This window comes from Aquarana catesbeiana, linkage group LG03, assembly GCF_042186555.1.
Source record: "Aquarana catesbeiana isolate 2022-GZ linkage group LG03, ASM4218655v1, whole genome shotgun sequence".
Classification (NCBI taxonomy): domain Eukaryota; kingdom Metazoa; phylum Chordata; class Amphibia; order Anura; family Ranidae; genus Aquarana; species Aquarana catesbeiana.
In genome coordinates, this window is record NC_133326.1 from 362387968 (window position 1) to 362902736 (window position 514769).

Below are 514769 nucleotides of genomic sequence, written 5' to 3' on the forward strand. Positions count from 1 at the left end.
GCTAGTGCTTAGTAATGCCCTTCTGCAAAGAAGTAAATAGAGGGAGCTTGTAGCTGCATTTGAGGGTCCTTGTTGAACTGTGGATGTCTTTGTGGGCCCTGGTTGTATATGATGGGTACTGTAAAGGTTAATTGTAATGTAAACCTATGGGCTGCACAAAATAAAGTAGTAGCACTATCCAGTATCTTCTTCCATTGCTTTTTTGCATATGCATTAACTGCTCCACCTATATGACTATTGGTTGATCAGGTGCTAGGCTTGTATTGAGGGATTGGGGGGGGGGGGGGGGGTTGGGGGTGTGTGCAGCGAGACAATGGGTTGAATTACTAAAGGCAAATAGGCTGTTAGCTTTGCAAGGCAATTTTACTTTTTCCTAGCGCTTACTGAAAGCGGTGAAATTTCACTTTGAAAAGAATACCCACACAGAAGGAAAATTTAAAATAAATATATTTTTGCTTGCACATGATTGGATGGAGGAAGTCAGTAGAGCTTCACCCCATTCACTAAGCTAAGGGGAAATTCCTTTGCAAAGTGAACAGCCTTTGATAAATCAACCCCAGTGAATAGGGTATATTACATTTAGAAATGTAGGTAGGTACACTATGGGATTACAGTACATAAAAATTGTGTGCATCACTAATATGCATTTGTAGGTTTATGTACCAGCGATTAGCTGGGAGAATCCAAACCAGCAATAAGGTTTCCCACTTCAGTCAGCTCAGTCTGCCAGTTGTGTTAGTAGCACAGGAGGTGCTTATAGACATAGATATAAAGGGGAGATTTACTAAAACTGGTGCACACAGAATCTGGTGCATGTGTGCATAGAAACCAATCAGCTTCTCGGTTTGATTGTCAAAACTTAACTGAAAAAGCTGAAGTTAGAAGCTGATTGGTTTCTATGCAGAGCTGCACCAGATTCTGTGTGCACCAGTTTTATTAAATCTCCCCCAAAATGTACGTTATATAAGCATTGTACCAATAGCTAATACAGTACAGCATGTGATAAATAAATATTTATTCTACTGAATTCAGACTCTTGGCTTAATATGATGAAAAAAGTATAGAAATAAAAAAAATGCTATTTTAGTTATCTTGCTTTCAAAGTGAATTGTGGAACTGAGTTTTCATTAACAGTACACAGGTACAGTTTCTGCAAGAATACTCATTATAAACATGTAGTACTACATATACACCACTAGGAGGCAAAAGATGCTTATAAGTTAATTTCATATTTGCTACCGCTGTTACAAAAGTGGAAGCGTTTTTAATAATATGTGGAAATAGATAAAGATGAGCAAACACAAGTACTGTTATTGATTTCATTTACTTTTTTATATTTTATTTCATAAAGATGCCAGATTTTCCAACAACAAATCCATGGGATTTTTTTCCGGAGGTTGTTGGCTCAAACTTATCTTGCATACACACGGTCACACAAATGTTGTCGGATATTCTGAACGTCAAGAACGCGGTGATGTACAACACGTATGACAAGCCGAGAAAAATGAAGTTCAATAGCCAGTGCTTGATTCCGAGCATGCGTGGACTTTTGTGCGTTGGAATTGTGTACATACGATCGGAATTTCCGATAACAAGTCTTGTTGTCGGAAAACTTGAGAACCTGCTCTCAAACATTTGTTGGCGGAAATTCCGCCAACAAATGTTACATGGAGCATACACACGGTCGGTCTTTCCGACAACAAGCTCACATCCAACATTTGTTGTCGTAAAATCCTATTGTGTGTTCAGGGCATAGGAAAGTGCATTGAAATGACACACATAGCAAATTTAACACCCTCTCAGTTTCCCACCATTGCCTCTAAGTCAGTAATGTACTTTTAGCTATCTAATGCACACAGTTACGCCCTAGGTCCAATATAACCTGTCTTCATTTGTGTTACATCTCAATTAAAAGGACAGTCATATAAATTACAATGAAAAACGGACAAAGTGACATGGTCATACTAGAGAGAGAGATGAAAGAAAACAAGTGATCAGGGTAGAAAGTAACAACTAAAAATTAACATTCAAGGCCCCTTTCACACGGGACGGATCCGTGTTGATCCGCCCCGTGTTTATCCGCTGCTCAGTGGGGATCGCTCCGCTTTCCCCAGCTGAGCAGGCAGATGACAGGGCGGGACCCGCACACTGTGCAGGGACCGCCCTGTCAGATCTCCGCTCTCCCCTATGGGGGATCGGAGGAACACGGACCGTCTGTCCGTGTTCCTCCGATCCGCTCTGCAGACGGATAGAAAAATAGGATTTTCTTCCGTCCGCAGAATCGGACGAGAGCGGAGGCGGATGACATTGGGTGTTAGCGGATGTACATCCGCTGACACCCGCTATCCCATAGGGATGCATGTATGTCCGTATTTCATCCGAAAACGGATGGATGAAATACGGACATACTGTCCGCATGTGTGAAAGGGGCCTTAAAAACGAGGCAATGCTACAGGAAATAAAAGAAAAGGAAATAAAAACAAATAGTGGGAACATTGCTTAGATGCTTGAATAAATATGAAATTCTTTACTGATGCTAGCAAAATCTATTTTCACTTTCCTAAACATGCTGCACAAAGTCAGCAGAGAAAATTTAAACATGTCACAATATATGCTGTACTTTTTGCAGTTCTAGTTAAATGCTGAATATATTGCTAAATACGTTATGTCAAAAGTACAATGAAAGCACCATGGGGCTCTGTGTTGTAGCAGAATCCAGACTCACACAGTGTTCGCACCTAACATGCCTGCACAAGAGATTCAATTTTCTCCCTTTAAGTTGTCTTGTCATCAGTTCATATAACTATATTTCAGAACACAGAGAAATTACATTTACTTTTATACTGTACATGACTCAATAATTTAGACCTTCTGGAGCACTAGAGGCTGAGATTAACAAATGTATATCTGCTTTTACATGCAATTCAACCTTCTGAGATTAAGAGGAACAGCATTTGGTTTGAATATATATTTTGGTAAAAAAGACATCCTTTAATCTCCTCCAGTCAGGCAGACCATTAAGATTTTATGAGAAAAAGACAAAAGTTTGTGAGTTTATGGATACCTACAATGATCAACATCAGCAAAAAAATAATAAATACATTATATCTATATATATATATATATATATATATATATATATATATATATATATATAATGACAATTCTGGCAAACCAACACACATATATATATATATATATATATATATATATATTCTCACAAAAATAAACCACCATTGCAATCCATGCGTCTAGAGATACTATATATACAGTATCTCACAAAAGCGAGTACATCCCTCACATTTTTGCAAATATTTTCTTCTATCTTTTCATGTGACAACACTGAAGAAATGACACTTTGCTGCAATGTAAAGTAGTGAGTGTACAGCTTGTATAACAGTGTAAATTTGCTGTTCCCTCAAAATAACTCAACACACAGCCATTAATGTCTAAACCGCTGGCAACAAAAGGGAGTACACACCCCTAAGTGAAAATATCCAAATTGGGCCCAATTAGCTATTTTCCCTCCCCGGTGTCATGTGACTCATTCGTTATACAAAGTCTCAGGTGTGAATGGGGAGCAGGTGTGTTAAATTTGGTGTTATCACTCTCACTCTCTCATACTGGTCACTGGAAGTTCAACATGGCACCTCATGGCAAAGAACTCTCTGAGGGTCTGAAAAAAAGAATTGTTTCTCTACATAAAGATGGCCTAGGCTATAAGAAGATTGCCAAGACCCTGAAACTGAGCTGCAGCACGGTGGCCAAGATCATACAGGGGTTTACAGGACAGGTTCCATTCAGAACAGGCCTCACCATGGTCGACCAAAGGTTGTCTTTGGGAAATAGATATATGAGTGCTGCCAGCATTGCTGCAGAGGTTGAAAGAGTGGGGGGGGGGGTCAGCCTGTCAGTGCTTAGACCATACGCTGCACACTGCATCACATTGGTCTGCATGGCTGTCGTCCCAGAAGGAAGCCTCTTCTAAAGATGATGCACAAGAAAGCCCGCAAACAGTTTGCTGAAGACAAGCAAACTAAGGACATGGATTACTGGAACCATGTCCTGTGGTCTGATGAGACCAAGATAAACTTATTTGGTTCAGATAGTGTCAAGCATGTGTGACGGCAACATTTTGTGACTACTGCAACTCGGATTACTTTTAAATAGACTATCCCCCCTTCAGTCCATAATGAATGCTGCTGCAAGACTCATCCACCTTACCAACCATTCAGTGTCCTCCACCCCTCTCTGCCAATCACTCTACTGGCTTCCACTCACCCAATGAATAAAATTCAAAGTACTAACAATAATTTACAAAGCCATCCATAACTCTGCCCCCAGCTGCATCACTAACCTAGTCCCAAAATACCAACCAAGCCGCTCTCTTCGGTCCTCCCAAGACCTCCTGCTCTCTAGCTCCCTTGTCACCTCCTCCCATGGTCGGCTCCAGGATTTCTCCAGAGCTTCTCCCATCCTTTGGAACTCCCTACCCCAATCTGTCCGACTGTCCCCTAATCTATCCATCTTTAGACAATCCCTGAAAATCCTTCTCTTTAAAGAAGCCTATCCTGTGTCTAACTAATACACTGCTTTACTTCCTCCATCAGCTCACCCCCCAGAGCTATTACCTTTTGTATCAATTGACCCTTCCTTTTTAGATAGTAAGCTCTAATGAGCAGGGCCCTCTGATTCTTTTACCAAATTGTAATGTAAATGTAATATCTGCCATTATTTTGTTAAGCACTGTGCAAACTGTTGGCGCTATATAAATCCTGTATAATAATAATAATAATATAAAGAAAAACACAAAATGTTGATAAGAATTCAGAAAAGGAAAATCCATAAATGAAATAATGAATAAAGAAATGAACAACGTGGCAAAATCAATAAAATTCATTTTATAGCATATGAGTAAACGCATGCATGTATATGTATACATATATGCAAGATATACAAAATATACCAAAAATACAAAATATGATGCATTCCAGGAGTGATAATGATGGACTGATGACAATTCTGGCAAACCAACACACATCAATAGCTGTGGAGGGACGCCTGAATCACAACAATCCTACAATGTGTCAATTATAAATATCCAAATACATCTCCCAACAAACCAAGAACACATCAAAGATGTATAGAGCAGAACAAAAACAGATACATGAAAACCATCAAACCCCCCACAAAGTGAAGGACTAAAAAGAAGGCATTTAAATGACTCAAAGAAATTAGGATTATTTCACAAGATAAACTTGCACAGAAGCTATGATCATATAGAGATCATATAGAGAGGTATATGCCCAATATTGTATGTGTGCATATAGACATATGTATAAACGCATGATTGTAAAACATGCATTAAGAAATGCAATAGAGCCATGGTAGATCTACTCTGAATGAGTATTAACGCATATACAAATGTGCAATAGAGTAGGAAAACAGGACAGAGCTTTTCATTCATAAAAGTGGGAAACCATTCAAAATTTAAACCAGCCGGTTTTCTAGTATTAAAAGAGAATATCCAATATGCCTCCTTTTTGCACACAATCCTGAATATATCTCCATCTCTTAGGCCCCTTTCACACGATAAGTCCGCTCGGATCCATCTGTCCGTTTTTCAGGCGGATCGGAGCGGGTCATCCATTGACTCCTATGGGGAGACGGATGTCAGTGGAGATGTGTCCGCTGACACCCGTCTGCCATCCGATCCGCTAAAATCAGATGTTTGGCGATACGTTCGCCATCCGTTTTGGTGGGTCGGATCGGATGAGAGCTGATGAAAAAGGACATGCTGTCGGTTTTTGTCCAATCTCTCCATAGGAATCAGCGGTGCTCTGACAGGCCCCTCCCCGCACAGTGAGCAGAGACGGACCTGTCACTGCTCAGCGGAGATCAATGGAGCCATCTGTTTCTGTTACAAAACTCTGTAAATAAGTAAGTTTTCTCCTTCACTGATGGGCACTGATTGGGCTGCACTGACGGGCACTGATAAGGTAGCACTGATGGGCACCGATGAGGTGGCACTGATGATGGGCACTAATATGCGGCACTGATGGTGCACTGATAGGCGGCACTGATGGGCACTAATATGCGGCACTGATGGTGCACTGATATGCAGCACTGATGGGTATACATAGGTGGCACTGAAAGGCAGCACGGATGGGCACTGATAGGCGGCATGGAAGGGCATGGGTGAGCACTTATAGGCGGCACAGATGGGTACTGATAGGTGGCACGGATGGGCACTGATAGGTGCCATGGATGGGCACTGATAGAGACACTGATGTACACTTATTGATGGTACGGATGGATGCCAATCAGTGCTAAACAATAATGCCTTCTAATCAGTGATGCCCATTGTGGGCAATAAATGGCATCCATTGCGGGCACTGATTGGAATCCCTGGTGGTCTAGGGTGGCATACCTGGTGGTTACATCCCTGGTGGTCCTAGTGGTGTCCCTGGTGATCCAGTGTGGGCATCCTCGGGGGGGAGGCTGCACTGATAATCAATCAGCACAGACCCCCCTGTCAGAGGAGCAGCCGAACGGCTCTCCTCTACTCGCGTCTGACAGACGTGAGTGAGGAAAAGCCGATCCAAGGCTCTTCCTGTTTACACTGTGATCAGCCATGATTGGACACAGCTGATCACATGGTAAAGAGTCTCTGTCAGAGACTCTTTACCTAGATCGGTGTTGCGGTGTGTCAGACTGACACACCGCAACAACGATCGCTGCGATGCGCGCCCCCGGGGGAACGCAGCGGCTTGATATCCTGCTGGAAGTCATATGACGCCCAGTCAGGATATTGAAACCACTTTGCTGACATCATATTGCTATATGGTGGGCGGAAAGTGGTTAATATGAGCGCAACATCCACACCCATTAGTGCCACATTTAAAAGTGCCTTTAAACTGTAGCCAATGTGATTGGCATTTTTTTGCTGGAATATAAACTGGAAGACAGTGACCTACCCAAGGTGCGTGCTCTAGGAGAAATGGTTTTAACCCCACTAGACAATATCGGAGCATCTATAGGGTCATTGAATAACACCGGTAAATACTTAAGAACCACATTCCTGATTTTGTCAAACTCAGAGCAAAGGAGTTGAAAAAACAGGCGCCTCAATCTGTGAAGTGAAATCATCCCTGAATTTACTTCTAGTTCTGGTTCTATTTGTGGTTGTATTTGTATTTTTTTTTCTTGTATTTTTATTTTTATTCTTATCCTGTAACAAGACATCACGTGAAGTGCTCTCAGCAATGTTAATTGCTCTATTGAGGACAGGTCTAGAATAGCCCCTGTCCTCAAAACGCTGGGTCATGTCTGCCACCTCCATGTTGAACCTAGTCTCTACAGATACGCTTTAATCTCAAAAATTGACAGACTGGTATGCCTCTCAAAGTGTGCTTAGGGTGAGTAGGGTCAGCTCTTAAGAAGGCGTTACCTGCAGATGGTTTTTTATATAAACTTGTTATGATTCTGCTCTCCATGCCTGTGAGTGTGACATCAAGAAAATCAATGGATTCAAGATCCCAGTGTCCAGTGAATCTTAAATTTAAACTGTTGTCATTCATGTAAAACAACCAGTCATCCAAACTATTCACATCACTTGAGACAATGAAGAGCAGATCATCTATGTAGCAACAGTAAAATAAAGTGTCTGAACGACGGGGACTGTCAAATCCAAAAATGAGGGACCTCTCCCACCATCCCATGAATAGGTTGGCCAAGGAGGGGGAAAATTTTGCTCACATAGACGCCCCACAATTCTGGAGATAAAAGTCCCCGTCGAACATGAAAAAGTTGTCAGTGAGTAGATATTCTAAACTGAGTAGAATGAATTCTTGATGCACTAAAGAATATCCGCTGTACCTCTGCAAACAGAAAGAAACTACTTGCAAGCCCAAGACATGAGGAATCGAGGAATAGAGACTTCACAGGTAATCCCCTTGGTATCCCTTAGATAGCCAGGGAGATTGACCACGAATGGTTGTAGCTGGTGATCCATCCATTGGCCCAGGCGCTTGTTCAAGGATCCAATGCCTGCGACAATGGGTCTGCCTGTAAGGGGATGGCATCCCTTGTGAACTTTAGGAAGATGATGGAAGTTTGGCATTACTAGGTGTTCTGGAATGTACATGTCCCTTTTGTTTTGTGTGAAGATACCAGCTACTACAGCTCTATCTAACAACAACGAAAGGTCCTTACTGAAAGACTGTGTGGGATCCCCCTGAGCTTAAGGTAAGTGTTAGCTCTATACACCCCTGAATCCAAGACAACAACTGAGCCCCCTTTATCAGCATTCTTAATGATAATGCTATCATCAGACCGGCTTGCACCAATATACGTTGGCACTTTGACGAGGGATATCGTGGTTATGGCAGCAGCTAGCTGCCATAACCCCGGTATCCTCATCTTCAGTGAGCGGTCTGGTTTCAGATAAAAGTGGTCTCTGCAGCAGATTTGCCATGAGATCACTTTTATCGGAGGCGGGAGAGGGCCCCCCGCCTTTTTCCGGTGCCCTCTGCCGCTTATCAGAGCCGTCAGTAGCAGCGGAGGCGATTGGGTCCTCTCTCTGGCTTGGTATGGAAACGAGTGAGGGGAAGATGGCCCCCACCCATCTCCATACCATTGCAGGGCGGAAGCAACGTCAAAACGTCACTTCCGCCCAAAACTCTTAAAGAGACATTTTTATTTTTCAGTTTTTTGTAAATGACATTTAATTTTTTTGCATTTTAGTGTAAATATGAGATCTGAGGTCTTTTTGACCCCAGTTCTCATATTTAAGAGGTCCTGTCATGATTTTTTCTATTACAAGGGATGTTTACATTCCTTATAATATGAATAAAAGTGACACACTTTTTTTTTTCTAAAAGAATAGTGTAAAAATAAAAAATAAAAGGCAAAATAAATAAGAAAAAAAACATTTTTAAACGCGCCCCGTCCCGCCGAGCTCTTGTGCAGAAACGAACACATACGTGAGCAGCGCCTCATATAAAAACGGTGTTCAAACCACACATGTGAGGTATTGCCACGATTGGTAGAGCGAGAGCAATAATTCTAGCTCTAGACCTCCTCTGTAACTCAAAACATGCAACCTGTAGAATTTTTTAAACGTCGCCAATGGAGATTTTTAAGAGTAAAAGTTTGTCGCCATTCCACAAGTGGCCGCATTTTTGAAGCGTGACATGTTGGGTATCAATTTACTCGGCGTAACATTATGTTTCATAAAAAAAAATTTGGCTAACTTTACTGTTGTCTTATTTATTGATTCAAAAATACCCGCCGGCTCAACGGGGCAAGGATCAGACTCAATTGCTAGATAAACAAGATCATTCAAGACACATACCTCAGAAAACATACGCGGAGAGGAAGGAGACTCATCAGCTGTAAACACAACACCAGATAATGTTACCTCATCTTGATTAGCAGCAAAAAATAGTCTCTTTAAAGTTAATAAACGTACAAATTTATTCACATCAAATATAGTGCCAAATAGTTCGAAGTGTGCAGTGGGACAAAAGTTCAGTCCTTTAGACAGTAAAGACACCTCTTCATCGCTAAGTGAGCGCTGGGATAGATTCAAAACATTAGTGATTACAGTTGGGGGCGACCCTTCAGTTGATAATGGGTCCCGCTGGCTACGTTTGTGTCTTCTCTCACCTCTCTTTGTTTTTGTTTTTTTTTTGCTGCCTGTTTTTTTTTTTTGTTGAATCCACGGGTGTTCCTGTTTAAACCTTGTGTATGCGTGGTGCGATTACTGCTGGTCGGCCCACCAGTGGTCTCAGGGAATGATTCAGATGCTGTAGCTGCCAAAGTATCATTGAGAGGTTCACCATCAGTGTCAGAAATGCTGACCCTTTTTTTTTATTGCATGTTTGCGTAGTGGACCTGGAAAGAGAGGTTTTTTTTCCCATGTATAAACATTTTTGCTTTCATAGTCAATACAGTCTCTAGTCATTTTTTCTTTCGTTCCACCAATAATTTCTCTCTCCAAGCTTCTTATTTAAATGACTGTCCTACTCAGAGAATCCACTATGACTTTGCAATGTGGTTAAATTTTTCTGGATAATGGACATTTCTCCTTGTAGTTGTTCCAACTCCTTATTTTTAGAAACGATAATAATCTGCATCAATTTAGATGAACAGATGGATAGAGTATCTGTCCATTCCTTTTTAAGATTATCATCAAATAAATCAAATGTCAGAAACTTTTTAATGCTTAAACCACGAGGGATTTGATCTAAGTTAAGATATTCTGAAAGGGTACTCACAACCCAAAAGGCTTGTATATCTTTAGCCATCAGGTTTTTTCATCTCCGAAAAAGCCGTGGTAACATCACATGTTCATCGTCCGATGATTGCAAGATGTGGGCTTGTTTTCTTGATCGGAGAGAATTGTCTGATGGTGCCTGTTAATGTTCTCCTGAATCCAGTCTCTGATGCTCCTGTCACTGATGTAGAATCACCTATGATGAAAAATAAGTGCAGGGAACTGTAAATGTGGCAATATTAATTTCAAGGAGGTGGTATGGTAAAATACTGAGCAGGTAAAGCGCACACGATCCAGAAATAGAGAAAGATTAATATCGCTCCAGGTACAGATACCAAGACCTCACCTTGTGCTTGCTCTGTGTGTAGAGCACATGCAATAGAGGAAATCTGGACAGCCACACTCCAGTGAAAAATGTCTTTATTGAATAAAATCAGTCCATACTGCAATCAAGGGCAGTGGATAAATCAGCTGACGTGTTTCACACCCCTTACTGGTGCTTAGTCATAGCTGAAGGTACATGTACATATATATATATATATATATATATATATATATATATATATATATATATATATACACAAATGATATTCAAAGATTGAACCTATCTAGCTTAGAGGAGAGGGCTGATCAACAAGTAACAGAAAAGGACAGCAGCAGTACAGGAAAAGGGTAGGCATGAAGAGGCGACAGGAGACATGGTGGATACACATATAGCACCGTACCTTACTCATATACCCTGCGAGTCCAGTGGTGTTCCCCAGGGATTGGTTGTCTCACACCTGAACTTGCACTACCATCTTCTTCATCTTCTTCTCTTACATCATCAGAAGCTAGATGGAGATAAGGAAACACATACATTTATGAAACATGAGATGCAGTCTAACAAATCTAGAAAAAGTAAAAAAAAAAAAAAACATAACCAAAGATTTTACATTTTTTTTTCTAAATAAACCCCTTGTCACAACTGTGCTCAGGAAGACATTACAAATCTTGTAAGTATATAAGTCTTCAGAGACAGAAGTGACTGGAGATAGGCTTTTTAGATAACATTACACTGCAGATATTTAGTTGTGAGATTACAGGTACAGCAGTACCTAGGCACATGTCAGGAATTATAGGTATGATTTTTGTAAGTTACTGTTTTGCTAGATATTTTCCATAAGGCAGCAAATTTTTTGATTATTCCCTAGCTATTCTCAGTATAGGACTAGGATCCTTCCCTTACGAATTCAGAACCATAACAATGCATATTCTATTTGCTGCTAGGTTGCTCATAATGCGCAAATGGAGAAGCTCTTTAATTCCAAATGTTTCTTATGTTAAACACCAAATAGACTTGATCAAAGATTATGAATACACTTCTGCCTTAAAACACAAAACTCTTGCTAAATTTACCAACGCCTGGAAGTTTTGGTTTTGAAATCCTAATGCCGCGTAAACAGGAGTGGACTTCTGGTCAGACTGAACTTCGAAGGACTTTTCGACGGAGTTCCGATGAAACGGACTTGCCTACACACGATCCCACCAAAGTCGTCGTTTCAAACGTGATGATGTACGACCGGATTAGAAAAGGAAGTTCAATAGCCAGTAGCCAATAGCTGCCCTTGCATCGTTTTTGGTCCATCGGACTAGCATACAGACGAACATTTTTTTCGATAGGAATCAAGTCCGTCGGAAAGATTTGAAACATGTTCTATTTCTAAGGTCCATCAGATTTTTCGACAGAAAAGGTCCGATGAAGCCCACACACGATCGGAATGTCTGACGGATTCGTTCCATCTGACCTTTTCTGCCGGAAAGTTCAGTCATGTGTACACGGCATTAGTGTAAGTAACGTACTTCCTTCCTTGGTTTCTCCTCTGAGTTCTACCTTGCTTGGACTAACAGACTGTACCCCACTGTTTACTTCTAGATGTGTACATGTACACATGTTATGTGTTCTACAACAATATGTTTCCTTCCTTCAAAATGGTTCCCAAAGTATTAATGCCCACCTATACCTTGTTTACCACCACTGCGCCTCGGAGTCTACGCACGATAAATAATAAATAATATTAATATTGTGTAATATGTGTTAGTACAAGTAACTAAGCTATAGCTGCCACTTTAAATAAAATATAACTGTATACTGTTTTCTTCTATAACGTGTCAACCAGTGTTAAACCACACGCTGAATAAAACCGTGGCGCTCAATTCACACAATGTGCTATACTTTTACCGTGTCTAATTAAGTACCAAATGAAGTATATACAATATACCTATTTATAAATACACAGTGAACTGTATATATATACACATATATCTTCATATATGTATAAAGTGAACACCAAGTGAAAATCATGTGACAAGTTGTAAAATGCAAATTCTCATTCAGAAATTAATAAAATTAAAATAAAATTAAAATAAAAAAAAAAAATAACAGTACATCAAATTATATTGGTGATAAAGTCCATCAAAAACAGTGATATGTCTTCCTTCCAACTTCCACCACACCCAGGTGTTTTTAATTTGAGCCACTCCCGATGAAAAACTCACTCACCAACTCCAATTGCCCCCACTTGCGTGTAAGGCTTTAGTGCTTAATAATCTCCAACAAAAAGGATTAAGGTGATGAACCAGCCTTCCAAATGTATATATACACACAATCCGTTCCACATGTGAAATAAAAGAAAAGCTCCAATAGTGTAATTCGTACAACCAGTTTATTGAATAGCACACAAGCCAAATCTTCAAAAGTTAAACTCACACTTTTTAAATCAAAAAACGCAATGTGAAATTCCACAGCAACCTGTGTTCAACTGCACAGCACAGCACAGCACTACAACTTGTAAACACTCTCTAGGGGTTGCGGTCACGGCGGACCCGAGGTATGCAGGCGTCTGCTCGCCTATCTCACCCACTCCTGAATCGCCCCCCCCGCTCGATCTGGTCCCCTCTCCTGATAGGCTCAAACCGCGACGTTCGTATCACTCGTCACTCGTTCCTGGTGTTCACCGACACTCGGCCACGCCCCTGTGTGCTATTCAATAAACTGGTTGTACGAATTACACTATTGGAGCTTTTCTTTTATTTCACATGTGGAACGGATTGTGTGTATATATACATTTGGAAGGCTGGTTCATCACCTTAATCTTTTTTGTTGGAGATTATTAAGCACTAAAGCCTTACACACAAGTGGGGGCAATTGGAGTCGTTGAGTGAGTTTTTCATCGGGAGTGGCTCCACTCAAACACCTGGGTGTGGTGGAAGTTGGAAGGAAGACATATCACTGTTTTTGATGGACTTTATCACCAATATAATTTGATGTACTGTTATTTTTATTTTTATTTTATTTTTATTTTATTAATTTCTGAATGAGAATTTGCACTTTACAACTTGTCACATGATTTTCACTTGGTGTTCACTTTATACATATATGAAGATATATGTGTATATATACAGTTCACTGTGTATTTATAAATAGGTATATTGTATATACTTCATTTGGTACTTAATTAGACACGGTAAAAGTATAGCACATTGTGTGAATTGAGCGCCACGGTTTTATTCAGCGTGTGGTTTAACACTGGTTGACACGTTATAGAAGAAAACAGTATACATGTTTCCTTCCTTGTATATGAAAAAATTTAATAAAAATGATTTTGGAAAAAAAAAATTCTAATTCTAATTCATTTTAATTCATAAAATGGTGCCTGGGAAGTCAATGTATATTTTAGAGTTGCTCTTCCCTGGTTTTAAGTCTTACAGGCAAGTCAGAGAAAACACGGTCAACATACTGCTAACGTAAGTAATTGAAATATTTGCGCTTGTAGTGTACCACAGGTTTCTCCATAGACCTCCTTCAGACAGCAACCAACATTCCCTTGCCATTTCCTTCTGTGCTTATTGTCAGTAAATGATACACAGGAACGCAGGAGGAGAGATCTAGATGACAGACCAAGTAATAGCAAGCACTGAGCACTGGGGCTTTCTATTCTCAGGTTACTGTGTCTTATACTATATGTCTCTGCTTGGCATTTACACAGCATATCAATGCAGAGCTGGCTATAAATAATACCCTAAACAAAGAAAATAATGATTTTTTGTTCATAAACTTTTTCTTTATTCACTAATAAAAATATACGCAACTTCATTTTGTAGGCTAACAGATTCTAGTTTTAAAAAATTGATCGCAAAATGGAAACTGTAGGTTAAACCCATTTTACCTGTTGTTATAAACTGCATGTGGAAAAATATATAATATTATTTTAAAAAAACAAAAAAGGTTATTTTTTTCTACTTTGACCACTGTAAGTGCTCAAAAAGTCCATGTTGTTGAGGTAAGATGCATGTTATTGCAATATGAAACCACATCAATCAACAAGTGCATTTAGGCACCATTCAAAATGAGTGAATGGAACTGCATCACTTCAACATACATAACGTGCGTTACTTCGCACTGCCACAACATGGTGTGAACGGGTGCTACATTTCAAAACTAGTATCAATGCAGTTAAATAAAGTATAGATTTAATTTGGGTACGTGGCAAAGTTATTTATTAATAAAATATATTTTTTTCAATTTTGTGAATTTTTTAGGTCGAATATATTTTTATTCAAGTATTTTCAAGTTTTGCAAAATCATTACGTAAAGGGATAAGAAAAATAGAAAAAGGGGAAGGGGAAAGAGGAATAGCAAATGTCAAAGTAACTCAGAATGGCAGCACAAGCCCCATTATTGACAACATAACAAATCGATGTAATGGCAGATGAGTAAAATAAAATAATAAAGAAAAAGAAACAGCGCAGAGAAGAAGGAAGAAAGAGTAGAAACAGAGGAAAGAAAAAATAGAAAAGTAGATACAGCATCTGTTATTATCAAACCATAAAATATGTAAAGACTATAGCATCACAGTAAAGGGCAGTCCCAACCGATGTACCACTGGAGAATATGAGTCCATAATAGAGAGAGAGATCCATAGAAGCATCCTAGCGGAAGTCTCCTCCTAAATTTGTCGGCAGAGGAATAATGGAGCCATACATACCACAACTTATTATGCTTTTCCCACGTGTCCATTTCTCTTGTCTGCATCTCTTCCATAAGCATGGTGTCGTTAAGGGTATCTACCCACATGTTAAGAACAGGACTAACATTAGTTTTCCCAAATTTTGTAATAAACTGGCGTGCAGCCGAAAGAAAAAAATCTGAGATTTGTTTTCTGGGATTTGACCGAAAGACAAAAATCTGAGATTTGTTTTCTGGGATTTGACCGAAAGAAAAAAATCTGAGATTTGTTTTCTGGGATTTGACCGAGCCTGGAAGGATAGATAAAAGGGCAATTTTGCGCATTTTTAAAAATGATTAACCAACAAAAAGAATGAAAATGTAAAAAGGTTCATCTTTTTAATCATAGCTTTATTGACAGCCGAAGACACACAGTCAGTCTTCAATATGAGAACATTGTTGGATATGGATGACTGAATATTTGTGCTTCTTCAGCTGTTAATAAAGTTACAATTGAAAAGATAATAAGTTTAGGCACATTTTTCCTTGAAAATTGATCTTCTGTGTTGGGTCCAGGCAAGATTAGGGAACCGCAATCTGCAGCTGCCAAGGTGGTATTGGTTGCTCTACTTTATGACAGCAGTGAGATAAATATATATTTTTAAATATGAAAAAAATAGATTAAAAAAAAGTAAGAGAAAAAAAAAATTACCAGAAGGGCTGTTTTAAAGCGGACCTCTCCCCCCACCTCCTTCCCAAAATGTAATCTTTAGGTGAAGAGCAATAAACTTAGTTATAATTGCCAGACTCCCTATTCAATGCATGTACTGTTATCATGGAGGGAGGGCTTTGGCAGAAGGGAAACTATGCTGCCATTTTTTAAAATAACGTAACTGGTGGCTGACTTCTTCCATATTCTAAGCAAGCCCATGCTCTAAGCAAGTGATGATATCCCTTCAAACCTCATGTATGTGCCGCATGAGCCAAGTACCTGTATGACTGAGGACTGGGCTTGCTATTATTTATAAAATGCTCCACAGCCTGTACGGTAAATGCATGATAGCTGTGTGACAAATCCCGGCTGTCATTTTGCCAGCAAGCACAAGGGAGGCCACCAGGAAGGGCATTGTGGGCAACAAAAGAGGGCCACATTGGCTAAATGTGGTGTGCAAGCCACCAGTTAGACTATCCTAACTTTTATGCATGCAGCATATAGTAAAATGGTGTTCTTTCTGCTCACTATAAAGAATAAGTACCATTTCTCCGAAAGTTAATATTAAAATTCTTATTCTGTAAAGGATACTAATGCAATCAAATCAGAGAAAATATAAATCAACCAATGAAATGTCATGTTTTTATTCAGTTATCATGGCTAACAGAGCCTTTTTTTCCTTTCTCCAGTTTTTATAAAACATCCCGAAATGTCAAAGAAAGATATAAAACCCATTTGCGCAACAGTGTACAGTGGGGACGGTAAGTATTCAGACCCCCTTAAATTTTTCACTCTGTTATATTGCAGCCATTTGCTAAAATCATTTAAGTTCATTTTTTTCCTCATTAATGTACACACAGCACTCCATATTGACAGAAAAACACAGAATTGTTGACATTTTTGCAGATTTATTAAAAAAGAAAAACTGAAATATCACATGGTCGTAAGTATTCAGACCCTTTGCTCAGTATTTAGTAGAAGCACCCTTTTGATCTAATACAGCCATGAGTCTTTTTGGGAAAGATGCAACAAGTTTTTCACACCTGGATTTGGGTATCCTCTGCCATTCCTCCTTGCAGATCCAGAGTCTTGTTGGAAGGTAAACCTTTGGCCCAGTCTGAGGTCCTGAGCACTCTGGAGAAGGTTTTCGTCCGGGATATCCCTGTACTTGGCTGCATTCATCTTTCCCTCGATTGCAACCAGTCGTCCTGACCCTGCAGCTGAAAAACACCCCCACAGCATGCTGCCACCACCATGCTTCACTGTTGGGACTGTATTGGACAGGTGATGAGCAGTGCCTGGTTTTCTCCACACATACCACTTACAATTAAGGCAAAAAAGTTCTATCTTGGTCTCATCAGACCAAAGAATCTTATTTCTCACCATCTTGGAGTCCTTCAGGTGTTTTTTTAGCAAACTCCATGCAGGTTTTCATGTGTCTTGCACTGAGGAGAGGCTTCCGTCGGGTCACTCTGCCATAAAGCCCCGACTGGTGGAGGGCTGCAGTGATGGTTGACTTTCTACAACGTTCTCCCAACTCCCGACTGCATCTCTGGAGCTCAGCCACAGTGATCTTTGGGTTTTTCTTTACCTCTCTCACCAAGGCTCTTCTCCCCCGATAGCTCAGTTTGGCCGGATGGCCAGCTCTAGGAAGGGTTCTGGTCGTCCCAAACGTCTTCCATTTAAGGATTATGGAGGCCAATGTGCTCTTAGGAACCTTACGTGCAGCAAAAATTTTTTGTAACCTTGGCCAGATCTGTGCCTTGCCACAATTCTGTCTCTGAGCTCTTCAGGCAGTTCCTTTGACCTCATATTTCTCATTTGCTCTGACATGCACTGTGAGCTGTAAGGTCTTATATAGACAGGTGTGTGGCTTTCCTAATCAAGTCCAATCAGTATAATCAAACACAGCCTGACTCAAATGAAGGTGTAGAGCCATCTCAAGGATGATCAGAAGAAATGGACAGCACCTGAGTTAAATATATGAGTGTCACAGCAAGGGGTCTGAATACTTAGGACCATGTGATATTTCAGTTTTTCTTTTTTAATAAATCTGCAAAAATGTCAACAATTCTGTGTTTTTCTGTCAATATGGGGTGCTGTGTGTACATTAATGAGGAAAAAGAATGAACTTAAATGATTTTAGCAAATGGCTGCAATATAACAAAGAGTGAAAAATTTAAGGGGCTCTGAATACTTTCAGTCCCCACTGTATGTGTAATATGTAACTATATGATTCAAAATAGTATGAGGGACACTCTGAAATATTTTTGGCAATAATATTACTGTGATCTATCTTGGTGGATTATTAAACTTTTGCTGGATGGCAATAAACTGTTTTCTTTTTATTCCACTTTTAGTTAAAACTAATTTCACATGCAGTAATTGAGTTAAGCATGAAGTGATGGATGTGAAAATGCCCCAGGCTGCTTATGCCCTTGGCTGTGACTTACACTGACAATCAATGCACCGTACAAGCTCAGGCCTGCACCACACATTACGCATTGCTTAGAGGAACACAGCAGCCACACATACATGCTGTTCCAGGCATAATTTTTCAAAACATATATTAGAAGCGTGCATACTGCAATGCTTCACATTATTTTCTTTAGATGCCATAAAGATGCCACAATCTTACACCATGGTATGTGTAAACCAGTACTGAATGACATTTCGTTTACAGAAGCATATCATAAATATATATATTTTTAAATAAAATACTTGTTTTCTTTTTTTTTGTACCCTTTATAATCTCAGTGCTAATGATCCCCTGCAGCCACTTCTTGTCTACATACTGTACATGCACTCCAGCAATGACTGCATTTTATGTGTCAATGTGGGCTTCCTAATGGTGACAACAGTAAACCATGCCTTCAAACTGTGTGTTAAAATGGCCATTTATAGTTTCCATCGGAAACCCATATGACAGGGTGACACTGAAAGAACACATTTGGGGGGCAGAGACACCATATACCAGGACATGCCTGAACAAAGACTTTAATGGCAGGAATACTAGGTTGAGTTTTCATCTACATTCATAACCACATTGGATAATTCAACCAAAAACTCCAGATAAAGCACACAGTTCAGCAGTAAATATGCTATAATATTGGAATCTCCGTCTGGCTCTTTTTGTTTCTTTAGAGACGTTTGGAAGGAATTTTGGTCTGTTTTAGTGTCAAAATAAGATTTTTGTACTTTGTAAAATCAGTAAGATTATACTGCCACCTACAAGAGCTTGGGATACTGGGAAACAAAAAAATCATAAGCCAGCTCTTTATCTTTAGCTCCTTTATCCACAGCTTTGTGAGCAAGCAGTACACAGAGCCAATAAAAACACAGAAGGGGGAGGTCCTGTGTCCCTCAATGGACTAGAAGAAAGATTTTATCATAGGTAGTATAATGCTAATATTCTAAATCAACAATTAAGGGACACAATGGAATTAAGAAACAATTATGATGTCTAAGTGAAAGGGGGGGGGGCAACAGCCACTGATGGGTCCAAAAAATTCTTGGGGATCATCCACATTTGAGGGGTACCAACCAAGGACACCCGAGAGAATATCCAGGCTTCCCTTCAGTGGATCATAGATCTAGTCAAGTGTTGTATGACCTCCCTGAGTAAGGGGAGTCGCCGGCTTTCTGGTAAGCCTTCATTTCAGGTTTTTGGTGATGGGTGTCACACCATTGGGTGTTTGATCATCATTTCAACACACTTTTCTGTATGGGCTTTGCACATGGATTTTAGTTTTACATTAATTTTTGCAGGGAACTGCACTTCTTTTTTATACCACACTGTTATATATGCTTGAGACTCATGTTCATCCTTTATAACTTTTTTGTTATGCACAATTGATGGCACTTATTGCACTTTAATTAGTATTTGTGATTTTCAATTGCATAATTTTTCTCATTCAAAGATTTTTATTGAAAGATCATCATCGTAACAACAATTATAATATATCAATTAAGAGTTATATAGCAATCACACGTATAACAAAAATATAGGTTGAAACATTGTAATAACGAAATAACGTATAGAGGAGAGAATTAATATTTGATAATAATATTCTATAAAATAGTTTTAAGCTATGTCAGTAGTAGATTAGATCAGTAAATAGAAAATCATTGTCAAACAGATGTGAGGGTAATATGTCATTTGTGTCTAAAGTAGCATGGGTGTTAAACCATTGAGTAAAGTACTACTACAGAACTAATGAGTATGATGATATTGACATCTTCTAAAAACATTCAAAATCACCTGTTGCTGTCAAATACCATGTGTAATAGTATAAAGAAGAAAATCTTAAAAAAGAAGAAAAAAACAAAAAAAGAAAATAAGGAGTAGGAAAGGTCAAGGGGTAAAGGGAGTATGGTAATTCCAGAAGCAGAACCATTTTCAGAAAGTATTGTCGTAGTTTATATGGAAAAGCGTCAATTACCATGACAAGAGTACTTGATGTTCAAAGTTAGTAGGTAGACAGTGTGTGACCCATGTTCTCCATATAACCTCAAACTCATTATTTTTGCATGTAATAATGATCGATTAATTCTGTGTTTGGTTTCTGTTATATTCAGTAAAGGTGTTTTCCACACTTTAGCTATTGTATGTTTCGCGGCTGTCAAGAGTTGTGTGAACAGTTTGAATTGTTTATGAGTCATAAAATCAAGTTTTAGATTTAAAAGGGCTATTACTGGATCTAGTGTAATTGTATTTTCAAACATTTCTGAGGCAAGTAGAAAAACGTTTTTCCAAAAGTTTTGTATAATAGAACAATTCCACCATATGTGCATATACGTTCCTTGTTCAGAGCAGCTGCAAAAGCAGAGGTCTGGGTGATCAGGTGCAAATTTAGCTATTCTAGCAGGAACCAAGTACCAGCGTGAAAGTACCTTGTAAACAGTTTCAATATCTAATACATTAGGTGAAAAAGATTTGATGCTAGACCATATTGCAGACCATTCTGAGTTATCTATAGTGCAATCAAGATCTTATTCACATTTAACTACATAAGATGCTAATTTAGCATCTGATTTAATAAGCATTTGAGAGTATATTGGTAATATAAAGCCTTTAGCATGAGGGTCTTTCATGCATATGTATTCAAATTTAGAGAAATTGTTGAAGGTATAATTATTGTTAAAAAGATGGGTGTAAAAATTATTGACTTGAAATAATAAACAAAATAGTTCAGATTGGGGGGAACCCAAAATATTCACATAAATCTGGAAAGGAACGGATTGTTGTTAAAACGACATTGTGTAAGCATGTTATACCTGCTTTGGACCAGGCCTGAAAAGATCTGGGCGATATCCATTCTGGGTAAAAAGCTGGGTTTTTGAGAAAAGAAAGAATTGGATTATGTGTTGATTGTAGACCGTGTGAGGTTTTGTGTCTATTCCAAATACATAGGGAATGTTTAGTGAACGGGTTCTTTAAAGTATTATGATCTATTGGACCTAACCACAAGACATTATGTATGGAGAGAGGGTCACAATTCATTGCTTCAATGATTACCCATAGGGGAATTTCTACATGTGTGATATTTTGTTAATTGTGCCAATTGAGCAGTCTTATATTATAGTGAAAAGTTTGGAAATCCTAGGACACCGTGAGTTTTGGGAAGGTACAAAATTTCTCTAGGTAAGCTTGGATTGAGTTCCTCCAAGCAAATTGTATTAATTTTTGTTGTATGATTCTAAAGAAATAGGCAGCAACATGTATTGGAAGAACTCTAAACAAGTATAAGAATTTAGGGAGTATAGCCATTTTTATTATATTGATTTTCCCAAACCATGAGATTGGTATTGATTACCATTTTACCATTTCAAAAGCAAATTTGTGTCAGGTCACCTGGGACCAGGTGACAGATGCACTCTGTAGGAGTCAGAAGTGCACCGCTAAGGTAGTGGACCCTAGAACTGACTGCTGCGGATTGAACCCTGGAAGGTTCAGGAATCAGGTCTACAGGATAACTAACATGGATCCCAGTGGGAGCTAGAGCATAGATTCCCCAGGGCGCGGAGTCTAAGAGCCAGCGGGTGTTCACCAGAGCCTCTAGTGGTGAGGATGGACTGCGCTGCAATCTGGCTCCAGGTCGCGGCCCCCAGGGTCTCACAGCTCACGCTCACCGTAGACTACAGGAGAAGAGGAAGGAGGCAGCAGGCTGGAATGACAGGGAAGTAAGGGGTAAGCCAAAGGTCAGGGTAACTAGCAGACAAGGATAAACATAACACGCCAAAGGTCAGGGTAACAAGTAGACAGGGAGAGTCGAGAACAGGCCAAAGTCGGTAACAGGAATCAGATGTAGGAAACACAGCAAGTACACACGAAGGCTAACACACAATGGTTGATCAGCACTGCTGGCTTCCAGTGCACAGGTTAATATGGGGTTCCCTGATAGGGCCTGGGGTGGGGCCAGGAGAGGTTATAAAACCAGTCAGGTGAGAGGCAGCTGGTCTTTAGAGATGAACACATGGAGACAGGTAAACTCTATTGCATGACCATGACAATTTGTAGTTAGTTTCAATAAAGTAGGATAATTGGTGGTAAATAATTCTAAGTGATTGGCAGTGAGCTGGATACCTAAATAAGGGATTCTGTGTGTAGCCCATTTAAAGGGTAATGACTCCTGTACAGCTAGTTTCTCAACAATAGCTAATGAAATATTCAATGTCGTAGATTTTTGGATGTTAACCATAAGAGGATATTAACCGTAAGACCTGAAGTGGTCGAATATTTTTTTAATATAAGGTTAGGAGCAGAAACTTGAGGCGAGGACAAAAATAAAAGGATGTCGGCAAATAAACATAATTTGTGGTCATATACTCCCAGTTCTATACCTGTAATAGAAGGCTTCATTCTTATTCTTAGTGTCAAGGGCTCAATAAGCAGGACAAACAATAATGGAGAGAGCGGGCATCCTTGACGTGTGCCCCTCTCTATGTTGAATGTCTCTGATTTGTAGCCTGCGTATTCAATGTAAGCTTTGGGTTCATGGTATAATGCTGAGATCCATTGAAAAAAATGTGGGCCAAAACCTCATTTACTAAGGGTATAGTGCATATAGGACCAAGAAATAGAATCAAATACTTTTTTTATTACTAGTGAGAGGAAGCAGGCTGGAATGTGGTGCAATTTAGCATGTGATAAAAGGGTTGCACATCTAATATTATTGCTAGCTTGTCGAATAGGGATAAATCCTACTTGATCTCTATGAATAATTTTACCGATGAATGTATTAAGTCTAGTAGCGAGAATTTTGGCTAATATTTTGATATCTATATTTATTAGGGAAATAGGGCGATAACTCAAACAAATTGTGTCATCAGTGTTAGGTTTGGGGAGCATACAAATAATCACCATCAAGGTTTCTTGTGTAAAAGAATGTCCTGAAAGGGGAGAGTTAAAACGGGTGAAAGTGTTTCTATATATATACGGTAAAAAAGTGTGGAAAATCCATCTGGGCCAGGTCTCTTGTTTAGTTTCAATGTTTTGATAGCATTAGATACCTCATCAACCGATACAGGGTCCTCCAATAATTTTAATTGTGTTGTGGATAATGAGGGAAGGGAAATGTGAGAAAAAACTCATCTGCTTTGGATGTATCCAGCTCATTGTCAGATGAATAAAAAGTAGTTAGATGTGACTTGAATTTTTGAAGTATTTTCTTTGGATTACTGCAATATACATCCTTGGATATTTTAAGACGTATAGGTTTAGAGGGAATGTTGTAAGACTTAAGCGTGCGGGCTAATAGAGTTTCTGTTTTATTTGCTTTCATGCAAAAGTTGTGGCATGATCGTTTAATAGTTTTATCTGCTGACTCTGTGAGAAACAAATCAAATTTTAGTTTGGCCTTATCTAATTTAAATTTTAGTGAAGGGGAAGGATTGGTTTGAAATGCCATATAGTAAGTGTTAAAATCAGTATCTAACTTGCTGTAGAGAGCTTCATGTTCTCGGTTAAAGAGAGCAGCTTGTCTCAAGCACATACCACGGAGAACTGGTTTGTGGGCTTCCCACAGAGTGAGTGTAGAAATGTCGGGGGTAGAATTGTCTTCAAGGTATTCTTTTAGTGTAAGTTCAATATTAAGGGTATGGGTTGGATTTTTGAGCAAAGAGCCTCTAAGAAGCCAAGTAGGATCATGTGCTTTTGGGATTGTAGAGGCTATGACAGTATATATTGATCAGACCATGTGATGGGCAAAATCTTGGATGCCAAAATTTCGGGCACCATACCTATAGTGAAAAATATGTGGTCAATCCGTGAGAATGATTGGTGGGAATAAGAATAATGAGTATATAGTCTACTAAATTATATTATGCAATAAGTTGCGAAAACCAATGTCTATTGGGAATGTTTCATTGAGGTATGGGTGATTTATCTAGAAAGGGGAAGAGAGTCAGATTAGAATCTCCACATATAAGTATTGTACCTATTTTGTGTGATTCTATTACCTGTAGAAGGTGAGAAAGGAAAGAAGTAGGTCTTTTATTAGGAGCATAATATAATACTACCGTTATGGCAGTATCAAGTAAATGTTCTGTAAGAATTAAGTAACATCCTTCAGGATCTTTAATCTCTTTTAGTAATGTAAATGGGATATTGCGGTGGAATGCAATAAGTACGCCACGCTGTTAGGTTGAAGGTGAGGCTGTATAAATCTGAGAATATACCTTACTGAAAAATTTAGGCGTGGATTGTGGTGTAAAGTGGGTTTCTTGAAGGCACAAGATATGTTCTTTACTAGTGGCAAAGGAATGAAAGGCTTTGGTGCGTTTTTGTGGGATGTTGAGACATTGCACATTTAGGGATAATATATTTAACGAAGCCATGGGATTATAAGTTCATAAGGTATGTTATCATGTAATGTAAAACTTTGTGTGAGTAGGTTTGCCTCCGGGGGGGGGGGGGGGGGGGGGGATAAGGATGAAGAAGGAAAGGGAAGAAGATCTAAGAATAAAATACAAATTGTATTCATCTTGAATAGTAAATAAAACGTGTATGACCTCATAACATATCTGTTGAGGGGAGAAAAAATCTCCCTCCAAGGGAGCATTAGCCACTGTCAGATGCCCACTATATTATGAACAAACTGAGAGTAGCATCCCTGGAGGGATAGGAAAGCCAACTAATAGGACATAATAAGTGTATATAAAACAGGAACATATTTGCCCAAGCATGAACTAAGGATTAAATAACAGAAAATAAATATGGCTGCTGAAAAGTGAACCAAGGTATGCCTAAAGCCATCAATTTTATATTTGGAATAGAATTGTATCCACAATATTCTATGCTAAAAACTGGTGAGATAACTAAAGTATCTCAATAAGGTAGAAAATTACTAAAAAAGACAGATAATAAGAATAACAGAACTTTATAATTGCCTTATTGATTATGTGATAAGAAAAAAATAAATCATAGAAATATGGATTTATGAAAATGGATAAGATATTCCATTATCATAATAATGTGTTTGAGTATGGAAAAAAACAATTGAAGGCCTTAAGTATAAGGAAAAGTAAGAGTTGGTGGACTCAATCAGCAAATAGAGAGAAAAATCTGAATATAAGTTATTCTTCAGTCCATGGAATCATCAGGAACAGGGTCAGGAGATTCAAAGCGGCTTCTCTTGTGCGAACTCGATCTTCGGTGTGTGGTTTCTTGATTTTGTGTCGAGCTCAACAGGTGCATGTCTCAGACAGTAGTTTGAAGGTCATTTGCAGAACGACATATAAATTTGGAGCCTTGGAATGTGAAACACACCAAAAAGGCAAAACCCCATTGATATGTTATTTGTGTTGCAATACTTGTAGTAGGGGTTTTAATGCCCTTCTGTTGTTGATAGCAAGTTGGGACAAATCTACAAAAAGCTGGTAGATATTGCCTTGGAAGGTGAGAGATTCTTTATTTCTCGCTGTAGATAATAGTTGTTCCTTTCTGTTCTGTAGAAATGGAACTTCCCAATGATATCACGAGTTGGACCGTCAGATCTTTTGAGGGTTAGGGCTGTATGAACCCTGTCCATTTCCAGAAGCTCCACAGGGATAGCTGGTTGTAATTCCTGAAAGAGTGCTGTTATAGTGGCTTGCAGGTCAATTCCAGTTTCAGGAATACCTCTAATGCGTAGACTGGAGCATCTAGCATGGTTTTCATAGTCCTCCAGTCTCCTCTGTAATATTTCATTTGAGATTTTCAATTTCTGTAGAGCAATTCATGGTATAATTTTCCATGTCATCTACTCTGGTTTCAATTGTCGACATGCATTGACTCAACTCTCTAATCTCCTTCGTGAGGCTAGTTGTAATATGGTCTGATGTGCGTTTCAATGCTTTTTGAAGCATTTTTTCTATTTGTTGTAACAAAGCTGGTGAAGCTCTTTCATCCTGAAATGTGTCCTCCAAATTCTCACTGTCTTAATCTGAGTTATTTGACTGAGCCTGTGAGAGAGTATGTGCCTTTAAATTCTTAGCAGCGCTGCTGGAAGTTCCTGAGGCAGACGGCTGTGGCGCCATTTTAAATTTGTTGTAAGGCGGCACTGTTTTGTTGGATTGAGGCTTCATATTTAGCCTAGGACCACCGGGGATGAAACCCCCTAGATCAGGAATGCTGTGGGCACAGGTATGTGTTATTTAGGTGCAGGTGTTTAAGCGGACACCCGCCGTTATACGGCTTTACCGTTCTCCAGATAGCGAAGCTTCAGGCAGGCGTGTCCGTTCCACTCGACTTTGTGCATGTGCCCCCTCAATTGCATAATTTTTCATTACCCACATACACTGTGTAATACACAGATTGCACTTTATTCATTAAGCGCTGCACTTTATTTTTATATTTGCAAATATATGTCTAAACTGCAGCGGCCATGTCATGGCACCCCAGTGTACTGCAGTCTTAACTCTATAATTTTGAGAGCCCCCCAAGTTGGAGAACATATAAATAATGGATAGATTAAGGGCAGATATGCTTAAAGGAAGCCCACCCCTCCTTAAAGGTATAGGGATGCACTAGACACCCGGCATAAGCACAATGGTAGCAAAGGTATCCAATGCTTCCCCTCACCACTTCACCAACTGTACAACCAAACAGTGACCACCCCAACCTATATCTGGCCTTTGCAGCAAGGAGCAAATGGAAGGGCAATGCATGTCAAAAACCAAACAAAAATTCCCGGCTCACTTACCAGCCAGCCTGCAACAAACGGAATTGACCCTGTGTAACAGTTTACTTTAAAAAACAAGGGGTTTAGTTTGCATAAATTTGCAATTAAATGCCTAAGCTGTAGTGGCCACACCACAGCACCCCAGTGTTCTGCAGTCCTAACTATAATTTCGAGAGTCCCCCAAGTTGAAGCACATACACTATATTGTCAAAACTAATGGGACGCCTGCCTTTACATGGACATGAACTTTAATGGCATCCCAGTATTATGGCCAGTTCACACCGCATGCAGTCCAGTGCATTTTTTTTCCGCATCAAAAACACAGAAAGTAGGTTGTATGATTTCCAATGGCATAGTTCACACCAGTGCGTTCCAGTTCCAGAAAAAAAAGTAGAACACGCTGCATTTTTCATGCACTGGACTGTACTGGAACACTGTAAAAAGCATCACAAACACACTGGAACGCACCGGAATGCACCTAAATGCATCAAAAATGCACTTGAACAAACATGTCCTGTTTTAAGGTTAAGAAAAAAGTGGGGGGAAAATGCACTGGACTGCATCAGAAATACGCATACAGAAAAGCATCTGGAATGCATCCGTACTGCGTTTCTATGCTGTAAATTGGCCCTAAGTCCGTAAGGTTCAACACTGAGTTGTCCCACCCTTTGCAGCTATAACAGCTTCAACTCTTCTGGGAAGGCTGTCCACAAGGTTTAGGAGTGTGTCTATGGGAATGTTTGACCATTCTTCCAGAAGCGCAGTTGTGAGTTACATAGTTACATAGTTACATAGTAGGCGAGGTTAAAAAAGACACAAGTCCATCAAGTCCAACCTATGTGTGATTATGTGTCAGTATTACATTGTATATCCCTGTATGTTGTATTCATTTAGGTGCTTATCTAATAGTTCCTTGAAACTATTGATGCTCCCCGCTGAGACCACCGCCTGTGGAAGGGAATTCCACATCCTTGCCGCTCTTACAGTAAAGAACCCTCTACGTAGTTTAAGGTTAAACCTTTTTTCTTCTAATTTTAATGAGTGGCCACAAGTCTTGTTAAACTCTCTTCTGCGAAAAAGCTTTATTTCTATTGTAGGGTCACCAGTACGGTATTTGTATATTGAAATCATATCCCCTCTCAAGTGTCTCTTCTCCAGAGAAAATAAGTTCAGTGCTCGCAACCTTTCCTCATAACTAAGATCCTTCAGACCCTTTATTAGCTTTGTTGCCCTTCTTTGCACTCGCTCCATTTCCAGTACATCCTTCCTGAGGACTGGTGCCCAGAACTGGACAGCATACTCTAGGTGCGGCCGCACCAGAGTCTTGTAGAGTGGGAAAATTATCGTTTTATCTCTGGAGTTGATCCCCTTTTTAAAGCATGCCAATATTCTGTTTGCTTTGTTAGCAGCAGATTGGCATTGCATGCCATTGCTGAGCCTATCATCTACTAGGACCCCCAGGTCCTTTTCCATCCTAGATTCCCCCAGAGGTTCTCCCCCCAGTGTATAGATTGCATTCATATGTTTGCCACCCAAATGCATTATTTTGCATTTTTCTACATTGAACCTCATCTGCCATGTAGTTGCCCACCCCATTAATTTGTTCAGATCTTTTTGCAAGGTTTCCACATCCTGCGGAGAAGTTATTGCCCTACTTAGCTTAGTATTGTCTGCAAATACAGAGATTGAACTGTTTATCCCATGCTCCAGGTCGTTTATGAACAAATTAAATAGGATTGGTCCCAGCACAGAACCCTGGGGAACCCCACTACCCACCCCCGACCATTCCGAGTACTCCCCATTTATCACCACCCTCTGAACTCGCCCTTGTAGCCAGTTTTCAATCCATGTACTCACCCTATGGTCCATGCCAACGGACCATATTTTGTACAGTAAACGTTTATGGGGATCTGTGTCAAATGCTTTTGCAAAATCCAGATACACCACGTCTACGGGCCTTCCTTTATCTAGATGGCAACTCACCTCCTCATAGAAGGTTAGTAGACTGGTTTGGCAAGAACGATTCTTCATGAATCCATGCTGATTACTGCTAATGATACCGTTCTCATTACTAAAATCTTGTATATAGTCCCTTATCATCCCCTCCAAGAGTTTACATACTATTGATGTTAGGCTAACTGGTCTGTAATTCCCAGGGATGTATTTTGGGCCCTTTTTAAACATTGGTGCTACATTGGCTTTTTTCCAAACAGCTGGTACCATTCCAGTCAGTAGACTGTCTGTAAAAATTAGGCACAACGGTCTGGCAATCACTTGACTGAGTTCCCTAAGTACCCTCGGATGCAAGCCATCAGGTCCCGGTGATTTATTAATGTTAAGTTCTAAGTCCAAGTCTAAGTCTAATTTTAATTCTGTCCTCTGTTAACCATGGAGGTGCTTCCTGTGTTGTTTCATGAGGATAAACACTGCAGTTTTGGTCACTTGTGAAGACTGAGGAGAAGAATAAATTCAATACCTTCGCCATCTCCCCATCCTTTGTAACCAGATGTCCTTCCTCATTCTTTATGGGGCCAATATGGTCAGTCCTCCCTTTTTTACTGTTTACATACTTAAAGAATTTCTTGGGATTTTTTTTGCTCTCCTCCGCTATGTGTCTTTCATGTTCTATTTTAGCTGTCCTAATTGCACCCTTACATTTTTTGTTGCATTCTTTATAAAGTCTGAATGCTGAGGATAATCCCTCAACCTTGTATTTTTTGAAGGCCATCTCCTTTGCTTTGATATGCATTTTTACATTGGAGTTAAACCATCCAGGACTTTTGTTCGCCCTTTTAAATTTATTACCCAATGGGATACATTGGCTAATGCCCTTATTTAATATATTCTTAAAGCAAACCCATCTCTCCTGCGTATTCTTTGTTCCTAATATTTTATCCCAATTTATGCCTTTTAGCAAGGTTTGTAGTTTAGGGAAGTTGGCTCTTTTGAAATTCAGTGTCTTTGTATTCCCTTTATGTTTCCTATTTGTGTGATTTATACTGAAACTAAGTTCAGGCACTGATGTGAACGAGAAGGCCTGGCTCGCAGTCTCCACTCTAATTCATCCCAAAGGTGTTCTATTGGGTTGAGGTCAGTCAATTTCCTCCACCCCAAACTCACTCATCCATGTCTTTATGGGCCTTGCTTTGTGTACTGGTCCAAATCATTTGGTGGAGGGGGTATTATGGTCTGGGTTTGTTTTTCAGGGGTTGGGCTTGGCCCCTTAGTTCCAGTGAAGGGAACTCTTAAAGGGGTTGTAATGCATCCTATGCATTAAGGTGAAAAAACACCTTGCAGTCACCAGCCCCCTAGCCCCCGTTTTACTTAGCTGAGCCCCGAATTTCCCCGCCATCCCTCTCTCCATGGATTCCTGGCTCTTGATTGTATAGATTGATAGCAGAGCAGCCATTGGCTCTTGATGCTGTCAATAAAATCCAATGACGCAGGCGCCGGGGGGCGGGCCGAATCCTGCATTCGGCCTCTATGGATGCCAAATGCTGGAGTCGGGAGCGCGCCCGCAAGGTAACCCCCTCACGAGAGCGCTTCTCCAAGGGGGTTATCTAATGCGGGGAGGAGCCGCAAGAGCAGCAGAGGGACCCCAGAAATGGATGTTCGGGGCCACTCTGTGCAAAACGAGCTGCACAGTGGAGGTAAGTATGACATGTTTGTTATTAAAAAAAATAAACGATCCTTTAGTATCACTTTAAGGCGTCAGCATACCAAGACATTTTGGACAATATCATGCTCCCAACTTTGTGGGAGCAGTTTGGGGATGGCCCCTTCTCTGTTCCAACCTGTCTGCGCAGCAGTGCACAAAGCAAGGTCCATAAAGACATGAATGAGTGAGTTTGGGGTGGAGGAACTTGACTGCCCTGCACAGAGTCCGACCTCAACCCAATAGAACACCTTTGGGATTAATTAAATCGGAGACTGCGAGTCGGGCCTTCTTGTCCAACTTCAGTGCCTGACCTCACAAATGTGCTTCTGAAAGAAGGGTCAAACATTCCCATAGACACACGCCTAAACCTTTGTGGACAGCCTTCCGAGAGAAGTTGAAGCTGTTATAGCTGCAAAGGGTGGGCAAACTCAATATTGAACCCTATGGACTAAGACTGGGATGCCATTAAAGTTCATGTGCGTGGGCCATTGCTCTTCATTGGAAATCCCCTGTAGTACCTCTATCCTCTATCCTAGACAGAATTGATATGGTGATGATAATGGAAAGGATTTTGTATACCCTACAAGATAAGTTGCACCTATTTGATTGCAGATGGGAAACCTGGAAAACCCATAGGCACATTTTATTAGCACAAGCCTAAAGGCAGTTCATGGCTGTTATGTCTTAACTGCTAGATACCTTTGTATGTACCTCTTCTATATTTCTTTTTCTATATGCTTCGGAATTGCTCCTTTTTTGACTTTTTCATGTTATTCTTTGGATGTCAATTTTATGATGTACACTGTTACATGACTATATGATTTTGTTTTATTTTTTTTTTAATATAACTTCTTTTTTAAAAAAATATATAATAAAAAACGTTTGCAAACAAAACAAAAAAAAGTTCATGTATGTGTAAAGGCAGGCATCCCAATACTTTTGACAATATAGTGTAAATAATAATGGATAGATTAAGGGCAGGTATGCCTGGAGGGAGCCATCCCTCCTTAAAGCTGTTCTAAAGCTGCAAATGGTGGGCCAAATCAATTTTAACCCTACGGACTAAAACTGGGCTGCCATTAAACTTCATGTGTGTGTAAAGGCAGGCGTCCCAATACTTTTGGCTAAATAGTGTATCTGGAAAAGATTTACAATGGTGGTGGAACCCTCCTACACATAAATACTACATTTAGACGTAGTTATAGGACCTGGGAGATGAGACAACTTCTCTACATGAAGCAGCATGTTGGGGATTAGAACCCAAACGCTCGGGGATACTAAGCAGAAGTTCTAACCCCTAAGCCACAGAGCTGCCACGTGTGAGAACCTGCTACACATAACTACACATAAATACACATAAAAACACATAAATACTACATTTCTTTGGACATACAGGTGATGGAATTACATTACTCAAGAGTTATTCTTCTTGATTTATTCTGTGATGTGTTTTTTTGTGGGTGAGAGTAGAATATTACCCTCAAATATTTGGGAATTACATTTCGATTTCGGATGTTGGTACACATAACACATTTTTTTGGGCTCAAATTATGAATATTTGGAAATAATAAAAAGCACAAAAAATTGTGTTTCTTTTTAATTTGCATCAGCAATGGTATTGTTAGTGGTTTGTAAAGACACCTGTGTGAGTTTGGGGTAAAGATTGTTGTGAGATGGAGAGTAACAAGTGAAAGTGACAGAGAAAAATATATTTTACCAAAACATCAAAACATTCCATATTCTAGCATTCTTAAAAACAAAATATTTTAAGTAGAAGCAACAATGTTGCAAGGAAAATTTATTTCAGAGAAAGATATATTTCATCTAAACATTAAAAGTTTTTTTTTGTGAAAGTTACAATTGTTCTATTAGAATCAATGGCTAAAACTTGCATTGGATTATAATAGAGCAGATTTTCACTTCCAAAAAAATGCTCTCTAATTAGCTCTCATTTTGGTATTTACTATAGTGCCGGGTAAAAAAGACACTTGAGTTAAAATGAGAGCTATTTTCAGGTCTGAGCATGCTCAGTTCTGTTGGCACGTAGTTGTCCAAAACTGAGAATTTTTCACTTCTCAGACTTTTAAAGATATTTCAGTGTAGAAATCACGTTTTCACACAGTTTAAAAGCAGATTATCTTTAAATAATATGCCGCATATTTCAGTACCATTTAGGAAATTATATCATGCTCTAAACATTATTTCCATGTGCACTACTCCAGGTTTTAGCAGAGTAAGGGTTTGGGCGCTATTTGGTTTCAGGGAAGTATAGTAAATTCGATTTTGGGAGTATTTTCTCACCAGCACTATAGTGAATACCGTTTTAGGGCTAATTAGCAGTAATTAGTGCTAAATTACTGCAAATTAGCACTAATTAGCGGGAATTAGTGCAAATTAGTGCTGCAGCTCTATAGTAAATGACCCCCAATGTGTCCCGTCTCCCACAGAGCAATGTTTGGTGCCTGAGAGACTACTTGCCTGAGCACTATCATATGTAGGGGGTACCAGCCTTATGGAAACAATTACTTTCAAGGAGTTTCAGGCAGGTTTAAATGACAGACCAGAGCAACAAGCAGCACTAGGTAGGTAAAAGCAGGCACTCTATGGTGCCTACTGTACAGCGTTTGTGCTATAAAGATTATATACAATACAACATCTCTTTACTATAAGTTTTACAAAATTCAATTTAGCCAGATGTTGCAAGCTTCTGAGTGGGACTACAGCCTCTTTGTTTTAACAGACTGCAATGAGCTCAGGGGGAAATAGGTACCTAACTCAGAAGATAGGTACACTATACAGAATATACTGTATGTATGGGTATAAATATTCAAATGCAAAAGGTAATTGGTGGTAGGAAACTTATAGACACTAAGCACACAGGCTCTGTCTCTGAGTCAGTTTAAATACAGCATTTTAAAGCTTAATTGGAGTGCACCTTCAATATGACAGAAAGATGTGTCTCTACAATGTCATTGATGTATTTTTTGCCTTAGGCACCACAGCGGCCACTAAAATGCCTCCAGGCATACGCCTTTCTTATGTTAAATTCAGCATGCTTTAAAATGAATAATAGGCATCATTATATTCTACATAACACAATTCAGCTCTATTTTAAAAAAATTTAATATTTAGTATTTGTCTCCTCTTGACAGCTTTGTCCTCTATCAAAAATTCAGCTAAACTCTTCTAATTATCAATCAAATACATACTGCAAATATAGTAATTGTTCAAGGCCACTACAAGAATTGGCAAGCTTAAAAAGGCCAAACACATATAGTAAGTGAAGTCAGGCATCTGCTAGAAACCAAAAAATACTGTTCGACAGTCAATTTCCATTGAAATCCAAATTGTAGTAAAAGCTTTACCAAATTTAACTGGAAAAAGAGAGAAAATCTTTACAGCAGGTTTAATTCTCACCTGGTACATGTCTGATCTCTTTGCATGTTTCAGACAGGTTAGAAGTGCAGCCAACACAGAGCTGTGACAGTTGCAGAAGCCCTTTTCAAAGTGAATACCCAAGTATGCAAATTAGATGACTTTACGTTAATGCTATGAATTATATGCAGATCAGCTTCAAGCTGCACAGGCACTGCAGGGGTGAGACTCTAAGCTGGGAGTTTCAAAGTGGTTGTCTGCAGTCCAATTTAACAATTTCTGTACCGGGACACAGCGGGTTCTGAGGTTAAAAGAGTTCAACCAGAAGTTCAAAGATTTGTTACATAAGTTCTGTAGCTGAACATAATATATTTTCTATATGCGTGCTATGATTGTGCTTTATGAACACAGGATGTAGCATTTCTGTTTTTGATACCCAGGTGTTACATAATATTAAAATAAAAAAAAAAACATTGTAAATCAATGTAGCATATAATGAACTGTGCATAAGTCCAACAACAGATAAATCCTACAGAAGGTACAATAAAATAGGCACCAAAAATATGATTTTTGACTTACCAGTAAAATCCATTTCTGGGGGTATAGTACAGGATACAGGCTTCTTTAAACTCTTGCAGTCTGGCCACTGTACATAAATGGCTGGCCTGCTCCTCTTTTGCTCTGGGTGGACAACTCACTATATCCTCTAAGAACTGTGCTCCTGTGATTGTATATAGAGGAGCACAGGCAAAGGTACAAGCAAAATGTACAGTGCCAATGAGCTCGACTCTGTACTATGTGATTATGACCAATCACAGTATTTAAGCTCTGGTGGGGTCCTGGTGGTCAGGATGGGGGGGATAATGTCAGCCAGACAAGAGGTACTATGCTATAACAGGTGAATCAGGTAAAAGGGTATTCTACATGTTCCCCTTTTTTCCTATTTATGATTCCATTGGCCATGATCATTTGACATTTTTTTCCTATAAATAGATAGATAGATATATCTCTATATAGCTATAGATAAATCTTTAGATATATCTCTATATAGATATATATACTTTTTTTTTATATTTTATGATAACATTTCATGTGACAACACTGAAGAAATTACACTTTGCTACAATGTAAAGTAGTGAGTGTACAGCTTGTATAACAGTGTAAATTTGCTGTCCCCTCAAAAAAAACTCAACACACAGCCATTATTGTCTAAACCGCTGGCAACAAAGGTGAGTACACCCCTAAGTGAAAATGTCCAAATTGGGCTCAATTAGCTATTTTCCCTCCCTGGTGTCATGTTACAAGGTCTCAGGTGTGAATGGGGAGCAGGTGTGTTAAATGTGATGTTATCGCTCCCACTTTCTCATACTCGTCACTGGAAGTTCAACATAGCACCTCATGGCAAAGAACTCTCTAAGGATCTGAAAAAAAGAATTGTTGCTCTACGTAAAGATGGCCTAAGCTATAAGAAGATTGCCAAGACCCTGAAACTGAGCTGCAGCACGGTGACCAAGACCATAGAACGGTTTAACAGGACAGGTTCCACTCAGAACAGGCCTCGCCATGGTCAACCAAAGAGGTTGAGTGCACAAGCTCAGCGTCATATCCAGAGGTTGTCTTTGGGAAACAAAGAGTGCTGCCAGCATTGCTGCAGAAGCAGACTAAGGACATGGATTACTGGAACCATGTCCTATGGTCTGATGAAACCAAGATAAACTTATTTGGTTCAGATGGTGTCAAGCGTGTGTGGCGGCAACCAGGTGAGGAGTACAAAGACAAGTGTGTCTTGCCTACAGTCAAGCATAGTGATGGGAGTGTCATGGTCTGGGACTGCATGAATGCTGCCGGCACTGGGGAACTACCGTTCATTGAGGGAACCATGAATGCCAACATGTACTGTGACGTACTGAAGCAGAGCATGATCCCCTCCCTTTGGAGACTGGGCCTCAGGGCAGTATTCCAACATGATAATGACCCCAAACACCTCCAAGACAACCACTGCCTTGCTAAAGAAGCTGAGGGTAAAGGTGATGGACTGGTTAAGCATGTCTCCAGACCTAAACCTTATTGAGCATTTGTGGGGCATTCTCAAATGAAAGGTGGAGGAGCAGAAGGGATCTAACATCCACCAGCTCTGTGATGTCGTCATGGAGAAGTGGAAAAGGACTCCAGTGGCAACCTGTAAAGCTCTGGTGAACACCATGCCCAAGAGGGTTAAGGCAGTGCTAGAAGATAATGGCCACACAAAATACTGACACTTTGGGCCCAATTTGGACATTTTCACTTAGGGATGTACTCACTTTTGTTGCCAGCGGTTTAGACATTAATGGCTGTGTGTTGAGTTATTTTGAGGGGACAGCAAATTTACACTTTTATACAAGCTGTACACTCACTACTTCACATTGTAGCAAAGTATAATTTCTTCAATGTTGTTATATGAAAAGATCTAATAAAATATTTACAAAAAAATGAGGGGTGTACTCGCTTTTGTGAGATACTGTATATATAGTATCTCTAGACGCATGGATTCCAATGGTAGTTTATTTTTTTTTTTTACTCATATGATAAGAGCTATAATTGGCTTCAAAAAAGGGTGGGCACTGCGCCGAGTCCACCCAGTTGTGTGACAATAGCGAAATAATATTCGCTATTGTTTTCCTGCTTCTCCTCCCAGCCAATCAGAATGGGGGTCTTAAGATCCAATTGGCAAGGAGGAGAATCGAAGGAAGGAGAAGGGAAGCTGCCGAGGATGAAATTGCTAAGAGTGGAAGAGGAGGAGACTCAGGAAGGAGCTGAAGCTGCTAGATGGAGTAAGAGTGCGGGGCTGGTGGGGGGACAGACGAGCGACCGTCGGACCGACCAACCACCACTGGTCCTTTTAAATTTCCTGGCACTTATGGAGCTGAGATGATCTCTGACTGGATGAGCAATGCGCTCTAATTCATCTGTTGCTAAAATATGAATTTTTCCTTTGCTAGAAAAGCCTGTCACCATTAAATCAGAGGACAATTTAATCTTACTATATGGAAAAATCTGATACATTCATCAAAGCTCAACTCCGGGCTTCTGGTCTCCCCTTGTCCCTCCCTTCTCCTACTCTCTGATATCATATGCTTTTTTCCTAACATACCTTTTTCTGATGTCTTCTGGCTGAACACCTTGGATAATGCAGGAATTGGGGCTGAAGTGTTGACATGAGGACACTCTCTGCATCAATATACTGTGAGTGCAGGGTGCTTTGGTCAGCAGCTAGGGCCAGGAGACTCTGCACTCACAGTCTTTTCTCAGAGCTCATTCAAACCAGTATGCTGCAGTAACAGATGCTCTGTACATTGCTGTGCGCTGAGCTAGCCACACTTGGTGCAGGTCTTATTTTGAGTCTGATGTGGTGCATCACCTGCCCATTCAAATGAATAGGATACTTTAAAGTAGAGTGAGTTAATGTGGGACATAACATGTATTAACACACATGTTGGTAAATGCACCACAGTGGACTGTCCTGGTATGAATAAACCCTCAGTCTTTTGGGTTTAAATGACAATGCCTGGAGAATATTTAAAAAAAAAAAAATAGCTCAAAAACTCTTAAAAATGAATTAACAAATCAATGAAATAAAAAATTGACATTAGGTGAACTCATGTGTAAATTATCTAAATTTGTTTTGTCTTTTTTATTACAAAAGATAGTTCAGTGTGGATGTGGTAAATGGATTCTTTGCACTGTTGCCAGTCCTAGCTATGTGTTAATTGAAGTGCTAAAGTCCAGACTGGTTTCCTATATCTCTAAGCATGCACTGAAATGCCAGTGTGAAAGGAGGGACTTTTTAAAAGTAGAGCTATGATTGCTCTAGAATCACTAAAGCAAAAGAGGGACACCTAAAGTGTTGCTAAACCCACAACAGTAAAATCAGTCTGTATATGCAGTAAAGCATGCTTGTTATACTCACTGTGGAATCTAAGGAGTAAATCCTCTGCATTGTGTAAAAGACTGTTTGATCCTGTCTTCTCTGTTCCTCCCCTTCTTCCACAGTCTACAGTCCATCTCCTGATAGAACAGAGCCTTTGGGACACTCTGCACATGCTCAGTTTGGAGTGTATTGCTAGAGAGTTTTTCTTTTCTTGGGAGCATGCATGTCATCAGCACAGGGCCAATCAGCACTGTCAGGACAGTCAGAGCAGAATGAAAACTCCTCCTACAAGCTTTACCAGACACTTATAGACGTCATCAGCTCTAACCGCTGATGAAAAAAGGTATTTAGCAGTTTATATTTACTAAAACTAGTGCATTTCCATGTTCTGTGCACTGTGGGAGACCAGATATGGTGAATGCAGGGTCCTAGGTTTAGTAACACTTTAGGATGGACTGTAAACACTGCATGGCTAGGCAGAGGTTCGGGCAGTGGGAAGCAGGTCTGTAGTGAGGTCTATGAGTTGCATTTACTTCTTACCAAATATTGTGTTATTGAGTTTATGAGGTCTTCAAATTTTGTGTTAAAAGGTACTGTGCAAAAAATTAACAGTTAATGACTTACCTTAAGGTGTACACTTTGGATTAGCTTTTTAAACCTAATTTAATGAATGTCATCCAGAACAATCCAGGAAGTTGAGCAACAGCCAGAAAATGATGTGACCAAAGCAAATTGGCATTCTGATTATACATTCAGAATTCTCTGAACCACATTTTAATGACCTTTGCAATACTCATTCCCAGCTGTGCCCTACCACCTAGTACATGGCTGTTCACTGCTGGAGTCCAGATGGCATCCTTGTCTCTGCCAAGGGTTGTCTGATCAACATTTATTTTTCCAAAAATTAGCTGGCTGGCATAAACATACTATCAGGGGTTAAATGTTACATTTTTCATAGGATTGGCTTCATGCCATAGCTGAAATTAATAGCTTAATAATTATTATAGTGTACAAACAAAGAGGAGAAAGTAGAAGGAAAGCAGGGAATGTCAATCTTTTCACATGTGATTAACATCTATGCAGAAAATGACCCTTTCTTTCAGAAATTTCGATTGATAGCAGGAAATTAATGTACATCTTTTATCGAGCAAAAAAAATCAAGGTTTTTAGCAAACTTCAATACAGATATCTGTCTGCTGCTGTTTGGCTGTAATCTACAGCTAGATAGGAGGTTAGGTTGGCAATGTGTCACAGACAAGGGAAGTGATGGGATAGCTTTTAAATGGAAAGAGAGACAGCAACAAAAACACATTTGTTTAGTAGAGAGAGAGAGTGTGTGTGTGTGTGTGTGTGTGTAGAGGGGCACATAGTTACATAGTTAGTCAGGTTGAAAAAAAGACACAAGTCCATCTAGTTCAACCTAGGGGAAAAAAATAAAAAAGACATACAATCCCATATACACCATCCTATACCCACAGTTGATCCAGAGGAAGGCAAAAAACCCAGCAAAGCATGATCCAATATGCTCCAGCAGGGGAAAAAAAATCCTTCCTGATCCCCCGAGAGGCAATCGGATATTCCCTAAAGAAAAAATTTGTGCTAGGTGAACAAGTGTTAAGTGATAAATAAATGAAACAACCTGTGAAAAGGTATCCTGCAGCTGAACACTATAACCCTGATAGGGGGCACCAGTAAATATATGTGAAAAGAAGTGCAGCGCTGGGTAAATATCTCATAAACAAACTTACTTGTAGATATTACCAAAAAAGCAAATGAATAATACAATAAAAATAAATAATAAACCTGTGGTCAAAAATTGAATGAATAAAAATCTGTGTATATATATATATATCAAAAAACTTTGTGTCCATAAATTGTAAAACAATAGAGAATGATGAAAGTGACTTCGCTACAGAGTATGTATGTGACTTTCACATTGAAAAGATTGAAGGCTTACCAAACAGCCTTTTTTAAAGGCATGATGACACCAACACCGAAATCCTGGGTGCTTCCTCTCAGCAGGTGATCATGAAAAAGGACATTCCTCACAGATATCCGGGTAACACTCCAAACTGCTCACCTCCAGATTAATGGGTACGTGTTGACAGAGTGTTTCATGTGAACCATATTCATTCACTAATGATCCAATCAGGAGACCGCAGATCTCAATACAATAGAGCAGTGGTCATCAACCCCGTCCTCAGGGCCCACTAACAGGTCAGGTTTGCAAGATAACTGATATACATCCTGTTTCAGTTATCTTGCAAACCTTACCTGTTAGTGGGCCCTGAGGACGGGGTTGATGACCACTGCTCTATTGTACTGAGATCTGCGGTCTCCTGATTGGATCGTTAGTGAATGCATATGGTTCACATGAAACACTCTGTCAACATGTACCCCTTAATCTGGAGGTGAGCAGTTTGGAGTGTTACCCGGATATCTGTGAGGAAGTTCCATTTTCATGATCACCTGCTGAGCGGAAGCACCCAGGATTTCGGTGTTGGTGTCATCATGCCTTTAAAAAAGGCTGTTTGGTAAGCCTTCAATCTTTTCAAGGTGACGGGCATTTGTTGCGGTGAAAGTCACATACATACTCTGCAGCGAAGTCACTTTCATCGTTCTCTATTGTTTTACAATTTATGGACACAAAGTTTTTTGATATATATACACATATTTTTATTCATTCAATTTTTGACCACAGGTTTATTATTTATTTTATTGTATTATCCATTAGCTTTTTTGGTAATATCCACAATTAAGTTTGTTTATGAGGTATTTATCCAGCGCTGCACTTTAAATCTCTTTTCCTTCAGACATTAAGAGTGCCCCCTTGTCCTCTGTGATGGCCTTACAGTGAATAAATCAACACCAAGGTTACTTTATGGACCATTAATGTATGTAGAGGTGTGAATTGTGGGGGGGTTCTCATTCACAGGCCAATAGCTAATCTACGAATTTCTGTTATTTAGCACTTAACAAACTTTCATTTGTAGAAACAGACATTTCAAAACATGAATTGTCCTCTGTCCAGCTATGACAATACAAGATCTTATATAACTAAAGGGTAATAAGGCGTAAGAACCACTGTCACGTTTGTATTGCTGCGTGTGTTCCCAAAGATGCATCCTCATTACTGTCCTGATCAACAATGTCACCAGGAATAAAAGTAAGGATAAATCCAAAATTTTGAGTTGGTTTGAGAACAAGAATAGAGGGGAAATCACCCAGTGCAGACCCTGTGACAACTGTCTAAGAAAGGATTTAATTGGAAAAATATCCTCTCTCTTACGGTTGAGTTTGGACAGAAAGCGTACAGATATCTCCCAGAAGTTGCCAGTGATAAATTAATAAACTCTGCTGTCTGATGGACATTTTAAGAAAGCCCAGTATCAAGCTCTGTCTCCACTGCCTATCACCTTGGCTTAGAGTCTCCCAGCACTCCTTATTCCTTCCTCTGGTGGGGCAACAGAATCTCAGTCTCACAATGTGGAATTATTATCTGTAAAAGCCTGCTGAATATGCTTAATGTACCATATGCCCAATATTTAACATATTTAGCCACACATAAAGAAAACTATACCATACAGATTTGTTAGTGCACTTTGGTTGCTTTATTAAAATTCCTGTTTTAATACTACATTAGCTGCAATCCCCTTCCATGTTATTCTATACAATTGAACAAAGAATGCAAACGAATTATATGTAAGGAACAGTGGAGAAAGGAAAAACAATGTACATAAAAGGCAACAATTCTTTTTTTAAAGACATTTTCTTCATACCTTCCACTTATTTTTGGTCTTTATATGAACTCTCAAAAAACTGAGGTCTGAATAGAATAGTCAATTCAGACCCTATCTTGAGTTGTCCAGATACTGCCAAAGTCAAGTTTTGACAGTAACTAAGCAAATTTAGGACAATGCCATGCACTCATTAAGATGTGACCCATTTCTTAGGCAGCTGTGGTTAAGACGTGGTCATTATCTTGACCCTAACAAGCATACACCAAAAGTCATTATCCCTGTTCCTGCATTCAACTAAGCTCATTCTAACGTTCACCCTTTCTTCCTAGCTTTTTTATTCATATTTTTGGCTTTTTTTAATACCCAGGTTGGATATTTAAACTATATTCTAACCCTGTTTTCATGAAATGGCTCAGATCTTTAGGCCCACCCACATTCAGTTACATTGTTTTGCAGACCTCGTCTTTTCCTCTATAAGGTGACTATGGATAACAGACTACACAAAAACACAATATACAGATACCTAATTCTAACAGCATAGCTGAATATCAATGACAAGACTAACTCATCATCAGCCTTGAACAAAATACATTTATACCAATTTTTTAACTACTAGTCTGTCGTACTTCCATTACATGTTCCTGGCTGTATGCTACAGGTATGTAATAAATTATATACAAAAGGAAAACAAAAAAACAGCCTAGGAAAAAGTACCAATGCTCTAAAAAATGTAATCTAAAATATATATATATATTTAAGTTTGTGCAAAATGCATTATCGCTCAGCCCTACAAAAAAATAAGCTTGAAATTGAATGAATCAAAAGGAAGTGTCATCTTATTATACATGAATGCTTTACGATTCATGAAGAAGATTGTCTCTAACAGCCTCCATAGGTCTCACAGTCAAAAATAAATGCAAAGAGACATGTCGCTTATAACCTTTGCTCCAGCATATCAAGTGCTACATAATGCAAGAAGAGTACATGTGGATATCACATGGTTTGTAGGTTATTATTTTGTCCATCCTCATCTTCTTTGGCTTGAACCATAGTTATGTTCTCTTGGTTTACCTGGAGGTCCTTTTGGCTTCTGCAATAATGGAACAAAACAATACAAATATTCACCTGGAAGTTGTTATAATCTTACTAATTTAATAATAAACCTCTTCAATTTAACATTTAACAGTGGAAAACCTTCAGCTCCAGTACCATAGATACCTGAAACCAGTGCCAGTGTTCTAAGTAATGGCAATTTAAGTCCAAAGGATGAGAAACATAGATTTTGTGCTAAAGCACTTTACAGTGTTACATTTTTATACTATTAAAGTGGCTATTTCAACCCCTTGAAATAACTTTCAGGTCTTGGGGAACCCCTGCTAAAAATGATTATAACTACAACTTATGGTATACCAGCATGAACAATATGCTGTAAAACATTTTAATTAAAATAATAATTAATGTGGACTACATGGCATATTTGACAATCCATTTTTTTAACTTCCCTCCTGCTTTATACAATACAATTATTTTCTGCAAAAAGCTTGAAATTAACAATAGCAACAAAAAGAAATTCAGACAGCAGAAGTTTTTGCGTCCCCCAACATCAGTGGTCTGTGTAGAAATGACCTCTTAAGATGACCATACACTATACAATCTAATTATACAATATCTTTAGATCTCAGATCAACTATGTAATGTAAGTGTCAGCCTGATTTTTTTTTCTTTTTTTTTTCACCCATCCACTACCCCCCCCTCACAAACTTCCACCCCCCCGCCTCACCATTAAATTATTCCTTCCTTTCGCAGATGTTATTTCATCTTAAAGCGGGATTCCAGCCAGTGAAACATTTTTTTTAAAGTCAGCAGCTACAAACACTGTAGCTGCTGACTTTAAAAAGTACACTTACCTGTCCTGGGTGCCCGCGATGTCGGCTGCCCAAGGCCGACCTGTCCCTTGGCTCTCGGGTCCTGGCACCGCCATCCTAACTAAGGGAAACAGGCAGTGGAGCCTTGAGGCTTTACTGCCAGTTTCCTACTGCGCACGCGCAAGTGGCGCGGCGCTCTGTGAATGGCCCCATGGTTTTCTGGGGACACACAGTTCCCAGAAGGCAACAGGGCTGCTCACTGAGGAATAGGACACGCTGCAGAATAGGAAAAGGCAGATTAGGAAGACTGCCTAGCAACAAGGGTTCAGGTAAGTTTAAATGTTTTTTTTTTCAAATGTTTTTTTAAAAATTTTTTTAGGATTTTTGGTGACATTTTTTTTTAGGGTGGCCCTCCACTTTAAGGTCCTATGCCTTCCAACTTCTTCTGCCAATAGCTGTCCGTGGTTTTATATTTTTCCCACCCACTCCAGATAGAGTTGAATTTGTCTAATTGCCCTTTATCCTTACAACATAATGATTCCATTTTGCAATAGTAATCCACTTGTTCGAACCATTCTCTTAAGTCTGGTCTTTCACTCTTTAACCAATTTTTTGGGATCAATCCCTTTGCAGAATTTAGTAGTTTTGGCGTTACTTTTTTCATGTATAGCTTTTTAGGAGTATTGGCATTGTAGAACAAACAAGTCAATCTGTTGTTTTCTACCTTATTTCCCGTTATTTCCTTTACACAATTGATTACTTCCTGCCAATTTTATGGAGTCTCTCCGGGGTCATATACCACCTGACCAGGAATTTTTAGTTCATCTCAATGGTGTTGATGTCCCATGCTTGATTGTATCCTCCTGCAATCATTTTCTTGACTTGTTGCTCTTCTAAATTTGTTTCCAATTCTTTTTCCCATTTTTCTATGAAGGAAGGCTGTTTTTGTCCTTCAAGATCCGTCAAGATTTCATAGACTTTCGAGATGCCTCCCTTCAATGGCGTTGGTGTTATACAGAGCTTTTCCAACCGGTTCAATCCCTCTACATCTCTAAACGGGTGTGGTGATGTGTTAACTAAGTGATTTAATTGAAAAAATTCCCATTCACGTAATTTCCCACCAGATTTAATCTCCAATTCTTGTGCAGATGTCATCTTCCCTCTTCTAATAATATCTTTGATTTGTGGATTCTTTATACCAAGTCTTCAGAATATATCTTCCACGATGTAAAAAAATTTGTTCCTGTGAGGGCAGTTAGCGGTGAGTTGTGCGCTCACTTTTGTTTCTGGTATAGTGCGTCCCAGATTCTGAATACGTTTTTAGTCAAGTCGTGAGAGTTAGAATCTAGTGTTAAGTGCCAGCCTGATTTGATACAAATGTAATGGACTGTTTAGGGTTTGTCCTTATATAGCTGCATCTCATAAAATTAGAATATCATCAAAAAGTTAATTTATTTCAGTAATTCAATTCAAAAAGTGAAACTAATATTTTATATAGATGCGTTACACACAAAGTGATATATTTCAAGCATTTTTTTTCTTTTACTTTTGATGATTATGGCTTACAGCTAGTAAGGCGATCAGCCTGTAGCACCACTGAGGTGTTATGGAAGCCTAGGTTGCTTTGTTGGGGCTGCATTGTTGGGTCTGGTGTCTCTCATCTTCCTCTTGACAATACCCCATAGATTGTCTATGAGGCCTAGGTCAGGCGAGTTTGCTGGCCAATCAAGCACAGTGATACCATGATCATTAAATCAGGTATTAGTACTTTTTGCAGTGTGGGCAGGTGCCAAGTCCTGCTTGAAAATTAAATCAGCATCTCCATAAAGCTGGTCAGCAGAGGGAAGCAGGAAATGCTCTAGAATTTCATGGTAGAGGGCTGCGCTGACTTTGGACTTGATTAAACACAGTGGACCAACACCAGCAGATGACATGGCTCCCCAAATCATCACAGAATCATCATTGCTACTGCCAAAAGTACCAATACATAGTTTAATGATCATGGTATTGCTGTGCTTGATTGGCCAGCAAACTCTCCTGACTTAAAGAAAATCTGTGGGGTATTGTCAAGAGGAAGATGAGAGACACCTGACCCAACAATGCAGACGAGCTGAAGCCTGCTATCAAAGCAACCTGGGCTTCCATAACACCTCAGCAGTGCCACAGGCTAATCGCTTACATGCCACGCCGCATTGATGCAGCAATTCATGCAAATGAAGCCCGACCAAGTATTGAGTGCATACTATACTGTACATGGACATACTTTTCAGTAAGGAATATTACATAAGAATTTTTATTGGTCTTATGTAATATTCTAATTTTCTGAGATACTGAATTTTGGGTTTTCACTACTGTAAACCATAATCATCAAAATTAAAAGAAAGGAATGCTTGAAATATATCACTCAATGTGTAACGCATCTACACTGAGCAAAATTATAAACGCAACACTTTTGTGTTTGCCCCTATTTATCATGAGCTGAACTCAAAGATCTACAACCTTTTCTATGTATACAAAAGGCCTATTTCTCTCAAATATTGTTTACAAATCTGTCTAAATCTGTGTTAGTGAGCACGTCTCTTTTGCCCAGATAATCCATCCACCTCACAGGTGTGGCATATCAAGATGCTGATTAGACAGCATGATTATTGCACAGGTGGGCCACAGGTGGGCCACAATAAAAGGCCACTCTAAAATATGCAGTTTAACTGTATTGGGGGGTCCGAAAATCAGACAGTATCTGGTGTGACCACCATTTGCCTCACGCAGTACAGCACTCCTTCTCATAGAGTTGATCAGGTTGTTGATTGCAGTCTGTGGAATGTCGGTCCATTCTTCTTCAATGGCTGTGCGAAGTTGCTGGATATTAGCATGAACTGGAACACGCCGTCGTATACGCCAATCCAGAGCATCCCAAACATGCTGAATGAATGACATGTCCGGTGAGTATACTGGCCATGCAAGAACTGGGATGGTTTCAGCTTCCAGGAATTGTGTACAGATCCTTGCAACATGGGGCCGTGCATTATGCTGCAACATGAGGTGATGGTTGTGGATGAATGGCACAACAATGGGCCTCAGGATCTCATCGCAGAAGTTATTGCCCTGCTTAGCTTAGTATTGTCCGCAAATACTGAGATTAAACTGTTTACCTCATCCTCCAGGTCGTTTATGAACAAATTAAATAGGACTGGTCCCAGGACAGAACCCTGGGGGACCCCACTTTCCACCCCTGAGAATTCCGAGTACTCCCCATTTATCACTACCCTCTGAACTCGCCCTTGTAGTCAGTTTTCAATCCATGTACTCACCCTACGGTCCATGCCAATGGACTTTACTTTGTACAGTAAACATTTATGGAGAACTGTGTCAAATGCTTTTGCAAAATCCAGATACACCACGTCTACGGGCCTTCCTTTATCTAGATGGCAGCTCACCTCCTCATAGAAGGTTAATAGATTGGTTTGGCAAAAGCGATTCTTTATGAATCCATGCTGATTACTGCTAATGATATCATTTTCATTACTAAATGCTTGTATATAGTCCTTTATCATCCCCTCCAAGAGCTTGCATACTATTGATGTTAGGCTAACTGGTCTGTAATTCCCAGGGATGTATATTGGCCCTTTTTTAAATATTTGTGCTACATTGGCTTTTCTCCAATCAGCTGGTACCATTCCAGTGAGTAGACTGTCAGTAAAAATTAGGAACAATAGTCTGGCAATTACTTGAGTTCCCTAAGGACCCTTGGGTGCAAGCCATCTGGTCCCGGTGACTTATTAATGTTACGTTTTTAAAGTCTATTCCTAATTCTCTCCTCTGTTAGCCATGAGGGTGCTTCCTGTGATGTGTCATGAGGAAAAACACTGCAGTTTTGGTTACTGAAGCCCCCCGATTCCCTTGTGAAGACTGAGGAGAAGAATAAATTCAATACCTTCGCCATCTCACCATCCTTTGTAACCAGATTCCCTTTCTCGTTCTCTATGGGGCCAATATGGTCTGTTCTCCCTCTTTTACTGTTGATATACTTAAAGAATTTCTTGGTAATTTTTTTACTCTCCTCCGCTATGTGCCTTTCATGGTCTATCTTAGCCGCCCTAATTGCACCCTTATATTTCTTGTTGCATTATTTGTAAAGTTTGAATGCTGATAATGATCCCTCAGCCTTGTATTTTTTTAATGCCTTTTACTTTGCTTTTATATGCATTTTTACATTGGAGTTAAGCCACCCAAGACTTTTGTTCGCTCTTTTAAATTTATTTCCCAATGGGATGCACTGCCCTTACTTAACCACTTGCCTTCCAGGCACTCCTTCCTGCCCAAGCCATTTTTCAGCTTTCAGCACTGTCGCACTTTGAATGACAATTGAGCGATCGGGCTACACTGTACCCAAACAAATTTTTTTTTATAATTTTCTTCACACAAATAGAGCTTTCTTTTGGTGGTATTTAATCACTGCTGTTTTTTTTATTTTTTACAAAAAAAAATTTTGAAAAATTTTTTTTTACTTTTTTCTGTCAGTAAATTTTGTAACTAAATAATTTTTCACCTTCACTGATGTGCGCTGATGAGGCGGCACTGATGAGCACTGATAGGCTGAACTGGTGGGCATTGATGAGGTGGCACTTATGGGCACTGATGAGTCTGCACTTAGGTGGCACTGATGAGGAGGCACTAATATGCCGAACTTTTGGGCACTGATAGGTGGCACTGATAGGTGGCACTGATGGGCACTGTTAGGTGGCACTGGTGGGCACTAATAGGTGGCACTGGTGGGCACTGGTAAGTGGCATGGATAGGCGGTACTGATGGGCACTGATGGGCATTGATGGGTGGCACTGATGGGCGACACTGATGGGCATTGATTGACAGCAGTGATGGGCATTGATGGACAGCACTGATAGGTAGCATTGATTACCATCACTGACTGGCATCGCTAATGGGCACTGATTGGTGGCACTTGTGGGCAGTGGTGGGCACCGATTGCTGCCACTGGTGGGCACTGATAGCTGGTATTGGTGGGCAATGGTGGGCACTGATTGGTGGCACTTTTTTTCTTTATTGTAATCAGGGCACTGATCATCGGTGCTATGATTACATTTCTACATATCCCCCTGTGAGGAGATGCCACTGATCGTCTCTCCTCTCCTCACACTCTGTCAGAGTGAGGCGAGGAGAGCCTATTACCGACACTTCCTTGTTTACATGTGACCGGCTGTGATTGGACACAGCCGATCACATGGTTAAAGAGCTGCGGATGCGGCTGTTTACAGATATCGGGGTCGCACCTTGTCCTTGCAACACGGCGCGGCCACGATCGCCGTGGGCATGCAGGAGCGACTGTTCTGGGACGTCGTTCTGTGACACCGTCATATGACAGCATCCCAGAACGAGAGCTGCACCGCTCCGCCGTCATTTGACGGTGGGCGGGTAGCAAGCAGTTAATATGCTCTTAAAGAAAACCCATCTCTCCTCTTTGTAAGATTTTATCCCAATTAATATCTTCTAGCAAGTTTCTTTGTTTAGGGAAGATGGCTCTTTTCAAATTCAGTGTCTTTGTATTCCCCTTATGTTTCCTATTTGTGTGATTTATACTGAAGCTAATTTAGGAACTGGCGAGCCTTAGACGAATGCGCGGTTCCTTCCACCCAGTCTATGTCTGGATAGTTAAAATCCCCCATTATGATGACACTTCCCATCCTTGCCGCTAATCCAAATTGTGATAGGAGGTCCGTCTCCCCCTCCTCCCCCAGGTTAGGGGGCCTATAGCATACTCCCAGTATTACTTTCCCCTTAGTTTCCTCCCTTTGGAGCTCTACCCATTCCACCTCCTCCCTTGCTCCCCTAGTGATGTCATCTCTCACATTCACTTGTACATTATTCTTAATATACAGACATACCCCTCCCCCTTTTTTACCCTCTCTATCCCTGCAATGAAGGGAATACCCTTGAATGGTTGCCAGCCAATCATGAGAGCTGTTTAACCAAGTTTCTGAAATTCCCACAAAATCTAAATCCTCCTCGTACAACAGTATCTCTAATTCGCCAATCTTGTCCGCCAGGCTCCTGGCATTGGTGAACATGCCACATAGTTTAGCCTGGTCGAATACTGTCTTCTTATTAAGTGTTCCGAGGTTGCAAATAGGACTTGTTACTATACATACCTCGGTTTCATGTGCTTTAGTCAACCTACCACTAATGCTCCAATACTACCCTCTGAAATGCTTACAGCCTTCTTCAGCACAGTATGGCACATTTTATAGAATGCGTCCATATTCATGTAGAAGACAGAGTTTTCCTAAATTCTTGCATGCTGAAGAGGCAATATTGGGATCCAATGATGAATGAAAGGAGGCTGTTGACACAAATTGATGATGTCCCATTATAGTTGTGTTGTAAATATAAAGAGTCTAAAGCTACTTTTCTCAACCGTTTTACCCTGGAGGAACCTTTCAAATAATTTTTTATGTCTCAGGGAACCCCTGCTATAAATTACTATACCTGCAGCTAGCAGTACAATAGAATGACCAATAAATTGTAGAACGCTTTAAAGTGTTTCTAAAGGCAAGATTAAAAAAAAAAAAAAAAATGTTATAATTACATGCTATGTGCAATGGTTTTGCACAGAGCAGCCCTCACCCTCTTCTTTTTGGGTCCCCCGTCAGTGGTCCTGGCTCCTCCCCCCTGCTGAGTGCCCCCCAATAGCAAGCCTTTTGCTATGGGGGCACTCGAACAGGCTCCCTCCCGAGCAGCGCTCCTGTGAATGGACATTGTCCATTCACATACGGAGCGTGGCTCGGCCCTGCCCCCAACTCTCTAGTTAAGGCCTATTTTGTTGCACCTCTTCAAAAAGCTGGCCATATTCGCATTTTACAAACAGCATTGCTACAGTTTGAACATGCCAGCATTAATATGTTCTTACTACAATGTGTCTAATTCAAGGATTCATATTTAGCTTACAGCAGAAAATCAATTTCACAGAAATACAGGGCATGGTGACATGCTATACTTACTTTTCTCTGTTGAACACAATGAAGTCTCTCTCCACATTTTCCAGATGCTTCTGCAAGTTACCATTCTAGGATAGTTTTAAAGGATCGAAAAAACAAAAGAAAAAATAATCAAGGCAAAGAAATACATTTTAGATATTAGGGCAAATGCCTATTGGGCAATAATTAAAAGTCCACCCAAATTAAAAAGGTATGTGCTAAGCACATTCTATTCAGGTACAAGAGGGAGAGGGGTAAGGGTAGATAGTACACTCATTTTAGTTTTGACTGGGCACAGTTGGGTAAAATTACGCACTGCCTACTTATTAATTGTACATAATGCTAACACACCCTGAATCTAAGTAATGTCCATGACATCATCACATGCATGGTGAAGGGATCGTGGATGGCCCTGAAATGTTGCATTCTTCCTCTAGGATGTGTTCACTTTATATAAAAGCATTTGGTCATTACTAATAGATCCTGGGAGTGCTGGCAATATGTACGTTAATATGTGGGTTTTACCAGTTTCCAGCTGGCAGCTGCTGCAGGACCAAATAACTTCTTAGGCCAGGAACATGTGCAATGGTAATATATATGTTAAATGTAATAAAGCAGATTTAAAATGAAAAGTCCACATATGTGACGGCCCCTATCCACTAATGACAAAACACTGCATTGCAGAAAAAATAAACACATTGAAGGAAAATTCATTCTAAATAATTACCTTACTCCCAGATCATGTCTGCTTTCTGATCATAGAGGGATCTTGGGAGACCTGAAGATCCCAATTTTCATGAAAGGACACTACTGCACTGTGATGGTCTCGCAGAATCTGGTATCCTGAACTTTCCTGAAATCCTGCAAGAGGAACTACTGACTCACCTCACCAGAAGCCTGGGAGTAAGGTAAGTCTTTTTCTCCCAAAGTGTTTTTTTTTAATTTCCTTAATGTAGAATTTTGACAGCAGGGCATGGGGGCAGTCACATAGGCAGACCTTGCATTTTACTGTAAGGGCTGCTTTATAAAGCAGAAGATTGCAGTTTGATTAATTCATGCTGAACATTTGCAGAGTAATTAATATTTTGCTTATCACACAGCATTAAAAGCCACTTAAGTTAAGTGTCTTCCATATCAATCATCAGGATTTTAAACATTCTCAATAACATGAGGAAGTGTTATTCATCAAAGTCTGCATCCTGGAACTGGTCCCCCAAGCGTTTGGCAGAGTACCATGAATTTAAAAGCCACAAGTTAGCATCTATAACAAGAATGCTAAATCATCATCATTTTAATTAACTTTGGCATTATTTGGCATTATTTGAAATATTCCCCACTGCATCTAGAAACTGTTTTGACTCCAGTTTTTTTAAGAAAAAAATAAAAAATAATAAACAAAGCTTTAATGCCATCTTAAGTCACCACATCATAAATGGCAGCAGCTCGGTGCAATATGAGTCTTCGTGTCAATTTTAGCTACTGCAACTCCTACTGCAAGTCAGGAGCGCAATGAATAGGATTTGAGTCTAAAGATTAACACACAAAATCCAAAGATGCAGGCACAATTTCCTGAAATGGCACCACACCCAAAAATATATATAAAGAACAAAATAAAAATGGGAAATTAAAATTCCAAATCAAATTTTATTCCCAGTGTTATTTATTAAAAGCTTATAGTGCTAATTATGCTAGGCCACAACTCCTAACAATTTTGTTCATACAAATGCATATTATGTTGTTTATAAATGTACAGTAAATATATTGGGCCAAACTGCAGGAAGGTAGTTTTGGGTCTCAACGCGTTTTGCTGTTTATTGGCTTCAATAGGAGACCCTAATATGCCAAGGAATAAATCAATTAATTAGCTAGGATTAGCATAATTTCAGGGACATTTACACAGTTGACCTGCTATTGTGTTGGACAGGTTGTTTTTATTGATGTATAAGCTTTTAATGAATAACGGTGTGAACAAAATTCGATTTTGGATTTTAATAAGCTGAGTATTCACTCTTTTTGTAGTTATGTGTGGACATTTAAAGTCCTTCCTTTTTTTTCTTTTGTTGTTTATACAGTATATAATGATCAACACACACTTTACAATCTAATTGTATTGAAAACAAAACTAAATGCCCATGGGACTTTTTGGAGGTACAGCAACACATCTATTATATATAAAATCATTATTCTAATTCAAGGCAAATTCACAATATGCAGCAGTCAAATTGCAGAGCAGCCAGAGCAATTCACTGCTGTGCTGGGGAGCACTGTGGTGCATGATTCAGTGCATCACACTGCTCCCTATTTTGTTTTGTATGAGCTTTCTTTGAAGTGTACAAAACATACACTTCATTCACTGCAATGTCTGGCAGCGAGATGCGCCGTGCTGTCCGACATTGCAGTGTGATTCAGGCCAGTGCACTGCGATAAAATGATGCATTTTATCGCAGCACGCTGCATCGCAGCACTAGGCCGCATTGCAGTTTGAATGGGACACATAGGAAACAATTGTTTCCTGTGTGTTCCTGCAGTGACAGACATCTCACACTGCGGTAAAACGTTTGTCACCGCACACAGTGTTCACAAATAAAAATTTGTCCTATGTGGAAAACAAATATAAAACCTTTGTTTCTACAATGCACCGATTTACTAAAGTGAGTCACATACGATGTAATCCATTTACTATTTTACAACCAAAATCTTCTGTTAAAATAATGATTATATAAACTTGCAGAGTATACAGTTGGACAAGATGAATCACAAATTTCAACTTTTTTTGTTAACAACATTCACTTCATCAAGAGTTGATGCTACTGACAGGGTGTCTAAAAACTGGAAATAAAATGAAATTTTAAAAGATGAATGGATGACATTTTTATCATCATATTGTAAAATATAGCTCACACTTACAATCAGCCTTGAAGAAAATTTAATAAAACCAGAGAACTTCTGGATGGTAACGGCCATGGGATATCTGTCTCGGGGGCCCTGGAAATGGGGAAGGACCCAGCAAGACCAAAAGGGCACAGGTATGACTCAACTAAAGCCCAGCAATGCCACTCAACCCTACAACAAATATATATTTGGTATCTTCAAAATTCAAAAATAACCATACACTTAATACCAAAGTGCTGCATACAATCATATGCTGACCCAAAATGCACCAAAAATAGAGGGTGAAACTAACTAAAAAATCTGTACTAGTGATAGGTGTGACTAGATTATAGTGCGCTATATACAATACAATAAGAAAGATATTATAAGCCTTTTTGGCCTACTAATTGGGAATAAAGGATCCAAACAATTATCCAAATCACTTATACTGGTGGTCACATTGCTCAGTCATTTCCAGTAGCATACTGAAGCTGAGCAATGTGAGTACTGTAAAAGTGAAAAAAAAGAGGTACTGATAAAGTGGTCTACATTAATTTGATAAAATAAATATAGGTGATCACCAGGATGAAAAGAGGTCCACCACAACAGAGTGTACTGGGTAAGTGTCCAGCAAGAAGATAAGTCTGACCACAAATCTCAAAAAAAAAAAAAAAAAAGAAAGAAAGTGTGACAGACTCACCCGGGATAGAGGCTTTTGGAGGGGACTGAATGTGAGCCTCTTGCCTACAGATTATGGGCCCTGGCATTTGGGGTACCCTTGAGGTGTTGTTACTTTGGCTTCAGGTCCTTGTCCCCCAGGACACACAGACTCTGGGGACCCTGTATTTGCCATAGTAGCAATAGTGACTCATACTGTTGGGACTCATACTGTGAGAAGATGCTAATGTCATCAACTCCACTCACCTGTCTGATGTCAGCTATAATGTGTTTAATGTAAATGAATTTAGTCTGCCTTACCACAGGTTCTAAGGGTATTCAACTCATTGTTGTTTGTTCTAATTAACCCTGTGTTGGTGTTTATGGTAATGTGTGTTGAATAGTCAATGAGCTAGGAGACGTAGTCACCTAGGCTGTATAAAGAATTAGATAATTAGCTCATGGTAATTAGGTTACAGTTGTATTGTTAGAGGAGGTTCCAACGGCATATAAAGTCTTGTAATTTTGATTCTAAAAAAAGTTAGTTCATGTTAGCATCTAAGCAAGTGTCGCCTTGTTTTGTGCTTGGAAGCATTTGGAATATCTGATATCTGTATACAGACTGGGAGGAAGTGGTATATGACGGAAGCACTCAAGCGGAGTGTGGGACGTTCCGTGACAGAAAGGAAAAAGAAAGGGACAAAAAAAAAAAAAAAAAAAGAATTTCACCTTCTTACCGGATCACATAATGGCAGCCCTCCAACTTTCCCATAAGTTTCTTTGGGAACCTGTAGCTCTCTCTTATCTGGGTATATATCTGATGCCCTCTTTACACACCTTATATTCTCAAAACTATCCTGCACTATATAAACGCCTAACGGCAGACTTGGTTAACTGGCAATTCCATCCCCCATCGTGATTCGGCAGACTGCACTCTATAAAAATGAACATCCTTCCCAGAATTCGGTACCATTTTTGCACTTTGCCAATTGCTCTGGTTCGGTTGGATTTGTTTTCAAAGAAAACGTTTTCAGTTTATCTGGGGGATAAGAGGCCTAGGATGAACAGACGCACACTATACACTTCGAAAATAAAGGTTGATCTGGGAGTCCCTCAAAGATTTTTTTGCCTCTCAATTGGCCCAGCTCATTAGGTTCCATTCATGTCAGCCCCACTCACTGTGGATGCTCATAGAATCACACTCCTGTCCATCCAAACCGATAACCCATGCCATGTGGCTACGGGCTCGGGATCGACCTCTAATTCTATGCCCCTCTCTCTCATCATTTAGCATTTGGAATAGACTTTCTAAATCACATTCATTCAAGTCTCTGCATTGCCCATTGGCTCCCTTGTTGCAAAACAAAGACTTCACCCCAAGCCTCACTCCTCACATCTTCAATTGGTGGACCAATAAAGGTCTCCTGCGCATAGCAGACTTCTGCTAACATAAAGGCATGTTGAATAAACAGGCTCTAATAGATAAGTTTTAGCTGCCAGCTTCAGAACATTATTGGTATATTCAATTGAAACATTATTTACACACCTTATCTCGCAATAGTGATCTCATGACTATGTCGCCCATGGAATATCTGTGTCACAAATATGATAAGTTTAAGGGTCATATTTTTGAATTGTATAGTATCTTGGTGTATACATCAGCCAAACAGGATTACATGGTCAAGTTGGAGCAAGACCTCCAAGAAAACTTGAACTAGAGGAGTGGCATTCGATTGCCCACGCAGCATCAAAATCACCCATTAACACTTCTATTATGGAAGCAAACTATAAGGTTCTCCTGAGATGGTATATGGTGCTGACCAGACTGGCTACCTATGTTCAGAGAACTTTTTACCATAGCTAGAAACTGGAGGTCAGCTGCCATCCCATTTGACCAACTTAAGCGCAAGCTTTCCTGGTTCACAGTCAACGAAAGGTTTTCGGCAGTATTGAATGACAAAATAAAGGTTTTAGAAAAAGTCTGGGGTCTGTGGATCAGTTACTTGGCTAGTGACCCCCGGGCAGCTCTGGTCTGATAGGCCTTTGGGTGGCAAGGAGCAGAGCTTGGGGTCTTCCTACCTCTCTTCTTTTCTTTCTTCTCCCCGCTTTTCTTCTTCATTGTTGAATTATGTCCTCGAAAGGTATTGACCTTGCACTACTAGTAGCGGAGGACAGGCCCCCCCATGTGGCGGGGAACATCTTCTCTTTCACATATTTGTATGTGGAGCAACTCTTGGGCTCCACTTTAGCTATTATGCGACTTCTATGATGCTATGAGTTGAGAGTACACTTGTAGTCTCTTTGCTAGCTATTGTTACTGTTTTAACAAAGCTTGAGCACACTCTCACAAGCTCGCAACTAAGTACCTCAGAGATGCCTGAGAGTGGCGATGTCGAGAGCTACCTCTCCAGTGGGTGTATGCCTTCTGCCTCTCCTCTTTTGAATGATAATGTACACATTTTCTTATTGTCGATATATGAGCACTTTGGATTGTGTAAATGATATATTACTTGAATATGTATGTTATTGTTTTTCTACCTTATGTGAAAACTTTAATAAAACCATTGAAACGGAGAAAAAAAAAAAAATTCAGCTCTTATATAGACACCCAAGCGCATATGGGGTTGGCCAAACAAGATGTTACTACAATGGTGTTCAAGTGCAAAATGAGTAATTCCCATGCCTGTAGCCCACTACCTCACTGGGCCCAACCCTAATTCGGCGCCATGTGTATGAGTGCCAAAATGGCACTCCATAAACCACCTATACATGGACAAATGGCACTAAGCCATGTCCAATATGAAAGCAAGATGACCTATTGCACATGTGTGTGATGTCACAGTGCAATGACGTCAGGCGCTGTGATGCACACACACACAGCAATCTGGCAAAATTATATCACACACACAACAAATGTGTGTGCACTCAACTGCCAGGGACCATGGCGTCAATGCAAGCTGGCCACTGCCGAAACCAAACAGATGCTTGCATGGTTAAGGGATCCCAACCCCCAGTGGACAAAAAAAAAACCACAAAGAAGAAACTGAACAAATGGCCACAAATTTTGAAAATATAAAACAAAAAACAAAACCGAAACATGAAACAAAAAACGAGAAAAAAAAAAAAAAATACAAAAAGACAAAAACAAAAAGAGAAAAAGGGGAGGGGGAAGGGAAAACCTCTCGACTGCATCGCAGCCCCTAGGAAAAACATCAGACTCCGAAAAAAGCAGCATCCATCACACATAGTTCCTGGCCCAAATGTTGTCCTGCAAAATATTAATAAATGCGTATGAATATCTACAATTCAGGACTAGAATATAGTCCAAGCACAGAGACCGTGCCAATTCCATCCATCACATGGGGGGGAGGGAGTAGCTCTCAGGGTATAAATACACCCCCACCATAGGTATGGTCGTTAATTTGAAACCAAATTCACAGGATACACATATACATTCCTTTTGTATTGCAACTGACAAAAAACTTGGGGAAAACCTTTTTTTCCATTTGGTCATATTACAATATGCATTAGGATATTTACAATAGGAGCAATTACCACAATTAAAAGTCCCTTGAAAGGGTTTAGTACACATTTTTGTTGGAGCTCCTTGAAAGTGACTATGTACTAGTCTATCTTTGAGCGAAGTGCTCTATGAAAAACAATGTTGGGTGTTGATCTAAAAAACTTGGAAACAATGAGGTCTCTCATCAGAGGATACAATACTTTTGCAGCACAGTCTGAATCTCTTGATGTTGTTTTGTGCATTTGATAAATTTAACACTATTATCTAAACTTCTATATTTTTATGTAAAGCCTAAGAACTCATGAGAATTGCCTTTTGTGCGATTATAGTTTTTTTCAAGCATGTTTTACTGTATCTTCTCCCCTTCAACCTGTCTCCTAAATTCTGAGCTTCCTGTTCAAAGATGGCACTATAGGAACAGTTTCATTTTAGCCTTACATTGGCTATAGGGAATGGATTGTATCGGGGGCCTTGGATGTAAACTGCTGGTGTATAGGATGGTGTTTCAAGCTGTGGGTTTGTGCTATAAAGTGCAATGAAGACTGCTATCTGTCCCTTTAGATACCAAGACTTCCAAAAAGGCTATTTCCTGTTGGCTTGTCTAGATGTTCCTATTTAGGAGTATGGAGGGAAGGAGATAGAAGAAACTGGCAGCAATGAAGGATGACGTCCCAGTGCTTATCACAGAGAAGGAATAACATTCTAGGTAATTTTTCTAACAACCTATGGCACAAACTTTGTGATTGCATTTTTTTATATGAGCAGCCTAAACATATGTTTGCTTTATATATGTATGTGCTTACAGTTTATCCTAAACTGTAAGCACATATGTAGCATGGTCAGCCCTGTACAGCTCCTTGAAAGCCTCAAAGTGTAAGCTCTAAAATCACACTTAGCCTTGCTCTTGCACCTCCACAGGGATGTTTATCATACCAATGGACCTAAATGAGTAGTTATCCCTTGTTGTTGTGTTGTGAGTGCAGTCCCACTGCAAGGGAGAATTTTCAAGTTTCCTGGAGTGCAGCTTTAAAGTGTTACTAAAGCCACAACAGTAAAATCAGTCTTTATATGCAGTAAAGCATTCTCATTATACTCACTGTGGAACCTAAGGGGTTAATCCTGCACATTGTGTAAAAAGGTTGTTTGATCCTGTGTTCTCTGATCTTCTACTTCTTCCACAGTCCCCAAATTCACCTCCAGATAGAACAGAGCCTTTGGAGTCACTCTGCACATGCTCAGTTTGGTGTGTATTGCTATAGCGCTTTTTTTTTCTTGCTAGGGTGCATGTGATCAGCACAGGGCCAATCAACACTGTCAAGACAGAGGGTCAGGGGTCCTGTAGCCTAATAGGACAGTTAGAGTAGAATGAAAACTCCTCCTACAAGCTTTAACCAGACACTGATAGAAGTAATAAGACTGCTATATACTACTGATGAGAAAAATTATTTAGCAGTTTATATTTACTAAAATAATTGCATTTCTATGTTTTGTGTACTGTGGAAGACCAGATATAGTGAATGCAGGGTCCTGGGTTTAGTAACACATTAGGTTCATACCTATAGACATGTACAGTATATTTTATGACCTGTTTACAGAGCGACAGTGCAAGTGCATTTCTTACCAGTGCAAAAGGATTTTTCGCATTATCTTTTACTTTCTTGGCTAGTCTCTTCTTCTTTTTGTGTAAAGGTTTGGATTCTAGAATCATTTCTTCAAGTTCAAAAGTTGGGTCACAATTAAGACGCCCCTTCTGTTATTTTAGGGTAGTTTAAGGTAGATAGTTACAAAAACAAATAGTAGAGTGAAAACAAAATATACTGCAAACAAGGCAAATAATTTACACATGCAATGTACAAAATCCAGTGAAATACACAATTAAAATAGAAATGTAGCTCTGCAAAAAAAGTCCTTAAGATCCTTTTTTGAAACTAGGTCAGACAAAAGACCATCACGTTTCACATAGTAGGTGCTTAATCATACAGTTTAAATTAAGACAATGGAGAAATAAACTCATTACAGCCAACCAGTAATTAGGTGAGGATGTGGTCAAACTTTTGAAAATAAAGTTTATTTGTACACAGGGTTTCCCCAGCTGTTCAAGATTAACACACAAAAATAGGTCTAAACCAGGGGTGGGTATCCTCTACAAAGAGGCTTTATGTGGATTACCAAATCAGTTGAATATTCCAGCAAATGGTAATTCCAGGCAGTTCCTGCAAATCTGATAGATATCAATATGGCTGCACATCCTAAAATCCAAAGCTGCATATCTGCGGTCTTTGAAGATGGTATGTGGGCCAAGATTCTGAAGGTTGAACTAGCGCAGCCTTGCTTAATCCTCTATATCCCGAACAACTAAAAAAAAATGTGATTTTTGACTTACATGTAAAATCGTTATTTAAGAGTACATTATAGGACGCTGAATATTAGTATTAATTTAGCCCATGAAGTATTGACAGATCTGATCTTTAACAGGAAAGGGAGGGACCTTATCCCTTAGACTGTAGGCTCAGGCATCCGTTTCAAGGCGACTGGGGTAGATGCTGCAGATTCCCTCCTGATCTGTAAGCTGAGTAAAATCTGGTAAAGCCCACTGACCCATTTCCACTGCGCTTATGATCTGCCATTGAAGTTAGGAAATGACTACCCCAAAGGATAACCTACAACCTGTGCTGTAGAGCCTACACAGTCCTGGCAGGATTGAGGATGTGCAGGCACAGAAAAAACCCAAGACCTATGTAGAAGTGACAAGGCAGAAAATGGTGCCAATCCTCTTCCTGGCAGGATTTGCGGATGGCCTTCAAGGGGATACTAAGAAGCATTGAGGAGTCATCTGATTTGAAAAACTACTAAATGGAAGCTGCAGTGGCTATAAGCAACTACAAACTTGATAAAAGACTCATTATGTAAAGGTTAGAAAAGAAATAATAAAATAATAAAGACAAAGGTTTGCTCCTCCTAAGGCAAAGAGTCTCCTGTACACAAACAATGAGGCTTGCTGGGAACAGGAGGGGTTATTTTGGGCTTGCCTTCAAATGTTGCCATTGTACAATCACCCGAAGGAAGCATATAAGTCAATGCTGTAACAAAATGCAAGATACTCCCAATGGCTTATACGCAGCTTACAAGTAATGAAAAATACTTGTTTTATATAAAAATATTGTTTCTATTTTTAATAGGTAAAATTGCATCAATAAAAGCAGTAATGACAAAATGGAAAGGGGATGGGAAGGGGAACATGTGGAAAAGGAGGGACAACAAGAGCTGTAGTGTACATAAAAATAAACATATTAGATGTCTATATGACATTTAACAAAAAGAAATTCACAAATGGTATATCTGTGGATATTACTGTGTAGAATAACCCCAACGCGTTTCAATCATAATTTTGTATACAATCTTCTTCAGTGGGATACAGACATCTATAACATATTAATACAGAATATTAGCAATATTAACATCAATAACATCCTCATCATTGGGAATAAAGATATCAATTTCTAACAGGTGTATACATATGTATAAAAGTTTATAACATATGTCTATAAAGGTAAAGCTGCATTCAATGGGTATAATTACCTTGTTTAACTATCTATCATTCCAGTGTGTAATATATTGGTTTATCCAGTATGTCAACGCAGACAGCTAGTTATACGTTCATCACAAGATAGAGGCGAATGCAATATCTGAATGTGTAAAAGCTGCGCTTATCACCTAGGGGGAGACCTTTTGTTGGGGTTTAAGTTGGTATTGCTGCATACATAGGGGAAAAGTGTGCCCCTTTTGGTGCTACACCCCTGTGGATGGCTTTCCTTGCTGTGTGTGGCCATCGACGAACATTGACGAGCAAGTTTTTGAAGGCATTACTGGATCAGAAATTTTTCTTTCACCTTGATACAGTATTACAATAATCTTTGTATTGTAGGCCCAGTCCTCTATAACTGCATTATTGGGTAACTGGTAACTATGTCCATACAGGTTGTTGTTTGTATGTTGTTTATATGTTTTTTAACTATGTTGAAATAAAATGTATACTTTTTTACTAATTCTCTCTCTCATTATGTGCCCACAAAGTCCGTTCATTTTTTGACTTGGTCAATCCTTGAATATATATTTTGGATGTTGGCATGGTGAGGGTCTTCCCTACTTCCTAATTTGCGTATGTTGATTGGAGTATCTCAAAAAAATTCTAGAAATTAAGGTAAGGTATTGAATTCTTCAAAGATGTAGGGTGAAAGCTAGAGGTGTGCAGTACAGTATTGGCTGCGGTCTCCTTGCGGTAGAGGGTACTTTCTAATTTACCCTGTGGATTTTTTCAATGATCACATCCAGAAACGCAATCTGTTTCGGGTCACACATCATTGTGAATTTAAGATTAAGGATATTATCGTCGATCCTATCCATAAAATCCAAAAGGCTTTCCTTAGACCTCTCCCAGACCAGAAACACATCATCAATGTATCTGTGCCATGTAAGAACATGGCCAGAACAGTGTGCAAACCTCTCGTCTGAGAGGAGGGCCTGCTCCCACTCCCCCAGGTACAGATTAGTGTAGGATGGGGCACAACAAGTCCCCATCGCTATGCCCTGCAACTGGAGGTAGTGGGAGCAGTTAAATTGAAAAAAGTTGTGTTGTAGTATATACTTAAGTCCATATATTATGAACTCATTGAAAGGCCTATCATCCAAATGTCTCTGAGAAAGTACTCGCTGTATGGCCGCCAGTCCTTGTGGGTGAGGGATGGAGCTGTAAAAACGAAGACCAATTAATTTGCCAAATCTGACAAGACAATTGATGAATGTATGTATCTTCCTCTGTACCAAACACTCATACTGTCATTAAGATACGTATAATTGATTGATATAGTAAGATAATAACAGTTAAGTAACTGGTAATACATCTTGCAAGCTCTTATGGGAGTATATACCCTTTTAAAATTAATATTGATTAAAACATAATTAATAAACCATAATGATAAATTAATGTCCTTTCTTTTTATACAAGGACTTTTTCATGTACATGTTAAATAATTACCTATATAGAAAAATGTATAGATGTATGCAATAACTGTGCCCTGCCCCACTTTTTTTTATGTGTCCCCACGCAGGTCTTTCGGTGGTTTCCTGTTCTGGTCAGATGGTCGGGGCTTTTTCCTTTTCTGTCTCCTGGCTCGGAGGGGGGAGGGAAGACTCCAGGGTCTGTCCCTCCCACCACACCTCTGGCATCATCTGGGGATCTCCCTCCAAATCAGCGGCGTTCAGTGGCTAACTCCAGGCGTTGGTGTCTGTCGCATGCATGCACATGACCACCAGCAGGGGGGCGGTGTGCTAGCATGTGGTGTCACAGTGCTGGACAGGTTTCCATGGAGTCGGCGGCAATTGCCGGGATTCACCCTGAAGGCCGAGGAGGCTATACAGCTGGCCTTTGATTTATTCATGGCTGGAAGGGGCGTGCAATACAGGATGGGGATATGAGACACTGATGCACTGGTTCATACCTCGATTATGCACACAGGTGAGACAGGTTAGGACATCAGCAGGCTTCCATATAAACAACACACCCACTGTACACCCTATTCCTATGTGGATACAGCACACTGGATAGTTGCAGGACACGAGCATGTAGTGAAAGACAGCTCCCAGTAAGTAACCATTTACCATCCCTTTCCCTTGAAAATATATTGCAATATGGTCTCAGCCCTCTCTGACTAATTAATTTAGTTATACATGTACATATATATATATATATATATATATATATATATATATATATATATATATATATATATATACACACATATATATGTTTCTTTCAATGCAGCTTGTGGGTGCCTTAATGGTGAGGAACTGATGATACCACTAATCTTGTGATGAACGTATAACTAGCCACCTGCTCTGACATACTGGATAAATCAACATATTACACACTGGGTTGATAGATAGTTAGTTAAACAAGGTAATTGTACCCATTGAATGCAGCTTTACCTATATAGACATATGTTATAAACTTTTATACATATGTATACACCTGTTGGAAATGTATATCCCCCAGGTAATGCATTTAATCAGGGAAATACATTCCTTCAGCACAAAGTACAGGATTTGCTTCAGTGCATAGGATACTCTTACAAAAGTTGAAGGTAATTAATCTCTAGATATTATATATATCATACGCGCATTTGTGTCTCCTCCCACCCCTGCACGTTTAATTAAGTATGACTTCTTGTAGACAGAATTTGACTTCCTGCCAATTTTCTGGATGGTGGACCACCGTGAGCATATCATGATGTGATGTGACGTTTTGTCTTTTTGCTCTGGTTACTTAAATATTTCTCGCATCAAAGGTAGGACCCATTGTTATTTTTGAATTCCTGCATATACAGGCTCCTTATTCCCAATGATGAGGATGTTATTGATGTCAATATTGCTAATATTCTGTATTGATATGTTATACATGTCTGTATCCCCCTGAAGAATCGTATACAAAATTCTGATTGAAGCGCGTTGGGGTTACTCTAAACAGTAATATCCACAGATATACCATTTGTGGATTTCTTTTTGTTAAATGTCATATAGACATCTAATATGTTTATTTTTGTGTACACCAGAGCTCTTGTTGTTGTTCCTCCTTTTCCACATGTTCCCCTTCCCATCCCCTTTCCTTTTCGTTATTGCTGCTTTTATAGATGCAATTGTACCCACTGAAAATAAAGACAATATTTTTATATAAAACAAGTATTTTTCATTACTAGTAATCTGCGTATAAGCCATTGGGAGTATCTTGCTTTTTGTTTTATAGTTTATTGGGCTAGCAGCCTGTTGTTTATAACCAGGAGAGGTGGGTTCCACATTTTCTATAAGTCAATGCTCTAAGACGATGTGCCCTGTGATGTATGATTAAGAAACAGGTACATGGCAAAGAAAATAATAGAGAAAGAAAATGCGTACATAATTATCATAAACATTTTTCTTCTTCACCTGTCTTAAAATGAATCTGTCCAACATGAGACATATTCAGTGTTGTAGAGCAGACTGCAACAGAATTCAACTGTACTGTCTATTCAGACTGCCACTGTCAAGTACTCAGTGGTGGTGGTGTCATTCATTTCAAATTACCAGCACTTCTATAAAAATCCACAAAGAATTAGCACAGTCAGGTCTTCTGAAGACTGTTCTGTGCCTGGACAGAATTAGGCAACAAATAGTACTTTGCAGATAACACTCATTGATTCTTAGTTCAAAAATATTTCTGCAACCTCCCTAGATACACTTTATATTCCAATATTTGGGGCAACAATGAGATAGGATGCCTCTAAGTGGTTACTTTACATGTGATATATGTAATTTAGGTGACTTTTCAGAGTCATGAGAATCACACTTACCGTTGGTGTAAACGCTGGTACAACTTTTTTTTCTAGAACTGCATCCCAATTAACATCCGACAAGCAAGGAAACTGCTGAATATCTTCAAGGCATGAAAAACGCTCTTCTGGATTCCTATCTAAAAGCTATAGTACAAATGCATATTTTATTTAATCAGTTATTTATAGAATTTTGTTTGTGAGAAATTAAATGGTACAATTCATAAATATCTCCTGACTGAGTCTTATGTTATTTTCTGCTTTAGGCTGTATACCTAGCAGCTGCACTGTGTGAGTCTGGTCTCTGAGGTAATTATGGAGTTAATGGAGTCCTTTCCAACTGTGCTTTGAATAATGCAGATATTTTATAGGATGTGGATGAGAACTTTATTAATACCAATAAGTTTTAGCCTTCTTTCACATAATATCAGGTGTTGCACATATTACCAAAAGTATTGGGGCGCCTGCCTTTACACGCATGTGAACTTTAATGGCATCCCAGTCTTAGTCCGTAGGGTTCAACACTGAGTTGGCCCACCCTTTGCAGCTATAACAACTTCAACTCTTCTGGGAAGGCTGTCTACAAGGTTTAGGTGTGTGTCTATGGAAATGTTTGACCATTCTATCTGAAGCGCATTTGTGAGGTCAGGCACTGTTGTGGATGAGAAGGCCTGGCTTGCAGTCTTTGCTCTAATTCATCACAAAGGTGCTCTATCACATTGAGGTCAGGACTCTGTGCAGGCCAGTCAAGTTTCTCCACCCCAAAGGCGCTCATCCATGTCTTTATGGACCTTGCTTTGTGCACTGGTGCGCAAGTCAGGTTGGAACACGAAGGGGCCATCCTCAAATTGTTACCACAAAGTTGGGATCCTTTCAATTGTCCAAAATGTCTTGGTATGCTGACGCCTTAAGAGTTACCTTCACTGGAACTAAGGGGCCAAGCCCAAGCCCTGAAAAACAACCCCAGACCATAATCCCCCCTTCACCAAATGATTTGGACCAGTTCACAAAGCAAGGTCCATTAAGACACGGTTGAGTAAGTTTGGGATGGAGGAACTTGACTGGTCCTGACCTCAACCCCATAGAACACCTTTGGGATGAATTAGAGCAGAGTCTGCGAGCCAGGCCTTCTCGTTCACATCAGTGCCTGACCTTACAAATGCGCTTCTAGAAGAATGGTCAAACATTCCCATAGACACTCCTAAACCTTGCGGACAGCCTTCCCAGAAGAGTTGAAGCTGTTATAGCTGCAAAGGATGGGCCAACTCAATATTTGAACCTACGGACTAAGAATGGGCATGTAAAGGCAGGCCTCACAATACTTTTGGTAATATAGTGTATATGCCTTATCACGCTTCACATGTAGGGTAGCCCATTTATTTCAATGGGCTGCCCTACAAACAACAAACACAGAAAAGAAGTTGCATCTTTTTGAGCTTCAAGCATTATTTTACCTGCATGTTTTTTATGTGTTCAGGTGCTTTAATACAAGATTCTTACTTGGCACGTTTAAGGTGCCACTAACAATAAATGGATATTCTTATGTTTTTTGTGCATTTTGTAAACGTGCATTTTGTGCAAAATAGCACAATTTTGCACACGTCCATGTGCTACAGTAGTGTGAATGAGAACTAAGAACCTGCACTTGTTAGATTTTGTAGACACTGAGGTAGTAAATGTATTTTGCATCAGTAGTTTATGCATACAAAGAACTAATTGAATATTAAATTCTCCAACTCAGGAGCACCGTCTTTTGCCAAGCCTGGTGATATTTTTTGGCATGTCGTTGTGGTTCTCCTCAGCTCCCTGTCATCCATGGTAAAAATGCAAGTATTTCCCTGGAATCTTCTTCCTCTTGCCTAGGAAACCTATCAGCCATCTGACATATGTCTCCCATATATATTCAGTGGCCCACTACAAGGTCAGAAACAGTGGGATAAAATATAAAAAAAAGTTTTATGCCAATTGGCCCATTATGCATTATGCACATTTGAAAGTAGTAATGGTTGTGTTATTTTATCACTATAAAATAACACAAGCAAGGACAAAATATCAAGCATATGTCACAGACATGCTAGGCTAAAAGTGGGACAAACATCATAGCTTTTATGAATTGAAGGAGCAAGCAGTCACATTCAAAGGATGCGTATAAACAGCACAAACTAAACTCTGGGCAATTTATTTTTTCACAAGTCAGAAGCCTCAATTCACAAAGGTGTTTTTCTTTTTGCTATCACACCTTACGTAAATCACATCACTAAAAGGCTCAATTCACAAAGGTACATAACACTTTATTTATCCTGTAATAAGTGGTGTTTTTAACAACACTAATTCTAGTAAGCCACTGCCAGCTTTATTTTAATGGCTGGTATGATAAAATCAATTCAAAATCAATTCACAGAACATTACAACACAGGTTATTGCATCTAAAAATAACATGAGCTTCAGACCAATAATAGCGGTAAGTTTCAGTACCTTTCCATTGAGAAAAGCAAGAAAGGGAACGGTTTGAATTGGTGATAAAACACCACATTGTCCTAATTCACAAAGCTTTGCCATTAGGATAAGGGTCTTTACTTTTAGACATGTGACTTAATTATGAGAAAATAAGGCTTTGTCATTAAGATTTGCGCAAATATAAGGATTACACACCTTTGTAATATTTAGGTTTATGTTTCCAACATTTTAGGTAGAAAACGATCATGATATAAAAAAGTAGTTAAACCCCTCTTAGTGGATTGACCCTTGTGTATATTATTTGGCATGTTGTTTTTCAAGTGTTTGCTTTTTCCTATGTATATAAAAAAGGAAGAAGAAAGAAGGACAAGAAGGAAAATGATGATGATGAGAAAGATGTAGGTAGGGAAGAGAAGAAGATACATTTTGAACACAAAGACATAAAAATGTGATTGTATTTATAGATGATCTACTGTAGTTGAGTGACAACCAGAATCAACAAAAAGCAAATAATATCAATTGTGTCTGCATGTCACTAATGAAATGTTGGGATATAAACTGCATTTTCAAATGTGTAGTATGGCAAAGTCCATTGGAAATCCTGCTGTACTTTGAATGTCTGTAACTAATGACCAGAACTCTGGCTGGCAGTCTAGTAATACATCCATTAACTGTTTGAAAACATCAGACTGATTGCTTAGGATTTCTTATTTTGTTAAAACCTGTAATCTGGTTATAGCTCATCCCAGGATCAAAGCATGGGCACCATGTGTACCTTCATATGTGTTCACAGCCTCCAGGTTCATAACACCTCTGATTTTGTGGTACTCCTCACAAATCCCATTCCCGCCAAGCATATCCTGAGCCTAATGAGCGATATCAAAGGCCAAGCGATATCCAAATCTACATGAGTTCCTCTTCAAAAGTGAGATCATTTCTGGAGCATCTTTGTCCATGTCTTTCAGTCTCCCCTGCTGTAAGTAGGCCTGCAGACCGATGGTGATCTCTGTTAGCACATATGCCATCTAAATGGAAACAGAACTCTGCAGCACCCAGAGCACCAAGAGCACCCCAAGTTATTCCATATAAGGCGTTATTCAGACAACTAAATGGCCCCCTATACCAGACACATTGAGCAGAAGATTTTCCTCCGGTATTTCTACATCATCCATCAGAATCCTACCAATGGTGGAAGCTCTCAGACAAACTTCCCTTCAATGTTTTGGATAGACAGACTGTCAGGAAAGACTTGCTGGGAACAGTAGTTCTACACAATCTGGTGGCCCCAAGTAGCAAAAGACTGTAAGAGATATGTGAAATCTTGCACCACCTGTATCCGAAGCAAGAGTAATAGAACCAAGGCCTGGGGCTTGCTTAAACCACTACCTGTTCCAGATAGGCCTTGGAAAATGATATCCATGGACTTCATTGTAGAACTTCCTCCTGCAGAGGGTCATACCACCATTTTCGTGGTGGTGGACCGGCTGTCCAAGATGGCGCACTTCATTCCATTGAAAGGAACACCTTCAGCCCCGGAAACAGCGCAAGTCTCCTGCATCTGTTCCAGTCTGTGTATGACCCGGCCTACCTGACCTTCCTGTGTTCTAGTCTCTGGAACCTCCTCTCTGTATCCTGTGTGTGGCTTCCTGACACGAGCCTGTTCCAGTCTTCAGCCAAGTCTGCTGTCTCCGATCTGCTGACTCCCAGCCACAGCATCATCCGGAACTCCAGACCTACTTCACAGCTATTGATCCTGCCAAGTACTCGTTCTACCCTGTACTCCTGCACCACCTGTTCATTCTTTTAGGGGCCGCAAGTCATGGGCGTAAGAGAGGCCTTCCTCTGCATATCGGGCTCATCTACTAGTTACGTGACAGTATCAGACAGCCATGTCTGAGCCCGAGCAAGGAACTTCTCTTATGGATGAACTTTGTTTACATCTGGCAGGCCTGACACAGGCTGTCAAGAGCTTACAAGACGGCTATACCTATTTGGAGGTACATGTTCAATCACTTTCATCTCCTGCTGTAACCCAGGGGCCTCCACATCCCTCAGCCGCCACAGCACCTGCTCCACCAGCAGTAGTGATGCTCCCCCCTGAACCTTGTTTACCTACACCTGAAAGGTTCTCAGGAGAACGCAGCAAATGAAGGGCCTTCCGCAACTCCTGTGAACTTTATTTTGCTCTGCAGCCATGTGCCTTCTCTTTAGAGGCTACCAAAGTGGGCTTTGTGATTTCCCTGCTACGGAATGAGCCTCAGTCTTGGGCACACTGCCTTCTTGAACAAAAATCAGCAGAACTGACTAACCCGACCACGTTCTTCGATGTCATGACTCAACTTTACGAAGATCAGGTGGGCATTCTTTTCCAGATTCTCATTCCATGTCACCTACCGGCCCGGCTCGAAGAACACGAAACCAGATGCCTTGTCTTGCATGTTCAATGACTCTAAAGCAACTGTATCCCCAGATACCATTCTGTCCACGGAAAAATTTCTTCTAATACAGGAAGATCTACTATCCTGGGTCAAACAGGCTTCCGTTGAAATTTCTCCTCCCCCTGAAGCAAAGTTGCTGGCAAAAGATGGCCTGTTTTGGCACGATGACAAAATCTTCATACCTGAGAGTCTCCGGGTCACCATACTTGAACTCTGTCATGACCATGTGTTAGCCAGGCATTTTGGCACATCCAAGACATCTGACCTTCCTGTGTTCTAGTCTCTGGAACCTCCTCTCTGTATCCTGTGTGTGGCTTCCTGACACGAGCCTGTTCCAGTCTTCAGCCAAGTCTGCTGTCTCCAATCTGCTGGCTCCCAGCCACAGCATCATCCGGAACTCCAGACCTACTTCCCAGCTGTTGATCCTGCCAGGCACTCGTGCTACCCTGTACTCCCGTGCCTCCTGTTCACTCTATTAGGGGCCGCTAGTCAAGGGCGTAAGAGGCCTTCCTCTGCATATTGGGCTCATCTACTAGGTACATGACACAGACCCCTTTTTCCTCTCTCTATTAGGAAGCCATGAACTTTGAGATCTTCACACACTGCCCACACAACACACAGGTCTGCAATGGGGGAATTAGTGATCCAGGTTTCAGATCTGTAAAATATATAGGTTTTGCTAGTTGGGTTGCATCGTGCTCTGGTCTCCATTCCAGCTGGAGCACTGCCATGACTTGATTCTGTGAGGCCAAAGCAGCCCAGCAACTCTCCTCTTGCCAATCTGGGCAGATATTTCTGTTTCTCTTCCTTTGACCCATAGGTGACAATTAGATACATAATCAACTAGGGCTGAACACTCCTCACTGAGAGAGAGTTGCTGTCCACCTTCTCCACCTCCCTCGCCAAGATCCCATATGCCACGTAGGAAATCCCAGGACACAACCGTAACCTTTAATTGTAGAACCCAGGACACTTAGCTCTACCAGCTATTGGGAGGACAAAAGCATTCAATGTAAAGTACTGTGAACTATATACATGCATTATACCTATCTATCCAGCAGGTGGCACTGCAGTGTTATAATGTGTATTCTATGGTAATGTATTTAGAGGAAGTACCTTCGTTCCTAAATGTGTGTAGTTGTATCCTCTGTGTTTCCTGTTCCATGATCAAAACATGCTTTGCTACCCTCCATGAAAGTAAAGATATACTCTGCATACAACAAGCTTCCAGCGCATGGTTCAATAACCTGCTAATACCAGTTTGGATATAATCTCCTGGTCAAATGCTTCTTGCTGATTAGCCATGAGAATTCTAGGTATCAGCTTCCCTTGGCAGTAAACTCGGACGCTGTCTCTAATCATAATCTCATCCTCTGTCCACTGGGAATTAAGAGAGAGCATCCCCCCAGTCAAACTGTGTCCATGGTTTTGTGTTTTTCTTTTCATTCTGTACGCTGACATCTTTCTGCTTGGCGGCGATGCTCTGTGCCCTTACCGCACACACCTGGATGCCATGGCTCACATTTCTTAACAGGCATAATGAGCTTCCAAATAGTGACATTATGGTAACTTCCCTGCTCTTCTCTGGCTGCTCTGCTGCTTATTGGAATGACACTGAAAATGTGCGATCGGAGCTTGTTGTCGGAAATTCCGACCGTGTGTAGGCTCCATCGGACATTTTCCATCGGAATTTCCGACACACGAAGTTTAAGAGCAGGCTATAAAATTTTCCGTCAACAAAATTCGATCGCGTAAATTCTGATCGTGTGTAGACAATTCCGACACATAAAGTGCCACGCATGCTCGGAATCAAGCAGAAGAGCAGCACTGGCTATTGAAATTCATTTTCTTGGCTGCTCGTACGTGTTGTACGTCACTGCGTTCTTGACGTTTGGAATTTCCGACCAACTTTGTGCGACCGTGTGTATGCGAGACAAGTTTGAGACAACATTCGTCAGAAAAAATCCGATGGATTTTGTTGTCGGAATGTCTGATCGTGTGTACAGGGCATTAGACTTTTTCATGTTTGTCAAGAGCTCTTTTACTGCAAAGTACAGTATGTTTAATTAAAAAATAAAAATGGATAAACTCCTCTGTAAAAAACTGATGTTTCCTGCAGTGTTGTTTTTTTTTAGAGTTAACCCTATGTTTTTTGTTGTTTTTTTTGTTTTTTTTTTTAGAATAACAGTACTTGTAGAATGTAAACGTATAAATTCTCAGCCTTTGATGTGACTGATACAGAAAAAGACAGTAGGGACAAGGAAATGTTCCAGACTCCCCAGGTAATTGTCTAAATAATCTGTTTTGTGATTATGTGAATTACACAGCTGGGGAAAAGACACTGTAAAGCCACTAGGAAAATAGCTGAGGAAATAAGAAGCTGAAAATATTAACTGAAACTTGCAGTAAACCTAACAATGGGAGGTCAGCATGACTGCTGACAGATGGTGAATGCATGCAACGACAGCCACTAGATCTTCTAATGCTTCCAAGAAGAATAACCAGTAAAAATAATCAATATATTTGCACTGTTATTTTGGGGAAAATGTATGGCAACAAATTATTGAGAAAAAAATATGATAATGAAATATTGTTTTAGATATGATAACCCTGTTAAAAGGTAGAATTACAATTCTGTCACTTTTATTTGTATAAAATTGATTGTTTAACCACTCCCATTTTATAAATATGGTGAAACAGAACCATGGAAGACCCAATAAAAACATAGTAAAAACACTGGAGCAAGTCACAAAAACATCTGTTTAAATGCATAATGAGTTTATGTAGATGCTATGAAAGGTGGCGGCTGAAGATACTTCTTAAATTTTTGATGATCTGTTGGCATGAGGTATGACCGTTGCAGAAGTGTACTATGATTGGGTGCCATCATTCACTGGACTTCCTGTTGACAATGATGGACACTTAATTGAAGGTCATTAGAGACAAGTACACATTCTGTACAAAGTTGGGCATGGTATAATTCCAAGAGGGTTTTATGGCAGTGCATAGGTGATGTTTTAGGAAAAGTGATGGAAATTCTTCAGAGAAAGATCTAAGTAAGGTAACCCTTTGATGGCTTATTGTTTAGAAAACACCCCCAATCTTCCTCTTGGGAAGAACTTCCCTGTTGGTCCTCCACCAAACAAGAAAAGAAAAAGCAAATGTCACCATCCCTTGAAATTATACACTGCATTACATCTTACCTTGTGCAATATTGAAATCATTTCCTGAGACCAGGCAGGTGGATAGGTAACAGTTGCTGTATGAAACACGTGGACAATGTCTGTTGCTGCAGTGCTTGAATGTATGTGAAAAGGTCTCTGGAAAACAGTAATAACAAAAAGCATTTTTTTATTTTACAAAGAACAGAAGAAAAGCCATCAATTACTGTATTTGGCTAGGATTGACTATACTTCTCAGCTTTTAGTGAAAGCAGGGGTAGGCTTCATTCTAGGCACATACAAGAAAATTACTGTTACAATGCTACACAAGTTGTTTAGAGATTTGATTAAATTAAATCTAATTAAGTTTAAATTAGCCATAAGAATGTCAGGAACTAAACAAATGCATACCTTTTATGAGCTTTCATCTGTGGCCAGCAGAAAGCTGTGCATGCAGGCAGAGGCACTTCTGTCCTGGCCATGTTTCAGACCCAGAAGCAGGGATCCATTGCAAAGTAGACGATGGAAGCTCCTAAAAATTTTTTTATAATGTAATCTGGTTTTGGCTGATAACACACAGATAGGATGACACTGCACAATAGGAGAGGCAGTATTGGGATCCCCAGCCAGCATGCAATAAATAATGGATGTGCATATCATTTGAAGCAATCTGAAAACCAGAACTTAGGCAGGCCATACACGATGCAAATTTCTTTCCCACAACCACGGTTGCAGGAAAGAAATTTGCATAATTTCTCCATCAATGCAGACAGCGCTGACAGGATAATCAGCAATTGCAAGAGAATCTGGCAGGCTGGTTGTACCCAAGTTGATCAATCGATCATCTTGGTACATTCAGCCTTCCCAGTACCTGTTCATATCTCGGCCAGTTCCTGATGAATCGGTTGAGATTCGAACCATGTATGGCCAGCCTAAGTGGCTACCAAAAGAAAAACTAACAACAATACTGTAACTGATGATTTGGTTAAATTGGTTTTAGTAATGGGCAGAATTTGGAAGGAACCTCTGCTAGTTTTTTACTTGTATGAATCACTGTCTAAATGTCTCTACCCCTGTGTTTTGACAACAATGTATACCTTCAGCCAGGATTAACACCTGTGAAGCCTACCTGACACAAAGGTTGAGGTTATGTTACAAAAACAGAGTAGTTACACACTATTTACAACTCCCACACTGTTGTTGGACAAAGCATCTTCCTTTTCATTGTAATGGATCAAGGTGTCAGGGAATCCTGTGTGCATATAAAGACTGAAGTATTTTCCTTACACTCAGAACTGAAGAAGTGGCTTTGAAGAGGCTAAAAAACGTCTTCAACATTTCAGAACAATTTCATTTAAATGTGATTAACTACTACTAAATATTTCTGTTGGAGAAATTTCCATTAATTCCTTAGTGGTCCCCCCAGCCAGAAAGTGAGATGAAAACTCTCCAGTAGAGACAGAGACAACAGTAACAAGAACATTTTTTGGTACCGTGGGGAAAAGTCAGAAGTACTGCTATGTCCCCCTGACTTTCCATATGGTCCCCAGAACCAAGACCACCATAAATATGTCCTTAGAGTTCCATGCTTTCAAATTATGTTTTTAAGTTTAGACTGATCCAGGGCTTTTTTTCAGCGGGAACGCGGGGGAACGCAGTTCCGGCACCTTCACCATTGACAGCAAGTGGTGCTGGGGTTTGCTGCAGGGTCTATTGATACTCACTGCTAGGGGATCTATTCTAGCTGGAGGGTATCTATTTTTGCATGGGGGTCTATTGTTTCTGAGGAAGTCTATTGTTGCTGGTGGAAGACCTGCTGTTGCTGAGGGTGGGTCTTATATTGCTGGGGAGTCAGTTGTTGCTGGGAGAGATCTACTGTTGAGGGAGGGGTCTATTGTTGCTGGCTGCCAGAGAATTTAATGATGCTGGCTGTGGGGAGATCTACTGCTTCTGCTGAGAGTCTATTGTTGCTGGGGGGGATTTTCTGTGGTGGGGTGGTCTATTGTTGCTGGCAGGGGCTCTATTGTTGCTGGTGGAGGCTCTATTGTTACTGGCTGCAGGGGTTCTATTTTACTGCTTTTCTTGTTATAATTACCAAATTCCTTACGGATTACTTAGCACAACAAATTGATACTTCGTTCCGTATTGTCTAAAAGGGCAGTACTGGGTAGGGGATGGAACCAAGGAACGGTGCTCGGAGGTGAGTAGGGGTGGAGAAAAGGGGTGGCTCAGAAAGGGGGGGTTCCTGTACCTATTTTCTGAGAAAAAAAGCCCTGGACTGATCACATACAGTGAATGTTAGTAAAAAACTATAAGCACAAAAGATCACACAAAAGTCTTATGAACTCACCCTGCCTCTTAGAAGCTCATATGCGGTAACTCCTAAAGACCACCAGTCAACAGCAAAATTGTAACAAATTTGTTCTCTTGGGTAAAACATTTCTGGAGCTGTACAAAAAACACAAGTGGTAATGAGTACACAATATGTACATAAAACTATATTTGAGATTATGCAAACATATATTGTAAGTAAGGAAGAGTACATTTTCTTAAAATGTATGAACATTTTTCAAACTAAATGTAATGTTGGGTATAATCAAGCTGTACCCTTTTATGCTTTGTAACCATTGCATCAGTGTCACACTTAAAAGTGAGTTTATAAATGTGTCTGCTTTAGTCAACACTTCTTGGTAAAATACAATTCCATATGTAATGTTACTTAAATTATTTGTTTGTGCCAAACTGGACCAAACAACCTCTTTCCATTACAGAATCATGTGGCTGTTGGGTGTGCTGTAATGTACCCTAGTAGCATTATATACATACAGCAAGCAGTGCTGTGTTACGGCAGCAGTACGGATGACTTTCAGTCTGCTGCCAGATATAAAGAGAGTTGAACTTAGTGCTTCTCCACCATGCAGGAGAAACCATATACTTTATCAATGAATACAAGGTTTCTTCTGATTGGAAGATGTCCCGACCTTTACCTCGACCAATTAGAGGAAGCCTTGTATTCATTAATACAAATGAAAGGCTTCTAGGGAATAGTGGAGAAGCATTAAGCCTGGCTAACTTTATATTCAGCAACAGATGGTAAGTTTCCCATACTGCTCCCGGAAAAACTTACTGTATTCAGCTAATGCTGAATGATCCATTACAACACATCCAGCGGTCACATCGTTTTGTAATGAATACAGTTCATTTGGACCAGCTTAGTCCAAGCCAAATATTTAAAGTGACAATAAAGTGATTGCAAACCTTCAGGTTATTTTTATTAAAACAATAAATATGTTATACTTACCTGCTCTGTGCAGTAGTATTGCATATTTGAGAAACAGACACTTGGTGCTGAAAAGCCCAAGAGGCATCAACTGATTGAATCAGTCGAATGAGCTTTAACATGGAAAGGAGAATTACTAACCTTCAATGGGTAAAGCCTCAGGGATAACCTACCTAATCCACCTAGAGATGCTGCAATGAAATGCAGGACAGCCATGTCAGAAGCCTGCAGGCAGGACAAACAGAGAATCTGAGATTTGGATGGACACAGTGACCAAGAGATAAACTCTCACTGTGCGTACTACCTCTAAACAATGTAGAGAGCTCTGTTTGAGGTGCTTTGGAGCAGGACAAAGAGAAGGCATTAAGGTGGAAAAAGGAAACCACCTTAGGGAAAAATGAGGCTCAGGGCTCTAAAACAAACTTGTATTTGTAAAGAACAAGGAAGGATTCTTTACAAGTTAAACACACCAGTTCTGAGACTAACTTTGCTGACACAAGAAAAACTACCATACGAGTAGGGAACAGCCAAAGGAATATCCTGAGTAGGCTTAAAGAAAGACTTCTGTAAAGCTGACAGGACCAAATATAGATCCCAAGGTAGGACAGGTGTGAAAACAGGAGAAGTGATTTTAGCCACCCACTTAACAAAGGCCTTTACCAGGGAATGAGTGGCCAGGAGTGTCTGAGGAGAGTGGCCAAAGTCAACACTAGACAACACAGGGTGTTCAAGGACACATGTTGCTCCAGACCAGTTTAGAAGAACAGGTTTGGTCCCACTGAGTATTGTCTAGGATAAAACTTCTGTGTCTTTTAAAATGTGAAGTAATCCTTCCAAAAGCGATGATGGAACTTGCAAAAGGTTGATTTCCTAGCTTTGAGCAATGTCAGAATAACAGAGTTAGAGAGACCCTGCTCTCTCAGGACTTCCATTTCAAAGCCAGTAAACGTGAAGCAGCATGGTAGACCAGTCTTTGGGACAGCAGGCCTGGTTGGTCTGCATGTGCCCACAGAGTGTCTCTCAGAGAATACAAATCAAAGGCAGATACAAATCTTGCATACAATCTTGTGCACTCTAAGGATTGTGTAGCAGCTAGGTGATTCTTAAGCCGCGTACACATGACCAGACTTTTCGACCGGACTGGTCCGACGGAACAAATCCATCGGACAATCCGACCGTGTGTGGGCTTCATCGGACCTTCAGTGGACTTTTTCTGTTGAAAATCAGACGGACTTTAGATTTGGAACATGTTTCAAATCTTTCTGACGGACTCGAGTCCGGTCGAAAAATCAGTTCGTCTGTATGCTAGTCTGACGGACAAAAAAGGACGCAAGGGCAGCTATTGGCTACTGGCTATGAACTTCCTTATTCTAGTCCTTTCGTACGCAATCACGTTCAAACCAACAGACTTTTGAACGTACTTTAGTCCGTTCGTGTGTGGGCAAGTCGGTCGTTTGAAAGTCCGTCGTAACGCCGTCGAAAGTCCGTCGGAAAGACCGTCGGACCTTTGATGCTGAAAAGTCCGCTCGTGTGTACGCGGCATTATGCACTTCCAAGATTGCCCAAGCTATTCTGTGCACACTTTCACCTTTTCTACTGCCCATGTTCCTCAGACATATGACTTGATGCAGTTTGTCAGTTGACTGGTCTGCTAGCCAACCACACACACATCTGTTGCTGGCAGCGAGATCTGCTCCCGCTTATGGCGGATATGATAGACTCTACACAATTAGGCTAATTTGCATGCAATTCTATTAACCATCTTGTACTCTGTTAGCCACCTACTGCAATTATAAAGAACAAGAAAACACAGCCTCTCAATGCCATCTCACACAGATTATCAGCAAACTTGCAAATGAGCATACAGACACTACTAGTATAATGCAGCAATCTTTCTAGGAGTTATTAATTCTTAGCTTAGTACACAGATGGCAACCTATTTTTTGATGTAATATCCCTAGGTGGGCAGTGCACAGAAATATATACATAAGTAAAACATACAAAGACAACAAGGAAAAGGTGCACAGATATTGGCTATTTGCTACAGAATAAAACAGATTAAGGATCCATGCACATTGGGCTTAAAAAAACACACTAGTTCTTTTGGCTGAAAAAACGCTCATATAGAACATTTTTGTACAGGTGTTTAGGAGCGTTTATTAGCATGTAGTGTTTTTTTCTGCCAGAAAACTCTTCTCAAAAATACAAACCAGAAGGGTTTTTTATTCCTGCCTCTAAACACTGAGCTTAAAATATGCCTCTAAACGTCCTAATGTGTATGGACACTTAGGATAACATTGAGCTGCCTCTACAGGCAAAATGCCAAATTCCTGTACAAGCAGCATTATTTAAGCCAGTGTGCATGGACCCAAAAGAAAAGTTTGAACCATATAAATACAGACAGGAGCACCAGACCAAAATCTGTTAAAAGAGTCCAAGATACATTTTTTCTGCTATATAAAAACAGCCCGTTGTGTTACACTCCACACCACATACCCAAGTGCATATATCCTAATTACCCAATCATGTTACATCATCACAGGGTTCTAACCTGAGTCATCATCAGTAATAGCCTCTATTGCACTCTATGTGTAATCCTGCACACATAGGTGGCTGTGTAATACCACACAATTTAAGCTTTCTGCCTGCAGTAAGTTGGAGGATGGTTCTTGGGAGTCTAGATGGGTTACCCCCTTAAAATCCATACCAGACTCAAAGGGTATGGTATGCATTTTATAAAGCAAGGGTGCTCAACTTCTTTAACAACCCTTTGCCTATTAGCCCAAGAAGTGGGCATTTTTGATTTGACATATTTGGCTCCAATTGACTTCAATGGAATTCAAGCATCCAACGAAGTTCATATGCTGGCCGAAACCTGAATTGAAAATGATGAAAATAAATGGGAAACGATTATGTCAAATAAAAAATGCCTATTTTCTGCTTGAAACTGAACCCAGGGCAGTTGAGCGCATCCCTGCTCTAGAGCAGTCCAATGGAGAAATTATGTTGGTGGTCCCAAAGTTTGAAATATGAGCTGTAGCATGGGCATTACAGGGGAACAGAACGTCCCTCCTCCCCGTTATCCTCGCAGTTGAGAACATGCAGCATCACTGCGAGTAACTCACTTTAACTAAAGTGAGTTTAGTTGAAAGTCTCTTCTGTCTGCTGATGTCTCCCCCAATGTTGGTGTCCTGATCTCTTAGGCTGCCCATACATTATTCAATTTTATGGTAAAACTTTCCCTTAGATTTACCAAAACCATAATATGAGGTCAAACCTAAACACTTTCAATTTGTATGCAATCAGGCAGGCCCTTGCACTACATAGATGAAGGTAAATCTAAAGGGAATTAAATAAAAAAAATGTATAATGTATTGCCAGCTTTAGGCAACTGATAGTTCAAAGATGGCACCTAAAGGAAATTGCATCAGCGGGCCAGAGTGGGGTGAAAAAGTGGGTAGGGTGCTGGTAGCAAAACCACTCCAACTATATTAAACAACAGAGTGTCAGTATCCTTAGCTGCTAAGCAACAGTCCACTTCAAAATACTGAACCAGTGGGGTCGAAAGGGATCATGTAGGGTGAGGGGAACACTGGCGAAGAGAACCATTTTCTCTCAGTGACATCTTCCAACCAAAAGAGTAAATTCAACAGCTAATTACAAACCAAGACATTAAATGGTCAGCACAAATGGTCTTTTGCCTTGTTTCTCACCAGTTTTATGTTTAAAAGTTTAATTAGCAACAAAATTAATAATTAAAGACAACACAAGTAATAATGCTCCTTCTAATGGTAACCATGGTAATGGTAATCATGGCTGTGATTACTTGTATACTTGTCATTAGATTTTATATAAATGTTATAAAAATAAGGACATTTAGCATTAATAAAGTCAGTGTTTACTCCACTCTTATTACAGGAAATGGAACAGAGTTCCTCGCTCAGTTAAACTAACAACCTTACACGACAATTCTTTTTAAAAAAAACAAATGGACCTGTACATTGTGTTACAAAGGGCTGCATTCCTACCTCTGCATTAAGTCAATATACTACTATTGCCTACCCTATCCTGGGGGAAGACTTCTCTTTGATGCATCCTATTATGATTTATTGTTCTTTCCTTCAATAAAAAAATTTGAACAAGGAAAATGTAACAGGAGATGCTGCAACACCAAAACTCTCAAGGAGATTGGAGTATACGAAGCCAGAGGCTGGCTTAGTCCACTTGGCTTCACCCATAACTTAGATATTAGTTTCAGCGGACTCATTTTTTTAAAGATTGATGTTTATATATTTATAGGGACATCCAATTTAGTACTATGCCAAAAAAAGGGGTGTTCAAATACAATTTACGGAAGTAAATTCTACTAGCACTGCAGGCTCTTACACATAAAAAAATAAAAAGAAATGATTAGTATGTCCTCTGAATACATCTAGAGCAAAATTGGTGTAGGAGAAACGGATGCCCTTATGCAGTAGATCTTTTCTTTTTAAGAAGGCCTCACTTTTCCTGGGTTCCCCCTTGAAGCTCCACCCCATGCAGAAGGGCATATAAGTTGGTGTTCAGTTAGCAGTGGGTTCACATTCATTGCTATGCTTTTGTTGTTCAAATGGCATGTGATGTTCATCTGTAGCAATCAAATCTTTCCAAGTACCGGTAACTAAATTAACAGCTGTATATAATGCTGTAATTATTGCTCCCTGATTCTTTAAAAAATCTGGTCAATGTAATCTTTAAGTAAATTATATAATTTCCCTTTGTCTCGCAAAAGGCTTCTTTGCACATTCAAGCATTAGTATATTATCTATATTGTTTATGGCACAGTACGTTTGCAGACATCTGCCTTGTTCTCTCAGATCTTGCCAAGCACAAACACCACACAAATCTTTGAAGGCACAATACTGGCTTCTGTTCAGCTGATTTGTCATGCGGTTTTGGTTCTGCAATGAAGATGTTGCCATAAGTGAAAGTACTAGAGCAGCTTAATAGCATTCTGGGAATGGCTGTATAATGAAATGGCTTTCAGTATCAATGACTCTGATACAGATATACACCCTTAAAGTAATAATCAAATTTTAGAACAAATTACAATGTGTTATTATATTAAAAAACAAAACATGGAGAACACGTACCCATATAAGGCTTTGTCCCAGCAACTGTTGTGATCTTAGTACCTTGATTGACCAGAGAAGCAATATTGAAGTCGGTGATATGTGCATGCCCTACACAAAAAAAGAATGACATTTAAATCATGCATAGAAATAAGCAGGAATTTGAAAGGTAATTTAAAACAGGATGAAACAGTTTTATAACAACCATGAGAAAAATAAGGATTTCTTTTTTTCTTTATGTCCACGGCAACAAATCAGATTTTATCTTTTGTCTTCAAACCCACAGTAAAAATAATACTCATTGAAAGTTTAATGGCTTCTAGGTGCAATACATGTTACCCTCCAACTTTTATCACTACGCATTTTAAAGCCATGTTATATCAAAACAATTTTAACTTAAAAAGCCTCGCACCAGTTACTACTGCATAGAGCTTATTACACCCCTAAGAAATTATATATGTTTGGATGCAGGCCTGATGATGAGTGCCCTAGATGTCGCGATACAGGGGACTTAATACATATGACGTGGAAATGCCCAAAGCTGGTTAGATATTGGCATGAGATCTTCGAAATAATTAACACCAAGTTTAGAGTCAAATTAGAGCCCGAACCTAAAATATGTATTCTGGGTTACATAAGCAAAGAACTAGGCGATAGGAGTGCGGTAATAGCTGTTGCAAGGTGCTTGTATCAAGCAAGAAAGTTAATTGCTCAATCTTGGCAATCAAGAACACCTCCGACCCCGGAAGATTGGGTCAGTACCATCAACTCTTTAGTGTGGAAAGAAAAAACATTCTTCACCAGGTTAGGTAACTATAACAAATTTATAAAGTTATGGAATCCATGGATACTAGGGATGGTGGGCTCCTCGTCAGTGCTACACTAGTGTTCATGAGTAACTGCAGTCCAAATCAGGAGAGGCGACACAGAATAAATAGTGTCCAGTAGAAACATTTAGAGAGTGTAACGAGAAGGGTAGTATGTTAGGAACTAGGTGTGCAAAAGGTTCGGCTCCTCGAAGGGAGGGTGGCGGGGGATATAAAATCCAGAAAAGGAGTATCCTTGCTAATTGTAATTGTTGTATGGTTATATTGTAAATGTTATATCTTTTTTATATTTTGTACTGCTGCAAATAATTTAAATAAAAAGATTTAAAAAAAAAATGTTTTACTTAGGGAACACATGCTGTAGTAGTTACGACAGTGGTAGGAAAGGGTTAAAAGGCGCTGAATAAAACACAAACACGTGGACAGTGCAAGGTTTGAATGCCTGTCATCACGCTGTCATTAGACAGTGCAGATCAGAGATAAAATGCACAGAGCCAATCAGAATGACTCTGTACTTTGTTTTACAAACACTCAGACTCCCCTTCCACTCCACAATAAACAAAGGGAAAGAAGTAGGGTTGATGAAAGGTATCATAAGAAGAGAAGTAGGCAAGAAAAGTAGGCAACAGCAAAGTCAAGGTGGTGGGTTGTAACCTATTTGGGATTGAGTAATCATTTTTAACCCTTTCATCCCCTTCATTTTTTCTAAATGTGAGCTGTACATCTCATCTCCATCCCATCTCTATAGTGCCTGTATATTAATGCCTTCCCCTCCCTTACCCTACACATTACCCCCTCATCCTCATTCTCCCACTGTAAGTGACTTGTATATGAACCTCTTCACCTCCTCCTTCTTACTCTCTGTATGGCTTGCACATTAAAGATGCACTGTAACTAGTGCAAAGTTACCAAGCACCTTGTTTCAACCACTTCAATGTTTTTTATTTCCAAAAAATTGTGGCAAAAAATTTGATCACTTTGGGATGTCTGCTATCCAAAAAGATTAGAGGCAGCAAGATTAAAGTGATATTAAAGGCAATATTTTTTTTAAAATAACAAACGTGTTATACTTACCTACTCCGTGCAACGTTTTTCTTACAAAGCAGCCCTCATCCTCCTCTCCTCGGGTCTCCCCGCCAGCGCTCCTGGCCCCTCTCTTCTGCTGAGTGCCCCCCAGAACAAGCAGCTTGCAATAGGGGCACCCAAGCAGGCTCGCTCCCAAGCCACTGCTCTGCATGTCTATTCAGCTCAGCCTAGACCCCTCTCTCTTCTCATTGGGTCACTGGCTGTGATTGACAGCAGTGGGAGCCATTGGCTTAGTCAATGAGGAGGGAGATTCCCTGGAGAGCCAAGGCTCTTGTGCACATTGCTGGATCATGATGGGGCTCAGGAAAGTATTAGGGGGGCTGGGAGGCTGCTGCATGAAGGTAAAAACCCTTGAGCTTTTAAAATCATAAATCACAACAATGACGCTACCTAAATGCTTAGATAAAATATCAGGCATACATGCAGTGTATTGTTTTTGTTAATAAGTCACTTCACTCAAAGACTTGCATTGAAAAGGAGCAGTAAAACTCAACAACTGTGCAACACTGTGCAATAAAAAAGCTGAGTCTGAATATGTACTAAGATAATACAGCTACCCTTTGTAAATATACAATTCCAAACTAAACACAATACAATGTTTCTTTAACATGAACACACATTATAAGATTACAAATATCAAGCTGATCTTTTGCATGACTTTAGAGACTTTACTTTCTGTAGCATCCTCTAGTGTGCTACTAGTGTTAGCAAAGGCAAATTTAAATTACGACTCATGGTAAGTTATATAAGTCAGAAATTGGGTCAGGTTACTGCAGATCAGGCTGGATGGCTCTACAGAGGCAGGTCTCTGGTACCTCCCCACGGATCTAGAAGTTTGGAGAAGCTTCTAGAAGTTAGTGGGTGGAGGCCAAGAGGGTCTGAACTGCATACTTGAGGGAACTTGGCCAATCCACAGGCAGGAAGTCCTGGCGGGGCGGTTAGGCCAACCCATAAATATGGTGGGGCAATACCAGCAGGAGGAGTCAGGTGGAAGATGGAGTATTGAGGAAGCTATCGGCGGCCTAGGGGGGGACCACTGGGGGGGGGCTCTGCCTTAGGCTGGGCTCGGGCTGGCTTGGGAAGATTCTGTCAACATTACAGTTTGAGAAGGAATCTTGCCTAAGGAACAGCAGGAAGCAAAAGGGAGAGGGTGAGTACATCAGCACATCCAGGATTCACAAGGGAAGAGACTGCCACATGTAACAAGCTTTCAGAAGGACACAGCTGTGCTTGATAACTTTTAGCCCTTGCTCTGGGAGATCTTGGGAGCAGCCAGGTGGGCTGGTAGACAAGCAGCCGGGAGGGCTGGTAGTTCCTGCAGACAGCAAAATTGGGAGCAGTTCATAAGGGAGTAGATACCCCTGCATACAGTTTACAACATACTGTGCTATTTTTCTAAAGGGGCCTGAGAACTACCATTGAGCTTTAAGGACTGAGGGCGTTTAGGAAGGAGTCCAGGATCCTGATTTTGTACAGAGGAAAAAATTTGTCACCATACCTTGTTTTCCCTCAAGTTGGGCATTCTATAACCCCTTTACCCCATCCAAGTCATTATCCCTAATAAAAACAACAAAAACAAGCCCAAATACTCATTTCTTTTGTCCGGATGCAAGTGAAAAATGCATGTTGCCTGCCTGTGCAGGAATAGGGGAAACAGTTACCAGCAGCCCTTATGGGGGTAGTGCTACCTTTCCAATTACTAATTACAGTTTAGGTAAAAATTAGGCTACATCCCATAGCAACTAATCCTGGTGTATAAGCACAGACCATAGTAACTCAAAGCCTTCATCTTCACTAGTAATACAGTAGTATAGTATAAAGAATAGGGTTGGTTTATCTACAAAAGGCTAAAATCTTGCTCCCTCATGAGAAGGTGGGAAAAAACCACGTGTAGCTATACAGTAAAAGCTTGGTTTGAGAGTAACTTGGTTTAAGACTGCTTTGCAAGGCAAGCAACATTTTTAAATAAATTTTGACTTGATATGCAAGCGATGTCTTGATATGCAAGTAGCATCATGTCACAACTAAGTATAAAAGAGAAGAGAGGCGCATCTAAGTGTAGCAATATGGTTAAATTTAATGAAGGTACAACATTTAGCAAGTCACATGGCTGATGATTAAAACAGGCACATCTAAGTATGCAGGCATCCAGGGTAAAGCTGTCCACATAGACCATCCTCCACACCACCATCAATGTCATCCCTTCCACACTGTGCTCCACAAGTGGTTCAAGCCTCGCTTTTAAATTGCTCTACTGCAGGATAGTCTTCCCGGTCACGATTGCAGACTGACAGCGGTAAGACCTGGCAGAGCGGAGGGCGGTCTATGTGGACAGCTTTACCCCAGGTGCCTGCATACTTAGATGTGTCTCTTTTAATCAACCATGTGAGTTGCTAAATGTTGTACCTTCATTAAATGTAACCATATTGCTACACTTAGAGGCATCTCTCTTCTCTTTTATACTCTGTAGCTCCTGCTGAACGTGCTTCTAATCCCCTTGTGGAGGTGGACATTTGTGGATGGACATTTTATGGTTACACAACCTATCACATTGCTATAATCTTTTTATATGGACTATAAACTGAAGGACTTATGAATAAATGGTTGTGGAACAAATCATCTGAGTTTCCATTATTTCCTATGGGGAAATTCGCTTTGATATACAAGTGCTTTGGATTACAAGCATGTTTCCGGAACAAATTATGCTTGCAATCCAAGGTTTTACTGTATTCTAGATTAGAAAATGAAAATTACATACAGTAGTCTGACACAGCTTTAAAAATGAATTGTAAACTGGTAAACCACCCATTGCACACTATTTTTTATAGTGTAAATTTCTCTTTAACCACCTCAATACTGGGCACTTTCACCCCCCTCCTTCCCAAACCAATTTTCAGCTTTCAGCGCTCTCACACTTTCAATGACAATTGCGCGGTCATGCTACGCTGTACCCAAATTTAATTTTTATCATTTTGTTCACACAAATAGAGCTTTCTTTTGGTGGTATTTATTCACGACTCCGTTTTTTATTTTTTGCGATATAAGCGAAAAAAGAGCGGAAATTTGGAAAAAAAAACAATATTTTCTTCTTTCTATTTTAAAACAAATCCAATAAAATCAAATTTTGTCATAAATTTAAGCCAAAACGTATTCTGCTACATGTTTTTGGTAAAAAAAATCCCGTTAAATGTATAATAATTGGTTCGTGTGATCACGGACACATGTGCGCAAATGATCATGTACAGATGTGCGCAGGTGACATATGAGTGCAGATAATCATTGGGACATGTGATTTTACTGGGACATATGTGGGGGACATGTGTTTTTACTATGTGGGGACATGTGTTTTGGGGACGTGTTTTGGGGACATTGTGTGTTTACTTGTTTACTTGTTTGTTTTGTGTTTTTACATGTGTGTGGGGTCACTAGACTGGTGATCAGTGAGTAAAAAGCTGTAAAAAACAGCTCATACTCACTGATCACCAGCCGGCTGCAACGATCCGCTCTCCTCTCCTCACTGACAACTTCCGTGTGAGGAGAGGAGAGCCAATTGCCTAGCAACCGGCTCTGTGTTTACATCACATGACGGCTGTGATTGGACATGGCTGTCATGTGATCAGGAGGGCCAATCGCAGAGCCCTCCTGCCGATCGGAGATGCACCGTATCCGGGTGACACGAGCGCATCGGGATCGCACCCGGTCCTTCCTTCCTGAACCTCCACTCAGAAGGAGAGATAGCCCACCTGGCCGTTTATGTGCAGTGGCCGGGTGGGAAGTGGATAACCACTTCCCGCCCGGCCTATAGCAGAATGATGGCTGGGCAGTGGTTCAGTTATCCTGACTGGGCGTCATATGACGTCCAGCAGGCTAACCGTGGGGACGTGCATCGCAGCGATCAGTGTTGCGTTGTGTCAATCTGACACACCGCCACATCGATCTCGGTAAAGAGCCTCTGATGGAGGCTCTTTACCACGTGATCAGCCGTGTCCAATCACGGCTGATCACGATGTAAACAGGAAGAGTCGTTGATCCGCTTTTCCTCACCTGCACCTGACAGACGCGATCGGCTGCTCTCCTGACGGGAGGGTCTGTGCTGACAGGACCACCAGGGATGGCCGCTACACTGGACCACCAGGTATGCCACCCTAGACCACCAGGGATATGCCAATCAGTGCCCAGGCAGCTGCCAATCAGTGGCAATTGTGCAGTCTATCAGTGCCACCTTTCAGTGCCCATCAGTGCCACCTTTCAGTGCCCATCAGTGCCTATCAGTGCCACCTATCAGTGCCCATCAGTGCCATCTATCAGTGCCACCCATAATTCCCCCTCAGTGCAGCCTTTCAGTGCCCATCAGTGTCACCTATCAGTGCCCATCTGTGTCCACCAGTGCCACTTATGAGTGCCCATCAGTGCCGCCTATCAATGCCCATCAGTGCTGCATATCAGTGTCACCCACCAGTGCCGCCTAGCAGCGCCCATCGTCAGTGCCCATCAGTGCCATCTCATCAGTGCCATCTCATTGTTGCCACCTCATCGGTGCCGCCTTATCAGTACAGCTTATCAGCTTATCAGTGCCCATCAGTAAAGGAGAAAACTTACTTATTTAAAAAATTTTATAACAGAAACAAAGAAAAACTTTTTTTTTCAAAATGTTCAGTCTTTTTTTATTTCTTTAGCAAAAAAATAAAAAATGCAGAGGCGCCTCCCGGAGGCTACAGGGGCAGAGGACTTGGCGGCTACTGTGACGGCTATCTTCCAAGAGGTTTTGGGCACTTCTCCACCGTCGCTGGAACTAGATCGCGTGCACAGAACCTTGGGTCCTAAATCGCCTGACCCTGACAGACCTAGGGACGTGCTTTGCAGGATACATCATTACAATCAAAAGGAGCTGATACTCCGCAAGGCATGGAAACACGGGGCCGTGGAATTTGATGGAGCCACAATTAAGATCCTCCCGGATCTTTCAAGGGCCACGTTGCAGAGAAGGGCCATGTTGAGACCCCTTTTGGATTTGGCCAGAAGACAGGACTGCACCTATCGCTGGGGATACCCCCTGGCGGTCAACTTCCGCAAAACAAATGCCTCCTTCACGTTGCGTACGCCTGCAGACTTACCAGCTCTCTTTGCCTTCCTGGGAGTGGAGCTAATTCCAGTACCGAACTGGCTGACCATCCTGCCTCACACTTCAGGTCGTATGGGTCCCGCCACTCAACAAAGAGATCGACTTCCTTGCCGACAGATCAAGAAGAAGAGCTCGGTCCCCCTCCGTGGAGGGATCACGGGAATCATGAGCATTGCTTCAAAAGTTGCCCTAAGTTGCCCTATTTTGGTTTCCGCACACATCCGACTTGGTTACCCCTGAACGCAGAGTTCTATCATCCCCCACTATGGAATGGCAAGAAACATTCATAATTCTCATGGCACATCAGAGAGGACTATTACTCCATATGGAGACGTGAGTACCCTACTCTCTGACCCTGTACTTACTACTGCATACGACCCCTGCTTGCTGATAAGAGACCGCCATGACATTTCAGACATAAATAGTGTTCGTGGTGACGGTGACTCTGAACTGTGTTGAACTGAGCCTAGAGCAGAGAGAGAAGCGCAGGCAGGTTTACAGGAACTTCGATGCCACTGTTTTTGAAATGAGACCTCTACACACCATACCAATATTTGGCCGTAGTGGCCGGTGCATTGTGCACATCGTTGAACAGTATGCCCGGAGGACAGCTCTTTGCATCAGAACATACTACTGACTGTCACTAGTGAGGTTTTATTGAGGATCGGGGTGCTTACTTCTCTGCTAATCAGCTAGAATGCCGAAGTCCTAAGAGGCTCTAATGTTCGATACCTCCTCTGCTGGGGTCGCTATTTACTAGGTCTGGGGGGCTTTACCCATCCCACCTTCATGCATGTTTTCCACACACGGGTCCACTACATTAGAAGGGAGGGCCTGAGCAGCTGAACCGTAAATAAGATAATGCCTTCTCTATTTCCTAAATAAAGAGATATGGAATCCGAATAGGCAGGATGGTGATGCTGTGGGTAGCTTCCCCCTTCCAACCATGATGCCCGTCCAGAAAGGGGGAGATAGATTTTCACAGATCTGCAGGCCGAGTGCCCCAGGCAGGTTATATGCCCTGGGTTGCTGTGCTGTACACACACGTTGAGGAGGGGAGGGAGTGGGGTGTGACTACCCATAGAGCTGGACACAATTATGCACAGAGAGAGATTAGATATGGAGGTGGTAGATTGCGTTGCTCTCCTTCTGCTTCCCTTACCGTTATGGTGGGGTGGGTCTTCTCTCAGCACTACAGTCTGCCATATAGTACAGGGTTAGAAAATGCCATTCCATCTATAGTTTGTGTATGGGGTTGTTCATGTTTTGTTTGCTGTTATATAATTTTGTGGGGTTTTTTTTGTTCTTTAAATGAGATGTGGCGGAGTATTGTAGACTAGTACTATAGTACGAAGGGCAAATAACATACTGGTTTTATTCTGCTTTAGCCTATTTTGTTTTAATTTTTCTTTATTGATCTAGACTTGAGTACCTCTATTCGATTGCCGTCATCACTCACATATATATGTCTTTGTAATGTATTACATTGCGGGTGAGGGGGATGGTCAGTGAGCACCTCGCTGGTCATTCCTTTCCACAACCCCACTTAGGCCTGCGCTCGATAACCAGAGTTGCTCTGGTGAGCGTCTTAGCTTTTAAAGTGCTACCTTATTAGAGTTTGAAAAAGATATCCTATTTGGGTGTTTGAACATTTACTACTCTCCTCTCTTATTTTTTCCTCTCCCCCCCCCTCTTTATTTGTCTACGCTCTCCTTTCCTTCAATCCCCCCTTCCTTATCTTTCTTCCACCTTCTTCCCTTCTTCTTTAGTCCCTCACTCTCCTTCCCACCCCTTCCCCCCCCCTTGGGGAGAACTGGGGGCCATGGAGGCGGTAAATGTCCTCTCGCTTAACGCGAGAGGCCTAAATATACCGGAAAAAAGACGCATGTTGTTCCAAGACCTACACCGCCTGAAGGTGGATCTGGCATTCATTCAGGAGACACACTTTAAGGGAGACAAGTTCCCCTTATTGCAAAATAAATTCTTCCCGAGGGCGTACCACTCCACGAATGGGAACGCTAAATATAGGGGGGTTTCCATTCTAGTTTCTCGCTCCGTCCCGTGGACCTATGAGGATATGAGGGCAGACCCGGAAGGGCGCTTTCTGTTTCTCAAGGGTACAATTGGAGGAGTGGAGGTGACTCTAGCCAACGTTTATGTACCGAACAGCGGACAGGATCACTTTATTACCAAAATGACTGACACCCTGTTAGATTTCGCCAAAGGTCAGGTACTACTAGGGGGAGATTTCAATGTACCGCTAATTCCCTCAGAGGACACATCGACGGGACATTCCTCTATCACCCCGGGTGTTAGGAAACGCATTGCGCGCTCACTCCATAAAGCACAGTTAATCGATGCCTGGAGACTGATTCACCCCACTGAAAGGGATTACACCTTTTATTCTACGCCACATAAACAATATTCGAGAATAGATTACTTCCTGGTTCCTCACTCCCAATTGCATGCAGTTAGAGAATCCTCGATTGGATCCATCACATGGTCTGACCATGCCCCCGTTCTACTGACCTATGCCCTGACTGACATTTTCACCTCCAAAACAAGAACATGGAGGTTAAATGAGAGTCTCCTTCAGGACAAAGAGATAATTCAAGACGTAGTGAGGGAGTTGGACTTCTATTTCCAAACCAACGATACTCCTGATAGCAATCCAGGCATTGTGTGGGAGGCTCACAAGGCTGTGATCCGTGGAGTGCTCATTAAACATGGGTCACGTATAAAGAAACAGCGTGCGGCGCAGATGGCGTTGCTTTTAAATCAACTAAGTCTTGCTGAAGCCAAACACAAACACGCTCAGACACAAGCTGTAGAGACAGAAATTTTGGTACTGCGTAACAAAATTACCGATTTAATGCAATTTCGAGCTAAAGCTGCGATCCAGGTCTGTCGTCGGATTTCTTACGAATCGGGGAACAAATGTGGTAAACTTCTGGCCAGGTCGCTGAGGGAGCAAGTACTGACTAACTATATACCACATATTAGGACCCCCACTGGCCAGAAGATTACACTCCCTCGTAACATAGTCGGAGAATTTAAAGAGTTCTATGCGTCCCTCTACAACCTGCAAACTCCAACTCCCCCTCACTCTCGGATTGAAGATTATCTCACGAATTCAGGCATGCCCAAACTTTCCGTGGAAATAGGAGAACTACTGGACGAACCTATTTCCATAGCAGAGATACAATTAGCAATAAGAGCTACTAAACTAAGGAAAGCCCCAGGACCAGACGGTCTTACTGCCCAGTACTTTAAAACACTTCTCCCGTCTCTCGAGAAATTCATGCACAAATTTTTTAATTCATTAGGCGTTGAGACAAACTTTCCCCGGGAGTCTCTGTCGGCAAACATTTCAGTGATCCCTAAAGAAGGGAAAGATCCAACCCTATGCGGGAGTTATAGACCAATCTCCCTACTCAATACCGACCTAAAAATTTTCACGAAAATACTCTCTACCAGAATCCAACTCTATCTCCCCTCTTTAATCCATTTAGACCAAGTTGGCTTTGTCCCGACTAGAGAAGCAAGGGACAACACAATTAAAGTTCTTAAACTCCTACATGTTGTTAACAAGAATAAAATCCCCTGTATTTTTTTAAGTACGGATGCTGAGAAGGCCTTTGACAGGGTGAATTGGCAATTTAAGACAGCGGTTCTGAAACACATTGGTATGGGTAACACCATGTCACGTTGGATTAAAGCGCTGTATGGGGACCCCTCGGCGCGTGTCCGTGCCAATGGGATATTGTCAGATCCTTTTGAGATTAAAAACGGAACGCGACAGGGGTGTCCCTTGTCCCCGCTCCTCTTCGCCCTGTCATTGGAACCATTCCTGCGCACTGTGAGAGCCAATCCGGACATCACTGGCGTGGTTATGGGAGAATCACATCAGAAGATTGCTGCGTATGCAGACGATATGTTGTTCTCACTTACCAATCCACTGGTCTCCCTTCCAAACCTCCTAAAAGAATTTAAAACATATGGGGAGCTTTCAAACTTGAAGATTAATTTCAATAAGTCCGAAGCTATGAGCATAGGTGTCCCCCCACGGCATCTAACTACCCTCCAATCCAGCTTCAAGTTTAGATGGACAACCTCAGCTTTAAAATATCTTGGAACATATATCCCCTCCAAATTCTCGCAACTTTTCTCTTTGAATTTCCCCCCTTTGCTGACTAAAGTTTGTGCTCTCCTTGCCAAATGGCAAACAGGACTACACTCATGGTTCGGGAGATGCAATATCATTAAGATGTGCATCTTGCCTAAATTCCTCTATCTTCTCCAAGCACTCCCGATCCAGATTCTCTCTAGTTACTTTGTGCAGATAAGAGCCTTATTTTTCGATTATATATGGGCCCATAAAAGACCCCGACTCAACAGGAGACAGCTTATGTTACCCAAGCAGTATGGGGGACTGGCAGTACCAGACCATCGCAAGTATCACCAAGCAACTCACTTAACAAGACTAATTGACTGGAACCGACACCAATCCACGAAACTATGGACTAGTTTAGAACAGACCCAATGTGAGATACCCCTAAACAGAGCCCCATGGTGCCATAATTCACTACCAAGTGACGTGAAGAGTCATCCCCTAATAGGTATTACTACACAGGTATGCTCGACTCTCTTTGCCCGCCTTGGTCTTGTGTCACTAACATCCCCCCTTCGTCCGGTGTTAGGAAATCCAGAGTTTTCACCGGGTCACACGGACCCTGTCTTCCGGGCACTGAGAGCAGCAGGTTATTTCCAAGTCTCCCACTTCATGGTTAAAGGCAAATGGCCGTCAGTGACAGACCTCATGAATATGGATGGTCCCTTTCACTTGGATTTTTGGAGAGCACACCAACTCCGCCATTTCCTTAAAACATTGCCACTACCCAGTAGCTCTGACCAGGATTTAACCACCCTAGAGTCCTACTGCTCAGATGAGGGTGCTATGCCCCACATGTTGTCGGCCACCTACCAATTTTTGATCACACCACCAGACAGTCTTCGTCTCCACTGTCTAAATAAGTGGGAAAGGGATTTACAATGCACCCTTACAACACGGCAAAAACAAAACATCCTCCACTTCACGTATAAATCCTTAATTTGTTCGAAGACTCAAGAGACTAACTATAAAATAGTTACCAGGTGGTACAGCACCCCGGCAAAGTTGCAAAAGATCTTTCCCGCGGCTACAGACCTCTGCTGGAGATGTCAGAAAGATTGTGGAACAATTCTCCACATTTTCTGGTCTTGTCCCCTGTTAGAGGGGTTTTGGAAAACCGTCCAACAAACGATGCAAAAGTTCACTGAATACTCCATTCAAATTGACCTGGCCCTTTTTCTGCTACACGCGTCTGATAAATCCCGAAAAGCTTATAAAAAATCATTATTACCGCATCTACTAGACGCGGCGAAGGCCTGTATCCCCTTATACTGGAAATCCACACAACCTCCTCCTGTTAGTTCATGGCTCAAGAAGGTGGAGGAAATCAAAAAAATGGAGGACTTAATCCTCACGGCCCGTCACCAAAATGAACGCTTCACCAAGAAGTGGTCCATCTGGAATATCTTCATCTTCTCAGATGAAGGTCAGACTCTCCTGGGGAGGGATATTTCAGATTAAATTGTGGAACTATCCAATTCTAGAATGTCGGATAGGAGGATGGGTCTATAGATATTACCTGACTTTACCTCTCTGTGCACTGATTTGTAGAGGGGCACAGGTGCTGCCTCAGTGCGCCACAGTCTCTCCCTACACCCCTTCCCTATTCCCTCCATCCCCCCTTTCAGTTCTTCCTTTTCTACCTAATTCCCTTTTCCCTTTATTTCCTTCTTCTCACTGTTTTCTGTTTCTACTGGGCTATTGTGGGTGAGGGGGGTAGTTTTTGACGCCCCGTTGACCTGCATGGCTCTCATCTTATATTAATCTTGAAAAAAGGAGCAGGACTCACGGAATCTCCCGGCGGCCCAGGTGCAGCCTCGGACGAGGCTCCCTTCGGTTTTAGTCGGAGATACGGCTGGAAGCGTTATTAACACAAAAGAACATTGTATTCTCTTTATGGTTGTACGTATCAGATATGTTAGGATATGAAGATAAGCTCATCCTACTATGTGAATCCTGTATTTGCATGATTTTTGGAGATGCTGTATTTCGTGTGTCTTGTTTCCATTCTTTAAATAAAAAATTTGAAAAAAAAAAAAAATGCAGAGGCGATCAAATACCACCAAAAGAAAGCTTTATTTGTGGGAACAAAATGAAAAAAAATTTAGTTTGGGTACAGTGTAGCATGACCGCGCAATTGTCATTTAAAAAGTGACAGCGCTGAAAGCTGAAGATTGGGCAGGAAGGGGGTGTAAGTGCCCTGTATTTTGGTGGTTAAATAGCCAATCAAATGCTGTGTATTATAAAAGCTAATTTCACATCCATCAAGTGGGAATAAAAAAAGGTAATGACAGTATATTAAGTAAAATAGGTGTTTGTTAACATTGCTTATAAAAAACTGTTTCTCAATTTTCTGCAAAAAACTAAAAGCTGTAAGAAACAAAAGTGTATTATAAGGCTGCCATAATAATAATAATAATAATAATAATAATAATAATAATAATAATAATAATTTTAATAATAATAATAGTCAGGGGTTGCTCTGTAAATACAGCAGCTATTCCAGCAGCTGCTATAACAAAACAGACCTGACATACATGGTTACTTTACATTCACCTGCAGATTATTAGGATGAGCTTTGATCTGTACATGATGTCAGTGAAAGCAAGCTTACATCTAAAATAAAAAAAAGTTTTTATATATAAAATGTGTTCCCATTTAACCCATTGTTAACCTTTAGTTTACCCTAATCAGCCCTAATTAATTACTTCTTCCCTCCTTCCCCCCCTAACTATTATTTTCCTGATTATATTGTTGTCTATTTCAAAACTTCAAAACCTAATATTAAAAAAAAATATATTTATTTTGTTCATTCATTTTTTTTTTTTTGTGTGTGTGACATAAAAACGCTCAAAATTGGAGGTTTTTCCCTCACTGCTTGCATTGGTGACATCTCAACATTTTGGTTTTCCCATTGCTTTCTGTGTCAGTGACAATGGTCTCCAGGACAAATAGACAAAGTTAATCTCCCCTGTGGGGATTACTACATTACTCAATACACTCAAAAGCATATGTGATATACTGTACATAAAGTGACATTAACCAGCAGTACGGTGAATAGCATAATGGCTTTTAAAGCATATCTATGGTCAAAATGTTAAATCATATATTCATTTACACATAGCTCCCAACTGTCCCTGATTTGGAGGGACTGTCCCTGATTTGGAACAATGTCCCTCTGTCCCTCGTTCCCCCTCATTTGTCCCTCATTTTGGTCTTATCTATAGAGTTGTATATAAAATGCACTTTTTATCTTTCAAAAAGTGTTTCCCAGTGCTAAACCTTTCATTCAAATTCTAAATGGCCGCATTTGTAAATATTAAAAGCCAGTATAACAGAATAGTAGTGGTAAAAAAAGCCCTTGTGAATTTAATTAACCCTTTTTTTTTTTTTGGTTAATTCTCCTTTAAGGGGGTGTGGCAGGGTGTGTGTCCTATGCCTTCATACATTCTCTAGTAGGTGTCCCTCATTCCCATCTCAAAATGTTGGGAGGCATGATTTACACATTGCATTTCAATTATTTCTGGCCTACCCCCATTAATCAGAAACAACGCTGAAGTTAGTAATCTTACTTTGTGAAGATCCCCACACATTTACTTCCCTGAATTCTGTGACACATATTCACTATGCCCTGTGAGTAGGCACTGCTGTGTCACACATTTCACAGAGACTACCTTCTGAACTACAGAGGTGCTGAGAGAAGGAGTTTCAGTAGGCAGAGTCAGCACAGGAATTGCTGTAGATTTCCCTTAAGAATTTGTTGTTATGTTCTCACACCATTTAGTGGTTTTAACCACTTCAGCACCGGAAGGTTTTACCCCCTTAATGACCAGAGCATTTTTTGTGATACGGCACTGCCCTGCTTTAACTGACAATTGCGCAGTCGCGTGACGTTGTACCCAAACAAAATTGATGTCCTTTTTTTCCCACAAATAGAGATTTCTTTTGGTGGTATTTGATCACCTCTGCGGTTTTTATTTTTTGCGCTATAAACAAAAAAAGTTTTGGAAAAAATTATTTTTGTTATGTTTTGCTATAATACATATACAAAAAAAAATATATATATAAAAAAAACAAATTTATTCATCAGTTTAAGCCGATATATTTTCTTCTACATATTTTTGGTAAAAAAAAAAATGCAATAGGCATATATTGATTGGTTTGTGCAAAAGTTATCTCATCTAATAACTACGGGATAGATTTAGGGACTTTTATTTTTTTTAATTATTTTTACTGGTAATGGCGGTGATCTGCAATTTTTAGCGTGATTGTGACACTGCGACGGACAAATCTGACCCCAAATGACACTTTTTGGGGACCAGTGACATTATTACATTGATCAGTGCTAAAAAAAAAAAAATGCACTGATCAATGGCTTCGGCATTCAGGGCTCCTTCTCACCACCACGGCAGACCAGGATTCCCACCTCACTCTTCTTCCCCACTCGATCCACATCACAGGTAACAGTCACTGTCCATCCTTCCCTTGTATTTCACTGCACTGCCACAGCCCTATGGATTGGTCACCTCACGTTCCACTCGTGCTCTTTTCACTCTATGTTAACCTCCTCGCTCCTCACTGTTTCCCCGGGTTTCCCCCACCTTAGTCGGTCCTTTTATCCATCATCCACACGCCCCATGCACATAGTCCCACTGTAGTTTATTTTTTCCTTTTCACTCACACTTAGGTGGCCTTGTGTTCCGTGACCTGCTCTGGTTAGCGCCTGTTGGGGGAGTTCGGGCGAGATGTCTGCCGCAGCTCCCGGTTTGGAGCACTCCTTCGGACGGCTCATGGTGCCTGGCATCACGCAGCCAACATGCGAACCTCAGTAAGTTCTTAACCCTGGGTTAGGGGGTTGTTACCCCATTATTCTTTCATTGTACATACATCCTACCAATTGGTCAATCCTTCTCACCTACAGATACATCTTGTGCTTGCTCCTGATGAGTGGCCCTCTAGCCACGAAACGCGTAGAGCTGCCATACGCCATGATTACAACACACATTACCTGCATACCAAGCTTAACTGTATTTCCCTTCTCTTGGACCACAGAGGTCATAGACCCTGCAATTACTACCGTGGTTTACTGTCTTATTCAACTACATCTGGGTGCACTATGAATGAATTTTGTTTGCTATTTATGCGATATTATTTATGTGATTTTAGCCACACTGTGTTGCCCTATGGTAGCACCGTGGAAGAATCTTATATGTGATACTGCTTGTATGATGTTATGCATTCTGGATTATCATTGTACCATTGTTACATGTTGTACCTGTCTTATTTGATTGCACTTAGTGGCAATCGACTCCAATATAAACCATTCAACAACAAGATTCCATATTGTCCACCTTTCATTCTTTTGCCACCACATTCCTCATATAAAGTCCCACCCCCTTGCTCTTTGCCCCCCTTTTTCTTGATAGATGACAGGGATGGAAATATGTGACCCTACCTGGCCACATTTTCATTTAAAGTCCCAAGGGATGGAACAGCTGGCCTTACCAGGCCACAGGTTCACTCAAAGTCCCTTAAACCCCCAATTTTAACCTTATTAGTAGACACAGGGATGGAAGCATGTGGTTTGGCTCTAATTTATTAATATGCATCACCCTCATTGCAACTGTTGAATCTATGACAATTCCCTTGATCCTAATTTACCATTCAATTACAGCTATCCCTTTTATAATCGACTACCAGAATACTCTTTTATTCTTACAATTTTTATTCCCTTTACCTACTTCATTAATTAGTGATTAATTGACCTTTTACCAATTGTATTTTATTTTACAAGTCCCCAGGCTAATTGGCCTTGCTCTGGTCCGTCCTTGGGGGCTGTGTGGCCTGACCGGGCTGCCTGCCGCCCGTGTTGATTTCCGAATCCTGGAGCTATGACGCGCCTGGCGGACCTCCTCCCTCCAAGCCTGCGGGGGTGTGGGCACCGCCACTGCGCGTCTACGTCACGCACCCCACGTCGGATGTCTGGCGCTCCCTGGCGCCGCTGCGTCCCTGGTTGCGGTTACTACGCTCGCGAGTGGATTGAGGGATGGACGGTGGCGTAGGGATCGGGACTGGTTGCCGGTTCCCTCCCGCCCCCTTCCTCCCCCTCTCATCTCCGCTGCGCTGGCGCGACGTCGGTGACGTCATCGCTGCGACCCCTTTATAGGCGGCTCCCGGGCTGGCTTCGGCATTCAGGGCTCCTTCTCACCACCACGGCAGACCAGGATTCCCACCTCACTCTTCTTCCCCACTCGATCCACATCACAGGTAACAGTCACTGTCCATCCTTCCCTTGTATTTCACTGCACTGCCACAGCCCTATGGATTGGTCACCTCACGTTCCACTCGTGCTCTTTTCACTCTATGTTAACCTCCTCGCTCCTCACTGTTCCCCCGGGTTTCCCCCACCTTAGTCGGTCCATTTATCCATCATCCACACGCCCCATGCACATAGTCCCACCGTAGTTTATTTTTTCCTTTTCACTCACACTTAGGTGGCCTTGTGTTCCGTGACCTGCTCTGGTTAGCGCCTGTTGGGGGAGTTCGGGCGAGATGTCTGCCGCAGCTCCCGGTTTGGAGCACTCCTTCGGACGGCTCATGGTGCCTGGCATCACGCAGCCAACATGCGAACCTCAGTAAGTTCTTAACCCTGGGTTAGGGGGTTGTTACCCCATTATTCTTTCATTGTACATACATCCTACCAATTGGTCAATCCTTCTCACCTACAGATACATCTTGTGCTTGCTCCTGATGAGTGGCCCTCTAGCCACGAAACGCGTAGAGCTGCCATACGCCATGATTACAACACACATTACCTGCATACCAAGCTTAACTGTATTTCCCTTCTCTTGGACCACAGAGGTCATAGACCCTGCAATTACTACCGTGGTTTACTGTCTTATTCAACTACATCTGGGTGCACTATGAATGAATTTTGTTTGCTATTTATGCGATATTATTTATGTGATTTTAGCCACACTGTGTTGCCCTATGGTAGCACCGTGGAAGAATCTTATATGTGATACTGCTTGTATGATGTTATGCATTCTGGATTATCATTGTACCATTGTTACATGTTGTACCTGTCTTATTTGATTGCACTTAGTGGCAATCGACTCCAATATAAACCATTCAACAACAAGATTCCATATTGTCCACCTTTCATTCTTTTGCCACCACACGCCTCATATAAAGTCCCACCCCCTTGCTCTTTGCCCCCCTTTTTCTTGATAGATGACAGGGATGGAAATATGTCACCCTACCTGGCCACATTTTCATTTAAAGTCCCAAGGGATGGAACAGCTGGCCTTACCAGGCCACAGGTTCACTCAAAGTCCCTTAAACCCCCATTTTTAACCCAATGTAAAAATGGTAGGTAGGGGGTTAACACTAGGGGGCGATCAAGGAGTTAAATGTGTTCCTAAATGTGCAGCCTCAGCGTGTTCTAAGTGTGGGGGGGATGGGTTTACATGACAGAGATCACTGGGTTTACATGACAGAGATCACTGCTCCCAATGACAGGGAACAGAAGATCTCTGTCATGTCACTAGGCAGAACAGGGAAATGTCTTGTTTACATAGGCAGTTCCCCGTTCTGCTCCTCCTCGCACCAATCACGGGCTGCTGGTGGACATCCTGCCGCAGCACGCGCCGGGCCCATGCACGCTATCCTGCTTTTGCGGACTGACGTACAGGTACGTCAGTTTGTGCAGGAGAACTGACCTGCCACAGTATATCTGCATGAGCAGGTTGGCAAGTGGTTAAGTTGTGTCAGCCTGTCAGCTTTCCAGTTACTAATTATTGTTTTGGTGAACATTAGCCAAAATTGAGCAAATTAATGTTTTCTTTTCTTTTTTTTTATTATTTAAGCCTCAATCTTAGTTAAAGTGTTACTAAACCCACAACAGTAAAATCAGTCTGTATATGCAGTAAAGCATGCTTGTTATACTCACTGTGGAACCCAAGGGGTTAATCCTTCACATTGTGTAAAAAGGCTGCTTGATTCTGTCTTCTCTGATCCTCCCTTTCTTCCACAGCCCCCAAACCGTCTCCTGATAGAACAAAGCCTTGGAATCACTCTGCAAATCCTCAGTTTGGTGTGTATTGCTAGAGAGTTTTTTTTTTTGGGAGAGTGAATGTGATCAGCACAGGGCCAATCAGCACTGTCCAGACAGAGGGTCGGGGGTCTTGCAGCCTCATATGACGATAAGGGGAGGATTAAAACTCCTACAAGCTTTTACCAGATACTGAGAAAAGTCATAAGACTGCCTGCCCTAACTGTTGATGAGAAAAGGTATTTAGAAGTTTATATTTACTAAAACTATTGCATTTCCATGTTCTGTGTACTGTGGGAGACTAGATATAGTGAATGCAGGGTCCTGGGTTTAGTAACATTTTAAACCCCATCAAAACATACATTTTCTGAATGCAGAAGCCCTAGGTAATAAAACTGTAGTATGTTATTCAAGGCTTACAAAGATATAACAAGTATGAACAGTTTATTATGTGCACTGACATAGGGGTAGGGTGGGATCATATTTTCTTTGATGTCTCATTTGCCCTTCATTGAAGGGGGGGGGGGGTGCACTTCCAGGGGGTCTGTGAAAGCCTTCAGGTGGTTGTAGATCCGCCTTATCACTTTAGTCTCAAAGCTGATGGTTGGTTTGTGATAAATACACTGCAGAAACACACCGCTGCCATCGATGTATGCCAAATGTTGGTGACAGTAAAAGGGTTTACTGTCCCTTTCGCTGCCAGACCCTCCGCTCCACTTTTAAACTCGGGTGGCCAGACAATTTTTGTAATTTTTCAATTTTTCCATTACAAAGACCCCCAAATAATACATTTTGTTAAAGCACAAGACCAGTAGAATAAAAAGAAGTGCTACTGATTTTTAGGGGCCAGCGTTATTTGTGCAAATTTTTGTCAAAGCAATATTTTCCCTAAAAGTACACTAAAACTGTTAGTAGCAGATACAAACACAGCACATTTTACAAAATTTCTGCTAAATTCCTACTAAATATAAAAGTTTAACCTTTATTGAGTTAATAAATAACTATATATTTGAGGTAAATAGCTCTGAATAGTGGATTATCAGAGTGTGCTGAACAGTTCTGCTACAAGTTATATATATATATATATATATATATATATATATATATATATATATATATATATATATATATATACACACACACATATACACACACAGTTAGGTCCATATATATTTGGACACAGGCACAATTTTAGATTTTCTCAGGTATTTAACAAAACATATTCAAGCTATAGTTATATAATGGATATGGGCTGAAAGTGCACACTCTCAGGTTTAATGTGAGGGTATGTACATCCAAATCTGAAGAATAGTTTAGGATTTACATCTCTTAAGAATAGCCATGCCTCCTTTTCCAAGGGACCTAAAGTAATTGGACAATTAAATCAAAAGTTGTTTTATGGCCATATGTGGACTACTCCTTTCTTATTTCTTCATCAATTAAGCAGGTAAAAGGTCTGGAGTTGATTCCAAGTGTGGTATTTGCATTTGGAATCTATTGCTGTGAACCTACATCATGCATTCAAAGGCGCTGTCCACGCAAGTGAAACAGGCCATTGTAAGGCTTCAAAAATGACACAAATCCATCAGAGAGATAGCAGCAACATTAGGAGCGGTCAAATCAACAGTTTGGTACATTCTGAGGAAAGAAGAACACACTGGTGAGCTCAGCAACATAAAAAGACCTGGACATCCACGGAAGACAACAGTGGTGGATGATCACAGGATCCTCTTTATGGTAAAGAAAAACCCATTCACAACATCCAGACAAGTGAAGGACACTCTCCAGAAGGTGGGCATATCATTTTCAAAGTCTACAATTAAGAGAAGCCTTCACAAGAGCAAATACAGAGGGTTCACCACAAGGTACAAACCATTCATAAGCTTGAAGAATAGTAAAACCAGATTAAACTTTGCCAAAAAACATCTAAAAAAAGCCAGACCAGTTCTGGAAAAGCATTCTTTGGATGGATGAAACTAAGATTAATCTGTACCAGAATGACGGGAAGAAAAAGTGTGGAGGAGGCTTTGAACAGCTCATGGTCCAAAGCACACAATGTCATCTGTAAAACATGGTGGAGGCGGTGTGATGGCATGAGCATGCATGGCTTCCAGTGGCACTGGGTCATTGGTGTTTATTGATGATGTGACAGAAGACAAAAGCAGCCAGATAAATTCTGCAGTGTTTAGAGATATACTGTCAGCCCAGATTCAGCCGAATGCAGCAAAGTTGATTGGACAGTGCTTCACAGTACAGATGGACAATGACCCAAAACACACTGCAAAAGCAACCCAGGAGCTTTTGAAGGAAAAGAAGTGGAATATTCTGCAATGGCCGAGTCAATCACCTGATCTCAACCCAATTGAGCATGCATTTCAATTGTTGAAGTTAAAACTAAAAGCAGAAAGACCCACAAACAAAGAACGACTGAAGACAGTTACAGTTAGAGCATTGAAAAGGAGGAAACCCAGTCTTTGGTAATGTCCATGGATTCCAGACTTCAGGCAGTCATTGCCAGTAAACGGTTCTCAACAAAATATTAAAACAAAACATTTTATTTATGGTTACATTTTATTATATTATATATGTCCAATTACATTTGAACCCCTGAAAATGGGGGGACTGTGTATAAAAATGGTTGCAGTTCCTAAAATTGGTACTTGATATTTATGTTCATTGTTCAACCCCTTGAATAAAGCTGAAAGTCTGCACTTCAAATGAATTTGGATTGTTTCATTTTAATTTTGTTCTGGTGGCATACAGAGCCAAAAATATGAAAATTGTGTCCAAATATATATGGATCTAACTGTATATATACTTATAGCATAAGGAGAAATGCCAGATCCATACAACATATGAGCAAGAAGCAGCACAATGTTTGAGGATGTCCCATTACCATAAAAGAATAAAAAGTTCTCTATGGTCACAGCAAACATTACTGCCAGAGCCGTTTTTGCACTGCTTGCACACGTGCAGAAAAAAATATTTTAGACCTGAAGATTACCTAAACCCCCCAAACATTATATATTTTCTGAAAACAGACACCCTAAAGAATAAAATCTTTGTAGTTCCCATTTTTTATGTCACACGTTATTAATGCAAAGGTCTATGAAAGGCAAAATGTCAATAAAACAATACACTAATTAACAAATTTTTTGGTAAAATATAAAAGATGGGATTGCACCTAGTAACTAGATTCTCAACATATCAAACCTTAAATTTGTGTGCACCCGTGACATGGTGACAAACTTCAGTACCCTATATTTACCATAGGTGACACTTTAAAATCCCTCTATAGGTTATCAGTTTAGTTTTACAGAGGAGGTCTGGTGCTAGAAATATTGCTTTCGCTCCGGCGTGCATTGCGATATGTAACATGTGTATCGCAACTGGCGGTTTCATGCATACGTTTGTGTATGTGGGGTTGGGGGGGCCTCAAAAAATTTTGGGGGGCAATTTTATGCGCTTGGGTGTAATTTTATTTGCATTACATTACATTTTTTCCCGGGTATGATGGCCAGGGACACCGAGAGGCGGACCCAGAAGTGACGTCAAGCACGTTGTTTTCCAGGTCAGCAAGGGGAGGGGAGAAGAACAGATGTGTGATAACTCTGCTCCTTCCCCTCTACCCGGCAGCACCCGCTATGTTGGTTCCGTGTCTACAGATGGGCAATGTGTTTTTATATTTTATAGTTTTTATATTTTATTTGGAGAACTTGGATAAAAAAGGGAACTAGTAGGATATTCCAAATTAACGATGCACAAGCGAGGACAAATCTCTCTGTAGAACCTGTAAAGCTGAAGCATACAGCGTCTGAATGGAATTAACAAGTCCCTTTGTCGCAGAAGTTACTTTATCTCAAACACCCCGTATGCTAACTTCTAGGACCCAGAGGAGAATTTCAGCAACCCACATAGTCTCGGGGATCCCTTCAGGGGTCTGTACTCACAAAATGTCCAGGGAAAGCTGGTAGCCTCTTTCCAATTTCTAAGCAAAACTCTATACCAGTGACATCAGACCAGATCCATAGACAGCCCCCCTCAGTCAGCTTGCACAGAAACCCTGGGTTGTAGCTTCAAGTTTTCAGGCCCTCAGGTCAATCTCCTGAGGCCGCATGGCAGTCTATGCTGGGGAGAGGCAGCAGCCTCCTCCCCTCCTGCACCTCTCTCAAAGGGAGACTGGATCATGAGCCCATAAGCTCTTCAGACTTAAATACAGGCACCCAGCATTCCTTGGGGCACATCCCCTTCCAATTGGCCAGGGCTGTATCTACATCCATGCTCTCACCTGCTGGGTTTCCTCCCACTGTCCAATATATCTCATTACTATTGGACCAGTGTAACATCTCCAAAACCTAATGAGCAGCATCAGAGTACACTGAGCTGACCTCACTAAAAAATCACCGCTCTCTGTTAAGCAGACAGCCTTTAAATTTGCCTGTCTGCTTCTCTGTTAAGCAGAAAAGCCAAAAACTATTGTAGCAGGGTGGTACCCTGCCCTGCCAGTGTCCAGGTCTAGTAAACAGCCAGTTCACTAATGAGTCAGCTGTATTCTGGGCTTTAAGTAATGACCACACCAAGGATCTAGGCTCCCAGTTGAAGACGACTCCACCCTGCAGACAGGAGGTCTAGGCATGGGAGTCAGTAGGGATTCACCTAGGAGAGGTGGGAGCTCCCATATAGCACAAGGTTACTTGCAGTATGGACAGAGGTGCTGAGCATCTGGTATGTGAGAGACAGACCAAGGCCCTAAAGAGTAAGGCCTGAGCAGGAGAGCTGCGTTTATAAGCCAGGAGGGCTGAATTTTGTTTATTTCGGATTGAAATGCTGAATACCCCTGGGAGGGAATCGACTGTGTTTGTCTTGAACTTTCTTTCAACCGCTTCAGCCCCGGAAGATTTTACCCCCTTCCTGACCAGAGCACTTTTTGTAATTCGGCACTGCATCGCTTTAACTGACAATTGCGCGGTCGTGCGATGTTGCACCCAAACAAAATTGATGTCCTTTTTTCCCACAAATAGGGCTTTCTTTTGGTGGTATTTGCTCGCCTCTGCAGTTTTTATTTTTTGCGCTATAAACAAAAAAAGAGCGACAATTTTGAAAAAAACTAATTTTTTACTTTTTGCTATAATAAATATCCCCCAAAAATATATAAAAAAAACTATTTTTTTCCTCATTTTAGGCCGATATGTATTCTCCTACATATTTTTGGTAAAAAAAATCGCAATAAGCGTATATTGATTGGTTTGCGCAAAAGTTATAGCGTCTACAAAATAGGGGATAGTTTTATGGCATTTTTATTGTAAATTTTGAGTATTAGTAAAAGTAATAGTAATAATGCGCTGGAAGCTTCTTGTATACAGCAATACGCTTTACTTTGATGGAGGATTGCAGTACATATCTTTAGATCACGGAGACAGGAAGAGAACAACAAACAAGTGCATTGAACATAGATAGACAATACATCCTGTTATATCATAGAATACATACTATAACACTATAATACTACAGCGCCACCTGCTGCATAGATAAGTATAATGCATACTGTATATAGTTAACAGTACTTTACATTACATGCTGTTGTCCTTCCAACACTCTTCACCTAAAAAATGAATATAATCATATGTTTTTGTTCCTATTTCTGCTGTCTTACTGCAGTACATATATTATATCTACATCACTCTGCAGCTTTAACCCTATTGAGCTCCTATATACTGAAAATATTCCTGTCTTGTTGTACAGAGTGAAATATATAAAGCCATTTTTATGCTATAGAGACATATCAGTGGTGTCCTCTTCCCATTAATAGGCTTTTCAGACAAATTGATGGTGCCCTGTTATCCAGCTGTGCTATTCTGAAGCAAGATAAGGAGAATATAACAATGTGCTGGAAATATTCTGGTACATAAAAACCAGTAAATAATACTTTCTAGTGAAGCTATATATTAATTAGGGATTAGCACTTTCCTAAAATATGTTCTGATTAAATGCACCCTATTCTCACCCCCCTTACCACGTCCTGATCTGGATCACAGATTAATTCCACTTGTTTTCCCACTATGGGCTTTTTCCAAATTAATATTTTCTTTTTAAAGGGACATTCAGAGAGAAAAATGCTCCCTACTAAGCTTTTACACACATTTTACCCTTTTGACTTTAGTGTAGATCTATACCCTAATGCCGCGTACACACGATCGGAATTTTCGTCGGAAAAACCTTGGATGGTTAGAAATAGAAATTGGATGGTTTTTCCGACGGAATTTCGCTCAAGCTTGGCTTGCATACACACAGTCACACAAACGTTCTCTGAACTTTCGACTGTCAAGAACGCGGTGACGTACAACACGTACGACAGCACTAGAAAAGGGAAGTTCCATACGAAGCGCGGCACCCTTTGGGCTCCTTCTGCTAATCCAGACCGAGTGCTTCCATCTCGTACTTGATTCTGAGCATGCGTGTTTTTTGTGCATCGGAATTGCATACAGATGAACGGAATTTCCGATAGAGAACCTGCTCTCAATCTTTTGCTGGTGGAAATTCCACCAGCAAAGGTCCGATGGAGCATACACACGGTCGGAATTTCCGACCACAAGCTCACATCGGACTTTTGCTGGCGGAATTTCCGATCGTGTGTAAGCGGCATAACTGACATTTAGTTTGCTAAAGCACTGTGTATAATAACTGTAATTTCCTAAATAAAAGTAGTTACTTGTTTTCACTTTTTTCCATCCATCCTTTGTTACATGTTGCTGATTCCCAGCCATCTCTAGTGATAGCTGTATGCCATTTCTCCGAGCTGGTTTGCTAATGGTGACAAAAGTGAACCATGTCTGCATAATGTGCATTATAAAGGCCCCCATATGATCTCCATCAGAAGACTACGTGACAAGGTAAGAATGCAAGGTCACAATTGGAAGACAGGGACAAAAGGTTGTCACCCTATTACAGGAAGAGCCTGAACAAGGACCTTCATGAGAGTATCACTAAGTAATATTTTAATTACAGCTGCATCTTTAAAATATTGAAAGCCACTTGCAGTCCCTGTACAATAAAGCAGAGAGGTGGTGGAGGAAGCCGCACAAGAAACCAATCAGATGTGTTGCAGTAAAAGTAGCACGCTGCTAGGCGAAGAGAGCAGAGTGACAGAGAGATAAATTTAGCAGTGTGCTGCTTCTACTTTCACTGTCCAGTCAAACGTCAGGGGTGGGAAGGAGACCTGTAAGTGAAAGTAAATCTGCAACAGAAAAAAAAAAAACAAGCCTTCAGCCTTGCCAGGCAAGTCTGTGCTGTGTGGCACAGCTATGTTATCTCAACACTGAATAGAGAAACATACACATCCTTTTGGCTGGTAAAACAGTTAACATACTGTATATACATTTCATATACAGTGCCTTAAAAAAGTATTCCTACCCCTTGAAATTTTTCACATTTTGTCATGTTACAACCAAAACAAAAATGTATTTTATTGGGATTTTATGTGATAGACCAACACAAAGTGGCATATAATTGTGAAGTGGAAGGAAAATGATAAATAGTTTTCAAAATGTTTTACAAATAAATGTGTGAAAAGTCTGGGAACATTTGTATTCAGCTCCCTTTACTCTGATATCCCTAAATAAAATCTAGTGGAACCAATTGGCCTGTAGAACTCTCCTAATTAGTAAATAGAGTCCACCTATGTGTACCTTAATATCAGTTAAGTAAAAATACAGCTGTTCTGTGAAGCCCTCAGAGTTTTTTTAGAGAACCTTAGAGAACAAACAGCATCATGAAGGCCAAGGAACACACCAGACAGGTCAGGGATAAACTTGTGGAGAAGTTAAAAGAAGGGTTAGGTTATAAAAAAAGTATCCCAAGCTTTGAACATCTCACGGAGCTCTGTTTAATCCATCGTCTGAAAATGGAAAGAGTATGGCACAACTGCAAACCTACCAAGACATGGCTGTACACATAAACTGACAGGCCGGGCAAGGAAAGCATTCATCAGAGAAGCAGCCAAGAGGCCCATGGTAACTCTGGATGAGCTGCAGAGATCACCAGCTCAGGTGAGAGAATCTGTCCACAGAACAACTATTAGTTGTGCACTTCACAAATCTGGACTTTGTGGAAGAGTGGCAAGAAGAAAGCCATTGTTAAAAAAAGCCATAAGAAGTCCCGTTTGCAATTTGTGAGAAGCCATGTGGGGGACACAGCAAACATGTGAAAGAAGGTGCTCTGGTCAGATGAGACTAACATTGAACTTTTTGGCCTAAAAGCAAAACGCTATGTGTGGCGGAAACCTAACACTGCACATCACCCTGAACACACCATCCCCACCGTGAAACATTGTGGTGGCAGCATCATGTTGTGGGGATGCTTTTCTTCAGCAAGGACAGGGAAGCTGCTCAGAGTTGATGGGGAGATGAATGGAGCCAAATACAGGGCAATCTTAGAAGAAAACATGTTAGAGTCTTAAAAAGACTTGAGACTGGGACTGAGGTTCACCTTCCAGCAGGACAACGACCCTAAACATACAGCCACACCTACAATGGAATAGTTTAGATCAAAGCATATTCATGTGTTAGAATGGCCCAGTCAAAGTCCAAACCTAAATCTAATTGAGAATCTGTGGCAAGACCCAAAAAGCTTGGGTCTATTTTGCAAAGAAAAATGGGCAAAAATGTCACTCTCTAGATGTGCAAAGTTGGTAGAGACATCCCCAAAAGACTTGCAGCTGTAATTACAGTGAAAAGTGGTTCTACAAAGTATTGACTCAGGGGGGCTGAGTACGAATGCACACCACACTTTTCAGATATTTATTTGTAAAAAAATTGAAAACCATTTATCATTTTCCTTCTACTTCACAATTATGTGCCACTTTGTGCTGGTCTATCACATAAAATCGCAATAATATACATTTACGTTTTTGGTTGTAACACAACAAAATGTGGAAAATTTCAAGGGGTGTGAATACTTTTTCAAGGCACTATAGGTATTTAGAAATTTGCCTGGAGTTGTTGCATAGCTCGCAACTGTCCCTGATTTTGAGAGACTGTTCCTGATTTGTAACAAAGTCTCTCTGTCCTTCTTTCCTCCTCATTTGTCCCTCATGTTGGTCTGATCTATATAGTTGTATATAAAATGCGCTATTTATTTTTCAAAAAGTGTTTCCCAGTGATAAACCTTTCATCCAATTTCTAAATGGCTGCATTTGTAAATACCAGAAGCTGATATAAAGGAATAGTAGTGGTAAAAAGAAGCACTTGTTTAACTAATCTTTTTTTTTTTTTTTGTATAATTCTCCTTCAAGGGGGCATGGCAGGGGGTGTGTCTTATTCCTACATACTTTTGCTAATAGGTGACGGTCGCTCCTATCTCAAAAAGTTGGGAGGTATGTTGTTATGTATAAACTTTGTTATTAACAAAGTGTTACAAACATAGTGATTTTTTTCTCCACTCCCAAACCAAATCCTCCCACTCTGCCTCAGGAATGCCGGGTGCAGGTGGCAAGTAAAGCTATTTGTGCTCCAAACACACAAGGAGAAAGAAAAGAGCCATGACACACGTTTTCACATTAATCCAGGTTTATTTGCACAAGCAACCACAAAAACAGTCCCTGTCTATGGGACCTCCTCTCTAATGCATTTCCCCTGACAGGGCTTACATGTAAGGGTACACCCTGTCGAGTGAAACATGTTATGCCCCGTACACACGGTCGGATTTTCCTACGGAAAATGTGTGATAGGACCTTGTTGTTGGAAATTCCGACCGTGAGTAGGCTCCACATTTTCCATCGGATTTTCCGACACACAAAGTTTGAGAGCTTGCTATAAAATTTTCCGACAACAAAATCCGTTGTCAGAAATTCCGATCGTGTGTACACAAATCCGACGCACAAAGTGCCACGCATGCTCAGAATAAATAAAGAGATGAAAGCTATTGGCCACTGCCCCGTTTATAGTCCCGACGTATGTGTTTTACGTCACCGCGTTCAGAATGATCGGATTTTCCAACAACTTTGTGTGACCGTGTGTATGCAAGACAAGTTTGAGTCAACATCCATCGGATTAAAATCCATAGATTTTGTTGTCGGAATGTCCGATCAATGTCCGATCGTGTGTATGGGGCATAAGAAGGAGGTCCCATAGGTGGAGACTGTTTACATGGGTACTGGTGCAAATAAACCTGGACTAATGTGAAAACATAGGTGTGCCATGCCTCTTTTCTTTTTCCTTGTATAAACCCTGACTGCTTACATGCTTTTAAAAATGATCTTTTTTTTATGGAAATATATGGTCTAACCTGTGTATGACATACAGTGGGGAAAATAATTATTTGATCCCCTGCAGATTTTGTAAGTTTGCTCACTTACAAAGAAAGGAAGGGTCTATAATTGTTATCATAGGTGTATTGTAAAAGTGATAGAGACAAAATATCAAACAAAAATCAAGAAAAACACACAATACAAATGTTATAAATTGAGTTGCAGTTCAGTGAGTAAAATAAATATTTAATCCCCAAGCAAAATATGACATATATGTTTCAGCTCCCTCCATAAATTTTCTATAGGATTAAGGTCTGGAGACTGGCTAGGCCACTCCATGACCTTAAAGTGTTTGTTAGCCCCCCCAAAAAAATATATAGATCCTGGTCCCTTAAAGCAGATTATACAGCACAGTGCTTGTGCTATGTAATCTGCCCCCCTCTAAACTATAAAAAAAAACGTCCCTGAACCTGCCACTTCCTGTATGCCCTCTCTGCGCTGACCACAAAAATCAGGGCTACTCAGCCCTGATCACCATGGTCAGAGTATGTCCCTTCATCATACGCTGCCCTGCTCTGCTCTCCTGTCTCCCCTCTCACCCTTATTAAAAATAAAACCCTACAATGGTCACTGCCAGCCCCTCTATTAGAGGCTGGCCTACAACACTATGTAAATCCTTTTTAAAAACGAGCATTCTAAATACCTCATTAGAGCTGTCTTCAGGCCGGTCAAATGACTCGCAGCCACTTTACAGCTCAGAGACATTGCTTCTGCGGAGGAGACAAGCGGCCACATGGTCTCCCTGGCTGACGTCAGAGGGAGATCACAGCTCCTCCCGCAGAAGACATCCATCGGAGCTGTAAAGCAACCGCGAGTCATGTGACCGGCCTGAAGACAGCTCAAATGCGGTATTTCGAACACATTTTTTTAAAATACTTTCATAGTGTGCTATGCCAGCCTCTAATAGAGGGGCTGGCATAGTCTTATATAAATGGGTTAACAAACCCTTTAATGTGCTTCTTCTTGAGCCACTCCTTTGTTGCCTTGGTGGTATGTGTTGGGTCATTGTCATGCTGGAAGACCCATCCATGACCCATCTTCAGTGTTCTGGCTGAGGGAAGAAGGTTCTCATCCAAGATTTTACAATACGTGGCCCTGTCCATTGGCCCCTCTGTGGCAAATTTGGCCTGGTCCTTTAGCAGAGAAACAGACCCAAAGCATAATATTTCCATGTGTGCTTGACTGTAGGGATGGTGTTCTTAGGGTCATAATCAGCATTTTTCTTCCTCTAAACACGGCAAGTCGAGTTAATGGTAAAGAGCTAAGTTTTGGTCTCATCTGACCACAGCAATTTCTTTCAATCCTTCTCTGAATCATTTAGATGTTCATTGGCAAACTTCAGATGGGCCTGTACATGTGGGCTCATCCCTCACTTTTCTCATGATCATCCTTACCCCATGAGGCAAAATCTTGCATGGAGCTCCAGAATAGATGGTTATTTTGTATTTCTTCCATAATTGCTCCAATAGTTGTTTCCTTCTCACAAAGCTTCTTGCTGATAGTCTTGTAGCCCATTCCAGCCTTGTGCAGGTCTACAGTCTTGTCCCTGATGTCCTTTGACAGGTCTTTGATCTCATCCATGATCATGAGGTTTGAATGGAAGAAAGAGATTGTGTGGACAGGTGTCTTTTGTACACATAATGAGTTGTCATTAGGAGCACCATCTTAACCACTTGCTGCCCGCCCGCCGTCATATGACGGCGGGACGGTGCAGCTGTTGTTCTGGGCCGCCGTCATATGATGGCGCAGCCTTCCAGGCAGCCCAGCGCCGCATCGCTCGGGTCCCGGCGCGCGTGCCCGGCAGCTGCGATGTCCGCCGGGCACCCGTGATTGCCCGGTAACCGAGCAGGACCGTGGATCTATGTGTGTAAACACACAGATCCACATCCTGTCAGATGAGAGGAGACCGATGGTGTGTTCCTTGCACAGAGGAACACCGATCGGTCTCCTCCCCTTGTGAATCCCCACCCCCCACAGTTAGAATCACTCCCTAGCAACACATTAACCCCTACAGCGCCCCCTCCTGGTTAACCCCTTCATTGCCAGTCACATTTATACAGTAATCAATGCATTTTTATAGCACAGATCGCTGTATAAATGTGAATGGTCCCAAAAATGTGTCAAAATTGTCCGATGTGTCCGCCACAATATCGCAGTCACGATAAAAATTGCAGATCGCCGCCATTACTAGTAAAAAAAAAATAATAATAAAAATGCTATAAATCTATCCCCTTATTTTGTAGACGTTATAACTTTTGCGCAAACCAATAAATATACGCTTATTGCGATATTTTTTACCAAAAATATGTAGAAGAATACGTATCGGCCTAAAATGAGGAAAAAATTTGTTAAAAAAAAAAAAAAATTTGGATACTTATAGCAAAAAGTAAAAAATATTGTGTTTTTTCAAACTTGTCACTTTTGTTTTGTTTATAGCACAAGAAATAAAAATCGCAGGGGTAATCAAATACCACCAAAAGAAAGCTCTATTAGTGGGAAAAAAATGATAAAAATTTCATTTGGGTACAGTGTAGTATGACCGCGCAATTGTTATTCAAAGTGTGTAAGCGCTGAAAGCTGAAAATTGGCTTGGGCAGGAAGGGGGTGAAAATGCCCAGTATGGAAGTAGTTAAATTGACAGGACTAATCTGTGTACCACATGTGCACATACTGTAGCCAGTCTGTGGGAGCCAGAATTATTGTTGGTTGGTGGAGGATCAAGTACTTATTTTACTCACTGAACTTCACCTCAATTTATAACATTTGTATCATGTGTTTTTTTCTGGATTTTTGGTTAATATTCTGTTGCTATCATTTAAAATACACCTATGATAAAAATTATAAACCCTTCATTTCTTTGTAAGTGGGCAAACTTACAGAATCTGCAGAAGATCAAATAATTATTTTTCCCACTATATATGACCTGCTGGCCAACCTTCCCCTCATTTTTTGTGCTGGTGAGGTCACAGACAGGAATAAACAGATTCTAACCCAAAACATACTCTACTTAAATGTAGTGCTACCCCCGTAAGAGCCAGTGGATATGGGTATCTACCACCCTGCACATCCAGGCACCCAAATTTACCACACACACTGGAGTCAGGAATCAGTCCTTGCAGCTTTATTTTTTCTTGTATTTTATTAGGGGGATTGAACTTGGATGGGGATAGGGTTATTATGGGATGTCCACTTGATCAACAGAGTATTCTTTAGGGACACAACTATATACATCCAGTATATGTACACTTCTCCTCTTCCACCTCCAGCACAACTTTGCTTATAGAACTACATCTCCAAGGACCATCTAACACTGGAACATTGATCCAACACAAACTCAGTCAGATCCAGAGCAAATGCCCTTTGCAGGCAGAGACTGCGGGCTCCTTTGGTAGTGCAGCAGAAAAAGAGGTCTTAGTGCTTAGCTGTCTTATTCCAGTGGCTACTGATCCCAGCACCACCGCTTCAGGCACTACCAGCCCACCCGGCTGTAGCTGCCCCCACCAGCCCCCCTGGCCACCCCTCCACAGTCCTCCCAGACTGCCTCTGTATCCATCCCAGACTATTTGCACACAGTCCCTTCAGGCATGCCTCTCAGTGTTCTGACACTCACAAGCCCTCCTGGCTCTCTTTCTCCCTGGAGATTTGCCCGGCAGTGTCCTTCTGATATCCTCTCCTTGCTTCCTTGTCTTCTGGTCAGGATCCCTTCATGTGTCATGAGCTCCTGCGCCCAGGCCCGAGCTCACCTCCTGCAGACTAGAGGGCTACTCCTAAAGGCCTCTGACAGCCTAACACTCCATCTCCATCTTCCACCCAAACTCCACACTGCCCCAGCTGGACTGACCCTGAGTATTTGAGGGGGCCTACCCCCTGCCAGCCCATCTGTTGGGGATTGATCAGGGCCCTCACAATACTCCAGGCAGCTTCTCCTCCACGCCCATCCTTCTGGAATCTTCTGCTGGTTTCAAGAATTAGGGGGGATATCAGAGATGCTGCCTGTGAGTCATACCAGCCTCCCTGAGTCACTCAATCCTGACCCAGAAAAACACATAGGCTTGGCTGCCAGCCAATCCTGACAATTTACAATTAGTATACAAAAACGCTAGCACTCTAGCAACACAGGGTGCTACATACAATTGATTAAAAAAAAAAGTTGGTGCAGATGGGATTTAATAAATATTAATGTGAAATTAAATTTAATATTGCCATTTTATTGTGGCATGTCTTGAATTTTTGCTATTCCCTACAAAACCTCTTTAAATAAGTATATACCTACAGTACATATATAAAGAATTATGGCTGGATTGTACGTCTATTTAATTTCTCATTTTACTTGTTAATTTTGCACCTCAGAACACACACTATAAAAGGATGTATAGCTCTCCTTTTCATGCTTTGTAAGTGGTGTTCCCTGAACAAAGGCTTATCTAAATCTCAGGAACACTGTACATCATTCCCAAAAGCTGTGATCTGTAAACATGTCAATGTTACTAAAGAGAATAGAAACTCATTCTGGGCTCACGGGACCGTGGTGCTATGCTAGGGAAGCTTGCTGTATGATTTGATGATAAGTTATACTATACGATTTGCTAAGATATTCCTTTATGGTGAATGTCTTATGACTTTAGTGTGAACTTTGTGGAAATCACTCAGACAGACAGTCCCACTAGAGTCCTGTGTATCTGTAGGCATGAATATTTAATAGAGGTACTCTGACTGAGAGACAGATGCATGAGCAATTTCTACCACAAAGTTGACTTGAAGTAAGCACCTGTCACAATGCACATATCACAATGTCAAGCAAAGATCAGACAATACGAATATCCCATTCATTCATTCTTTACCTTTCCTTTATACCCCAAAGATAAAGTATGTTTACAACATTTTCTTAGTTTAAGCAGCATGTGCAATATTTAAAAATATATACAGTACTGTACTATATCAGCAATTAAATCTGTTAAATAATAAACACACAGAATACTTTTTTCCTTATATTGAGACACAGTATTAAAAATATTGCTATCACCACCCATTTATACAATTTTTTTTTTTAACAACTTCACATTTAGGGTTTTTAGGTGCTGATTTTTCTAATCTGGAGCAAAGAGAAGTGGACTCCAGCCCATATATAAACCTAGGATTTTACTGAAGGGTTATTGTATGTATTGCTCCAGTGACTCCCCCTTGTTTAAGATGTATTTGCTTACATTTTTTTGGAACCTGGAGGATACAATTTTTATTAGGTGTTGGCCATATATTCCTATTTCACTTTTGTAGCAATTAAAACGCAGCGATTCAAATCTGACAGAGGTTGTAAGCCCTCTACACAAAAACAATTGTGTAGACTTATACTTTTCTACTTTAATTTCTCATTACGGGCTCCATTCATAAAGCGGTATCTTACCGCATCCAAAAATGTGATTAGATACCGCACAGCATTTTTCAAAACATTTTTTTCCTTTCCCAAAAAAACACTGCTAAAATGCTGCATGAGTTATTTTATAAAGTCATGGGGTATTTTCGTAGTGAAAGCCTCCTTAACTTAAATAGTCCTTAGCTGTAAATATCTGCAGGCGTCCTTAACAACCAGTAACGGTCATGGTTGTTAGGGAGCGGTCAACTGCCGTGTCCGTAACAACCGATGAGTCATCAGCTTTTCCCTGCTGACAGCTGAATATAATAAAACATTTTGGAAATGAAAAATTTAAAAAAACAGCGTGAGGTCTCCCCCCCACCTATACCGGGCCCTTTGGGTCTGGTATGGATTTTGAGGGGAACCCCCACGCCAAAAATTTAAAAAAAAGTGCTTGGGGTCCTCCCCAAAATCCATACCAGACCCTTATCCTAGCATGCAGCAAGCCGGCAGGTAAGGAAACGGGGGACGAGTGAGCGCCCCCTCCTGAACCTTACTAGGCCACTAGTTTGGGGGATTTGGGGGGGGACTTTTTTTTTTTACACTTTGGCGTGGGGATTTCCCCTCAAAATCCATACCAGACCCGAAAGGCCTGGTATGGATTGGAGGCGGGATCTCATGCTGTTTTTGTTTCTTAATTTTTCATTGCTGGTGAGTTTTTTTTATATTCAGTTGTCAGTGGGAAATCCTGCTTACAGCTGATGACTCATCTGTTGTTAAGGACGGGCAGCTGCCAGCTCCTTAACAACCATGTTGTTTTCTTGGTTGTTAAGGGTGCTGGCAACTGCCGGTTCCTTTATTATCACAGGCCAGGACCACTTCTTTCTTTACCGCATGCATTTTTTTCCTTTTGTGAATTGAGTTTCACTCTTGTTATATGCAGTATTTACCGAGCGTTTTTGCTTTATGCGGTAAATACTGTGTAAAGCAATAGTGAATTGACATTTTCAGGATCACGTGCAGTATTTGGGATAACACCTAAATATCGCATGCAATGTGGTTCTGTGAATGGAGCCCTATATGTGGAAACATTGCTTTATATCTACCTGATATTTCTTAAGATGGTATCTATACAATAAGTTTCTTGACATGATTTTTCCAGACAATAATGAACTAAGGAAGTGTGAAGCAAAGCTGAAATGTAATACTTTCATACACCATAGACGTGTCCTTATTCTTCAACATGTTTCATAAGATTCTAAGAACAAAGTGTAATAGCCAATAAACTGAAATGGTTTTACGTGTTAACAAGATTTTAGATTAACTGACCATGAAGTAATAAAGTAAAAGGGAGAACTAGCATATGAGCACATGTATATATCAGCTCCAGCAGCATAATTAATTAAAATGGAAGTCAAGGCAATCATTACTCTTATTACCATTGTGCCTTACCTTTCATATTATTGCTCTACAGCCAGCATTTCTCATACAGTATATAAGGTACTATATATAATGAACTGTAGTGTGGTGGCACCTCAATAAAATGACAGACGATCTTATATTTCTGCTGCTACCATAGTTGAAGCTAAACCCAGTGTGCTAAAGAACCTTCAATGGTGTTATGTAACTTCAGTGGGAAGGCAAAGAAATATGCTTCTATCAGCTTGCTTGCTTAGTCAAGTTAGAAGGTGTGGGATGCTATTAAAAATGGAGTTCTGAGTACCAACTCTATGCATGAAAAAGTGATTTTTATTTAAACTAAGCTAGACCAGGTCATTAAACGAATAGGTCTATTAACCCACTAAGATCTACAGTAACCGTACCATCTCATCTTCTTCCCTTTACTCTCTGCCCAAGTTGTTTTTACAACATAATACCTACCTGGGTCATGCCTACTGAATGTTTTGCAGAGCAAGTGTCCTCATTCATGGGTCAAGGTGAAATGCTGACAACTTGGTGATTTTATCCTACATTGCACATTTTGAAACAGCAATGCAACCACTCAATGGTATTTTCACAATTTATTTTATGTGTTAAAGCCTACTTTTAGTAAAGAAAAAAAAAGCACAAGGGAGATTATTTTTGTGATGTGTCCCATGTGCTGCTGGCTAGTACTTTAGTAGAAATCTTATAACCTCTGATGCCCCCTACCAATGTTGCTGTAATCTTCCAGTGCAGTGGGGGAAAAATACAGCCAAATACAGCCTCCTTTAATTTATAGAAGCTATACTATAGCTTCCAGGATTAAAACATGAACTATGAATGCAGAAAGGGGACCTTTCATTCATCCACCCACCCTCCATTCATAAATCGTGTTTCAGTTGTGATGGGGGGAATCACAGGACAGAAGATTCTCACTAAATTTGCAGCCAACAGCACAAGGGACACATCACAGCCTAAGTAGTGTCCCTTGTGCTAATTTTCTTTGATTTTTTTTTTAACTAAGCTTTGGCTTTAATGTAGTAAACCTCTGCAGTACATACTAATTTCCCCATGTTTTATTCCACGAAAGACCCTGCAGGTACAGAAAAATCTGTCCATGTGCCAGAAATGCACTCAGATGCTAATTTACTGCTGTAGGCTGACAATGCACAGCATTTTTGTGGCCTGAATGGTGACAGCCCTATCCCTTCCACTGTCTTTAACTCCACAACATAGGGGTTTTAGGTTCTGAAGTCCAAAATAAGAACTGGGAGGGGTAAATAAGGCTTTTTGAGATAACACATCTCTAACACGATCAACATTTATTTTTTGCATTTATTGAACAGATATAACAACCTATTTTTAATGGTATATTTAACAGACCAAAAGGGAGCAAATAAAAAAAGTTCACTGTTATTCCGTGTACACACGAGCGGAATGTAAGACAGAAAAAGTCAGACGGGAGTTTTTCATCGTATATTCCGATCGATCGCGTGTATGCCTGATCGGACTTTTTACGTCGAAAATTCTGATGGACCTAGAAAGAGAACATGCTCTAAATTTTTCCGGTGGAACCAATTCCTATCGGGAAAACCGCTCGTCTGTATGCTGTTCCGACGTACCAAAAACGATGCATGCTCTGAAGCAAGTACGAGACCGAAGCTAGTAACACAATAGCAACATTTATTGGTAAGTAGTTGAAAGTCTATCTAATACACAACTATCTATCTATAGTCTACACCAAGGAAGAAAATATTAGGTTAAAATAAGAGAATTACATGAAGGAATACAGAGTATATTCCTTAAAACATTAATCTACAAACATATTTAGTTACAAGTAAAGGGCAGACCTTTCCCATAATTACCCATTCCACCAAGGCTCCATTCTGATGGCTGCTCTCCCATAAAAAGAAAGATATTTCCCATCTAGTCTGTGTATATCAATACAGGCTGATACCTCATTGGTTGGCATAGCGTGGCAATTGATTGGTGAGCTTCCCTATTGCTGGTTAAGGATTGGCTGCATCTCCAATCCCTATACTTTTGATCATGGGTTGGCCACCCTTCAGGGCATATCCCAGCATGGGATCCTTTGAAGCGAGTATGTGTAAAACAATGAGGTTTGAATCCCATTGTTTGTACACAAAAGCCTGGGCACCGACTTGTCTGGTCTTCTCAGAGATATATGTGAAGATTAATATGTTCTGGCCTGCATAGATACAAGCTAAATTAAATATATTCCTAATTACAAAATTTTACATTTATTAATGGAGATTTCACATAAACTCATAAGGCAACAAATGAATGCTGAGAGATACATGAACATGCTCAAGGAATTCATCCATCCCATCATATCTGCCTGGGAGAATGCTGAGGATGTGCACTTCATGCAGGATGGTGCGCCAGCCCATTTAGCACTGACAACACAAGCATGGTTAGCTGATGCTTTCCCTGGACGAGTCATTGGGCGTCGTGGGAATGTTGAGTGGCCACCAAGATGTCCAGCCTTACTGTAACACCGCTGGACTTTTTCTTTTGGGGGTAACTTAATTGAAAGTGTATGCCAGGAAGCCTCAGAATGTAACCAGTTTAGAAGAGGTAATTTAATAGGAGTGTGGGAACGTGCCAAGTTAAATGTTGCAAAGGGCCATGCAGAACATTCAGCCCCGCCTAGAGAAATGTGTTGCTAATGCTAGTGCATATGTTGGATTTTAACGAAAGCCCATGACTGGACCACCTTCTTATACCACTTACTTCCTCTCAGTTAATGTAATTGACTTTATAATAAGTGAATAAAAAGTTGGACATAACTATGGAGCAGCCTGTATTTTAACCACTTCCCGCCGGGAGGCAGTCCATGGATGTCCACGGGGTTCAGTGGTTTTCCTGGGATGATGCCTGCACCTACAGGCATCATTCCTGTATGTATCTTTTCAGCTGGCAATTCCCTTTCAGGCAGACGTGATCTGAGTATTCAATATAATTGCTACCCCTGAATGTCATACCGCTGTATACAGCTATGAACATTTCACCATATTATGATTTATATTTTTTTAAATTAAGCTTACCTTGTTCATCTAATAGAATGTTATCCGGTTTGATATCTCTAAAAGAAAAAAACAGATAAATTAACATATGCCGAGACTAGAAATTGCTCTTAGATTATAATCTATCTTTCTATGTGACACTGCATATACTATATGTTGTGGCATTGGCTAGCAGTATTGTGAACAATGTGTATTTGGGACTTAGGTTTCTTACATACAAACAACAAGGGTTTGTGACTGATATGGAGAAAACAAACTTTTTGTTTTCTCTGAACCTTCATATGTTCTGTTTTGGGTTCTGCAGAGCTTTGTGTGGGATAAAGCCTACATTCTTAGGTCCACATCTTACCAGATAGCCAGGCCTCATTAGACTCAGCTGATCACAGGCCATTATATATACAAGCTCGGGGCTCTTTTTCTCTCTGCTGCAGGAGCCTTCTGTTGAGGGCAAAGTCTGGGCTGGGTGTTGACAGAACAATAAAAAAAGTACAATTGCTGCCTGTTTGTGCTTAGAAACCTATTGGGTGCATCCTGTTAGGTATGAACTGACCTGAGTTTAGTTAGTGCCTCAGAAGAGCAGATGTTTTGTTTGTTTTATGCTATGGACTTGCTGTAAAAAGCCCTTCTTCACCAAAACTATGTTTGTTTGAGCCTTGCTAAATACAAATGTGGAGAAACCTGCTAGGACTGCTCCTGTGTATCCTGGGTAACTTGTGCTGCTTTACTGCTGCCAATTTCATTTTTTATATAGATAACATAACTATAATAGACTTATTCCCTAAAATTAGCAATAGGCAGATTTTTTCCAAAGTCATTACACTTATAACTGAAACTTATAAATGTAAAACATTTGAAGGTTGTGTAAAACTAAAACATCAATTTCAATATAATTTTGGAACACTTGGTTTTATGTGACCAGCTATTGACAGGGAACTACAGCAATGTATTCAGTCATCCGATGGCTAAGACAAAGGTCGCTGTGATATACAATGTGCAGAATTAAATTTTTCATTTTGACAAGCTCTCATTTTTCTCCTGTGAAATTTCCTGCCCAGTTGAAGTAGAACTTTAAGTAAGAGCGGGGAGGACCTGCTGTGTTCAGCAAAGTTCTAACAAATTTAAAAAAATATAAAGTTTAGGATTTGGGTTTTATTATGCAGTGACCTGCAGCAGAAGCATAAAAATTTAACGAAAAAAAAAAATGTCAGTAAGGCACAATTGATGTTATCAAAACAGAAATACTGTTAAGTTATAAATAAAAGGCTAACTCAAGACCAAGTGATCAACAATAACACAGCCTTGACCCAAGTGGGTAGCATATATTTCAGAATCCTGCCTTGTAGAGGTCACTAATGTTGGGAAACATTTCTCTTTCCTGACTGATTTCATAACATTGTGAAATTACTACTATTGGTATCTGGAACAATTAGAGCTGGAAATTGTCGTTGCTGTCAGGGCTGCTGTTAGAAACCATGGGGCCCCATACAGCCAACCTGGCAGGGCCCCCCAAATAAACACAGTTTACTGTGATTCAGTTATGAATAAACACAGTGAGCGATCGGTGTACTGATCACTCATCGTGTTCATTCAGGAAAAGAGACTCGTAAATATGACATATTTCTCCCACTGTCTATCCTGAAGGATCCTATTGTGTGCATGCAGCTGCCAGCAGGAAGAGGAGGGAAGCTGTCAGGCTGTGGGGGTGGGAGGGGCACACAAGAGAGCAGCAGGGGGAAACGTATGGTGTAGAATGAGGGTGATTGGTGCAGCGGGGGGGGGGGGGCAATTACTAGAACTGATTCTCTGTATGGCTCTCTCTCTGCAGCAGCTGGAAGTTGGCATTAGGGAGAGGAGAAGAAGCCAGCTTTTAGCTGCCAATCACCCTTCCTGCTCAAATATAATTTACCCTGCTGCCTGGGCCCCCCTGCTGGCCTGGGCCCTTTACTGGAGGACTGGTGGCACTCCCTTATCCATTACCTTGGTTGCTGTATACAGTCCTGTTTTTTCCTGGTATAAGCCTAAAACCTTAAAACACATATAAAATACTCACTGTTAATCCTTTCTTCTATCAGTCCTTCATTTATTTCAGAATGGGTTATCGCTCACTTGAAACTACATTTGCTTATGAGGAAATAACAGAATGGCACATACCTCACCCCCTCCATCCTCCTTAAGACTTAATCCCTGCTGCCCACAGCAGTGGATTTTTTTCAGGCAGCGCACTGGCCCTCTAAAGATCACCCTGTAAAATTTGTATTTCTACATTATAGGTGAGCAATAAAGTACTGCTTTTGCTTTATTTAAAAGGGATACGCGCACTTATCCTTAAAGTCTAAAAAAGCTGATGTAGCTCAGCATGACCTAGACATGTAGCAATTTTCTACTATAAAAATCACAGTGTGAGAAAATGTTGGCATCACCCTTACAGAAGTGGATTAAAGTTACAGAAATATTAGCACCTGTTGAGGAGGGAACATCATGACAGATATTGAATAATTCATTATCAGCCTAACGTTCCCACAAGGTGATCTGTCAGTTTAAGACAATGGTAAAGTCTCTAGGTAAGATGATCCTCTTTTTTCTTTGGACACATAAAAAAAGCCTAGATTGCTTTCTTAAAGAGTATGGATGGCGGCTAATAGACTACACTAGACACAGCTGACTAACCAATCAATCAGGAAGTGGCGATCAACTGTGTGGGATATTATAAACAAGTTTCTATTGTTTCCTACAAGATCAGACCAGCCCCAGAGGAGCATAGCAGCCTTTCTTCTAACCCTCCTCCACTGAACATGCATACTCCACAACTAAAGCTTTCCATATACCAGAAGAATTTCATTCAAACAATCATACAGAAATTCTGAAAAATTGTACATGAGAGAGCATTACATCTTACTGTCATTGAGTCAAATAAGGCCCTTAAAAATGTATGCAGCCCTGCTACTTGAATATAATCCCAGACCTATTAAACAGCTTTATAATCCCAGACCTATTAACAGTGCCTAGAACATGCACTTTACAACATATACAATTTCCTGAAAGAAAATTACATTCACAGTCAGATTCTCATTTGAGAAACACATTTCCCTCTTGCGCTTTTGCATTTCCTCATCCCCATCGTTGAAAACAATCGTCGATTTGACCCCACTAACCAAAAAAAAAAAAAAAAAAAATCAAGCAAACATTTTGGAAATTCTGTGTATGGCCAGCTTAAATGTGCATGTTTATGTCAGCGTATGTTTGAAAAATTCTTTAGAAGGTCAGACTGTGTCTAACCATACTCTTGTCTATGGGCAAGGTAGTCACTGACCTAGAGCAAAGATGCAGCCTTTAAAATAATCACATTTTGTTGCTTTGCAGCCTGAAATGAAGACAGACACAGTTTTGGTTTTATCCAGTTGTATTTACTAGTGTGACTTATAACATCCAAGTGAAAGTTATAACAACAAAATGTCAGATAAAATAAAAAAATAAAAATAAAAAACAGAATCACTGAGTTTGAAAAAGAGAAATGATTATATCGGTGAAGGTGTCCCTATAGGGTGCCACATCCAAATTAACTAGACAAAAAGGAAAATCCCCTAGGTGGACTTTTAAGGCACTAACATAATTTGTAGAGAAAACATATATTTTATTAAACACGATAAGCACAGTAAATACAAAGTATATTGGAATGGTTACAATAGCTGTGTGCTAGGTACAAAATCACCACAATGATTGATTGTAAGGTTCTCGTAATCCACACTGACGTTGCGCTTGCGCATGCCTTTGATCTCCCTTTCCATCTCAGGCACAGCTGATAATTATCGGCTGTGCCTGCCTTTGAAGGGAGACAACTATATCATGCACGCCTTGGAGACATTGCTGACATCCACCTGAGGGTGTCTCCATGCGGCTACCTTTTACATATCAGGTATGACTGACCTATGCTGCATTATAATGACAGTTACTACATGCTGAATCCTTTATGGTCTACTATTGCTCTCCCATTCATTTCATCGGTTTTTAATGTTAAATGGTTAAAAGCATCATAAACATATGTGTGCATAAACCCAAAATTGTTTTACCCTAATTGCCAACCCCCCGCCTCTATTGAGGATAGAAATTGTTAATACACTCCATTAATACTCAGGCTCAACCATATGATTTACTAACTGTTTAGTAAGCTACTTATATAGGCGATTTATACATTATATATATAGTCCAACCATAGCTGTATGATTTGACAATAATTAAATGTTACATGTTGCCTGCAATGTGAATTTAGATTACCTTTAACCTGCCCCATGAGTCCTATACAGCTGTTAATGATTGCCAAAAAGGGAGAAGCTGGCTTATAATCATTATAATCTCCTAAAATTATAAAGTCACACTGAAACACCTTTGTGTGTATATATATATATATATATATATATATATATGTATATATATATATATATATATATATATATATATATATATATATATACACACACATAAGTGACTCTCTGTCATGCATTTATTATCTTTCAGTGTGATACCAGCTATACAGTGCTTTTTATCATCTTCTCAACAATTATCTGTTCTCATTGAGTGCAGAAAGGATACATACGTATATACATCATTCCCATGTATGTCATACATATTTTTTCATTATTACAGTAATATCTTTATATATATCTTGCTTGCACATTCTTTGAAAGTTCTTTTATAGGGATGATGCAGGCTAGCTGAATTTCATCATTCAATACGCCCCTCATTATATTTTATTACTCTTTACCTACAGGGCTACACCCTCTGCCGGCTTCAGTATTTTCAGCTGTCCAATGCCTCTCATGCTAGCCCTGCTGTACTCAATCTTCAATTGATGGTATACTTAAATATGCTTTTAAAGACAAGCTACCTTTACAGGCAAATTCCTGGAGACACACTTCCGGTTATACTCTTTGCTTTTAAATAGCTTTATTGGAATGTTTCGCCCACGATATCTCCACAAAATATGTGAGTCTATACATTATTCATTATTATTGCAATATACATGTTATAAATAACATTGTTCACTGTACATCTCTGTATATGTTGTATTTGACTTTCTGCTATTACTACATTTTTGATGTATGATTGACCTTCTTATAAACACCCCTGAAGAAGGAGGCATAGATACTCTGAAATGCGTCGGGTGAATTACGAGAACCTTACAGTCAATCATTGTGGTGATTTTGTACCTAGCACACAGCTATTGTAACCATTCCAATATACTTTGTTTTTACTGTGCTTATTGTGTTTAATTAAATATATGTTTTCTCTACAAATTATGTTAGTGCCTTAAAAGTGCACCTAGTGGATTTTCCTTTTTGTGCGTTTGAAAAAGGATCATCTCTTTGTGTCAGTATTTTGTTGAACCAATTTTGGCTTTAATTGCAGCTTTTAGTCTGTTGGGATATGTCTCTACTAACTTTGCAGATCTAGACCTTGCAATATTTGCCCACTCTTCTTTGCAGAACTGCTTACATTTGATGGTGACCATTGTGGACTGCAGTCTTCAAGTCATTCCACAGATTATCAATGGGGTTTACGTCTGGTCTCTGATTAAGCCATGCAAGAATATTCACCTGTTTCTCCTTCAACCACTGTGTGGCCATTTTTGCTGTGGGCTTTCAGTCATTGTCATGTTGCAAGGTAAACCTTGCAACCAACTTTCTGGCAGAGGGCAACAGATTTTCCTCAAGAATTTGATGGTATTCTGCTCCCCCCATTTTTCCGTCTATCCTGAGAGGTGCTCCAGTCCCTGCTGCAGAGAAACACCCCCATAACAGGATATTGCCGCCTCCATGCTTTACTGTAGGAATGGTGTTATATGGATGGTGAGCTGTATTAGATTTCCCCCAGACAAATCATTTGGTGTTCAGGCCAAATCATTCAATTTTAGTCTCATCTGACCACCTTAAACGCATCTTAAATATTCTGAGGCCATATGGAAAAAGGTGTTATGGTCAGATGAGACTACAATTTAATTATTTAGCCTCAGCGCCAAACAATATGTCTGGCGCAATACAACTCACCATCCAAATAAACACCATTCCTACCATAAAGCATGGAGGTGGTAATATCCTGTTATGGGGGTGTTTCTTCACCAGGTTTCTTCACAGGCTTCAGTCCCCGGTGCTAGCATACTAACTGTGGGCAGCTGGCTGTGAATGCTTGCAGCTTCACAGTCGGCTGCTCACTGCGCATGTGCAAGCCGCACTGCACTGTATGAAAGGTCCTTCAGCTTTCTGGGACCTGAGACCTGTTCCAGAATGCTGCCGGGGAAGGGGGGGGGGGACTTCAGCTTGGATCGCTGTGGCGATCTGACCGGAAGTGGGAGTGCGGGTACCTATCGAAACCAGGTATTCACCCCCCCCCCCCCTCAAAATTAAGTGCCAAATGTCTAGAAGGGGGAAGGAGGAGAAAAAGTGGTACTTCCCCTTTTGGGTGAAGTTCCACTTTAAGTCTTGCTATTATTTAGTCCTAGAACATGCACATTACAATATGTATGATTTTTTTTCTGAAAGCAAACCACATCAAATTTTGTTTGAAAAAAAATTTCCATCCAACTCCTTGACATTTTCTAATCATTACAGTTACACTACTCGTACACGGGTTATTAAAAGATTTCTGTGCAAGCAACGTTTAAATAAAGCTTTGGCCTATAATAGAATTGCTCTCTTAATAAGGAAACAAAGCATAGTGTCTTCATGAATAGTAAGACCTACACATGATCTGCCTTCAGGATTCACTTGAGTAGACTTACAAGACATTACCTGGAATAAATAGGCTCATTACATCACTTTTCAACTAATGTCTTGATCCTATACACCCAAGGCTGCAATGTGATACTTTAAAATGAACAGCCCATTGGTCTGAAACGAATTATCACCTGAGAAACGCCTAATGTTAACTCATTCTGTCTCAACCAAGAGAACAATGAATGAGGTGAAAGTAGCATATGTTTAAGGAGAAACTTAAATATGAAAAACAGTATATTGTTTTAAAATGGAGCACTTTCATTCTGTAATTTAACAAATGTTTAACTAATTACAACTTCCATGGAATAAGGAATAAGGCACTATACAGCCCAGCTATTTACACTTAATTTTGTTTTTCCTAACTTACTATTACTAAAGGAGTTGAGGATCTTCACGCAATCACTTGTGTAAATATTCACTCTACCCAATTATATGGAGATAAAATTTAAAAAAAATGTGAATTTGCATGATTGGATGACTGAAGTGAAAATTTGTATAGTTTATTGTATGTTTACTATAGTAAATCCACCTCCATGTGTCTGTGCAGATATTAGCAAAATTCTAATAATCTACTCTGATGGCTATTCGACAGATTGGATTCTGAATTGAATCTTCCAGGTGAATAATTGCAATCTTTCTGCCATGTAATAAATTAAATATTAAGATCTTGTATACCCTGGCATTTGTTCTGAAGGCGGCCAGAAGCAGGTCTGAAGTAGGCCAGAAGCAATGTAAAAAACTCAGATCGTAGAAACAACTCAAATTGATTGCAAATGCGCATTCTTAGCAAGCAGAAAAAAGCTGGAAATTGAGGGCAAGTATCTCTATGTGATGTAACAGTCCACATAAGGAGTAATACAGGCTAAAGACACTTTGCAAGTGGCACACATATCAACTGGTAAAGACCCAATTACCAGTCTACAAGTAGATCAATCCGCTCAGTTGGGTATATTAGAAATCAGCCTGACTCATGCAAACCGGGTTCATGTGAATAAATCTGCTCATCACTATTTAAGCTAACTTCCAGTGAAAATAAGTGATAATTCTGTGTTTTCTAATCCTTGGTAAGTATACACTATATTACCAAAAGTATTGGGACACCTGCCTTTATGTGCACATGAACTTTAATGGCATCCCAGTCCATAGGGTTCAATATTGAGTTGGCCTACCCTTTGCAGCTATAACAGCTTCAACTCTTCTGGGAAGGCTGTCCACAAGGTTCAGGAGTGTGTCTACGGGAATGTTTGACCATTCTTCCAGAAGCGCATTTATGAGGTCAGGCACTGATGTTGGACGAGAAGGCCTGGTTTCCAGTCTCCGCTCTAATTAATCCCAAAGGTGTTCTATCGGGTTGAGGTCAGGACTAGTCAAGTTCCTCCACTCCAAACCCTCTCATCCATGTCTTTATGGACCTTGATTTGAGCACTGATGCACAATCATGTTGGAACAGGAAGGAGCCATCCCCAAACTGTTCCCACAAAGTTGGGAGCATTAAATTGTCCAAAATGTCTTGGTATATTGATGCCTTAAGAGTTCTCTTCACTGGAACTAAGGGGCCAAGCTCAACCCCTCAAAAATAACTCCACACCATAATCCCCCCTCCACCAAATGATTTGGACCAGTGCACAATCAAGACATGGATGAGCAAGTTTGGGGTGGAGGACCATGACTGGCCTGCACAGAGTCCTGACCTCCACCCAATAGAACACCTTTGGGATGAATTAGAGCGGAGACTGTGGGCCAGGCCTTTTTATCCAACATCAGTGCCTGACCTCACAAATGTGCTTCTGGAAGAATGGTCAAACATTCCCATAGACACACTCCTAAACCTTGTGGACAGCCTTCCCAGAAGAGTTGAAGTTGTTATAGCTGCAAAGGGTGGGCCAACTCAATATTGAACCCTACGGACCACAACTGGGATGCCATTAAAGTTCATGTGTGTGTAAAGTCAGGTGTCCTAATACTTTTGGTAATATAGTGTATCTCAACCCCTCTAGATATTTGAAAGACTAACTGCATTTAAATAAATTGCTTTGCTAGGAAGGCAAACACAAAACATTTAGGGGTTGATTTACTAAAGGGAAAAAGACTGTGCACTTTGCAAAGTGCAGTTGCCCTCTGCAAGAGCAGTTGCTCCAGAGCTTAGTAAATGAGCAGAAGCTCTGCTGACTTCCATCATCCAATCATGTGCAAGCAAAAAATGCTGTTTTTTTAATTTTCCTTGCACAGGATTGGGTACTCTTTGCAAAGCCAAGCCTTACCTCATTTACTAAGCTCTGGAGCAATTGCACTTGCAGTGGGCAACTGCCTCTGCAAAGTGCACAGTCTATTTGCCTTTAGTAAATCAACCCCTGAGTTGTCTTGTTTTAATTATCCCCGTTTGCAGTTTAAATCTTCATAGAATTCAAAATAAAATTTAACTAAAAATCTAATATAGTACCTATCCACATTCTGTTCAAAATTAAAAAAAAAAAAAGTTTCATCTGGATTTTACTTTAAGGATTGATACCGGTCCATTAATTTTGTAAGGTGGTCATATACTGAAGTGATTTACCAGACTAGCATTGTTTAGGAGTATCAGGATTTTTACATTTCTAAAACCTCCAATTAGTATAGTAAAATGTATATGGAACCCCAGACTGAATTCTTACAGATAAAAAGAAAAATCTTTAATAAAACACAAATTCCCCAAAAAATGGCTGTGATTTCAATTTATACCTCAATTAATAATTTAAGTTCATGCTATTTACCGTTCCCTGTGGTTCATGTGGTGAACGCACTTCTGACCATAAGAGATAATTACACTGGTCTGTATTTTATTAAAGCACATACTGAAATATTTATTTTTTTCAAAAGACAGCCATTTTACACATGCGCTTTGTTAAAAACTTCTTCTGTATGTGAAGGTATTAGACATATCAGTAACAGTCCCTCATCTTGCACCCAGTGAGGCAGCACGCAAGTCAGCCAAGCTCCAAAACACAGTGTGGTAATGAAGAGATTGAGTTAATGGCCTCAGCCTTGCAGCTGTTCTCAGCCTAACAAATAATGTATGAGTGTCTATTACATTCTCTGCACACCGCCAACTGCATTTTGGTGTTTTATTGACCATGTGACATTGAGAATTGGGGAAAGAACTCAACTTCTTCTTTAAGTAATGAAATTAGAGTTAGATGAAGAAGAGAGCATAAATGAATAACATCCACTGTAGTAAATTACTTCCAACCACAAGCACAATTCACCAGCCAATGAGAAGAAAAAAAATAAATAGCCGTCATTAGGACACTGCACCCTATCTATTTATTGTTGAATATGTATTACATCAGTTTTTCCCCCTTTGTAGGTTAAAGGTTTTAAAGAGATTACATTCTCTTAAGGAATATGTAAACCCAGCATGTCATATTCCTGATATGTGCCTGCTGTGCCATATACTTGTACGGAAAATTATCCTGGTTACTTTGTATTGCTTCCTTTGTGTGAAATCCCTGGTGTTCCTCTCAGTCCCTCTGCTTTACTATCAAAAACTGACTACTCTAGGCATGAGAGCGCAGTGTGGTCAGTTCTCTAGCTGTGTAGGAACTCAGTCTGCTAACCTCCAATGGTCAGACTTGTGCTGACCTTTAACACAGTCATTCAGTGCGATAATCAGAGTGCAGCTGCCCCCCCCTCTAAGATCTTTATGCAGCTGAGAACAGAGGGTATGTGATCACTTATAAAAAGGGTAAAGTTTTTTATATGCATACACAAATGTTTTGCCTTTCATGTCCATTTTAAACTGAATAGGTTGTTTTACAAGCTGAGGGTTTACATATACTTTACCAGTTCTTTAAGATGTTAACTCATTGCGACCAGAATTATATAAACAATTTTATCAATAAGGCTACTTTCACACTGAGGCGCTTTACAGGCGCTAAAAATAGCGCCTGCAAAGTGCCTGTAAAGCGCCTCTCCTGTCACTCCAGTGTGAAAGCCCGAATGCTTTCACACTGGAGCGGTGTGCTTGCGGGACATTAAAAAAAGTCCTGCAAACAGCATCTTAGCAGCGCTTTAGGAGCAGTGTATACACTGCTCCTAAAGCGCCCCTTTCCATTAAAATCAATGGGCAGTGCCGCCAAAGCACCTGCAAAGAGCCGTGGGAGCGGCGCTTTTAACCCTTTATTTGGCCGCAAGCAGGGTTAAAAGTGACCCACTAGCAGCCGAAAAGCGCCACTACAAAGACGGTAAAGCGGCGCTAAAAATAGCGGCCCTTTACCACCTATGCCCCCAACACCCCAGTGTGAAAGTGCCCTTAGGGTTAATGTTTTAAAAACTTTGCATATGTTGTAAATATACAGTATATGCATATGGGGAAAACCTTATTTGCTCACTATATATGCAGGATCCTACTTAGAATTACTGCACAGTGACTGTACCGTGATACTGCTACTTTCTATCGGTACCTACCTGTTTACTGGTCTGCGTTGATATGAAAAAAAGCTGACCTCCAGGCAAACAGCTACAGTAAACACACAGATTAAATACATATAAGGGGGTGGTTTTGCCTTCCAAAGGATTTGCATTTCTGTCTATCCATTCCTGAGATTAACACAGTTCTGCCACACAGCACACCAAGATGGATGACACAACTTTCACTATTACATTAATAGACTGTAGAAGGAATATAATGGTGATCAAGTGCCTGGGATTGAACCTGGGTCCGGCTGTCCTTGGGCCACGGCTCTGTTCCCTCTGCCACTGGGGAACTTGAGTTGTACAGTATACACCTCCCATAGTGACCTCTGCTCCTAGTACTGTCTAGCTCCACCTGCCTTCCAACTGCCATCAATCCACAATCAGATCAGCTTAATTCCAGTACTTCCTGTGGACTATGCCCATTTGTTGGATCTGTTTCCCTGGGTGTATGACATACTGTTGAGTCAGTAAACTTCTGGACTTTGTCCTCTGCCTGTTTCCTGGATTACTCTCTTTGCCTGACTATTATGTACTACTCTGCCAACCTGTGTATGACCCTGCCTGTCCCGACTACGCTTCTGGATTCTGACCTTGTATCTTGCTGCCAAGACTCGTTGCTGACCCAGCCTGCCTGACTTTGCTAACGCCTCAACCCACAACCCTCAGCCAAAGCTTCACTCTGAACTAAACCTTCCAACAGGTATCTTACATAACAAACAAGCTACAATGCCAGCTGAGGTGGTTAAAGCTATTATGCTTCAGGGTCATTTGCTTGATAATTATGATGTGCATCTTATTTTTCTGGATGCTAAACTTGATAAACTGTCTGCCATGATTAAATCCATGCTGCCGGCGTCTCCTGAACCAGTGCAGACTCCTGCTCCTGTTCCAGTCCAAGCCATCTCTTCAGTACCTCCCAAGCTTTCTCTGCCCGAAAAATTTGGAGGTGATACTGAGGACTGCAGAGGCTTCCTGAACATGTGCCCCTGCACTTCCACAATAGCCCCGAGACATTCAGGACAGCTTCTGCCAAGGTGACCTTTGTCATCTCATTGTTAAAGGGGAAGGCACTGGCATGGTTCTCTCTTTACCTGGAACACAATGATTCTTTGCTGTAAAATGCAGATAAGTTCCTGTCATCACTTCAGACTGTTTTTGATAAGCCTGGCAGGGTTTTAGCTGCTGAATGCTCACTCTTGGATATACAGCAAGATACCAGAACTGGCACTCAATATGATGTTGAGTTTCATATACTGGCTGCTGAGGCAAACTGGCATGCTGGTGCTCTTCGTGCAGCCTTTCACAAGGGGCTTACTGATCTCATTAAGGATGAACTGATGTATAGAGAACTCCAGATGATCTTGAAAAGTTAATAGAACTGTGTGTTTGTCTGGAAGTTCGCTGCCATGAAAGGGGTCAAGAGAAGTCATAGACTTGCAAGCTACCTCAGTCATTGTATCAGTTGGCTCCTAGCTTTTAAACGCCACTCAAATCTGGACCTGAAACTGTTGCTGAGTCCATGACAACCTGTAGAACCCATGGGCATTAGCCATCTTCACCTGACTGAAACAGCGAAGCCAAGGAGATGCTTCTGGGCCTATGTCTTTATTTTGGACTAAAAGTACACATGTTGTCCGCTTGCCCAAACCGTCCAGTGAAAAGAGAAGGTCTGACCCATGTTGGAGGAACTGGGTTAGATCTTACAAATCCTTTCTCCAAGACCAAGCTTGTGGTTTCTGTAACCTTCCATCTTGCCTCAAACCTTGTGTCCTGTGTGGCTTTTGTGGATTCTGGAGCAGTGGCTATCTTCCTGGATCAGACTTTTGCCAAGGAGAACAATTTTCCTTTAGTTCCCAAACCTAGACCTTTGAACATCCCCACTGTAAACGGGCAACCTTTGGGCAAAGGCATTGTGAAATTCAAGACCAGCGTAGCCACCCTACAGGTTGGTGTCCTCCATAAGCAGAAAATTATCCTGTCTCATATAGACTCACCATTCCTAACTGTAATTCTAGGGTTTCCATGGTTGCAACTACACAACCCTTCGTTTGACTGGCTTAACAGGGAATTAACCTCCTTGGACACATACTGTCACCACAACTGCATACTCCACCCAAAACACCACCTCACAGCTTGCTAGCTTCCATGTCCGTACCACCTACCTTGCCACAGGAATACCATGGCTTTGCGGATGTCTTTTGTAAAACGAAAGCAGAGGTTCTACCCCAACACTGTGCTTTCGACTGTGCTATTAACCTGATCCCAGGGGCGCCTCTTCCAAAGGGAAAGACATATCCATTGTCACAGCCAGAACAAAGATATGTGGAAGAATACAGTATCTCACAATAGTGAGTACACCCCTCACATCTTTGTAAATATTTTATTATATCTTTTCATGTGACAACACTGAAGAAATTACACTTTGCTACAATATAAAGTAGTGAGTGTACATCTTGTATACCAGTGTAAATTTGCTGTCCCCTCAAAATAACTCAACACACAGCCATTAATGTCTAAACCGCTGGCAACAAAAGTGAGTACACTCCTAAGTGAAAATATCCAAATTGGGCCCAAAGTGTCAATATTTTGTGTTGCCACCATTATTTTCCAGCACTGCCTTAACCCTCTTCGGTATGGAGTTCACCAGAGCTTCACAGGTTGCAACTGGAGTCCTCTTCCACTCCTCCATGACAACATCACAGGGCTGGTGGATGTTAGAGACCTTGCGCTCCTCCACCTTTCATTTGAGGATGCCCAACAGATGCTCAATAGGGTTTAGGTCTGGAGACATGCTTGGCCAGTTGAACACCTTTACCTTCAGCTTCTTTAGCAAGGCAGTGGTCATCTTGGAGGTGTGTTTGGGGTCGTTATCATGTTGGAATACTGCCCTGCGGCCTAGTTTTAGAAGGGAGGGGATCATGCTCTGCTTAAGTATGTCACAGTACATTTTGGCATTCATGGTTCCCTCAATGAACTGTAACTCCCCACTGTCAGCAGCACTCATGCAGCCCCAGACTATGACGCTCCCACCATCATGCTTGACTGTAGGCAAGAAACACTTGTCTTTTTACTCCTCACCTGGTTGCTGCCACACACGCTTGACACCATCTTAACCAAATAAGTTTATCTTGGTCTCATCAGACCACAGGACATGGTTCCAGTAATCCATGTTCTTAGTCTGCTTGTCTTTAGCAAACTGTTTGCGGGCTCTCTTGTGCATCATCTTTAGAAGGGCTTCCTGTAAGGTAAACCGGACCTCCACCACTAAAAGGCCAGTGCGGATGCCTGCTCATGCTCGTACACATTGTACTCGTACTAATATTCAGCAAAGGGCCAATATAATGGCCACAATGCCAGTTCATCGCGCACTGGTATGTGCGCGCGCGTGCATGCACACGCCAATTAGCACTTGGCACCCGGTGGCCTATTTAAACTGCTCTGTCACTGTAAACAAGTGCTGGATGATCTTCAGCTCCTTCCTGACCCACCAAGACCTGATCTGCTGTTCCTGTTTGTTTGTGTATGACCCGGCTCGCCTTTGGACTTCGCCTCTGCTTACTCCGTTACTCTGTTACCTGGTATCCTGCCTTTGGCTTGTTTATTGGACTTGATCTACCTTCTGACTTGGTACCACATTGCCCAGCTATTACCTGACCTTGGCCTGCTTTCTGGACTTGCTTTGCCTGCTGATTTGGTACCCTGCTGCCTGGTTGTTGCTGACTACTGCTCTTCTCCTGGTTCCGCTCCTGTCCATGCTCTGGTGCCCAGCTGCTTCTACTTCCTGCTCCAAGGACTGTGACTGCCAGCTCTACCCACCTACAGAGGGGACATCACCAGCCAGCTACTCGTGCCACTCCTTGCCTTTACACTTTCTGTTCCCACCTTCAGGAGTGTAGGCGGGAGGAGCAAGGGAGGCTTCCATCACATTCCAGTCTCCACCAGGTACATGATACTTCCTTCTGGGATGACAGCCTTGCAGACCAATTTGATGCAGTGTGTGGCGTATGGTCTTAGCACTGACAGGCTGACCCCCCCATCCCTTAAACCTCGGCAGCAATGCTGGCAGCACTCATATGTCTATTTCTCAAAGACAACCTCTGGATATGATGCTGAGCATGTGCACTCAACTACTTTGGTCGACCATAGCAAGGCCTGTTCTGAATGGAACCTGTCCTGTTAAACCACTGTATGGTCTTGGCCACCGTGCTGCAGCTCTGTTTCAGAGTCTTGGCAATCTTCTTATTGCCTAGGCCATCTTTAAGTAAAGCAATAATTCTTTTTTTCAGATCCTCAGAGAGTTCTTTGCCATGAGGTGCCATGTTGAACTTCCAGTGACCAGTATGAGAGAGTGAGAGTGATAACACCAAATTTAACACACCTGCTCCCCATTCACACCTGAGACCTTATAACACTAATGAGTCACATGACAGCAGGGAAGGAAAATGGCTAATTGGGCCCAATTTGGACATTTTAACTTAAGGGTGTACTCACTTTTGTTGCCAGTGGTTTAGACATTAATGGCTGTATGTTGAGTTATTTTGAGGGGGCAGCAAATTTACACTGTTATACAAGCTGTACACTCACAACTTTACATTGTAGCAAAGTGCCATTTCTTCAGTGTTGTCACATGAAAAGATATAATAACATACAGTGGAACCTCGGTTTGCGAGTAACGCGGTCAACGAGCGTTTCGCAAAACGAGCATTGTATTTCTAAAAATCTTAACTCGGTTTGCTTTTGGCCTGAGGTGGGGGGCGCCGGAGCCAAACAGCGTCAATCGTCGGTGTTCGGAAATGCACGGAAATGCCCGAGGACAGTTCGGCTGACCTCGGCAAACCTCAGAAAGGCTCGTAAATGGAGTCTTTCAAAGGTTTTCCGAGGTCCGCCTAAGTGTGCTCGGGCCTTTTCGGCCATTTCCGAGGCTCTCCAGCGCCCCTCCACCTCTGGCCGCATGCAGTATTGCATCCCATTGAAGTCAATGCAGAACAAATTATTTTCTTTTCCATTGACTTCAATGGGAAAACTCACTTTGATATGCGAGTACTTTGGATTATGAGCATACTCCTGGAACGGATTATGCTCGTAATCCGAGGTTCCACTGTATTTACAAAAATGTGAGGGGTGTACGCTCTTTTGTGAGATACTGTACATTTAAGATAACTTACAGAGAGGTTTTATCCATCCCTCTTCTTTTCTAGTAGGGGCAGGATTCTTTTTTGTTGAAAAAAAAGGTGGTAGACTTTGTTTGTCTATTGGCTATCGAGTGTTAAACCAAGTCACCATAAAGAACTCTTATCCTCTGCCCCTTATCCTAGAATTGTTTGATGTCCTTAAAGGAGCTATAGCTTTCACTAAATTAGACCTGTGTGGGGCCTATAACCTGATCCGCATAAGGAAGTGGGATGAGTGGAAGATGGCATTAAATACTTGGAATGGACATTATGGGTACCTGGTTATGCCATTTGTGCTTAGGTGAGAGCCACTTTTATGCAAAGTTAAAAAATTTAATTTCCATCAGATCTGCATACCATTTCTGGGGTAAATCATCAGCCCTGGAGGTTTTAAAATTGGACCCACAGAAGCTTACAGCCGTCCTGCAGTGGCCACAGCCGAACACTTTGAGAGGGCTCCAAAGCTTTTTGGGCTATTATAGGTGCTTCATTAAAGGCTTCAACACTATTGCCACACCCCTTACTGCCTTGAGTAAAAAGGGGTCTAATTCTAAGCTATGGTCCCCTGAAACAGTGTCAACTTTTCAGCACCTAAAATAAATGTTCAGCAAGCCTACAATCCTGCAGCATCCAGAACTCCAGTATCTTGTTGAAGTGGATGCATCGGAAGTAGGGGCTGGTGTAGTGCTCTCTTAAAGACAACCAAGAACTGGTAAAATACACCGAGTAGCCTTCTCTAAAAAGTTTTCTCTGGCTAAGGCTAACTACGATTTGGGAACCGAGAACTACTACCACGTTGCAGCCTTCTCCTGGAGTACTGGCAGCAGACCTAGCGTAAAAGACATCTTACTACACTGGAGGAAGATCCACCTGCTTCTACAAAAAGCAGCATGGAAATATAAAAACTACTCTGACAAACAAAGGTGCCATATATCTCCCTATGCAGTACCAGACAAAATATGGTTGTCCGCCAAATATGTTAGACTGAAGCAACCTTCTTCCAAGTTGGACCAACTTTTTATTGGTCCCTAGCGGATCATCTTTCGTCGCCAGTCTCTTATGGCCTGAAACTGCCACCATCCCTCCAGATACATCCAGTTTTTTCACGTTTCTCTACTAAAGAAGGCAGTCTTCAACTGGTACTCAAGACCTCAACAACCACCTCCTCCAAGTATGAGGTATCTAAAATACTGAATTCAAGAAGGCCGGTACAGTACCTTGTACACTGAAAGGGATACCCTGTGGCTGATAGATCTTGGGTTCCCACTAAAGATTGACATGCTCCTGCCCTCACTCGGAACTTTCATGCCACCTTTCCCACAAAACATCGCTAGGCCCCCCAGAGGTGTCCATGGGGAGGCCCTGTCATGTGCCTGGGATAGAACCTGGGTCCTGCGGTTGCAGCTCTGTTCCTTCTGCCAACAAGGAACCTAGATTGTGCAGTATACACCTTCCATAGTGCCTCTGGTCCTAGTACTCTCTAGCCCCACCTGCCTTCTAGCTGAAATCAATCCACAATCAGGTCAACTTTACTTGCAGTACCTCCTGTGGCCTATGCCGTTTGTTGGATCTGTTTTCCTGGGTGTGTGACATACTGCTGAGTTACTGAACTTCTGGACTTTGACCTCTGTCTGTTTCCTGGATTACGCTCTTTGCCTGATGATTCTGTACTACTCTGCCAGCTTGTGTATGACCCTGCCTGTCCCCGACCACACTTCTGGATTCTGACTCTGTACCTTGCTGCCAAGTCTCATTGCTGACCCGACCTGCCTGACTACTCTAACGTCTCAACCCCCCAGCTAAAGCTCCACTGTGAACCCAAAAGTTCCAACGGGTACCTTACAGTTCTTTCTTTACCCCCAGCCTGCTGATTAAACAGTAAAAGAGCATCAGGGGACTGATGTGGGGTCATCTGTCAGCTCACTCTGCTCTCCCCTACTATCATCATGCTCCTTATCATCATCACAAGAAAATCAGGGAGCCTGAGCATTGTTGATGGCCCACAGCAGTTGTGACTATGGAGGGGAACTGTGAGACCACTGGAGATGTCCTGATCTCCAGCATGCATCCAGGGAAGATAAAAACACAGATGGGGTTTTAGAACTATTAAAAGTAAAAAAGTTGAATAAAGACACATACTTTACTCTTGCAATACAATTGGGAATAGCAAATGTTGCTGAGATATAAAACCAACACAAAAAACTGAAAGTAAATTGTACAATGCATTTGCCAATAACAATACATTTAAATTATAGTATATACAAGATAAACACACTCATAACATCCTGTAGAATCAGAGGGACATACAGCCACTGTATATCACAATAGCTAAACCAGCAATGAGCATTTTAGCACAGAGATGCTAAAGATTATTAAAGGCTGTTGTCAGTTATGTAATTTAATTGCTAACATGGCTATATATATATATATATATATATATATATATATATATATATATATATATATATATATATATATATATATATATATATATATATATATATATCATTCAATATAGCATTCAATGAAAAAAATACAAGTGACAACAAATGGCAAGCTACAGAATGAGGAATAGTGAAAGGAGCAAGATACACCTGCAACACAGAGAACAGTTTGAAGATTGACTTGAAACGCAACAATATTTGATATGAAATTAGTTCACACCATTTTTGTTTCCCTTATATATATATATAAGAGAGAGATGACATTTTCAAGAAGAAATGCCAATTTTTCTCTGATGACCTTTGCTGAAATCCAAGTGTATTTCATGCTTCCCAGCATTAACTTTAGGAAGGTTGATGTATTTTTTATAAGGTTGTACTACTCATAGCACATCTAAAATGGATCCTTGTGTGTTTATCACAGCAAGGCACCTCTTTTCCTTATGTCATGGTTTTAGGGTCAATTTAGCAAGATCAGACTCATCCACAGCAATGATACCAAACTTTGTCCACCTTCAAATCTCTAATGAAATTTTTATAGAGAGTAAAAAAGTCCATTTCCCTTTAGTACTTTCAGCATTTTGCACATATATTCTAGCTTGTTAAGAATAGAGGATAACAGCAAATCAGCTGCCAATGTGGTATATCTCCATGCCTCCCTGACTATATCTCCCATGCCTAAATACTGTAGATACTTGCAAAATACTCAACATTCCCAAACTGGAGCAAATTAAGTTAAAAGTCCATCTTTACTGAATAATCTATAAAAGCAAGTAACCACTTATGTGTTTCAGACAGAACTGTCATAACGGGTACTCAGTACGTAACAGGAAACTGGCAGTTTAAACCTGTAAGATATTGCCCTAATAATCAATTAGGTCTTCTTTTAAATAAAAACAGGTATAAAACACTGATGGAACAAACAACATCGTAAAGCTTACTGTGTTTCTTCAAATTAACTATTGTTTTAACCATCCAAACTCTGTGTTAAGATCTCATATTACATTGGATAGAATTCAGTTTAAAACAGAATTGGGGGAAAACAGTTCAAAACACAGTTGAGCTGTTTTACCTACCTACCAAAGAAGATTTGCATGCCTGTCCAGCCAGGTTTAATATTTAAACAGCTCTAAGGCAGGCGATAGATGAACCACAGATTGTAGGAAAGAAAATCACTTGATTTCCTCATCAACACAGCCAGTATTGATGGGAGAATCCCTCCCAGTGGTGGTGGTGGTGGGGGGGGGGGGGGCGGGAATCCGTCCCTGCCAGGAGAACACATTGATTATTGCTAGTGGCTATAGCTGCTGACAATAATCGCATCTAAAAATCCAACATGCTGATTGTACCCAAGTCGATCAGTGGATTGACTTGGGTACAATCAGCCTCAGGGCAGCCGGTGGGGTGGAACCACCAGTCCTCTTGTATGGGGCCCGGACAGACAGGGGGGGGCCTGGACAGGGAGGGTGATCGGTGTGGCGGGGCAATTACAGGAACAATTCACTGTGCTGTTCTCCCTGCACCAGCTGAAAGCCAGTTTCTCCTCCTCTCTCTCCCATTGGCTTTCAGCTGCTGGAGGGAGAGATACACACTACATTGTTCCTGTAATTACTCCCCCCCGCCCTGTCACACTGATCCTACTTCCTGTCCTGCCCACATCTGATCAACATCCCACCTGTGTTCCTGGGCAACCCTCCCTGCAGCTCTGCTGGCTTTCCTCTACCTCCACTCATTGCGGGTACACAGGAAGATGTGTCAACTGTTAATGGACACAGTGAGTGATCAGTACTGATTGCTCCTGTGTCCATTGATAACTGGGCATAGTAAACTGTGTTTACTATGCTTCTGTTTATGAATGAATGGGAGCCTCTGTACTGATCCCCATCCCTTCCCAGCACTGCCACTGATCCCCATCCCTTCTCAGGACTGCCACTAATCCCCATCCCTCCCTACCACTGCCACTGATCCTCATCCCCCACCAGCACTGCCACTGATCCCATCCCTCCCCAGGATTGCCACTGATACCACTGTCATATACTACCCAGCCTGCCCCTGTACTACCCTAGCCTGTCCCTATACTACCCTAGCCCACCACTGTACTACCCTAGCCTGCCACTGTACTACCCTAGCCCATCCCTGTACTACCCTAGCAGGTCCATGTACTACCCTAGCCCATCCATGTACTACCCTAGCCCGTCCATGTACTACCCTATCTCGTCCATGTACTACCCTAGCCCGTCCATGTACTACCCTAGCTGTCCCTATACTACCCTAGCCTGCCCCTATACTACCCTAGCCAGCCCCTTGGAATTGAACATAATAGTATGTCATACAATTTAGCATATAGACAGCTGTTTCCTGTAAATCTAACTTCCTGATTAATGTAATTTTAGTTGTAATTATCATGATTCAAAATAATGGATGTGGAGGCCTTTTGGTGGGCATGATTTTTTTTTGTGTGGGGTCAGAATTTAATTCTTGGACCCAGGCAACACAATGTCTTGGGACAGCCCTGCAGCTACTATCCTATGACTGAAAAGTGAACAAGCAGCAGCAGCGACCACACTCTAAACAGGCTATTGGTCAACAATGTATGGATAACACAGTCCTCACCAGTAGCCAAATGCACAGTTGAATTCAAAGCCACAGGCATATTTGACTCTGTTTCAGTTTTAAAGAAGACTCCAGGTTATGTCAGAATAGACAAGAACAAGGAACATATGAGACTGCGGAATTTAATCATCAATTGATAACAATTCTTGACTGTATTCTTTATAAAATAAACTAGAAAGCAGGACACCACCACCTGTTCCTTTATCTCTAATTCCAATTACAGCCAAGGACAATATAATTGTGTTATTATTAGATAATAATAGAGATAAGGTTTAATAGCATAATGAAATATGAACTACTAACCAGAGAAATGTAAATTCTTGGGCCTTCCCTAGTTCAAACAAGGCACAAGCTAACCAGATTTACATCTACTTCATCTACTACTGGAATTACACCTTACACTATAGATATGCATTGTGTTATGCATATGTTGTGCTTACTTAGACACTCCAATGTCAGCTGTAGATAACAGTAGATAATAGGGATGAGCCAAACGCCCCCCGGTTTGGTTCGCAGCAGAAAATGCGAACAGGCAAAAAATTGTGCGAACACTGTTAAAGTCTATGGGACACGAACGTGAAAAATCAAAAGTGCTAATTTTAAAGGCTTATATGCAAGTTATTGCCATAAAAAGTGTTTGGGGACCCCGATCCTGCTCCACAGGACATGTATCAATGTAAAAAAATAGGTTTTAAAGATGGCTCTTTTTTTGGGAGCAGTGATTTTAATAATGCTTAAAGTAAAACAATAAAAATGAAATATTCCTTTAAATATTGTGCCTGGGGGGTCTCTTTAGTCTGCCTGTAAAGTAGCTCATCTTTCCCATGTTTATAACAGTACCACAGTAAAATGACATTTCTAAAGGTAAAAATGTAATTTAAAACTATGCGCGGCTGTAACGTATTGTCAGATGCCAGCAATATAGATAAAAATCATTTAAAAAATGGCATGGGTCCCCCCCCAGTCCATTACCTGGCCCTGCGGGTCTGGTATGAATATTAAGGGGAACCCCGCACCATTTTTTTTTTTTAAATGCCGTGGGGGTCCCCCAGGCCCCCCAGGCACTATATACTCTGAACAGCAGTATATATACTATACAGCCTGCCCCAAAAATACAAAAAAAAATGTTTTCGATGTCCCCCCCAAAATCCATACCAGACCCTTCAGGTCTGGTATGGATATTAAGGGGAACCCCGCACCAAATTTTTTTTAAAAATGGCGTGGGGGCCCCTAGGCACTATATTCTCTGAACAGCATTATATATACTATATGGCCTGCCCTATATAATCTGCAGAAAAATTGGGCCTTATGTGTTGGTTGAGCCAGAACACTGTAACCCCTCACAGTTACTCTTGGTGGGCGCAGGAATGGGCCCTGCTGTGAAATATTATATCAAAAATTGTAATTACATGGCCCTGTTAAACAGGGGTAGAAAAATTGGGCCTTTGGTTTTGGTGGCGCCAGAACACTGTAACCCCTCACAGTTACTCTTTTTGGGCGCAGGAATGGGCCCTGCTGTTAAATATTATATCAAAAATTGTAATTACATGCCCCTGTTAAACAGGATTAGAAAAACTGGGCCTTTGGTTTTGGTGGTGCCAGAACACTGTAAGCCCTCACAGTTACTCTTGTTGGGCGCAGGATCCGGCCCTGCTGTGAAATATTATATTTTATTATATTATAGGGGCAGACAAATTGGGCCTTGGGTGGTGGTGTCCGAAACCAAATATTCTGCTGGAAGCTAGCATCATCAAGATTGAGGAGGAATAGGATAGTCAGCATAGGCAGTCTTCAAGGGATCCCACATCCATAGCAAATTCAACCAGTTACATCAGCATTAGGTGCTTGAAAGCTGCTGATCCAAGACTGATTCATTTTTATGAATGTGAGTCTATCAACGGAATCTGTGGACAGGCGCACTCTTTGATCCAATACAAACCCTCCAGCAGCACTGAATGTGCATTCAAAAAGCACGCTGGATGCAGGACAGGCCAGTAGCTCAATTGAATATTGAGCAAGTTCTGGCCAGTGGTCCATCCTCAAGACCCAGTAACCCGACCAGAGTGGATGCTCTGTTGGAAAGGTCTCCAAGTTTGCTTGCCCTTAGATATTCCTGCACCATATAATGCAGACGCTGGTGATGGTTGTTTGAACCGATCAGACCTTGGCGCTTAGGACTGAAAAATTTATCAAAGACATCGGTCAGCCGGCCACCTTCTCCACCGCTCTTCCTCTGACTGAACGAAGCCTTAACAACATGTTGTCCAGCACCAGGAAATGGTAACCTTCCAGGGTCTGGAAATGCGTTACACAAACCTTTCTTCAAGGTCTCCTGAAGATGTTTTATCCTCTGCTTCCTCTGTGAAGGCAGGATGAGTTCTGCAACTTTACCCTTGTAACGTGGATTAAGAAGGGTTGCCAGCCAGTAATGATCCCTCTCCTTAATACCACAAATCCTAGGGTTCTTTCGCAGGCTTTGCAGAATCAGGGAGGCCATGCAGCGTAAGTTTGCAGAGGCATTCGATTCTGAGTCCTCTGGGTCACTAAGAATCACATTATCCGTAACTACCTCCTCCTAGCCATGTACAACTCCTTGGGTTTCTAGGGGACTGAAAACCATCCCTTGAAGACTGCTGCTGAGTGTTATCCTCTACATCCATGCTGACACAATCCTCCTCCTACTATTCTTCCTGTGTGTTTGGCGGTCCCGCAGGAATGCTATCTGGATAAAGGGGGCCTTGAGAGGAAAGGAAGCCCTCCTCTTCCTTCTGCTGTTCTACTTCAAGTGCCCTGTCCATGATTCCACGAAGTTTGTGCTCCAGCAGGAAGACTAGAGGGACAGTGTCACTGATGCATGCATTGTCGCTGCTCACCATCAGTGTGGCTTCCTCAAATGGTGACAGGACAGTGCATGCATCCTTGATCAGTAGCCACTGGCGTGGTGAAAAGAAGCCAAGCTCCCTGATGCTGTCCTGGTGTCATACTCGCACAGGTACTCATTGATGGCCCTCTGCTGTGTGTGCAGCCGCTGCAGCATTGCCAACATTGAGTTCCACCTGGTGGGCATGTCCCTTGGAATGTCAGCCAGCTGAGCACTGGCATTGTATGACCGGTGAAAATGGCCACAGACTTTTCTGGCCTGCCTCATAAGATCTTGTAAGCTTGGGTACCTGGTCAAGAACTGCTGCACCACCAAATTCAGGACGTGTGCCGAACATGGAACATGGGTCAAGTGTCCCTGTCAGAGGGCAGAGAGAAGGTTGGTGCCATCATCGCATACAACTATTCCTGGATGAAGCTGGCGGGGAAGTCAATGACCTCTGAGCCTGCGTGTGGCTCCTGTCCCCTGGGCAGGCCAAGTCAAGCACCGCATGGCATCTTTTAGCCTGACTGCTTGCGTAGTCCCTTGAACGCTTACAGAGCACTGCTGGTTCAGAGGATAAATCTGCAGAAGAGGCCATAGAGGAAGAAGAAGAGGAGGGGGTAGGGGAGAGAGCTATGGCAGAATCACCACTAGCATTTTGGAGGTGTGGTGGCGGAACAAGCTCCAAGAACACTGAACCCTGTCCTGCATCCTTTCCAGCTGCCAGCAGAGTTACCCCGTGCGCCGTGAAGGAAAGGTAACGTCCCTGCTTGCTGGGCCATGAACCTTACTGCTGACCGCCCTGTCCAATGAGGCCAAAACATTGCCTTCCACATGCCGGTAGAGAGCCGGAATGGCCTTCTGTTAAAAGAAATGGCATTTTGGAACCTGCCACTGAGGTACAGCACATTCCACAAATTCACGAAAGGGGCAGAGTCTACCAGTTGAAAAGGCAGCAGTTGCAGTGCTAGCAATTTGGCCAAGATGGCATTTAGACCCTGAGCATGCGGATTGCTGGGACCGAATTTATTTTTTACAGTTCAGCAACTGGGGTAGGGAAATTTGCCTGCTAAAATCAACTGGTGGTGTACTGCTAGCAGATCGGCTGCAAGTACTTGGGACACCTATTGCTATACCTTCATTCCTCTCAGTGCAGGTTTTTGGGAGGACTGGAGGTATAGTAGGATTGGAGATCCCAGATGAGGAAGGAGAAGTCTGCCTTTTTCTATGATGTGGGTCTTTCAAGTACTGTAGCCAATGGACTGCATGACAGGTCGTCATATGTCTGGTCAAGCATGTGGCGCCCAAGTGGCTGTTGTTCTGGCCAAGTTTGATCTGCTTCAGACATAGGTTGCAAACAGCAATGGTGCAATCTGCTGCACACGTGTCAAAAAAGGCCCACACCAAGGAACTTTTAAAAGTCAGCAGGGAGTCAGCAGTGCCCTGCACCTGCGGAGCTCTGTGGTGTGATGCAATAGGGTGGCTGCCCTTAAGCTGCCCCCTAGAGGACATCCTGCCTTGTTGAAGTTGTGTCTCCTCCTCTCTTCTCTCAGGCACCCAACTCATCATCCCCTCCCTCCTTGTCACTGGAGCAAACTTGGCAGTATACTGCAGCTGGGGGAACATGACTGCCAGTTTCTTGTCCTTCTGTGGCACCCCCTATCTCTAGGCTCACGTTACTCCCTTCCTCAACCTGTGAACCAACATTGGAGCCTTCAAATTGCTGCGCATCCTCCAGCAGAATATAACCAACACTGTGGTTGAATAATTCTGGGGACTCCTCCGTGCATGATGGTGGGGCTACAGAAGGAGTGACTGTGGACAAGGAGCTGGTGGAATAGGCCACTTTGGCAGCTGCATTAGAAGGCAAACTACTCTGAGCCTGGGTGACAGAGGATGAGGAGGATGAGGACAACTTTGTTATCCACTCCACCAACTCTTCCGCATGCAGAAAAAAAGGACAAGCGTGCCCCACGGCCACCTGCAGAGGATGCACCATTTCCCCGACCACCACTGTTGACTGTAGACACAGAGGCTGCTTGCCCTCTTTTAGTGGCCTGTGAGCATCTGCCTCTCCTTGGTGGCCTTCCGGACATGATGTATTTTTTGTTTTGCAACACCACACTACACTGTATTATATACTGTGTACACCAACTGACGTGTATTAGAAACTATACACCACCGAATGCACTGTATATATAGGCTACACTGAATGCAGAGTATATATACAGTATTTCACAAAAGTGAGTACACCTCTCACATTTTTGTAAATATTTTACTATATCTTTTCATGTGACAACATTGAAGAAATTACACTTCGCTACAATGTAAAGTAGTGAGCGTACAGCTTGTATAACAGAGTAAATTTGCTGTCCCCTCAAAATAACTCAACACACAGCCATTAATGTCTACAACGATGGCAACAAAAGTGAGTACACCCTTAAGTGAAAATGTCCAAATTGGGCCCAAAGTGTCAATATGTTGTGTGGCCACCATTATTTTCCAGCACTGCCTTAACCCTCTTGGGCATGGAGTTCACCAGAGCTTCACAGGTTTCCACTGGAGTCCTCTTCCACTCCTCCATGACAACATCACGGAGCTGGTGGATGTTAGAGACCTTGCGCTCCTCCACCTTCTATTTGAGGATGCCCCACAGATGCTCAATAGGGTTTAGGTCTGGAGACATGCTTTGCCAGTCCATCACCTTTCCCCTTAGCTTCTTTAATAAGGCAGTGGTGGTCTTGGAGGTGTGTTTGGGGTCGTTATGTTGGAATACTGCCCTGAGGCCCAGTTTCTGAAGGTAGGGGATCATGCTCTGCTTCAGTATGTCACAGTACATGTTGGCATTCATGGCATTCATGGTTCCTCTGTAGCTCCCAGTGCCGGCAGCACTCATGCAGCCCTATGGCCGATACAGACATGGATAACATTTATAGTTAAGATAAGACTTACCATATGAAATGGACCTGGAAGTGTGGACTTACCATATGAAATGGACCTGAAAGTGTGCCTTGGTCTGATGGACGGTATGCCAAAATAAGCAGGCATACCCTAGTTTAAGAAATGATTATTTTGTAAAGAGAAATGAATAATTGAGAAATGCCCTGAAAAGGGGTATGGGAGGGTGGGTATCGCGCACAGGAAACCGACAAATACCACAGGCGAGTGGGCTGGTTAAATACCCCTCCCTCCCATAAATTCAGGCCACCATACTGGCCTTCCTACTTATGGTTGAAGCCCTATGGCCGATACGGACATGGATAACATTTATAGTTAAGATAAGACTTACCATATGAAATGAACCTAGAAGTGTGGACTTACCATATGAAATGGACCTGAAAGTGTGCCTTGGTCTGATGGGTGGTATGCCAAAATAAAGGGGCAAAAAAATTCAGGTAGGGGTATAGTCTTTTATTGGTATTAAGTTATTCATTGAGCCAATTTTGAAAATGTCTGTGCCATCTCCACTTGAGGATTAGGGATATACCGGGCGAAGCAGGCTGACTTCCACCTGTCTAGTCTTTTAATGACGTGGTCTGGGACCCCGTGGCGAGATGCTGCTGAGGCCGCTCCAATACGAAAGCAGTGGCCGGAGTACTGACTAGGGTTAAGGTGAAGGTTGCGGAGAAGTATCCTTATGTGTTTCACAAACTGACAGGCACTTAAGGGTTTGACAGGAAACGGTAGAAGGGGACTGGAGTCCGGTTGTTCAGGCAGGAGTGACAGAAGATGATTAAGTACGGTGACTGGACACCAGTCTTTATTGGTTTTGTAAAGGTGAATGTCCACTCCAGAGCCTGCCTGCTGGGTTTTAGGAACCTTGAGGTGGAGGACGAAGTGGTCTTGGTATCGAACCAAGTGCCGTCTGCGTAGTACTTGGCCTGCGGTTTTGTTACAGGTGAACTCGCCAGGTCGCAAGAACCCGTAGTAGGCCAAGTATATGGCTGCTTGTAGGACCGTACTGGGGAGAAGACCAAATGGAGAAGAATTCAGGATGGTCGACATATCCCTAAAGATGGGCCCCGTAATGGGTAAACGTTTGGTACTGACCACCGGTTGGTGTTTCTGAGTGCCACGTAGGATGGCTTGGATAACGTGGGACGAAAACAGTGAAGACTTTGCAGGGTCTTGGAGAGTCAAGAAATGTTGTATGCTGGCTAGGTATAGCCGAATAGTATTATGGGATAAGGCCAGCTGAGTGTGGCAATATGAAATGAAGGCCAGTACTTGCTTGACATCTGATGTTTCCTCAGAGCAGGGTGCCAGGAATTTATTGAACGCCCTCCAAGCTGTCTGGTAGGCTTTGAGTGTGTTATGGGACAGTGAGTGATTGATGAGCTGGGTTGCTCCTTGTAAATGTTGAACTAGTCCAGGGTCAGCTGAGACCAAACGGGGATAGGGGCCGACACTGGGTCGGCTCCGGGAACCTGTTTGAAAAAGGAAGTGTAATTAAAACGTGACAGTGCGTCTGCAGCTAGGTTGTATTTGCCTGGAATAAATGAGCAGTGGATATTAAAGCGGGGGTTCACCCACACCGCCAAAAAAAAAAAATATTAAAAGCCAGCAGCTACAAATACTGCAGCTGCTGACTTTTAATACATGGCCACTTACCTGTCCCAGGGTCCAGCGATGTCGGCAGGGGACGCCGAGAACCCGCTCGGTTCTCGGCAGCTGCCGCCGCCATCCTAGGTGAGGGAATCAGGAAGTGAAGCGTTGCGGCTTCACTTCCCGGTTCCCTACTGCGCATGCGCGAATCGCGCTGCGCGTCCCTAGTGGGCCCCGCTCTCTCCTGGTAGCTGTGTGTTCCCAGCAGACAGCGCGGTCGGGACGGGAAGAGGCATAGACTCCCATGGGAGTCTATGCCGGAAGTGGGTGCAAATACCTGTCTTAGACAGGTATCTGCACCCCCCTCCCCCCTGAAAGGTGCCAAATGTGACACCAGAGGGGGGGAGGGTTCCGAAAAGCGGAAGTTCCATTTTTGTGTGGAACTCCGCTTTAAATTGATGTTGCAAAGACAGTTGTACCAATCTGCGCAGGAAGGACATGACTGGTAGGGACTTGGACCTGCCTTTGTTGATAATGTCTGCCGTGGCCTGATTGTCGGTAGTGAAGACCACAGTTTGCCCTGTCCAATGATGACCCCAGAGCTGTGCGGCTGCCACTATGGGATAGAGCTCGAAGAGGGAGGATGTCAGAGGAATAACAGAAACTTTGTTTGCCAGTATCGGCATTTCCCTGTACGCCTGCGTGGCAGAATGGCTAATAGGCGTATGCGGGTACGCGATTCAGCAGACCGCGTCACGGCGTAACGGCACACATGGATGTGCAAGTCAACGGACGGCGAAACGGCGTAAGCACGTACGCACGTACGCATCTTAGCCGCACATGTGGGTTCCCCTATTAGCCCTATAAAAGGCAGCCCAGCTCTCTGGCTTATTGCTGGTTTGTCATTTCAGCTTCTGTGTTCCTGTTCCTTGTTCTGCTATTGACTCCTGCCTGTTGTGACCCGGATTTCCTTGACCATCCTTGAACTTCTCCTGCACCTTGACCTCGGCTTGCTTAACGAAATCCTCTTCAGTCTGCTCCAGTGTTTGACCCCCGGCTTCTCTTTAAAGACTTCGCTACTGCCTGCTCCAGTGTTTGACCCCCGACCTGTCTTGGACTCTCCTATTGATTGATTCTGGTGTATGACCTTGGCTTGTTTAAACGGACTTCCTTCCTACCGGCTTGCTGTGTTTGACCCCCTGGCTTCTCTACATACTTTGTTCCAGTTATCTACTTCAGGACCAAGGTGTTGGAGTCCCAGTCTGATTCCTCTGCTGATCACCGTCCGGGTGTACCCTGCACGGACTACTACCAGACAGAAGTTCAACACGCAGGCTCCTACTAGTGCCTGGCGACCCGTGCCTCTCTGTGCCCGATACCCTCTGTGCCACCTCCAGGGGAATAGCGCACTCAGCTGCAAGGGGAGCCGCTCTCAGCATCTCGGCCCTGGTGAGTACCCTGACAGAGGATGTTTGGGTGAAGCCGGGTATCAACAGTATCTGCGGAGGCCAGGGTCCTGAAAACCATTGGTGGGCAAAAATTGCAGCGAAGCCTGTAGAAGCTGCAGCATCTGTCACCACCTGGGGTGAAAGGGACGAAACCGTAGGTATAAATAGGGATATACCATTCCAGGTGAAAAGGAATTCCTCCCACATAGATAGGTCAGCTATTGCTGCGGTTTCTAGATTTAGGATCTGATAGGGGTCTTGTGTTTGTGACAGAAATACCAGCAGACATGACACGAAGGTGCGACCTTGTGGAATGATTCGCATGGCAAAATTAAGCATTCCCAGGAGAGATTGCAGCTGCTTTTTAGTACACCCCCTAGTGTGGGTGAATTCTTGGAGGACCGCCCTAATGCGGGTTAGTTTGTCGAGGGGGGGACTGGCCTGAGTGATGCAGGTGTCTAAGTTGACCCCGAGAAAGGTGATGTTGTGTGCTGGACCGTCGAATTTATGCTCTGCAATGGGAACATTGAGATTTCCGAATACGACTCTGAGTTTGTCGAGGTCTCCTGGGGGCATGCTGGGTGGTTCTATTAGTAAGAAGTTGTCCAGATAATGGATGACCTCTTGACACTGAGCTTTGTGCAAGAGTATCCAGGCAAGGGACTGAGCGAATGTGTCAAAGAGCCAAGGGCTACTCTTTGAACCGAAAGTCAATTTCGTGGCAAAATAGTATACCTCCTTCCACTTGATGCCATGCCAGCACCAAACGGATGGGTGGATAGGCAGAAGCTTAAAGGCGTCCGAGATGTCGGCTTTGGAGAGCCAGGCGCCTCTGCCTGCTTTGATGATCGCTTGGATTGCCATATCCACCGAGGAATATTTTAGAGAGAACTCTTCAGAGGGGATTAGGGAATTGAGACTGGGCATGTGGGAAGAATGAGGCACAGACAGGTCGTACACCAAACGTAGTTTGAGAACTTGCCCTTGACAAGCCCAATAGGGCTAACTCTCCAAATACTGAAAGGGGGCTGAGTGAAGGGGCCTATAATGAACTCTCGATCTATTTCTGTCTGTAACAGCTGGTCTATGGCCTACTCGTCAGTGGCCGCTGAGCGGAGATTCCTACATTGGTAGGTAGTACGGGGCAGTGAAATGAGGCCGGTGTGAAACCCTTCTGTGAAACCCTGGATAAGGTAGGTGGCAAGGGAGGGGGTGGGGTGTGAGGTGAGGTAGAGCCCTAGCCACAAGACGTTGACTCGGCTTATTCATGCCCTCTTCTGTTACTTGACTTTGCACAAGTTTCTTGTATTCGCTCTTTGGCATAAGGTGCAGATGTGGAGCAGGCGGCACTAACTGAAGTTGCAGGACCCGTAGTTATAATTATTGCAGATGGCTGCCCCTCCCACGGTTCTGACTGGCCATCTGAATTTGTCCACCTGAGGCGTTTGTGCAGGGGCCGACTGACCCTGAAGTGCACCGAAGGTAGAGGGAAATTCGAAGGGGCGTCTAATTGTCGCATTGGCGCACCAGGTGGCAGTGTGAGTGGAGGACTGGCAAATTGCACACAGTGGTGAGCGCAAGCCGGCAAAGTGGCAACAGAACAGCTCTGTGTCCATGAGGCTCCAATTCGTGGTCGTTTGAAACTGTGTGAGTCTGGCTGCTGCCTTTGCGGAAAAAGAACGATGATAATCATAAAAGGAAAATCTTCCATACTTGTAGCCCAGATCTACTATGGTATGGAGGTATAAGTCCAGCTCTTCCCTCCTGCTGGGGGCGGCTGAACATAGGACAACCCCCAGCATGCCAAAGGCCAATGTGAATTATGGGACAGATAATTTCCGATTGAGTCTGGGGTCTTTGGCCTTAAGGACCACCGACACGTCACCCCAGGTATAGGCCTTATCTTCTGCCAGATCATGGACAGAAATGAGGAGAGAGGCAAGGTTGACGTCGCTGCTGTCCAGAATGTCCTTCCTGATGCTGGCTGGAACCAGGCCCGGATTTACTCCCTTTGCCGCCCCAAGGCCGGGTCCTTCAATGCCGCCCCCCCCCCACACACACACACACACACACACCACGTCCTTTATCGATGACTTCTACAATAGATCAATTAAAAACATATCTCCATACACGAGAACACTGAAAATAACTGGCTTTAATTGTACAGACTAAAAATACTTCAGGGTAAGCGCGCGAGGGGTAAGGATTTTTCGCAGGCAATTTTTCAAGGCAATGGCTGGTGTTAGTGCTTCAATCATCCCCGGCACCATGGTTGTTATGGTGTCAGGATGATTGAAAAACATTACTTCTATCATTACATTGTAATATAAACTGAAATAGTTCAACTCACCATAATGCAGAATCATTGGGAGCCCTGAGCGTGTCACTTGCCACCATCTCTTGTCACTTGCCACTATGCCTGCCACCAGATGGGGATGTCACTTGCCACTATGCCTGCCACCAGATGGGGATGTCACTTGCCACGCTGCCTGCCACCAGATGGGGATGTCACTTGCCACGCTGCCTGCCACCAGATGGGGATGTCACTTGCCACCATGCCTGCCACCAGATGGGGATGTCACTTGCCACCATGCCTGCCACCAGATGGGGATGTCACTTGCCACGCTGCCTGCCACCAGATGGGGATGTCACTTGCCACGCTGCCTGCCACCAGATGGGGATGTCACTTGCCACGCTGCCTGCCACCAGATGGGGATGTCACTTGTCACGCTGCCTGCCACCAGATGGGGATGTCACTTGCCACGCTGTCTGCCACCAGATGGAGATGTCACTTGCTACACTGCCTGCCACCAGATGGAGATGTCCCTTGCCACGCTGCCTGCCACCAGATGGGGATGTCACTTGCCACGCTGCCTGCCACCAGATGGGGATGTCACTTGCCACCATGCCTGCCACCACATGGGGATGTCCCTTGCCACCAGATGGGGATGTCCCTTGCCACCAGATGGGGATGTCACTTGCCACCAGATGGGGATGTCCCTTGCCAATGTTGCCATGCTGCCTGCCATCAGAAGGAGGAGGGCGGAACAGCGGTGCGGGCAATGAGAGATGTCATCTTTCTCCCACGCCACCGCACCGCTGACACTACAAGCTACTCTCAATTTTTTTAAAAATGGCGCCGAGCGGCGCAATCACGCTACTGCGCATGCGCCGCCCGGCCGAGCGCTTACAAGTTTTCCCGAGCCCGGGCGGCTTCGGAACAGCGCATGCGCAGTTGCGTGGTCGGCTCGCGGCCATCTTTTCTATGGGCACTGGTGCCCATAATAGACTTTAATGGGCAGCACGAAAGGGGGGGCGGCCGCGAAGTCGCTGCAGGAGCGGCGCCGCCCCTACACCACTGCCGCCCCGAGGCCTGGCCTCGGTGGCCTTGTGGCTAATCTGGCCCTGGCTGGAACCAAATGGGAGGGGTAGACAATGGGGCTCCACCCTGTGGTACCTGCAGGAAGGGATGTCAAAACTTGGGTTGCGTTCGGGTCAGGAATAGCCCTGGCTGGCTGAGCCTGCAGGAGTGCCACTCTGATTTGTACGTCCGTGACCGAGAAAGACAGGGACGATACCATAGTATGGAGCTGTGAGATGGCAGAGGATATTGACTGGAGAGACGCCTGCTGGGTGCTGGGTCCTGCTGCGGCTGGTGGGGGGAAGAGGAGCTTGAAGAGCTCGCTTTTCCTGGCTGTAGCAGGGAAGGGCGCGCCTCTGCGTCTCAGCTCTGCCATCAACTTGGGGATAGTCCATCCCCTGAGGGACTGCACACTGCCGCTCTCTGAGACCGGAGAAGGTGACAGAGGGGCCGTGAGGTCTTCGCTTCCGGCCTGGGACATGGTTGATCTAGATAAGATATCCTGTCCTTGAGATCGTGTTTTGGTTGACTGGAACCTGTTGGGGGTGACATGAATTTTAAGTTTGCTTCCTTTCCCTAAAGCCATACTTACCCAGCTTTTTTTTTTATTTACCTGGGGGGATATCATCCAACCTGGTGCAGGGTGGACCTACTGAACTTTGACTGACCTGGAGGAAAATGAAAGGTGACAACTCATGAAGGGTTTGCTAACTAATCTTAAAGTAGTACTTGTATGGTGATTTAAACGACAGGTGCATGGAATGAAATAATTAAGTGAAATGTACATGCCTTGATGGTGGCACGAATCTATATTAAGATTTGAATCTTAAGTGCGGTGTAGCAACAATGAAATGAATGAAATGTTTGCCTTGATCATGAAATTAATGAAATATCTTGCCATGACAGAGGTCCGGCTCGGTCATGCCGCGACTGCAACTGACAACGAACTGGACTCTGGAGAATGTACTGAAATAAGGCAACAGAAAACATTGGTGCACACCGGAACGAATCGGTGCATCTTTAGATGTGACTGGATTTGAATCGGAGCGCAGTACGTAACAATGAAATGACAAATGTTTTACCCTGGCCGAGGCACGAATCGATTGTGCCACCACTGCGACTGACAATGAACCGAGCTCTGGTACAGGTATAGGATAAGCCGAAACAACAGGGGCACGCCGTAACGAATCGGTGCATCTCGGATGCGACTGGATTCGCAACGGTGGTGCGATATATGGAAGTGAAATGAATGGTATTTAATTCCCATGACAGAGATGCGGATCGTCGCCCGGCATCTGCGACTAACCACGAGCATGTACTGAAATTAAGCCGAGCCCTGGGGCACACCGTAATGAATCGGTGCATCATAGATGCGAATGGATTCGAACCGGAGTGCGGTAAGTGACAGTGGAGTGGTTTGTTTGCCATGACAGAGGCACGAATCGATCATGCCGCTGTTGCGACTGACTACGAATCGGACTCTGGAGCATGTACCGAAATGTGGCAAATACCTGGGGCACGCCGAGACGAATCGGTGCGTTTTTCTTAATGCGACTGGATTCGTATCGGAGCGTGATACGTGACAGTGAAATGATGGCCATGACAGAGATACGAATCGGTGAGTCGTGACGAGCGACTGACAACGAATCTGACTCTGGAACATGTACTGAAATGAGGCCGTAAGCAACTGGGGCACACCGGAGCGAATCGGATTCGAATCGGAGCGCGGTACGTGACTGAAATGAACGAAATTATTTGAAATGGTTTGAAATGCTTAGAAATGTTTCTGAAATGTGAAATGACTTAGTAACTGACACGAGTCGATAGAAAATTGCGAGTTTTGCGAATCACAACAACTTGTCTAATGAAGCATGGTAACAATTGTTTAGACATGTCTGAATGAAGCGACGTCTACGTCGTGGTGGTTTACAAATAAAGAAAAAAAAAGGCTAACATAACGATAGTGCAAGTAGTATGCATTGCGGTTACGTTGTGAAATTGCGAGTGATTCGTAAGTTTGATATCACGGTTTAGTGACATGATATCTAACAATGTGTGAAAACAAAACGTCAGCCGGAACCCTACCTGCGACAGCCGAGCCAGACGCGTAGTACGAAAATATGAATCGGTAACGAGGATCTCGAAACTCTTGAGCACGGAAATTTGCGAATGCGGGAACTCATGAAGACAAGAACAAGGACACTGGGTTTCGAATAGTCGGCCTAGTGACGTATATCGCGCACAGGAAACCGACAAATACCACAGGTGAGTGGGCTGGTTAAATACCCCCCGGGCTCCTCCCATAAATTCAGGCCACCATACTGGCCTTCCTATATATATATATATACATATATATATATAACAAAAAAGAGGAAAGAAATAAAAACTTAGGTCACTTATCTCCTTCCAACTCAGCGCAATGAGTTTCCAAACAGATTAACAAATGATGACACTATGATTAGTCACAATGTAAGACAAATAAACTGGCTGCCACTTAAAACTAAAAGGTGAATATATATGAGATAAAACAGTCTATCACATTAAGCAAACAAATGTGAAGAGACACATAATATCCAAGCGGCGCTCCTGTCATATTACTGAGAATTGACACAATTGCATATAAAGTAAAATGCACATATAATAGCTAAACGGTAAATCGCAGATCTGACAAGTGAATGAACGTGAAGATAAAGTCCATGGTTAGCTGCATAAGTGGATAAAGAAGGGAAAATGGTCGGATAGTGCACCAATCACCGTATTCAAAACCCGTGCTCCACACGCCCCTCTGGGGTTCAAACTCACCACAAACTTGCAGATAATAAGCATTCACGATCTCCCACTGATTTACTGCTGGGCCGGTTTAGAAATCCACATCATCCACGTATATAAGGAAAGAAAATAGGCTCCACATAGAGTAGTACTATTTTCCAAAAGTTTTATTAAAGATGTGTGTTGTCCAAGATATAAAAAAAATAGCCTTTCTGTTTCATACAACTACCGTCAATATCCTCTCATCCAGTGACTTAATGTCTAGTTCAAAGCTGACAGTATTCAGCCAAAGGATCGGGGATGTTGGAAAGCAATGCGGAAGACACTGCGAACCAGTATAACACTCAGTGTTAATCCTTCCCGAAGTCTGTGCTGGATATTAAAGTGCAGTGTATGGTAGATAAGTTCAATACGCCATGAGATCATTCCCTGATCGATTTCGTCTTTCCGATTTTATCAAAGGGGTTTCCAGCACAGACTTCGGGAAGGATTAACACTGAGCGGTATACTGGTTCGCAGTATGGGGCACAGACAGCAAAACAAATGTTACAGGGGTGATAACCCTTCCCTATGCTATCCAAAAAGCTTAAAAATAGATTTTTTGGCTTGAGCTACACTTAAAAAATGTACCTGTTCCAACTTACAAAAAGATTCAACTTAAGAACAAGCCCACAGTCCCTATCTTGTTTGTAACCCGGAGACCACATGTATATATATCATAAGATGACTGACAGGTGAAGTAGTCCCTAATTGGTATATTATATCCTTTATGTGGGTGAGAAAAACATTTACCTTTGATCATACTCGTACACGGTATACAGCAGAGACAAGGAAATTAACCTTTATTAGGTGGACCACAAATGTAACACGAGGGGTAGGTATGCTATATTGATCTGATTTGACTAGTCTATCATAAACACTTCTCCCTCGGTGGTATGAGTGTAATGGGGGATGGTAAAATTCAGGGACAGAAGGATAGTTCCCATTGAGAATAGACCAGATGTTATTTAATCACATTATTGATCTGGTTAGAGAACGGATGAAATTGTGAGATAAATGGCATTTTGCGACTTGTGGTTCTAATTTTATTCACACGTAAATTCACACGTTCTTGATGAACCATTTTTCTGGAATATCCACGTTGTCATAATCTGGTTTCCATTTACATCTAATCTACTCTCACAAGTAAGAGACTTACTAGTAATCCTAGCTACACCTTTAAATTGGCTGCGGGGAATGGATTTGAACACCCCAGGTGGGTGAAAGCTAGAAAAGTGTAACAATTCATTATGATCTGTGGGTTTTCTATATAGATCACTAATGATATGTCTGTCCTGTATAAATAATAATGTATCCAGAAACGGTGTTGCCTCATTGTTGATGGATACAAACAATTTCAGACCCGGAATTAGATGATTCAAGTAAGAGTTGAATAACAATGAATCAAGGTCGCCCACCCTTATCGCAAAGGCTTCATCAATGAACCTGTACCATGCTATACAGTTACCCTCAAACACTTTACATTTATAAATAAATGCATGTTACAACATATCCATGAACACAATGGCATATGGGGGCGACATTAGAACCCATCGCTGCTCCGGCAAGCTGCAAATAGTAATTATCTTTAAATAAGAAGAAATTTTCCTCTAAAACTATCCTTAGTAGCTCCAAAACAAATGAAATCTAAATGGAATTGTATTTTTTAAAACGTATTATTAAACGTTGGCAAGCTTCCAAACCCAGTATATATGGGATGGCTGTGTAAAGATTTGCCACATCCCAGGTAACCAACATTGCCTCTGGTGGAAGTGTCAAATTCTCTATTTTGTTTAGAAAATCTTAGGTGTTTCGTATATAGGAACAAGTATTGACAATCAAGGGAGTAAGACATTTGTCTAAATATTTAGCTATTGGCATGGTGACAGAATCAGTGCTAGTTACGGTTGGACGACCAGGGGGATTTTTTGGGTCCTTGTGTATTTTAGGTAATACATAAATGATCGGCGTAATTGGATGTTCTGGAGTCAAAACATTTTGTGTATTAATATCAATTATTCCTTCCTGTACAACTTGTTTCACAACATTTTTAATTCTATTTAAAACCGGTAATATAGTGTTGTTATCCAATCGTATATATATATTTGTGTCGGGTAACTATCTGTAAATATCCCTTTCATATTGTTCAGTGTCTATGATCACTATGGAGCCTCCTTTATCGGCTAGCTTAATAGTGATCTCCTTCCGTGTTTACAAAGATGTAAGAGCTGCAACTTCCTCCCGACTTTAATTGTTCAGTATATGGTCCCTCCTTGATTGGTCATGCAAAAAGAGCTTAATATCTTCCTCGACTTTACTAATGAACAATTCAGCAGCAGAACAGGATGTAGGAGGTACAGAATTGCTTTTATTCTTTAAATCTAAATTAAAAATAGATAAAGGTAACAGGCTGCTGTTTTTCACTGTGGGTCTGGATGAAAAGAGAGCTTTTAAACATACATGTCTGAAAAAAACAATATAAATCCCGTCTTAATCTAAATGTATCCATCTTATCTTTATGGCAAAAATTTAAACCTTTGTTTAAAACCTGTAATTCTGTAACATTTAGAGAAAAAGATGAAATGCTATGTACCACACAAGTAGTTAAGTCCTCTGTCTGTTCCATGTCCTGGTAGCAATGGCTCTTGTTATTATGCCTTCGGTTCTTCTTGCCTCCTCTCCTCCTGTTTTTGGGTTTGGAGGGCCACGATCCAAAAAAGATCCCCAGGGGGCATTAGTTGATGAGCCCGTGGATGTCATAGATGAGTTGGACATAGATAGTTGTTGATTCCGTCTTGGATTCTTAAATCTAGCTCGAAAGCGATTGGATTCAGTCCAATTGTATACTGGATTATTAATATAATCGTCACGATCCTGGTCCATTTTAACACATTTTCGTGCTTCAATGGTCTTCCTGTGTATTGACAATTTCTTGTCCAGATCTTTTTTGGTTTTAAGAAAATCCTCCTGCCCCATCAGATCTGCTAATTGTCTTTCCAAATCAGCAATCTCTTGAGCAACAGTAACTTGTTCCATTTGTAAATGTTGTACCGTTAAGGTAATGAGGTCAAATGAGCATTTATTAATGATTTGTGTAAATCTTTTTTTGAAATCCTCAATTTGTGCAAAAAAAAAAAAAAGTGGACACTATCTGTACCCTAAGTCCCCAGGGTATCAGCTGTGACTTATAGTACTCTGCCAGCATCACCTTGTGAAGCTCCATCGATGTAGATTTCTGTAAAGCCTTTTCCAATTTGCGTGTTAGTTGTGGAGATGAACTTTCAACAAGGAAGTCCCTCAAACCTGTTGTAGCCGTGTAGATCCAAGCTACATCCTCATCAGTATAGGAGAACGATCCACCTGTAGCCATTGTTTCCAAGATTCCAGCAATTTAAACCAATGCTCACTCACGAGGGTATATATGAAAGTTCAAAGGGTGAGGTGCACAACGGTTGTAGCAAAATGTGCAAGCAATCTGGCCTTCCCAAAGGCCAAAATATAGAAAAATGAAATGGGATTAGGGTATGGATAGTGCCCACTTTATTTGCTGAAAATGAGTATTTCAAAAAAAGATTCACACAAATCATTAATAAATGCTCATTTGACCTCATTACCTTAACGGTACAACATATACAAATGGAACGAGTTACCGTTGCTCAAGAGATTGCTGATTTGGAAAGACAATTAACAGATCTGATGGGGCAGGAGGATTTTCTTAAAACCAAAAAAGATCTGGACGAGAAATTGTTAATACACAGGAAGACTATTGAAGCACGAAAATGTGATAAAATGGACCAGGATCGTGACGATTATATTGATAATCGGATATACAATTGAACTGAATCCAGTCACTTTCTAGCTAGATTTAAAAATCCAAGACAAAATCAACAACTATCTACATCCACCTCATCTATGACATCCATGGGCTCATCAACTAATGCCCCCAGAGGTTTTTTTGGGATCGTGGCCCTCCAATCCCAAAAGCTGGAGGAGAGGAGGCAAGAAGAACCGAAGGCCTAACAACAAGAGCCATTGCTACCAGGACCCGGAACAGAGGACTTAACTACTTGTGAGGTACATAACATTTCATCTTTTTCTTTAAATGTTACAGAATTACAGGTTTTAAACAAAGGTTAACATTTTTGCCTTAAAGATAAGATGGATACATTTAGATTAGGACAGGATTTATATTGTTTTTTCAGACATGTACGTTTAAAAGCTTTCTATTCATCCAGACCCACAGTGAACAACAGCAGCCTGTTACCTTTATCTATTTTTAATGTAGATTTAAAGAATAAAAGCAATTTTGTACATCCTACATCCTGTTCTGCTGCTGAATTGTTCATTAGTAAGGTCGAGGAAGATATTAAGCTTCTTTTGCATGACCAATCTAGGAGGGACCATATACCGAACAATTTAAGTCGGGAGGAAGTTGCAGCTCTTACATCTTTATCCACACGGAAGGAGATCACTATTAAACCGGCCAATAAAGGAGGCTCCATAGTGATCATGGACACTGAAAGATATGAAAGGGAGATTTACAGACAGTTAGCCGACACAAATGTATATATACGATTGGATAACAATCATGCATTACGGGTATTAGTTAGAATTAAAAATGCTGTGAAACAAGCTGTACAGGAAGGAATAATTGATATTATTACACAAAACTTTTTGACTCTGGAACATCCAATTACGCCGATCATTTATGTATTACCTAAAATACACAAGGACCCAAAAAATCCCCCTGGTCGTCCAATCGTATCTAGCACTGATTCTGTCACCATGACAATAGCTAAATATTTAGACAAATGTCCTACTCCCTTGATTTTCATTACTCATTTCTATATACGAGACACCCAAGATTTTCTAAACAAAATAGAGAATTTGACACTTCCACCAGAGGCAATGTTGGTTACCTGGAATGTGGCAAATCTTTACACAGCCATCCCACATATACTGGGTTTGGAAGCTTGCCGATGTTTAATAATAAATTTAAAAAAATACAATTCCATTCAGATATCATTTGTTTTGGCGCTACTGAGGATAGTTTAAGAGGAAAATTTCTTATTTAAAGATATTTACTATTTGCAGCTCGCCAGAGCATGGATGGGTTCTAATGTCGCCCCCCCCCCCCCCCCATATGACAATGCGTTCGTGGATATGTTGGAACATACATTTATTTATAATTGTAAATTGTTTGAGGATAACTGTATAGCATGGTACAGGTTCTTTGATGATGCCTTTGTCATATGGGTGGGTGACCTTGATTCATTGTTATTATTCAACTCTTACTTGAATTATCTAATTCCGGGTCTGAAATTGAATGTATCCATCAACAATGAGGCAACACCATTTCTGGATACATTATTATTTATACAGGACAGACATATTATAGTGATCTATATAGAAAACCCACAGATCGTAATCAGTTGTTACACTTTTCTATCTTTCATCTACCTGGGGTGTTTAAATCCATTCCCCGCAGCCAATTTAAACATAGAGCTAGGATTACTAGTAAGTCTGTTACTTGTGAGAGTAGATAAGCTGAAATGGATACCAGATTACGACAACGTGGATATCCCAGAGAAATGGTTCATCAAGAATGTGTGAATTTACATTGTAATAAAATTAGAACCACAAGTCGCAGAATGCCATTTATCTCAAAATTTCATCCGTTCTCTAACCAGATCAATAATGTGATTAAAAAACATTGGTCTATTCTCAATAGGAAGTATCCTTCTGTCCCTGAGTTTTACCAGCCCCCATTACCCTTATGCAGCCGAGGGAGAACTATTTATGACAGTCTAGTCAAATCAGATCTATATAGCATACCTACCCCTTGTGTTACATTTTTAGGTCTACCTAATAAAGGTTAATTTCCCTGTCTCTGCTGTATACAGTGTACAAGAATGATCAAAGGTAAAAGTTTTTCTCACCCACATAAAGGATATAATATACCAATTAGGGACTACTTCCCCTGTCAGTCATCGTATGTTATATATATATTATTAAATGTGCATTTGGGCTTTTATATGTGGGTGAGACAACACAAAAAGTCAAAGAAAGGATTGTTAGACACAAGTACTCCATCAGCGATAAACTGGATAGATTACCACTAGCTAGACACTTTATAAAAAAAAACTCATAAGGTGTCACAACTAAGATATATGGTTATTGACGGTATACCTAAAAACAGAGAGGGAACAGAGAACTAGAATTGAGGAAAAGAGAGGTCAGTTGGATACACCATTTAGATACTTTACCACAAAAGGGGTTAAATTCAGATTTTGACTTGTATTTATTTTTGTAATTATTTTTGTAATGGTTTTTTTCTATAACATTTTTTTTCTGGAAAAGCTTTTTCTGGAATAGCTTTATTCTATTAGTCTTTCTACAGATACGAACATGAAGGATTATATTTATATTGATATTTATTAGTTGTGCTGATCTTTAGCTATTTATTTATTTATTTAATTTCATTATTTTATTTTCACAATTTTTATTCTTTACTATGGACAGGAATTTTGTTAAAACCATTGGCTAGCTGGGAAAGCCTATATATTTGGATGAGGTCAGTTGATTCAGGTTCTTGTGTGCCATCCAGTCCGCCATCTGGGTGCACGGGGGTCGTCTGCCCTGGGCTGCTAGGCCAAAGATTGGGCCTATCCCGTGGGCATCAGGCTGCCAGGCTGTGTGAGGGGCTATCCAGAGTAGGAGGGCAGTGCAGGGTTGAGACTGCGGCTTGCAGTCCAACCAAAAGTGATGGTTCTGCCGACCGGAGAACCTGTCGTAGTCAGAGGCAGAAGGGAAGCTGTTGCCACTAAGGGACCAATCGCCTTTACCAGGGACCACAGTGAGTAACTGAAGCAATTCTCACCAAGCGGGCACAGTGGAGAATCGGGAAACTTCAGGCGGTGACCAAGTCAGGGACCCAACCAGCGGAGGTGATGCTTGCAGAGCAGCCTTGTTTACAAAGCTAGGGACCGAGCTGGACAGCAGGGATGAAGCTTGAAGGTATCCAAAGTGCCAAGCTAGGGACCCAGCAGGAGAGCGTGGGTGACGCTTAAGGGAGATATCACCGCAAGGGCCTTGAGGAGCACACAAGATTCAGAGTCAGTGCGTCTAGTGAGAGACTCAAGGGGTTGAAGAACCACAAGGAGAAGTTGTAGTACAGCTGAGAGAACTGTTACTTTGAGTTAGGAACTGTTTAAGTACTGTTACCATAGGAGACAGCAATCTTGTACGTGCAGAAATGGCACCTTGCTGAGGCCTTTCCCTGCACGGCTGTCCTCCTGTTGAAGTCTCCGAGTCCGCCATTTGGAATTGTAACTACTTAAGGGTGTCCTGGCCCTAACTCCGTTTTCTTTGCAAAATATAAAAAGCACTGTCAAAGAAATAAAACCTCTTTTACATCCAAGAAATGTCTGGCACCCAATGACTTTTACCACCTTTGCACCCACTATGCCTCACAACCCACCACATATTAAAGCATGTCAGCTATCTTTGGTCTTGAAGGTTGGAAGACTGGTCATTAGACTGGAAGAGGTCAGAGATTCTGCTACATATATATATATATACTAGACTGGGATATAGGATATAGGCTACACTGGATACAGAGTATATATATATATATATATATATATATATATATATATATATATATATATATATATAATACACTGCTTGCACTGACTGAATACGGAGTAAACACTGAATGTAAAGTCTATGCTAAATGCAGAGTGTGTATATATATATATAGATATATATATATATATATATATATCTATATATATATATATATATATATATCTATATATATATATATATATATAGATATATATATATATATATATATATATACATAGACTAGACTGACTCTATATATATATATATATATAAATATATATCAAATTCACTGCCACTAACTGAATAACCTACCTGCTTAATCTAACTCAAGCTATCTCTTTGTCCACGCCAAAACACTACACACGGCTGCTATGTAAGCAGCCTTATATAGTGTGGGACGTGAATTTAGTCCCCCTGAGCCATGATTAGCCAAAGGCACCCTGCCTTTGGCCAATTATGGCTGTCTCAGCAGAGTGCGCTGTGATTGGCCAAAGCATGCAGGTCAGGTGCATGCTTTGGCCAATCATCATACAGCAATGCACTGAGATCTTGCAGTGCATCATGGGGCGTTCCGCGGTGCTCAAATTTCCAGCGAACGCCCCATATGTTCGGTTTGTTTTAGAACAAGTGAACACCTGATGTTCGAGTTGAACTTACGTTCGACTCGAACTGTTGGCTCATCCCTAATAAGTAACTGTAGACCACAGCAGACAGCAACATAGTTGTCTGCATAATTTCATATTTCCCATTGGACACAATGATAATTTAACAGTTTGTACAGGCAAAGTGCGAGTAATAGAGGTAACTGCCTAGCTCAAGAAAATCTCCCCACCAAGGACACAGAGTAATGAAAGCCTGACAAAAGATTTTAACCCTTCCCCAGTCTGTCCAGATCAAACCTAAAGGAGTCCTCTGTTTTACTAAAAAATGTAACATAGACTTTAACATAGACCAGTAATAGACCATTAATGATTTTTTCCATAATGCAATTTTATTACATAGTAATATAAATTAAATTATGATTACTGGTTTCAACTTAGCTCTACTTTAAGCACCTGCTACTTGTACTCCTTGGGGATTTTTTTCCAAGCTCAGGTCACACCTGGTCTTTACTTCCTCTTCAGAGAATTACCGCCAGTGTCGCCACATTGTTTACGTCTCTTCCTAAAGGCTGATGTCAGACTGACATATTTTGTGCCTTGTCAGTTTAATAATAATTGATCATCTACTATTCTTGCTTGTTTATTTTTGCACTGTACATTTCCTATGGTGTTAAGTTTAAAGCATGGCTACAGCCAAACAATTTTTTGGAACAAAGAATGGAAGGTTTAGAATCTCTATCAGACTTTAGAGTGACTCTGTTGCCTAAAAATAAAAAATGCCCTGCTCCACCAAACTCTGCTGTCTGCAAGAGATAAGCTTGTTAAAGGATTAACAAGGGGATTTAACAAGGGGGCCCCCAGATCCCGGCAGCACCTATGTGAATGGGTGTCGGGTACATTGTAAATCCATCGTGAATCATACCGCCCGACGGACCCAAAAAATAGCAAAAATGAAAACGCTCCACCTCCATGGGAGGCCTCCCGCTGACTGCTCTGTCTTCGCTTTGAATGCTCTTAAATAGGGGACCCCATGACGTTATTTTTCTTAATTCTGTCATATGATTCCCCTTAACCACTTCAATACACTGTATTATATACTATTCACTGCACTATATACTCTGCACTGTGTTATATACTCTACACTGACTGCACTATATACTCTGCACTGCATTATATACACTACACTAACTGCACTATATACTCTGCACTGTATTATATACACTACGCTGACTGCACTATATACTCTACACTGTATGATAACATACACTACACTGACTGCACGCTCAATCCACTAATCTGCCTAATCTCTCTCCATTCATAAACACTATATGTGTAAGCAACCTTATCTAGTGTGGGGCCCTGCCTTTGGCCAATCATGGCTCTCACAGCACATCGCAATGTGATTGGCCAAAGCATACAGGTTAGGTGCATGCTTTGGCCAATCAGAAGCCTTCAATGCACTGCAAAGTCACAGTGCATTATGGGACGCATCCTGGCGGGCGAACAATCCGCGAGCGCCCCATCTCTAATCATCAATCACAATGCCTGCCACACTACAGGACCCGAAAAAAAAACCTTTGGCCTCATCAAAGGCTCCCACCAAATGCCTGCTCTGCCGTCTGACATTTCTTAAATAGCGACATTCTTAAATGGTGAGGTCATCGGGTGACCCCACCTCCTTGTGATGTTATCGGCCCAGCATGCTTCAGTCAATGACATCACAAAAAGGCAGGGCCACTCAGTGACATTGCCGGGTGGCTCTGCGCCCTACCTATTTAAGAAATGTCAGATGGAGGAGCAGGCAGTCAGCGGGAGCCTTTCATGAAGCTGGAGGTGAACGTTTTCAAAACATTTTTAATAAAGGACTTGTGAAAAACTCATATTGTGTCCTTACTCACTTTTTTAATTTTTTGGGTGAATGAGTAGGGGTACTATGTACCCCTACTCATTCACATGGGGGGGGCGGGATCTGGGGGCTCCCTTGTTAAATGGGGCTTCCAGATTTGGATAAGCCCCCTGCCCGCTGACCGCCACGACCACCACCCAGGGTTGTGGGGAAGAGGCCCCCCTGCCCTAAAGCACCTCCCGTGTTGAGGGCATGTGGCCTGGTATGGTTCGGGAGGGGGGGTCGCTCCCAGTCCCCCCACTTTCCTGGTCTGCTGGCTGCATGCTTGGATAAGGATCTGGTATGGATTTAGAGGGGGACCACACGCAGGTTTTTTTTGTGTTTTTTGGGGCATTTTTCATTGCTGCCATTCTTTTGTTTACATTCATCTCTCATTAGAGAAGCCCGCTAATAGCTGATGAGTCATGGGTTAATGGCTTAACAAGCAGCTATTCTTACAGTACATTCGGTTCCCCCCTAGCTCTCACATCCCAGTTTAAGTATTTAGGCATAAATGTCCAACTACTGGTGGATTCGTGTATAGACATAAATCTGTGGCTCATAATTAGAACTATTAGCGACAGAGCACAAAAATGGAAAGATTTATCACTCACACTGTTAGGTAGAGCTAACCTTTTCAAAATGATTTTCTTGGCTAAGTTCTTATATGTACTCTCCAATGCTCCAAACTATATTCCAAAAAAAAACCATTTCGCCATATTAATTCACTGCTGAGCTCCTTTCTGTGGGGTTCCAAGGCGGCCAGAGTCTCCCTGGAGATCCTGCAACTGCTGGTGAGAAGGGGAGGACTGGCGTTACCTTACCTTCGACTCTACTACCTTGCATCACAGCTGGTGCATATACATTGGAGAATGTTTCCACAATAAACAAAGCAGCTGTGGCGGTGGAAGCGGCGGTTGTTACCTCCTATGAAACCTTATTAACCACTTAAGGACCGTGCCTCTTTTTGAGATTTGTTGTTTACAAGTTAAAAACAGTTTATTTTGCTAGAAAATTACTCAGAACCCCCAAACATTATAAATTTTTTTCTAACACCCTAGAGAATAAAATGACGGTCGTTGCAATACTTTCTGTCACACCGTATTTGTGCAGCGGTCTTACAAGTGCACTTTTTTTGGAAAAAAGACAACAGTAAAGTTAGCCCAATTTTTTTATATTGTGAAAGATAATGTTACGCCCAGTAAATTGATACCCAACATGTCACGCTTCAAAATTGCGCCTGGTCGTGGAATGGCAACAGACTTTTACCCTTAAAAATCTCAATAGGCGATACTTAAAAAAATCTACAGGTTGCATGTTTTAAGTTACAGAGGAGGTCTAGGGCTAGAATTATTGCTCTCCCTCTCCCGATCACGGTAATACCTCACATGTGTGATTTGAACACAGTTTTCATATGCGGGCGCTACTCACGTATGCGTTCTCTTCTGCACATGAACTCGGCAGGACCGGGCGCGTTTAAAAATGTATTTTTTTCTTTTTTCTTTTACCTTTTATTTTTTATTTTTAGACAGTTCTTTAAAAAAAAAAATGTGTCACTTTTATTCCTATTACAAGGAATGTAAACATCCCTTGTAATAGAAAAAAAGCATGACAGGACCTCTTAAATATGAGCTCTTGGGTCTAAAAACCTCAGATCTCATTTTTACACTAAAATGCAATAAAAAAAATAAAACAATTGTCATTTAAAAAAAAAAAAATAGGGGGCAGAGCCGGCGGCCAGAGCGTATGGCGGTGTGAGAGATTTGCTCTGACACAACTGGCATAATACCATGGCTCACAGCTATCAGAGGCACCTGAATTTAATATCCTCGACAAGGGGAGACTCAGGGGAACGATCGGAGCAAGAAGTCCAAACAAAAGGAGAGAGAGGGCCCACGGAAACTCACGGAGTTCTTCCCTGCTGAGGCTGGGGTGGAGGGGAATGAACAGGCTAACATGGGAGCAGAGGAGGAGGAAATGGAGGAGACAGCCTCATACACACAGCGGCTGGAAGCAATCCCCACCACAGGGCAGACCATATCAGACACGGCCATGAAGGAGATGTTATTTACACTGAGAGGGGCCCTCCAACAGGATATGTCCTCCTTCATGAAATCTACTCGCAAAGAGATAAAAGCAGTTAGCAGCAGAGTGGAGTATGTAGAAAGAAAAATGGAGGAATTTACCCTGGCACACAATGAGCTGGTGGATGCACACTTTGATGTGGAATCAGAAATCAAAAACATGCGCCTCAAAATGGTGGATATCGAGGACAGGGCACGCAGGAACAATGTCAAGTTCAGGGGGATCCCTGAATCCGTTAAGCCAGCTGACCTGCATTGATACCTCCAAAAACTCATTTCGACAGCTCTCCCATCTTTAGGACCTGCTGACATTATTACAGATAGAGCACACAGGCTACCGAAACCATCCTATCTCCCTGAAAAAACTCCTAGAGATGTGATTGCAAGGATTCATTTCTACCATGTGAAGGACCAACTAATGCGTTACTCCAGACAACACCTTACACTCCCAGACCCTTTTGCGGGAATTGCGTTATACGCTGATCTGTCGCAAGCTACCATGACAGCAAGGCACAACCTGGTACCAATTACAAAAATTCTGCGAAATCATAAAATTCTCTACAAGTGGGGTTTTCTGGCCAACCTGCTAGTGGAAATGCACAACGAGTTGCACTCCATCATATCGCTGGAAAAAGGCATGGAGCTTTTACGGAAATGGCGGCTACTCCCCACGAATGACAACCCTGCAGAACCTGAACCGTTCCTGAAACAGCGTCCACTTCATTACCATAACAGGAGGGGCAGATAATTTTTCACCATTCAGAGCGTTTATTGCTCGCACCCAAGTCTTATTATCCTCTTCAGGGTCATGATCCCTTGGTGCTTATCTGGCTTATCATGTGCTTCTGTGACACCTATCCAATCGCCCGATGTTTGGCTGATGTAAGTACTGTTAATTCCCCCACTTTCATTTACGTGATAATTCCTGTATACTATTCTTCGCAGCAATGCAGAATTGAACTTTTCAAGTTCGGTTAAAGTTACTTATTTGTTTTTTGATGGTTATGCAAAAAGTTTCACCTCATCATCTGCACATATCAGGCAAAGAACTCATATCTCTTCAATTACCAAATATTACCACTGGATGGCGACGATGCACCTCATGCTATTCAAATGAATATTAAAATGCTATCCTACAATGTGAGAGGCTTGAACAGTCTGTACAAATGAAGAGCTTTCTGGAAGACAGCGATGGACCTACATTGTGACCTCATATGTGCGCAAGAGATGCACTTCACCAGCATCAACCCGCCAAAGTGCTCACATGCTAAATTTCCGCACATCTTTACAGCCAACAATGCAACTAAATGGAACAGAGTTCTGATTGCTATCAAGGACTCAATAGCATTTTCCTTATTACAGAAGCATATTGATCCTCAGGGCCGTTTCATTATTTTGGTGGCAGAACTTAATCATACCACCTACACCTTGGTAAATGTATATGCACCCAATGTCAGACCTCTGAGATTTACGTAAGGTAGTTAATACAGCTAAAAAAAATGCAGAAGGGTAATTTAATAATCTGCGGAGACTTTAATGTGATTCTGAATGATGTCCTTGATTTCTTTTCAGTGGCTTGGCGGCGGAGGCCTACTTTAAGATCTATGTGCGCAGAAGAAACACTATTTGATCTGCGGCGATGCCTCCGAACCACCGAAAGGGACTATACATACTATACATACTTTTCAATGGTCCACAAAAGTTATTCTAGGATTGACTTTTTTCTTACAGATGTGTTTATCTTGCAAAGGGTATGAAGAGCTGATATTCACAACATCACGTGGTCAGATCACACTCCTGTGACAATTGAGGTTGCAGATACCAGCTCTACATCCCACACACCCCTATGGAGAAACAACATGTTCCTTCGGTCTCGCCCCCAGATTAGGGATGAGATCGAAGAGAAATTAAATGAATATTTCCATATCAATGACACGGGGGACTGTTCCCCGATGACTGCTTGGTGTGCACATTCGCTAGGGGAGCTCTTATACAAATTGCCTCCAGAGAAAGGAAAAAAAAAGCTACAGCACATAACTAACCTTCACAAAGCCATAGCTGAATTAGAAGCCAAACACAAAAATCCCACCACATCTTCTACCCGCATTCTAACAAACCTCACCTCCTGCCGTGAGGAATTACGACAGGAAATTAGAGCAGATTATGACACGTACTTTAAAAGACTAAAAATGTCATTCTATTCCCAAAATAATCGAGCAGGGAAACTCCTAGCATCCCAGCTCAAAAAGCGTCAAGCACATTCCAACCTCACTCAGATAAGACATCACCAAACTAACGCAACCTTGCGCAACCCAAAAGATATAGCCAACGCGTTTAAAGATTATTATTGCTCCCTTTACAATCTCAATAACGATCCAGGTACCCATCAACCTACTGACATAGAGATTAATGATTTCCTACAAGGAATCCACCTGCCCTCAGTAGATAGTGCCACACTGCAAAAACTAAATTCTCCTATCACCAATACAGAAGTACAAGCAGACATAAAAGCACTCCCTCTTGGTTACAATCTTCAATACTGCAGCTAAGTCCGGATCCTTCCTGAATGAAATGCTCCAGGCAGTCATTGTCACTCTGCCCAAATCTGGCAAAGACCCGACACTGCCACAGAATTTTAGGCCCATTTCCCTTTTAAACGCTGACCGCTTAAATCTTAGCCAATAGATTAATGGAAATTACCCCATCCCACATAGGACTAGGCCAAGTAGGCTTTGTAAAGGCTCCTGACGGTACTAGGAGGATGCTAAACCTACTGCAATACGCAGAACCTAGCGTCTTCCTAGGCCTAGATGCAGAAAAAGCCTTTGATAGGGTCTACTGGGGATACCTGTCTAGAACATAAATTTGGTATATCTGGTCTGATACACACTGCTATAATGTCACTTTATTCCAACCCTACCGCCTTAGTTTATACCTCCAGTTTACTCTCTGACCCATTTGCACTTTCAAACGGGACCCGTCAAGGATGCCCGCTGTCCCCAATTATTTTCTTCCTGATTATAGTACCTCTCGCAGAATACATAAGATCAAATGCAGATGTACAAGGTTTCCACATAGGCACTGAACAGCACAAATTTGGATTATTTGCAGATGATATCATCCTAACTATAACTAAACCAGACTCATCCATCCCTGCTGTAAAAGAGATACTGAACAAATTCGGAGAGGTCTCCTTCTATAAAGTTAATACCACTAAATGCTTTGCACTTACCCTAAACCCTTACCCTAAACATAACAGAAGAATTGATCAGCAAACTTAACAAGGAGTTCCCCTGTAATTGGGACTCCCTTTCAATCTCCTACTTGGGTATACAGCTAACATCATCTACCTCTAAAACATACTCTTGTAACTACCCTCCTCTGCTTACTAAAATGGAGGAAGACTAACTCAGATTGGCAAACTTTACCTGTCGTGGCTTGGCAGAATTGCCGCATATCAAATCCAAGTCCTACCCAAATTGCTGTATCATTTTAGGACCCTACCCATTCCTGTACCACAGAAGTTCTTCACACAACTGACAGCCTCCTTGCAGAAATACATTTGGGGGGGAAAAAACCTAGAATAGCATTGACACATTTGTATAAACCTAAACATCTTGGAGGAGTGGGTCTACCCAATGCACAAAATTACTATAGAGCCGCAGTACTTGATCAAATAAAATACTGGTTCTCTTGCCACACTGACAATAGGTGGGTGGACTTAGAAAGAAAGGTTACACCTGGACATAACCTCACAGCGCTGGCTATGGCAGCAACCTGCACCACAACCTAATTATCCCTCCCTACCCGACAATTCAAGCCGCTACAACTGCATGGTCATCACTAACAAGACAAAATTTCACTGACAGACCAATTAGCAAATTAAACATACCCTTAGCTTCATTTGAACATCTGATTCCGGGCCTTTCCACGCAATCCTGGGCAAAAAAGGGGGCGCACGTCTCCACAGATGATATTATGGATCCAGATGCACTGGACAGATATAAAATCCACCAAATAAAGCACTACCAATCTACGAATCCAGTCCATCACATAAGCTTACCTCTAGTAATATGGAACTTTTATGCCGCGTACACACGGTCGGACTTTCTAGAAAGCTAGGTCCGACGTACTTGCCGCCAGACTTCCGGCGGACTACCGCCGGACTTTCTGAACGGCCGGACTTGCCTACACACGGCCGGACTTTCCGGAATCCGGTCTTCCCGACGGACTTCCGCCGGACTTTCAGAACGAACGGACTTTCCCACACACGGACAAGTCCGTTCATTTTGAACCTAACTTTGGTACGACGGGACTAGAAAAGGAATTCAATCTCGCCGCTTTTTTTGGCGAGATTGAAACCTTGCGAGCCCCGTCGCAGGCCCTTAGGTCTGGTATGGATTATAAAGGGGAACCCCTACGCCGAAAAAACGGCGTGGGGTCCCCCTAAAATCCATACCAGACCCCGATCCGAGCACGCAGCCTGGCCGGTCAGGACAGGGGGTGGGGACGAGCGAGCGCCCCCCCCCTCCTGAACCGTACCAGGCCGCATGCCCTCAACATGGGGGGTGGGTGCTTTGGGGGAGGGGGGCGCCCTGCGCCCCCCCCCAAAGCACCTTGTCCCCATGTTGATGAGGACAAGGGCCTCTTCCCGACAACCCTGGCCGTTGGTTGTCGGGGTCTGCGGGCGGGGGCTTATCGGAATCTGGGAGCCCCCTTTAATAAGGGGGCCCCCAGATCCCGGCCCCCCACCCTATGTAAATGAGTATGGGGTACATGGTACCCCTACCCATTTACCTAGGTAAAAAGTGTCAGTAATAAAACACAACACAGGTTTTTAAAATAATTTATTAAACAGCTCCGGGGGGGTCTTCTTCCGTCTTCGGGGGTCCCTCCGGTTCATCTTCTCCCGGCGTCCGGTTGGTTCTTCTCCGCTCTCCGGCCTCTTCTCCCGGTGTCCCAGGTCTTCGGCCGGCCCCTCCGCTATCTTCAGGTAGCTCTATTGCTAGCGGAGGTCCGGACTTCTTGGCTTCTTGGCTTCTTGTGTTTTCTTCTCTTCTCTTCCCCCAGATGTTGACACGACGCTCTCTCCGGCTGGACTGGTCTCTGAGGGCTGCGTTGTGACTTATATAGGCGGAGACCCCGCCCCCATATGATGTCACAGTCCCTGGGCATGCTGGGACTGTGACGTTTTAGGGGGCGTGGGCGTGGGCGTGGTCGTTTTTTCGGCGTAGGGGTTCCCCTTTATAATCCATACCAGACCTAAGGGCCTGGTATGCCCCGCGCTCGCCGCAATAGGAAGATTTGTTTTTCCTATTGCAGCGAGCGCGAGATGCAGCAACCTGCTCCTCCGTCGTATCTGGTCCTTCGGACTAGCATACAGACGAACGGGCTTTCCGTCAGGAACTGAGTCCGGCGGAGGTACGACGTAAAGATTTGAAGCAGGCTTCAAATCTAAAGTACGTCGGATTTCCGCAAAAATCCGACCGAAACGGTCCGTCGGAAGTCCGATGGAGACCACACACGGTCGGACTTTCCGCCGGACTTTGTCCGGCGGCGTCCGTCGGACTTTTGCAGGTGAAAAGTCCGACCGTGTGTACGCGGCATCAAGGAACAAATGTCAATGTAAAGACAAAGGGATATCTTTATTTTATAAGTCTGCTTCCCCCCTACATGTACAGACTAAGCTCCCAAACATGATTAAATGGGAAAAAGAATTACAAACAACATTTACACTACGCCAATGACAGATAGCAATACAATACAGTAGTAAGTCCTCAGTGTGTGTGGATCATGGGACAACACGCAAAAATTACTCCACAGATGGTATCTCACACCCCTACGTATACACAAAATGCACCCTAATTCCTCACCACTGTGCTGGAGAGGTTGCCAAGATACTGGTAATCTCTGCCACCTATTCTGGAGCTGTAAAGCGATTCGTCCTCTTTGGACAGAGGTTTCGTCTCTTATCCGAGAAATTACAGGCCACAAATGTGACATAACTCCATCATTAGCTCTCCTGAACCTAGGTATTGAGCAGTTCCCCTCCCTAACGAGGAAAGTGGTCATTCACATCTTATTTGTCACACGGATGACTTTAGCAAAGGAGTGGTGCTCTAAGGCATCCCCAAAAATTTAAGTAGTGATATCCAGAAAGAATACACAATATATTATGGAAAGAATGTGTGCCTACAAGGAAGGGAGAACCTCAGTATTCCATACATATTGGGATATATGGAGAAACTCACAAAAGCCTCCTCACATATATAATGTATGAATTTTACATCCTGATATAAAAAGGTATAATGATCACCCCCCAGTGGTAATAATCATAATAATAATATTGAAAACTCCAGATCTATAGAAGCATTAATCTAACTACATGACCCAAGCCTGATAAGAATATGTGTAAAGCCTTACAACCTAAGCAAGAGTTTTTGTGTTTTGTTTTTCAATAAGTAATAGCAAGCGCAAATAACAACGTAGTGACTGAGCTCCACAGACCTACCACAGAGGTCAGGGTGGGCCTCTTAACACTATTTAAATAACAACCTGCTCACAGTGTGAACACAGAGGGGGTGACAGGTATTATTTCCCAGCAAACTAATACTCTATTGTATTGTAAGAGGTCTACATGTAAGTCGCTATACTTGTACATTGCAATCCTTTCTTATGCTGAACATTTTGTATAGCTATTTTGATGTAAAGAATGCAACATAATTTGTACTGTTTATTGTGAAAATCAATAAAAATCTATGGTTAAAAAAAATTGCCCTTTAAAGCGTTTGTAAAGGTGTTTTTTTTTTTTTTTTAAAATAACAAACATGTTATACTTACCTTCACTGTGCAGCTCGTTCTGCACAGAGTGGCCCCGAACCTTGTCTTCTGGGGTCCCTCGGCGGCTGTTTCAGCTCCTCCCCGCAAGCATTCACCACCTTAATGCGAGCTCCCTCCCACGCCGCGTCATCGGATGTGATTGACAGCAGCGCGAGCCAATGGCTGCGCTGCTTTCAATCCATCCACTGCAGCCAATCAGCGGCCAGGGTGAGCGGAGGAACAGATGTCAGGAACGCGAAGCTGACTTTCGAGGCGTCAGGTAAGTAAAACGGGGGGGCTGGGGGCGGCGGTTCTGTCAGAAGTTTTTTCACCTTAATGCATAGAATGCATTAAGGTGAAAAAATTTTTACCTTTACAACCCCTTTAAGAGCTATGTGAGGAAGTGAAGTTTTGATGTTGTTTCCGCCCTGCAATGGTATGGAGATGGGTGGGCCATCAATCATCTCCATGCCAAGGAAGGCACAACATCCGATCGCCTCCGCCGTTGCCGACGGCTCCGGTAAACGGCAGAGGGCACCAGAGCGTGGAGGGAGGGGGGGCCCCTTTCCCGCCGCCGATAAAAGTGATATTGCGGCAAGTCCGCCGCAGAGACCACTTTTATCTGAAAGCAGACCACCGGCTGAAGAAGAGGATACTGGGGTTATGGCAGCTAGCTAAAGAGAAGAAAACTAAGGACAGATGGACCACTATTATACCTGAGCTAACGAAGGAACAGTGGGAGGTAGTGTTGGCCTCATATACACCCACAGTTATCTTGGCCAGAGACAAAATGATACAACTCAGGTACTTGCACCAAATGTATTACACACCCCTTAGACCAGGGGTCTCAAACTGACGGCCCTCCAGCTGTTGCTAAACTACAAGTCCCATGAGGCATTGCAAGGCTGACAGTTAAAAGCATGACTCCCACAGGCAGAGGCATGATGGGACTTGTAGTTTCGTAACATCTGGAGGGCCACCAGTTTGAGACCCCTGCCTTAGACTGTATAAAATGGGAAGAAGAGTCTCTCCCATATGCCATAAATGTTTGGCAGCGGAGGGGTAATTAATTCATATGGTGCAGGAATGTAACAGGATACGTCCTCTCTGGTCGCAGGTGACCCAATTTATTGCTGATACATTTGATCTCCCGAATATCTGTAACCCATTATTGGGAATTTTAGGCATTATTGAGGATGAAGTTATGGAGTAACAACATGAGAACTTTGCTGCGATTACTATTCTTCTATGTCCATAAGCTGATTGTCGTCAATTGGATTAAGAAAGATCATCTCATGTTAACATCCTGGAAGGGCCTCATTAATGCCAATTTAACATTGTATAAAATGACGTATGAAGCCAGAGGATGCTCAGAAAAATTCAATAGAGTTTGGGGTAAATGGCTTAATTCAGAAGATACTGTACACACTGATACTTAAGGTGATTGTTTTGAATTAGGTATGCTCGGAGATCTGGCTGCATTATAATATGAGAATATGGTTTATAGATACTAGATGAATAACAACACACATTACGAGAGTTTACGGAGGAATTTACCACTAGATTCCTTTTATTTCTCTTTTTACATGTCTATGGTATACGTTATACATAGCATTGTAACAAAAACAAAACAGAAAAAGTGCTATTTGTACTACTGGCTATATTGAGTTTTGAACTATGGATGCCTGATGCCCTGTACACACGACCAGTTTTGCTGTCGGAATAAACTCTGAAGGTTTTTCCGACGGAGTTCCGTCGGAATTCCGCTCAAGCTGTCTTGCATACACATGGTCACACCAAATTCCGACCGTCCAGAACGCGGGGACGTACAACACGTACGACGGGATTAGAAAAAGGAAGTTCAATAGCCAGTGCGCCACCCTTTGGGCTCCTTCTGCTAATCTTGTGTTTATCTCGTGTTAGTAAAAGTTTGATGAGAGACGATTTGCGCTTTTCAGTTTTCGTGCTTTTTAGTCCGTTACTGGTCTTCATTTTGTGCTTGTGGGTTTGTATCTGCTTTTCAGTGCGTGTAGTCAGTTTGCATCTGTTTTTTAGTGTGTTCTTGTCCGCTCATTTCTGATTTTCAGCTTGCTCTTCACAGGCCTTGCTGTTCTTCAGTGCGTTCTGTTAGTTCATACTGACCAGACGACAGTTTTGAAGCCGAGTTGCGGGGACGTACTCGTCATAGAGTTCGTGCTGTGTGGGGGCTTGGTGTTGGGGTTCATACTTGGACCCAGGCCCAGTCCATGAACAGGGTGGGGAGGAGTTCATGGACCAAGAATTGGTTACTCCATTGTGACCAATTCTCTCATATGCTTTTGCTTCGTGAGATCCAGGAGAATAATCCTGATGATTTCAGGAACTTTCTCAGGATGACAGACCCCGTTTTTCACCGTCTGTTGGCTTTTGCTGATCCCTTATATTATGAAGCAGGAGGCCTGCATGTGGAAAGCCATCACGTTGCGGTACTTGGCGACTGGGAGAAGTCTGCAGGACCTCAAGTTCTCTACAGGCATCTCCCCCCAGGCTCTGAGGATCATTATCCCAGAGACCTGTTCTGCTATCATTCAGGTCCTGCAGAAGGACTACATTAACCTCCCTGGCGGTATGATTATTTCAGATTTTAGGTGCTGAAAGCGGTACCATTATTTTTGCATGGAAATGTGGCGTTTTATATTGTAGGCCTGTAATTCTTAGGAATAACTCACTGAAATCTGTCCAAACAAGAGTCTAGTAGACATCCTGGGTATGATAAAGTTTGAAACACAAAATCATAAATTATAATATAATAAATAACAAATAATAATATAATAGTAATAATACTTTTTATTCAATAAATTTTAGTAAATAATATAAATCAAAAACACTGACATTTTTTTTGTCCAAACAAGAGTGCAATATTAGTAGTCATATTGCTTTTAGTAAACGTCTCGGGTATGGTAAATTTTAAAACAGGGTACAGCGCAAAGTCCGACGTCACAGTCAGGACAGTAGAACCGGGTTTCTTTTCTGACTTTCCTTCCTGTGTCGTCACGTTTAGAGCAGCAAACCACACACATCCTTGTGGGTGCTGCCTTCTTTTCTGTTGGTGGAATGTGGTCCACAAAGTGTCGACCTGTCAGACGTTCCGGGTTCACAACCCCAGCAGCACGACGTCCAGATCGATTTACAGTGGTTGGTGTTTGGTGCTTCAGAAATATGAGTTCTGCAACTTTCCAAACGAAGTCTGCATGAATCACAGGCCTGTCACTCTTTTTTTTTAGAAGAATGAAAGCGTTCCACAGGCACTGTTCAAGAAGATGCCTGAAGATTTTTTTATAATATTTTTTTTGTTGCTTTCTCATAGCAGGGTAAAAAGTCATGGCCTGGTCAGCTCTGTCAACACCTCCCATTGTGTTGTTGTAGTCCATTACGACTTGAGGTTTCATAACATCTTTTCCAACTTTTGTACGTACCATGACAGTAGAGGTGTTGTGAATGGTACTCATTAGGCACACATCTTTTTTATCTCGCCATCTTAGTGCCATCATTTTGCCTTTTTGCCAGGCAACTATTTCTCCTGCAGTGAGCTTTTTTTTGGCAAAGGTTGGCGGCATGTCACGCCGGTTAGCTCTAACAGTCCCGTAAGCATCTGTCTTGTGTTGTAGAAGGAACTCATAGAGTTCTGGAGAAGTATAAAAATTATCTGTGGTTACACAGTACCCCTGATTCAACAATGGCTCAATCAAAGTGAGAACAGAAGCGGTTGCCATTCCATATTGACTGAATCTGTCGTTGAATTTCGTCCCTTTCCCGGTGTAAAGGACCGAATTCCATATATAACCAGTGCTGGCTTCACAGAGCATAAATGATTTTATGCCGAATCGCGCTCTCTTAGACGCGATGTACTGTATCCAGCTAAGTCTTCCTTTGTAGGCCATAAGACTTTCGTCGATACTGACGTCTCTGTCTGGTATATAGGTCTGCTGGAAATTTTTCTGAATAATTTGATATAAGTCCCAAATTTTTTTCAGTTTTGGAGCTGGATGAGAAGTCTCATCAAATTCGTCATTATTTTGAAAATGCAGATATTTCATTATGAGTGAAAATTTGTATTCCGACATTATGGTGCCAAAAAAAGGAGTGGCTAATATTTTGTTGGTTGTCCAGTACCACTTTTGCAGGGGTTTGCCCACCACTCCCTGGAGAATAATTAGGCCCAGAAACTTCCAGATGTCCTCCTTGGTCACTGGTTCCCATTTTCTGCTCCTTGAAAACCTCTGCGGTATAGCAGCTTGTTGTTCCTGGTACCGATTGGTCTCTGTAACAATTATTTCTATGACCTCATCAGTCAAAAAGAGTTGGAGGTATCCCAAGGGGCTGTCATCTTCAACCTCCACTTTTATACCAGGCGCTCCGGTAAACGGGAATCTTGGGGGCGCTGCGTGCTCTGTACCGCAATCAATCGAGCACCAAGTCCGCACATCGCTGGGCAAAGTCGCAGGATCATCGCTGAAATCGCTTTCCGTGCCTGATGATGAACTTCCCCATGATTCGCTATCACTCACATCTGCAAGCGATTCTGTCTCGCTGTCGCTGTTTTCCAGCAGGTCATATGTCGCTTTTGATGTTGAAGCGCGCTTTTTGGATGCCATGGTCGCTCTGCAGTTTCCAGACACAAAGTACAGTAAAACTGCAGGCAGGGGCACTGGACAAAGCACTGGGGGGCAATCTGAGGTCAATTTTTTAATATTTATTATATTTTGTAATGTAATCCAATAGGATTACAATGTGTCAGTGTGTTTGTGCTTTATACATTTTGAATTTGCCGCAGGTTCCACCCCCTGCGTCGCTACGCTCGCAGGGAACGGAAGCCAGGGCACACAGTGGATCGGGCGGAAGATCCGGCCGCCGAACACAGCGGGAGAACATCGCGGGATCCCGGAGACAAGGTGAGTCGCGTCTTCCAGGATCCAGCGATGCGATCCCGAGTCTGGCTCGGGGTTACCGCTTTTGGTACTAAAATCTCACCCCGAGCCAGACTCGGGAATACCGCCAGGGGGGTTAAGGTAAGATTTCTCCTTTAACATCACATTATATGTATTTAATGTTTGCTAATGTATTGTATTTCTTTCATCATTCCCTAATTACCATGATTGGAATATGCTGTGAATGTCCCCTTTATCCTCATGCATGCTTTAAGCTTTTAATGCTCTTTTTTGTCCTTCATGCATATTTGCCTTCACTAACCTCCCCAGCATGCTATCCTGGGCCCATATACACCCTAAACACCTCCTAAAATCTCCGTGGTTTCTTTACGTGAGTCTCATCAACATATCCATGGGCCAGTCATATGAAAAAAAGAAAGGCTTCCATAGTGTATAACGTCTAAAACTTTTATTGTATAAAAAAGTAATGCACTTACATCAATCCAGATAAGATAAGGCATCAATCAGAAGGCAAGCCGGCCGGCTCTCTAAAAACAAACGCCCGTAACTTCCGGGACTGCGTGTTGGTATGTTGGTGGCGTCAGCACGCCGCTCTCCCTACGCCGTTTCGTCAAACCTGACGTCGTCCAGGGGCACGACGTGCCCCTGGACGACGTCAGGTTTGACGAAACGGCGTAGGGAGAGCGGCGTGCTGACGCCACCAACATACCAACACGCAGTCCCGGAAGTTACGGGCGTTTGTTTTTAGAGAGCCGGCCGGCTTGCCTTCTGATTGATGCCTTATCTTATCTGGATTGATGTAAGTGCATTACTTTTTTATACAATAAAAGTTTTAGACGTTATACACTATGGAAGCCTTTCTTTTTTTCATATGACTGGCCCATGGATATGTTGATGAGACTCACGTAAAGAAACCACGGAGATTTTATCTGATGTTCCATCCCAAGACTGTAGCTGGGTCATAAGCTAAAAAGCGTCTGTGATCTCCTTACCAGAGATCAAGGGAGCTGGTAAGAGGCAGTTGACTTAGAGGTGGAGGACTGTCCTATCTTCTACACTTGTTTCTGCGGTGGTTAAGAGTGTGCTGTCACCCTGTTAAGAAATGTGGACAGATGCCTTTGTGAACTCTGCACGGACTGTTAACTGATACCTGTGTATATACTATGGATGGACTCTAAACTCTATGTGTGCATACACTGAGTTTTGTTTGTTTTTTCTAGCGCAGTTTCCTTTTTGTTACTATCTTGTTTTATGTGGGTATCCCATATTTTTTAACTGCAGCTTAATGATATGTACAGATAGCAGATCATATTTTGCATGTCATATAACTCTCATTGTATTTTCTATACATTTTACCTCCTAAAATGTGTCCAAATATTATTGGTGTCCTTAAATTCAGGCAGAGTGCCAGAGGCTTTTTTTTTGGATCCCAAACTCATTGAGAAACCCCCCGCCTAAAATTTTTACAATGGGCCATCAGAGGGAGGGAGGAATCTGATAAGTGGACCTTATATTTTTGTCTTTAAATGCTTCTTAAAATAAATGTTATACTGATGTTGGCCAAGAATGTTTTTTTGTAATCTGCTTGCAATGTTATGTGCAAAAGTACTAACATTTTTTTTTCTGGTTTGACTCCACAGTTTCCTTCAATGCCACAGGAATGGCAGACTGTGGCCTCCCATTTTGCCGACAGTTGGGACTTTCCCAACTGTGGAGGGGCTATAGATGGGAAGCACATCCACATTGTGCCACCACCCCATTCTGGGTCTTACTATTACAATTATAAGTATTTTAATAGTATAGTGTTGATGGCGGTGGTGTCAGCACAATATGAGTTCCTCTATGTGGACGTGGGGAGGAATGGCCTGATGTCGGAAGGAGGAGTCTTCGCTCCAGACTGAGTTCTACCAACGTCTCCAGACTGGTGGCCTGGCATTGCCACCTGCTGCGGACAACGTTGAAGGACTCCCATTCGTCTTTATTGCTGATGAAGCATTCGGTTTGGGCGAGCACCTGATGAGGCCATTCCCCCAGAGGACCCTCACCCCGGAGAGGAGGGTTTTTAACTACTGGCTGGCCAGAGCCTGAAGAGTCGTTGAGAATGCCTTTGGGATAATGGCCAGCCAGTTCCGCCTGTTTCTGACAGCAATACATATGGCGGACTACAAAATTAAATACATCATCTTATCCTGCTGCATATTGCATGATTTTTTAAGGAAAAATGCCCAAAATTATCTTGCCTCAGTTGGGCATGAGGCCGGACTTCCTGCGGATCCCCTGACGGGCCTGGATACTGGCCGTCCTGGTTTGGCACCCCAAAGCGCCCGTGAAGCAGAAATATGTAAATTATTTTACGGGTAGGGGGACCATTGCTATGCCAGACAATGTCTAAATAAATTTTTAATAAAAAAAAATTATCTGATAAAATCTTGAATTTTCTTTATTGCTTGTGTTTCTTTTTAGCTATCTCCTAGGTTCTCTTAGTGCACTTCTAGTGCCAAGTGAATTTTCCTTTAGTAAATAAGCCCCATTGTCACTGTAAACACAAAATTACTTCCAAAACTGGTATTGAGCATTGAAAGAAGATGCCACACATTGTTGATTATCAAAATTTTTACTCTGTGCACATTCACATGTGCGTTATAAAATTTTTTAGGAAAATCATTTTTTTTTCCTCAAGTTTTTTACAATTTTTATTTTTTTTTGGGTATAAACAGGCATGTTTATAAACATAACATACACAACTCTGTAAAAGCCAAATTTTGAAGATGCACACAATTTGGGAATCAAAATGGGTATTTCCCTCCTGATCCCATGCCTAATGTCAACATGTTCTATCTCCCATCATGGGGGATCAATGGACATGTTTTGGGGGTGCAACCCCTTCCTCTCACCTACTAGAGTTATGAGGAAGGGGTTGCACCCACAAAACGTGTGCATTGATATCCCCTTATGGCAGATAGCACATGTTGACACACCATGTGCATCTTCAAAATGTGGCTTTTAAAATGTAAAATACAAATTTTTGTTTAGTACAACAAATGTTTAAATAGTGGCACTTGGAAGATATTTAGATTCTCCCCAACATATCAATCATGTTCTTCATTTGTTGTTCCATAACATTGAGTTTATTCCTTATGATGTCAATTTCACGATTCCACACCATGATGTCCTGGATTAGCCTTTGTGCACTGTCACTTGTGAAATGTTCAGCTTGCTCTTCCACAATCAGCACATCACCTAAAAATTTGAGCAAAAACATGTATTATAAATATGCAGGCATACATATATTACCTGAAGCTGGGGTGTCAGACACTCACCTGTTGTGGTGACAATTTCACCAACTTCCTCCACCTCTCCTTCCTCCAGATCCTCGGGTGTGTTGTTCTGAGTTCCCCTTCTTTCTGGGGTGTGGGGTTCTTGGTGTCCTCTGAGTGGTGTCCTCCAAGTCTTTTCTCCCCTATGAGAATGAAACCAAAGGTATACTTAGCACACAGATATTTGAGTCCAGAAATAGGAATATGAAACTTTGCTGGGAAGTGGGTACAATTGTCTGTTTTGGGCAGAGTTCCAAGTTGAAGACATGAATTTTTACCTAACCAAAGCTGGAATGCTTACCGTTTTTGTGACAATTTTCACACATGGAAACACCCCAAGTATCCACTGGAGCACCTGTGTGGGACACCTTAAAAAGTTTGTTCTTGTGTCCCACACTAGTGCTCCTGAGTCCAGATGTGTAAACAGCTGCTGAGTGTCCTCTCCTTACATTACACTGAATCAAGCTTGCATTTCATTCTAGTTACAAACACATCTAGACAGCAATGTCCAAAACTTATTTTTAGATAAATAGGCATGACCAAATGTATTTAAGCTGTATCTGCCCAAAACATCGTGTTTAGTGAGCGAACGATTTTTCCTACGACCGATTAATGTGCCCGCGAACATGAAAGTCGCCATTTTAAACTGTACAACAGTAAAGAAAAGCACATGTAGTATCATGCAAGTATAATAATAATGATAGGAACACACGACAAGTACTTACTTTTTAGAAGTACTCTCTTGATTCTTCTATATTGATCCTGCTCCCTCAGTTTCAGGTCTGACCAGCGATTTCTCAATTGCTCCTTGGATCGTCATACCCCAAAATTTCTGTGCAGACTCTTCGCAACTTTAGTCATGATCTTGGCCTTTCTCTCATTAGGGTTGGTGTACGGTCCATGCTTCCCGTCATAGTCGTTCCTTCTCAAGATGTCCACCATCTCCACCATCTCTATAAAGGTCATATTTGAGGCCTTAAATCTTCTCCTCCAGGATCGGGACGTTTCTGGCTCCGTGTTTCCTCCTCCTCATTAGTGGAATTAACACACACCTGCTGTGTCTCCACCATGTCGCTCCTACTGCGCGCCGAAAGAGACAGGGTGGGGAATATTCTAGAAAGAGCGTCAGGGGCGGGCGACGCGGACGGAGTTTCATGAATGCGCAGTGTATATCAAGCTAACACGCATGTGTCATACGTCTGATCTGTGAGCGGAAGAAGGAGGATTGGAAGTGGCAAGTGTCCTAAACGAAGGTAAAATTTTAACTTTGGCCATCAGTGGCCTATACTGCTTCAAGATTGAGGCCTATATTGGGATAAGATTATGAGAGTTTAGGCTGACATTAGTGTTTTTGTCTTGTGTATTGTCTTACAGCAAATATGAATCACTTTAAGGACCCAGAATTCATGGCCAGTTTCAAAGACAGGTACAGGGAGATGACTAATTTGTGGGAGGTGAAACACAGCTTATATTATAATAAACAAGCTAGGAGGTCAATGCTGGAGAAACTTCTGGAATTTGTGAAGACTCGGGTCCCCGATGCAACCATTGTGTTCTTGGAAAAGAAAATTGGGAACATGTATAAGAAGGAGCATAATAAGATCCAGAAATCACTCAGATCAGGAGCAGCAGCAGCGCAAGTGTTACATACAGGCTATGGTACTTCAACAAACTGTGGTTTCTGGATGGCCAGACTGAAGCCAGGGAATTACTTTCTACCCTTACCTCCACCCTTCCCTCAACCCCAGCAGAGGCTGACGAGGAACAACCTGGGCCTTCCATCCTGGAAAAAGTGGATGCGCCCAGCTGGAGCCAGGTATATTATTTGTATACATATTTATTGTCCTAATATTAATGATGTTACTTAGATGTTATAACTGATAACAAATTAATTATTTTAAAAAAAGTTATTTACATATCAATAGACAGTAGTGGCCAAAAATGTTTGGGACAAGAATGAAAAATGCTAGGCTCAGAATGATATCTTTTCTATTTATTAACATTCAATTTGCAAGTCATGAGCTGAAAATTGTGTGTGATTGATGAACCAAAAACTAAAACTATGTCTCTTTTTTATACACAAGATGAGCTCAGCCAGGAGGAGGGTCTGGAAAGTGGCAGGCAGGAGGAGGGTGGGCCCAGTGTCAGCCAGGAGGTGGGCGGGCCCAGTGGCCTCACCCAATCACAGGTGCCTCCCCTCCGCCTTACAACAAAAAGGCCCAGGAAGGGGACAATCACAGAGGAGGCAGCACTGGGCCTCATTAGGGAAGCAAGTGACGTCCTCAGAAGCCCCCCCCCGACGCTGAAGAGGCCTATGGCTGCCATCTAGTCACTAGATTGCAGAAATTGGAGGAGGGCCAACGCTTCCTCTGTGAGGGAATTTTAGCTCAGGCCCTTCAGAAGTTGTTGAAGGGCCAGCTGACTGAGAACAGCTAGGTATGTGAGCTCGCCCATCCTCCTCCTCCTACTCCTGCCACAAGTCCACAACCAGAGCCACAGCCTCCAAGGAAGGCTGCAGGGAAGGCTGCAGGGAAGCGTGGAGGGAAGGCTGCAGTGAAGAGAAGAAAGTGATGACCTGGCTTCAGTATGGTCTGACAGAAGACGCAGGCTGCTGTAGTACCACAGCCTGGGGACATAGATATCATCTGCTGCTGGTCCTGATCTGTGGGAGTCCTGGACCAGATTGGGCTCCAATTTATATGGACTCCTCAAGCTAACAATTTTATTTTCCACATACTTGATGTCTGCCCTGGGGGCCAAAAGGCTTTGCAAATTCCAAAAGTTTTTCCAGCGTTGCCTTCCTCTTTATTTTGTTACCCAGAATTAATGGGGATTTTATTTTTCACAGATACTTACCTATGTGTTTTTCTAAAAAAAAGGACAGTTTGTTTGTGAGTAGGCAGGTACATTTCAAAATGACAAGGTCAAATTAAGGGACACCAACACCAACCTCCTTGAGGTTAAAAAATACAAGATAATAATGTTATTGTGGAAACTTGACACACAAAAAAAAATGGAGATCACTAGAGAATAATTTTTCAGTAATCCAAAAAAAAGGAGATCTTGATGAAATAAAAAAAAAAAAAGATGACCATAAAACATAATTCTAAACATTATTCTGGAGATCTGTCTTTAAAAAAATAAAAGATTATTCATGAGATCACAAGAAATAATAAAGAAAAAGGTTTGTGAGAACTCTGTGAATATCAGCAGCAAAAACAACTTCATTCTTCTAGCATTGTATAAGGCCGGGTTCACACTGGTATGACAAACGCTCCGACATTGGGAGCTCATGTTGCATGATGTGTGAAAATCAATGTTTCCCTATAGGAGCCATCTTAACTGGTCCGACACAAGGCGGTCCGACTTTGAAAATGCTTCCTGTACTACTTTGGTCCGACTATAGTATATAGTATTGACTATCATTGAAGTCGGATCAAAGTGGGATTGCCGTCTTGCATGCTCCGACTTTGGCATGCGAATTGTGCTCTGATGATCTTGAGGGGGAACTCCACGCCAAATTTTAAATAAAAAAACAGCATGGGTTCCCCCTCCAAGAGCATACCAGGTCCTTGGGTCTGGTATGGTTTTTAAGGGGGAACCCCCATACGCCAGAAAAACGGCGTGGGGGTCCCCCCAGCCTGGCCGGTCAGGAAAAGGGGGTGGGGATGAGCAAGCGCCCCCCTGAACCGTACCAGGCTGCATGCCCCCCCACCCCAAAGCACCTTGTCCCCATGTTGATGAGGACAAGGGTCTCTTCCCGACAACCCTGGCCGTTGGTTGTTGGCGTCTGCAGGCGGGGGGCTTATCGGAATCCCGTCCCCCCATCCTATGTGAATTAGTATGGGGTACATCGTACCCCTACCCATTCACCTGGGGGGAAAGGTGTCAATAAAAAAACACACTAGACAGGTTTTTAATTAATTTATTAGGCAGCTCCGGGGGTCTTCTTCCAACTTCGGGGGTCTCTTCCGACTTCTCTGCTCTCTCTGGCCTCTTCTCCCGCTCTCCGGCCTCTTCTCCCGGTCTCCGGTTCTTCTCCCGCTCTCTGGTGTCTTCTGCCAGGCTCCTCCGCTATCTTCTGCTCTTTTGCCCGCTCTTTTGCTAGCGTTGGCCCGGTCTTCTCCATCGTATTCTTCCCTCTGGTCTTCTTCCGATGTTGACACAATGCTCTCTTCCGCTGTAATGCCGCGTGCACGGTGCATAACGACTTATATAGGCATGGTGCATGGTCACCGGGTGATGTCACCCAGTGACCCGCCCCTTATGATGTCACCGCCCCATCATGCCCCAGGCGGTGACGTCATAAGGGGCAGGGTCACCCGGTGACCACGCCCCATGCCTATATAAGTCGTATATAAGGCGACGGAGAAGACCGGGCCACCGCTAGCAATAGAGCGGGCAAAAGAGCAGAAGATAGCGGAGGAGCCTGGCAGAAGATACTGCAGAGCGGGAGAAGAGGCCGGAGAGAGCGAAGAAGTCGGAAGAGACCCCTGAAGTCAGAAGAGACCCCCAGAGCTGCCTAATAAATTACTTTAAAAACCTGTCTAGTGTGTTTTTTTATTGACACTTGTTTTCCCCCAAGTGAATGGGTAGGGGGGCTGGGATCTGGGGGCCCCCTTATTAAAGGGGGCTCCCGGATTCCGATAAGCCCCCAGCCTGCAGACTCCGACAAGCAACGGCGAGGGTTGTCGGGAAAAGGCCCTTGTCCTCATCAACATGGGGACAAGGTGCTTTAGGGTGGGGTGCCCCCCTGCCCCAAAGCACCCATCCCCCCATGTTGAGGGCATGCGGCTTGGTATGGTTTAGGAGGGGTGTGCGCTCGCTTGTTCCCACCCCCTTTCCTGACCGGCTGGGCTGCGTGCTCGGATAAGGGTCTGGTATGGATTTTGGGGGGACCCCCATGCCATTTTTTCAGCGTAGGGGGTTCCCCTTAAAATCCATACCAGACCCAAGGGCCTGGTATGCCCTTTGAGGGGGAACCCATGCCGTTTTTTATTTAAAATTTGGCGTGGAGTTCCCCCTCAAGATTCATACCAAACACAGTGCCTGGTATTGGCAGGGGTTCCAAGTCAGATCCCTGTTCATTGAAAGTCGGACGTATGTCGGCTTTAAGTTGCAGGGGCAAAGTCGGATCCAAAGTAGGGCGGCTGTCGTGTCGCACCAGTGTGAACCCGTCCTAAAGCACAAAAGAATGCGCTGCATTAAAAGATCACAGAATTTTCAGCATGAGGAATGTGCTATCTCCATTGAGAGCACTAATTTTACCAGACTGAGCGCTTCCGTCTCGTACTTGCTTTAGAGCATGCGTCGTTTTTCGTGCGTCGGAACAGCATACAGACGGGCAGTTTTTCCGATAGTAATTTGTTCCATTAGAAAAATATAGAACATGTTCTCTATCTAAGTCCGTCTGAATTTTCGACGGAAAAAGTCCGATGGGGCATACACACGATCGAAATATACGATGAAAAGCACCCATCAGACTCTTTCTGTCGGAAATTCCGCTCGTGTGTACGCGCATGAGACTACATAAAGAAAACGATGTGATACTATATGCACCTGTTCTAATTTTTCCTACTATGTATGTACACTTGGCAAATAAAAACCTTTTTAAAACCTTTTTTTACATTCGTACGGAAACTAATTGCACATGTCTATTGCCTGTGTTTCAGTTTAAGCTGGAGCCATGACTGCTGTCCCTAGTTTCCTATTTCAGGGCGGCTTCATTTTCTTGCTGCTTCCTACGGAGCCAATCTTGCATGCTGGGACTGGGTGCATCAATTATTACACAAAGCCGATAGCCTAGGATAACAATGCACTCCCCTTCTCTTCCCTCCTCCCTCCTCTCTTTATGCTAACAGACTTACCTAAGACTACACTGTCCACTGTTAACTCTCTCCTGTAAAGACCAGATCTTCAGGGAAACAGAACTGAGAGAACAGGAGCCAGCAGCATTGAAAGTTTAAAAAATAGTTTTAAAATGCTGAGGGCTTAATAGCTGCATTTTTTAATTTATTTTAATACATATGCTTGGAATTCACCCTAAAGCTTACCAGCAAGTACCAATAACTAAAATAACAGTTTTTGGCGGACTAACCCTTTAAAACCCAAACTTAGAATTGCGTATGAATTGTATATAAATGTGTATGCAAACATAGACTAAACTAAGTTGGATACCATGCTTCTGAACTTCTGTAAAAAGCAAGAACATGACATCAAAAGCCCACAGTGTAAACAATTTTTATCTAAAGTTTCTTGAATTGTCTATTCCAGCAATGGACCCATGAGTTAGTTTTGGAAACTCACAAGGGAGAATTTTAAAAAATCAGTCAAGTCAACCTAACACATGCAACATGATGTAACATCTTTGGCAAGTGAACATAGTTAATAGTCTGTAATTATGCCTTTACCCAGGGGGTAAAAAATAAATGCGCCACTGAGTGACTAGGCTGATGGAGAATCGTATAACAGTTCAGAACAGATGTACAGCAGTTTAACCCACAGGAGGAATCCATAAAGCTTGTTTACATGATTTAAAATTATACAGCATGGCAGCAATAATAAGTGACAAGCATGTGGTCCAATCACACCTGCAGCCCTTCCACCAATACAATTACCTCTGACTCCTTTAAGCTAGAGTAATATATTTCAAATGAGCTTCACAGTTTTATACCAAACTGCATACCTGGGTTAAATTATAACAGCAACACAGTTTGAAAAATGTAAAGTCAACTTAGCTTCATAGTTTCATAGTTACATAGTTAGTTAGGTTGAAAAAGACAAAAGTCTATTTAGTTCAACCATAAAAATAAATAAATAAATAAAAAAGAATATCATACAATTCCATATACCCAATCCTATACCCACAGTTGATCCAGAGGAAGGCGAAAAACCCCAGTAAAGCATGATCCAATTTGCTAAAGGTGCAATAATGCTATTATTGAGCTTATGATCTACCAAAACCCCCCAGATCCTTCTCCACTACGGATCCCCCCAGTTGTACTTCCCCTAGTATGTATGATGCATGCATATTCTTAGTCCCCAAGTGCATAACTTTACATTTTTCAACATTAAACCTCATCTGCCACATAGTCGCCCAATTGAAGTTGGCTTGTAATTTGGAGACATCCTGTAAGGATGTTATTCCACTGCATAGCTTGGTGTCATCTGCAAAGACTAAAATGGTACTTTTAATCCCAGACCCTAAATCATTTATAAAGCTATTAAAAAGTAAGGGTCCCAACACTGAACCTTGGGGTACACCACTGATAACCTTAGACCATTCAGAGTATGAATCATTAACCACTACTCTCTGAATTCGGTCTTTTAGACAGTTTTCTATCCATTTACAAACTGATATTACCAAGCCTGTAGACTTTACCTTAAACATTAGTCTATTTGTGGCGAACTGTATTGAATGCTTTTGCAAAATCCAAGCATACTACAGTATACCACGTCCACAGCCACCCCTCTGTCACTTATAAATAAATCAGATTTGTTTGACAACTTCTGTCTTTCATGAATCCATGCTGTCTGTTGCTTAAAATATTTTTTTCCACCAAGAACTACCGTATTTATCGGCGTATAACACGCGCCGGCGTATAACACGCACCCCAAGTTTAGGAGGGAATTTTAAGGAAAAAAACTTTTAGGAGGGAAGTTTAAGGAAAAAAAACTTACATTTAAATGCCCATCAATGCAGCCTCATCAGTGTTCATCTGCAGCCTTTCCCCAGTGTCCAGTGCAGCCTTGTCAGTGCAGCTTTGCCCCAGTGCAGCCTTGTCCCCAGTGCAGCCTTGTCCCCAGTGCAGCTTTGCCCCAGTTCAGCCTTGTCCCCAGTTCAGCCTTGTCCCCAGTGCAGCTTTGCCCCAGTTCAGCTTTGCCCCAGTGCAGCCTTGTCCCCAGTGGTCCGTGCAGCCTTGTCGCCGACCGACATACAAACGTTTAGTTTGTATTTTTAAACATGGCGCCGCGGAGTTCGGAGGGACTCGGGGGCGCTCGTTCAGCTGAACGAGTGCCGCCGAGGACACAGTGACTGGGCGGAGCCGAGATACACATATCCGAGGGTTCTCGGCTATTCTCGGCGCCGTTCACAGTCACGCCCAGTCCCTATGATGGACATAACAGAGGTCCAATGGCGGGACTGGGCGTGACTGTGAACGGCGCCGAGAAAAGCCGAGAACCCTTGGCTATGTGTATCTCGGCTCCGCCCAGTCACTGTGTCCTCGGCGGCGCTCGTTCAGCTGAACGAGCGCCTCCGAGTCCGTCCGAACTCCGCGGCGCCATGTTTAAAAATACAAGCTATGTGAATGTCGGCGGCGATCGCGGCGATCGCTCCGACAGATCACAAAATAGCGGGGATCGGCGTATAACACGCACCCACGATTTTCCCCTTATTTTAAGGGGAAAAAAGTGCGTGTTATACGCCGATAAATACGGTAATCTATGTAGTCTTTTATTAAACTCTCCAGTATCTTCCCAACTATAGAAGTTAAACTAACAGGTCTATAGTTACTTTGTAAAGACTTTGTTCCCTTTTTAAATATAGGCACCACATTGGCTCTATGACAATCAAGTGGTACTATTCCCATCATTGAGTCCCTAAAAATTAGATACAATATTTTTGAAATGACAGAGCTCAATTCTTTTAGGACCCGTGGGTGAATGCCATCTAGTCCAGGTGCTTTTTCCATCTTATTCTGTCTAAATATTTCTGGACTAAATCCCTTTTGAGCCATTGTGGATCATTTGGGGGTGTGTCACTACCACCCCCATTCTGGACATGAGCTCCCCCATGCTCCTTTGTATACACAGAACTGAAGAATATATTTAATAAATTTGCCTTCTCTTTGTCCCCAGTCACCCACTCTAGATTATTTTGTAAAGGGCCTACATGCTCACACCTGACCTCTTTTACTATTAATAGTAATAGTACAATATTACTGCTAAAAAAAATGCATTGATTACTGTGTAAATGACACTGGCAGGGAAGGGGTTAACACCAGGGGCAATCAAAGGGTTAAATGTGCTGACAGGAACAACACAGAGATCGCTGTTGCTAATCAATAGGAACAGGAGATCTCTATGTTCTTCCCTGTCATCACAGGGAGGGTTACATAGGCAGATCCCCGTTCTGCCTCTCTGTGAAGCGATTGCGGGTGGCCAGGGGACATCGGGTCCGCCAGACACATGCATCGGCTCCTCCTCCGTGAAGCTGGCGCATGCCCACAGTATCTATTGCAGGAAACAACGTAAAGGTACATTTTTTCGTGCAATAGAGCCACCCTGCGGCAGTATATAAGTGGTGGGCGGTCTTTAGCTGGTTAAGGTAAAACCCTGTTTGGCTTTAGAACCACTTTAAGCAATGAGTAAGTATAACACTAACAGGTTTTTATTACCTCCCACACCGATCACAATATTCCTCCTGACAATGCTTTCTCCTACTTTTCTTTCCATAATGATGGCACCATTTTTGTTCAGGCATCATCAAGGTTAGCATCTTCTTCCTGGACTGAGATGCTGGTTCACAGATGACACAGTCATGTAAATCCTGGTGCCTGTGCAGCATTTGACTGTGTTTACAAATGTCTGAAAAAGATCAGGCCACTGCTGTAGCCTCTAACCTTGTGCCCTACTACATAGTGATAATGTTGCAGTCCATTCACTGGAATAGAGAAGGAACCACTGCCTCCGGCCTGCAGCAAACTAAATACATCATCTCAGCCTAGGCAAAGTCACTGGACTGAAAAGTCTCATCTGCTGATACTATCATTGCAAAAATAGACCCCTAATTGAATGGTATGAAGGTTGTTATTATCAAAATGTTTTGTTATTATGGCCCTCTCTAGCCAACAACAAGTTTCCCTTTAATTCCCCTACAATAAAGTACAGGGATTATAACGCAACATATTATAAACAATGTTCATAATGTGATAACATAAATCATTATTTGCTATATTTTTTAAACATTTTAGATTAGGATGTACAATATATAATTTATTTTTCTCTGGTGCTGATGGTGATATAAATTAAAACAATATAGATTGTAAAAGTCATTGGTAATGGCATTTTCTGATGGACTCGACCAATGTTTCTTTACTCAGAGGGATCTCACAGGTATGGTATATGCATAGTTATATTTGCTCAAGCTGGACCAATGTAACTATGTACAAATGGCATACCTGGAATTCTTCTTTATACTACATATTTTGGATACAGAAGATGTGCATGTGAAACAACTGGTGGAACAGATTATAATTATGTTCATATGTATGGGGAATGAAAAGGTTCACTTTAAGGAGGAACTGAACTCTGGAAGCTGTACCTATAAAAAAGGCAGGCAGGGGGCCAAGGATCAGTCATTAGTTTTGCCTGTGGTCTTCCTGCAGCTGGTCCTTTCCCTACTGACTTACCATGCCTTGTTCTGTACTGTGTTTCTGTATGGAGGCAGTCACCTTGGGCTTTTGTATCCTTATATCAGAGCCTCCAGCATAAACAACAGTAAGCTGCACAGTAGTAACATAACCAAATCTTATTCCAAACCACCTGAGGCTAGTAGCAGTGCCATAAAGTGATATTAAACCGTCAGTTTTTATGCACTTTCACTTACTGAGTTTACAGCTTCTTTTTCTTTTGATTCTTGCCTGTGCTCCAGTTTAAGCTGCTGCCATGACCCAGCTTTACTGTTTCAGGGTGGCTCCCTTGTCTTGCAGCATCCTATGGAGCCACCATTGCATGCAGGGATCCGAATTGTGTCTCTCTACACTGTGATCATCAATTAAAATACACAGACCCTCTCCTCTACAAGCTAACAGCCTGACTCAAAACTGTACTATCCACTGTTAACTCTTTCCTGGGAAGAGAACTGGAAGTTCAGGCAAGCAGTAAGAGAGAGCAGGATCCAGCAACATTAAAAGTTGTATACTGCAAGTGCTTGGGCAAGGACTTTAACAAATGGTTTACTGGAAAATATTGATTTTATTGTGTTTAATGTGTTAAACTAAAAAACATGGAGGGCAACTACTTTACGCTCACACTGCACTGTACAGCTATGAAGCGCTGAGACTGTAGTTACAGGAGTGCCTAGGCACACTCATACCAGGAAGTGCATTGCTATTTTTCAGAAGGAATTCCAGAATAGGTACATGTTTCAGGGTATTACTTCTATTTATGATTCTTATAATACCAAATCTTCACTATTTGAGTAAAGTTAAACTTTAGGTACTGGGGGGATAAACTGTTAAGAGTTAAATTTAGGGTTTTGAAAAGGTTTTAGGTATTGAAGTTAATTTTTGATGTTAGCTTAAAGTTAATTTTTGATGTTAGCTTAAAGCACATGTAAAAGCAAAACTTTGTTTGGAATAGTTACATCTGTCCACATTTTATTTTTGTTTTGTCTCTGATGAGATTCACTCCTCTTTTTGCCTTGTGACCCCTGTTATTGAGACAGAAAGCAAGGGGAAATCTAAAATTTAAGAGCAAATGGTGAAAGCAAAAGGAAAGATGTTCCAGTGGCAACTTTCCAAGGTAGGCATTATCCTCATTTTGGAGAAGCTTCCTTTCACTTCCTGTTGCATCTCCAGGCAAGAAGTCAAGGGAAATTTCCCTCAGCAGACTAGCAAATAATGGGGCTTTAATGCTTACCTACACTGTTCAAAACTAAAGGAAAAACACGTTGGCTATACAGTATATACCTTTAAGGATTTGGATGAGGTTTGGGATCAGGGCACGTGGAGCACCACGTTTTCCTTTTTTTCACATTTCTGTCTTTGGGCCAAAAGGCTTACACTGAAAACTACAGACACAGGGAATGTGTGCTAAAGACCAATGCCCTGTTATTTCTTTTTATTATATGCACAAATACTAATCATATAGTATAGTTCTTGCTGCAAATACATTTTCTTTTTAGGTATCTTTCACGCATCTCTCAGTAAAGATGAATACGTTTGAATTTTAGTTTTTGGTTGTTACTTGTGTGGTGACTTGTCCATAGCAGCAAACTAAACTAGAAAATGTCTGCAGTTCACCGGCTGCATCAGCATGATGTAATGCAGTGGATGGGCACAGACAAAAGCCAGAAGTTATCAGGTTATCAGGTTTGGCCTACATATTCAGTCTTATTTGTTAAAAAATTACAAAAAAAAGCAGGAATAAACTGCTAGACTATGCTTGTATCATGGGTCTGCATGCACATGCAAATGTTTGCACAAACAGCAATCCCCATCCCTAAACATACTAGATCTAATATTGATGTTCAATGCACATAGAGCTGTCCCAATTTTCTGTGCATATTGAGTATCCAAATGTTACCTTTATGACTTCTACTCCCAAAACAGGCACCACAGAATGGACATGCCAACATTTTTCAGAGAAATAAGAAAAAAAAGTATTTCAAAATACAATGCAAGTTATTGCACATGTGCCAAGCTATATGGTATATCAAAAAACATGGGCTTTGCTATTGTAGGGAAAGAGGCAACATACTGTACAGTTTGTATGTTTTTTACAGTCTCCTTTCATGCTAGCCATTTGCAATTGATGTGGCTTAATTCCTATATGGTGTGCACATTTAAAAATGAGAACATTGGTAAAAGCCAAAAGTAGTAGAGAACATTCCGTTTTTATTTTATTTTAAACCATGGATGGTGGAGCATACATTCCTTAGTCAACCACTTTTGTTGGTAAATTCCACCTATATATTCTGTAGACTGTGCGCATGAACTCAAACACACTGTGGCTGCATAATAAATTATGTGCTCATACGATCTGCTAGTTATTGTGCATTTGCACATGAACACCTTTTACATCAATTACAAATGGCTACCATAAAAAAAAACTTTCATTTGTAAACAGGCTAATTGCTCATACTTAGTGATTTCAAATAGTGTGAAGCAATAAAATGTCTCAGTTTACACCAGTATCCTTTAACAAGACATTTTAAATCACAACTTCTTGGCTGAAGACGATGGCAGTATAAAGACATTGTGTTTGTTGCAACAGTAGAACAGCGAGTCTTACTGTATAACATGAATCATCAGAGCTATCATAGAGATAGTTATTCATGGTATTAAGATATATAAATCAGACTTGTAAAGGGTGTTGCAGAGACACACTGATTCAGACATTACATCTCCTCCCTTGGTTCTGTGTGGACCTTCTGCCAAGATAGAAATTGATTTAATCGGCTGTCAGTCTTCCCAGCAGCCTGAAGTATGACAGCCCATTACAAAGTGTATAGCAGGAGCAGCCTGAAACTCCCTGATATGGGCTCATTTCCATGTTATCCACAGAGAAACAATTAATTTATGTAACATCGGTTTTTACGTGTATGACTTCAGCAAACAACAAGGAATTGACAGTCCTATAGGACATCACGTGGCTTAAATACTTAAATGCTCATTTTTCTCTTTTTACCATTATCTATATTTAAAAATAACCTCCAAATTAAATCAGTAATATAAGAAAAACCAATCAAAGTTGTGAAATAGCCACTCTATGCTTTTCTACACACTTTGGGGTTGATTTACTTAGGCTGGGTTCACACTATTGCAAATTGGATGTGGGTTCTCCGCATCCAATTCGCAATAGCAGGAGATTTTGACCAGCTCTCTAGATACTGTTCAAATATCTCCGGTGCAGCTCCGGTACAAATGTGCACAGGAGCCCTGTGCGTCTTTTGGTCCATTACAGGTACGAATTCAGCCAAAAATTTGTGCTAAAATCAAAACCGAAACGATGAACGAGGACGCACCGGACCCCTACTGTGAGCTGCATGCGAAGATAGTGTGAACCCAGTCTAAAGGGAAATAAACCGTGCACTCAGTAAGTGCAGTTGCTCCAGAGCTTAGTAAATGAGAGGAAGCTTCAAAAAATACGCAATCACATGCAATGAAAAAAAAACAAAAAAAACCCAGCATTTTTGTTTGTACATGATTGGACGATGGAAGTCATCAGAGCCTCTGCTCATTTACTAAGCTCTGGAGCAAGTGCACAGTTTATTTGCCTTTAGTAAATCAACTTCTTTGTGTATCTGTAGCCCTTCGCCACTGACTTAAAGTTGAACTATAGGCAAAACTTCTTTTTGGATAGAGCAAGGGAGGGTATAACCCCTGTCAGATTTTTTTTCGTCATCTATGTCCCATTGCGGAGATTTTCCTTCACTTCCTGTCCCATACCCAAACAGGGAGTGAGAGGAAATCCTTGAAAAATAAGGGCTTTCCTTGGGGAACCCCAGGTCACCAGAACCAATGTCCCCATCGGAAGATTTCCCCTTTATTACTTTTCTGGGGACAATCCAAAATTTGTGATTTTCTTTTACTTTCACTTTCAATGATAATGGTAAATAGGACAAATAGAGAGGGTGAATCTCCTTAACGGGGCACAGACAGCAATACAAATTGACAGGTGTTCTAATTCTTCTCCATTCTATCCAAAACGAAAAAAAAAAAAAAGTTTTGCCTTTAGTTATACTTCAATTGAATCTGTCCCCAAAAATACGCCCAAACACAACTAAATGGGAGGTGTTTGTAACTGAGCTAAGCATCCATCACTGTGATTCCTTAAAAATGTTGTATACTTATCCCCTGTAAGTACCCCCCCCCACCTCTCTTTACTTCCTAGCACCTCCACCTCCCAAAGTCATATAATTACCTGTGCACACTCCTGCCAGATCCATGCGGTGTCCCAAAGAGAGATGGCGGAGAAGATTTACTAAGACTGGCGCACACAGAATCTGGTGCAGCTGTGCATAGAAACCAAATTTCTTCTAAGTTTTATTGTCAAAGTTTAATTAAACAAGCTGACCTTAGAAGCTGATTGGTTATTATACACCGGATTCTGTGTACCTCAGTTTTTGTAAATCCCCTCTAGTGCCTCAAAGGGAATGGATGAGATTTTTCCCACTCATATGCAAAAGAAGTAAAGTGTGACAGCACTGGGGCTAGGTGATTAGCCAAGTGCTGTCGCTGTGAGGGTAGGAGGAAAGTCCCTAATTTTTTGTAAGCTCCAACTAGAGTGATTTAGAACTTTCACAGGATTTCCTTGTATCACTTCCATCAGCTGAACAGGAAAGTATGTCCTGCCATGGGATTGGGTAAAGGAAAACAATTATAAAATACACATAATAATTCCCTGTACATGGAATCATTAGCTTGTATATTATCCAGTATATGATTCTGTCAGCAGAGAAAATAACTACATATGATGTAGTAATACATATAATGCGTACATACCATCCTCATTTGAACATTGTAAAATGTATGTTTTTGTTTTTTGTAGATACTGGCGAGGTTGAAACCCACAAGGCCTTATGTTTGCATAGACTCCAGCAACAAGATCTTGCAAAGTCAACAGCCTCATTTTTTGTAAGTTATTCCACTGAGTCTACTCCAGTATTAGTGAGTGGAGTAAGATTCCATGGCAAAGGAAAAGTGTAAAGTCGGGAATTCTGGAAGAATCTTTCTACTGGAGTGATAGTTTATTAGTCATCTTCCTAGCATCCATCTAGCACTAAATTATGAGTTTTGGGAAGACTGACTGTTTATTCTGGCCACACGTACTATTCCAAAAAAACATACTGACAGACATCAAGAAATTTAACTTTTCCAGTTGATATGGATAAAATGATGCACAAAAGATTTTGTCCCATTTTCTAAAGTGAAAAATAAACTTTAATAATGAAATACTGATAGCAGAGTGTTAGGGCAGGGGGGTCCAACCAGTGGCCCAAGACGACTATGAATGGGGCCCAACACAAAATCTTAAACTTCCTTTTTTTTTTGTAAACATGCTCTAACACATGTGGCAGTGTCTCTTTACTGGACTTCTATAAGTTTTATCTCCCGAGAAAAAAAATATCCCACTCTTCACAATCATGCCTTATTTATGTCATCAGTTTTTGGCAGCACCTACATTTGTGAGCACCTATTCTCAATGATGAAGCACACAAAGGGCAAAATTAGAACCAAAATATCTGATGAGCACATTGAGAATTAATTGAGAATTGCCACACCATCTATTAAACCAGATATTTATGCGTTAGTTTATCAAAAACAGTGTCCAATATCACACTATTTTTTATGTTGCCTTCTTTTATGTTTATACTATAAAATATTACAGAAAAAAATAAGTTTTATTATTCAGATAGGCACATTATCTGTATCAATTATCTTTAACTTATGATCTGCCCGACTATTTCTGCTCATCAGCTACCTTATTGTTAGTGTATTTTATGTGTGTCCCAAGATTATTCCTCTTCTTCCAATGTGGCCCAGGAAGGTCAAAAGTGGGACATCCCTGTGATAGGGTTTTCCAGCACAGTGGCAATGATGTTATAGGCATACTAGCTTTCCTTTTACTTTTCCCTCCTTGACATTGTACTGAAATAGTGTATATTTACTAAAACAAATCAGTCTGGCCAATCTAAAAGTTTTCCTAGGCTGCAATATACTATGGGATTTAAATCCTGATTACAGGCTAAGCAGAGAGGAGTAATGCTCACACTTTAGAGATATGGACTCACCGGTGAATGATATTCTTGCTCTGCAAATAGTCAAGTGCCAAGGCCAGTTCACAGATGAAGAGCTTTACAGATGCCTCAGAGAAACGTATATTTTGCTGCAGATGGTATCTAAGGTCACCACCAAGGAGAAGATCTACAACCATAAACATGTCCTCCTCATCTTGAAAGGAATACCTGGGGTAAACATAATATATAATAATTTGATCTGAATAAGGAAGACAGTATTAAACTTTACATTAATGCTTGTATTTTTAATGAGATACAGTATATTGGAGAGTATTATATTGTAATAATCTTTTCCATGTTAATGTTCTAATAAATACAAAAGATAATAATGATCATACCAATGTTCACTTGAAGCTGAGCCGGAGTCTGCTGGTAAGCACATTTTTTCAGTTTCCCCTAGCAAATTTGTTTTATTTACACTGCCTGCAAAAAATGAGCAGTGCAGTGTACACTTTCTGCATCTGTAAGTGGAGCTGAGTGCCAGGATAATGCAACACCATCACACATGCATATGAGCTATATCATCACTGGACGCTTAATGGTTGAAGCAAGAAAACACCAGGAGAAACTTCCATGAAAATAGTGGCAGCTATAAACCAGGTAGGGAGAGCATGGAGCTGTTTTCATTAGAGCAGGGCAAATTCAGAGGTAACTTTGCCATAATGAGCAAATATACCATGCATACTTCCACATTATGGCAAGCGCTCCCACTTGACCTCAGGCCCTAATTTTTCCTTTAGCACACTAAGAGGTCTATTGATAAATGTTTTCACACAAGATTTACAGCTCAGATTTACAAATTGTTTTAATTGGAGATGACTTGAAAAATGTATGAATATTGGATGAAAGCTGTGTAAATCTTGTGTGGAAACACTTATTAATAGACCTTTTAAAGTACACCTAAAGGCTCCTGTGTGACAGTCTAATAGTCCCATACCAAGTTAAAATGTGATGCACAAGATTCCTACAGTAAAAAAAAAACATTTTTACCTCCCCTATGTGAGACAAATCCTCATTCATTGTATCTCATACTCTACCCCTCTTAGACACTGCAGATCACAGAGGGAGGGATTCAATAACAGTGCTGTCAATCCAGAAAGCAGTGGGCAGGACTAGGTGTGGCAAGGTGCTGTTTGGCAAGTTACAGGCTTCTGAATTATCAATGACAATGCTGATAGCCACAATCCCTGCAATGTCTTCCCACTCCACTGTAGTAAATGTAGGCACGGCTCTGGGGTTGATCCTTGCACATGATTGGATGACTGAAGTGAACACAGCTTTACCGTATTTACTAAGATAAGCGGAAATCACTTTTCAAAGCCAAAATGCCATACTATTTGAGCAAAAACATCCCACTGAATACTAAACTTCTTTAATTAAACTGATTTTGGTATTAAGTAAACTGTTAACATATTAAAACAGCAGAGGTAAATTTAAGCAAAGAAAAAAGAATGTCAATTTGTCTGCATGTGTTGTTTGCTTGCTGTTGTCTGCTGTGCTGTTAGCCAGCAATTTGTATTCTTAACATAACCAAACCACTACATTACTGAAATGTGAAAATAATTCAGGCAGAATCAGCTTGTAAATCCATGTAATATCTAGTAAAACAAAGATTCTTCTACAAGAAGGAGCAATAACACTGTTTTCTCTTCCATAATGATCTTTATTGACTTTCAATCTCTATACCCGCAAAAACTATGAATGTTTTATATCTTTTTAATAGTTATCACCATTACTATTCATAAACATCCCACATTCGATGCAATACTAATAAGACATTCTTGTCCTTCTCTTCATAAAGATTTCCCTGCACAATGTTCAAGTCCACTAACTTTACTTACAGAACTGTTTTTGTGGAACGGAATTTCAATATGCCTATCAAGCTTTTTTATAAATGTTTGATGAATGCAGGGAAATAATAAAAACAATAATTATGATGGCAAATATTGATGGCATAGAGTTGTTAATATGTATAACTAATTAAAAATTCACCATAAGTCCTCCTAAATGAAAAAAATACAAGCAAAACTCACTGAAAAAGTACAGAAGTTCCAGATAGGCTGGCAGCCATGGATGTCCCTCTACCTTCCTGCAGGATTTGTTCCAGACCTTCTGACCCTTTAACAGTGCAAACAGATTGGTCCACTCTATATATAATTTTTTCCTTTTTGTTTTCTTTACTTCCCTCCCTCTCTTTCCCCTCTCCCCACCACAAATTGGTGTCATTGCAATTATCTGCTTTCTCCACCCTTCCATTTTGACAGTCACACTCATTAGTTTATTCCAGTCACCTAATCCACTCTTCTTGGTTATTGCACATTTTTTTCTATTGCATACTGCTTTAATATCGTGTTACTTTAAAACAATCATGTAATACTGGTACATCTCGGACCATACTGTGTTTATGACACTTTTATGTACCGGTGTGTGCCAAAAAAAATCCAATATACAGATTGAATAAGAAAAATTTACCACAAACGGCATGATTTTATATCAGTGTAATAAAAAATATTAAAGCTAAAGTTTAGTTAAGGCAAAAAAAATCGCTACAGCTTAATCACATCACTTAACTGTAATGAAGTATGTAATGAAGTATGTCCCACACTGTGCAGCAGGCAGCTGGATCCGGGGAAAATCTTCATTGCAGGGATGCCCCATTCTCTTCATGGCTCGGAAACTTCTGCATTGCAGTGGTTATTAGCTTTGGGTCTTCAGTCAGAACTTCAGTACAGATGAACTGTCAGGGAACCACCCAATCCTCTTCTATTGAGAAAAGTTCTTTCATTAATCACATTACTTGTAACATTATATGTGAATGGGGGAAGAGTCTGATGAGTCACAGGATTCTCTCCCCCATTCAGAGATTTGGTGCAAGCAGTGTAATCATTGAAAGAACATAGCTCAATAGAGGGGTACAGAGGAGGGACAGGTCCCCGTCAGACCACCTTTACTGCTGTTCTGCCCAGAACTCAATCTATAACCATTGCAGTGTTGAAAGTTCAAAACAAAGAAGTGGACAGACATCCCGGTGTCTTATCGAATTCAGTCCCCTATCATATAGTGTCCTCCCTGTACTGCGCAGGCGCAGTACGGAGGACAAAAGAGACTCCGAAAGTCTCCGAAGTTCAACAGCTGATCGTCAGCTGTACACGGCGCCTGCGCATTTATTCTTACCCTATGTCCAGGATCATTCCCTACTATCCAAGTGGACATAGAGTTAGAATAAATATTTGCCGAGCGCAGCGAGGCCGTGCCCGAAGCGTGGCGAGCGAAGCGAGCCCGCGAGGGGCCCTCTTACACTGCCATCGCTAACAGGTGCCCGAGCGCCGTGTACAGCTGATGGTCAGCTGATCAACTTCGGGCATTTTCGGCATCTCCTGCTCCTCCGTACTGCGCAGGCGCTGCGCCTGCGCAGTACGAGGCGGACACTATCTGATACGAGGACACTATATGGCAGAACACCGGCAATAAAGATTTCTCCAGGATCCAGGGTCTGCATAAGGTGGGACATACTTCATTATAGGTAATGAGACTAAAACTGTAAGGAATCTTTTTAAGATTAGGTAGGAATTGATAAATGGGGAGAGTTAGAAATGCAATTTTGTACCCATTTGAAATGACAAATTTGACCTAGAGGTCTGGGAAATCTCAGATCCATACTGGCACACATGCAAACAGACTTTACCCCACTCCTCCGAGTAAGGTCATCCTTTCATTGTTAACAGATCAGGCCTGGTGGACTCAGTAGTCCAGGGCTGACATAAAATGCTTTGTTTTACACTATGGGGTTTATTTACTAAAGGCACATAGCCTGTTTGCTGCCCATCTGTTTGCTTTTGAGTTGATGGAGCCAGCTTGGAAAATAAGAATCAGAGTAGGGTCATCCTTTCATTGTTAACAGGGAAGGTTTGGTGGACTCAGTAGTCCAGGGCTTGCAACAGAAGTAAGTGTTAAGCCTTGGTTTGCCATAGATGTCTATGGAGAGTGAAACTACCTCTTACACTTGGTAGAGGTACTGTAGTAGCCATGAGAGCAAGATACTTAGGCTTCTTATTGTGGAGTAGGGGTACGTTTCCCCCAGTAACTTCCTTGATGGCTTTATCAAGGGATTTCACAAATAGGTGGATACCATCAAAAAGCATACACAGCAGACAGTTCTTAGAGGTTCAGCAGAGGAAACTTTTAGTCATAAAAAATCCATATTGATAGAGGTAAGCTCTAGATCATACCGATGTGGCTTTGAAATCGCGCTACTTCAGCGTGATTTCAAAGTCACACATCAGTGCTGATTTCATTGCAGCTTGTGACTTCATTTAACAGAAGTCTATGCAAGTCACAATGAAATTAGTAAAAAGTAGTGCAGGAACCTTTTTCATAATTGCTGCAACATCAGTTGAGGCATTATGAATGGTTCCTTTGCTTGCAATGGGGTTAGACTTGTCATGCGATTTGGTACTGTCAAATCACATGACAAGTCACACACCGGGGTGAAAAGGGGCTAAGGGCAGTGGTGGCTGGTTGGTGTTTATTTTTTGGGGTTGGCAGGAAACAATTAATATTCATTCGTTATTGTCACACAACTAGGTGGGCTTTGGGCGCAGTGCTCTGCGCTCGGAGCCCACTCTTTTTTAAAGCCTATTAGAGCATCTGGCTCTAATCACATGCTTCAAATGAACACCCCTACCATTGGAATCCATGTGTCCAGCGTCTCTGTATGTAGATCAGGGGGCTGGACGCATAGATAGGGGGGCGGCGCCCGTGCGCCCCTAATACACAGGCCGCCACTGGCTAAGGGACATGCTGGAGAATTCTCTAGAGCAACACAAAACAATAAGGCTGAGGGCATCAGCTAGAATTATTCCAAGAGAGCAGGGACCTCAAAGACAGGTTCCTGGTCTCTATTTATTTGTTTTGTCAAGACAGCAACAGTCTGGCAAATAGATATGGCGGCAATAGCCAGCTGCTGAGCTGGACCTGCAAATGGGACCTTTAGGAGGGCTTCAAAATGCCTTTCAACAGAATCCTTAAAAGAGGAAACTTCCTCAATAAGAACTTGAAGGTGTTTATTGGAGAAAGAAATTGCAGAATCCACAACTGGAACAGTCCATTTTTTTCTAAAATTCCTTTTTAATACAATAAATCTCAGGAAAAAGCTTAGAAGGACTGAATGCTCTCAGGATTAGGCCAGTGCTCATGTAATGCACAATCAATGTATGGGAAAAGTTTTTTGACTTAGCTTGCCTCTTAGTGACCACAGGGTTCGTTTAGGCTGTAGAGAATTAGGATACGCAAAGACTAGTTCACACTGCATCGGTTTGTGTATCCACAGTAGAGAACATTTAGTGCATCTTGTGGCACATAAAATGCCAGGGAAGGAAAATCCTCTGCAGTCTCTACTATAAATTTAGCATCCTTAACACTACCCTCAATATCATTCTCCAGAAAGTTAGGAGGTTTTAACCCCATGAGTGTAGCATTTATGGTCTCTGAAAATTGATGGTTCTATAAGTGCCCAAAGGTTTCCAAATAATTCAGACATGGTGGCAGGAAAATTTGCTGTTGTCACACAGGCCACATTGTGCGCGCCTGAAGGGAGCTAAAGTCAGATTAGGGACATAATGTCATAATAGGACACTGCTCCGGAAAAAGGGATAAGTTATCACCCTGCTCAGTGTTTTGAGTTTCCTGTAGGCTGTCTGCATGCATGTTTTTCTGCCCTTTTGACCCATGTATCTTGAGACTATGATCTGCCATTGCTAAGTGTCAGGGGATCCCCACTGAGTTATTCTGGACTGGATGGGGTTTTGCATGTCAAAGAATGGGAGTCACTATACCCTAGATACAAACATACTGTGTGCATTTTTGGTAGATAAGACATGCAGGAATGCATCAGCCAGGAGGCATGTTATTCTTCTGAGATACAGGGGGAGAAAAAAAAATTCTAATTTAAATTTCTCGTCCTGAGAAATGTTAGAGACAGATGCATTTTAAAGCGAAGTTCCACCCAAAAATGGAACTTCCACTTGAAGTACTCGTGACCCCTTGACATGCAACATTTGGCATGTCATTTTTTTGTGTGTGGGGGGGGGGTACCTAGTTTTCACAGGTACCCAGCTCCCACTTCCTCTCCTGGTGCCACAGCACCGGAAGTAAGTTCAGTTCTCTCCCCTTCCTCCCTGCAATCTTCTGGGACATGTCACAGGTAGGGATATGCGAACGATTCTTTTCGCTGTTTGGACGTTCGACGAACAGCTGAACAAACGGGTCATTGAACAAACGGCCCCCCGAACCAACCACAATGCATTGCGGAGCTGAATAATGCATTGCAAGCCCTGATTGGCTGAAGCAGTGAAAGCTTCAGCCAATCAGGGCACAGAGCACTGTCAGAGTCATGATTGGACACTGTCATCATGACTTTATCCAATCATGGCTCATTCCTGCCCCACAGTATAAAAGTATTCTTTCAATGGCAGCCATTTTCAGTGTGATTTCGGCGTGGAGAGAGATAGAACAGGGCTCTGTTCAGTGCTATTAGTGTGCTATTAGTGTGCTATTAGTGTGCTATACTGTGCTATTTTGCTTCAATTTCAGTGTAAAATATTTGTTTAGTGTCAGTCTGGGGATAGTGTGAGTGTAGTGAGGAGGACCATCATTCAGCTTTGCATAGTGTGCAGCTAGAGTAGGGACAGCTCAGATAATTTCACTGTAGTGTAGTGAGATTGTATCATTCATACATACATTAGTGTAGAGTAGGGACAGCTCAGATGTAGTGAGTAAGACCAGTAGTGTAGTGTAGTGAGACCGTGTCAGTAATCTTTAATCTTTTGTATAGCTAGAGTAGGGACAGTTCAGATAGCGTCAGTGTAGTGACCATCTATTTGATTGGGTTACTGCCAATTTAACGCCATATAGTTTTGTGTGTGTTACTGCCAGTTTAACGCCATATAGTTTTGTGTGTGTTACTGCCAGTTTAACGCCATATAGTTCTGTGTGCATTACTGCCAGTTCAATGCCATATAGTTCTGTGTGCATTACTGTCAGTTCAATGCCATATAGTTCTGTGTGTGTTACTGACAGTTTAACGTCATTTATTCTGTGTGCTTTACTGCCAGTTTAACGCCATATAGTTTTGTGTGCGTTACTGCCAGTTTAACGCCATACAGGTCTGTGTGCATTACTGCCAGTTTAACACCATATAGTTCTATGTGCGTTACTGCCAGTTTAACGCCATATAGTTCTGTGTGCGTTACTGCCAGTTTAACGCCATATAGTTTTGTGCGTTACTGCCAGTTTAACGCCATTTAGTTCTGTATGCATTACTGGCAGTTTAACGCCATATAGTTCTGTGCGGTACTTCCAGTTTAACGCCATTTACATCTCTGTGCATTACTGCCAGTTTAACGCCATATAGTTCTGTGTGCGTTACTGCCAGTTTAACACCATATAGTTTTGTGTGCTTTACTGCCAGTTTAACACCATATAGTTCTATGTGCGTTACTGCCAGTTTAATGCCATATAGTTTTGTGTGCGTCACTGCCAGTTTAACGCCATAAAGTTTTGTGCGTTACTGCCAGTTTAACGCCATTTACTTCTGTGTGCATTACTACCAGTTTAACGCCATATAGTTCTGTGTGTGTTACTGCCAGTTTAACGCCATATAGTTCTGTGTTCGTTACTGCCAGTTTAACGCTATATAGTTCTATGTGCGTTACTGCCAGTTTAAAACTATATCGTTTTGTGCGTTACTGCCAGTTTAACGCCATTTACTTTTGTGTGCGTTACTGTCAGTTTAACACCATATAGTTCTGTGTGCGTTACTGCCAGTTTAACGCCATATAGTTCTGTGTGCATTACTGCTAGTTTAACACCATTTACTTTTGTGTGCGTTACTGTCAGTTTAATGCCATATAGTTCTATGTGCATTACTGTCAGTTTAACGCCCTATAGTTTTGTGTGTTACTGCCAGTTTAACGCCATTTACTTCTGTGTGCATTACTGCCAGTTTAACGCCATATAGTTCTGTGTGCGTTGCTGCCAGTTTAACTTCATATAGCTTTGTGTGCGGTACTGCCAGTTTAACGCCATATAGTTTTGTGTGCGTTACTGCCAGTTTAACGCCATACAGGTCTGTGTGCATTACTGCCAGTTTAACACCATATAGTTCTATGTGCGTTACTGCCAGTTTAACGCCATATAGTTCTGTGTGCGTTACTGCCAGTTTAACGCCATATAGTTTTGTGCGTTACTGCCAGTTTAACGCCATTTAGTTCTGTATGCATTACTGGCAGTTTAACGCCATATAGTTCTGTGCGGTACTTCCAGTTTAACGCCATTTACATCTCTGTGCATTACTGCCAGTTTAACGCCATATAGTTCTGTGTGCGTTACTGCCAGTTTAACACCATATAGTTTTGTGTGCTTTACTGCCAGTTTAACACCATATAGTTCTATGTGCGTTACTGCCAGTTTAATGCCATATAGTTTTGTGTGCGTCACTGCCAGTTTAACGCCATAAAGTTTTGTGCGTTACTGCCAGTTTAACGCCATTTACTTCTGTGTGCATTACTGCCACTTTAACGCCATATAGTTCTGTGTGCGTTGCTGCCAGTTTAACTTCATATAGCTTTGTGTGCGGTACTGCCAGTTTAACGCCATATAGTTTTGTGCATTACTGCCAGTTTAACGCCATTTACTTCTGTGTGCATTACTGCCACTTTAATGCCATATAGTTCTGTGTGCGTTACTGCCAATTTAACGCCATATAGTTTTGTGTGCATTACTGCCAGTTTACCGCCATATAGTTCTGTGTGCGTTACTGCCAGTTTAACACCATTTACTTCGGTGTGCATTACTGCCAGTTCAACACCATACAGTTTTGTGTGCATTACTGCCAGTTTAATGCCATATAGGTCTGTGTGCGTTACTGCCAGTTTAACACCATATAGTTCTATGTGCGTTACTGCCAGTTTAACGCCATATAGTTCTGTGTGCATTACTGGCAGTTTAACGCCATATAGCTTTGTGTGTTACTGCCAGTTTAACGCCATTTACTTCTGTGTGTGTTACTGCCAGTTTAACGCCATATCGTTTTGTGTGTTACTGCCAGTTTAACGCCATTTACTTCTGTGTGCGTTACTGCCAGTTTAACGCCATATAGTTTTGTATGCGATACTGCCAGTTTAATGCCATATAGTTCTGTGTGTGTTACTAAACAACTAGGAGAAAGAGGTTCCCCCAAAGAAGACAACGTACCCAAACACAATTTGCAAAAACAATGAATTTATTGCTACAATACACCACACAGAACAACAAAAATTGGGCAAAATAGGGAATATATCATAGACCAGGTTAAAACAGATAACGTTTTAAATGTGCTAAGCACCAGTTCAAAAACTATTTAGTGAAAATCGGAGGTAATTAGGAGAGAAATACAATAGTTGCTTCACCTGTATGTCCTGTGTCCATATGATTAACCATCAGTTAAATACTACCGGTCATCCCTGCTGCTATACCTGTGATTTGGGTTAAGTTCCCGGACTGTCATAATTTATATGATGTGCTGAATCAGTCCTCAATTAATAATTTTCTGTTCATCCACCCTTACCCACTAACCGTCACACTACCAGTATCTTGATTATCTAAGGACTTTTTTCTTATACAATATTGCCTAGTTAGTAGGTATCTGCTGTGGTGATTGGCGTGTGTATGGGGTATGATTGGCCGCGGCTCCGTTGTTTTTAATGATAACGTTATTTGTTTTAACCTGGTCTATGATATATTCCCTATTTTGCCCAATTTTTGTTGTTCTGTGTGGTGTTTTGTAGTACCAATAAATTCATTGTTTTTGCAGATTGTGTTTGGGTAACTTGCCTTCTTTGGGGGAACCTCTTTCTCCTAGTTGTTTTGTATGCTCTACAAGGCAACCCAAACTGCATCCGATAATTGGGTTATGTGGATGAATATCTGATCCTGCCATTACCTACGACTTTATTACTGGTGGTTGATCCAGGCAAAACCTATTTTTGTATAACTGTGTGTGTTACTGCCAGTTTAACGCCATAAAGTTTTGTGCGTTACTGCCAGTTTAACGCTATTTACTTCTGTGTGCCTTACTGGCAGTTTAATGCCATATAGTTCTATGTGCGTTACTGCCAGTTTACCGCCATATAGTTTTGTGCGTTACTGCCAGTTTAACGCCATTTACTTTTGTGTGCATTACTGTCAGTTTAACGCCATATAGTTCTGTGCCTCACTGTACGTTTGGCACATTATATTGCAATATATTATAGTGTATCCGTGGAGTGTGTCTGTGTAGTGCGAGTACTCAAATTAAAGTGCACCAAACACCTCTTTACTTTGATTAAAGTGCATCTACATAAAGATTTCAACTTCTTCTTTACATTTTCTTTTAAGCACCACCCCCTCCCAATAATGTCTGGGAGGACAACAATGACAGGCAGACGTTCCCTTGGCACTGTAAGGGGGCCAGCAACAAATGTGTCCACAGGCAAAGGTGGAGGTGGTGGTCAGTCCTCAGGCAGGGTATATTTCCTCAGTTTAGTGAGTTTGCCCGTGCTATCCAGCCACAGCATGCAGAGGAGGTGTTGACTGGCTTACTAAACCTTCCTCATCCTCTGTCATGCAAGCAGAGACAAGTGTGCAGTCCCCTGCAGTTGCCAGAGTGGATAAACCTGCCTCCTTGTCCACATCTATTCCTGCCTTAGCCCCAACATCAGCCATTGAGGAGTCAGCTGAGTTATTTGACCACAGCATCAGACACTTGCTCCTTCATGATGCCCAGCCATTACTGGATTCAGATGTTGGTTCTGAGGTTGAGGATGACATGAACATGAGCCTAGAGAAAGGGAGGAACACTGGTAGACAAATTGGCATTCATGTTCCCCAAGCTGTAGCTTATTGCCAAGTTGTCTCCAATGGTAATGATGAAGATGGAAGAGATGGAGATGATGATGATGAGGTCACTGATGCAACTTGGGTGCCAGATAGAGCAGAGGAGGAAACTGAAGGTGAGGTGGCACAACCCCAAGGAGGCCGACATCAAGAAAGAGTAGAGAGCAGCCACCCTGTTCCATCACATTCTGCAGCTGTTATCTCCTGGCCCACGCCCCAAAGCTGTCAGCTGTCTGGGCCTTTTTCAGCACATCTGCAGCAGATCGCACTGTTGCGATCTGCAAACTGTGTCTCAGGCTCATCAAACGTGGCAAAAACACCAACCATTGGGGTACCACATGCTTAACAAGGCATTTAACGTCCAAACACTCAGCCTGTTGGCAAGAGCACCTAAAAGTCACACAAAAGGGGCGCAAATCTGTCCCTCCTCCTCCTCCTTCCAACTTCAGTCTGTCCCTGCTATACCGAGTAATTACTTCTCAGCAGCCTCCACTGACAGGGATGATGGTATAGTACAGGGTGTCCCAGGTCCTAGCAGCACATCTGCCAGCAGCACACCACCAGCCGTAGACTGTAGCCAGCAAATTTCTCTGCCCCATCTGCTGCAGAGGAAAAAAAATACAGTCCCTATCACCCACATACCCAGCGTCTAAATGCAAGCTTGTCAAAGCTGTTGGCTCTCCAACTTCAGCCTTTCAGCCTAGTGGATTCGGCCCCCTTCCGTGAATTCGCACAATGCGCTGTACCACAATGGCAGGTTCCGAGTCGCTACTACTTTTCACGTAAGGCCGTTCCATCTCTCTACCATCACATGGAAGGGAATGTTCTGGCATCATTGGGCAAGGCAGTCAGCCATAAAATCCACCTTACTGCTGACACGTGGTCCAGAAAGCATGGACAGGGACGATATATTTCATTCACAGAGCACTGGGTAATGCTGCCTGTGAAAGGATGCAGGACAGGGCTCGGTGCTGCAGCTTGTTGTGCCCCCACGTCTCAATACAGCTGGTGGTGATGATGCCAGACCTGTGAGCTCTAAGTCCTCCTCGTCCACCACCTCCATGCCCTCCTTTGCAGAATTGTCCTATGAACATCAGGTACCCCCTAAGTGTTCACAGGGCTATTCCCAGAGTCAGGCTAAAAGGTGCTATGCAGTGCTTCAGCTGGTGTGTTTAGGGGACAGGAACCACACCGGAGCAGAGATTCTTGCAGCTCTGCAGAGACAGGCCCAGAGGTGGTTCACACCACGCCAGCTGGAGCCATGAATGGTGGTGTGCGATAATGGCTCAAACCTCCTGTCCGCCCTTAGTCAGGGAAAGTTGACACATGTGCTATGCCTAGCACATGTCCTCAATTTCATGGTGCAGCATTTCCTAAATACGTGCCCAGGGTTGCAAGATGTGTTAAAACTGGCCAGAAGAGTCTGTAGCCATTTCAGGCGGTTTTACACAGCCAGTGCTCAGTTGGCTGAAATCCACCTGCCCGTAAACCGCCTGATTTGTGACATGCCTACCAGGTGGAACTTGACTTTGTCAATGCTGCAGCAGCTATACATGCAGCAGCAGGCTGTCAATGAGTACCTGTGTGCGGCACGACGACAGGCTCAGGCCGCCTCTGCTTTTTTTCCCCCACGCCAATGGCTGATCATTAACCACTAGCCAACCAGCGCACGACGATGTATGTCAGCAGAATGGTACGGCTGGGAAAATGGGAGTACAGGTATGTCCCCTTTAAATCGTGGCATTGTTGGCGTACCCGGAGTATGCAGCATTGGGCGGGTGCCCGCCGCGTACTCCATGACCATGCCCCATGGACTCAATGTCCACCGGGGGCCCGCGATCGTGTCATGGAGCGGAAGAACAGGGAGATGCCTTTGTAAACAAGGCGTTTCCCCGTTCTGCCTAGTGACATGACAGGGATCTACTGCTCCTTGTCATCGGGAGCAGTGATCGCAGTCATGTCAGTGGAAGCTCATCCCCCCACAGTTCCCAGTTTTTTTTGCCTTCATCAAGAGCACCTCTATAGGGTTACGGTGGGAAGGCGCCCCCGACACCCAAAGAGTAATTTTTCTGCACCTGTTTGACAGTTGCATATCATTGCAATTTTTTACAGCATGGACAATTCTTGCTTTCATCAAGAATACCTCTATAGGGTTACGGTGGGAAGGCACCACCGACACCCAAAGACCAATTTTTCTGCACCTGTTTGACAAGTGCATGCCATTGCAATTTTTTACAGCAAGGCCAATTCTAGCTTTCACCAAGATTACCTCTAAAGGGTTACGGTGGGAAGGCGCCACCGACACCCAAAGACCAATTTTTACATACCCATTACTTCTATACAAAGTCAAAGTGACACCAGATTGTATCCAAAAAATCTCTAATCTTGTTCCCAGTGCACTACATTGTGGCCTCATCATACACACTGGCTCCCCAGCTGTTGCTGAGCAAAATAAAGGCAGCTTGCAGGGTAAATGTAATTTTTTTTGGCTTTATAAATGCAATTATTGGTGCAGCAAATTCTAGACATGGTACAGATCTGCCACTTTACAGGTAGATTAAGGGGACCCCCCAGGCACTCTATTGGAAGGAATTTTTCATTTTTATGCTTTCACTTTAAAGATAAAAAAATCACTGCTCATTTAAAAATGACGTTTTTCACAAACTTATTTTTTTATTGATACATGTCCCCCAGGGCAGGAACCGGACCCCTATAACCATTGCATGCTCAATTACTTGCATATAATCAAAATGGGCACTTTTGATTTTTGACGTTCTGGTCCCATTGACTTTAATGGGGTCGTTATTCAGGTCCGAACTTTCGCAGTGTTCGGACGTTCTGGTGCGAACCAAACAGGGGTCCGTTCGGCCCATCCCTAGTCACAGGTCCCAGAAGATTGCTCGGCCATTCATAACCCGCAGCGCGCGCCTCGCTGTGAAGCCACAGCTGGGCGCCCACACTTGCAATGCCGGCACCACAGAGAGGAGGGGGAGAGAAGCGAGGCTTTATGTGGCCGCATCGCTGGATCGTGGGACAGGTGAGTGTCTGTTTATTAAAAGTCAGTAGCTACACTTTTTGTAGCTGCTGACTTTCAAATGGGTGAAACACCGCTTTAAGTGTTAGGAATCAGAGTTCCAATGAGAAGTGATTCAACTCTTAGACAACATTATATCTGTTATAGACTTATAGGCTTCGGTAACTCCAGGGCGAGATCTATTGCCAAAGTTTCACCCTCATATATCATAAATCTAAATGTTCTTAACCCCCCTGGCGGTATTCCCGAGTCTGGCTCGGGGTGGATTTTTAATACCAAAAGCGGTATCCCCGAGCCAGACTCGGGATCGCATCGCAGGATCCAGGAAGAGTTTACTTACCTTGTCCCCTGGATCCTGCGATGTCTCCTCGCTGTGATCGGCGAGCCGCTGTGTCTCACTCGATTCACAGTGCCGAGCTCCGTTCCCTGCGAGCGTTGCGACGCACGGGGATGGAGTTCGGCGGGAAATTCAAAAAGTGAAACACACAGTACAGATACAGTATACTGTAATCTTACAGATTACAGTACTGTATCAAATAATTACACATCCCCTTTGTCCCTAGTGGTCTGCCCAGTGTCCTGCATGCAGTTTTATATTATAAAAACTGTTCTTTCTGCCTGGAAACTGGAGATTGTCCATAGCAACCAAAACTGTCTCTTTACATCAAAAGTGGCTTTAGACCAGCTAGAAAACAGCAATAATAAATTAGAATCACTCGCAGAATTGAGCGATAGTGATTTGTGGGGAAATCCGTCACCAAACACTAAAAGTAACGAAAGCGACAATTCTGCAACTGAGCAAATTTCAGTGTTTTTGATTTGATTACATTATTGAATATTTTTTATTATTATTATATTATTATTTGTTATAATTATTTATAATTATTTATTATATTATAATTTTTTATTTCGTTTTTCAAACTTTATCATACCCGGGATGTCTACTAGACTCTGGTTTGGACAGATTTAAGTGAACTATTCCTAAGAATTACAGGCCTACAATATAAAACGCCAAATTTCTGTGCAAAATAATGGTACCGCTTTCAGCACCTAAAATCTGAAATAATCATACCGCCAGGGAGGTTAAGCAATCTCTACAATAAATATAAGCTCATCACAATAATTTCAGTTGGAGATTGTCTTTCACATGCAGAGATTTTGCTGGAATATTCTTCAATAGTAATAAAAAACTGGTAAGTGGTTTAACCATGTCTTGGGTGGAACAAGCCTTTAAAGTGCATCTAAACCTCAAAACAAAAATATAATATATTGCAGCTTACAAATCATTAAATGTAATGGCTGCATTTGTTTTCTTTTCTTCTCCCTTTTATTGTACCTGGTATTTCTGCAAAGAACACTTACTCCGTTACTCAATCCTGACGCTTTCTGCATACACTAATTTCTCCATAGAATCTATGTAAGGAGCTATGGTTGTCACACAGACAAGACTTCAGTCAAGTCTTCTTTTGTTCATTTCCATTTACATGATGGATTGATGGGATTAGTTGTTTACAAAAAAAAGAAAAATGTATTTCTGCATTTCTGGCAAGATCAACAGGTATTTTCTGTACTTGATAAAAATGATTTTAGTGTGAAAAATAAAAAATAATGCAGGCAGCACATCCAAGGACTGGTAAGCTGCAATATACTTAACTTTTGGGTTTAGATCTTAACACACTTTAATAAAGTGTACGACATAGCTTTACAATATGTAGTTATGGCCTAAGAATGCAATGTCAGCTTTAGGGTTTGTTGACACCAAGTGCTCTGGGATTGCTGGAAAGCCTTGCCCAGCACAGTCTCAAAGCAAGACAAGGCAAAAAGCTTTGTTTCCTTTTAGGACTGTTCACACTGCTGTGTGAAGCTGTGTGAATAGAATTGAACAAAATGTTTGCATCCACGGCTGCAGGACGCTATATTGTCCTCTGTGGCCGTGTGAATGAGGACATAGCTAGCCTGCCAACTACACAAAAGTATAATAAAGGAACAACCTTTTATTGTTTTTATATAAAAAAATCATATTATGCATACTGTACCATATTTTTCACTTTTCATACATGTGGAATTTTGAACAGGATTGCTCCTCTCTTTTCTGATTAGTATTAAACCTTCCTACGATAAAGTTACACCTGCTAATAAGGATATTGAAAAAACATTTCAGGGATGCCTATACTAATTCTCCGATGCCTATGGTAGAAAGAGGCTTTCAGAGACCAAAAGGAGAGGTGAAAACCTTGAGGTTGATTTACTAAAACTGGAGAGTGAAAAATCTGGATCAGCTGTGCATGGCAGCCAATCAGCTTCTAACTTCAGCTTGTTCAATTAAAGCAGAAGTAAACCCATAGATTTAACAGTCTGAAAAACAGTTACATTTCCGGCACATGTGGGGAATGTAACTGTCACATTGGTTGTGCTCTCAACCAAACTGTTAAACCATTCAATGGCTTGTGTCATAACTGATCACATGTGCAGCATCATGGCAGTGGAGGATTAAACAGAAGCCAAGATGGCAGCTTCCTTGGATAAAAACTATAGGAGGGTTTATTTTCACTTTAGGCTTTGGCAAAAAAAAAAAATTGAAGCTGATTGGTTTCTATGCAGATCTGCACCAGATTCTACACTCTCCAGTTTTAGTAAACCAACCTCTTGTCTCAAGCTACCTAAGAATGCTCTATGTTTTTGGGTAATTACCACTGTTCCATATGGAGAAAACTGCCTTGGTTATGGGAGAAAACTTATTCTGCCTTTATGACTTTGGGATATAGTCGGTAACTATAGCTCATGCCCATAGGACAAACATACACATTGGAAAACTCATTTGAAAACTCAGATCATGCTTATCTGCCATTTTGCTTATATGTTGGTGCTACCCAACCCACTTAACAGTTTTATAACCCAAATGCCAGTTTAATTTTTAATGTATGCCTTTGTTTATAGGTTAATGTATTCACCTTTTTCCTACAACATATTGTTTTTCACCATATCTAAAATAAAATATGCAGACTTCATTTCACCTGCCTGACAAGTTCTTTTGATTTTTATCATTATGAACAAGTGTGTAAGGGCTTGTACATATTCATCTCAGAGTTAAGAAGGCATCAAAGTCCTTTGAGAAATACTCTTCAGTAGCAAGAAAGACCCACGCCAGACCATAACATTGAATGATGAGGATGTAAATCTTGATCTTTCCCTGTATTCACTGCAGCATTTAATTTTCTCACACCACTGCCAGTTCTTCCATCTTCTTATTGAAAATCAAGAGGCACAAGGAAACTGAAACTCTCTCAGAGGATTTCATGGTGGCATGGAGCCAGACCGATCTGAGTGCTGCAAGTATTTCTCACTTATTCATAAGACAATACCTAGGCACCTTCAGATTGCTGGTTTTATCATGTCCTAGCATATTGTCACAGCACGAGCTGCTATTTCTATGAGTATAATAAGGATATCCCATGGGATTCTAGGATTCTAGCACATTGACACTTCCTGTAAAATTTCAATATATATTTATGAATGTAATTTACATGAATTTGGATGCAGATTTACCTTGAAGAACAAGTTAGAGAAGCACTGCGTAAGCCAGCTTAACTAGCAAAGGATGCAGTGTATATCGGAGAAACTGGAGTAATCACAGGCAATTAGACAACAGCTGTAACTATTCTTCATATGAGAGGCAGTTGTACCAATGCAGATAGAAGCTGCATGATTGTCCCTGCAAAAAAAAGCAAGGAGAAGGGCACAGGGACTTTGCTTATACTATGGAGGCCAGGAAACCCAAAGTCTAGGGGGGCCCAGGTCAGATCCCGAAAACAACCCAGTGCCAGGCCCAAACCAGAAGAAGCTATTTGTCCCTGGCTGGCTTACTCTGGATTTCTTGACTTATCACCTTCATAACTAATAATTTACTGTATCATCACAGAGTGGTACTGTGGATACTCCATAGAATAGACTGTGCCACGTCCCATTAAGTTTGGAGAAGATTGAGAATATATAGGCTTAGACTTTTTAGGCACGACAGAACAAAAGTGTACAAAAATAACTTTTTATTGTATAAACATAACAAATAAGTGTATATTAAAATCCACATTAATAGATCAGCCAATGATTAAAATTGTAACTGTCTATAACCATACTACAACTACATGGAATTTAGAAGAAAATATATTTCATAGTGACGATAAATCCCAGAGCGTGGTTATATTACAGTGAAGCGGTATAAACTGGATCTTGCTCTACATGTTACACGCCATGCGCTTCTTCAGGAGCACTGAGGTGACTAAAGATTGTGGAAAAAAGTGAATATAAGAAAATATGCAGTTTATATATATACTGTACATACAATGTAAATTGAAAGTAATAATAAAAACGGAGCATTCCATTTCACATATCCCAAGAATGGCCAGGTCATGGGACACCCAAGACAAGCGAAATAGGCAAACAAAATACTATGGGGGCGTACACAACATTGTTTTATTCATATAGCGAGATATAAAAAGGGCACAAATTGCCTATAAAGAAATGCCCCCCTAAAAATAGATGACCAATTCGTGTCAGATGTCATAGCTATAGGAAGGACCTAAGTACTTAGAAATATCATAAAAAGTACACTTACTATATAGTATTATACTATAAATTCCTCCTCCTGGCCATTCGGGAAGCAGATTTGATACCCATCACCCAATTGGCTGAAAGAACAGGCGTTCCTATTGGACACTTAGGAGGAGGGAGGAAACACGGGTTAGAAGCGAGGAGGAGAAGACACAGGAGCCACTACCCGATGCCCGCCGCAGCCTGATGTATGCTGATGCCCGGATCCCCATCGCAGCCTGATATCCACCGATGTCCTTGATGTCCGCCTCTGCCTGATCACCGCCACTGCCTGATCCCTGCTGCAGCCCGATCCCTGCTGCAGCCCGATCCCTGCCGCTGCCCGATGCCCGTCGCCTAGATGGGGTAAGTGGACCGACCGGAAGAAAGCGAGCGGGGGTAGGGAGCTTTGAGGTGCCGCGGGGGGGATTGTTTGCCGCCCCCCCCAAACAAAGAACCACGCCACTGAACTCAAATCAACTTTAATTTTAACTCCAGTGCTAACATCCTGACACATCTTTGCCCTTCATCATGAAAGTTGATGCCATGAATATTAGTGTGCGAGCAGTTCTCTCTCAACAAACCCACTTCTCGAATCAGTTACACTCTTTCTCCTTTTCCAAAAAATTATTTAAACTGTGATATAGGGAACTGTAAACCTTTGGCCATCAAATGGACCTTGAAGGAGTGCCAACACTGGCTGTATGGGACTACTCATCCATTTGTGGTTTATACCAACCACAAGAAACTACCTGTGGGAAAGTTGTTCATTCCACTCCAACTCAGGCTCATGGGTGTATCAGGGGCTTATGACACCAAGTTGGGCAGAGATCCTGGTATCAGCAAGGTTTTCCCCTTCCTCCTGCTCCCCTGTCCTTTGTTTTGGTTGGCAAAGTTGGAATGAGTAACTGGCTAGCTAAATAGGTAACTAAAGTGCTCCCTAAATCATTGTAATGATTACTCTTATTTAGTGAAGGTGTAAAACTAGGTTGTGCTCTATGGACCAGTGTAATGATTTTAACCACTTAGCAAACATGCATGTACCTGTCTTTTGAATTTGTGTATGTAAATTAATTTTTGGTGAGGAGTCAACTAGTGGTCAAATGGATTGGCTGACAGCTGCCTAAAAATCCGGTATGGTATCAGCCTTCCCTCTGTCCTAACAAAGCCAATGCTGGGGGAGGGCAAAACATGTTGATGTCACAAGTTTGGACCCACTCCCACCAGCTCCATGTGGTGCTATCTGCTTATTACTGTATGATTGTGGCTTTGTAACTGGCCAGGGAGATGTAATGAAAGGCAGCTTTTGAAATTCAAAACAGAAGGCTCTGAGAAGTGATTGGATAGTACTATTACAGTCACATACTGTTAGATACATTTCCACTGGAGATCGCTATGTGAATTGTCAGTGGTAATAGCCTGGAGGTAGAAAGAGGGAGCAGTTTGCTCCAAGACAATTAAATCTGCCTATGACTTCTACCTACAGTAAAATAACTGCATTATGAGCTGTGCTTTACCCACTTTCTGACTTGCATTAACAGTCTTAGTGCTATTGCTGCAGCCTCTGCTCTGACATACTAACTGCATAATCATATGTGTATGGAGTGAATGGATGGTGCAGCCTCTTGGAGCTGAACAATAATACTAACAATCAGGTACTGCTGTAGCTTGGAATTCAGTTTGATCTACCAAGTATACCACAAGACTTACTAGATGCAATGATTCCTGCTCCAAAGCTGGCTTTCTAATATCTAAGTGTAAGAAGGAATCCTATTCTATGTCATATTGCTATGTGTACTGCGGCTGTATTTGAGGGCTTTCCCCATTAATCATTCTTAAAGGGTAAGTTCACCTTTACAGAAAAATCTGTAAGGTGAACTTATACAGGTCCCCCTCCTCGCCCCCCCCCCCCGGTCCCGTTGACCTGGACTGCAGCAATCTCCAGTTCTAAGCCCCGGTATATCTGTGCCAGGAGTCCGGGGCTTAGAAATCCCCTAAGCTGAATGTCCAAAACGTCCCTTGACAGGAGGGACATTTTGGAGCGTTCTAATTGGTCAGCGCTGTCACATCATGCCGACCAATCAGCAGCCGCATAGCCCGTCTTGCCAGCTATGGAGAAGACGCATGGCTGCAGAGAGGATTTCTAAGCCCTGGACTCCTGGCGTGGATATACCAGGGCTTAGAACCGGAGATTGCCGCAGTCCAGGTCAGCGGGACCGGAGGGGGGGCAAGGAGGGGGACCCGTGTAAGTTCACCTTACAGATTTTTCTGTAAAGGTGAACTTATACTTTAAGTTTACATCCACTCTGATAATCTGTTGCGAGTTAATGACATTTTTGTTGTAGGGGGTGCCAAAAACCTGACTTGTATCTTAGTGCAGACTTCTGTGAAAATCAGTGAGCCAATCACACAAGCAGGAAATTACATTTTCAGGGGGCGTTATGTACACAGTCTGTGTACAGAACACCTCCAGGTAGCCATTTTGCATTGTATTTTACAGAAAATGCCAGCGCTGCAAATTGAAAAGGAAATTTTAAATAACATTTAATTACAATATGACAAAATGACTTGAGTCACAATTGTATATGCTATATTATTTTTTTTTTAATTTGTTATTTTTATTTTCCCATGAAAGTGGAGTTAACCTTTATGCTTTGCGTTATATGGGGATCTGGATGTAAGGTCCATTTCCTATTTTAAAGTGATTTATTTGTGGGATTAGATCAGAAAATATTTCAGCTTTGAAAATGTTTCTTTGCTATGGGCAAGCTGCTTACATTGTATCTCACGTTGGACGCACAATAAAGAAAGTTACAATCAGTTTGAAACCGACACTACTATATAAACAGTGCATAAAAACCCCACATTTGAGGATGTCTAGTTTAGGAGGCAGGGAAAGCAATGTTGCTACAACTACAATAGGTAGATATATAGACTAAAATTTTGTCACATTGAGGTTGATGTGTGTGTCAAGGTCTTATAACTAGTTCCACAGTTCTACTTGTAAAAACGCTTGACAAAAAATGCAACCATATATATAAAAAAATTAAATTAAACCATAATCCATAAAACCCAGCTGTTTTTTTACTATTTTTTCAAAATACCATTTAAATTTGGAAGGCTTAATGGAAATCTTTGGAGGGTGTCCCACAATTTAATTATTGTCTGGGCTTAGGAACATTTCACAATAAACTTTCCACTTTAGCTTCATAGGGATGCCAAGTGTCATCCTATTACCGTATATCACAGCTTTTAACGATAGCCTGGAAGCTGAAGTCATACTGTCCATTTATACATTTCAATTCCAAACACATTGGTATGCTGGTGTAATTTCTCATTTTTGCAAATCCATTTTCAGAATATCTACTTTTTGAAACCAGAGAGCTAATTGTTTTCAAAGCTTGCAGCTTAGTATATATAAAGAAAAAAGTAAACACAAAAATTCTGAATATTCTATTAATATACCACTTGTTCATAAAATATACTTTGAAATAAAAAGGTCAAATTGCATACTAACTTAAAAACGTGCCCATGCCTAAATGCTCACTTTTTAATTTTTAAATTTTTTTTTAGATTAGCTTCTTCTTGTGGTTAAATTTGTGATCAAATCTAAAGCTAAAAGACTAAGCCATGGGAGCGTATTGAGCAAAATATGGACAATCTCATTCATGCCAATAGCCTGGTTATTTTGTAGCTTTAAATCAGAACTGTAGCCAAATAAAATTAAAATCCAACTGCTTCCATAAATACTTGACCTTAAACATGTTCAATCACAAAGGTATAGTTCACCGTTACAAAAAACTGCCTTTGCAGATATGACAGAGATGTCTGTAGATAAAAACAAGCTGTGCTACTTTGGCCGTAACATTTCAATGTTTTTATTGGTTTTAATGTTACATAGAAATATAACAGAGTAAACAAAATCAACAGAGAAAACATAAAAGATAGGCTCATAGGATACATTGGTTGAATAGCAGAAGTCTAGGATATAAACACAACTTCTTAACAGTAGAGGAAACATACCATGTCCATGGGCTGAATAGTAGAGCCTAACAAAGGAAGGGGGGGGGAGGAAGTGGGACTGCGCTTTGCAATAGATATATAGTGGTCATCATTTAATATGGGATATATACCAAATCAACCAGGGTTTCCATGTCTGAATTTGTTTAAGGTAAGCATGGCTATTCGTCGCTAAGGTGGTTTCAAAGATATAGTGATCTTGTACCTGTTTAAACCGGGGGTTTAGAAGGATTTTTCCTGTTTTTTGTGATGTTGTGTCTGGCTACTTGTAAGATGTGGGTTACTGTTTTGTGGAATTGTATGGGGTGTTGTCAATGGTTAGATTTAAATTTCAAACAGTGGGCTGTTAGTATTGGGCATTCCAACAAAATATGGAGAAGTGAACCAGGGGCTCCACAGTTTCTCCAGCATTTTGGGGATGCATTGTGGTCAAAGTTGGCAATTTTGAGGGGAGTTAAATATCTGCATTGGGTTATGTTTTGAGTTAACTCCCAGAGGGCACTGCACTTAGTGGCTTTGTATATAGAGCATAGGGCTAGTTCCTATTGGTGGGTATTGTAGGTTTGTGTTAAATCTTATTCCCATAGGCAAAATGGATTGGATAGTTTTTTCCTGTAGCAAGCTGTAGAATAATGAGATTCCTTTTGTAGGTTTAGTACCTGGAGAGTAGTATGTTAAAGCTATATTGGGGATGGGGGTTAGAAGGTGGGGATTGTGGTGAATACAGTGAGCTATTTGGAGGTACTGTTAGTGAGATGAATTGGGCAGATTTAGGTCTGTTTGTATTTGCGTGAACGGTTTAATATGATTGCGTATCATGATGTCATTGAGTAAGCCTGGAGTGTCTTTAGGCCAGGAGGTGCGAGTTAAGTTGGGGATCATAAGTGGGATGATAGATAAGGGGATTTGCATAAGGGTTCTAGGTGTATTGTGCCAAGGCATGGAGGTGAATTTTCTCCAGGTCTTGACTGAAGCTATGACTGTAGGAGGGAGGTGTTTGGAGAATGGAGATTTCGGGGGGAGGCTGTATAGCCAAAGTTTTAAGTTCCTGTTAGGGATGGCTTGGCATTCTAGATTGCACCAAAGGGATTGGGCTGCCAGGAGAAACCATTCTTTGAGTTGGGCAAGGATGGTAGAGTAATAGTAGTCTGAGATGTCTACGAGACCTGACCCACCTACTGATCTGTGTTTATTTAGCCAAGACCGGGCGACTCTGGGTCTTTTGCCTTGCCAGATAAATTTGCCTAATAGGTATTGTAGAGATTTTAGGTAGGAGTGGGAGATAAAGAGAGGAAGAGAGCGGAACATGTATAGGAGTTGAGGGAGAGTAGTAATTTTATACGCTGCTAGCCTGCCTACCCAAGATAATTCATGCTTAGCGATTTGTGCAAGGGAGTCAGTGTACTTCTGTTTAAAAGGTATGAAGTTAACTTTAAATAGATTGTCTGGGTTTTTAGTCAAGGTGATGCCTAAGTATGTTAGGCCTGACTCTGACCACTGGAAAGGGAACTGAAGAGCAAGAAGATTTTTTGTTACACTATCTATACCTAGGTTAAGTATATGGGATTTTGAGGAGTTTACTTTATAATAGGGCACTTCACTAAATTTATTTAAGAGAGTTTGGTCTGAAGCTAGGGAGGATTGGGGATTTGTCAACATAAGAATAACGTAATCGGCTAATTTTGTGTATCTTGTTGCCCACATCAAATCTCATGATCTGGATGGACGTTCTAATGTGTTCTGCCAGGGGTTCCATGGCTAAGTCGAAGATAAGTGGGGAAAGAGGGTAGCCTTGTCATGTACCGTTTGTTACCTTGAATGGAGAGGTTAGCATTTCTGCTACGTAGACGTTTTCTGAGGGGACTGGTAGAGGGCCATGACGGCTGATAGGATCCTATCTGTGAAACCAAACTGTGAGAACAGCCTGGAGATATCCCCAATGAACTCTGTCGAACGCCTTCTCTGCATCCAAGGAGAGAAGCAAAGAAGGCGTTCCAGAAGTTTTGGCCAAATGTGTTATATTAATTAGTTGCCTGGTGGCATTAGAAGATTTGTGTCCCTTGACGAACCCAGTCTGGTCTTGGTCTGTGAGGGAAGGAATGATGGACATTAAATCTGGTTGCTAGAATTCTGGCGTATAGTTTTAGGTCTGCATTAAGCAGAGAAATCTGTCTAATGTTCTGTGGCATTGTTGCTTCTTTTCCACGTTTGGGGAAGGCTACTATCGGAGCCTTCAACCTTTCCTGGGGGACTAAAGAGGAGGCAGCTTCATTGAAGAGGTCGCAAAGACAGGGGGCTAGGGTATCTCTAAATTGTTTATAGTATTCCCCGGGGAGGCCCTCAGGGCCTGGTGATTTGTTATTTGGGAGGTAGTTAATGTGTTGGGATATTTCTTATACCATGAAGGGGGAGTTTAGTTCAGCTAGTTGGTTAATGGAGAGGGACAAGAGAGTAATCTGGGAAAGAAAGTCTTAAATATTATAGGGAGATGGTTGTATAGTTGTGGTGTCTTTTTTGAGGTTGTATAAAGACTCGTAATAAGTGCTAAACGCATTGGTTATCTTTTGGGGGTCAAGGAGCTTGACCCTAGAGGTGGGGTGGAGAATGTATGGTATCTTGGTTTTGGTGCAGAGACCACGTAGGCGTAGAGCCATGCATTTACCTGCTTTGTTGCAGGTAGAATAGGATATGGCTTTTAGTCTACGTTGTGTTTTTTCAAATGTTTACAGTAAGAGGGATTTAAGTTCTTGTCTCAGGGCGAGGAGTTTTAAATTAAGGGAGTGAGAAGGAGATCATTTGTTAAGGGATTCTGTAGATTCTATTTGTGTTAGGACCTCATCGATCCGCTGCGTCCTCCTCTTTTTAGCATGAGACCCTATTTTAATCAGGACTCCCGTAATGACTGCTTTATGGGCCATCCACAAAATTGCCGCTTTATCCACGGAGCCGACGTTGTTCGTAAAGTATTCATCTATCTGGAATTGGAGGTCTGTTGCATAGGGGAGGGATTTCATGAGGAATGAATTAGCCCTCTACAGTTTGGTGCAAGAGGGAGGTCTTGTAGAGTCAATTGTTAAGCAAACTGGAGCATGGTCTGACCACGTTATTTGTTCTATAGTTGAATTTAATACTCGTCAGAGAGTCCACTTGTCTGTCAGAAAGTAGTCGAACCATGAGTATGAGTTGTGTGCCATGGAGTGGAATGAGAAGTCCTTCTCTGTTGTATGATGACATCTCCATACATCTTAAAGGTCGTTTGATTGTATAAAGCTTAACATTGGTGAAGTGTGTCTTAAGCTTCTGTTAGATGTGTCAAGGTGGTAGTTAGGAGCTATGTTAAAGTCCCTGCAGAGGATTAGAGAGCCCTTCTGGACTTTCCGGACTTTCTTCAGTAGTTTGTTTAGGAATGAGATTTGCTGGGTGTTTGGGGCATAGAGACAAACCAGGGTGAACAAGGCAGAGTCAAGTGTACATGTCAAGAGCAGGTATCTTCCTTCAGGGTCAGTAGTAAGATCCAGGAGTTGAAAGTCTACAGAGTTTTTGACAGCAATCAGTACTTCACGTTTCTTTTCTGAGCTACAGGCCATAAAAATGTGGGGAAAAAGTCTGCGTTGAAAGGAGGGAGTTGCAGAGTTTTTGAAATGTGTCTCTTGAGCACAGAGTATGTTTGCCAGAGAGAGGCTCTCTTGCCAGATGGTTGATCTTCCATTTTTTGTTAACAGACAGTTTGGTTGGGTGACCCCATCTGTATCCAATGTTATGATTCTGTAGGGCCTTGGTTATGGTGTTGAGTTGGCGCCTAAGGTCCATAGTGAACTTGGATAGGTCCGCAAAAATTTGTATGGATTCGTAGGGGTCTGGTAATTTCCCCAATGATCTGGACTTCCTTATAATCTGGTCTCTAGTCGAGTAAAAGTGCACTCTCATGAGTACGTCCCTAGGGACTATATCTGGAAGGAACGGAGGCTTCGGGATACGGTGAATGCAGTCAATGGATAGGTCAATAGTTTGGTGGTCAGGAAGGAGGGCGCAAAACAAATTGGTTGCATATTGTGTTAGTTCAGATGGTTGCACTGTTTCAAGGATCCTTCTTAATTTTAGGTTATTGCGTCTGGAGCGATCCTTCAAATCCACTATTTTCACCTGCAGCCATTGCCTTTCCTCAATGCTATCTTCATTAGCATCAACTACATCATTAACTGTAGTAGTGTAGTGATTAACTGTAGTAGTGTAGTGATATCAGAAACCTCATTTTCCACTGAGTTTACTCGCTTTCCTAGTGAAGAGATCTCTGTGGAGAATTTTTTGGTGAGATTAGTAAAGTCAGCATGTAAAGATTGCTGCAGGGACACTAGCATGTCCTTGAGCAGTTTGTCCATGATAGGGTGATTGCTGGTGGGGAAGGAGGCTATGGAGGCGCACAAAGCATTGTGTGGGATGGAGGAGGTTTCCCCCTGACTCACCAGGCCGCTGGTCAATGCACAATCCAGCCTCATTCTCACTGGCACAAGGAGGGCTTGCCGGAGGCGAAGTCTGGTGGGGCGATGAAGCCCCTAGAGTCATCTCAGCCGGTGTCCATTTGTTTGGGAAGTCAGTGTATTGACTGGAGCTTCTGTCAGTGGCAGCGGGGGCTGTGCAGCCAGCGTCATCTTTGCCACTGCCATGTGAGAGCTGGAGAAAGGACTCCGTAAGTTTTTGTGGTCACCGTTCCACATTGCGCTTCCTTGTCATTCTCGGGAGGTAGGGTGGTGTGTGTCCTGCGATCTGTAGCTGTTTGGCCACCTATTTCAAGTCTTTGGTGCTTTGTTCCCCCTCGCTGCTCTGGAGCTCCAGTATCAGGCTGCCATTCACAGTGTGTGCACACCATGCCCCCGGTGGTGTAGGCTATTTATGTACTTCATGAAGCTTGACTGCAAAACTCACAGGAATGCAATAAGGTAAAAAGCATTTTAGGTTTAGAACAACTTTAATCTACAGCTGGAGGAGCAGGCTAATCGCTCCTCTGCTCGCTTCTACTTCCCAACTCCTGACCCGCCACGTGTACTGCAGGCTGTGTGTGAGGAGCAGGCTGTGTGTTCTCATGCCTGCTTCCTCCCCCTCCCCCTGCCCACCTCACTGCTGTAATGCATGTGAGAAGCTGAATGAAAACTCTCCCTTCTGGCAGCAGCAGCAGTGTAGACTGGATGATGCAGCTGCTCAGGATAATGCAGCTAGATGATGCAGCTGCTCAGGATAATGGGATATGTAGTCTAGAGGTGGCACTGCACTGTGGCAGCTAATTGAGCTGCAAAGGAGAGCCAAGGCTTCTTTGTGAACAGAAGTGGGGAGCAGAGTAAGTTTCCTGGGTGGAGGGAAGGGTTCAGGGAACCAGTGCGGACCTGTTGTTGTAGTGTCTGTGCCTAGTACCATGGAGACTGAGCCTGTGCAGAGAGGGTTGCCATTGTTGAGCCTGTGAGATCAGATGTGTATAACCAGTGTGCTGAGGACTGGAGTCACTCTGGGAAAATTCAGGAGCAGGCTAACATCTGGACAGTGGAACCAAAATAGCTGTAGCACTGGGACTAGTGAGATGGCACTGCTGCCATAGACCTGTTGCTGCTAGCAGAGATTAAACACATAGGAACTGGCCATCTAACTAGCAGTCTTTACCACTGCATACAGACTTTATTATGACTTTACTTTTGTGTACCACCATAATGACTGGGCCCCAACGCTATATGGCTGAGGAACTACTGCAAAGGACATATACAGAAGAGTGTTATTGGACTGTTTCCAGAAACAGATTGATGTCTCCAAATCCCTGATAATAGATACAAAAATAAAATTAAGAGGGAGACGGTGCTTCCTCCAAGTGGATGAGATCTTAAGTGGAGACATCAATGTCTGTTACTAAGGTAAGCACACAATTAATGAAAATTTGTTTAAGAAAGTATTACATTTATTATCGCATAATAGTATAAAAAATATATATAATTAACATTACACATAAACCAAAGGTTATACTGGATACAGGAAATAGCAAGATGCTTGGATGTGCAGAAGGGCCGACATGTTTCGCAGATTCCTGCTTCTTCAAAGGCACTGCATACATCTACAATTTCATCTGGGTTACATAAAAAATGTCATTAGTAACTTAATTTTGAAAATCATGAATAATGATCGCTTAGTTGCTTAATGTGCGTGCTTACCCAATTTCAGACCACATATGCTTATACGGACGATTGCGGCATGATGCCGTAGTCACCCAAATGTGACAGCTACCCGGTGGAAGCCAGATCCGCCAGGTTTGGATAGTGGTGGTATCGGATCACGCAATTACCAGGGTCTCAGATAATGCCACAATTCTGAAGATTTATTTATTTTTTTAAACCACTTCCCGCCCAGCCTATAGCAGATTGAAGGCCGAGCGGTGGTTCCGTTATCCTGACTGGGCGTCATATGACGTCCAGCAGGATAACATGCTCCTGCGCCCGTGTCAGCCTGACACACCGCTACACCGATCTTGGTAAAGAGCGTCCGGCGGAGGCTCTTTACCACGTGATCAGCCGTGTCCAATCACGGCTGATCATGATGTCAATAGGAAGAGCCGTTGATAGGCTTTTCCTCACTCACGTCTGACAGACACGAGTAGAGGAGAGCCGATCGGCGGCTCTCCTGACAGGGGGGGTCTGCGCTGATTGTTTATCAGCGCAGCCCCCCCCTCAGATGACCACACTGGACCACCAGGGACGCCACTAGGACCACCAGGGAAGGGGGCAACATGTGGACGGCCAGGTATGTACCCCATAGCCATCCACATGTGCCCAATGTGCCCAATGTGTGCCCATCAGTGCCCACCTATCAGTGCCCATCCGTGCCACCAATCAGTGCCACCCATAAGTACCCATCAGTGCCACCCATAAGTATCAATCAATCAATGCCACCTACGAGGGCCCATCAGTGCCGCCTATGAGTGCCCATCGGTGCCATCTATGAGTGCCCATCAGTGCCGCATACCAGTGCCAACTATCAGTGCCCATCAGTGCCACCTATCAGTGCCCATCAGTGCCGCTTATCAGTGCCCGTCAGTGCAGCCATATCAGTGCCCGTCATTGAAGAAGAAAACGTACTTATTTACAAAAAAATTTTACAGAAACAAAGAAAAACTTGTTTTTTTTTTCAAAATTTTCGGTCTTTTTTTATTTGTTGCGCAAAAAATAAAAACTGCAGAGGTGATCAAATACCACCAAAAGAAAGCTCTATTTGTGGGAACAAAATGATAAAAAAAATTTGTTTGGGTACAGTGTAGCATGACCGCGCAATTGTCATTCAAATTGCAACAGCGCTGAAAGCTGAAAATTGGCCTGGGCGGGAAGGTGTCTAAGTGCCTGGTATTGAAGTGGTTAATTTTTACAAACAGGCACCTTCCTAAAAATTAAAAAAAAAAAAATTAAATCTTCAGAATTTTGGCATTATCCGAGACCCTGGTAATTGCGCGATCCGATACCACCACTGTCCAAACCTGGCGGATCTGGCTTCCACCGGGTAGTTGTCACACTTGGTTGACCCTTGGCTGAGCCCTGACTACAGCATCATGCCGCAATCATCCGTATAAGCATCTGTGGTCTCAAATTGGGTAAGCACGCACATTAAACAACTAAGCAATCATTATTCATGATTTTCAAAATTAAGTTACTAATGACATTTTTTATGTAACCCAGATGAAATTGTAGACACACAATTAATGAAAATTTGTTTAAGAAAGTATTACGTTTATTATCGCATAATAGTATAAAAAATATATACAATTAACATTACACATAAACCAAAGGTGATACTGGATACAGTAAATAGCAAGATGCTTGGACGTGCAGAAGGGCCGACACGTTTCGCAGATTCCTGCTTCTTCAAAGGCACTGCATACATCTACAATTTAATCTGGGTTACATAAAAAATGTCATTAGTAACTTAATTTTGAAAATCATGAATAATGATCGCTTAGTTGTTTAATGTGCGTGCTTGCCCAATTTCAGACCACATATGCTTATACGGACGATTGCGGCATGATGCCGTAGTCACCCAAATGTGACAGCTACCCAGTGGAAGCCAGATCCGCCAGGTTTGGATAGTGGTGATATCGGATCGCGCAATTACCAGGGTCTCAGATAATGCCACAATTCTGAAGATTTTTTTTTTTTTAAACCACTTCCCGCCTAGCCTATAGCAGATTGAAGGCCGAGCGGTGGTTCCGTTATCCTGACTGGGCATCATATGACGTCCAGCAGGATAACATGCCCATGCGCCCGTGTCAGCCTGACACACCGCTACACTGATCTTGGTAAAGAGCCTCCGGCGGAGGCTCTTTACCACGTGATCAGCCGTGTCCAATCACGGCTGATCATGATGTCAATAGGAAGAGCCGTTGATAGGCTTTTCCTCACTCACGTCTGACAGACACGAGTAGAGGAGAGCCAATTGGCGGCTCTCCTGACAGGGGGGGTCTGCGCTGATTGTTTATCAGCGCAGCCCCCCCTCAGATGACCACACTGGACCACCAGGGACGCCACTAGGACCACCAGGGAAGGGGGCAACATGTGGACGGCCAGGTATGTACCCCATAGCCATCCACATGTGCCCAAAGTGCCCAATCTGTGCCCATCAGTGCCCACTTATCAGTGCCCATCTGTGCCACCTATCAGTGCCACCCATAAGTACCCATCAGTGCCACCCATAAGTATCAATCAATGCCACCTACGAGGGCCCATCAGTGCCGCCTATGAGTGCCCATCTGTGCCATCTATGAGTGCCCATCAGTGCCTCATACCAGTGCCACCTATCAGTGCCCATCAGTGCCACCTATCAGTGCCCATCAGTGCCGCTTATCAGTGCCCATCAGTGCAGCCATATTAGTGCCCGTCATTGAAGAAGAAAACTTACTTATTTACAAAAAAAATTTACAGAAACAAAGAAAAACTTGTTTTTTTCAAAAATTTTGGTCTTTTTTTATTTGTTGCGCAAAAAATAAAAACCGCAGAGGTGATCAAATACCACCAAAAGAAAGCTCTATTTGTGGGAACAAAATGATAAAAAAATTTGTTTGGGTACAGTGTAGCATGACCGCACAATTGTCATTCAAATTGCAACAGCGCTGAAAGCTGAAAATTGGCCTGGGCGGGAAGGTGTCTAAGTGCCTGGTATTGAAGTGGTTAATTTTTACAAACAGGCACCTTCCTAAAAATTAAAAAAAAAAATTTAAATCTTCAGAATTTTGGCATTATCCGAGACCCTGGTAATTGCGCGATCCGATACCACCACTGTCCAAACCTGGCGGATCTGGCTTCCACCGGGTAGCTGTCACACTTGGTTGACCCTTGGCCGAGCCCTGACTACAGCATCATGCCGCAATCATCTGTATAAGCATCTGTGGTCTCAAATTGGGTAAGCACGCACATTAAGCAACTAAGCAATCATTATTCATGATTTTCAAAATTAAGTTACTAATGACATTTTTTATGTAACCCAGATGAAATTGTAGATGTATGCAGTGCCTTTAAAGAAGCAGGAATCTGCGAAACGTGTCGGCCCTTCTGCACATCCAAGCATCTTGCTATTTCCTGTATCCAGTATCACCTTTGGCTTATGTGTAATGTTAATCATATGCATTTTTTATACTATTATGCGATAATAAATGTAATACTTTCTTAAACAAATTTTCATTAATTGTGTGCTCACCTTAGTAACAGACATTGATGTGTCCACTAAAGATCCCATCCACCTAGAGGAAGCACCGGTCATAGCCAGTCATATGGAGTGCAGTCTAAACAGTATAGTCTACTGGTCGCACAATAAATCTTTATTGAACATTAGATGTGTATTTTTGTGCATTAATGTAGTGTAGGCAGCAGTGTTAATTGTGACATAAAATTTAGATGTAGTATTTACTAAAAATATTTAGTTTTTAACGAAAATACTATTTTAGTTTTGTCATATTTTAGTCATCTGAATTGTTTTAGTTTTAGTCGTATTTTAGTTGACTAAAATCTCCAGTACATTTTAGTCAACTAAAATCCTATGGGTTAGGTTAAATTGTAATGCATTATTTAGGCATTTCTCTAGAATTGCTAAACTCATTGTATACTCCTGGAGTAAAAATCTAATAACATTTGTGTCTTTTAGTGTGTGTGGTATATATTCAACATGCACTACAGACAGAGATTTGTGATATATAATGCCTTCAGGGCTTTTTTTCCTCAGAGAATAGGTGCAGTAACTCCCCCTTTTGGGAGTTACCCATTGTCTTTGCCCCTACCTACCTCAGAGCACCAGTCCTTGGTTCCACCCCCTACCCACCTCCCAGCACTGCCCCTTTTAGAGAATACAGAACCAAGTAACATTTGTGGTACTAAGCAATTTGTATGGAATTTGTTATTGATAACAAGAAAAGCAGTAAAATAGACCTCCCACAGCCAAGAACAATAGACCCACCAGCAACAATAGATCACCCCCGCTGCAACAATGGACCACCTACAACAAAATACCACCCAGCAACAATAGACCCTCTAGCAGCCAGCTATAATAGACTGCTCCCTTAACAGTAGATCCCTCCCAGCGACAACTGACCCCCCAGCAACATAAGACTCACCCCAGCAACAATAGACCCCCCACCAGCAACAATAGACCTCCCCAGCAGCAATCAACCCTTCTGCAGAAATCGATCCCCTCCAGCAACAATAGATCCATCAGCAGCCAGCATCAATAGAAACTGTAGCACAACCCAGCACTCCATGCCATTACATACATTCAGTGATGGAGGTGCCGGAACTGCGTTCCCCCGTGTTCCTACTGAAAAAAAGCCCTGAATGCCTTTATAAATAAAAAATACTTTCATTGGCAAACAAAAATATTGCTTTTTGACAAACAGAAGTTCAACTTTAAAATATAAAAAAACCCTGTAAACTCTTTTGGCTGTAATGCCATTGCACATATCACCTGAATATATTACCAATATTAAATATTAAGAAAAAAATAAGAAAAGCCCTCTACATATTCTTAAGTGGTAGCGCAAAAAGTTCAATACATATTTAAATTTTGCTATTATTATAGGCTGGAGATGGAATTGAGTTGCCGATTTAGAAAAGGCCAGCAGAGGGCGCCAAAGTGATTGTGTGAATGAGTGTAATGTGTGGAACTGCAGAGGAAAGGGAAAGGATTGATGAAAACCAACACAGTTTGCCAATAGAGTCAGGGGCTGGGGCTTTAACAGACAGGTGTAGCTCTGAGGAAAGCGGAAGTTCAGGTGGATAAACGTCCCTCCCTCACATTTTTGTTGGAAAATTGCAATTGATATTCATCATAGTTTTTGTCAATTGACTTCATTCTAATTTTATTTTTGTTTAGTTTTCGGTACTGAAAACATGCAACTAATGAAAACTTTGACGAAAAGATTTTAGTCGCCGTAATTAACACTGGTAGGCAGAGTCAAAGATGATTGATGCTAGCTTTCATCTTTTTTCAGACTGACGACTGCATCCAAGGCTTATTTTTACTTTACAAGTATTAGCAATTACATCTGATATATTTAATATTGTTTTATATTAAAACTAAACTTTTTGTGAGTTTCTTAGTTAATGTAATCAATCAGCATACTGTATCCTGGCCCTATAGTAAAAGGAGAACAAGAAGGAGGAAGGAGGAGGGGAGTGCCATTTACCACTGCGTATATGCCCAGATGTGTGACTCTATACTCATGGAGGAAATGAAGGGCTTATAAGGGAACTGAATTTGAACATGCCCTCTAGAGGATACCAACTAGTCTACACAATCCCAGGCTGCAGAGGGGACACAGAGATGGTGGGAAGGACAGCTGAAATCAGGATCAACCAGGTATATTTCATTTTACACAAAATAAATTCTTTAGTGGCTTTGTGAGTAGAAACACTCACTTAATAGCATGTAATGAGAGTTTTGGGGCATAAAGCAATACTGAACCCTTGCTTTTTTCAAATAAAATAACAAACATGTCTATACTTACCTGCTCTGTGCAATGCTTCTGCACAGAGCAGCCCCGGTCCTCTTCTTCTGGGGTTCCCCCACCGGTGCTCCAGGCCCCTCTTCTGTGGCGGGTGCACCCATGGAAAGACACTTTTCCTGGGGGCACCCGTGCATGCTCACTCCTGAGTCCCATTGCTGTGTTCATTGACACAGACAGCAGGACTCGGCTCCACCTCCTGCTCCCGTGTCACAGGTTTTGATTGACAGGAGTGGGAGCACAGAAGCTTTAGAACCACTTTAATGATACTTTAATGCTGATTTGTAGATTACCAGATACAGATCAATCGAACCATATAGATCCCTATTCTAAGCTGCTATAATATAGTGACTTAATTGTCTAGAAAATGATGTTTGACCTACTCTCTACTCATTTTTGTACATACTGTCATGTACTTTAACTCAAAACAATATATTGCTTCCTTTGTTCACTAACCAGTCTGGTGTTTGCTTTTTGATACTGAACCAAAGGATATTTACATTTGTGCTCCTAATAGTAGTACAATACCCTTTTTGCTTAACCTGGTGAGTCAGAGGCGTTAAGGTCATTCATAGAGTTGAGATCAGAGAGCAGAGAACCCAATTTACTAAGTGGCTCCTGCATGGGTGTCACTACACCATACTTAACCTATCGTCTCAAAAACTTAACCAAAAACCTATGCCCTTAGGTTACAAGTTCACTGCCCTGCACCAAGAAATCAATTCCAAAAAATAGCCCTGAGTGACCAACATACGTAGGTGTTTTATGATACTATTAGACTTCATTATTGCTTTGTTAAAGATATGTTTTATGAAATATCTATTTAAATTATTAATGCATATCTGCTACATGTGAAAGGCTTTTAATTAAGTAGTAAGAAAACCACAAGCTTTGAATAAAAGCATCACTGTATTAATTATAAAAGAAACTGTGCTGGCTCCCTTATTTTATTTCACATAGGTAAGGTTATTGAGCCACAAAATGGTTACAGTTAACTGAATAAAATACAGACTATAATGGTGACAGTTTGGTTCCTTGCTATTTTTCCCTCCTGAAGGCTGAACAAAGTAATGGGGGATGGAAAGATGAGTATACATTGCTGAGGAGGGGTGCATTAAAGCTAACCTGTTGCTTTACCCTACATGGGAAAGAAACATTGTGACTTTAAGCACTTGCCTTCAACTGTTTAACTCATTTCCGCTGTATCTTATCTCTTTTAATGTATTTCCTCCTACTCCCATGTTAAAATGTATGTAAAATATTTTTAAATCTGCAGCTTTCAGTAAAATAATATCTGGGGATCCTGCCAGGAAGGTCCTTTCCATGGTTCGCTGTTATTACCAACAGGAAAGCAATACCATGCAGCTGTTGTTGCTGAAATGAGTACATGTATGTAGATAAGAAGTGTCTGCAGGAAAGTAGCAGCACTGAGATGCGTCAAAGAATAAGAAGAAAGATAAAAAAGTATTTTTTGTTAAAAAATGCATTTTTTTTTGTAAACGGTGCTTTAGCAAACTAAATCATTAATTAATTATAATTTAAAAACTCTAATATACAACATAGAGGAAGAGATCAATGGTGTATATGTTGTGCTAATGGTGGGGGCTCACAACCCCAGTTGCTCCTTATCAGATCTTTATTGTGATCACTATAATGTCTCTTGTAACAAGCTTGTTATCAGCAAGACTGTGGGCAAGGGCTTCCCGCCAATATTTAGTCTTACTCCCCTCACCCTCCTGCACCACCTGACTTTTGGGAATACTTTACATATTCCCAGCCCCCTAACATCTTTCTTTCACCCCCACATTTGGAACCCTCCTTCCTTCAGCAGTCATAATCCAAACAACCTAATTTTTATCCCCCTGATTCCAAGAGCAAGTGCCCCTTCTTATGTGCCCTCTGGAATACCTGCTCTGTCTGAAACAAGCTTACCTCTGTCCATTACTTTTTTTTATCTCTATCTTCTTTAACCTATTTGCTGTTACTGAAACCTGGCTTCATGAAATTGACTATGCATCTCCTGCTGCACTCTCCCATTGTGGCCTCCACTGGGCTCTCTCACCCAGACTCTCACCTAATGGATGAAAGAGAGGTTGAATTGGATTCATTCTATCCAAACAAAGCACTTTTCAAGTTATTCCTATACTTCCCTCTCTATCCCTCCCCCTTTTGAAGCTCACTGTATTTATCTCTTTTCTTCAGTTTGTCTGAGAATTTCTGTGAATTATTGACCTCCAGAGCCTGTGTCACATGGCCTTGATGACTTCTCTGCCTGGCTCCCTATCTTCTTTCCACTGAAATACCCACCATAATCCTTGGTGACCTTAACATTCCTGTTAATGATAACACCCAAACTACCTCTCAACTCCTCAACCTAACTTCTACCATTAGCCTAACACAATGGACACACACTTCTACTCATTCTGATGGCAACACCAACCACTGCACTTCTTCCAACCTCTCAAACACCCATTTGCCTCTCTCTGACCGTGACCTTATCAGTTTATCACTCTCCCAATCTTTAACCTATCCCTCTAACCAGAAAATAGTTACCCAAAAAACCTTTGCCACTTTAAACCTCCTCTTACCTATTTTGCAATAAACTAACTATACTGCTCTTACCTTGCCACTTCTATCTATAACATCTCATCCTCTCAGGAAACATTAGCCCATCTCACTGCACACAGATTTAAGCCCTGACCACTATAACCATGGCAAACAGACAACACCAGCAATTGCAAAAGACATTGTCATGCTCTTAATTGACTATGGCATATAGCGAAACAAAGGAAGATTTTACATCATAAAAACCTGCCCCCCGAAAAATATAGGACTTGCCTCTGTACTGTCAAACAGACATATATGATCACTCTCATCAACACTCTCTCATGTAGTCCTCACCAACTATTTTCTACCTTTAAAAAGACATTTTCTATTACTTTAAATTGTTATTTGGACTAAGCTGGCAAAAATTAACTATTTTTATTACTAAGTCATTCGGCAGCTGTGTGTGTACATACAGCATGCTGCGCGGTGTTCTACAGCAATACAAATGACTTCCTGCCTGGTGCCGGAATAAAACTGAGTTCGCCTGAATGCTTGTCAACCATTCAGAAGTGTTGTATTTTAATCAATCAATACAAGGCTTCCGCTGACTTGCTGAGGTGAAGCCATTAAGAGGGAGCCTTGCATTAACTGAAAAAAACACTCCAAACATGCACTGGTCACCCCCTTCCTGTCTAAACATTTTACTACTCCTCTCTGTGCTCATATTCCTCTTACTGCCAGACTACAAATAGTTTACAACTGAAACCACCACCTCATTGTAAACAACCTTCTCAACCCCATTTAATCAAGCCTTCACCTGCAATGCTCCAAAGAAACTGCCCTTCTAAAAATCACCAACGGCTTACCAACTGCCAAAACCAATGGCCACTACTCCGTAATCATACTGTTAGACCTTTCTACTGCCTTTGATATGATTTAGTACCCTCTTCTCATCAGAAAAAACGTCACCACCTTAACTTCTAATATTCTGCTCTTTCCTGGTTTTACTCCTACTGTACCTATCTCAGTGCACCTTCAGTGTCACCTCCTCCTCTTCATCGTTTCCTCTCCATCATTTCTTTGGGGTCCCCCAAGGCTCTGTCCTTGGGTCTCCTCTATTTTCTAACTACACCTCATCTCTGGATCAGTTCCAATACCACCTTCTGCTGACAACATCCAAATCTATGTCTCCATCCCTCCGTTCACTCCTTTTGCCTCCTCATGCACGGCATGGATGTCATACCACTTCTGTAAACTAACTTCATAATATTTCCACCCTGCATTGCCTCTCCCCCAATTTCTCATTTAAAATCAGCAGCACTGCAATCAGGCAATCCCCTCAATCTAGTCAACTAATAGTAATTATGGACTCATACCTCTCCTTTCAGACACACATCCAATCACAGTTTAAAACTTACCTGCAACATTTCCAAAATTCACCCTTCTTAACAAATTACACAAATATTCTTGACAAATTCTCCTCCTTCCTCCTAAGACCTCCTGCTTTCTAACCCCGTTTCACCTCCTCTTGTGCTCATCTCTAGGGTTTATTCTGCAACAAAAGTCAATGTATTTTAGGAACTCAACACTCTCCCTTCATCAGGGCTGGTAAAACAATAACCATAGGGTGGGGGATACTGTCCTGTAACCTGTAAGCCAAGTAGGCGTATACAGGTCATGCAGGTGTTTGGAAAGGAAACAGAATAAAATATAGCGTTGAGCTCCAATCTTTTCATTACATTTGTTGTAGAGAGTCAGGCACCCTTTCACTGACAAAACTGTCTCTTAGTTTGCCGCTTACCCATTTACACAATGACAGGAAATGTAAGTTCATATAGGTAGACAAGAGATTAGAAGGGTGGGATCTCATAATACATTTTTAATAGAGTCTAGTAATGTAGTTTGCCAGTCTTCATTATGTTTTTACGTTTTTAAACTATAATTAAATTATTTTTTTACAAATAATTAGTACATGACAAATGATTCTCAGAGCACTATAGGTACACTAAAGAGACAACAAAGTTGACACTGCATGCTTGGACATAAACCTCTGACTGAGCTGTCTAGTAAGACTCGGTAAGACTCAGTATGAGTCAACATGAGTTATTGAGGTCTGTAAATAACAAGCCTTTTACAACAAAGGAGCATATTTACCGAACTTTAAAAAAGAAAACGTACTGTAATTGCCATATGTTAGTCCTAACCAAATTACATAAAATAAATAAGAAATAATATGTTGTAATTTTCAGACAAGTATACATTCCCTTTTAAACACAGTAGTCGTGTGATGAACCATGGTTTGGAAAGGTAACAAATACATCATACTGCACCAGTATAAACAAAGGCTTCTGTTCATCTGGAAAGCAGTGTAACATTCTGAAATAGCTATAAAAGCTAGAACCCTATAGGGATTAAATAAGGTAGTGCTGGCTTTAATTCACACCTGTTCTAATATTCTTTCTTATATATAGCAGTAATTATAATGACATCAAGCACATTATAAAAACGAAAAAAAAAGAAACATAGGCCATGAAAATCGTAGTGTTTCCTTACATAAGTGGTCAGTGGAAATATGCCCTCTTATACTGATAGCCAGTGGGAAAAATGCTCCCAGTGAAGTCAGTGAAATTCCCACTTCCACTGGTGGTGAGTGATGTGTCCATTAGATTGGTGGTCAGTGCCACAGTGGAGAAGGGCCTCTTTAGTCTGATGGCCAGGTGGTGAGTGAAAAGAATGCTCCTTACATTAGTGCTCAGTTAGAACATCCCCCCGCTGCCTCTTACATATGGCTGGCAAGTTCATTGGTATCAGTGTTAATGTATCTGAAAGGCAGAAATTGCTCACTGCTCAAGGAACCCCTACAAAACCCTCAAGGGACTCTGGTTAATAAAGTCTGCTACAGAGCTACACAGAATCTGTATCATTCAGTAGTTTAGCAGGTAATGCATATGATGAAAGTGGCATTGACCACAGTCCAGGCAAGCAATAAATTACTCACCAGAGGTTGACCAGGAACGGATGCTCCAAGCCTTGCATGATCTGCAGTTCTTTAAACACATTTCTCACTTCATTGCGCTCCACACATTTCTGTTTGTTCATGTATTTCATTGCATACATTTTCTTGGTATCATTTTTCTGAACAATGCATACCTGGAAATAAAAAGAAAGCTTTTTTAAGTTAAAAGCAAATGCAATCCAATTAAATTGATTGTAAAGGAAACATTTTTACTTAAAAAAAATAACAAACATGTTATACTTACCTGCTCTGTGCAATGGTTTTGCATAGAGCAGCTCCGATCCTTCTTTTCTCGGGTTCCCCGCCGGCTTTCTGCACCCCGCCCCCTTGCCAAGTGCAACAGCACCACATTTACAGCATTTGTAAAGTTACTGTTCAAACTTCCTTTCTACTTGGAGTGCATACATTTATACTAGACAGTGTGTAACCCTCATCCAATTATTATTTACAAATGAATGTGGAGCTTTATTTTCAGATAGACACTGTTTTATTTTGCACTCATGAATGATCATATAGTTTCAAGGCTGCACTGTGCAATAACATTGCACAGAGTAGATGATTATAATGCCCCGTACACACGGTCGGATTTTCCGATGGAAAATGTCCGATCGGAGCGTGTTGTCAGAAATTCCGACCGTGTGTGGGCTCCATCGGACATTTTCCATCGGATTTTCCAACACACAAAGTTGGAGAGCAGGAGATAAAATTTTCCGACAACAAAATCCATTGTCGGAAATTCCAATCGTGTGTACACAAATCCGACGGACAAAGTGCCACGCATGCTCAGAAAAAATAAAGAGATGAAAGCTATTGGCCACTGCCCCGTTTATAGACCCGACGTACATGTTTTACGTCACCGCGTTTAAAACGATCAGATTTTCCGACAACTTTGTGTGACCGTGTGTATGCAAGACAAGTTTGAGCCAACATCCGTCGGAAAAAATCCTAGGATTTTGTTGTCGGAATGTCCGAACAAAGTCCGACCGTGTGTACGGGGCATAACATGTATATGTTTATTATTGTAATAAAATGTTTACAATGTGTTCCATTCACCTATTTATAGCTTACTGTAACAAGCTGTAATGTAATTGTGAAATTTAAAAAACACAAATTTGCACTATACCATATACCTATTATAAATAGCTAAAGAAATTCTTAAAAAAAAAAATCTTCAAAACTGAACCTATTAATGAGCCTACAAATGGACACATAATCAATTTACATATGCTCCCGATGGCTGCAGCCACCAGAAGTGCATGGTAATCTGAGAAGCCGACTGTTGACCTTCAGATGTAAGCGATCCGGTGACTCTGCAGCCACCAGATCATTTCTACACACCCTGCTAACAGATGCCCTAGTCACACGCATGTCTCCAACATATTTCCCAGTCTCTGTGCTTATATGCACAACCGGGACCAGCATTGCCGGTGCTGCCAGGTAAAAGGGAGGGAGATCAGCGAACGTCCATTCACTGATCTCCACTTCCTGTTACTGGTCCTGAGTGTGACTTGTAAAAAGCCCTGTTACTGGCCACTGGCCATACCAGCTGGGGAAGAAACTGATGTAATGTGATCTATACTGCATTAGATTAGATTCATTGGAGGGTAGGTGAGATATCAGGGGTCTTTTAGATTCCTGATGTCTCATTAAGAGAACCTGTCACCAAAAATGAATCACAAAGGGGACTCTTGTCCCCTATGCGAGGAACAAAAAAAGTTAAGTAAAAAAAAAAGTTAAAAAAATAAAAAGAATTACAATTTTACCCAAACACTTAACATCCCCTCACAAAAATGTTTGAGCCACCCCGCCCCCACATACATGCATATACAAACGTAAATGCATACATCAGGGGCACCTATGCACAATATCACTGCACACACCGGAGTGAGAGCAATAATTCTAGGCCCATTAATCATTGTTAATGAAATAATAAAAAAATGAAAATGATGACCTGTAGGGCTTTTAAAGTGTCACATATAGAAAATATAGAATACTGAAGTTAGATGCCGTTTCACAGGGGCATGCAATTTTAAGGCTTGATATCTTGGGTTTCTATTTACTTCTTTTTATATTTTACTTCATGTTTTATATTTAACCAAAAAAATTATTGTAATATATTGCGTTTATGTGCCTTAAAATTCACTTTAGTGTATTTTTACAGAAATCTTGCATTTCGTAAACAATTGTGCTAATATTGTTGTACAAAAAAATTGGAACTACTATCCTTTTATTCTCTAGGGTGTCTGATTTCAGAAGATATAAAGTGAGGAAAATAATTATTTGATCCCCTGCATATTTTGTAAGTTTGCCCACTTACAAAGAAATGAAGGGTCTGTAATTTTTTATCATAGGTGTATTTTAAATGATAGAGACAGATTATCAACCAAAAATCCAGAAAAAACACATGATATAAATGTTATAAATTGAGTTGCAGTTCAGTGAGTAAAATATGTATTTGATCCCCAAGAAAAACTTGACTTAGTACTTGGTAGAGAAACCCTTGTTGGCAAGCACAGAAGTAAGACATTTCTTGTAGTTGGTTACCAGGTTTGCACACATCTTAGGAGGGATTTTGGTCCACTATTCTTTACAGATCTTCTCTAAATCCTTAAGGTTTCTTGGCTGCCACTTAGCAACTCAACGTTTCAGCTCCTTCCATAAATTTTCTATAGGATTAAGGTCTGGAGACTGGCTAGGCCAGTCCATGACGTTAATGTGCTTCTTCTTGAGTCACTACTTTGTTGCCTTGGTGGCATGTTTTGGGTCATTGTCATGCTGGAAAACTCATCCATGACCCATCTTCAGTGTTCTGGCTGAGGGAAGAAGGTTCTCATCCAAGAATTTATAATACATGGCCCCGTCCATTATCCCCTCAATGCTGCAAAGTCGGCCTGTACCTTTAGCAGAGAAACAGCCTCAAAGCATAATGTTTCCACTTCCGTGCTTGACTGTAGGGATTGTGTTTTTAGGGTTATAATCAGCATTTTTATTCCTCCAAACATGGCGAGTCGAGTTAATGCCAAAGAGCTAAATTTTGGTCTCATCTGACCACAGCACTTTCTCCCAATCCTTCTCTGAATCATTTAGATGTTCATTGGCAAACTTCAGATGGGCCTGTACATGTGCCTTCTTGAGGTGGGGGACCTTGCAGGCACTGCAGGATTTCAATCTATGGCAGCGTAATGTGTTACCAATGGTTTGTTTGGTGACTGTGAACCCAACTACCTTGAGATAATGCACAAGTTCCTTCCACGTAGTTCTGAGCTGATCCCTCACTTTTCTCATGATCATCCTTACCCGATGAGGCAAAATCTTGCATGAAGCTCCACACCGAGGGTGATTGATGGTTATTTTGTATTTCTTCCATTTGCGAATAATCACTGCAACAGTTGTCTCCTTCTCACCAAGCTTCTGTCTGATGGTTTTGTAGCCCAATCCAGCCTTGTGCAGGCCTACAATCTTGTCCCTGATGACCTTTGACAGCTCTTTGGTCTTGCCCATGATGGTGGGCTTGAATGTAAGAAAGAGATTCTGTGGACAGGTGTCACATAACGAGTTGTCATTAGGAGACCCTTCTTAAATTGACAGGACTAATCTGTTTACCACATGAGCACATACTGTAGCCAATCTGTGGGAGCCAGAATTATTGTTGGTTGACCATCAAGAAACTGACTTCCTTCCTCAGACTTCTTATTCCACTCCATGAAACTCATAAACACAATTTTGTGTGCTTAGCTAAAAAATTTGCATTTTGCCAGAAAATGACCAAAGGAAAACTCCATTTTACCAGCTAAGCCTGTCCCAAGACTGGTTCGGTGCTATGTTTGCAATTTTTCAAAGAGTGGGAATTTTCTGGAATAGCAATGCAGGCATGAACAGGCAATGAGCATATATATATATTATATATAATATGAAATATATATATAACCTACTTTATATTTTCTGTAAACAAAATTTTTGCAATTAAAAAGCACTCACCTTTCCAAAGCTTCCTTTCCCAATGGCGCGAAGAATTTCAAAGTTATAAAATGTCACTGCAAAATAAAAATATATTTTGTTATAATTTATAGATGCATGTTTCCATAACCAAAGATAAAATAATCTCAAGTCCACTGACACACTATGAAATAACACACTTTTGTGTAGGTTGGTAAATGAAAATCACATACAGGGGATTTTTGACTTATGGGGGCTTGGGTTAAATAAAACCTTTTGAAAATAGGGAGTATATGATTGCCAGCCTTCTTAAGTTATAAACTATGAAAATGCAGCAGAAAAAAGTTGTGCCAAATGGTGATGGATAAGGTGTAGTAGAGGAATGCAGGCTTCAACATTGACACAGACTGAACCAGTTCTATATTTTAAAGCCAAAACAAAAAGCTACAAAATTGAGGAAAAAGTTTGAATTATGAAAAAGTAAATTTCTCCCATAAAGCTCTTGTATTACAAAAAGTTAAAGCCTAACTCTTGGAAATTTTAAAATTATTACTTGCAGTGGGGCTGCACCTGCACTGTATAGGTTAACTGCTCGTTTAGTCTAGAGGAGAGGAGTAGCACGATAACTTACCCGATCCTCTGCTCCCCTGGCAGATGGAGCTCCCCCACGCTCCAGTAATAGGCTGTCCCTCAGCATCATCACATCCAATGCAAGGCTATGGACTTTGCATTAGTCTTGATGATATCAACATCTAAGACCGCTGGAGTGTAGGGTAGACGATACTGCAGGGACTGGTCTAGAGTCTTGAGGAGCAAAGGATTGGGTAGGTATATATTAAAATCTCCTAGATATAATTGAGCAAGAACCCTTTTCAGTGTGGGTGCAGCTCCACTGCAAGGGACCATTTTTAAGTTTCCTGTAGTTGGGATTTAATATATGTGGTGGAAAGTCTATGTTGCAATATAGCATTCAGTACAAGTCCCATTCAAAGTACAGTACAATAAGCATGCTGTATACACATCATCTCCTGTGTATGGCAGGTTTCTTAATTTACACAGATAAGGTGTAAGCAGCACTAAAATTATCCTCATATAATATAACTACAGCATTTATCATTATTTCCAATGGAAAAACATTGTGTAAAGCTTTACAAGGCAAACAACTACTGTACATACAGAGTTGAAATATACTGTATACCAGTGGCGGAATTATAGGGGTCGCTGAGGTTGCCATGGCGACCGGGCCCCTTGCTGCAGGGGGCCCTTGTATACACTACTTTGATAGGGGAGCGGAGACAAGCTCCCCGATTATAAGCCGAACTGTATTCGGCACTGTGCAGGGAGCTGCTCACATTGATTACAAAGTGAAAGCAGTGTGTGCTGTGCTCTTTGTCTCCCCCTACAGTGCAGTACCCGGCAGGAAGAGCTAAGGTAAAGTTCTGCCGTTTTTTATCTACTGTATGTGTGTGTGTATGTGCATGTGTGTGTGTATGTGCATGTGTGTGTGTATGTGCATGTGTGTGTGCATGTATGTGTGTGAGTGTGTGTGCATCTATGTATATGTGCATGTGTGTGTATGTATGTAGTAGCGGTGCGTCCATAGGGGCGCATGGGCGCCGCCCCCTCCCTCCAGGCACCCCTCTATCACAAATAGATAGATTCATGCATAGTGTGAATCTATCTATGGCCGCCACTGCCCCCCCTATTCAGACGCCTGGCCCCTTTTTGGACGCTGGGCGCCTGAATTACACCGGCAGGGGTGTTTTTAAAGCACTAATAGGCTTCAAAACAGGTGAACTGCGAGTGCCATGCTTGGCACTCACAGTCCACCCAGGTGTGTTAGAAAAGCGAATAAATATTCGCTTTCCTAACACTGAACCGCCTCTCCACCAATCAGGTGCTCGGGTCTGTTACACGTCACCTGATTGGCTGAAACGACAGGCGCCGCTATTGGATGCCTATCAGGAGGAGAGGATGGGAGGAGACGCATGGAGGACCCCGCTTGTCCACGTCACCCGCTGCCCCACCGAGACAGGGTAAGTGCCGGGCAGACTGCGAACGGGCAGGGGGGTCACAGTGGCAGCATTTGATGGCACAGTGGCTGCGTTTCAGGGCACAGTGGCTGCGTTTGATGGGCACAGTGGCTGCGTTTCATAGGCACAGTGGTGGCAATTGATAGGCACAGTGGCTGCGTTTGATGGGCACAGTGACTTCGTTTGATGGGCACAGTGGCTGCGTTTGATGGGCACAGTGGCTGCGTTTGATGGGCACAGTGGTGGCAATTGATGGGCACAGTGGCTGCGTTTGATGGGCACAGTGACTGCGTTTGATGGGCACAGTGGCTGCGTTTGATGGGCACAGTGGCTGCGTTTGATGGGCACAGTGGTGGCAATTGATGGGCACAGTGGCTGCGTTTGATAGGCACAGTGACTGCGTTTCATGGGCACAGTGGCTGCGTTTCATGGGCACAGTGGCTGCATTTGATGAGCACAGTGGCTGCATATGAGGGGCACAGTGGCTGCATATGATGGGCACAGTGGCTGCATATGATGGGCACAGTGGTGGCAATTGATGTGCACAGTGGCTGCGTTTGATGAGCACAGTGAGGCTACAATTGATGCGTTTTTTAAAGAATTTTTCAGTTTGCTTGCGCCCCCCAAAAAATTTTGAGCACCATCTGCCACTGGTTTATATGTGTGTGTATTTATGTATGTGTGTGTGTGTGTGTGTGTATGTATGTGTGTTTACATGTATATATGCACATTTTATGTATGCGCTTTTAATCCCATTGGAACCAATTTTTTTTTTTTTTTGCTTGTTCATAGTACCAGCAAAAAAAAAAGCTGTTCCTCTGAAAAGTGATCCATGCTCAGATCGCTTTTCAGAGGCATTTGACAGCCGGTAAAGAGGCAATATGTTGCCTCCTGACCGCCTGTTTTAACCCCTTAAATGCATCATCACTATGCTGCAACTGCATGCAATGCACACAGTTGCAGGGTGGTTGCAGTGCAGCCACTTAAAGGGTGCCCTGACTGGAAAAAGATTGAGAAACACCGATGGGTTCCTCATAGAGGAACCCATCTCTCCATTTTCCTCCTGCAGCCGCTGAATGCATGTGGGAGGGAGAGGAGGAGAAGCGGGGGGGGGGGAGAAATCTATTCCTTTACATGCAGCCACCCACTTGCGACCGGACCCTGGTGTTCCGCCATCGGGCTCGGAGAAAAGAGCCCTGTCCGGGGGTCAGGGGGGCCCTCCATGGTTTCTTGCATCGGGGCCCTGAAGATTCTAGTTACGCCTCTGCTGTATACTCTGTATTTTATAAATACATATTCTATATAATAGTTGTATAAGACCTGACATTTACAGCCGACAGGACTGAACAAGAGAAGTCACTTAATTTTCCCATCCACTCTAAACAGGTGGATGGAGGAATCTTTGCCAGATCCTGTATTCAGACAGCCACAGTGACTTCAACTCTACTGAAAGGATGCAGTCATTGTTACGCTGACATTTTTCCACCCAGTTCCTTTGATGTTTCAAATGAAGTTTGATAAGCCGAGTAGTACCGTCAGGGCTAACCCTTACTGCTGTATGGATAGCCTTAGTTTAACCTACAGAACCTGCATAGCTAAGTCCCCCAATGACACAACATTTAGAGTGCCATCTATGAATATCTGTTATCGCTCACACATATAGATAGGCCAGGAGCAAGATCTAGTAGTGGATAAATACATACATGAGATTAAGAGTAGGGGTGCTTAATCATTTGAAGAGCAAAGGCATTTAAATGATTTGGTAATTGGTCGTGGGCCACAATGAACTATGGGGCCCCCCCAAACTGCCAATGTAAATGAGCCCTTATGGTCCTGAGCCCCCTATAAGGCTGCTTTCACACTGATGCGCTGAGGTTTACCCACACCTTGGGTGCAGCGCAGTGTACCTGTGGGTTAGCTGCGCTTTGCCCTAGATTTCTATTATATCTTGCAGGTGTGGTGCACTTTCTGAAAGTGCACTGAACCCGCAGGTAATAATAGCAGTCAGGCTCAGTGCAGCTAACCCGCTGGAGCACTGAAGAAGAACAGGTATGCTCATTGCTGTATATATATATAAACTGACCTTTAATTTAATGATCCTTTACTTTCTGATCTTCAGGAATCGCCCTTTCTGCAGGCATTGGCAAGCACCAGCTGTAGAAATGTTGCTGTCAGAGATGGAGTGCATTTGGTATCACTCTGCCTGGGACAGGAGATGGCACTATAGAGGAAGCATCGGCTTATGTGGTTCTGCTCCCTCCACACCCGCATGCTTCCTCAACCAGCAGCTTCATCTACAATTCTGATGCTTTGAGATGACAGGTCGGCAACCCACAATCTGGGCTTGCTGAACCACCATCCCAGAGCAGGAAGTCCCTGGCACCCCTGACGCAGGTAGATCATAGACACTATCCTTAAAATAGACAAATCTTAATTTCTATTTATTAAATTTTTATTGTTATTTTTTTTATCTCCAGGAGCAAATATAAAGGACTGCATTTTTCTCAAAAGGCTGCCAAAAAAAAAATCTGTATTTCCCACAGTGATCAGCCAAATTTACTGTTTCAGTTCAGGTGAAAATTAGACAAGTCAGGTTGCTGTGAGCAATACAGGTAATTTACATTCATTCCTTCTGATAAATGGCTTGGTAACTCATGATAAAATCTTCTTTAGAACACTGTGTAACTATGTAACACATCATCACTAATGAATTTGACCCCAACAATGTTAAACACTGCTATGACAGTTCTAGATATTCCACAGCTAATTTTTCACAGTCATTGGCTACTTCCAATCAATTATACAGAAGAAGGCAGAAACAGAATGCAATGTGATTTTAATTCAAATGCCATGCACATGTTCAACACCTCATCTCAAAGATGACAGTGACAACTTCAATGTGACAGAAAGCCAGATGTTATCATTACTCAGTATTCTGAGCATTCATAATGCTATTTACTACTGTATATACATTTTACTACAAACCACTGCTACTACTATTAATAAAACTACTACTATAAATAAATACACATCTTCTTTTGTTTTCTTCCTTATAGTTAAGCTTAGAAAAATCAATAACACATTTAAAAAAGATGTAGTGCTAAGGTTTTTAGAAACTCCCAACATGTCTTTCACAGACATATATGGCAAAAGAGCTATAGGATTTGTAGAAGGCTTGATTTGGCTTCTTGTCTTGGATTTTGACTCCACTGCCTACAATGTTAACAGGCATTTCAGTTGTGGAACTGTTATTTGAGGTCATTTTACTACAGACGCATGGGAACGAATATGCATTTTTGTATTGTTATTGCCCGTTTGTCACTATCCTTGGCTGGTACTGTATAGGGATTAATAAACAAGAGAATACACCACTTAATCCATGAAATAAACAATAAAAACAACAATAAAAGAGGACCAACTCTGGAAGGGTTAGTTCAGTCTTTTTTACTACCTTTCAAATGTTTTCTGCTTTTAATCCTGCAAAAGACGTGGAGAAGGAACACGTGATAGTGGACTGAGGTGAGTAGAAAAAAACCTGCTCAGAGATTGGTTTTAAAAAACCCGCAGGGTCAACCAGGCCAATTAAAAAGCTAGCTTATTTAAATGCAAAGGGTGTGGGGGTGGCATGGATAGAGAATGTCAGTGCAGAGATACACGATATTGCCATAAGTATTGGGACACCTGCCTTTACACGACCATGAACTATAATGGCATCCCAATCTTAGTCTGTAGGGTTCATTATTAAATATGCCCACCCTTTGCAGATATAACAGCTTCAACTCTTCTGGAAAGGCTGTCCACAAGCTTTAGGAGTGTGTCTATAGGAATGTTTGACCATTCTTCCAGAAGTGCATGTGTGAGGTCAGGCACTGATGTGAACGAGAAGGTCTGGCTCGCAGTCTCCACTCAAATTCATCCCAAAGGTGTTCCATCAGGCATTCCAGTCAAATTCCTTCACCCCAAACTCACTCATCCATGTCTTTATGGACCTTGCCATTAAAGTTCATGTGCATGTAAAGGCAGGCTTTCCAATATTCTTGGCAATATAGTGTAGATAGATAAATAGACAGACAGACAGACAGACAGACAGACGCTTGCAGGTCATCAGCAAGTGCAAAATGTAGAGGTCTATTCTGTCCATGTCTTTGTTAGTTGCTCTTATTTTAAATACAGGACCAAAAGGTGAAACTAAATTAATTCACAGAGCTTAACAATGAAGGAAAAAAAACAGAATGTGACCCTTCAGCGAACATAACATATTCCTTAAAACTCCATTATCTTAAGCCGCCTCACTAAATCACAAATCATATTTACACTTTCACAGTATGTACGGGATATATTAACTAGAGCACAGCTAATGATGAGGTGTCATCACTGTGAAGGAGAATGTGAAAACAATGTGCTTCTCGAACTGCAGCAATACTGTTTTGCAGAGGCAGAGGAGAGCAAAGATGCAGATTGCACTACGTCTTGTTTTAAGATCAATGGTGTACCAAGAGATATTAGTCTTAGATGGTCAAGGGCAAATTAGATATGACAACTGCTTGCTTGCCTTCTTGCTGAAACACTGAAGCATGAAGGATATTTTATTAAAGTTTCTGAGGTGGAAATCTATGGCAGAGGAGCTGCCAAAGCTGCCCCGTTCTTTTTTTTCCCATCAAAACGTATGCATCTTTGTGGTTCCAGAAATTTGGTCCATTATCTTGACATTTACTAATGATTTTAAAGTTGTGTGGCTTTGAAAAATGGTCTTACAGACAAAATATATGGAAGAGAGAACAAAGTCTATTGTCCTATTTATACAGTGTATTTCTTTGAAACATGGAGTCATTTATCTTATAAATGAATCTTCATTTCTTGGCAAAAATGTAACCTAATGCCGCGTACACACGGTCGGACTTTTCGTCTACAAAAGTCCAACGGACGCTGACGGACTAAAGCTGGCTGGTAATCCGATCATGTGTGGGCTTCTCCGGACTTTCAACGGACTTTTTTAGCCTCAAATCCGACGGACTTTAGATTTGAAACATGCTTCAAATCTTTACGTCGTAACTACGACGGACCCCGAAATCCGCTCGTCTGTGTGCTAGTCCGACGGACAAAAACCCACGCTAGGGCAGCTATTGGCTACTGGCTATGAACTTCCTTATTTTAGTCCGTTGTACGTCATCACGTACGAATCCGTCGGACTTTTGTGTGGTCGTGTGTAGGCAAGTCCGTTCGTTAGAAAGTCTGCCGCAAGTCCGCCGAAAGTCCGCCGGAAGTCTGTCGGACAGGCTGTCGGACTTTTGTAGCTGAAAAGTCCGACCGTGTGTACGCGGCATAAGATGACCCTTTGTCATTAACAAAATACTATACCAGTAAAATACTTTGATTTCTTGAGTTCTGCCTGTCCTCAACCTTTTTTTTCCTTTATGTCCTTTACGTATGGTGTACCATAAATATACAGAATTGCTGCTCACCCTCTCTCTTTTCATTGTCTTTTTAAAAAGAGTATAAAGCTGGGTACATACTATAAGAAAATCTGGGGAACGATCTTCCGGTTTTGCTTGATGTTCCACAGCAAGTTGAAACTGAGAATGGTACTAATTGTACGAAAATACAAAGGTGTTTATTTATTTTTTCATTGTTTATTGCAGTCTTTCGTATCTGATTTCTTTTGTACGAAAACCATACAAAAACAGTAAACGAAAGTCGTTAGTTCTGTTCACATATGAGAAACATTTTGACTTTTGTCCCTTCAAAAATTTTTGTTTCAAATGTCTAAATTGGATGTCCAAAGTTGTGCACACACGATACGAAAATCGAATGATCATCCCTCGTACGGAATTTTTCTTCCAATTTTCTTACGGTGTGTACCCACCTTAAGGCTGGGTTCACACTACTGCAATCAGATTTTGGTCTCACATTTAGATCAATTATGTAGTGCAACTTAGATGCAACTTTGATGTTACTTTTAAGTGGTTTGCATATTCTATGAGGCAAAAATCATGCTGGAATCGCACCAAAGTAGTAAAGGAACTTTTTCCAAAATCGCATCATGCTAAGTTGCATTGATGTGAACAGGCACCACTGAAAGCAATGGGATTGATTTACTAAAACTGGAGAGTGCAAAATCTGGTGCAGCTGTGCATGGTAGCCAATCAGCTTCTAACTTCAGCGTGTTCATTTAAGCTTGACAGAATAACCAGTAAGCTGATTGGTTTCTATGCAGAGCTGCACCAGATTTTGCATTCTCCGGTTTTAGTAAATCAATCCCATAAATTTTCCATTATTACGCGATTCTGTGTTCTGAATTTGCACTAGTGTGAACGAATACAAAAAAGCCCCACCTATAACTGGCCATTGCAACAAGCAGCATTGGAATGAAACATATGTTAGAAAAAAGCCCGCGGACAACTATATTGACCCGTCTAACAGTATGCGTTAAAAACAGGGGTTTAGTCTTCACACATTTGCAAATACATGCGTAAGCTACAGGCCCTGCCAAGGCAGGTCGAACAAAGTGAAAACGAAGCCTAATACTTTTCTGTCCCATTTTACTTCTTTCTTACCGACCCACTACCCCTACTACTACTTCTCATTCTGTGCTTCCTTATATCTGTCCTTCCGCCATCTTAATCTGTACTTTTAACCACCATACTCCCCATTTGCTTTGTATTCTATACTTGCAAATGTGTTCTTAGCCTGAAAAAAATGAATGCAGTCACCACATCATAGAACTGGTAAGTTTATATAGAAAACATGTTTGTTCCTTGGTATGGATATCCTTTAAAGTCCAACTCAGGTCATAGTTTAAAGTGTTACTAAACCCAGGACCCTGCATTCACTATATCTGGTCTCACACAGTACATGGAAATGCAATTATTTTAGTAAATATAAACTGCTAAATACCGTACCTTTTCTCATCAGCAGTATATAGCAGTCTTGTGACTTCTATCAGTTCCTGGTAAAGCTTGTAAGAAGAGTTTTCATACTGCATTGAGCTGCACTATCAGGATCCAGGACCCCTGACCCTCTGTCTGGACAGTATTGATTGGCCCTGTGCTGATCACATGCACTCTCCCAAGAAAAAACAACTCTCTAGCAACACACACCACGCAACACAACTAAGCATGTACAACCTGACTCCAAAGGCTCTGTCTTATCTGGACATGTTCTGGAGTCAGTGGAAGAAGCAGATGATTTGTGCATACAAGATCGAGCAGCCTTTTAACACAATGCAGAGTATTAACCCCCTAGGTTCCATAGTGAGTAAAACAAGCATGCTTTACTGCATATACAGACTGATTTTTACTGTTGTGGGTTTAGTAACATTTTAAATGTAATGAGCCACCAGTGTACAAAATAAAAAAACAGAGCTTAAGTTGCAAATCTTATCTTCAATCTGGATCTGTCCCCCACAGTACTTTTTTTGCTACAAGGTGTCACCAGTCTTGAATGATGCCCAATGTCACTAAACACAGAAGAATGAGGACATACTATGAACACAGGGCTTCATGGCCTGCCTCCTCATGAAAGATTTACCACATTGCCCCTCATTAATCGTGTATTGATGCAGAGAGTGGCGCTAACATGATCAAATCATTGCTTCTCTCTGTATATTGATGGCAAGGACAATTGCTGGAGAAATTTGGCAGAAGCAGAGGACTTGGGGTGATAAGTAACCAGCCAGAAGACAATGGAAAAAAGGTAAGTTTATTACAAAATAGCATAAAATTCCACTGGCAGAACCTCAGGGGAGGAGCCTTTGGAGCCTGGTGCCTGGAGTTGGATTTTAAAGTAATGATAAAGTAATGATAGCACTTTAAAGTGTTATGGAGAACAGGTGTTATGGAGAACAGGTGAGGGACTCTTTCTGTTCAGTACAATGCCCGATTTCTTCAGTTACAGCAGGGTATTCACACACCTCCTATTGCAGCTCCATTACACAATATAAATTAAAAATCGAGCAGGGAGTGAAGGATTCTAGTCATTATAATTGCACAATTGCATCTGAGAAGAACTCTTTGATTTAACTCCCGTGAAAAAAATTATTTATGATTTAACTCTCGTGAAAAAAATGTAATTATGATTTGAGTGTACTGCCCATTTGAACCTGTTTAAAGAACATGTCTCTAAATAACAGTTTAAATAAAACTTACCGTTTATTCACTTAGGGTTTCCAAAATCTGCAACTATTATACTGTACTAAACTACTGTACTAGAAAAGACCATTAGATAGAAGTGAGGATAGAAGTGAGGATTACGCAAGCTGTACACTACAGACACTCCGGAGATTGCTTGCATCCCTTCCCTCTAGTTCTCATGATTGTGAACCTTGACTAACAGCTCTGATTAAACACCTCAGATTTCAAGCACCATTAATCTTTTTAGCACTTTTAAAACTGCCAAAGTCACGGCATGGGGACAGCAACAAATATAGAGTACTTAAGCCCTTGAATGAAAGTGCATAGTTCTTCAGTTCTCTAACTCGCAAAAAAGAAAAAAGGAAATGTTTGCAGTGTTTGAAGAGCTGCATACATTTGGTCAGTTTTAAATATTTCCTGTATTGGAACTAATACAGAACAAATAAATATATAATATTGCTCACAAAGAAAAATTACTCGACCCTCAGATAATGGTGGATCCTTTATGTTTCTTGTGGTTTCTGTAAGTCACGAAGAGAATTGGAACTTGATTGTGAGAATATCAAGGTTGCAGCCCTTTGGTTGGCCCCATTAGCAACATTTGACAGCCAGGTAATTAGTAGGTTCTGTCAGGTGCAGACCACAGGTCAGGGGAGGACACAGCTAGAAATAATCAGGGACTCAGACAGGTCAGGTTATGCAGATGACAGTAACTAGGATCCAAGCCAAGTCATACCCAGAAGTAACCTGACACAAACAAATATTAGATGACATATAATGTCGTAACCAGCAGAGATCATGAACATCACAGAATAGCTTTCCAATGTGCTGACAAGGAATGCAGAACATCAGGTGATGCCCACTGAGCACTGGAGCTTGCCAATGCTGTAGTACTGAATATCTGCCAGCACATGGACATGCACATAAAACAAAGCAGCTGCTCAGACCAGTAAGAGGATGGGAGAAAAAGGAGTTGAGGGAACAGGCCACTGGTGGGTTACTATAGTTAAGTTAATGCTAGCAGTATGTTACAAATGCCATTACATTCAGTAAGGAATATGTTCATGATTTAAAAATGTTTATGTTTATTATTATGTTATGTTTATAGAAATGAACTCTTATATTTATGTTTCAATGGAAATCATTTCACATCACTGTCTACTGTTAGAAATGGATGAAAAAAAACAATGGTCCTCCGTTTAAAAAAAAGAGATCTGTATCCACACATATCCTGCATGTTTCATAAACTTGATCTCCCAATAATTAGTGTCATTTGTGAAGATGCAATTGGGTTGATTTACTAAAACTGGAGAGTGCAAAATATGGTGCAGCTGTGCATGGTAGCCAATCAGCTTCTAACTTCATGCATGTTCAGTTAAGCTTTGGCAAAAAAAAGTTGCACCAGATTTTGCACTTTCCAGTTTTATTAAATAAAACCCCAATGTTTTCGTTTTGGATGAGTGGATTAACCAGGAAATTGATTCCACAGTGAAATGACTGATTTCAACAGCAGCAAATGTTGTGGAAGATCCCTGAGCTGATTAGGCAACAACTGATTGAAATTTGTTGGGAAAATGTGCTTGTCCTTTGTTTAAAAGGTGAGGTTATGTTTCGAGGGGTGGAGTGAGAGAGTTGTATTTAGGGTCATTTGTATATAGTGTTTTTCATGGCTGTATTTCTTTCCAATTTTTGTGTGTATTTTTATAATTTCATCCCCCTTTTTGCAAACAATAAATAAATGAGGATAATGAGGGGACATTTTTGGCACAAAATCCAGGTGAGTTGAAAGGAGCTTCCATGACCCTCAGGAGAAATCTAAAGCCAACCGCAAACTTAAAAAATATCAAAATCCTATTACCATAACTTTAGTTGTCCAATAATTGTTTTTGGAGAAAAGCTCCTCTTTATGTGATGTCAGTAAAAGAAAGTTCCAATAGTTATTTGATATGATGTTTCATATATTACATCAATAGTCTTGATTCTTTAAACTATTTGTTGAATAAATGCAAGTATATGGAATTATAATGTTATTTATTTATTTATTTTTAATTTTTATGTAAAATAAGACTTTATTATTGTAACTTAGTTAAAGATCAGAACACATTTCAGAAGTCATTCATGACATACGTTTTCTTTCATAAATATGGATCACTCCTGCTGAACATTTTTTTTTTTAATTCATTTTTTTATTCAGTGTTATATTTTAATCCTTGCCATCAATAATAGCTCCCCATGTTCATCACCATGACATCAGTGAGCCTTTCCAATATTTTAACAAGGTTTTCCCCTGTAAGGCCTTTAATATGGTGTTTTTCATATAGTAGACTATGCAATGATGGATTTCATGTCAGACAACAGCAGCTCACCTTCAGGAACTTTAGTACTGTGACAACATTAGGCTAACAATAATGTATAGTATATACACATCTTGTCACTCATATACATCAATGCTGGGTTACGCTAGAGATTTAATCAAGCTTTCAGTGGAGAATAAAATGGTTCATGATTCAACAGTAGGAAGCAGTGAAGTGATGTTCCCCATAATTACTATGTTGGCAACAGCTACATCTCCATGAGCTAGAATTTCCAGTCAAGTTAAATAAAGGATTATGTTAACAACTAACAGCAATCATCTCCCAAGTCCAGGCCCAAAACAACAACAGCCACACAACATAAGAATTCAAGAAGAATAACATGGAACAAATTATAATTCCATGATGTATGCTCTGTGCATCACATTTTATTAATCTAGCCTAAAATAATAGGAGCCTATAGGATAGGAACACATAAATCCACAAGAAGGGCAGCAAGGTAGAAGCTGGTAGTTATAGGTCATTCAGTTTAACATCAGTTGTAGTCAAGTTAATGTAATCACTCCTGAAAAGAAGAATCATTGATCACTTAAAAATACACAACTTGCTCGACTCAAAGAAGCATGGCTTTACTGAGGACAGATCATGTCAAACTAATCTGCTTGAATTTTTTGACTATATTACCAATGTTTTGGACCAGGGTGGTGCTGTGGACATAGCATATCTTGATTTCAGCAAGGCATTTGATACAGTTCTACAAAATGATCTACCGTATTTGCTGGCGTATAAGACGACCTTTTATACTTAAAAAAATCCCCCAAAATTCGGGAGTCGTCTTATACGCCGGTATAAAAATCTGCCCGATGGATGCCAGCCCGCTGGATGTGCGGTAATACTGAATGTAGCTTCGGCTACATACAGTATACCGCACTGAGCCAATCATGGCGAGCGATGTATTCTATTAATGAATACAAAGCCTGCTCGGATTGGAACAACCTCTGCCAATCCGAGAAGGCTACATACAGTTTACCGCCTGCTCGGATTGGCTTTGAGAGTCAGAGAGGCAGGGGCTGATGATGTTACAGCCTCTGCCAATCCGAGCAGACTTTGTATTCATTAATAGAATACATCGCTCGCCATGATTGGCTCTGTGCTGTATACTGTAATGAGTGTCACCATTTTCTGCACTGTACTTGCCAATGGAGGCTACTAGACTGTGGACTTCAATTCCTAAAAGTGGCTGCACCTAGAAGGGGGAGTGTTACCATTTTCTGGGTAAACTGAGCCAGTAGATAGGAGAGTGCAGACCTACAGACGGGGTCTGAGCTCTCAGCCTGCAGGGACCAGAGCCATCAGGAGAGAAGCTTAGAGGATCTGCTGTGGTGCCTGCTCACCTCTACCATGAAGAGAGGATGGACCCGCATCTAAGTCTTCCCGAAATGCCTTCAGAGATTGGGCTTGGATCAGAGCTACGAGACTGCATCCCTGTGTGAGGAAGGGGGGTAGTCTTATATGACGAGTATAGCCCAAAACCTATGTATTCATTGGAAAATTAGGGGGGTCGTCTTATACACCGGTCATCTTATATACGGAAAATACAGTAATACAAAAGTTGTATAAGTCAGGACTTAACCCTTGGGTGCTTCAATGGATATGCAGTTGGATAAAGGATAGATACCAGAGTGTGGTTGTACAAGGGGTTCACTCAGAACAGAGACCAGTCACTAGTGGTGTACCACAAGGCTTTTTACTAGGTCCTGTTCTATTTAATCTCTATGTAAGTGATATAACTAAAGGTTTGTTGGGTAAGGTATGTCTTTTTGCTGATGATACAAAGGTGTGTAAAAAGGTTAATATCCCTGGAGGTGTCTGTAACATGGAAAAAGATTTGGCATTGCTGGAAGATTGGTCAAAGCAGTGGAAACTTTTTCTTTCCCCCCTTTTCTCTCCCCATTCCCATTTCCCATTTTTTGTCTTTTTTTGGGTTAAACATCATTCCCACCTTCCTTCTCCATCCCCCATTGGCCTTTATTAATGGAATCTGATTGGCAATATAGTTACTAAGTTGGCTACTGTTATTTGTTAATTTTTTTATTTCATTTTTACTTTATACTAATTCTTATGCCCGTACACACGGTCGGATTTTCCGACGGAAAATGTGTGATAGGACCTTGTTGTCGGAAATTCCGACCGTGTGTAGGCTCCATCACACATTTTCCATCGGATTTTCCGACACACAAAGTTTGAGAGCAGGATATAAAATTTTCCGACAACAAAATCCGTTGTCGGAAATTCTGATCGTGTGTACACAAATCCGACGGACAAAGTGCCACGCATGCTCAGAATAAATAAAGAGATGAAAGCTATTGGCCACTGCCCCGTTTATAGTCCCAACGTACGTGTTTTACGTCACCGCGTTTAGAACGATCGGATTTTCCGACAACTTTGTGTGACCGTGTGTATGCAAGACAAGTTTGAGCCAACATCCGTCGGAAAAAATCCTAGGATTTTGTTGTCGGAATGTCCGAACAAAGTCCGACCGTGTGTACGGGGCATAAGAAGAATCCCTGTTAATGTCGGTTAATAAACATGAATAGCTGTTGATCTAGATGTTGATATTTGATATACTTTCACTAAATCGTTATCTATTGTCACATTATTGTTATTATTTTTTCAGACAAAAAATTCTTCTTTAAATGCATGTGCCTCTCAATAGTCGTGGCTTTGCCTCATCCTAAATAACCATCCTTCTCTCCAGTTAGTGACCATCCAAGTCTTGCAATGATCGGACAGCCCTGTGCCCTCGGTTCCTTTGTGTATTGTGGGCGACCATATGGATGCCCAGGGTGTCCATGTTTCATTGGCAGGGCGCCCGATTCACTGTGCAGCTTCATGCGCGCCGTTTCGCCTCTCCACGATTGTGGATCTATGCTTTTTAACATGAGAGATTTCCCCTTCCCACCACCAGAGGGAGTCAGTCCCACTGTCCTTCTGGCTGAGTCTTAGGACCCATCGGTGATGGACGGACTGACTGAGATGATGCAGTTCGCGCATGCTCGGCACAGTCTACACGTCTGCTTCCGGTCTTAGTATCGGATGGGGGGTATATAAGGCCACTGGCTCCGGCGATTAGACGCTGCAGGAGCCTAGGGATATGGATACGCTGTCATTCAACACCAGGTAATCTTCTAAAAGCTCTGTTTCTCTTGGGTTAACTTTGGCTCTGCCTCTGTCTTCTTATGCTATTGGTATCTAAGCTCTGGCTATTTTATTTTATTTTACTTAATATGTTGGAAGCATTGTTTGCTCACTTAAGCACTTCGTTTTTCCTGCTGGATAAATGTAAAACTACTTTTTGCTCCCTCTCTCTACTGGTTGTTTCTGAGAGCTAATTGCTTTTTTTTATATTGTATTCTTTATCTGTGGCCAGTCTTGGATACAAATACTTGGGGCTATAGACAGCGTTCTCAATCCCTCGAAACTAAGTCCACTGCAGAACTTGTTTTTGTAAGTTGACTTTTCTCAATGTACTTTTTGTTCTTCAGTTTGGAAATATATTAAGATATATCATCTGATATATCTTAATATATATATATTTTTTATCCGGTCCTCTTATGCCCCCTGTGGCTGCCTGTCACATATGGTTACCTTGACACAGACAACCATCTGAAAATTGTGGCAGTGTTTGGATCTACTATAGGAGATATAGGTAGGAGGCATTGCCTCGATACTAGAGACGCACATGTAATATGTTGGTATGTATTTAAATAAATGTAGCACAGTACAATATATATGATATGAAACTCTAAACTAATTGATTATGATATATATGGTTTTGTTTTTCTTGATAGAAGGCTTGTACCTCAAGACTGGACAGCATCCCCTGAAGAAGCCCGACATATGGGTGAAACATGTTGGGAAGTCCGTCTTACAGTGCTGTCTTGATAACATTGTGTTACATTGTACTTGCCAATCGCTATACCTTTTAACAATTTTTTATTTTGGTTTTCAAAGTAAAAAATAAAAAAACTTTTAAATATTATATTTGATATTTTTGCAATTTATTCTGCACCTAAAAAATCCCTTATATCCCTCCTGTTCATTTACCAATTTCAGGGATGTGGTGCCAAAACTAAGTTGATAGATCCATGATCAAAACAACTTTCTCCAAAGACCAGTCACTAGTGGTGAACCACAAGCTTTTTTACTAGATCCTGTTCTATTTAATCTCTATGTAAGTGATATAACTAAAGGTTTGTTGGGTAAGGTATGTCTTTTTGCTGATGATACAAAGGTGTGTAAAAGGGTTGAAATCCCTGGATGTGTCTGTAACATTGAAAAAGATTTGGCATTGCTGGAAGATTGGTCAAAGCAGTGGAAACTTCAGTTCAATGTTTCTAAATGTAAAAAATGCACCTAGGGAAAGATAATCCCTTGAGAGAGTACAGCATTGGGGGTACAGTGTTGGCTAGTATTACAAAGGAAAAAGATTTGGGGGTACTTATTTCAGATGATTGCAAGATGAGCAAACAATGTGACCAGGCAGTGGGGAAAGCAAATAGAATTCATGCATTACTAGAGGGATCACCAGCAGGAGGAAGAAAGTTCTGATTCCCCTATATAGATCTTTAGTGAGACCTCATATTAGAATATTTGGAATAGACTTCCAGCATAGGTAGTGAGCCAGTCAACAGTAAATGTCTTCAAACATTTTTGGGACAAACATAGACCTATACTCAGACAAAAAAGTTAACGAAAAAAAAAAAAATACAACACACGTATAAAAAAAATGGGCAGACTTGATGGACCACTTGGTCTTTTTTTTTCCATCACTTTCCTATGTTGCTATATTTCTAAATAATGCTGACATTTTGTATAGATTTTAGCCAACTTGTCAAACTAATTGCTGCTAAAACATAAACCAAGATGTTTTAGAAGAAAGCACTTGCTCTCTTTTCACAACTGAACTGTACAGTCCACCAATCAGACACCCACAGCAAAAAATGTACTCTTTGCTTAATGTCTGAGTTGTGCTGCTGGGATTCTTTACATCAGACTCCAGAACAGACCATGTGCTGCTTCTGGATTTTGCCACAAATGAATGGAACTCCAGGCAAAGAGTATAATGAAGTGGGTGTATTTCTTAACCACTTACAGACCGGAAAATTTGGCTGCTTAATGACAAGGCCTTTTTTTGCGATACAACAATGCGTCACTTTAACTGACAATAGCGCGGTCGTGCGAAGCTGTACCCAAACAAAATTGACGTCCTTTTTTTTCCCACAAATAGGGCTTTCTTTTGGTGGTATTTGATCACCTCTGTGGTTTTTATTTTTTACGCTATAAACAAAAAAAGAGCGACAAATTTGCTATAATAAATACAGTCATGGCCGAAATTGTTGGCACCCCAGAATTTTTTCCAGACAATCAAGTTTTTCTCAAAGAAAAGTATTGCAGTAACAAATGTTTTGCTTTACACATGTTTATTCCCTTTGTGTGTATTGGAACAAAACAAAAAAAGGGAGGAAAAAAAGCAAATTGGACATAATGTCACACAAAACTCCAAAAATGGACTGGTCAAAATTCTTGGCACCCTTAACTTAATATTTGGTTGCACACCCTTTGGAAAAAATAACTGAAATCAGTCGCTTCCTATAACCATCAATAAGCTTCTTACACCTCTCACCCGGAATTTTGGACCACTCTTCCTTTGCAAACTGCTCCAGGTCTCTCTTATTGGAAGGGCGCCTTTTCCCAACAGCAATTTTAAGATCTCTCCACAGGTGTTCAATGGGATTTAGAATTGGACTCATTGCTGGCCACTTTAGAACTCTCCAGCACTTTTTTGCCATCCATTTCTGGGTGCGTTTTGACATATGTTTGGGGTCATTGTCCTGCTGGAAGACCCAAGATGTCGGACGCAAACCCAGCTTTCTGACACTGGGCTCTACAGTGCGACCCAAAATCCTTTGGTAATCCTCAGCTTTCATGATGCCTTGCACACATTCAAAGCACCCAGTGCCAGAGGCAGCAAAACAACCCCAAAACATAATTGAACCTCCACCATATTTCACTGTAGGTACTGTGTTCTTTTCTTTGTAGGCCTCATTCCATTTTCGGTAAACAGTAGAATGATGTGCTTTACCAAAAAGCTCTATCTTGGTCTCATCTGTCCACAAGACGTTTTCCCAGAAGGATTTTGGCTTACTCAAGTACATTTGGGCAAACTGCAGTCTTGCTTTTTTATATCTCTGTGTCAGCAGTGGGGTCCTCCTGGGTCTCCTGCCATAGCGTTTCATTTCATTTAAATTTAAATGTCGACGGATAGTTTGCGCTGACACTGATGCTCCCTGAGCCTGCAGGACAGCTTGAATTTCTTTGGAACTTGTTTGGGGCTGCTTATCCACCATCCTGACTATCCTGCGTTGCAACCTTTTATCATTTTTTCTCTTCCGTCCACACCCAGAGAGATTAGCTACCAGAGTGCCATAGGTTGCAAACTTCTTGATAATGTTGCGCACTATGGACAAAGGTAAATCTAGATCTCTGGAGATGAACTTGAGATTGTTGATATTTTTCCACAATTTTGGTTCTCAAGTCCTCAGACAGTTCTTTTCTCCTCTTTCTGTTGTCCATGCTTAGTGTGGCACACACAGACACACAATGCAAAGACTAAGTGAACTTCTCTCCTTTTTATCTGCTTTCAGGTGTGATTTTTATATTTTTATATTGCCCACACTTGTTACTTGCCCCAGGTGAGTTTAAAGGAGCATCACATGCTTGAAACAATCTCATTTATCCACAATTTTGAAAAGGGTGCCAAGAATTTTGACCAGCCCATTTTTGGAATTTTGTGTGACATTATGTCCAATTAGCTTTTTTTCCTCCCTTTTTTTGTTTTGTTCCAAAAAGGGAATAAACATGTGTATAGCAAAACATGTGTTACTGCAATACTTTTCTGTGAGAAATACTTGATTTTCTGGGGTGCCAACAATTTCGGCCATGACCGTATCTCCAAAAATGTTTTTAAAAAACAAATTTCTTCCTCAGTTTAGGCCAATATATATTCTTCTACATATTTTTGGTAAAAAAATCACAATAAGCATATGTTGATTGGTTTGCGCAAAAGTTATAGCGTCTACAAACTATGGGAAAGATTTATGGCATTTTTATTATTATTATTTTTTTACTAGTAATGGCGGTGATCTGCGACATTTCGGCGTACAGAACAGACACTTTTGACACATTTTTGGGACCATTGACATTTCTACAGCGATCACTGCTATAAAAATGCACTGATTACTTTGTAAATGTCACTGGCAGGGAAGGGGTTAACACTAGGAAGGGATCAAGGGGTTAAATGTGTGTTCCCTGGGTGTGTTCTAACTGTGAGGGGATGGGACTGACTAGAGGAAGAGACATATCGCTGTTCCTACTTAGTAGGAACAAACGACATGCCTCTTCTCTCCTGACAGAACAGGGATTTGTGATTTACACACACAAATCCCTGTTCCTGCTCTCATGCACACGATCGCGGGCCGCTGTCCCTGTGTGCTCGCATGCAGAAGCGAACGCATACGTAAGTTCCGCCCACATATGAAAACGGTGTTCAAACCACACATGTGAGGTATTGCTGCGATTGGTAGAGCGAGAGCAATAATTTTGGCCCTAGACCTCCTCTGTAACTCAAAACATGTAACCAGTAAAAAATGTTAAAGCGCCGCCTATGGGGATATTTGAGTAGCAAAGTTTGTAGAACCACCTTTCACTGCAATTACAGCTGCAAGTCTTCTACTTTGTAGAACTTTGTAGAAACACCTTTCACTGCAATTACAGCTGCAAGTCTTTTTGGGGATGTCTCTACCAGCTTTGCGCATCCAGAGAGTGAACTTTTTGCCCATTCTTCTTTGCAAAATAACTCAAGCTCTGTCAGATTGGATGGAGAGTGTCTATGAACAGTAGTTTTCAAGTCTTGCCACAGATTTCTAATTGAATTTAGGTCTGGACTTTGACTGAGCCATTCTTATGCTGCACACACACGACCAGTTTTTCCGTCGGAATAAACTCTGAAGGTTTTTCCGACGGAGTTCCGACAGAGTTCCGCTGACACTGTCTTGCCAACACATGATCACACCAAAATCCGACCGTCTAGAACGCGGTAACGTACAACACGTACGACGGGACTAGAAAAAGGAAGTTCAATAGCGAGTAGCCAATAGCTGCCGTATCATACTTGCTTCAGAGCATGCGTCGCTTTTGGTCCGTCGGAACAGCATACAGACGAGCAGTTTTCCTGATAGGAATTGATTCCGTCGGAAAGATTTAAAACATGTTCTATTTCTAGGTCCGTCAGAATTTTTGAAAAAAGAAGTCCGATGAGGCCCACACACGATCGGAATGTCCGATGAAAAGATTCCGACTTTTCCTGCCGGAAACTCTGACCGTGTGTACGCGGCATTACACATAAATATGCTTTGATCTAAACCATTCCATTTTAGCTCTGGTGGTATGTTTAGGGTGGTTGTCCTGCTGGAAGATGAACCTCCACCCCAGTCTCAAATCTTTTGCAGACTCTAATGTCGGACTTGCCTACACACGATCACACCAAAGTCCGACGGATTTGTACGTGATGACGTACGACCGGACTAAAATAAGGAAGTTGATAGCCAGTAGCCAATAGCTGCCCCAGCATCAGTTTTCGTCCATCGGACTAGCATACAGACGAGTCGGAAAGATTTGAAACATGTTTCAAATCTAAAGTCTGTCTGATTTTCGCCCAAAAAAGTCGGCTGCAGGTTCGATGAAGCCCACACACGGTCGGATTGTCCGACGGATTCGTCCCATCGGACCAGTCCGGTCGAACGGTCCGCCCGTGTGTACACAGCATAACAGGTTTTCTTCTACGACTGCCCTGCATTTAGCTCCATTCATCTTCCCATTAACTCTGACCAACTTTCCCCTCTCTGCTGAAGAAAAGCACCTCCACAACATGATGCTGCCACCACCATGTTTCACAGTGGGGATGGTGTGTTCAGGGTGATGTGCAGTGTTAGTTTTCTGCCACACATAGCGTTTTGGTTTTTGGTCAAAAAGTTCAATTTTGGTCTCATCTGGCCAGAGCACCCTCTTCCACATGTTTGCTGTGTCCCCCACATGGCTTCTCGCAAACTGCAAATGGGACTTCTTATGGCTTTCTTTCAACAATGGCTTTCTTCTTGCCACTCTTCCATAAAGGCCAAATTTGTGGAGTGCACGACTAATAGTTGTCCTGTGGACAGAATCTCCAACCTGAGCTGTGGAACTCTGCAGCTCCTCCAGAATTACATAGTTACATAGTAGGTGAGGTTGAAAAAAGACACTAGTCCATCAAGTCCAACCTATGTGTGTGATTATATGTCAGTATTACATTGTATATCCCTTTATGTTGTGGTTGTTCAGGTGCTTATCTGTTTTTTAAACTATCAATGCTCCCCGCTGAAACCACCGCCTGTGGAAGTGAATTCCACATCCTTGCCGCTCTTTTCTGTCGGAAAAAAATTGGATGTTTTTTCCGACAGAATACCGCTCAAGCTTGCCTTGCATACACACGGTCACACAAAAGTTCTCTGAACCTTCGACCGTCAAGAACACGGTAACGTACAACACTAGGACGAGCTGAGAAAATGAAGTTCAATGCTTCTGAGCATGCATTGAATTGTTTTTGAGCATGCGTAGGAATTTTGCGCGTCGGAATTTGTACAGACGATCGCATTTTTGGATAGGAACTTTTTCCGACCGAAAAAAATTGAGAATTCCGCCAGCAAAAGTCCGATGGAGCATACAGACGGTCGCATTTTTCGACCAAAAGCTCTCAACAGTCTTTTGCTGGCCAAATTTCCGATCGTGTGTACGCGGCATAACAGTAAAGAACACTCTACGCAGGCTAAGGTTAAACCTCTTTTCTTCTAATCTTAATGAGTGGCCACGTGTCTTATTCCATGATAAGTGATGAAGCAGCGCTAAATATCTCTTTAAAAATTTGTTAATAAAGTGGTGGTACTATTCCTGAGTACCTGAAAAACAATCTTGAACAGATATACAGTGCTAAATGATAGAGTGCTAATGACAATATAAATTCATCAATGTGCAAACTGGTGCAATAACATCAAATAGAATAATTCACCAAAATGGCTGATGTAACCCCAAAAAACTAGCTGTACAAATTAATGCAATAAAAATGACATCAAAATAATAAAGTTCATAAAGTTGAGAGATGGATCCTCAGTTGCTAAGCAAATAGTCTTTATATGGGTATATACGTCAAGGAATAGAAAGATTTCTAATGCAGATAATAACTTATAGGAATCCTTTCTCCAACCCACACACTATAGTACTAGCTTTTCACCTCAAGGGAAGACCCCAAGTGGGTCTAGTTGATAATATAAATGAATTTATATTGTCATTAGCACTCTATCATTTAGCACTTTATATCTGTTCAAGATTGTTCTTGGGGTACTCAGGAATAGTACCAGCACTTTATTAACATATTTTTAAACAGATATTTAGCGCTGCTTCATCACTTATCACGGTATATTTTGGTGCTGGCAACACTACAGAAGTCCGCTGCTTTATAGTTATATTTTGCACTTCAGCACTTTACCATATGTTTTGTTTACACGTTTTAGCATTAGTACCTCACATATAAAATCACGTGTCTTATTAAACTCCTTTCCACGGAAAAGTTTTACCCTTATTTTGGAGTCACCAGTATGGTATTTGTAAATTAAAATCATATCCCCATCAACGATAAACTCACTCATATTCTCTGTAATAAAGTCAAGAAATGTAATAAGATATGGGACCCATGGATTTATTACATTTCAACTCCATAGCGAATCCCAGGACGACCCTTTCCCTCCCCATTTCACTTTCTTTCTCATTTCTTCCTTTCTTCTCTCCTCTTCTCTCTTTCTATTTGTTTTGTTCTTTTTTTTCCTTCTCCAGAAACTTCGTATACAATACAGGTGATCTCATATGAGGCCTCCTACGACCATGAGCCTTGGGACTGTCACAGAGACCACACCCGGGACCTCCCAAGACTCTGGGTCTATACCATCCCCTCACACCGGGGTTGCCCAGGTTATCACTGGGAGGTTATGGTTAAATCCCATCAATTTTTGGATACTTATTGTACTCTTTATGTCTTGGTATCAGGATGGATGGTGGATAGGTACTATGATCCTACTTTTATTTTTTCTGTATTGGAATATATTGTTTTGATAACTCGATATTAATCTGCCTATGTGACTGGCTGTTCTGTACTTTGTTATTCTTATTTATACATTGAAATATAAAATCATATCCCCTCTCAAGTGCCTCTTCTCCAGAGAGAATAAGTTCAGTGCTCGTAACCTTTCTTCATAACTAATATCCTCCAGTCCCTTTATTAGCTTTGTTGCCCTACTCTGTACTTGCTCCATTTCCAGTATATCCTTCCTGAGGGCTGGTGCCCAGAACTGGACAGCATACTCTAGGTGAGGCTGGACTAGAGTCTTGTAGAGTGGGAGAATTATTGCTTTATCGTTTGAGTTAACCCCCTTTTTAATGCATGCCAATATTCTGTTTGCTTTGTTGGCAGCAGCTTGGCATTGCATGCCATTGCTGAGGCTCTCATCTACTAGGCCTCCCAGGTCCTTTTCCATCCTTGATTCCCCCAGAGGTTCTCCCCCCAGTGAGTAGATTGCATTCATATTTTTGCCACCCAAATGCATTATTTTACATTTTTCTGCATTAAACCTCATTTGTAGTTGCCAACCTCATTCATTTGTAGAGATCTTCTTGAAAGGTTTCCACATCTTGCGGAGAAGTTATTGCCCTGCTTAGCTTAGTATTGTTCGCAAATACTGAGATTGAACTGTTTACCCCATCCTCCAGGTCGTTTATGAAAAAATAAAAATAGGATTGGTCCCAGCACAGAACCCTGGGGGACCCCTCTTTCCACCCCTGACCATTCCGAGTACTCCCCATTTATCACCACCCTCTGAACTCCCCTTTTAGCCAGTTTTCAATCCATATACTCACCCTATGGTCCATGTCAACAGACCTTATTTTGTAAAGTAAATATTTATGGGGAACTGTGTCAAATGCAAAATCCAGGTACACCACGTCTACAGGCCTTCCTTTATCTAGATGGCAGCTCACCTCCTCATAGAATGTTAATAGATCGGTTTGGCAATAACGATTCTTCATGAATCCATGCTGATTAATGCTAATGATATTGTTTTTACTAAAATCTTGTATATAGTCCCTTATCGCCCCCTCCAAGAGCTTGCATACTATTGATGTTAGGCTAACTGGTCTGTAATTCCCAGGGATGTATTTTGGCCCCTTTTTAAATATTGGAGCTACATCGCCTTTTATCCAATCGGCTGATACCATTCCAGTTAGTAGACTGTCAGTAAAAATTAGGAACAATGGTCTGGCAATTACTTGAATGAGTTTACCCAGGACCCTCGGGTGCAAGCCATCTGGTGACTTATTAATGTTACGTTTTCCAAGTCTATTTCTAATTCTATCCTCTGTTAGCCATGAGGGTGCTTCCTGTAATGTGTCATGAGGATAAACACTGCAGTTTTGGTTACTGAAGCCCCCCGATTCCCTTGTGAAGACTGAAAAGAAGAATAAATTCAATACCTTCACCATCTCCCCATCCTTTGTAACCAGATTTCCTTCCTCATTCTTTATGGGGTCATTGCCAATATGGTCTGTCCTCCCTTTGTTACTGTTTATATACTTAAAGAATTTCTTGGGATTTTTTTTGCTCTCCTCCTGTCTTTCGTGTTCTGTCTTAGCCGCCCTAATTGCACCCTTACATTCCTTGTTGCATTCTTTGTAAAATCTGAATGCTGATGATCATCCCTCGGCCTTTAATTTTTTGAAGGCCTTCTCCTTTGCTTTTATATGCATTTTTACATTGGAGTTAAGCCATCCAGGACTTTTGCTTGGTCTTTTAAATGTATTTCCCAGTGGGATCCACTGGCTAATGTCCTTATTTAATATGCTCTTAAAGCAAACCTATTTTTCCTCTGTGTTCTTTGTTCCTAAGATTTTATCCCAATTTATATCTTCTAGCAAGGTTCGTATTTTGGGGAAGTTTGCTCTTTTGAAATTCAATGTCTTTGTGTTCCCCTTATGTTTCCTATTTGTGTGATTTATACTGAAGCTAATTGACCTGTGATCGCTTTTTGCTAAATTGCCCCTTATTTCCACATCCGTGATCAGATCCTTTATTGTTGGTAATCAGTAGGTCTAGTAATGCTTTGTTTCTAGTTAGTGCGTTTACTATCTGACTCACGAAATTGTCCTGACACGTACCTTGGAGGTGAGCCTGACGTGCAGAGGGAGCCATGGCTCCGGAGTCACTGGTGTTGAGACAGTCAGGCAGAGACGGCAGGCAGGCAATGGTCAGAGTTCAGGCTGGGTTTGTAATGGAGGATCAGGCAGACAAGTAAACAGAGCAAGATCAAGGAAGCCAAGGTTCAGGACTGGAAACAGCAGCGAGGACAGGTCAGTATTGGATCAGATGCAGGTTCAAGATCAGGTCATAGGGTAAAGTTGCAGATCAAACAGTAAAGAACTAATGCAAGCTGGAGCACTTTTAAAGACCACTGGGCGCCAAAGCAATGTCACTGTGCGTGCATGATTTCCACGATCTGCGCACGCGCATCTGCATTGGCGCACGTCTGTTCACTGCTGGATGCTGGTTAGCCTGCGCCTCTGTGAACCTGTGTGCCTCAGACCAGTTGCAGAACTATGAGCAGTGCGTTCATGACAGCCCTGCGACACATCTAGGAGCTGGCGAGCCTTAGACGAATGCGCGGTTCCTTCCGCCCAGTCTATGTCTGGATAATTGAAATCCTCCATTATGATGACACTTCCTATCCTTGCTGCTAATCCAAATTGTGATAGGAGGTCCGTCTCTCCCTCCTTCCTCAGGTTAGGGGGCCTATAGCATCCTTACAGTATTATTTTCCCCTTAGCTTTATCCCTTTGGAGCTCTACCCATAAGGATTCCACTTCCTCCCTTGCTCCCTTAGTGATGTCATCTCTCACATTCACTTGTACATTATTCTTGATATACAGGCATACCCCTCCCCCCTTTTTACCCTCTCTATCCCTGCGATAAAGGGAATGCCCTTGAATGGTTGCTAGCCAATCATGAGAGCTGTTGAACAAAGTCTCTGAAATTCCCACAAAATCTAAATCCTTCTCGTACAACAGTATCTCTAGTTCTCCTATCTTATCCGTCAGGCTCCTGGCATTGGTGAACATGCCATGCAGTTTAGACCGGTTGCATACTGCCCTCTTATTGGGTGTTGTGAGATTGCAAATAGGACTTGTTACTATACTTACCTCGGGTTTATGTGCTTTAGCCAACCTACCACTGATGCCCCAATACTACCCTCTGGAATATGCTCTGTGCTGACTATCTCTACCTCTGGACCCTCCCCCCATCGCCTAGTTTAAAAACCCCTCTAACTTTTCGGCCATCTTCACTCCCAGCAGATCTGCACCCTCCTCATTTAGGTGCAGTCAGTCCCTTCTATAGAACTGGTGACTGACTGAAAAGTCGGCCCAGTTCTCCAGGAACCCAAACCCCTCCTTACTACACCAGCTCCTCAGCCACTTGTTTCCTTCCCTAATCTCCCTCTGCCTTTCTGATGTGGCTCGAGGTACCGGTAGTATTTCTAAGAATACTACCTTGGAGGTCCTTTTCCTCAATTTAGCTCCTAAGTCCCTAAAATCGTTCTTTAGGACACTCCACCTGCCTCTGACTTTTTAATTGGTGCCAACGTGCACCATGACAGCTGGGTCTTCCCCAGCCTCTCCCAGTAATCTGTCCACCAGATCCGTGATGTGCTGAACCCGAGCGCCCGGTAGACAGCATACAGTTCGTCACTTCAGGTCTTTGTCACAGATTACCCTTTCTGTCCTTCTAAGAATTGAGTCCCCAACCACCAGAATCTGTCTTTCCTTTCCCTTCGCTTCCCCCCCACTCTCACTGGAGGAGCTCTTCCCCTGGCAGCTAGGGGAGTTCCTCAGCTCCAGCAGTGCTGGTCCCTGACTGGTTTCACCAATGTCACTCAATGGAGCTTACTTATTGGGATGTTCCAGCCCAGGATCGGCCTCCCAGGCACTTTCCTCTTCCTAACTGTCATCCATCTACTCTTTTCTAGTGCCTGCACCTCTTTATCTTCACCCGCCTCTGTGCTGGCCCCTGCCGCCACCTGCTGTGTATGTTCCCGGCTCTCCTTTAGTATGGAGGGTCTTCTCAGTGCTGACAGTTGCTTCCCTAGATTCAGAACCTGGGCTTCCAGGGAAACAAGGTGCTTACATTTTGCACAGCAGTATTCGCCCTTGATCAGATGATCAAGGGTGTTACCATGAGCCATGGTGTTACCATGGGTCTCTTGGCAGCTTCTCTCATTAATGCTCTCCTTGCCCAGCCTGTCAGTTTAGGTGGACGGTCATATCTTGGTAGGTTTGCAGTTGTGCCATACTCTTTCCATTTTTGTATGATGGATTGAATAGTGCTAACCCTGCTTTAAACTTCACCACAACTTTATCCCTGACCTGTCTGGTGTGTTCCATGGCCTTCATTATGCTGTTTGTTCATTAAGGTTCTCTAACAAACCTCTGAGGGCTTCACAGATCAGCTATATTTATACTGAGATTAAATTACACACAGGTGTACAAATGCACAAGGGGTGTAAATACTTTTTCAAGGCACTGAAGTTAAACAGCTTTGTTGTCAATCCTTTCACCTAGTGATTTTGACACAGAACAAATAACCAAGGAATGGGGTTGAAAGAGAAAACAAAGCAGAGGCCTCTCCAATAGGGTCCTGCCTCTTTCACAAAAATACAGGGACTATTGCGGTACCATAAGAAAAGAAATTTGTATATAAAAATATAAGTTTATTTCAGAATTAATAATAAAAAAGTCCTACAAAGGACATATATTGTACATAGTCATGATTACACATACACAAACAATGATAATTGTTTACAACATTGTTGATACTAAATTAATATAGCTAGTGCCCATATAGAGACATGGACAGAGGTTCTATAGTGTGATACTTGCAGACGTGACCTCTACGGTTTCGCGGTCACAGCCGCTTCTTCAGGAGGCGTCTGATAGTATGTGGTCTATAAGGACGAAAGACATTACAGTATCAACATGACAAGCAAAATACATATGTAATTGTCACATGGTGCATGGATGAAATTGGAGAATATAACTAGGATATTAACATTTAAAAATTGCACTCACCAAACTATAACCCTGCAGGTTCTCTGGAGCGATGTTGTGAGACGCCCTCAAAGAGGCGTTCCCCCGGGGGCGGGCCAGGGGGGCAGATTAGGGTAATACTATTGTAGAAAATTTCAATGGGGTAAGGTTATTAAAGATTAAAATGGTGTGTTCTGTGTAAAGAATCACCCGGATGTGTCAAGGTAAGGAAAAAGATAGAAAAGAGGGGAGAAAACCGAAAAAAGAGAGAAAGAAAGAAGGGGAGGAGAGGGGGGGGGAAGGGGGGAAGAGATGGGGGGAAGATAGAGTGAGAGGTAAGAAGGAAAGGGAGGGAGAAAAGGGAAGGATAAAAAGAGAAGGAAGGGAGGGGGAGGGGGAGGGAGGGGGGGGGGGGAAAGGGGAAAAAAGGGGAAGAAGAAGGGGGAGAAGGGAGAGGGAGGGAAGGAGGGAAAAAAGAAAAGGGGGAAAGGGGGGGAAAAAAGGAAAGGGGGGAGGAAACAGAAGGGAAGAAGTGTGGAATGAAACAAGTACCCCAAAGTACCTATCAGAGGGATTGAAAAGCACACAGAAATAACAACAAGAAGATTAATGGTAGCAAAGGGATTTTTACCTATAAAATTATTTGCTGTAATGAAAACCCAGACTAAAAGGCTGTTGGTACCCAGAGTGACATGACTAGTATAGTCAGTGGTTAAGACGCCACATCATTCCTCTACAAGGAGTCACTGTGAGAAATATAAATCAACAAAAGGGATATTGTAAGTGGTATGAGGAATGAAAAAAGTTGCTAAGTATTTTATGCCGAGCAGGAGGGGAAGGAGTGCCCTATAGAAGTAATGGGCACCTCCATCCCACATGAGTAAATACAGCATAAGTACTTACAGGAACTCCGGAAGGCGTCAATGCGATGCTGGGTATCCGTCAGTGACGGTGAACAGCTGGGTCTGGGCATCTTAAATGCCTCCAACCCGGAAGTTCAACGGCGGCGTGACCGCCGCGATTACTTCCGGGTCCGGTCCTCCACTGTTGCGCAGGCGCGGGGGGGAGATCACCCGACGCAGGCGCACAGCTCAAAGATGATCAGTGCCAGGGTACTGATCAAAACGAAGCAGCAGCTGGGCTTAAAACATAGCCCCGCCCACCGCCGGAGGAGCGCAGGCCCGCCACGGGGGGAGAATTAACTCCTCACATACCCCAGAGTAGAATGGCCAGTGCAATTTTAATAACAATACAAGTACAATTGATGTTAATGAGGAATGAACTGAGGGAGGGGAGCGATGTGTAGTCTCCGACGGCGGGAGCGCCAAGGGACCCACAGTTGAGGAGGTACACATCGCCACCTGTCCCAAAACAGCATATAGATATATAATGTTACAATCAACGTAAACATCGCTTTGATTAATAAAGCAAGTCATCTACTAAAGTTTTGAAATCAGCCACAGAAAAAACAAACAATAATCAATAAGGAGTAACAGATTATTTAAATAGAAAAATTTTTTTTTTTTTTTTTTTAAATATATAGTGAGACCACTATATATAACGAGAGTCCACTTGTGATATAGTCCTAGGAAAAAGACCTGAAGTCTAGTGAATAAAGTCCAAAGGTTTTTATGATATTTATGTAACTTATTTAGTTTTTGGTGTGGTTAAATCACAGCAGGGACTGGGGGAAGAAGAAGGGGGAAAAAGAGATAGGGATATAACTAATTTATTCAAGAAAATATTTATATGAATGTGCCTCATTAATGCCGGGAGGAACACATGCATTAAGTCGCTCAATCCACATGGATTCACGTTTTAAAATTTCGCGGTCCCAATTGCCCCCACGGGGGTCCTCAGGGACAACGTCTAACACCGTAAACCGAATATAATCCAAGTTGAAGCGATGATGAATACCTATATGGCGGCCTACAGTAGTAAGCTTGCCATTTGTAGAGGCATATAAATGGTCCCCCAGTCTCTGCCGTAGCTCTCTAATTGTTTTCCCCACATAAAAAGCACTGCAGATACAGGTCATAAGGTAAACAACTCCACGTGTGCCACAGTGGGCTGAATGTTTGGGGAAAAACATTTCACCATTGGGAAGTAAAAAATGTTGTCCTTCTTGAATCCAGGGGCAATGTGGACAGTTGCCACATTTATAAGTGCCCCTGGGTTCCGAAGGATTAGGAAAGGGAATCCTGTAATGACTATGTGTTAATCTGTCCCTCAACGAGGTGGCCCTTCTAAAGACCAAATCGGGGGTGGGTTTGATGTATTTTTTGAGAGTGTGATGATCAGTCAAGATGTGCCAATGGCTGGATAATATTCTTCGTAATTGCTGGTGGTGGGTAGAAAATTTAGTAATAATCTTAGTCGTGTAAGGTTGTTTAGGGCGTGGGGGGCCATATAATAGTGTTTGTCGGTCTAGGGCTAGGGCCTTGTTAAATGCTTTTCTTAACACGGTGCGTTTATAGCCTCTAGCCAGCAGTCGTGTACGAAGAGCATTGGCCTGTTTGTAGAAATCCCCGTCCCTTGTGCAGTTCCTTCTCAGTCTAAGATACTGAGCAAAAGGAATACTGCGAACCAAGGGACGGGGATGGAGACTGGAGGCGTGTAGCAAGGTGTTACCTGCACTTGGTTTACGATAAAGATCCGTGGTTAAATGGCCAGTAGAGTCCTTAGTGATCAAAACATCCAAAAATGAAATACTTAGTCTATCGTAAGAAAAAGTAAAATGAAGATTAAAGGAGTTGATGTTTAGCTCTGCAATGAAAGTTTGTAACAATTGCTCTGTACCTGTCCAGATGACCAGAAGGTCATCAATGAATCTGAACCATCCTAGAACATAGTCCAGGAATGGTTCCATACGGTCATCACTGAAGATCGCCCGTTCCCAACCCCCAAGGTATAAGTTCGCGTATGAAGGGGCACACGATGTGCCCATTGCAACGCCTTGGATTTGAAGATACACTTGGTCCATAAATAAAAAATAATTTTTGGTCAGAATGAATTCTAAGAGTTTTAAAATGAAGGTGTTGGTGGGCCAAGTGTGATGGTCCTGTTCCATTAAAAAAGAGGCCGCCGTCCGGACGCCCTGCTCGTGGGGGATGCTCGAGTAGAGAGCCTCGACATCAATGGCCACGAGGAGGGCGTCCGGAGGGATCTGAACCCCCTCAATATGTTTCAACAGGTCAGTTGTATCCCTGATATAGGAAGGTAGTCTCATCACGTGGGGTAGAAGGAAAGTGTCCACCAGTTTGCTAGCGTTTTCCGTTAGTGAACCTTTGCCAGAGACAATAGGTCGGCCTGGAGGTGCAGAGAGATTTTTATGAGTTTTCGGCAGAGCATAAAACGTAGGAGTACGTGGGTATTGTGTATTGATGAATTTATAGGTATCGTCATCGATGAGGCCCTCAAGGAAGGCCCCCACCGATGAGTCCCCTAAATTGTCTCTGGCAAAGGTTCACTAACGGAAAACGCTAGCAAACTGGTGGACACTTTCCTTCTACCCCACGTGATGAGACTACCTTCCTATATCAGGGATACAACTGACCTGTTGAAACATATTGAGGGGGTTCAGATCCCTCCGGACGCCCTCCTCGTGGCCATTGATGTCGAGGCTCTCTACTCGAGCATCCCCCACGAGCAGGGCGTCCGGACGGCGGCCTCTTTTTTAATGGAACAGGACCATCACACTTGGCCCACCAACACCTTCATTTTAAAACTCTTAGAATTCATTCTGACCAAAAATTATTTTTTATTTATGGACCAAGTGTATCTTCAAATCCAAGGCGTTGCAATGGGCACATCGTGTGCCCCTTCATACGCGAACTTATACCTTGGGGGTTGGGAACGGGCGATCTTCAGTGATGACCGTATGGAACCATTCCTGGACTATGTTCTAGGATGGTTCAGATTCATTGATGACCTTCTGGTCATCTGGACAGGTACAGAGCAATTGTTACAAACTTTCATTGCAGAGCTAAACATCAACTCCTTTAATCTTCATTTTACTTTTTCTTACGATAGACTAAGTATTTCATTTTTGGATGTTTTGATCACTAAGGACTCTACTGGCCATTTAACCACGGATCTTTATCGTAAACCAAGTGCAGGTAACACCTTGCTACACGCCTCCAGTCTCCATCCCCGTCCCTTGGTTCGCAGTATTCCTTTTGCTCAGTATCTTAGACTGAGAAGGAACTGCACAAGGGACGGGATTTCTACAAACAGGCCAATGCACTTCGTACACGACTGCTGGCTAGAGGCTATAAACGCACCGTGTTAAGAAAGCATTTAACAAGGCCCTAGCCCTAGACCGACAAACACTATTATATGGCCCCCCACGCCCCTAAACAACCTTACACGACTAAGATTATTACTAAATTTTCTACCCACCACCAGCAATTACGAAGAATATTATCCAGCCATTGGCACATCTTGACTGATCATCACACTCTCAAAAAATACATCAAACCCACCCCCGATTTGGTCTTTAGAAGGGCCACCTCGTTGAGGGACAGATTAACACATAGTCATTACAGGATTCCCTTTCCTAATCCCTTCGGAACCCAGGGGCACTTATAATGTGGCAACTGTCCACATTGCCCCTGGATTCAAGAAGGACAACATTTTTTACTTCCCAATGGTGAAATGTTTTTCCCCAAACATTCAGCCCACTGTGGCACACGTGGAGCTGTTTTACCTTATGACCTGTATCTGCAGTGCTTTTTATGTGGGGAAAACAATTAGAGAGGCTGCGGCAGAGACTGGGGGACCATTTATATGCCTTCTACAAATGGCAAGCTTACTACTGTAGGCCGCCATATAGGTATTCATCAACGCTTCAACTTGGATTATATTCGGTTTACGGTGTTAGACGTTGTCCCTGAGGACCCCGTGGGGGCAATTGGGACCGCGAAATTTTAAAACGTGAATCCATGTGGATTGAGCGACTTAATGCATGTGTTCCCTCCCGGCATTAATGAGGCACATTCATATAAATATTTTCTTGAATAAATTAGTTATATCCCTATCTCTTTTTCCCCCTTCTTCTTCCCCCAGTCCCTGCTGTGATTTAACCACACCAAAACTAAATAAGTTACATAAATATCATAAAAACCTTTGGACTTTATTCACTAGACTTCAGGTCTTTTCCTAGGACTAATCACAAGTGGACTCTCGTTATATATAGTGGTCTCACTATATATTTAAAAAAAAAAAAAAAAAAAAAAAAAAAAAATTTTCTATTTAAATAATCTGTTACTCCTTATTGATTATTGTTTGTTTTTTCTGTGGCTGATTTCAAAACTTAGTAGATGACTTGCTTATTAATCAAAGCGATGTTTACGTTGATTGTAACATTATATATCTATATGCTGTTTTGGGACAGGTGGCGATGTGTACCTCCTCAACTGTGGGTCCTTGGCGCTCCCGCCGTCGGAGACTACACATCGCTCCCTCCCTCAGTTCATTCCTCATTAACATCAATTGTACTTGTATTGTTATTAAAATTGCACTGGCCATTCTACTCTGGGTGATGTGAGGAGTTAATTCTCCCCCCGTGGCGGGCCTGCGCTCCTCCGGCGGTGGGCAGGGGCTATGTTTTTAAGCCCAGCTGCTGCTTCGTTTTGATCAGTACCCTGGCACTGATCATCTTTGAGCTGTGCGCCTGCGTCGGGTGATCTCCCCCCCGCGCCTGCGCAACAGTGGAGGACCGGACCCGGAAGTAATCGCGGCGGTCACGCCGCCGTTGAACTTCCGGGTTGGAGGCATTTAAGATGCCCAGACCCAGCTGTTCACCGTCACTGACGATACCCAGCATCGCATTGACGCCTTCCGGAGTTCCTGTAAGTACTTATGCTGTATTTACTCATGTGGGATGGAGGTGCCCATTACTTCTATAGGGCACTCCTTCCCCTCCTGCTCGGCATAAAATACTTAGCAACTTTTTTCATTCCTCATACCACTTACAATATCCCTTTTGTTGATTTATATTTCTCACAGTGACTCCTTGTAGAGGAATGATGTGGCGTCTTAACCACTGACTATACTAGTCATGTCACTCTGGGTACCAACAGCCTTTTATAGTCTGGGTTTTCATTACAGCAAATAATTTTATAGGTAAAAATCCCTTTGCTACCATTAATCTTCTTGTTGTTATTTCTGTGTGCTTTTCAATCCCTCTGATAGGTACTTTGGGGGTACTTGTTTCATTCCACACTTCTTCCCTTCTGTTTCCTCCCCCCTTTCCTTTTTTCCCCCCCTTTCCCCTTTTCTTTTTTCCCTCCTTCCCTCCTCTCCTTCTCCCCTTCTCTTCCCCTTTTTTCCCCTTTCCCCCCCCCCTCCCTCCCCCTTCCCCCTCCCTTCCTTCTCTTTTTATCCTTCCCTTTTCTCCCTCCCTTTCCTTCTTACCTCTCACTCTATCTTCCCCCATCTCTTCCCCCCTTCCCCCCCCCCCTCTCCTCCCCTTCTTTCTTTCTCTCTTTTTTCGGTTTTCTCCCCTCTTTTCTATCTTTTTCCTTACCTTGACACATCCGGGTGATTCTTTACACAGAACACACCATTTTAATCTTTAATAACCTTACCCCATTGAAATTTTCTACAATAGTATTACCCTATTCTGCCCCCTGGCCCGCCCCCGGGGGAACGCCTCTTTGAGGGCGTCTCACACATCGCTCCAGAGAACCTGCAGGGTTATAGTTTAGTGAGTGCAATTTTTAAATGTTAATATCCTAGTTATATTCTCCAATTTCATCCATGCACCATGTGACAATTACATATGTATTTTGGCTTGTCATGTTGATACTGTAATGTCTTTCGTCCTTATAGACCACATACTATCAGACGCCTCCTGAAGAAGCGGCTGTGACCGCGAAACCGTAGAGGTCACGTCTGCAAGTATCACACTATAGAACCTCTGTCCATGTCTCTATATGGGCACTAGCTATATTAATTTAGTATCAACAATGTTGTAAACAATTATCATTGTTTGTGTATGTGTAATCATGACTATGTACAATATATGTCCTTTGTAGGACTTTTTTATTATTAATTCTGAAATAAACTTATATTTTTATATACAAATTTCTTTTCTTATGGTACCGCAATAGTCCCTGTATTTTTGTGAAAGAGGCAGGACCCTATTGGAGAGGCCTCTGCTTTGTTTTCTCTTTCAACCCCATTCCTTGTTTATATTCATAATCGGGATGATGGTACCCTTCAATGTACTTTTACTTCTTTTTGTAAACCACGTGGCACATTTGTTAATTCTACAGAACAAATAACAACAAGTAATGCCAGAACTTTCCTAATATTTCACTTGATCAAACTGCAGCTACCTTATTCAAATAGTAGATTGGTGCCAGCTTACCAAACCTTTAACCCCTTGATCATCAAAAAAACGTTATTGCCTTAACCACTTGCTTACTGGGCACCTAAACCCCCCTCCTGCCCAGACCAATTTTCAGCTTTTAGTGCTGTCACTCTTTGTGCACGGTCATACAACACTGTACACAAATTAATTTTTTATATTTTTTTTCCCCACAAATAGAGCTTTCTTTTGGTGGTATTTGATCACCTCTGGGTTTTTCATTTTTTGTTAAAAAAATTAAAAAAGACAGATTAAAAAAAAAAATACAAAACCGTTTTAGATTATGTTAATAAATTTGTACGCTGATGAGGCTACACTGATGGGCACTGATAGGATGCACTAATGGGCACCGATAGGCTGCACTGATGGGCACTGATATGGCTGCACTGATGGGCACTGATATGGCTGCACTGATGGGCACTGTTATGGCAGAACTGATGGGCACTAATAGGTGGCACTGGTGGGCACTGATAGGTGGCACTGGTGGGCACTGATAGGTGGCATTGGTGGGTACTGATGTGTGGCACTGATGGGTGGTACTGATGGGCAGTGCTGAAGGGCATTGATAGGTGGCACTGAAGGGCGCTAATAGGTGGCACTGATAGCTGGCACTGATAGCTGGCACTGATGGGTGGCAGTGATGGGCACTGATGGGTGGCATTGATGGGCACTGATCGGCACTGGTCGGTGACACTGATATGCAGCACTGCTAGGTGGCACTGATGAGGGCATTGACTCTGCATGTCCCTCGTAAAAGTAACCGTGGTGACGCTTAGTACATCAAGAGAGTTTATCAGAGTTTGTTCATGTTTAGTTATCTGTCTGGGTTGTGAAATGGCTCAAGTAAAGGTACCCCATAGTGACGCTATCCAAAGTGCTCAACACAGCCAAAAAGAACCTCCCTGAGATAAGCCTCTCATATGACCCTTAGTTGGTGCCCAATGAGGTGGGGAACATGAAGGGAGTGTCACCCGCCCTGCCCCTACAAACCTATAGTCAACTGACTTTTTAAAAATTGATATTCAAGTGCATACAAATGTATACTATACAAAAATAAATAACCCAGATCTATTCTATTGGTGTCGTTTAAATGCTTTTGACTCATTCACGTGCATGGAAATGTGAGAATATTCCTGGATTGCTCTCCAGGTATTATGATCTCTGAAAAATCTAATTCCATATCTATTAATATTAACCTCCTCTAAGAATTGTTTCAATAATGCTTCATCGTCTTCCTAAACCATTATCCCATCATCTATAAAGCACTTGTAGAACACCAATTCTTTCTGTCTCTTCCCTTATATTTTTTCCTCCTCTCATTTTGCCATAAATACATTTTCTATGCCAAGAGTGTACTTGGCTCTCATTGCGACGCTTTTTGTTTGTAATATTTATTGCTGTATCAAAAGTATTTATTTTTCACTGCTAGTTCTAAACATTTTACTATGAAGTCCCCTTCTTTTCTTAAGCCTCAATTTCTTCTCTAGACTCAATTTAACTGCCTCCAACCCATCTTGTTGATCAATACTAGAGAGAATTTACATCTTTTGTAGCTAATATACAGTACATCCTTTTTTGTATGGGATAACCTTTAACATTTTTTTTTTCATTTCCCACTATCTTTTAAGAAAGAGAAGCTTGTAGCCACCATTTTCTGTAAATAATAATCAATGTCTTCCCCTAACTTGCTGAATACAGAATTAAACTCACAAATGTTTGCCCCCCTAGGTGGCTGTTTCCAATCTTTATGTATTTTTAGTGTATTGTCAACATTTTGGGGGCACCTGGGATCAAATATCTCGCCTCTTGTTTGTTCAAGATTTTCTTTCCTTTCCTTATTTTTACCAGTTCTTTTTTCAACTTTCTCATGACATTTGACATTCTCCATTTCCCTTTCATAATTCTTCTTATCTAAGATAACAATCCTTGTCCCTTGTTAGCTGACCTGATTACTATGTCTTTTTTATTTTGAAATTCTCCGATCCTTTTTCAATATCTCTTGTTCTCCTTCCCCATTTGCTCTTTGTGTTTATTTGGAGCAAACTTTAAGCTCAGGTCCAAAACTTTCAGCTCTAGTTTAGAATAATTTAGAAATTCTACATTTTACATTTTTTTAAATTCATATTTTGAGAAAAGATTTGTCCTTTGCATAATGGCAATGTTTAGGAAACAACATCAAGTTATATGCTATATTTCCAACAGCTAAACCATACCTGTGCAGGCATTTGCTGGACTTCTAACTCCTACAAGGATACAAACAATAAGACTTTCAAGTGTTAGAATTGGTTCAAAAAAAAGGTATTTTCAGCTTGACTTCTGCAGGTATATTTAGAAACCCACTTTTGAACTAGCACACCACATTAGTTATGTTGATTACAGCTCTGGCAGATTTTGTAATCAATCCGACATGCAATCAGTGCATTAATATAGTTGCTGATGTGCCACAATGAGCCTGACAATTTAATAGGCAGTCAAGCTGGCTGACAGGCTTCTGAATTAGAGACTGTTTTCTGTTGACCAAACTAAAGGAACAAATGTCTACAAAAATACACTTTTACTGATTTACAGTTTTACGTTGTCCATAAATGTCTTGGCCAATCCAATGACCAGACAGCTTAAGGTAAAGCTTGTAGGTAACGTCTTAGTTTAGCCCTAGGAGGAGATAAAAAAAGCTTCCTACTAAAGAGCATACTCAGTATTAAAGATTATCCAACTTCTGGAAGTTAGGCTGGCTATAAATGGACAGATGTTTTCCCGAGCACAGGCACTGCACCCGAGCATTTCCACAGAGTACAGACACTGGCTGCAATCTCCATTCTGACTTGGCTGACAAGAGTTATTAAACCATACCTGGTGAAATACTTGTTACCAATTAGAAAATGAAACACTGAGCTTCAGCGCACACAGAGATTTTCCAAAAAGCTAAAACAGTTCTATGTTCAGAAAAAAGCACTTCTAATAATCGAAAGCATTCATTACTGCCTCTACTGAAGCCCTACATTGCCCAATCATTGCATGGTCATCACAGCAAGACTTAGAAAAAACGTCTACTTACAAAAGCAAAGTCATATGTAGGCAACCATTTATAGAACAGCAGAAAAATTATTTTTATGTTCCTTGTAATCAAAGGAACAATTATGACAGAAACAGATTCCTATAAAATAAGAACTTTTCTTACATTTATCCTTTAACATTTAAAGCATATCTATGGTTAAAATCTAAAATCACGTATTCATTTCCACTTTGTATTTTAATTATTTTTAGCCTACTCATAGTAATCTGAACAATCTTGAAGTCTGTAACCTTACTTTTTAAAGATCCCCACACATTTACTTCCTTTATTTTATGTAACACATATTCAATATATCGTGTCAGTAGGCACTGCTGTGTCACACATTTCACAGAGACTGCCTTCTGGACTACAGAGGCACTGAGGAGACATTGCATAAGGCATAGTCACTACAACAATCACAGTTTGCAGGCAGCAAGGTACCATGGGATATGTAGCCCTCAGAATTTGAAAGTGAACAGCAGAGGAGAAGCTGCAAAGTGTACAAGGAACCCAAGAGGTTGTAGAAAGTGTTTCATGAAATTAGATTTTTAAATTAAGCTTATATTGGATTATCAAAAATAACTATTGTTTGTATTGCTATTACAGTGCTACGGATTAATACCATTATACCATAGAACTCCTTTAATAGTAAAGTAGGGTGCAATTTATAAAGCAGAGTGGTATGTCCTGTTCATCAACTGCAGGATAGCACTACAAAAACTCCCTGTGCATGCATTTTATATTTTATTTATGAAATGTAGAACATAGTGTGGAGACTCCGAAGTCCTGTATAAAGGTGCACAGAACACTTGAGAATAGAAGGAAAAGCACTTTCACATGGCTTTAAAATAATCATGTGACAGGTTTCCTTCTCCCAGCAAACTTTTTTCTCCCATTTATATGAATAAATAGGCCTAGCTTGCTACAGAATCATGAAAAAAGTAATTAGCAAAGTACATTTACAATAAAAAGCACACAGTAATGCTTTATAAATGTACCAGGGGAGGTTTTAACAGAAAAGCTGCAGTATTACTGTGGTTAGGCAATACTGCTACTTTAGAAATCAGAATGGTAGTCTTATAAGTATGTTCATGTATTTGAAAAGTGTTTAAATTAGTGTCACAAACATTTGTTTTTGGTATTAGAATGTGTACAGCCTTAGGCTGAATCACTATCCATATCCCTCTATCAGAGGAAAATAAAAAGAACTAGCAAACAAATGCGTACATGTACAAATCAACAATAAATATAAAATACTTAACCACTTTTGTTCTATCAATTAAATTATTATATTTTATTTCCTCTTTGATACAGTTCACAAAAATGATAAGTGCTTAGATGCTTATAGTGCTTAGGCTGGGGACAAAACATAAGTTGGTTAACACTCTTACCTGCAGACTGTAAGTAAAAACTCAACAGTAGCTGTGATGCCGCCTGTTAGCAGATCTAAATGTAAATTAAAAACTGCAGTATTTGGACTTGCTTGGATGATATATAACCAGATGGCAGCTTTATGATTGATACTCCTTAAGTCATATATAATATATTATATGCTCTGAATCAGCAAAAGTGCAGGAGTATTTAATAATATAAATTAATAACAAGACAGAGCCAGGTTTCAGAAGCAGCAGACAGGGCATTCATTCAAGAGTTATGCAAAGGAGCTGTCAGGGATCAAACTTTAAGATTAAGGACAACTTATTAGGAATACTTTAGTAATCAACAGGATGGGCAGTCCCATTTCATGCACTGCTGCACTTACAAAGTACTTGTGTTAAACTGAGAATTCTAAGAGGAGAGCTTGATCACTTGGACTATGACAATACTGTGATCTGGTGAACCCCAAACTAAGTAAAGAGATTAGAAGTCATAGTGAAAATAGTGTCAGCAACAAACTCTCAGATTAAACATTCAACCTGAAGACACATCTAAAGCAAGAAGTCATCATAAATTCTGTTACAACACCTCAGCTACAGATACAGGCATGCATAAACATCTTGACCAGGTCTGCAAAACCTGGTAATTAGCACATCATAAAATGGCTAATTGGAGGTCATTAAACTGATTAGCAGGATATTTCTTAATCCAAGCCTTCTAAGTTCTAATAGTCATTGTAAGATTACCATTTCATAAAACCTTTAGCAAAATCCTCCATAAGCTGTAACTGAATGTAGTAAAACCATTTACAAGGAAAATATATACAACCATGGCTCTGAAACTGGCCTTTCATTTAATCCAGCTCTCAAACTCTACACCTAATTCATAAATCCTAATAAAATAGTGTAACATTAATAACAAGCATTTACCCAAATGTGTAAGCAATAATTTGATAGTACAGATGACTAAGCTATAACATACAGCAGGCACTTTGGTCAAAATTAAATGTCCTAATACTCTATTTAACAGAAGTCACTTTGGGCGGGGGGGGGGGGGGCGTGGAACCCAGAATCCCTTGGGGAGGTTGGGAGACCCTTGTTTCAGCTCCCCATGCACCTCCTATGTCTAAGGGCACAGGGTGACCGAGAACCCGAATCTGAACCTTCCGTTACACTCTATATATTTATATATATATATGTATATATATATATATATATATATACAATATCTGACAAAAGTGAGTACACCCCTCACATCTTTTATTATATCTTTTCATGTGACAACACTGAAGAAATGACACTTTGCTACAATGTAAAGTAGTGAGTGTACAGCTTGTATAACAGTGTAAATTTGCTGTCCCCTCAAAATAACTCAACACACAGCCATTAATGTCTAAAATGCTGGCAACAAAAGTGAGTACACCCCTAAGTGAAAATGTCCAAATTGGGACCAAATTGTCAATATTGTCAACCCTATTGAGCATCTGTGGGGCATCCTCAAATGGAAGGTGGAGGGGCACAAGGTCTCTAACATCCCCCAGCTTTGCAATGTCATCATGGAGGAGTGGCAGAGGACTCCAGTGGCAACCTGTGAAGCTCTGGTGAACTCCATGCCCAAGAGGGTTAAGGCAGTGCTGGAAAATAATGGTGGCCACACAAAACATTGACACTGTGGGCCCAATTTGGACATGTTCAAGTAGGGGTGTACTCACTTTTGTTGCCAGTGGTTTAGACATTAATGGCTGTGTGTTGAGTTATTTTGAGGGGCAGCAAATTTACACTGTTATACAAGCTGTACAGTCACTACTTTACATTGTAGCAAAGGGTCACATTAAAAGATGTGAGAGGTGTACTCACTTTTGTCAGATACTGTATATACACTGAGAAAAATCATAAACGCAACACTTTTGTGTTTGCTTCTATTTAGCATGAGCTGAACTTAAAGATCTACGACTTTTTTTATGTACACAAAACAGAGCCGATCCTAGGGTCACAGACGCCTGGGTGCAGCAATATATCTGGCGCCCCCATGTGGGCATGGTCATCTTACCAACTCCTCCCCTTTACAAATGTTTCTATGGCAACAACTCAATCATATAGATGTTCCCCTAAGAACTCTTCGTTACCCTGGGATCCTCCCATGATCTTTTAACAATAAAGAAAATACAGGAAGAGCGTACACTAATGAGACCTGGAGGGGAGTCTCTCTGATGCACACAGAAAGGGCTTCTGTTAGAGAATCTGTTAGGAAGAGCCCCCAGACATAGTACAGGGGATGGTCAGAGACTGCAGACATGAAACAAGAGATGGTCAGAGACTGCAGACATGAAACAAGAGATGATCAGAGACTGCAGACATGTTACAAGAGATGGTCAGAGACTGCAGTTTCTATGCACGTTAGTAAATAATGGCCGATTGGCCCTCTTACCTGACCCAGCGATACAGTAACAACAGTTCCTCTGATCAGGAGTCTGCTCACTCTGAATTGCCCGTGGCGACTCCGCTGGGTAGAGCCCAAATCTGTATTCTGGCAATGACTCCATTCCTTTCTCCACTATGATGGCGCCAGGCTGTGTGGCTTTCCCTCATGTGGCGCAGGTCAGTGGGGTTCTCTCTCTGATGGTGTTCCCTCAGCACTGTCCTCTCCCTCTGGAGTCCTGAGTGCACTTCCCTGAGCATGCTGTGTGGGTTGCAGTTTCTGTGTTACAATAGGGCTGCCAGTCCTTGGGACTACATGTACCACAATCCTCTTCTTTGCTCCTTTTTTTTTCTTCCCTGGCCGATATGAAGGCGGGGGAAGAAACATAGTGCGCCGCTCACTAGTACAGCAGCGCGCACGAGGAGGAGAGGGAGAGGGGAAACAAGAGCCCGCGGGTGCATTGGCGTCACTAGGGTTGGTGTCACCTGGTGCGGTAAAACATGGTATCACCCCCTCCACCAACTACAGTCGCCCCTCAGTACAGACCCCCCCTCCACTAAGTATAGACCCCCCTCTGTCAGTGCAGACCCCCCACTAAGTATAAACCCCCTCCCTCAGTATAGACCCCCCCAGGACAAAACACCCCCCTTTATCAGAATAGACCCCCCTCAGGACAAACCACCCCCTCCATTAGTACAGAACCCCCCAGAACAAACCACCCCCCTCCATTAGTACAGACCCCCAGAACAAACCACCTCCCTCCATTTGTACAGAATCCCCCAAGACAGACCACCCCCTCCATTAGTACAGACCCCCGTGACAAACCACCTGCCCCCTTCCATTAGTACAGACCCCCCCAGACAAATCACCTCCTACATTAGTACAGACCCCCCCAGGACAAACCACCCCCCTCCATTAGTACAGACCCCCCAGGACAAACCACCCCCCCTTAGTACAGACCCCCCAGGACAAACCACCCCCCTCCATTAGTACAGACCCCCAGGACAAACCACCCCCCCTCCATTAGTACAGACCCCCAGGACAAATCACCCCCCCTCCATTAGTACAGACACCCCAGGACAAACCACCCCTACACCATTAGTACAGACCCCCCTCCACTAAGTATAGACCCCCCCTCTGTCAGTGCAGACCCCCCACTAAGTATAAACCCCTCCCTCAGTATAGACCCCCCCAGGACAAAACACCCCCCTTTATCAGAATAGACCCCCCTCAGGACAAACCACCCCCTCCATTAGTACAGAACCACCCCCCTCCATTAGTACAGAACCCCCCAGAACAAACCACCCCCCCTCCATTAGTACAGACCCCCAGAACAAACCACCCCTCTCCATTTGTACAGACTTCCCCAGGACAGACCACCCCCTCCATTAGTACAGACCCCCGCGACAAACCACCTGCCCCCTTCCATTAGTACAGACCCCCCCCAGACAAATCACCCCCCTACATTAGTACAGACCCCCCCAGGACAAACCACCCCCCTCCATTAGTACAGACCCCCCAGGACAAACCACCCCCCCTCCCTTAGTAAACAATCCATGTTAATTCCAGGGAGACAACAAAACACGAAAAATGTCAAGGAGGGTGAATACTTTTGCAAGGCACTGTGATAGACCAACACAAAGTGGCACAAAATTGTAATGTAAAAGGAAAATGATAAATGGTTTACATTTTTTTTTACAAATAAATATGTCAAAAGTGTGGCGTGCATTTGTATTCAGCCCCCTGAATCAATACTTTGTAGGACCACCTTTCACTGCAATTACAGCTCGAAGTCTTTTTGGGTATGTCTCTACCAGCTTTGCACATCTAAAGAGTAAGATTTTTGTCCATTCTTCTATGCAAAATAGCTTAAGCTCTGTTAGATTGGATGGAGAGTATCTGTGAACAGCAATTTTCAAGTCTTGCCACAGATTCTCAATTGGATTTAGGTCTGAACTTTGACTGGGCCATTCTAACACATGAATATGCTTTGATATAAACCATTCCACTGTAGCTCTGGCAGTATGTTTAGGGATGTTGTCCTGCTGGAAAGTGAACCTCCGCTGCAGTCTCAAGTCTTTTGCAGACTCTAACAGGTTTTCTTCTAAGATTGCTCTGTATTTGGCTCCATCCACCTTCCCATCAACTCTGACCAGTGTCCCTGTCCCTGCTGAAGAAAGGCACCCCCACAACATGATGCTGCCACCACCATGTTTCACAGTGGGGATGGTGTTTAGGGTGATGTGCAGTGTTAGTTTTCCACCACACGTAGCATTTTGCTTTTAGGCCAAAAAGTTAAATTTTGGTCTCATCTGACCACAGTACCTTCTTCCACATGTTTGCTGTGTCCCCCACATGGCTTCTCGCAAACTGCAAAAGGGACTTCTTATGGCTTTCTTTCAACCATGGCTTTCTTTTTGCCAGTCTTTCACAAAGGCCAGATTTGTGGAGTGAACGACTAATAGTTGTCCTGTGGATAGATTCTCCCACCTGAGCTGTGGATCTCTGCAGCTCCTCCAGAGTTACCTCTTGGCTGCTTCTCTGATTAATGCTCTCCTTGCCCGGGCCTGTCAGTTTAGGTAGACAGTTTTGTCTTGGTAGGTTTGCAGTTATGCCATACTCTTTCCATTTTCGGATAATGGATGGAACAGTGCTCCATGAGATATTCAAAGCATAGGATTTTTTTTATAGCCTAACCCTGCTTTAAACTTCCCCACAACTTTATCCCTGACCTATCTGGTATGTCCCTTGGCCTTCATGATGCTGTCTGTTCACTAAGGTTCTCTAACAAACCTCTGAGGGCTTCACAGAACATTTATACTGAGATTAAAATACACACAGGTGGACTCTATCTACTAATTAGGTGACTTCTGAAGTTAGTTGGTTCCACTAGATTTTAGTTAGGGGTATCAGAGTTAAAGCGCTGAATACAAATGCATGCCACACTTTTCAGATATTTATTTGTAAAACAAATTGAAAACCATTTATCATTTTATTTCAATTTAAACAGAGATAATTCCCCTAGTGGACTTTAAAGGCACATATGAAAGAATGTGTAGGAAAGTATGTTAAGTAGACAACAATTTATTAATTACAAAAAGCTCTCATAAAGACATCAAACAAATGACATAAATAAAAAAGGAATGCGATTACACATATTTATAGCTATTGATACCAATACGCTTGCACCCAACGCGTTTCGGAGTTGTTTTAGCCTCCTTCTTCAGGGGTGGTTGTAAGCTTTAACAAAGATTTCTATATAGGAAATAGTATATACAACATAGACATAATAAATACATGTGTATATCAAGCCATAAATATATAGGTGCAATATTATATTCATTTCATTTACACTTACATTGGTATATATAAATATTGGCTGCGCATTCCAGAAAGGTTTAAAAACAACGGTGCTGACACATACTGCCCATCAAGCACGTCTTCCAATCGTGGTGTGTAAAACTTTGTTTAGTATATCCAAAGTATTCATATGGCCTCTGTCGAGGTGGAAATAACTGGGTAAGGATGTATGAGGTGGTTTTACTTCCTTATGATAGGAAGAAAGGCCCATTAATCGAGGGCATACAAATGTTTGGATCTGGAATCACACTGGGGCCAAATGCGGGTCCTGTAAGTTGCGAAAATGTATAAATAAATGTATAGTGACCAGGAATATGAGTAAATTCAGTGGTAGGTAAGAAGTTTTTAGATGTATCCTACCTGTTAGGCCTACGGTACAGAGTTCGAGAAAGACCACCAACTGATGATAGGTGTAGACCAGGTGGAACTCAGATAGCTAGAAAATCAACATGAAGGAGAAGGGACATATAAAAGTCTAATTTTTGTACTTCTGTCATTTATCTTGACAGTTTAAGGTATATCTAAAAGGTATGTGTTTGAGGGTTTTATATAAGAGAAAACAGGGGTTCAACAACTTTGTCCCTAGTTAGCAGTGTTAAATTTGATCAAGGAGGGGAAAGGGGGGGGGGGAAGAGAAAGGAGGGGAAGGGGGGGGAAAGGAGGAGGAAAAGGGGGGGGGGAGAAAGGAAAGGGGGGGAAAAAGAATGAGGGAAAGGAAGGAGGGGAAGGGGGGGAAGAAAAGAGGGGGGGGGGAAAGGGGGGGGAAAGAGGGGGAAAAAGAGGGAAGGAGAAACGAAGGAAGGAGGGAGGGAGAAAGAGGAAAGAAAAATAGCAGAGGAGAAAGGGGGGGGGGAGGGAGGGGGAAAGGGGGGGGGAGAGGGGGGGAGAGGGGGGGAAAAGGGGAAAAGAAAAGGGAAGGAGGAAGAGACATAAAGAGCACGGATGTGATATAAGATTTGTGGCTTGTAGTTTCAGTGATACAAATCTAAGTAGATGAGTGTGCATGGGTTCAGTCTGGTATTAAAGTTACTTACAGTATGTAGCAGCGGCTCACACCGACAGCGTCCTGCCCAAAGCAGATGACGCTCGGTGTGAGCATTGCCAGAGTATTTCAAGCCCTCCCCACCAATCAGCTGTTGATGAGAATAGCCAACAGCTGATTGTGGATGGTGGAGGAGGGACGGACGCGCTAAGACTGGCCCCCGGGGTGGAGCGAGCGCCGCCAGGTCCCCACAGCGCATGCGCTCGCAGACGCGGTGAGGCGTGGCCACGCCCACTACACCCGCCGGCACGTCTAGCTTCCCCAACGGACTGCGCATATCCGCCGGGGTCGCAAGATGGAGGACAGTGTCAGCAACACTGTACCTCACACAGCGCCGCCATGAGCCAGAATCGCTCAGGCGGCTTTGTGTGCCGGGCGGATAACAGATCACAAGGTGGAGGAAATGCAAAATAAAAAAGAAGCACAAGTATTGTGCATACTGTAAAAGGAATAAGTACATATATAGTAAATTGGTCACCATTATAAAGGAAGAGACGCTGGTGGGCAGTGTATACAGGTTAGAACGGTTCCTAATGGAGGGACATCCATTGTGAAACAGTGACTTAAATTAACAAGCATAAAAAATATATAACTCAGATATACATTGTAAGGGTAGGATCCAGGGATTCCACTCAGTTATACATACACACAGTCCGGATTATTGGGACCCAAGGTGTCACAATATAGGATATGCATATGCATGATAGTAGTTTAATTAGGATATCCAAGACATATCATTATAGTACATCCTAAAACATTCTATAGGTCCCACTTCTATGTAAACATAAATCTAGATAGTAGACAGTAGGCAACAACCAGGCTAGGCATACATACATATTGCTCAATTCAGAACGCCTCTTCTAAGTTTTTATTTATGATGTAAATAGCCGATAGCACAAAATCTGCTAGGCATATAGATACAGCCAGTCCATACTTGAGAGATGTGTCTTTACATATATGTATATATGCCTCTAGTTGTGTATAGGCAAGAGGAGGGGAGATAGAGCAGTATGTAGATTGATATATAAGGGAGCGGGCAGTAGTACCATAGGGGTAGGGGGTGTTTACGGACGAAGTATTGGTATATTCGAAAACTCGGTCTATGGTCCAAGTGTAGATACATATTGTATATATAGTTATCTTATTTATTGCTCTCTACCGCCTGATGAAAAGCCTTCGAGAAAGGGCTTAAACCAGATGGTTTCGTTTAAGCCTGGGGGTTGGGTAGCTCTTAGATTATATATCCAGCGGGACTCTAACTGTAAAAGTGTCTTATTCCAGTCACCTCCCCTAGATTCCGGATGTACCCGGTCCAGAATAAGAAATTTAATCTTAGGACATTTACCCTTATGTACTGTTAAAGTGTGTCTCCCGAGTGGGAGATCAGGATCGCATGTTTCCATGCTCACTATGTGTCTATATGCCCTCTTCCAAAATTCTGTTTTGGTTTTCCCTATATAAAAACATGTACATTCGCACAGAAGTAGGTATATCACCCCGTAGGTCCTACAATTGGCAAAGTGTTTGGGGTGGAAGGGCTGGCCGTTTGGAAGGGTCGGGTTTTTTGTCGTAAGCATATATTTGCAATACTTACATTTTCCACACATGAATGTTCCCTTGTACTTACAGTGTGTTTTATTTGTCCCTGCCTTGAACTCGCTTGCAGTGATCTTGTCTCTCAAGGAGGTGGTTCTTTTAAAAGTAAAGAGAGGTCTCTGTGGGACCAATGGTCCTAGTGTTGGATCGCACTGTAGCATGTGCCAGTATTTTGTCACAATATTCCTGACCTGTCTGTGTTGGTTGTTAAATTTGGTAATGATCCTGAGGGTGTCAGTATCATTCTTGTCAGGTTTATTTGCTTTTTTAGAGTATAGTAGCTCCTCTCTTGGCTGCATCAAAGCTTTTTTGAAAGAGCGTTTGAGTGACGCATGGGAATACCCCCGTAATAGTAGTCTGTCGCGTAGTTTGTTTGCCTCTAATCTGAAGGTGTTATCGTCAGAGCAATTACGTTTTACTCTAAGGTACTGGCTATATGGAATTGAATTAAGGAGGGGTTTGGGGTGGAAGCTGCTCGCATGCAAGATTGCATTGCTTGCAGTGGGTTTCCTATATAGTCTACTTGTGATATTTCCTTCCTCGCCCCTGCAGACCTCTACATCAAGGAATGTAACGCACTGTTTTCAAACGACATAGTAAAGTTGAGGTTAAAGTCGTTACGATTCATCCTCAGCAAGCATTCCTTAAGGAGGTCGATCGATCCGTCCCATATGATGAAAAGGTCGTCGATGTATCGGTACCATCCGAGTATGTGGTCCGTATACATCGACAGACCTTCATCATCCAGGAACATGGCCTCCCACTCCCCCAGGTACAGGTTGGCATACGATGGGGCACAACATGTCCCCATCGCAACCCCCTGCACCTGGAGGTAGTGGGAGCCGTTGAAAGTAAACACATTGTGGCTAAGAATAAATTCTAATAATGAAGTAATAAACTCTCCATATGTGGGGTCCATATCTCTGGCTGTGCGGAGGATATGTTTGATGGCTGCTACACCCCTCTCATGGGGAATGGAACTATACAAGGATTCGACATCGATTGTGACAAACGTAGCATGTTCGGGGATTACTTGTTTATCAATAATTTGTAAGAAGTGTACTGTGTCTTTTACAAAGGAAGGGAGGGCATAGACGAATGGTTTTAGTACTTCGTCTATCAATTTGCTTGCATTTTCACTGATTGCCCCTATACCAGAGATGATTGGTCTGCCGGGGGGGGGTTTTATGTCTTTGTGGACTTTGGGTAATGAGTAGAAGACCGGTGTACGAGGGAAGTTGTTTCTAATAAATTCCCATAGGGATTTTGTGATTGTTGAGTTGGAATAGGCCGTATCTATCAGTGTGTAGAAATCCTGATTATATTTTTTAACCAAACTCGCCGGTATAGGGCGATACCACTCTCGGTTGTCTAATAGTCTATTACACATCCTAATGTAGTCTTCATTATCGAACACCACAATGTTCCCACCCTTGTCCGCATTCTTGATTGTAATTCGGTCATTCTTTGACAATGATTTGAGTGCTGCCTTCTCACTTGTAGTTAGGTTTTCAGGGGATTTAAATCCTGAAAACCTAACTACAAGTGAGAAGGCAGCACTCAAATCATTGTCAAAGAATGACCGAATTACAATCAAGAATGCGGACAAGGGTGGGAACATTGTGGTGTTCGATAATGAAGACTACATTAGGATGTGTAATAGACTATTAGACAACCGAGAGTGGTATCGCCCTATACCGGCGAGTTTGGTTAAAAAATATAATCAGGATTTCTACACACTGATAGATACGGCCTATTCCAACTCAACAATCACAAAATCCCTATGGGAATTTATTAGAAACAACTTCCCTCGTACACCGGTCTTCTACTCATTACCCAAAGTCCACAAAGACATAAAAACCCCCCCGGCAGACCAATCATCTCCGGTATAGGGGCAATCAGTGAAAATGCAAGCAAATTGATAGACGAAGTACTAAAACCATTCGTCTATGCCCTCCCTTCCTTTGTAAAAGACACAGTACACTTCTTACAAATTATTGATAAACAAGTAATCCCCGAACATGCTACGTTTGTCACAATCGATGTCTAATCCTTGTATAGTTCCATTCCCCATGAGAAGGGTGTAGCAGCCATCAAACATATCCTCCGCACAGCCAGAGATATGGACCCCACATATGGAGAGTTTATTACTTAATTATTAGAATTTATTCTTAGCCACAATGTGTTTACTTTCAACGGCTCCCACTACCTCCAGGTGCAGGGGGTTGCGATGGGGACATGTTGTGCCCCATCGTATGCCAACCTGTACCTGGGGGAGTGGGAGGCCATGTTCCTGGATGATGAAGGTCTGTCGATGTATACGGACCACATACTCGGATGGTACCGATACATCGACGACCTTTTCATCATATGGGACGGATCGATCGACCTCCTTAAGGAATGCTTGCTGAGGATGAATCGTAACGACTTTAACCTCAACTTTACTATGTCGTTTGACAAACAGTGCGTTACATTCCTTGACGTAGAGGTCTGCAGGGGCGAGGAAGGAAATATCACAAGTAGACTATATAGGAAACCCACTGCAAGTAATGCAATCTTGCATGCGAGCAGCTTCCACCCCAAACCCCTCCTTAATTCAATTCCATATAGCCAGTACCTTAGAGTAAAACGTAATTGCTCCGACGATAACATCTTCAGATTAGAGGCAAACAAACTACGTGACAGACTACTATTACGGGGGTATTCCCATGCGTCACTCAAACGCTCTTTCAAAAAAGCTTTGATGCAGCCAAGAGAGGAGCTACTATACTCTAAAAAAGCAAATAAACCTGACAAGAATGATACTGACACCCTCAGGATCATTACCAAATTTAACAACCAACACAGACAGGTCAGGAATATTGTGACAAAATACTGGCACATGCTACAGTGCGATCCAACACTAGGATCAGTGGTCCCACAGAGACCTCTCTTTACTTTTAAAAGAACCACCTCCTTGAGAGACAAGATCACTGCAAGCGAGTTCAAGGCAGGGACAAATAAAACACACTGTAAGTACAAGGGAACATTCATGTGTGGAAAATGTAAGTATTGCAAATATATGCTTACGACAAAAAACCCGACCCTTCCAAACGGCCAGCCCTTCCACCCCAAACATTTTGCGAATTGTAGGACCTACGGGGTGATATACCTACTTCTGTGCGAATGTACATGTTTTTATATAGGGAAAACCAAAACAGAATTTGGAAGAGGGCATATAGACACATAGTGAGCATGGAAACATGCGATCCTGATCTCCCACTCGGGAGACACACTTTAACAGTACATAAGGGTAAATGTCCTAAGATTAAATTTCTTATTCTGGACCGGGTACATCCGGAATCTAGGGGAGGTGACTGGAATAAGACACTTTTACAGTTAGAGTCCCGCTGGATATATAATCTAAGAGCTACCCAACCCCCAGGCTTAAACAAAACCATCTGGTTTAAGCCCTTTCTCGAAGGCTTTTCATCAGGCGGTAGAGAGCAATAAATAAGATAACTATATATACAATATGTATCTACACTTGGACCATAGACCGAGTTTTCGAATATACCAATTCGTCCGTAAACACCCCCTACCCCTATGGTACTACTGCCCGCTCCCTTATATATCAATCTACATACTGCTCTATCTCCCCTCCTCTTGCCTATACACAACTAGAGGCATATATACATATATGTAAAGACACATCTCTCAAGTATGGACTGGCTGTATCTATATGCCTAGCAGATTTTGTGCTATCGGCTATTTACATCATAAATAAAAACTTAGAAGAGGCGTTCTGAATTGAGCAATATGTATGTATGCCTAGCCTGGTTGTTGCCTACTGTCTACTATCTAGATTTATGTTTACATAGAAGTGGGACCTATAGAATGTTTTAGGATGTACTATAATGATATGTCTTGGATATCCTGATTAAACTACTATCATGCATATGCATATCCTATATTGTGACACCTTGGGTCCCAATAATCCGGACTGTGTGTATGTATAACTGAGTGGAATCCCTGGATCCTACCCATACAATGTATATCTGAGTTATATATTTTTTATGCTTGTTAATTTAAGTCACTGTTTCACAATGGATGTCCCTCCATTAGGAACCGTTCTAACCTGTATACACTGCCCACCAGCGTCTCTTCCTTTATAACGGTGACCAATTTACTATATATGTACTTATTCCTTTTACAGTATGCACAATACTTGTGCTTCTTTTTTATTTTGCATTTCCTCCACCTTTCCTCCTCCTTCCTTCGTTTCTCCTTCCCTCTTTTTCCCCCTCTTTCCCCCCCCTTTCCCCCTCCCCCCCCTCTTTTCTTCCCCCCCCCTTCCCCTCCTTCCTTTCCCTCATTCTTTTTCCCCCCCTTTCCTTTCTTCCCCCCCCCCTTTTCCTCCTCCTTTCCCCCCCCCCCTTCCCCTCCTTTCTCTTCCCCCCCCCCCTTTCCCCTCCTTGATCAAATTTAACACTGCTAACTAGGGACAAAGTTGTTGAACCCCTGTTTTCTCTTATATAAAACCCTCAAACACATACCTTTTAGATACACCTTAAACTGTCAAGATAAATGACAGAAGTACAAAAATGAGACTTTTATATGTCCCTTCTCCTTCATGTTGATTTTCTAGCTATCTGAGTTCCACCTGGTCTACACCTATCATCAGTTGGTGGTCTTTCTCGAACTCTGTACCGTAGGCCTATCAGGTAGGATACATCTAAAAACTTCTTACCTACCACTGAATTTACTCATATTCCTGGTCACTATACATTTATTTATACATTTTCACAACTTACAGGACCCGCATTTGGCCCCAGTGTGATTCCAGATCCAAACATTTGTATGCCCTCGATTAATGGGCCTTTCTTCCTATCATAAGGAAGTAAACCACCTCATACATCCTTACCCAGTTATTTCCACCTCGACAGAGGCCATATGAATACTTTGGATATACTAAACAAAGTTTTACACACCACGATTGGAAGACGCGCTTGATGGGCAGTATGTGTCAGCACCGTTGTTTTTAAACCTTTCTGGAATGCGCAGCCAATATTTATATATACCAATGTAAGTGTAAACGAAATGAATATAATATTGCACCTATATATTTATGGCTTGATATACACATGTATTTATTATGTCTATGTTGTATATACTATTTCCTATATAGAAATCTTTGTTAAAGCTTACAACCACCCCTGAAGAAGGAGGCTAAAACAACTCCGAAACGTGTCGGATGCAAGCGTATTGGTATCAATAGCTATAAATATGTGTAATCGCATTCCTTTTTTATTTATGTCATTTGTTTGATGTCTTTATGAGAGCTTTTTGTAATTAATAAATTGTTGTCTACTTAACATACTTTCCTACACATTCTTTCATATGTGCCTTTATAGTCCACTAGGGGAATTATCTCTGTTTAAATTCTTAATCTAGGATGTGGCACAATTTGCAGATAATTAGCCGACCAAACCCCTGTTTTCATTTTATTTCAACTTCAAAATTATGTGCCACTTTATGTTGGTCTATCACATAAAATCCCAAAAAATACATTTGCATTTTTGGTTGTAACATGACAAAATGTGAAAAATTTCAAGGGGTATAAATACTTTTTCAAGGCACTGTATACAATATTGGGGCTGTGCTGATATCTCACAGATGAGTTGCTGCTTCTACTATTTTTTCATATTGTTTCACATTTAGCGTGGTTATTTCACCTTTATTATATAGGGCTGTCATTGTTGACCTCATATGCTAGTTGTCAGGCTGTTATGTTGATTCTCTGGCTACAATACATTCTGATTCACTGACGCAGTATAAGTATAAAGATAAGGAAAGTCTGAATTCCTCCTCTGTATGCTTCTTCTGAGTGAATAAGTCATAGTACTAAACAAAAGTATCAGCATTAAAGCCAGGCAACTGGTATTTTTAGAAACATAGGTCAATAACAACAGTATTTCTCTTATTACAGGTTTGCACTTAGGCCCCTTTCGCGTGACTGTTCTGATCGGGTGCACCTGTCAGTTTTTCAGGTGGACCTGATCGGATGGTCTATTCACCCCTATGGACTGGCGGATGTATATGGACTTACCCGCCTACTTCCAATCTGATCCGTTTCACACAAAAAAATGGAAGAAGATCTGTTCTCCTCCGTCTAGGTGGATCGGATCTGCTGCCCATAGAGCAGAGTGGGCTCTGCAGGATTTGGACCTGTCATCTGCCCGCTCTGCTCAGATAAGCAGGGGATCAGCTCACAGATCCCCTGCTGATCAGAATGGAAGGTGCCTGTGTGAAAGGGGCCTTACTCATTCCAGCCCCTCTTCTTGCATTAACCATAATAAGAAATAAATAACAACAGGAGTCAACAGGAAGAGTGGGAACCCCTCATAATGACCACAGAACATGTGCAAACTTAGAAACTCAAGAGCAGAAATTTCCCCCAAAAATCTAGGAAACAATGAGGTGGTTTAGCTCTCCAGGATTTAGCAAACACTAAAATACTGGCATTCGGTCAATTAACCTTTTAGTGCATTTACATGGGCTATTTAAAAACAAAAAACAAAAAAAAAAACACAAAGTGTCAGAAAGGTACAGTAGCACATTATTAAACTAAGAAAGGCTCTTCAAAGTTGTAGTAAACTCTCCTCAGGCACCAAGTAATTTTAAAATTTACAAACCCACCTTAGAGCAGAGTAAAGCTAGCCATAGATGGATAGAATTTTGAATGAAAAGTCTTAGAAAAATTCACACGAAAATTCTCAGAACATTCGTATGTTGTTTGAAAGATTTTGTTTTCTTAATTTTAGCATTTCATTTTGAAAAATAAAAAATAAAGAATTTGTTGCGCTTAATAATAAACTGTACAAATAGCTGCTAACACTAGATTGCTGGACACAATAGGCGTAATATAGGTAAAAGGTGTAGCACTTGAAACATTAAATGATAAACAGACATAAAGTTCATAATTATAACTTCATCTTTGTATACAGAACAAAACTGAAACCAATCAGAACAATGTCCACCATGGAGAAAAATATCTAATGAATGAATCCACCGTGGGAGAAACTTCTAAAAGAGGAATGGTATAGAGCCCATCACCTCCACCCAATATAACTGACCCTTACCATCAGTGTATGGGTTATACACATTGAATGCATTCAGATGATAGCAATAACGATCCTTCCAATTTAGAGAGTGATCCACTGCACATATGATCCAAAAAGATCCTTCTCCCGATAGACCAAATGGCAGACTATAAGAGCCCTTCCTCTCAGCCGGATATTAAGCCAGGTGTATTCCAATACACAGGTAAGAACTCGACAATCAAATACATGCAGGAAGTAGAAAAAAGAACGCTCATTGCACAAGCATCAGGTCAAAGAATATTTATTGTGCAAAGAGAATGATAAAAAAAATTCACATTTAAAAGAAGTTCTATAAGCAAAATGAAGCAACCAGCGCTTCTAACCAACAAGATGGCTGCCGCACCTCCATCCGTCCGCGTCCTTCGTCACACGTCCCGTGGTTCCACCCAACGTTTCGTCATCAACATGCGTCTTCAGGGGCGTGGTTGGGACGTGTGACAGTGCTTTTTTATAAGGGACGGACAGACCTAACGGGCGGAAATGTGTTGCGTTCCATAGACCGGAGGAAAACAACTACAAAAAAACGGAAGTAACCCATCACAGGAAGCTCCAGTATAAAAATAGAAATTTAATATGTTCCATGGATAAAAAATATATTAAGAACCAGGAATGATTATTATTATAGGGGAGCTGGAATCCGTTAAGGGGAAAGGACAAGTGTGACGTTTACTTATTATATAATTTAAAATGTATATATATATATATATATATATATATATATATATATATATATATATATATATATATATATGTGGACAGATGACAGACTTACAGAGCGGCGACCCCTTGTGGTTAAATAACAAAATACATCTGGATACATCCAAAATACCAAAAATATAAAAATTTACATACTTAAATCAAAAGCATGTAAAAACATTAAAAAAAATATCAAAATATTCTCATGTTCCACATATGTATGATATATATAATGTGAAAAGTGGATATCAAATGAAGGTGGTACCCTCTGGGTTGCAGTCATGTTTCAATGCATAATGTTTAGATAAAAAAAAACGTTTTCCTCTCAATGGATTATATGTGCAAGATACAATGCTTAGGGAGGCATAAGACCACGGAAAGGGAAGTTCCCCACACCGCAATATCCATTCCAACACATTTGCATGGATTTTATTGATTTGGACAAATGTAATAGGAAGAAATATTGTTTGCTAATCACAGACACCCTGACCAAATGGGTGGAGAATTCCAGACAGGAGGTGCAGATGCACGGACAGTGATAATGGACCCTATTTTGTAAATAAAACTATACAACATTTGACAGAAGTGGTGGGAATTTAAGTGAAATACCATTGTGCCTATCATTCCCAATCAGCTGGATTGGTGGAAAGACATAATGGCATTCTAAAAAGAAAACTGAGGAAAGCTATGGAAGAAACAGCTAAAAAATTTGATGTACTGCCTACTAATAGCTGTGACCAGTATGCATATCACACCCACAAAAGAAGGTTTAAATTTGAGATGATACATTGAAGGCCATATAAGATACCCTTACAACCAAATGAAACACCCACTGAGGAGTCTGAGCACACACTAGCAGAATACATGTCTAGGCTGTTAAGACAAAGACGTACTAATGATTTTTGTTCTGTCCTAGAAGGTCCAATTCGAGAAGATGAATAGGTGCATGTGGGAAATTGGGTCTTAACAAAAAGTAATAAGAAAAAGCAGTGGTACTCCCCAAGGTGGGATGGTCCTTTCAAAATCCTCCTAACTACCCCTACTGCGATAAGGATTGCAGAGAGGTCTACCTGGATTCACCAGTCCCATTGTAAAAAGGTTTTACAAGTAGAGTAGGGCCAGTTGGCTACAAGAGGTTCAGAAAGTCCGGCTACAAAGGGAGGTCTCATACAAGGTGGGACTTGTCTCAAACCGGTGAAGTCTCCCTCCCCTTCCAACTCCCCTACCCTATCCGCTGGAACTCTGTAGCTGGTTAGGATAAAAGGGACAGTAATTAACCTTTGGGTTACTGGTGATTCTAGGAGAGGCATCCATAAGAGGGGTTATACGTTATGGAAGAGCAGAGGAACCTTTGGGTTGGGAAAGAACAGGTAAAGCATTGAATGTAACCTTTATAGAGGGAATAACTAGCATTATACTGGTAGACTTCTGTCAGATTGCATATTGTGGGGATACAAATGGGGCTAGAGGACTTCTATGGGCAGATAAATATATTTGCTGGCTCTGGAATAGGGCAGGATGTCAAGCATGGAATCAGGACCTGTGGACCAGTTTATTAAGATTGGGGGTATAATCTACCAGGGCCTAAAAAGAGTGGAATAAAGGAAAGACTCATAATTACAGAAGCGGCCAACTCCCCCTGCACACATAGTAAGAACTGTAAACAATTATTGATAACATTAAAGGAGTCGAGGAAGGAAGATCAGCGGTTGTACTCTATGGGAGCATGGGTGTCAGGAACTGACTCCTCAGGCAAATTTTTCCTCAAGGTATTACCACCTAATAAAATCTGACAACAGGATAAGGTAGATTATGGGAGTGTAGATGTGGCGCTATTTCCCTTCCAATTAAAAAATATATATAGATGTAAAATATTAGGTGAGGTATGCCTCAAATAAAATGAACTGTGATACATCCTCTGTCTGTTGGTCTCAAAATGTGTTTGAAAAAAACAAATAAAAATATATACAAGTACCAAACATCTAAACAAATGCAACTACTTTATGTATTAAACCTCTGATGCAGTAAACCACTTTTGTGTTGCACCCCCTGGGGGCAAGAATTAAAAATAACATATACAAGTGATAGTGTTACACCCCCTGTTGATGAATATCAGAGTGTGTGTGTTGCAGGTGCTGAACTTCAGATAGGGTGTCCAACTGGTGTGCTACACCCTCTGGAGTCCGCAAACTAAAATCTATGATCTACAATATCTGGAACTGTAGAAATGCAGTGATCTAATACCTAGTTGGCAAAGTGATAGATATGGATGTCTGCTGTATCAAAAATCTGGTATGTGAATAAAAATCCAATTATGCCAATAGCAGTGGCGGCCCGTCCATAGGGGGCGCCTGGGCGCCGCCCCCCCTCCAGGCAGTCAAAAAAAAAAAAAAAGTTAAAAAAAAAAAAAAAAATGTAATACTGGCCCTTTAAATATAAAAAAATGACAAAGAAAAAGTCCTTAAGTGCACTGTGTTCGGACGCCGGATACAGTGCGACGCCGGACACAGTGCACTTATGGGAAGCGCCACGTCTGTGCAATCACGAGATTGCAGACGTGGCGCTGCATTTGCGAACGTTTAGCTCGCCTTGGGGTGCTTCCTGAATTGCCAAGTAGCATCCGCCCGGCGCTTGTACTACGGCCGGGCGGTTTGATTGACATCTCTGTTTGATGTCACTTCCTGTTTTCTCTGTCTCATTGCGCACAAGAGACAGAGGAAACAGGAAGTATGAGGACTGCAGATTGACTCTCCGGACACTGAAATCTGGCTGGTGATCCCTCCATCCACACCAACAGCATGACAGAGGAGAGGACACAGAGAATGATGAGGATGGCCGGCCGGGGAAGGTAAGAAGTTTTTTTCAGCTGCTCTAATGACCTCCTTCCCTCCCCCACCCACCCCACTCAAATTAAAGCCTCCATTCAGTGACTGATCACCTAATGAGAATCCATCCCATCCCATAATGACAGCAACAAGTGCTTACAATCCGAGGTGTTGTCTCTGGCCAGTAGTGGGTGTCTGCAGCATGATGTCCTACACATGACTACACATATGTTTGGGCTGCTTTATGTGTATGTCATGTGTATGTCATGTGGAGGACATGTTATGTGTATGTCATGTGGTGAACATGTTATGTGTATGTCATGTGGAGGACATGTTATGTGTATGTCATGTGGAGGACATGTTATGTGTATGTCATGTGTATGTCATGTGGAGGACATGTTATGTGTATGTGGAGGACATGTTATGTGTATGTCATGTTATGTGTATGTGGAGGACATGTTATGTGTATGTTATGTGTATGTGGAGGACATGTTATGTGTATGTCATGTTATGTGTATGTTATGTGTATGTCATGTTATGTGTATGTGGAGGACATGTTATGTGTATGTCATGTTATGTGGAGGACATGTGGAGGACATGTTATGTGGAGGACATGTGGAGGACATGTTATATGTATGTCATGTGGAGGACATGTTATGTGTATGTCATGTGGAGGACATGTTATGTGTATGTCATGTGGAGGACATGTTATGTGTATGTCATGTGGAGGACATGTTATGTGTATGTCATGTGGAGGACATGTTATGTGTATGTCATGTTATGTGTATGTGGAGGACATGTTATGTGTATGTCATGTTATGTGTATGTGGAGGACATGTTATGTGTATGTCATGTTATGTTAATGTCATGTTATGTGTATGTTATGTGGAGGACATGTTATGTGGAGGACATGTTATGTGGAGGACATGTTATGTGTATGTCATGTGGAGGACATGTTATGTGTATGACATGTGTATGTCATGTGGAGGACATGTTATGTGTATGTCATGTGGAGGGCATGTTATGTGTATGTCATGTGGAGGGCATGTCATGTGTATGTCATGTGTATGTCATGTGGAGGGCATGTCATGTGTATGTCATGTGGAGGGCATGTCATGTGTATGTCATGTGGAGGGCATGTCATGTGGAGGGCATGTGAAGGGCATGTCATGTGGAGGGCATGTTATGTGTATGTCATGTTATGTGTAGAAGAACATGCTATGTACAACATGTAATTCATGGCATGTCCTACATAAGATGTTCTACACACAGCTGGTTGCTTTTTGTGTGACACAGGCTGCAGGGACACCTGATGGCATCTGGTGGCAGGCGACACGCTCGGGGCTCCCACTGATTCTGCATTTTGGTGAGTTGAATGATTTCATTTTATATTACAATGTAATAATAGTAATAATGCGCTTCAATCATCCTGACACCATAACAACCATGGTGTCGGGATGATTGAAGTGCTAACACCAGGTGTTTGGAGTATCTTTATCTGCTGATTGTTAAACTTTCTAGAATACACATTTCTATTGTTGTGTAGGATCTGGGGCTGCTGTCCCTTCATTCCTCTCTCCCACTCCCTCCATCCCTCGTTCATCTCAGACGCTAACTACACCACCTTAGAGCCACGCCCACTACTTCGCTGAAACCACGCCCATTTTCACCAAGTGGGAGGGGTCAAGAAGGAAGGGCGGGGTCCAGCGCCCCCCCATCCTAAAACTTCACCAGCCGCCACTGGCCAATAGATAAACTTAAAGCAGAAGTGAAAAATAAATTTAAAAAAAAGAAACAAACAACAAAAATGTGAATGCACAATTCAATATACGTCTCTGTGTTACACCACAGTAAGACCACATTCAAAACCAAAACAAATGATGAAATTGTTGCAAACACTAAATTATGAGTAGATAAGTCCATACAATAAATAAAGTGACGTACTTAAAAAAACAAAACAAAAAAAACAGTGTCCAGTGCTTCATGAAAATTTGGTGCTGATCATCCTTTCAAGTGTCAGTGGTGCCAGGTGATATTATCCGTGTTGATAATGTGATTGCACTCAGCAGATGACATTACCCCCCCAGGGGTGTTATGCCTTCACAGTGTGAGCTACTGGGTTCTGCTGGGCAATCTGAGAAACGTTTTGCTGGCTTTTCCACCGATATGTCACATAGGGGAAAGAGTAATGCCCATAGTGTGATATTGTTTAAAACGACTTTATTTATTAAAAAGTTTAGGAGATATACTCACATGATAAAACAAGAGCCGGCGCTGTGTAAACAACAATCGCCGCTCAGACCGGAAGTGACGCCATACTAAAATAGAAGTTCTGAGTAAAACTATAAGATTTACTAATCTAACAGTAGAAGATGCCATAGCTTTGGAGACAGGGTACCAAGGGAAAAGATTAGTGGTTAGAATGGTTGAGGTACATGGTTAAAACTTTAAAAAAAAAAGGAAAACTGTTTAGTTTGTGCCAGAGCAAGACTACATTTAGCAACTATTCCTTTTCCTCTAGATAACAATACAGATCCAGAAGGTTTAAAATGTATGTTGCGATTGTATAATAATAGCTATAAACCTGAAACAAATTCTACCTGTCACATGTTGAATTTGTTGTTTCCCCCAGTACAGAGACCTCAGATACCTCCAGCGGTTACTACTCATCCGGGCAACTTTACTTGTTTTGCACTCCCAGGGAACTGTAGCGGGGTGGATCTTGGGTCGCTACCCGATGACTATTGTAGGGAGAGGATTAACATGGGCAATGGTGACTGGGTTGAACATGACATTCAGAGAGCTGATGTCTGGTGGATGTGTGGGGATAAGAAACTGTGAGCTAGGATACTGGCCAATGCCCAAGGGGATTGCGCTATGGTCCAGCTGGCTATGCCCTTGAGGATCCTGTCAGAACACCCGTGGACTAACGGTATCGGAGGGACACCTCTCCCATAGGGTCATTTGACTCTCGGATCTACATAGATGAGATTGGGGTTCCTCGCGGAGTGCTGGATGAGTTTAGGGCCAGGAATCAGGTGACAGCTGGGTTTGAGTTTCTTCTCTGGTGGGTGACTATAGATAAAAATGTTGACTGGATTATATGTATGTATATATATACACACACATGTACACTATAACCAGCAACGATTTGTAAACTATACTAGGGACGCTGTGAAGGGCCTAACAGAACAGCTGGCCACCACATCTCTAATAGCATGGCAGAACCGAATGGCCTTAGATATGGTCCTAGTTTAAAGAGGAGGGGTATGCAAAATGTTTGGTAGCATGTGTTGCACCTTTATCCCTTATAATACAGCTCCTGGAGGGACCGTGACCAGAGCCTTGGAAGGACTGACTGCTCTATTGAATGAATTAGCGAAAAATTCAGGTATTAATGATCCATTAACAAACTGGCTTGAAGGATGGTTCGGTAAATGGACTGGACTTATCACATCATGTTTGATCTCAATTGCTGTGGCTTTGGCCGTTTTGGTCACTTGCGGATGCTGCTGCATTCCCTGTATTCGAGGACTTTCACAAAAACTGATTGAAACCGTAGTCTCAAGAACAATGTATCAAGCCCTTCCCACCTCTGAGGAGACCTATGTGGACATTGAAGCTCAACTTAATGACATACAAACCGAAAGTGTATAACACTGGGACTATCATCGAAATGTGTTGAGATAAAATAGTCACACAAGAGGAGGGAATGTTAGAAAAGTTTTAAATGTTTATTGTGTGACTATTAGAAAAATTATTAGAAAAACAATAACCCTGAGACTTTTCTTAAGATGACTTCTGAGCACATTGTTGTATTAACCTGCTGTATCGTTTGCTTTAACTAACTCCATAGTAAGTTGTAGAATGATTAGGCTTAACCATATATGGTAGAACAAGAATGTACAGGAAACACTAATTAGCGAAATAAAGTACCATTTTGTACCAGGCACGTTATTTGTGTTTCCTCAGCCAATAGAAGCGTTATCCCTATATTATTGTAGGTATTAGGAGGGGGGATGTACATCTCTTTATGTGATTCTTACTGCATCTTTTGGCTTGTAAGCATCATCCATTTGTGTGACACATCTGAAATAAATTGTCTGCTTTTCAATACATCTGGAGTTCGACTGATCACAAGAGGAGAGTAATCCTAACATAAACTATGTTTCGGGAAACCCCTCTTAATATTTCCCACATGTTCACTAAGCCTAACGTGCAACATGCGTATCGTGCGCCCTATGTATTGTATCCCAGAGGGGCACTTAATAATGTATACCATGTTTTTAGTGCTGTACGTAATAAAAGGTTTTATTGGGAAACTTTCCTGTGTAGAAGTTGCTTGGAAAGATTCTATTCTCCTACTTCTGATGGCACTTAAATTACAAATTGGGCATCTCCTACAAGGGTAAAAGCCCCCCATATTCTGGAAGTAAGACACCTGTTTGGGTGGGTCAACCACATTGGGAGCAATCTGTAAGCCCAATGAAGGAACTCCTCTATAAACAACACGGGGCATATCTGGCAGGTTGGGACCTAAAACCCTATCACTTCTCAAAACCTTCCAATGCCTCTGTATGATTTTTTTGATATCATAATATTGGTTAGAATATGCAGTGACAAAGGAAAATTTAAAAAAATCATCTTGGGCCTTTGGTTTGGTGATCAACAGGTCCTCTCTGCTTTTCTCCGATGCATTTCCCATTTCATTTTGGAATGACTAGACTTTACCCAACGAAAACCACATACACTGTTATAAATATGTTCATTCGAGAAAAAAATTCTATCCTGCTCCTTCAAATTCTCATTGCTATGCTTGAAAACGAACATTGATTTGACCCACTAATGATTAGAAAAATGAGAAACCTTTCTTAGAACATTCTTTTCCTATGCATTTTCATTTCAAATTCTACCCATCTATCTCTAGCTAACAAAAACTGCTTTAGCGTCTTAGGCGTTTTCAAATGTAACTGGAAGAGGTGATCTACACTATACATTACAGTATGCATGTGCAACCCAAACCTCTAAATCCACCAGTAACACTGAAGTCACTAAATCTGAAGAATAATGATCTTTCAAGAATTATAGTAGACCAAAAGCAACAAGAGGCTGAACAGAAGCCACCCACCAACAACAACATATGTATTTCAAAATGTCCCTAAAAGAAGGGCCTGCATTTCAAGTATAATTGAAGATGTGGATAAAGTGGAGAGGGATTAGAACACTTGTCAGGATTTTATTGCTGTCTGTGTCCACCCTCTCTAGCTGCCCTGTTTATAGTTATCACCGAGAGTGAAAGTGAAAGAAATTTCCAAATTTTGGGTTGTCACCAGAACAGAAATAGAAGGGAAATCTCATAACGGGGACTGTGATTCTTGTGACAACCAGATATTCCCCTACTTTGGAGGAATTTCCTATCACTTCCTGTTTTGATTATGGGACAGGAAATGAAGGAAAATCTCCCAATGAGACAGAGAAGGCATAAAATCCTGATACTTAGATACTTTATCTAAAATGATTTATCTACTTTATTAACAACATAATTACAAATAGAAATTCAAGGTGTGAGAACTTAAAACGTATTTTGTAAAGCAATGGCTGTTAAAATTGGATTGTCAATGTACGTATTTTTTATAGAGTCCAGCTAAGCCAAACCTATCTTAATTTACCAGCGAACAAGCTCTTTACTCAGCCTATGCATTACTACCTAAGCACTTTGTAAAAGTGAACCGCTATGTTCTTACATTTCACATAACATCTCATTAGAAGCATTGCAGTCATCTAGTCTGTCAAGAGACTCCATTGACAAAAGCCATGTTAGTAGCTTGTCTGTATATAAACATCCAGGCCACTACAATCTCACATTACAGTATGGTAAGCATTACATCATTCGCATTATGAAGTATTTGACCTAATATGGTTCTGAAACCACTGCTGTAACCAGAGAAGAAAATAATTTACTTCCCCTTTGTAGCCAAAACCTTCAAAGCCAGGACTTCGGGTGTGAGAAAAGGATAACCCTGTCTGGAGTTTGGAAATCCAAAGCAGAATTATAGTCCAACTCCAGTCATAACTTTTTATTTTGTTTTGGATATAGTGGAGAAGGGTTAGAACTTTTTAGGAGGAAAGGATAGGAGGAAAAAGATGCCTAAGGCCGGCCATACACAGTTTGAGATTTGAAACATTAATGGGCAGGTCGAATGTACCAAGTTATTCAATCTATCAACTTGGGTACAACCAGCCTGCTGGATTTGCTTCCGATTTATAGCCTCTAGCGATAATCACTATCTTCTCCCGGCGGGGACGGCTTCCCCCGCACGCTCCTACCCCCCTGCCGAGAGAAGACAATGGGCCGGCAGGAGGGATTTCCCTGCCAGCACTGTCTGTGCTGATGGGGTAATGGTGCGAATTTCTTTCCTGCAACCCATTGCTGCACCATCTATGGTTAACCTAACAGTGGCATGGAAAAAAACAAATTTTTAGTAAAATGAGGATGTGTAAAATATCAGACAATGCTTTTATTGCTGCCTGTGTCTTTCTCTTCTGATGATGCTTACACTGTACATTTCTCCTAAGAGTGCCGCAGGAACTGGAAGTGATGTAAAATTTCCCTAAGGGTCTATTCACAGTAGCCGCAGTGAGTTAATGTGACAAGCGACGAGGAGTGATGTGATGTAATGTTTTAGGGTATCATACTGTTTACTTTCTTTAACTTTATCGAACAAATTTACACTTCATACATGGTCTTCAAACAGCAACGTCTGTATTTGCATTTTTTTTCACACCGCACATCACACCTGTGTTGTAGTATTAATGGGGCACATAGAAAACAGTGGCTTTCTGTATGCCTTTACGGTGACTGACATTGATCAGGTGCAGCAGACACGATGGGTACTGTCACCACACATGGGCACTGTCTTTCGAGTATCATGCTGAGTGGCTGCCATGCTGCATAGTAACCACGAGGCGCTGACTGATCCTTAAAGGGGTTGTAAACTCTCGTGTTTTTTCACCTTAATGCATCCCATGCATCAAGGTGAAGAAACACCTAGCAGTGACCGGCCCCCCAGCCCCCCATTTTACTTACCTGAGCCCTGGAATTTCACCCCGCGGAGACGCGCTCTTTCTCTGCCCGGGGTTCTCGGCTCTTGATTGGATAGATTGATAGCAGCGCAGCCATTGGCTCCTGCTGCTGTCAATCACATGCATCAATGCAGGCGCCGGGGGGCGGGGGCGCGCCCGGCATTCATGTCTATGGACGCAAGTGCTGGACTTGGGAGCGGGCCCGCAAGGTAACCCCCCCGGGAGAGCGCTTCTCCTAGGGGGTTATCTGATGCGGGGAGGAGCCGCGAGAGCCGCAGAGGGACCCCAGAAGAGGATGTTCGGGGCCACTCTGTGCAAAACGAGCTGCATAGTGGAGGTAAGTATGATATGTTTGTTATTTAAAAAAAAAAAATAAGCCTTTACAATGACTTTAAGGTTGTCATTCACAGAAAATTTTGCCTTTTTTCTCAATGAATGCGAGGCATCAATCTCATCCAAGCAGAGAATGCCTTTGACTGAGAAAAATGCAAGGCATGCTATGAATTGCACCTGTGCGTGGTTACTATGCAGCAGTGCAGTCGCTTAGTGTTGGACCTGAAAATCAACAACAATCAGTGTAGTAGTGGAAACTACATTTCTAGCTTTCACAGGGATTCCACAGGTATGGAGTATGCATACTCATAATGATCCAAGATGGACCAATAGAACTATGCAATTAAAATGTATACATGGAATTCAGCTCTAAAGGTGCCATAGTTAGAAATAAAAATCTGACATAAATGTTTACTCTTCCCTGCTGTATCCAAAACTTAAAGCGGGATTCCGGCCAGCTAAAAAAAAAAATTAAAGTCAGCAGCTACAAACACTGTAGCTGATGACTTTAAATAAGTAGACTTACCTGTTCTGGGTGCCTGCGATATCGGCCGCCCAAGGCCGAACCGTCCCTCGGCTCTCGGGTCCCGGCACCGCCATCCTAGGTAAGGGAAACAGGCAGTGGAGCCTTAGGGCTTCACTGCCAGTTTCCTACTGCGCACGGCGAGCGGCGCAGCGATCTGTGAATGGCCCCGTGGTGTTCAGGGAACACACACAGTTCCCGCTCACTGAGGAGAAGAACACGCCGCGGAATAGGAAGAGGCAAACTAGGAAGACTGCCTAGCAACAAGGGTTTAGGTAAGTATAAAAAAATGTTTTTTCCAAATGTTTTTTTTTTATTTTTTTAGGAATTTTGGTGGCATTTTTTTTCCAGAGTGGCCCTCCGCTTTAAAATAAAAAAAATAGATCACATGGCTTTCTGAAAAAATGGGTTTTGGGCCTAGATCACACTGGCATTGAAAGCAGGCATTGGAGGGGCGCATTTAACGTTTGCCTATGCAGTTGATACTATGGACAGAGCACAGTGCTGTTCACATTATCAAAACATGAAGCGTTAGCGTAGTATTTCAACTCCTTCCATTCAAGTCTAGGGTAACACGTCGGCAAGAGAGGTCTGGAGCGAGAGGATTGCAAAGGAGCTAGCAGAGGGCCGGCATGACAGGGGTGATAAGGGTACAGCAAGGGTTAAAGGAAAGTTGTTCAGGAAAGGTGGTAAGCGGGGGATTGGTTAAAAAGTGTGGAGAGGGGAGGGGTTTAGTTTATTTAAGGGGTAGGAGGGGTGTCTCGGGCAACACTGCAGGGAGAGTTTTGGAGGAGAAGTTTTGCACCCCCGAGCAGCGTGTAATGGCCGACACTGAGCGCTTGATTGCCCAGCTACCAACAATTGCCAACAATGGCCCTGAATGGCTCCACAGCCAGGTGGCTCCACTTCTTAGAGGCGGGAGCGGAGGTAGGGGGACAGGACCTCCCACGCGCCCAGAGGTTGCGGGATCCGGAGCGTTTTTCACCGGGAGCCTCCCCCAGAGCATCACGCCATGTCAGGAGCCCCCCAGAGCAGGACCCGTCAGGCCCACCGGCGATATAGCACCCGGTTTCCACTGCGGCGGGGCCTTGACGGAATTCTCGCCATCGGAGGAGCTCAGTGGGCGAGGCCTTGGTGCGAGCCAGTTTCCCCCTCCGCCCACTCGGTGAGGTCAGCGCGAAGCAACGGACACCCCCTCATCTGAGGTCTCAGTGCGGGAGGATGACCGCAATGGCCGTGGGGCCTACCCCATCCCCAGTTGGTGGCTCGGAGGCCCGGAGATGCTCCCCTGCTCGGGGGAGTGGACAGCCCAACAGCTCTGTGTCCAGAGCCCCTGGTAAGAGGACGGCGAAATCGGTGGGCGGAGCCAGTGACGGGAGGCGTGGCCAGCGCGGTCAGGAGACAGCAGCGTCCAGGCCCTCATCCCCAGGGATGGATGACATGGAGCCCCTGCAGTCGCCCGGTGACCGGTCTGAGGTAGAGCTGAGTGGACCAGAAGCAGACAAGAGGCAGGAGTGTCCGGTGCCATTGGATTTGGGAGCAGCGGCGACGGGGACACCCCCTGGTCGTCCGGTAAGTCAACCTTCTGTGTCATCTGTATCACTTACCAATGCATTGCAGGGGTTATTGGGGGTAGCTGCTGTGGGGGGTTCAAGGACTGCAATGGGTGGGCCGCAGTCTCTATTGGCCACAGTAGGGTAGGGGACACCCGGCCGGTGGGCCCGGTGCCCGCCTCTGGAGGGCCCGACGCACAATTGCAGGCTTTGTTGGGGGGCTTGCAGGACCTGGTACAGTGGTTTGCACCGGGCATGAGCGGGCAAGCGCCTCAAGCGTCAGTGTGGGTGCTGCCAAGTGATGTATCACCCTTGGGCGGGGGGGTTGGGGCTGCAGGGTTGCCCCCCCAGTTGTTACGGTGGCGGCAGGGCCCACTGGGGCGGTGCCCCAGCCAGGGTCTTCCCCATCTCCTATGGTGGCAACAGTGGCGGGGAAAAAGCGAGTACAACACAGGAAGGTGGAGGCAAGACTGACGTGGTTCGCATTTCGGATGCAGTAAAATGCGAAGTATACGTCTGCTTCGAGGGGCTGCTGGGGTCACACTTGAAGTCAGAAGTTAGGGAAAAGATCGTGAAGGGTGAGTATGTGGAAATTTTTTCCCTCTTGCCTCTGGAGAAGTTTAACCTAGATAGGGTTAAGCCAGATGATAGTAAAAAGGAAGATAAGGAAAAACGGCATTACAGGCTAATCCTGCACACGTTTTCAAACTGGCTGCAAGCGTTTGCCATTATGGCGAGCGTGATAGGTGAGAGAAACCCCGAATATTGTTCGGCGCTATTTTGCTACATGGACGCGATAGGGGAGGCCTACAGAGTGTACGGGGGTACGGCGTGGCTTAGGTACGACGAGCAGTTCCGGCAACGCAGGGTGGTACGTCCCTCCCTGCACTGGGACCATAAGGATATTAGCCTCTGGATGAAGCATATATGTCCTCGACGCGCGACCCAAACCAGTTTTTTTCAGGGGATGCCGGTAGTTCATCTTCCCTGGGACAGCCGGCCGCCAAAAAATGGGGGGTCTGCTGGCAATATAATGAGGGAACATGTAAGTTTGGTGGCGCCTGTCGCTTCAAACACAAGTGCTCAGGTTGCGGTGGATCTCATCCCAGATCCCACTGTTTTAAAAAGGGGAAGGGTCGCCCCGGAGAGTTTGGTAACAAAAGGGAGGACTTCAGTGAGGGGGGAAAGGATGCAACCTTTCCTATATAGATATCCGGACCGAGCAGCCGCTCGGCTTTTGCGGGAGGGATTCTCGGAGGGTTTCAGAATCCCTAGTTAATTGTCTGTCATCCCACCGGTTGCAAAGAATTTGCGATCGGCATTGCTTTACCCCGGGGTGGTGGGGGAGAAATTGGGGAAGGAAGTAGCATTGGGTCGCATGGCCGGGCCGGCGGCCTATGCCGGATTTGGTGATTTCCCCGCTGGGAGTGGTACCCAAGAAGGAGCCGAATAAGTTTCGGCTAATACACCATTTATCATTCCCAAAGGGGGGCTCGGTCAATGACGCAATTGACGTGGATGCCTGCACAGTGTCATACATGTCCTTCGATGCAGCTGTGGGATGGGTGCACCGCTGTGGTAGGGGCTCGCTAATGGCAAAAACGGACTTCGAATCGACCTTCCGCCTGCTCCCTGTCCATCCTGACCGTTTCTGGTCATTGGGGTGTTGCTGGCAAGGTGAGTTCTACGTCGATCGTTGCTTGCTTATGGGCTGCTCAATCTCATGTGCATTGTTTGAAACCTTCAGCTCCTTTGTGGAGTGGGTGGTCTGGGACGTTTCGGGATTGAATTCTATAATTCATTACCTGGACAACTTCCTCTGCGTAGGACCCCCATCGTCGAATGTGTGTACGGTACTGTTATCCACCTTGCAGCATACGGCGGGTACATTTGGTATCCCATTAGCAGGCTATAAGACTGAGGGCCCAACTACCGCTCTTAGCTTCTTGGGTATAGTCATCGATTCAGAAGCTATGGAGTGTCGATTACCGGAGGATAAGTTGGTGGCTCTTAAAGGGGTAATTTGGGCGATCCTGGGGCTACGAAAGATTCAGCTTAGGAAGCTGCGGTCCTTATTGGGAAAGCTGAATTTTGCATGTTGCATCATTCCCATGGGCAGGGTGTTCTGCCGACGGCTGTCGGCAGCCACCGCGGGGGTCAGGTCTCCCAACCATTTCATTCGCATCACTCGGGACCATCGTGAAGACTTGAAAGTGTGGAATACTTTCTTGTCACACAACAATGGTAAATCGTTGTGGATGGCCGGCCCTTTGAGTAACTGTGATCTGGATCTGTTCACGGACGCAGCCTGGTCTACAGGGTACGGGGTGTTCTATCAAGGGCAATGGAGTGTGGAGCCTTGGCCCAGTGCTTGGGTGGAGGCTGGCTTCTTTAAAAATCTGTTGCTGCTGGAGATGTTTTCAGTGGTGCTGGCAATCGAGATATGGGGTGAGTCGTTCAGGGATTCGAAGGTCAGATTGAATTGTGACAATCTGGGTCAAAATTCAAGGAGGTTGGGACTTTAAAATGAAGCAACTGGGCAGTAAAGGTATATACATATTATAATTTATTTGAGTAGCATTTAAATACATGATTCATCTTGTATGTAACAGAGCGTGCATAGGACCTGAACATGATAAATAGAAATTGTATAAAAGAGGTACATACAGACAACGTATGAAAAAGGTAATCGACATATATATATTAATGGCAAAGAGCCCAATACTGGTACATGCGTCCACATAGTATATATGTATTCATCGATGAGTATATAAGTAAAAACAAAAAATAAAAATGGTAGTCTATAGGTAGTTATCAGTCCGTATAAGGTGTAATTGTGGCATCAAATGTAGCTCTACGCGTTTTGTGGGTTATCCCACTCGTCAGTGGTGCAAGTCATTAACCGCATCTCAGTGTCGTCACAACCTGTCGTTCGGCTGCACAACCTGTCATTGGTGCTGCGTTGCCTACAGCTAAACATCCTTCTATATGCGGTGCATCTCCCGGGGGTGGATAACACTTTGGCTGACGCCTTGTCTTGTTTTCAGTGGAACAAATTTCGGGATTTGGCTCCGACGGAAGAACGACAGGGTGTTCCGTGTCCCTGATGGATGTGGTCGATCATCTTGCAGATGGATAAGGGGATCGGTGAGTGGGTCCACCTTATGAGAAGGTTTGGAACGAATGGTAGGCATTGGTCAGGCAGGTCAGAGTGGATCCAGTGGCTGCGGAGTTAAGGTTGCTAGTCATCTATTTCGTTTCCAGGAATCTGGAGCAAGGGGTGTCGGTTTCAGCTATGGGCCGCAAGCTCGCATTTTTGTTCAAGTTACAGGGTGCAGTAGATTATACAAAGGACTTTTGTGTTCGACAAGCAATGAAAGGCTACTGTCGGTCACGAAAACATAGGGATGTCAGGAGGCCGGTGACTTTTGGCAACCTTCGGGTGTTGGGTACGATATGCACATCGGCATACTAGGTGTCCTTATTTCTGGCAGTGTTTTCGCTGGCCTTTTTTGGTGCCTTCCAGATAAGCAAGCTGGTTAGCCCTTCCATGGGGGTTCCGGGGGGTTTGCGAGCACAGGACGTGGCGTTCAAAGGGGTTAGCGTTGAGGTCTTGCTGAGACGGTCCAAGATGGATCAGGGTGGCAAGGGGGTGAAGGTGCGGCTATATCAGTTGCCGGACTCTCCAGTGTGGCCGGTGAGGGACTTCCTAGGAGTTCGCCCGGTAGCAGATGGGGTGTTGTTGATTCACAATGATGGTTCACCTTTGTCAAAATTTCAGTTCGTGTCAGTTTTCACAAAGTGCTTGAAGGCAGTGGGTCTGGATTGCACGCAGTATGCTTCGCACTGCTTCCGCATTGGAGCGGCCACAGAGGCTGCTTGATGTGAGTTGGACTAAGATGCGGTTAAGCAGATCAGTCGTTGGGACTCACGGAGCTTCCGTACCTACGTTCGGCCACACTTGGTGGTCAAGTAGAGAGCGGCCCACTGATTTGGAACTTGAAGGGGAGGAGTGGTGATTAATGGGCTTGTCTAAGGGTTACAGGATGGGGTGGTTAGCTGTTATGTTACCTTGGTTATCTGTGGTTTTCTTGCTTTCTTTTAGATGGAATCCAGAGGGATCTCATCTGGATATTGGGCCACTCTTATGTGTTTTGGGGGACCAGGCGGGCAGACATGAGACCTAATGGCAGGCAATTCGGGATTTCCAGGGATGAGGCATGTATCCGCTGGATAGGAAGGCCAGGAATGCAGTGGGATAGGGTATTGAGTGAGGGGCAGCATTTTGCATGCCTGGACAGACCGCCTGATGTGTTGGTGCTTCACGACGGTGGTAACGACCTGGGGGGTCGTCCCATATGGGAGCTCATCAAGGATGTTAAGATTGACTTCTTACGCTTGAGAACTTCCTTTCCTAGGATGTTGATCATTTGGTCCGCAATTGTGGCCAGGACAACTTGGAGGATGGCAAGGTCTGTGGACTGCTTAAACAAAGCCCGTATTAAGGTAAACAAAAGGGTGGGCCATTTCGTGATCCGGAATGGAGGTTTGGTGGTCTGCCACTGGGAGTTGGAGAAGGATGTTGGGCTTTACCTTCGAAGGGATGGGGTTCACCTGTCCGAGGTAGGAATTGATCTCTGGTCCCTGGGGTTAGAGGAGGGGATACAGAGGGCACTGAGAGTGTGGAGGGGCTCCCAAGGGTAAGGGGGTCACCCTTGTTAGCTGTGGCGGTGGAGGTGGTCTTTGATGGTGGTAAATAACCCATGAGATGGAAGTGTGGGGGACTCATTGGTGGTATGGGCCCACTTGGTGTGTACAGATAACATGGGTGGTAATGGTGACACTGCGGGTAATGAGTTGTCTTCAGGCTGGTGTTATCATGGCCGTAGGCCTAGTATGGTAAAAGGCCCGCAGTGTAGAAGTGGAACAGAGTTATGTTGGGAAGTGCCATCAAAGACCACCGGGGGGAGAAACTGATATTTGAGTTTTATTATGGTTAAAATGTTATATATATATATATATATATATATATATATATATATATATATATATATATATATATATATATATATATATATATATATATATATTATATATATTTTAGATTTGTGAATAAAAGGCTGCTATGGCCAGTTATACTCCAATAAAGTGTGGTCTCGTCATTATAGGTAAGGTTAAGTGGGAGTTTAAGGTTGGAGCATAATAAATGGCGGCAGTCATTAAAAGGGGAGGTGTGCATCTTATCCACACTGGTCATGTACTTGTGGCGCGTTAGTACAATACAGTTAATAATTTGTCAACCGTATTGCAAACATGCATAGGTTGTTTGGGGGAGCGTTTTTAATGCTCATTATACACTTATTAAATGCACCTATAAACTCCCATTAACGCTATAGGTGCGTTTGATAGGCGTTAGTATTTTGAGTAATTGCAAACAAGCCTTTAATGTGTTTAAAGCCAAAGCGTTTTAATTTATAATGAGTAATCTCTCCAAAGGAGGAGAAAAAAATAAAAACACATTGGTGGGGAAGGGTTAGACGTTAGAAACTTTGACCATGTTTTTACTGCTGTTTATGCACACCGGTCTCTCTGACAACTGTTCCCCCATTCCTCGTATGGCTGTTACAGGGGCAGGAAGTAAGGAAAACTCCCCCCAACAGGGGCACATGTAGAAATTTAAATTGACAAATTTTAACTCTTTCTCACACTATCCAGAAGTCATAAAAATGGCAGAAGATATAACTTTAAAAATATAGAGTGATAAACAGAGTGTCTGAGGGTGTACAGAATGAAGGGAAGCAACATTAGCGAAAACCCTGCAGATGTAATTAAGAACTAATGAAAAGTGGCTCTAATTTGTTTACTGGAAGAGGAGGATAATCTAGTAATCAAAAGCAGAATACGGTAGGGCAATATGACAGCATTTTAGCTCTATCACGTGCAGGAAAGAATATTTTGTAGTTGATGATAGCAGGCTGCTGTTACAGTGCAGATCTGTGGAAAAATTATACTACAACAATAGTTGGGAAATTTGGAATGTAATAAACAATTATTATATCAGACATCCCAACCTGCAAAAACGAATTTCAGGGAGGTGGCAAACTCATTTCAGGGAGGTGGTAATTTTTTTCAAATAATTTGTTTAATATTTTCTCACAGTGCTTCTGGGGAAAGGAGTGGGGGGTATGTGGCAGTGGACAGTGTCAGTAGTTTTTTTATTTTTACGTATTGATTTTTTTAAATTGAATTTGTTTTTTATTTTTTTCACAATGCTTTTTGGGGGGAGGGGGTTGGGGCAGTGGACAGTGTTGGTAGGGCATGGGGGAGTCATGTCAGTAGTTTCATTTTTTATATATTTTTTTAGAATTACATTTTTTAGAACTTTTTTACAATTTAATTCTTTTATATTTTTTTGCCTTGTTGGTGGGCTTTGGTGAGATATCAAGGGTCAAAACAGACTCCTGACATCTCCCCTTTAAGACAGAAAAAGGGTCTGAGGACACAGATTCCCCAGTCCCTTTCTCAGCATTGGAGATGAATGGACAGAGACAGAGGCTCCTGTCCATTCATAAACTGAAGCAGAGTAAACAAAGTTTACTCTGCTCAGTTTTCACAGAACACAGGAGTGAGCGCTGCTCACTGTGTCCAATTCAGAAAAGCAAGAGGCCGGTAAATTACATATTTACCAGTCCCTTCATCCGTTCTCCATCCTGACACATCCCCCGCAGCTGGTGGGAGAGGAGAGGTGGGAAGCCGGCTGCGGGGGAGGAGAGGGGGCGGAGGACAGGGATCTGGAGAACGGGGGGGGTGGAGGAGGACATGGGGGGGAATGATCGGTGCGGCAGGGGGAACAGCTGTGAACACCGATTTCTCTGTATAGCTTTTTAGCCGACAGCCGCAGGAGGGAGAGAAGGAGAAGCTGGTGTCAGCTAAAAAGCTATACAGGGAGATTGGTAAACCAGGGGACCATCCAGGATCGGCCCTGCAGCCGGGATATTGGGAGCCGCAGCAGAAATGCGGGAGACTCCCGCACCTCGTGGGAGACTTGGGATGTCTGTAATGTCAAGCCAGGCCAAACAGATTCAGAAAGTGAAAAATAACCACATCAGCCATATCAGTTATGTTTTAGCAATGAGAAGAGATGACAGGTGAAAGAGTAGCAACACAGCAAGCACTTATTCTGACAAAATATAAAATTTAGGACATGACAGTCATTTATGTATCTTAAAGTGTTATTAAACCGAGGACCCTGTATTCACTATATCTGGTCTCCCACAGTACACAGAACATGGAAATGCAATAATTTTTGTAAATATAAACTGCTAAATACCTTTTCTCATCAGCAGTATAGAGCACTCTTGGGACTTCTATCAGTGTCTGGATAAAGCTTGTAGGAGGAGTTTTCATTCTTCTCTGACTGTCCTAGGGGGTCAGGACCCCTAACCCTCTGTCTACACAAGGCTAATTGGCCCTGTGCTGATCACATGCACTCTCCCAAGAAAAGAAAAACTCTATAGCAGTACACACCAAACTGAGCATGTGCAGCTTGTCCCCTAGTCTCTGTTCTTGCAGGAGATAGGGGGCAGTGCAAGAAGGGAAGGAACAGAGAAGACAGGATCAAACAGCCTTTTTACATAATGTGGAGGATTAACCCCTTAGGTTCCACAGTGAGTATAACAAGAAAGCTTTACTGCATATAAAGACTGATTTTACTGTTGTGGGTTTAGTAACACTTTAAATACATGTTTCTTTAATAGGCTATGCCATTAAGTTGAAGTTTTGATCAGATTAATGCCTGTCTGCTATTGATGGTAAGGGCAGGCCTCTTGGACCATGTCAGGTTATTGTTCAGGTGAGCTCACTGGCACTGGTTTAGTTGTTATGTTGGAAAATATCCAGTGAGCAGCAGTTGTGTGGACGAAAATGCCTTTTTGATGTCATAGGAGAATGGGCAGACTGGTTCCAGATAATAGAAAGGCAACAGCAACTCAAACAATCACTCATTACAACCAAGGTATGTAGAATACCATCTCTGAACGCACAACACATTGAACCTTGAAGCAGCAGAAGACCACACCAGGTGCCACTACTGTCAGCTAAGAACAGGAAACTGAGGCTACAATTCATACAGGCTCACCAAAATTGGACAATAGAAGATTGGAAAAATGTTGCCTGGTCTGATGAGACTTGATTTCAGCTACGACAATCAGATGGTAGGGTCACAATTTAACGTTAACATAAAAGCATGGATCCATCCTGCCTTGTATTAACAGTTCAGTTTGCTATCATGTCAATATGGACCCAAATCTCTAAGAAATGTTTCCAACACCTTGTTGAATCTATGCCACAAAGAAATAAAGTGGTTATAAAACTTTGTTTTTTTAAAAATAAAAATAACAAACATGTCTACACTTACCTGCTCTGTGCAATGGTTTTGCACAGAGCAGCACCACTCCTTTTCTTCTGGGGTCTCCTGTCGGCGCTGCAGGCCCCTTCTTTTCATCGGGCGCCACCATGGAAAGCTGCTTTCCATGGGGGCACTCGTGCGTGCTTGCTCCCGAGTCCTGCTACTGCGTCCATTGACACAGGCAGGAGGACTCGGCCCCGCCCCCACTCCCGTGTCACAGATTTTGATTGACAGCAGCGGGAGCCAATGGCTTCTGCTGCTATCAATCTGTCCAATGAGAAGAGCGACAGCGGCTGGCAAATGGGAGTCCAACCTGGTACTAGCAAGGCATACCTTTAGTCTTATTGATGAAGGTCAGCAAATGGGACTTTTGTATGTTAGGACCACTGCATTTTTAAAGGTAGATAACCCCATCACTGCTGCTTTTCATCACTTGCCTAAATTTCACAAATCCCAAGTCCCTATACAGGGGCGTCCCATTGTGGCTGGCATTGGCTCTCTCTTAGAGCCCCTCGACGAGTGGGTTGATTTCCACCTTCAGCCCCTCGTCCAGAGGCTCCCAGGTTACATACGTGACACAGAACATGTTTTACATGAGCTCCAAAATGCAAAGTGGACGGATGATTCAGCTTGGATACCTTTGGATGTCACTGCATTATACTCCGACATACCCCACTCGCTGGCTTTGGAAGCTGTAAAATATCATCTTCAGAAGTATAGTTCATATACATTAGAACTTCAAGACTATATGCTAAGATGTATAGATTTTCTTTTGACCCACAATTTTTTTCTTTTTGACAATACCTATTACTTGTAATTGTGTGGTGCTTTGATGGGTGCCAAATTTTCCCTGGCAAATATTTACAGTATATAATACAATGACCTTAATTTAAAGTTTACTGGTAATTGTCACAACGGGGTCATAGATTTTCTGGATGTCACCTTGGAAGGTGATCCCTCTGCCCAAACTGTTTTCACTAAAACTTTTCGTAAACCCATCACGGGCAATACCACTTTACTTGCTAGTAGTTGCCATCCATCCCACACTATAAAGGCCATCCCAGCAGGAGAGTTTACTTGGGCTAGAAGAAACTGCTCCACCGAGGTTTCTTTTAATAATGAATGCCAAGTAATTAGGAACAGACTTAAATCCAGAGGTTATCCTCGGTGGTCCATCCAGAGAGGATTTGAGGTTGCAGCTACCAAACAGCAACCGGATTTATTATCCGAAACTCATACTGTTAGATTCAAACCCAGTTAATTTTAGGAGACACAGGAGCTCCAAACAGCCTGTCACTTTTGTTACACCATACTAAGTTGAATATCAACAAATCACTTACATCATAAAGCGGAACCTCCCTATTCTGTATTCCGATAAAACCTTATATAATGTGGACTCAAGACTTGTAAATATTGCCGTACACACACTGTGTCCAAGAGTTTTGTTTCTGCCAAAACTAAGGAAGAGTTCAAAATACAGGATTTTATCAATTGTGGTACAGATCATTAATGTTTACCTAATCCAAAGCACTGCGTGTAGTTTGCAATACGTTGGTTGTACGATTCATCCACTTCGTTCCCGCATAGCAGAACATTATTGTGATAGTATAAATGAAAATGCTAAAAACATCTCCACCATATCCGAACACTTTAGGGTTGTGCATAAAGGCAATAGTGAGTTCTTTCAGCTTTAATGGTATTGAGAGAGTATTACCGACAACACGTGGTGGGGATAAATACCGTAGATTATTAGCGCGTGAGGTCTACTGGGTTTTCAGATTACAGACCCACATCCCTCTTGGCCTTAACCATAGACAGGATGTGGACTTGTATCTGAAGTGATATGTACTCTTCTTTATATACATATATATCCTTTTGGCTGTTTTTGCTTCATATTTAAGCATTTTGGTTGGTATACCCATATTCAGTTTTGTTTACCCTCACTCTCCTTATACTACTTTGTGAAAAGGATAAGGAAAAAAGGGCAATGCGGCTGCTAACATTTAAAATGTTCCCACAGTAAGAAATAAAGTAATAAATAGAATTAGAATGGCGCTTCACAATCCTAAAGTATCAATGTGAAACAAACAGAGGGTCTAGAACACAAATACAATAAAATAATGAATAAATCCAAAACAAGTACATATAACCAATATTGAATAGATAAATAATAAATGTGTTTTGTGGTATCGCACAAACGACAACGTTTTTAAAAATTAGAAGCCAGGCTGGCCATCTAATACATACAAACCAGAAATTTAAATAGAGACAGACATCTGGAGGTATATACTTTTTCAGTATACTTTTTCATTATTATTTAAAGCTGTTCCTTTTTATTTATTTATTTATTTTTTTGTTATACATGTTTTTTACATACACCATTGTACAATTGTATGCTTATAGTGCTCTTCTTTTGTATGTTTTGATATTTGCTGCCACCTCTTTTTTTGGGTCATGTGACCCTTGGGGTTGACCATATGATTTAGTCTACTCTATTTAAGATGTTTTGTTTCACTTATTTGTTAGCCATGATTAAGGCCCGACGGCAGAAATGCGTAGGCTTTCTTTTTGACTGCTGTTTACATGCAATAATTAAATGACGTTTTAGCTGACTTTTATAGCACCAGTCTTTCTCCTTTTTTGCATACCTAATAACGTGGCCAGTGAGTGTAATGCTCTTTTAAAGCAGGGAGATCAGGTAGATCAAATTGAGATTCGACCACAGTGACTGCTTGAAAGAGCAGGATGGAATATTTTTCTAGAATGATTGGATTTCTGTGTATGTAGTTTTTATTCAATAAATTATATTATTCCAAAATTGAATGTTACAAATTTTATCGTACTATTAAACATTTGTCCAGTCATTGAATGTACAAAGAGTTTCCATATAAAATCTGCTAGCAGGTAGCCAGCTTTAGGTGTAGATCCTTACCGTTTAGGACAGCACAGTTGAAATGAGGACAGGGTAACAGATTTCCCACCTAACATCTGTCATGCTCAGGGTGAGATCTGTCATGTTTGATCTCTCTTACATGGTACTATACCCCAACAAAGGAAAGGTAAGTTCAAGATGAGCTCCACCTTAAAAAAATTATTAAAAGCCAGCAGCTACAAATATTGCAGCTGCTGACTTTTAATAAATGGACACTTACCTGTCCCAGGGTCCAGCGATGTCGGCAGCCGAAGCCGATCAACTGATTGGCTCTCAGCTGCCCCCGCCGCCATCCTCGGTCAGGGAATCGGGAAGTGAAGCGTTGCGGCTTCACTGCCCGGTTCCCTACTGCGCATGCGCGAGTCGCGCTGCGCCTCTGCACTGGTCCCCGTTGTGTTCTGCACTGGTCCCCCCCTTCCCCCATTGTGTTCGCCCCCCCTCCCCCCAGAACACAATGGGGGGGGGCGGGCATCTGCGGATATTCTGCGGCTATCTAAGCTCGGAAGTGGCTGCAGATACCTGTATTAGACAGGTATCTGCACCCCCCTCCCCCCTGAAAGGTGCCAATAGTGGGGGGGGAGGGGGGGAGGAATCCGATGAGCGGAAGTTCCACTTTAGGGTAGAAGTCCACATTCACATAGGTGGGCAAGAGAAAAGAAAGGGTGGATGCCCACAACAAATTTGCTGTAAGGCCCAACAAATATCTTATGCCAATCGTCACAAAAGGATATTTTAAGCTCAACATTTAATTCAGCTTCATTCAAGTATGCAATTATACTGAGCATCATTTGTAAGGATAATTATACTACGCTGTATTCCAGTGTCCTGAGGTCTTTTATAAAGTCGACAACATGTTGATGGTGGAAAGATTCACTCATCAAATATGATCACATATAACTGAAAGATCTCTGCTTTGGATATATTAATAAAACCTATCCACTAATTATTCCAGCACAATAAGAATTAATTCATGTAAAGGTCACAAACAAATTACACTTGCTAAAATAGGATTCAGACATGCGTGTCAAGAAGAAAATAAAAAACATAATAGCTTTATAGGGACAAATCTTTTAGGATATTTTAATTTCAGCTTGCTAAATCTACGCACAGCACGCATTTGACCATATAATGTACATACATTTTACAAAAAACATCAGATGTCCCAATTATACCAATATAAGCCTGCTGTTCTATGGTGTTGCTGCTGCCCCTTACTTTACGGCTTACAACAGCCTTCATTTGTGAGGTCAGCTACTGATATTAAAGTGGTTCTAAAGGCAGAAGGTTTTTACCTTAATGGATTCTCTGCATTAAGGTAAAAAATCCTTTTGTGCAACAGGATCCCCACTAGCCCCTCCTTATTCTTACCCAAACCCAATATTACGATGTGTCTGAGAGCAGCAACTCTCTCCACACTCTCCCTCCTCACAGGGCAGATTAATAGCCACTGGAGTCATTGGCTCTTACTGCTGTCAATCAAACCCTGTGACGAGGGGAGAGGGCCGAGCTGCACTGACTGTGTCAATGGACTTAGGCAGTGTGGCTCAGGATCAAGCCCACAGGTGTGCCACAATAGGAAGCAACTTTCTATGACATCACACTGAGAACAGGAGAAGCAAGGAGCACAGGCAGGGGGCTGTAGAAGAGGAGGATTGGGTCTGCTCTGTGCAAAACTATTGCACAGAGCAGGTAAGTATAGTATTCTTATTATTTAAAAAATTTCCTTATAATCAATGAGCAGATCTGACTCAAAAACATTGTTCCAGTTTGTCCCAAGGATGTTAACTAGGGTTCAGGTTGGGACTGGTGTCAATTTGAGTTTCTCCACACCAAATGCATCACATTGTGGGGGGGGGTTACTAAATCTGGAGAGTGCAAAATCTGGTACAGCTGTGCATAGAAACCAACAGCTTCCAGGTTTTATTGTCAAAGCTTAATTGAACAAGCTGAGGTTAGAGGTATAGGTGGGAGGTGGAATGCCATTTATAAACATGCTATAAAGTTCCCATTGACATCATCTCAAATGTATATCTAAACTAAAAAAAATAAGAACAATTCAGGGATTTTAAATATGCCTTAGTGAACCAACTTCAAGGCCTGTTACTTGTAAAAAAATGTTTCAAATTTTATTCATACACATGTTAAAAACATACATTAAAACCATTATACCATACAGTACAGAACATAGCAAACGCACTGGTATGAAGCTTTAATTCTGCTGATCAATGATCCAATGAATTTGTTAGTCTACACATTTCGCGGGAACGCCCGCTTCATCAGGACCACATATATTACCTGAATCATTTAATATACACAGCCCTGACTCTAAGGAAAAATACAAGAAAAAATAGGAAAAAAAAATCAACAACATATACAGTATATGTACTGTATAATGACATTTGTAGAACATTAAAAAAATTAACTCCAGTGAGGACACAAATCACAGACAGAGGAACAAACATATAATGTATAATAGGTAACCTCACATACACATCATACCTTGGATAACCAAAGGTGAGTATGAAAGAATAAAACATATATATATAATAAAGGAGTAATACATTATAAGGTGGACAAATCAATTTATCATCAAGGATGACATACTGTAGGTAAGGTGCTATTTAAAGCACCTAGTATCAGGGCAAATTGGGTTAAAAAGGGCTAACAGCCAATGTATTATCCTCAAAAATCACTCTTAACCAGGCAAGGGGGAAGCAAAAAGATATCCACTGATGTTGAGGGTGTATTATAAATATACAGATAGCACCAATTTATAATACATCTTCAACATCAGTGGATATCTTTTTGCTTCCCCTTTGCTCGGGTAAGAGTGGTTTTTGAGAATAATACTTTGTCTGTTAGCCCTTTTTAATCCATATAACCCTCTTATCTAATAGGTCCCTTAAATAGGGCCTTACCTATGTCATACTCATCCCAAATTGATCCAATTAGCCCTCTTACCTAATAGGTCCCTTAAATAGGACCTTTCCTATGTCCCCCTCCTTCCAAATTGATCCAATTAGCCTTCTTACATAATAGGTCCCTTAAATAGGACCATACCTAGTCACCCTAATCTCAAACCGATTGTTCCACCTTATAATATGTTACTCCTTTATTATATACATGTTTTGTTTGAATTATATAGATGGTTTGTCCCATAGGCCGGTAGGTGTAACTTTCCTGGAGACTGGAGTGTTGTCAGACACGATTGTTTTCTTTCATACTCACCTTTGGTTATCCAAAGTATGATGTGTACCTTAGGTTACATATTATACATTCTATGTTTGTTCTGATTTGTGTCCTCACTGGAGATAGTTAATTGTTTTAATGTTCTTTTAATGTCATTATACATATATACAGTATCTCACAAAAGTGAGTACACCCCTCAAAATAACTCAACACACAGCCATTAATGTCTAAACCGCTGGCAACAAAAGTGAGTACACCCCTAAGTGAAAAATGTCCAAATTGGGCCCAAAGTGTCAATATTTTGTGTGCCCACCAATATTTTCCAGCACTGCCTTAACCCTCTTGGACATGGAGTTCACCCAAGCTTCACAGGTTGCCACTGGAGCCCTCTTCCACTCCTCCATGATGACATCACGAAGCTGGTGGATGTTAGAGACCTTGCGCTCCTACACCTCCCATTTGAGGATGCCCCACAGATGCTCAATAGGGTTTAGGTCTGGAGACATGCTTGGCCAGTCCATCACCTTTACCTTCAGCTTCTTTAGCAAGGCAGTGGTCATCTTGGGGGTGTGTTTGGGGTCGTTATCATGTTGGAATACTGCCCTGCAGCCCAGTCTCCGAAGGGAGGGGATCATGCTCTGCTTCAGTATGTCACAGTACATGTTGGCATTCATGGTTCCCTCAATGAACTGTAGCTCCCCAGTGCCAGAAATGGACTGATCAGACTGAATTTAGGGTCACTGATCCAGTGGTCTGACTCACACCCCTGCACACCATTTCAATTAACAGTGCTGCTTAAAGCAGTCAAATGAAAAAAAAATGTCTATACTTAATCCTTGTCAGGGGTAGCTACTATAGTTAAATTGTTAGAGATTTATTGATTTCTCCCTAAGTTTGCCCTTGTTGTGCTTTTCTCTTCTACCACTAGGTGGCCGGGCACTTGGTGGTACTAGATATGAGAAGGACAACTCAAGGTCAGGTTAAGTGTATATGGGGTATTTTTTAATCCCTTGGCCTGCTGGGAGAGCCTATATATTTAGGTGGCGTCAGGTGATCTATGTCTGTGCCACCCGGACTGCTGTCAGGGTGGACGTGTGTCATCTGCCCCAGGCTGCTAGGCCAGAGATTGGACCCACCCCGGGGGCATCTGGCTGCCGGGCTATGTGAGGGACTATCCAGAAGTATGAGGGCAGCGCAGGGTTGGGAATGTGGCTTGCAGTCCAACCTAAAGTGATGGTTCTGCCGGCCAGAGAACCTATCGTGATTGGAGGAAGAAGTTGTCCCCACTAAGGGACCAACCACCTTTACAAGGGACAACACAGTGAGTTACATGAAGATTGTACCGGAGCAGTATTCTCATCAAATGGGCATGGTGGAGAATCGGGAAACTTCAGGCGTGATCAAGTCAGGGACCCAACCAGCGAAGGTGATGCTTGCAGAGCAGTCTTGTGTGTCAAGCTATGGACAGAGCCGGTCAGCAGGGGTGAAGCTTGAAGGTATCAGAAGTGCCAAGCTAGGGACCCAGGAGAGAAGCGTGGGTGAGGCTTGAGGGAGATACCACCGCAAAAGCTTTGAGGAGCTCACGGGATTCAGAGTTAGTGAATCAGAGGGTCCGGTGAGAGACCAGGAGCTCAAGGGGCTGAAGAACTACAAGTAGAAGTTGTAGTAAAGCTGAGAGAATGGTTACTTTTGAATTAGGAACTGTTAAGTACTGTAGTCATGGGGAGCAGCAAACCTGCACGTGCAGAAGTGACACCTTGCTGGGTCCTTTCCCTGTATGGCTGTCCTTCTATTGAAGCCTTGGAGTCTGTCTATTGAAATTGCGACTACTTAAGGGTGTCCTGGCCCCAACCCTCTTTCCCTTGCAAAATATAAAAGGACTATTAAAAGAAATAAAACCTCTTTTGCATCCAAGAAGTGTCTGGCGCCCAATTACTTTTACCCCCTTTGCATGCACTATGCCTCACATCCCACTATATATTGAAGGATGTCAGCGGTCTGTGGCCTCAAATGTTCTCATTAGACTGGAAGAGGTTAGAGATTCTGCTACATATACGTTGTACTTTATGGCTGTGTGCAAGAGGCCATAAAGTCAGCATTGCAATTTGAGTGGGTATTCAGGTAACAGCACCGAGGAGAAGGTGAGCATTGTAGTGAAATTTGCTGGAACAGCTGGCCACTTTAGGAAAACTGAAGACTAGGCTATAATAAATATGTACAGTGTTTTTGACAAAAAAATACACTGTTGCAATATATTGTTGCATGCAAGGAGGTATTAATGCAGGCGTATAAAGTTACAGGTAAGGCCACTCAAATACTGACATTTTTTCGTCATAGGGGACTACCTTCAGTTGACAGGGACCTAATACACATTTACAGCCAGTAAAAATCCTCTTAAGCGTCTAAGGCACAGGTGGCAAACACAAGGCCTGCGGGCCAAATCCGGCCCGCCAGGCCTTGTCATGTGGCCCCGGCCGCTACCTCCTGTTCTCACAGCTGACTATTCCTTCCGCTGTCACGCCAGGTCTCTTAGGCAATAAGAGTAAACATTTCCGGCTCTAATATCTTCAGTCCCGCATGCTTTGTGTAAGCTGAGCGCATGCGAGGCTTTTTGGTCTCCTAGGCAACAAGGGTAAACATTTCCCTCTCTCCTCAGTCCCTCCAGCAGAGCTGGCTTTGTGAGCATGCTCGGTCGGTCGGGCATAGCTTTCAGTGGAGTAGGTTCAGGACAGATCTGGCGTCTGTTTCTTTTCCATGCATCGCTGATGGTGAGCTTTTGGGGACATGCTTTATCCAATAGTGGCAATGGAGAGGGAGTGTTGTAAAAACCTTGTACAGCCTACACATCAATGCAGTTGCTTTTGAGCTGGGAGGGGGGTGGAGATGGAGGCAGGGGTGTGCAGAGGTGGGGGGGTGGGAGGAGAGCGGTGGGAGAGATGTTGCCTGCTGTGCATAGCATACTCCTGAACTCTGCACAAAGTGTGCACCCCTGAACTCTGCACAAAGCGTGCATCCCTGAACTCTGCACAAAGCATGCACCCCTGAACTCTGCACAAAGCATGCACCCCTGAACTCTGCACAAAGCATGCACCCCTGAACTCTGCACCCTGCACAAAGCATGTACCCCTGAACTCTGCACCCTGCACAAAACGTGCACCACTGATCTCTGCACCCTGCACAAAACGTGCACCCCTGAACTCTGCATCCTGTACATAGCCTGCATCCCTGAACTCTGCATCCTCTACATAGCCTGCACCCCTGAACTCTGCACAAAACATGCACCCCTGAACTCTGCACAAAGCAGACGCCCCTGAACTCTGCACCCTGCACAAAGTGTGCACCCTGCACGTATATGAACTCTGCACCCCGCACAAAGTGTGCACCCCTGAACTCTGCACCCTGCACATAGTGTGCACCCCTGAAAGCTGCAGCCTGCACATAGCGTGCACCCCTGAACTCTGCACCCTGTACATAGTGTGCACCCCTGAACTCTGCACCCTGTACATAGTGTGCACCCCTGAACTCTGCACCCTGTACATAGTGTGCACCCCTGAACTCTGCACCCTGTACATAGTGTGCACCCCTGAACTCTGCACCCTGTACATAGCATGCACCCCTGAACTCTGCACCCTGTACATAGCGTGCACCCCTAAACTCTGCACCCTGTACATAGCGTGCACCCCTGAACTCTGCACCCTGTACATAGCGTGCACCCCTGAACTCTGCACCCTGTACATAGCGTGCACCCCTGAACTCTGCACCCTGTACATAGCGTGCACCCCTGAACTCTGCACCCTGTACATAGCGTGCACCCCTGAACTCTGCACCCTGTACATAGCGTGCACCCCTGAAATCTGCACCCTGTACATAGCATGCACCCCTGAACTCTGCACCCTGTACATAGCCTGCACCCCTGAACTCTGCACCCTGTACATAGCGTCCACCCCTAAACTCTGCACCCTGTACATAGCGTGCACCCCTGAACTCTGCACCCTGCACAAAGCATGCACCCCTGAACTCTGCACCCTGCACAAAGCGTGCATCACTGAACTCTGCACCCTGCACAAAGCGTGCATCACTGAACTCTGCACCCTGCACATAGCATGCACCCCTGAACTCTGCATCCTGTACATAGCCTGCACCCCTGAACTCTGCACAAAGCATGCACCTTGAACTCTGCACAAAGCAGACACCCCTAAACTCTGCATTCTGTACATAGCGTGCACCCCTGAACTCTGCACCCTGCACAAAGCGTGCACCCCTGAACTCTGCAACCTGCACATAGCTTCCACCCCTGAACTCTGCACCCTGCACATAGCTTGCACCTCTGAACTCTGCACCCTGCACATAGCGTGCACCCCTGAACTCTGCACCCTGCACATAGCGTGCACCCCTGAACTCTGCACCCTGTACATAGCGTGCACCCCTGAAAAATAATCATAAAACTGCCAACACGCTTCCGGGGGGCAACACCACTCCCCCTTCATCAGGGTTCAATGCAGGATATAACTTGGATGGCCTCTATGACTTCACAGATCTATATTAGAACCAGTATTGAACTCCTTTCATGGAGGAACAACTTGACAGCAGTTGCTAAAGGCAGCCAATTACAGAGGAGCTCAGCAGAGTGTAGCCAACACTATGGAACAATCAGTCTTTCATTATAAAATGAGCAGTCTCTGGGCAGGTCAGTGACAAAGCTGTATAGCCTAACTGCAGTGGAGAGAAATTAGGTCACCACTGTAGCTATGTTGGCTGACAGGGATACCTTAGAGTTGCCACCTCATCCCTTTAAACCCGAACACATATTAAATACACAGGTTCTGAGGCTGCTTTAATACAGATAAGGCACCAAGTGAGTTCAATTACCACCTTAATCAGCCTCAGAATCTGTGTAATTAATATGTGTTCAGGTTTAAAGGGATGAGGTGGCAACCCTAGGATACCTGCATAAGTGGATTTGCACAGAGCAGCCGGATCCTCCTCTTCTCAGGTCCCTCTTCTGTGCTCCTGGCCCCTCCCTCCTGTTTAGTGCCCCCACAGCAAGCAGCTTGCTATGCGGGCACCTGAGCCGCTGCTGTCTGTCTATTCAGACATGGAGCTGCGGCCTGGCTCCATCCACTTTATCTCCTCATTGGCTGACTGACTTTGATTGACTGCAGCAGGAGCCAATGGCACTGCGCTACTGTTTCAGCCAATGAGAAGGGGAGTCCCAGGCAGCTGAGACAATACTACAACATTGCTGGATCTAGATGGGGCTCAGGTAACTTTTAAGGGGGGCTGGGACAAGCCCCTGTCTGTGTGTTAATGGACACACAGAGCCGACTTGGGAGCAAGCACACATGCTTGCTATGAGGGCACTTGACCCTGGCGGAGGAGCCAGGATCACCGTGCAGAAAGAGGAGCATTAGGGCTGCTCTGTGCAAAACTATTGCACAGAACAGGTAAGTATGCCATCTTTGTTTTTTAACCACTTGCCGACCAGCCGCCGCAGTTGTACTGCAGCAGAGTGGCACGGCTGGCGTTATGTAATGTCGATTCACCCTGTGGCCACTAGGGGCGCATGCCCCCTGCTCGCCCACTGAGCCAATGCGAGTGCCCAGGGGTCGCAATCACCGCGGGCTCACGCGATCGCTCGGGGCACACAGTTTCCGGTTCTCTGAGGGGAGAAGTGACAGATCGTCTGCTCATACAAAGTATGAACAGCGATCTGTCATCTCCCCTACACAGTCCTCTCCCCCCTTCAGTTAGAACACACACTAGGGAACACAATTGACCCTTTCATCGCCCCCTTGTGTTAACCCCTTCCCTGACAGTGACATTTTTACAGTAATCAATGCATTTTTTATAGCACTGGTCGCTGTATAAATGCCAATGGTCCCAAAAATGTGTCAAAATTGTCCAATGTGTTTGCCATAATGTCGCAGTCCAGATAAAATTCTCAGATCGCCATCATTACTAGTAAAAAAAAAAAATTGATAATAAAAATGCCATAAAAATATCCCCTATTTTGTAAACGCTATAACTTTTGCGCAAACCAATCAATATACGCTTTTTTTTTTTTTTTGTACCAAAAATATGTAGAAGAATACATATCGGCCTAAACTGAGGAAAAAAAAATGTTTTTAATATATTTTGGGGGATATTTATTATAGCAAAAAGTAAAATATATTGCGTTTTTTTCAAAAATGTCGCTTTTTTGTTTATAGCGCCAAAAATTAAAAAGGCAGAGGTGATCAAATACCACCAAAAGAAAGCTCTATTTGTAGGAAAAAAGGACGTCAATTTTGTTTGGGTGCAACGTCGCACGACCGCGCAATTGTGAGTTAAAGCGTTGCAGTGCCGTTTTACAAAAAGTGCTCTGGTCAGGAAGGGGGTAAAATCTTCTGGGGCTGAAGCAGTTAAAAAAAATACCTTACAATCACTTTAAAGCTGTTATTATTGTCTGACCTGCCATTTGGGCTAAAAACGTTTAGGCCCCTTTCACACTGGGGCGGTTTGCAGGCGTTATTGCGCTAAAAATACCGCCTGCAAACCGCCCCAAAACAGCCTCCGCTGTTTGTTCAGTGTGAAAGCCCGAGGGCTTTCACACTGAAGCGGTGCGCTGGCAGGAGAAGAAAAAATCTCCTGTCAGCCGCATCTTTGGAGTGGTGAAGGAGCGGTGTATTCACCGCTCCTAAACCGCTCCTGCCCATTGAAATCAATGGGACAGCGCGGCTATACCACGGCAATACCGCGGCTATAGCCGCGCTATACGAGTGGATTTAACCCTTTTTCGGCCGCCAGCGGGGGGTTAAAACCGCACCGCTAGCGGTCGAATACCACGGTAAAACAGCTCTAAAAATAGCGCTGTTTTACCGCCGACGCCCCCTACCATCCCAGTGTGAAAGGGGCCTTACATACTTAAAGTGGAACTTCAGTCACTTTTTTAACTTTCCATCTATTAAATTTTCTGCCCTTGTTGTTTTAACTTTGGATAGTAAAACATTGTTTTTCCTGCTAGTAAATACAGCCCACTTCCTGTTTCTTGCCTGGTAAAAAGCCTAGGCTTATGACATACACAGCTCTCTCACTCACTCTCGTGAGAGTTTGCCAGGAAGGGGGGGGGGGGTGAGTCATAAGAGGGCCAATATGAGAGCTGGAGGTGTGCCTCTGTGTGTCTGAGTAAATCCAGGAAGTGAACAGGCAGCAGCTTCAGCTGCCCACAGTTAAAATGGTTGCAGCCAGACTTAGTGAAGGGAGATTTATGCAGCATATTTGGTAAGTACAGAATCAAAGTATAAAAATAAAATGATATGCAAAGTGGTTGGAGGGAAGCTTCAGAATGGCAAAGTTGTTTTTATTACAAATTATGTGAGAAGACCGTAGTTCTTCTTTAAGTTATTAGGAGGGCCAATAAGCATTAATAGGGTTCATTTTGGGCTTGTAAGCAATCTAAGCATTATTAGTACTGGGATATAGTGTTAAGAGAGTGGGACAGCTGTATGCACTACTGAAAATTATTATATTAAAGTGAGCTATTGCTAAGCTCTTTCACCACTTTATTGAATAAAGATCTACTTAACTTTGAGGAATGCTACCTCTGGGTCAATTCCCCTGTATCCTGCAAGGTTTTAGCTAGCGTACTATGCCCCTCTTTTCTTTAGTACCATTAAGGGTAGAATTTTCCATGCACTGAATTATCTTACTGCACAAAAATGCAAAAAGGACAGTTAGCCACCCTTGCTTGATTTTATAATGGTTGTGACAGGGAGCAGTGTTATTATCTTAATCAGGAGATGTCATGTTTGATGTCCACGGGAACTATAAGATGTCAGCAAGTATTTCACCCACTGGTTAAAAAATAATCATTCTGAGTGAACGTAAAGCGGAACTCCAGCCCAATAGATACACACTGTACACAGTTGAGAGAGAGAGTGTGTGTGAGCATATATGAATCATACAACATTGAAAATGTAGCATCTTAACATTAATAATTAATAATAATTAATTTTAACAATAATAAAGAACATTCCGGAGCTAAGGGAACCTAAGTGGAGGGGCCAGATGACTGGGGGGACCCTGGGGGAAGATGTACCAGGAAGTTGGGTGGAGGAAGAGGTAAGAATAGTGTGGGCACAGGGCGGTGCTAGCCAGCACGCCCTGTGTCTATTAGCAGGGGCGGAGCCTGGCATTCGGGCGCTGGACGTGGGAGAGGTAACACACAAGCAAAGTGTTTTTCCCTCCCCCCTCCCTTTAGGCAGCTATATGTATGCGTGTTTGTGTTTTTTCTGTTTTTGTGTTTCAGGTACTGGTGGCAGGGGTCTCTAGTTCCTGAAGGTCGGAATGGTGGTTGGTAGGTATATATATATGTATATAAAATATATGGTGGGGTACGGGTTGGGGCTTATCTCGGTATGGGTACCTTCCCTATCTGGAAATATGGGCTATCGGTCATTGAGCTGAATGGTGCAAGAAGGTGGTAATCATTTGTCCCTGTGCTGGTGGGATCGCGGCTAGGGGCCAGGATTTCGTGGTGGTGGTGGACAGCCGATGGGATAGTATTACCTTCTTTCAGGAACCTCAGACGTAGTAGTCAGTTAAAATGTTTGGGTTATATATATTTATATATGTTATATATATATATATATATATATATATATATATATATATATATATATATATATATATATATATATATATATATTTATTTGAATATATAGTGTGTATTAAAATAAAAGGTTATTTTTATAAAGTTGTTATGTTCGGAATTAATAAAGGGGCCATTGTTGGCCATTTAATCCAGAAGGTGTTATGTGTTTAATTTAGTAATTTAAGGTTAAGTAGAAGGGGACTAAGGGTGGTTGGTAGGACATCTAGCACATCAGCCTTACACCAGTCATGATGACACCAATATTCACTAATGATCATTGCAGCTTTATGAATCGCCTGTCTGTTTTTTTCCCTTCCAGCTTCCAATGGAAAAATATTATCACTTTGACACAATGTCCCAGGCCTGAGAGGCATCTACTGTCTTGTCTTTCTCACTCACAATAGTCATCCGGAATTCTCTCTACTGTTCATAAGCGGTAAGGGGGATTTACTCCACAGTCTAGGAGGGATTATGTCCTAAATTTTTCCAAGAACTTAGCAAATTCTCTGTTGCCTGTCATACTACTGTAGACTTCATTATATGACATAGTATCTCCATGTTGTAACTGTATCTGACAATCCGCTTTTGTAACCTTTTTGTTCTAAATGTTAGTATGACTGCACAAGCATCAATAAATTAAAAAAATAATGACTCATAATACATAACGTAACCATCATTCTCAGTCTGACCCCTAAAGGCAGATTTGGGAAAGTTAAAGGCCTCATTCACACAAGCTCTGGCAGAGGCACCCATATTGCATAAATGAGGCTTTTGGTTTTGCGCCTGCATTCACCTCCAGCTGCACGCAGGCAGCCTACTGAATTAAATGCAGATGCAGCAGCTGAATGGGCACAGTTGCATGTCAAAATTTGACAGGCATGCTGGAGTGGGTGCATGAATCCGAATGCAAACTTGAGCATTTAGGGCCATGAACCCGTCTGAGAACCTGACAGCTCTTCTAAACCTTCCCTGTTGTATCCAAAATCAAAAATGTTTGGCTTGGAATTGAGTTAGGTGATAACTTCCTGTACACTTTGCCTCTGCTACACTGTTATCAGCTAGCACTGCTCCTTCCCAGTTCTCTCTGCAGACTATAGAACATCTCTCCAATGTTATGAGAAGAGAAGGGTGGGAGTGGATCTATAGTCCTAACATACCTTCTGTCCTAGGGTGGCAATGTTGCTCCTCCATATGTACAGTACAGTAAGTGAACAATGTCACCCTAGGACAGGAAGCAAACATATCAAAGGGCAGGTAGACTATAATATATTGGATTTTTGTTCTTGAAATTAGATATATTACACTCTAAAGATTTTAGGCAATACATGACTAAATGATTCCACCCGTTCACACTAATATGATATGTGGTGCTTTTGAAGTCGAACTACAGTTCAAAATAATATATATCACATTGTTCTCTATGGTGTTTGTTCATGTGTATGCAACAAGCCGCAGTGCAAATTTTGAAAATGTGAAGGTGCTTCTTTTGGTGCAACATAGTGGCTTTTTGCCACCATATACTTACTTCATTGGAAGCGCATTGAAAACATTTTTTACACATTTTATTTATAAAAAAGGTCTCTTCCTCGCAACAATATCTACTCTAACCAGGCTGCAGACAAGACCACAGTGGATGACCACAGTGGATGCTGAAGAGCAGATATGGCTAGTAGGTGAAAGGACATTGCTCTATGATGCCAAGGACAATAATTACAAAGATTCCTACAAGCCGGAGAAAGCATTCACATTGCCCAAGCAGTTTATGATGACTGAGATGCCAACCCAGCCTCACTTCAAAGAATTCTTACATCTGTGGTCAGATAGCACAAATACACAACACAGCACAGAGAAAGCAGTAAGCACATAAAAGGTAGATAACACTTTATGTCACAACAGATAGTGCTGAAACAAAACAAAAAAAAAAAAAAACACATAAAGCATGAAAAACACATCAAAATGCAAATCAAATTATGCAGAAGCACTAGTGTGAATGGGGACTAAAGGGTATTTTTTAATTTTCCTGGTTCTGTTGCTGTTGAAGCAAAGTACAAACATACTGTAGATCTATACTCAGAAACAAAAGTAAAAAACTATTATATACTCATATTTATAACTTAAAAAAAAGGGCAGACTCGATGGACCACTTATGCTCTGTACACACGGTCGGATTTTCCGACAGAAAATGTGTGATAGGACTTTGTTGTCGGAAATTCCAACCATGTGTGGGCTCCATCACACATTTTCCATCGGAATTTCCGACACACAAAGTTTGAGAGCTTGCTATAAAATTTTCCGAAAACAAAATCCGTTGTCGGAAATTCTGATCGTGTGTACACAAATCCGAAGCACAAAGTGCTCAGAATAAATTAAGAGATGAAAGCTATTGGCTACTGCCCTGTTTATACGTGTTTTACGTCACTGCGTTCAGAACGATCGGATTTTCCGACAACTTTGTGTGACCGTGTGTATGCAAGACAAGTTTGAGCCAACATCCGTCGGAAAAAATCAATGGATTTTGTTGTCGGAATGTCCGATCAATGTCCGACCATGTGTACAGGGCATTAGTCTTTTTTCTGCCATCACTTATCTGTGTTTCTATTTCAGCACCACCACAGCTCAGTGTACACTCAAAAGAAGATGGTGAACAAGTAAGTAAGATTGTCGTACTGAGAGGAGACATAGCAGGTCTCTTCTGCAATAAAGAGCTTCCTGTGTGCAATTTGTTATCTAAAGTGGCAATAAACTTAATAAAAAAAAAAAAATCTATTCAAGTGTAACACCCTCTACTTTAGGTAGGTGCTAGATGTAGATTTTTTTGTGAGCACAGGTAAATTTATTCAGGCCTCGCTGTGAGCTAGGCCTGTTTGTTTTGATCTGTGGGGCTAGGAGTGACCTAGAATAGCAACAGGTGACTCACATGCAGCGTCATTTCTCTGTCACCTCCTACTGGCTTCTAGAGGCTTCTAGAAGGGAGGCGGGGAAGAGGAGTGGAGTGGCATGTGTCTCAGGGAGCCCTGACCAATCCCCAACTAGGACTGGCAGGGGGCAGGCCTCCTTGATATACCCAGGGTTATACCCAGGGTCAGACTTGCTGGGGGAGAAGTTGTTCGGGTGGACAAACTGAGAGATTAAGCTGTCGGAGCCTTGGAGGGAGCCCCCCAGTCTGGGGGGGGGGGTGACCTTGGGCCAGGGGCTCGGAGCTGTGAAGGAACCCCACATAACCAAAGGGGTGTCCTGAACAGGAGCATGAGAAGACTGCGGGGAACACTGCCAGGCAAGTCTTCAGGAGAGATTCACCAGGTGTCGGTGAGTGACAGGCACAGTCAGGAGAGCTGGGAGAGGCATGTCAGAAGTGGCTGTAGAGCCAGCGGGAGAGACTGTGATGTTACTGGCATTGAAGTCGGGTGGCTGCAGCCAGAAGGGTTGTCAGAGTCTGCACAGGACTGGCTGTGATCAGTAGTCCACCTTAATACAGCTAGCACTAAAATACTTTTTTCCAACATTGGTTGCTACACCAAAGGGGCCCGCAGTCCCTGTGAGCGAATGGCGATTTCTCAGGTCTGACTGGATTAGAGTTGGGCCTGTCATGTGCTAGCTGTGCCAGGAACCAAGTATTGTACAGGAGAGAGAGAGAAACAGTCTACAAACAAGCGTTGTGCTGGAGGAGGTTGGAGCTCTAGAAGATGTAAATAGAGGTTCCAATTGTTCATCATATTGATTTCTGCTATTGATTCGGGACATCCCATAATTTCCCTTACCCCATCCAAGTTTTATCCCTCAATAAAATAACAAAAACAAAGCTGATGGACTGTTCAGTGTCTGAAAGTGAATGCCAGGTTGGGCAGGGTGACAGGTGTAACTACTACTTTCTGCAGCCCTTACGGGGGTACCACTACACATGTATGTATTCTTAACTCAAAAGAGTAATTTATATTGCTCTCAGCCACCTAACAATCCCCTTTTTTTTTTTTTTTTTTTTTGCTGCTGTGATCTGACTTCCTGTTGGAGGGTGGCAATGGTCATTCTCCACAGTCTCACTGTATGTAGGAAAAGCCAACCTCTCGTGCTCTTTGGCAAGATGAACTAGGGAATATGGCATGTGTAGTTTGCATAAAGTAGTGCACATGACCACAAGCACTCATTGTTCCAAACAAATGGAAGTAAGAAGGAAAAGAAGAGGTTTGAGAGCTCACAAACGATGTTACAAGGAGGCAGAAAAACAGTTAGAAACAATTTCATGAAAAATCGATTACCGGGTCATTAGGTAGTAAATGTATATGGATTATTTTTGGGGAGTAAGGACATAAATTAGAGTCACTTTAAGCTTTAGTCCCCCTTTAGGATTCCAACTGCCACTTTTCAGGGCATGTTTCTGCAGGGAAATCCAAACAGCACCTTGATGTGTACAGTACTAGTCTAGTTGATGATAATAATAATAATATTGGGCTTAGGTCTTTTTCTGGCTTTCATTTGTCAATCAATAATATCTGGTACTTAGTGCCTTCTTTGTATACACAGCTGGACTAACAAGGATCTCTATATATGATAGAGAATGACAGCTATAGCTTCTGTTTAGAAGATAAGCGCAGAGTCAAATATCCTCTAATCCACAGGTAGGTCTTGACTCTGGATCTCCTATCTAGAGAGATAGCCAGGGGCTTCAGTTATCATTAAATATGTCTATAATAGATATTAACATACACAGAATAATTCAAGTCAGGACTATGAGTAAGCCTCGAGCGTTGGTGCAGACATATCGCTGGCAGAATGCAAAGTTGGCTTAAGGTGAAAGATTTGCTGCGTATCATGATAAGGTGATGCTAATGTTCCTGACTGCATAATGCTTCTACTATAATTCTTGATGCATATACACTGCTTATGCATTCTTATGGCACTTTAATCTCAAAGCTGCTGTACTCTCAGTTTACCACTAGGCCTAGATTTTTTTTCAGAATTTATTATGTTAAATCAGAATTGCATCAAATTTAAAAACTGACTTTTACAAAACAAAACAAAGGAACAATTTGCATATATTACCTATAAATACACAGAGCTCTTTCTTTCACAAATACCCCTTTTTTAAATTAAATTAGATATAAACAAATATACAAATCGAACTGCTGAAAGCATTTATATTGCTGTAGACTCTAGACCACATGTGTCAAACACAAATTTTGCCCACCAGGCCAGGCCATTTCATGTGGCCCTAGGCACCTCTCCTACAGCTGCAGCACTCTTCTTGTTTCTGCCTTCACCTTGTCTCAGCAGTTGGCAGCAGAGAAGAGGAAAGAACTCCTCTGCCAGATCCTCCACCTCTTTGTGCAGGTGCAGCACCCCCTCATCTCCACCTAAACTGGTCTGAGCATTCGGCTGACTCAAGCAGCTAACTCCAGCCCTCCTCCGGTCCTCTTCCAAAACCGTGCACCTTTTTCTTCCCAGCTCCATCCCCAGCTTCTTCCCAGCAGCAACACAATGTAAAGGGGGTGCATTGTGATGTATGGGAGAGGGGGGCTCTTGACATCTGATGTTGGGGGGTGGGGTGCCTTGGACATCTAGTCTTACAGCTACAGCCAGCCCTTTGAGGGCAACCATAATGCTTTTGTGACCCGTGATGAAACTGAGTTTTACACCCCTGGCCTAGACTATGTTACTAAATCTCCAAAAAGCAAGCAATATCATCAATAAAGAGCAAATTTTGAATTGAAAGGAGAAATTGAACTCACTCTTTTTTACTGCTGTTTGGGGCTCCATTAAAGAGATTTACCCTCACTTCCTATCCAGTTAAAGCCTTAGTTTAGTCAAGTTTTAAAAAAAAAAAACAGCACAAGGGACAGTACCTACATTGCTGGCTGCTGTTTTAGTTGATATACGAAGTCCTCTGCCCCCACATACCCCCACAGCCATAATCTTCCCATGACGCAGGGGTTAATATAGCTGAAGGAACTGTCACAGGCAAGAGTATTGACTATGCGCACTCTTTCAGCTCCTCTTCTCCATTCATACTATTACTCCCCACAATGAAAGGTACTTTATGAATGGAGGAGACAGATCTTTCATTCATCTTCCTTTCATAGAATGGAATCTATAGTAGATAATTGTCAAAAGCCCATCAGGTTTGATTGGACAGGTTAGCAGTCTGTGTCTTATTGAGGAGGTTTCCTTCCATTTCTGGTCCCAAAGACAGAGAAAGAAATAAGAGGAGATCTCACCAAAGCAGTTTTTACTGGAAAACAGTGTCCCCATTCAAAGATTTCTTCTCTATTGCTGTTACCTACTCTATCCAAAACTAAGAAAAATAAGTTTTGGGTGTAGATACCCTTTACCCACAGTATAACAGTAAATCCTAGAATCCTCCCAAACTGTTTGTAATACTATCGGGAGCCCCCATTGACCACAGACCAGTTGTTATAGACAGACCTTGTCCTACTTTGACAATGTACAAGGGACCGACGTGTTGTACAGGCTCCTCTCCTGTGCTGAAATTGCTTACTCTAATTTCACTGCACACTGTAAGCTTCTCACAGTGTGTAGCAAGTCAGATAGACCCTGCCTCATTTCCTGGCATTAGGAAGAGGCAATCCAACATAATCTAGTGTTTTCCTCCCCAGCCTGACTGTCCCTTATTATTTATTTCATAAATCAGTTAAAATATGTAGCTGTGTATCCCACCACATTAAAATCACAATGTAGAAGGACAAAGCAACTCCTCCCTTTTACTGTACAGACAGGCCACAAATAGAGCAGCTTACTATTTCCTGGAAACCCACCATTAATTAAAAGGAAACCTGTACAATGTGGCTGCCAATGCCGACCTGACGATTAAATTGCTCAAGGGCTGACATCAAACAAGCATGCAGTTCAGAAATTCAGTATTCACTTGCTGCATGCTAGTCCAATGATTCAGAAAGCAATACAACCCTTTGATCAAGTTTCTTTTAGTGGAGAACTCTAAAAAAAAGCAAACCATTTAACAAGGAGCATGCAATATAATTCGTTTTTACCTTTGTATGGGCTGTCAGGGAGAAAAATGATGTGTCTCTACCTGGGACATTTTTTTGGCTTCTTTTCTATATACACCCTGTTTGACAAACCAACTTTAAAGTAGAAAAGTGATACCAATATACTTTAATTATACTAGCACAGCGGAATTGTTCAATCCTTTTAGTTGTCATGTGGTACAGCCTTAATATATTAAAGGAAAGTTCCAACCTTAATAAACATTTCTAGTAAATTTATGGAATTGTTTTTGTTACAGATTACTACTTCCTAGAATGTGTGCAGGCATCCTGTGTGGACTGGGGAAGGGGGTGGGGGGCTGTTGTCAAATTATAGTACACTGTTCCATTAATGTTTTTCCAAATCATGTTATAAAACAGGATGTTAATTGAGGCAGGTTGTATATCTCGGAATACTAGGCCCCAAAGTGGAGAAAACTACTTATGCTCTTAGCATATGCTCTATTCATGCCTTATAAGGCTACGTTCACATGGGTGTTAAAATTTTACTGATCCTACAACGCATGTTTTTTTTTCTAGCACAAAACTTCCTGTGTAATGATCAGAAAATACATGCACAAAATTGTCCTTTTTTATTCCCCCCAATACCTGCACATGTATATGTATGTCCACTCACACAGAGATTTTTAATTTTTGGATTTTGTGTTAGGCCGTTTTCACACTGAAAAAATGGAGCAAAAACACAGATTGAGTTTTAAAAGTATTTGCAGGGCGTTTTCTAGTTGCTTGACTCCCAGCATGCACCTGTTAAACATGGACACGTGACTCAAAAAAAGTGCCAAAAACGCAACCGCTGTGTGTTTTTGATGCATTTCCACTCATTTTAATGGGGAGCTGCGTTTTTTGGTGCGGTGTTGAAAAGCGCACCAAAAATTCAGCAAGCAGGACTTTTAAAAATGCAACTGACCAGTGTGAAGAGTTCCATAAGGTTTAGGCCCTTTTCACATGGACGTTCCGATCGGATTTGCCTGCCAATTTTTCAAGCGGACCCGATCCGAAGCCTCCATTCTCCTCTATGGAGCCACAGGTGTAAACGGACGTGTGTCCGTTTACACCCACCACCCACATCCAATCTGATTACCTAAACACCTGGACATGGCTAAAATAAGGCCCCTTTCACACTGGGCAGACTCCCCCAGGAGTCTGCTTGCTCAGCCGAGGATCTGTCCGCTGATCCACGCTGAGCAGGCGGATGACTGGTCCATGTCCCCTCTGCTTATGCAGAGCACACATGGATAGAGCCCACTGTCCTCTATGGGTGGTCAGATGGAAACGGACTGCCTGTCTGTTTACAACAAACTGCCATCCAATCTGCCAGACGGAACGGGAATGTCTGTTTTTAGCAGACAAAATCAGATCGGATGTCGGCGAGTGTCAATGGACACATGTCTGTTTACACCCGCAGCTCCATAGAGGGAAATGGATGGTCCAATCAGGTCCGTGTGTTTTTACTGTCTCCCAACCGGTGCATGTACAGGTCTAACAATGCTGCACTGGTATATTGCACATGTACTGTTTTGTACTGGGTGCACACTTGCCATAACATCGTTGCAATGTTACATTGCAGAAGTCAGTTGGTACACAACATATACCAATGCAGTAATGTTATACTGCACACGTAAAGTGTATCTAATTTCAAAACATGAAGATGTTCTATTTTACAGGGAAAGTCTAGAAATGTTTATTGTGCATAAGCTGTACTCTTCTGACATGAGACTGTGCCTAAGTATTTCTGTGCCTCTGCTAGACTTTTTAGGCACAGCTTTATCAAATCAGGTCCTTTTTAATTACATGCATCATATCACACTGTGCAGGTATTAACTGGTACACACTACATGTCACGTAACCTCCCACACTCTGCTTGAGTGCTTCCATCATACTCCGCTTCCTCCAGTCTAAATATAGATATTAGATATTATAGTCGTATATTACAACCAAGAACTAGGCAGGACTCGTTTGGCTGCAAAGCTGGAACATGAACTGTTTAACTGAACACAGGTACAGAGATATATACTCAGGAGACAATCCCCCCTCCTTTGCATAATGACACAGGGCGGGGTAGACTACATTCAGTAACAGACACACAGGTGTATTCAAACTTCTCATCACTAGACTGTCCTATCAGCAGGGAGATCTGTTGGAGGAATTCCCCCCATCCTCCTCACAGCTAATCCACGTACACATATACATCCCATAATACTTTTCTCCCAAGGCAGACAGACACAATAGAACAATGGAATACAGGCCGTTAACAAACACATAGCAACCCCCACCCCACCTCAAACCATCTAGCAGTGGTCTCTGACGAAATCTTTATATAATCTTGAGGGATATTGTTCAGAAATATTAATGTCCCAAGTGAAAGAGCCCATTCATTACTTCAATACCAACCACCCTGGATAATGGATAAAAGGAAATGCTGAGTATAGTGTGGTTGCACGGTGAATCTGATTAGTGCAGATCAGACTGGGGTTCTCGGTCACCCTGTGCCTCTAATAGACACAGGGTAACTTACACTTAGGAGGGGCCAGGGGAGCTGGGCAAGGAGTTTCCAGAGCTCTCCAAGGTAAGCTGGGTTCCACAAGACCCATGCCCAAAGTGACTCCCATCACACTACATATAACAGAAATTCTTTGGCACACACACACACCATACAAGTGCTGATAACTGCAGAAATTATCAGGAAAATAAAACCAAATAGTATATGTCACAAGTGCTGTGCGATTTTTGTAAATTCTACTTCTTGTAAATTAATTGTGATCATCTATGTCAAAAGGTTGGTAGAATAAAAAAAAAAACAAAAAAAACACGTTATAACTCGTAAGCACATAAAGAATCTAAGCTGGCCCCATATATGCTGTCTTGGTCTAAAATCTAGTAAATCACAGCAAATGCTGCATTGATGCATCAGGAGTGCCAAGACAGAAGAGGCTCTCCAGCAAATTAAAACCTAAATGGATGTCTTTTTTTATATTTCCCTGCCTGGTTATATGAGTACTTATTCAGGAGTGTACACCATGAAAAATACACAGGGTGTTCTTGCTGCGCTTGACTACTGTTATGCTTTAACAGTTTAGTAAACTCAGACAAACTAATTGATATGTTGAATCTATTTGCTGTTTAAATGCTGTGAATTTATACTATTGATGCAATCATGCAAAATATACCAAATCAAGCTTATTTGGATACAGATAATGGAACCTAAAGCTAATCTCTTGGGCAGTATAGTTTCTAAGTGGTAATCATTTTAGTCTTGCTGCACAGGGGTCCTGCATATAATACCCACAAAAAGTCCCCCACATGAAAAAGCATGTCCTAAGGCCGGCCATATAAATTTCATATCTTGGCCAGTTCAGCAGGAACTGGCCGAGATTCGAACCATCTATAGGCAGGCTGAATGTACTAAGTTGATCGATCATGGTTTCAGAAAAGAAATTTGCTCCATCTATGGCCTCTCTTAGGGATCTTTCAGACAAGCAGTAATGCTTTATGCAATCCGCAAGTAAGTGGGGTGTGGCGGCAAAAAAAAGAACTTGTATTGAAATAATGCAGAGACAGTTTACAATAAACCCAGTGGGAAGACAGCCCAACTGGGAACACTCACAGGTCCAAGGGCGTGTAGAGGGCAGGTTTCAGCTGAACTGACAGCACCTGTTCTGAGGGACAGAATGCAGCCTGGCTGTCTTGTGCCCAAGCAGGAAGATGTCCAGAGAAGTAGCAAGCCTGACACTTTTCCTCCTCATCAAGAACCTGCTGCTGCTGGTGCTGTATCTACCAGGCAGGGGACCCGTCTCTACTCTACCAACCCATGAAATGCATGCTAAGCCTGGGACCCAGGCTCTGCCTGACCCAAAATGGCTGCTAGAGTCACATGGGGCAGCAGCATCCATTTGGATAGCTTCCCCAATGATCCAGGAAACCATAGAGGAACATGTTCCTCTTGACTTCCTCTCCAACTGCAATGCCGCTGTGGAAGAGTGCCACCTGCAGTGGAGAAAGTAGACCTGCCTACACACAGTGAAACACGTTTCAGAGGGCGGTATAGCAGCAGCTTGCAGTGTTTAGGAGGCACTACTGCCACATACTGACGCCTGTTTTTTTTTCTTTTGGATTGCCGAATAGAAATTTTACATTGCGGGACCATGCCAAAACTGCGAGCCAAACACTTGGCTCGCAGTTGCAGTGATGCCCCCTTGATCTCCATGGGTAACTTTGACAGAAAGTGCCCCATGCCAAGCTCTGCAACCCAAAGTAAAACTGCCAGGACCCTGGTATGTGTGCAGCCCTGTCAAGCTGTAATATTAAAATTCCAGTGAAAAAGCTCTAAAAGTGCTTTGGTTTCCTCCCAAAAATTAAAAACATACTGGTAGAATAACTGGTAACATCCAAACCTACCCTACTTTATGCATACCTCCCAACATTTTGAGATGGGAATGAGGGACACCTACTAGCAAATTTATGTAAGCATAGGACACGCCTCCTGCCACACCCCCTTAAAAGGAGAATAAACCCAAAAAAAGGTTAATTAAACCCACAAGTCCTTTTTTTTACCACTACTATTCCTTTATATTGGATTTTAAAATGTACAAATGCAGCCATTTAGAAATTGGATGAAAGGTTTAGCACTGGGAAACACTTTTTGAAACATAAAAAGTGCATTTTATATACAACTATATAGATCAGACCAAAATGAGGGACATATGAGGAGGAATGAGGGACAGAGGGACATTGCACCATATCAGGGACAGTCCCTCGAAATCAAGGACAGTTGGGAGGTATGCTTTATGTGTATGACAGTAGAGGAATGTTAAATTCAGAGGCTCGTCTAAATGGTTCATTATTCTTTGCAAACCAATACTAAACATTTCTGTACTCTGAGAATCAACATTGCCAAAAGGTTTTTGTCAACAATATCTTCCCCAGAAAAAATCTTTATTGCCCAGATACTTTATTCTTTATTGCTCAGATAAAATATCTTACTTTATCTAATTAGGGAATTGCGGCATGCCAGTGTCCTTATTTTGGTGAGCAGCTTCCTATTAAAACTCACAGAAACAGAGCAGGCATCACAGGCCAGTAATTGGAGGCAATACTTCTGCATAATTAATTATGTGCCTCCTATAGATGGTTCATAAAGCATGTTCTATGATTGCTTTCATAGTAAGAATGATAATAAAGCATAAGCAGGAGGATGCATATAGTGCAGATATTTCTCCAGCAAGCAGCACATTGATTCCATCACCAAATTTTGTTAGACTAACAATGACATGCAACAGTGTTTTAAGATGATCTCACACTGCAGGTATACAGCTAAGAGGCTGCTGGCAAAGAACTACATTGGCACACTCCCACGTCAGGAATGGCACTGCTATCTTTCTGGAGGAATTCCAGATAAAAGATAATGTTTTGGGTGCTGTTCACCCACTGGGAACTGCTGCATACCAAAGTATTCCTTTCTTGGTGATCAGCTCCCTTTCAAAACACCCATAAACAGAGCATTCATCAAATGCCAGTATTTGAGAGCAATGTTTCTCCACAATTAATTATGTGTCTCCCTATAAAAGTGGGATTGATTTACTAAAACGGGGGAGTGCATGATCTGGTGCAGCTCTGCATAGAAACCAATTTGTTTCCATTTTTTTTGTCAAAGCTTAAAGAGTTACTAAACCCAGGACCCTGCATTCACTATATCTGGTCTCCCACATTACACAAAACATGGAAATGCAATTATTTTAGTAAATATAAACTACTAAATACCTTTTCCCATCAGCAGTATATAGCAGTTTTGTGACTTCTATCAGTGTCATTTAAACCTTGTAGGAGGAGTTTTCATTCTCCTCTGACTCTCCTATGAGGCTGCAGGACTTCTGACCCTCCGCCTGGACAGTGCTGACTGGTCCTGTGCTGATCACATGCACCCTCCCAAGAAAAAAAACTCTCTAGCAATACACACCAAACTGAGCATGTGCAGAGTGACTCCAAAGGCTATGTCTTATCAGGAGATAGATTGGGGACAGTGGAAGAAGGGAGGATCAGAGAAGACAGGATCAAACAGCCTTTTTACACAATGTGGAGTATTAACCCTTCAGGTTCCACAGTGAGTATAACAAGCATACTTTACTGCATATACAAACTTTTTTACTGTTGTGGGTTTAGTAACACTTTAATTGAACAAACTGAAGTTAGAAGCTGATTGGCTACCATGCACAGCTGCACCAGATTGTGCACACTCCAGTTTTAGTAAATCAACCCCAGTGTGTCTAGGCACTTCTTTGACTCTTCATATGGCATTTTCTGTTATTACTTCCATAGTATGAGTGCTAATAAAACATAGGCAGGGAGATGTATGCAGTGCAGATTTCCCTTCAGCAAGCAGCCCAGTGATGACATCAACACATTAGGAATGACAGGCAGCAGTGTTTTAGATGATCTCACACTGCAGATATACATCTATAAGGCTGCAGGCAAAGAAGTGCCTAGGCACAGTACCATACAAGGAACTGCACTATTTTTTCTGAATTCCAGACAAACAATAATTTAATATAATAATAATAATAATATTAATAATAATAATAATAATATTATATATATATATATATATATATATATATATATATATATATATATATATATATATATATATATATATATATATAAAGTAGGAACAGTTCTAAATGGTGTTGATTTACTAAAACTGGAGTGTGCAAGATCTGGTGCAGCTCTGCATAGAGAACAATCAGCTTCCAGGTCTTATTGACAAAGCTTAACCAAACAAGCTGAATATAGAAGCTAATTGGCTACCATGCACAGCTACCCCAGATTCTAAGTGCTCACGTTTTGGACAATTTTCCCCAATGTTCCTTATAATGCAACAAATCTATACTTTTTGTGTTCAGGTCCATTTTGTAACTATAGTGGCCCCTCTAATAAATGTCTGGTGCCAGCTGTGCCCAAAAATATGTATTAAAACAGAAGCATGTATAATACAAGTTTTAGCAGCATGCTGGTGATCCTTCAGACCTTACCTTCATCATTGCCATCACACACAGGGGTTTTGGATGAGTTATTGGCTCCCATTGTTGCTTGTGGCAGGCTCCCGGTTCAGCAGTTACATTCTCATAAGATCCACAAGGCAAGTGATTAGTTTGCATCTAACTGCCAGAAATACGGGTGACTTAGCTCTTCCATCCTAAAGAAAGAAGAGACGGTTATTCCACATTATTGATGTACCTGTGTGTGCTGACATATTCTTACAAGAAAACAAACAACCCATGCAGCACAATGTACTCAACTAAAGCATTTAAAGAGCTTACAAGTCAAGTCTTTGTTTTACAACGCAGCAAGTAATTTATCAATGAAACATGAGCATGTGCTATGGAAACACGTTCATTGATATCCACATGATGTTCAGCACTGCCTTGAGAATAATCCACCAATGATGCTTGCTGCATTTAATGAATACATTTGCAGAATAGATACTGACAGCTACTAAATGTAATCAGAATGTTTTTTTTTTGTTGGTATATAGTAAAACACACATGCCTAGCAACAGTTGTTTTACTACCACTAAAACAAAAGTGGTCAAGCTTCTTGATAAATAAGTTGTTGAATTAAGTATAGGTGGTTTATTTAAAAGGTTAATTCTGCCCATAATACTTAAAATTGAAAAAAAAAAAGAAAAGTGTTTTTTTAAACTGCATGCACGATATTCAATTTACTTCTCTCTAGAAGTATAAGTATGCATACTTATACATCCATTCAGTAAAGAATTACTTATATTTGTATGTACAGCCTGTACTGATATATTACCCACAAGAAAAAAGCCAATCATATGACAGTAAGTACAATCCTGTATATTTCAGTTCAATTCCAAGGATAACTGTTTAGTTGGATTAGAAGGCAAAAAACATTTTAGAAGGCTATTGTATATAATTACCCTCTTTACTAATGAAGTAGATTGGTTTTTATTGAGATGATCAAAAAATTGCTTATGCCATGTTTGGCATATATTGGTCTCCAAATGTAGAGGACTGTGGTGCAGAATCGGCATCATGATGCATAACACATTAAAAAGTTATTGGAGTAAAAAAAAAAAAAAAAATCAGTTTACTGAACTTGCATGCAAATTTATTGTGTTGTTTGCAACAGTACAAGCAGTAAATGCAATTTTCTTTACTACTAACATATGTATAATATATATACATATACTGTATATGTTAACATTGCATGTATCAAAAAAAGTTCCAAACAAACCATACCCCTAACCATCAGGGGATTTTTTTAATTAATTTTTGAATAAACTATATAATAGAAGTAAAAGACATCCAATTTTAAAAATAAATAAAATATCAGAAAAAAGAAACATACAGTAAAAGTCATGTCAATACAAATGTAAATAGAATAGAATAAATAGAACAGACACATAAGTGCAATAATTAAATAAAGTACCATCTTTCTGAAGAGTTTGGTAATATTTTAGACATATATACTGTATGTATATATATCTATATAAATATCTATATATCTATATAGATATCTATGTATGTATAAAACAAATGCATTAAAAATCGCCCTGACTGCAGCAGCCATGATGAATAATTTTCTATAGCGCTCAGCATCTTTATGCAAGAGAAGACACCATTCATATTTTCCACCTCTGAATACTCAGCAATGGCAGCATATATGTAAAAGATTGCATTCCCCCTGTCTGCTTTACAAAATGAAGTTTGAATTCATGCAATAGATTCACTTTACATCTTTTTGTAATGATGGATATTGTTTTTGCAGAATATACAAGATATTGTGAAATTAAATATTTGTATACTCTCGAACATATTTAGAAATAAAATATATACAGGTGTACATCAGATGTCTCTGAAGAAGTATGGAGACTGCCATTGTTGACTTTTCATTCTGCAAAAGCTCCTTGCCTGGCTTCCATGTTGATCTTCTTCTTTTAATATTTGAGCCAGAAACAAGTATATTGATAAAAACCTTCTGACCTTTCTCCGATTTTATGATCTTCATATTTGTTCCAGATCAATATTAAAGCCAGGGGGGCTGTATAACAGCCAGGCAACTAGCATTAATGGCAGGAGGTCATCATTTGCAGACCTCAAATTCCTAGGTTTACTAAATGAGATGCACTTTCTGGCGTACTCCATGTAATCTGGTGATTTTCATCGTTAGGTTACCAGATCCCCATTGCATAGTCCTTTCTGTTCAAAGCTGTCATGTAGAGTATATCCATATTTTATATTGATTTCCTGTATGTATATTGACACTTTATATTGATTTCCTTTCACAGCACAACAATTTGGCTAGAGGGGATCTGCTCCCATGGTCCCATGGAATGGGTCCCCTCAACCCAAATTGTTGTGCTGTAAAAGGAAATCAATATAAAGTATGAGTATACATACAGGAAATCAATAAAAAGTGTGGATATACATAGAGGAAATCAATATAAAGTGTGGATACACATATAATGTAGTCACAATCATACTTACGCAAAATGCACTTTCTATACTATCTCTACATACTAGCATATTTTCCCATTATACATGAGAACATATAGGTTTTCTATATGGAAATATTTCCATGTCCTAATGCACCAGCAATGAGAAATCATTGCACCAGAAATGCTATTTTGTAAATGATTTTATTTGTTACTAGGTTCTTTTCACTTTATAATTCACTTCTAAGGTCATAATATATATTAAAAGCAGCTATGTAACACAACAGGTGGAGTAATACAGAAATGCAGATACCCTAAAGTTGGACACTGTCATATCCAATTAGTTTCTCTTGCAATCACAGTTTTTTCAATATACGTACATATAAAAAATACATATAAAATGTATGCATATGCATCTACACACTTTATTACAGCTAGTTGCCTTAAGTAAATAAACATACACCGTTACGTTTAGGGCTGTTTATATTTTTACAGAATTTCTAACAACTCCATAGTAAAATGTATTAAGCATTATACTGAAAAGATGTGTTTAATAACAGTATTCTGGGTACTACACATTATAAACAAAGGACACGGATTCTATAAAATTATTAGGTTCTGATGTTTATTAAAACTTAATTGAAATAAGTTTCCCTATAAAGTGCAATTGCAATATAAAGAGCTTACCTTGATTCATGGGAAGCCAAAAGAGAATAATAACAGGTGAGTCCTGAGAAAGCAGCAGAGCTGAGAAGAACAGATGCTGCTGGAGGTAAGGAAGGGATACTGGATGACAGGCATAGAGGGTGGTCCTTCTGATCAGCTGTATAAACAAGTTCAGTACAAAGGGATGATGTCCCTAGGAAGTTTCCTAGCCAGCCACTGACTGGAGCTTTTGGTGCCCCCTAGTGAATTCTGCTGGAAACATCAACATTGAATGGGATGCGTATTTTCCATAGGAAAGCATCTTACATCTAAGTGATTAGCTAAAGGGTGATGTCAGATGGGCAATTTATTTGCAACAATCCTCTATTTTCTTAAGTGATTTTTCTGCTAAGAATGTTCTTGTTATTTTCTATGGAATCGCTAAATTGCTAACTTTACAGCGATTTGTAGCTCGGTCACTCAGCGATTCACGCCAGTGACAAGCTCTCCGGTGGCAATCACCCTGCATTCACATCTATAGCTTAGCTACAGATTGTTGAAGGAGAGCAAGTTGTAGCAAAGCACGTCAACCTAGTGATGAAGAAAAAAGAACAATTAGGTTTCATTGGCACAGCCGTACAGGAACCATACAGCCTGTGTAATCACTCTCCCAGGAATCGCAGCTGCTGCATACAGTCGCCCATTAAACCTTACAGACTATTCCTTTATATATATAGCTCCCAACTGTCCCTCATTTTGCACCAAATCCTTCTACTTGTCTTTCTTCCAAATTAGTGCCTCATTTTTAGTCTGATGTGTGGATGCCTGTAAAAATGAATTATTCAACTACCTGAAGGGTTATTCATGTAGTGCTACCGCTGTAGGAGCCGCTGTATGTTAATAGGCTCTTCCCCCACACAGTGAAGAGGCAGCCAGGCACACAGCAACATTCTATTTACTCTTGTTCATTGAAAAATCTAGGGGATGTCTTTCGGAATATTTATTACTTGAAGAAACTTATAACAGGAGAGTGTAGAGGGGTGTGTGTAGGAGGTAATAGTTAATGTTGCCCCAGCCAGGAAGTTGAGCGTTAATTGTGTTCCCAGGTATTCTTTAGGTGGGCTTCACTGGGTCGACCCGCTGGTTCTGTGTGATATAAAAGGAACAGGTAGTTTCAAGCTGGGGGGGAGCTAGGACATACCTGGAAGTTTTGTACTGCTGTTCTACCGGAGTCTGGAAATCTAATGATATACCAAGAGTCCCCACTGCACAAGAGGAAAGCTGGGGCTTGTAGTTCCTCTTGAACACATCAACTATAGACACTGCCAAAGATGGATTCTTTCCTAAGTAGGTATGCTGTGGCAGCCACAAGCCTGAGTTAGGGACTAGGGATGTTAAGGAAATGCTTGCACGTTATTTTTGACTGTCATTTGTCTTTGTCATATTGTTAATTTAATCAAGTAATGTTTAAGAAACTTTGTCTTTGCCTGGTCTGAAGTTACTAAAGGGTATAATGCAAGTAACCGGTACATATAGTTGCAGTACGGGGCACTAAACACAACAGTGTATGCAGATAATGGTAAAAGTGCTCATACAGTATGAAGTTACAGTGGTTACCAATGGTAATGAAAGTTTCTCTAGCAGCTTGTTGTTAAGCATGTACATGTGGCAGGTGAGATAGCCTCTTGCAGTGAGAGAGATGTTGTCGCTACTCCTTCAGCCTTGATCCATCTCCCATAGCAATGGGAGCAGATCTGCACTGCCGGGGCCCTCACCCTGTATACAGGCATAGAAGCGAAAGAGTTAAGTGAAGTGCACACATGGAGTCAGCGCTAGATGCACTGTGGCCCTCCATACCATTACTGGGAGTGCAGTACGGATTATATGCTGGACAGGTGGAGAGGGCAAGGGCTCAGCGTGTCCCTCCTAAATGCTCAAGTAGCCATGGTGAAGTTAAGCACATCGGCAGAATCTAATCAAATGTAATTGTCTGTTCAAAGTAAAGGTTCCCTGTGTGTAAGGCAGTGACCCTGTACAAAGTGCGTAGTGTAGCCCACTTCAACTCACCTCAGGGTAGGCCTCTCATGTGACCCATACTTGGCACCCATCAAGGAAGGAAACATGGAGGACATGACAACCACCCCATCACCCAGTACATGTGGGGTACTCCAAAAAGCCAAGCACAACTTGTAGAGGACACTTTCTATCGGTGGCAGTAGCACCAGGACAGTTTGATTAGTACAGTCTGTAGGTGCTGTCATGAAGATCCTGCCAGTAACCGGCGTCCCAGGCGCACGGGAACTCGGCCACGGGTCCCATTGCACATGCGCGCGCGTTCACGGGTGCGGTCACGCACGGGCACGCGCGCGCGCACTCCCGCTGGTGTCAGGTGGGCTATTTAAACCTGCCTGTCACACTCCATCCCCGCTGTCTGCTCTACAGCGTTCTGTGAGTGTTACCTGATCTGATCTGTGTATCCTGTTATCTGACCCGGCTTCCTGTTTGACGATCCTGCTATCTGCCTGCACCAGACCCTCTTGGCTTGCCTGACCATCCCTCTGCATTACCCCTGGTACCTCTGCTGTCCGACCGTTACTGACCACCGGCTTGTTGACCCTCCGCTGTGTACACCAGCTTCCAGTCTGCTATTACCTGCTGTTGTTCCTGGTTCCAGTCCAGCTTCCAGTCTGCTATTGCCTGCTGTTGTTCCTGGGTTCAGTCCAGCGTTCCAGGCTACCTTCTGCTGTGTTCCTGTCCAGCGTTCCAGGCTACCTTCTGCTGTGTTCCAGTCCAGCGTTCCAGGCTATTACCTGCTGTTGTTCCTGGTTCCAGTCCAGCTTCCAGTTGGCTATTACCTGCTGTTGTTCCGGGCTCCAGTCCTGCATTCCAGTCTCTGTCCTCAGTCTACTCCTCAGATTCCTGACTCCAGAGGGTGCCACCACTACTGGACTTTCAGCAACAGTTGATCCTGCCAGGCACCCATACCACTCTTCACTCCTGGCCCTCTGTCTCCATTCCAGGGGAACGGGAGTGGGAGCTGTAAGGGAGGTCTTTTCCTGCACTTCAGGCTTACAACCTATCAGGTACGTGACAGTAGCCATGTCTGAGCCTGAGCAGGGAACGTCTCCCATGGAGGAACTCTGTGCACACCTGGCAGGATTGACTGAAGCAGTCAAAAATCTACAGCAAGCATACACTAGACTGGAGGAACGAGTGTTAACCCTGTCTAACCCCATTGGGGCCCAGGGAGCTTCCTCTGCTCCTGCTCCTTCAGTTGGGCCTTCCTCAACGGTGGTGATGCTTCCCCCGGAACCTAAGGTTCCCACACCTGAACGTTTCTTCGGAAATCATCATAAGTTCAGAGCCTTCCGCAACTCCTGCGAACTATTTTTTGCTCTTCAGCCACGCACCTTTTCCCTGGAGGCTACAAAGGTGGGCTACGTAATTTCTCTACTCTCTGGTGACCCCCAAACCTGGGCCCATCGTCTCTTAGAGCAAAAGGACATATCTCTGACCAACCTCTCCACCTTCCTTGACGCACTAGGTCAGTTATATGATGACCCCCAGCTATCTGTAACTGCAGAGGCGGCTCTGCACACCCTTCAACAGGGTCGCAGAGCAGCAGAGGACTATGTGGCTGAATTCAGGAAGTGGAGTGCGGATACTAATTGGAACGATGCGGCTCTCCGTTATCAATTTTGGTTGGGACTTTCTGATCCTCTGAAGGATGAACTGGCCAGGGTGGGTACACCACAGACTTTAAATGCTTTAATCGATCTAGCCATCCAGATCGATCGACGCCTACGAGAGCGCAGGTCTGAGAGAGCTATGGGGTCTTCTCGTCCAACTTGGGTTACCCCTAAAGTTCCTCATCACCCATCATCAATACCACCTACCTCCATGCTTAACTTACCTGAACCAATGCAATTAGGAGTCCTGCGGCCTTCGCTCACCCCAGAAGAACGACAACGTCGTCGAGCAAATAACTTGTGCCTGTATTGTGGGGAACCCAGGCACTACGTCAGGAACTGTCCCCTTAAACTCCGTAAGTGTTTATCCCTATCTACTGACCATGTGACATCTCTGGTTAAAAATACCACTCACCTGGCTCTTCCTCTTCTGCTACAGCTTCCAGGGAGGGATCTACAAATCACCGTCATTATTGACTCAGGAGCTTGCAGCTGTTTCATGGATTCTCGTTTTGCCATCCAACACCAAATACCTTTGTTACCTAAAGCCCAAGGACTTTCTATCCATCTAGCTGATGGGACTGCTATCAAGTCTGGACCTGTCACCCAAGAGACTATGCCAATATCTGTCTTCGTTTCCAACGTCCATCAGGAACAGCTACGCCTGGACATTATCGCTTCCCCCCTGTTCCCTATCATTCTCGGCATGCCATGGTTACAGGCCCATAATCCGGACATAAATTGGATCACGGGTGAGGTGACCTTTCCCTCTCCTTACTGCCAACAGTTCTGCAGAACCCAGAACACCCAGGAGAACCCTACTCTGTTATGCCTAGATACAGATCCTAGTTTACATCAATCCATTCCTTCCGCCTATCATGATTTCCTGGACGTATTTAGTAAACAGAGGGCAGAGGTGTTACCCCCTCACCGGGCCTATGACTGCCCCATTGAGTTACTTCCTGGTGCTGAAATTCCTTTTGGAAGAATATTTCCCCTAACTGAGGTGGAGCAAGGGGCATTGAAGGAATACATTGACAAAAACCTCAAAAGAGGCTTCATTCGTCCATCCACGTCCCCCGCAGGTGCAGGCATCTTTTTCGTGCAGAAAAAAGATAAAACCCTCAGGCCGTGTGTGGACTACCGCGAACTAAACAAAATTACTGTGAAGAATCGGTACCCTCTCCCCTTAGTACCAGAGCTGTTTCAGAGACTGGGGACGGCTACCATATTCACCAAACTTGATCTCCGTGGGGCCTACAATTTAGTTCGTATTAGGGATGGAGACAAATGGAAGACCGCTTTTCGTACCCGTTATGGACATTTTGAGTACCTCGTGATGCCTTTTGGCCTGTGCAATGCCCCTGCCACATTTCATACTTTATTAATGATGTGTTACGTGACTTTCTAGACCTGTTTGTCATCTTCTATTTAGACGACATATTGATTTTCTCTTGTTCCCTTGAATCCCATCGCAGGCACGTCAGAAGTGTATTGGGCCGACTTCGACAACACGGTCTATATGCAAAGGCTGAAAAGTGTGAATTCGAACAGGAAAGTATTCCATTTTTAGGGTTAGTCATTTCCAGTAAGGGCATTAAGATGGACCCCCAGAAGGTCACGGCTGTTCTAGATTGGCCAGTCCCGACAGACAAGAAAGGAATCCAGCGATTCGTTGGATTCGCTAATTTTTACCGCAAATTTATTAAGGGGTTCTCAGCCATCATTGCACCCATCACACAGCTAACCAAACAGGGTACACGCTTCCATTGGTCGGCCGAGGCTCAAAAGGCTTTTGAGACTCTCAAGGGCCTTTTTACCTCCGCCTCTGTACTAAAGCATCCAGATTCCTCTCTGCCATTTATTCTAGAAGTGGATGCATCTGAAATTGCTGTAGGAGCAGTATTATCCCAAAGACAGGGAACCAAGGCCCTGCTGCATCCTGTGGCCTTCTTTTCTCATAAATTATCCACGGCAGAGAGAAATTATGATGTAGGTGACAGAGAGTTGTTGGCAATCAAGTCGGCATTGGAGGAGTGGCGCTATCTGTTGGAGGGTGCCGCTCATCCAGTCTTAATCTTTACAGATCATAAGAACCTGGAGTATTTGAGGTCTGCAAAAAGGTTGAAACCACGTCAGGCCAGGTGGGCTCTCTTTTTCTCCAGGTTCTCCTTCCATGTCACTTACCGTCCTGGTTCCAAGAATACCAAACCTGATGCCCTGTCTAGGATGTTTCACAAACCTCAAGAGATTTCCCCTCCGGACACCATTTTGTCTCCGGGGAATTTTCCCTTTCTTCAGGGAGACCTGCTTTCCCAGATTAAACAGGCCTCCGCAGGAATGGAATCTTCCATTAAGACAGAGCTCCAGGTTAAGGATGGGTTATTGTGGCATGAGAGTAGGATCTTTATACCTGAAACACTACGAGTTCCAGTACTAGAGCTTTGTCACGATCATGCGCTGGCTGGGCATTTCGGTGTGGCTAAGACCACTGATTTGGTCCAGCGCACCTTCTGGTGGCCTCAGCTGCGCAAAGATTGTAAAGAGTTTGTAGAGTCCTGTACCACCTGCCTTAGGAACAAAGGGCACAAGACAAAGGCATGGGGTCTACTAAAACCCTTGCCTGTCCCAGATAGACCCTGGAAAATGCTCTCTATAGATTTTATTGTAGAACTACCCCCGGCCGGGGGCTTCACTTCAATCTTTGTCATAGTGGACCGGTTGTCGAAGATGGCGCACTTTGTCCCAAAGAAGGGCACCCCTTCAGCTACAGAAACAGCACAAGCATTCATTAAAGAGGTCATCAGGCTCCATGGGGTACCAGTTAATATCGTTTCTGATCGAGGGGTACAATTTACCTATCGATTCTGGAGGGCTTTGTGTAAAACCTTGGACATTGAACTCTCATTTTCATCGGCTTATCACCCCCAGACTAATGGGCAAACAGAAAGAACAAACCAGACCTTTGAACAACATTTGCGCTGTTTTTCTTCCTTTGCCCAAGATAATTGGATTTCTGTTTTACCATTGGCCGAATTCGCTTATAACAATTCTATTCATTCTGCTATCAAGCAGACCCCGTTTTTTGCGAATTATGGTTTCCACCCCTCATTTTTGCCTAATTCTCTTCCAGAATGCACAGTACCCGCAGTCCAGGAGAAATTGGATTTCTTTACCTCTAACAACCAAGTTTTACAGGACACCATGACCAGAACCCAGGAGTACAACAAAGCAACCTTCGATAAAAAAAGGCGAGGTGAGCTCTTACTTGCACCTGGAGATCAGGTATGGTTGTCCACCATAAATCTCAGGTTGGCCTGCCCTTCCAAGAAATTGGGTCCCAAATTTCTTGGACCGTTCCCTGTTAAACGGAGAATTAATGAAGTTGCATATGAACTTGAACTCCCGGATTCACTAAAGGTACATCCAGTTTTTCACGTGTCCTTGCTTAAACCATCCATTACCAACCCATTTCCAGGTCGAAGTACGGACCCTCCTGATCCTATCCTGGTAGATGGGGAAGAGGAATTCGAGGTGGAAGCTATCATGGACCACAGGAAAAGAGGTAACCAAAATCAATTCTTAATAAAATGGAAGGGGTTTGGCCCAGAGGAGAATTCTTGGGAACCAGAGGATAATATTCATGCTGAAGACCTGTTACAAGCCTTTAAAACAGCTCATCCAGAGAAATTTCTTCAAAGGGGCAGCCGGAGGCTGCCCCTTGGGGGGGGGGGCAATGTCATGAAGATCCTGCCAGTAACCGGCGTCCCAGGCACACGGGAACTCGGCCACGGGTCCCATTGCGCATGCGCGCGCGTTCACGGGTGCGGTCACGCACGGGCACGCGCGCGCGCACTCCCGCTGGTGTCAGGTGGGCTATTTAAACCTGCCTGTCACACTCCATCCCCGCTGTCTGCTCTACAGCGTTCTGTGAGTGTTACCTGATCTGATCTGTGTATCCTGTTATCTGACCCGGCTTCCTGTTTGACGATCCTGCTATCTGCCTGCACCAGACCCTCTTGGCTTGCCTGACCATCCCTCTGCATTACCCCTGGTACCTCTGCTGTCCGACCGTTACTGACCACCGGCTTGTTGACCCTCCGCTGTGTACACCAGCTTCCAGTCTGCTATTACCTGCTGTTGTTCCTGGTTCCAGTCCAGCTTCCAGTCTGCTATTGCCTGCTGTTGTTCCTGGTTCCAGTCCAGCGTTCCAGGCTACCTTCTGCTGTGTTCCTGTCCAGCGTTCCAGGCTACCTTCTGCTGTGTTCCAGTCCAGCGTTCCAGGCTATTACCTGCTGTTGTTCCTGGTTCCAGTCCAGCTTCCAGTTGGCTATTACCTGCTGTTTTTCCGGGCTCCAGTCCTGCATTCCAGTCTCTGTCCTCAGTCTACTCCTCAGATTCCTGACTCCAGAGGGTGCCACCACTACTGGACTTTCAGCAACAGTTGATCCTGCCAGGCACCCATACCACTCTTCACTCCTGGCCCTCTGTCTCCATTCCAGGGGAACGGGAGTGGGAGCTGTAAGGGAGGTCTTTTCCTGCACTTCAGGCTCACAACCTACCAGGTACGTGACAGGTGCACAGCTGAAGACCATGCAGGTACATATAACATGAATAGTTGTAGAGTCTATGGGTGCACAGATGACAATGCAAACAGAATGAGTACAAATAGTGGCAGACTGGAACAGGGCTGAGGACCATGAAGTAAGTTTTAGCACAGGTATTGTTAGATAGTTTGCAGCACAAATAGGCAGGCTGGAACAGTTCAAGCATCCACAACCATGGATAACCTGGAGACCATGGATAAAATACAGCATTAGGCTCTACGCACAGATGCCAGAGGTAGAAAACAAGCCCATGAGCTCCGTCTCTAGGAGAATAGTCCAGCAGCCAGTCCAGAGGCATTCCAGGGGTAGACAGCTCGCATATCCATCCCCAAGGGGGGCAATCTCCTTAGGGCTTCAGCCACCATCTAGGCACACCTCCCCAGAGATTGGCTAGACCCTTACAAATATACAGGTTGGTTATCTGGATTCTCCCTCCCTAAGCTCTGGAAATTTCTTCTAGAGGCAGGGGGAAGCAATAAAACCCCCAGCCTGTGAAACCCTGAACAGATCAAAGCAAACAATCACTGTTTCTCTGATTACAGAGCAGCCAAAAAACTAAATTTACCTAGCAGCCTAACTAGGCTCAATAATATTGCATTTATTACTTAAAAAACAGTATAAAGGAAACATAGCCGTGTAAATGTAGCTATTTAGATTGGTTTAGCCAATTGTTTTTGACTTATTCATTTTTCACAGTCATCAAAAAGGAATTGTCTTATGCCTACATACATTCTTCGTAATACCAATTGAAAATCGCCTGATGACATTCAATAGGACAAATTGCATTGGGTGGTGCATAGTTTCATGTGATCTAAAGCAATTTCATACCTGTCTGTCTGCCATATACACTGAGATGCTGTTCAGTGTACAATTTCAGCCATGCTGAGATATGACATCATCTCAGCCTAGTCAATGAAAATGGCTGAACATCGGTAACTGGAAGTAGCCTGTCAGAAGATCTCAGTTGCTGGTGGGAATCCTTGGGAGACAACAGTTCTGGAGTGGTGGTGAGTATTATTACACTTTAATCCTGACATTTTCTGGATGGTGATACTGATTTAGTATTTATAGTCCCACTTCTAGCACTGCAATCAAGAAAAAGTGTCTTGTGTTTGTATTTTTGTTGGCAGTTACAGCTGAGCAGAACAGCCCTGAATCATTTAAAGGGGTGTTGGAGAAGTTTAGAAGCCAGAGTTTGGGTTTCTAGAGGAGCTTGGAGCTGGAGCTAAGGGGGTTTCTTTAGCCCCTGCAGCTGGAGCTGACAAACATGGGAGCACTGCCAATCCTAGTTTATCCTCATTCCCCAGCAGGCACCTGTGCTAAAATAAGGTCTGCTTTGAGTGGTTTCTATTGTCTTTTCTATCTAATACTGACACTGGAGGGAGTAGAGAAAATGATCTTCCCTCCAGCAGATATCCCATTGCCCCTGTTCTGCCTGATACAAGTTACATAGTTACATAGTTAGTCAGGTTGAAAAAAGACACAAGTCCATCTAGTTCAACCAATAAAAAAATTTAAAAAAAGATACAATCTCATATACACAATCCTATACCCACAGTTAATCCAGAGGAAGGCGGAAAAACCCCACAAAGCATGATCCAATTTGCTACAGCAGGGAAAAATTTCCTTCCAGATCCCCCAAGAGGCAATCTAATATTCCCTGGATCAACTTTACCTATAAATGTCAGTAGCCAGTTATATTATGTACATTTATGAAAGATTCCAACCTTTCTTAAAGCAATATACTGGGCTGGACAGAACCACCTCTGGAGGGAGTCTATGCCACATTTTCACAGCTCTTATGCCCCGTACACACGGTCAGATTTTCCGACGAAAAATGTGTGATAGGACCTTGTTGTCGGAAATTCCGACCGTGTGTGGACTCCATCACACATTTTCCATCGGATTTTCCGACACACAAAGTTTGAGAGCAGGCTATAAAATTTTCCAACAACAAAATCTGTTGTCGGAATTTCCGATCGCGTGTACAAAAAATCCGACGCACAAAGTGCCACGCATGCTCAGAATGAATAAAGAGATGAAAGCTATTGGCTACTGCCCGGTTTATAGTCCCGACGTACGCGTTTTACGTCACCGCGTTCAGAATGATCGGATTTTCCAACAACTTTGTGTGATCGTGTGTGTGCAAGACAAGTTTGAGCCAACATCCGTTGGAAAAAATCCTAGGATTTTGTTGTCGGAATGTCCGATCAATGTCCGACCGTGTGTATGGGGCATTACTGTGAAGAAATCCTTCCGTATTTGGAGATGAAATCTCTTTTCCTCAAGGCATAAAGAGTGCCCCCTTGTCCTTTGTGATGTCCTTTAGGGATGAGCCCAATGTTCGAGTCAAATGTAAGTTCAACTCGAACATCGGGTGTTTGCCTGTTTGCCGAATAGCGAACAATTTGGGGTGTTTCGAAAGCCGCGGAACACCCTTTAAAAGTCTATGGGAGAAATCAAAAGTGCTAATTTTAAAGGCTTATATGCATGGTATTGTCATAAAAAAGTGTTTGGGGACCTGGGTTCTGCCCCAGGGGACATGTATCAATGCAAAAAAAAAGTTTTAAAAACGTCTGTTTTTTCGGGAGCAGTGATTTTAATAATGCTTAAAGTGAAACAATAATGCCGCGTACACACGACCGGACTTTACAGCATACTTGGTCTGGCGATCTTTCCGACGGACTTTGTAGCGTAGGTGCGCCGGACTTACAAACGGACGGACTTGGACACACACGATCACTCCAAAAGTCCGATAGTTTTGAATGCGGTGCCGTACAGCACGTACGACGGGACTAGAAAAAGGAAGTTCAAGCCCCACTACGCCACCCTTTGGGCTCCTTCTGCTAGTCTCGTGTTTATCTCGTTTTAGTAGAAGTTTGGTTAGAGACGATTCGCGCTTTTGACACTTCAGCTTATTTCGGTCGTTTCCTGCGGTTCAGTTTGTGCTTGTGAGGTTTGTATCTGCTTTTCAGTGCGTGTTGGTCAGTTCGTAACCTGCCTAGCAGGCCGTTCTGGTCCACTCTTTCCTGATCTTCAGGTCGCTCTTCATAGGCCTTGCTGTTCTTCAGTGCGTTTGTTCTAAGTTTGTTTGTTTGACCAGCCGACCTTTTTGAAGCCATGGTGCGTGGATGTACTCGTTCTGGATTTCGGGCTGTGTGTTGACTTGGTGTTTGGGTTAATACTTTGACCCAAGTCCAGTCCATGAACAGGGCGAGGAGGAGTTCATGGACGAAGAATTGGTTGCGCCAGCGTGACCAATTCTCGCACATGCCTTTGCTCCGTGAGATCAGTGAGAATAATCCTGAGGATTTCAGGAATTATCTCAGGATGACAGACCCCATTTTTGAACTTCTGCTGGCTATGCTGACCCCTTATATCTGCAGGCAGGATACCTGCATGAGGCAAGCCATCACTGCGGAGCAGAGGCTAGTTGCCACTTTACGTTACTTGGTGACTGGGAGAAGTCTTCAGGACTTGAAGTTCTCGACAGGCATCTTCCCCCAGGCTCTGGGGATCATAATCTCAGAGACCTGTTCTGCTATTATTCAGGTCCTGCAGAAGGACTATATGAAGGTAAGTTTTATCCTTTAACTTTACATGATATGTATTTAATGTTTGCTAATGTATTGTCTAAATGTCTCTGTTACCTAATTACCATGCTTGGAATATGCTGGGAATGTCCCCTTTATCTTCATGCATGCCTGTTTTTTTACATTAATAATTTTTTTGCCTACATGCATATTTACCTTCAATAACCTCCCCACCATGCAATCCTGGGTCCATCTATACCTCTAGCCTATAGTCCCTTGAACAATGTATATTGTCAGCTCCATTGTACTGTTTTACCCTCCCCACCCCCTCAAATGTTTGCAACTGTCAGGTTTTTTTTTGCCCAAATTAGAACCCCACCCCCTCAAATGTTTGCAACTGTCAGGTGTTTTTTTTTGCCCAAATTAGAACCCCTCCCCCCACATACAAATTGATCAATGGTCCATCAGAGGGGGTGAGTAATCTTATAAGTGGCCCTTATGTTTTTTTTTCTTCTAAAAATAACACATATTAATAATGTTCGATAGGGATGAGCCGAACACCCCCCGGTTCAGTTCGCACCAGAACCTGCGAACGGACCGAAAATTTGCACGAACATTAGAACCCCATTGATGTCTATGGGACTCGAACGTTCGAAATCAAAAGTGCTCATTTTAAAAGCTAATTTTCATGGTATTGTCCTAAAAAGGATTTGGGGACCCGGGTCCTGCCCCAGGGGACATGTATCAATGCAAAAAAACTTTTAAAAACTGCCGTTTTTTCGGGGGCAGTGATTTTAATGATGCTTAAAGTAAAAAAAACAAAAAAGTGAAATATTCCTTTAAATATCGTACCTGGGGGGTGTCTATAGTATGCCTGTAAAGTGGCGCGTGTTTCTCGTGCTTAGAACAGTCCCTGCACAAAATGAAATTTTTAAAGGAAAAAAAGTCATTTAAAACTGCTTGCGGCTTTAATGTAATGTCGGGTCCTTGCAATATGGATGAAAATCGGCATGGGTACCCTCCAGTGCATTACCAGGCCCTTTGGGTCCTGTATGGATATTAAGGGGAACCCCGCACCCAAATTAAAAAAAGGAAAGGCGTGGGGCCCCCAGGCCCTATATACTCTGAACAGCAGTATACAGGCAGTGCAAACAAGACAGGGACTGTAGGTTTGTTGTTAAGTAGAATCTGTTTGTAATTTTGAACTGGTACATTTTTAAAGTGTAGCTCCAGCCAAGAAATCTGTTTTTAAGCTTTTTGGAAAATATAGGGAAGGGTTATCACCCCTGTGACATTTGTTTTGCTGTCTGTGCTCCTCTTCAGAAGATTTCACCTCACTTTTTGTGCCAATGACAAATGTTTTTTGAAAACTTGGGGTTTTTAGTGAAACAAGGATTGGTGATAAAGCATCAGTGGAAAGGAGAAAAGTTTTTCCCATATTAACTCTTACAGGAGAGAATTTCCCTTCCTATGGGGTAGATTTCATCTCACTTCCTGTTGTCTCCTTCCGTTTGCAAGTAGGAGTCGTTTGTAAGTTGAATGTTTGAAAGTAGGGGCCTGCCCTATATACTCAGCAGAAATTTGGGCCTTAGGTGTTGTTGTGGCCTCAACACTGTAAGCCCTCACAGGGCCCTGCTGTGAAATATTAGATCAAGAATTGTAATTACATGCCCCTGTTGAACAGGGCCAGAAAAATTGGGCCTTTGGTGATGGTGGTGGTGGTGCTGGTGCCACAACACTGTAAGTCCTCACAGTTACTCTTGGTGGGCGCTGGAACGGGCCCTGCTGTGAAATATTAGATCAAGAATTGTAATGACATGCCCCTGTTAAACAGGGGCTAAAAAATTAGGCCTTTGGTGGTGGTGGTGGTGCCACAACACTGTAAGTCCTCACAGTTAATCTTGGTGGGCGCAGAAACGTGCCCTTCTGTGAAATATTCAATCAAGAATTGTAATTACATGCCCCTGTTGAACAGGGGCTGAAAAATTGGGCCTTTGGTGGTGATGGTGGTGTTGGTGCCACAACACTGTAAGTCCTCACAGTTAATCTTAGTGGGCGCAGAAACGGGCCCTGCTGTGAAATATTAGATCAAGAATTCTAATTACATGTCCCTGTTGAACAGGGGCTGAAAAATTGGGCCTTAGGCACTGGTGCTGGTGCCACAACACTGCAACCCCTCACAGATACTCTAGTTGGAGCGCAGGAACTAGCCCTGCTGCAAAGAATTGCATCAAAAACTGTAATTACATGCCCCTGTTAAACAGGGGCTTAAAAATTGGGCCTTAGGCACTGGTGGTGGCACCCAGAACCAAAAATGTTCTTACAAGCTATCACCATGATCATTGAGGAGAAAGAGGATAATTACTCAGCATAACAGAATAGTCACTCAGCATCAGCATAGGCAGTCTTTGAAGGGATCTGACATTTAAAAAAAAAATATTCGGTTACATCAGCATCAGGTGCTTGGTAGCTGGTTGACTGGTAGACTGATTAATTTTTATGAAGGTCAGTCGATCGACCGAGTCGGTGGACAGACGCACCCTGTGATCGGTTACAAAGCCTCCAGCAGCACTGAATGTGCGTTCTGAAAGAACGCTGGATGCAGGACAGGCCAGTAGCTCAATTGCATACTGTGCAAGCTCTGGCCAGTGATCCATCCTCAAGACCCAGTAACCCAGAGGATTTTCGGTGGGAAAGGTGTCCAAGTCAGATCTTGCCCCTAGGTATTCCTGCACCATGTAAAACAGACGCTGGCGATGGTTGCTGGAACCGATCATACCTTGGGGCTGCGGACTAAAAAATTGTCTGAACGCATCGGTCAGATGGCCACCTTCTCCACCGCTTCTTCTTTGACTGACCAAAGCCTCAGCAACACGTTGTCCAGAAACAGGAGTTTATAACCTCCCAGTCTCTGGGTACGCGTTGCACAGACCTTTCTGCAAGGCCTCCCGAAGATGTTTCATCCTCTGCTCCCTCTGCGAGGGCAAGATAAGGTCCGCAACCTTACCCTTGTAACGTGGATCAAGGAGGGTTGCCAGCCAGTAACACTCCCCCTCCTTGATACCACGAATACGAGGATCCTTCCGCAGGCTTTGCAGGATCAGGGAGGCCATGCAGCGTAGGTTTGCTGAGGCATTCAGTCCGGAGTCCTCTGGGTCACTAAGGACGACATGGTCCGCAGCCACCTCCTCCCAGCCACGTACAAGTCCATGTGTTTCATGGGACTGATCCCTTAAAGACTGCTGCTGATGCTGAGTGCCAGACTCCACTTCCATACTGACACAATCCTTCTCCTCCTCCTCTTCCTGTGTGATCGGCGGGCACGCAGGAACACTGTCTGGATAAAGGGGGCCTTGAGAGCTAAGGAAGTCCTCCTCTTCCTGCCTCTGTTCTGCCTCAAGTGCCCTGTCCATTATTCCATGCAGCGTGTGCTCCAACAGGTGGACAAGGGGGACAGTGTCACTGATGCATGCACTGTCACTGCTCACCATCCTCGTGGCCTCCTCAAATGGTGACAGGACAGTGCATGCATCCCTGATCATGGCCCACTGGCGTGGGGAAAAAACCAAGCTCCCCTGACCCTGTCCTGGTGCCATAGTCGCACAGGTACTCATTGATGGCCCTCTGCTACATGTGCAGCCGCTGCAGCATGGCCAACGTTGAGTTCCACCTGGTGGGCATGTCACAGATTAGGCGGTTCTTGGGCAGGTTAAACTCCTTTTGGAGGTCTGCCAGCCGAGCACTGGCATTATATGACCAGCGGAAATGCACACAGACTTTCCTGGCCTGCCTCAGGACATCCTGTAAGCCCGGGTACCTGCCCAAGAACCGCTGCACCACCAAGTTGAGGACGTGAGCCAAACAGGGCACATGGGTCAGTTGTCCCTGTCTGAGGGCAGAGAGGAGATTGGTGCCATTGTCGCAAACCACCATTCCTGCCTTAAGTTGGCGTGGCGTCAACCACCTCAGAACCTGCCCCTGCAGAGCTGACAGAACCTTTGCCCCAGTGTGGCTCCTGTCCCCCAAGCACACCAGCTCAAGCACCGCATGGCATCTTTTGGCCTGCGTACTTGTGTAGCCCCTTGAATGTCTATGGAGCACCGCTGGTTCCGAGGACAAAGCACAGGAAGAGGCCATGGAGGAAGAAGAAGAAGAGGGGGTGGAGGAGAGAAATGTGTCACAATCATTAGTAGTGGCATTTTGTGTGGTGGCGGAACAACCTCCAACACTACTGCACCTTGTCCTGCATCCTTCCCAGCTGCCAGCAGAGTCACCCAATGCGCTGTGAAACTTAGGCATGCCTGCTGGACCATGAGTCAGCGGTAAGGTGCACCTTACCGCTGACTGCCCTATCCAGCGAGGACAAGACATTGCCTTCCACATGCCGGTAGAGAGCCGGAATCGCCTTCCGTGAGAAAAAGTGGTGTTTTTTTGGGTACCTGCCATTGAGGAACCACACATTCCACAAACTCACGGAAGGGGGCAGAGTCTACCAACTGAAAAGGTAGCAGTTGAAGTGCTAGCAATTTTGCCAAGCTAGCATTCAACCGCTGGGCATGTGGATGGCTGGGAGCGAACTTCTTTTGGCGGTGCAGCAGCTGGGGCAGGGAAATTTGCCTGGTATAATCTAAGGTCGATGTACCAAAAGCAGATTGCCCACAAGTACTTGGCTGTGACACACCTAATTCTACACCTTCATTCCTCTCAGTGCAGGTCTCAGAGAGGACTGAAGGTATAGTGGGGTTGGAGATCTCAGCTGATGAGGAGCAAGGAGAGGTCCTCTTTGTTCTTTGGTGTGGGTCTTTTAGATACGCTTGCCAACGAACTGCATGGCAGGTCAACATATGTCTGGTCAAGCATGTGGTGCCCAAGCGGGAGATGTTTTGGCCACGCGAGATATGCTTGAGACATATGTTGCAAATAGCAGCGGTGCGATCTGATGCACTCGTCTCAAAAAAGGCCCACACCAAAGAACTTTTAGAATAACGCGCAGAGACAGCAGCGCCCTGCACATGCGGAGCTTTGCGGTGTGATGCAGTCAGTGTGCTGCCCTTAGGTTGGCCCCTGAAGAGCATCCTGCCTCGTTGGTGATGTGCCTCCTCCTCCTCTCTCCTATCAGGCACCCACGTTGAGTCAGTGACCTTATCATCCCCTCCCTCCTCATCACTGGAGCAAACCTGGCAGTATGCTGCAGCAGGGGGAGCATGACTGCCAGATTGCTGTCCTTCTTGGGCACCCCCTTTGTCCGTGCTCACGTTACTGCCTTCATCTAGCTCAGTATCATCATCAGAGCCTTCTAAACGCTGGGCATTCTCCTGAAGCATGTACCCAACACTGTGGTCAAACAGTTCGAGGGACTCCTCAGGAGGACATGGTGGGGCTAGGGAAGGAGTCACTGATGCCATTGAGCCGAGGGAAGAGCCCGCGTTGGCAGCTGCTTTGCCAGACAAAGTACTTTGAGCATTAGTGAGAGAGGATGAGGAGGATAAAGACGGCTTGGTCATCCACTCGACCAAGTCTTCCACATGTTGTGGCTCAACACGGCCAGCTGCCGAAAAAAAGGCCAAGCGTGTCCCACGGCCACGTGCTGATGAGGATGCACCGTCTCCATGACCAGCACTGTTGCCTCTAGACACAGAGCTTGCTTGCCCTCTTTTATTGGCTTGTGACTGTCTGCCTCTCCTTGTTGGCCTTCCAGACATACTAATGTCCTTGTTGGCCTTCCAGACATACTAATGGCCTGTAGCTGCACTAAGCTGGGATATATATATATATATATATATATATATATATATATATATATATATATATACCGATACTGCAGCTAGCAAAATCAACTGCCTGCCTGTAGTATGAGAACACCACCAACCTTCTACAGGTAGCTTTAGCTGAACACTGTGCAGAGGTCACACTAAACTAACTTGTAACTTTAGCTGAACACTGTTCAGAGGACGAACTACACTAACTTGTAGCTTTAGCTGAACACTGTGAGGAGGACGCACTACACTAACTTGTAGCTTTAGCTGAACACTGTGAGGAGGACGCACTACACTAACTTGTAGCTTTAGCTGAACACTGTGTAGAGGTCACACTAAACTAACTTGTAGCTTTAGCTGAACACTGTGCAGAGCTCGCAAAAAACAAACTTGTAGCTTATTTAGCTGCCTGCGATAGTGATAGGATCAGGAAAACACCACCAACCTTCTACAGGTAGCTTTAGCTGAACACTGTGGAGAGGTCGAACTACACTAACTTGTAGTTTTAGCTGAACACTGTGAGGAGGACGCACTACACTAACTTGTAGCTTATTTAGATGCCTGCGATAGTGATAGGATCAGAAAAACGCCACCAACCTTCTACAGGTAGCTTTAGCTGAACACTGTGCAGAGGTCGCAAAAAACTAACTTGTAGCTTATTTAGCTGCCTGCGGTAGTGATAGGATCAGGAAAACACCACCAACCTTCTACAGGTAGCTTTAGCTGAACACTGTGCAGAGGTCGCACTACACTAACTTGTAGTTTTAGCTGAACACTGTGAGGAGGACGCACTACACTAACTTGTAGCTTATTTAGCGGCCTGCGGTAGTGATAGGATCAGGAAAACACCACCAACCTTCTACAGGTAGCTTTAGCTGAACACTGTGCAGAGGTTGCACTACACTAACTTGTAGTTTTAGCTGAACACTGTGAGGAGGATGCACTACACTAACTTGTAGCTTTAGCTGAACACTGTGCACTACACTAACTTGTGGCTTTAGCTGAACACTGTTCAGAGGACGCACTACACTAACTTGTAGCTTTAGCTGAACACTGTGCAGAGATCTCACTAAACTAACTTGTAGCTTTAACTAAACACTGTTCAGAGGACGCACTACACTAACTGTAAATAGTCTAGCTGCCTGACTGTGGTACTAATAGGATCAAAAGAACACCAGCAATTTTCTTCAGGTAGCTGTAAATACTGTAACAACACAAGCCTGCCTGTCAGTAGCAAGATAACAGGAGCGGATCTAGCTAAACTGAATACAGTGTATATATATATATATATATATATATATATATATATATATATATATATATACAACACCTGGGATGCATATATATATACACAATACACTGTAAGTGCAGCTAACTCACTGACTGTCCTGCCTAATCTATCTAATTTAAATCAAACAACACTGTCTCTCTGTCTATCTATCTCTCTCTCAACGCCGAAACACACACTACACAGGGCCGCCATGCAGGCGGCCTTATATAGTGTGGGGCGTGTACTAAATCCCCTGTGCCATAATTGGCCAAAGCCTCTGTGGCTTTGGCCAATTACGGCTCTCTGTTCAGACGGCGCTATGATTGGCCAAGCATGCGGGTCATAGTGCATGCTTGGCCAATCATCAGCCAGCAATGCACTGCGATGCCGCAGTGAATTATGGGCCGTGACGCGCCACACGAATTTGGCGCGAACGGCCCATATCGTTCGCAATTTGGTGAACGGGCGAACAGACGATGTTCGACTCGAACATGGGTTCAACTCGAACACGAAGTTTATCCCTAATGTTTGACTGCTGTTGTTCAAGATTGTTTTTGAGTAATCTGATATCCAAGTTATGTTTAAAAGTACTTATATTTTTTTTTTTCTTGTTTGACTCCACAGTTTCCTTCGAACACACAGGAATGGCAGACTGTGGCCTCCCAGTTCGCTGACCGTTGGGACTTTCCCAACTGTGTCGGGCAATCGATGGGAAGCATATCCGCATTGTGCCACCACCCCATTCGGGGTCTTATTTCTACAACTATAAGGGGTTCCATAGTGTAGTTTTGATGGCGGTGGTCTCGGCACAATTGGAATTTATGCTCGTGGACATGGGGAAGAACGGCCGGATGTCTGACGGAGGAGTCTTTGCAGAAACCGAGCTGTGCCAGCGTCTCCAGACTGGTGGCCTGGGATACCAGAACGTGGATGGACTCCCCTCAGTTTTCATCGGTGATGAAGTGTTTGCTCTCGGCGAGCACTTAATGAGGCCGTTCCCCCAAAGGACACTCACCCCTGAGAGGAGGGTATTTAATTACCGGCTGGCCAGAGCAAGAAGAGTTGTGGAGAATGCCTTTGGGATTCTGGCCAGCCGGTTCCGTTTGTTCCTCTCCGCAATAAATCTTGCAGAATACAAGATCAATTATGTCATCATGGCTTGCTGCATTCTGCATAATTTCTTGAGACATCATTCTTTGACATATATAGCTTCTGTTGGGCCTGAGGCCGGACTTGGTGTTGAAGAACCACTCACAGGCCTGGAAAGTGGCTGTATTGGCTTGACACCCCAAACCGCCCGTCAAGTGCGTGACAGATATGTCAATTATTTTAATGGTCATATGGGGCCATTGCAATGCAACAAGAGCTTTAAGATTTTATTTTAAAAAAATAAAATAAATTTGGGCAACAATATCTTGTTTTGATTCTTGTTTGCATTTAGTTTTGTCTGTCTCCTAGTGCACTTGTAGTGGCAAGTGCATTTCCCTTTAGTTAATAAGGCCCTTTGTCACTGTAACCACACAAAAAAATAACAAACTGTTATTGATAAATAATAAGCCACACACATTGTAGTAGTAAAAACATTTTACTGTGTGCACATTGAAAGGTGCATTTTGTTTGAACGTGTTTATGTTTTTTTTTTTTTAATTTTTTGTAACAATATTTTTTTTTTATTTTTTAGTTTAGGCATATTTGTAAAAAATATACATTGTTTACAAAAATTGGCTTGACAACAGGGTTTTTAAAAACATAGGAACCAAAAATAACAGGAACTTACAAAGTTCAACGTGTTAATAACGGTGCTGGTGATGTCACCCATGTAAAACAAAAAAATTGCAGATGCTCACAATTTGGGATTAAAAAAGGTTCAAGTCAACATGTGCCATCATCCATCATGGGGGAGCAATGGATGTGTTTTGTGTGTGCAACCCCTTTGCTCCTCTCACAAACTAACATTATTCTGATGAAGGGGTTGCAAACACAAAACAAGTACATTGATATCCCCTGATGGAAGATAGCACATGATGACACACCGTTTGCATCTGCAACATTTTTACATTAGTATTTATCAAGTTCAAACATTTTTTAAAAATAAAACTTGACAATGAAATGAAGAACATGATTGATGTTTTTAGGCAAAAAGTTATTAGATTCTGCCCAAAACATCAATCATGTACTTCATATCCTGTTGCATGGTGTCCAGCCGATTTCTCATGCTGTCAATTTGGTCACGCATTCTATCAATTTGGCCATTCCACACCATTATCTGGCCAATGAGTCTTTGTGCACTGTCTGTGCTAAATGGCTCTGCCGCTTGGCCTTCCACAACCAGAACATCACCTAAAATGTGTGGATAAAAAAATTTTGTAAAATATGCACACCTAAATAGATTAACTTAAGCTGGGGTGTCAGTCACCCACTTGGTGGGGTGGAAATATGACACACCTCCTCCACCTCTCCTTCCTCCAGCTCGTCAGGTGGGCGTGGTCTTGGGCTGGGGCTTGGGGTAATTTCAGCTTCAGGCTAGTGACTTGGGGGGTCCTGGGATCCTCGGACGGTTGTCTGAGTCTTTTCTCCCCTATGATAATTAAACAAAATGTATAGCTAAAACACAGTGATATTTCAGTCTTGAAAAACGCATATGAAACCTTGGTTAGACGTTGTGGACAATTGTCATTTTGTTGCCCCAAAAATTTGGAAGACAGGATTAAAATTCACTCTGAGCAAAAATGCAAAACAATACACATTTTCATGCAAGTTTTACAGATGCAGACACCTCAAGTATCCCCTGGAGCCCCTATGTGTATTACCCCCAAACATTTTCTCTGGTGTCACATAGTACACTAGTGCTCATGAGTCCAGATGTGGAAATAGCTGCTGTGTCCTGTCCTTACATTACACTGAATCATTTTTGAAGAAGCATTATAGTTTCAAACACATCTACACAACATCACCACATTTTTGGAATAAGACCTAAATGTATGTCCAACCCTGTACCATCGTATTTGGCGAAAAACAAACATAATTTTCTTAGTATCATATGTATTTTCAAAAGAACGGTCTTTACAAACGTTGCTGTATAAACAAAAAGCATATGGATCAGCATGCAAGTTTAGTATCTCAATAGGAACACACAACAAGTACTTACTTTTTTTAAGCAGCTTCTTTATTCGCAAATCTTGTTCAGGCTCCCTAGTTTTGAGGTCAGACCACCGCTTCCTCAATTGTTCTTTAGCCCGTTTAATACCAATTTTTTTCTCAAGAGCAGTGACAACTGAGGCCATTATTTTGTCCTTCCGCATATTGGGTCGGGTGTACGGTCCTTTTTACCATCATAATCCTCCCTTCTCAATATGGACACCATCTCCACCATCTCTTCAAAGGCCATGTTGGTGGCCTTATATCTCCTCCGGGATCTTGATGGTTGTGACTCTGGGCTTTCCTCCGCGCTACTTGCAGATAATGTCTCCGCCATCTTTCTCTGTATACTACCACTGTGCAACGAAGAGTGAAGGGACGGGGACAAATTGTACTAAAGAACGTCAGGGGCGGGCGACGCAGGCGTAGCATGACACATGCACAGTGTATATAAAGCTATTATGCTGGCCTACGTATGTCCGAGCGGAAGTAGCGAGCGTCAGAAACGAAGGTAAGATTAAACGTGGATGTGTGTTTGGTGAAGGTGTTTGGTGTGTGTGTGTGTGTGTGTGTATATGTGTACCCTAGATTCTGCAAAAAAAATACTGGGAGTTTGGACAGACATTCCAGTTTTTATCTTGTGTCTTGTCTTTCAGCAAAAATGAATCCCTTTAAGGAGGAAGAATGTTTCACATGCTTCATTGATCTGTATCAAGAAAAAAGAAACCTGTGGGAGGTCAAGCACCCATTATATTTTAATAGAGATGTAAGGAAGGCAACACTGGGCACACTTTTGGAATTTGTGAAGACTCGAGTCCCCCAGGCAGACCTTAAGTTTGTGGACAGTAAAATTGGTATCTTGTGCAATATGTACAGGTGGGAACACAATAAGATCCAGGAGTCCCGCAGATCCGGAGCAGCAGCAGACCAGGTTTATGTCCCCAAGCTGTGGTACTACCAAAAACTGCGATTTCTGGATGACCAGACAGAAGCAAGGTAATCGCTTTCGACCCTTCCCTCCACCCTGACAAATGATTCACACCTCTGTTTGTTAGTAGATATTGTATGTTTCCATTTTCATATTAATTATGTTGGATAATGCACTAGGCCAGCGCACCATCTTTTTTGTTCATTTTCTGCAGCCAAGCACAGAGTACAGGTGGATGTGGGAAAAGGATAATTTTGCAGGGGGGGTTTGGGGAAAAGGAAATATGAAATATGGGTGTGTGCAGCTATGGCCAAAACAGTATCCCCCTTAGATCCTGCAATGGTGACTCACAGTTAGCAATGAGCTTCACCAAAACAACAGTAAATGCACGTGGTCTTTCAGTCTTTCATAGTTACATAGTTACATAGTAGGTGAGGTTGAAAAAAGACACAAGTCCATCAAGTCCAACCTATGTGTGTGATTATGTGTCAGTATTACATTACATATCCCTGTATATTGCGGTCATTCAGGTGATTATCTAATAGTTTCTTGAAGCTATCAATGCTCCCCGCTGAGACCACCGCCTGTGGAAGGGAATTCCACATCCTTGCCGCTCTTACAGTAAAGAACCCGCTACGTAGTTTAAGGTTAAACCTCTTTTCTTCTAATTGTAATGAGTGGCCACGAGTCTTATTAAACTCTCTTCTGCGAAAAAGTTTTATCCCTATTGTGGGGTCACCAGTACAGTATTTGTAAATTGAAATCATATCCCCTCTCAAGCGTCTCTTCTCCAGAGAGAATAAGTTCAGTGCTCGCAACCTTTCCTCATAACTAAGATCCTCCAGACCCTTTATTAGCTTTGTTGCCCTTCTTTGTACTCGCTCCATTTCCAGTACGTCCCTCCTGAGGACTGGTGCCCAGAACTGGACAGCATACTCCAGGTGCGGGCGGACCAGAGTCTTGTAGAGCGGGAGAATTATCGTTTTATCTCTGCAGTTGATCCCCCTTTTAATGCATGCCAATATTCTGTTTGCTTTATTAGCAGCAGCTTGGCATTGCATGCCATTGCTGAGCCTATCATCTACTAGGACCCCCAGGTCCTTTTCCATCCTGGATTCCCCCAGAGGTTCTCCCCCCAGTGTACAGATTGCATTCATATTTTTGCCACCCAAATGCATTATTTTACATTTTTCTACATTGAACCTCATTTGCCATGTAGTCGCCCACCCCATTAATTTGTTCAGGTCTTTTTGCAAGATTTCCACATCCTGCGGAGAAGTTATTGCCCTGCTTAGCTTAGTATCGTCTGCAAATACAGAGATTGAACTGTTTATCCCATCCTCCAGGTCGTTTATGAACAAATTAAATAGGATTGGTCCCAGCACAGAACCCTGGGGAACCCCACTACCCACCCCTGACCATTCTGAGTACTCCCCATTTATCACCACCCTCTGAACACGCCCTTGTAGCCAGTTTTCAATCCATGTACTCACCCTATGGTCCATGCCAACGCACCTTATTTTGTACAGTAAACGTTTATGGGGAACTGTGTCAAATGCTTTTGCAAAATCCAGATACACCACGTCTACGGGCCTTCCTTTATCTAGATGGCAACTCACCTCCTCATAGAAGGTTAATAGATTGGTTTGGCAAGAACGATTCTTCATGAATCCAAACGCAATTTTTTGGGAACAAAGACATTTTCATGTATTATAAAAAAACTAAACAGTAAAATTAGCCCAATTTTTATGTATAATGTGAAAGATGATGTTATGCCGAGCAAATAGATACCTAATATGTCATGCTTTGAAATTGTGCACACTCGTGGAATGGCAACAAGTAGGGATGAGCTTCATATTCGAGTCAAACCCATGTTCGACTCGAACATCGTGTGTTCGGCCGTTCGCCGAATTATGAACGATATGGGCCGTTAGCGCCAAATTCGAGTGGCGTGTCACGGCCCATAATTCACTGGGGCATCGCAGTGCATTGCAGTGCATTGCTGGCATGCGGGTCATAGTGCATGCTTGGCCAATCACAGCGCGTCTGTACAGAGAGCCGTAATTGGCCAAAGCCAGGGTGGCTTTGGCCAATTATGGCTCAGGGGGTTTAGTACACGCCTCACACTATATAAGGCCGCCTGCACGGCGGCCCTGTGTAGTGTGTTCCGGCGTTGAGAGAGAGATAAATAGACAGAGAGACAGTGTCATTTGATTTGAGTTAGATAGAATAGGCAGGCGAGTCAGTTAGCTGCACTTACAGTGTATTGTGTATATATACACACTGTATTCAGTTAAGCTAGATCCGTTCCTGTTATTCTCTTCCTACTGACAGGCAGGCAGGTGTTTTTACAGTATTTACAGATACCTGAAGAAAATTGCTGGTGTTCTTCTGATCCTATTAGTCCTATTAGCTACAGTATTTACAGTTAGTGTAGTGCATCCTCTGCACAGTGTGCACCTAAAGCTACCTGAAGAAAATTAGTGGTGTTCTTCTGATCCTATTAGTACAGTACCGCAGGCAGCGGCAGTATTTACAAGTTAGTGTAGTACATCCTCTGCACAGTGTGCATCTAAAGCTACCTGAAGAAAATTGGTGGTGTTCTTCTAAACCTATTAGTACAGTACCACAGGCAGCTGCAGTATTTACAAGTTAGTGTGGTGTGTCCTCTGCACAGTGTGCACCTAAAGCTACCTGAAGAAAATTGGTGGCGTTCTTCTGATCCTATTAATACCACAGGCAGGCAGCTACAGTATTTACAGTTAGTGTATGGGTCCTTTGCACAGTGTGCACCTAAAGCTGCCTGAATTAAATTGGTGTGTCAGGTCACCTTGAGGCTGGGTGACAGATGCACACCGTTGGGATCAGGAGTGCACCACAAGGCAGTGGACCCTACGACTGACTGCTGCGGATGGGAGTCTGGGTGGTAAGGAAGGCAGGGCCGCTGGAACACCAACACGGATTCCACCGGGGTTAGAGCGTAGGATTCCCTGGGGCGCGGAGTCTAAAGCTGGCCATACACCATACAATTTTCTAATTCAATTTTCTTTAGATTTACCATCAACTATGTAGTAGAAGGGCCTGCCTGATTGCATACAAATTGAAAGTCTTTAGGTTTGACCTCCTATTATATGGTTTTGGTAAATCTAAACCAAAGTTGCACAAGAAAATTGTATAATGTATGGCCAGCCTTAGAGCCAGCAGGTGTTCACAAGAGCCTCTAGTGGTGAGGATGGACTGGGCTGCAACTGGCTCCAGGTCACGACCCCCAGGGTCCCCCAGCTCACAGCCACAGTAGGCAACAGGAGGATAGGGATAGTAGAGGAATAAGCCAAGGTCAGGGCCACAAGCAGACAAGGACAACAGAGTTCACGCCAAGGTTCAGGGTCACAGGCAAACAGGGATAGTCGGGGACACGCCAGAGGTGAGGGTCACGAGCAGACAGGAATAGTAGAGAACACGCCAAGGTCGGTAACAGAAACAAACATAGAGCACAAGGCAGGCAGGAACAGGAAGCCAAACACACAAAGGTTGATCAGCAGGGCTGGCCTGCAGTGCAGAGGTTAATATAGAGTTCTCTTATAGGAGCTGGGGTGGAGCCATGCTAGAGGAGAGTTAATAAAAGCAGTCATATGAGAGTCAGCTGGTCTTTAGAGATGAACACATGGAGACAGGTAAGCTGATAGACAAAACTCTATTGCATAACCATGACAGTACCCCCCCTCTTACGAGGCCTCCCCCTTCCCCGCCTGGGACCAGGTTTAGAGGGGAACTTCAAATGAAACTTCCTCAACAGACGAGGTGCAAAGACCTCAGAAGCCTTGATCCACGACCTCTCCTCAGGACCAAACCCCTTCCAATGCACGAGGTACTGGAGAATGCCTCTACAGAGTCGGGAATCCAAAATTTGGCTAACCTCGTACTCATGATCATCCTCAGAGACCGGCGATGTGGTAGAAAGAGGACGAGAGAACTTATTGAGGACTAAAGGCTTTAGAAGGGCAACATGGAAGGAGTTAGAGATTTTTAGGCTTTTGGGAATCTGGAGCTTGAAACAAACCGGATTCAGTTTAGAAGTTATGGTGTACGGACCAATGAATCTTGGGGCAAATTTGAGAGAAGGAACCTGGAGTTTGATGTTCCTGGTGGAGAGCCAGACTTTGTCTCCTGGCTAAAGAGAAGGCGGTTTACGCCTGCGACGATCAACAAAATTCTTGAATTTGTTGGCAGCTTTCTGGAGGGAATGTCAGCCCACATGGAATTGAATGATTCCTGAACAGTAGCCAAGGCTGGAATGTCGGAAGAACAGGTCATAGGAAGAGGGAGTTGAGGATGTTTTCCATAAACAGTGATAAAGGGTGTTTTCTGAGAACTGACGTTGACATGATTATTGTGGGAGAACTCTGCCCAAGGGAGTAGTGATGCCCAATCATCGTGATGAGCCGAGACCAAGGTACGGAGAAAGACCTCCAACTCCGGATTGACACTCTCAGTCTGGCCATTGGATTGGGGATGGTAAGAAGAGGTAAAATCCAAGGTAATGTTGAGGGATTTGCAAAAGGCTCTCCAAAAATGGGACGTAAACTGAACACCCCTGTCCGAAACGACATGGGAAGGAACACCATGAAGGCGGAAAATCTCTCGTACAAAAATGGGAACCAAAGCAGAGGAAGAAGGGAGACCAGGAAGAGGAACAAAATGAGCCATCTTGGAGAACCGATTGATTACCACCCAAATGGCTGTAAGATCGGTGATAAAATCCATGGCGATGTGAGACCAGGGCTCCTTAGGAATGGGCAAGGGCATGAGAAGACCAGCAGGGGCTTGTGTGGAAGATTTAGACTGAGCACAGACATGACAAGCCTTAACATAATCTTTAACATCCGAGCGGAGGTTAGGCCACCAGTAGAGACGACTGATGAGCAGGAAGGATCGGAGGAACGCAGCATGACCTGCCACCTTGGAATCATGTCCCCAATGAAGGATCTTAGCTCTTAGCTCCGTGGGAACAAAGGTCTTGCCAGGAGGAATTTTTGATTCCAGGGTGGTAGAATGGGCAACAATGCATGAGGTCAGAATGATCGGCTCAGGATCAGGATGGACTTCTCGTACAAAGTGTCAAATGAACTAGAGAGCGCATCAGCCCGACCGTTGCAGGAACCAGGTTTGTACGTAATCGTGAATTTAAAACGAGCAAAGAAGAGACTCCACCTGGCCTGTCTGGGGTTCAGACGTTTAGCATTCTGTAGGTATTGTAGATTCTTGTGATCAGTAAAGATAGTAATGGAGTGAGGGGAACCCTCCAAGAGATGACGCCACTCTTCCAACGCCAATTTAATTGCGAGAAGTTCCCGATCACCAATGCCATAATTTCTCTCTGCCTGAGAAAATTTTTTGGAGAAGAACGCACATGGTTGACATCTCTTTTAAGGAACTGAAGAAGCACAGCTCCCACCCCCATCGAAGAAGCGTCTACTTCAATAAAAAATGGGTCCTCAGGATTTTGTCTCCTCAAGAGAGGTCCAGAAACAAAGGCCTGTTTCAGATCGTGAAACGCAAAGACAGCCTAGAGAGGCCAGTCTTTGGCATTCGCACCCTTCTTGGTTAAAGCTATAATAGGCGCGGCAATGGAAGAGTAATTCCTTATGAACTGCCTATAATAATTTGTGAAGCCAAGAAAGCGCTGTGTGGCCTTGAGGCTAGCAGGAAAGGGCCAGTTGGTAATGGCCGAGACCTTTCCGGGATCCATGCGAAGACCCAAACTAGAAACAAAACATCCCAGAAACAGGACCTCAGGACATTCAAAGGAACACTTCTCCAGCTTGGCATAGAGATTATTCTCTCTAAGGCGCTGAAGTACGGTGTGGACATGGTTCCTGTGAGCAAGCAGATGTTCAGAAAAGATGAGAATGTCATCCAGATAGATGACAACAAACTGGTATTGTAGATCCCTGAAGATTTCATTGACAAAGTTCTGGAACACACCTGGAGCATTACACAAACCAAAAGGCATAACCAGGTATTCGTAATGCCCGTCCCTAGTGTTAAACTCAGTCTTCCATTCGTCACCTTCCCATATTCTAATGAGATTGTATGCACCTCTGAGATCCAACTTGGTGAAAATGGAAGCCCCCTTCAACCTGTCAAATAGCTCAGATATTAGAGGTAAGGGGTATCGGTTTTTGATAGTCACTGCATTTAACCCTCAATAGCCGATGCAGGGTCTGAGGGTACCATCCTTTTTAGCAATGAAAAAGAACCCTGCTCCTGCAGGCGACGAGGATTTCCAGATGAAACCTCTCTCCAGATTCTGGGCGACATACTCAGACATGGCCTGGGTCTCTGGAATGGCCAGAGGGTAGGTACGACCCCTGGGTAGAGTTGCTCCAGGGACAAGGTCAATGGCACAGTCAAAAGATCTGTGGGGAGGAAGCACCTCAGCAGACTTCTTACAGAACACATCCCGGTAATCGCTGTATGCCGAGGGAAGATCAGAAGATACGGATGTGGTAGCAATGGGAAGTCTCTCCTTGGGGACCACCTTGAGAAGACAGGACGAGAAACACGAAGGACCCCAAGCCAGGATCTGCCCAGAGACCCAGTCCACATGTGGAGAGTGGAGCTGTAGCCAAGGAAGGCCCAATACAATGGGGGTAGAGGCCTTGGGTAGAATGAGGAAGGAAATCCACTCCTGGTGGAGTATCCCTACCGACATCCTAATAGGAAGCATCTAGAAACGGATAGGGCCCCCTGGGAGCACAGTGCCATCAATTGCCAAGACTACCAGTGGTGTAGTGAGGGGAGAAAGGGTAAGCTTCATAGAAGAAGCAGTTCTCCAGTCCATAAAATTGCCGGCAGCCCCGGAGTCCAGATATGCTAGGACCGATTGGGGAGAAGGGCCTACATGGAGGAACACCAGAAGAAGAAGACGTGAAGGTGATGTTTCTGGGTCCAATACTCCACCTTCTAAATGTATTAGACCTGAGCGTTTCCCGTTGACCCTTGCCCCCACAATAAAGACACAAGCCCAGAGTTCTGCGTCTAGCACGTTCTTTGGGGGTTAGTCTGGTCCGGCCCAGCTGCATAAGTTCCTCAGCAGGCAGAGGATGCTCCACAGGGCGACGGGAGAAGAGTTCTGGCTGACTAGGACCTAGGGGGTGCTGGCGTCTTTTTTCTAGGGACCTCTCCTGGAAACGAATGACAATCTGATTGCACAAGGAAATTACATCATCCATCCCCGGCGGGTATGGCTCTTCCTGCTAAATCGTCCTTCACTCGGTCAGAGAGGCCATGTAAAAAGGTTGCGACCAGGGCCTCATTGTTCCAGCTCAATTCAGCTGTGAGGATATGGAACTGAAGCGCATATTGTCCCACTGAACAAGATTCCTGGCGAAGGCGTAAAAGGACACTAGCCGCTGAAGAAACCCGAGCTGGCTCCTCGAAGATATTACGAAAAAGCTTCAAGAAGTTGGACAGGCTGGAAACCACAGGGTCATTCTTCTCCCACAGGGGGGCAGCCCAATCTCAAGCTTCACCAGAGAGGAGGGAAATTATATAGGCTACCTTAGCCTAATCAGACAGAAAGTTTTGAGGCTGGAGCTTAAAATAAATGGTGCATTGGCTGAGGAAGCCTCTGCAGGCCTTGGAGTCTCCAGAGAAAGGGGACGGAGCTGGCAGTAAATATGAATGTGTGGCTGTGACTGGTGCGATATGTGCAGCTGCTGATTGTACTTGAGGCTGCAGGTTCGGATTTCCCAAAGAGGCCTGGAGCTGCTCGAAGCAGGAAGCCAGATCCTTAAGGAATCCCATCACCTGAGTCTGATTAGATTCCTGGGCCTCGAGTTTGCGAACTATGCCCTGCAATGGATCGGCTGCAGGAAGCGACGCGTCAGCCGGGTCCATGGCTGATCAAACTGTCAGGTTACCTTGAGGCTGGGTGACAGATGCACACCGTTGGGATCAGGAGTGCACCACAAGGCAGTGGACCCTACGGCTGACTGCTGCGGATGGGAGTCCGGGTGGTAAGGAAGGCAGGGCTGCTGGAACACCAACACGGATCCCACCGGGGTTAGAGCATAGGATTCCCTGGGGCGCGGAGTCTAAGAGCCAGCAGGTGTTCACCAGAGCCTCTAGTGGTGAGGATGGACTGGGCTGCAACTGGCTCCAGGTCACGACCCCCAGGGTCCCCCAGCTCACACCCACAGTAGGCAACAGGAGGGTAGGGATAGTAAAGGAATAAGCCAAGGTCAGGGCCACAAGCAGACAAGGACAACAGAGTTCACGCCAAGGTTCAGGGTCACAGGCAAACAGGGATAGTCGGGGCACACACCAGAGGTCAGGGTCATGAGCAGACAGGAATAGTAGAGAACACGCCAAGGGCGGTAACAGAAACAAACGTAGAGCACACGGCAGGCAGGAACAGGAGGCCAAACACACAAAGGTTGATCAGCAGGGCTGGCCTGCAGTGCAGAGGTTAATATAGAGTTCTCTGATAGGAGCTGGGGTAGAGCCATGCTAGAGAGTTAATAAAAGCAGTCAGGTGAGAGTCAGCTGGTCTTTAGAGATAAACACATGGAGACAGGTAAGCTGATAGACAAAACTCTATTGCATAACCATGACATGGTGGTGTTCTTCTGATCCTATATTAATACCACAGGCAGGCAGCTACAGTATTTACAGCTAGTGTACTGCATCCTCTGCACAGTGTCCACCGAAAGCTACCTAAGGAAAATTGCTGTTGTTCTGCTCCTATTAATACCACAGGCAGGCAGCTACAGTATTTTCATTTAGTGTACTGTGTCCTCTGCACAGTGTGCACCTAAAGCTACCTGAATAAAATTGGTGGTGTTCTTCTGATCCTATATTAATACCACAGGCAGGCAGCTACAGTATTTACAGTTAGTGTACTGCGTCCTCTGCACAGTGTGCACCTAAAGCTACCTGAATAAAATTGGTGGTGTTCTTCTAATCCTATATTAATACCACAGGCAGGCATCTACAGTATTTACAAGTTACTGTAGTGCGTCCTCTGCACAGTGTGCACCTGAAGCTACCTGAAGACAATTGCTGTTGTTCTGCTCCTATTAATACCACAGGCAGGCAGCTACAGTATTTACAATTAGTGTACTGTGTCCTCTGCACAGTGTGCACCTAAAGCTACCTGAATAAAATTGGTGGTGTTCTTCTGATCCTATATTAATACCACAGGCAGGCAACTACAGTATTTACAGTTAGTGTACTGCGTCCTCTGCACAGTGTGCACCTAAAGCTACCTGAATAAAATTGGCTGTGTTTTTCTGATCCTATATTAATATCACAGGCAGGCAGCTACAGTATTTACAGTTAGTGTACTGCGTTCTCTGCACAGTGTGCACCTAAAGCTACCTGAATAAAATTGGTGGTGTTCTTCTGATCCTATATTAATACCACAGGCAGGCAGCTACAGTATTTACAGTTAGTGTACTGTGTCCTCTGCACAGTGTGTACCTAAAGCTACCTGAAGACAATTGTTGTTGTTCTGCTCCTATCAATACCACAGGCAGGCAGCTACAGTATTTACAGTTAGTGTACTGCGTCCTCTGCACAGTGTGCACCTAAATCTACCTGAAGACAATTGCTGGTGTTCTCATACTAATAATACTACAGGCAGGCAGTTGATTCTGCTAGCTGCAGTATCAGTATATATATATATATATATATATATATATATATATATATATATATATATACATACATCCCAGCTTTGTGCATCTACATCTCACTGCAGGCCATTAGTATGTCTGGAAGGCCAACAAGGAGAGGCAGACAGTCATAAACCAATAAAAGAGGACAAGCAGGCTCTGTGTCTAGAGGCAACAGTGCTGGTCGTGGAGACGGTGCATCCTCATCAGCATGTGGCCGTGGGACACGCTTGTCCTTTTTTTCAATAGCTGGCCGTGTTGAGCTGCAACATGCGGAAGACTTGGAAGAGTGAATGACCAAGCCGTCCTCATCCTCCTCATCCTCTCTCACCCAGGCTCAGGGTACTTTGTTAGGCAAAGCAGCTGCCAATGTGGCCTCTTCCCTCGGCTCAATGGCATCAGTCACTCCTTCCCTAGCCCCACCATGTCCTCCTGAGGAGTCCCCCGAATTGTTTGACCACAGTGTTGGGTACATGCTTCAGGAGGATGCCCAGCGTTTTGAAGGCTCCGATGATGGTACCCAGCTAGAGGAAGGCAGTAACGTCAGCCCAGAGAGAGGGGGTGCCCAAAAAGGACAGCAATCTGGCAGTCATGTTCCCCCAGCTGCAGCATACTGCCAGCTTTGCTCCAGTGATGAGGAGGGAGGGGATGATGAGGTCACTGACTCCACGTGGGTGACTGATAGGAGAGAGGAGGAGGAGGAGGAGGCATATCACCAATGAGGCAGGATGCCCTCCAGGGGCCAGCTTAAGGGCAGCACACTGACTGCATCACACCGCAGAGCTCCGCATGTATGCATGCGTTATTCCAAAAGTTCTTTGGTGTGGGCCTTTTTTTGAGACGAGTGCATCAGATCCCACCACTGCTATTTGCAACATACAGTCAGGTCCATAAATATTGGGACATCAACACAATTATAATCTTTTTGGCTCTATACACCACCACAATGGATTTGAAATGAAACGAACACGATGTGCTTTAACTGCAGACTTTCAGCTTTAATTTGAGGGTATTTACATCCAAATCAGGTGAACGGTGTAGGAATTACAACAGTTTATATATGTGCCTCCCACTTTTTAAGGGACCAAAAGTAATGGGACAATTGGCTGCTCAGCTGTTCCATGGCCAGGTGTATGTTATTCCTTCATTATCCCATTTACAAGGAGCAGATAAAAGGTCCAGAGTTCATTTCAAGTGTGCTATTTGCATTTGGAATCTGTTGCTGTCAACTCTCAATATGAGATCCAAAGAGCTGTCACTACCAGTGAAGCAAGCCATCATTAGGCTGAAAAAAAAACATCAGAGAGATAGAAAAAACATTAGGTGTGGCTAAATCAACCGTTTGGAACATCCTTAAAAAGAAAGAACGCACCGATGAGCTCAGCAACACCAAAGACCTGGAAGACCATGGAAAGCAACTGTGGTGGATGATCGAAGAATTCTTTCCCTGGTAAAGAAAACACCCTTCACAACAGTTAGCCAGATCAAGAACACTCTCCAGGAGGTAGGTGTATGTGTGTCAAAGTCAACAATCAAGAGAAGACTTCACCAGAGTGAATACAGAGGGTTCACCACAAGATGTAAACCATTGGTGAGCCTCAAAAACAGGAAGGCCAGATTAGAGTTTGCCAAACAACATCTAAAAAAGCCTTCACAGTTCTGAAACAACATCCTATGGACAGATGAGACCAAGATCAACTTGTACCAGAGTGGTGGAAAGAGAAGAGTATGGAGAAGGAAAGCAACTGCTCACGATCCAAAGCATACCACCTCATCAGTGAAGCATGGTGGTGGTAGTGTCATGGCGTGGGCATGTATGGCTGCCAATGGAACTGGTTCTCTTGTATTTATTGATGATGTGACTGCTGACAAAAGCAGCGAGATGAATTCTGAAGTGTTTCGGGCAATATTATCTGCTCATATTCAGCAAAATGCTTCAGAACTCATTTGACGGCGCTTCACAGTGCAGATGGACAATGACCCAAAGCATACTGCAAAAGCAACCAAAGAGTTTTTTAAGGGAAAGAAGTGGAATGTTATGCAAGGGCCAAGTCAATCACCTGACCTGAATCAGATTGAGCATGCATTTCACTTGCTGAAGACAAAACTGAAGGGAAAATGCCCCAAGAACAAGCAGGAACTGAAGACAGTTGCAGTAGAGGCCTGGCAGAGCATCACCAGAGATGAAACCCAGCGTCTGGTGATGTCTATGCGTTCCAGACTTCAGGCTGTAATTGACTGCAAAGGATTTGCAACCAAGTATTAAAAAGTGAAAGTTTGATGGATAATTGTTAATCTGTCACATTAATTTTGGTCCCTTAAAAAGTGGGAGGCAAAAAAAAAAACTGTTGTAATTCCTACACCGTTCACTTGATTTCGATGTAAATACCCTCAAATTAAAGCTGAAAGTCTGCAGTTAAAGCACATCTTGTTTGTTTCATTTCAAATCCATTGTGGTGGTGTATAGAGCCAAAAAGATTAGAATTGTGTCGATGTCCCAATATTTATGGACCTGACTGTATGTCTCAAGCGTATCTCGCGTGGCCAAAATATCTCCCGCTTGGGCACCACATGCTTGACCAGACATATGTTGACCTGCCATGCAGTTAGTTGGCAAGCGTACCTAAAAGACCCACACCAAAGAACAAAGAGGACCTCTCCTTGCTCCTCATCAGCTGGGATCTCCAACCCCACTATACCTTCAGTCCTCTCTGAGACCTGCACTGAGAGGAATGAAGGTGTAGAATTAGGTGTGTCACAGCCAAGTACTTGGGGGCAATCTGCTATCGGTACACCGACTTCAGATTGGACCAGGCAAATTTCCCTGCCCCAGCTGCTGCACCGCCAAAAGAAGTTCATTCCAAGCGATCCACATGCCCAGAGGTTGAATGCTAGCTTGGCTAAATTGCTAGCACCTCAACTGCTGCCTTTTCAGTTGGTAGACTCTGCCCCCTTCTGTGAGTTTGTGGAATGTGCGGTTCCTCAGTGGTAGGTTCCCAAACGCCACTTTTTCTCACGGAAGGCGATTCCGGCTCTCTACCGGCATGTGGAAGGCAATGTCTTGGCCTTGCTGGACAGGGCGGTCAGCGGTAAGGTGCATATTACCGCTGACTCATAGTCCAGCAGGCATGGACTGGGACGTTACCTATCTTTCACCGTGCACTGGGTGACTCTTCTGGCAGCTGGGAAGGATGCAGGACAGGGTGCAGTAGTGTCGGAGGTTGTTCCGCCACCGCGCCTCCAAAATACTACTAGTGGTGATTCTGCCACACCTATCTCCTCCACCCCCTCCTATTCTTCTTCCTCCATGGCCTCTTCCTGTGCTGATTTGTCTTCGGAACCAGCGGTGCTCTGTAGGCGTTCAAGGGGCTACGCAAGCACGCAGGCCAAAAGATGCCATGCGGTGCTTGAGCTGGTGTGCTTGGGGGACAGGAGCCACACTGGGGCAGAGATTCTGCCAGCTCTGCAGGGGCAGGTTCAGAGGTGGTTGACGTCACTCCAGCTTAAGGCAGGTATGGTGGTTTGCGACAATGGCACCAACCTCCTCTCCGCCTTCCGACAGGGACAACTGACCCATGTGCCCTGTTTGGCTCATGTCCTTAACTTGGTGGTGCAGCGCTTCTTGAGCAGGTACCTGGGCTTACAGGATGTCCTGAGGCAGGCCAGGAAAGTCTGTGTGCATTTCTGCAGGTCATATAATGCCAGTGCTCGGCTGGCTGACCTCTAAAAGGAATTTAACCTGCCCAAGAACCGCCTAATCTGTGACATGCCCACCAGGTGGAACTCAACGTTGGCCATGCTGCAGCAGCTGCACACGCAGCAGTGGGCCATCAATGAGTACCTGTGTGGCTATGGCACCAGGACAGGGTCAAGGGAGCTTGTTTTTTTCCCCACGCCAGTGGGCCATGATCAGGGATGTATGCACTGTCCTATTACCATTTGAGGAGGCCACGAGGATGGTGAGCAGTGACAGTGCATGCATTAGTGACACTGTCCCCCTTGTCCACCTGTTGGAGCACACGCTGCATGGAATAATGGACAGGGCACTTGAGGCAGAACAGAGGCAGGAAGAGGAGGACTTCCTTAGCGCTCAAGGCCCCCTTTATCCAGACACTGTTCCTGCATGCCCGCCGATCACACAAGAAGAGGATGAGGAGGAGGAGGCTTGTGTCAGCATGGAGGTGGAGCCTGGCACTCAGCATCAGCAGCAGTCTTTAGGGGATCATTTACCGTCCCAAGAAACCCATGGACTTGTACGTGGCTGGGAGGAGGTGGCTGCGGATCATGTCGTCCTTAGTGACCCAGAGGTCTCCGTACCGAATGCCTCAGCAAACCTACGCTGCATGGCCTCCCTGATCCTGGAAAGCCTGCGGAAGGATCATCGTATTTGGGGTATCAAGGAGAGGGATCAATACTGGCTGGCAACCCTCCTTGATCCACGTTACAAGGGTTAGGTTGCGGACCTTATCTTGCCGTCGCAGAGGGAGCAGATGATGAAACATCTTCAGGAGGCCTTGCAGAAGGGTCTGTGCAACGCGTTCCCAGAGACTGGGAGGTTACAAACTCCTGTTCCTGGACAACGTGTTGCTGAGGCTTTGGTCAGTCAAAGAAGGAGCGGTGGAGAAGGTGGCCATCTGACCGATGCGTTCAGACAATTTTTTAGTCCGCAGCCCCAAGGTATGATCGGTTCCAGCAACCATCGCCAGCATCTGTTTTACATGGTGCAGGAATACCTAGAGGCAAGATCTGACTTGGACACCTTTCCCAACGAAAATCCTTTGGGTTACTGGGTCTTGAGGATGGATCACTGGCCAGAGCTTGCACAGTATGCAATTGACCTACTGGCCTGTCCTGCATCCAGCGTTCTTTCGGAAAGCACATTCAGTGCTGCTGGAGGCTTTGTAACCGATCACAGGGTGCGCCTGTCCACCGACTCAGTCGATCGACTGACCTTCATAAAAATTAATCAGTCTTAGATCACCACCAGCTACCAAGCACCTGATGCTGATGTAACCTAATATATTTTTTTAAATGTCAGATCCCTTCAAGACTGCCTTTGCTGATGCTGAGTGACTATCCTGTTATGCTGAGTGACTATCCTCTTCCTCCTCAATGATCATGCTGATAGCTTGTAAGAATATTTTGGTTCTGGGCACCGCCACCCGTGCCTAAGGCCCAATTTTTCAGCCCCTGTTTAACAGGGGCGTGTAATTACAATTTTTGATGCAATATTTTGCAAGGAGGGTTTGTTCCTGCGCTTCAACTAGAGTATCTGTGAGGGGTTGCAGTGTTGTGGCACCAGCACCAGTGCCTAAGGCCCAATTTTTCAGCCCCTGTTTAACAGGGGCGTGTAATTACAATTTTTGTTGCAATATTTTGCAGGAGGGCTCATTCCTGCGCTCCAAATAGAGTATCTGTGAAGGGTTGCAGTGTTGTGGCAACAGTGCCTAAGGCCCAATTTTTCTGCCCCTGTTCAACAGGGACATATAATTACAATTCTTGATCTAATAATTCACAGCAGGGCCCGCTTCTGCGCCCACTAAGAGTAACTGTGAGGACTTACAGTGTTGTGGTACCAGCACCACCACCACCAAAGGCCCAATTTTTCTGCCCCTGTTCAACAGGTGCATGTAATTACAATTCTTGATCTAATATTTCACAGCAGGGCCCGTTCCAGCTCCCACCAAGAATAATTGTGAGGACTTACAGTGTTGTGGCAACACCACCATCATCACCACCACCACCACCACCACCAAAGGCCCAATTTTTCTGCCACTGTTCAACAGGTGCATGTAATTACAATTCTTGATCTAATATTTCACAGCAGGGCCAGTTTCTGTGCCCACCAAGAGTAACTGTGAGGACTTACAGTGTTGTGGCACCAGCACCACCACCACCAAAGGCCCAATTTTTCTGACCCTGTTCAACAGGGGCATGTAATTACAATTCTTGATCTAATATTTCACAGCAGAGCCCGTTCCTGTGCCCACCAAGAGTAACTGTGAGGGCTTACAGTGTTGTCACAACACCAACACCTAAGGCCCCAATTTCTGCAGAGTATATAGGGCAGGCCCCTACTTTCAAACATCCAACTTACAAATGACTCCTACTTGAAAACGGAAGGAGACAATAGGAAGTGAGATGAAATCTACCCCTAGGAAAGGAAATTCTCTCCTGTAAGAGTTAATATGGGAAAAACGTGTCTCCTTTCCACTGATGCTTTATCACCAATCCTTGTTTCGCTAAAAACCCCAAATTGTCAAAAAACATTTGTCATTGGGACAGAAAGTGAGGTGAAGAGGTGCACAGACAGCAAAACAAATGTCACAGGGGTGATAACCCTTCCCTATGTTTTCCAAAACGCTTAAAAATAGATTTTTTGGCTGGAGCTACACTTTAAAAATGTACCAGTTCAAAATTACAAACAGATTCTACTTAACAACAAACCTACAGTCCCTGTCTTGTTTGCACCGTCTATATACTGCTGTTCAGAGTATATAGGGCCTGGGGGCCCCACGCCTTTCCTTTTTTAATTCGGGTGTGGGGTTCCCCTTAATATCCATACAAGACCCAAAGGACCTGGTAATGGACTGGGGGGGGGGGGGTACCCATGCCGTTTGTTTAACTGATTTTCATCCATATTGCCGGGACCCGACATTAAATTAAAGCCGCAAGCAGTTTGAAATGACTTTTATTCCTTTAAAAATGTCATTTTGTGCAGGGACTGTTCTAAGCACGGCAAACACGCGCCACTTTACAGGCATACTATAGACACCCCCCAGGTATGATATCTAAAGGAATATTTCACTTTTTTTTTTTCACTTCAAGCATCATTAAAATCACTGCTCCGGAAAAAACGGCAGTTTTAAAACTTTTTTTTGCATTGATACATGTCCCGTGGGGCAGGACCCGGGTCCCCAAACCCTCTTTTGGACAATACCATGCAAATTAGCCTTTAAATTTAGCGCTTTTGATTTCGAACGTTCGAGTTCCATAGACTTCAATGGGGTTCTAAAGTTTTCGGTCCTTTCGCAGGTTCTGGTGCGAACCGAACCGAACCGGGGGGTGTTTGGCTCATCCCTAGCGACAAGCTACGGTACCTAGAAATCTCCATAGGCGCCGCTTCAAAAAAATTTTACGGTTACCAGGTTAGAGTTACAGAGGAGGTCTCTTGTTAGAATTATTGTTCTCACTCTGATGATACCTCACATATGTGATTTGAACACTGTTTACATTTGCAAGCACGGCTTATGTATGCATTTTCCTTTGCTTTAAAAAATTTTTGTTGTACATTGTCCCTTTAAAAAAAAAAAAATTCTGATTACTTTTATTGCTGTCACAAGGAATGTAAACATCCCTTGTGACAGTAATAGGTGGTGACAGGTACTCTTTATGAAGGGATTGGGGGTCTAAAAGATTCCAAATCCCTCCTTTGCACTTAAAAGTATTCAGATCGCCAAAATTGGCAATTCTGAATACTGTCATTTTTTTTTAATTGGCGCCATTGGCAGCCGAGTAAACCGGAAGTGACATTGTGACGTTGCTTCTGGGATTTTACATCAGAGACCCAATCAGAGCCAAATCTGGCTTTGTTCGGGTCTCAGTCTAGCGGGCAGATGTGGTGGCACTGGTGGCTGGTGATGTTGGTGGCTCGGGTCTCCCAGTGGGATGGGAGGGCCCGGGAAGAGCGAGCGAAGGTGGTGGGGGGAGGCATCTCCTCCCACTCCTTTAGGATAACAGCCGAACGGCTTTCAGCCACATGGGTTGTTATCACTAAAGAGCCAACCACCCGCTCTAAAAAACGGTACCGGGCTGATGACTGCAACTGCAGGCATCATCACGGTATAACCCCTTTAAGCCATGAACGCAAATTTGCATATGGTCAGGCAAGAAGGGGTTAAATACCTGCAGTCAGCCCAGCCGGGGGCAGTTGTCAGGTGGAAGAGCTGGAGTGAGAGGGTGTGGAGGCTGTCAGGCCTACGGGGAGTTCCCCAGTCTGGGAGGAGGGTGACCGTGGGCTGGGGCTTGGGTGCATCCGGGAGGAGCGAAGAGATCCTGGAATCAGAGGCACATGAGAGAACAGGAGAGAGGACAGCGGGAGGGAACACTCTAACACACACAAGCGGATTTTCTGTCGGAAAAAACTTGGATGGATTTTCTGATGGAATTCCACTCAAGCTTGCCTTGCATACGGTCACACAAAAGTTCTCTGAACTTTTGACCGTCAAGAACAACACTACAATGAGCCGAGAAAATTAAGTTCAATGCCTCCGAGCATACGTCAAATTGTTTCCGAGCATGCGTAGGAATTTTACGCGTCGGAATTTGTACAGACGATCGCATTTTCGGATAGGAAATTTTTCCAACCGAAAAATTGAGAACCTGCTTTCAATCTTTTGCTGGCGGAAATTCTGCCAGCAAAAGTCAGATGGAGCATACACACGGTCGCATTTTCCGACCAAAGGCTCTCATCGGTCTTTTGCTGGCCGAATTTCTGATCGTGTGTATGCGGCATTAGTGTCTCCAGGAGGACTACAGGTCGCAGCCAGGAGGGTTGGTGAGTGAGCACAGTCGGGAGGACTGGGGAGGCATGCCTGAAAGAACTGGGAGATTGCAGTTTTAGAGATGGGTGCAGAACCAGTGGAGGACTGTGGAGAAGGGCAGTGGAAAGGGGTCTTTGAAGCCGGGCTGGCTAGCAGGGCCTGAAGAGAAGTATCTAGGAGTGGTATGCTGAGCAGAGGACAGCTAGCATCTGGACTATTCTACACCACAGGGGCCAGGGGTCCATGCTCCCAAAAGGCAGTTCAGTGAGGCCTGGCTGAAGTAGAGTCAGGCCTATCCATGCGATGCTAGCTGATCCAGAGGAGTGATATTCTGCAGCAGGGAAGTGCTGGTGGAGAAACACTCTGCAGCAAATGAAGTGCTGGAGGAGAAACAGTGTGCAACAAGCGAAGTGCTGGAGAGAAGTTTGAGGTGTATGTACAGTGAGTGTGCATAGTAATCCGAATTGATGAATCTACAATTCACAATTGATTGTTCTACAACCTACAATTGATTGATCTACAATTCACAAGTGTTTGTTCTGAAATCCTGGGCATCCCATAATTCCCTAATACCCATCCAAGTTTAATTCTCTCAATAAAACAAAACAAAACAACACAAGCTATGGACTGGTCTGTGTTACTGAGTGACTGTAAGATGGATGCTGGGCTGGGCTGGGCTGGGCAAGGTGACAGGTGAAATACAACTTCCAGCCACCCCTACGGGGGCATGGCTACACCTGTTTTTTGGAAATGTGGGATGTCATCTTCATTTGTTTCCTCCAGTGTTGTCGGGCCAAGGATGCTAGATTTCCTTCTTCTCTTGCGTTGGCTTTGCTTGAGCCACATTTTTAAATTTTTTCCTGTTAGAAGTAAAAATAGACAAAATGTGTCAAATATTAAAGAATTTTTAGAAACCTTAACAAATAATATTGTTCATATATGCTTTGGATTTAAAATCATATTTTGAAAAGATAAAAAACATTATTCATAATTAAACAGCTTAGATTTAATTATCTCTATATACTTTAAATGTACACATATACATACACCCAATTTACACATAAACATAATGTTTAGACATAACTATTGCTTACTTCTTTGCAGTATATGATGGATGTGACCTAGCTGGTCTGGTTCCCGATGCTTCAGATCTAACCCTCATTTTCTTATTTCGTCCTTGGATCCGTCCACTCCATATAGATTTTTCACAATTGCAATCACCTTCTACAGAATTCTGTCGTTTCTGGTGTTGGGCCTTTCATAATTCTCTAGTTTTCTATAGGTGTAGCTTTAGTTTTCCGCCCAGTTCGACCAATGCGGTCCTGCCTGGAACTCCCCTATTCTGTCACCTCCTCCACAAATCTTACGCTGACTCACATGACTGTGTGTCGCATGCTGGCTTATATTAGGCACGTTCACACCACAGTGTCAGCACGCAACTGGGGGCGGAGTTCTATGATTGCAGAGTGATCGTTTGATTCCATGCCGCAGGAAACCTCTTGGACCGGAAATCGATTGGCAAAGCACAAAACTTGGCAGCAAATGAAGGTACAACTTTATATTGGGGGGGGGGGGGGGGGGTAGTGGCCTATACTGCATATATTTGTGACAGTTTATGGGGAAGTCAGATGACCTTGCAGTGTATTTTGTCTTTTGCTGTGTTTTGCAGGCGTCATAGCTGACAACTTTACATCACCTGAATTTCTGCCCTATTTATGGAGAATAAAAAGCAAAGAATACTACAATAAAAAAAAAAGGAATGACGCATTGAGCAAACTTGCAGATTTATGCAAAACATTCTGCCCCACTGCTGACATCAACTATGTGCGGAACAAAATAGCTTATCTCCACTGTAGATTCAAAAGGGAGCTCAATAAAATCTTAAGCCTCGTACACACGATTGGATTTTCCAACGGGAATTGTGTGATGACAGGCTGTTGGTGGAAAATCTGACCATTTGTACGCTCCATCAGACAATTGTTGGCCAACTTTCCGTGGACAAATGTTTGATGGCAGGTTTATAAATTTCCCGCGGACAATGGTCTGTTGTTGGATTTTCCGAGCATGTGTACACAAGTCCGTCGGACTAAAGTCCAAAGTACAAACACGCATGCTCGGAAGCAAGGACGAGCCATAAGCGGTTGGTCTTGTAAAACTACCTTTCGAAATAGAGAATTTGTGACGTGGCAAATTATTAAATGTCAAAATGCAGCGCGCATTCTCTTCTTCTTTAATGGGATCATAATGAAGCTGCTTTGCTGGTGATACTGACGGAGTTCTGCCAAATGTATTTAAAAAGGCTTTTTTTTATATAGTGATATCAAGAATAATATTATTATGTTTTTTTTTGGGTCAAATTACCACAACACCATTATCCCGTAGTTTTTTATATCAAAGATGTTGGTGTCCCTTGCAAATTTTACACTGTATTTTGTAAATGTACCTGCCTACTCCCAAACTGTCATTTGAAGTAAAACACATAGCCAAGTATTTTTCTACACATTTTTTTATTATTGTGTATTATTCAAAAAATAAAATAAAATAAATTAGACATGCTATCTACCATCCAAATTGAAATGAAATAACTTAACCAAAATGTGCATTCTATGCTAACAAAAAGAAATAAAGTATAACAAATAAAATCATAATTTAAAAAATAAACAAAAAGCAAATTAGTAATTGTAGGGCTGAAAATCCCCAGCCCATCGGGCTTGTTGGGGGTTTTGTGGCTGGAATTGCCACTGTCTGCCATGCTGCTGTGGTGGGTGGGGTTGCTGTGGTGGAGGTGGTGGAGGTGGGGCATCAAAAAATCAGAAATATGGGTTTTGGAGGAAATTTGTCCACTCCTCCCCTTGTTGAGGATTTGCAGGATTAGTTCCTCACACATCCTTCTTTGCTCCACATCCATCTCCCTCAACTTATTTGCCGTCAGACACCCAAATGCCTCAGCTGCATCTGGGGTCGTACTGATGGCACTAGTGGCGTGGCTGAGGAAGGCAGCTGTGGCCTTGTCCAGGTTCCTGCTCTTTCTGGCCCTTTTAGAAGGCGAGCGTAGGGGAGGGATCTGGGATTCCGTGTGGCTGCTGGCCACGGGCTCCTCCTGACTAACGCTAATAATTGCAACTATATTATTTGGTCATCTTCTAGTATTTGCCACTTATTTATTTATTTACTAGTTCATATCAGTGCTTCAGTACACTTTTTACTTTACATAATTTTTTTGTTTATTTTTGTTGGTCATCAATCACACACAATTTTGAGCTCATGACTGTTGCAGATTGAATGTGGAGAAATAGAAAAGACTATCATTCTGACCCCAGCATTTTTCATTCTTGTCCCAATCATTTTTGGGCACTACTGTCTATTGATATGGAAACCACTTTGTTAAGGCCGAATTTTTGAACAATAACGTCTAGTTATCATCATTCTATCATTATCATCATTCCTCCACATCTTCATCCTGTGTAGAAGGACCAGGGTGGACCTCAGGAGCTGGGCCTAAGCCGATGTGCAAGGGAGTGTTGACAGCGATGGCCTGGGTTAGGTTTGGTCGAACAAAAACCACAGGTAGTACCACAGCCTGGGGACATACCGGTCATCTGCTGCTGCTCTTGATCGCTTAGATTCCAGGACCTTCTTGTGCTCCCTATTAAATGTGCTCCTCAGGTTCCCAGTTTTGCTCTTTACAAAATTGAGGTCTGCCCTGGGGTATAGAGGCTTCACCAATTCCAGAAGTTTTTCCATCACTGCCTTCCTCTTGATTTTATTAGAGTAATCCCTACTCTTCACCTTCCAGAGACAGGGCAGCTCCCGGTACTGGTCTATAAATTGAGGCAAAAAGTCGGGTGCAGTGAAATTATCCACCATAATACATTATCTGCTGCCTGCAAGACAGAACACAAGACAAACATAGGTGTGCGCAGGGGGTGTGCCAGGGGTGCCTGGGCACACCCTAATCACTCTGTGCAGTGCCGACTCCCCCTACTGCCCAGGCTCCCCCCCATGTTGCGCCTCCCGCACCGCAGTGCTGCTGGCTTCCCTCCTCTCACCCCGGATCCCGTGGGGGATGTTTCAGGATGAAGAGTGGGGGAAGAGGCTAATTAATATACCTTTTATCGGCCCCTTCCTTTTCTAAATGAACACATTCACTGTGTTCATTAACAACTGAAGCATAGTAAACGGTTTACTATGTTTCCGTTTGTGAATGAAAGGAAAGCCATTCAGAACTTCCCATTCATTCACTGTCCAGTGCCTCAGCAGAGAAAGGCATGTGTGTTGGAGCTTTTGGATGCACACCCTAATAAAATGAGCTGTGCACACCTATGAAGACCATAATGTCAGGCTTAACTCATAATCTGGTCCCAATATAGGCCTCTATCTAAGCAGTATAGGCCACTAACCACGATGCCCCAATTTACAATTTCCCCCTAATTTTAGGGCTTCTTTTTCATGTGTTGGCGATTGTTCATTCTCCACTCCCAGATCGTTCCTCTGGCCGTTCCATCAACCGTGCATTATGCTTTATATACACTGTGAAACTCCGCTCTCAGTGCGTCATGACACTGGGGCGTGACCATCTCTCTTCTGCATGCAAAACACATGGCGGAACATTCGGGAGTGACAACATGGCGGATTCTGCAAATTCTAGGCAGGCCCGTGGTGGTGGAGCTTATAGGAGACACAAAGCAACCCCCATGAGCAAGGGTGAGATGGTGGAGATGGTGCGCATCCTCGATAAGCATGACTACGACTGAAAGCTGCGCAACTACGAAAGGCCAAACAGCCGAAAGGACCTCATTTTGGAGAAGGTCATCGTTTTGGAGGGAGAATTTTCGATGCAACGAACGAAGGACCAAATCTGAAAGTGATGGTCTGATCTAAAGCACTGTGAGCAAGAACAGATGGAGTCCATCCATCACATAATCAAAATAAAAGTAAGCAATATTTGTATCTAACCAATATGTATATGTGCAAATTAGCTGTCTGTATATGTGCTTTCTCCAAGTAGGTCTTGAAAAATCAAGATAATGTTTTCTCTAATCGTTGTCTGAATTTGTTTTTTAAAGATGAAGTTAAATATAAAGTAGATATGAACATTCCTTTTTTTGGGGGGTTTTGCCATTTATTATTTATTTTTGCAACAACAGGGAGGCACAATAAAATGAGGCTACAGACAAGCCACCAGAGGGGACGAAGGGAGACTACCCTCGCTCAGGCCCCAACAGGGGAGACAACAAGGCCATCTTCCCCCCAAAATCATAAGTGCCAACTTCAAACACACTCATTTAGTCACGACAGGGGTGATTCTAGGTGGGCCAAAGGCCATGGTCTTAGTGTGGAACTTAAGGGGTAAAAAACACTTTCTGGTTGCTGCCTGGCTCATCAGTGGCCATTAATGCAGCCTTGCCAGGGTAGACATGGGTAGAGGAGAGGCCCTGGGGATCACAGTCACACAGAGTCACGCCTGCTAGAATGATCCTCATATATCCCCTATCCCATAGGAGACAAGAGGGGTGGGGGGCAACTGCATGAGTTTTTCAATGATGGAACTTGTCCAGTCTTTGCCCTCTGGAAAATGACATCACCTTCCCTTTTTGATGCATTTTTCTTGGAAAAAAAAAACACAGTGCAGCATGGTGGAGTCCATTAGTCAGGAGCAAACATTGTCCCAAGTGCAAGGTTGGTCAACTAATGCAGCAAAATAGATGCTAGAAACAGATGTGACTTCTTTTTAGAGGAAAGTGAGTGTGGTCAGCTGAACCAGGATTTTGGTTTTGAGGCGACACCTGGACCCAGCACAGACCTTCCACTTGTTGATGTAACATCCTCTGACGCAAGTCAAACAGAGGGCCAAAGAGACCCAGAAGTGGAAGTAAGTATTCCTTGAATCTAGCTTCAAATGTGTATACATGTCAAGTGTTTAGATGTCCAAACCAAACACCCACTCCACACATTAGCAAAGTATGTAGTGCCTTAACATTAGCATGGAGAAGGAAGAGGTGAAAGGAGCTGGCAGTGTTGCTAGGTACCCGAGTTTTGTAGACCCAGGCACCAGGGCCAAGATTACATAGTAGTTACAGTGTGTACATTCCTGGTAGTGTAGGTTGCAAGCAACAATAGATTGGGTAGGTAAGTATTTACACAATTTGACTAGTAACTTGACCATAATTCGCTATGTAGGGCCTCAGCCACTTGACCAACATTCCCTTAATACTTTTTTCTCTTCTTACAAGGTCACGAACTTCCAATATGCACAATTGGCCGAATGAGTGCAGATATGATGCAGTGTTTAACTGATCTTGAGCAAATAAAGGTGGCTGCCACTGCTTTACAGAGAAGAATACGTGATTATGTTGACATGCTTGCCAAATTTAAAGTTCATCTAGCCTGGGCTGAAGTTTTGTTCCACTTGTTGGCTCCCGTTTGCACTTTTCATATTGCACATGTTTTTCTGACTTTTAAGCCCTGGTTCGCATTGATGCTACTTCACTTGAAGTTGCGCAATTTCTAAGTAGCAAGGTCAGCGTGATTTCAGGTGCTACTTGATAGACATTTGTGTGGCTTCATGCCCAGATGTCTATTGAAGTCGCACCTGTAATCGGCAAAAGTAGCACAGGAACTACTTTTGCAAATTGTTACGGCGCTGCTAATTTGGTGTCGCACTGATTGTAACAGTGCCATTGCCTCCAATAGGCTGCGACTTGTCATGAGATTTTATCTCAAATCACATGACAAATTGCTCCAATGTGAACCTAGGCTTTAGTGTCTAAGGTCAGTGTTTCTCCACTCCACTTCTCTAGGTGCAACACCAGGTCCTGTTTTGTGTATTTTACTCAGTATAAAAAAAACGACTGTGTGAATTACTAACCTTGAAAATGACATCATCACCCGTGACAAAAGTAAAAAAATATAAAAAACATGACCTGGGAATGCATCTGGAGAAGGAGAGTTGGGAAACACTGCCCTAAGTAATGTTAATTGTAATCTGTGTTTTTAAGAATTGCAAAGCCAAAATTTGAAGATGCCCACAAATTGTGCCAAAAGATTCTTATTTCCCTCATGATTCCAAGCCTAAAATGTGTGTCTTTCCCTACAGCTAGTTTGCTAAAGCCACAAAACACACAGTGGGTCAACATGTGCTAGCTTCCATCATGGGGTATCAATGAACGTGTTCCGAGGGTGCAACCCCTTCCTCTTACCTACTTTAGTTACGAGGAAGGGGTTGCACCCCCAAAACGCGTACATTTATATCCCATGATGGGAGATAGCACATGTTGACACACTGTGTGTTTTGTGGCTTTAGAAACTAACCTGTTTGTACCTACACACATTTTAGGCAGGGGATCATAAGGGACATTTAACAGTTATGCCTCTATGTGTACGTGGCTTCAAATTTTGGCTTTTAGAGGGGTGAGATCACCCCATCTGAGGAAGGCAACATCAACACGGTCTTGGGATACTAATGTCTCATATGGCCTTCACTTTACCAAACTTAAACTTTGTAAGTTCCTGAGTTGGGGATGTGTATCTTATGTTTTCAAACATGCCTGTTTAGCCCCAAAAAGTCAAAATAATGGCAAACATGCATGTTTATACACCAAGATGTTGGTTTATTATAAAACCTTAAAACGCACATGTGAATGTGCTTTGAGTAAAATGTTTTTTACTAAACAATGTGTGGCTTATTATTTCAATGCTCAATACCAGTTTATTTGTTAAGTTTGTGTAGTTACAGTGAAAATGTGCTCTAAAATGTGGCCAGCTCAGGCAATTTTATGGCCACAAAGAAATTAAAGGAGTTGAAAAGGCATAATGTTTTCGAACCTAATGCATTATATATATATATAGATACATTAAGAGCAAAGACAGTGTGTGTGTGTGTGTGTGTGTGTGTAGCAGTCCCACGGCACAACATAATAGTTAGTTGAAGAAGAGATTGTCACCTCATGTAGCAAATAAGGTATGTTTGCACTATTGTATAAAATGGCCAAAATAAAGGCCATTTGAGAACCTATTATACAGATAAGAAACACAGACAACAGTAGTTCAAATGAAATAGGAGTTTATGATCAAATAAAAATATTATTCTGGATCAGCTACAGTTTGCTGCCAAGCCACTGCCCCTCTACCCACAAAATAATTCCATGTATTTTTGCCAGATATCTTGGGCATTTTGGGAGGGCAGCCCAGCACGGCCAGTTTCGAGAGTCGTCATCACGCTCACCGACAGACGAGCTGCAGCCTCTTCAGCTGGGCCTGACACTGAGGGGTCCACATCAGTTGGCACTAAGGCAAAGTAGCTGCTTTTCCTCCGTGAAAAATTGTGGATGTTACAACAGCGCAATACAACATTTATTCTATATTGTGGCAGGTCAATAGGTGTTAAAAACAACCTGAAGCAACTGGAGAGGATGCCAAAGGCATTTTCAACCACCCTTCTGACATGAGAGAGCCTATAATTAAAGATTCTCTGCTCTGGGGTGAGGTTCCTCATAGGAAAGGGCTTCATAAGATGTTCCCCCAGAGCAAAGGCCTAATCTGCCACAAAAACAAAATAGAGGCCCTTAACATTGTCCTGAGCAGGTGGCAAATTTGGAACTGGGCTGCGACATCCTGCTATTGCTGTGGGTTGGAAGGAAACTGCGGAGTCAAAAAAGAAATAAGAAATTACTACTTCTGCACATAACATTGCAAGCACATTGGACACAAACATTCTTGGCCAACATAAGTATAAAATTTAAATAAGTATTTAAAGACAAAGGTGTCAGGTCAACTTATGAGATTCCTCACCCCCATGTTTTGGTGGGGGGGAGGTAATGGGTAGATGTTTTGGACAGGTAACCCTCTCCACTTACATGAGAGCTAAATGCATAAATAATGTGTGATACTTTGGCCAGCCCCTCCTTACTTACACTATTGGCAGCCCAGTGGACAGGTAAGAAGTGTCATAATCCAAAAATATGGATACACACTGTCCAAATTGAAGCACATTTTGACATTCATAAATTACCTATAAAGATAACAGGAGACAAAAACTTTCTACGTTACAATTTGAAGGTAATCAGGCAGGCCCTTACACTACATGCTTTGGTTAATTCATCCAGAAATATGACCACAAAAGAGCTATAGTGTGTATGGGTTTGCAAAGTCAGCCGATAGAATATTTGTATCAGTTGACTTAGCTTTTTTTTGGGGGGGGGGGTTCCAAATAAATTTGTGCCCCCCCAAAAAATGGCCTCTTGCACTCTGCCTGACTTTGAGGACAACAATAACATTTGGACACCTTTTAGGGGGTGTTTAGTGCAGCACAAAAATGTCACTGGCAAAATACATTGTTAAGTTTCTAGGCTAGGTATGTATGGGCCCAGGATAGCATGCTGGGGAGGTTAGTGAAAGAAAATATTCATGAAGGACAAAAAAGAGCTTGAGGTCCATTAGACTTCTCCCCTTGGCTAAGTATTGCAAGGTGGCTATGAGCCTTTGCTCGGGAGTAATGGCAAGCCTCATGCATGTGTCCTGCTTCTTAATATAGAAGAAAAATATTACAGCGCACACATGCAAAAAAACATTCACCTCCAGCAAGGCTAGTTTAAAAACACCTAAACATTCTCAAAAAAACATTTTAAAAAATATGGGGATTTGGTCACACCATATTGCTATATGGTGCTAAGCCCACTTACTGCGACAAAGTACCCCATGATTAGTGGGTCCTACACTATCCATAGATTTGGGAGATCTTTCTTCTTTCTTCTATCGTTTGGTCTTATGGCTGCACCAGCTTTAATGAGAAGGTGTGCCCCCCAAATATCTTGTTTGTGTATTGTATGGATTGTCTTCTACTATGACAAAATTAGCAGAAGGAGCCCAAAGGGTGACACATGACAATTGAACTTCCTCTTTATCGTCTCGTATTACGTCTAGTACGTCACTATGTTTGTGTTTGTTGGCCGACAATTGTGTGCCGTTTGTATGCAAGACAAGTTTTTGGCCAACGCCCTTCTGCCAAAAGTCCAAGGCTTTGTCTGCGGAAAATCCAATCGTGTGTACGAGGCTTAAGAGTCCGAAAAGTCAGGAGCTGCAACAGAGGATGTGTATGTGCCAAGGCTCTGGTATTTTGAGAGTCTACGCTTTCTGGCCGAGCAGTGTAACCCCAGAGCCTCACTGTCAACCCTGCCTTCGACTTCTGCTGAGGGCCCATGTCCAGATACCCAAGAGGAAGATGTGGAGGAGCCAACCTTGACACAGGTATAGCATTTAAGAACATATTGTCTCCCCAACTTCAAATGATGATAAAAAAAACGTTATCTAGCCAATATTTCAGCCTTTACAAAGTAGGTTCCATCTCTAAACACATTTGTCAAGCAACAGATTTAAAGGACACATAAAAATGCTGTGGCCGAATAAAAGTCTTTTAACATATACTCATTCAATTTGCAACACACAGGTTAAAAAGTCTTGTTTTATTATTATTTATTTTAAAGAACATTATAATTAAGGTAAATTTTATTACACAGGAAAGTGTCAATGTGGAGGATGCCATAGTAACCACTGTGGAGGAGCATCTGTTACCCACATCACCTACAGTCAAAAGAAGCCGAAAAACCAAAAACCTAGATGATGCAGCTGCTTCTTTTTTAACTCATGACTCTGCAGCCTTTCAAAACAGCCAGATGAACCTGATTCATTTGGTTTTCTTACGGCCAACAAATTGCGCCAGATGTCGGAGGAGCAACGCCAAATGGCTGAGAGCCTCCTACTACAGGTGCTGAACAAAGGGGTCTGAGACAAAATCAAACAGCACACACACCTGTCGTACTACCAGCCTCCACCTCCACAACCACTATTACCACAGCCATCACAGAAGCATAATACTCAGTGCACCTAATCGCCACCATCAAGCCTGGTCACAAGTAAGGATGAGCACCGGCGTGTTCGCACAGCCCACGTGCAGAGCCCGCCAGGAATTCGGCACTGCGCTGTGCTAATCACAGGCAGTGAGACATTTCCCGATCTCTGCAGCTGAGCATCGGGACAATGTCTCACTGCCTGTGATTAGCGCAGTGCCGATTTCCTGGCAGGCTCTGCACATGGGCTGTGTGAACACGCTGGAGCTCATCCTTCGTCACAAGACTTAACTATACACACTATAAATGCACTTAATTTTTGATGTGCTTGTTTACATTTCTGATTTTTGGGGTTTTGTTTGGGAATTAGAGCACAGATTGCACTTTTTGGAACAGCCAGATGTATTTTTATGGCTGAAATATGGGCTCTCTAAATGCATTCATGTTATTTATAATTTTGCAAAATATTAAAATTGTTGAGCACAATACTTGCCTATCTTTTTTTGTGAAAGACATAATTGCAGTAGGCTGCTATATAGATCAAGGTGGAGATCTGCCCGAGCACCATGGGAGAAATCAAAGATAACCGGGGGAAATGTCACCTGATTTAAACCTCTAAATGTTGTACTATGGTGTCGGAATCACGTGTATTGCACGGCAATCATGGGTTTAAATCAGGTGGTGAGGAGGCAACATATCGCCTCCTCACCACCTTTCAAACACACTCAGAATGCTTTTCGGAGGAGCAGCAGTGCCTGCTGCCAGGGCCAGACTGGCCTACTAGGATAGAGGGAACTTTCCCAGTAGGGCGCCTGCCCTGGGGCCACTTTGCAGGGGTGATCCTAGGCGCCCAGGCGCCATGAGCTGAGGTGGGGGGTTGCCCAGGGTTTGCCCTGTAAAGCAGTCCCAGGGCAGGCGGCCTACCATGGGTCCTGCTGGGTCCACTGGGCTGCCTTGGAGAGGAGGGGGGCGAGTGCCGTCGGATTACACAGGGTGGGGATTTCCTGCTTACCCGGCGGCCGTTGTCATACGAAGTTCTGCCTCCTGGACCAGCTCCTATGATAGACAGCACACTGGTCCAAAGCCGGAATGTGTAATGTCTATCATAGGAGGCGGCCCAGTTGGCGGAACTTCGTATGACAGCGGCCGCCAGTTAAGCAGGAGATCGTAGCTCTGTGTAATCCGGCAGCTCTCCTCTCTCTCAAACCCCCTGCACTCGTAAGGCTGCACTGATGAGCACTGATCGGGTTGCACTGATAGGCCCTGGTAAAGCTGCATTGCTGGGCACTGGTGAGGCGGCATTGCTGGGCACTGGTGAGGCGGCATTGCTGGGCACTGGTTAGGCTGCATTGATAGTCACTGGTCAGGCTGCATTGATGGACACTGGTGAGGCTGCATTGATGGACACTGGTGAGGCTGCATTAATGTGCACTGCTCAGGCTACATTGATGGGTACTGATGAGGCTGCACTGATGGCACAGGTGAGACTGCATTGATAGGCACTGGTGAGGCTGCATTGCTGGGCACTGATCAGGCTGCATTGATGGGCACTGGAGAGGCTGCAGTGATGGGCACTGATGAGGCTGCAGTGATGGGCACTGGTGAGGCTGCAGTGATAGGCACTGGTGAGGCTGCATTGATGGGCACTGATCAGGCTGCTTTGATGAGCACTGGTGAGGCTGCATTGATGGGCACTGCACTGGTAAGGCTGCATTGATGGGCACTGGTGAGGCTGCATTGATGGGCACTGATCAGGTTGCATTGATGGGCACTGATCAGGTTGCATTGATGGGCACTGATCAGGCTGCATTAATGGACACTGGTGAGGCTGCACTGATGGACACTGGTAAGGCTGAGCTGATGGGCACTGAGGAGGCTGCATTGATGGGCACTGGTGAGGCTGCATTGATGGGCACTGATCAGGCTGCTTTGATGAGCACTGGTGAGGCTGCATTGATGGGCACTGCACTGGTAAGGCTGCATTGATGGGCACTGGTGAGGCTGCATTGATGGGCACTGATCAGGTTGCATTGATGGGCACTGATCAGGTTGCATTGATGGGCACTGATCAGGCTGCATTAATGGACACTGGTGAGGCTGCACTGATGAGCCCTGGTGAGGCTGCATTGATGGGCACTGATATGGCTGTGCTCATGGGCACTGGGGAGGCTGCACTGATGGGCACTGGTGAGGCTGTGCAGATGGGCACTGGTGAGACGGCATTGATGGGCACTGATAAGGCTGTGCTAATGGGCACTGATGAGGCTGCACTGATGGGCTTTCGTGAGTATAATACACTCTTCAAATGTGCTTTAAAATGGATGGCTTTCCATTTTATGAACAAGAAAATAATGACGTTATGCTGTTGGGCTGGTATGATAATGATATAGGGGTGGTATGAAATGTTTTCCAGGGCTGGGTTTTATTTCCAGTCCGGTCCTGGCTAGTGCACTTGTGAATGAGCCCTTAGTTGCATTCGGCAGCAGCACCCCGGCATTTGGCAGCAGCACATTTCGCCTCCTCACCACCTGTCAAACACACTCGGAATGCTTTTCAGAGAAGCTGGACTGGCCTAGCGGGCCACTGTCATATGAAGTTCCGCCTCCTGGACCAGCTCCTACAATGGACAGCACACTGGCCCAATGCCAGCACGTGTGACGTCTATCATATGAGGCAGTCCAGGTGGCAGGACTTCATATGACAGCGTTGCCGAGTAAGTGGGAGATTCTGTGTAATCTGGCAACTCTGCCCTCTCTAAAACTCTTTGCACTGGTAAGGCTGCACTTATGAGCACTGATCAGGCTGCACTGATGCGCACTGGTGAGGCTGCATTGGATGGGCACTGGTGAGGCTGCATTGATGGACACTGGTGAGGCTGCTTTCATGGACACTGGTGAGGCTGCATTGATGGGTACTGGTCAGGCTGCAATGATGGGCACTGGTGAGGTTGCACTGATGGCACTGGTGAGACGGCATTGATGGGCACTGGTGAGGCTGCATTGATGGGCACAGATGAGGCTGAGCTGATGGGCACTGGTGAGGCTGCATTGATGGGCAGTGGTGAGGCTGCATTAATGGATACTGATCAGGCTAAATTGATGGACACTGCTGAGGCTGCATTGATGGGCACTGGTCAGGCTGCATTGATGGACACTTGTGAGGCTGCACTGATGGGCATTTGTGAGGCTGAGCCGATGGGCACTGAAGAGGCTGCATTGATGGTCAATGTTCAGGCTGCTTTGATGAACACTGGTTAGGCTGCATTGATGGGCACTGGTGAGGCTGCATTGATGAGCACCGATGAGACTGCACTGGTGGGCACTGGTGAGGCAGCGCTGATGGGCACTGATCAGGCTGCATTGATGGGTACTGGTCAGGCTGCATTAATGGACACTGGTGAGGCTACATTGATGGACACTGGTGAAGCTGCATTGATGGGCACTGGTCAGGCTGCATTGATGGCCACTGGCGAGGCTGCACTGATGCCACTGGTAAAACTGCATTGATGGGTACTGGTAAGGCTGCATTGATGGGTACTGGTGAGGCTGCATTAATGGGCACTGGTGAGGCTGAATTGATGGGCACCAGTAAGGCTGCATTGATGGGCACTGGTGAGGCTGCATTGATGGGCACTTATGAGGTTAAGCTGATGGGCACTGGTGAGGCTGAATTGATGTGCACTGCTCAGGCTACATTAATGGGTACTGATAAGGCTGCACTGATGGCACTGGTGAGACTGCATTGATAGGCACTGGTGAGGCTGCATTGCTGGACACTGGTGAGGCTACGCTGATGTGCACTGCTCAGGCTACATTGATGGGTACTGATGAGGCTGCACTGATGGCACTGGTGAGACTGCATTGATAGGCACTGGTGAGGCTGCATTGCTGGACACTGGTGAGGCTACGCTGATGGGCACTGATCAGGCTGCATTGATGGGCACTGGAGAGGCTGCAGTGATGGGCACTGATGAGGCTGCAGTGATGGGCACTGGTGAGGCTGCAGTGATAGGCACTGGGGAGGCTGCATTGATGGGCACTGATCAGGCTGCTTTGATGAGCACTGGTGAGGCTGAATTGATGGGCACTGCACTGGTAAGGCTGCATTAATGGGCACTGGTGAGGCTGCATTGATGGGCACTTATCAGGTTGCATTGATGGGCACTGATCAGGTTGCATTGATGGGCACTGATCAGGCTGCATTAATGGACACTGGTGAGGCTGCACTGATGGGCACTGGTAAGGCTGAGCTGATGGGCACTGAGGAGGCGGCATTGATGGGCACTGGTGAGGCTGCATTGATGGGCACTGATCAGGCTGCTTTGATGAGCACTGGTGAGGCTGCATTGATGGGCACTGCACTGGTAAGGCTGCATTGATGGGCACTGGTGAGGCTGCATTGATGGGCACTGATCAGGTTGCATTGATGGGCACTGATCAGGTTGCATTGATGGGCACTGATCAGGCTGCATTAATGGACACTGGTGAGGCTGCACTGATGGGCACTGGTAAGGCTGAGCTGATGGGCACTGATGAAGCTGCATTGATGGGCACTGGTGAGGCTGCATTGATGGGCACTGATCAGGCTGCTTTGATGAGCCCTGGTGAGGCTGCATTGATGGGCACTGATGAGGCTGCACTGATGGGCACTGGTGAGGCTGCATTGATAGGCACTGATATGGCTGCACTCATGGGTACTGGTGAGGCTGTGCTCATGGGCACTGGGAAGGCTGTATTGATGGGCACTGGTGAGGCTGTGCAGATGGGCACTGGTGAGACGGCATTGATGGGCACTGATAAGGCTGTGCTAAGGCCGCACTGATGGGCTTTCGTGAGTATATTACACTCTTCAAATGTGCTTTAAGATGGATGGCTTTCCATTTTATGAACAAGAAAATAATGACGTTATGCTGTTGGGCTGGTATGATAATGATATGGGGCTGGTATGAAATGTTTTCCAGGGCTGGGTTTTATTTTCAGTCTGGCCCTGGCTAGTGCACTTGTGAATGAGCCCTTAGTTGCATTCGGCAGCAGCACCCCGGCATTTGGCAGCAGCACATTTCGCCTCCTCACCACCTGTCAAACACACTCGGAATGCTTTTCAGAGGAGCTGGACTGTCCTAGCGGGCCACTGTCATATGAAGTTCCGCCTCCTGGACCAGCTCCTACAATGGACAGCACACTGGCCCAATGCCAGCACGTGTGACGTCTATCATATGAGGCAGTCCAGGTGGCAGGACTTCATATGACAGCGCTGCTGGGTAAGTGGGAGATTCTGTGTAATCTGGCAACTCTGCCCTCTCTAAAACTCTTTGCACTGGTAAGGCTGCACTTATGAGCACTGATCAGGCTGCACTGATGCGCACTGGTGAGGCTGCATTGGATGGGCACTGGTGAGGCTGCATTCATGGACACTGGTGAGGCTGCATTGATGGGTACTGGTCAGGCTGCAATGATGGGCACTGGTGAGGTTGCACTGATGGCACTGGTGAGACGGCATTGATGGGCACTGGTGAGGCTGCATTGATGGGCACAGATGAGGCTGAGCTGATGGGCACTGGTGAGGCTGCATTGATGGGCAGTGGTGAGGCTGCATTGATGGGTACTGATCAGGCTAAATTGATGGACACTGCTGAGGCTGCATTGATGGGCACTGGTCAGGCTGCATTGATGGACACTTGTGAGGCTGCACTGATGGGCATTTGTGAGGCTGAGCCGATGGGCACTGAAGAGGCTGCATTGATGGTTAATGTTCAGGCTGCTTTGATGAACACTGGTTAGGCTGCATTGATGGGCACTGGTGAGGCTGCATTGATGAGCACCGATGAGACTGCACTGGTGGGCACTGGTGAGGCAGCGCTGATGGGCACTGATCAGGCTGCATTGATGGGTACTGGTCAGGCTGCATTAATGGACACTGGTGAGGCTACATTGATGGACACTGGTGAAGCTGCATTGATGGGCACTGGTCAGGCTGCATAGATGGGCACTGGTGAAGCTGCACTGATGGTACTGGTAAAACTGCATTGATGGGCACTGGTGAGGCTGCATTGATGGGCACTGGTAAGGCTGCATTGATGAGAACTGGTGAGGCTGAATTAATGGGCACTGGTGAGGCTGAATTGATGGGCACCGGTAAGGCTGCATTGATGGGCACTGGTGAGGCTGCATTGATGGGCACTTATGAGGTTAAGCTGATGGGCACTGGTGAGGCTGAATTGATGGGCACTGGTAAGGCTGCATTGATGGGCACTGGTGAGGCGGCATTGATGGGCACTTATGAGGCTAAGCTGATGGGCACTGGTGAGGCTGCATTGATGGACCTTGGTGAGGCTGCATTAATGGGCACTGGTGAGGCTGCATTGATGGGCCTTGGTGATGCTGCACTGATGGGCACTGGTGAGGCTGAGCTGATGGGCACAAATGAGGCTGCATTGATGGGCACGGGTGAGGCTGCATTGATGGACACTGGTGAGGCTGCATTGATGGGCCTTGGTGAGGCTGCATTGATGGGCCTTGGTGAGGCTGCACTGATGGGCACTGGTGAGGCTAAGCTGATGGGCACAAATTAGGCTGCATTGAAGGGCATTGGTGAGGCTGCACTGATGGGCACTGGTGAGGCTGCACTGATGGGCACTGGTGAGGCTGCACCGATGGGCACTGGTAAGGCTGCGCTGATGGGTACTGGTGAGGCTGCGCTGATGGGCACTGATGAGGCTGCGCTGATGGGCACTGATGAGGCTGCGCTGATGGGCTTTGGTAAAAATAATACACTCTTCAAATGTGCTTTAAAATGCATGGTGTTCCCTTTCATGAACAAGAAAATAATGGCGCTATGCTGTTGGGCTGGTATAATAATGCTATAGGGCTGATAGGAAATCATTTCCAGGGCTGGGTTTTATTCCAATTCCAGCCCTGCCTGCTGAACTTGTGAATAAGCCCTTTGTTGAATTCAGCAGGAGCACCCCTAGGGCTCTTCACACATAACATTGGGGGGTGGTACGGTTTAATTGCAGTTTTACCGCCCCCAATCCATACCCCCTTTAGCTGCTGAGGCAGCAGCCAAAGGTATACACATGCCGGAGCAGGAATAAAAACCCCTCTTGCTTTTGGTGGGTGCTACTTTCTGCCAATCGCAACCCATTCAAGTAAATGGGGCCACTCCACAACCTCCTCAACACAGCATGCTTCTGCAGGGTTCTAGGGGTTAAACTTTCACACTGATGTGCTGTGGTTTACCTGCACTGCAGGTGCAGTGCAGAGCATCTGTGACTTTCCTTGGTTAGCTGAGCTTTACCATAGACTTCTATTACGGTACTGTATATCCTGCAGGTGTGGTGCACTTTCTAAAAAAAACTCCTGCATTCAGAAGAAGTCTATGGCTAAACTCAGCAAAGGGACTACAAAATAGTTTTCTATTTCATATTATTAAATCATGGATAATGGTGTTGTGGTAACTCCAAATAACCACCATGCAACATGCATAATGACCAAATCATTCACACAGCAACAGAACACATGTCTTTTTTAAATAATATTTAAAAAAGACATCAGCATCACCAGCTTCATTATTGTCACATTAACCACTTCTGGACCGCCGCACGCCGATATACGTCCTCACTTTGAAGATGAATATCGTTGCTATGGCAGCAACTAGCTGCCATAACCCCAGTATCCTCTTCTTCAGCGGGCAGTCCGGTTTCCGATAATAGTGGTCTCTGCAGCGGATTCACCGCAAGATCACTTTTATCAGCAGCAGAAGGCCCCCCCCCCCCGCCACGCACTGGTGCCCTCCGCCGCTTACCGGAGCTGTCTGTAGCGGTGGAGGCGATTGGATGCTTCTCCTCCCTGGGTATGAAGACGAGTGAGGGGAAGATGGCCCCCACCCATCTCCATACCATTTCAGGGCGGAAGCGACATCAAAACGTCACTTCCACCCATAGCTCTTTTTTTTTTTTTTTAAATGACAATTTTTTTTTTAATTGCATTTTAGTGTAAATATTAGATCTGAGGTCTTTTTGACCCCAGATCTCATATATATATATTTTTTTTTAATCAAAACTTTTTTATTTTTTTGATGCAGCAAATAATCATATAGGTATACAGCAAACATTGACAGGACTGACTACAGTAACAATCTGTCAGAGGCATACAATACATGTCTTCAAATATAACCATATATGTTGTACTGCACCATTACATAACCGTTAAGGCAAATTTTTAGTACTTGGTTGGACAACTTGCAAATCAGAACACAGTCTTTTTCTTTTTCTTTCTTTTTGCTATCTGATTTTGCTGTTTTCCCTTCCCTCCGCCTTCCACTCCACCTCTCCATTTACTTTTCGCTTTTTTAGAGTCGCAATAGTCTATCCATTACTAGCTGTGTGTGTGTGTGTGTGTGTGTGTGTGTGTGTGTGTGTGTGTGGGGGGGGGGGGCAGAGCCAGATCAGACAGCCATGACTGCCAGATAAATTCAAATTTTGTCACGGCATACCTGTGACGATAGGCCAGTTGTTCCCTAATCAAGAGTGAATTTACATATACAATCCATTGTTTCACTGTAGGTACAGTAGGTGCCATCCAGTGTCTAGCTACAAGCTTTCTAACTAGATAGTAGTCTAGTAATCATAATGCACATTCCCCTCTGGTACATCTCATCAATCGCTCCCAGTATGCATACTAGAGGGGTGGAGGGCATCGGGACCTGCGCCAGCCGGGAGACAGACTGTGTGACCCAGGGCTGGACTGGGACAAAAATTTGGCCCTGGACTTCATCCAGACCAGCCCACTTTAATTTTGCAAACACGTACAAAAACAGTATATAAACTATATGCAATTGCGCAAAAAAAATTAAGTAAAAACATTCCACCATTGGGCATAGGACAGGGCATAGCAACACCAGTGCCCATTAAAGCAGCCTGATCAGTGCCCATCAGTGCAGCCACACCAGTGTCCATTAATGCAGCCTGATCAGTGCCCATCAGCACAGCCACACCAGTGCCCATTAATGCAGCCTGATCAGTGCGACCACATCAGTGCCCATCAGCGCAGAAGCACCAGTGCCCAAAAATGCAGCCAAACCAGTGCCCATTAATGTAGCCTCACCGGTGCCCATTAATGCAGCCTGATCAGTGCCCATCAGTGCAGCCACATCAGTGCCCATCAGCGCGACCATACCAGTGCCCAATAATGCAGCCACACCAGTACCCCTTAATGCAGCCACACCAGTGCCCATTAATGCAGCCTGATCAGTGCCCATAAATGTTAGTGCCCCAGTACCTGGTCTGCACAGCTTCTTCTACCTAGGTCCCAGGTACATTGCTTGTCCTGCAGGTGGTTCCTCTGGAGCTGGGAGCCCAGGACCAGCTGTGCACCGCTGGTACATCTGGTCCTCTCACTTTCTCCTGGGCACCACAGAGCTGGGTAACTAGAACTGGAGGAAAATGGGGGGTGTGTGGATGGGGACTCCCAACTCCTGTCCACCAATCAGCTAATCTCCCGACTCCCACTGTGTAGCTGTTTAGAAAATCAAACTTTTCTAGGTCTCTCCTGTGTTCTGTAGGGGCTGGGGGACAGAAAGCGGACTATTTCATCACTTTCGGCTTTAGGTGTATTAATCCGCAGCAGCGCTCCTGGCTGGCACCAGTGTACTGATATAGCACAGGCTGGCCTTCAACTGTGTAGTGTGCTGCTGCGGATTAAACTGCCCAAAGCCGAAAGTTATGAAATAGTCTGCTTTCAGTCCCCCAGCCCCCACTGAAACAGGAGAGACCTAGAAAAGTTTTTTTTTTCTAAACAGCTACACAGCGGGAGTCGGGAGATTAGCTGATTGGTGGACAGGATTTGGGATTTACAGTACAGATTTACCCCTACCCCCCTCCCCCCACCATGCTGCATATTCAGTTACTATTATTATTAGTAAAGTATTAGTGGCAGTGCTTACTTGAATCACACTATAGATTTGGTCTGACTGTCACTGTACTGTACTTGCTTGCTGCCTGCAACTTGGTTCTGGACTGGTAAGGTTCTGAATCCTCCTCCTGAGCGGCGCTGGCTCGGCCTTGGCTCCTCTTGGTTGCAGTCTTGCAGGTTTGCTTGCAACGCTACGCCCCGGCTCCGCCTCCTCCTATGTCCCCAGGCCGCCTCCGCCCTCCGGCCGTGAGTGACGTCACGGCGCCGGGACAAAGAGGCCGCCCAAGGCTGTAATGTTAGGGGGAGTGCCTGGGGGAGTGACTAGTGGCAGCTAGCGTGATGATGCCGGTGTTTGTGTGACGCCGCCCGCCGGGTGCAGGAGCGGAGCCGCCCGGCGTTAATGACAATGGAGACTCGGAGAGAGTCAGAGAAGTGTAGTGGCCCACTGCCAATCAGCCCACCGGGAAACTCCCGGTAGTCCCGATGGCCAGCACAGGCCTGGTGTGACCTCAGTACAATACCTGTTGAGCTTTGGACACCGCCACAGCATGTGATTGAAGTCACCTTGGCGTGTTTTACATTCTGGCCCATGCATACAGTTTCGTTGGAGCCCAATAGGTTCTATGCAGAATTAACAGCTGCGATAACCTATGGGAGGCCAAAATGGAGACAATAGGCATTGATTCCAATGCCATGTCCCATTGATCACCATCAATCTCTCCAATGTCCATGACCCATTTAGCTCTACATTTCAACGAGGCATGGTCCTGGGTAGAAGACAACAGTACTGAGTAAATTTTTTAAATCTGCCCCTCCATTCCCTTCATTCATTATCTGTGGAAAAAACATATCCCCTTGCGTTTCCATAGGGTGAATTCCTCCAGTTTATTGAGTTCTGGGTATCTTGGATTATTCCACAGAGGGGTGAATCCCAGGGGGCCTTTGACCTTCAGTGCCTCCCGGGTTGCCTCCCACACTTTTCTAAAAAGACCTGCCATCGGGGAGGTCGGGAGCAAGCCAGAAAGGTCCATTTCCAAATGGTAGCCGGCTTTCAAGTCCAGGTTGGTTCGGGTTACTAAACGTACAAAAGGATCATCTGTGAAATCATCTCTTCCCCAGCCTGTGATCTGCTGCATTTGGGAGGCCAGGAAATATAATTTGGGATGTAGTACCGCCAGACCCCCCTCTGTCCTTGCTATATTGTAGGGTACCAAAACTGATTCTAGCTCCTTTCCGTTTCCAAATGAGATCCCGCATCTGTGTATCTACTCTTTTGAACCATTTATAAGAGATCCACATAGGGGAATTCTGAGCGATATACAACAATTGTGGGGCCCAGATCATTTTTATTAAGTTTATTCTCCCTACGATTGACAGGGGGAGCTTGCACCAGCTAAGGGATTTTTCTCTCTGTTTATCTAACAAGGGGCTCAAATTTAATTCTAGGTAACTAGAAGTATCCGGAGTCACCACCACCACAGATATCTAAAAGAATTAGCTATAGTAATTTGTCCTGCTTCTTGGGGCAAGGAATTCGTCATGTGATCTAGGGGCATCAGGATGGATTTAGACCAATTTATTGAAAAGCCAGAGAATGTGTCAAACCTGGTTATAAGCACCATTAGCGCCTGCAAAGAGGTAGTCGTGTCTCCTAGGTAAAGCAGGGCATCGTCGGCGTTAAGAGAAATCTTTTCCTCCAAGGGGCTTCTATGAAATCCCACTATCTCAGAGGATCTGCGGATTAGTATGGATAGTGGTTCCACCGCAAGGGCAAACAACAGGGGCGACAACGGGCACCCCGTCAAGTGCCCCTATGTAACTCGAATGGCTGGGAGAGAGTATTGTTAATGCGGAGTCTTGCCCTGGGGGCCGAATAGAGAATCTTCACCCAGTTAACAAACTTATCACCTAGGCCAAAACGAGCTAGGATCTCCCAGAGGTAGGGCACTCCACACTATCGAATGCCTTAAAGGCATCCAGAGACAGAATGCCCCCCCCCCCCTCCAGGATTGTCCACTGTGGCTTGTAAGTTTAGGAAAAGGCGCCTAATATTATTGACCGTAGACCTAGTGGGTATGAACCTGGATTGAACCCTATGCACGAGCCCCCCAAGACAGTCTATTCGCCAATACCCGAGCCATCAGATCTCATATTTAAAAGGTCCTGTCATGCTTTTTTTCTATTACAAGGGATGTTTATATTCCTTGTAATAGGAATAAAAGTGACACAATTTTTTTTAAAAGAACAGTGTAAAAAATAAAAATAAAAGGTAAAATAAAAAAAAAAATTTAAAAAATTTTAAACGCGCCCTGTCCCGCTGAGCTTGCATGCAGAAGCGAAGGCATACATGAGTAGTGCCCGCATATGAAATCGGTGTTCAAAGCACACACGTGAGGTATTGCCGCGATCGGTAGAGCGAGAGAAATAATTCTAGCCCTAGCTCTCCTCTGTAACTCAAAATATGCAACCTGTAGAAAATTTTAATTGTCGCCTATGGAGATTTTTAAGGGTAAATGTTTGTCGCCATTCCACGAGCGGGCGCAATTTTGAAGCGTGACATGTTGGTATCAATTTACTCGGTGTAACATTATCTTTCACAATATAAAAAAAAATTGGGCTAACCTTACTGTTGGAAAAAAAAGGACCCTAAGGTCAACGCTGCACTAAATAATTAGCAAATAAATATTATAAGTGTAAAGCAGCCAGCACCCAAAGTTCTATACCAAAAAACTTTCAAATAGAATAAACAACACAGTAAGTGCAGCGCTAAAAAATGTGAAATATGATATCAATTAAGATAAATAAAATGATGAAATACTCAAACAATGATGTATACAATAATAAGTGAAATTAAAAAATACAGAAATTTAAACCACATAAAAAAAGAAAAAATTACCAAAAAAAAAAAAAAAAAAGAAAAGAGAACTTGAGACCAGATGGATTTTTAATATGAGAAGTTTTGTACCCTTTAGCCTCAATGTAGATTGGGATATAAATTGTTTTTTAAATAATTCCTAAATTTGTCCTCAACTATTTTTATCATTTTTTATATATTTTTTTTCGATTCATTAAATTTTTTTTTTATATCTTTAAATATAATTCCTATTTTTATATATATTTTTATGTATGATTATCAAAATACGGTACATCATGAGCTTACTAATACTATTCTAGTAACTTATATCATTGTAGTCACGTTTACATTGAGCTGACGGTGTCACTATTAAAATCCCAATGCTTCCCCCTCCCTTTGTGTTCGATATCCACCTTTATTTTGGTTTTGTATTTCGCCATTAGATGGCGACGTTATCCATTGTCTCTATTCTCCTATTCCTATTAGTAGCCAACACTTAAGATGGAGTCACTACCTCTTTGTTTATGACATTACCTCGGCTGCCAATAGTCAAAATGGCGCTGTAGGTATATATACACCTTCGTAGTGATGACACATCCATTCGGCCATTCCCCAGAAGACGTCCGTTCGTGACGAAATGCGTAGGGTGGAGCCTCGGTCATCACGCCAGCCTTCCGTGACGTTGGTGAGACGAACACTTTGGGATTAGATTGAAGCGAATAGAGACACCGCAGCTTTACACGAGACACAACCGCTTATGATGATACATCGTTTTTGTAAGTGCAAACCTTTGTTTTAATAAACAAAACTGAATTGATATACTGCACTATGGAAGTCTCTATTTTCTATTTCTGAGCAATAATAGAAAGAACGGCTGATCTGGAGCATTATAAGTTCTGGGGAGACTTCCAAATTCCCTGTGCTGGGAGAGACTGCTAGCAGCAGTCATGGTTTTTTGGTAAGCAAGCTACCTCACTTTTGGGTGTTGACCTGAATACACGCTGGTTTTGCTTTTGGAAGATTGGTGTCACAGCTTTTGTTTCTTGCAATTCACTTCTTCTCCTGTGGAGGCATATTCATTTATGGATTTTCTCATTGATCACTATGGGACATTGCTTTAGTTTTCTTTTCTTTTTTTCTTTTTTTTGGTAATTTTTTCTTATTTATGTGGTTTAAATTTCTGTATTTTTTAATTTCACGTATTATTGTATACATCATTGTTTGAGTATTTCATCATTTTATTTATCTTAATTGATATCATATTTCACATTTTTTAGCGCTGCACTTGCTGTGTTGTTTATTCTAACCTTACTGTTGTCTTATTTTTTATTTCAAAAAAAGTGTATTTTTTCCAAAAAAAAGTGCTTCTAAGACCGTTGCACAAATACGGTGTGACAGAAAATATTGCAACGACCGCCATTGTATTCTCTAGGGTGTTAGAAAAAAAATGTATAATGTTTGGGGGTTCTAAGTAATTTTCTAGCAAAAAGAAACTGTTTTTAATTTGTAAACAACAAATCTCAGAAAAAGGCTCAGTCCTTAAGTAGTTAAACAAGATGATAATGTTTACTGTATTTAGAACTGTTATTAGCCACGAGACAAATGTTCTTTCTTGAATTGATATTTTTCGTAATTGGATTTCAATGGATAGTTGGAGGATACGATTTCATCCCTGTCTTCACCATTTAATCTCATTATCCACTCAACTGAAATACGATCAAATGTATGACCAAAGTATGTCAGTGCTGCTGATCAATGCAGAAACAATTCATAATTTTTTGTCTGGCCAGATTGACCCAGTTTGATTGACTTAGATCAAAATCAAGCCTAAATCGATCAAAATGGAAGCTATGCCTGTTCAATTGTCTGCTGATTTGATTGTTCTGATCAAATCACACAACAGTCCAAAATAAAATTGTCTGTTGGCATGAACCATAGTACATGGACTGAAAACTGGCTACAAGGGTGAGTTCAGAGGGTGGTGATAAATGGGGAGTACTCGGAATGGTCAGGGGTGGAAAGAGGGGTCCCCCAGGGTTCTGTGCTGGGACCAATCCTATTTAATTTGTTCATAAATGACCTGGAGGATGGGATAAACAGTTCAATCTCTGTATTTGCGAACAATACTAAGCTAAGCAGGGCAATAACTTCTCTGCAAGATGTGGAAACCTTGCAAGACGATCTGAACAAATTAATGGGGTGGGCAACTACATGGCAAATGTGGTTTAATGTAGAAAAAATGTAAAATAATGCATTTGGGTGGGAAAAATATGAATGCAATCTACTCACTAGGTGGAGAACCTCTGGAGAATCCAGGATGGAAAAGGACCTGGGGGTCCTAGTAGATGACAGGCTCAGCAATGGCATGCAATGCCAATGTCAGGGTACCACTGGCGCCAGACCTGGGCGTTTGCATGCGCCTATGCGCCGGCGCGCTCTGGTACGAACCTTGCAGCAAGTTCCTGTTGTTTCCAGGCGTCAGCGCGGCGCTCGGGCGCGCGCGGGTACGCGGCGCTTGTGCGCGCGCGCGTGTGCACGTGCGCACGTATGGGCGTGCACGCGTTCGCGTTAGCGCCGGTTTGGCGCCAAAGTGCACATAAAAGTTCCCCTGTGCCTCTGGCACATTGCTGCTTCGTCTCAGCTCTGTGATTCCTGTAAATCTGCACCTGATTGATCGTTACCTATCTGACCCGGCTTGTCTGACCATCCGTCCCGCTCCCATCCGACCCGGCCTGCCTGACTACTCTACTGCTGCTGCCTGATACTGTTGCCGACCTCTGCCTGCCTACCGACTCTGCCTCTGCCTGTTGTTATTGCCTGTCTCATATCCCTGCTGACCCGGACCATCTGACCCTGCTTGTGCCTGCTGTTGTTCTTGATGTTGCACCTTCAGCTTCAGCTCCAGTGATCTCTGCACCTCCAGTGTTCCAGCTTGCTGCCTCCAGTCTCCACCTGATCTGCAGTCCAGCCAGCCCTGTGGGATCTCTCATCACTTCAGCATCAGAGACTCTGCTCAACAGGCACTCCTACCCCACTGTGCTCAGGAGACCACTGTCCCCACTCCAGTGGCTCCTGAACCAGCATTGTATGAGAGGTCTTCTCCTACAAGTCAGGCTCTACTACCAGGGACCTAACAGTACGAAGCAGCCAAGACTGAGCCTGCAGGAGATACCTCTCCAATGAAGGAGATATGCACGCAACTGGCGGCCCTCACTCAAGCAGTGCAAACCCTTCAGGATAACTATAACAGACTGTAAGGACAAGTTCAAAATCTTGCAGGGTCTAACCCTTCAGCCTCCTCTTCAGCTGCAGCTCCAACACAGACTGTTCCAGCTCCTTCAGTTGTGATGCTTCCGCCTGAACCACGGGTCCCTATTCCCAAAAGATTCTCCGGAGACCGGGCTAAGTTTCGGGCCTTCCGCAATGCTTGCCAGCTCTTCTTTGCCCTACAGCCCCGAACCTTTTCACTGGAAGTCACCAAGGTGGGATTTGTAATTTCCCTCCTACAAGGGGAACCACAGACCTGGGCCCACCGTTTACTTGAAGGGGACTCTGCTCTAACCCAATCCTTATCTGCTTTCTTTGAAGCCATGGCACAATTATATGAGGATCCTCAACAGACTGCTACAGCTGAATCAGCTCTGTTCGCGCTCCAACAAGGCCGCAGACCTGCTGAGGACTATGTTACTGTCTTCAGGCGTTGGAGCGCGGACACACAGTGGAATGACGCGGCTCTGCGTCACCAGTTCCGCATTGGCCTGTCCGAAGGTTTAAAAGATGAACTTGCTCGAGTGGGTATTCCAAGTACTCTTGAGGCCTTGATCTCCTTAACCATTCAGATTGATCGTCGCCTCCGAGAATGTCGATCTGAACGATCAGTTCAACAGAACCGCCCGACCTGGATGACAGCACGAGCTCCGGTTCCTGCAGCACGCTACCTACCCTCACCCAGTCCGAATCCTGCCAATGTCACACCTGACACCTCTGAACCAATGCAGTTAGGTCTGATGCGACCTGCCCTGTCTTCCGAAGAACGTGCCCGAAGTCGGCAACTTAACCTGTGTTTTTACTGTGGAGGAACCGGGCACTATGTCCATAACTGCCCAGTTAAAATAAGTAAGTGTCCATCTGCTGTACATACCAGTCTCTCTGCTTTATTTACGAATTCTACCCACCTTGCCATTCCTCTCTCGTTACAGCTCCAAGAAAAGATACTCCCAGTCAACGCCATTATTGACTCCGGGGCATGCAGCTGCTTTATTGACTTAACTTTTGCCAACCAACACAACATCCCTTTACGGACTAAAGCCCATGGACTCTCTGTCTTCCTAGCTGATGGCTCCCGTATCAGATCCGGACAAGTGACGCAGGAGACCCTGCCATTATCCACTACGATTTACTCTCAACACAAGGAACTGCTGATCATTGATGCCATCACCTCTCCTATGTTTCCCATTATCCTGGGCATTCCCTGGCTGCAGGCCCACAATCCGCACATCCATTGGGCTTCCGGAGAAGTAAAATTCCTGTCATCTTACTGCCAAGAACACTGTTTGACGAAAGATTCGGATTCCTCAGCCACTCTGCTTTGTCTGGACTCCGACCAGAAAAGGTCATTCCTAAACAATATCATGATTACATTGATGTTTTTAGTAAAAAGGGGGCAGATTCTCTTCCACCTCATCGTCCCTACGATTGCCCCATCGAGTTGCTGCCAGGATCCGAAATTCCCTTCGGACGCATCTTTCCCCTATCTGAGAAGGAACAAGAAGTTTTAAAAACATATATAGATGAAAACCTGGCCAAAGGATTCATTCGCCACTCTACCTCCCCAGCAGGTGCGGGAATATTCTTTGTTGCTAAAAAAGACAAGTCTCTCCGCCCATGTATAGACTACCGAGAACTAAATAAAATCACGATCAAATTCGGTATCCCCTACCCTTGATACCCGAACTATTCCAGAAATTAAGGACTGCCGTCATTTTTACTAAGCTTGATCTAAGAGGGGCCTATAATCTGATCCGCATTTGGGCTGGGCATGAGTGGAAAACAGCTTTTCGGACCCAATTCGGGCATTATGAATATTTAGTCATGCCTTTTGGACTCTGCAATGCCCCTGCGACCTTCCAACACCTAATTAATGATGTTCTTAGAGACTTCCTAGATGTGTTTGTGATCGCATATCTGGACGATATCTTGATCTTTTCAGAATCCCTGGATCTTCATCGAGAACATGTTTGCCAGATGTTGGGTCGTCTCCGCTTACACAGACTTTATGCAAAAGCGGAGAAATGCGAGTTTGAACAACAGAGCATTCAATTCTGGGGCTTGATAATCTCCTCAACTGGCATGAGGATGGACCCGCAGAAGGTTTCCGCTGTTCTGGACTGGCCGGTACCCCTGGACAAAAAGGGGGTGCAACGATTTATCGGGTTTGCAAACTTTTACAGGAAGTTTATCAGGGGTTTTTCTGCAATAATCGCACCTATCACGCAGTTGACCAAACAGAATACCCGTTTTTCCTGGAATCACCTAGCCCAAGATGCTTTCGAGAACCTCAAGAGGCTATTCACCTCAGCACCTATCCTCAGTCATCCTGAACCATCCTTGCCATTCATTTTAGAAGTGGACGCTTCAGAGATAGCGGTCGGTGCGATACTTTCGCAACGAAAAGGCAGTAAAGACGCTATGCATCCTGTGGGGTTCTTCTCCCGAAAACTCTCCCCTGCGGAGAGGAACTATGATGTTGGTGATCGGGAGCTTCTCGCCATCAAGACTGCATTAGAGGAGTGGAGGTACCTGTTGGAGGGGGCTGTGCATCCAGTACTAATTTACACTGACCATAAAAATCTGGAGTATTTGCGATCTGCTAAAAGACTGAAACCTCGACAAGCCCGCTGGGCCCTGTTCTTCTCACGCTTTTCCTTCCACATTACTTATCGGCCAGGCTCAAGAAATGTCAAACCAGACGCATTATCACGAATGCATGATAACCCAAAGGACTTATCTGCTCCTGACACCATCTTACCTGCAAACAATTTCCTGCTCATACAAACAGATCTTCTATCTCAGATTAAGGAAGCATCCTCTGAATCAGCCAGACCCACAGGGATTACCTTAAGTAACAAAGACGGATTGTTCTGGAGAGGGAGCCAAATTTTTGTTCCTGAGGAGGTTCGGGTCAAGGTCTTGGCGCTCCTTCACGATCACCCACTGGCAGGTCACTTTGGGGTTCGTAAGACCCTGGAATTGGTGCAGCGTACTTTCTGGTGGCCCAATTTAAAGGACTTTTGCGAGAAGTATGTCAGCTCCTGCCCTATCTGTACCCAGAATAAGACATCCAGGAATCGAGCTTGGGGCCTGTTAAAACCCTTACCGGTACCCGATAGACCCTGGAAGATGATCTCCATGGACTTTATTGTAGAACTTCCATGTTCCGAGGGGTGTTCTGCTATCTTTGTGGTAGTAGACCGTTTTACCAAGATGGCCCATTTCCTTCCATTAAGAGGAACTCCGTTGGCTATTGAAACGGCTCATATCTTCATCAAAGAAATCATCAGACTTCACGGAATCCCTGTAAGCATAACCTCTGATAGAGGGGTACAATTTACCTCACGTTTCTGGAGAGCCCTGTGTGAGACTTTAAAAATCAAACTGGCCTTGTCTTCGGCCTATCACCCCCAGACCAATGGTCAGACGGAGAGTACCAATCAGACCCTCGAGCAGTACATCAGATGTTTTACTTCCTTCTCACAGGATGATTGGGTATCCCTGCTACCCTTGGCAGAATTTGCCTACAACAATGTCAAACATTCAGCCACCGGTCAATCCCCCTTTTTCGCTAATTATGGCTTTCATCTAACCTTTTTAACCAATTTCCTTCCAGAGTCTCCAGTCCCGGCAGTACAGAGTACGGTAGATTTCATCAGTCACAACAACCAGATGTTGCAGGAAGCGGTATCCAAGGCTCAGGCGGACAGCAAGAGAATCTTCGATCGGAAGAGAAGAGGGGAATTGAAGTTACAGCTTGGTGACCAGGTATGGCTTTCTACAAGTAATATCAAACTAGCATGTCCTTCTAAGAAGTAGGCACCTAGATTTATGGGACCTTTTCCGGTTAAAAGGAAAATCAATGAAGTTTCTTACGAACTGACTTTGCCTGACTCTCTTAAGATACACCAAGTGTTCCATGTGTCATTGCTTAAACCTGCTGTACCTGATCCCTTCCCTGGTAGAGGAACTAGACCTCCTGAACCTGTTGTGATTGATGGCAGCGAGGAATTTGAGGTTGAGGCTATCCTTGATTGCAGGAAAAGACAAGGGCAGATCCAATTCCTAATCAAATGGAAGGGCTACGGCCCAGAAAGTAATTCATGGGAACCAGATAGTAATGTGCATGCTAGGCGTTTAGTTCGTGCCTATTTTTCTACCCACCCTGAGAAAAAAAGGCTTTTGGGCACCCGGAGGTTGCCCCTTGGGGGGGGCAATGTCAGGGTAACACTGGCGCCAGACCTGGGCGTTTGCATGCGCCTATGTGCTGGCGCGCTCCGGTACGAACCTTGCAGCAAGTTCCTGTTGTTTCCAGGCGTCAGCGCGGCGCTCGGGCGCGCGCGGGTACGTGGCGCTTGTGCGCGTGTGCAAGTGCGCACGTACGGGCGTGCGCGTGTTCGTGTTAGCGCCGGTTTGGCGCCAAAGTGCACATAAAAGTTCCCCTGTGCCTCTGGCACATTGCTGCTTCGTCTCAGCTCTGTGATTCCTGTAAACCACCTGATTGATCGTTACCTATCTGACCCGGCTTGTCTGACCATCCGTCCCGCTCCCATCCGACCCGGCCTGCCTGACTACTCTACTGCTGCTGCCTGATACCATTGCCGACCTCTGCCTGCCTACCGACTCTGCCTCTCCCTGCTGTTATTGCCTGTCTCATATCCCTGCTGATCCGGACCGTCTGACCCTGCTTGTGCCTGCTGTTGTTCTTGCTGTTGCACCTTCAGCTTCAGCTCCAGTGATCTCTGCACCTTCAGTGTTCCAGCTTGCTGCCTCCAGTCTCCACCTGATCTGCAGTCCAGCCAGCCCTGTGGGATCTCTCATCACTTCAGCATCAGAGACTCTGCTAAATAGGCACTCCTACCCCACTGTGCTCAGGAGACCACTGTCCCCACTCCAGTGGCTCCTGAACCAGCGTTGTATGAGAGGTCTTCTCCTACAAGTCAGGCTCTACTACCAGGTACCTAACAGCCAAGCTGCTGCCAACAAAGCAAACAGAATATTGGCAATCATTAAAAAGGGGATAACCTCAAGAGATAAAGCGATAATTCTCCCACTCTACAAGACTCTGGTCCAGCCGCACCTGGAGTATGCTGTCCAGTTCTGGGCACCAGTCCTCAGGAAGGATGTGCTGGAAATGGAGCGAGTACAAAGAAGGACAACAAAACTAATAAAGGGTCTGGAGGATATTAGTTATGAAGAAAGGTTACAAGCACTGAACTTATTCTCTCTGGAGAAGAGACGCTTGACCCCACAATAGGGATAAAACTTTTCCGGGGAAGGGAGTTTAATAAGACACGTGGCCACTCATTAAAATTAGAAGAAAAGAGATTTAATCTTAAACTGCGTAGAGGGTTCTTTACGGTAAGAGCGACAAGGATGTGGTTTCAGCGGGGAGCATCGATGGTTTCAAAAAACTATTAGATAAGCACCTGAACGACCACAACATACAGGGATATACAATGTAATACTGACAAATAATCACACACATGGGTTTGACTTAAAGGACTTGTGTCTTTTTTCAGCCTCACCTACTATATGTAAAGTTAGAAGAATTCTCTTCAAGGTGAGGGAAAATCCCCTCAGACAGTTGTCACCAAAACAAAAATTACCATGGCAAGTTTTCCCTTCCTGTTCTGGTGACAACTGTAAAAAACTGTATTTCCCATCAGACAATGGTCACCAAGAGAAATAGGGGCAAATAATTTTCTCAGTGTAGATACAGACAGCAATAAAATCCTGACATGAGATCTAACCCTAACCTACACTATCCAACATTAAAAAAGGTTTTTGCTGTAGGTGGATTAACCACTACAAAGATTTAAAAATGTAAGCGTTAAAGTAGCATGATTTTCCCTCTAGAGATAATAACTATGCTTGCTGATGGAAAAAAAAGATCTTTTTATAACTGGAACATTCACTGAAGTCAAATGTTTGTCTAATCATATGTTTGGCCTCTAGTAGCACAGTACTTGATTATGGCTTGCCCTCTTGTGGATCAATTGTGAAACACAATTTATTTCAGCTTGTAAAAATAAAATCAAATAGTATTATCATTTTGTACATTTCAAAGAATTAGTCTAAGGAGGGCAGAAAAAAAAGATATATGGAGTTTTTTTTTCTCTGTTTTACAGAGAAATGCGCCTTGTGGGCCAGAAGCTGCCATTTGCTTGGCTTCATCCAGCCCTTGGGGAATTGTTGTTCCCACTGATATGAAGCGCTATTTCTCCCACTGAAACCAATGATGATGCAATATTCCTCCCACTAGTACCAATGATGAGACACTATTCCTCCCACTGACATACTTGCCAACTGTCCCAGTTTTCCCAGGATAGTCAAGCTGTTTAGTAGGCTGTCCCGCTACAGCTCAGTCCTGCGCTCTATCCCAAGATCAGGGCTGTGGAGACAGCAGCAGTTTTGTTACTTTAAATAAATACACTGCCTGATGGGTATGGAATCTCCTTTCTATCTCCCCCCAGCAGTCTCCTGCATTCTTGCTCTGTGCCCTCATTCATTCAAAATATCATCCTGATCTTCAGTGCCCTCATCTATAAAAAAAAAAAAAAAAAAAAACGGAGGCAGATCATAGCTACTGTTAGCTGCTGCTGAGTTGAAAATCTGGGGTAAATCTGATTGGGAGGTAAGCTGGCAAAGTTTTATGTCAGGAGGGATTTGTTTGCAGGGACATGAGTACAGGATTATGGTGACAAGGAGGGTCACAAAGGGGGAGAGTGTGTGGGGGAGCCAGCTGAGTCTGCAGATCCCCCCCCCCCCCATAGCTGACAGACATTACTCAAGACATCTCTTAGGCTGGCACACCTCTATATAAGCAACCCCTAAGAACCCTGTGTATGTGAAGCTTGTGCTTTCCCAACATGCACAAAAATGCATTGCCCTTTAGCAGACGTGTGGTGGCACCTTTAATTGTTAACCACTTGCCCACTGGCCACTTAAACCCCCTTCCTAACCAGACCAATTTTCAGCTTTCGGTGCGCTCACATTTTGAATGACAATTACTCAGTCATGCAACGTTGTATCCATATGAAATTTTTGTCCCCTTTTTCACACAAATAGAGCTTTCTTTTGGAGGTATTTAATCACCGCTGGGTTCTTTATTTTTTGCGCTATAAAAGAAAAAAGACCGTAAACTCTGTAAAAAAATTTATTTTTCTTCGTTTCTGTTATAAAATTTAGCAAATTAGTAATTTTTTTTCATAAATTTTGGCCAAAATATCTTTGGTAAAAATAACCCAAATTGGTGTATATTATTTGGTCTGTGTGAAAGTTATAGAGTCCGTAAGCTATGGTGCCAATCTCTGAAAATTGATCACATCTGATGTACTGACGGCCTATCTCATTTCTTGAGACCCTAACAAGCCAGGAAAGTACAAATACCCCCCAAATGACCCTTTTTGGAAAGTAGACATTCCAAGGTATTTAGTAAGAGGCATGGTGAGTTTTTTGAAGTTGTAATTTTTTTCCCACAATTCTTTGCAAAATCAAGATTTTTTTTTTCTTTTTTTCACAAAATTGTCATATTAGCAGGTTATTTCTCACACACAGCATAGGCATACCACAAATTTCACCCCAAAACACATTCTACTACTTCTCCTGAGTATGGCAATACCATATGTGTGAGACTTTTACACAGCCTGGCCACATACAGAGGCCCAACATGCAGGGAGCACCGTCAGGTGTTCTAAATTACACATATAATTTCTTGACTACCTCTTACACTTTTGAAGGCCATGGAGCACCAGGACAATGGAAACTCCCCAAAAATGACCCCATTTTGGAAAGAAAACACCCCAACTTATAATATGAGGCCTAATGTGTCTTTTGAACATGTCATTTTTTTTCTACAAGTTTTTGGAAAATGTGGAAAGAAAATTAAAACGCTTTTTTTTTTTTACACAAAGTTTTCCACTTATACAATATTTCTAACACATAGCATGTACATACCAAAAATTACACCCCGAAATAGATTCTCCTACTCCTCCTGAGTACGACAATACCACATTTGGGAGGCCCAACATGCAGGGAGCACCATCGGGTGTTCTAGGGGCATAAATGTCAAATCTAATTTGACTACCTATTACACGTTTGTGAGACACTGATGGGCACTGTAGTGGTATGGATGTTGCATGCATGAGGTATGGCTGGTTATGGCTGAGTATGGTTGAGTATGGCTGAGTATGGCTGGGTATTGCTGAGTATCGTTGAGTATGGCTGGGTATTGCTGAGTATGGCTGAGTATGGCTGGGTATTGCTGAGTATGGCTGGGTATGGCTGAGTATTGCTGGGTATGGATGAGTATGGCTGGGTATGGCTGGGTATGGCTGGGTATTGCTGAGTATGGCTGGGTATTGCTGAGTATAGCTGAGTATGGCTGAGTATGGCTAAGTATGACTGGGTATTGCTGAGTATTGCTGGGTATGGCTGAGTATGGCTGGGTATTGCTGAGTATGGTTGGGTATTGCTGGGTATGACTGAGCATGGCTGAGTATGGCTGGGTATGGCTGAGTATGGCTGGGTATTGCTGAGTATGGCTGGGTATTGCAGAGTATGGCTGGGTTCTGCTATGTATAGCTGAGTATGGCTGGGTATAGCTGGGTATTTCTAGGTATGGCTGAGTATTGCTGGGTATGGCTGAGTATTGCTGGGTATGGCTGCTGGGTATGGCTGAGTATGGCTGGGTATTGCTGAGCATTGCTGAGTATGGCTGGGTATTTCTGAGTATGGCTGAGTAAGGCTGGATATGGCTGAGTATGGAAGGGGTGGATGGGATGGCTGAGTATAGATGGCATGGCTGAGTATGGATGGCTGAGTATAGATAGCATGGCTGAGTATAGATGGCATGGCTGAGTATGGATGACATGGCTAAGTATAGATGGCATGGCTGAGCATGGATGGATGAATGAGTATGGATGGCTGAGTATGAAAGAGGGATGGCTGAGCATGGATGGATGGATAAGGCTGCAATGGGCACAGAGCAGCTCTGTGGGCACTACAGATCCAGCCCACAGCGCTGCTGCACCCAATCTCTCCCCTCTCCGCTCGCACTGTACCGATCGGTACAGAGAGGGGAGAGAGGAACCGGACATGACGCTGGTTTGTTTACCAGTGATCCCTTTTGACAGCGCAATCACATGGTAAACAGCTGCTGTCAGCCATTTACCGTGATCCATGATGCGCCAGGTCCTTGGGATAGTACACCCTCCCAGAATTATCGAGCCGCGCTGTAGCCGTCATTTGGCTATGGCGCGGTTGTTAAGTGAGGGCACCCTCACACATGAGATTTTGCATGCTTTCTCAACACACACAGATGGACAGTGAACTTAGCCCTAGGGTGTTTCATTTATTTGGTGAGTTTACACTTTTGATTGTACAGCGTTTTGATCAACACAGGATAAATGGAATGGTTATAAATTAGCTTCAGATTATCTATACACAAACAGAGTGCTTGAGGGTTGCTTATTTATATTATAACAGAAGATTGTTTTCTTTGAGCAGCACTGTTGTATTATTTATTGTTTTATCTATTGGTAGACAAAAACTTATTGCCCACTGTCCACACTCTTCTCCTGCACATACTGTTCATCATCATACCCTCCACACTTCTCTCCTGTACATACTGTTCACATCATACCCTCTACACTCCTCTCCTGCACATACTGCCCACTGTCATACTTTCCACACTCCTCTCCTACACATACTGCCCACTGTCATACCCTCCACACTCCTCTCCTGCACATATTGCCCACTGTCATACCCTCCACACTCCTCTCCTGCACATGCTGTTCACTGTCATACCCTCTACACTCCTCTCCTGCACAAACTGTTCACTGGCATACCTTCCACACTCCTCTCCTGCACATACTGTTCACCGGCATACCATCCACACTCCTCTCCTGCACATACTGTCCACAACTTCCATATTACTGTTCTGTAGTTACTGGCCACAGTCATACCCTTTGCATTATTCTCCTGTATATACAGTACTACATGGGTCAGTTTAATTTCTTAATTTTTATCAAGGCAGTGTTTTTCCACCATTTCTTTACTGTGCTGAATGTCTGAATGTTCATGTAGTTAATGTCAGCAGTCCTCTAAAACCGTGGGATCAATGTACTGTACATTAATCCCTACATATATAATGAACCATTAATATGGATTCTGGCAGATGGTGAGGAGTAAAGAGACATTATCTTGGATAACATGTGGGGACTCATGCCTATTTGCTGTAGTGACAGTCTAAGAAATTGCCAGTTGACTCGTTCAAATGCTTTTTCAGCATCAACCTTCAGGAGACAAAGAGTGATGTCATTAGTACAGGCATAGTCAGCTAAGAGAAGAGTTTTCAGGGTGTTATCCGGAGCTTCGCGACCACTCACAAACCCAACCTGGGTTAGAAAGTAGGGGCTGCAGTCTGTTAGCCAACACCTTGGGGAATACCTTTAGGTCTACTCCTATCAACTAGATAATTCGCACAGGTGGTCTTTGCCAGGTTTAGGGATAAGGCAGATATAAGCTTCTAATGTTTGCAATGGGAATGCTGAACCATCCGACAGAGAGTTAAACACTCTAATTAGGAAGAGGGTAAAGAGGGGCATAAAGTTTTTGTAAAATTTAGGAGTAAAGCCATCCGGGCCCGGGCTTTTACCAGCCGCTATGGCCTTGGCAACTTCGTCTGTAGTGATGGGCTCCTCTAATTCTGTAATATCATCCTCATTCAGTGTGGTTAAAGCTGTTCCTACAATATAAGATGCCTTGCTTTCCTCGGCCGCAGAGAGGGAGCTAGAGGTGTCAGTAGTAGGTATAATATATAGAAACTGATAGAAATCCTTAAAGATCTGTGCTATTTGGGAGGGTGCGGAGACCGAGTTTCCAGATTTGTCTCGGATGTGGGAAATAAATGTTGAAATAAATGGTGCCTTTGAGTGTAAGGAGCGGGCTAATGATCTACTGCATTTGTCTCAAAATTGATACTGGTGTAAAGCAAGCTTATCTGCATACGAACGCACGGGCGCCTCATACAAGTCCCTAAGTTAAGAACGAGCCAGAGAGACCTCAGTGTGGGTTTCCACAGTAGGGGAGCGCTTGAATTTGGTTTCCAAGTTCCTAAGCTTTTGAATAACTGCCACTATGGTAGCGGATCTTTCCTTCTTCAAGTGGGCCCCGATTTGAATAAAGCAGCCCCGTAGGACAGCCTTTAGTGCCTCCCATTGGATGGGCAAGGGAGTAGGGTCCTCAGCGTGAGGCTATGCGACTATAAGACTGGTGGGCATGGGAAAAATGGGTGTAGTTATGAGACGTAGGGAACAGTACCCTCCACACATCAATGAGACATAAGTCATAGAGAGCCCGCTTTAGGGCCCGTAGTTTAGGGAAGGACAGCGAAGATTGGGATGTGGAAGATTCCAGGAGTGGGTCTAGTGAGGCATTGAAGTCCCCACCCAGGATGAGCACATTAACTTGTTGTTTGTGCATTTGATAGAGGATTTGACCCAGTTTGGATGCGATATGGAGACCATTTACGTCATAGTAACACATCTTGAGTCGGGGTCGAGAAACCACCATATGAGCCATGATGGAGTGTGCAAGGGGAGTGAGAAGAAAGGGAGGGGATGTGGGGAAGTGGGGGGAAGGAGGAGAGAGGGAAGATGAGAGATGGAAGAAAGAGGTATATTGGAAGTGGCACAATCAAAGGATATATCAAAGAAAGCAGAGGGACACTGGGGGTGGCGTCCATGCTTGGCTAAACTGTTCATGAAAGTGAACACCACGTGGAATCTCACGTTTCTGGTACAACCTGTGCCTGGCCTTTGGTGGGAGAGAGGTTGAAGGGAAAGATTTTGAGTTGTGATCCCGACAGCATAACGAGCATGGATAATAGATAACTGTACACCCTATTAATTAAGATTGGTAAAAGCAATACTTTTGTGAAAAGGACATATAATCTGGTACCTTGCCTGGTCAAAAATGTGGCCCACCCAATCGCCCAAGCACCATCCTTACCCCCTAAAGTACAGAAAGCCGTGTAGTCCAATCAGCGACAGGCTATGTAGACCTAGATCATCTACATAGACCTTAGGCATGTACTAAGTATGGCAATAATCCAGCCCCGGGGGGATTCCCCCTTGTTCAACCCATTAACAAAATGACATTCTTGATCAGTACAATTGTAGGCACTGAGACAGTGTTCTTAGTAGCAGTGTCAGCCTTCAGTAAAGGTAAATATAGATCTAGAGCAGTACCAGGAGATCCACCGGATGAGGAAGAAGTGCCCCAAGTTGGGGACCCTCTCCATCCTATGGCTGATTGAGTCCTGGGGGGACTTAGCAGCTTCCTGAGTAAGCCCCACTTGCCCAATAATTCTAAATCAAAACCCCATCTCCAGAACGGGGCAAATATCAACCTAAAAGAGGTCATAACACCCCCCATAGGCAGGCACAAAGACCCCCAGGGCTAGGATAAAATTATGGTATAACAGGTGAAAACAGTAAGTAAACAATTACCCAGTGCATACCAGTGAACATGTACAGAGCAAGGAGTGCGTCTCGACCGTCCCTAACTCCAGCTAGACAAAACGCACCAGCGAAGAGCAGGAAACAGTCTGACGTACCGAGAGATACCACGTTGCCGGCAGACCCAACATTGCGATTACTGGCGACCAGTAGAAACTGAAGAAGGTGTACAGAGATAATTCTCATCAAACCTGTTGTAGGCCCGGAAAATGAATGTGTCTCCTGTGGTTGTGGTTGCCGGCCCAGCAAGGTCCCTCATAGAAAGCCAGGTCCACATGTAAACCAGAATATGAATATAGAGCGCGGGGTGTATCCCAACCTTCCCAAACCCCAGCTAGGCCAGTCGCACCAGCAAAGAACAGGAAATGGTCGTACGTGCCTAGGAATGCTAGGCTTCAGATTGTGGCGCATCAGGTAGTACATTGGCCTGCAATCCATAGAGGCTGACACAGGGAAAATAGCAAAGTTCATGTCAAACCTGTCAAACACCCTAAACAGTACTTGTGGCTCCTGTGATTGTGTGCATCGGGTACAGCAATCCCAGTTTTAAGATCCAATATAGAGATGCAGGTCAATCTTCAGGAGAGGTAGGTCATCGGTCCCTGCGGTCAGTGGATGCCGATCTTAACCTTGGTTGTTTGCGTCGTTGTGGGAATTTGTGATTATAAAGGGTCACCTTAACACTGAATGAGTAATCCCAGGAATAGGTGGCCCCAGCTTGGAGTATCAGATACAGTAAGGAATGGACCACCCTCCTCATATACAGAGTGTTTCCGGGAGAGGTCAGGGTATAGATGGATGGAGGAGCCGTCAAAATCTACTGGGCCTAGCCACCATGCTTTACGCATAATTTCTTCTTTCAGGGTGCAGTAGTAGACCCTGCAAAGAACATCATGAGGGCGGCCCCCCAGTCTCTGCCCATCCCCCCAACTCTATGAATGCGGTCAAGTTCCATAGGAGTTGTGGCCTCCTGTCCCAGGACCTGGTTGAGAATAGAGATGACAGTGGGTTTCAGATCAGCCCCAGAAGTTACCTCTGGTAGTCCCTGAAGCCTGATGTTTTTTCTGCGGTTTCTGTTCTCGCTGTTCTCTATGCGAAGTTGGTGCTGTCACAAATGAGATAAGTAGGCATGGGACGCAGATTCAAGTGCCGTTATGCGAGCACTGTGATCTGCCTGGGTGACAGCAAGAGCCGAGACAGCTCCCTCTGTGACAGGGACCTGTTACTTTAAGACAAGTAATTCCTTGTGTAAGGAGGTTTCCATTTTAACAGCCCAGGATTCAAAGGTGGCTCTAAAGGAGGCAAGCAGGGCCGTGGCTTCAGATCCGGGAGGCTCACCCATAGAAGAAGGACAGGGGTCAGCTAAGTCTGCCTGTTGGTGTGGGATAGGGGAGAGAGCTGCATGCTGGAGCCAGAGGTTCCAATCAGGAGTCTGATGATTCCTCTGATTCCTCCTCACTAGCGTGAGCCGCTGCAGAGCTGGGGGGAGGCGGCTTGGTCTTCCCTGTAGTCCGGCCGGGCGCCATCTTTTGATTGGGTGGCGGGAGGTCAGATTGTGCTGTACGGAGCAGATAACACTGCATGGTACCCTGTTGTAGCTCTACAGGGTCCGCAGCGTGAGAGGTGCTTGCCGACATAGAGATTGCGGGTGTGTGTGGGCTATGAATCTGCCTGTCAGCTGGAGGAGGACACAGAGCTCAGCCTAACGTGGCTAGAGTGCTAGTGATATGATTTTTTTTGTTATTGTAGGTAAATTCAGGCTGTGTTTTTTCTGGGTTAGGGTTTTGAGTGACTCAGGTAGGCTCAGGTAGGCTGGATGACTCAGTGGCAGCATCTCTAATGACTCCTCCCTGCTAGCTGGAAACTTGGAGGAGATTTCAGAAGCAGTTGGGAGAGGCCTAGGAGGAGCTGTCTGGAGTGTTCTGAGGGTCCTGACCAATCCCCAGCAGATGGATTGGCAGGGCGCAGGCCCCTTCAAATACTCAGTGTTAGCCCAGCTGGGGCAGAGTGGAGTTTGGGTGGAAGATGGAGATGGAGTGTTAGGCTGTCGGAGGCCTTTGCGAGTAGATCCCCAGTCTGGGGGGGTGAACTCAGGCCTGGGCTTGGGTGCATAAAGGGACCCCTTCTCATGACCCACGAAGGGATCCTGACCAAGAGGCATGGGAGCAATGAGAGGACAGCAGGAAGACACTGCTGGGCAAATCTCAAGGAAAAAAAACAGCCAATAGGGCTGGTGAGTGTTAAAGTCAGAAAGCAGAGACAGGGCCATAGATTGGGATCCCCCCAGACTGCAGGCAGAATTTGGGTCCCTGGAAGATGAGATAGCAGATTGGTCGTCACACTGTAGCTCGGAGGAGGAATGAGAGAGGGGGGGCTCCCTGGTTCAGGAAGAGATTCAGTTTGAGGTGTTAGATGTACCAGATCTTGCTGTGGGAACTGGAGGAGCTGCAGGAGCCCCCGTGAGTGCAAGAAAGATCTTCTATAACAGACCATCCACCACCCAGACCAGAGCAGCTGAAATCAAGCAGTGGGTCAAGATGCCCCCCAACACTGTGGCCTGCCAGGGAAAGGGAAGAGAACTTCCCAGGTTTTCCAGATTCCAGCGGGAGGTTCAGCGCAGAACAGGACTCCCGGAGAGAGTGGGAGGATGACCTGGTGTGGGAGTACCTGCATATCCCTAAGCTTCTGTGGGTGCCAGATTGTGAGGAGACCTGGGCCTGCTTTCAGGACATTGGGAAGGAATGGAGGCTGGGGAGAGCAATCCACAAAGACAGAGTGGTGGTTGTGAAAGCAGGACAGCCTGCTAGGAGCCACTCTGTCTCTATCAGAAAAGCTGATGGCAGTATGAGAAGACTGCCTGATCCCAATCTCTACGCCTTAAGGACTGCTGGAGTGTGCAGCTCACAAGTGGAGATTGTCGCATGGACAGCTGGGATATTGCTACCTGTGATGCTTCTGTTTGTTTCTTTGCAGACTAGGCTGGCCTGCCACCCTGATCCATGCCAGATAGACTGTCCCCTCTAAAGAACTCGGGTGAAGCCTAGGTCTGAACACTTACTTTTTTTTTTTTTTGCCAAGAGCCTGATGACCAAGGAGGGGCTCCTCTTAACAGGGACTTTAAAACAAAATGTCATGCTGTTTCTTCCAGCAGGTTTCATAACCTCCTGCTGCCAGAAATAAAAAAAAAATGTGTGTGTTTATTTGTTTATTTTCTGTCAGTGGGATCATAAACCCCTGCTGACAGAAAATTTGTACAGCTAATCAGTTGTTAGTGGTAGGATTTTGTACCTTGTGTAATCTCTATTTAGCAGGTGCCGTTGTGAGCGGAAGCTCACCCTGCCATCATTGAACAACATTTTACAGCAGGCAGAGGGCTTCCCTTGAGGGGGAGGTGCTCTTGCTCTTTGTGTACAGTTTTTTTTTTTGTGTGATACTATGTACTGTATGTTAGCTGCAGGGACCTGTAGCCAGGATGTATATAATGTGGTGTATATGTGTAGCACCCCCTAGCGTGGCTAGAGTGCTAGTGCTAGATTTTTTTGTTAGTGTAGGTAAATTCAAGCTTGCAGCCAAGCCTGTGTGTTTTTCTGGGTCAGGGTTTCAGTGACTCAGGGTAGGATAGATGACTCAGCAGCAGCATCTCTAGTCACTCCTCCTTGCTTCTTAGAAACAGGGAGAAGGTTCCATAAACAGTTGGGAGGGGCCTTGGAGAGGCTGGCTGTAGTGTTCTGAGGGCCCTGAACAATCCCCAACAGATGGGTTGGCAGGGGGCAGGCCCCCTCAAATACTGAGGGTCAGCCAAGCTAGAGCAGAGTGGAGTTTGGGTAGAAGATGGAAATGGAGTGTTAGGCTGTTCGGAGGCCTTTGAGAGTAGCTCCCCAGTCTGGGGGAGGGGTGAACTTAGGCCTGAGCTCAGGTGCGGAAGGGACCCCTTCTCATGACCCATGGAGGATCCTGACCAGGAGGCGTGGGAGCAAGGGGAGGATAGCAGGAGGACACTGCCGGGTAAATCACCAGGGAGGTGAGAGCTACAGTCAGAAGACTGAGAGGCATGCCTGAAGGGACTGGGTGCAAGCAGTCTGGGATGGATACAGAGTTAGTCTGGTAGGACTGTGGAGAAGTAGCCAGGAGGGCTAGAGAACGGGGCAGCTGCAGCCAGTTGGGCTGGCAGTGCCTGAGGTGGTGGTACTGAGTGCAGTAGCCACAGAAATAGGACAGCTAGCACCAAAGACCTCTCTTTTTGCTACATTACTAAAGGGGCCCGCGGTCCTTGCCTGCAAAGGGCACTTGCTATGGTCTGATTACGCTCTTGTCAGACCACCCTGTCAGTGCTAGTTGGTCCTGGGAGATGTAGTTCTACAGGAAAGTCTGTGTTGGAGGTAGAAGAGAAGTGTGTATATACTGGATGTATAAGGTGAGTGTCCCTGAAAAATTTTTTTACTGATCAAGTGGGCATCCCATAACAACCCTTACACCATCCAAGTTCAAATCCCCCTAAGTAAAAAACAAAACAAAACGCAAGGACCGTTTCTTGTCTCCAGAGAGAGTGGAAAATGCATGTGTCTGGCTGTGCAGGATGGGAGAACTTATTCACCAGCAGCTCCTGCGGGGGTAGCATTACATATATATATATATATATATATATATATATATATATATATATATATATATATATATATATATATATGTATATAATATTGCCAAAAGTATTGGGACATCTGCCTTTACACACACATGAACTTTAATGGCTTCTAAAAAAGAAAAGAAAAAGGTTCCCCATGGGGTTTTTAAGCAGAGATTAAGAGTTTCAACAAATGGTTGTAAAAGTATAGTAATTTTTATTATTATTAGAGGACAAATGGACAATATCATACAAATGGTTAAAACATGAGCTCTGGTTTACATTTTTGCGAGACTATGGGATTAGAATAGAAGGGAAAAAAGATTGACAATACCAAAGATGCAAGTTCAAAATGTTAGCTTATAGTGATTAAATGGTAGTAGTATCATGCTATAGTTATGAACTTTAATGGCAACCCAGTTTTAGTCCGTAGGGTTCAATATTGAGTTGGCCCAACCTTTGAAGCTATAACAGCTTCAACTCTTCTGGGAAGGCTGTCCACAAGGATTAGGAATGTGTCTATAGGAATATTTGACCATTCTTCCAGAAGTGTATTTGTGAGGTCAGGCACTGATGTTGCACAAGAAGGCCTGACTCGCAGTCTCTGCTCTAATTCATCCCAAAGGTGTTTTATCGGGTTGAGGTCAGGACTCCGTGCAGGCCAGTCAAGTTTCTCCACCCCAAACTCGCTCAACCATGTCTTTATGGACCTTGCTTTGTGCACTGATACAAATCATTTGGTGGAGTGGGGATTATGGTGTGGGTTGTTTTTCAGGGGTTGGGCTTGGCCCCTTAGTTCCAGTGAAGAGAACTCTTAAGGCATCAGCATACCAAGACATGAGGGAACAGTTTGGGGTTGCCCTTCCTGTTCCAACATGACTGCGCACCAGTGCACAAAGCAAGGTCCATAAAGACATGGATGAGTGAGTCCTAACCTCAACCGGTGTATACTTAAAAAAAAAAAAACACATTAAAAACATTCACTTTTTGTTATACAATGCTGCTGCTTACTTTACTCGGGGTGCAAAGTGCAGGTGCTACAGTATTCAAGAGCATCTTGCAGCTTCTCCTTTTGCTCATGACTTCACTCAAGTTCTGCCCTACATGTGGCATCAGTTGACTTTGTCAGGGATATCTGAAAATATAATGCACAGTTAAAACGCTTTGACGAAAAAGTGACTGCAACCATTACTAGATAAGGTCAGTTTTCACGCATGACATTGTAATTGGGCAGGCACAGCTTTTTTCGGCTTCTTACAATGCCAACCCTGCGTAATCCATTTTTTAGCACTTGAAGTATGGATGTAAATATCCAAAGAACTGCAGTCATCAGCAAGAGAAAATTATAAATTGTTAAACACAATGTATGCTTTAGGGAGCAATTAAGGACCATTTATAATAAATAATGGTACTGAACTAACTTGATTTGTTATCAAAACTCTTTTTGTTTGCTTTCTATCCAACATTTCTTTTGTGCATGACAGAAGATTTGGCAGGTCCAAGTAGATAATATGTAGAAGAAAATGACTTCTGCAAAATTATATCCACAGTCAAATGGGTATGTTTCAGCAAATATGAAAAAACAAATACATTTTATACATGTTTTTCACCTAATAGATTGAATGTCCAAACCGCAAAATTTCCTATCAATCAATATTTTAACTTTTACATATTCAATGCTAATGGGTCTACAAAGTGTTATGTATGATAATATTTGAAATTATTAACTCTTTTGTACAGAATTCATGATATCATAATGCTGACATATTTGATGACATCACACCAGTGCCCCACAGAGCCACTGAATTACTGAAGCAATATGTTGACTTATTCTGCACACGTGCAGATGCTGTCTGCTTGCAATCCACAAGTAAATACATGAAAATATTCCTTCCTCGTCAGTTGCATTAAATATAGCTTTATGAGCCAGGCAGATTAATCTTCATCTTTTTGTGTATAGCCTTTCTTAGACATAATGCCACCTATCGATTTCAGCATATGTCCTTCGAACTCACCTGTTTGCACTCTCCAGGTGCTCCAGGCACCATCTCTGCAATCTACTCTCTAAATACTTGTGGCTCCACTGCATCTCTCTCATATGTGTCCAAGTGAAAACGAAGTTGGGACAAGATTGGGGCAAAGCCTGGTCATGAATAGTGAAATGGTCCTTAAATACTGTTACATTGAAGATGGCATATAAAGTCCTCTTCTGTTGGTACTGGATTCCATTGCTAACTTAAACCTGTCATATAGTGATAGATGCTTTCGGGGTTGTAGCCAGCACGGAGATGAGATCTCTGGTTCTGGTTGAGGGTTTTTGGACTTCTGTTCACACTGTTTCATGTTCCCATTCATAAGGATGCTAAGCTAGCATTTTTCCACTGTCCAATCCCAGGCCTCTTCTCCTACCAGCAGAAGCTGTCCATATATCTATTCATTGCTGCCAAACACGCAATAGCCAGGGCCTGGAAAAAAAAACACTGTTCTGTTTGCAGAGGTAAGGAGTATCCTGACTACCTTAAGGGTCAATAAGATGTTCAATATCTTCTATGATTCCCACTCTAAGTTTCTCAAGGTTTGGGCCTTATGGTGGTCTTATGCTTTTCCTACTCTGCGCCTGACCAGTCTGGTTTTTCCCAGCTAACTCTCGCCCTCCATCCTGTGGAAACTCTCTTCTCTTCTGCTTTGCAGCCTTTCTTCATCTCCTCGCTCTTCTCACACTCTCTTTTTACCCCTCCCCACTCCCCTTTTTTATCTTTTTTTTTTTACAATTTTAACTTTCATTTTGGTATGGATTTTGTCCATCCCATTCTCGGGTTTGGTCTGGCTTGTTCACACCTTCTGCACCCTCCCTAGCCCCTGGGTCCCAAGACTCAGGTACCCAGGGTTGACCCCTGGCCCTCAACAGAGTGTCATTGTTGTTTAATAGATTTACACTTTATTATATTTACTACAATTTCATTGTAATTTGATAATATGCCTCATAGCTTATATCCCCTGGTGTAATTTATCTTCTGCTTCTTCAATAAAAATAGAAATAATTTAAATGTTTTTATTATGAAGACTTGTTCATATGTAAAAGAAAAATATAGACAACACAAAAGAATTAGGATGTGGTAACAAAAGATGATGCAAGAAGTCTCAGTAAGGCCTCATTCACAACAGCAATTTACAAATAGGCCATATTTCTAAATAGAACAGCCACTCAGAAATGATCATTTGTACCTAACAGCACATAATTGCTGGCAGAGTGATTACATGTGGACAGGCACAGGCAGAGCTGGCCGCTGTCAGCTTGTCAGTGCTTTTAATAGGTTGAGCAGCCAATTTTAATCAGAAGCACCTGGCCCGAGAACCACCAAATCTATTTGGACAGCTGACCTATTCGCACCAAAGACTAAGGGACGAGTTTCCGCGCTCACAGACCTGAAGGCTTGCAGCCTCCCCTTACACTTACCCCCAAAGGGGTAAGTTAAAATAGTAAAGGAAAGTTAATTAGGGGTGAATGGCGCTACCTTCCCAGGGTACCTTAATTGAAATATGTTGAGCCTCAGAAGGAGAAATAAAAATAACTAATAAAAATATAAATAAAAATATGAGTAAGTAAGTGTGTTTAGTGCAACACCTTATTCATTCAAATTCATTGGACAATGAATATCAGTATCCAACATAAACTATAAACTGTACTAACGTGTCAGTCTTAAACCTTCATACAGGTGTACACCGTGTAATTGACCACCATAAAATAATATAAGTGACACCTTATAAAAATTAATATATGACAATACAAAATAATATATGACAATACAAGATGAATTAAACACCACTGTTTGTGCCACGAAAGGGGATCAGTCTTAGGGGGATCCCCCTACTCGGACCCAGTGTGCAATCTACTATCTGAGTGACATTAATCAAGATGTCTAAATCCTATGTTGATCCCCAGGTGTGTCCAAAAAGTGTTTATGCATAAAGTGAATCAGATAAATATAAATACATATATCATGAGTGAATAAATAAATATAAATACATATATCATGAGTAGTCCCAACTTAGGCATACAGTGCAGAAAAAATGGTAAAAAATAGTGAAAAAGTGAAAAAATATAAAAAGTATATAAAAAATATATAAAAAATAATTTGTATGTATATCAAAGTCCAGCATCAAGGAGCAAAAAGCAAAAAACAGAAAACAAAAAACAAAGCAAAGCGTCTATGGTAGGTGACTTTCGTGAGAACAGCTGATCAGATCCAGTGACTTGCGGTGCTCCCCCTCAAAGATCCCCACTCACCAGCTCCCTACACCCCTGCAGGGGTAGTAAGCGTGTAGTACCAGGCAGCGATATGATGTTTATGGGTTCTCAGGGTCCCCCGCTCCAGCTGTGAAGTATCCTTCAGTATATCCTCATATGGAAGAAACAGGGCTCCATAGTGTGATACGTTTTAAATACTTTATTTAGCTGGCCAATGCTCCTGGAAGCTGAGCGCTCAGCTTCCAGGAGCATTGGCCAGCTAAATAAAGTATTTAAAACGTATCACACTATGGAGCCCTGTTTCTTCCATATGAGGATATACTGAAGGATACTTCACAGCTGGAGCGGGGGACCCTGAGAACCCCTGCTTACACAATCCCCATGGAGTGAGGAGACTTTGCCCAGATCTGCATTATAAATAGCGTGAGAAATCAGCAGATTGACTTATTGCCGTTGCTGCGCTTGTAAAACTTAAAAAAGAAAGAAAAAAAAAAGCGATCTCCACTTGCTTCTGGGTCCCATGCTAAGCAGGGGTCGGCCGCTCAGCTTCCAGGAGCATTGGCCAGCTAAATAAAGTATTTAAAACGTATCATACTATGGAGCCCTGTTTCTTCCATATGAGGATATACTGAAGGATACTTCACAGCTGGAGCGGGGGACCCTGAGAACCCATAAACATCATATCGCTGCCTGGTACTACACGCTTACTACCCCTGCAGGGGTGTAGGGAGCTGGTGAGTGGGGATCTTTGAGGGGGAGCACCGCAAGTCACTGGATCTGATCAGCTGTTCTCACGAAAGTCACCTACCATAGACGCTTTGCTTTGTTTTTTGTTTTCTGTTTTTTGCTTTTTGCTCCTTGATGCTGGACTTTGATATACATACAAATTATTTTTTATATATTTTTTATATACTTTTTATATTTTTTCACTTTTTCACTATTTTTTACCATTTTTTCTGCACTGTATGCCTAAGTTGGGACTACTCATGATATATGTATTTATATTTATTTATTCACTCATGATATATGTATTTATATTTATCTGATTCACTTTATGCATAAACACTTTTTGGACACACCTGGGGATCAACATAGGATTTAGACATCTTGATTAATGTCACTCAGATAGTAGATTGCACACTGGGTCCGAGTAGGGGGATCCCCCTAAGACTGATCCCCTTTCATGGCACAAACAGTGGTGTTTAATTGATCTTGTATTGTCATACATTATTTTGTATTGTCATATATTAATTTTTATAAGGTGTCACTTATATTATTTTATGGTGGTCAATTACACGGTGTACACCTGTATGAAGGTTTAAGACTGACACGTTAGTACAGTTTATAGTTTATGTTGGATACTGATATTCATTGTCCAATGAATTTGAATGAATAAGGTGTTGCACTAAACACACTTACTTACTCATATTTTTATTTATATTTGTATTAGTTATTTTTATTTCTCCTTCTGAGGCTCAACATATTTCAATTAAGGTACCCTGGGAAGGTAGCGCCATTCACCCCTAATTAACTTTCCTTTACTATTCGCACCAAAACATTGTGAATGGACCTTAAATTAGCCGTTCTGTAAAAATTCCAGCTTCCAGCTTCATAGTGAATTTGAAACAATGAACATTAGTTTTCCTTAAGTTCATAGGTGTCAACACCTGTGAACTTGAATAAGAGCTTGGATGTTGGAAACTGCAGGCTCTTCTGGTCCCACATCCTAATATTAATTTGGTTTATTTGTCAGGGATGAGCTGTACACCCCCCGGTTTGGTTCGCACCATAACCTTTGGGTCTGGTATGGATTTTAAGGAGAACGCCACGCCAAAATGTAAAAAAAAAAAATTACGTGGGGGGGTTCCCCCCATGGTCCATACCAGACCCTTATCTGAGCAAGCAGCCATGGCAGGCCAGGAATGGGGGGGGGGGAGGAGTGAGCGCACGCCCTCCTGAACCATACCAGGAAGCTTGCCCTCAACATGGCCCTCAACATGTTGATGGGGACAATGGCCTCATCCACACAACCCTTTGCCCGGTGGTTGTGGGGGTCTGTTATCAGAATCTGGAAGCTCCCTTTAACAAGGGGGACCCCAGATGCAGGCCCCTGCCCTATGTGAATGGGTAGGGGTACGTTGTACCCCTACCCATTCAGCAAAAAATGTGTCAGTTTTTGACAATTCCTTTATTAAAAAATAAAAAGTGTCCCGCGATGTCCAACCCTCCTCAATCACGGCGCCCGACGGAGCCAAAAAATAGAAAAAGCCGATGGGAGGCATCCCACTGACTGCTGTCTCTTGGTTTTGACAGCTGTTATATAGGCAAGGGCGGGGCCACCCGATGATGTAAACGGATGAGCCCACCTCATCTGACCTCACGTGACATCAAAATGGGCAGGGGTCACCTGGTTACGTCACCGGGTGGCCCGACTCCTGCCAATATAACAGCTGTCACCGTGAAAAGACAGTAGTTGGCGGGACGCCTACCATCGAGGCGGGGCTTTTATTTTTCTATTTCTCGGGTCCGGGCGCCGTGATTGAAGATGAATGGACATTGCGGGACACTTTTTTTTATAACGTAATTGTCAAAAACTGTCTCCTGTTGTTTTTACTTTTTTGACACTTTTTTTGGTGAATGGGTAGGGGTACAATGTACCCGTTACCCATTCACATGGGGGGCTGTGATCTGGTGGGCCCCCTTGTTAAAGGGGGCTTCCAGATGCCAATAAGCCCCCCGCCTGCAGACCTCCACAACCACCGGGCAAGGGTTGTGTGGATGAGGCTCTTGTCCCCATCAACATGGGGACAAGGAGCTTTGGGGGGGCAAGAGGCCTGGTATAGTTCAAAGCGGCTGGGCACTTGCCCCCCCCTTTCCTGGCCCGCCATGGCTGCTTGCTTGGATAAGAGTCTGGTATGGATCTTGGGGGGGACCTCACAGTGCATTATGGGGCATTCCGCGGTGCTCGAATTTCTTCGAATGCCCCATAATATTCGCTGTTCGGCGAACGGGCGAATGCCCGATGTTCGAGTCCAACTTATGTTCGACTCGCACGTTGAACTCATCCCTATTTGTCACACATTGAACTGCAGGCGGCTTGATGTGTGCTCATCATGTTATATTTTCTTCCAGCTTTCATGTGGCAAGTGTTGGTTGTGGTTCCATGTGTCTTTCACTGGCCTACAAATTGAACCTGAAATAAAATAAAAATTGATGTTAATGCATCCTTTGTGGTGCGTACAGCATAAGCACTTGATCCTGAAGCTCCTCTGCCAAACCTGAAGTTCATTTAACCAATGCATGTTTCAGTAAAGTATCAATTTCAATGTAAAAAGGCTCTGATGGTTTAATTTTGCTTATGTATTTTGGTATTTCGTCTTTGGCAATTGTTGATTTAATACAAAAAATGGAAAATTGTATACTCTGGGTTGTGACTCTGCCTCTGCAACCTGATAGGACCGCATAGCTATTAAACCCTGAGAGGGCACCCGCCCCAGTAGTCTCCGTATATATATATATATATACCTCACCTCAGACGGGTGGGCATCCGTATGCTGCCATGAAGATGCGACAGGAAAGGAAAACTACGGAAAGGTGAGTATACAATTTTCCGTTTTCCTGTTGCATCATGGCAGCATACACCTATGGGGAATAACTCGCAAACTGGGGGGGTATGAGCAGAAGATAAGTTTATTTACAAGGAATAGAGGTGTTGTACTGTATAATTGCTCTTCTGAATTCTACCGTGGACAATCTAGCGGAGTCCAGTTTATAATGGGAAATAAAGGTGTTCTTTGAAGACCAAGTGGCTGCTTTGCAAATGGTTTCGGAAGGCACCCTGCAGTAGGCCACCCAGGAGGTCACCATTGCCCTTGTGGAGTGTGCCCTTTAAGCCCTCGGTATTTGTGCGTGGTTAGATGAGTAAGCTCTTTTAATGATCTTCACCAACCATGCTGCGATGGTGCGAGAGGTCGCTGCTTGTCCTCTCCTAAAGCCATGTGGAATGATTAGGAGATTCTCCATCCTTCTTAGGTTACTGGTTGCCAAGAGGTAGGCTTGGATACTGGTCTTTACATCAAGTAGGTGTGAATCACCCTGCTCTGTAGAGAGAGTGGGAAGGCATAACTCCTGGTTAAAGTGGAAGGAAGACGACAACTTCAGGATGAAGCGATACAGTGGTTTTAAGACTACCTTGTCTGGGTAGATGGTTAGGTATGGTTCCTTTGCCAGTAGGGCCTGCATCTCCGAGACTCTTTTAGCCAATGTAATTGCTATTAGGAAGGTGACCTTGAAAGTTAGGTCCCACAGAGAGATGCCCTCCATCGGAAAGAATGGTTCATGGGATAAGGCCTCTAGCACTACCGAAAGGTCCCATGTCGGGAAGGAAGGTTTTCTAGGCGGTCTCAACTTTAGGCAAGCCTTTTGGAATTGGATGACAAGGGGCTCCTGTGCCCACTTCACTCCTGTCATAGCGGACAGGGCTGACGCGTGTACCTTCAGGGTACTAGACCCAAGGCCTTTATCTAAGCCTAGCTGGAGAAACTCGAGGATCTGAGCGACTGTTGGAGATGATGAGTTCCAGCATTGCTGTTGTGCAACTGAGAGAAACTTTTCCCAGATCCTTCTATAGGTATTGTTGGTGGTCCATTTTCTGATTGAAGAAGAGTGTCTACCACTTTCTGGGAGCAACCTTGGACTAAGAACCTAGCCCTTTCAATCTCCAGGCTGTTAGATGCAGCCTCTCCGGGAATGGGTGAAGGAGCTGTCCCTGTAAGAGTAGATCAGGAGCGGCAATAGCTTCGCTGTGTTCAGTTGGAGGAGCATCGTGAACCATGACCGTCTCGGCCAAAAGGGGAGGACTGCTATCACTGTAGACTCTGACCTCTTGAGTTTGTTTGTCCACGCATGCGTGGAAGAGTTTGACACGCTCGGTGCTATGCCACTAGCGGTGTGGGACTACAGGGCTCAGAGGCGCCGCAAAGCAAGGAGATTATTTTTACCAAGTGCTCAGAAGAGAAGGCTGAAGGCCGCTGCAATGCAATAAACCTATTTAAGGTTTGTAAAGCATTTTAACAACATACCTCTGAGACTATCAGATTGGGTTTCCCTCCGTTTAGCTCATTTAGAGGCTGTACAGGTAAGGACTTTCACCCAGGAGAGGCTTGAACCTGGCTGGGGCGAGAGCGGTAAGGGATACATGTTCGGTCCTTGACAGGTGAGGAAAAAAAGGAGAATACTGGGGCGGGTGACCTCTCAGGGTTTAATAGCTATGTTTTCCTATCAGGTTGCTGAGGCGGAGCCACAACCCATAGGTGTATGCTGCCATGAAGATGCGACAGGAAAGGTAATTTAGATAGACCATTGTTTATTGACATGATGCTGCATCCACTTAGGCACTTAGGTAAGTATAATTAAGAAAAAGAAATCCCCATACTTCTTTTTTTTTTTTTTTATTAAATACACAAGTTTATTTAGAAAATTGTACAGGTAAATATCATACAAGCATATTGTACTCTATGCATATCACAAGGATAGTTATGTGGAATTTACATGCATGTACAAATTTTCGTATTGAAAATCAAAGTGAAATAAACTAAACATAAGAACTCTGGCACTGTTGTAATGGCTGTCAATCTATGCTGATAGGACAAAATCTTTCCCCAACACTCTACCCCATGGTATTTTAACATCTCTACACTGGTCTCTGAGCGGTTCCTGGCAGCAGGCCTCTTGTCTATACAACAATCTATGCCTCACATGTGTTGGTATTGTCAAGCCATTTATCCCATATCCTATTGTACTTAGCCGGACATCCCCTGTGTTTATATATAACCTTTTTATAGGGTAAGGACAGGTTCACCATTTTAATCCAGTCCTGAAAAGTAGGAGGGGAGGCCCTCATCCAATGTTTTGCCACCAGTTTTCTGGCACAGAATAGCGATTCATATATAAGAGTAGCAGTGAATTTGTCTATGGTAACGTCTGGGAGTAACCCTAGAACGCATAACCTAGGTTCCACTTGGACAGGGGAACCCATATCATCATGCAGGAATGTGATAATTTGATTCCAATAGGTTTGAATAGCCGGGCAGGACCATATAAGATGAAAAAAAGAGCTTAATGGGCTCATGCATCTTGGGCAGTGAGTATCTTGATTTTGGGAGAATTTGGCTATTCTAGCTGGTGTGAGGTAAGATTTGTGGATTATGTATAGCTGCGTCATTCGTTCCGGAAGCCTGGGGGAGGTCTTTTTAACATTTTCTAGGACTTCATCCCAATCCTCATCTTCCACCGGGCCTATGTCTTCTTCCCATCTATTTTTTGCTGATTCAATTATGCCCGCTACCGAGCGTGCTCGGAGGGCTAGGTACAGGGTTGATATTAGTTTCGATGGTTCCGCCCCTGTTATAACATCCACCAGGGACAACATTTGTGTATTTGGATACCCATTTGCAAATTGTGTTTGTAGGGCATGTGTGAGTTGTCTATATTTAAATAGCATACGTGGAGGTAGTTGAAACTCAGTACTCAAGGAGCTAAAACTTCTTACCCCTGAAGGGGTGACTACTTGGTGTAAAAAGGTTATTCCCCTCGCGGCCCACTCTACTGTCCCAGGGAGCGACTGCAGCTCTCTTAGTTGCGGATTGTGCCACAGTGGGGTATGGGAGTGGAAAAAATCCGCACCGGTCATTTTTAATGCTATCTCCCATACGCGTTGATGCTGTTTCAAGAGGGGTCCTTGGCCGGGCATTCCCCTCCCACCCAATCTACCCCTGAATAAGACCTGCAAGGGGGTATGGGTATCCTTAGTTGGTTTATTGCAAACCAGGGTCTGGTATTTGTCACTGTCTGTATTGTGAATGTGGTAGAAATGAGATAGTTGTGCAGCTATATAATATGAGTGGAAGTCTGGTAGGGCTGTTCCTCCTGATGTGGTAGGGTTTTTAAGAGTGTTCCAAGCCAATTTATGTCTACCTGAGCCCCATACAAAAGAGTTAATGATTTTGTCTATTGTTTTGAAAATTTTTAGGGGGATAAGTACTGGTGAGTTCCAAAAAACATACAGAAATTTTGGCATTATGATCATTTTAATAAGGTTGATCCTACCCATGATTCCCAGTGGGAGTCGTGCCCATACCTGTATATGTGTTTTGAGGTATGAAAACAATGGTTCTATGTTGTTATCTAAAAATTCCGTATGGTCTCTAGTTATTTTTATTCCCAGGTATTGAATGCATGTCACTCTCTGCAAAGGGAGATTTGCTGAAAGTCTAGTGGGTGGTGATATATCTAGAGGGAGAATTTGTGACTTTGACCAGTTTATGCGTAATCCCGAATGCTTTCCAAAGTTTTCAATTGTGTTAAGGGCTGTCTGTAACGATGGACCCGAGTCCTCCAAATATAGGAGCATGTCGTCTGCATATAAACTCACCTTTTCCAACACATTACCCATTTTAAGGCCCCGGACCCCTGGGTTACTTCTAAGGGATATGGCGAGTGGCTCCGCCGCCAGAGCGTAAAGGAGCGGGGAGAGTGGGCAACCCTGCCTAGTCCCTCTTTCAAGGGGGAACGGGTCTGATGTGCTCCCATTCACCGATACTCTGGCCTCAGGTAAGTAATAAAGTAACTTAACCCACTTTATAAAATTAGGTCCGAATCCATACCCCCTCAGGCACTCCCACAGGTATTCCCACTCCACGGAGTCGAACGCCTTGGCGGCGTCAAGTGTCACCACCGCCCTATCCCCAATCTCCTCATGAACCGCCGAGATGTTCATATATAGACGACGTAGATTCATTGCCGTGTTTTTTCCAGGCATGAATCCCGTTTGATCTGCGTGTATTAGGGATAGAATAATTTGGTTTAGGCGTATAGCCAGAATCTTTGCCAAAATCTTAATGTCGGCCTGGAGTAATGAAATGGATTCGGGGTGCAATGGGTCCTTGCCCGGTTTGGGAATCACTATGATCACCGCCTGTCTAAGTGAGCTGGGAAGTGACTCAGAGTCAAAGATGTGGTTGTATATTTTCAATAATTCGGGCACCAATACCTCCGAGTAAGCCGCATAGAAATCTAATGGTAGTCCGTCCATCCCGGGGGCCTTGGCAGGCGCCAGGGATGCCACGGCCGCCGTAATCTCGTCAACGGTAAGTGGGGCCTCAAGGGCCTCCCGTTGCGAATCCGAGACCTTGGGGAATGGAACATCCTGTAAGAATACCCTAGTTTCCCCCGCGGTAACCTGCACTTTAGATGAATACAGGTCTGCGTAGTATGTCCTAAATGTATCCGCTACCGATTTGGGGTCGGTTAGCAATATGTCACCCGTGACCCTCAGGGAGACAACCACTGGAGGCCTAGTGTCCTGTTTGGCCAGATATGCCAACAGTTTTCCCGCCCTTTCACCTTGTTCAAATATTCTTTGTTTTGTGAAAAAAAGTTTTTGTTTAGCCTTTTCAAAGTGCAATTGATCTAATATTCGAGTGTGGAGTTTAAGTACTGAGGCTTTGTCTGGTGTGGGGTCTGTATTGAAGTCATGTGTAATCTCATCTAGTTTTTCGGCTGCCTCTCGGAGTAACTTACTTGAGTTGGCTTTTAATCTATTTATGCGTGATGTCAGTAGGGTCCTAGCATGTAGTTTGAATGACTCCCAGACCATTCCCACGGAGGTAGTGTTACTGTTGGTGTGAAAGAAATGCTGCCATTCACTAGGTATGTCCTCAAGAGCCGACAACCAAAAGGGATGGAGGCGCCATTTCCTAGGCCCGACCGGCGGGGATAGTGTCAAGGAGGCCCAACATGGGGCGTGATCTGAGAGGGACCTTGTGTGGTAACCTATATTTGTTAATAAAGGGAGTAGAGTGTTTGAGGTGATTATCATATCTATGCGTGACATGGAGGAGTGTGATGCAGAGAAGCAAGAAAATATTCTCTCACCCGGGTGTTGGTGTCTCCACGTGTCTGTTAGGGAGAATTCCGTAAGTGTGCGTCCAAGTCTGGTAGTACTGGTGGATTGGGCGTCTCGGTTCACTTGTAACCTATCCATGGATGGGTCCAATACCATATTAAAGTCCCCGAGCCAAATGGTTGGTAGTAGGGGGTGTTTTGTCATGTATAAGAGACCCTCATTGATCAGGGCGGATGTGTATGGTGGAGTATATAAAAGGCCAATATAAGGTATTGCGTACCTGATATGGTGCAGTGTAGAAATATAAATCTGCCCTGGGGGTCAGTCTTTACTGATATACAACTGAACGGGGTGGTCTTAGCGATTAGGACAGAGACCCCCCGTGAGTATGGGGTGTGTGTGGTGTGGTATGACCATCCTATCCACGGACGTTTCAGAGCATTTTGAAGTTGTCCAGTGACATGCGTCTCAGTCAGGACAATAATATCAGCACGATAGGATTTAAGGCAACCGAAAATCGCAGATCGTTTGATTTTGTCTCTAATCCCCCTAACATTCCATGTTAGAAACTTTGTACTAGACATTTTTAAGTTGTGTAAATTTATAGAGACGCATGTCATGGAGGAATGTCCAGGACATAGTTGTGCACCACCCAGAAGTCCCCCAGCCATGTAGTTTATGACCTATGAGGCATCCATCAGTGCTTTCAATTGTGCCATACAACAGTAGCCATGTAATCAACCAAAAACATTTCCCATCCCCCCTCCCTGCCCTCCACCTCCCAAACTTGGTTGGGGCATTAATCCCAAAACCTGTGCGATTGTAAAAGAGTAACTGTACACTCATGTAGGCAAAAGTGTCTCGCACCATCTTAACCTTTGTCCACTGGGGGCACTACTGCCTATTCAATCAGCAGAACACGTGCCACCAGTGGAGGCGAACAAACGCTGGTTTAAAATCGGCAATGTAAATGACAAACGGCATTACCCAGCAGTGGTCAGCAAGTAAGTATTCCCAACCGACCACTCCGCCGTGATTAATAGCAATCATACATGACACACCTAAAAAACTAGAAATTAAAAGGAAACAGAAAAAAAGTTAACATCACAAGGTGGTATGTGTCCTCCTCTCCCATCTCTCGAGAAACCAAAGGGAGCCTTTCTGGGCTGGGTGTGGGCAGGTAAATGAAATATATTCTGCCAAACGGATCCATACGTAGAGGAAAGAAAAGTTCTGTCCCTGCGTATCACAAGCTCGCAAAAGTAGAGCATGTTAGGGCAAAACTTTTTGGTTGTGTGACCGCTGGGTACTACAGGTATGTGGGATACCACCCTTTGTGAATATAGTGAGGAAGTCATTGTTCGCGGGGGGAGAAATGTAAATAAGTCAACTTACAGACATCAGAGCCGAAGAACTGTAGGTCTAGCTGGCGGGACGGTTCCTTTCCGCATCACGCTGGTCCAGCCAGGCCACTGCCTGAGTCGGGTCATCAAAGAAGTGTGCTCGGTCCTCGCCCACCACCCGAAGATGGGCTGGGAACAGCATTGCGTATTTCAGGTTGTGGACCCTTAGGCGCCGTTTTATCTCTCCGAAGCAGGCCCGCTGCTTTTGAATCTCTGCTGAGAAATCCGGAAAGGCCATCACGTGTCCCGATTTGAATGGTATGTTCCCTTTGGTTCTTGCCAGACGAAGGATGGTATCTCGGTCCCTGAAGTTCATTAGCTTTGCAATGAATGTACGAGGCGGTGCACCCTCAGGGGGGCGGCGAGCGGGCATGCGGTGGGCGCGCTCCACAACAAATGCATTGGAAAAGGCCTCCCTGCCATATGCATTGATAAGAAGTTTTTCCAAAAAGGTGGCTGGATCGGGGCCCTCCGAACCCTCCGGTAAACCAATAAATCTTATATTAGATCTGCGGGCCCGATTCTCGAGATCGTCATGTTTCTGGGCGAGTTGCTGGAGCTGGCGTTGCATATCTTCCTGGCAATGTTGCAGGGGGTGAATTATATCCTCCGCTCGGCTTATCCTGGTCTCAGTCTCCGTGACCCGTTCCCGGATCTTTGTCATGTCCTGACGGATCAGTGAGATGTCCACCTTTACTTCCTCTATTTTGGAGGTTAATGTGGCTTGGCATACCGAGATCGCCTCCAGGACTCTAGTGGTGTCGGCCGCCTCGTGTTCAGCTTGCTGCGCGTCAGGAGATGCCGCCGAGGCGCCATCTTGTCCCTCCAGGCTCCGGTCTACTCGGCGGTATCTGTCTAGGGAGGAGGATGCCGCATTGTTTCTCTTCGGTGGGGACATACTTGCCCAAAGGTGGCTGGGATAGTTCCCAGCGTTATGTGTCGGTTTAGCCGGTTATGGGTGTGCAGGATATTGCATTCAGGATGGATCACTGGCGGAGCTCTGCCTAGGTGCGTCCGCTCACATTGCCGTCCAGGCCACGCCCCCCCATACTTCTTTTTTAAAATGATATAAACAAGTTTGGCAGCCACGGATGTAAGTGACAACAGCGGCACATATTTTAATTATTTGTGTTATATTTTTTTAGTTGTTTTTATCATATAATTTGTCTATGAGTCACCAATAAATAGTGACTATGAGGATTGCTTTTTTCTGTTGTTGGTGATTCGATTTGGATATGAATGATATTGTGGCATATATGACTGGAGATAGATACAGCTTTACAGTCCATACTGGATACTGAAGAAATGGAACAGTATATCCCGAGAAGGAGTTACATTAATAAGTGCATATAGCTGTTGTATTTCATAGACAGCAACATAATTTGGTGAGTGTGCATTTCTACTATGGGTGAAGGCACGGCACTGTGGAGATTCTTTATAGTGAAAGACTGGATAAAGTTTGGCTTGGATCACTTTATCTTTGAATTCTGTTTCCCAAGGATGATTTCGACTTTGTTTTTTATGGATGATTTAAATAATATATTTCAGCTATCTTATATGGACACATATTATAATTTACACGGGTGTTACACTTGCATGTTTAATTTTGAGTGCTGCATTTTTATGTCCTATAATTTTTGTATGGTGTAATATATATCTATGCCCATTTGCACGCAGCTTTGTTTCATACCACTAAGAGCTGACTTATTTATGTTGATTTTCAAAAAGCAGGTGCACTCTCTTCACTAACATGGCCTGCAAAATCTGGTATCCCCTGACTAAAGGTGGCTATACACTAAGGCCAGGTTAACATATGTGTGGCTGCGGTTTGCAGTCCAAAATCCTGGTCACCGGTTCAGGTGAGATTTAGGTGCAAATTTTTGCTGAATTTGTACCTGAACTGGACTCAAAAATGCACAGGACCCGCAGCCACCCCGGACATGTGTGAACCGGCTCCATTGAGAGCCGGTCCCATTCACATGTCATGCAAATTGGATGTGGTTTAAAACACATCCAATTCGCATATATGTAAACCCAGCCTAATAGATTTTCAAAAGAACGTTTGTATGAATATTTGTATGAAATGTCCTTGTACATTTAATACTGGATGAATGTCATTCAAATATGATTTTAAAGTATTGTTTGCTTTTAATATTTGATTTTGGAATTAATTTGCTTTCCTGAATGAAAACCATATACACTGTTAGAAATGTATTCATTTGTGAAAAAATTTTCATGCGGCTTCTTCGAAATTTCTCGCCACTGTGGTTGAAAACGAATGGTGATTTGACTCCACTAATAATAATTAGAAAATAAAACGTCATTAAAAAGAATATGAATAAAAAGAATGTAGAATGAAAATCTACTGTCGTTTAGTCAGGTTAAGCCTGTAAAATTTAGTATTACAACAAAATCTGGTAGCCCTTCAGTAGCAAGAGCCATGAAATGTGGTATCCCCTCCCTAAACATGGGCCATTAAAACTGGTATCCTCCACTTTCATTTAAATGGCACACCAATGCACTTTGACAATGAGCATGCATTCTAGCATCACTCCACAATGGAATAGTACAGTGCCTTGAAAAAGCATTCATACCCCTTGAAATTTTCCACATTTTGTCATGGAACAACCAAAAACATAAATGTATTTTATTGAGATTTTATATGATAGACCAACACAAAGTGGCACATAATTGTGAAATGGAAGGAAAATGATAAATGGTTTTCAATTTTTTTTTTACAAATAAATCTCTGAAAAGTGTGGCGTACATTTGTATTCAGCCCCCATGAGTCAATACTTTGTAGAACCACCTTTCACTGTAATTATAGCTGCAAGTCTTTTTGGGGATGTCTCTACCAGCATTGCACATCTGGAGAGAGAAATTTTTGCCCATTTTTCTTGGATGGAGAACATCTGTGAACAGCAATTTTCAAGTCTTGCCACAGATTGTCATTTGGATTTAGGTCTGGACTTTGACTGGGCCATTCTAGCACATGAATATGCTTTGATCTAAATGTAAGGGTAGGGGTATACTGGTCAAGTGCGCCCTCAAACCTTTTCCTTGCTCGAGCTGGACTTGGACATCAAAAAGATCTTTCAATCGATTGGTTAAATCAAGACACCACACACAGTTGGATATCCAGAAATACAAATGTATTGTACCATTTCACATATTATATAGGGCAACAATCTTTTATCAGTAGGGGCAAACCAAGGGGCGGTCCCTTAGTTTATCCAATCACAAGAGTACAGGTATCACAAGTTACATATCACAAGTTATCACAAGTTATATTTTATATAACATTTGTGTATTTGACAATATTCTGCTAAATGACCTGCCCAAAATTTCCTTTGTCTAAATATACCTTTTTAGCTTGAATTCCGAGAAAATGAATAATATGGGAATACCCTTTTAAGATGTACCATTGGCTTTAGGCCAAATGTGCGGCGAGCTAGCTAGCTTGTTCCCTTATATCTAATAAAAGGTTAACGTCCCTATTTTCCTTGCTAGTAAATTTCCATTTTGACATTATAAAAGCCTTGCAATAAAAAAGTTCAAAAGTTTAAAAGTTCAGGCCCCTTATCTAAAGTATATAGTGAACCAAAGTGCAGCCATTTTCCTTACAATCCCTCCTTTGATCAGGGAGGATTTCATTCTCCCTGATCACTAATTCCCTAATTCTTGGAGTACCAGGTTTGTTCTGTGTGGAACATAGCCGTGGCTTCTTCAGGCTCAATGTAGAACATGGCCATGGTTTCCTTAAGTTCAGAGTCCGGTTTAATTTTTGCTGCAATGTCAGGAACTTTACTGGTGATGTAGAATAGGAATTTGATAGTGGCATAAGTGGCGATACCCAGGAGTACTATCATGATCAGTATCATGCCTGACTTTTTAAAGAATCCCATAACACTGTCCCAAAATGATCCGAACCATCCCCCAATTCCTGAGAGTGGGTTCCAAGAGTCTCCCAGCCTCCTCATTTGTGTTTGCAGTTTTGCTCTCTCCTCCTGATGTCCTTTAATTATATATTCCTCTATCCCTGAGTTTGGCCTTTTTAAATTTGGACACCAGCTTCTGACTTGGTCTATGATTGGGATTCATACAAAGGGTCTTTTCTACTCCCTTATATTTGGATGTCAAGACAATGGCTGCTATGTGGCAATTCCCATCCCTTCTTTGAATATGATACCCTGTAACTGCTTGAGATTGGACTTTGGACATTTGTCCGGCTACCTGAATGCAGCAAGGATAAATAGAACTTCCCATAAAACCTCGCCGAGTAAGATTAGTATAATTAGCGGGGGGCTGAAAACCACAACTGTTAGTCATCCAACATACAAAAGTGGTTAGTAGAAAAATCTTAAACATGATCAGGATGGCAAAGACTAAGATTATTTGAGTGGTGCATTTCCAGGGCCTCTGTTTGGGTGGATCCTGGAAACCTAGGAGAAATACTTGAACATCTACCACTCGAATGTCATTAGGTTTAAGGTCTCTGGGGCTTTGGAGTCCTCTAGGGAGGGTGCTGCAGGGGGGTTTGGGGGGCTTGGGCAGGGGTTTGAGTTCAATGTCTCTTTCTTTTGCGGTTCTTGGCTTGCTTCCAGGCTTGGTGCTCTTTTTATCCTTTATGCGTGGATCCATTGTGGTCCGTGTTCTGTGAGGATAGCGGTTCGGGTTGCTTTGAGTATTTCAAATGGTCCTTGGTAGATGGGCCCTGGTACCTTTCTCGCTGCAAGCTGCTTTATCAAGACTTTGTCACCAGGTATGAAGGGGTGTGTAGGCTCTGTGGAGAAAGGAGGAAAAGTGACAGCTACCTTATCGTAGTTTTCAGTAAGGCTACTTACCAGATGTTTCACATGCTCTTCCTGTAAGGAATAAAGATTAACCTCCTCTCCCTCAATTGCTTTCTTCTGGGCCGGCTTTCCCATTAGTATTTCATATGGGGATAAGCCTGTCCTGCTATGGGGGGTGGTTCTTATCTGGAAGAGGACCCCTGGCAGGTATTTTAGCCAGTCCTTCATGGTACCGTGGCCTTTTTAAGTTTGTCCTTGATCGTTCTATTCATTCTTTCCACTACCCCTGAACTCTGTGGGTGATATGGCATGTGTAGCTTCCACTGTATCCCTAATACCCTTGTCAATTCTTTCACCAGCTTTGAAGTAAATGCTGGGCCTTGGTCAGAGTATATGGTAGCAGGAAGTCCGTATCGACTGATCCAATGATTGATCAGACACCGGGCTGCAATGCCTGCGGTTTTCCCTGTAATGGGTATGGCCTCTGGCCAAGTTGAAAATTTGTCCACCATCACGCACAAATATTTGAGATTACCTCTCTGCCTGGGCATGTGTGTGAAGTCTATCTGTAAGTCTTGTAGCGGGCCTAATGGTGGTGGCAAATGTCCATGTTTCCCTTGTTGAAGGCCCTGAATATTGTTCTGAGCACAAGTCAGACAAGAGGAGACAAGCTGTTGTACTAGATCGTGTGCCTTGTGTGTACTGAAACAGTCTTGGTACTTTTTTAAGAGTGGTCTTGGTCCTATGTGTCCTGGACCGTGAAGGTAAGACAATAATAGGGGCGCTGCTGCTCTAGGTATGCCTATGATTCCCTCCTTGTTTGTCCAGAGACCTGTAGGATCTCTGGTCAAACCCATATCGGTCCAGTAGTCCAGGTCATCAGCCGATGCCTGTTTTTGCAAGAGTGCTGATGTGTGTTGGAACGAGGGGGTGATGAAGTCATTTTGGAATAATAGAAGCTTTGTGTCATGTGGCTGTGGCTGTCTTTCTGCTGCAGCTTTTGCTACTCTATCTGCTAGAGCGTTTCCCTGGGACTCTAGGGATCCATCTGTGGCATGTCCCTTAATTTTGATAATGTTTAATCTATGGGGCTGTTGTATTGCATTAGATCGTACACATACCTACTGTTATTTATTTTTTTGCTAATCTTCGGTCCGAAATCCGCGTCTAAACCAGATCATGCAAAAATCGTGCGCGACCCCGAATGAGTACCTGCTGTCTGTGTAAATGTTCACCTTTTTACCTTTGTGGATTAAGCAGGCCCTTGTGAGTGCATATAACTCGGCTTGTTGTGCGGAGGTTGCGCCAGTAAGGTAACCATCTTCTAGAATGAGATCCCTAAGGTGATCTTTTGTGCATCTTTTACGGTCATGGCACAGGCTGCTAAAGCTTGTAAGCAGCCCGGTATCCCTTGGACTCTTACCGGTAGTTTTTTTGAGATGTAGGCTACGGGGCGGTAGTGGGTGCCATGCATTTGGGCCAGAACTGCAGCAAAGGCATGACCCCTGACCACACAGTATAGGGCAAAGGGCTTTTCATAATTAGGGAGGCCAAGCCCTGGAGCCGAGGCCAGTGATTTTAAAAGAATTTGAAAGGCTTCAGTCATTTCTGGTGTGTATGTGACCAGTGTCGGTGCCTGTGCTATTGTTGCCTGCCGTAGCAGGGAGTCATAGTAGGAACAATCAGGTATCCACTGCCTGCAGTATACTATTGAGCCTAGGAAGGACAATAGTGACGCTTTGTCTTTTGGTGGGCCGAGACAAGTGAGGGCTTTGACCCGTTTTGGAGACACCATCCGTGTTCCTTCTGCAATGACGCACCCCAGGTACTCTACCTGCTCTTGGCACCATTGGATCTTCTTTCGAGACGCCAAATGGCCCTTGAGTGCTAGGTGCAACATCAGACTCTCGGAATCGACCTCACATTGTGCCCTGTTTTCACTACATATCAGTAGATCATCAACATACTGCAAGAGTGTGGATTTCATTAGGGGAACCCAGTCATCTAAGGTGGCTTTAAGCACCACTAAGAAGGCGGCCGGACTGTCCACATAGCCTTGCGGAAGCCTAGTCCAGGTTAGCTGCTGGCCAGTGGCCAGTTCGGTGGACCATGTAAAGGAAAAGATGTCTTGGAAGTCCTTGTGCACTTCTATACTGAAAAATGCATTTCATAGGTCTAGTACCGTGTATATGGAGGACCGTGCAGGAATATTGATGAATATTCCTGTGATGTCTTCCACTAGTGGGGGTAAGGGTTGTATGCTTTTATTAACTACCCTAAGATCCTGCACCATCCTCCATTCCCCGCTAGCCTTTTTAACTGGATTAACTGGTGTGTTCCAGGGACTAATTATAGGTCTTAGAATACCTAATCCTAGATATTCTTCTATCTGGGGCCGTAGTCCCATGATCTTTTCCTTTGGCAAAGGATATTGTTTCTGGAATGTGGGCATTATGTCTGGTTTGAAGGTAGGTACGTATGGTGTACATGGTATGTGTCCTACATCAGTTTTGGACTTTGCCCATATGGGGTGTGTTTCTAAGTATGTAGGAACTGTCATGAAGTAACACAGAAAATCTTGTCTTTTTGGCATTTATAAATCACAGTGGGGGGATTTGGCAATAATCCCTCCTTCTGCTGTAAAAGTTATATGCAGTTTCAATTTAGACATGAGGTCCCGGCCCATTAGGCATAGGGGACATTGTGGTAAAATTGCAAACTTAGATTTGGTTAACACTCTGTTCTCCAAGTCACAGACCTCTAGGAGAGTGACACGTACCTCGTATGTGAGCCTGACATGCAGAGGGAGACCTCTCGTACAGCCCTGGTTTCCAGATCACTGGAGTTGAGGACAGTGACCGTAGGAGCACAGCGGGGTATGAGTGCCTGGTGGATTCTCTGGAACTGGAGATGATGTCCACTGGGAGACACTGGAACTGGCTGGAGTGCCGGGTGCAGGTAAGCTGGATACAAGTCAGCAGGCTGCAGGTAAGCTGGATGCAGGTCAGCAGGATGCAGGTAAGCTGGATGCAGGTCAGCAGGGTGCAGGTGAGCTGGATGCAGGTCAGCAGGCTGCAGGCAAGCTGGATGCAGGTCAGCAGGATGCAGGTAAGCTGGATGCAGGTCAGCAGGGTGCAGGTAAGCTGGATGCAGGTCAGCAGGATGCAGGTAAGCTGGATGCAGGTCAGCAGGATGCAGGTAAGCTGGATGCAGGTCAGCAGGGTGCAGGTAAGCTGGATGCAGGTCAGCAGGGTGCAGGTAAGCTGGATGCAGGTCAGCAGGATGCAGGTAAGCTGGATGCAGGTCAGCAGGGTGCAGGTAAGCTGGATGCAGGTCAGCAGGGTGCACACAGCAGACAGAAGCAAGGTCAGACAAGCCGGGTCATACACAGTGGATCAGTTCACCAGAATCGGCAGGCAAGGAATAGTCAAGTTCAGGCTGGTTTCTGGTAACCGGAAATCAGGCAGGCATGTAAACAGAATCAGAGTCAGGGAAAGCCAAGGTTCAGGATTGGAGACAGCAGCGTGGTCAGAGAGCCAGGTCAGGTGATCGGATGCTGATTACAGGAACAGGTCACAGGTGAAGCTGCAGATCAAACAGCAAGAGCTGAATGGTGGAAGCCCCTCTTAAAGGCCACTGGGCGCCAAGTCGCATCACTGTGCGTGCGGTCTCCGCGATCGGCACATGCGCATTGGCGCACGCCTGTTCATTACTGGGAACCTGTTGGTGGGGATGCGCCTGAGCCCTGTTGCAGGTCTGGAAGTAGTATGTCCATGACAGAGAGGTGTAATTTTGTGTACCACATCAGTTCCATTGATCCCTATAGAGCAACCCTCCGTACAATCTTCACATAAAAATTTTTCATCGTTTAAGCAACTGCTACTAGCACCTGTGTCTAATAACATACTGACCACTTGAGGCTTGATCTTGAGGGTGACTTGTGGTAAGATTTTCCAATGATCTGAAAACATGTGAAGTACTAGGGCTGGAACCTGCTCTGGGCATCCCTATTGTCTAAATGGGTTATTGTTTTGACCCTTTGAATGTCCAGAATTACCTGGCCAATTCATTTGCACTCTCTGTTGGGTATTCGTGTTAGCTTGGTTGTGCTGGTCATTTCTAGGGTTAGGTCTGGTCTGACTCTGTGGTCTGTCTGGATTGTATCCTCTACCCCTTCCCTTTTGAGGTGGGCCATTACCACGTCTGGGTCTGTATCCTCTTCTATGTGGACAGTCTGATTTCCAATGTGATGGGTCCCCACAATTGAAACAACCCTGGTCTGTTTGGGAAACATTATCTCTGTTTTGATATTGTTGTCTGTATGCATAGGCATTGGGAGCGAAGTACACATTGGTGTGATCTCTTGTTTTATTCCAGAGTCCTTTACTATATTAACCACTTAACAACCGGCCCATAGCCGGATGACGGCTGCAGGGCGGTTGCTTAACTCTGGGAGGACGTACTATGACGTCCTCCCGGAATTCCCCTCTCGCGCGCCCCCGAGCACATCCGTGACCGTCGGGTCCAGAGGACCCGGCGCATCACGGATCCCCGTAAATGGCTGCTGATCGCGGCCGTTTACCATGTGATCGCGCCATCAAATGACGGCGCGATCACATGTAAACAGACCGGCGTCATCTGATGACGCCGGTTCCTCTCCTCCCCTCCTGTGTACCGATCGGTACACTGTGGAGGAGAGGGAGATGGATGGATGGCTTCAGCGCTGTGGGCTGGATGTGTAGTGCCCACAGCGCTGCACAGAGACATCCAGCCATCCATCCATCCATGCTCAGCCATCCCTTCTGCTGTGCAATACTCTGCAAAGCCCACATTACTCTGCAATACCCCCATAATACTCTGCAAAGCCCACATTACTCTGCAATACCCCCATAATACTCTGCGAAGCCCACATTACTCTGCAATACCCCCATAATACTCTGCAAAGCCCACATTACTCTGCAATACCCCCACAATACTCTGCAATACCCCACATTACTCTGCAATACCCCTACAATACTCTGCAATACCCCCACAATACTCTGCAAAGCCCTGCCATACCCCGCCATACTCCGCCATACCCCACCATACTCCGCCATACCCTGCCATACTCCGCCATACCCCGCCATACCCCGCCATACCCCGCCATACCCCGCCATACTCCGCCATACCCCGCCATACTCCGCCATACTCCGCCATACCCCGCCATACCCCGCCATACTCCGCAATACCCCGCCATACTCCACAATACCCCACAATACTCCACAATACCCCACAATACTCCGCAATACCCCGCCATACCCCGCCATACTCCGCAATACCCCGCCATACTCCGCAATACCCCACCATACTCCGCAATACCCCACCATACCCCGCCATACTCCGCAATACCCCGCCATACTCCGCAATACCCCGCCATACTCCGCAATACCCCACCATACCCAGCCATACCCTGCCATGCTGAGCCATGCTCGGCTGTACTCGGCCTCTGTATGTGGCCAGGCTGTGGAAGTCTCACACATGTGGTATCGCCGTACTCAGAAGGAGCAGGAGAATCTATTTTGGGGTGTCATTTTTGCTATGTACATGCTATGTGTTAGAAATATTGTATAAATGGACAACTTTGTGTTAAAAAAAAAAATGCGTTTTAACCACTTCCCGCCCGCCGGCCGTCATACAACGTCCTTGACTTTGTGCGGGGATATCTGAATGATGCCTGTAGCTACAGGCATCATTCAGATATCAGCTTTTTTAGCCGGCGATTCCATACACCATAAGAATGATCATAGCGGCTGTTCCACTGCTTGATCGTTCTTACGGGAGGCAAGAGGGGATGTCCCCCCCTCCCGCCGCCCTCCGGTGCTTCTAACGACTCACAGCTATGATCGAAGCCAGGATCGTTTTTTATTTTTTTTTAATTTCAGGCTTCCCAGCCTAGAGGTGAGATGTGGGGTCTAATTGACCCCATATCTCACTGTAAAGAGGACCTGTCATGCCATATTCCTATTACAAGGATGTTTACATTCCTTGTAATAGGAATAAAAGTGGTCAAATTTTTTTTTTTTGGAAAAAAGCATCAAACTAAAATAAATAAAGTAAAATGAACAATAAAAAAAAAAATAAAAATTTTAAAGCGCCCCTGTCCCTGTGTGCTCGCATGCAGAAGCGAACGCATACGTAAGTCCCACCCACATATGAAAACGGTGTTCAAACCACACATGTGAGGTATCGCTGCGATCGGTAGAGCGAGAGCAATAATTTTGGCCCTAGACCTCCTCTGTAACTCAAAACATGTAACCAGTAAAAAATTTTAAAGCGTCGCCTATGGGGATTTTTGAGTAGCAAAGTTTGGCGCCATTCCACAAGCGCATGCAATTTTGAAGGGTGACATGTTGGGTATCTATTTACTCGGCGTAACTTCATCTTTCATATTATGCAAAAAAATTGGGCTAACTTTACTGTTTTGGTTTTTGTAAAGCACAAAACAGTTTTTTTTCCAAAAAAAAGCGTTAAAAAAATTGCTGCGCAAATACCATGCGAGATAAAAAGTTGCAAAGACCACCATTGTATTCTCTAGGGTCTTTGCTAAAAAAACATATATAATGTTTTGGGGTTCTATGTAATTTTCTAGCTAATAAATGATGATTTTTACATGTAGGAGAGAAATGTCAGAATTGGCCTGGGTGCTCCAGAATGCCTGAAGGTGCTCCCCTGCATGTTGGGCCTCTGTATGTGGCCACGCTGTGTAAAAGTCTCACACATGTGGTATCGCCGTACTCGGGAGTAATAGCAGAATGTGTTTTGGGGTGTAATTTGTGGTATGCATATGCGGTCTGTGGGAAATACCCTGCTAATATGACAATTTTGTGGAAAAAAAAAAAGTAAAAAAAAAACCTTGATTTTGCAAAGAATTGTGGGAAAAAATGACAACTTCAAAAAACTCACCATGCATCTTTCTAAATACCTTGGAATGTCTTCTTTCCAAAAAGGGATCATTTGGGGGGTATTTGTACTTTTCTGGCATGTTAGGGTCTCAAGAAATGAGATAGGCCGTCAGTACTTCAGGTGTGATCAATTTTCAGATATTCGCACCATAGCTTTTGGACTCTATAACTTTCAAAAAGACCAAATAATATCCACCGATTTGGGTTATTTTTACCAAAGATATGTAGCAGTATAAATTTTGGCCAAAATATATGAAGAAAAATTACTAATTTGCAAAATATTATAACAGAAATGAAGAAAAATGTATTTTTTTACAGATTTTTCGGTCTTTTTTCTTTTACGGCGCAAAAAATAAAGAACCCAGCGGTGATTAAATACCACCAAAAGAAAGCTCTATTTGTGTGAAAAAAAAGGACAAAAATTTCATATAGATACAGTGTTGCATGACTGAATAATTGTCATTCAAAATGTGAGAGCACCAAAAGCTGAAAATTGGTCTGGTTAGGAAGGGGGTTTAAGTGCCCAGTTGTCAAGTGGTTAAAGAGTCCTCCTTTTGTGTTAAAGACACCAGATGTTGCCCTTGTTTGTATGTCTTCCATAAATATCTTAGCTGTTTGTGTTGCCCAGTTAGTATTTACCAGTTTTATAATTTGGGCCGACTTGGGATCCCCGTTATTCATCACAGTACTGACAAATAAGGGGTCACTTTCTATGCCACAGGAGACATAAATTTTGTATAATCTGGAGATAAAAGCGTGAAAAGATTCTCCAGGTAATTGTTTACATGAAATTAAGTCATTGATGGGCATCTCAGGTCTATAAGCTTTTCTCCAGGCAGCTAACAATAATGCCCAAAAATCTTCCCTATCTTTCCCATCCTCATATAGGCTACTTTCTGTTACCAATGTGCCTATTTTAATCTCGGCTGTACTGTCAGGATCTACTGCGTTAATAATAATCTGTAGATCCTCCGCTGACATTCTTTCACCTAAACAATATCTTTTTAAGAAATTAACTGCTTGTTTCGGATCTTTGTTAGGCTTGGGACAGGTGTCTTTTATTTCTTTAATTGTGCCCAGTGGGAGGGGTATTTGTACTTGAGTCGTTCCCATTGTGATAAGGGGACATATGGTCTCTTTGGTGGGTATGGGTATGTCTGTGGTAAACAAAGTCGGAGTACCCAGAGACCCCTCAGTTTGTCCTGCAAAATGGGTGTTCTGGGGGGTTGATCGAATAACCTTAATCTCCCCTATGGTCTCCTCTTCGGCCCCTGACTCCTTTGATTCATCTTCCTCCCTATGTTCTGTTTCCTCTATCAGTTTATGTTTTTCCATAACTGTCTGAAACCTCTGTCTGGCGGCTCTAGTAACCATTTGTCCCTCTTGGTCTATCTCATTCAATATTTTCTGTATTTTAGCAGTTAACTCTTCTATTTTCTTCTGCCTCTTTTGACTTTCTGTTTTGTTGGATTTTTTTTCACTCTCTATTGTGTAATGGGTGTCTATAGTGTCGGTTAGATTATCTATAACAGATACATATTCTTTGATAGCTCTTCTCTTATTTTCTAGTTCATCTAACCAATGTGTACCCTTTTCCTCAGCTATAGCCAATAATCCCCCCAATGTTAGTTCTAAGGAAGGATATCATTTCTTTTCCTGTTTAACAGTTTTATTTGTTTCTATGGGGGTCTCAGGATTCAATTCCTCCTTAGGTTGGTCAATTTTGGGAAACACATAAGGAGGTGGAGAAGATTCATAAAAAGGATTACAAGCCTTTGGAGTATCTAAAAGTGGGTCGGGTGTGGTGGGAAAACGTGAGTTCGGATTTTTGTATATAGTCTGTGGGAATTTCTTTTTATATTCCTTCAGTGCTTTAGACCATATTTTATAACACTCTTTCATATAGTCATTGTTAGAAGGAAACGGTGGATAATTATACTGTTTATGTTGCCCACACATTTTGTAACCTCTTCCCAATCATTCTGGCTACAAGGGCCATAGGGAGTTAATCCGAGAAATTTGCAGACTATATGACCGTTTTAACATTTGAGACCAAAAAGGATCAGTATAATATTTTCCACAGTTTCCAGACACGAAATCAATTGGGGTGGGTTGTTCTGACTTACCACCAGAATTTGCCTTTTCCAAATGATTTCCCATTATTTATACAAATCTCTATGATTACAGACCAACAATGAATTAGGACAAATTGTATAAGTTTGTTTAAAGAAATGTTCAATAAGACTTCTTAAACCACCTACTGTCAAATTTGGTCTTAAAGGAACCTGATTATGAATGTTATATCTCAGAGTCCAAACCTTTGGATCTCCTTCTTCAAAATAAGGTCCCTTTCCAATTCTATGTACGTAACCTTGCTTTCAATATTGCCCTAGATCCTTCATACACAAATAATAATCCAAGACTACTATTATCGCAGCGTCCTGCGTGATACCTTTGACTCTTGGTGGCCACCTTAATTTTATCAGACATATCTTAATACATCATAGACGTTTTTTGATGTCCAGTCCTATTTTTTTAGTAAAATATTTACAATATTCTACCAGTCCTAGCCAAACTAGCGGGGACACTTATACAATTATTCTTCCTATTATATTTTAACGAGCTACTTGACCTTACCAGATTCTGGAGTCCGGTCAAGCACAAGACCTCTTTACAAAAAAATGAGAGAGACCTTACCTTGGCTTGGCCTGAACTTCAGAACCCCACTTCTGGTACCACTCTGTAAGGGTAGGGGTATACTAGTCAAGTGCGCCCTCAAACCTTTTCCTTGCTCGAGCTGGACTTGGACATCAAAAAGATCTTTCAATCGATTGGTTAAATCAAGACACCACACACAGTTGGATATCCAGAAATACAAATATATTGTATCATTTCACATATTATATAGGGCAACAATCTTTTATCAGTAGGGGCAAACCAAGGGGCGGTCCCTTAGTTTATCCAATCACAAGAGTATAGGTATCACAAGTTACATATCACAAGTTATCACAAGTTATATTTTATATGACATTTGTGTATTTGCACAATATTCTGCTAAATGACGCGCCCAAAATTTCCTTTGTCTAAATATACCTTTTTAGCTTGAATTCCAGAAAATGAATAATATGGGAACACCCTTTTAAGATGTACCATTGGCTTTAGGCCAGATGTGCGGTGAGCTAGCTAGCTTGTTCCCTTATATCTATTAAAAGGTTAACTTCCCTATTTTCCTTGCTAGTAAATTTCCATTTTGACATTATAAAAGCCTTGCAATAAAAAAGTTCAAAAGTTTAAAAGTTCAGGCTCCTTATCTAAAGTATATAGTGAACCAAAGTGCAGCCATTTTCCTTACACTAAACCTTTCCATTGTAGCTCTGGCTGTATCTTTAGGGTCGTTATCCTGTTGGAAGGTGAACCTCTGCTCCAGTCTCAAGTCTTTGCAGACCCTCACAGGTTTTCTTCTAAGATTGCCCTGTATTTGTCTCCATCCATCTTCCGAGTAACTCTCACCAGCTTCCCTGCTGAAGAAAAGCATCCCCACAACAGGATGTTGCCACCACCATGTTTCACGCGGGGGATGGTGTGTTCAGGGTGATGTGCAGTGTTAGTTTTCCGCCACACATAGCGCTTTGCTTTTAGACCAAAAAGTTTAATTTTGGTCTCATCTGACCAGAGCACCTTCTTCTACATGCTTGCTGTGTCTCCCAAATGGCTTCTCGCAAATTTCAAATGGGTTTTCCTTTGGCTTTCTTTCAACAATGGCTTTCTTCTTGCCACTCTTCCATAAAGGCCAGATTTGTGGAGTACTTGACTAATAGTTGTCCTGTGGACAGATTCTCCCACCTGGTTGTGGATCTCTGCAGCTCCTCCAAGTTACCATGGGCCTCTTGGCTGCTTCTCTGATTATTGCCCTACTTGCCGGTCTGTCAGTTTAGGTGGACGGCCATGTCTTGGTAGGTTTGCAGTTGTACCATACTCTTTAGATTTTGGGGGGATGGATTGAACATTGCTCTGTGAGATGTTCAAAGCTTTGGATATTTTTTTATAACCTAACCCTGTTTTAAACTTCTCCACAACTTTATCCCTGACCTCTCTGGTGTGTTCCTTGGCATTCATGATGCTGTTCACTAAGTTTCTCTAACAAACCTCCGAGGGCTTCACAGAACAGCTGTATTTATACTGAGATTCAATTACACACAGGTGGATTCTATTTACTAATCAGGTGACTTCCGCAGGCAATTGGTTCCACTAGATTTTAGTTAGGGGTATCAGAGTAAAGGGAGCTGAATACAAATGCACACCACACTTTTCCAATATTTATTTGTAAAAAAAAATTGAAAACTATTTTTATTTTCCTTACACGTCTCAATTATGTGCCACTCTGTGTTGGTCTATAATATAAAAGCCCAATAAAATACATTTACATTTTTGCTTGTTACATGACAAAATGTGGAAAGTTTCAAGGAGTATAAATACTTTTTCAAGGCACTGTATGTATTGCTGTGCGGAACAAAAAATGGTCAGTGCAGTCATTTTTAGGCAGTGCACAGCAAATACACATTAGTGTATGCTGGAAGTTGGCCAGCTGGCGTGGGATTAAATTATATGTTCTTGCCACTTCTGACTGTCATGATGATCCTCTGTCTTTAACACCCCCCCAATTACTGACACCCACCTCCAGCCACTGACTCCTACACCCCCTATTAATATGCACCTGCTTATTACACAATAAAGTTGTCCAGCAGGCATGAGGTTAAATGATGTGTGCACAACGCTTTGCTTTTGCCCTGTGTACATCACAATCAGTTGATTGCAAGTTATAGAGTTGTGGCAAACAATAAACTCACTTTGGGGTGTCTATTTTTCAAAATGAGGTCATTTTGATGGTGTTTGTACAATCCTGGCATTTTATTTTCTGTGTTTTAAAAAGAAAGTAAGGGCAACAGCATTTTTTTTTCTAATTTTCTACATTAAAAATAAATAAACAGTGATTATTAAATACCACCAAAAGAAAGTTATGTCTCACAATAAATAATAAAAAATGTATTTGGTACAATGTTGCATGACCGAATAATAATTTTCAGTCAAACTATCAGGCTCGGTTGACACTCTCGTGGCGTGAAAATCACGCAACTTACGGTGTGACTTTGCCAGGCGACTTGTTGGCAATTTGCTGGCGACATGAGCACTACTTTGATGCGACTTTAGAAGCAACTTTTTTAGGAATGCCTAGGTAATCTTCCTGTAATGTGTGATTCAAATCACATCAATATACTGTAGATGAGGAGGCGACTTCCATTAAAGTCTATGGGCACAAGTCAGATAAAAGTTGCCTTTAAGTATTACACGAACCTTTTCTAAAGTTGAAGTAGTGCTAATTAAGACAGCTCTCATTGACTGACATGGGATTTCACATGTTATGCGACTTGGTGTCTCTCCAAAGAACCAAAGTCGTTGCAGTGTGAACCGAGCCTTACAGCACCCATAACTAAAACAATGGTTTGGTAATTATTATTTAATATTAGATAGGATTTATTCAGTGCCAACAGTTTGCACAGCACTAAACAAAATGAAGGCAGACATTACAGTTACATTACAATTTGGTACAAGAGGAATCAGAAGGCCCTGCTCGTTAGAGCTTACAATCTAAGAATAAAGATGTATTACAGGTTGGCACTGAAATGGTTAACTGACCTCTCGGAAAATGATGGAAAAACAGTATAATAAGGTTAATTGATCATATTACATTAACAACTACATAAACACTTTTCCACTGCTTCCTCGTCCTGCACAAGGCGCTGTATCATAACTGTGTATCCTACTAAAAATGAGTAAAATAAATAAGATAATATAATACAGTAAAACCTTGGTTTGCGAGCATAATTCATACCAGAAACATGCTTGTAATCCAAAGCACTTGTATATCAAAACATTTTTTTACAGGGTATAAAAGAGAAGAGAGGCACCTCTAAGTGTAGCAATAAGTTGCTAAATGTTGAACCTTCATTAACTACTTAAGGACCGCCTCACGCCGATTTACGTCGGCAAGGCGGCACGGGCAGGCAGAATCACGTACATATACGTGATCTGCCTCCCGCGGGTGGGGGGTCCGTTGGGATCCCCCCCCGGTGCCCGAGGCGGTCCTCTTTTGTCCCCCGGCGATCGGAGGTGAGGGGGAGGCCATCCATTCGTGGCCCCCCCCTCGCGATCGCCGCCGGCCAATCAGAACATTCCTTTGCTGCTGTATGCTAAACAGCAGCAAAGGAAATGATGTCATCTCTCCTCGGCTCGGTATTTTCCGTTCCGGCGCCGAGGAGAGAAGACATCAATGTGAGTACACAAACACACACACACTCAGTAGAACATGCCAGGCACACAAAACACCCCTGATCGCCCCCCAATCACCCCCCCCCCCGTCACACTGACACCAAGCAGTTTTTTTTTTTTTTTCTGATTACTGCATGGTGTCAGTTTGTGACAGTTACTGTGGTAGGGCAGTTAGGGTTAGCCCCCTTTAGGTCTAGGGTACCCCCTACCCCCCCTAATAAAGTTTTAACCCCTTGATCACCCCCTGTCGCCAGTGTCGCTAAGCGATCATTTTTCTGATCGCTGTTTTAGTGTCGCTGGTAACGCTAGTTAGGGACGTAAATATTTAGGTTCGCCGTCAGTGTTTTATAGTGGCAGGGACCCCCATATACTAACTAATAAATGTTTTAACCCCTTGATTGCCCCCTAGTTAACTCTTTCACCACTGATCACTGTATAACTGTTACGGGTGATGCTGGTTAGTTCGTTTATTTTTTATAGTGTCAGGGCACCCGCCGTTTATTACCGAATAAAGGTTTAGCCCCCTGATCGCCCGGCGGTGATATGCGTCGCCTCAGATTAGCGCCAGTACCGCTAACACCCACGCACGCAGCATACGCCTCCCTTAGTGGTATAGTATCTGTACGGATCAATATCTGATCCGATCAGATCTATACTAGCGTCCACAGCAGTTTAGGGTTCCCAAAAACGCAGTGTTAGCGGGATCAGCCCAGATACCTGCTAGCACCTGCGTTTTGCCCCTCCGCCCGGCCCAGCCCAGCCCACCCAAGTGCAGTATCGATCGATCACTGTCACTTACAAAACACATAACTGCAGCGTTCGCAGAGTCAGGCCTGATCCCTGCGATCGCTAACAGTTTTTTTGGTAGCATTTTGGTGAACTGGCAAGCACCAGCCCCAGGCAGTGTCAGGTTAGCGCCAGTACCGCTAATACCCACGCACGCACCGTACACCTCCCTTAGTGGTATAGGATCTGATCGGATCAATATCTGATCCGATCAGATCTATACTAGTGTCCCCAGCAGTTTAGGGTTCCCAAAAACGCAGTGTTAGCGGAATCAGAGCAGATATCTGCTAGCACCTGCGTTTTGCCCCTCCGCCCGGCCCAGCCCAGCCCACCCAAGTGCAGTATCGATCGATCACTGTCACTTACAAAACACTAAACGCATAACTGCAGCGTTTGCAGAGTCAGGCCTGATCCCTGCGATCGCTAACAGTTTTTTTGGTAGCGTTTTGGTGAACTGGCAAGCATCAGCCCCAAGCAGCGTCAGGTTAGCGCCAGTACCGCTAACACCCACGCACGCAGCATACGCCTCCCTTAGTGGTATAGTATCTGAACGGATCAATATCTGATCCGATCAGATCTATACTAGCGTCCCCAGCAGTTTAGGGTTCCCAAAAACGCAGTGTTAGTGGAATCAGCCCACATACCTGCTAGCACCTGCATTTTGCCCCTCCGCCTGGCCCAGCCCAGCCCAGCCCACCCAAGTGCAGTATTGATCGATCACTGACACTTACAAAACACTAAACGTATAACTGCAGCGTTCGCAGAGTCAGGCCTGATCCCTGCGATCGCTAACAGTTTTTTTGGTAGCGTTTTGGTGAACTGGCAAGCACCAGCGGCCTAGTACACCCCGGTCGTAGTCAAACCAGCAATGCAGTAACACTTGGTGACATGGTGAGTCCCATAAATGCAGTTCAAGCTGGTGAGGCGGCAAGCACAAGTAGTGTCCCGCTGCCACCAAGAAGAAGCCAAACACAGGCACGTCGTGCCCATAATGCCCTTCCTGCTGCATTCGCCAATCCTAATTGGGAACCACTACTTCTGCAGCGCCCGTAATTCCCCCATTCACATCCCCAACCAAATGCAGTCGGCCCCAAAAAAGATGTTGTGTCTGCAGCAAGCGCGGATATAGGCGTGACACCCGCTATTATTGTCCCTCCTGTCCTGATAATCCTGGTCTTTGCATTGGTGAATGTTTTGAACGCTACCATGCACTAGTTGAGTATTAGCGTAGGGTACAGCATTGCACAGACTAGGCACACTTTCACAGGGTCTCCCAAGATGCCATCGCATTTTGAGAGACCCGAACCTGGAACCGGTTACAGTTATAAAAGTTAGTTACAAAAAAAAGTTGTCGTTTTATTGTTCTCTCTCTGTCTATTCCCTCTCTATTGTTCTGCTCTTTTTTATTGTATTCTATTCTGCAATGTTTTATTGTTATTATGTTTTATCATGTTTGCTTTTCAGGTATGCAATTTTTTATACTTTACCGTTTACTGTGTTTTATTGTTAACCATTTTTTTGTCTTCAGGTACGCCATTCACGACTTTGAGTGGTTATACCAGAATGATGCCTGCAGGTTTAGGTATCATCTTGGTATCATTCTTTTCAGCCAGCGGTCGGCTTTCATGTAAAAGCAATCCTAGCGGCTAATTAGCCTCTAGACTGCTTTTACAAGCAGTGGGAGGGAATGCCCCCCCACCACTGTCTTCCGTGTTTTTCTCTGGCTCTCCTGTCTCAACAGGGAACCTGAGAATGCAGCCGGTGATTCAGCCCGCTGACCATAGAGCTGATCAGAGACCAAAGTGGCTCCAAACATCTCTATGACCTAAGAAACCAGAAGCTACAAGCTTTTCATGACTTAGATTTCGCCGGATGTAAACAGCGCCATTGGGAAATTGGGAAAGCGTTTTATCACACTGATCTTGGTGTGGTCAGATGCTTTGAGGGCAGAGGAGAGATCTAGGGTCTAATAGACGCCAATTTTTTCAAAAAAGAGTACCTATCACTACCTATTGCTATCATGGGGGATATTTACATTCCCTGAGATAACAATAAAAATGATTAAAAAAAAAAAAATGAAAGGAACAGTTTAAAAATAAGATAAAAAAGCAAAAAAAAATAAAGAAAAGCAAAAAAAAAAAAAAAAAAAGCACCCCTGTCCCCCCCTGCTCTCGCGCAAAGGCGAACGCAAGCGTCGGTCTGGCGTCAAATGTAAACAGCAATTGCACCATGCATGTGAGGTGTCACCGCGAAGGGCAGTAATTTTAGCAATAGACCTCCTCTGTAAATCTAAAGTGGTAACCTGTAAAGGCTTTTAAAGGCTTTTAAAAATGTATTTAGTTTGTCGCCACTGCACGTTTGTGCGCAATTTTAAAGCATGTCATGTTTGGTATCCATGTACTCGGCCTAAGATCATCTTTTTTATTTCATCAAACATTTGGGCAATATAGTGTGTTTTAGTGCATTAAAATTTAAAAAGGGTTTTTTTTCCCCAAAAAATGCGTTTGAAAAATCGCTGCGCAAATAATGTGTGAAAAAAAAAAAAATGAAACACCCACCATTTTAATCTGTAGGGCATTTGCTTTAAAAAAATATATAATGTTTGGGGGTTCAAAGTAATTTTCTTGCAAAAAAAAATAATTTTTTCATGTAAACAAAAAGTGTCAGAAAGGGCTTTGTCTTCAAGTGGTTAGAAGAGTGGGTGATGTGTGACATAAGCTTCTAAATGTTGTGCATAAAATGCCAGGACAGTTCAAAACCCCCCCAAATGACCCCATTTTGGAAAGTAGATACCCCAAGCTATTTGCTAAGAGTCATGTCGAGTCCATGGAATATTTTATATTGTGACACAAGTTGCGGGAAAGAGACAATTTTTTTTTTTTGCACAAAGTTGTCACTAAATGATATATTGCTAAAACATGCCACGGGAATATGTAAAATTACACCCCAAAATACATTCTGTTGCTTCTCCTGAGTATGGGGATACCACATGTGTGAGACTTTTTGGGAGCCTAGCCGCGTACGGGACCCCGAAAACCAAGCACTGCCTTCAGGCTTTCTAAGGGCGTAAATTTTTGATTTCACTCTTCACTGCCTATCACAGTTTCGGAGGCCATGGGATGCCCAGGTGGCACAAAACCCCCCAAATGACCCCATTTTGGAAAGTAGACACCCCAAGCTATTTGCTGAGAGGTATAGTGAGTATTTTGCAGACCTCAATATTTGTCACAAAGTTTTGAAAATTGAAAAAAGAAAAAAAAAAAAAGTTTTTTCTTGTCTTTCTTCATTTTCAAAAACAAATGAGAGCTGCAAAATACTCACCATGCCACTCAGCAAATAGCTTGGGGTGTCTACTTTCCAAAATGGGGTCATTTGGGGGGGGTTTATGCCATCTGGGCATTCCATGGCCTCCGAAACTGTGATAGGCAGTGAAGAGTGAAATCAAAAATTTACACCCTTAGAAATCCTGAAGGCGGTGATTGGTTTTCGGGGCCCCATACGCAGATAGGCTCCCAAAAAGTCCCACACATGTGGTATCCCCATACTCAGAGGAAGCAGCTAAATGTATTTTGGGGTGCAATTCCACATATGCCCATGGCCTGTGTGAGCAATATATCATTTAGTGACAACTTTGTGCAAAAAAAAAAAATAAAATTTGTCACTTTCCCGCAACTTGTGTCAAAATATAAAATATTCCATGGACTCAACATGCCTCTCAGCAAATAGCTTGGGGTGTCTACTTTCCAAAATGGGGTCATTTGGGGGGGGTTTGTGCCATCTGGGCATTTTATGGCCTTCAAAACTGTGATAGGTAGTGAGGAGTGAAATCAAAAATGTACGCCCTTAGAAATCCTGAAGGCGGTGATTGGTTTTCGGGGCCCCGTACGCGGCTAGGCTCCCAAAAAGTCCCACACATGTGGCATCCCCGTACTCAGGAGAAGCAGCTGAATGTATTTTGGGGTGCAATTCCACATATGCCCGTGGCCTGTGTGAGCAATATATCATTTAGTGACAACTTTTTGTAATTTTTTTTTGTCATTATTCAATCACTTGGGACAAAAAAAATTAATATTCAATGGGCTCAACATGCCTCTCAGCAATTTCCTTGGGGTGTCTACTTTCCAAAATGGGGTCATTTGGGGGGGTTTGTACTGCCCTGCCATTTTAGCACCTCAAGAAATGACATAGGCAGTCATAAACTAAAAGCTGTGTAAATTCCAGAAAATGTACCCTAGCTTGTAGACGCTATAACTTTTGCGCAAACCAATAAATATACGCTTATTGACATTTTTTTTACCAAAGACATGTGGCCGAATACATTTTGGCCTAAATGTATGACTAAAATTGAGTTTATTGGATTTTTTTTATAACAAAAAGTAGAAAATATCATTTTTTTTCAAATTTTTGGTCTTTTTCCGATTATAGCGCAAAAAATAAAAACGCAGAGGTGATCAAATACCATCAAAAGAAAGCTCTATTTGTGGGAAGAAAAGGACGCAAATTTCGTTTGGGTACAGCATTGCATGACCGCGCTAATAGCAGTTAAAGCAACGCAGTGCCAAATTGGAAAAAGTCCTCTGGTCCTTAGGCAGCATAATGGTCCAGGGCTGAAGTGGTTAAATGTAACCATATTGCTACACTTTGAGGCTCCTCTCTTCTTTTTTATTCTCAGTTGTGACATGACGCTACTCTTATATCAAGACATTGCTTCTATATCAAGGCAAAATTTATTAAAACATTTTGCTTGTCTTGCAAAACGCTCTCAAAACAAGGTTTTACTGTAATGTTGAGTCTACATGGGAAAAATCTGAATTTTGAAAAGTGAGCAATCAAAAGTCTTGCACAACTAACTATGATATCTGTTCAAGCAATACGACACTGATAATGGACCCCATAAGAACGTCTACATACGGTGGGGCAGTGTCACATTCAGGTTGTGTGGCAAGAGTCATTGTTGCTGTAATACCAACTGATTGAAAGTGAGTACATCAATTTGATTAAAAAAAAAACAGAACAATGGATGACTTATTTGAATTCTTACAGCTAGACTAGTTATAACAATTTTAGACACTAGATGGAGACTTTACTCTTGGAAAAACAGTTTGGTGTTTAGGAAGTTTCTCATTAAAAGAAAGAAACCCAAATAGTAATAAGCATCACAAGCAATTGGCTATGGACCTTTTATAGACCACCTACTGGAAAAACATAGAGAATTCTCTACAAAATGATAGAGAAGTCTGCTTGCTTATGTCTGAATTTTGTTTTAGGGATGTGTTTACCAAAAAAATCTACTATGACCCCTAAATGTTGCTTTTAAAGCAAAATGTTGGTGTTTTGTTAGCTAAATATGACTGTAAAAATATGAACATTTACAAAATAAAAAAAAGTCTAAAAGACCACAGTTAGGACACCCATGCGCCTTACACAACCATGCCAATTTAATTGAATCAGCATCAGATGTATTTTTGTTAAGTACCGGCATGCTAAGTAATTTAGAAGGTTAAACATATACAGATATTTATTACCTTTTAGAGATCACAATACACCCCCTGAGAATGTATTTATGTGGTATACAAGTTCTGTTTTTAACTGTTATTATTATTATACAGGATTTATATATCGCCAACAGTTTACGCAGCGCTTTACAACATAAAAGGGAGACAATACAATTATAATACAAAGGTCAGAAGACCTTACAATCTAATAGGGTAGGGCAGGTCGTACAAAAGGTTGTAACTGTGGGGAATGAGCTGTTGGAAGTGGTAGGAGATTAGTTGGAGACGTGATAGGCTTTCCTGAAGAGATGAGTTTTCAGGGATCGCCTGAAGGTAGCAAGAGTAGGGGATAGCCGGATAGATGGAGGTAGCGAGTTCCAGAGGATGGGAGAGGCTCTGGAGAAATCCTGGAAACAAGTATGGGAGGAGGAGATGAGAGAGCTTGAAAGCAGGAGGTCTTGAGAAGAGCGGAGAGGTCGATTTGGGTGATATTAGGAGACAAGATTGGTGATGTAGCTCAGGGCAGAGTTGTGAATGGCTTTGTATGTTGTGGTTAGTATTTTGAATTTAATTTGCTGGGTGATTGGGAGCCAGTGTAGGGATTGGAGTAGAAGGTTGGCAGACACTGAGCAGTTGGTAAGGTGGATAAGTCTGGCAGCAGCATTCATGATAGACTGAAGAGGGGATAGCCTATGGAGAGGCAGGCCAATGAGAAGGGAGTTGCAATAGTCAAGGCAAGAGATAACAAGGGAGTGAATGAGGAGCTTGGTGGTTTCATTTGTTAAAAAGGGGCAAATTTTTGAGATGTTACGGAGGTGAATTCTACAAACTTTTGACAACGATTGGATTTGAGGCTGAAATGACAAGTCAGAGTCTAGGATTACACCTGGTACCCTGGCGTGATGGGAGGGACTGATGGTTGCATTGTTGATTTTGATGGAAAAGTCATGGAGGGGGGCATGGGCGGGGGGAATATTAATAGCTCAGTTTTAGAGAGATTTAGTTTAAGGAAGTGGTGAGACATCCATGATGATATGTCAATTAGTATGTTAGTAATGCGAGAGGAGACTGAAGGAGTGAGGTGAGGAGTAGACAGATAGATTTGGGTGTCATCAGCGTATAAGTGGTATTGGAAGCCATGGGTGGTTATTAAGTGACCAAGGGAGGAGGTGTAGATAGAGAAGAGAATCGGTCCAAGAACAGAGCCTTGGGGGACCCCCACAGAAAGGGGCATTGGAGAGGAGGAGACAGAATTGTAGGTGACACTGAAGGAGCGCTGTGATAAATAGGCAGAGAACCAGCATAGAGCAGAATCTCGGAGGCCAAGGGAATGTAGTTTATTGAGAAGGAGCGGGTGATCAACAGTATCAAAGGCCGCAGAGAGGTCAAGTAGTAGGAGTATGGAGTATTGGCTGTTGGTTTTAGCAGTTAGTAAATTGTTAGTGAGTTTTAGTAAGGCAGTTTCCGTGGAGTGCTGCGAGCGAAAGCTAGACTGTAAGGGGTCAAGAAGGTTATTTTCACTGAGGTAGAAGCTAAGACAGTTGTAGACTAAGCGTTCTAGAAGTTTAGAGGTGAATGGGAGCAATGAGATGGGTCTTAAGTTGTTCAGGTTGGTAGGGTCCAGTGAGGGCTTTTTAAGAATGGGAGTGATCTGCGCATGGTTTAGAGGGGAGGGAAAGATGCCACTAGAGAGGGAGAGATTGAAGATGTGAGTGAGGGAGCATAGGATAGAAGAAGAGGGTGACCGTAGTAGTTGTGAGGGAACAGGATCCAAGGGACAATTGGTTAGGTGGGCATCCAAGAAAAGTTTTGTAACCTCTTCAGTAGTAGCCAATTCAAATGAGGAGAGTGTTGAATGTGCTGTTAGGCAAGGTATGTTGGGTGGGGAAGATGTACGCAAAGTGGAGGTGTCCTCACGAATTGCATCTATCTTGTCTTTGAAGTGATTGGCAATCTCTTGGGCACTGAGTGAGTTAGTGGGTAGAGGGGGTGGGGGACGAAGCAGAGAGTTAAAGGTAGAGAAGAGCCGACGGGGACTGGATGACAAGGAATTAATAAGAGAGACAAAGTAGGCTTGTTTGGCAGCATGGAGGCATGAATTGTATTTTAGAAGGGCAGATTTATATAGGGTGAAGTCTTGCAGGCATTTGGTTTTACGCCACAGTCGTTCAAGAGCACGGCAATGTCTCTTGAGATTTCTAGTGTTGTCATTTTGCCAGGGTTGTAACGGTCAGGGCCTGATTCTGCGTGTGGTTAGAGGAGCAAGTGCACCTAGTAATGATGAGAGTGAACTGTTGTAGACAGAGGTGGTCAGGACAGGACAGGGGAGAGATTATGTCATACAGGTGGTCAGTAGCAGAATAGAAAAGAGAAGGGTTAAAGTGGCGAAGGTTTCTACAAGTAATTGTTTTCTGCTTGGAGGGATGGGTGGTTGGAGGCAAGGATACAGTGAAAGTAATGAGGTTGTGATCAGAGAGAGGTAAGGGGGTGTTGGTGAGGTTGCCAGGGTTGCAGAGATGGGAGAATACAAGGTCAAGGGTATTACCATTGGAGTGAGTGGAAGTATGTGTCCATTGGGTTAGGTCAAAAGATGAGGTTAAGTCAAGAAGTTTAGCTGTAGTTGTCACCTTTTCTTCAAACCAAACTGGAACACTACCGCCCCTTTCACTCGTCTGATCAGGTCCATCTGTCAGTTTTTCAGGCGGACCGATCAGAGCCTCCATTCACCCCTTTGGAGCAGCGCATGTCAGTGGTGACACCCACTGCTATCCGATCCGATCCTGTCCAGGAAAATGGATGGTGACCCTATTTTCCATACATCTGGAGGATCGGATCGGATGAAAACAGACAGGCGGTCTGTTTTCATCTGATCTCCCCATAGAGGAGAGCGGGACTCTGACAGGTCCGTCTCAGCACAGTAAGCGGAGACGGACCTGTCATCCGCCTGCTCAGCGGGGATCAACGGATCAATTCCTCGCTGAGTAAAGAGGAGTCCGCCTGGCGGATCACCCATGTGAAAGAGCCCACTAGCGCACAGCTTTTGTTTAGAAAAAAGCATTCCCCTCTGGGTGATCTATATATATTACAAGGATTATAACAACCTTTGTTGCAGATTTTTACCTTTTGTTATTCTGAAGTAATCCATGTGTGTTTGTCTGTGCCTCTGTACTGAGTGGGTCTAATGGGAGTGGTTTCATAATTAACTGTCAGGTGTGCAGCTGCAGGGCACTAATGAGGAAATCTGCTGGGTCTGCATCCTTTTAGACGTGCTCCTATTAAAATTATCTCTCCAAAAATGATGTTTTTGGTACAAGGGATGCCTGAAATCTGACTTGTAACTTAGGCAGACTTCTGGGAAAATTGGTGAGCCAATCACACAAGCAGGTAATTATGTTTCTGGGGGTGTCCAGTACACATTCTGGGTACCAAACAACTCTAATGTAAAATTACAGTGGCTGCAGATTGAAAAGGAAAGGTAATTTTTAATAACATTCAATTACAATATGATTAGTGTCGCAATTATATGAGCTATATTATTTTTTCTTGATTTGCTATTTTTTCCCCAGGAAAGTGGAGCTACCCTTTAACATAACCCATTCAACTTAATGGGGCTGTGCATGGCTACAGCACAGTGGTATGGGATTTTAGGGGTTAAAAACAGGTGGTGAGGAGAAAACATAACGCTTCTTCACCACCTGTCAAATACTTCTAAAAAATTATCCACTGTCGCTCACTTTTCAGAGTGCTCTGCAACTTCGTTTACACTTGTGATTGGAGGAAAGTAAAAATTAGATGTCAAATATTTGTGTTTTAACTGCTACCCAACTGTTCCTCTTAAGCTGCAAAGGCAGCAGAGGGGAATGTACACATGCAATAGCCAAAATGCTTTGCACCAGTGTGGCATAAATTGTCTGCACTCTTGGGTTCAGCGAGCAGTAATGCCTGCCAAACGTGGCCCATCCAAGTGAATGGGGGCTTCCTGCATCCATGTTCAATGCATTCAGTTGAGGGGCACTGCTGTGGGGTTTAAACAGGTGTTGAAGAGGTGATGTAACGCCTCCTCACTGCCTGGCAAATGCCCTCTGAAGAGTGATCCAAACATGGATCACTCAAAACCCGTACTGTCTGGGTGAATCCTGGACAGGTGGCAACCCTAGCTTTAACCAGGGTCATCATCTACTTCTGAGATTGAAAAGTATTAGAGATGATAATTGCATGCAAATCCTGGTTTCCTGTCCAGTTCTTGTCATGCCGCGTACACAAGAGCAGACTTTTCAATGGACTAGGTCCGGCAGGCCGCACCCCGTCAGACAATACGACCGTGTGTGGGCTCCAGCGGACTTTTTTTTCCCAAAGTCCGACAGTCCTAGAAATAAAACATGTTTCAAATCTTTCCGACGGACTCGAGTCCAGTCGAAAAGTCCACTCGTCTGTATGCTAGTTCGACGGACAAAAACCGACGCTAGGGCAGCTATTGGCTACTGGCTATGAACTTCCTTATTTTCGTCTGGTCGTACGTCATCACGTACGAATCCGTTAGACTTTGGTTGATCGTGTGTAGGCAAGTTCGTTCATTCGAAAGTCCGTCGGAAAGTCAGTTGGAAAGTCCGTTGAAAAGTCCGCTGGACCTAGTCCATCGAAAAGTCCGCCCGTGTGTACGCAGCATCAGTGTTCAGAGACAGTCTCCCTCCACCCCAGCCTAAAGCATTAAGGCCTCTTTCACTTTATCCCTAAAGCATTAAGGCCTCTTTCACTTTATCCCTAAAGCATTAAGGCCTCTTTCACGTTATCTCGAAAGCATTAAGGCCTCTTTCACTTTATCGCTAAAGCATTAAGGCCTCTTTCACTTTATCTCGAAAGCATTAAGGCCTCTTTCACGTTATCCCTAAAGCATTAAGGCCTCTTTCACGTTATCCCTAAAGCATTAAGGCCTCTTTCACGTTATCCCTAAAGCATTAAGGCCTCTTTCACTTTATCGCTAAAGCATTAAGGCCTCTTTCACTTTATCTCTAAAGCATTAAGGCCTCTTTCACTTTATCTTTAAAGCATTAAGGCCTCTTTCACTTTATACCTAAAGCATTAAGGCCTCTTTCACTTTATCCCTAAAGCATTAAGGCCTCTTTCACTTTATCTCTAAAGCATTAAGGCCTCTTTCACTTTATCTTTAAAGCATTAAGGCCTCTTTCACTTTATACCTAAAGCATTAAGGCCTCTTTCACTTTATCCCTAAAGCATTAAGGCCTCTTTCACTTTATACCTAAAGCATTAAGGCCTCTTTCACTTTATCCCTAAAGCATTAAGGCCTCTTTCACTTTATCTCTAAAGCATTAAGGCCTCTTTCACTTTATCCCTAAAGCATTAAGGCCTCTTTCACTTTATCTCTAAAGCATTAAGGCTTCGTTGCTGACTTATGATCTGCGGTAGATTGCTGCCTCTCACGCACTTACTTGAGAAGGAATTTTACACTGAAGTTCCGCAGTTGCATCTTGCTTCTGGCGCAGCCCTATTCACCTCTATGGGGCACAGTACCAGGCGGTATTGACTGCAGAATGTGATTTTTCTTTGGCGCGCTTGGAAACACAGGATATGTACATTCAACTATTCTTAACAAGCAGCACATGAATGCTGTATGGTATGAAATGTTGCTATGGAGGGAGTAAGCTGGGACTTAATATGCAAAGCAGTATACCTGTCAGACATACATGAGTTTGTACATCTCCAGAGGTAAGGGTAATACTAATGGAACATGCTAGGATTTGTTGCTATACAGAGGCAGGAGACAGGGGCGACCCATCCATTAATAGCGCATGGGCACCCCCCCTATCCATCGTTCCCCCTATACCTTCCATGCGTCCGGCCCCGTGTTTTTTTGAAGCACCTAATTAGAGGCTCTAATAGGTTTCAAAATAGGGTTGGCTCGGGGTGCAGAGAATGCGAACGGAGCCCACCCAGGTGTGTTACAACAGCGAATGAATATTCGCTATTGTAACACTGATCCTCCTCCCGGCCAATCAGGAAGTGGGTCTTGAGACCTGTCACCCAATTGGCTGAAAGGACAGGTGATCCTATTGGACACCTAGAAGGAGGGAAGAAACTGCACGCTGGAAGCCACCGTGATGGACACATGAGCTGCTTCCCACCACCTAGATGGGGTAAGTGCCAAACCGACCAGCAGACAGGTCGGGGAGGGGGGGTGGTTGTTTTCCCCTCTCCCCCCCATAAAAAACACCAGCCGCCACTGGCAGGAGATGTATTAGCCAGGCATGCTGAGACTGAAGAGGCACTGTTGGCATCATGATGGAGCTTGTAGGTGTACTCAGACTGGAGAGGAACAAGTAGAGTACTCTGAGACATGCAGATAAAATTACAGAGATATTCATGGTCCAGGTTCTTAGGGCATACTGCTATTTGCTGTACAGTTCTAGCACATCTCTGGGAAAAGATAGATTGCAGCTAATATATAAGGATTAAGGCACAAATGTAACTGTACCCCATATTACAATGAAGACAAATCTAAAAATGTAAAGCTGCTACCCTCAAATCTCAATGATATTGTAAGATGAGCAGCGCTAGTCCATATACACCTCTGGTACTATGCTAATAGCTACTACAATTGAACAAATATCTATTTAAATATGCTGTGCAAAAAAAATGAATAAAGACAAAATTCATATACATTAAAGTGCTAAGTGCAATAAACGTATGCAATCAAATATCTCATTAGATACACTGTGCAAAAAATTAATATGCAGAAAATGCTGGCGCATTTATTTGAATATAGTTGACTGCATAGGTTTATTGTACCGGCACTTTATTTCTTATTTATTTTTTTGCACAGTGTATTTAATGAGATATTTGAATGCATACGTTTATTGCACTTAGCACTTTGTCGTATATGAATTTTGTCTTTATTAATTTTTTGCACACCATATTTAAATAGGTATCAGTATTGTACAAGAGGTGTATGTGGACTAGCACTGATCATATTCCAACATTATTAACATATAAGGATTACTAGACCTTTCCTACCATCTGATAATGTGGATCATATGCCTCCTAAAAGCAATTATTAAACCCAAAAGTGAACATTTTTTATATTGCAGGTTACCAATTCTTAGATGTGATGGCTACATTTGTTTGTTTCCTTTTTTAGTTTTTATCCCCCTTTATTTTGATCTGCTGATTCAGCCAGCAATTATGGTGTTTTCACAAGCTCAAGCTCTCCAACAGAATGTTTCAGTTCACATCGATGAGAGAAACCACCCAACACTGGCAGGGGTGATTAAAAGGATAAGCTTTTATTTATTCATGTAAAAACTTTATTCCAAAAGGAAAAATAAAACAGTTTGCTGTAACTGAAGTGTGAGTTTGGCTTCAATTTGTTAGTATAACTAAATTTGCTAATACATTTATCACTACCCCCCCCCCCGACAATGTTACTGTCTGCTGTGCCTCCTGTGCTTATTGCTCCAGAGTTGTGTCTCACTAATATAGGAGATCTGTTACTAGCCAGGTGAAAACAGAGGGAAACAGTCCAATGCAAAAACGGATGCAGCCACCACATCTAATAATTGGTAATTTGCAATATAATACAGTTTTGGTTTCAGATTTAATACCACTTTAAGTCCTACAGCCAAGTGACTGACCTAGGTGATTTCATTCTTGTTCATATTTAGCACATATAAAAGCAGACACTGGAAGGTGGAGTAGATACTGTACCCTCTAAACAGCCAGTCTGTTAATTGATCAGAATATTTAGTTAGAAAGAGGAAAATCTGAGCACATAGTATTAGAAGGGAAGGCAGGGTGGTCACCCACAATAATTTTCTTACTTAAAAAAAAAAAGTATAAACACCTTTTCCCAAAGAGCCACTAATGCTCTGATACACTTAATTTTTTTCTCTGAATTTGACATCCATTATCCATTTCTATCTCTAGAGGTGGCAGAAGGGATCCGCTGAGCTCTGAGGTTTCTGTGACATCCAATCAATGTTCCATTTCAAGGATTCAGATGAAAGGTGAAGTTAAGGTTCTGCGTTCCATTTTTTGCTATTTTCCATTCTTATCATAAAAAGCTGGTGAGATGATAAAATCACTGACTTTTAAAATTGTTCACAGCACATATCTGAATAACAGTATTTCCCAAATTCTGCAGCTTCAAAGCCAGGAGTCTAAAATAAGTTAAAAGAAAAAAAAAAAAGCTTTAAGGCTTCCAACAGATAAATTAATGGACCAGAGCCTTCCCTACTGCTTCCAACTCAGCTATAAGGGCTAAATAGAGCCCAGAACCTAGGCAGAGGTATGCATGCTATGTGAAGTTATCTAGCTCCAAAAAGTATTTCTTTGACACAAAATGAATAAAACGGTGCAAATATTATCTTGCCCTGCAGTTGTTGATTAATATATTTTAGACAGTGCTGAAAGACGTGTTAAATATATTAATGTTAAAGTGATTGTAAAGGTTCGTTTTTTTTTTTTTTTAAATAACAAACATGTTATACTTATCTTCTCTGTGCAAGGGTTTTGTACAGAGTGGCCCCGATCCTTCTTTTCTGGGGTCCCCCCGCGGCGCTCCTAGCCTCTTCTCTTCTCGAGTGCCCGCTCAGAGAGTCGCTTTCCAAGGGGGCACCCGTGCGGGCGCACTCCCGAGTCCTGCTGCTGCATCCATTGACACAGACAGCAGGACTTAGCCCCCCACCCCCCGGCTCCCGCGTCACTGGATTTGATTGACAGCAGCGGGAGCCTGTGGCTCCCGCTGCTATCAATCTATCCAATGAGGACCCAAGACAGCAGCTGAAGCTGCTGTGCTCGTTCCCATCGCTGGAACGATCAGCTTTACATAAGTAAGAGGGGGGGTCAGGGGGGGTACTGCAGCACAAAAGGTTTTTCACCTTAATGCATAGAATGCATTAAGGTGAAAAGCCCTGAAGATTTACAATCCCTTTAAAGTGATTGTAAGGGTTCGTTTTTTTTTTTTTTTTTGTTTAATAAATCATACTTACCTCAACTGTGCAGTTCTTTTTGCACAGAGTGTCCCCGAAACTGGGTCTTCTGGGGTCCCGCGGCGGCTCTCGCGGCTCCTCCCCACATCAGATAACCCCATAGGAGAACGCTCTCCTGAGGGGGTTACCTTGCGGGTGCGCTCCTGATTTCAGCATTCAGCATCCATAGCCGCCGAATGTATGACTCTGCCCTGCCCCTTGGCACCCGCATCATTGGTTTTTGATTGACAGCAGCGGGAGCCAATGGCTGCGCTGCTATCAATCTATCCAATCAGGACATGAGACACCGGCCGGAGATGGTGTGCTCGTTCCCATCGCACACATTTCAGGGCTAAGGGGGCTCGGGGGCGCTGTTGTATTAAAAAATGTTTTCACCTTAATGCATTGAAATGCATTAAGGTGAAAAACGGCAAGGGTTTACAACCCCTTTAAATGGTATGTTCACCTTTTGTACACTTTTTTTTTTTCTGAATTCCAGCTTCCCTATCCACCAATATAGCATTCATGTACTTTTTTTGCAAAAATATCAAAGCTTTCCATTAAATCTACAGTCACTCACCTTTCTTGTCCTAATCCCCGTTTCCAGACTTTCCATTAGTAATGTCTTCTTCCTGATCAGACTTTAGGTCATGACACAGGAAGGAGTTGACCAGCTGACCTTATTAGCACATACCCTGCATCATCCAGCCTTCTATTCCCAGGTGCATGTTTTTTAAATGAAATGCAATCAATCAGTGATCACCCTTTTCACTAAATATACAATCGGATTGCATAGTGTATGGCCATGTTTATGCATCTAAATTTACTAGTTGCGCTTTCAGTGCCATTAATTGCACACCAAACCAGTGGTGTATTTAGGTTTTGTGCTGCCCTAGGCCTGACTGAGCTTGCGCACCCCCTAATTTAAATATGACCCACCCCTTCCTGTCAAGGCCACACCCCTTTCTTTTAAAGATCCGCCCTGTCATCTTCATTGGAGGAGGACAGAGGGACGCCGCGGGAAGAGGACAGAGAGGCATGCAGCATCTTTTCGTTTGGTGGTAAGGGGATATGTGCTGGTTGCTTTGGGAGGGGAGGATCAGACCCCTCCCAAAGCACCCAGCACATATCCCCTTACCCCCCCTCCCCTCATCCATGTGTGCATTTGTTATCTGCCTCCTTCCCGGTTACTGTGTCCCCCTCCACTGTAAACTATACACAGACCTCAGAGCAGAAGCGCGGCTCTTACACTGAAGTCGTGTCCCTCCTCTGTGGCTCCTTCTCCTCCTGGCTGTGTACACTAGAACATTGGAGCTGAGAAGGAGGAGGAGCTGAGGAGTGTGTGTGGCTGACAGTGGGGAGAGAGGTGGTGGCTGCTACGGAAAGCCGATCGCCGCTTGTGGGACCCTGGGTGGCAGATGTCCTGGGTGCCCACGCTAGCGCACTCTGGCTGCCAGTTACCGAAGCTCAGTGCTGGAACTTGTTGTGGGCTCTGGGACAGTGGCGTCACTAGGTTTGGTGTCACCTGGAGCTGTAAAAATTGTGTCATCCCCCTTAATTTTTGGACTGGAGGCCCAGCGTTGGAGCTCATTGTGGCGGTCAACAAGGCCCAGAGGATATCAGGTTAGGCACTTCCTAATGGCTCAGTCCCTGGGAACAGTAATGAATAATGGCCAACAGACCCGGTGAAACCGCAACAGTGATCCCTCCGGCTGGACGTTCGCTCACTCTGGGTTGCCCAGGCTGACTCTGGTCAGTAGTGTAGCATGTCTGTACCCCGGCAGTGGCTTCATCTTTCTCCCCCTCTGGTGGTGCGGGTACAGCGTGGCTCTCTGGTGGTGCGGGTACAGCGTGGCTCTCTGGTGGTGCGGGTACAGCGTGGCTCTCTGGTGGTGCGGGTACAGCGTGGCTCTCTGGTGGTCCGGGTACAGCGTGGCTCTCTGGTGGTGCGGGTACAGCGTGGCTCTCTGGCGGTGCGGGTACAGCGTGGCTCTCTGGCGGTGCGGGTACAGCGTGGCTCTCTGGCGGTGCGGGTACAGCGTGGCTCTCTGGTGGTGCGGGTACAGCGTGGATCTCTGGTGGTGCGGGTACAGCGTGACTCTCTGGAGGTGCGGGTACAGCGTGGCTCTCTGGTGGTGCGGGTACAGCATGGCTCTCTGGTGGTGCGGTACAGCGTGGCTCTTTGGTGGTGCGGGTACAGCGTGGCTCTCTGGTGGTGCGGATACAGCGTGGCTCTCTGGTGGTGTGGGTACAACGTGGCTCTCTGGTGGTGCGGGTACAGCGTGGCTCTTTGGTGGTGCGGGTACAGCGTGGCTCTCTGGTGGTGCGGGTACAGCGTGGTTCTCTGGTGGTGCGGGTACAGCGTGGCTCTCTGGTGGTGCGGGTACAGCGTGGTTCTCTGGTGGTGCGGGTACAGCGTGGCTCTCTGGTGGTGCGGGTACAGCGTGGCTCCCTCTTTGGCTTCCCCCAGCACAGTACTCTCTTTTTCTCCTCTAACACCCCCCCTCAGCAGAGTGCATGCATGCTGGGGGCTGTAGCATGTCTGTGGGGGCTACTTTTCCCATGATGCCCCCCAGAGTCTTCTGATTGGCCCTCTGCTGTGGCCAATCATGGGGAGGAAAACAGCGGTCAGGAAGCTGGGCGGCGGCACGGTAAAACCAATTAGAGCCGCTCTCTCTCTCTTCTCCCTTAGGCTGACAGAAAGGGGAGGGGGGGCGAGCGGGGGAGTTCTCTGGCAAATGGAGCAGCAGATCTGTGACAGGGAGAGGAGAGATGCGGGTTGTCAGGGGAGGGGGGGGGCGAGCGGGGGAGATACACAGACAACCCGCATCTCTCCTCTCCCTGTCACAGATCTGCTGCTCCATTTGCCAGAGAACTCCCCCGCTCGCCCCCCCTCCCCTTTCTGTCAGCCGAAGAGAGAAGAGAGAGAGAGCGGCTCTAATTGGTTTTACCGTGCCGCCGCCCAGCTTCCTGACCGCTGTTTCCCTCCCCATGATTGGCCACAGCAGAGGGCCAATCAGAGACAGAATCACAGCTTTACGGAGGGGCGGCTTGACGGCACCCGGGACGCCACTGTACTGCACTGCTAAGCTGTACTCCCTGCTGTGCGGGAGTCGGGAAGAGGGCGCCGCTGCCATTTTCGGGGGGGGTCGGCTTTCTGCCGCCCCCCCGCACAGTGCCGCCCTAGGCCTGGGCCTTGTTGGCCTAGGCCAAGACACAGCACTGCACCAAACACAGAAAAAAACACACATTTTGCCATGTGAAAAAACAAGGGGCAAATGCTGCAAAACGCACAGTAAAAAACAACCCACAAAACGCCAAAATGTCCCATCACCACCTGTAGTGCAGCCAATTGAAATCAACAGGCTACCCTATGTGTGTCCCACTATGCTAGATGTGAATGGGGCCTGAAAGTGAAATTGGTGCGTTAACACAAGAACAACGAGGCTCCATTCACATCTGTGCATTTCCTTGCATTTCAGAAATGCGCTGCACCAAAAATTGCAGTAAAAAACGCACCAAGCTCCACTATAAAATATAGTTCTGAAGCTTCTTTGGGGAGATTGCTGTGTGTAGGGCAGCCCATTCCGGTGGATGGGCTGCCCTATGTTTGATGAGTGAAAATACTTCAAAACGCCTCCCCACCTCCCTAAAAAAAAACAAGAAAACGCATGTGGGAATGCAAGTTCCCGCTATGCAGAGTTGTGAACGAGGCTTGACAGTTGAGTGTTTCTGTCCACTCCCTCCTATGTACTTGTATAAAGATGGCCATACACTAAGCAATCTGATTGTGTATGTAGTGAGAAGGGTGATCACTGATTGACTGCATTTCATTTAAAAAACATGCACCTGGGAATGGGAGGGTGGATGATGCAGTGTGCTAATGAGGTCAGCTGGTCAACTCCTTCCTGTGTCATGACCTAAAGTCTGATCAGGAAGAAGACATTACTAATGGAAACGTCTGGAAACGTGGATTAGGACAAGAAAAGTAAGTAACTGTAGATTTAATGGTAAGCTTTGATTTTTTGCAAAAAAAGTACATGAATGCTATATTGGTGCATAGGGCAGCTGGAACATACCCTTTAACCACTTCAATACAGGGCACTTATACACCTTCCTGCCCAGACCAATTTTCAGCTTTTAGCGCTGTCGCACTTTGAATGACAATTGCGCAGTCATGCTACACTTTACCCAAACTAAATTTTTATCATTTTGTTCCCACAAATAGAGCTTTCTTTTGGTAGTATTTGATCACCTCTGGGATTTTTATTTTCTGCTAAACAAATAAAAAACGACTGAAAATTTTGAAAAAAAATGTTTTTTTGTTTCTGTTACAAAACTTTGTAAATAAGTAAGTTTTCTGCTTCACTGATGGGCAATGATGGGGCTGCACTGATGGGCACTGATAAAGCGGCACTGATGGGCACCGATGAGGTGGCACTGATCATGGGCACTAATATGCGCCACTGATGGGGCACTGATAGGTGGCACTGATGGGCACTTATAGGTGGCACTGATATGCAGCACTGATGGGTACACATAGGTGGCACTAATGGGCACTGAAAGGCGGCACTGATAGGCGGCACAGATGGGCACTGATAGCTGGCACGGATGGGCACAGATAGGTGGCATAGATGGGCACTGATAGGTGGCAATGTACATTAATAGATGGTACTGATGGAGTGCCAAACAATAATGCCTGCCAATCAGTGATGCCCAATGTGGGCACTGATTGGCATCCATTGTGGGCACTGATTGGCATGCCTGGTGGTGGCAAGTGGTGGGCATCCCTGATGGTCCTGGTGGCGTCTCTGGTGGTCCAGTGTGGGCATCCTCGGGCGGGCTGTACTGATAATCAATCAGCACAGACCCCCCCCTGTCAGAAGAGCAGCCGATCGCCTCTCCTTTTACTGACAGGCGCGAGTGAGGAAAAGCCGATCAACGGCTCTTCCTGTTTACATCTTGATCAGCTGTAATTGGACACGGCTGATCATGTGGTAAAGAGTCTCTGTCAGAGACTCTTTACCTAGATTGGAATGCGGTGTTTCAGACTGACACACCGCAACAACGATCGCCGCGATGCACGCCCCCTGTGGACGTCATATGAGGTCCGGTCAGGATATAGCAAACACTTTGCCGACGTCATGTTGCTATATGGCAGGTGGGAAGTGGTTAATGCTTCCACAATAGCCTTTGTATCTCTCGTTTTATTCCAAAAAACATGTACAGAAAAGCTTTGTTTTAGTTTATTGTTTTGCAACCTGAACTAATGAAAATCTATAAGAATGTCCATGAAGACCTGCAGTTGTGTTTTTCACCTGCATAAGATGTGCATTAATCACGTAATTTCATGGTGACATTTGCTGCTCCATGTGCACATCCTATAGAAGAGTAAATTTTTACATTTAAGTGTCAGACCTTTCAGTTTGTGTTCAAATATTAGACATGCAGAATGGTTCTGCACAGGTTAATGTATGACCGCTGTCTATAGTCTGAGAACTGACACTTCCTGTGAAGAAATTGAAACCCCACATCCATGGGTCTTTCAGTCTAGTTTATGCGCAGATGAGAGCTAGTAATTTGATCTGACACAGGCAAAGCAATTAATAGAGAGCTCCTTGTTTCATCACAATAGCACTCCCACATTCGTGATGCAACAGAGAGGAAATGGCAAAGCATGCACTGGAGGCTATATGACCTGGACGTTGCTTGTCCCTTTAGTGAATTAATCAGCCATGTGTTAGTGAGACCCCATCCTTCACCCAATACCTTCTGGGCTAACGACCTTTGATAGTACTATGGACAAACATTTTAAATGATCTATGTGATGTAGTCTGTTGCTATAATAAAGCCATTTTTTTCTCAGTCCCACTGTAACATAGATTTATAACCTGTTGATTTCTTTGTAGATCCTTTATTTTCCCACTTCCTTTAAAAGGGTGAGAACACTGTTTGTTCTGCAATGAAATCATGCAGCACTATTGTCACCCTGTGGAAAAAGGGTAGTATCAAGCTGCCCATGGACGTATCTAAATTGAACCTATTCAGCATGGACCAACTGACTTTCAATCAACGTATGGCCATCCCAGTTTGACAGAAGTCAGCCGTGACCAACTTCTTGAAACGGACAAGCTGGAAAACTTTGGTTGATCAGCTGCTGACCAGTGTATTCTGAGGGCTGACTGAAAAAAATACAAGTATTCGGGAATTCTCCCAGCTGAGCTATTGTATTCCGACAGCGGGACTCCTCCACTTAACTTTCCAGGTTTAGTAAATCAACCCCTAGGTGTCCTGTCTGTTTATCCAAAAATGGTGTGCTACTGATATCTTATATTGGACTTATGCTTTGGCGAATGATGGGGAAATTTCATATTTCCCTATTGTTATTGACTCACCAGTATCTAAGAATGAATCCTAAAACTGGTTACCTTAGCTGACTTCATACTAGAGGAATGTTCATGTAGTACTACCCCCTCACCACCCCTGCTGACACCACCAAAATTCCTTGGCCAGGTAGTCTCCTGGCTGTCACACAAAGAAAAATATGTACACACTTGTAAAAAAATAAGTATGTTGTATTAAAGAGAAGCTCCACCTAAAAGGGGAAGCTCAGCTTGTTTGCCTCCTCCCCCCTCCGCTGCCAAATTTGGCACATATTGAGGGGGAGCGGGTACCTGTCAAAACCACGTACGACCACGGCAGACTCAGCAGGAAGTTCACCCCCCTCCTCCTTCCCCCACCACCAGGCCATTCACAAAGCGCAGAGCAGTAGGGAACCGGATGTAAAGCCGTGTCCTAATATTAAAAGTCAGCAGCTATAGTATTTGTAGCTGCTGACTTTTATTTTTTTCTGAACAAGCCTGGAGCTCTGCTTTAAGATGTTATGGTATGCAAAGAATACAGTTAACCAAAACTATTGTTAATGATAATACAGAAAAGAAGCAACACAGTACAGTACGCCTTTAAGACACGCCCACCTGTCCTGCAGGACTGAAGATGTAAACAATAGCCCTAGGACTGAGAGATTTTCCTCAAGTGAGCAAAAACACAGGGCTAACTCACTTGTAGGCCCTCAGTCGGAAAAGACTAAATTTATACTTCAGGCAGCTTGTCAAAGCTACCACCCATAACTAAAACTATGTATTGGTTTCTTCTGCCGGCTTATTTGGGGCCCTTAGTTGTGAAGGGCGCAGTCCCTTTATGAGGTTGAGGAAACAGATTAGTCCCTTTTAGTGGTAAAATAATTTGTATAGTTCTCTTTAACTATGCAGAACTGGTAGGAAAGGTCACTTTAAGAATGTTGATATGTAGGCAGAAGTCACTCCGGTGGTTAAATCGCTGGTAATTGTTACTTTAAGAAAAGAGAAGGGGGCGTAGATTGTAAGATGTATGTCCTTTTAAATGGAGAAGTTGAACTTGAGCAGCTAGTTCTTTCCTTAGGTCACTTAAACCTACAGGCAGTATGGGTAGAAGCAGTTAAGAGTGTTATGCCCTGTACACACGATAGGACTTTCCTACGGAAAATGTTCGATGGGACCTTGTTTTCGGAAACTCCGACCGTGTGTGGGCTCCATCACACATTTTCCATAGGAATTTCCATCACACAAAATTTGAGATCTGGATCTCAAATTTTCCGACAACAAAATCCGTTGTCGGAAATTCCGTTCGTGTGTACACAATTCCGACGCACAAAGTTCCACGCATGTTCGGAATCAAGCAGAAGAGCCTCACTGGCTATTGAACTTTATTTTTCTCGGCTCGTCGTATGTGTTGTACGTCACCGCGTTCTTGACGTTCAGAATTTCCGACCAAACTTGTGTGACCATGTGTATGCAAGACATGTTTAAGCCAACATCTGTCGGAAAAAAAACATGGATTTTGTTGTCAAAATGTGCGTTTGTGTGTACGCGGCATAAGACTGCTCAGGTGTAGACTGCATAAGCATGGCAGACTCAGACTGCAGCAATAGATGGGCTATGGAATCTGTGCCGATTGCAGAGGCCTGTACTGAACAGTGTCCTTAAACTTGGAGTAACTTGAGCAGCAAACACACTTGCAACAAGGGTAGTGCTAGATGGGTTAGGAACCCTCTCAGCTGACACTTGCAGTCAAGTCTCTCTCTCTCTCTCTCTCTCTCTCTCTCTCTCTCTCTCCCCATCTCTCTCTCTCCCCCTCATGTTCCCAGGTTTTTTTCTGGGCTGGGGCCAGCGGGCTACACGCAGGGCCACCATCAGGGAGGACTGCCACATGTAGGGGGCCAGGGTATAACGAGCAGTGTTGCCAATGATTCTTCTGTGGCTCCGCCACTGCAGTCCACCTCCCACCTGCTGCAACCAGCATCCGTGGTTGCTTGATAGGGCTGCCTGGCATTTAGCAACAAACCACATGGTAGGTCTGCCCCCAGCATTCAGTGGAGAAGGTGACCAAACTTCCTCTTCCAGATCTGGCTGCAGCACTGTGTTCCCGAGCCCACCAAATCCCTCCCATCGAGTCTCACCTACTAAGTCCCACCCACAGCCCACTACTGGGTGGCTCCCACCCAGCTCTTGATAAGGGAATTCAATGAGGGGGGGCACTGATAGAGGAACCTTTAATGAGGGGGACACTGCTGGAGGGACCTCTACTGATAGGGACACTGATGGAGGGAACTCTACTGATGGGGATACTGATGGGGGACCTCTAATGATGGGAACACTGATGGGGGACCTCTAATGATGGGGACACTGATGGGGGACCCCATCAACCGCAGGAAAGAAGAGCATTAGGGAAAGGGTACAGTATATAACATATAACTAAATAAAGTGCACTGCACCTGCAATCATGTTGTTTTTTTAAAGATGGGGTTTGCCTTTTGGTTGGCATGTTACTGATGCCTGTAATTTGGGCCTTTAAATCTGCCATTTGGATATGAGAAGCATAATATACAGTAAACCCCCACTGGGAGCTATTGTACCATTTAATGTTACCCTTGAAATACATTGTAAATACACAGAGAATAACAGCAGGTTTTTTTATGGAGGGATTATGGCAGTTTTTTAATCAATTTACTGAAGTTTACGCACAGATTTGCAAGCCACAGAATGTAACAAAAGGAAGTAAAGTGTGGTTCCCCAGTGAGAACCAAAATGACTGAGCACAAAGTTTTGTATTATTAACTTAGCAGCAGTTGGCCCATTTACTTTTTAACTTATTATGATTTTATGAACAGATCTAAGGAGATTTTCATTGCTGGTCTCCACAGGAATACATTGACAATAGGGCAACTTTGTATGGCAGCACCGCCCTATATTTGTGTTCTGTGGTCAAAAGAGCACAGAACATTTTATTATGTAGTCTGACGTGAGTCATGGTGTTTAGCTAACTACATGGGGTATTTTTATGATCATATACAGTTAAAGTAAAAGTCACCCAGGATTGATATTTCGAGTAAATGCTGGTGTGTTGAATGTGCTCAGCATATGAATCTGATTAAAAATTGAGCAACCTGTTGCATTGTGTTAAAATAGCCCATTAATTATAAATGGGATACCAATGCACCACAATGGACCAGAAAATGCAATGACCCATAGCAATGCAGCGCACCAAAACACATGGTATGTGTGTTGTGGTGTGCTGTGTGCTGGATTTTATTGGCAAAATCTTTGGATATAATGTCCATTATAAGGGTTTTTTCTTTTCATTTTGCCAGTGTCTCTATTTATTTTACTGTACACTAGCATCGGTATGCCCAGAATGAGGGTTGTAAAAAAATATACATTTTTGCCGCCATTTGATTCAAGACGTTATATGGCCTTAATCCAAAGCATAAGAGCAGGAGAGCTTCACATTCCTCATTGATTATGAAAATATAGAAGGTGCCATTGCTGACCTCCTTCTAGTAATGCTAGTTGCTTGGCCATTTTGCTAACTGACTAGCTTCAGTCACAGTCACTGACCCTGTGCTTGCTGCTTGCTACATTACAATTAGTGATCCTAAATAGATTGTCAAAAACATAAAGGGGTAACATGTACACACACATTTACAGTATGTACTTATTGTACCTTCCAAATGAAACCAAAGATAGGTCTTAAAGGGGTTGTAAAGGTTCAGGTTTTAAAAAAAACAAAAAAAAACAAACATGTCATACTTACCTCCGCTGTGAAGTTGGTTATGCACAGAGTGGCCTTGATCCTCCTCTTCTGGGGTCCCTCCGTGGTGCTCCTGCCTCCTCCTCTTCTCGAGTGTCCCCTCGGAGAAGCGATCTCCTACGGGACACCCGTGAGGGCGCGCTTCCGTGTCCTGCTGCTGCGTCTGTTGACACAGACAGCAGGACTTGGCTCCTTCCCCGGCCCCCACATCATTGGATTTGATTGACAGCAGCAGGAGCCAATGGCTGTGCTGCTATCAATCTATCCAATCAGGACACGAGAAACCGGTCGAAGCTGGTGTGCTCGTTCCCGTTGTGGGAATTACGGGCTCAGGTAAATATAAGGGGCTCTGGGATGCTGCTGCAGTCAAGAAGGTTGTTCAACTAAATGCATAGAATGCATTTAGGTGAAAAACGCAGAGGGTTTACAACCCCTTTAAGCAGAAAAGATGGAAGCCTGGAGAAGTAGTTAGCATGGCCAAACTTTTTTAGGACACATTTGGCAAAGAAATAATTAGTCATTACAGATTCTGGCATGACTGGTGGGGTCATATTTACAAATCATGGGGCCCCATATCAAAACTTTGATGGGGCGCCAGCAACCTCTCTCTGTAGCAGGTAGCAGTGAGACACTGTGACAATACTATCACTGATCTTAACATAAAGTATTGCTTTATCAAGAACAGGTAGCAGGAGAACTGTCAGCATAATCAGTACAATAAAAGGGACAAATGGATAGCTGATCTGACCCTCCACACCTCCACCGCTCATGATTGGTTAACCGCTTCAGCCCCGGAAAATTAGGCTGCTCAATAACCAGAGCACTTTTTAGAATTTGGCACTGCTCTGCTTTAACTGGTAATTGTGCGGTCGTGCAATGTTGTACCCAGGGCTTTTTTTCTCAGACAATAGGTGCAGGAACTCCCCTTTTCCAAGTCACCCCTTTTCCCCGCCCCTATCCATCTCCGAGCACCGTCCCTTGGTTCCATCCCCTACCCACCTCCCAGTACCACCCCTTTTAGACAATACAGAACCAAGTATCATTTTGTGGCGCTAAGTAATTTGTATGGAATTTGGTAATGATATCAAGAAAAGCAGTAAAATATATCCCCTTCAGTCAGCAACAATAGATCCCCCTAACAACAACGTACCACCCACAACAAAATTCCCCCCCCGGCAACAATAGACTCCCGGCAGCATCAACATATCTCCGCACAGCCAGCATTAATAGACACTCTGGCAGCCATCAACAATAGACCACTCCCCCAACAGTAGATCTTCTTCAGCAACAACTGACCCCCTAGCAACATAAGACTCACCCCTAGCAACAATAGGTCCCCCACCAGCAACAATAGACCCCCCTGCAAAAATAGATCCCCCTCCAGCTAGAATAGGTCCCCCAGCAGTGAGCATCAATACCCTGCAGCACACCCCAGCACCCCTTGCCATTGCATACTGCATTCCCTTGCGTTCCTGCTGAAAAAAAGCCCTGGTTGTACCCAAACGAAATCTGCACCCTTTTTTTTACCACAAATAGAGCTTTCTTTTGATGGTATTTGATTGCCTCTGCGATTTTTATTTTTTGCGATATAAACGGAAAAAGACTTAAAATTTTGAAAAAAAAAGATATTTTCTACTTTTTGTTATAAGAAAAATCCAATCTCAATTGGAAATCTCAATCTCAATTGCAAAATCCAAACTCAATTTTAGTTATACATTTAGGCCAAAATGTATTCAGCCATATGTCTTTGGTAAAAAAATGTCAATAAGCGTATATTTATTGGTTTGCGCAAAAGTTATAGCGTCTACAAACTAGGGTACATATTCTGAAATTTATGCAGCATTTAGTTTATGACTGCCTATCTCATTGCTTGAGGTGCTAAAATGGCAGGGCAGTACAACCGCCCCCCCCCCCCCCTCAAATGACCTCACTTTGGAAAGTAGACACTCCAAGGAAATTGCTGAAAGGCACGTTGAGCCCATTAAATATTTTATTTTTTTGTTACAAGTGATTGAAAAATGACAAAAAATAAAATAAAATTACACAAAGTTGTCACTAAATGATATATTACTCACACATGCCATGGTTATATATGTAATTACACCCCAAAATACATTCTGCTGCTTCTCCTGAGTATAGGATATCACATGTGTAAGACTTTTTGGGAACCTAGCCGCGTACAGGACCCCAAAACCAAGCACCGCCTTCAGGATTTCTAAGGGCTTAAATTTTTGATTTCACTCCTCACTACCCATCACAGTTTCGAAGGCCATAAAATGACAAAATAGCACAACACCCCCCCCCCCCCAATAACCCTATTTTGGAAAGTAGACACCCCAAGCTATTTGCTGAAAGGCATGTTGAGTCCATGGAATATTTTATATTTTTCCACAAGTTGCGGGAAAATTACATTTTTTTTTTTTTTTTGCACAAGTGATTGAAAAATGACAAAAAATAAAATTACACAAAGTTGTCACTAAATGATATATTGCTCAAACATGCCATGGTTATATATGGAATTACACCCCAAAATACATTTAGCTGCTTCTCCTGAGTACGGGGATACCACATGTGTGAGACTTTTTGGGGGCCTAGCCGTGTACAGGACCCCAAAACCAATCACCGCCTTCAGGCTTTCTAAGGGCGTATAATGGTGATTTTACTCCTCACTACCTATCACAGTTATGGAGGCCCTGAAATGTCCAGATAGCACAACCCCCCCCAAATGACCCCATTTTGGAAAGTAGACACCCCAAGGTATCTGCTGAGAGGCATGGTGAGTATTTTGCAGCTCTCATTTGTTTTTGAAAATGAAGAAAGAAAATAATTTTTTTTTTTTTTCAATTTTCAAAACTTTGTGACAAAAAGTGAGATCTGCAAAATACTCAACATGCCTCTCAGCAAATAGCTTGGGGTGTCTACTTTCCAAAATGGGGTCATTTGGGGGGGGGGGGGGGGGGTTGTGCTATCTGGGAATTTCATGGCCTCCAAAACTGTGGGCAGTGAGGAGTGAAATAAAAAATTTACGCCTTTAGAAAGTCTGAAGGCGGTTTTTAGTTTTCAGGGTCCTGTACACGGCTAGACTGCCAAAAAGAACATCTCTGTGTCCTCCTGGGGATATACACCCAATCTTATTATAAGCTCTCTTAGTGTACTCACACAGTTCCATATGGACTATTGAGCTGACACCTATTATATTGTTATTTTGATTACGTTCTCTCAGGTTTGCTGTGCCTCTAAAGTCCGGCCAGGGGTTCCTTGTCGAACTCCCCTTTTCTTTTTCTCTTGACAAATTAATTATACGCAGGGCTTTTTTTCTCAAACAATAGGTGCTGGAACTCAACCACGACCCCCCAAAACCCCTCCCCCCACACACACCCTCCAAATCACATCAAATAGTGGGTGTGGTCATATTTGGGTGTGGTCATTATTTTAAATATCAGGATTGCATTACACACAGAGTGCAGAACTGTCACTTGTAAACACAGAAACCAGACTTCTGTGTTTACAAGTGATTGTGGTGAGCAGGCACCAAAGGGTCTGAGCCAGAGGTGGTGAAACCAAAAAAAGCCCTGATTATACGGATGTGGCCATAGGAGTGTTTCTCACACATGTGATATCCTCATACTCAGGAGAAGCAGCAGAATGTATTTTGGGATGTAATTTCACATATGCCCATGGCATGTTTAAGCAATATATCATTTAGTGACGACTTTGTGAAAAAAAAAAAAAAAATTTCCCGCACCTTGTGGAAAAATATAAAATATTCCATGGACTCAACATGCTTTTCAGCAAATAGCTTGAGGTGTCTACTTTCCAAAAAGGGGTCATTTGGGGGGGAGGGGGGTTGAACTGTCCTGGCATTTTTATGCACAACATTTAGAAGCTTATGTCACACATCACCCTCTCTTCTAACCACTTGAAGACAAAGCCCTTTCTGACACTTTTTTGTTTACATGAAAAAATTGTTTTTTTTTTTTTTTGCAAGAAAATTACTTTGAACCCCCAAACATTATATATATTTTTAAAGCAAAGGCCCTACAGATTAAAATGGTGGGTGTTGCAATTTTTTTTTCACACGGTATTTCCACAGCAATTTTTTGGGAAAAAACACTTTTTTGAATTTTAATGCACTAAAACACACTATATTGCCCAAATGCTGGATGAAATAAAAAAGATGATCTTATGCCGAGTACATGGATACCAAACACGACATGCTTTAAAATTGCGCAGAAACGTGCAGCTGCGACAAACTACATACATTTTTAAAAGCCTTTACAGGTTACCACTTTAGATTTACAGAGAGGGTCTACTGCTAAAAGTACTGGCCTCGATCTGACCTTTGCGGTGATACCTCACATGCATGGTGCAATTGCTGTTTACATTTGATACCAGACCGACGCTTGCGTTCGCCTATGCGCGTAAGCACGGGGGGGGGGGGGACAGGGGTGCTTTTTTTTGTTATTATTATTTATTTTGCTTTTTTATTTTATTTTTAAACTGTTCTTTTCATTTTTTCTTAATCATTTTTATTGTTATCTCAGTGAATGTAAATATGCCCTATGATAGCAATAGATAGTGACAGGTATTCTTTTTTGAAAAAATTGGGGTCTATTAGACCCTAGATCTCTCCTCTGCCCTCAAAGCATCTGACCACACCAAGATTGGTGTGATAAAATGCTTTCCCAATTTCCCAATGGCGCTGTTTATATCTGGCGAAACCTAAGTCATGAAATGCTTGTAACTTCCAATTTCTTAGGCCATAGAGATGATTGGAGCCATTCTGGTCTCCGATCAGCTCTATGGTCAGCTGGCGGAACCACCAGCTGCATTCTCGGGTTCCCTAGTGGGACAGGAGAACCAGAGAAAACCATGGAAGACGGAGGTGGGGGGGAACGTTCCCTCCCACTGCTTGTAAAAGCAGTTTAGAGGCTAATTAGCTGCTAGGATTGCTTTTACATGAAAGCCGACCGCTGGCTGAAAAGAATGATACCAAGATGATACCTAAACCTGCAAGCATCATTCTGGTATAACCACTCAAAGTCCAACAACATACCAGTACGTTGCTGGTCCTTGTTGGGCATACATTGTAATGTTCTTTCTTTCATGCAGCCTGTGGGCTGATGAAAAAAAGAGATTGATTGGTGGGTATGCCCACCATTATAATACCGCCCCTCATCCACCCACTTCTAATGATGGGCATACATGCACCAATTTTTTTTTAACTGTGGTGGTGAAATCACCTCCTACAGCGCTGAAGTCACGGCTTTACGTATCGTGGGAGCAAATGCTGTTGCTGTCAGAATAAATAAACCCATGCTGCAGCTGAATGGCATACCTGCTAAGCAAATGATGGTTAACAATAAAACAAAGTAACAGTAATGTCGTGTACAGACGATCGGACATTCCAACAACAAAACCATGGATTTTTTTCCGACAGATGTTGGCTCAAACTTATCTTGCATACACACGGTCACACAAATGTTGTCGGAAATTCCGATCGCCAAGAACGCGGTGACGTACAACACATGCGACGGCACTATAAAAAGTAGTTCAATACCAAGTGCGCCACCCTTTGGGCTCCTTCTGCTAATCGCATGTTTATCTCGTGTTAGTAGAAGTTTGGTGAGAGGCGATTCGCGCTTTTCAGCCTTGTGCTTTTCAGTTCGTTACTGCTCTTCAGTTTGTGCTTGTGGGTTAGTATCTGTTCTTCAGTGCGTGTTGTCAGTTCGTATCTGTTTTTCAGTGCGTTCTTGTCCACTCGTTTCTGATTTTCAGCTCGCTCTTCTCAGGCCTTTCTGATTTTCAGTGCGTTCTGTTAGTTCGTTCTGACCAGCCGACCGTTTTCTACCCATGTTGTGGGTACTTACTCATCGTAGAGTTCGTGCTGTGCAGGGGCTTGGTGTTGGAGTTCTTGCTTTTACCCAAGTCCAGTCCATGAACAGGGCGAGGAGGAGTTCATGGACAAAAAATTGGATTCTCCAGTGTGACCAATTCTATCACATGCCTTTGTTGTGTGAGATCCGGGAGAATAATCCTGATGATTTCAGGAATTGTCTCCGGATGACGGACCCCGTTTTTCACCGTTTGTTGGCTTTGCTATCCCCTTATATTATGATGCAGGACACCTGCATGCAGCAAGCCATCACTCCTGAGAAGAGGTTCGTCGCCACCTTGTGGTACTTGGCGAGGGGGAGAGGGGGAGAAGTCTGCAGGACATCCTTTTTTATCCTTCATGCATATTTGCCTTCACTAACCTCCCCAGCATGCTATCCTGGGCCCATACACACCTAACCTAATCACTTAACAATGCATTTTGTCAGCTCCATTGTAGTGATTACCCTAAACACCCCCTAAAATGTGTTTTAATTGTAATTTTTGTCCTTAAATTCAGGCAGAGTGCAAGAGGCTTTTTTTGGGGGGGGGGGGCAAAACTCATTTTGAACCTTCCCCCCAACTGCTAAGTTAACCGATACCAATACTCTGCTGACTTTGCCAAACCCATACACGCTATACCTACCTCTTTTGTGGTCATATTTATGAATGGATTAACCAAAGCATGTAGTGCAAGGGCCTGCCTGAATACTTTAAAATGGTACTGTTTAAAGTTTTTTTCTCAAATTATCTTGATAGGTAATCGCAGAATGTAAAAATGTGCTTCAATTTGTATAGTGTGTATTCAGATTTTTGTATTATGACACTTCTTACTTGTCCAGTGGGCTGCCAATAGTGTAAGTAAGGAGGGGCTGGCCAACGTAACACATTATTTATGCATTCAGCTCTCAATGAAGTGGAGAGGGTTACCTGTCCAAAACATCTCCCCCACCCTAAAATTTTTACAATGGGCCATCGGAGGGAGTGAGGAATCTGATAAGTGGACCTTATACTTTTGTCTTAAAATACTCCATAAAATAAATGTTATACTTATGTTGGCCAAGAATGTTTGTGTCTTAGTTGCTTGCAATGTTATGTGCAAAAGTACTAATTTTTTTTTTCTTGTTTCACTCCACAATTTCCTTCAAACCCACAAGAATGGCAGACTGTGGCATCCCAGTTTGCTCAGCAGTGGGACTTCCCCAACAGCGGAGGGGCAATAGATGGGAAGCACGTCCACATCGTCCCACCCCCAACTCGGGGTCATACTATTATAATTATATGGAGTTTAATAGTATTGTGTTGTTGGCGGTGGTGTCGGCGACATACAAGTTTTTGTATGTGGACATGGGGAAGAATGGCCGGAAGTTGGATGGTGGAGTCATCGCCCAGATGGAGTTCTACAGACGACTCCAGAATGGTGACTTGGGCTTGCCACCTGTGGAGGACAATGTGGATGGTCTTCCGTTTGTGTTTGTCGCTGCTGAAGCGTTTGGGCTAGGTGAGCATCTCATGAGACCATTTCCAATGAGGACCCTCACCCCGGACCAGAGGGTTTTTAACTACTGGCTGGCCAGAGCCAGAAGAGTCGTGGAGAATGCTTTTGGAATAATAGCCAGCCGGTTCTGCCTATTTCTGACACTAATACACATGACGGAATATAAACTGAACCATATTGTGCTTGCCTGCTGCATTCTGCTCAATTATCTCCGTAAAATTGCTACAAACTATGCGGCCTCAGTTGGGCCTGAGGCCGAATTACCAAATACTAATTTGACGGCACTTGAAGCTGGCTGTCCTGTCTTGCCCCCCCCAAAGCGCCCGTGAAGTGAGACAAAATTATCTTGAGTACTTTGTGGGTAGGGGGGCCATTAATCTGCCAGCAAACGTGTGTAACATTTTTAAAATAAATTTTTAATATAAACTGAACTAATATTTCATTTGATTTACTGCTTGTGTTTCTTTTAGCTGTCTCCTAGGTTCTCCAATGGGCTTTTCTTTTTGGCCATTTACTTCAATAGTGCAAACGTAATTTATTTGATACATGAGGTGACAATCTCTTCTTCAGATAACTATTATGTTGTGGGTCTGCTACACACACACATTATGTATGTAATGCATTAATGATAAAAATAATCATCCTTTTCAGCACCATGAATTGTTTTGAGTCCCTAAAATGGCCTGATTGGGGCAAATTTTAGAGCACTGTGGGGTTTATTTACTACAGGAAAATCCACTTTGCACTACAAGTGCACTGCAAATGCACTGAAACTGCACTGGAAGTGCACTTGAAGTGCAAAGTGGATTTGCCTTTAGTAAATAACCCCAATTGTCACTGTAAACACCAGCTTACTCCAAAAACTGGTATTGAGCATTGAAAGAAGAAGCCACACATTGTTGAGTAGAAAACATTTTACTCCATGCACATTCACATGTGCGTTAGAAAACGTTTTTTTAACAAACCAACATCTTTGGTGTATAACATTTTTATGTTTGACATTAGAAATATTGTTTTTTTTGGCTAAACGGGCATGTTTAAAACCATAACATACATAACTCAGGAACTTACAAAGTTCAACTTTGATAAAGTGAAGGCCATATGAGACATTAGTATCTCCAAACTGTGTTGATCTTGCCTTCATCAGATGGGGTGATGTCACCCCTGTAAAAGCCAAATTTTGAAGATGCACACAAATTGGGAGTGAAAATGTGGATTTCCCTCCTGATCCCATGCCTAATGTCAACATGTGCTAGCTCCCATCATGGGGGATCAATGGACGTGTTTCGGGGTGCAACCCCTTCCTCTCACCTACTTGAGTTGCGAGGAAGGGGTTGCACCCACAAAACGCATACATTGATATCCCGTGATGGCAGATAGCACATGTTGACACACTGTTTGCATCTTCAAAATTTGGCTTTCAAATTACTTTAAAACTTGATTTAAAATAACAAATTCCACGACAAAACTGTAAATTTTTTGTGTGTTTTAGATTCTGCCTAAACATCAATGATGTTCTTCATTTTTTGTTGTACATCATTGATGTTTTCCTTGACCTTCTCTAAATCCTGATTACACACTATTATCTCCCCGATGAGGATCTGTGCACTTGCACTGGTGAAATGAGTTTCTTCTTCCACAACATCCACATCATCTAATATTAAAAAAACACACCATGTATTATAAATATGCAGGCATACATCTATTACCTGAAGAACGAACGGCCTAGGATATCAATACTATTACAATAAGTATAGGTACCATCATCCCAAAATGTCAAGATCACGAGAGAATGGGGAAGGGTAGGGCGATGGCCGCAGTTGCTGCTACTGTCAGCCAGCGTCCCCACCTCCCAACGAGGGAAAGAAGGGGACTATTACGGTACTGGGTATAAGTATGCAATAAGGGTAGGGAGTAAAAGACAAAGATTGGAATATTTTATAAAAATACAATTTTAATAGAGACAATATTTATAAAAATTGCAATGCCGTATACAATTGCGATCGTAGACGACAAAAATAACAACATTACATATGACCATAAAAAGGGGGGGGGGGGGAATACCACATAGTCTGAACAAGTGGATTCCGCACACTTTAGATGGCAGATATGTGTACAGCTTTATTTCTCGACCGGTTTCGCGGTTAACACCGCTTCTTCAGGAGAACCGTATCTATAATGTGACAGAGTAATTTTAGCATAAACAAACAAATCATCAAGTACACAAAGGGTTATGGCAGCAGGATTGTTAACAAGATAACTGAACATTCCATACAAAACATGAACAATAAGGACAAGCTCACCCAGTTCAGGAAACCTCTGTGGGCATGTGGAACCCCATAAAATTCCCCCTGCGGCGGACACAGGGGATGACAGACAGCCTCTGATAAATAAATATTAGATTAAACAATTATAGAAATCACCGTACTGTGATATCATAAAGAGGGGAGGGGTATAAGTGCTAACACCACGTCCTTAAAAGGCCCAAGGTAGTGATGCAGTAGAAGGACAGTGTGAAATTAAGGACCAAAACAAGCGAATAAGGGGGAAGGGAAGAAGGGGGGGGGAAAGGGAAGGGATGGAAAGGGAGGGGGAGGTGTGAGCGGAGGTGGGAGAGGAAAGGGCAGGGGAAGGGAGGGGGTGGTGGAAAAAGGGGGGAGGGGGGGAGGGAAAGGGGGGAAGAAAAAGGGGGGGGGGAAAGGGGGGAAGAAAAGGAGGGGGGGAGGGGGGGGAAGGGAGAGGAAAGGAAAAAGAGAATTGGAAAGAGGACAAGGAGAGGGGGAAAGAGAAGAAGGATGGAGCAGGGAAAGGGGGAGGGGGAAAGGGGGAAGGAAGGGGGGGGCACAGGGGGCAGAGAGAAGGGGCAAGTGAAAAGGGGGGGGAGAAGGGGGAGAGAGGGAAAGGGAGCCCAGGGAGGAGAAGAAAGGGGGGAGGGGAAAGAGAGGAGCAGCCCAGGAACGCCCATACCGTGCACGGAAAATAAAAAAGGTGGAGAAGTTGCACACTGCCAATAATAAGGCTGGCACTCACCACCTCAAAATTGAAATAGTATGTGACGCATGAGCTGGGATGTAAGGAAACTTCCAGTTAGCAGGACCGTGGATCAAAGGGGTCATACAGGGCCATAAGAAATGTTCGCATATCAAGCATCCCTGAAACTGGGATCATGAATCCGTAACCAGGCAGTCACAGTAGCTAAAAAAGGATTTAATGTAAAGAAATTTAGAGAGTTGTTTTACAAAGATAATACTAAAGGTGATGGTAAAACAGCTGAGAACCATCGTGAACAATAGGGGTTGAACAGAATATTCTGCTTAGGTAGAAAGGAAAAATGATAAGGTATAGTGGCAAAGGTAAGTAGAAAGGGCGCTTTCAGAGGGTACTAGTTAATAAAAGTAATAGCTGAGTATATAGCGGCTATATGAAAGTTAAGGGCGCACTTGTAACAGGGAAAAAGGTGGTCTAAATGAGACACATACATGGCTGTGCAGGGGACGTCCAGCAGCACTACAGCCATGCAGGGCAGCAGATCCAAAATGAAAGACAACCAGCTAGCAGACAGGGGGGGGAAGAGGGGGGAGGGAAAGGACTAACCTGTATGCAGCGATCCTCAGCCGGCTCAGCGTCAGGAGGCTCTAAGGCTCGTATAGCGGCCATTGCCGGCCGCTATAAGAGCTCCCCAACCCGGAAGTCAGGGACGGCAAATGAGGCGGTCCCTGACGTCACCGGGTCTGTTCACCCGCACTGCGCAGGTGCACAGACATGTGCTACTGCGCAAGCGCGCGCTCCTGTCAAAGGGAGACAAGTTCCCAGACACGGAGAAGCAAGCAGCACTGAGGCTGCCAGGGCAAACATGCGTCCGCCGCAGAGAGGAGAACCGAGGTCCGCTAGTAGCCGACAGATCCCGAATAGGGAGGGAGAGATTGTCCTTTTACAGCAAAACCTCATAAGCACATCTCATGAATATATAAAAAAGTTACAAAAAAAGTGACAATAAAGTTGCAATGCATACTCAATACACAAATCACTCAATAACAGATTCTAGGGTAGTTGCTAACAGAAAAAGCATGTTACATGTTAATGTTCTTGAAGGAGGGGGAAGGGAAAGGGAGGGGGGGGAAGGGGAGGTAAATTGGAGGAAGGGGAGGGGGAGAAAGGGAAGGGAAAGATGGTGGGAAGGGGGGGGGGGAGGGGAGGGAAGGGGAGGGAGGGAGGGGGACAAGAGGGACGAGGGGAACGTAGGTAACCGGGACAAGGGGGGGAGAAAGGAGGGGAAGGGGAGGGGAAAAAAAACCCAAAACCTCACAAGAAGGCCTTGTAGGAAACCGATTCGTTAAGGCCAGGGGGAGTAGTGGCGTTGAGTCGCTCGATCCAAAGGGATTCTCTCTGGAGTATCGAGCGATCCCAATCGCCACCCCTGGGGTTAGGTTGAATTACCTCCAATACCAGAAACTTGACAACGGAGTTGTCAAATCTGTGGTATAGGCCAATGTGTCGGCCAATGGTGGTCAACTTCCCGTTTTCCGAGTCGTAGAGATGGTCACCGATTCTCTGTCTGAATTCGCGGATAGTTTTGCCTACGTAAAATGCTTTACAAGAGCACTTCATTAGATAAATCACCCCTTTTGTGCCACAGTTGGCAAATGTCCGTGGGGCCAAAATTTCCCCATTAGGTAGGGTAAAGTGTCTACCTTCGAGGACCCAAGGGCACCGGGGACAATCCCCGCATTTGAATGTGCCATTAGGACCACACCTCACAGGTCTATTGGGGGTATAATGACTAGAGGTCAATTGATCCCGTAACGACCGAGCCCTACGAAAGACAACTTCCGGGGTAGGTCGAATGTATTTGGCCAGCGTGTGGTGTTCCGCCAAGAGGTGCCAATTTTTGGTAAGAATGTTACGGAGTAGGTTATGATGTGCAGAATAGGTTGTAATGAATCTTACAGTCTCTGTTGAGGAGGGAGGTTCCCTACATTTAAAAAGCAGGGAGGTCCGGGAGCGTGACATGGCCTTGTTGTATGCTTTGCGTAGATTTGTAGGGGAATAGCCACGCAGTAGTAGGCGTTCCCGTAATGCCCCGGCCTGAAGTTTAAAGTCACTGTCTCGTGTACAATTTCTACGTAAACGCAGGTACTGAGCATATGGTATGCTTCTAACCAAAGAGCGCGGATGTGCACTAGTAGCGAATAGAAGGGTGTTGCCAGCAGTTGGCTTTCTATAAAGGTCGATACCCAGTGTTCCGTCCGGTTGCTTAATGATCTTCAGATCTAAAAAGGAGATTTGTTTTGCATCAATCTTAAAAGTGAATTTTAAGTTTAGATCATTAGTATCAAGTTCACGTAGAAATTGTAATAATTTGTCTCTGGGACCAGTCCACACCAGAAAGAGGTCGTCAATATAACGATACCATAAAAGGATATCGTTTAAAAATTCCGAGTATTGGTCATGAGCATGAATATGCCTCTCCCAGCCACCTAAATATAAGTTTGCATAAGCTGGGGCGCAAGACGTCCCCATTGCAACTCCCTGTATTTGCAAAAATAATTAATTATTAAAGGTGAAGTAATTTTTTGTTAGTATGAAAAACAATACCGCAAGTACAAACTGATTTAGGGGCCAAGTAGTTGTATCCTGCTCAAACAAAAAGGAACCAGCCGTCCGTACGCCCTGCTCGTGGGGGATACTGGAGTATAAGGCCTCAATATCAACAGCCACGAGCAGGGCGTCCGGAGGGATCTGGATTCCCTCAAGACGTTGCAAAAGGTCCGTGGTGTCTCTGATGTAGGACGGAAGGCTGCGGACATGAGGCATCAAAAATGCGTCCACAAATTTGCTGGCGTTGTCAGTTAGTGAGCCTATCCCCGAAACTATAGGTCTTCCTGGGGGGGTCCGCACATTCTTGTGGGTTTTGGGTAGCGAATAGAAGGTAGGAGTGCGAGGGAATTTAGGGACCAGGAACTCCAAGGTGTCTTTGTCAATGAGGCCTGAAAAATAGGCCTCAGTGCAAAGAGCCTGGAGTTCCTGTGCAAAGGAAGATACATGGGTAGGGGTAATAGGTCTATACCAATTTTTGTTATTGAGGATGGTCAGGCACATTAGTTGATATTGGTGGTTAGTCATAAGGACAATGTTCCCACCCTTGTCCGATTGTTTAATAACGACATCTGAGCGTTGCTGCAATGATCGGAGAGCTCGGGTTTGGCTTGGGTCAAGGTTCGAAGGGAAATCAGGCCATTTCTGTTTCTTAAGGTCACTGATAGTTGCTCGGAGGAAGGCCCATATCTCCGGGCAGGTGTTCAGATCAGGAAACCTGCGTGATCGCAGGCGAAGCGACTTGGGCAATACTGTTTGCTTAGGGGCAACGTTTGGGCCAGACGTGTTGGGTAGAGAAGATGCAGCGGGGAGCAGTCCTGTAGCCGATTCAAGGGGAAGAGTATCGTCAGAGGATCCAAGATCCTGTGATGACAAGGGGTCCCCGGTATCACCCTCATCGAACAGGAGCATGAGGTCGCGGAGCGCCCTAAACTCCTCCATAGAGAAGCCCTTGGTCCGCTCCGCGAGCTCGCGCTCCAGGCCGAGATTAACGCGATCCCTATCATAGATAAATCTAAAGCAACTGCGGCCATCGCCCTACCCTTCCCCATTCTCTCGTGATCTTGACATTTTGGGATGATGGTACCTATACTTATTGTAATAGTATTGATATCCTAGGCCGTTCGTTCTGTAGTATACATAGGGTGGATAACACACCCATTTTTTGTTGCGTATCCTTGGGTGGACAGCAACACCCTTCGATACATTCTCCTTGTGCCTTTATGTGCTTTTTTGGATTTCTTTCATTTTTTCTACTTTGTAATTTCTTACCCCTTGTCACCATAACTGAACTCTAGGGTTGGTTTGTTGCAGTTAGACATAACATGGACGTGTTAGGCACGGACTGGACGGGCTTTATGTCCAATCTTAAAACCGCATGCCTGAATGAACATAAAACTGAAGATGACATCCAAATGTTCTTTGCCCGAATGTCAAAACTTCTTAAACGTAAGTCACACTTACATTGGCATATTGAATACTTCAAACTATACGTCAGTGAGAAAATCTGCCCCCTTGGTTTAAGGGGCCAGATATTCCCCACGTTAAAAGATCCTGCAGTTGACTTCAGGAAAGCATGGGAAGACATTTTGACAAAGAATAGTCTTGAACTAATAGGACTTCTTATTACGCAGTACACCAATGACATGACCCTCCTTGATAGCGACATTGAGCGACTCAATATAGAATATTCTCATTTAATAGATAATACGATTTTTAAAAATAAATGGAAAGAGCTCAGAGAACGCTTGGAAAGTATGAACAAGGATATTATTATCAAGAAACAAATCAAATTTGGAAAGGATAAAACAGCCTTTGCGGAGGGCCTGGCCTACCAGTGCCCGGAAGGAGCCGGGGTAGACGAGGCCCCCCTCAGACCAACAATAATAGAAATTTTACCACGGATATTGAATCAGATTCCTCTCTTTCTTCTACTATATCCTCCTTAAGCACTACTCAACCAAATACTTCATCGGCACTCAATTCTTCACGTAAGAGACTTCGTTTTGGAGGTAACACTCCACCAACGAACCCTAAAAAAGACAAGAAAGGCCTGAAAGGCCCTAGATTCACACATGCACCCCCCACACAAACCCCACTAGATACCAATGCCCCTTAGAAGGGGCAACTGGTCACTCCACATTGCACGGTACAATTCCTAAAATTCTAAATTCGGCTTTAATGACCAATAAATATACTAAATTAATGAGGATGCTATTTTTTTAGATCTGAAAAACCAACAAAGCAACCTAGACGCTTACGTCCTGAAACCCTCACTACCCCAACAGAATCTTCCCCCTCACACCACACCAACTTCAATGTCATAACCTTACCCCATATACACTCAATGGCGAGGAAATCTCGGTACTGCAGTTAGGGTTGGGTTTTTGTCCCCTTGATTCATTAAAGGTAACTGAGACAATTAAGGACTTGTATCTGTTTGCACGCACCTAACCTTTAGATTTATCTATGATAGGGATCGCGTTAATCTCGGCCTGGAGCGCGAGCTCGCGGAGCGGACCAAGGGCTTCTCTATGGAGGAGTTTAGGGCGCTCCGCGACCTCATGCTCCTGTTCGATGAGGGTGATACCGGGGACCCCCTTGTCATCACAGGATCTTGGATCCTCTGACGATACTCTTCCCCTTGAATCGGCTACAGGACTGCTCCCCGCTGCATCTTCTCTACCCAACACGTCTGGCCCAAACGTTGCCCCTAAGCAAACAGTATTGCCCAAGTCGCTTCGCCTGCGATCACGCAGGTTTCCTGATCTGAACACCTGCCCGGAGATATGGGCCTTCCTCCGAGCAACTATCAGTGACCTTAAGAAACAGAAATGGCCTGATTTCCCTTCGAACCTTGACCCAAGCCAAACCCGAGCTCTCCGATCATTGCAGCAACGCTCAGATGTCGTTATTAAACAATCGGACAAGGGTGGGAAACATTGTCCTTAGACTAACCACCAATATCAACTAATGTGCCTGACCATCCTCAATAACAAAAATTGGTATAGACCTATTACCCCTACCCATGTATCTTCCTTTGCACAGGAACTCCAGGCTCTTTGCACTGAGGCCTATTTTTCAGGCCTCATTGACAAAGACACCTTGGAGTTCCTGGTCCCTAAATTCCCTCGCACTCCTACCTTCTATTCGCTACCCAAAACCCACAAGAATGTGCGGACCCCCCCAGGAAGACCTATAGTTTCGGGGATAGGCTCACTAACTGACAACGCCAGCAAATTTGTGGACGCATTTTTGATGCCTCATGTCCGCAGCCTTCCGTCCTACATCAGAGACACCACGGACCTTTTGCAACGTCTTGAGGGAATCCAGATCCCTCCGGACGCCCTGCTCGTGAGGCCTTATACTCCAGTATCCCCCACGAGCAGGGCGTACGGACGGCTGGTTCCTTTTTGTTTGAGCAGGATACAACTACTTGGCCCCTAAATCAGTTTGTACTTGCGGTATTGTTTTTCATACTAACAAAAAATTACTTCACCTTTAATAATCAATTATTTTTGCAAATACAGGGAGTTGCAATGGGGACGTCTTGCGCCCCAGCTTATGCAAACTTATATTTAGGTGGCTGGGAGAGGCATATTCATGCTCATGACCAATACTCGGAATTTTTAAACGATATCCTTTTATGGTATCGTTATATTGACGACCTCTTTCTGGTGTGGACTGGTCCCAGAGACAAATTATTACAATTTCTACGTGAACTTGATACTAATGATCTAAACTTAAAATTCACTTTTAAGATTGATGCAAAACAAATCTCCTTTTTAGATCTGAAGATCATTAAGCAACCGGACGGAACACTGGGTACCGACCTTTATAGAAAGCCAACTGCTGGCAACACCCTTCTATTCGCTACTAGTGCACATCCGCGCTCTTTGGTTAGAAGCATACCATATGCTCAGTACCTGCGTTTACGTAGAAATTGTACACGAGACAGTGACTTTAAACTTCAGGCCGGGGCATTACGGGAACGCCTACT

The 514769-nt window shown here is 43.0% G+C and overlaps 1 protein-coding gene and 1 pseudogene across 1 annotated transcript; both read right to left on the minus strand.

Annotated features, from left to right (window-relative positions):
- Positions 1-41668: 41668 nt before the first annotated feature.
- STK32A (serine/threonine kinase 32A) lies at positions 41669-354813 on the minus strand. Its single transcript, XM_073620615.1, has 13 exons — positions 354669-354813; positions 351553-351716; positions 245273-245328; positions 241277-241428; positions 201167-201340; positions 120936-120973; positions 81555-81644; positions 75493-75590; positions 73185-73301; positions 65108-65233; positions 59347-59475; positions 50699-50763; positions 41669-42910 (listed from the first exon to the last, which is right to left on the minus strand). The coding sequence occupies exons 2-13, from the start codon at positions 351602-351604 to the stop codon at positions 42814-42816; spliced, it is 1194 nt and encodes a 397-aa protein (XP_073476716.1). The 5' UTR covers positions 351605-351716; positions 354669-354813; the 3' UTR covers positions 41669-42813.
- Positions 68251-71542, minus strand: LOC141131149 (glutaryl-CoA dehydrogenase, mitochondrial-like; annotated as a pseudogene).
- Positions 354814-514769: the final 159956 nt, after the last annotated feature.

Bases quoted from the DNA above. Each gene is read 5' to 3' on its own strand.
- STK32A (XM_073620615.1), bottom strand. From the start codon at position 351,604: ATGGGAGCCAATAACTCATCCAAAACCCCTGTGTGTGATGGCAATGAT. The intron at 245,329-351,552 runs GTAAGGTCTGAA...TTTATTTTGCAG, and splicing joins GTGTGATGGCAATGATGAAG to TGACATTTTATAACTTTGAA. The intron at 241,429-245,272 runs GTGAGTGCTTTT...TTTTATTTCCAG, and splicing joins GGAAAGGAAGCTTTGGAAAG to GTATGCATTGTTCAGAAAAA.